General features: G+C 47.4%; 21 protein-coding genes and 3 long non-coding RNA genes across 103 annotated transcripts; 8 read left to right on the forward strand and 16 right to left on the reverse strand.

Annotated features, from left to right (window-relative positions):
• The first annotated feature begins 12,267 nt into the window (after positions 1 to 12,267).
• On the forward strand, positions 12,268 to 36,687 carry LOC308182636. The gene is made up of 3 exons (XR_013941974.1): positions 12,268 to 26,961; positions 28,532 to 35,632; positions 36,148 to 36,687. It is a non-coding gene; the product is annotated as an uncharacterized lncRNA (long non-coding RNA).
• A 3,107-nt stretch (positions 36,688 to 39,794) lies between these two features.
• On the reverse strand, positions 39,795 to 212,593 carry LOC308182633 (uncharacterized protein). 27 transcript variants are annotated; one of them, XM_080567596.1, is made up of 7 exons: positions 61,023 to 61,131; positions 59,582 to 59,697; positions 49,982 to 50,126; positions 49,594 to 49,643; positions 42,826 to 42,881; positions 42,223 to 42,403; positions 39,795 to 39,921 (listed from the first exon to the last, which is right to left on the reverse strand). In XM_080567596.1, the coding sequence occupies exons 1-7, from the start codon at positions 61,067 to 61,069 to the stop codon at positions 39,812 to 39,814; spliced, it is 705 nt and encodes a 234-aa protein (XP_080423722.1). In that variant the 5' UTR covers positions 61,070 to 61,131; the 3' UTR covers positions 39,795 to 39,811. The 27 variants fall into 27 exon arrangements, 1 of the variants encoding a protein (XP_080423722.1); XR_013941953.1 differs by lacking the exons at positions 39,795 to 39,921; positions 42,223 to 42,403; positions 42,826 to 42,881; ... (2 more) ...; positions 59,582 to 59,697; positions 61,023 to 61,131 and adding exons at positions 95,409 to 103,022; positions 103,178 to 103,468; positions 117,573 to 117,638; positions 117,981 to 119,453; positions 119,711 to 121,169; XR_013941954.1 differs by lacking the exons at positions 39,795 to 39,921; positions 42,223 to 42,403; positions 42,826 to 42,881; ... (2 more) ...; positions 59,582 to 59,697; positions 61,023 to 61,131 and adding exons at positions 95,409 to 103,022; positions 103,178 to 103,354; positions 117,573 to 117,638; positions 117,981 to 119,453; positions 119,711 to 121,167.
• Positions 212,594 to 219,323: 6,730 nt separating this feature from the next.
• Positions 219,324 to 247,584, reverse strand: LOC308182731. Of its 6 annotated transcripts, none has more exons than XR_013942051.1 (5): positions 247,263 to 247,584; positions 241,819 to 241,918; positions 226,927 to 228,983; positions 222,985 to 223,111; positions 219,324 to 220,404 (listed from the first exon to the last, which is right to left on the reverse strand). It is a non-coding gene; the product is annotated as an uncharacterized lncRNA (long non-coding RNA). The 6 variants fall into 6 exon arrangements; XR_013942054.1 differs by lacking the exon at positions 247,263 to 247,584 and adding an exon at positions 244,668 to 245,203 and having other exon boundaries at positions 228,554 to 228,983; XR_013942055.1 differs by lacking the exon at positions 247,263 to 247,584 and adding an exon at positions 244,668 to 245,203.
• A 1,495-nt stretch (positions 247,585 to 249,079) lies between these two features.
• LOC308182727 (uncharacterized protein) lies at positions 249,080 to 272,310 on the reverse strand. 26 transcript variants are annotated; one of them, XR_013942035.1, is made up of 8 exons: positions 266,290 to 268,820; positions 260,938 to 260,981; positions 260,289 to 260,373; positions 259,973 to 260,014; positions 256,828 to 259,048; positions 256,458 to 256,583; positions 255,979 to 256,116; positions 249,080 to 253,471 (listed from the first exon to the last, which is right to left on the reverse strand). XR_013942035.1 is itself a non-coding variant. In XM_080567788.1 (6 exons), the coding sequence occupies exons 1-6, from the start codon at positions 266,322 to 266,324 to the stop codon at positions 253,446 to 253,448; spliced, it is 378 nt and encodes a 125-aa protein (XP_080423914.1). In that variant the 5' UTR covers positions 266,325 to 268,817; the 3' UTR covers positions 249,080 to 253,445. The 26 variants fall into 26 exon arrangements, 5 of the variants coding, with proteins under 5 accessions (XP_080423914.1, XP_080423912.1, XP_080423913.1 ...); XR_013942032.1 differs by lacking the exon at positions 260,289 to 260,373 and having other exon boundaries at positions 260,944 to 260,981; XR_013942034.1 differs by lacking the exon at positions 260,289 to 260,373.
• Positions 272,238 to 276,398, forward strand: LOC308182721 (uncharacterized protein). The gene is made up of 4 exons (XM_080567778.1): positions 272,238 to 272,455; positions 273,840 to 274,041; positions 274,751 to 274,809; positions 275,387 to 276,398. The coding sequence occupies exons 1-4, from the start codon at positions 272,290 to 272,292 to the stop codon at positions 275,497 to 275,499; spliced, it is 540 nt and encodes a 179-aa protein (XP_080423904.1). The 5' UTR covers positions 272,238 to 272,289; the 3' UTR covers positions 275,500 to 276,398.
• A 6,505-nt stretch (positions 276,399 to 282,903) lies between these two features.
• PTS (6-pyruvoyltetrahydropterin synthase) lies at positions 282,904 to 286,523 on the reverse strand. Of its 2 annotated transcripts, none has more exons than XM_080567762.1 (6): positions 286,349 to 286,523; positions 285,779 to 285,858; positions 284,925 to 284,947; positions 283,941 to 283,997; positions 283,556 to 283,626; positions 282,904 to 283,417 (listed from the first exon to the last, which is right to left on the reverse strand). In XM_080567762.1, the coding sequence occupies exons 1-6, from the start codon at positions 286,420 to 286,422 to the stop codon at positions 283,276 to 283,278; spliced, it is 447 nt and encodes a 148-aa protein (XP_080423888.1). In that variant the 5' UTR covers positions 286,423 to 286,523; the 3' UTR covers positions 282,904 to 283,275. The 2 variants fall into 2 exon arrangements, with proteins under 2 accessions (XP_080423888.1, XP_080423889.1); XM_080567763.1 differs by having other exon boundaries at positions 286,261 to 286,481.
• A 2,263-nt stretch (positions 286,524 to 288,786) lies between these two features.
• On the reverse strand, positions 288,787 to 310,882 carry BCO2 (beta-carotene oxygenase 2). Of its 2 annotated transcripts, none has more exons than XM_080567744.1 (12): positions 310,633 to 310,882; positions 301,995 to 302,190; positions 300,662 to 300,873; positions 298,496 to 298,611; positions 296,551 to 296,653; positions 295,231 to 295,359; positions 294,926 to 295,086; positions 294,200 to 294,367; positions 291,849 to 291,986; positions 290,970 to 291,152; positions 289,806 to 289,916; positions 288,787 to 289,447 (listed from the first exon to the last, which is right to left on the reverse strand). In XM_080567744.1, the coding sequence occupies exons 1-12, from the start codon at positions 310,736 to 310,738 to the stop codon at positions 289,334 to 289,336; spliced, it is 1,737 nt and encodes a 578-aa protein (XP_080423870.1). In that variant the 5' UTR covers positions 310,739 to 310,882; the 3' UTR covers positions 288,787 to 289,333. The 2 variants fall into 2 exon arrangements, with proteins under 2 accessions (XP_080423870.1, XP_080423871.1); XM_080567745.1 differs by lacking the exon at positions 310,633 to 310,882 and adding an exon at positions 305,985 to 306,274.
• TEX12 (testis expressed 12) lies at positions 308,852 to 323,677 on the reverse strand. The gene is made up of 7 exons (XM_080567783.1): positions 321,234 to 323,677; positions 317,555 to 317,992; positions 317,061 to 317,126; positions 316,009 to 316,120; positions 315,852 to 315,903; positions 315,318 to 315,551; positions 308,852 to 308,945 (listed from the first exon to the last, which is right to left on the reverse strand). Exons 2-6 carry the CDS (start codon positions 317,618 to 317,620, stop codon positions 315,407 to 315,409), a joined length of 441 nt encoding a protein of 146 aa, XP_080423909.1. The 5' UTR covers positions 317,621 to 317,992; positions 321,234 to 323,677; the 3' UTR covers positions 308,852 to 308,945; positions 315,318 to 315,406.
• IL18 (interleukin 18) lies at positions 310,993 to 326,566 on the forward strand. 5 transcript variants are annotated; one of them, XM_080567775.1, is made up of 6 exons: positions 310,993 to 311,116; positions 320,757 to 320,999; positions 323,689 to 323,762; positions 325,253 to 325,390; positions 325,615 to 325,760; positions 325,900 to 326,566. In XM_080567775.1, the coding sequence occupies exons 3-6, from the start codon at positions 323,696 to 323,698 to the stop codon at positions 326,140 to 326,142; spliced, it is 594 nt and encodes a 197-aa protein (XP_080423901.1). In that variant the 5' UTR covers positions 310,993 to 311,116; positions 320,757 to 320,999; positions 323,689 to 323,695; the 3' UTR covers positions 326,143 to 326,566. The 5 variants fall into 5 exon arrangements, with proteins under 5 accessions (XP_080423901.1, XP_080423902.1, XP_080423899.1 ...); XM_080567776.1 differs by lacking the exon at positions 310,993 to 311,116 and adding an exon at positions 320,295 to 320,311; XM_080567773.1 differs by lacking the exon at positions 310,993 to 311,116 and adding an exon at positions 320,343 to 320,490.
• A 1,740-nt stretch (positions 326,567 to 328,306) lies between these two features.
• SDHD (succinate dehydrogenase complex subunit D) lies at positions 328,307 to 333,684 on the reverse strand. Its single transcript, XM_080567782.1, has 4 exons — positions 333,530 to 333,684; positions 333,319 to 333,420; positions 331,863 to 332,007; positions 328,307 to 328,964 (listed from the first exon to the last, which is right to left on the reverse strand). The coding sequence occupies exons 1-4, from the start codon at positions 333,585 to 333,587 to the stop codon at positions 328,799 to 328,801; spliced, it is 471 nt and encodes a 156-aa protein (XP_080423908.1). The 5' UTR covers positions 333,588 to 333,684; the 3' UTR covers positions 328,307 to 328,798.
• A 206-nt stretch (positions 333,685 to 333,890) lies between these two features.
• NKAPD1 (NKAP domain containing 1) lies at positions 333,891 to 338,534 on the reverse strand. Of its 3 annotated transcripts, XR_013942024.1 has the most exons (6): positions 338,401 to 338,534; positions 337,920 to 338,020; positions 336,651 to 336,806; positions 336,035 to 336,088; positions 334,677 to 335,252; positions 333,891 to 334,226 (listed from the first exon to the last, which is right to left on the reverse strand). XR_013942024.1 is itself a non-coding variant. In XM_080567760.1 (5 exons), the coding sequence occupies exons 1-5, from the start codon at positions 338,467 to 338,469 to the stop codon at positions 334,730 to 334,732; spliced, it is 903 nt and encodes a 300-aa protein (XP_080423886.1). In that variant the 5' UTR covers positions 338,470 to 338,534; the 3' UTR covers positions 333,891 to 334,729. The 3 variants fall into 3 exon arrangements, 2 of the variants coding, with proteins under 2 accessions (XP_080423886.1, XP_080423887.1); XM_080567760.1 differs by having other exon boundaries at positions 333,891 to 335,252; XM_080567761.1 differs by lacking the exon at positions 338,401 to 338,534 and having other exon boundaries at positions 333,891 to 335,252; positions 336,651 to 336,918.
• On the forward strand, positions 338,426 to 341,539 carry PIH1D2 (PIH1 domain containing 2; the record flags this gene model as incomplete). Its single annotated transcript, XM_080567753.1, has 4 exons — positions 338,426 to 338,822; positions 339,873 to 340,115; positions 340,650 to 340,915; positions 341,026 to 341,539. The coding sequence occupies 4 exons, from the start codon at positions 338,426 to 338,428 to the stop codon at positions 341,170 to 341,172; spliced, it is 1,053 nt and encodes a 350-aa protein (XP_080423879.1). The 3' UTR covers positions 341,173 to 341,539.
• Positions 341,540 to 342,109: 570 nt separating this feature from the next.
• Positions 342,110 to 350,511, reverse strand: DLAT (dihydrolipoamide S-acetyltransferase). Its single transcript, XM_080567731.1, has 14 exons — positions 350,210 to 350,511; positions 349,497 to 349,598; positions 349,045 to 349,169; positions 348,741 to 348,897; positions 347,471 to 347,597; positions 347,109 to 347,302; positions 346,430 to 346,592; positions 346,143 to 346,210; positions 345,759 to 345,851; positions 345,560 to 345,667; positions 344,958 to 345,073; positions 344,520 to 344,682; positions 344,230 to 344,366; positions 342,110 to 343,750 (listed from the first exon to the last, which is right to left on the reverse strand). The coding sequence occupies exons 1-14, from the start codon at positions 350,438 to 350,440 to the stop codon at positions 343,621 to 343,623; spliced, it is 1,914 nt and encodes a 637-aa protein (XP_080423857.1). The 5' UTR covers positions 350,441 to 350,511; the 3' UTR covers positions 342,110 to 343,620.
• Positions 350,512 to 351,125: 614 nt separating this feature from the next.
• On the reverse strand, positions 351,126 to 392,142 carry DIXDC1 (DIX domain containing 1). Of its 8 annotated transcripts, none has more exons than XM_080567722.1 (21): positions 391,774 to 392,142; positions 390,027 to 390,142; positions 375,694 to 375,823; positions 374,838 to 374,963; positions 373,696 to 373,945; positions 372,371 to 372,478; positions 366,317 to 366,429; positions 365,020 to 365,168; positions 362,166 to 362,255; positions 362,006 to 362,059; positions 361,083 to 361,133; positions 359,899 to 360,003; positions 359,327 to 359,380; positions 358,699 to 358,791; positions 358,537 to 358,608; positions 358,030 to 358,116; positions 357,689 to 357,850; positions 357,499 to 357,565; positions 355,751 to 355,859; positions 355,089 to 355,197; positions 351,126 to 354,170 (listed from the first exon to the last, which is right to left on the reverse strand). In XM_080567722.1, the coding sequence occupies exons 2-21, from the start codon at positions 390,081 to 390,083 to the stop codon at positions 354,090 to 354,092; spliced, it is 2,067 nt and encodes a 688-aa protein (XP_080423848.1). In that variant the 5' UTR covers positions 390,084 to 390,142; positions 391,774 to 392,142; the 3' UTR covers positions 351,126 to 354,089. The 8 variants fall into 8 exon arrangements, 7 of the variants coding, with proteins under 7 accessions (XP_080423848.1, XP_080423846.1, XP_080423847.1 ...); XM_080567720.1 differs by lacking the exon at positions 391,774 to 392,142 and adding an exon at positions 390,806 to 391,143; XM_080567721.1 differs by lacking the exon at positions 391,774 to 392,142 and having other exon boundaries at positions 390,027 to 390,613.
• Positions 392,143 to 392,291: 149 nt separating this feature from the next.
• LOC308182729 (uncharacterized protein C11orf52 homolog) lies at positions 392,292 to 399,759 on the reverse strand. The gene is made up of 4 exons (XM_080567789.1): positions 398,750 to 399,759; positions 395,057 to 395,097; positions 394,230 to 394,276; positions 392,292 to 393,898 (listed from the first exon to the last, which is right to left on the reverse strand). Exons 1-4 carry the CDS (start codon positions 398,779 to 398,781, stop codon positions 393,662 to 393,664), a joined length of 357 nt encoding a protein of 118 aa, XP_080423915.1. The 5' UTR covers positions 398,782 to 399,759; the 3' UTR covers positions 392,292 to 393,661.
• An 860-nt stretch (positions 399,760 to 400,619) lies between these two features.
• Positions 400,620 to 404,808, reverse strand: HSPB2 (heat shock protein family B (small) member 2). The gene is made up of 2 exons (XM_080567777.1): positions 403,453 to 404,808; positions 400,620 to 402,440 (listed from the first exon to the last, which is right to left on the reverse strand). The coding sequence occupies exons 1-2, from the start codon at positions 403,544 to 403,546 to the stop codon at positions 401,989 to 401,991; spliced, it is 546 nt and encodes a 181-aa protein (XP_080423903.1). The 5' UTR covers positions 403,547 to 404,808; the 3' UTR covers positions 400,620 to 401,988.
• Positions 404,809 to 405,014: 206 nt separating this feature from the next.
• On the forward strand, positions 405,015 to 408,582 carry CRYAB (crystallin alpha B). The gene is made up of 3 exons (XM_080567779.1): positions 405,015 to 405,513; positions 407,029 to 407,151; positions 408,253 to 408,582. The coding sequence occupies exons 1-3, from the start codon at positions 405,316 to 405,318 to the stop codon at positions 408,454 to 408,456; spliced, it is 525 nt and encodes a 174-aa protein (XP_080423905.1). The 5' UTR covers positions 405,015 to 405,315; the 3' UTR covers positions 408,457 to 408,582.
• A 1,077-nt stretch (positions 408,583 to 409,659) lies between these two features.
• Positions 409,660 to 411,709, reverse strand: CFAP68 (cilia and flagella associated protein 68). 2 transcript variants are annotated; one of them, XM_080567780.1, is made up of 4 exons: positions 411,568 to 411,709; positions 410,923 to 411,150; positions 410,344 to 410,410; positions 409,660 to 409,972 (listed from the first exon to the last, which is right to left on the reverse strand). In XM_080567780.1, exons 2-4 carry the CDS (start codon positions 411,145 to 411,147, stop codon positions 409,776 to 409,778), a joined length of 489 nt encoding a protein of 162 aa, XP_080423906.1. In that variant the 5' UTR covers positions 411,148 to 411,150; positions 411,568 to 411,709; the 3' UTR covers positions 409,660 to 409,775. The 2 variants fall into 2 exon arrangements, with proteins under 2 accessions (XP_080423906.1, XP_080423907.1); XM_080567781.1 differs by having other exon boundaries at positions 411,497 to 411,629.
• Positions 410,400 to 415,303, forward strand: FDXACB1 (ferredoxin-fold anticodon binding domain containing 1). Of its 3 annotated transcripts, none has more exons than XM_080567734.1 (5): positions 410,400 to 410,529; positions 412,462 to 412,618; positions 412,752 to 412,955; positions 413,581 to 413,739; positions 413,923 to 415,303. In XM_080567734.1, the coding sequence occupies exons 2-5, from the start codon at positions 412,473 to 412,475 to the stop codon at positions 415,097 to 415,099; spliced, it is 1,686 nt and encodes a 561-aa protein (XP_080423860.1). In that variant the 5' UTR covers positions 410,400 to 410,529; positions 412,462 to 412,472; the 3' UTR covers positions 415,100 to 415,303. The 3 variants fall into 3 exon arrangements, with proteins under 3 accessions (XP_080423860.1, XP_080423859.1, XP_080423858.1); XM_080567733.1 differs by lacking the exon at positions 410,400 to 410,529 and adding an exon at positions 411,817 to 411,974; XM_080567732.1 differs by lacking the exon at positions 410,400 to 410,529 and adding an exon at positions 411,852 to 412,026.
• Positions 415,304 to 415,939: 636 nt separating this feature from the next.
• Positions 415,940 to 446,125, forward strand: ALG9 (ALG9 alpha-1,2-mannosyltransferase). The gene is made up of 15 exons (XM_080567743.1): positions 415,940 to 416,154; positions 416,715 to 416,853; positions 417,051 to 417,185; positions 417,759 to 417,829; positions 418,714 to 418,802; positions 419,766 to 419,901; positions 420,268 to 420,355; positions 420,498 to 420,603; positions 425,363 to 425,485; positions 427,280 to 427,434; positions 429,276 to 429,405; positions 430,130 to 430,277; positions 430,592 to 430,721; positions 436,721 to 436,851; positions 445,877 to 446,125. The coding sequence occupies exons 1-15, from the start codon at positions 416,051 to 416,053 to the stop codon at positions 445,998 to 446,000; spliced, it is 1,809 nt and encodes a 602-aa protein (XP_080423869.1). The 5' UTR covers positions 415,940 to 416,050; the 3' UTR covers positions 446,001 to 446,125.
• A 24,323-nt stretch (positions 446,126 to 470,448) lies between these two features.
• SIK2 (salt inducible kinase 2) lies at positions 470,449 to 520,260 on the reverse strand. 4 transcript variants are annotated; one of them, XM_080567715.1, is made up of 15 exons: positions 520,017 to 520,260; positions 511,799 to 511,915; positions 510,918 to 510,981; positions 500,528 to 500,689; positions 489,753 to 489,877; positions 487,558 to 487,681; positions 485,297 to 485,517; positions 483,672 to 483,824; positions 481,899 to 482,063; positions 478,835 to 479,063; positions 477,855 to 478,139; positions 477,590 to 477,753; positions 476,389 to 476,502; positions 475,600 to 475,691; positions 470,449 to 474,273 (listed from the first exon to the last, which is right to left on the reverse strand). In XM_080567715.1, exons 1-15 carry the CDS (start codon positions 520,185 to 520,187, stop codon positions 473,676 to 473,678), a joined length of 2,784 nt encoding a protein of 927 aa, XP_080423841.1. In that variant the 5' UTR covers positions 520,188 to 520,260; the 3' UTR covers positions 470,449 to 473,675. The 4 variants fall into 4 exon arrangements, with proteins under 4 accessions (XP_080423841.1, XP_080423842.1, XP_080423843.1 ...); XM_080567716.1 differs by lacking the exon at positions 476,389 to 476,502; XM_080567717.1 differs by lacking the exons at positions 511,799 to 511,915; positions 520,017 to 520,260 and adding an exon at positions 511,143 to 511,779.
• Positions 508,025 to 531,953, forward strand: LOC308182734. Its single transcript, XR_013942060.1, has 3 exons — positions 508,025 to 508,822; positions 522,008 to 522,238; positions 531,477 to 531,953. It is a non-coding gene; the product is annotated as an uncharacterized lncRNA (long non-coding RNA).
• Positions 524,893 to 543,299, reverse strand: LAYN (layilin). Of its 3 annotated transcripts, XM_080567751.1 has the most exons (8): positions 534,314 to 535,228; positions 533,405 to 533,428; positions 531,963 to 532,260; positions 530,451 to 530,608; positions 530,134 to 530,172; positions 529,685 to 529,768; positions 528,856 to 528,958; positions 524,893 to 528,222 (listed from the first exon to the last, which is right to left on the reverse strand). In XM_080567751.1, exons 1-8 carry the CDS (start codon positions 534,378 to 534,380, stop codon positions 527,868 to 527,870), a joined length of 1,128 nt encoding a protein of 375 aa, XP_080423877.1. In that variant the 5' UTR covers positions 534,381 to 535,228; the 3' UTR covers positions 524,893 to 527,867. The 3 variants fall into 3 exon arrangements, with proteins under 3 accessions (XP_080423877.1, XP_080423876.1, XP_080423878.1); XM_080567750.1 differs by lacking the exons at positions 533,405 to 533,428; positions 534,314 to 535,228 and adding an exon at positions 542,480 to 543,299; XM_080567752.1 differs by lacking the exon at positions 533,405 to 533,428.
• HOATZ (HOATZ cilia and flagella associated protein) lies at positions 536,270 to 549,283 on the reverse strand. The gene is made up of 7 exons (XM_080567790.1): positions 548,530 to 549,283; positions 546,860 to 547,597; positions 545,315 to 545,353; positions 544,948 to 545,033; positions 541,775 to 541,834; positions 540,295 to 540,347; positions 536,270 to 536,568 (listed from the first exon to the last, which is right to left on the reverse strand). Exons 2-7 carry the CDS (start codon positions 546,891 to 546,893, stop codon positions 536,511 to 536,513), a joined length of 330 nt encoding a protein of 109 aa, XP_080423916.1. The 5' UTR covers positions 546,894 to 547,597; positions 548,530 to 549,283; the 3' UTR covers positions 536,270 to 536,510.
• Between the last annotated feature and the right edge of the window lie 1,758 nt (positions 549,284 to 551,041).

Genomic DNA, 551,041 nt, shown 5'->3' on the forward strand with positions numbered 1-551,041 from the left:
TTGAATTTTACCCAGTTTTCAAAACATTGCAGTTGCGCCCACGGTGTTATACTATATACATATACAGGGTATGTTATAAGAATAAATAGGTTCACACGATCTTTCCAAAGTTCCTTATCCCAACTCCCCTTGCAGATTTCACGGCAGTGATTCACTAATGGCTGAGTGATAGCCCCGCAAGAGGGATGGTCAAGGTAAATGCCAGGTATTTCACAACACTACTCCCAGGGTCATATCTGTGTGCCATTTTGGTGAACAAAAACTCCCTGTAGCGTTAGTGACACGGTGACTTCACCCTCATTCTTTCCTGCTTGTGTGTCGCTCTATTTCTGCTGTTATCAGTGACTTTCAGATAGAAACCTAAAGGTTCCCAAACCTCTTCTTCATGCTCCTGTGCATTGTCTCAGGAATTAAGGGAGAGCTTTGCCCTATTCTTCTGGACAGGGCTGGAGCTGACCCTTCCCCATTGCTAAGCAACACACCCAGCCTGATCCAAGCCCCAGCTCCTATTTTTGCTGCAAAGTAAAGGTCAGATTATTCAGAGGGAGCAGAATTGTTTCTAATTGTTTATTTATAGCACCTTTAACACGACTTATAGAACGTGCTTATTCCTTGGGAATATGTTGCACATTTAACCTGTAATTAACATCTTCTACTCTGGAACTCACCATAACATGTACCAAGTTATTTGCATCACTATCACAGCCTCAAGATAAAAATCCAGAAAAATGCAAAGAGGCTCAAAAATATCTTTGAAGTCAGAAAGGGATTACCACTGCTTCTCACCCCTCGTAGCTGTATGACTCTTTGTTTGGTGTCAGCAGCTTGCCAGGCTGTCCGGGTTGACAAGCCTTTCTCATCAGGAGGACTTCAACCCACCCAGGCTCTGGCCTGTTTTACCTGTCGCACAAATCCTCCTGCAATGCGTTGTGCTCCGTTCTGCAGCACAGCCGCCTTTCTCAGCGCAGCTTTAGCAGCACGCTGTGGCTAAGAAGCTGTCAAAGCTGCCTGAGCCTTGTTTTTGTGCTCGCCTGGCTGGCTTGAAGGGAATGCTGCTGACTCCTACCCTGTCTGTCTGCTTGTCCATCACCGTAGCCCTTCTACCCACCAGCACACCTTATTTAGGGAACATACATGAGGATGATTGAGTCACAGTGAGCAAGGAACAACCTGCCTGCAGTTGTTTTGTTAAGAAATAGCTTATCAACTGAGATCAAGGAGTGTTACATTTGTGCCTTTGCTGTAGGCAGCACTCCTGATGACTCCAGAAACAAGGTGGATTTTAAAGCCTCCGTGGCTCACCAAGGCACCTCTTCCTTCTGCAACACAGTCGACCGCTTGAAGGAAGCCCTTCCCTGAGGGCTGCAGGAAAATACCCTGCAGAGGTGCTCTGAGGCATGGGGGACACCCGAGTTCTGGGACTGCCACAAATTTGCTACCGAGAAATTTGAAGAGCAGCAGCCCAAAACTTGACATTGCCTTGTTCACTGCACCCTGTTCCCAGTTTAAGGTGCTGGATGGAAGCTCAGGACCCTGGTGGTCCTCTAAAACTCCCCCCAGCACATGGCTCACCTCAGGTTCTTGCTCACCATAATCAGCACTGCTCTTAAGTCACCTTTATAGGTACTCACACCTCCACTTCTCTTCAGATTTTCCCCAAGATGAGCATCAAAGCAAAGGCTGAAACAGTTGTGCTGTCTTACATAAATTCTTCATACAGGCAGTCACTGCCAGGCAGCACCAAGAAAAGAGCAGGAGTGAAAGCTGAGGTTTAAATAGAGGAAAAGACATCCTCAACGGAGCACGGTAAGGGTGAGATTAATTTCATCTGGGTTAATCCCATCCTACAGCAGGTTCCAACAATAGATCAGAGACACCTGGCACAGGAGCTGAGGGGAAGCAGCACAGGTGTGGATATCTGCGCTGTAGAGTTTTACGTTTGGGATCCCACCAGTTGGAGTTTTTGGGTATGGCTTGGCTCTATTGCGCAGGTTAATCCAGAAGTTGTTATTTTAGCAACTGGGCCATGACTGTATTCTGGTAAACTATCCAGGGAATTCATATCAGTAGAAATATATTTTCAGCTTCCTTATGCAATTAATTTCTGTTCTTTATCAAGGCAAATGGTATTTGGAGAAGGTGAATACTATCATTCATGGTCTGTAGCCTGGATTCAGCTCATCAAAGTTTATGTAATTAACTGAGGCAGTAAAGTTCAGCACTTATCTCTGTCTCTCTGAATGGAGGGAGAGAGGTACTTCAAATGAGAATTTATGCCTCCTAAAATCTGAAAATTTCCAAAGAAATTATATTTTTGTAGTAAATTATTGCTTTTTTTCCCAAAGTACATTTTATTACGTAATAAAGAAACATTTCAAAATTTGGAAACCCACACAAAACAGAAAATCTAGTTTCATCACAGATCCATTTTCTACCCACTGCCCCAGTTCATGATTTAACAGCACGGACAGAGTTGCAAAATAATACATCTTGGTGTAAGGGAGTCAACGAACATTGTGTGGTCTTATTGCTAGCATAACAATACAATCTTCCAAATTGCGTTCTCCATATAAATCACAGAACAAATTGAGCAAATAAAAGAAAAATACAATAGCAGAGGATTCTGTTTCTCATTTCAGTGGTCTGGTTCCAGTTCACAGCTCTTCAGTCTGAAAACAAGGCTGATGCCACACTTGCAGCCTAGCACATAGATCCCCTGCATGTGGTCAAATTCTTGCTGTTTGTGTGCTTCTGATACTTGTGGGATTTTATTTACAGATGACTTTATGTGCCATAGTGCTCATCACAAATGGCATTAACTTCAAAAACTAAACTCATAAAATGAAATTAAAGTTGATCATGCAGAAGTTCTTAGCCTGTGTTTTCAACAAATCTGTTGAGGATGAACAGCACAAGATAAGCCGACTTTTCCTTCAAGATAAGCTTTATTTTCTTGCCATGTGAGATTCTCTTGTAGCCAGTGAGATGAACATTTATTAAAATTTCAATAAATAGTAATTCACGGGAGATAAGAATGTTCTACCTCCGAGCTAGCATGCCCTCCAAAAGTTATTTTTGGAAGGATGTTGCTCAAAGTACCGGGTCCTGCTGTTGATGTACTGCTTTGTCCCTGGTCTCTTTTACACTCAGAGCATGAGACTACAGTGGAATCTGTAAAGTAGTAGCAGAATCTGTAAAGCAATATTAATGGACTGATACAGAAGAGCTCACGGTGGGAAATTCAGAGGTGATGTCAGCCTCTGGGACTTCTTTTTCACTCTGCTTGTGATTATCACTATTATCTTGTGCTTATGTGATTTGGTCTTACAGTATATTTACACCACAGATTTTCAGGGCAGGAACTAAATTTTGGCTGGTATTTGGAGCATTTAATAACATGGTTTACTGATAGGAGCTTTACTGATAGCTTTTTTTGCACGGCTTATGATCTCTTGTGTACCTAGGCAGAGTTTAACCTTCTTAATCGACCTCAGGAAAGAAGGCGCTTTTTATTTTGGGATGTCTTTGCGGTTATTTTAGTCCTCTCCTGGTTTCGTAGGGTGCTTACGCAGGAATGGAGACATCACTTTCCAGCTGCCGTCCCCCACGGCGGGCGGCACAAAGCGCACTTGTCAGCTGCTGGTCAGGGCTCGATGTAAACAATCACAGATGAGTGCCTCGGCGCCTGTCTCCCTTGAATGCTGATCTTCAAGCAAAGATGCCGTTTGAAACCGAACACGTCTTTATAAGCAGGGAAAGACAACAAACCTTAACGGCAGCTTGGTCGCCGTTCGGGTCGCTTGCAAGGACCGGGCAGAAAACAGATCCTAAAAGCGTTGCCACATATAAATTGTTCGAGCCACTGCTGATGGAGAACGAATTGAGCAAGGCAGAGGATAATTACCTGGCTTGGACCTCTGCCAGGAGAATTGTATCAACACTCTACTTGTCATGTATAACATTATAGGGTCTTTAATGGGATTAATTCATTGCAGTTGGTTGTTCAGATAAGGACGCAGGGCTTGTACAGGCTTGCACCTGTTGCCCATCCGTGTGACGGTGGCTCAGCGTGGGGCAGCAGGACGTGCCCTTCACATCGCTACCAGGATACTTCCACCAGCCCTAGAAAGATCCCCTCGCCCTGCATGGGCTTCTCCTGGCGGCTCGACCTGCAGGAGCGGGCAGGGCCACAGCTCCAAGCACGCCGCTGCCCGCGGACGGCAGTGCTCTGAGCCTGTGCTGCTGGAGAAAGCCAGCTCACTCCGTGCACTGATTAACATATTATTCCCACCAGCTTTCTGAAGGAAGGAGGTTGCTGTGTGGGCTGCCTGTCTCTCTCTCTGTCTCACTGCACATCTAGGATGCTGCCAGTAGCATTCACTGCCTCGGCGGCCGGCTAGTATGAATTCTTCACAGTAAACTTGTGACATTCAGATCCGCATAAAGCAGAGCCCTTCAAGTGGTCTAGCTGTGGCATTCGTTTCCTGCGCTAAGTCCGTTACAGAAAGGAAAATAAAGCGGGATGCGGCGTGAATAGCAATGGTGGCTGCGGGAACTGGCTGTACCGCGGCACTGAGCGGCTCCGAGCCCCCAGCCCCGTGCAGGGATGCGCTGCCTGGGGGAATGGCAGCTCCCCTTGCCCAGCCACCACCTTCAGGCCACGTCTTGACTTGTACAAGCACTGTATGATTATTGCAGATGAGGCGTGGAAGAAGAAGACCTGTATTTCATAGCTGCGTTTTCCAAACGCGTTGTTCGTTTGCCCCAGGCTATTTATGGAGCATGTTTTGCTTTGCATCTTTGCTGCATCTAATGCAGGTGGCTCCCAGGCATGACTAGCAGCAATAACAATTGCCATGGTCTTCATCACCGTTATAAAGTTAGAGATTTCACATTTATTTTCTGTACTTACAGGTAGAAAAAAGGCACTAGAGCTCAGGAAGCTCAAGTTTCTTGATCTGGAAGCTCCGTGATCTTGTGGCTGAGCTGAAGAGCCCCACTGAGCTCTGGTGTTTGGTCATCTTCTTCTGCGACCCTCTGCAGTACCTTGCAGTGCTTCTCCCTGTGAAATGTTCCCATTCTAATTATCCAAAGTGTTTAATAAGGAACAGGAATATTGCTAGTAATTTAGCATATCATTAATGAGGTATTGCATTAATGCATGTATCTCTGAAATCAACCTTTCATTCAGATGACACATCTTCTGGTTTTGGAAAGAGAATGGCTTCCAATTTTCATTACTTTAGCTTCTTGCAACTTTGCAAGGTTTTCCATAACACTCTAAACTTCATTAGGATATACCCTAAGTTATCTGACACTGCTTATGAAAACTTCCCATGCAAGTACTGAAATAACTGCCCATCCTTCCTAAAGAGACATTTTTAGGAGTCATATTTTGCCTTGTCTATATTGCTATTTCTTTGGAGTTTTTAAAAAATTATTTATATATATATATTATTTTTTTTCTTTGGCATTTCTGTGCGTCCCTGAACAGGTGCTTTCTCCTGGGAAATAGCTTGAAGCCTTTTGGCATAAGCATCTCCGTACACATTAGCTTATGTCATTCTCGGGAGAGGACTAACCAGAGCATGACATTGGGCTCTTCTACTTGAGACCCTGCGCACAATGCCAGGTGGGGCTGCCTGCCAGCAGCTCCCCGAGCCTCGCATGCCATGCGGGCAAGAAAGCATCTCAACCTCGAGTCGTCTGTGGACTCCGAAGGTCTGAGCCCGGAGCTTGTAAGATACCGAGCTTGTTTTAAATGCAACAGCTGAGAAATGGCGAAAGGCAAAATTGTAAATGCGGTGTAAATTTTGCTTCTGTTCCTGAGTAAGATTTGCTTGGAGGCTGAACGAGTACTGCTGGAAAGCTCAGAGTCTCTCCTGTGGCTGTGATTTTCCAATTTGGTTCTCAACTGGTGAGAAAAACTGCCTGGTGTTTGTACCTTTGCTTTCAGAAGCATCTCACTGATATCTCTCTGCCACTAGCTATAACATCTTAAAAGTAGGAATGAGATTCATCCTCTGTCGGTGTCCCTGCACATGAAACAGCATAGCCAGGGGCGCTCTGGCACGGGGGTCGGGGACTTGGGCTTCCTCTGCATACAGGATGGGAAACCGTGACTCTCATGAAAGGCAATGAGAAATCTGCTTAAGCAACAGCTGGAAAACTGAAGAAAAGGTGCTTGCCGGCTCACAGATGCTGCATGGGCTAAGGGACCCTCCTGACTGCGGCATTAGTTAGCAGTGCCCACAGTTGCTGTGAAAGGAGGTCACTGCCGAGCGTGCTGAAACATCGCCAGGAGCTGCTGCTTTGCGGCCAGCCGTGTTCTCACCCTCAGCAGTTTTCCGTGGCTGAAGCATGCTGATGGCCAGAGTAAGAGCACAAATTGCTTTTGGAGTCCGAAGCTCTGCCAATGTCTTTGCTCTGCTTTTCTTCCCCATTCTTGTTTTAGTCTCCCACTGACCCCATCTGCGAGAGGCAGGGTTCCCGTGACGGCGACATACACCTTGTAATGACCTGGAGACACTCGGGGCTGCCTGTTTGCACTCATCGGGTGCATACAAGTCCACTTTCAGGTGCATAAAGCCAGGCACTGTGCTTGGAAGCCCCTCCATCGCCTGTCTGTGCTTTATTTTAACCCCAGTGAGCCTCTGAGAGCCCAGTATTGGAGACTGCAATGGAGGAGGAAGAGCCACAGGCTGGGTGGGGGCTTAGCGGGGCAGTGCCTTGCTCCCCTCCCAGCCTGAGCCCAGGACACAGTGCTGGAAGCCGGGTTCGTTATTTTGTTCACACACCGTGCCTCTCTCCGCCGGCTTGGCAAGGTGGTGACATTTTCTTTTCGGTGTTGCCAAACACGCCGGTGCTGTTCTGTGTTCTTTGGGAGCGTTTCTGAGGATTGATTGTTCCCCGATTCTGGCTCCCTGGAGAGCCACAGCACCATCTTCTGCCTGCTGCTCCTTTTTGGTCCCCCACCTTCTACGCTCCCAACCTTTCTGCACAAACCTGAGGGCATTTCTTGCCATTTCCCCAGGAATTAATGGAGCCATTATGGCACATTTCTGCCTAGTCTGCCACGCTCAATTTCACCTTAACACAAGCATAGGCTCATCCGTCAGTACGGGGATTCAGAGATGTGTCACAGCCTTGCACACACACACACACAAAAAAAAAAAAGAGATGGGGGGTGTCTAGATAAAGAGTACATTAATGGCATTTGGAAAAAATGTTTGGATGGAAGCTGTTCTATTCTGGGTGATTCTTGGGTTTGAGAACAGATCAACGATTTTGGTGAAGGGAATGCACTGACGGACCGTAAGCTGCGTTCTCAAAGCTGTTTTTCTGTGCTAGAGCTGTCCTCCTCTCCCATTACTTCTCCGGCAGTGAAGAGCTCTGTTTCTTTGCCGTGTTTGGCTGCTGTGGAGTTTTGCCAAACCAGAGACCCCAGGCTGAGAGGACCCTGCAGGCGGTCGGGTCAGCCGCTGACCCGCTGGATATCGATTGCTGGCGCTGACGAGTCTGTTCCTGGGATAAGCAAACGCCCTGGGGAATTCTGCGCCTGGCAGGCAGCCCACATCCATACCCAGTGCACAGGCTGGAGTCGAACATGAAGACTATGTCTTAGCTACACTGACCCCACCTAAGTCTCCCAGGAAATAGTGCTCATGATGGAGGCCTTTTGGGAAACCTGAACGTCCTTTGGCAGCCTTTGCACAGCCCCACACACAGCAGGACTCTGCACTTTCTCTCTTTCCAAACCCTAACCCTAATTAGAGCCATAGAATTTCAGGTTGGAAATGAGGAGACATTTCTTCTCAGGAAGAGCAGTCAGGCGTTGGGACGGGTTGCCCAGGGAGGTGGTGGAGTCCCCGTCCCTGCGGGTGCTCAAGGAAAGCTGGACGTGGTGCTTAGGGACATGTTTTAGTGGGTGATACTGATGGTAAGGGGATGGTTGGACCAGATGATCTTGGAGGTCCTGTCCAACCTTAATGAGACTATAATTAATGAATATCATGGGCTAAGGTTCTGGGAGCATTTCTTTGCACAAAAAAGCAGATGGCACAGGCTGTTTGTCAGCATCTCTCTAGGTCTCAGTGCTGCTCAGAGATCTGGTCCTTCTGCATGCTGCCTGTCATCTCTTCTGCTTTAAGCTCCTGCTGGAGATGCTGAAGACTTTTTTTTTTTCTCCTTTGCCATTCCTTAGAACATCTGCTAGCAAGCCCAGATGTCAGCAGCAACTTTCTTTACATGCCAGGCAGTTTAAACTGAAAGCAGGATCCTTGGTTGTGATCTAGCAAGTGCGTTGTTTTGGGAAGGCAGGACTGGCTCTGTTAGTTTAGGAGGGAGCTCTCAGACAAACACAAACAAAAAGCAAAACAAAGTCACTGTTTTAAAGCCACTTGGCTTTCTTTGCCTAGGTGAAGTACCAAGGTCTAGAAGACAAGTTTACTAAACAGATTCAATTCATCGCTCCTTCAAACAGATTTCCCCAAGAGCAAGAAGCCCACCCCAGGCCTGTAATGTAGGTTAAATCGCAGTTTTCCTCTGGATATAGAAGTGTAACTAGATTTCTTGATAGCAGCAATCTTCCTACAAATTTTTCATGTTGTTTTGGTTCTGGGCATATTTGACATAAAATATGAAGGTAACCAAGGGAAGCCACACTGATAAAACACAGACTTTCTCTTTCTGCTGCTATCGAATGAAGAATGTGGACTGTGACCAGGAGAGAAAACATTTGGTTCAGAGCAGGTCCAGACTTTATAAAAGACAAAAGCTGAAGGCTGTGTTTGGGTGTGAGTGGTGGCAGTGTCCCGGTCACCTTGTAACAACCATCCCAGTAAATTCAGCCTCCTTTATGCATGACCATGCCCTGTGCTTCCATGAGAATCAAGTTCCTGAGTCCCAAGATGGACTGGGCCAGATTTTCCATCTCAGTAGTTATCTGGAAGCATCTGCCAACTAGAAAATGCCTCCTCTCGTGAGGCAAACACCCCACTGCCACCTGGGCCGAGGTTTGCTCAGAAGGAAGGCTTTGACATTTTTTTTACTGTTCACATTTCAGTTGTGGTTTCTTTTGATGAGTTCATTTGCCTTTGTGTGGGTTGTCTGATTGCAAGGCATTCCTTCACAGAGATAACATAAATATTTACATGGTACCCTACATCAGAAGCCTCTTTTAAAAATAGAGCGATTTCACCATTTACAGTCTGCAAGTAACACTTGCAATTAACCACAACGGGTTGCTGGCATTAGCATCCAAGAGACAGATCAAAATTTACAGGGTCTGATGTCATGGTGACTGGAGGGGTTTTTTAATGTGCGTCTCAAGAAAATTTGTAGCCTCTATATTGCTAAAGAGCAGTTCTGTGCCAAATTTTGGATTGACCGCAGCTTCTGATCAGCTAGTGACACTGCACAAGTGTGCTCTGTGAAATGCTGCTCTTGTATTATCTTCGCTTGGGTTATGAAGGATATTTTATGGTTGGCTTTAGGCAAGGCAGAAAGCTGCCAGCAGCATTGCACCTTGCCGCAGTTTTGGTGCTGGGTGGCAGTTGCAACGTGTGCAATGCTAGCGATGCTTTAGTAAGCACGGCCTGAAAGCACCCTTTGGGAAACTGTCAGCAATGCTAAGGGCATTTCCTCCCTCTTCTTGAGGTCTTTCTCTTCAGGGAACGGTCTTGATCAGATCCTTCCCTGCAGGCTCTCTCACCCTCTTGGAGCTCGCTGGGTAGAGCAGAAGGATCTGCTGCAACGCAGAGACCAAGCTGAGATGTCCCAGGCATGGAGACAAGTCGGTGTGCAGATGAAGCCAGGACCCAAGATTCCCCTCCAGGAAACAGAACTATTTTATGTGTCTTTTCTTCTGACTAATGGACCGCATCACATTGCCCCTTGGATCACCAAACTCCCAATTCCCATGGGCAGAGCTGCCGAACAGATGCAGCCGCGATGCCTGGAAGCAGCCCTGCTCCTTCCCGCAGTCCCTGCCCAGGGAAGGTGGTGGGAGGGCGGCTGGAGCTGGGGACCCTCCCTGCACCCCTTGTCCTGCAGCCTTGTAGCAGCTTCGTGGGGGTCCCACTGCTTCTCCCCTTCAAGTGGGAGCAGCAGAGCTTCTGTCACCAGCCGAACTTTATTGCCCTCCTCCATTACCTCCACCGCGGTGTGTAGCTGTCCTCAGGCCTGCTGCTTCTGCAATATAATTCCCTTTTTTTGGCTGAAGCCAGCTGTTTCTGGTAGTCTGTTCTCCCGAGCCTTTTGGCACCTCAAGCTGCTGTGTCAAAATAAAACACGATCCCCTGCACTCCCCCACGCTGGAGGTAAAGGATGCCTGTTTGCACAGGGTACTATATTTTCCGCAGAAAGTTGTGCTTGGAGCCCAGCGAGAGGTGCGGGGAGGCTGTCAACTCGTTTTTCACCAGAGTTCAAACACGGGCTAACAAACAAGTGCCGGGGCCTTTCCAGCCGGCGTCCTGCTGAATCACAGTGACATGCAGCCGCGTCCTCACGCCGCAAAGAGGTTTTTGCTCTCCTCCCTCCCTTCAGGTCTCTGCACATTTCAGCCCCTTTTCACTTTGAGTCTTCTTCAGGCAACGCGCTGAGTTTCCTGCCTGCCAGTTCGGGTTTAAAGCTGGCTGCCTGCTTGCTTTCCCCGAGGGCAAGGCAGCGCCGGTGGGACACGGAGTCAGAAAGTCTCGAAGCGCCCCAGGAGATTCTCGGTGCCGGAGGCGAGCAGAATTCCCCACTTGGAAGGGGCTCGGGGATCTGAACATTTTCTCCTTGTTATCCACCCACCTGCCCGGCCAAGGCAACGAGGATCCAATGTCGCGGGGGTGTGCTGTGCAGGAGGAATGCGTGACCACGAAAACAAACACGGTCTGGCGATTAAAGCACATCGAGGAGATCCGCGGGGAGCGGGGGGAAGAGGGGTCTGAGAAGGGAAGTGGGAGCTGGCTCCTGTTCCTGGCCACTGACCGGCTGTGTGACCTGGAGCGAATCCCATCTCCTCTCTGTGCCTGCTTTTCCCTTTTGATATGTCAAGTGGGATGATGTCCCTTACCTAGTTCCCAGGCGGGGGAGAAAGGCAGCCTCATTACTATTTCCCATATCACCCTCGGCAGCCGCAGCAGAGGTCGGGCCCCTTTTGCTGGGACATCCCCACGGTGAGGGCCCTGTCCTGAGCGCCAGGAGGCAGGGGACGGAGCGGTGCCACGCTGCAAAGGGGACCGAGTCTCAGAGGAACTGTGTCCTTTACCCGAAGTCTGAGCAGAAAAGCAGCAGAAACTCCTAGAACATCACAGCACGTGAAAAGTGCAGACGTCCTTACACGAGGTCTTTAAAAATGAGTCTGAGAGCACCAGCACTGTGTTGACACAACCATGCAAGGCTACGACCGATTGCTGCTCCCTCCTGCCAGCTCCAAGGTGCTTTCTTGGCATGCTGGGGACGCTGGGTCCTTATGGAGCGGCTCCTGGGGCTGCTCTGTGGAAGGGGCTTTCCCTCCAACGGGGCTAAGAACAGCCAGGTGCCCTCCGAAATAACGCAGCCGCTGCAATGAGAATGGGCCGAGCACATTTTAAAATGAAACGTGGGGGAAATGAAAAGTATTTGCTGTTTTGGAGCAAGGAAAATGGCAGGGCTCGGGTAAGAAGCTACAGCGTGCAGACAGGGAGATACAGCTCCAAAGGGACACTGTTGTTGGCACACACCTGCGAGGGGATGAGAGGTGTTGAAAAGTCTCACCTCCGCTCTCACCCTGGCTTGCAGAGCCCTTGCTGCCAGGCTGTGGGTTTAACTTTCTGTGCAGTCTCAGGCGATGAGCTCCTCGCTGTAGGTATTGCAATGAGGAGCCCGCATGCCAAAATCTGCTGGCGCATCGAAAACCTGCCTGAGTCAGAGCTGAAATGCCAGTTCAAGCTCTGCAGCAGCTGCAGGAGCAATAGGGGAGGCAGGAAGGGTTCTGGGAGTTTCAGAGCGGTGAGAACAGTGCTGCTGGCAAACTGGGAGGTTAGAAATGCTTTAAAGAATCGGAGGAATGCAACTCTGTTTACAAGCAAATAAATAGAAATAACTTGCAGAGCTGTGTAGGACACAGAGGAATATATGTCCCACTTGTGCCCTGTCAGAGAATAGCTTCTTGGATGCTGTCTCTAAAGCTGTAGATGCTGGAACGGACACGAGGGACCTGGAAGATGCTTACTGCTGCCAGCCTTCATGAGAAATAGCTGTGAAAAAGGGCAAAGGATCAGTGGGGAGGGCAGGGGGGTGGGAGTGCTCAGCCTTGCGTTGATGACCCAATTAACCCTCCACACCCTAAACATTTCAAATATTTGATGTGTGACTCCGCACAACTTTCCTGCTTGGGGTTTTTACATCTGCACAGAGACGCTGATGAGATAAAGCTGTGTTTTCTTTTGTCTGGAGAACGGTTATAAAGGGAAAACAGTATAGCTGTCTTTTGCAGGTTGAGATGCATCCAAGCATTTCCAACCCATGACAGCATTTGGTTGTTCTCTGTGCACCCAGCGATCAGCAACACCCCTGCTGTGATGCTCACCGCTCTCATTCTCCACCTTGCAGGATGGGGCAAGAGTCACGTTAGCCCAGCTGGGTGGAAATTATCCTATCACTAAGCAATTCTGCTTCTGCCATTACCAGAAAGTGTCTTTGGAGTTAGAAACACAGGTGAGAGCACTTTCAGCCAAGGTAAGTGATGGAGCGGATGGAACTCCTACTGGCCACAGTCGATCCTTTCCCAATTTGTATCTGGGAATTATGGTCGTGATAAATATAGGGCACTGCAACTTTAATGAAAGGGCACTTACTGAGTGAAGTGCCAGTGTCTCCAGGTGGCTTGCACAATTAGAAATTCTCTTTAGTCCATCCTCTGGCATGGATTTATGAAGCAAATGCAGTTGCCCAAGTGATTCAAAGCCCTGTCTCTCTCTTAAAATATGCTGCATGCATGCCATCGGGCAGCCAGGAAGCTGTTCCTTACCGTGCTTTAATTTATCTCCATGACACAAGTGAAGTCAGAAGGGACTCAGCAATGACACTTCAGCGTTGTTTCTTGAGTTATTTTGTGGTGTGCCCTAGTGCGGAGCTCACAAATTCACGAGTGGGGATCACAGGAGGCGATTCCCTGCTGCAGCGAGACTCGGTGGCTGCAGAAACGCCTCCCTGGCACATGTTTGTAATCGAAACCAGTTAAAACCTCATCGAGCAGGGGCTGGGGGTAGGAAGTTTCTTCCCAAAAATAAACACGAGGGTGGGAGTAATTTCCATGTTTTTTCATTCTGAGCTAAAAATAAGCTTTGCAGAGCATCTCTTCCATTGAGAAGGGATGTGCTTTGTTTTATCAGATAGTCTCATCTTAACATGTTAATTTCATATTTGGGCTGTGATATATGACAGTGAGACTTCATATTAGTTTTTCGTAGGGGAGGATACGTTCTGATACCATCTGTGTGTAGCACTTACATTCCTGTTTTTCCACACGGACAAATAGCTGGAAATTACCCGGCACTACCTGGCTTCACTGGCACATGAACGCGGAGCTCTTTTTCTGCACATCCTCACCCAAAGCCCTGAGTCCTGGTTTGTCTTTCATGTTTTTCAGTATTTAGGGTGGAGAATGCATCTTCTGTGATGCCCCAGTAACAAGCACAATGGACATTAAGCTCAGCTGGGACCTTTGTGGGCTCATGTAGCAATAATCCTGAATGCTGAATTTATTACGAATAATCAGGCCCTTCCTCAGAGGCAGGGATGAGCCAGTAGATTTCACCTTGGAGTCTTTAACTGGAAATTCTTGTTCTGGATCCAAATCCTTGCTGTAAACCCAGTCATTCATCTCCTAGATGGCAGTGACAGCCAGCCCCATTCTTTTTGGGTTAAGAGGCTCAGATATTAGTGCAAATCAGAACTAAGTCCCTCAGTCGTGGCCCTTGTGAGTACTTCTAAATCAGAAGCATCACAGAGAAAGGAGCTGCTTAGGTCAGCAAAGCTCAGAGAATCCTTCCTTGGAAAAAACAAACAATCAAAACAACAACAAAAAAAAACACCACTACCAGTAACAAAGGTCTAGCAATGAAGTTGGCACTTTCTAACATTTTCTTCCTCTTGGAGGCTTCTTGTGACTTCTGGCGATACCTTGGCCTGCATGAATTCATCATTTGGGGCAGGGAAGATTTGGAAGCATTCAAATCATGCACACCTCAGCTGTTATGCAAGTAACAAATAATAATAATCATTTGCAATTACTTCCTAACATAATTTAGTTTTTAAAGAAGAGCTCAGAGTAACCTTCCTTTTTCCTAAAGTGGCTGTGACACAGGCCCCAGCAGGGCCGATAAGGATTTAATTGTGGCACTAAGTAATTTATCTGATGTAGAACATCAGGAACTGAAGTGGAGCAGGTTAGCAGTGGGACTACTGCATTGTTGCAAGACCTTTGCTGACATTCAGCTGTTGGGAGGATAATTGTAAAATAGGAAGGTGACTTCTTGGCTTTTAGGTCTAACCTTCACCGTCCTGAGCTCTGGATTTTGTGGGAGAGTTTTAACCTTAAGGTACCCACAGCATTAAAAGCCCAAAGCTTTTGGATTGTCCTGGTGACACAGGCTGAGCTCAGTTTGCAGGGAGTTAATGAACGTCCCCTCAGAAGTGATAGCAGCACTTCAGAAGATCTCCATATTGCTGGATTCACTGTGATCCCCAGGGAATGAACCATAAACGGCTTCACTGCAGAGATATGACACCTTCAGCATCAGTCAGGCAGTGATGGCCACACTAATTCCCCTAAATTCTATCCTATAAAACAACGTCCCTGCTGGACAGGGCAGAAAACTGCCCGGTAGGGTTTCCCTGGGATGGATTGTTTCTGGTTTCAGCTTGGCAGAAAGCAACCAATGGTCTGACTGTGCCACTGCAGTTCTGCCAGCTTCAAACGGTCAGATCCTATGGGTTCGGTGCACGGAGTGTGGGCAACACATTCAGGGGCCGAGCTGACACCACAAATCACCGAAACAAGCACAGCAGAGCAGAAGCAATGCCAGGTACAAGGACAGGAGGCCGGCAGCCTGTTAAACACCTCATAGACTGCAGTTGGATGCAAACGTTAAGGAATTAAATAGAGACACGGGTAAGTGGAAAGGATCTCTCTCACGCAGGCTATTCCCAACAGGAAGCCTCCAGCCCGTGTCCAGGCTCCTCCTGCATCCACGTGGGCTCACAGAGCGGACCCAGGTGAGGCTGCACCGGAGCAGTGTTAAGGGAGTTAAATGAAACATGCCACATAGCAGAGCTCCTGGCTATTTTTTGTAAGGTTTGTTTTCTATTTTATTATTGAGCAGAAGTTGCAGAATCGCTCTTTGAAACAATAAAACCAAGGAGACACGACTAATACTGAAGTTGTACTCACAGTCACTACTCAGTCCCTGTCTCAAATTAAGCTTAAGTTTTGGCTTATATACCAAGCTGGAAATAGCAAGGCAATATGTATGGCCAGTATTTCATGTGCCATTCCTTTTAGATGATTAGATGGAGGCAAATGACAGGGCTTCTGATTTAAGGCTATTGACTTTTCCTTATTTCTTGAGATGGGTGCAGCAGAGACCCATCAATTAAGTTCTTATAAGAACTGGCTTTACATTCCTTATTTGAGTGCATTTCTCTATTAAAATGCAATGTATCAGTGAGATAAAAAGAAACACCAATTACTGCTCCCCAAATGTTTACTTTTTTATAGCAAGGAAAGGTAAACATGCAGCCAAATCCTCTTTTCTCCCCCTCCCTCTTTGCAGAGGTCGGTAGAAACTGTAAATATTGGTACAAACACATCCTAGATGTTTCCCAGATACCTACCAAACAAACAAATCACTGACTGCTCAGAATTTCTAGCCTCCCCCAGGAACTAACCCACTTTACCCGTTGAATGTTACGTTGACTCGGTTTTGTGAAGGAGGTACTTGACACAAGGGCTCAGTCATAGATTAATAGTCACCGAGCAGCTCTAGTTAGGGAAATGCTTCTCGCTGCTGCAGGTGATATCTATCTTAAAGAAATAAAGCCAGAGCTATCATCCAGATGACAAGCCGGCGGAGAAATCCATGGTGTGTATGTTCGAGCGAAGCAACCTTAAGAGAATAGAGAGAGTGATTTAATAAGCCAGAGAAATTGTCAGATCCCTCATCCCATTCTCAGGGAGACAATGAGAATGAGGCAAAGTCACCGGGACTTAAAACTTCTCTGTCAAATTAAGCACGTGCGTTATTGCTTTGCTGCTTGGTGGCCCACGTCCCAGGGATATACAGAAGAAAAAAAAAAGGATCTTCTGTCCCTGCATTACAGGAGATGAGATATCACGATTCCCTCTCACAACAAACAGGGTGGGCTGTGCAGGTGGCACCAGCGCTATCCCTGAAGGCAGGAGAGACCCGAAAACCAGCGCCACGACCACCCGCGGTCTGCTGGAACAGCAGCCAGGGAGCGGCAGAAGGAAGCAACACAAGAGGAGGAGGTGGGTTTGTGCTCCTCGCTCCCGTGCCAGGAGAGCTTGTGTGGGCGACACAGGCAGCGGGTGGAAGTGCAGGTCTGGGTTTGCTCGTCCCAGACAGAAGGAAGTTTCTGATCGCGTAATCCTCATCCTGCCTCTTTCGTGTTTTTGCCTCCTCCTCAGTGTTTTTTGTTTCCTTTTGCTTGGTGGCTGGGGAGGAAGAACTCCTGGATGATGCAAAGCACCTGAGACTAGGGAAGATGCAAACCCTGGCTGGGTTTTGGGTTTCTCTTTTCTGTTAGTTCCTGGAGACTGGACTTTTCCCTACATTTCCAGTGCACAGTCAGTGCCTGATGAGACTTTCCCCCCACCTCGGTGTACAAGAACCTGCTGCTGCACATGGAGAGCAAAGCCAAGTGGTTTATGGTGAGAAAGGGGGTCTGTGGTGAGGGTATTGTCTCCCTCTGACCCAGGCACTGGATGAAGGGTGGACAAAGGGCCGAGTCAGGATGACTAGCTTTCAGGTGCTTTCCTTGCACCGTGGGCACATTTTTCAGACTTACCGTGTCCTCTTTTTGCTGTCCTGTACCATTAACACCTTGCTACAGCTCCAGAAAAGCCTTAAAACAGGGCAAACTTTTCCTCTCTCCCCTTTTTTTTTCAGATCTAACAAGTGGCTCCTGAGTACCGTCCCTGCTGCTGACAGCTCAGACCCAGTCCCTGCTACGGCATTGTGAGTGTTTGGCATTTGACAGATGAATTTGTCTCTGCATTTTTCAGTCCTAAGGACAAGTTGTACAAACTGGAGAGCAGAAAATTCGTTCTGCCTTCACAGCCTCACAAAAGCTTCTAGTTGCTATCACACATCGTGTGCCCCAGACACGGCAAGAATCCCGTCAGTGCTTGGCATCGGGTTGGTGTATTCATGCCCGCACGACAGGAAGGTGGAAGAAGACAAGATAAACCCAACTGCCAAAAAATAGGGGAGGAAACGGGCACAAAGAGTTAATTCTACGGCCACTCCTTTCGTGTAAATATTCAGTCCTTTCTTCAGGGGGATCCCAAATCGTGACTGTTTACCAGCTTGCTACAAACAGAGGCTTTCATTGATAGATGATTACAGCTCGGTTTCTGGACTGGCTGAGGCTGATCTACACCAGCTGAAGAAACAAGCCAGCTGTTACCACTGCCTCTGCACCACAAGATGAAGGCTCTGCTCTGCCTTTCCACAAGGTCTCCTCACCCTGTCCCCATCCTTATCAGCTGCTTGTCCTCTTCGGTCTTCCCAGGACTCGCCTTTTACTGCTTTGTGGCCCAGTTTGCAGAATTATTTTTGCTAGCAAACCGTCTTCCACTCCCACGTTGCAATGGATTAAGAGCTTATAATTGCTGTTGCTTTAAAGTCTTCGCTACATAGCTGGTCAAAGCAGGTTTAATTAAAACAGCAGCAGCCGCCTGTCTACGGAAGGGCTCCCAGAGTTGGCAGCGAGCAGCGGGAGTTTACAGGAGCACATCCCTGGTACCTGCAGGGCCCTAGGGCCTTTCAGGGCAGCCTGGATGTGCATAAACAAGCCACCGCTCCCTACAGGCTGCCTTCTTGCAGGATCCAGAGTGATTTTTCTGTACACTTCACTCCCACCGAGAGCTCCTTGCGAGCAGAAGCCAGCAGCTCGCCAGCATCGCACCCAGCGCAGGCTGCATCAGCGCGCAGCGAGCCTGCCTGGCTGTGCTCGGATCCCGCAGCCGAGGGGTTTGCCTACAAACCCTCCTTCACATTTTGGAGGGCGGGGGTGCAGAATCACCGCCCAAGTGTTCAGCTGAGGGATTTTTCAAGTCTCCTCTTTCTCACTTGTGCACCGAGTGCCTCCTTCTCACGGCTGCTTCCTTGCCTCCGCTGCCAGCGCGGGGAGGGACTGTGCGAACTTCCCCAGCAGCCTCGCTAGCAGCATTCAACAAATTCCTCCGTGGAGAGTCCTTAATAGCAGTCGCCCACAACTCCTCTTTGTGCTTGTTCGCTCCTCTCCTGGCTGCTGCCAACGCGGAGCCTGCTGACCCACTTCCTCTGCGAGCCTCCCTCCTTGGGTTAATTCACAGGGAAACGTTCCCAATGCCTCAAGAAGTGGGAAAGCGAGCTCTCTGCAGCGCTTCGCAGAGGAGGGAGCACATCCATGTGAGCGCACAGCAGGAGCCAAGGCTGACTGTTGATGCAACATATCTAAGTGCAATGTAAACACCAAGGCAGCAGATGATTTGGTGCTGAGAGAGCTCGGCTCTAACCAAAATGCGGTTCATTAGCTGCACGGGTTGCTGTAGCAAGTTCAAATGCGGCAAGAGGCAGGGGTAGGAGGAGGGAAGGGACAGCCCATTTAAATTTTTGCAGCGAGCCCTGGCAGGGGGGTGCGTGGCGGGTGTCCTTCAGCTCATTCCTTGCCTGCTCCTTTCCCTGCAAGGTCATTTCAGCAGGTCCCCGTGGGGACGAAGGGTCAGTTGCAGCCAGGGTTTGTAACTAATTCTTGCCAGCATCTACACAGTTATTGCTATTGAACGTCTGTCTCCAAAGTAACCCTCTAGTTCTACATGGCTCAAAATCAAGGTTTCTTGGCTGGTGAGGCAGCACCTCGGCCCGACAGTCCCAGAAATTTTTGTTCCTTGGTTTTTTGGAAGAGCCCTGTGAAGAAATTCAAGATGAAGCCGTAGAAGGAAATGCTGTTTTTATATAATGCAGAGAGAAGCTGTGGAACCCCTCACAGCAGGTCCAGAGCATGGCAGTATTTGGCAAAGGAGCAGAATAAGGACTGTCAGAAATAACCCCACATATCAAGAGGGGAGTTTGGTGTCCTATTTAAAAACGTCATCTAACTCCATATAGCAGCTCTGCACAGACCGTGTGCGCAGCATCTGCTATCGCACTTCCTTCTACTCTGGGTAATCTTGTGCTTCTCTCTGGAGCATGCAGAGGATGTGGGCTGGGCTGCTTCAGTGGCTCTTTTGTTTGAAACTCCCCCACCTTCCCCCTCAAACACAAATCTACTACTTCTTCAAATAATGTTATGTTTTCGTAGGAAAAAAAAATGCACTGGTGGCATGGCCCGCAAGAGCAGTGATGAACGCTCTGCACAGCCCTGCCGAAAGCTGACGTTTAGGGATCAATTAACCTGTCATACCAGCAGCACCATAGTTTTCAATGCAGTCATGCCTGATTTATCCCACTGTGAGCAAAGAATCCCATTTCCTAGCGGTGGGAAGCTGACACAATCCAAGTGCTATGAAAGAAGAGCAGAGATCCAGACTCCAGGACCACAAAGACCAGCTGCATTCGTCACTCGTGTAAGCACATTACTATGATTTCAATCACAGAAATAAAATGTGGGATGATGCCATTCTTCACTCTCAAATTTCCATGCTGTGCAGGGTCTGTGCTCTTTGTGTCTCCCTACGGTTTTCTCAGGACAGCCTATGGCCTGGGAAATTCCCAATGAGACCAAGGAAGCAGTTGTAGCAGTATTCCCTGAGCTTTAATAACCATCATCTGATGGAGAGCAGTTCTGGAAAGAGCAAGGTGAGGATGTGTTGGAAAGCTCTAACAGCACGATGAGAGGTCATCCCAAACTTCACATAAGTTTCTGTTGAAGTTGATTTTCTTCCACAGTGACAGCACACACGAGTGTCAAAGTTGTCAAAGCTCAGCCACTGAGACTGCCATGAGAGATTTGAGAAGAGCAAAGATCCCATTGTTCCCAACAAACTTAAGATTTTGAAAGCAGATTTCCATAATTGGACAGCCTTCATTAGTAGATGTTGCACATGAAGCTATTTTTTCCCCTTAGCCCTGTTTGTTTTTTCTCCCTCCCGATCTCATTTGCTGATGCAGATCTCAAATCAACACGCATCAGAAGCTCTCTTGAAAGAAAAGCATATTTTCAGTGTCTAAATATGTCCTGGTAAACAATGAGCCATCTCTTAGGCAGGGCAGGAGGGAACATCATTGGTAAAACTGTTTATAGGAAGAAACACTCAAGGGCAAAAGAAAGAGACTTGAAGCCAAAGACAAATGCGATGACAAATCCACACATGGGCTGGATCCAGAAGGCTCCCACCTTACATAAATAGAGCTTCCAGCTCCTGCATTCACAGATGGAAGAGATGCAGCAATCGTCATATGAAAGCAGCCAGGCACGCTCAGCTTAATGGGCTTTTTTTTTCCCATTTTTAAAATTTTTCCATATTTCAGCACCTGAACCTGCTGCAATGAACCAGCTGGCTTTTCTACTTTCCCTACATTCCCAAGCAAAGTTTCATTTTCACCAGTCATCCCACTGCAGAGCCTCAAGGGGGTAAGGGACACTGACCAGGAACTGACTCAGGAACATCGACTATTGGCAGAAACAAGGGCTTCAGCTCCTTGCAGCCATAGGATCAGCACAAGTTCAGGAAATAAAGATGAGTAGACAACATTTACTACAGCGATGATTCTGGCTTCCTGCTGGTCAGAGCTTTCCTCATTCAGCAAAATAGAGATCAAACGCTTGGTGAACTGCTGGCTAAAATGCTGTTAGCATCTCTCTGGAGTTTGGGAAGAAACCCTATTTTAAGCTGCAAGTATTGCTTAGGTTATGAACAGTTTGACTTTGAAGCAGTCTACAGGAGCTGGTTTGGAAGGATGGGGTTCTAAATATTCTTTAATTAACCTATTCGTTATAATTAGATACCACAGCCACTTATTTTCTAATCTGGAAAATGAACATTCCAGATGCAAAGGGGAGGTTTTCTTTCTTCCCTTTAAAAAAAAAAACTTTTTTGCTATTTAGTGAAATGTTTAAATGCCTTGTCACCACAGAAGAAACACACAAAAAAGTGACACTCGATGAAAGATTAAGGAAAATGGGGAAGATTAACAAAGCTTGATAGGCAGGCAATTAAAATAGAAGTGAAGGATCGTTAGTATTCATTACCAGAACACACAGGCAGGGAGGGCTGCAGCTGTAGGAAATCCCCAGTATACAACTGCAGAGAAGTCTTCCCCCAAATGGTTTGCTCTCTTCACTGCCGAGGTTTCCACTGGCAGTTAAGTGGATTAGGTGCTTTTGTTGCCTCTTCGCCCTCCAAGCCTTATCTGGACTAAAGGCAGCTTGAAAGGCCTTTGGAGTGCAGCAGCACTAGGTTCAGGGCAGGTGAAGTGGCCGATGCCACAGGGCCACCTCCTGCTCAAAGCCAAGGCCAGGCAGGACCCTGCTGCCCTTGGGATGTCGGGCAGGAGGGGTGCATCACCCAGAGAAGCAAGCACCCAGCAGGCAGCCGTGGGACTGCCTCCCACTGGTCCCAGTCTCTCCCCTTGTTCTCTCTAATGAGATGAAATTAACACACACGCACACACAAAAAAAAAAAAAAAAAAGAGAGAGAGAAGGAATAAACAAGGTGATAAGGTCTACGCTTGCACAGTGATTTCAGGCATAAAGAAGATGAAATTACTGCAATTGGCAAACAAAATTTGAGAGGTGGAAGTCGGGCTGCTGCTGGCAAGGACAAGATCCTGCACTCCAGTCGATCCCCCGAGCGCAGTGCACCAGTGGTGACCCCCTTCACTGTCGTGCAGGAGAGGAGCAATGCCTTGGTCTCCAAGGTGAGGAGATGCTGTCTTGTGGTCCAAGGAAGAAGGAAAATAAGAGTTGAACACGTGGCTCAGGCGCCTAGAAGGCCTTTCACTGCATCTTGAAAGCAGAGCAGCATTGTTTGCCCGTGACATCCCAGAAGATCCCTCAAGACAGAAGAAAGCCCAGAAAGTTTAGATGGCTTCTTTCCAAGGGGGAAAACCAAATCAGATCCGTCCTTCCAAGTCCACTGAAGTTCTTGAATTGATCCTTCATGCTATTTTGACAGTAACCAAAACATATACCTGTCAGTTCTTGAAAGTCTCTGGATGAGGAAAGAAAGAATTTGTTTTCACTGGAGCAGTCATGGACATAAAGAGGAATTTCCACCTAGCTCCATCTTCATCCCCAGGACGCAGCCATCAGCCTTCCTGGCACCCATTTCCCTTAAGCAAACTTGTTCATCAAAACCCAAGCTGATAATCACATGCAGCACAGAGTGCTAAATACACAGATACGAAAGCAGGACAGAAAATGAACCAGAGAGCTGTGGGAAGTCTCCCCTGCTATAAAACTGCTCGGAGCCACCACCGAGCCCAGGGAACTGCACCGGCTGTGCCTGGCCGGTCCTCTGCAGGCAGGGCTCAGCTCCGCTCCCTGAGCACCAGCGGGGCCGCGGCATTGCACCTGCTGCGGATTACACCTGATCTGTCTCAGCAGCTGTGCGGAGAGAAGCCTCTTTGCTAATCCTTCTGCTAGCGGGGAAACAAAGATATTTCCTTCTGGGTCTCACTCGAGCGCAGCGAGCTGCAGCACGCCGCGGGCAGCAGGGTGTAGGTGAGCGCCCATCTCATTCAAGTTGTTCCCACACCTTTGTGGCCCTGCAGAGGTTCCCCCTGTATCCCGGACTCATTAAGCTCCTGGTTCTGATAATACGTTGTCTGATGGCTGCTGTGGGACTACAGGGACAGCCCCGTGAACGAACACCGAGTCAAACCCTGGCTGGAGTAACCAAGGAGCCCTGCTCACAGCAGCGTTGCCAAGTCAGGCTCTTGCTTCAGCCTTTCCCCAGTTCTTCAGCATTTGTGGGCTCATGGCTCTGCTGCTGAGAGCAAAAAAAAATCTTCCTTCTCCTAGGGGGAAAATACATGGCACAAACTGCCTGCTTGCCCTCACTTCCAGCCCTTCCGACAATGCAGTCAGCCCCAGCCTAGCCTCCCCCATTCCCAGATTTTCCTTGTTTTGAACTCTGGAGTTCTCTTCGGCCCAGGCATTCATTTGCTGCTGAGTAACTTCAGGCCCATCAATTTCATGTTTCACAATCCGATCTGATAGATTAGGGGGATTATTTAAAATGAGAGCCCAAATTAGCCATGTTACTGACAGGCAGAAAGGAGACAAAGGCTACCCCTGGCTTTTCATCCTCCTGATGCAAACGCAGCCTTTGTACCAGCACGCTTCTTACACGGCATTTGAATGGAAACACAGCCAGAGCTTGTTGGACCAACTCCTGGAGCTGATAGTTAGGAAGCTAAGATCAAAACATATGTGTGCGGGGGGGCCGCACGCACACGGTGTGGGTACAGCAACAGACAGACGGGACTTCGGTGCGCACGCTGCACGGTGCAGCTCTGGGCACAGCCCAGCTCAGCAGCTTCAGCTTGCGTTTCCTTCCTGTTCTCCCGCCGATCTGAACCAGCTTTCCCAGTTGGTAATGGGTCCAAGCTGAGACCAGGAGCTGAACGCAGCCGGCGATGAAGCCCCGCTAGCTCAGGCTGCCTTTGCAGGGCTCCACGTAGCAAGGGCAGCACTTTCCACTCAGCCCAGACCAGAAGGATCCCTGCTTGCTCCTGTGTGGTGAAAGGATTTTACTTTGCACCCACATCATCCAGAGGAGGACAGACAACATGAACCCCCCCCAAGGGGTGAAAGCAGCCCTACGTTCCCTGCAGCTCTCTGGTCAGTTCCCTGACGCAGGAGCAATAAAAACCACAAAACATTTGCCAGGCCAGCAGCAGAGCAGGTGCCAGCAAGCCAGCTATTTTGCTTCCTGCCCTGGAGGAATGAGAGGGCTGAGGAATGTCCCTTCACCCCCTGCAGCCTGTTACCCACCGTGCCAGGGGCTCAGCACCTCCCCTGCACTGATCCTGCTGCACCATTAAGCTCAGCGGCTGCTCCATCAGGGCTGGGGGGCTCTGGCGTGGCTGCTACAGAGAGAGACAAACTCAGATGGTAGGAAAGGCCGTTATCAGCATGTAGCTGCAAGGAAAGATTTATTGCTCAAGCATCTTCTTTCCTATGCTTTGGGATCTTTTACACAGCTGCTTTTTGCTGAAACTCTAATCCGCTTGACAGCCTGCTGGTTGGTGGCTGAGCAGGGCTGCGTGCTGGTACCTGAGTCACATCCTCTCTTTAGAAATGGTCAGGCTTGATTTTAAGGTTCAATAACATTTGTTCTTTTCCCCGAGTGAACAGAAAGACAGCTATTCCAGCAGATGCAGTTCACGTTAGCCCTGCTATCACCTTTGGTCTTCCTTTCATCCTGAAGCGTTCACGTAATGGATGAACAAGCAAATAGAGGTTCAACCTGCCTCGCCTGTCCCGCAGACATCACCGCCATTCCCAGGCTGGCTTTGGACACTTGGCTTAGCACCCATCTCCACACCAGACCTTTCAGTAGCATCCTGCTTTTTTTAAAGCAGGATCCTGCCCTGGATTTCACCACGCAGCCTCTCCCCAATGCTCAAGCCCTCACAGGAAAACCAGGGTTGGAGGGTGCACGTGAGCAGCAGGCCAGCCCCATCCTGCGCAGCAGCTGCTGCGGACCCAGGCAGAGCCCCACCAGCTTCGTGTCTGCCGGTGGGCACACGGTGAGAGCCCTCTTGTCTAGAAACAGACAGCTGGATGGCCAAGAGATGCTCTGTCCTTGCCTGATCCTGCGCTCCCCATCGTTCAGATCCAGCCCAAGCAGGCAGAGGGGTCGCTCCCTGCAGGGCAGCAGTGGGTTGTGTTTGGGTGGAAGGGCACTTCCATCATGAGAAAGGAAGGGAAAAAGCTTGCTTTGCAGAGGGAGGTACATGCTGTACGTGGCTGGATACTTTATTGGGAATGAGCTGAGCTGGTAAATGTCTGCTTTCTATTCTTTATTGTGTTCCAGCTTGTTGGAGACCTCCAGACATGCTCCACTTAGAGAGCCTGCCTGCAGAATGGGCTAAATTAGAGGGCTGCTTCAGGGAGATTTTAAGGTATTTTTGGCCACAGTGAACTACTGTAGCTCAAACACAGAAGATGAGCTTTAAATATGGAAAAAGACAACAACCCAGCTCCAAATGAGGCTGATGAACAAATCACGAAGGTTTCATAGCCCACTGAATGTTCAAAGAAGCATGAATACATGGCAGCCACGTGTATCTGTGAACCACATACTCTAAAGATTCATGAAAAAAAAAACACGTTTTTCTTCTTATTTCCCATTTTAGTTAGAGATTTGAAAGGAGAAATAAGGCTCAGTCTCTCCATTTCTTTAGGGATACTTGTTATGTGTGTCTGGTACCCTGGGGAGCCTGTCTCTGACTTGCAGCTAACAGACTTACAATACTAATGAGAAATAGATCATACAAATGATATAACCAAAGTGATTCGGTCTGAAACAGGAGGCAGGACTTCACAAACACTTCTGGATACTTCCTAATTGATAACAGCAAAGAAGAGCCCTCCTAGGAATAAAGGAAGAAGCTCATAGCTGAAACAAAAGACTAGGAATCAAAAACACCGCACACTATTTCTGGCACAAGAGTTCTGCAAACCTGCGGACCTCTGAGTACAGTAGCATCATTACATACAAGAACAAAACATGCTCCAAAAGGATGTTAGGAACTTTCATAGGTACTGATAAGTTAAAATGATGAACATTTCTAGAAAAGAGACTGGCTGAAGTGCTGATAAAAAATAAATCAAAAAACAAAACCTGGACACAAAGAACCTATGTTATTTTTGCTCATCATTGGTGCAACTTTTCCGCAGTTTTGTTTTGCCTCTCTTTTCTTCCAGGAGCAGTGCCTGAAGCTGACAAGAACATGAAAAAGATTCACCTGATGTGTGTGTGTGTGTATATATATATATATATATATGTAAAGAGGGAGAGGGAGTTATTTCCAAGGAAGGCTATACCGAAGGGAAGGGCATAAGCACAGCTTTTCTGGATTAGCAGAGCCATTTAGGGATTTTTTTTGGCTTGTAACATTTCAGAAAGTCATGTCAGGGTGTAAGTAGAACCCAGCTGCAGCTTGCCAGCACCTGAGGAGCCTCGCAGTGGCCTTGCCATTAGCTGCTTTAACTTCAGATACAGGTGGCTTCAGGTGAGCCCTGCTGCTAATTAATGCCCCTGCTCGTGGAAATGAAGCAGCGCTTTGAAACTGGAAGGAAACAAATTGGTCCCTAGGGAAGTGAGGGATGTGTGGCAATGCTAGTTGCATCATCTAAAAGGCGTCGCGCAGGCAGCCAGGCCACTTCACTTCCCACAGCAGGGGCTTTTGTGAAAGGAAACTGAGGATGAAGGGACCCCCTGGGGACCGGGGCCATGAGGCACCTGAGAGCTGCAGCGTTAAAGCTGCTGGGGCCTTTCTGCAAGTGTTTTGTGATCCCAAACCTCTGCTGGTCCTAATCGGGTCAGGGCAAAATGGTATTAAACACACCGCAGCCCAAGTGAAGAGCGCAGGTGAGGGAGGACTGGGTTTGCATCACTGAACACATTTAAAAGTTGAAAAGCTGCCAAAAAGGTTCCTTACCCACTAGAAGGGCAGCATGAAAGCCAGTACCCTGCCCCTGCTGCTTGGGGTGTCTGCTCTCAGACGGCTGCGGCCGAGATCGGTTCCCCAGGTTAGAGTCATTTAGTCACGTAGCAGCCTACCTTTACTTGGTTTTCCCTGGGTTATCGGAGGGCTGGTGTCTGGCTAGGTCTTGGGCAGGGCTTTAGGAAAGCACTCTTCTTCTCGTGTATCCGTCACAACTTTTCCGTATGAGTCAGGGCAAGTTGTTTTGTATGTCTGCACCCTGGTTTCTGATCGGTAAAATGGGGATAACTACCTCCCCTTTGTCCTGGGGAGAAAGGAGCATGGCCGTGACAGCCTTGATGGACGTGTTGAGGCTAAAACCAGCTGAGGAGCTAGGCAGCAGCTCTTCAAAAGGCTCCGAGGTCCCCTGCGAACTGCCTGGTCCTGCCTCTGCGCAGGATCCGCACGCAGGGATGGGAGCATCGCAGCCCCTGGGACGGAAAGCGGATGATCAACATTCCTCCCAGCCACTACTGTGCTGCTAATTACTTTTAGTAAATGCGTGCTGTGGAAATCGCAGTTAATTTATGCCCAAATTAAGCCACATAGTTTCTATTATTTCCCTCAGACGCTTGATGTATAAACAAAAAGTTTATCAATAGCAAATAAGCGACATCTGCTTGCTTGCGGAGTCACTCCCTAAGCTAAGCATGGGGTCTTTTCAGGTAAGTCCTAAGAAAAGGTTATGGTGTCTGAAGTCGGGTCACGGGTGGTTTTATTTCGGTGAGGAGCAGTAACCGCCTTACCCCACGCTATCAAATATCTTCTCTGCATGTACAGAAGCCCCGCGTGCAGTCTCTCCACTGATTTTTTAATGGACTCTGTCTTATGATAAGGCCATGTGCTTTCCCTGACAAGAAACAAATATTGGGATTTTTCTTTTTTTCTTTTTCATCCCAAAGTCTTACTGCTAAAAAGGTCAAGTTTCTTCACTTGACTGTAAAAGGTAGCTAATTTCATGGAGGAGAACTGGAAGTGTTGCATTTTTCTGTGGCATTAGGGAAATGTTTTCCAAAACGTCCTTGCTACTCTTTCTGAAGAGGTGTACCCACATTCCTGCACAGTTCCTTAGATTTGTGGAGCAGAGCACGGAACCCATCATTCAGCCGCAGCGTTCTCCTTCATACTGTGTAAATTATGTACAAAGTTACGGAGGTGTGTGAGCATTTATAACCACAATATTGTGGAGGTGGCAGAGCACTGCAGCTGGGCTGCCAAACAAATCAGCCAGATGACATTCAGAGGTGCTTAAAGGAAAAACATGGACCCCTTCCTAAAAATTCCCTACTCAAAATTTAGTTTGAATTAGGGATGAACACACAAAAAAATACAGACATTTCCCAGAGTTATCTCTGCCTTTTTTTTTTCCCTGCCCAAGGTCCCAAGCCCACTCCTTATTCCCAACAAATAATCAGTCATTCTGAAACCCCAACAAAACATATTTGATGTGTGCTCAACCTGAGCTAACAGAATAATTCCTTGGTGCTCTGTGCATAGAAGTACAGCATAGCCTACACTCCCTCTCAGCTCCCACCACCCCCTCTTGTTTTTTTTTTTTTTCCCCCATGTTTTTACAAAAAATCTGAAAAAAAAATAAATACAAAACTCTCTAACAGGCGCTGCTACCAGTGAAACCCAGGACACTGCTGTCTGTCTCCTGTCCCGAAGCAACAGGCCAGGCTGCTTTGGCAGGTGGGTGCTGTTCTCGTTTACGCACCAGTTGCGGTCCCGCAGATGCTAAGATGCGGCTCCTCATGCCCGCTCCTTCCTTGCCTGGCAGCAGGCTTGTCCGTGACCCCTTCCTGCAGTCCTTCCCCATGCAGGGCATCTGAATCCCACCGAGGAACCGCAGGGGCACCCTTGTTTTTGTTGCAGTGAGGCGCAGGCATCCTCATTTCTGGTTAGTCGCCTGTGCCATCGTTACAAGAGCTCTGTTCTGCTGTTTGACGGGGAGGGATGCGTTTCACTTTCACACAGTCAAAGCAAAAACGAGCCCAAACTGCCATCTGCGATGCAAGTGCTCTTATGATTTGGAAATATTTGGAGTCTGGAGACGTGCTGCATAGATCTCAAGTGGATCTTGTTCAGATGCTTCCCACCTCCTGCCTGGATTTCCCTCGCACTCAGCTCCGCTCCCAGCCCTCTTACTCACAACACAGGTGCCTTACGTCTTGTACTGCATTCACATTCACTTTCCCTAATGAATAAGGTGAAAAAACACTCACTGCTTTTTCCAGCCTTACCTTGAAATACAGCTTTTGGCTTAGTCTCTGCGCCAGGGACTATCTGCATGTGTTTAGTAGGCCTGTCACTTACAAACGCTCATCCCCAGTGAATCACATACCGTGCTCTCCGAGGGCTGCTCCCATGAAATGAATGGGGTATGCTGATTCTTGCAAACCACCGAGTTTATTTTCTGCCGGATGATCTTAGCAGTTTAACAGCACCGGGTGACAATTTTTACTATTCCCTGTGAGTCCAGGAGCTGAGCTCTGACCTAATTGCAGCACTTTGGTGCTAAGCACTGGTGCTCTCTCTCTTGCCCTCCATGGGATGACTCAGTAGGATTTTGGGGTCCCCCCCCCTTCCTTTACAGCTCCGGATGAGGTAGAGCTTTGTGTCTCTGTCGTGGCCCAACATGGTTCAACAATTTTTCAGGGTAACTGTTGGTGTAAATAACCCAGATAATCTTGGCTGCCTGCACTACTTTTGAGAAACACATTCTCCATGATTGTTTTTTGCAATACAGAGCACCAAGCTGGTTAATTCCCGTCCTTGACAAAAGTGAATTACACTCTGCATGGCAGCTGAAAGCCAGTTAAAGCCACCATTGGAAGTAATTGGACACCTTCAGGTCTGCTGTCCTCCCCAGTGTGATGTGAACAACTACGCCAGGCACAGAAACGCCGCCCCGGTGACAGAAGAGTTTTCAGCTCTCACTGCTCCCAAATCCCCCACCCCTAATGCAAGACATTAGAAAAGCTACAGAGATGTTCCCTTCCCAGCTTTTCCAGAATGTCTCTTGCTTTCTAAATCCTTTTATTAATCTGAAGATATGACTAGCCTCAGATAATGACATGCATTATTGAACATTTATTAAATGTACTGAATTAATTATCTGCATTTATTGAACCATGGTAGTAGAAAATATAGATGTTCTCCTCTTTAGCAGCTCCAGAATGCTTAAGAAGATTCTCCAGGGAAAGGTTTAGGTTCCTGGGACATGCAAAGCTGTAGATGAATGAGCCTGGTCACGGAAGTCTCCTTCTGCTACCACCTCCAAACGCCACCACTTTTAGCTTCTTTCAGGAATGTTGCTGGTTTCCTTGTTTTGTCGCTTCCTGCTAACACCTGCGTGGCTGTCGTTCTGGATTGCCACCAGGACATGCAACCAAACCCGCCCTGCTCTGCAGATGGAGAGGGAGCCTACAGCCAGCAGAGGCAGAAGGATGGCTTAGCTTCCCGTGACTGCTGGTGCTTCTTTGCACTGTTTGCAGAGGTGATGCCTTCACCACCAGAAGCATGGTAATTCAGTTCATATTCTCTGGACCTAGCGCAGATCTCTCTGACAAGGTAACCTACGCGTTTGTCCCTTTGATAAATGGTGTGCTGGGCCAATTACCATTTTGAGAGTATCTTCTTGATATCTTTTTTCATGGCCCAAAGCAACCAATATATATCTTTTTAATATCTAGGGTGAACTCCTCTCGGGGTTGAACATCCCCAATCATAACGTTTTCTGGTTCATCAGTTTCACTTCTTGCTCCTTCTGGAAATGACACCCAAGTATTTACACCTATGCCTCGGTGCCTGCGCTGCCGAGTTCCTGCCTGATATTGGTCACTTCATCACGAGTGACAGCTCCGGGGATGGAGGGAGGCCGTCGATCAGCGCTGGACAAAGGCTGCAGGACGCTTTGGGCCCTGCGGCTCCCAGGTCACGGTTTGCATGTTGGGATAGCCGTGTAGATTTTCAGTTTTAGCTTCTGTGGAGATTATCTAGGTCTGGAACAACTTTGACAGGTCTGGAACAACTTTCATTAGTTTCTGTATAACTTTTAAGTAGCGGATGATGTTTTCCATGCACACTGGAGAGCTGTACTACAAATACCAGTGGACTCTCCATTAGTCTAAAAGAAGAAAGTGCATGGGCATCTTGGCCTCCAGGGTAGTAACTGATTTTTCTGCAATTTTCAAAATTGGCTGGAAACTTGTAAAATGCCCTCTTCCATTTATCTTTCCCCTTCGTGGATGTTAAACTGGGAAGGAGAATTTTTAACAGCATGTGTGACTTGTGCTTAAATAGCACCCTGCTCAGTGCTTCTGGTTTCCTGTTCTGAAGTGAGAAGTTAATGCACTTACTACAGTAAACACAGGGGCTGAGGTAGAATTCAGGTTATCTGAATGTGGCCTCAAGAATATACCAAATGTGGGATTGTGGCGGTGCTCTGTACATCTCAGTGTTTTTAAACCACCGAGCATCTGTCATGACCACCTGTTCTTCCCTTTCCCGAGCTCAGCTTTATAGAAGGGCTTTGGAAGGAATGTATTTTGAATCACTTGGCCATTTGCTTCTACTGGTGTGACTTGCTAGCTCCACGAAACCCAGGAACTGCTCGCACACAACAAAACTCCTCTTTATCCTGAAAGGGATCATCTGTGCCAGCTCATCCACATATTGCCAGAAACATCGGCTGATTCACGAGCAATTACTGCAAAACAAAGCAATGAACCAATTCTTGACTGCACATTAGAAACTGGGACACTTCCCACGAATGCTACATCTCTTTGCAAGGGCTATCTATCTGCAGATGGAAGCACTGTGATATTTCACTCATGCCCCCTGGATGGTATCTGCTTTACAAGGTGCTGTTCCAAAAAGGCCTCCAGCATCCCCCGCCCTAAGGACCGGTGAGATCTCCGAAGGGCTGAATGCCAGCTGCTCACACGGGATACGTGGAAGTGGGGGCTCAGTTCCTGCAAGCGCTTAGCTTCTGGACTGATGCTGAAGTCAGCTACCTGAAGTCCAGGCTAGCTCAGCCTGCATGATTCATTTTTCATTTATGAAGTGAGAAAACTGGTTAAAAACAGAAACCTGGCAGCATCTGAGCAAAAGAAATATCCCTTAAACAGAAAAGATGAGAACTGGAATCTAAGCAGAGCGTGGGTTATAAAGACTGTATCTCTCTCCTGCAATTGCACATGCTGTTTATTCCAAAGTCTTCCCTGCAATTGAACTAGATGGAAGGAGAACAAGTTCTTACAGAGCACTTGTGTGGCAGAAACCGTCTCTTCTGGTGCAATACTTGCTTCGCCATCTGTGAAATTAAGAACATTAGAGGTATTCTCACTGGAGCTCCCTGACGCTTCCTAAGCTTAGAGGAATGCTGAGGTGGGAAATGTTCCTTCCCAGAGCCTGTTGATTGAATCCATGTGGAAATCTCTACCTGACAATTAGGCTCGTATGCCTGAACTGGAGCACAGTTCTCCGTCAGTTGCTGCTCTGGAAATTTAACCCCTGCAAGAAGTGTTTGCTCATTTCACGGAGGCATCCTGCTTCCAAATATTCTGGGTAAAAGAGCACCTGCATATCAGTTGCTAAAGGGAAGATGTGACCCAGGAGTAGACCAGAGGTAAAGGTCACGTTCACCGTGGGTTACACACGCTGGGTTATGCCACCAGAGCCACACGTAAGAGATGAATGTGGGTGCTCTTGTTGGTGCCAGGTAAGAACTGGATGGATACGCTTGAGCTGCAAGAGGCCACCTTGATGGCCCCTGAACGCAGGCTGGGCCCATCCAAGTATTTAAGTGATACAAAAATGAGTAAATGTCTCTTTGAGGCAATGAGAGGATTTGCCACTAAAATGTTTTAGAGAGATGAATCTACTGAACTAGGAAATGTGACAATATTCTGTGACAATATTCTGTGACAATATTCTGTGACAATATTCTGTGACAATATTCTGTGACAATATTCTGTGACAATATTCTGTGACAATATTCTGTGACTGAGAGAAGAGGTTTTGCTCCAGCAAAGAAACACCCCAAAAGATTGGGCAGGAGATAAATGTCAGCAGTCACGGAGAGATCGCAGCCTCTTCTCTTCATGCAGAGGGGAAAGAAAGCCTCCATCTCACACACAGCTATAATTCACAGCTCCCGAGGCCAAAGCAGCTTCCTTTGCTCGCAGGCAGAACGCTCCTCACAACAGCTAGGCAGGTGTTTTTCGCTCGCTGTCGTTTGCCAGCCTTGGGCTATGGCTGCAACCCCAGTATACAAAGTCTAAATCTGTTCAGAAGATGGGAACGGTACCCAGAGCCACAGCTTTCAAGAAAATGCAAAAACTATTTGGTACAGACCTGGTAAAAGGCTTGGTTGGGATCCTCTGCTTTGGATACCACCCCCTCCATCCATCAGGGCAGGTTCTTGGTGTAGGGCACTTGCAGAGGTGAAGATCTTCAGTTTCCAAAGCACAAACTAGGGTCTCCCTGATTGTCACAGCGCTGCTACTAACTGCTCCTCTAGAGGGACAGCCTTGCACTGAGTGGGAATGCCGAGTCCCCTCTCGGTTATAGGAGCCGCACGCTCTTGGTGAGGAGTAATGAGCCATTGTGAGCCTCTGTGTGTGCCAACGTTTTCTCTGCAATGCACATATTTTGAGAAATGCATTGCCAACTCTAAACCCAGGAGCTACCGTTCATGTTTTTTCACTGATCTCTCTCCTTGAATAAGGTTTTGAATAATGGGAATTTGTGTTCCACCTCTTCTAGTAAACGAACATCTTTGCTCTTCATTTTGAGAGAGCGCTGTCTACCCTTCAGCCTGCTGCAAAGAGGTTTTTAGTGTCCCAGAAATAAAGGCTGTGGATTTGTGGAAGCCAGTAAAACAGGGACCAGTAGCTGGCTGAAAATTCAGGATTAGACCTTGGAAGAAATGTACCTGTCCTCAACAAGAAAACTAATTTTCCAGCCCCAGTTCTCCCTACCCTTTGCCTTGCCTCGGTCCCAGCCCTGAATGTACAACCATCAGCCGCAAATGACTGAAAATTCAGGAACTGGTCTTGGGAAGAGCTGGTCCCAGTCCTCATTTCCTTATCTCTTATTTCACAGCTGACTTCATTCTTCAGAGAGTACTCTGACAATCTCTATCTCAGTTTCCACCTTTTATTTTTAACTTAAATATTTCTGCCTCAGAATAGTTGTTTTTATCGTAGCCCTGGCTCAGTTGCTTTTCTCCCTCTTGAGGTTTCATAATGTTGTGTTTATCTAATGATAATCTCAGTTCTGACCAAACATGAGTATCTACACTAGCTTATTGTTTCACGTTTGCTGGAGTGCTTTGCACCCATTGTTTTGCAGCCATTGCTACTGCAAGGAGAAAAAAAGACCAAAAAAAAAAGTGCTTTCAGCTAGTTACATTTTGGTTCAGTTTCTGATAGCATGCCTGCTGTGTAATGGAGACATGCAGAGGTGAATCACATCGCAGTTATTTTGGCTGCAGTCCTGAAAAGTGATCCGTGTGGCGAGACACTCATTGACACCAGGGGCGTTATCACCGGGACAGGCGGTCTGGGGCTCGGCAGTCCCGGGAGAAACGTGGGGTCCCTCCCTGTCCTCACACCAACAAACCTTCCCATGCAGCGTTAGAGGAAACAGAATCCCCTTCTCTCTGGCTTCAAGCCTTGCCCACGGGGAAGGTGGCATGCAAGCCTCTTCGAGAAGCAGTAGGAGGGAGCTATGTGTTGAAAATGGGGTGCTCTGATCCTGGCCCCTTCCTCTCCCTGATTTTTCTCAATCCCATTTCTTTGACCTTGGGAAACAGCCATTTCCAAGCCAAGCCTAGTCTCTTTGCCAAGCGTGCTGTTAAATATTGAAGGAAATGTTCAAAGTGAACAACATATTTATCCTTGTGAGGCAAATGATAGGTTTGCTTCAAACCAAGCCCTATTCTGCTGTGATTTATTCTCATAGTCTATATTCCTTTCTTTTTTAAAAAAGGTATTGAATTCAGGTGATGTATTTTTGACATGATTGATTTTGACCTGAATGTGCCTGAGCTAAATGAATCAACGTTGCCAATTTCCCCTGCCCGTGACTGAGGAACAGCCCAGCTGATAAGGGCATTCTTCTTTCACTTGGATGTTAGAGCAGTGGTCCTTGTTTCCAGCAGAGGAGCCAGCTGCATTGTATCAACAGCACGCTGAAATCGTGGCAAAAGCATAGAATAAAACTAGAGGTCTTGCATTTCCTTTGAATTCAGCTTTCACATGTTCTAAGGCAGTTTATTCCAGGTCAAAAGAGAAACTCAGGTGGACTAATACCGGCAACTTTCATCCCTGCCGGAGCTGCTCTGTCCCCGCACAGCAGCTGCTCAGCCCACAAAGAAGTGCCTCACATCGCCCTTGGGAAACCTCTGCTCCCAGGTTTGGCGTGTGCTCAGGAAAACTCCATACGGAGGAAAAGCTGCTGAGATAACGGTCCTTTGGCAGAAGTGATGTGAGAGAGGAAATAACATGGTCCTCGTGGTGCTTAACCCTTCAGCCTAGCACGTGGACATGGATGCTTACTGTAGCTGGTGCCCTCTGCACTGGAAGGGGCCTGGAGGTGGCTTCGTGGTGGTTGCTGTCCCTGCCAGACAGGTTTCCAGAGGCAGCACCTGTCTCTAGATGCAACGAACAGCAGGTCGGGTGTGTGCGAGGGTGGTCTGGCATCAGTCGGTGAGTAAGAGGAGTGGCCCCGGGACGTTTGGTATCTCTAAGGTTTGGGAAGCCAGCGGCGAGTTGCGCAAGGTTTCGTCCAGACTTGCCTGCTCCCAGCTCCCGGGTGCCAGTCCCAGAGGCTGCTCACCAGGAGGGCAGGTGCAGCTCTGTTGATTCCTAAATGACAGCTTGAGATCAAGCCTGGCTTTATCCCCGTTGTCTCCTCTGTACGTCTTCAGTGCCAGGTTCATTAAACTGCGAATCCTTATCTCCAGCCACTAATCACGGGGACTGGTGTTTAAGTGGGACCGGCGTCCTGCTGGCTGTGCTCGCACGGGGTTTCAGGCAGTCCCTGGGGCTAGATATATAGGAAACTGATGAAGGCCCAAATAGGATCTGGCCCCAGGAATCACTATTTCCTATATTCCACATTTTGGCAGAAAACTCCTCTTCTTTGTTTCAAGGCAGGTAAGCAAGGGCACAGATGTGGACACATTACTTATTCTGTTCACTGTTGCTTCTTTTAACATTAGTATTAAGGAAAACCAACCAACTAAACAACCAAAAAAACAGAGGGCAAAAAGAGAGCCAGTGACAGTCACTGCCCGAAGACCTTGGAGCCAAGGCATGTGACCAGAGCAAGCCAACAGCCACAAGACCAAGAAAAGGATCTGCACAGTTCCCAGGCAAGTAGGAACGTTAATTATAACTTGCCACGTGCCCATCCCTTGTCAGCTTGGTAGCTGTTGTTATGGTGAATAAGTAATTACATGAGTGCCTAGAGGCACTGTTCAGGATCCCATAATACCAGAGAAAATCACTTTCCCACATAGTGCACACAGAGACTGTGTTGCAAGCTTGCTTTGAATCACAGAAAACCCTTTAAAAATAGCTGGGGAAATTCTGTGGAACCTTTAAAGGCTTTGCTCCTCATCTCCTGTTCTGTAAAGTCAAACATTGTCAGAGTGGACCTCGTGATCTCAGCGCTAGCTCGCTGTTTTCCTTTCGTCTTTTCTCTGTCTGTGACAAATGAATCTGTATTTTTACAAGGGATAGCAAAAAAAAAAAAAAAAGGGGGGGAATTCAGAAACTATCCAGGAGGTGAGGGAACTGTGAGACATACCTGGAAGGCTTGTGATTCTTGTCCTGCCACCAGCAACCACCGAGAAAAGCCTGCCTTCCTTCCCCCTCTCCCATCAGGTATGTACACACACTGATTAAGATCCCATAAGTATACACCTTGATTAAGATCCCATATGTACACACATTGATTAAGATCCCACCCGAGGCCTCTCTCCCAGTTTTAATGGCCCAGCCTTCTCAGCCTCTCCTCGCACAAAAGATGTTCCAGTCCCTTCGCTGGACTCTCCCCAGTAAGCCCGTGTCTGTTTGCTGCTGGGGAGCCCAGAACTGGCACAGCACTCCAGATACACCATAGGCAACCACAGCAATGAAAAAAGGCATTTTCTGCCGTGCTGTTTCTCAATCCAAGTGTTTCATATTTCTGGGAACGCTTCCTCTTCCAGACCCTGCTGCAGCCCAGCCAGATGTATTTATATGCAGCTGGACAGAGATGGCAAAGTGTAAATGTAGGTCAGAAGCGTAAATGCTGCTTTAACATCCTTTCATTTCTGTGCTGCCCTCCGGTGCCATGGGACTGACCCTGCCCTGGGGTTTATTCTGCCAAGCCAAAATAAAGGCATGGCTCTGCGCATGCCTCAAACATGCCTCATTTTTACCTTTCCTGTCTGCATCCCTACAAGTCCTCTCCGTGAGCCGGAGCTGAGCCCCTGGGGGACTCGATATTGCTTTAGCAGCCATAAATAACCTGCTCGGAGGAGAACAAAGGCGTGGAGGAGCCTGGTGAAGCTGGGCTGTGGGGTGGCTGCAGCTGGTGAGCGGCTGTGGGCATGGCCCCAAGGCCTGGCAGGGGACACCTGGCTCAGGGACGGGCTGCCCGGTGTTGATGTCACACCAGGGACACGCAGATGCACGTTTGCTTAAACTAATTAACACAACGGAAGCTACCTCCTCATCTGGCTCTGCTGACGGCTGGCGCGAGCTCCTTTTTGTATCAGTTTATTAGCTCTGATAGCTGATCTTATCTAATTGAATTATCTGCTAATGATGACTGTGCTTTGTGCGTGTATTAGGAAAGGAGAGAGTAGAAACCCAGCATCACGGGGCTTTTCTCCTCCCAGAAGAAAAGAAAAGCTCGCTCTGTTGCTGTTAACTTTGGCAAGGCGTTAGGGAATTCGAGGGCCTGGGTTGAAGGTTAATGGCATGAAGATAGGATTAATGGCAACTCAGGCCAGGACTCAAGAACCAATATTACAGCTTGTGGACTGAGAATTGAGCTGTTTTCTCAGTGGATGAAAAAAAGACTGATTGAGAAATGGCCACAGTAATAACAACGGGCACAAAGAAGCACAAAGCCCCAGGGTCGGCAGCAGGGAGGTGCCTGGCCGGAGGCACGCCGTGCCGTGCTCGGCGAGGAGCAGCCCCGTGGAGCAGCGTTCTGGCAGATGATGCTCCAAAGCTGGCTGCAGATCTGAAATGGAGGGATGTCAAACCCAGATTGAAAAGAAGAGCAGTATCTGAGGCAGAAACAAAGCCCGAAAGCCTGTGCTGTGTTGTTTAATTTCTCCATAGTGCTGTGGTTCATTCTCTAGCATGTTCTCTGCTGCAGAAAGCAGGTCCTGAAGGGCTCGGTGCGTCTTTTCTGGGTTGGTTCATCTCAGAAGCAGAGACGTGCTCCACCAGGCCATCTTCGCATTCTTGCTTTCCTCTTCATCTTGTCTGATGTTTAAGACTGTTTATATTTAGCACAGTGCTGGAAAGAAAGATGTTTTTCAAAAGCCTGCTTCATGCATGTCTTCTCTATTTCTTTTTTTCCTTTCTCATTTTACTGAACTAAAATTCAACGACAGCTTTTGGATAGAGGATAGCAATATTCCATAAAAACCTGCGAAAGGCAGTAAAGTCACTACAGACTAGGAATAAGCTGAAGCCACTTGGAGTTGCTACGAAGCTGGACTCTTCAAACAAGGGGCTGCAAATCCAGGGCAGTCGTGTTGGGATGGGACTGACACAGATATTTGTGGTGCAGAAGTCTCCACTTGAGCCAGTTGTCTGCGATCTCTGTTTTCACTTTGTTATTTTCACATGATTTGCCAGTTCAGGACGCAGGAGGAACACAGCGCGCCTGCAGGCCTCGTAGCCAACCGGCCCTTGGACTGGGAGCACTGGGAGCAGGTGGGACCACAGGGAGTTGCCCAGCTGGCTTTGCTGCCCTCTCTGTAGATATTATGAAATAGTTTGTGTGGCTTCAGTTGGCTTCTACTTGGAGTCCCCTCAAACGGATAGCTTCCCATATGAACTGCTGTGTGCCAGCAGTGCTGGGAGGGAAGATAACAGGTTGTCTTCAGTCTCAGGCTGTTGTCGGAATGAACAACGGGGCCACTGCAGGGTTTCCTTCACCTGCTGAAATACTGGGAGCTGCAGGAGCTCCTCAAAATGAACTGTGGTGAGGGTGTGAAAAAGCTGTGTGAGAACAGAGGCTGCAGTTCTGGCTGGGAAAACAACACCAGGTCCATTCCAGGACCCTTCCTGCTTTCCCTTCCTGCCTTCTCCTAGTCACACTGTGGCATTTTTTCCTGCACAGAGGCAGGCAGGTGAACGGAGCATCTGTTTTCCCTCAGCACAGCCCTCTGCACGCGGTGTTCAGCGCACCCCGGGGCATGGAGGCTGGAGGCTGCTGCTGTATCTGCGTGGGGCTGGGGCTCCATTCGCTGCCTGAGTCCCTGCAGCCCGGCCCAGCATTGCTATAGAAACAAGGAGAAGGGAAGAGATGTGCAGGAATCTCAGCAGCTGACCAAAAATAGCTCCTACCTACCCGGCGTGCTGGAGCCGTTCACAGCCTGACCTTTCTGCTGGAGCCCCCTGCGTTTTGTGGAGGAGACACGATTTGCTTTCGTGTGGCCCCGTTATGACTCGCCCCTGCAGCCAGCCGCTGTGCTGCCAGCTGGATCCCAGGGCTGGCTGCTTAGGGGGTGGTGAGGGGGGAAAAAGGGACAGAGCCCAAGAGCCAGCTGCCCTCTGCAGCCCTCCCCAGCACCAGGCTGGGAGCAATGCGACGTCCTCCCAACGGGTCTGGGTATTTCTGTGTGTCTTCACACGTGGGGCCTGTAATGCCGCTCACCCGCTCGCCCTTCTCAGGGCTCCGGGGAAAGTCTGCGGCTCCTGGGCCTCGGCCGGATTCAGGCCTCCCAGGTTGGAGCTCTCCAGGGATTGCAGCCCTCGTGTCACTGGCAAAAAAAAATACCTTGGTATTCATTTCTGAGGCAGGCGTCTGACAACTGTGGGATCTGAGAGAGCCGTGTGCTGTTTTCTATTCCTAGGACAGCTTGAGTCATGGGACCTGAGAGACAGAGCCGCATCCTGCATCCCACCGGGGCTTTCCTCCTGTCTAAATCAGCATGACAGGCTGAGGCTCTCTAAGAAAAGAAAGGCAGATCTTTGTCAGTGCCTCTCAGCCGTTCTCCAGCTGCTGCCTTCCATGACGGAGGGACCGGCTCCCTGGCGGTCAGCCCTTCTCCTCCCATCCTCCCACCATGGGGCAAAGCCCCCCAAAACATCACTCCTCTGCCCCCAGGCTGCTCCTGAACCTCCCACAGTAGCTCCTCCAGCTTTACATGCCTCACGAAACTGAGACCTGAGAAATTGCCTATAGACAGCCACTGGATTTAAGACTGATACCCCATAAGGCTGTTTTTTCTTTCTTTTCCTCAGGCTTTCAGAATCAGATGGATTTATTTATCCATCAGCACCCATGCCTGCCTCCGGAGGGATTTCTTTAGGCACTGTCAGCTCTCTTTGCCCTTGGCAGGTGGGCAGCATGGCTACAGAAACCTCGCTGCTCCAAGGAGGCAGGTTGGATGCTTCGTTGAGGGGAGATGACCTTTGTTTTGACATATATTTTGCCTCTTAAAATATTCCTTTTTTGTTGTTGTCATTTTTCTCCAGTGATAGGCAAATCTCTCTTCGGGCTTTGGGCTTGTTTTCATTCTCACTGTAAGAGCTGGGAAAATTATGCAATTTTTTTCCAAAAAGAAGTTACTTTATAAGCAGCGGAGGCAAAAAACACTTTCCTTGTCTTGCCCAGCTACGAGTTCAATAATCTGTGAGCAGGCAGTGCCCGGGGAGCCACAGCAAATGCCCACGGCCATCACAGTGCTCATCGGCAGCTGGCAGCGGGGACAGGCCAGTGCTGTGCCGGGCTTTTTTCTGTGGGAACAGAGCTCTGACGTTGGTTATCTCCTGAAAATCCTTGCTGCCAAGCCCTGCCCTGCGTATTGTGAGTGCCACCTTCTTCCTAAGCCAAATACTCTCTGGACATGTTAGAACAAGTTGATGAGAGCTAATGAGGCCGGGCTGATTTATTGAAACCAGCTCGCTTGGTTTTTCTCGCCGTAGCGCAGCTCTAAGCGAGGGATAAAGGCACTGACATCACCGGTGTGAGTCTGATGTAACGCCAGGGAAAGGAGGGGCAAGCACACGCTGTTCAATCAGCTGCTCTGGCTGCAGATTTGCTTGGCATCTCCTATTTGTGTCACTTGTCTCAAAATAGGAACTGCCAGCACTTTGCTAAATGCAGTGGAAATTCCTTTTCTTCCAGTGCTGGGGCTCGAAAATCTCCTGGAGCCTCCTCCTCTGCTACGCTGCTTCTGGAGCATCCCACAGACGCGCCTGGGGAAGGTGCACCAGGCAGCTCTGCCCATCTCTGCAGCACCAGCATGCTACGGGGACCATTTATTTCTTTTTTTCCCCCCACGGTGGAGGCTTCCCAGGCTGCTGCCCCGAGCCCTGGACCTCCTCACGCTGCTGCTGCTTCGCCTGCGGTCTGCAAGCACTTGCAGAGGGCCAGGGGCTGAATCCACCACTTCGCAGTCTCTGGCCCAGGCTCCCAGCCAGATCTTTAAGGAAGTAAAAGCGGGGGTCTGCAGCTACAGCTATTTGAAGTGCCTCCAAGTTGGCTGCCTGGCGGGTTGTGTAACTTCTATGGCATCTGCAGCAGCCATCCTCCTGGGAATCCCGCGCCTTGAAGTCCCTGACAGAGCCACTCTGACACACGTTCTGCGTAGGTGTTTTCTTTCACCACTTAATCAGCAAATGGTTGATCTCTTGTTCATGCCCCAGACAAAGCGGGATACAGTCGGACCTAGGCAGGGTCACTGCGGTGACTCGGCCCGGCAGGAACAGAAATGCATTAGAAATTTTCTGCTGCTTGCTGTTGAAGCCACCTTTACACGGTGCATGCTTGGTATGTCGAACAACAGGAATCCAACTCTGTTTGGGGTTTCAGGGGCTGTAGTAAGACATTAAATCAGCTCTTAAAGTGGAAAAAAGGGACAGAGAAGGAGAGTCTTCCTGTAATGAAGACTCCAGTGGAATACTTCATCCTGAAACCTGCTCAGTGCCAGTCCGCGGCAGCAATCACAAAATTTCAACAGGAAAACAAATGATTTCTACTAGCTTCATCATTAAATAGTGGCACTAAAAGCTGGCTTTACAAATTAGTTGAGTAAAGAGCCTCACAAAGCACTTACTCTGGGAGCTCCCTGCGGTGGCAGGCTGCTGTCCCCAGTACCCCATCCATAAGAGGGATGGAGCAGTCCCACGGCCCTGGGAAAGCTCTGCTTGTCTGCCTTCTTCCTCTTCCTCATGTATTTTCTTCCTCCAAAAGCTGCTGTTACCTCTCACTCCAACAGCATTGTCCCTGAGACCGAACTGCGCCGTCAGTAAAATTGTTTTAATAAACGATACATTGTGCGCAACCTCATTCTTGTGCGTTCCACATAATGGGGATTGGAACTTAATAAAAACCAAGTTTTCAATGCCTCATGCATTCTTTCTTCGTAGGAATTAGGCTCTTATTTAAAGGGGGTTTTATTTGCTGATTACAAATAGTGCATTCATGCATCGAAGGAAGTTATTCCTTGATTCTCAGCGGGCAGCAATCAACATGGGCTTCTGACTCCAGAGGGCTGTGCTGATTTCCCCCACGGAAGAGATGACCCTTTCTTCCCAGGCAGCTCTGCCTTTCCCTGAACAGCTTCCAAATGATGACTCTACCCACAGATAAAGAAGTTGATACGTGTCATGTCTAACTCCACAGAAAAGGAGGATTTGTGACTCACAAAGGTACTTACACTTCCTTGGTTTGATGCCTGGCTCGGAAAGGCTCCTCCTGTCTGAACCGATGCCTCTGTAGGAAAAACGCAAACACATGGAGCTCCTGCTGGGGCCTGGGAGTGAGAAGGAGGTGTCCTGCTGTCCAGGTACGGTCTGGGTAAGCTGAACAGGAACACCCAGAGCCCCTCGAGATCACTGTACCTGTCTGAGAAACCCTTGCAGGCTTCTCTCCTCCCCTCTTCCCAATGACACCATGTTTATAGCCAGCTCGAATCCCAACCAAGCCCTATTTACATGGAGGGAGCTAGGGCACCTCCATTTAAGATTTTGGAAAATTTCACGTAATTCGAGGGCTGTGGAAGTACCTCAGGAGAGGGAGCAAAGTTCACCAGGAGGACATCCAGGACGCTCACTGCCCCTCAACCTGGGTGGCTGCAGAGCAGCACAGCTGGGGGCAGAACTGCCAGGGAAAGAGCCTGTGCAGCCCTTCAAACACTGATTTCCAGGAGCTACAGGTGGGAAACACAAAGTCAAGAGATGATGCTAGGCAGGCTTCCTTTACTTATTTTGTAAATAAGTAAAATCCTCCCCCAGTCCGCTAATATTAGCTCTGGTGTGGAGGCTATTACCTGCACTCTTGTTTTAAACTTTCTTTTTTTTTTTTCAGTGTAGCACCTACCATTATGTGGCTGTTCACGCTTCGCTGGGATCATTACTATTTGTGCTTCTGTTTGTTGTTTTATACTTCATTTCCCCCCCCCTTCTTGATTTTTAAATGCCCTTTGGTGCGTTCAGCTAGTGTTCATTTATTCCTACGAGTGAAAACCCTGTGTTTAACGCCACGCAGGATTCCTTCCACTTCACGGCCTGGTAATGAGCTCTCTCCAAATTACTCTGCCTTGAGAGTATTCTTGGTAAGGAAATATGCAACATCTGAATTCACCAAGTATTTTTAAAGTTTGATGCGTTTAAATCTTGGCCTCTGCAGATTGAACCTTCGGTTAAGCTCCTATTTTTATTCAGTCCTATAATCACACATACTTGAGGGTGATTTATCATTTCCCAGTAAATATGGAGCAAAACATGCTCCCTTCACACCTTTAGGATCTAGGGTGTGATCAGGGTGCCTGCGAGGGACCAGCCGGTGCTGCAGCTCTCACCAGCGGTGCTGCCCCGCGGAGATGGCCCGCGCCGAGCTCAGCCACGCCAGGAACCAGAGCTGCCAAGTGCGATTTCTGGCTGGGGCAACCAGGCAACTTTCAGACATATGTGAAATTTAATTTGAAAATTAGCATTATTGGTCCCAGCATAAACAGGAGGAGAGAGAACAGGCTTTGCATTTTCTGCTTTATGGGCTTGGAGGTAACGGGAAAATCTTCCAACATATGATTGTTTACCAGAGCCGCAGTCGCAACATCCAACATACTCCAGATTTTTTAAAGCGTTTGTAATAACAATGGTCCAGATCTGTATCTTAGAGAAGCCAAAGAGCGTCTTTCGCTTGGATTCTACTGAGCCATATCCTTAGCAGGCATAAAATGGCCCAGCTCCAAAAAAATTAGCAGAGCTGCAAACATTGACACCAACTAAGGATCTGGCCATATGTGGATTTGGATGAACACTTTGATTTTATATTTTCCAGGCATAGTGCAAAACATTGGCTAATTGGCAACATTTGTATTTAAAAGGCAGTTAAAATAGTAACTGTATTTATACATCCGTGTATAGAAAAATAGATGCAGAGTGGGAGGAGAGAACTCAATGGATGCAATCTTCTGGAATGAAGAAGCTGAAATTCAGTTTTAGGGCAGCAACAGGCTCCCTTTGCAGCCTCCTGTCATTTATTTCCAGCCCATTGCTTTGCAGACCTTAGATTCTTCTCGGGACTGCTTTTGAATTTAGAACAAGTAACGCAGCGATACTAACAGAAAGGCCAAGTGGCTTTTCAGACGTGTATTTTTTTATTAACCTGCAGGTCCCCAGCTTTCAGCTAGTTGGTAAGTTGGGACAATTATAAAACTGTTTTGCTGCTCCCTTTTGCACAGAGAATCCAGATGAAGATGAAGTGGAAGCCGTGCAGTGTCAGGAAGGGTGAAATCTCTCTGAAATTTCACGCACACACATACACGCACACAGACAAACTGCAGAGCAGCAGGAGAAAAGCAAACGCATCTTGGTCCTGCCTCCGAGGGGAACTGGAATATTGGGAAACCCTACCCCAGGCAGCTGAGCTGGTGGTTTCTTGCCCATTTCCTATTTTTGTTCCTCGATTTATCACTGATGTAGCACAGGAATGAAGTGCCTGGCCCCGAGGTGAAGCCGCAGCAGGACGCTCGCCCGGCCTCCCTGCGAGGGGTGCTGCAGAAGCAGGCAGAGGTGGCAAATATTGACTTTAGGTTTGTTTGTGTGAGCCTGATATGAATCCCCACACAAACCCAGCTATTTATCAAGTGAAAAACTATCCCATTATGAGTCCCTGCTCCAGAACCAATATTTGATTTTAATATTATGTGTACAGGCACTTGTAAAATAAACAGCCCTGTTTGCACTGGTATCCAGGCTCTCGCAGACAGCGAGTCAGATACATTGTTCTGCTCGCCTCTCCCCTTCCAGAGCAAGACCATGCAAAACTCTGGGAAAGAGGATAGAAATTGAAACAAAAAGTACAGATCTGGATTTCAGGGCTGGGAAAGACGTGAAGCTGTTGCCATGGCCTGTGCCGGAGACAACAGTAGATTTAATGAGTTAAATCTTTCCTCAGCTGCCACCTCCACGTGAAGAGCGCTTGTGGCAATAAGCTCTCCACTTTGGGGAATGCAGCACCAAGAAGTAAGCAAATCAAAGACAAAAATGATGGCTTAAAGGTGACAATTTCTGTGAACCTTTTCACACCAGCCTTACCACCGCTCCACAGAGCTAGTTCAGCACCAGTTGCCTGCTTCCTACTGAAAAAGCCCTCCCGTGCAGTGCTTGGAAGAGGGCAGCTCTGTGACGCTGTGAGCATTTGCCTCCGTAGATGACCATCCTATGGGATAATTTGGCTCTTAGGGTCATCTTCTGAGTTCTTTCACAGCTTCATGAATCTGAAATTACCCCTTCGAGCTGATGGATTTGCTCTTGGGTAGATCAGGAGCCCAAGGAGAACCTAGGCTGTAAATTTGATTTCTTCCACAGATTGAACTTGCAGTTTATCAGTTGCATCTGCGGGCTACAAGGCTCTCCGCAGTCTGGACAGATGGTTTGAAAGATATAAAGGGTATGAGAGGAATAATCCAGCCATATCCTGCTGGACTTAGCATCTCCTCTGTGCCATTCTCATTTCATGCCCTGGGTCCCTCAGGGGAACTCATCAAACCCTGTTTGCTTTGACCAGACAAATGTTTCTTTCCAGTAGTTTGAACTGCAGTATTAAGAGGCCTGTTTAATTAAGGTTTCTGCCACTTAAATCAAGCAGAACACCATGCAGAGCACTGAGTAATAGGACCCTGATCTCCACAGCAGCTTTTTTTTCCCACCATACAGAAAAATAAATGGCATTCATGCAACTCACCAATCTGCTGTGTGTGCTTTCCAGCAGAGGTCCCTGATGCAAATTGCGAGAGCCTGAGCTCTTGCCTCTTCTGTGCCAGGGACAGCAATAGGGGAGGGGGGGAGACACTGCCTCCCGCACGCTGGGATGAGGCACTTGGAAGTCCTCATGTACATGCCTGAAAGGCTGGAGCACTGTGTGGCAAGGTAAAGTCTTCCCCGCTCCCTAAAATTCCCATTCACCCTGCCAAGCTGAACGTGCTGTCTGTATTCCAGTCCCTGCTTCAATGCTCCTGCTGCAGGGATGGAAGCTCTGCTGGCTGCTACACCAGGTGGCCCTGAGGACGTGACCAAGGCCGCTCTGCTGGTGCTGCAATGGGGCTGTGTTTTGCAGCTGACTTCTTATTTAATTTCTTCTCTTTTGGCTTGAGAGGAATTCTCTTTTCTTGGCTTTCATCTTTCTGGAAAGCAGCAGGTGTTTTCAGTGTCTCTAATTCTTGAGGATAAATATATTTGTTGCTTCACCTGTAGCTACTCCTTAATAGCACTCCTGTTTACATTATGGCTGGGATATGCTCATCTCTGTCTGTCTTTATTTCCAGGTTTCATTCCACTCCCATATGCAAAGCAGAGCCAGTAAATCTCATTTCATCAGGGTGTATTCATAATGAATTCATATCCAAGCCTCTTCACAGACTTTTGGCTTTAATTTATTGCATTTACACCTCCAAATAAGCAACATCTTTTCTTCTTGCACAAGAATAATGTTTTCAGAAGATGTTAGAGCTAGATAGGATAACTGTAGGAGTTCCTAGGAGAACTATTTGGCGAACCAAAGCTGGGTTGTGGATTCCCAGCTGTAACCTATTCTACACCTTGCACATGAAGCCATTCTGTTTCTTCTGTGCCTATATTTCTTTAGAGTCATGGCATTGTAACTGAAATATTGTTTCTTCCCATGCCCTAGTAAGCAAGTCCCTTTTTTGCGAAGCATTTCCCAGGTCACCGGTATTCAGCTCATGGGCTCCGGCTGGTCCTGACTTTTCATTTTTTTTCCCATTGATTTATTTGCAAACTTCAGTATCTCTTTAGCCCGTCTCTGAACAATGTAAGTGGGTCGAGGAGAACTAAACTCTCCGAACACCAGCGTCCTAATTAATGTTCAAAATTAAAGTGCTAATTGTGAAATGGCGTGTGATTCAGCTGCCTCCATTCAAAAGCCTTTTATCAGTGTGCTCGAGGCATGCTTTTCCTTTGTTTTGAGGCTGCAGAGGGGGATTGCAGGGACCTTATAAAAACCTGGTAACTGCTCAGTTCGCCTGGGATGCTTTGACGGAGCCACGCTGGGGGCAGCAGCACGTGCTGTGACGCCGCCAACCTCACTGGGTCAAACCCTCCAAGGAGCGATGCTGCTTGGCTTTGAAACCCAAACACCAGGCAGGGAGCTGCTTGCTGCTCGACTGCAGGACTTGGGAACAGTGGGAGAAATGCAATCGCTTTCAAGTGTTAGAAACACAGAGACCGGGGAATTTATGAGTCTCACCTCTTTTGCTAAAGCAGGTCCATTAAGCGGACTGCCACTGGTCCTTTCTTCTTGCACCAGCTAGGCTTGAAGATTGTTTTTCCCAGTGACTCATCAACCGCTTTGTATCATTTAATGCTTTCAGAGATAAATAATCCATGACATCGTCTAACAAAGAAAGCAATTGTAAAAAAAAAAAAAATCAATTGTTCTTGGCACCTATTGTGAGCAGGAAACCTTTGGTGGTGGATATTGAGTTACATTCACTGTTTTAGACATTTTTTGGCTGATACTTGGTGCCAGAGGATTCCAGAGCATGAAATAATTTCTTGACGTGGTGTGTTAGTCAGGGATATCAGAGACTTCTGCATCAGCAGGACAATATATGGCACTTCGCTGTGAGTCATCAAGCCTGTTCCCAGCTTTGTGCTGTGACTTGTGTGACCTTGCGGAAATCACTCCTCCTTTCTCTGCCAGCCCAGCCCTCACGCAGCTATTTCACCCTTCTGGCTGTTTGTGGCAGGGCCTTCTCTTGCTCGCTGCCCATAAATCATCTAGCTCCGCAGGGCTAACCCTTGTTTGGCACTAGACCTCTTTTATGGGCTTCCAGGGAATACAAACAATAACATCAAGGTACTGAACATCAGCACAGACACAATAGCAACGAGATCTGCCTGAGAACAGAGATACCTCTTCAGCAAAGCCCTGGTTTGTGAGGTGTTAAATTAGATTAGGCTTTGGAGAATAATGAAGGAAATCCAAAGTATCAGGGGTCCTTTCCAGCACCTTACACTGCCCTCCCCCTGCACCGCTGTCTCTGCACAAAGGAGCTGGTCTTTGGACCATTCTGGTTCAAAATTCCCCCTCCTCTATAGCAAATTCCAGGAACTCAGAGAGACCTCAGTGTTCATAAATCAGAAATATCCCCAAAATACGTCCTTAAAGAACAGCCTCTCCCCCCCCAGCCCGTCGCTTGCTCCCTTGGACAAAGCAGCAGCCGCTTCCTGGGAGTTTTGGCACAAGCTCGCCTTGCCCTGGCACTGCAGGACTTTGCTTACATTCATTAGTGCTCCATTGCATTTGCATAAGCAATGTCTCAACAAGCATGGCCCTTTATCACTGTGATTCATGGAAATGACACAGTGGATGGTTGTGCTAACTTCGCCTTGAAATTAGGATGATTTATTCATTAGGAGGGTTTGTTATGAAGTCATTGCCATTGCTGTTGTCTCTGCACACAATTAGAAACAAGGGTGCTATGAGAGAGGTACAGGGTAGGATGAAAGTCTCCTGGGGGGCCTCCCTTGTCTGTGCTCTTCAAAGTGTGCAAGTAGAGGGCAGGAGAAGAGCAAAGCAGGGCTCGGATACACTGACAAAACTTCAGGGCACAGAGCAGATCATTATGAATTCTTGTGCTATCCGCTCTAATCGCATTAGTCGTGATGGATTCTGGTGGTGTCCGTGCTGTAATTTCCATTGCTGGTCGGCACTAGTCCACTTAACGTCCACTTTCTGTGGAGTGTTTCCAAGCAATTAGTATTCTCTTCTTTTATCCGAGGGGTCATGGGTTACAGTATGCTACTGAGGAGGACGGGCTGGAAGCAGAGGGAGGGGGGCCAGCACCTCCATCCACAGGGAAAGAGGATAAACCATGGCTCGGCTCACTACAGAGAGACTGGGTGCTGCCTTCCCACCTGCTGAGCCCTGCAGGGCGACCTGTAGGATCACACCTTACCTTTCTCAGATGAAATCCTAGCTCCATCTTCTAGTTTCTCTTCAGGATTGCTGTGGGAGAAAGATCTCACAGCAACACGGTGCAAGGGGCTTATTCCCACGTCTGTAGCCGAAATGCCCCCTTGCTTCTCTGAATTCACATTGTGCCTTCAGTAACACACTTGTTATGGATGATGTTTGCAAGCTGATCACTTATCCACTCCTATGAACCATGGGGTGATACAAACACTTCTATTTATACCCCAAAGACACTAGAAAAACATGCCCTGATCTGCACCTCCAGCTCCCAGAGGGGTGATCAGGCACCCTCAGCAATGCCTGAAAATGCCGAGCTGTTATCCAAGTCTCAAAATAATTAGCCAGCCCACATGTTGCAGGTGTTTCCTTACTTTTGGAGCTTGACCATGTTGCCACGTCTGCTCCCCAGATGCTGCAGGGTGCTGAGGAGCGGACAGGCTCCCTGGAGACAGCCATGGAGTGTCACGGGGAGGTGAAGAGAAGGATATTTGGTGCTGCTTCTCAGCAGAAACTGCCCTGGGAAAAGGTCAGGAATGTCAATTAAACAGAAAAGGAAAAGAGAGCAGGAGAATTATGCACACTTTCTCTGATCACTGCCTTCGTGTATCTCTCCTTGAGGCCCACAATTGGTGTGCCACGTGCACCCATCAGCATCCCAGAGCACGGCACAAGCGCTCCCATGCTGAGCAGGGCTCCCACCAGGCTCCCACCCCCATCCACGTAAGGACACAAAGCTCTGCTTTCAGGGATGGGGCTGGCAGAGGGAGGGATGGCAGGGGGCAGGCCAGCTTTCAGATCGCTCTTCTGCCCCCAGGAGCTTCCTATGAGCATCACCAAGTTGTCTGCGTGCTGCTGGCAGGGGTTCAAGCCAAGTCAGAAAGGAGGATGCTGCAGTTCTCCGTGTGGTCTCACGTAGCTGGGGCTGAAGGAGGACTGTCATATAATCATGTTTCAAGACACTTTATCTCAGACATCGGCTACTGCCTCCACAGGAGAGCCCCGTCCTGGCCTCTTCTGGACCCCTGGAAGAACTTTGTGCCACCAACTTCTGATAGCGCTTCCTGAACCGAAAGGAACAGCTTGCCCGGAATATTTTAAAACCTAGATGCCCATGGAGCATTTGAACCTAGATGTTCTTTGCATCCTCTTCTTCAGTAATAAATTGTGTTGCTCTTCCAAACGCTCAGTCCGTTCTGGGGACAAAGCGTGAGCGGGGCCATCCAAACGCAGCCTGACCTCCTCGTGCATCGGAACACATTTATTTTTCTCCCAAGGTATGGGTACGAGAAAGTGACTTACGCAAGAGGAAATCAATAGAGCTCATCAAAACTGGAGCACTGGGTTGGGGAATTCCAAATATTTTGAACTTAATTGTTCGGTGCTTGTTTTTTAAAATTTATGTTCTAGATTAACACTTCAAAATTTCCTCTGAATTACTCTGATAAATTCCCACAAATTAGGAAGACTTGGGACCACTGAAAAGTTTTTGCTTGAAAGGTGTTTCAATAGCAGCATAATGTCAATATGAGATACGTGATGTCTGTATCATGCAGCACAGCTTCCACCCTTATGGAAATAACAGCAGAACACTGACCTGCTCACCTCGACTTTTCCCAAGTGGAAGCTCCATTTCCATTTTTCCCATGAAATATTCTGGGTTTGATAATGGAGTGGCACTTTGTAACAGAAAACATCGAGCAGTTCTTGAGAACAAAGGCCCGTGTGACCCCCTCCTTCCTCAGCAGCATTCCCCGGGGGTACTTTTACACCCACGACCACCTCTGCAACCCCCGGTGCCGCGCTGGCAGCCTGCAGCAGCCTCCAACACCGATCCCAGGCGGATCACCGGGCAGGGATCTCGGCAGTGCCACCGAGCAGATCCATAAAAAGCTCTCTGGCAATCCAACGGATGAGAGTAAAACATTTCTTTCAGAGCAGAGCTTTACAGGATGCTTAAAAATATTTTGTGCTCGACTCAGTGTGCTAATTGGCAGGGCTTCATCTGCTGGCCCGGCTCTGGCAGCAGCTCCAGGGCAGAGCAGCGAGCGGCTCTCCCCACGCTTGCAAAAACCCCGAGTGCAAACCATTTCCATGCTCTCTCCTCTCTCTTTGGCAGGACAGTTTGCTTCTTTTTCGCTCACGTGAATCCCTCTGGCGCTGCCGGGAGAGGCACACTGCCTCCTCGAGCCACGGAGCTTTCTCACAGACGGGGCCAGGGAGCTCAGCCTGCCCAAAAGCAGCTCCGGGAAGCTCAGCTCAGCTCCCGCTGGGCTGCGGCTGCTCCAGCAAGTGCTGGCCTCATGCTCCAGGTTTGCAGTGAAGACAGACTGCATGTACCAAGTACATCGCAGGAGATCCATCACGTGGCCACGTGGTGGAGTTTCCTTGGGAACCCATCTTCCACCTGTGGGGAAACCCTCACAGCTCTTCCTGTATTAATTACTATTTTTTCCCTGACCTCTCTGGCAAAGCGCAGTGTATTTCCTGAGAAGCTCACAGAGCCAGTGCACGGAGCTGATTCTCATACCCGTACTCTCAGCCTTGTCCATTTACAGCCCCCAGGACAGCTCATCCAGCCACATCTCCCTGCAAAGAGCCCCTCACCCACCAAACCATTCTGCAACTCCCTTTGCAAACTGCAGTGCAATTACATTTTTCCCCCCTGGTGAACTCTGCTCCTGTTTAATGCCACTACGTGTTGTAACAGAAATAAGCAATGTTTCTAGGCATCTGTCAGATGATGTTGCCAGCAGGTACCGCAAATATTTTAGACATAAAGCAGCAACACAAGGAACAAGGTTACCTAAAATTGCCATTAAACCATATGGAAGCAAACAGTCAAAATTGCCTTGCAATCCACAGAGCAAAATAATCAATGTCACTTGAATGCGACTGAAGTGTAGGAGGCCCTTTGTCATATTTGGTTTGTGTACAGGATTATATCGGAAATTGATCCTGTTTCTTTAAGCAAATAGGCTTTGTTTGTTTAAATTACATGGATGATTTTTTTTTTTTTGGTATATCCTTCCCCTAATTTGAGAGATGAAAGTACAGATATGAAAGACTGGCTTTTCTCAAAGGTACTACAAAATTCCTCCAGTAATCCCCATTAGCGGGGAAAAACCAGGACCAAGAGCTCAGGCATTCTGACCACAGAATTCAGGAGTTAGGGATGGTTATTTAAATATTTCCATACCTAGAAATGCAAAGAACCCATAGGTGTGTTTCTCACAGGCAACTCTAGGAGTTAAAGATCTAACTGTCCTTAAAAACATTTTTATCACCAGGGCAATCAGGCACCATGCAACAAAATTTTTCTGGCAGAGGATGAGCCAGGCAGGCGGCTTGATGCTGAGACCTTAAGAAGAAGCCTACTATAGCCATGAGACTCCACTGTCCTCTGTGGTTCCCCTCCAAAACTCACTGATGGCCTGGAGAGAAATACCAGGCTCTGAGCCCAAAACTGAGTGAAGTTACCATGTGACTGGATTGGCTGGTTTGTGTGAAGCGATGCAGGCGTGGGAAATCGATTTTTTTTTTCCACCTCCTCTTCTCTATTCTTTCCCAAGAGAAAAAAATATTGAATTTGTGCCCCTCCAGGCACTTCGTAACATACATGTAAGCCACCAATGTGGTGATCTGAAGGCAGAGGAAGATGTGCTCCCTTTTCTATTTTTCTTGGGATGTTGTGCCAAGGCATCCCATGAAGAACTGCACCTTGAGAAAATTTTATCCAGACAGGACTTCCCCTGATCTCTTTACTCTGCTCAAATGTAGGAGGCGGCTTAGGCTCAGAGCTGGGACAAGCAAAGCAGATCACACCCTAGGGGTGGAAAATCCCAGTGGGTTATTTTGCCACAGTGCCTCTGGAAGAAGGTTTTGTTCCCCCCTTTCCCTTCCCTTCTACACCCTACACAGACAGCACAGCAAGGTCGGTGCCTTGAGGCCACAAAGGGACACGGCCACCAGGGCTGTAGCCAGCAGCAGCTGCAGGACGCGCTCCTCTCATCACCGAGTCCTGGGGAGTTGAGAAAGTGACGCCGGGGGAAGCACCTTATTGTCTCTTCTTGGCAGCCCTCTAATCTATGGGTGCTGTCAGAAGAAATGAAATAAACCTGCTTACTACAGATTGGCCTGTCTCTCTTTACTGCGTCTCCCGGTGATGGATGAGTGCTACTCGTGATCTTTGAGAAGCAGCTGTAACTTTCAGAGGTCTAACTAAAGCCAGGAGCTGTAATTGCTGCGTTGCTTCATTGACAGGGCAACCAAGAAGCAATAATCATTACCCCCTGCAAAGGTTAACTCCTTTGTATCTCTGCAGAAGGATGAGAGAGAGTCAGGAACAGAGCCGTTCCTGGGTGTAATTTCAGCAGATAAGCCCTGCAGCAAGGCTGATGCCTTCAGGTTTCGGAAGAACAGACAGGTGCCCCCCTCCTGGGTGCCTCACCCCATGGGTGAGGCCTCTCCAAGGACACAGCCTGCTGCTGCCCCTCCGACTGGCTTCCTGGCGTCTCGCTGCCTCCTGCTGCTGGGCTGCTGAGGAGAGGGATGGAGTGGTTCTGGTCCTGCACATCAGAGCGGCTGCAAAGCGGGAAGAGATAGACCATGGAGGCGTGCCTGGAGGCCTGGCAGAAAGTTCCAAGAGGAGGAAAAAAGAGATGGAAGCTGGGGAAGAAAGCAAAGCAGGAAGCAGCAGATGGATCTTTGTCCTCCCCTTTGCCCATCCCTGCTAGGCACCACTGGTGCGTGCTGTACGTCAGAGCAAAGCAGAGGTTAGGCATGGCTACACAGGCAGGATGCAGAGCAGAGCTATTGCAGGGGGCAGGAGTTGTTGCTGAACTTTCTCGGCCCTCACTTGCTGCCTGGAAAGATGCTGTTCTCCCCTGTACATTGTTCTGTGCGAAATGCTGCTGATTCTGTAGCATGTCAGCGTGACTCGGTGCTGGAAGAAACCCCAGTGCAAACACACAGCCTTCTGCAAAGCCGGTTGTGTCTGACAGATGGGGGCTGTAAGGGGGTGTCTGCGTACGCGTGGGCTGTGTGTAGGGGAGAGGGAAACAGCTTTTGAAAAATGGTGACGTTAAGAGTAAAAACAGTTCAGCAGCAATTGATCCTGAGGAAAGCTTATTATGAAGAGCCACCAAACTGCAGGGATTCAAACTGCCCTGCACGCATGGAGCTGGAGGGTCAGGTCTGCGATTAGAGGCAGGCTGCATCATTCCTTTCTTACCAAGACGTGGGAGAGAAGTAGTAAGCTTGGTTAAAGGAACGAATTAGCAAAGTGGCACTGGGGATGAAGGAAGGTGGGTTATTCAGACCCTTGGGCAAGATGAGCTCTTATTTTTACTGCGCTCTGAGTTTGAAGGTTCTTAATGGGACTGTAACACAAAAGATTCAACTCTATGTGTATGCAGATAACATCTCCACACTGTCTTACTGATGGAAAAATACCTTGTTTCAAAGGTAATAACCATAAAGCCAAAATCCTCATTGTTGTGTGACCAAGAATGACTTCTTCACAGGTTCCTCAACACTACTCTTCAGGAAATAATGTATTCGGATGCCCAAACTAGAACAGGCAGGGGCTGAGACCAGACAACTAATGAAGAAACTATTTATTTTGTTTCAAAAAATCATTTGGATCAGGTCTCTGAATGGATGTGTACTGTTTCCATAGCAACACATAGCAAAACAGAGAGAAAGCAAAGCAAAAGTAATTGAAATTCTGGCTTTGGCATCAAAGAAAACATCAAGATAAAAGCTATACCAAAAAAATGGGGACAAGACAGGGATAATGGGGCAGAAAAACTGGAAAAATAAGAAAACGCCGACCTCTCCTTTTCTCTCTCGAACTTGTAGCCTTTTGGTTGGGAGAAACACCAGGACTAGGTGGGAATCAGACCTTAGACATTTTCCATATTTCCTACCACAACAAATAAATCAGGGCCTTTTGTTCTGCAGGCGTAAACCCTCCCTGGATGCCATCAAGAAGGAGCTGAAGGGAGCAGGAATATTTCCTAGCTTTCAGCTCAGTCTTTCAGTGCCTCAACACCGCAGCTGCTGTTTCCAACTTGCCTGACATATCTCAGAGCACATCCTGAAGCCCAGGGACACACAAAACTTATGTTCCCACATGGGTGAACGCACAAGGTGCAGAAGCCAGCTAGCTCCAAATAACCCCTCTCACCTGCGCCCTGCATCTTGTGCCATCACTTACTGCAGTGCAAGGCACAGCTTGTGACACCTTTGGCATTTCTATTGTTATTTTTATTAATGACTTGCCCTACATCAATGTCTGTCAGTCCTGACTGACATAAAAGCAATAAAGTTAGCCTAAGCTCTAGACTGATCTCATAACTTGACAGCAACACAACCTCATGACTGATCTAGAATAAGTAATGTTCAGATGCCAGAGCTGTGACCCAAACGCCTTCATTAGGAGCACAGTTGCTTGAGTTTCCCTCTCTTGTCAATGGAGAGAAAGACAAAAAACACCTCCAGAGAAAGTCTCTCTGCATTGATTTGCAAGTCTAGAGCAAACTCAGCTCAACGCCTAAGTTAAGGAAAAAACCCTCTTTCACAGAAATCGAAGAACTGTAGCAGGCAGAGTCACTAGAACTTCTTTAAAAACACATCTCTTGGTTATGGTGCATGAAGTGAAGCTTTTTTTCCTTTCTGTTTAGGGCACATGTGTTCGATTGCCTCAATTTTCTTTGGAAAGGATTTAATTGCTTGTTTCTTTTCAAAATTCAACAAAGCATTTGGAGAAACAAAACTTCCAAACCTAATCTTCAGTTAAACAGACACCCTGCCTTGCTTCTACTGCATAGAAGAAATTATTCTATTCAAAGACATTTGTGCATTCAACTTGGCTAAAACCAAATCAAATTACCAGTACAAAATGTGCGATATTTAATTTGGTTGCACCATCTTGAAACTGCGCGATGAGTCATGGAGTGATCTTGAGCTCCTGTAATTACATCTTAACATTACTGAACCAAAAACCAGAGAACAGAAGCAAGACCTTGTTTACCTCTAAGACCACCTCCATTGAGGTACAGGGTCTGATATCAGCATGAACAGTACCCTTGGTAATAATTTCTATGCCATCTTTCAGGTCTGCTTCTGGGGAACTTGTTTTTTTCTAGGCAATTCTGTGCAGCCACTGGCCGAGTTCAATCGCAGCAGGCTGAGGGTGTTTGTTTCTGAGCAGGGGCATGGCACAAGCCAGACAACTACTTCTCCACAGCTTCAAAACTCTTGAGAGAACGAGGCCAGGCCATCACTTGCAGAGAGAAGCTACATCACCAACTCCACCTAGGCTAGAAAGAAACACTGATCCCTGGTTTTGCCTTGGAAACTGAGAAAATCCAAAGTTCTCTCTCTCCAAGAAAATACAGGCCGATGGCAGGAGAGGTGACTGTAGTGCCAGAGCAATCGGTGATGTGATGGCTGCCCAGTGAGGCTGGAAGACGGAGTCCTGGGTAAGATGGGGTGCTTCATCCTTTTTGTGTGCAGCTGCAAGTGCCTCCCAGAGATTCTCAGCGAAAAAAATCCAATGCAAAGTTTTTCCTTGATCCTTTTGTGCATTAAAGGGGCAAGGAAAGATGCCTGCAATCCCTAGAGCATTTCTAGAGCAGAGAGCCTCATAGTGTTTTATACAGCAAATGCAAAAGAAAAAGAAATCAATAAAGCAAAAACCCTTGTCCAGTGACACAGGACAATATATAAAGCATTCTGGCCTTGGACTTTCAGCTCCGGGAAACTGAAGACTTCTCAACTGCCGTGGATACAAGAGAACTGGTTCTGTTTCACCCGTGTTAAAGGAGCATTAGGCTCTTTGGCCTCAAATTTCTAATCCAGACCCCCACTCACATAGATCAGGGTAGCTCCATTGGTTGTTGACTACACAGAGCTGATTTACACCCTTGAGCACGTGGTCCTTGTTTTGCTATGACCAGAAGCTGCTTTGCCTGCTGTTTCCCTGCTGACAGCCAGTGACACCCAAGCGATCCTGATGTAGCTGGCGAGGCGGCTGCCAGCTCCGCCAGCCCTTCCCGCAACACGTTCCCCTCCTGGTCAGACCCTCAAGGCTAACTTGCATCAGTAGGAGTACTACATAGGCTATAATTTAAAATCTATTAACTCCGAACATCAGTACACCACATAAACTTAACTGGCCCTTGCAAGGCTGCAGTTAGTTCCTGTCCCTAGTTATTCCTATAAATCACCCCAGATAGGCTAGGGCCCGATCAATGGGAAAAAATTATACCATAACATTAGATTTCATCATACACGACTTGAACTATTACTTTTCTGTCTTGTGGTATGAAGAATCATGAAAATTAATAGTCTCTCTGTGCCCAAACGAAGTGTTTATGGGGCAGAGCATTACCTATCCTGTATTTCTTGCTTAAAACCATCCATTAATTTCTTTGCACTTACACCCGGTCAATCGTTATTTTAAGAATTGCTATTGTACCAAAAACACTGAAACCTAATGGGATTTTTTTTTTGTTTTACAGTTTCCTGCTCCAGAAACCCTTCACATCAAAGCCAAAGTGTTATGCCACACAAAGCTTCTCAGGACTCAGCTCTGGCCATTGCTGAGAAAACAGGCTGCTCTCCTGGCAGCACAGACCGAGCACCTCCGGGCTGCTCTCAGGGACACCCAGATCAAAGTCTCAACAGATTTCTCCGTAGAGACACAGGAAATCTGCCACCACCCGTTGTCTCCAAGGACAGCATCTTTCTGGGATGCTTGTTAATCCTGGCCTGGAGAAACCTTGCAAATTGAAAGACATAGCACCTCTAAGGCTATTGCACTTCAAAACACTAAAAAGCAAGGAAAATTAGTAATAGCCAGAAGATGACAGACTTCTCCCTTGTGCATGTGTGTCTTCAATTGCCATTCTTTTGGTCTGCAGCCTGCCCAAACTTTCCAAGGGCAATAAACCAGAAAGATCTAGCCAGATGATCTAGCTGCTCCATGCTGCAGAGCTGTCAGTTTAACGTGACAATGCGGGCCATCCAGAGAATATGGGGTCCTGGGCTCGTAAATGTGACTGAGCTCAAGTGGATCTTACTAAACATCTAATTCCCTCAGCTGTGGTGATAAAACAAGTTAAGGACTCAAGCTGTGATTTTATATTGCAAATATTTGTGTGTCGTAAAATGCCTTTGACAAAGTGTGCCAAGTAACTGGGTATTGGAAGCCTTGTAAAAGCAGCCAGATGTCGTGTGTTTTGTTCTGGGGTCTCCCTGCTCTAGCACTGCTTGGCATACTTAAAGTTAACCAACCTGTGCAATTGCCTGGGTAAAGCATTTTATGCAGCTGCAACGAGCAGGCACTATTTCACCTCCAAGGATTTATTTTTTTTTAATATGTTGTTTAAAAGCCAAATCCACGTGAGCGTGGCCAGGCTGTGGGGAGAGAAGAGGAGGAAGGGCTGTGGACAGAAGGCAGCAAGCTGCCTGCATGTGGACACAGCCCTGCCGTGCGCCCCAGGACCACCTCCCAGCAGGTGCTGAGCTCCCGAATGTCCCTGAGCACCAGCAAAGCCAAGGGGTGGATGCGGCCCCTTGATCCTCACTGCAGGCTTCACAGCTGCCCCTGCTAGGGATGAAAGGGACCTCTCCTACCACCTGCTGCTCCAGCAGTAATGAACCAGGAGGCAGGGATGTCTGCGTGAGAGCACTGGGGCACTTCTGTGAGGCAGATTGCTCCCGGTAGGACGGGAGCTGGTGTGATTCCCTCGGTGTCTCATTAGACGCAAGTGTCATCTTCTGTATATCTGCAGCCTTGAAAGTTATTGATGCATGTGCATTAAGGAAGATGAATGCTCAGCTGGTTAAAACTACGCTCCTAGATCACAGTCCAGTCTTACTGTGGGCTTGGGTACAAGTCAAACATCCCTGAAGAAGCAAACTCCTTGACCTTGGCATTCTTGTAAACAAGACCACGCACTTACCTGCTGTAGGTAGCAAAATCTCTGCCTTCATCTCCCTGGTTCCCAGCTGCCAAATGTTTCTTTGCAGCTTGGAAGTTCTGGAGATTAATTTGTTCACATAAATGGCATCATCTGTGCTGGGAGATGGAGAGGAAAATGTCTTTATTAGTAGAGGGTAGACAGCAAGTTATGGGCAGAAAAAACTGTTCTAATGAAGTTACCTCCAGGCTGGGAGGTAGCAGGTAAGGCAGACTGATTTTTTTCCATTTCCTTAAAATGGCAGAAATTGGAAATTTCACATTTTAATGCATTCCATAAAAGGAATGAAAACTTTTTTTTTTAAAATGCAGTGTGAAAGTCTAGACTCAATTTTTTCCAACGATTTTTGTATTGAAAAAGTCAATTTCATTTTTAAACACCCCCCCCCAGCTGCTGTGAAAACATCACAACAGGATGTTTTGACATTAAGGCACTTTACTTCAATTATGTACATGTGAAATATAAACGTTGTCAGAATTGACACATTCCTAAAACACATCAATGTCACAGACAGAAGCTTTTGTTCCTGTACATAGTAAGAAAAAAAATACGTATATATACACACACCCCAGCCCCTTCACTCAGCTCCTGTCTGAAAGATCATCCAAGGCCACAGCATCAGGTGCTGTGCCACCCAAACCGCTGCAGGAGGGAGCCCCCAGCCTGCTCGGCAGCATGAATGCACGCAGCAGCCCTGCCTGAAGCACCTCTACCAGCTGTCTTCAGCAACAGGCCTCCAACGCAGGCGTCTTTGCCAGGGAGGTTGCGACAACCAGTTCGAGAGAGGCCAGAGAAGGCAAATTCCTGAACATCTCCGAACAGCACGTGCGACTGCTGGTGAGCTGGAGCAGCCCCGCGCCATTAAGCAGCCCCCTGCTGCTGTTCAGACCCGATCAATCTGCTGCTAATGACAACCCCAAAGCACAACAGTGAAAAATCAATTGAGGGATACGTGACAAAATGGAAAATGCTGCAGTGCACTCAGCATATTGCCTCTGGGAGAGGACTGCCCCAGCTCTGGGATCCGGGTCCCGGGGAGCAGAGAGAAACGTGTCTCTGCTCCTGTTTCCATCCTGCAGGATCTCACCTGGATGTCCGACTCCTAACCTAGCATGGGTGCACAGACACCGCCAGGACAAGGGGCACAGCTGGGACAGCACCATGCACCTTGCCCAGCCCAAGCCCTGCAGTGCTGCTACTCTGCATGAGCAGCTGCTCTGCCAGCGCCCTTCTCTCGCTGCACGCTTGCTCTGGCCAGTGGTGCTACTGGCAAGTTCCTCAGATAAGGAGCAATGCAGAGCCTGCCTTGCTAGAGCTAAATGCCTGATTTTTATTTCTCTTCTTTCAGATAGCTGCCCAGAGCGGCTCGATGCCTTCACCCTACCCGTGTGGACGGTATGTATGGGTGCACAAGGAACATTACCTGTTTCGCATCATGCAAGATGATCCTTTCAGCTGTTCATAAAACATTCGATTTCCAAACAGAAGAAAATGGAAAAGGAACGATAACTCTATAAATATCAATGACAGCATTTCCTGAGATGGCTTGCAGAACAGGAATCGCATATGAGGAATATTAGTGTGAGCTCAGCACCTTTGAATGTAGCTGCTTAATTTGTGGATTGGGGCAGGCTCAATCTGGAACATGAGCAGCGTGAGCTCATGTCTGCTTGCTAAACAGCGTGTGAATGTCCTTGGTATATTTAGAAACTCAGCGTAGTTTGAGAACTTTGACCTGAAATAGCTCCTCATCCGATGCTGACTCCCAATACATTTTTATTGTGGCTTCTCATTATTACTGCAAAAATGCAACAGAGGAGCCAAGCGCACATTGGTGACCAAAGCTGGACCAAGGCATGGGCCATGCCCTGCAGCCCTCCTGCACAGAGCTCCCCACGTGTCTTCTGGGGAGCTCAGTGCTGTAAATCCTGCACTGCAAAGGGGCAGAGCTGACATTGGGACTTTGGGCTAAACCCTGATGAGACTTTCTACTTCATCTCCTTGCTTTCCCCCACCCACTCTTTCCTACTCCTTATGTCACATTTGTTTTACATTTACTTGTTACAGAAATTTCAGGTTTTGCAAATGTAATAACAATTTTCCCTCTAGAATACTGAGTTTCTCTTGGCAAACGTCTCTGATCCTAGATTCAAAAATGTATTTTCTTGACCTCCGAATGGGGAAAAGGGAGCAGCTGTAAAGCAGATGAAATGTGTCCTACATGATCCAGGCTTTTCTTCCAAATCCTGAAAGCTAGGAAAAAAAAGCTCTTCTCTTTAGCTTATCTTTTTTTTTTTTTTTTAAATAGAAAGAGTTGAAATCTAGTATAATCAGGAGGGACTCCAGGAATCAGGACTCTCCCAGGCCTGTCATACCTAACACTTGATGTCACCTGTCACTGATCCCTTCAGACTTCCCAACGCTTGCTGTCACTCTAACAGAGCAGAAACCTACAGCAGGGGTCTTTCAGCCACCTTCTTGCCGTGAGTTTTGGCCATACCCTGGCTGCCTTGGGGGCTGGCAAGGAGGATGCAAAACCCCCAATTATTTCAACAGGAGCTGAAAGCAACAGAGGTAGGGACTGTACCATACAGAGAGAAAAACAGGATTATTGCCACACAGGTAATTCATTCTCATTTGAACTGCAGCTCCAGCTGCAACTGAGAAATCCTGCTCAAACACCACATGAGGACTGCACTGGACACCTCTCATTCAAGCAATGCTAACGCTCACATGCAGAGGCACAAGGGCCCTGCCCAAGTGGGAAACGCAGCAACCATGTACAACCAAGCAGGGCCACCATCCAAATGGTTATAACCTCACCTAAAACACAAGGATAGAAGCCAGTGAACTGAAACACCTCCATAACTTATACAAGACCTGTTAGCCTAAACTGCCAGCTACTTTCTAAAATGATGGGCTAGTTTAAAGTTACTGCTTCTCAACCATGGCTTTCAAGCATTATTAACTTGTTTTCCTTGTGCCCTTATAAATTAAAGCAACTGAAGAGAAACTCCTGAGAACGTTTTGTAATAGGCAATTGACTCCCAAGGACAGACAGGAGCTCTCAGGTTAGAGCAGGAGCATTACTTCCTCCTCGAGTGTAAATCCCCGAGAAACCGTGGGCCCAACAGCCTGAAAGATGAGGGCAAGGTGGGATTCAAGCATCAGGATGAACAAAGGGAGTAACTTGCTGCATCCTGGACTGGATTCACTAGGAAGCTTCTTTGTGGCTGATAAAACTCAGCCCTCGAGCAGAATTACAGTGACAGGAGGCTGATGAGTCACTCTTTAAAATACTAAGCTGTGTAAATTCACTAAACATCCTGGGGTTTCATGACCCATAATAGTACTGTCATTCTTTGACAGCCTAACATACAGCAAGGATATTATATCCTAAGTTTGCTTCATTATACTGTATAATATAAAGAAGAACAAAAGACTTCAGTAGACAATATAAATATTTGGGAATGCTTTAGAGTGCTGCACATATTTTTAGTGTCTCGCTCATTTTTTTTTCCTGCAACTGAATAGACTCGGATTCCTACCCCTGCAGTCCTGCTCAGGTTGCCAGCTAGAGAGAAGCACCATTGCTGCACGGGTCAGAGACGGTGCCTGGTGAACGCTCACCCTCTGCCTCTGCTCCACCTGGTACAAGTGGCTTGCATGGGCACCGAATCACAGGAGGGGCCTCTGGGGATCATCTGGTCCAAGCCCTGCTCAGGCAAAGGCAGCTAGAGCAGGTTGGCCAGAACCCTGCCCAGGCAGTTTCCAATTAACCCCAAGGATGGGTAATGCACAATTTATTTATTTTACTGTTCAGTCAGAATTCCCTGCATTTCTGTTCATACCAATTGCCTCTCATCCTGAAACCAAGAAGAACCTGAGCCCATCTTTGCACCCTGCATGAGATTTCCTCTCTGCCCTCCCTCAGACTCCTTGAAAATGCACCCACTGTGCCCTGATGCTGGGGCATCCCGTGCTGGCCAGTCCTGGCACTGGTCTGTGCACACAATAGGAATCACAACAATAATTACCCACCAGTCCACTGCTGTGGACTTTTGTGGGGCTACATGGCAGCTGAAAGCCTGAACATGCTGCACTTTGCTTAATGCCTGTACTTGTTCACCTCACAGCAAAGCTAAATACACGCAAGTGCACGCTACCTTTATGGTATTAACCCAGCCCAAGTGTTGAGTGCTGTATTTACTGTGACACTGGTATTCAACAGGAGGATAAAAAAATGCAACCATGATTTACACTCTCATTACCCCTTTGATGCAACAGCCATGAAGTTGTTGAGACATATGAGCACATGCATACGGATACAGGTGGATGGAAGCCAGAGTTCCCCATTCCAAGGCAATTCTGAAATGTTAAAATACTCGTTCCATCTGGAAATGAAAACTTGCTATTTGAGGAATTTCCTGTTGAACTTCAGCTTTTCACTCACAGAAATCAATGTGACATCTTGGCTTAGCTTTATTCTTTTGTTTTTACTTTTTAAAAAGTAATAATAAATTGCACTGATGAGGCACAGGTTTGGTTTCAGAGCTACTAAAAAACCTTCTTGGACACTGAGAAACTCAGAGCACTGGCATTACTTGGGGCTTGAATTCCTGGAGTTTCCAGGCTCCTATCCCTGCCTAAACTGTGGATTACTCACAGGAAACAAGATTATCTTTCTTTCCAGCCCTGCTTCATTTTTATCACTTAATCAAAGTGAAACAATCCCTAAAAATAGTTAAATAGGGGAAGTTCTGACGGAACAAGCCTTGGTAAGAAGTGTCCTGATGGGCTGAACGCACCTCCTAGCAAAGCTGCTCAGAAGGGCAATGAGCCATACCTTCAAGGAGGGGACCCTTGGTCAGAGTCAGCTGAATTCCCCAAGGACAGCCCAGACAAGGAGTTAGCAGCCAAGGTGAGATGAGAGCCCCAAAATCCCTGCTCATTTCACTGATGGACTTGCTCTATCTCCGTTTTGTACAGAGAAAACAAGCGGCCACGCTGCTTTCTGTCAGGCACACAGCATTTGCCATGGAGACAGTAGGAAATTTAAACTATTCTGAGAAATGTCTAACAAGCTTTCAAGTAATCATTCATTTACATATGGCTCTAAATGTTAATAGAAGTTGGACTTCTTGGGGTGTTTTTCCTTTCTTGTTGTTCCCTGCCCGTCACCACTCCTTCATGGCTGCCTCTAACTGTACATCTCCCATCGCTCAAAGCTGTTTTAAAAGTGTCTTTTCTAAAGTTCAGCATAAATGGTTTAAAAATAAAACCCTGCTGTATGTGCATCTAAATCATAATCCCACTCCTTCAGATGCCTGAAGGATGCCTTTCCCTCCACATGGATACTGTTGCTGAAAGGTCTGGAAAGCTGTGATTTCTGCTCCAGCAGTCGCTGTACTTGCCATGGAGATCAGAAAAACATCCATGTAAAGGGCTAATTATCTTGCCACTGTTTGAGGAAACCTGCTCCTCCTCAGATGGAAACACATCTGCCACAAAATAAAATAGTTTTGTGGGAAAGTCACTGGGAGGGGACTCAGGGACCTAGGTTCAGTTGCTGGCCACAAGATTTCTGCACCATTTGGGAGCAGTCACTTCATTTCTCCCTTGCTCTTTTTAATTAGTAAAGTTAGGCTCTGAATCCCACTTCTCTCAGCCCTTTCTTTGTCCCCCGTCTTTGAGAAATGGCCATTTCAAAAGACAGAGATTTTAAGTTGGCTAATTTTAGAAAATGGATGGGCACCATGTCCAGAGGGCGAGGAAGGAAACCCAGGGAAAATTGCCTGCTGAGATCAAGGGTGGGGTAGGGCCTTGGGAGTGGAAAATTAAGAATTAAAACAAGAGGGAAACTTGAGCAAAGAGACAAGCAGGAGCCCAGGGCAGTGCAGAGGGAGCAGCACCAAGGTCTCGGTGCAGCTCCATCAGATCTCGGTGCGATCACCGCTCTGTCCCAGCCGCCTCCCAACAGCCCTGCGTTCAGCACTTACTTTCCCATGGGTGTTTGCTGACTCTCCTTCAACTCCTGGGAACAATTAACCTTTATGCAAATATAATTAGCTACAATTAGAAACAAGTAGTATAACAAAGGTGAGGCAGGGGCAGCCAAGGCAGAAGGCCGTTCTCCCCTGGGGATTTGCTCCCTGTCAGGGGAAGGATTGTTTATCATGGTAGGGAACAGCAAAGAAACCCTCAGAACAAAGCAAAAAAAGAGACTTTTTAAAGCTTTTGCTTGGCATCTTTGTGACTTACTGTGTGCCTGTGTAACAGCCAGGCTAGTCCTTAAGCTTTCAAAGGCAGGAGTGTGTTTGCTCATTTGCTCGCTGCACTGCTCATTAATGACTTACGGTGGCAGAGGGAAGGAGCAAGCAGGTTGCCTGCAGCCGACCCGTTAACCTTGATTTTAATTAGCTTTGGCAAGATAACAAACAGAGCTGTGGAGTGTTGAGCAATCCGCAGCAGTGGTGCTGGAGAGCACAGCTCCCTGGGATCAGGGGAACAAGCAGGACTCAGCTGATGAGCCTTCAAGCACATCTTTCACAGGAGACTCCTTTCTTCCAACGGGTAACACTGGGAATAGGCTGTTCAATCGCCTTCTGTGTCATTTGGGGAAGAACAATATTGTACACCGCATCTCAGCATCTCTGGCTGAGCACTCCTCTCCTTATCTCTTCTGCCATGGCCTTAATCAAGTATTTCCAGCACTTGCTGTTAGCATTTACATCACAGAGTGTTACACAAATCATACTGCCTGCTCTCACTTATAAATGCTCAATAAGGAATTAATACGGATGCTATAGACATGGCTTTACCATCCCCTTGTCTCTGTAGGTGCACGACTAGGAGTTTTTCCATACAGGTAGCAGGAGCCCCCTTACCCAGGAGGGACAGACAAGGATACATTGAGTACAACTGTGACATTCCAGACCAACATTTTGTTCTGATTTGCACTGAGAAGAAAACATCTCTAAATGCTTTGTTCTCTCATCTGTAGAGCACCCATCTACCAGGCTCTTAGACTGCTAAGGGATGTGGCAGGTGAACCAGCCCGACAACGCCAAGCCATCCTCCCCAAATGCCATGATTTCCTCAGATTACATTTCACCTGTAAGAGGAGTCCTCCAGAGCATTTCCATTCCATGCTATGATCACAGTATCACAGATTTCTAGGTTGGAAGAGACCTCAAGATCATCGAGTCCAACCTCCGACCTAACACTAAGTACTCCACTAAACCATATCGCTAAGCTCTACATCTAAACGTCTTTTAAAGACCTCCAGGGATGGTGACTCCACCACCTCCCTGGGCAGCCCGTTCCAACGCCTAACAACCCTTTCGGTAAAGAAGTACTTCCTAACATCCAACCTAAAACTCCCCCGTCGCAACTTTCGCCCATTCCCCCTCGTCCTGTCACCAGGCACGTGGGAGAATAGACCAACCCCCACCTCTCTACAGCCTCCTTTAAGGTAACTGTAGAGAGCGATAAGGTCGCCCCTGAGCCTCCTCTTCTCCAGGCTGAACAAGCCCAGCTCCCTCAGCCGCTCCTTGTAAGACTTGTTCTCCAGACCCCTCACCAGCTTGGTCGCCCTTCTCTGGACTCGCTCGAGCACCTCCATGTCCTTCTTGTAGCGAGGGGCCCAAAACTGAACACAGTACTCAAGGTGCGGCCTCACCAGAGCCGAGTACAGGGGCACAATCACTTCCCTAGACCTGCTGGCCACACTGCTTCTTATGCAGGCCAGGATGCCGTTGGCCTTCTTGGCCACCTGAGCACACTGCTGGCTCATATTCAGCCGACTATCCACCAATACTCCCAGGTCCTTCTCGGCCAGGCAGCTTTCCAGCCACTCATCTCCCAGCCTGTAGCTCTGCTTGGGGTTGTTGCAGCCCAGGTGCAGGACCCGGCACTTGGCCTTGTTGAACTTCATGCAGTTGACCTCAGCCCATCGCTCCAGCCTATCCAGATCCTCCTGCAGAGCCTTCCTGCCCTCGAGCAGATCGACACACGCACTTAGCTTGGTGTCATCTGCAAACTTACTGAGGGTGCACTGGACGCCCTCATCCAGATCATCGATAAAGATATTAAAGAGGACCGGCCCCAGTACCGAGCCCTGGGGGACACCACTAGTGACCGGCCTCCAACCAGATTTGACTCCATTCACCACAACTCTCTGGGCCCGGCTATCCAGCCAGTTTCTAACCCAGCGAAGCTTACACCAGTCCAAGCCCCGAGCAGCCAGTTTCTTGAGGAGAATGTTGTGGGGAACGGTGTCAAAAGCCTTACTGAGGTCAAGGTAAACCACATCCACAGCCTTTCCCTCATCCACCAAGCGCGTCACTTGGTCATAAAAGGAGATCAGGTTTGTCAAGCAGGACCTGCCTTTCATAAACCCATGCTGACTGGGCCTGATTGCCTGCTTGCCCTGCAAGTACCGCGTGATGACCCTCAAGATAATCTGCTCCATGAGCTTTCCTGGCACTGAGGTCAAACTGACAGGCCTATAGTTCCCCGGGTCTGCCCTCCGGCCCTTCTTATAGATGGGCGTCACATTGGCTAGCCGCCAGTCAACTAGGACCTCCCCCGATAGCCAGGACTGCCGATAAATGATGGAAAGATTCTTTTAAATGATGGAAAGATGTATTGAACCACTTACTAGAAGATTTAAAAAAAATCTTAAAATATCTTCAAACCACCTTTTTACATTCCTTTACAAATGATATTTTAATACAAACTTGATTTCAGGATATTTAGCCCAGATTTTCAAAGGAGCTGCAGAGAAGCAAACACAGAATATTAATGAAATCTGAGTCTCTCAAACACCAAGGTGCCTTTAGAAACCAATCCTGAGCTAGTAAAATCCTCTAAAGTTTCTTGTTTTGATGCAACATAATGAAAGCAGGACTTGCTTTTCTGATTCATGTGCAGTGGAGCTGTATCCTGTAGTTTCATCAGAAGAGAGTAAGCAAACACTGAGCCTAAGTAGGACCACTTGAGTCTGATCTAAAGTTAGTAAGAAGTGAATTGTTTTGGTGTTAGCATGAAGTGATTCAGAATAAACTTGCATGGAGGTTTGCAACAAAACTTGTTTTTTTGTGCCTTGCTGTTCTGAGATGGGAAATAAAATTTAGAATACAGGCAGACCTTGGAAAAATAAAGGACTTTGGCATAAAGGCTCATCTAATGTGATCTAAGCCTCAAGAACCCCAAAGGAACGGAGAAGTATTACCCCTCACAAATCATCTGATACATGGTGCTTAACCCATGCCCTCCTGCCTCCCCTGGGAGAGCTCCTCAGATCCGAGCTGGAGCTGTGTAATTCGAGGATTTGTGGACTGGGATGGGCTTTATCCAGAGAATATGTCCAGCTGTAGGAGCTACAGCAGCTTTTGGAAGTTTTCTGATACCTAACCGGAGAGCTCGAGATAAATAGAGCGAAGCATCCCCATTGTTCCAGATGTAAAGGCAGGCAGAGATTGATTCTGAGCTGTTTCTATAGATGGTGCCATCAGCAGCCTGACATTCCCCTGGCAAGAGGGAAAGAGAGCACAACAGCTTGGCTACTTCTGCTCCCAGCTGCAACCAGAGACGTGTAATGCCACAAACCTGCTCAGGCTCCGCAGGAAGGACCGAGCCCCTGGCAATCCCTAGGGGAACAGGGCTGCTCTGATGTCCAGGGAGGGTTTGCCTTCCCTCAAAAGGGCAACCATGAGCAGTGCAGTGATTCCACAAGGCTTTCAGGAGATCAAACACACAATTACTCTCTTCCAGAGGGAAAAACAACAAAAAAAACAAAAAACTGCATAAATCCTCTTGGATCAACATCCTAATTTTCACAAATTATAGTCAGCTGGTTTCCAGTGCCTTCATCAAATGGGAGAAGGCTTGGCAGCCTACAGACCTGCTGCTGGGGTTTGTCTGGCAAAATGCTTTTGAGCTTCATAACGAAATTGGTTCTTTTCTGCTTCCCCTGCCCTCCTGTCGATCGCTAGCTGCAGCAGCGCTCCCTCAGCCCCCAGCTGGAAGCAGCATTTGCACACGTGCGGGCAAGCTCTGCTCTAGGAGCTGTGGCTTGGTCAAAGGAGCTCGTTTTCTGTGTGCTCTCATGCCCTCACTCATGCCTCTCAAAGACTAGTAATCCTCTCGGGCTCAAACACATCATCGATCCCTTTTCCGTTCTTTGCTGAAAACTTTAATCCTTGAAGATAAGAGCCTTGCAGATTCATCTACAGAATTTTTCTTTATTTTATCTTTGGCTTTGCTGCATGAAAATTTAAGAGCAAAACTCTATGAAGTGGGATGGTGCAAGCACCTATTGCACTGCTGGCAGCTGCAAAATTACAAATATAGTTGCTCCAAAATGCTTGCAGAATAAGCTTCTTTCCATTTTGGCATAAAGTTTTCTTTGCTTTTTAAAAAAATAAAAGATACATTTTCCTTTTTTTTTTTTGGTGAATATAAGTTCCAGGTTTTCATCAGCTCTAGACACCAGGAGATGCATGGCCCTGCTAATGTTCTTAGATGTCTTTGGCTGGTTGATAACAGAATTGCCCTCTGTTTATTACCTCCTCATTATGTGTGTTTGTACAGCACCTTGCACAATGAAGCCTTAATCCCCAGCTCATGCCCCCAGGTTCCGGTGCAATAATAAAAACAACAGGAAATGAATTTGCTGAGCTTATTTCAGAAAATAAGTGTTACTCAGTAAATACAAAGCTATAGACTCCAATCTGTTCTGAGATGATTTTCCTTGAAATTACACTTAATGTTCTCTACAGCTGTTTTTTATTAAACACGGGAAGGTAAACCAAACCCCATTTATGTATGCAAATGCCAAAAAACAGTTTTTAAACAAATTACTAGAGAAGCCTTTTTGGCAGTGTACAAAGTAACCAGTGGGCTATGCATCTGGTGCGTAGATTATTGGTTTGGTTAGAACAGAGCATGAGTAATGTTTTAATTTCCATATCATCATCCAGAGAAAAAATATATTTAAAGTTGTGTTTGACAATGCAGGTCCACTCATGGAACTGGCTTTCTGAATTTTAACCCTCTCTGGAGAATTCATTCTTTTATTGCTTTGAACTGCTAAGTAACAAGATACTGCAAAGTAAATACATCCAATTATGCTCCTCAATAAAATAAAATTAGCTTGTACCTCTGATAAGTTTTTTCACACGTCTAGTGCTTCTTAAATCAGATCTCAAAGCCCCTTAGAAATCAAAAGCAAGATCTGGATTACACGCACAAATGGGGCTCTGTTATCCGAATATCTCTGCCGTTTAGTCAGGTGGAAACAACTCTGTGCCTATGAAAATTCTGCAGAGACTTAAACCCATTTGATATCATCTCAGCTTATTCAAACAAACTCAAGGTAAATTAGCATCAAATGCAATTTCAAACAACATCAAATGCTGCCAGACAGATACTCTACAAACCTTGTTGCCCCTTAGAAAATTTCCTTGCTCCACACTTCGCCAGCAGCACCCTGCTAAAGGCAACAGCCTTTAAAGGCTTTAAAGGCTGCAGCGGGGCGGTTTATGTAGCCTTGCCTGTGCTGCTACAGGTGACTTCAGCTGGTGTGGCTTCATCTGATTAAACTGAGGTCACCTGAGCTCAGCTGCTGATTTCTTCTGAATTGGGTTGGGGGGCTGGCAAATACCGCTTTGCCTGCAAATATGAGGTGCTTAACCTCTGACATAGCCGGTGCTGGGCACGTGCGGAGGGAACGTGCTTGCAGGGTCTCTCTGAAGGGGTCTGACTGTTGTCTTGCTTTGCAAAACAACATAAGCCAAGTTTAAGCCAACGCCAGTGCTGTCCACAAGTTGAGCTCACTTAATATTTTCTGTTTAATTAAAACAGCGTGGCTACCACACGATGGCAAATTCCCGCATCTCACAGCATCCTGGGAAGCGGATTCAGGGGATGAAACTCTCTTTGGGACAGGGAGACAGTACATGAATGTATGGGAGAGCTTAAACGGGTGCCCAGGTTTGTGGGAGCTCCTTGCCAGAAGTGAGCTGCACCCAGAATTGTGACCCTTTCTTAGCAGATGTGAACAGGGAGAGGGTGCCTTGTCTGGGACACCTCCAGCAGTCAGGGGCAAAAGCAGAGCCAGGACCCCCTCAGCCTCCCTCATCCCACCCCACATTCCTCCTGGCCATGTTTCTGCTGACTTAGCTGAAACAATCATTGCTGACCAATGCATCGCCTTTGACTCTGTGGCAATTTTATCCAAAAGAAACAAAAAAATACATATTGATCCCAAAAGTGGCAAAATACTGCAGGCCTTAACAGCAAGCATGGGATAATAAGAAAGATTATGGCAAAGTCCTTAAGGGATCGTGTTGAAGATTATTTCTCTGAACCAATTAGGCACATGAATTAATTTCCTGAGTGGATAATGTTTTATTAGAAAACAGCTTTTGTAGAGACTCTGGAGTTTGCGTTCCTTGTGATTTTTTGGTCAAATTTGTTGTGGATGCTGCCCTCACACCAGGGAGAAGATTTGCTTAGTCAGGCTCTTTTTCTGGAGTAGCTCTTCAGTGATTTTGCTAGAAATAGACAAAATCTAGGTTATACAAAAAGGAGGATTCACTGCTAAAATTTAACACCTGACTCCTAACACAGGAACGATCTGGTAGTTGTATTTCAGTTCTTAGGTGCTTTGCGAAGATACTGCAAAGATACGCAGAGCACTAGGAGCAATGCTAATGCCCCTGCTTCTTGCATCCTCGCTGATGCTCACCCAAGGTTTGGGGAGCACGTTCACACTGGACACGACCTTCAGCTCCCCGTCCTCAAGAAAACCTGGCCACAGGAACCTCAGGCTGATGGCGAACTCACCCTGGAGGATGAAGGTGCAGGTATTTAAAGGTATTTGTGCACTTGACAGAAATACTGTGTGGACTTGCACTTAGAGCAATAAAATCAGGAAAATCCTGCCCCAGACTCAGCCTCTGTTGTTTGTCTCTGCTTGTCTTAACACACCTTTCAATAGCAGTGGAGAAAAAAAGGGGAAAACATGCTACACGTAGGTAACGCAGGGACCAATGACAAGTGCACCCAGAATTTATAGGGCTGCCCTCCCTACAGATTTCTGTGATGCTGGCTCCTCTCTGGAAATACGCAGCTGAACAGCCCACGGCTGAACTCAGCACGCCCTTCCTCCCTCAGAGGAATCAGTACAGTCAGGAGAATAAAAAGGACAAAAGAAAAAATGTGACGTGAGCGTGTATTATGATCCGGAGGAACTGGAGTCCCTGTTAGCCTGTCTGTCAGCACCTTCATCCAGAAGCCATCCAGAAAGAAAGAAATGCCTTATCTGGGGAATCTAGGCCAATCCTTCTGGCTCCTCGTCAAGACTCTCTTTCAAGTGCGCTCCTTGGCTCCCTGTGCTGCTGGCTGCAAGCCAGAGATTTCTAGACCTAATCCACAGCTCGAAGCCTCATTTCCTCTGCTGCTAAACATAGAAACTGTCCACGGTTCTTCAAGGGACGGTAATGGGAGCTTCAAGTGCTCTGTCTCTGTCTTTTCATAAGAGTAAACTTCCCTGTGTCCTTCAGATCCATGGGATCCTACGTTCCAAGCCCATTTTTGATCCTAGTCTTGGGAGAAATTCGCTTTTTAAAGGCCTGAGCTTTCACCTAGGTCAAATCAGCAGGACGAGCAATCTGCAGACAGCGGGAGGTATATGAAGACAAGCGGAGGTTCCTGTGAGCCACGTAAGAAGTATCGGGAGCCAGCAGCAGCAGCATACTAAAGAGCTGCCATGCCTTATTCCTTAGACTATAAACGTTTGTCTAAGCAGGCTGTACACTATCTCCTGTAAACGCTGGGTGAACTGAGACTGTTAATCAGCCTAATTTGTTTGCTTGATTTTCTTCTTTTCCTCTACCTTACACCTCAAGGATACAATTAACCTTTGCTTATAGTCACAGGTAGGCCCTTTCCAAGAGGATCTGAACTATTACACGATTCCCCGAAAAGCTATTAGCTACTAAACTCTGTATTAAGAGCCTCGGGCAGAGCTCATGAAAGAATAGGAAAGATACCTCCTTGTTTAGAGGAGGCTGGGTCCCTAAGACCATATATAGGAGTAGTGGGGGACAATTACAATTTAGTTTATGGGATGGTATTTAGCCAAAATGACCTTTTAGAGTCATTTCTATGAATGACTCGTCTCCTGCAGTGCCTTTCTGGGAAGCTCTGTCCCCAGTGGGGATGCGCTCCTCGCCAGGCTGATCTGTTACAGATGAACAAGCACTCCGTCAAACAGCTTGAGCTGAACTGTGAACTCCGATTGGAAAGCGACCAATAAAAAGAACAGAGAAAAATGTTCTTCTGAGTTTAGCGTAACCGCTGTTTTTCTGTAAATCGCGCTAAATGAGGAACTGATAATAAGACTTTGCAGCCTTAATGAAATTACAAGTGATCTATACATGCGTCTCCAAGCATAACAGCCGAGGTCTTCTCCAAAGCAGGGTGAGAAGGTGACTTTGCATATTTGCAGACCACAAGTTTATTTTTATGAGATGGTTAGTAGGGGTCAGCAGCGCACATGCAGACTATAATAACAACAGGAGTGATAGGAAGAGTTACTTTTGTTTTGGAGGAGAATGTCTGGATGAACGTGCCCATATATCCACTGTTGTTTCCTGCATGCTAATCTCTGTATGCAAGCAGGGACAGATGTATGTTGCTCATCAGCTCAATAAAACTTTTCCATTCTGCTAACTTTCCATAAGCCCATTACATAGGCAGAGGCATTATTTCTGCAATTGATTTGTATCTGCAACAGTATAAAAGACATGCTCTTAGTGAAAAGAGATGAGAGGACGAATCCAGCATTTGATGTACTGGCTAGAGTAGTTCTCCAGCTTTGTTGTCTTGGCTGTGAGACACAACCAGGAGTGTTTATGTGAGTGGGCTTAGGAGCAAAATCTTCCAAGTTAGCAGCGCTCAGGGAGCAGCCTGACCCACCTGCTGCAGCAGTGGGGTTCCTGAGATGTACAGGAGTTGGATTTTACCCAAAAGGTCACCAACTTCTCCCTCCAAAATTTATTCCTGGATTCAATCTGTTACTGTAAAATCCCCATGAGGCCTGTATTTACAAAGAAGTCAATCTTACCTAGCCGGAGTCTGATAATAATTTATTATTAGATTATATTAATAGTTTTATGAAGGAAATGTTTTATAGAAACACCAAAATGCTCAAAGACTTTCAGTAACACCAGCTGTTGGAGCTGTAAATGTTGTGAACAGAGTCCATCCGATCGTATTAAGGGTTCCCAGTCACCCAGCAAGATAGAGATGGTATGTGAATAAGATGAAATGAACTGTGATGTGCCCTCATAAATACATGGCTATAAGATGCCTTTTTTTTTGTTTTAATGCAAATGTGTTTGGTGGCAGGCACACTGGGACAGATGCCTGCTTGAACCTTTGGACCTTGGACACAGGGAACCCTCTGTTTCTGCATTCATCAGTTATTTTTCAGTAGTGCTCTGTGCTGCCTGAACTGCAAGATTATTAAGCCTTGGCAATGTTGTTCAGTTTGCTGAATTGGCCTGGTTTCCTGAAAAACTGAACCAGATCACAGGAGCAGAAGTGATACCCGTAATAAAAAACCACCCCCGTTCTGTAGCAAGATCTAGGAACCAAATTCCCCGGCCAAAGCTTTCTTTACGGTGCTGCTTTTAATTTTGATCCCTGAGAATGCTGAAGCCTGCAAACGAGGAACGAGAGGGACCAGGAGCTGGTGCACACGGAGGCTGGGCGCTGGGTGGCCGCTTCTCCTGGCAGCTCCTCGCCTTGGCTGCGAGCAGCGGAGCTGGAGCAGCCGCGGTGCATATGCATGCTACTTTTAAAGGCTCCGCAAAAAATATGGCCCTTGTTTATTGTTGTAGTTATAATGGCTTGTCATTTAGATGGGCCTGTTTAAAATTTATACCCACTTAATATCGTTTTTATTATGCAGTTAATCACAAGGAAGAATAAAAAGGGAGAGGGCCTGAATGCCTCTATTTCATTTGCTTAATAGAGCACTTCAAGTGGGAGGAGCAAAAGAGAGTTAGCTAATAATTTATTTTAGTAGTATGGGCTATATTTAAGGGTTTCCGATGGTGCCACCAAATAATGCTACTCTAAAAGGCTTTAAAGTTTCCATTACTAAACATGAAAGGAAACAGGACTCTTCAAGATAAAATTAATCCCTCTGGGAAGGAAATATAGCTCATCTCAAGTGTTGAAGGACTTTTCTTCCTAGGAAAGTGATTTTCCTGCTCATCCAGGTCATCCTTGTGACCAGTGGTTTCCTCTCCCTCTGCTCTGCTCCCACTCTCTGACACCAGTTTCACACCCTGGGTAATGCTTTTGCTTTTACATTCATTGCCCTTCCATTTGTTGCCACTTAACCCAGGTCTACATCAAATGGCTGTAACATAAACGGAGAACAGTTAATGTTTGAAGCATGGCCCTATCACTGCCCTAGAGCCTCAGCATCGCTGGTCCTCACTCACTCAGCCTCATACAAACTGACACGAAGAGCAAGGGCTCCACACCATTTTTTTTCTCCTGGCTTGTAAATTTGACTGCAACCCACCACAACATCCTCCCTTCCTCCCGAGGGGTTTTTCTTCTTTCCCTTGTCTCCATGCTCCAGGGAATTTCTGTGTTGGCTCTGTACATTGCTCCCTGTAGGGCAGGAAAGGTACATGGCTGCGGGCCATTTGTGAAGAAATATCACTGCTCTCCTTAGAGGCACCATTTACCAGGGAACCGTATTAAAGGCACTGATCCCAGCACGGCAGGGAACCTGGGTTTTCCGGCTGAATGGATCCCAAGCTGTGGTCCCCAGAAGCTACACCAAGCACTCAAATTCAGATCACTTCTACTGCACTGTCCAGTAACATTTTGGCACCAAGACTCTGAGGTGGTCTGTGTGACCTGGTAAAGGTCGGTAGTAGCTTTTGGTCCCCAAAACTTAGTTGACTACTTCAGGTTATTCCTTAGTACAACAACTGGATGACAACTTTGGCAACAAGTTGAAGACATCTTTGAGAGATTTTTAGCACTGATGGACGATAAAGAGAGATAAAGAGGTGCAATATCGGATGTCTCTTCTGAGCTTTAGGGTAAAGCAAGAGGGGGAAGGACCCTTTGATGTCTGGGATCTTTGTCCCTTCTAAGCAGCTTTACTTTCATCTTTGTATTTTATCTCTTTTCTTTAATGAGATTGTCCAAAGTCTTTGAAACTTACACAGTTCTTTTGCTGCTCTCCCTGGGATTTGGGAAGGTTTTACAGGAACAGATTAAAAATATCTTTCGATGAAATACAGTTTGTCTAGCGAGACCCCTGATCCCTGGCGCACGATCTGTGCCTGAAAAGAAAGGAGACCTCGAGATTTGCCAGCCAGACCTGCCCCACATGCACAGCCTGGCACCCTCCCTGCTCCCCCCAGAGCCAGCAGGTAGAGATGTGCCCATTCCCTTGGCTCCTGGGCCCAGTGCTCAGGGCGTGTTGTGCACAGAAATGAGAATGGGGATTACAGGCGCAGAATCTGTGATACTTCTTTCACTACGCATCGCTTCTGCATCAGCCTCTATCCAGTCTTAACTTGGAAATGAGAAGAGCAGGATAACCTGCTGGGAACAACTACAATTCAAAATTTCAAAATTTCAAAATTTCTCCATTGCCTGGTCATGTGCAAATTTTCCCTCCTTGCTTTTCCGTTTTTCCTTACTCAGTGCTGTGTCCTGTCATGAAACAGACTGTTTGTTTCCTAGGCACCCTTAGCCAAGTAAGAAAGAGTTCATCCAGAATCCACCCAGAAAAAAATAAAATCAAACAAAAGCCAGCAAAAACTTAGAATACCTGGCTACTTTTGTTTAATGCTGATTTGAAGCTGAATAGTACTGGTGAAATGCTTCACCTATTTCCAAGAAATTCCGCCTGAATTTTCGCTTTAATTACCCACCATCTGAATCACAGTTGGAAAGAGTGTGGGAGGTGCTGCTAGGAAGCCTCCTGGCATTGCAGCCAGCTTCTGCAGTGTGGGAAGAACGCATTTGTTAGCAAACTTCTTCCTGTAGATGTCCAACAGCCCTCCTCTGCCTGAGCTCACCCTCTCAGCTCAGGCCACGGGTCTTTTGGGGCCGCACTGATCACACCGTGGGACGAGCAGGCTAGGTTATATCATGGGCTTAGCTTGGTCACTGATCCATCTGCCGCTATGACAGCACTAGAAGAAGTCACTCGAACATTTAAACGGTGGTTTGGGCACTGTGAGGATCTTGGGTGGGGATGGGGACGCAGATTCTCGAGGGTGACTCAAGCTGGGAGGAAAATTATTCACGAACGTGTGAAAGATTTTGTTTCACTGAATCTGCCTACTTGCTGTTGTCAGTTAGAAAAATTCAGAGGTACAAGCAGAAACACTCTTCCTGGAGATACCTAAATGCATCATGCTCACAATGAAGGGTGTATTAGAGGTGCCATGTATTCGCCTTGCTTTTACTCACAGATAATGTCTGCCAGTAATTCTGTTTCATGCTATGAAGCTTGTAGCTCTGATTATTCCCTGTAGACCAGCTCTATATAACCACTTGGAGTTTCAGTCTTCAAAACACTAAAACAAACTGAGGCCGTTATGCTTCATTCCTCAGCTTTTCCACTGGAAATGACAGCTTTTCTCCCACCTTGTTACTGTGCAGACCCCTGCCATCACCCAAAGGTCTTCTAGGGCTTCTCCTGACACCTTTACTGCATCTATATGCAATGTTTTATGCCATATGATTCTGATCTGACATGATATCCCTGTAATTATATATAGCTGTTGGTTGTCCTTTTAAAAAATGGCTGTGATCTTCATTTAATTTCTTTCCCCTTGTCTTCTAAATAAAGTAAAATCATGAGACCATAGCATCTGCTTTTGCATGTTTCACTCCAACAAGACAATGCTGAAATTAAAGCATTAAAGGCAGGAGGATTTATTTTGACCTCATCTTCTCCTTAGGGGGAACTGAAGAAAACAATACTGACTGGGAACTTCATCCCTCACCTCATGCCGCTGTTCACTGCATCCTTTCCTAGCAGGGTGGAAGGTTTCTTCAAAAGTTTTCTCAGGGATTAGCATCAACTACCTGCATAAAAGCAGTGAGTGAATAAGCTGTGACAGGAACAGAGTCATGTCCCACTATGCTGTCCTCTACCTAGACTGCAAATATTTGGCAGAAGAGCCAGGCTATTTTTAATTGTCTTCAGAGCATCCAGCAGCATGGAAATAAACTCCAAGAATGAGAAAGCATCAGCTTGACTTTCCTGGGTAGCGGGAAATAAGTCACGACGCGGTTTTACTCTTACACCTGTGATAAACATGGCAATATTTTTTATAATCTTCTTTATTTCAGTGAGGAGCTCTGCACAAGTGTCAATAAAAATAAATATATATATATAAATCATGGAACTAATGTCTTTGAGCAGATGTGCATGGTAGGAAAGAAGGAAGAATCTGGGACAGAAAGTAAAGAGGCAACAAACACTTAAAGCACTTGGCTTTCTAATAGCATTTCTGGATTCCTAGCACATGGCTTTGCCCTTCTCATTTTAATTTGGTTCTGTGCCTAAATTTTTAATGCTGATATGGCCTTCCAAGCACTACACTGAATTCCACACACAACAGCCCCATGCTAAAGTGATATGTAACCCAGATCTGAGTTCAGACAGATGTACCCCAAGATCTTAATTTCATCGAAGCAGTAAATGGTGATTTTGAAAATAACATTTCTGTGCCCCATTTAGCACCAGCAACGCAGGAAAATCACTTCTAGAGTGTTCTTTTGTATCTGCAGATCTAACTATAGGTCTATAGATGTATGGTTTGTAACTCTAAACTTTGAGTCTCCATTTAAAAATACAGTCACATCCTCCATCCTGCAGATTTTTCTAGTTACAAAATTAATGGTCCTCCCTTTGAGAACTTCTAGGATTTGTTTTCTTACTTTTTAATGATGCTGCGAGTGTGGGACTGGTCAAGTGTCTTCACTCCTTGCTGACCCAGAACTTCCACCTACGAGGAAAACGTTATTGGTATCTACAGCTGGGAGGGGGGGCAAGGAAACCCACTGGAGTATTGCTTGTGCACCCAGAATGCCCTAAAGTACAATCTTAACACCGAAACTGTCAGGTAGAAAGGTGGAAGACTCTCCGTGAATTGCCGGTGTTTCCATTAAAAAAAAAAAAAATCTATTTATTTATTTATTTATTTTGCAGAGGACTGGACTTAATGGTGTAGAAGGCCCCTTCTGGCTCTCTGTTGTGTGCCAAGGAAGTATGTGACACGGAGAAAGGATCTATAAATTAGATTCTCCAAATTTTCCATAATGTGCTGCTGGTTCCTATTTATTGTACAAGTACAAGTACTGGATTTCTCTTCAGAATGCAAACCAGTTTGGAAGGAAAATACTGTAATAATTTGCACTTCATTCATTCTCATCCTCTGCTTTTTGTATCAGACACCTTTTTAATGAGAATTCTGTGATAATGAAATTTTGCTTGGGGAAAATTGATTTTGCTATTAAAAAGTTACTCTAAAGTAACTAGGATTTGAAACAGTAATAGGTGTGAAAGACCAAAGGAGAAAATAAAATGTATTTGAACATAATCATATTATGATTTTCTATTAGAACTTAAATTATGTGTTGAATACAGCAGCTTTGAAAGAAGTACTTCCCAATCCTCACCCTGAAAAGCACCGGTGTCTCGGAGCATGGTATTTAATGAACTACCTTAGCGGCGAGGAACTTCTGTACTCATAAGCTGACACCTAAAATCTAGGACACAACATCTTCCCGGTATTAATTTAAAATGAATGCTAATAAAACTCTAGAGGACACAAATCACGTCTGGGAAGAGCCACATACGCCTGAGGGCAAACAGGGCTCGTGCTGCAGTTCCTGAAACCCACTCGGTCCAAAGGTGAGGTGGAAGGCCAGGCTGTGCACAGCACCCGGGGTGCACGGGCTCACAGGGAGGGAAGTGGGAATTAGGCAGACTCACACAGGGCCATGCAGGAGCCAGAAATTGATTTGTTTTGGTTTGGTTTCAGAAATTCCCCTCCCTTGCTTTGGAGGTTGTTTCTTGGTCAGCTCATGGGAGCAACCACTGCATTGTCTGTGATGTAGCTGGAGGAGTGTAAATGCCATGAGACCGACATTGCCTATTCCTTTTTTTTTTTCTTTTTAAAAAAGAAAGATTCATGGACTGACTATTTGCTTGCCTCACCCCATTAACTCCCTAACTGCCCAGCAAACCAGGAAGAGAATAACATCACTTACTCTTGCTGATGTTAACAGGAAAAATGTATTGTTGGCAAATAATAAATACTTCACATTTACGAGTTTGTTTTTGCACATAGATTAATGGGTTGTGGGTGGAAATTATGCATTTATAATGCACCTTTCACCAAGGACATCAAAATGTTTTAAGGGAATGGATCTTTAGTGACCCCACTGGGGTGTGCTAAGAAGGAAAGGGATGTCCTTTTCTTGCTAAATGCTTTATTTGGATGAGTGGGTTTTTTGTTTCTTTTTTTTTTTCTTTTTTTTTCTGCTGTTCAGATTCCATTTAGCAAGCTGAAGAGATATAAGAAGTGCAAAGCCACTACCTTTAAAATCCTTGCCATTTGGTGCAAGAGTGGGTCCTTAGCTCTTCTGCTCCCACCCTCAAATGGAAGGTGCAGCTCAGCCAGCATCTTAATTCGGAACAGCAGTAGGCTTCTGAAGCACATGCCCCGATTGTCACAGAGGGCATAACCTGGGCTCCTTTCAGAGGAAACGGAACAGGAAAACGGGCTCGGGGCACTCCCATAATGTATTAACCTTTCCCAGGCTGGCAACGATCAGCTAGGAGAGGGTCCCTGGGTCCTTACACACCGGGTGTCCATAATCAGGCAGTTTCCTGCTGCCTACTGCCTCTGAAGGACAGTCAACTGAATCTTCCCCACGTACACCCTAAATACAGCCGCCACGAAAAGAAAACCCTCCCTAACTATGGTCACAATAAATACAGTCACATATTTCAGCTCCCCCCCAAGTCAGCCTGGTCATTTTGATTTAGTCTTTCTGAGGTTTATTCGTCCATCCCACACACAAGTACATACGTTGGTTCTGGAAATCGATGCTTTAAACTGGAAAGATGTCATTTATCTAGACAGCATTGCGGCGTATTCCTTGTAAAGATTCCAATAGATTTGTAAGCTCCAGAGTTTATTGGTATAGATGGCCACATAACTGAAGTATTATCTTAGCAGAAACTGCTTCAGGTACATAGATGGATTTTTGCGCAATGAAATTGTATGATCAATCATAGGATTCAGCTGCAGAAAGCAAAGCCTTGTTGATGTATCTCTGCCATTAGAAAGACGTTTTAAACAGTTGCTTTCTATCTTGACTGTCATGAGTCTGGAAATCCTGATGCAAGCGCTTTCCTAGTCCAGCCAGATGACGGCTGATGAAGACTTACTCTGATGAGGACACCATTTTCTGAGGTGGGGTAGGGCTCCCTATGCAAACGTGCACGACACAGAAAAGTTTATTTTCTGCTAGAAAGAGTTATTCAGGCAGCTGTCCCTTGTGGGTAAGAGAGTTAGGCCCAGAAATTGGTTCAAAGGAAATAAAGTGCTTATGTATGAGTTCGTTCATTGTGTTTCAGCTACCCGGTAGGTGCTGGTGCTCAGCACTCAGTTCCAGCTTTGGGAGCAGTAAGATGACAGAGGTCATAACAACCCACTCCGACTCGTGGGATGACAGCACGTCCTTATCTGCTTGCAGAGGGTGGGCTTGGTCCCACTACTCTTAACCTTGTTATCTTTCCATCTCTTGTAGATGTCAATCTGAACAGCCCCGGTAAGGCAGAATCTCACAAGAAACCATACTTTGAGTCAGAGAAATATGAAAGGTGTCAGGACTCAGTGACACTTCCTCAGGCCAGAATTTCCACACAAAACATAAAGACCTGTGAAACAAGGGGGACATGGTGGATTTTGGTAATGCAGCACCTACCTGAAAACTCAATAATAAAAAAAATGGTAAAAAGAGATTCGTTTTGATGACATGTGCATAATAGTCAGAATAGGGGTAATCTAAAAGAGAATACCCTGTCCTCTAGTGCTAATATCCCAGGAGATTAAAAAAAAAAATAAAAAAAAATAAAAAAACTGCTCATCCTTTTAAGTGGCTGGCACCTGATTTTTATAGGGCCAGAGCCCATAAAAGTTCTCCCAGGGATGAGGCAGACATACTTAAATCAATCAAACAGAACATTTCCTCATCCCTTTCCCTGACCCTATAGGAGTACCTTTATGGTCTAATATATTTTTGACTAGGCTGACTTTTATAAAAGTGCTCTGGCATAAGTGGTTATAAATGTGTATCATCTGCTCTTTATAATACATTAGATCATTAAAATAATTGTCTTAATTTGATTGTTAAAGTGATTAATAGGGCAAGTGTTAAAGGAAATTAATACTCCAAATTGAAGCATAACTGCAGCGGAAAAATAACTCCACTGACTTGATGTGGTAACAAGGTAGAGACTTGTGTTTAATGAACCTTGGGAAGTTATACATATAATGGCAGGTGGAAGACAGCATGAAGACTGTTCCTCTGCGAAATGTGCCTGGGATGGCTCTGTGACCTGACCCCAGAGCCCTCTGTGCAGCCCAAACCCTTGCCCAAGCATGACCAGGCCAGGGGCTCTGAGGAAATCAGCCAGTGTGATATTAAGGATAAAGAGACGTAGATTAAATTTAGCAAGTCTTTTTACACTGTCCCCTGCAGCACTTGTATCTTGAAGCTAGGGAAGGATGAGTCCCATGTACAGGCTATTATGTGGGTCAAAAGTGTCCTGGCTCACCAAGCTCAGAGGATAAAGTAGAATGACTGATGTCTGGGAATCCATATTAAGGCCCACGTCGTCCAACACTTCCACCAGAGACCTGGATGATGGCACAGAACATATATCCACAGCAAAGATGAGGATGATGCAAGACCAGGGGGAATGACACAAGAAGAGGGATGTGGCTGACGTGACGAATGGCAGAACATCAGTCCGAAGGGACTATCCTAAAGCATCACTCCTCAACAAACCGGAGGCTGCAGCAGGTTGTTTATAAAACTTTTACTAATTACAGAAGATTTCCATGCTTCATCTATCACCTTTCTTTTACACAGGATCTACTATTGCTTTCAAGTGTCATATCCAATGCAAGAGCCTATATTGCAATTAAGAAATACACAATGTCCCAGGCATCTGCTAATAGACTGCATTTAATTCTTGCCTCTCATTTCTGGCTTTTAGACCACCTTTGGATGGGAAAGAAAGAAAGTAAAATAGAGTCAACTTGAAAAGCAATTCTTTCCTAGCAAAGCAGCCTCTTCTTTTAATTCAAGATCTAACGTATTCTCTCAGTAAATTCTGTTCCTTTTCACAGGCTAAGAATAGCGGTGACTTTACACTCAGCATGCTATTTGATCCATGTAAAATGATGAAATATTAAACGTATACTCTTTAAAAATTCCCCCCAGATAACCGGTTGCCAATCAGTTTCTTCAGCAAACCCATGACAGCGACAGAGACGAGTTCCTCGCAGAAACCATTCTTTCACATATGTTGGAATTTGGAAGGATGCCACAGCCTCTTGCATTGAGTAACTGAGTTATACAGTGTGTATTGTAATATCCAGCCATATATAGTAACACCGAAGAATGTCAAACAGCCATTTATTACTGAGATAATAGAAATCAGGGCTGTTTTCTCCCTGTGTGTGATACTCATTTACTGCTCTCTCCTCCACTGTCATTACACTCACACCTCCCTTTCCAGCTAAGCAATCATTCATATTAAGGCTTATTATGCGCTATCTCGATTTGGAAATAGTTTATATTCAAGCTTAGAAATTAAGGGATCTATTCAGCCATTGATGTAACGGGCCTTGGAAAAGTCTCTTTAAAAGGCGAAAGCAAAACTGCAGCATGGAGGGAACTGTAGCAAAGGAAGAGGCTGCATTTCCTGGCTTAAAATGAAGAGAGGAGAATCACCATTCCCTAAAAGAGCCTGTGCAGGCTGGTGCGATGCCCACCTGCTAGGGAACAGAGCTCAGCCATGCGGAGCAGGGAGCCCAGCGGCTCTGGGGGCAGCTTTAGGCAGCAGCTGGCTGCTAGGGATGGTGCTGGCCCAGAGAGGGGTCAGCGCGCAGCAGGATCCTGGGCTTTGCAGAGACGGGTATGTGACAGCAAAGGAAAGACCTGATGGGTTAGATGACACTCTTGTCTGCCCCACTCTGCTAACTGCTTTGTCCAGAAGGACAGAGAAGTAGTTTTCTGTGCCACCGACTGACGGCTGGGGGAATTTCTCCTGGCAAAGCTCAGTTCCCGTGCCCTGAGCTGCGAAGGAGGGAGCAGCGGCATCGCTAACGCTGATGGCCAGATAACAAAACCACCCGAGTCTGCCAGCTCTGAGAGATTCACGTGTGAAAATAAATAGTTCTTTGACTCTGGGTGAAATTGGCCATTTTCTTTTTGCCTTTTTCAAACCCTTAAAAGACAGGGCTTTCCCCCTTGGCGATGCTGTGAATTCCTACTGAAAAGTCACTTCACATTTTTTGCAGCAGAACCGACTTTTACACGGCAGTAGCGGTTTTGCACTCATGTGAACTCCAGCATTTGTGTCTGTGGGGAGAAAAGTCATTGCTGGAATGAAAATCGTTTCACATTTTCTGTCTTCAAAGAGATTTTTTTTTTCTTCTCCCTTACCTGTTCTGCTGCTCTGATAGCGCTTCCCACATTCATCATTTGTGCAATCTAGAAATTGTTGTTCTGTTCATTCCAGCACTGGTAGATCAGAGGGGGAGAAGAGGAAGGCTTAATACCTGTTCTTGCTTAATTTTCAGGAGCTATGGAAATGAACAGACAAATGCTTGTGATTGAAGGACCATTGAATATTACCATAAGCAGTAAATTCTTAGGAAAGTGGGCATGAATACTGATCACATTGCAGCTGCAAGAGGTAAAGTTTCTGGAATAGAAATGAAAGGCTGGAGTTTTATGCAGTTTGCTTTCAATTCCATTTACAGTTATTTCTTGTTTTTATATCCTGTTTTATTGAAATCCATTTTTTAGTTTAATGTTTTTGACTTGAGGATAGGTTTTTGCCTTGAGAGCATGAATGAAATGCCACACTGTAAAGTGCCAGTTAAAATTATCAATGCAAATACTGCAGCGATGGTTTTATGAGTCCCTTGGCATTTTTTTCCCTAAGTGTTTCTGGGTTAAGAGTATTTATTTTGCTTAGTTCAAACAGAAACTCATGCCTCATAATTTGATTAGCGTGTCAAAAGGTAGTTACTGTTTTTGCACCTGTCTCGGTGCTCTTCTGCTGTTTACTTGCTCCTTGGATATTCTTTCATTACATATTCTCAAGGAATTTTGTGATGGATTAATCAGTCTTAGAGATTAAAATGTTTTGCTTGACCCCGGATAAGATGAATGTAGGCAAATGCAGCACGTATTTCTTCAAGGCACGCAGACCGTGATGCTTACTGGGTTTACCTGCCGTGAAAGTAAGTTTTACCTTTAGCTGAGGAAGTTTTAAATGTCTCTTCCATTCTCTGTCTGCTGAACCTGCCAGTGATGGGCACATAGAGCTGTTGTGCAGGGGGTGAAGAATGGGGGGAATAATAATAATAATAATAATAACAACAACAACAACAACAACAACAACAACATAAAAAACCCTAAGGATTTTAGGCTAGGTCCTCCAAAGCCATTGAGCAGACCTCACAACATAATGGTGAGATCCAGCACTGGAAACCTCCAGCGTTGTTTGCCACAAACCTTCCTGGAGCTTGATGGGGACTACATGCTTCAGGCATCACAGAGAAGCCTGCAGAGGATTCGGAAGGATTTCCCTGCTTTTGTTTCAAGGAAGGGGCTCCCTTGTTGTACAGGGGACGGGAAGAAGTGGCAGAAAGGGCCCTAGAATGGGGTTAAGATCTGTGATAACAAACTGAAAGGTACACCTATAACAACTGGAAGAAGTCAGGAGAGATTTCTTGAAAAGAACTGAAAAATCTTAAGATCAATAGACCATTTACTTCAGAATGCATCTTTGCATGTTTCAGATATAATTCCCTGTGGCTTATGATATGGCTGCAGTGCTTCATTACTATTCTACTCCAAATAGATTTAATAGAGTGCAGAAAGTACACTTTTCTTGTAAACCATCTTGCTATCTAAGGATTAAGAGGGCAGAACAAAAGGGGCACGGAAATAAACATTGGATTAATTTAATATTTTGAGAAATTGCTCTGTACGGGTAAGTCTTAACAGTGTGTACCAGGGTTTTGCAGCCCTTGGCAAATGGAGCAGAAAATGTTACACAGCTCATAGCCTACAAACACTCGTGAACCCTAAAGCAGTTGAGGATTTTATAACTCAGCTTGGACAAGCCCATCTGAACAAGTATATTGGATTCTATAGGGGGAAAAAAATAAAAATGAGAGTTAGAGAAAAGCAGCAAACCATGGGCAAGAATGAAAGATGGCAAAAAGACAGAGAATGGGTCTTTTTGCTATTTATTCTTGTAAGGTCCCAGCTAGACATCTAGATCCCCTTGCTGTAAGCTTCATGCACACACAGGCAGAGGATGAGTGAGGTCAGGATTACAGCGTTCACAGGACCTCTCCCCAGTTACTCAGACCAGTACCTGGCTGGAACGTGCACTGGAAGAAAGAGGGCAGTGCGGGGCGGCGGTGGCAGGAAAGGGGACCAGAAAACAGCACTGAACTCTTCACTCTCTAAATACTTCCGTACGGGCCCTATAGAAAAATTCAATACACTGAAGGAAGGTATTGCTTGTTTAACAGCACGTGTAAATAAAACAGAGCTGTTCTTGGCCAAAATTCAAAGTGTAGGCAAGAAGCACAGTCTGTTTCTTCTTCTTCTTTCTCTTTTTTTTTTTCCCCTCTTGCCTTTCAGTCCAGATATTACTGTAATTATGTGCTCTGGGCAGGCAGAACTGGCTCCAGCAAACCCCCAGGAGCGGTCACTAAATGTGTGTTAGTTCCTGTGGAACATTCAGATGAAAACTGACGTTTTTAATTGCCATCTCTTTTTCTTTTTGCAAACATTTTTGGCCTTTTCACTTAAAACTTCCTACGATCAAATCAAAACAAAGCCGATTTTGACTAACAAAAATAAACATAAGTTTATATGTGGCAGGGACAAAGGTCATCTCCCTCTTGGATGGATCTAACTGCCCGTCAGCGTTTGCTGGCCGACCTCCAGCGCTCCAGCCGCTCTCGCTCCCTGGTTTTCATTCATGCCTCTGGTAGTTTGTTTCTCTTGATGTATTTCCAGGCTCTCTGGCTCACTGGGGTTTCCCGAGGATGACTGCATGCTCCTCCCGCAGTGTGCTGCAAGATGCTTTACAGCATCTCAGCTACCCTTAGGTAGGCAGCCGCAACCTTTATTCCAGGTACTGGTTCCCAGCAGCGAGCTGGCCAGCCCGCGGTGCTCTGATGAAATCTGCTTCTTATCAGCACTGCACAAACCAAGAGCAAGGCCTCGGGAAGGAAGACGCCGGCTAACATCCCTCGCTGGGTGCTGCAGCATCTCCATTAGCTAAAGCGAGGCCAAGTGCTCCTCCTTGTGACTGAGACAGATGTTTCCAGCGATGAGGAGCTGCAGGGCCGGCAGGTCACCGTGCATGGCTGACAGGCACCGCATTGTCCCCAGAGCCAGGCTGAGATGGGTGACCTGCTGCACTTAATCCAGACCCTTTCGGGACTACCTTGGGTGCTGCCAGCCCGCCCACGAGGCACGCTGCTTGTCTCTGTTACTGCACATGAGGGTTTGGGGTTTGCCTTGAACATCCTGCTGTGTTAGTGAGAGCACTGTGTGTGTGCTCACTGTCTGCTCACCTGCATCCCTGGCATCATCTTTTTCTTGTAGGCAACTCCGTAAAGCACTTCACAGAGCAGCTATATTAAACAGATTGCAATCTGTATTTATTTTTTTTCCTCCTTAAAGGATTGCTTCTGGGGCAAAAGAGAAGGGCAGTAAAATATTATCTCCTGAACAAGCTCAGCTTGCCAGCTTGTAGCAGCTTTCTAAATGCTTGCCTGTGGTAAGGAATGATTGTAAAAGATGGGAGACTGGTGGCTGGATGTGTTTTTGTGAAAGTTTTATACAGCAAGAACTTCATTTTTCAAAAGCTATTTCATTACATTCAGAGCGGTTGAAGACCAGAGAGGAAGCAACAGCAGAAACGTGATAAATGACAGCAGCTAGACACTGGGTGGACAGGAGAAATGGGTTCTGTAGCAGCCTGACCTCCTGACTCCTCTGACGTTGTTGACCTTGCAATGAGAGCATCTGGCTGCGTGCCCTATTGGAAGTATGTCCCCTGCTCTACCAATTTAATTCTGGTTGTCTTCAGCATCTATGCTTTACACGGAGCCACTTCCATCATATTCCTCAAATGCAATCAGGCCATGCAGAGGAAAAGATGTAAAGAAACAGCATTGCCCTGATAGTCCTAATTCACAAAAAAAAGAAAAATAATTATTAAGTGGTCTAAGAGTAGCAGCTGTGATGTGCGAACATCAAAGGCAGCAAAGCCTCCTTTCTTCATCTCTAACTAGCTGCTCTGAGATGCGGCAGGCGCTGGCTGGGGGCTACAGCAGGGTGACAGTAACTGAGCCACGGAGCTCGGGTGAGTGAGCGAGCTCTCCGTTAATTAGGCAGCTCCCCAGGGACCGTGGATTCCTAGGTGCTGGAAATGCACAGATTTCCTTTGCGCAGACCCTGAAGAAGCATTTCTTTTCCCTCCAAACACAAAGAGAGAAGGGAGAAAAATGCTGACCTCGAAAAAAAAAAAGAGTGTTAAAAGATTCCCTGGCACGGATGATAAAGAGTGGAAGCAACACAGGGACGTGCTTCCAGTTTGGCTTTGGAGGATGGCATAAACACTGTGGATGAGACAGTCTCTGTAAGTGTCCCCTCTCTGAGAAGCAGTAAATTACAACTTTGACTAACAGACAATTACCCTTGATTATAAGCAAGGGTGCCTAGTGAGCCCTGACAAGCTCAGGGCTGAAAACCTACCCTCCTTAGTTCTGCTCCCTGCTGCAGCAGGGCAGTGCAGTTTCCAAGTGAAACAAAGGCTGCGAGTGTTTTAATCTTGATTACGCTGCTGAGCCACGGTGCAGCCCCGAGGGAGTCCCCGAAAGGTCTCGCTCTATCCTACCCATCTGCAAAACCGAGATAAACGAGGGGTGTCCCGAGCCTTCATTAATACTTGCAGGAGTACTTTGAGGTGCCCCGTGCGCCGTGCTGCAGAGCGCCTGGCACTAAAGCTCTTTGTGGCCCCAGATGCCAGCAGCAGCCCCCTGGGTGCCCGGCCCCTTGGTGGGGACACCCTGGTGGCTGCTGCTGGGGCTCAATCCCTGCCTTTGACATTCATTCTGCACCTTTGCTACGCAGCCGGAGCTCATTCTGCAGAAAGGTGCCTAATCGTTTTTGATGCCTCCAGCTTTTGTTGCTCTTGGACACTCAGCTGGGAAATGGGATTTAAATGTGCAAAAGCGAGTGCTGCAGCCTCGGCACCAAGGAGCCCCTGGTGACGGGAACAAGCCCGATAGCAAAGAAAACAGATAAATCCACCGAGCCAGCTGCTGGGGCTGCAGTCATTTGCAGCTGGCTGCCGTGCCCCCGAGCAGTATCTCTTGCACGGAGCCGAAAGGCAGCCAGATGGGTAAAGGGCCAAAGCACCAAGGAGTCGGGAGACGCTGGCATGTAGCAGACAATAACAATAAAATCCCGGTTCCCAGGTGTGTGATGAAAAACAGGGAATAAAAGTGATTAGCAGGACTGCAAATTCTAATGGTAGCTTAGGCTGGGATGTTAAACAGACTCTGGGCTTCCAGAGGCCTGTATGAAGTAGGTGCAGACACAGCTTACAAACCCATCTGAAATCCCTATGGGATCAGAATTTGGCTGCATGTTGGGATGGCTCCTGGATCACCTGCAGCGCAAGGCTTTGCCCTGGCTCTTTGAAAACTGAGTGGCAGCAATCTCTCTATTTTTATTTTTCTGACAGGGAAATGAAACTTGGAGGTTTAAGAGTATCTCTGTGTTGTTTTAGCTAGAAAATCCTACATTAAATTAGTTGTACTGGGTTTTTATGGACTGGGCTCCTGTGCGATGAACAGGAGCGAGTCTCGCTTGGAGTGAGCTGGTTTGTTGCATACAGCAAAATGGTAAATTGCGAAGGGAGAAAGCATAATTCACATGGGAGTATTCAGTCAGTAGCCGGAGTAGCCCAATTAATCAGCAAATGATGTATTTACTTTATTGCTCTAGTGGAAAGGGAACACAAGCAGAGGTTTAGAGCAAGAACAACTTGTCTCTAGTTTTTCTAAAGCCCGAATAATTGTACTCCACAGAAATTGTGCTGCTTTCCTTTGCAGGAAATTTCTCAGGCATCTCTCAAAAAGAGCCATGGCAAGTCTCTTCTACACATCAGAACAATTTGCCTTCCTAAATGAGGGCAAATAGGGAAGGAGAGCTCATCAGTCACAATGCTGCGCCGGGGCTGTTAATTCCATGCATGTCCTTATCCCAGCCACCCTGTGCTGCTGTGGAGGGGCTCTGCTGTCCCTGGGCTTCAGGTGCCACCACTGCCCCTAAGGTGCTGTCCCTGCCTGGCTCAGGGAAAGCAGCCTAAGCTCAGGGTGCCAGTCCCACGCTGCTGGAGCTGTTCTGCCCGCTCCTGATGAAAGTGCAGCTCTGGAGATATTCTCGAGTGTTTTTTAATGCAGTGCAAAACGAAGAAAGCTGAAGTTAAACAAAGCAATTATTTCCAAACTTGAGCTTTCACAATAGCGACAAATTGTAATCACACCCTTTGAAACCTGCAATTACAAGCAGTTCCCACTAACCCTTTGCCCTCCTATGTTGTTATAGATGGAAAATGAGCCACGAGGCATTAGCCATTACTTCTCTTTTGTTTCTTGATACTCAGCAGAACTTCCCCGAACTTGCCAGGAGCATTATTTTTCTACTCCCCAGAGTGTTTGGAGACCCTTGAAAAGCCTAGGTAAGATGCCCTGGCTGAGATGTCTCAGCACTCCCCTGGTTAAAACGGGTACTCCAGGAAAAGAAAAGGAGGAGTAGATGGCACTACCCTTTTCACAAAGCCATTTCTGGAAACTCATGCCTGTCCCGGTGTTCATGCATTATTTCAAAAATTCATGTAAAATGGGGTGGGCTTGTGAAAATGCCAAGGCCGAATCACGGCATAGAAATAGTCCTCGTCTGGGCTTAACACGGTGCAAACACAACAGGAAAGGGAAAAGGTGGTTTGACCACAGCCTGTAAGTGCTGGAGCGGAAGATCTCAGATACAAGAAACCTTTGCAGTTTAATAGATGGAGGCACAAGAATTTTCAAGTGTAAGTGTAATTAAGCAGTAGTAACTCATCAAGGGATGTGGTCCCCGTCTCCTGGAGTATACCCATCAGGGCTAGATGTCTTTCCAAGACAAAACAGCCATTTCCTTCATAAAGCAGGTGACATTTGGGCCAAGCACCCGTGTCTTGTGCCCACCCCTAATGCAAGAAGTAGGCTGAAGTCCCCTGCTGCTCCCTGCAAGGATCCCTCTGAGCAGTGCTTCTCCAGCAGTGCAATAGCAAAGGGCTAGCAGGACTGAATCTGCTCACGTTATTGCTTTTGTGTTTGGACTCGTTATACACAGACTGCTTTGGGAAGGGCTGGACAAAGAGCTGCAGCTCCTTGGCTTGTACAATAACCATGTGTTTCTCCTTAAGATTTTTGTCTGCCCGAAACCTGATGATAGAGCCCATATGGGCTCCTGATCTACAGCTGGCTCCTGGAGAGCTGCTGATTGCTTTTGGTGAGGGGACACAGCATTTGCATGCAGACCACCTGAATGCTTTATGTGCTGAGGACGGGGACAGGTCATTCTGCAGGGCAGGACCAAAAAATGTCACCTTTGAGCACCAACGTCAGCATCATATTCAGTAACTCGGGGTCTGCACAAATCCCTGTCAATCGATTTGCTCAAAGAAAGAGCAAAGGGCTTGTTTCACTTTGCTTTTCCTTAGCAGCCTTCACTGGGCAATGGTACCAGGCCATGGGACAGCAGCTACTGAAACCCTGAAGCGAAAGCCTCTGTCCAGCTGCGTGGTACCTGGCAGCACCACTTGGAGCTCAGCGCTCTTCAGAAGTGAGTTACTGCAGCACTGGGATTTGTTAGTGGCTGCCAACAAAGATGTAAATACAGAGAATGGAAATCTTATAGTATGCGGTGAGCCCCGGCTAGCCTTGAAACTCCTGCTCCTGAATAAATAGCGCTGATGCATTCAGCTCAGGTTTCCCTTCCACAGCTTTCACCAGAGAATAAAGAGATGCCAAGCAGAGAAGGAAGCAGTGGGTCGGGATTCCTCGCACATCCATCTCAGCTCACCTCTTCCCCTCCCCTGCTCTTTTACCAGGCTTCAATAGCAGATGCTTTCAGAGAAGCAGCTCCTCTGTCAGTTATCCCAGCAGCTCTTGTGATGCACAGAACGCGCTGCTTAGCTAGGCAGAAACACACTGGACACAAGCTGCCTATTTAAACCATGTCTGTGATGGGAATAGGTGAGCAGTGATGGCAGTGGAGAGGAGTGAGCCCTCCTCATAATCTTGTGTTAGACCACAGGCAACTGCGGGCAGGCTCCGTGGTTTTGCCACGGGTGGTAGAAGGCAGAAAAAGAAAGGAGAGAAGCAAGTGGCTGGTGCAGACGGACAGACGGTAGCGAGCAGTGCCCTGCAACAAGGGCACACACGTGGGAGTGCACAAAAACATCTGGCCCACAGCCTGTGGGCATCTGAACTCAAGCAAGGTATCAAAAAAAAATAAATTGTATTTCTTGATATACAGAAGAAAGGACAAAAAGCATTATGGAAATAAATCTCCCATCCCAGCACCTGACTGACTGTGGTTTCCAGTGAAAATGTTGCTCAGCTTTATTACCTGCAGTTTAGAGGGGCTTGGGGAGTCTGGTGGGGAATCAGCACACTCAGGAAGTGTCTACATGGGTCTAGGGAGGTCTCTGGCTCCTAGGCAGATGGGGAACATCCCGCTTCTGTCTACCCTGCTTCCCCAGAGCATTTAGTGAAACACAAGATATTTAAAGGGGGATTCATCCTGCCTTGTGCAGAGCTACAGCCATTTCCAGGTTCTGGAGAGGAAATACTGGCCAGGGCAGTGAGCTCGTCCTCTGACATTTCTAACAGCTCCCTATCAATTTTACTTTTAGCTGAAACAATCAGAGGTGTTCATAAACCCAGGCAGCCCTTAAACTGAGATGTGGATGTCTTAAAATGACAGAGATGAGGAAGGAGATAATCCAGCACTGCAACTGCAAGAGCATCCTCTGGCAGAAATAATATCAAACAACTGCAGTAGGTTCATTAATCTTGTGATTATTTCGGCAGCAGATATGTCAGACAGCATTACAGCTTCCAGCTGTTGTGGTAGGTGTGCAGCTCACAGCAACTGAGGGGCACTGGAGGATCTTTAAACAGGCCCCTGCCTAAATCCCCACACGTACTTAAAACAATTCTCCAAATTGGTTTTGCTTCCCAGCGCTTGTGGCCTGCCATAAATCTCATGGTTACCTTGGCCCACATCACAGAACCAGGCTTGGAAAGACGCGAAGCCTTGAGGAATCGCGGAGAGCTCTGCAAAACCAGGGGATTAATGCTGCAAGGGTCTGATTTCGTGGAGGCTGGCAGTTTGGCGCTGGGAAGCCGGCTGCTGACAAGAGCCCCTGTGAAAGCACCGGTGGTGCCAGAGGCGTGTGTCCGTGCACGTGTCTCCGTGGGGCGTGCACACACGTGCACGCCATGAAAGCGTTCCTTGTGTACGCAGTCCCAGGAAACCCTTGTGTGGGGCTAATCTCCCCAATTTCCAGGTTGGTGGTGATAAAAGTTTATTAACACTGAAGATTTTCTGTGCTCAGCTGACAGCAATAAGACATTTTTTGCAGGGAGTGTGCTGAAAGCCCCTGCCGTCCCTGTAGCAGCAGAACGCAGTGCCTGCAGCCCAGCTGCACCAGCTCCGCCGGCTTCGTTTAAACCAACAGATTTATTTATGAGCCCCAAAATGGAAACTCCTACCTCTCTTAAGAGCAAAACCTCACTCTGAGAAGAGTAGAAATGTCATCTCCTTCCAAGTGCCATCCAGAGAGATAATAATACAGATAATAATCCAATCCTGTTTTAAATTACCCATCATACCTAATGCTCCTGCTAGGGTTTTTTTCTGAAGCTAGCATTTGACTTGACATTTGGATTTGGCTATAACTGTCTCTTGCTGCAGGTACGAGCAGTGTGTCATCGCCTCGCTGCAATCCGCCTTGTGCTGGCTCTAACAGCCCCAGGAGCTGTCCCACAGCGGTGGGCAGAGGATGGGGCTGCAGAGCTCCTGGTGCCAGGAGCCAGCTCCACCAGCGAGGACCGAGCACCCTGCAGCACGGGGGCTCTGCTGGCATGCAGCTATAAGCTGCTTCACATCCACTCGGGCTGCAGCAAACTCTCACGTTGCTCTCCGTACATAAATTATACCCTCACGGCTGCAGTCTTAACAGCTCCAGTCTCAGCCTCGTCCTGCAGTTTTGCTGCTGTCCCTGCACCGGGTTTCCTCTGGGTGAGAGCTGCCTGGGTAACTCCTGGGAAAAAAGAGTTTGGAAGCAGAATGACAAAGGCTGTAAGAATGGCTCAGCCAGCTCCTGATTTCCATCGTGGTAAATGACCTGCGTAATCCGCAGCCACAACAAACCTGAGTATACGTGACAGAGGAGATGTCACGGGCTGGGACAAACTTGTGGATGAAGCTGTGAGCAGCGAGCCTGTGCCAGCTGCAGCCCAGCCCCGGTTCGCTTCGCAGTCTGAAGGCCCCCGTGTCTGCGGCAAGGAGATGGCTGCTGCGAATCCCAGAGGAAGGAGGGGAGGGAAAACGATCTCTCTCCCTTGCTTCGAGAAGTGATGCTACATCGGTAATTACATCATGTAGCTTTCCAGCATAACTCGGTTAGAACCTTATCTTCTCTGTAACGACTACGGTAACAGACTGCGTTGGGCGGGCGGAGATTTGATTATGGGGTGATCTCAGTCCATTTACGAGGAACAACGTGGATTTGGGGTGCAGACAAGAGGCTTTAAACCACCTGTGCTAGGCAGTAAGAATTAGATTTGCAGAAGCGTGATCACGTCTGTGCCTTTCTGACTGAGTTGTCAGTAAATCACGCTGTACACCCCCCATCCTCCCTTCTCCCCCGTGATTTTTGCAGGATGACATGCCCTGGGTATTTACTTTCCTAGTCAGGGTGTGCATTGTACTTGCAGTTTGCTGCCTTATTAAAAAATAAAAGTCTGCATGTTTTGCAGCAGTTAGATTAGCTGAAAGCAATTGCCAAAAGGAGTCAACCACCCTCCTCCACAGTCTTGCTGTTGCTCCAGACCAGCAGCTACAGTTTTTAGGAAATACTCTTCCTGAAAAAACAGCCTAGCAAGCTAGTCTTGTCAATAGGCGATAAAAATGAAACTCTTCCTACATTTACTCTCCAGCAATTAACTAACAAACCATTGCTCCAAGCAAACAGTTTCTTAGGGATTACTGTTTAATAAAAGGATAGCAGTGGGAAAATGATCCACTGGAAGAAACATAAATTACAGAAGATGCTGTAACATGGTTTCTGTGTGCAGCCACCTTTAAAATAAATGTAAATAAAGGAAATGGGCGAAGCTGAAATTTATTTCATTTTTCAAGTGATGAAGATAAAACAGAATGGTCCAGATCCATGTCTGCATGATGGGTCAGAGCAATTAGTAGACATTACTGGTAGAAATCCCACTAAAGGAAACCAAGAAGAGGCCTGATTTGCCTCTTAAATGCCCCAAAGAAGACTCGTGGTGGCAGGTGCAGCCAGCTGCTGCCACCCCTACCAATTTTGCTGCTGCTGTAAGGGAGCTGTTTGTCACCTGGAAGAAAAATCACACACCCTACATGTCTTAAATTGCCCCATAATCCAAAGGCCAACTCATTTTCAGCTTCTGTTAAAGATAACAGCTTTAGCATTTCCCTGACTGTTTTGTGGCATCCCATGTAATACTAGACAAGGCAATTTGTTAATCTGCCAACACTGGCATTAAATATCCCCTTTTGTATGCTGACAACACATTAACAAGAAGTCAGACCTATAGACTGTTTTCCTACTGAAACTATGAAATTTGGTGTAGACTTCATTTACCCATGCAATGGAAACCTAATAGCATATGAAAAGCATTAAATAGAATTTGCGGTAAATGTCTTCTTTGAGTCCTAAAGATATATTTGTAACCGTTCAAAGCCCGGTTTGGCTCTGAAACAGCTGCACAGAGAGCAAAGCTCAACTTCAAAGCAGCGGAGGGTCTGCTTTCAATCTCGGGGGGCTGGAGCAGGGACCCTGCGTAAAAAAACAATTTCCCCCAGGTTTGCTCTGTCCCCAGACCTCGCTTGCTGGTAACAGTGCCCTGACCCCATGTGGATGTGGGAGAAATGCTCAGCTGTGTCATTTGGATACCTCTGATATTTCCATTAGTGCAAACAGGTAATTACGAAATGGTGAGAAGTGGTAAATAATGCAAGAGGGAGCGGCTGTGAGCTGAGACAAAAGCGATTTCCAGGCTGCCACACTTTCTGCTTTCCTTGCAATTCCTGTAAATTTCCTGTCTGGTTTGAGATAAGAAGGGGTTTTACTGCATCTTCTCTTGTACTTAAATATGATATTGTTCTTGCTTTGTAAACTGCACAAAAAACAGGTTGAGGCATGGACTGGAATAAAGACAGTTCAGTTTCTGTCTGAGATTAGATATAAGCCTGGATAAATTGTTGGGAGTACTGGCCATCAGCTGGTAACCCCCCAGGGCATCATGAATCCATCCCCTGCCTGTAGCTGGAGGCAGAAGCTGGCATCGCGGTGTAACATTGGACCTCTTGGACCAGGAGGTCTCTGAATCAAGTGAGACACACCTGCAGCTCTCCCAGGCTGCCTGGCAGGCCCTGTCTGTCCCTCTTGCACTGACAGCTGCTGAAAACCTTTTTATGTTGTTTTACAGCTACAGTAAACTAGAGAAGTGCATTCAAATCTTCTGTGCATTTCTCTTTCTTTGTTCCTTATTTACCTAGCTATGTCAGTTGCTGTCTTCTCAGATATCCCTTTCCTCCTTGTTTTGTCCAAACTGTAAAGCTCAGAATTTAGAATATTCAATATTCAGAGATTCCTCAGAAGTGCGTAGGCACTACAAATACCAGGTGCATTTCCAGCCCACGGATGGTACATTATCACTCTTCCGAAGTCACTGTCTGCAGCGCTCACAGCCTTCTGCAGAGGAAGGAGAGATTCTGTTGCCCATAGAGACTTATCCAGCCAAAATCCGACTCTGCTTTGAAGTTTAACCAAGGTATCTCATTTGGAAGATAGCAGTCACATAGAAATAATTTGGTAGCAAAGGTTCTAGTTTCAGACTCTGTTCTAGGAATATCCTTGAGAGAATAACGTCTCTTGACCTTATTGTTCCTGCAGACTCTCTGAGGCCCATAAAACAAGCTAGCATTGGATTTATGATGATCAGCAAATCCCGTTATGTGACGTAGTCAATATTAATGAATCAAGATCCACATGTACCTGATACACACAGTGAGACACCGATAGAGCTGGAATGTTACAAAAACTGGAGTATTACTTTACTTTGAAAGTTTAGAGGCATTTTTTTTTTTGTACATTTTCATAGAATTTCTTATGTTTGCACTGCAAAGCACTGGAGGCCAGTATTTCAGATACAGTTTCTGTTGGTCAGAAGTGTTTTTAACCCTGACATTCCTCGGGTTCACTCTCCAGGTGTGGGCTGGTTTCTGTGCAGCGCTCTCATCCCAGAAACCAGACACTTTGCCTCTGGGCTCTCTCTGCCACGATCTGTGCACGGGAATGGAGAAGAGGAAAGCTGGCTTGCACAGAGCCTCCCAGACAGGGAGGTCGGGAATTGTCGTGTCATGGACTGTGTCCAGCAAGGCTGTGGTTAAGGTGCTGAGAACACAAGCTCTGCGCTAGCTCTGCTACCCAAAGGAGCTTTCCAGAGGATTGCCCAGCCTTTCTTTCTGCATTAATCGTCTCACCACAGACGGCTGGCCAGAGATTTTTCTCTCCCTTTGTTTGCTGCTGCCCAACTACTTTTGCAGAAGTCAGCGAGCCGTCGCTCGAGCTTCTGGGCTACAGACAAGGTCGATACGCTCCACCGCTTCCCACCTGCCGCTCTTTGCATCGAGAGCTTTGGGTTTTGGGTTGCTGCATGAGGAGCAGCCAAGGCAAGGGGACAGAAGCCTGACCGCCAAACCATTTTTCCAGCTGGGGCTTTACATCCTCGCTTCCCCCAGTCCAACCATTCAGGTGTAACTTTTCTCAGCCAGTTAGCCCTTTGCAGAGGATGGAGATGTGCCTCCTGCTGTCCCACGCTTTTGTTTCCCTCTTTCCCCCTGTACTAAGCCTCCCCCGGTGCTCCAGCCCCTGCCCAGGTTGTGTTTTACCGAACAAAGCAGTCTTTCTGAACAATCTTTTAGCCCTTTTGGTCAATTGCTTTGAAGTTGTTTGTAACCGCATTCAGCTTGCAGCTTGAAAAGGAAGAAAGAAGAAAACAAAAGAGAGATGGCTTGGCTCCTAACTGACTTAAGGCTGCAAGCAGCTTCTTGTCAATACTGTTTTCTCTTGAATGGTAGCTATCGGCTGTGTTAAAGCAGACAGAAGACAAACTGGTTTAATAAAGGAAACTTCTTGGAGAACCTTTTTCTTTCTTGTTGCCTCTGGACCAGATTCAAGACTCCCTACCGGCATCGATGGATTTGGTTCCTTTTCCTTCTCTCCTTGGCTCACTCGTCCCTCCCTCCTGCCTTGCAGTATTTGCCTTGATACATTGGCTAGACTGGGGGAGCTTTTACTCAGTATTGCAGTGGTGATTTAAAGCCTCGACTTGGAGCAGGACACTGGGGTAATAATCGGTGTCCAACCAACCCAGGAAAGGCCAGGGCAAAGCTTCTCGGCAATTTAAGCAGAAAACTACGTGAGAAAGTAGGAAAAAGGAGAGATCGTTTGTTCTGTTTTGGAACTGATGGTCAGAAAGATTTTCCTGGGCTCTCAGAGGGCTGACATTGCCAGGGGGCTGCTGCAGCATCGCCCCCCCGGGGTGCTGCTGCCCCTCTCGGAGGGGCAAACCAGGGGGGGCAAAGCAAAGGTTTCACTTGCCCAGCTGGCTGGAAAGGAAGCTCTTATATAAAATGTTCATGTGTGTCAATTCTGGGAAGAAACTCTTGCTTTTCAGATATCTGGAAAGGCTGGAAATGTCTCTTGTCCATTCTCTCTATTTTTTTCTTCCCCAGCTTCCCTTTGAAATCAACACCTTAAATGCAGAAGAAAACCATCGGAGACAGAATTCAGGGGTAGTCTATTTTGTGCTGCTCTCCTGATCTGATGCAGAAATGGACTGGCAAAATCGTTGCCATTTGCAGGCAACACATGGTTTTGTTTCTTTAAATATCCCTTCAAGAGCATAAGCTGTGCTCCGTCCTCAACCACCAAAAAACCTGCAGACGCGACTGCCTCGGGAGAAAGCTGCTACCGGGCACACACAGAAAAGAATCTTTCATTTATTTTTGTTTCTATTTCATATGTTATTTATTATCACTTGCTTCCAGGTATATTTGCAGCCTCCCCAGGGGCCATTGCTGGAGTGACATTAAATGAATTTACTCAGATGCGGCTGTTTGTGATGCACTCTAATTTTAGACTTGGTCTCCCTGGATTCTGTATTTGGATGCAAAGAAGTGACAAGCACTCCTCTCTCTTTTCTCTATAATCTACATGCAGAGGGTGGGAGCAGTTCGGATTTTTGACAGGAATGGGCGGAAGATGGAGGGGGAAAAAAAAAATGCTTCCTAGGGTCACAGTTGCCAGCTCCAGCAGCAGCAGGGCTGTGACAGGCAGAGGGGCTCCGGGTTGGGATTTCAGCCAGCCCCTGCTTCCAGGTGCTGCAGCAAGAAGCCTGTGGATCTCCCCCATCCACTCACAGGAACCCGAGCCACCATCAGCCCGTTCCCATGGGAGAGAATAACAATCAGCAGGGAGTGAAAAAATGCTGAGAACAGGGGAGGGTGAAAACACGCTGGTGAGGAGAGAGAAATGGAGTTGCAGCAAGAATTGCTGCCGGGGAAAGAGCGGGGAGGGAGCCCAGCAAGAAGAGAGTGCTCACTGGCTGGGAATTTTTCATTTAGGGAAAATGTCCATCCCTGATGACAGGCAGCCTGGCTGACTGGGTGAGTCTTAGCCGCTGGGTTTCAGACAAGCCCAGCTACTCCCCGTCACTGCCTTGCCATGCAGTGGTGCCCAGAGTAACACTGACTCTCCTGTTTGTTTGCCACTACGCAGCTCATTTTCCCTTTCCTTCCAGGAGGCTGCCCAGGGCTTGGGAAGGAGCTAATATCATTAGGAATAATCACGCTGAGTGCAAATTCCTATTAGCTTTATTGCAGAACAACCGGGCTGGACCCTACGTGAATTACATCTGGGAAGCCGAGCCCTTTCCCCAGGTCTGTCTGTTCCACTTAATGTCTGTTTCCAACAATGTTATTCCATTACAGAAAACTAGAGTTAGGAGCCCTTTTGTTTACTGTGTTATACAAATTCAATTTGTCACAGAGCTGGGTGTATAAATTAGAAGTGAAGGATGTTAGAGAAATTAAATGATAAGGCCTTTGCCAGCTCCCTTTGCCACTAAGATTCAGCTGATAAATCAGAGCCCCCAAGCAATATTAGGTAAACTAAAATAAAGCTATAATGTAAATAGGTAGATAAAGAAGTCAGTAATATACAGTGTGCAGATAGGCATGAACATCTTGGATCCCCTTCTTTCCTGCCCTTGCGCTGCAGAAAACTGGGAGGAATGTATAAAGCAGGTGGGATGTTCCCCTTTAGCATATGCAGGCTCCAGCAGGTGCAGCAGGAGGCAGAAACCTCACCCAACAGATCCTGCTCAGCCTCGTCTGCCCTCCACAGACCTGCTACACAAGCCCCACGGAATGTACTGGACATCTACTTCCCTTTTCTGCCAGATGTTCTGTGCCTTTATTATGAAGCACTCATGCTGTATGCTGTCCCTAATAGGCACGGATAAAAAAAAGGCATTTCTCCAGCTGCTACACCGTTAACGTACTCTTAAACCTTGAAATTTGCAGATTTTTTCCTCGAGATTTTGTTACACTTTACCTGTGACATCCTTTATAGCACAGTATTGTAACTAGGAGATAAAAACAGATTTGAACCTACTCTGTATTACTCGAGCTACTCAGTGCAATTTGAGAACATCAGGAAATTGAAACTCCTTTAGAGCAATGGTGGTAGCACTGTAGAGAAGAGTGGTTGATTTTCTGCTGAAGTTCAGACTTTTTATGCATTGCAGGGGACGTTAATATTCCTCTGCTCCGAAAGCAGAGAAGAGCTGGTGGAAACAAAGCATCGCAAAAAGGGTGATGGAAAGAAAATATACTTGATGTGGCTGTGGTGGCAAGGCAAGTCACACTGAATGAGATCTTTAAGCTCAGCCAGTGTTTAGGGGAGAAGGGGCAAAAGGAAACTTTCTGCGTTGTTTCCAGGGCCAGAGAACCAAGTCTGGTGCTTTCTTGCTCAGAAGAGGATCACAATAGTGGAAAGAAGAGATTTTCCCCTTCCCTTTATATTAGCTAGGGATGTCACAGGACACTAACTCCGGGCATTCTGCAGCAGATAAAGTTCACATCACCATTATTCAAAGCAATGGCCATCAGCAGGACTTGGAGGCCGTTCTCTCAGCCTGGCACACCGACTGCAGGACACCCGGCCACGTCCTCCTCCCTTGGGAAGCTCGGCTGAGCTCCAAAGGGCCGCAGCATCTCTGGATGGGGTGGCTGATCCCCCCCACGAAGCCAGGGGAATACAAGGAAATACACTTCCATCTGTAACACAAGAAACTGCGTAGAATGAATTCCTTATAGCAAGAGGGGGTGGGGAAGGACTTGCAAGCAGGACTTGGGTCCTGAAGCTCTGTCGTGTACACTAATGATTACCAGACTCTTCGTAACGCAAAGCAGCGGCTGCCTCATGGAGCTGCACGTTCTGCCTTGGTATGCTGCAGCTCTGTTCCAGGGTAAAGCTGGAGCTCAAAATTCCAGTGGCAGGACTGTAATCTCTTTCCATAAGAAGATTTAGTCTCTTCCTTCCCAAGCATTTGGACTTGAGGTGAATAGAAGCAGAAAAGAGCAATTCTCCGGTTAATTTTTGGTGACAGATGAATGGAAATTGCAGAAGCATTTACAACTCTCCAACCATTATATCCTGTATGGGCTCAAACTTTCATGTCTAAGTGAAATGTATGAAGCTGGAGTTACCTGGCTCTCAAAGGATCTTTCCTTCTAAGGGCAAATTCCCTTGCTTCAATGAGTTGGCTTTCTTCAGAAAAGCTTGGAATTTTTCTTCTTTAAATTCCATTCCCAACTATTTTCATTACAAGAAGGGCTAAAACTTGCCTTCGGTACTTGGGCATTAAGAGGAGAAGGAAGAATAAACTAGGAAAGAATTGTTACAAAAGACAAACCAAATTATTCAGCTGCTGTGACATGGCCAGAGGGGAAAGTGGAAGTTTCCTGGCCTGACTGATTGAAAACTCCATGTGTGTCATTCTGCAGAGAAAAATATCAGATAATTTACATTAACTGTCAATTATGAAAATTTCACTTTTCTAGAAGGAAAGTAGCCCTGCAAATACCTCACACTTGCTTACGTTGACTTATTAAAGTTTCACATTCGCTAGGAATGTCTGACACCTGAACCTGGCCCCAGAGCAAAGCCCTCACCTGTAAGCGTGATGAGAAGAGATTAAGATAAATGATTTTCCTTTTCACCCCTCTCCCTCCCACCTTCCCATTTATACATCTCCATGGGCTCAGCCGCTGTGACAGAGATCCAGGCAGACAGATGCTAAGTGGGGAGGGGAGGAATCAAAAGTTCCTGAGGGAGCTACGAGCAGGCTGAGCAGTCCCCCTGTACTGCACAGCACATCTCTCTTCTGGTGCTGGGCTACCTGGGGTAGCACAGATTCAGGACCTGGTATACTCGCAGCCACATGCAATGCTCGGTGAATGTGCTGAACTCTACAAACTCAACACAGACCTCTGTTAAGATCCTGCTTTTAGGTCCAGCCCCAGGAAAAGACTTCGAGCAAGCTTCAAGGAGTAACCCCTAGGTATCAGCACCGCTCCGAACTAGAAACATCCCAGAGGCAAGCGGTCATTGGACTTCTGCTGAGGACCTTCACTTTTTGTTCCTCTTTGTTTCTATGATTCTACCATTACATCTCCTAGGTTGTTTTTTCTGCGGGATAAGAATATTCTTTACCTGTAAAGAGAGGATTGAAGAAGAAAAGGGGAAGTGAGTCAGCAGATGTACCTTCCTGTGTTATCCTACAGATAAATGCAGAAGTCTCACCAAGCTCCAAAAGCTACAAGGATTAAGAAAGGGCTTTGCATATACCCAGCATCACAGGGCAAGAAGAAGATTTGAGACAACACTAGGGTCACACAGAGGGAAACATTAAGATGCATATGCTTAAGACAGCTTGCTGGGAAAACTAGCAGAAGGCAGACACACAGCAGAACAAAGAAGGGGACCAGGGAGCTGCATCAGAGCACTGATTGCTGTGAATAGAAGGGCTTAGATCAAAATAACAAGGAAAGACGAAGAGGCTGAAGCTGTGAAGGTGAGAAAGGAGCTTTCCTTCAGCCTCTCCAGAGCACAGCTTGGTCCTGTAACTTAGAAGTCAGTGAAGCTGCTTAACGTGAAAGTGGTCCCAAATTTGAAACTATGCAGAAAGATCACACCAGATCCTGAGGTTTTTTCCCCAACAGGATGGAACAGTAAGCTACCAACAGGTTTGTTTGGGTCCTGAAATCTAGTGGTTCATGACCAGCATTACTACTTCTTCTAGTAGAGACCAACAGGAGCAGAACACACCCCTTAGGGACCAAACAGTATCCAACGGTTAGCATAACTTTTCCAGTTGATGGCCTATATCAATTTTTCTGACAACTTCCTATTTCACTATTTATTTTTTAAAAGCACTACACCATTTCCAGCAGCAGAAAGGAATAAAGGATCTTTGAGCGCGCAGTGTTACTCCTCTACAGCCTGTTTATCTCCTTCCTTGTTTTAAAGCAGTCTCTTGAAATCTCTCCAAGGCAGCCCCATGTTTAAGCACCTTTGCTGAGCTGAAGCCCTCATCACCTCGGCTTCCTCAGGCTATCAGACGATAAGCGATGTAAATTTTACCTTGCTCGGATGATGCTGGAATAAACTAATTAAATTAATAGCCACAAAGTGCCATCTACCTCTCTTCAAACTATGAATGTGCTTCCGCAGGGAAACTCCTGCCAATGAGCAGGTGGAGCAGCTCTCATCCAAAGGAATAAAGCACTTCTCCACTGACAAGGCTGGATGTGCCAGCTGCATGCCAGAGGGGGCTGCATGAGCATGGGGACCTGTGAAGTGACTGGCTGCAAGGGGGCTGGCAAGGGCAGGACTCCAGTACTGGGATGCAGTATTTATCAGGCAGGTCTGCAGGCTTAATTCATCAGCCTAATTGTTGTTAAAGTGATTATCTTTTAGCCCTCTCACTGCACTTAGAGTTAAATGTGTTTCAGCTGGCACTGAGCTCTGAGATTAATATCCTGACACTGTGGTTTTCCAAGAGCCCAGGGTGTCGGAGGAGTTCCCTGCCCTGCTCTCTTGCAGTCATCAAGTTTTTAACTCCTTTGAATATATTCGGATGTTCCAGCCAAAGTCCTCAGGAGCAAGAACAGTATTTTGCCACGTGTTTATATTTCATGCACTGAAGGCCCTGGCAATTTTCCCCATTGCAGTTGATCCAAGCCCACGTTTTTTTTTCAGAGAATAGAGTAGCTCTATTTTTCTTCTGCATGGAAGTAAAGGAAAACCTGTTTTAAGAAGTCAGAGCAATCCAGCATTCCTGCCATGCTTTTTATCCACAGGGGTGCAGGAGGGATGCGATGGCTGCTGGTCTGCAGATGCCCCGAGCAGCAAACCTGTAAGACCTGGCTCCTGCTGGTGTGTGGCAGCGGGGCCTGGAGGGCACGGAGCCACCAGCCCTGTCTCAGGCTGTGCCTCTGCTCCTCGGGGACCTGCAGTTATATATGTGGTCATGTGCGCCTGCGGTTTTTAAAACAAATGTGCAGATTATATTTATTATTCAGCATTGGCCAGATGGCCAGGAAGTGGAGTGTGCCGCTTCCAGAGGGCCCTGCACCGAGTGGTATTTCATAAAGAATTAGAAGTCCCTGCGGCGACATGAAGTGTGTCGCATTTAATTCTGGGCGTAGCTGCTGACCTGGCTTGAACTCCATTAGGGAGCATAAAACAAATTAAGTACAGTGCCGAACTCGGAGGCCAAGGTCCGCTGAATCACGGAGCGTCTCAGACAGCAGACAGACAAGCCTGGAGCCTGGCGTTACTTGTTTCAGGGAGCGCTGGAGGAGAAAGTGATAGCACTGGGAGTGGAGACAGGCAGGGGATTTAAGAACTGGAGTGAAGTGAAATAAGAAGATGGTGGAGCTCCCTTGGTCACCAGCTCTACCACCCGTCTCCTCTGCTTGCCTCCATGCCCTGAGCCATGCACCCCTGCCCTGCAGAGCCAAAAAAAAAAAAACAGAGATAGGAAAGAGCCTCCCTTGCTCCTCCTTAAAAGCTGCTTCTGGCACGACATCTGCAAAACACTGACGGCTTTTCCTCCTTGGGCTCTTGCTTTTTGGTATCACAGCTTTGCCATTGCCTAATACACTTAGAGAAGCTTCTACCACACCAACACACCTAAACAAACAAGCAAACCAAGCCAGCAAGGCAGTTTTTTTTTTACAGAGGTATCTCTGAATATACCTATAATATCTATAGCTTGTTAGTCACTTTACAGGGGGCAGGAACTTCACTTCTTTTCCTTTTGTGTTTAGGAAGCTGCTCATACCACGCACTCTCAGGTCAGAGCTGCTGGTGTGAGGTCCTGCTACATAGCAGATAAGTAAATTAGCAAATAAAAATGTTTTGCTCAACTTTGGTGCCTTCCATTCTTTCTATACACAGGACATTTTAAGGATTGTAATTTCTGGCTATTAAACTGTGTGTATAATATAAAATGTTTTAGTCTAGGTAGAAAACCCTAGAAAAGAAACTAGGAAAGAAGGTCTTCAAAAAAATTTTTTTTAATAAAAATGCATTTCCCTAAGCTAAAATGGAATAAAGTGCAGTGATATTCAGGATAGAACAGAGTTATTTTCATCTAGAAATTGACATCAAACGACCTTAACAATGCAGTGCCAGACACCTAATTAAAAGTAAAATTAAAAACAAGGAACATGCAGATCTAATTACATTTTTAAATGGGAAGACATTGAGAGGAAGGAAGAGAATAAATGATTTACAATTTTTTCTGGTGATGACTCTGCAGTTAAAGCAGAGACATCCCCTGAGGATTCCTGAATCACTTAATGTTCTGCTTGTTTCTTAGGCTTCTTTCTATTATGTTTTCTCCATAGAGGGGTGTGTGTAACAGCGAAGAGGAGAGTAGATCCTGGACAAAACATCAAGAAAGAAAATTAAATGATCCGTGCAAACTCCCAAATGACTTCCTATAAGAAATAAACCACATTATCTTCGGAAAACCGGGACAGGCATTGATTCCACGTCCTCATACAGCCCCATTTGAATGGCTATAAAGATGAAAAGCGCTTATCTCCTCTCTTTAGGAAGGGGACATGGCCATTCTAGAATGGTTAAATGTTGGAGTGTGGGGGGTTGATAAGGCACACATCGGGACCAGGGTATCCTGACAGTTACCAGAACAGCTGATAAGGGAGTAATACCGAACAGAGATTTGGTTGAAACAAGAAGTATTCTTATCAAGGGCTGAACCTGGCTGACCTGGATGAAATGTAGCTTCTGCTCCTGCTGATGTTCCCTGAACCATGGGCAAGAAGGAAAGACTCTGAAGGCAGAGCGGCCCCACTGGGGCATGAAAGCAGGCAGAGGGGAATCTTACTCCGGGTGCTTTGGGTTCCAGAGACAGATACAGCCCAGATGAGGCCAGTCCCATGGCACTGGCTCAGCTGGAGTTAGATTTTTGCCTCCTCACCCCATCCGGGGGCAGAGTCCTGAGCACGGAACGTTTTCGTCTTAGAAAGGCTGCTCCAGGGTCTGCTCGGCGCTGTCAGGCTGCCACCTCTGCTCACGTTTGTCACCTTCAGAGTCAGAGTTCTTATGAGGGACTACCTTTGCTGGACACTTTTCTCTGCAGGAAAAATGGGAGCAGAGGGATTATGGCCAACTGGAGAACGAACAATGCCGCTTCTGCTCATCTTTGTACACACAATATATTCTGAAGGATGATCCACGAACTCAGTCTATTTTGGCAGCATCAAAAGGTGTGCATGAAAAGCTGATGGGAAAGAGAAGGACTCTGAATTTCCTACTGTAAACTCTACCTTTGCATTCCTAACCTCATAGACACTCCAGGACATCCTCTTCCCAGTTGCTGCTGTAGCCATAATGTATTAATGTCCAAAGCAGAACCACAGCAGGAGAGCCTGTGATCTCCAGCGACGCACCTGCCTGCAGGAAGGAAACGAGAGGAATCCCATTCCCAGTGAATTTGTCAGAGAGAAGTTTTCCCTCGGTGCTTCCTGAGTTACCCTATGCCATAAACAGCCTTGTTTCATTTGGCTCAGTTATTTATGACTTAATTCTGGGTTGCCAAGGAATGTCTGACTGATGAATATTGCCAGCAGAAGGCTATTTTTATCCTGAGAGCACATGCAAGCCGCTTCCCTGCTTGGCGCCATATTTCTCTGGGGCAGGAAGGATGTGTAGCATCGCATTTATTTTACGCTCCCTGGTAAAAGTGGGAACTTGGTGGTTCCTACGGATGGATGCACGATGGATGCCCCTCGCCACTCCAACCCTGCAACTGGATGCTTGCTGGAGGTGTCTGCCCACCAGCACAGCAGAGCAGCTTACACACAGCCAGAAGCAGCACAGATGTGAAGGCAAGGGGACACGCAAGGAGGCATTAGGAAATGAAAATCCAGCTTCTCCTCCTCCAGGCAAGGACTGAGCAGAAATCAAACCGCCAGTGGTAGCCTCACTCATTGTATAGAATAAATATCTGCAAGCCTGCTCTGACTGGGTGAAGGCTTCCCGTTGCTGTGTGCGTGCACATGTGTGTAACAGGTGAAAGGCAGCTGCATTGTGAAAGGGCTGCACAAAGCGCCGAGCGGAGCCGGAGCTGCCTGCTGGCCCCGGCCATTAGTCAGCAGCAGCAGGTTGGCAGACAGCAGATAAATCTCCCGGTGCACGTGTCCGCAAATAACGAACGCTGCCTTCATGCACTGCCTCTGCTGTGTAATCATCTATTAGCGCTAATTGCCAGAGCCCAGAGCCGAAGTGGCCTTTCACATTAAATCATATGATAAATAATATAAAAGATCTGCTAAAAGGGCAGCTGCGGGAGAAAGCTCCTCCCTGGCTTACCCCTGTGGAGCTGGGTGCAAGCAGGGGTTTGGAGGGAGGGAGGAGAGGGCCCCTGCAGAGCACAGGGGTCCCTGCTGATACCTCAGCACTCACCTCATTGTGGTGCCAGAGGTGTCTGAACCTGCAGCTCGGGGTTTCCCAGGTATTGAAGCATCTCCTGGGCCCTATGGGGACATACAGACCAGCAGTGTCTCCCCCAGGGAGCGTAACGGAGGTGAAGGACGGGAGGGAGTTCTCCACGAACAGCTCTTCACAACACCTCACCACAGGGCACGTGGCATTAAATGTTACCGTTCTGACGTGCTATATGAGGCTCTGATGAGGGGGGAGGAACCTCATCCAGGATGTTTATCACTTACAGCCTAACTGTGGTAATGCCACCGAAACACTTGCAGATGCTAAGCATGCTGAGGGGGCAGGTTTAGTGACTTGGGCTGTATTTTAGGAGCCACACATGACCAGGAGCTGTTTGAAGGATTCTGGTTGTCTCCCCAAAGCAGGTTGTCTGTGCCTCCTCTGAGCCCAGCAACCCAACTGACCTCAGAACTGCAGCTCCTCCACCTACCCTGTCCACAAACCCTGCAGACCCCGCAGATGATTGCAGTGGGGGCGTCTACAACATAACGGGACAGCTTAGATCCTGCTCAGCTATAAAGAATAAACAGAAAGAACACAAACTAATCTGCAAGCGTCCCTGTGTTAAGAAGAAAGGTGCTTCTGTAGGTGCAGCTCACAGCACTGGCCCAAGCTGCGGCTGAGATGCGGCATCCCAAGAACATCAAGGTCAGACCAAAATTAAACCGGAAAAGATCAAGATAATGGAACTTCAATTAAACCCAGATCCATAACAGGGAAGAGTTCCGCACGCTGAACAAAAATCCAATAAAAAATAGAAGTGATCCCTTTAAAATTGGAGACTTCATTTACTCGAGTGACAAAAAGGTTGTAAAACAAGTCAGCATTATGTTCTAACATTGTAGGTTACAAAATCAAAGAACCTCATCCCCATCGTGGGGGTGAGTGGGTGCAGGGAGTGCACAGGTGTGCTGCAATAGTATTTCAGGCCTGAGGTTTATGTCCTTCACCAGGCTGAGAAATCTCAACGCAGAATCAGCTTCAGGAGTCCTGCGTGACAGGCACGGCTGAATAACGGATGGTGGTGCCAGCAGGGATGGGTGTGATGCATAGCACGGGCCAGGGAACATCACCTTCCTGGTAATTTTAGACTGTGGCAAAAGAAAGATTTGAACCCACATCATTCTTTGGGGAGCAAAATTAATAGACCTGCATCTAGTGCTCTCGCCCACCAAGCCTTGCTGAGGGCTGTACTCTTTATATCGTGTTAAAAAAGATAACACTGCAGGAAAAAGAAAGCCATAAATTGGTGCTGCACCACTTTCAAGCAGACAGTTTTTAATCAAATTTGCATTCTGTGCCATTGGAATAGAGGCCCAGTTTTGTGAAGATCTCAATTTCAAAGCTCTCATCAATGGGTGGATTGATTTTGTTTCTGAAGAGCCAATCGCTCTTTATAGGTCTCTCAATTGGACCTGAACTCCTGTTCTCATCCAGCCCCAAGTGGGGCTCATTTTCCCTCCATTCAGAACACGCTCCCGCGCCTTCCTCCTGCACGAACACCGCACGTGCTCCTCATCACCGCCTTTCAGCAGAGGGATTTGTCTGCAGAGCTCTCCTCTGGAGTGGTTTCTGAGGACAGCCTCCAGGAGCCTGACCTTTGTCTCCCTCCCGCAGGTTTCAACCAAACACAGCCCCGTGAGGGACACAGAGCAGGGGGGTCCTGCCAGGTCCGTCTCCTACCATCTCTCGTTCATTTTTCCTATGTGCTTCATTTATTTTTTTTTTTTGTTTTTTGGCTAGATAGATAGAGGAAGGATTATTACACACAGGATTGCTGCACTCACCTCCATTTTAAAGCTCCAGAGCCAGAAATCTAGAAAGCCTGGAAGGAGTAGCTTTTGCAGTCGAGACATTGTGAAGCTGGCACAAAGCACTGACTTCATCCTTGGACTCATTCCTGATACGGAAACAAGTGCTGATTCTAATTTAAGATGTTCGCAAAAGCCAATAGGAGCAGGAAAAGGAAAAACCCTGTCTAGATTTGTCTGAGGTGTCAGAACTCATCTTCATCCCTCCGATGGGGATACCCTTCAAGGCCCTGCCGTGGGAGATATCTGCTGTTGTAAGGGATACTGTAGTCCTGCCAGCCCTCATGATTAAACCATGAGGGACTCAATTTATGCTTTTAATTTGACTTTTTCATGATCCCGATACTTGGTATGCAAATTGCTGTGTTCCTGCCTACCCACCCTTCACCACCTTGTTAAAACCACTTGTCAGTGGTAGGGCTTTGCTGCACGCCAGGACTCACAGCAGTCCTTCCCTGCATGTATTCACAGCCCTCCCTGGCTCGCTCTCAAAGCGGAGGTCGGATGCTTTCTTGCTTTGCCATTTTCCCTGAGCTAGAAGAGCCAGTGCAATCATTTTGTTCTGATCTCCTGACCTACAGTAGCTCAGGTCAGGAGATTTTACCCACTGATTTTCCCGATGGAGTTCAGCAACATGTGGTTAAACAAAGCCGGGAAATTCCTCCTCAGCGGGGACCCTTCCTAACCCAGCAGCACGCTGCCAGAAACTTTTCCCTCCAAGTGCAAGAGTTCATGCAAGGTGCCCTCGATACTGGCTTCCTAGAGCAGCAACAGTGAGGCTGGACCCAGGACACCCTCCTCTCGGGGTGCATTTACAGCACGGACCAGCAGGGCTTTGCCAGCACAGCCTGGTTTGCACAGTACTGACACTGCTGCTCTCTTGGCACAGGGAGAAGGCAAGCAAGGAGGCAGCACTTGGGAAAACATTCAAATACCACCAGTATCTGCAGATTCCCCAGTATCAGGTAAAGCCTAAGTGTTCACCCGCCAGCTGTGCTGCCACAAAGCCCCCGTGCAGACCATAGCGGGACTTGCAGGTTGAGCCAGGAAAGATCTCAACCCAGCAAGAGCTGTAAGGCTGCTGGAACAATTAAGAGTCACCTAATAGACATGACAAAAATACTACAGAGATGGAAAATGACTATTCTCTTTTGCTCTTGGCTGTTGTTTAAGAGCTCCTCCTCTGCTTTCTGCTAGCTTGATATGTCATTATGGATTAGAATAAGTCTGTCTGAGCTGTGTTTGTGTCCTCCCCTTCCCTGTCAAGCACTTGGTGGGGAAGGCAATGTTATTTACCAGGCTGAGTTTTTCCTTTTTTTCTGTTCACGCATTCTCAGAAAAGTTTGCAAACCATAAGCTGACCCACAGCAATCAGGTGCTGATGAAAACTGGAGGGCTCTTGTCCTGGGTCACCCAGCCCTCCGCTGACAGGAGGCTAAACGGCTCTGAAAGGGCTTTTCGCTGAGGCTCTGGGAAAGGCCAGCACCTCCCTGCCCTGCACTAATTCCTCTCCACATGGTTTTCTTAACCCCCCAGAGCCTCTGCTGAGCTCTGCCCCGGCACCGTCCCTGCAGCCAGCCCCCAGTCACGCTGGCGTCCCGGGAGCAGCAGCACCACAGCTGGCAGGGGCTGACCCGGAGGCAGGGACACGGGAGCAGAGTAGGGACAGAGCCCAGGAAAGGGAATGAGGACCCCATAAGTGGCACTGGGGGGGGAGATGCTGGCCAGGGAGGGTGCTTTAGGCAGCTGTGACCGCATCCAGTAGGGCAAGTTACGTGCTTGTAATAATATATTGCAAGAAAGCCCTGCCACTGTGGAGGACAAACTGCTGTTTGACATCAAAGCATGAGGACGGGTGGCTGCAGTGCTCACCCTTTATTTCTGCAGAGAAACAGGACATGTTGAGCAGAAGTTAGGCCACATAAATAGTTACTGATGATTGCCTTTGATTCCAGAGACAACTGAAGTAGTGATAGAGGGGGAAGAAAGGGAGGCCCAGGGCTCCTGCCCTGAATACCTGGGTGCAGCAGAGCCCCTGCCAGGCAGCAATAGCAGGCTCCATCTGCAGCTATGGTTACAATTTTCTTGGGCTGTCAGGGAAATTTTGATTGCTTTTGCTGTGCATGTCTGATCAAACAAGCCAGCCAGTGTGTGTGAAGGAGTTGGAGGGTGGAATAAGTAAAACACCTGAGAAAGATATAGTGAAAAGTGCCTAGAGGCAAGAGAGATGAGGAAAGACTGGAAAGAAGATGAGGACATACGCTATCAGGATACATCTACCGGGTCAGTAATTGTTTTATCAAGAAAATATAAATGCAGTGCTATCAGAAATACAGAATAGAATTGATCCTGATTAGTCTGAATAGATGAATGGTAGCAGGACAGTTAAAAGAGCCTGGCTGTGTTTTTAGCCTGATTTCCAACAGATAGATAATTGCAGGATCTTACTGTAGGCTGTGTATGTACACTTACTCCAGTTCCCAGATCATTTAAAACAGTGAGAAACCGAGCTTGCCTTTCCTTCCTCCCCCCCGCCCCCCATTTCCTAATAAGAGGGGTCCAGACAGGATTACAAGTCTTTCATCTACCTTGTGTGAGAAGAGGAGAGCTAATGAAGGGACTCGCTGAAGTGTGTTTTGCATCTCTCCACTCATATCCGGAACGTAATAGGTCACAAAGAACACACAGAAAACAGGCACAGAATTTGTATGCATTCAAAAAAACCACAGCTCCTGGCCATTCCCTTTCATTTTGTGATTCAGCAGCAAGCACAGAGTGGTGATAAAGCTGCAGTTCTTCAGAGATGAACAGCGTCACACAGATGGCACTTAGTGCCCCAGTATTCTGGCACAAGACGTGCTGACTGGGAGACAAGTCTGTTGCGCTCTTCAGGTCTTTTAGACCAGACACAGGAGATTGTTCTTTCCATTCATAACCATTCACAGCTTATGTGGAGTTTATGGAGCAAAAATAATTGCAGTTGGATGCCTGTCACTTCATTGGTTTTATGCAGTTTCATCAGATCCACTTTGCTGCCCTTTTTTATTTCTGCTTGTTCTGGGCATCCTCGGAGTGCTGCTCCCTGTGCCCCACCACAGCAAGGGTCCTCAGCTGGGAGCAGGCTGCTTTGCTCATCGAGTCTGAGCATCTTTACAGAGAGATCTGCCTCTGGATGACCCAAGCCACAGCTCTCAGCTGTCTTTGGGCAGGGCTCTCCACCACTTCTCTTGGGGTCTCTCCCTATTTCATCGGATTTCAGTGAAATGGCCTGCCACGTGTTGGCACACTTGTTTTAAACAAGTGCTCAGGAAACACTGGAAACAACCAAGTGGCAAATATGAGGGTGACTCAAATAATGTTATAGAAAGAACAAGAAAAAGTAACAAATAAGCTGCTTCTGTGCTATGTCCCTTGTTCATCACAATTCTCCGATGCAAGCACCGTGACCATGAGCAGGGGAAACTATCAGAGCACTAGCAAGCTTCCTACTCAGTATCACTGGAAACAACAAGGTTTAAAATCCAGGTTAGCTCTCGCATGACAGCGCTTCACTAACTGCACCTCTGCTGTCAGACTGCCGGTTTTATGGGCCTTGGTTTAGAGATGTTTATCATATTTATATATATATAAACCTTTACCTCAAAATTTAAAGACAAGAGTATTTTTCACAGCAGTCAGACTCCCATTTCTTATATTTTCATAGGAGTTGCAAGGAAGGAGAACTTCTAAATCACCAGGAAGCTCTGACAATGCAGACCCTACTGTGCAAGATTGCTTTTAAAAAGCACTTACTTTTTATGGTCTAATTTAGGGCGACATTGAATGTTCTCAAGAATACTTTCCAGTTCCTCCAAGTGTTCTGCCCTGTTAAAATGTCTAGAAGTCCTTTCCTACATTAATTCCAAGCCAAATGTACTGTGTGCGTCTTGGAACTGTACCAAATGGCCAAACTTTCAGTCATCATTCCTGGGATAAATTACCTCTCCATCAGGCTGGGTATTAAATGAATTCTGTAGGGACACGGGGACCAGGACTACTTTTATTTCATATACATTAGTGCTGCACTTACTGTTTGACCTTTAGCAGCTACAGGAAGAGTTGTTGTGGTGGGGAGCGATGGGGAACTAAATGCTTTTAAGATCCCAAACTCAGCCAACAAGGCACAGCGGTGTCAGTGGCAGGCAGCAATTTCAGCAGCACATTTACGCATAAGACACTGATAGAGACAGACTTTGGAGCTACCCAGTTCTGCAATAAGCTCGTTTGTCAGGGCTGGAGGGGCCCTGGAAGCAGAACCACTCCTTGGTGCTTGGGCTCCCCTGAAAGGACCCGGTATTACCACAGGCTGCAGTGGCTTCAGTGCAGCAGCTGGAAATTCAGCTCTTGGGGAAGCGAGGCCAGGTCTGCCCTGGGCTCTATCCATAGGGGGACATCCCCTGAACCTCTCGGCGGCCCTACAGCAGGCCTGCAGAGCACAGGCTTGAGAGAGTGAATAGACTTCACCGTAGGAGGGCTGTGGAGCAGGTTTCCTCTCCTTGCCTTCTGTCCCCCGTAACACATGCACGCTGACAGTCGCAGCTTGGGTTGGTACCACGCTCTTGTTTGCGGGAGGAAGATTGCTCGCCCACCAGCCTGGCAGCGCTCCCTGCTCGCCACCCAGGAGGTTCTGCAGCAAGCGGCAGCCCCAAGGAGCGGGCTGGGAGCAGGCTTCCCTGCAGCAACCCTTCCCCACAGCACCCTGCCGGCGCTGCTCTGCAGTAGTTCAAGTCCATTAAATCCTCCTCGCTCTTTCTCGAAGAATTTCCCTGCCTCTGATCTATTTCTCCAGCAATCCACTTAGCAGTGGAGACCGACGGGGGGGGGATCTGAGAGCTGACAGCCACATTTACCCCCTGGTCAAGGCACCACCTCCTCAGCACCTTTCCACCATCACATTTCAGCCCTCTCTGGACAAGCTGACCCTACAGGCCAGCAGCAGGAACATCCCAAGTGTGTTTGGGGTAAGAAGCCTTCCCATCGCATTCCTGAATTTGTTTTTAGTAACTCATTTATTTTCTGTGGCTTTCCCTCCTAAATTATCATGTGCTGGGTAAGAAATGCAGTTCTCCCCCCTTCTTCATATAGCACACAAATGCAGAGCTGCTACTTAGCAGAAAAATAAAAGCTTCCCAGCACCAAATAAAAAGGCTCCAGGCTGTCATCACTTTTGAGTAAAGATTCATGGAGATCTTCAAGCAAGGCTTATGTTTAGGGTACAAGGATACTTCTGACTCTGCTATTTTATTTATTTTTTGATGGTGAGGAAACAGAAATTTATATTTGGGAAATAAAAAAGCTCCAAAGGTGCTTGAAAGCAGATCATTTTACAGCACTCATTCTTGGCTTGCTCCAGCTGTCCTAGAGGGAGCTTGAATAGAATCACTGAAGACCTGGATTCATTGCAAGTGGTGCAGGGAAGGGAAACGAGGAGCTCATCTTGTTACTCTTTCACTAATTGCAAAATTGGAAGAAAGCTACTCATCTGATTCATAAAGTGCTTTGAAATCTGTGACATATATCAGAGATGGGGCCTGTGACAACATCATCCTCCACTACAGTTTGTAAAAAGAAGAAAAGCTGCATCTGGGGGCCAGTTAAAGTGAGAGGTTTTGTGCAGTAGGAAAACACATTGGCTGAGAAAGCAAACTCCAACTCTTTTGTGAAAAAATCCCACGAGTTCTCTACAACATAAAAAGCAAAGGAAGACAGAGCCCATAAATAAATCTACTTGACATCTCGGAAACAGGCATGGTTACACATCAGTCCTCAACCAGCAAGGCAAGGCAGGTGTCCTGGGGAGAGCCCAGGGACAGCAGCCCAGCCTGCCCTTCCCAGCAGCAGCTTGCAGAAAAGGCTGCAGACACATCCTCAGCTAACCAGAGCAAGCATTTATAGAGCAGAAAGACAGCCAAGCTAAGACCATATCAATCACAAAATATTGAATCCTCACCAACAAAAAGCATGTCCTAAGGCCAGCTAGGTTTCACAACTGATGGCAAGAGGTGCCTCACGCTAAGCCATGCTTCCCCATCCCTCCTACCAGAAGGAAGAGTTAAAAGCAGTAATGCACGTTCCCACTGAGAGTCATCTCAAGCACCTAAAAGCAAACAGCACTCTCATGAGGTCAACCCACTGCCACATCCGAGCATCCCTGGTGATTTGCAGTCTCTTAAAAAAAAGAGCTCAAACATAAAACAGATTTTCTCCTTACCTGATGCTTCTTGTTTCCCAGTGTCAAACCACTGCCACATCTCAGCATCCCTGGTGATTTACAGCCCTTTAAAAATAAACAAGACTTTAGACTCAGGACAGATTTTTTTCCCTCACCTAATACTTCTGGTGCCCACCCACAGATCACTTGGGCAGATCCAAGAACACAGAGTCCCCTATTAGTTCTTCTGAGTGAGACCTGCTGATCGCAAGAGCTTTCCCCTGGAACATATTTATTTGAACCTTCTCCCCTACTGAAGTGGGATTCAAACAGCTTTCCATAACCCCTTTTATGAGGTACCTCAGCCACCAACACCACATGGAGTGCCTAGACTCAGGTGGCCTAGGTCACATCCTAATAGCAAGCACCCTCTTTCCTCTTACAGTGCTATACTAAACAGGAGCTCACCAGCTGTTTAGGTGAAGGAAGCTCCTTTCCACCATGAGGAATAAGGAGAACCCAGCCACAGTCATCCTCCATCAAAAGGAAGAAAAAGAGCAAAAATTGCATATGGAAAAAAGTCAGCAAATGCTTCACAGGCTTGGATGTGCCTAAGAGCCTTAGGCCCTCATCTGTGGTCATTATAAGGGGTTGGCTACAGAAGGGCATGTCCATGGAAACCTTAATTTGGGAAACAACTGATAAAGAGGCAAATTAACAGAGCCTGGGAGGGGGTATGGTAGGGTGATTGGGGGTACTGCTGACGTTGAACTTGGCTTGCTTGTGCTGGGGCCGTGACGGCAAGGAACAAAAGCAGCAGCAGGCTTTAATTGTACCTGTAATCAAGAGGAGCCTGTGCTACTGGGCTGAACCTTGGCATGCTGGGCAAACTGGGTTGCCAGGTGTCTCTTTTCCTGCCCTAGTGAGACAGCAAGCTTGATGAGACGGCTCTGTGGGCTCTGTTTGCTGTGCACAAGTTCTGTCATCTCCTGGAGCTGCCTCGCCAACTCATGGAGAAGCGAGGAGCGGCAGCAGGCGGCTTTCTGCCAGCCCTGTTCCCTGACTCAGGCTGCTGGCAGGTGGCCACCTCCAGCTCCAGCCTTTGGTACAGAACGTGTGCAGGGAGTGAGGCACAAGCACCCAGGCTGGGATGAACGAAGCGTGAGCGGACGTGTGGCTGTGAGCATTTCAAGAATGATAACCAAGGACACTGCTTCCATTCAGTCAAAAAGCCCCAGAGACCTGTCCCCTGCTACTGCAACAGCACAGGTGACTGCCAGCAGCAGACCCTGCACTCTGACAGCAAAAGGAAGGCAATCATATTGCTAGTGCTGCTGCTTTTTTCTGTTAGCCCAGTGTGAGAGGCTAGAGAAAAAGGGCATAAAACCCACCCAAAAATTACACTGTTGTTATCAGACAAGAGGAACCCTGTGTCGACCTAGCAGCCTGCATCCCATGCTCTGTGCTGCACACGGGTGATGCTGCCTGGGCCTCTTGGACGCACAGACTTTGCTTTAAAAGCATGGAGGTGTAAATGCAAGTGGGTCAACGTGCTCAGAAATATTTTTCAATAAAAAATTCAATCTCCCCTTTCATAAGATCTCACACTGAGCTTTGTTACACAGTTTTGCAACACACGGAAGCCCACTGTTGGCACGTTCCCCCGCTTCGCTCTGCTTTGGGAGCAGAGGCAGAGGACTGCAGCGAAGCAGAGCTATGAACCAGAGGCAATCCATCAGGCAGGCAGGGGCACCTTCAGGAATTTCAGGCACAGCGGTGAGCCACGGCCCTCGGTGGAGGCACTGCCTGCTCTTCTGGGTGCCAGAGAGTTTGGAGCAGCATCTAGCAACGGCTGCTTCTGCTCTGGAGCTGCTTTTAGCTATTTTTAGGTGTCAGGCAAAGAGACACTCAGGGAAGTTCCTGGCATCTAAGAGGGCTCAGCTGCGGAGGAAAAAAAGCAACCTCTAGTTGAGCAGGACAGCCTGCTGTTATCAGAGCACCTTAGTTAAACAGTCCCCAAGGGGATAAAGGGGGGAATTCAATACAAACGGAAAGGTACCAATACCAGGGGAAGGAACCCAGGTGGAAAGAAATGCACTAACTAGAAAACCTCCCAGTGACATGAGGGGAAGCAAGAGTCTGTAGCCAAGTTACTTTGGGGGAAGCAAGTGGAAATATTTATTAGCTGGGAGCAGTACCGTGTCCAGAAAGAGAAGCTGATAGAAAAGCATTTCTCCTTCTCAGAAGAGAAGTGTGATTTCTTCCCATTATTCACACTCCCGTAGCACTACTGACATTATTTCCTGGTGCTCGCTTCCTGCGAGCACCATTGCTCTCCTCCAGAAAACCCAAGCTCCTGGTGGCTGCCCAGGGCTGCCCAGCACAAACTCCTGCTAGGAAGGTTCCTCTCTCCTAAGCCCCAGGAAGAGCCCCAGCTGCAACACGATGAGCTGGGCGGGGAGCAGAGGCTACACCACACAGGGAGGTTGACGGGTGCTTGTGTGGCCTGATCCCTGCTGGGTTTCTGGTGCTAATGCGACCTGCACAAACTTACTGACTGCCCTGGGAGCTTCCTTACCTTGTAACGAGAAGGAGAAAGCCTTGCCAGAGATAAATAGTCTCTTCCTTGTTCCACAGAGAACTAATCAATCCCAGTAGCAAAGACTGTCTGTGCAACCCTACAGCAGCACACCGTCAGTGCCAGGTGCTCAACGGTGAAGGGAAAGGGGAAGCGAGGGGGAGCCTGAAGTCGTTTTTCTTTGAAGAGACTTTTATAAACTGTAGTTAGAAATAATGGTTTGAAAATGCATGAAGAGTCCCTAGCTAGCGCCCCAGTGAACCTGTAGTGATATTTTGCCTCTAAAGCATTTAGAAATGTATGGAGAGTGTTATTCAAATGAATAAATAATACCTCTCAGACTGTTTTGCCTGAAGACCTGCATATACTTTGCATAAGCCCTTGCATTTACAGCCTGGTGTTCCAAGCCCCTCCTCGGTGAGCAAGGAGGGAAGAGCAGGAGAGAAAGGACTCATTATCAGAGCTCCGAGCCAGAAGTCCAGATGGGAGCTGAAGCTAAGGAATGTGGGGGATTTGGCTTACGGTTCAGTCTGCATGAAGGGTGCATCTGTTTTTGTCTTGAAGGTATACCTTGACTTCACCTGCCAACTGCATGCATCTCAAACTAAACGAGAGCTTCCCCTTATCAAAGTGCAATGTATCCTAGTTTTCAGTCCAAATAAGGCTTCACACAGGGAAGCAGACATCTGCTGAGCATTTGCACATGTGTTAAAAAGGGAAGACAGCACTTTCCTGCCCTCCAAAAGCGAATTCAGTACCGTTGGAGGGTAAAGAACACAGTGGAATGGGAGGGAAGCAGCAATAGCGTGCAGATAAGCAGGGATATACGTGGTTGCCATTAATACTCTTGCAGCTGGGAAAGAAGCTGCACCTTTCTAGCAATTACAGCAATAAGTCAGCTTAAGAAGGGAGGCTGCAAGAACTCTGTCCTTTCCTGCGCTGAAAAAACCCTGCTTCAGCTCAACCTTGTGCAAAGCTCTTCGAGACACAAAATCCCTTTGTGTTGTGCAGAAGATCAGGGGGCATGGTCACCAAGTCCCTCCAGCATTTAGGCTGTTTCTCTCCCAGTTTGCAGAATGTTTTGTTTGTTTCTTTATCTAGCTGAAGGTGAAGGAAACGGTTATTCACCGTCAGTTACACAGAGGCTGGAACTTTCCCTTCCTGTTTTCTCCTGCACTTAGAGCAACAGCACGTGGCAGTGCCAGATGCCACACGTTTTTGGGGGTGCTGCATTCACATATTTTAACAAAGTACAAAGCTGCAATACGCCTTGGTACATTATTCATCAAAAGGGCTAGTCTAGCATAATCAGAGCTCTTCCAGGCAACACCGAGAGAATTCTCTTATTATCTGCAATACAATATATAATATTATATACAATCTATGATACAGTGGAGACTGACTTCTGGAAGGACAAACTCTCACCTCTTTCTTTCCCAGAGCCTGCCCCATCCAAGCATTCAGTAGCTGTTTCCTGGCCTTGCAGCCTCAGTGCAGACGCAGATCTTTCAAGCACGCAAGAGCCGAGCACATAATGCAGGGCTACATATGCAGTAAGACTCAACATCTGATTACATTTATGCAAATGCCTATATTTATTAGCATAACAGGAAGATTGTTCTACTGCCTGCAAAGAAATGAGCCCCTTTATTCAAATAGATGTGTCAGTTCTGAGCAGTTAATAAGATCTATTCGTAATCCACAGGTATGCACGATAAAATCAGGATATTTAGCACTTTAGCTGGCAGAGGAAGTGCTAGGAATATTGGTAGCATGTAACTTAGAGCAATCATTAAGAGAGATATTTAAGTACTCTTCAGGGTAATTCTTGACAGCGGAAGGGAACCCAAACACACTCCAAATCGCATTCCAGTTTCAGCTGCCAACTCTTCGCTGTAGGAGCCAGCAGGATGGTGACGTCCCTGCGTGGTGCTGTGCTGCAGTGCACCAGATGAGATCCACAAAGTCGAGGGGGAAGGGACAGCTTGGCAGAAGAGAAAGCACTGTCATCATTTGCTGGAAGAGTCCTGAGGACCTGCTAAGGATAAACATACCTGGCTTCTTACTTCGATTCCTTGTGGATTATAAACTTGGATAAAAGTTTGGTTGGACACAACATCAGCTTCTGTTTGCAGCTGCTTTCCCAAGCAAAGGCTTTTGGTGTCTAACTTGGATCTTATCAACATGAGAGAGGAACAGGCCGGGTTGCACTGAGACAACGAAATCTCACTCTGATTTACTTCGTGGGGGAGAGAGAGCCGGGCAGTCATGTGTTGGCTTAGCACAGTTCTTGCCAGCCGGTCCAAGGAGAAATCAGGACTACCAAATGCAGCCCCTAACGTACAATACTTCACTGGCTCCCATTGTGCTTGGGAAAGTGTCTGGGATCCTATGGTGGACACTAGAATTGCTGTTTTCATTTTTTTCCCAATTAGCTGTGAAATTATGTTTGCAACCTGCTAAAATGCCCACTTAGACTTCTGGGTAGCAAACATCTGCCCATCTGCCAAGAGGTTTTCCAGCCGACATTTATCTAAATAGAGAAATCAGACTGCTATTCACATTTGATTAACAAACACAGACTCTAATTAGCCCATGTGATTAAGATTCATTTGAGAAGTCACTTTAACACATACATAAAACCATCACTCCTTTACTCTGTGATGATGATGGCGAGGAAGAGAGGTCCTGTCTCACTCCAACTATGCAAAGGAAAAGCAGAAATGTTTGAGAAGGGCACTCTAAGAGCAAAAGGTCAAGCCAGTGCCAGGGTAACTCCACTGGTAATCAGAGTGATTCTCCCACCGAGCAATCTGTTGCAACAGGTCCCTAACACAACTGGGCTCGGCAGGAGAGAAGTCACCATTTCTTACCAGCCCACCAGAGATATCTACCTGGGTTCTCCTAAGCTCTGCGATTACAGCACAGCAGACAGGTCTTTATACATATTCTTAGGGTCTAGATTCTAATTCCCTGGGAGAGTACAGCTGAGATTCAGGATCCAGGTCTCCCTGCACAGAGATAGGAGCCAGGCAGAGAAATTTGCCGTGTAGGAAAGAATCCCATGTTCAAAGCTGCTGCAACTTTACTGTAAGAGAGCCTGCTTAAAGCAGCGTGCTGTGGACCACTGCAGTTCTCCCACAAGACTTGGGTGTCAGAGAATGTTGTCGCTTCAGTGTTGCTAAATAACACGTCGCCTGTTGTTCATATGGTTCAATGCCGCAATTACTACAATCAATTTGATTTGTAATGTGTCCTGTCTTATGAATCACTGAGTTATTAACCTTAACAATGTCAATGAGCTGCTAGTGTAATTGAGTCTCAGCAAATTAAGGTTTGGGGTAATTATTAAGAGCTGCTTTGTACACAGGAATATATTAATATGTTATTGATGCCATGCGATTATACTCTTGCACTGAGAGAAGACTTCAGAGTGACTGTAGCAAAAGATATAAAGCCAGCCCGAGCAGCCTCAAATGACAGTAGGTATGTTGGCATATTGATTATAATTCCCTTGCATTTCCCTTGTCATATTTATATAGCACTGAGTAATTTAACGTGGTGGTGCAGAACTTACAGTTATTGGCCTCTTTGCTTCCCAGATAACGGGCTGTGACAAGTGAGGTTTCTCTGTGAGGATAACATTCAGCCCCAGCACATCCTAAGGGTGTGAATACCAGGCTGGACTGAAGAAATAAAACGGGAGAACATTAGACACAGCTTTCATCATATTTCAGTGTAAAGGCACAACCCGCAACCTACTGAATTTTCCTTCTAGGGGGATCACTGGGGGAGTTATTGCTCCACGCTGGTTAGCAGCTGTTGGTGTGAACACTTGTGTGGCATTAACATTTTTACTTTAATTAAAATATATGCAAGTTCAAAACAAAACAAAAATTGAAATGGCTAAAAAAAATCCATCCAAAATCCTGAGAAAGGAAAGAACTGAAACCCAAACAAATATGAAATACAAACGACAAATTTTGTAATGGCTTCTTCAAAAACACAATACCTGGAAGGATTTTAGAACTATAGGTGTTACAACAGGACAATCTGCTCTGTCAGTTGTACATGTAAAAATATAAGTACCAAGAAGTCTATCATTTCTTTTGTCAGCAGAGAATCACCTGCAATCATCTAAGCTCTTTTCAAAGGATTCAAACTGAGCCGAAGGAAAAGAAAAGAAAAATAAACTAGAAAAAAGGATGTTCTCGTAAAAATACAGCGTTAGAGCTTGTTGGATTAGTTGCTGCTTCTTAATATGAATCTGCATTTACGATGTTGTATTGCACTTCTCCTACCTATGAGATTACTGTCCTTGCAGGCCTGACACTTAAAGTGCTGTCACACTTTTCTGGTGAGAGAGATTATTTCCCTGTACAAACACACCCTCCCCGTATGAGAACTGTGATAGTGAAACTGGCTGCTGGAAAGTGAGAGGCAATTTTTCAGCTGCCGAATACGGTTCTACTATCTCCATTTAGAGCAGAAAATCTCCCATTACCTTGGCTGTGCAGAGCATACAAAAAAGCTCGTTTCATTTCCCAGGCAGGGCTGGATTTGGGGAGATGTGATATCAGCTAGAAGTAAAATATTTATGCAAATATTTCTTCCCAGAGCAATCTGTATTTTTAAAGCTCTCTCCTCGCCACAGATATAATGTCTGACTGTCAGCACTGAGCCTGCTGCTGGTCTTCCTAGAGGAGTCATCCGCTGCTAATGGCAAAGATTGTTAGTGTCACTTGCCAGTACTAAAGGTTCCCCTGAATTTGTTTGGTCTGTTGCTGGTGATTATTCCTTTCTGCAGGCTGGGTCTGAAGGAAAAAGAAAATTGGACACATTGTCCTGGGGAGTCCTGCGGCACAAGCAAAAGGAGATAAGGTACAAGGGGAAGGGAAAGTAAAACCAGCTATCTCGTTGACAGCTGTCTCCGACAGTGCAAACACTTCCCTGTTGCTCCTCTGTTGAGGGTCTCTGTGGCCAATACAGATTTCTGTGCTGTTACTGATCGGTATTGCAGATGCCCACAGTAGCAACCAGGTGGGAAGTTAACATATTGCTGCAGCAACACTTCCTCAGCCTAATTGAGCTGCAGACTTCAGTGTGCTATTTGGCTCCTTAGCGAAAAAACAGCCCTGTCTCCAAAGTGCCGATTGTCTAATAAAGAGAAGAGATAGCACATGGAGGCACTGGAGTCCACGCTAGTGGAAGAGGGTGGTGGCGGGTGACAGGGCCTGATGAACAGAGGGGCAATGCCCTCATGGTCACTCAAAGGCTGGGTGAAGCCAGCTTACCTCAGTGCTGCAAGCAGCCCTAAAAACGACTTGTGAAAGGGGCTTTGCAAGCACCAGCAAGCGGTTTTGAATAGACCTACAGCAACAGCCAGTTGGGGTGAGAGACGGGGATGCTTTCTAATTAGGAAGAAAAGGAATTGTTCTCCACTAGTCCCCCCTGTGATCTCACCCCTTGTGCACAGGCAGGAATGTTAAGGCACTGTCACAGAAAGGAGCGCATTGTTCCTTGTGTCTCTTGGCAAGGGGAGGTGAGGCACAGGTCAAGCATAAGGATGGGCTGGGGCAGCCCATGGGGCCCAGCAGACCCCCTGGGTGCTCAGCTTCTCTCTCCAAAAGCCCAGCCTGTGGCCACCAGCTCCAGGGGAGTCCCAGCTCCTCTGGTCATCGGCCCGGGACCTGCCCAGGGCCCATCTGAGTCCTTCCTCGCAGTGATTAAATATGCTGTTCCTAATAAGTGGTGACATGGCAATTTTCTCCATCATGTCAGTTGTCAAGGGGGGACAGCGGATTCCCCTCGCAGCCCAGAACTTCACTGTCAGCCTCCCTGAGACACGCTGAGGAGAAATAAATCAATTACGGGGCCCAGCAACTGCGATCTGCTTCACAGCAGCTGCCCCAGACAGATGGGACAACACTTCTGGCTCAGTGCTGACAGCCTCCCCTGGAGCAGAAAGCCTCGGCGCTGTGGGGCTGAGCGATGCAGAGGTGTTTTTCCCCTGTAAAATGGATCCCGGCCCCCAGCTGCCCCTCACCCTCCTGGGGCTGGCTGGGTGCTGGGCAAAGCACAGCTTGGGGGCTGTCTGCTCGCAAAGCAAGCACCTGGGTTCCTGCAGTAGTGGCATGGACATACAGTGTATGTGCCTGTTTAATTGAGAAGAAAAGGCAAAGCTGATAGCATAAGAGTCTTGTGGGATGTACAGTCAGCCCAGGCATCAAGTGATGCTCTGTGTTGAGCACATGGGCCAAGTGATCCCACTCAGAAATTTGCTCTTAGTTTTCTGAGGACTACTCATCAAAACAGCCTTTTTATTTCATTTTTTTTCCCCTTTGTATTCTTCACTTGCATCTGTTGTTTTCAGGGGCAGAAGTGCTCGTACAAAAATTCCCTGGTTTAGAAATCCCTCCTGAAATTAACCATCTAGAGCATTTGAGCCTGATTTCTGAGGATGTCTTCTGGCCAGAAGCAGTGGGGATAGTGCTGATTTGTAAGAGTTAAGTGGCTCTTGTTGGAATTATGGGCTTTAATTTTCTGTTCCTCTTAGCATTCATTTACTGACACAACTAGCCGCTTGCTACCTTTATTAGTGCAGTTGGTGGGCAACTTTCCAAATCAATTAATGTTATTGTTTCATTTCTTAGGGCTGTAAAATCACAAGATTTATAAGAAATACGTAAGTCTATGAAGTATGCCATAGAACTATGGCAGAGATGGAGAGTAATTAGATCAGCTAGAGCCACTGCAATCCCATCTGCTGAGCATGTTCCATTAAAATACCTTTCTCTTTGCTTCAAGAAATATTATTAGCTTAAATATCACAGGAAGGGGGGAGGAAAACACAACGGGTTTTCATATTAATGCTTCTCAGATACATTGGAAGGGGAAATGGCAAACAGCTCTTCTCTCTTGGGGTGCTTTTTCCCGTTAGAGCCGGTATCCTAAATAAGCGGGACTTGGCACTGAAAGCAGACCTGTCAAGGAAGTGCCCTTGGCATTGGCTTGGCGTTCTTCCCCTTTGGAGAACAGCTAAAAAAGTTGGAGGGGACCAGCGAAGCAAGGCCATAAGAGGGATGACCAGGTCCCTGGAGGCCTGATCTCCTGTGAACTGACAGAGGAACAAGCTGTGGGGACCTGAGTGGCCTCCTGGTTGTGGAGGGACCGAGGGGTTGGGGTCATATCTGAGGCACCTGGAGAGAGCTGCTGACGGCATGGGCCTGTGCAGAGAGACCTGCAGAAGGTTTCCTCTGGCCTGGAGGTGCCCTAGGCTAAATGCTCTCTTGTATCACACCACAGTTCAGACTGGATGGGATCTCTGGAGGTCTTTAGTCCAACCCCTGCTCCGAGCAGGGCCAACTACAAGGTTAGATAAGTTTGCTAACCTGACACGATGGATAAAGAACAGGTGGGATAAGAAGGACAGTGGCAGAACAGGCAGGTGTCTGAGTGCCTGTGCTCCTCTCCAGGTGCTGGACTACCTCTAGATATGGCCTCAAATGCCGGAGAAGTCTTTAACTTTGTTGTACAGCAGCAGGAACAGTAGGGAGTGTTCACGAGCTGTCACGGCTCCAGCGCACACTGCTTCCATTCATCTTTTATCCTCAAAGAATAAATAGCCTGAAGGGGCTATAATAATGGTTAAATTGTGCAATGTAAATTAAAAGCAAAATGAAAGAGCAGAAGCCACTGAGACAGTGGAAAGCATCTCTCAGCAAGCAGGACTGAAATCAGCCATCCCAGAGTCCTCCAGGTGGGTTTGCCCCTGGAGTGGTTTTAAAGGTCCTTGTGCATTAGCGTGCTTTTTTTTTTTCATTGGTAAGCTGAGGGAATGAAAACTTCTTTCTCCAACCCTCAGTCTTGTCTGTCTAGGCTTAGATTACAAGTCACAAGGCCCCGTTCTGTTCTTCTAAAGCTCTCTGTGATGGCTCCATTTGAAAAAAGCATTCGCCACGGACCTCGTGCCGCTGCATGCTGTTGTACAACAATACCTTGGTCCAGGCGCGGTTTGTTTTCAGTTTGCATTGAGTCCTGTCTTCGTAACTTGGATGTCGGACCGTACAGCTTGCTCAGTCTTAGTGCTTTCTCCATGACCACAAAAAAGCGAACCGCTTGGGGTGGCTGCTTTACTTGTTATCTTTAACAACCTAATTTTGACCACATAGGCAGATATCAATTCAAGGATTATGAGAGGGAACAACAGCTTAATAGTTTTTAATGTTTTTTACCTTCCTGTATCTTCAGTGACATTGCTTTTCTTTTTCTTTCTTTCCTGAATCAGCTTACCAGTGGATAATTGGATCAACCACCAAAAACCCCAGTTGCAGAATTCATGGAATTATTAAACCTTGAGTTTGGAGGATTATAACCAGCAGGTGATTTTAATTTGCTGCAGTGGTCAGCAAAGGTAAAAATGATGTCAATACATTTGTAATCTTGTGTCGCTGCCTCAGTTATTTAATGTGCGTGGAAGGAATAAATTGTGGAGCAGTCTCTTACGGTGTTAAAGGACAAAGATTAAAGAAAAATTGACTGGTCATTTTAAGTATGAGATGCTTGTATCTAAATGTTTAACATTTAAATTTTACAATAAAGTGATGCTTTAAGGAGTTACGTGCCGATTTGTGACAGGAACATTAGGTTCATCTGAGCTGAAGTGCTGGAGCTAAGCACTGCCTCAAAGACATCTTTGTGCTGCATTGCTAAGCAACCCCATCCGCAGCTCTGTGGCCTGTTAATTTCAGAAGTAAACTGCAGAAATGAAACTCCCAATTTCGGGAAGGGGATGAAGGAAGCAGAAATGTTAATTTTGTCATCTGTTGTCTGCTTTTAAAGGGGGGCTGCAAAGTGGCAGCTGGTGGGATGGATCGGAAGTAATAGCCTTTTGCAGCCAACAGGCTTTCCTTCTTCACGTTCAATGCCTGGAGCTTTCGGGATTACCAGACTCCAAGAGGAAAAGGAAAGGCTGATTGACTCGCCAGGAGGGGAACGGGCGAGCGAGCCTTGGGCTGACCGGGGCCAGGAGCAGAGCTCACGGGGAGCTTATTACGGGAGGAGAGGGTTTGGTTTGGGGAAAGTTCAGTCCCCAAACGCAGAAGTGAGGGGTGAGCTAGCCAGGATACAAAGAGCAAGAGAAACACACCAGTAGCAGGATAAGGAATTTCCTTTAAGATATCCGGGCCCATTCTGTATGTGTGGCCTGCAGCCCTGTTTTCAGGCTGATTCCGGTTGCACTGGTGACAGAGGCCAGGTGGGCCCAGAGGATGGAAGAGTGACTGAAAAATGGGATGCTCTTCGTCTGGAGCATAAGAAGCACGAGTATTACCTTGTCCAGGTCAGAAAGAGTCAGCTCCATTTACTATGGCTGCGCTTGTCTTTACAACAGGGCAGCTCAGCTTTATGTTTGTTTGTTTGTTTTCTTAAATTGATTCCCAGCTCACTTGGTCTGAATTGGAGGTATAAAATGAAACGAGAGCACCCACACTCCTCTTAGCACCAGTGAAGCAACACTGTTTTAAAATTTTGCCTTTAAATAAATCATGCTGACCGTCTTGTACACAAAAAAAAAGAAAAACCAATCGCTGAGATAATCTTTCTTCCCCTACACCTGGCACGATCCTTCTTACAGAACACAGAGCAGCAGCCAAAGGGTTAAGGGAGGAGGGGGGACGTGTAGGTAATTCGGGGTAACCCTTGGAGCTGGGTGAGTCCAAAGAGGAAAAACACCTCCATGTATACACACATCCTGGGTGTGATAACGGAAACAAAGCTGCAGCGATACCAGGGGAGAATTTAGTTCTCAGGTATCATATTTTATTCTAGGAGGAGGAAAAAAAAAAAAAAAATGATGTGAACATTTTCCTCTTAATATTGTCAGACAACTACAGTAGCCATGGCAACCAGAGGAGCAAACGTCTCAGGGACTGTATGTCTGGTAAACATATTCTCTGGACTCCCATTTATTACGTTATTAAATAGCATGTTTGCGCCGAGACCCAGCACAATATATTATTACACTGTTATCACTAAGGGCCAAACCCACTGGCTGAGCACTGAGCAGAGTTACCAGGCCTCGATGCAGAAATTACAGCCCGTGGTCCAGGGACTCCTTGTGGGAAAACAAAGCCGGCAGCTCTGCCAACAGCCCAGCCTCCCGGGAGGCTTGGTGGCGAGGTCGGTCCTCTCGCTGGGGTCTCGGCATGGGGGCCAAGAGCCTGCCATCGATGCCAGAGCTGCTCCTGTAGCTCTGGGAAGAAAAGCCCAGGCAGGCAGAAAAGCCTTCATCGGCAAGGTTAGGGCTTGGTCCTGCCCAGACTTGGGAGCTGGGAGGAGGTTTTGGTCCCTGCTCCCTGCCTGCTGCCCAGCTGTGCTGCAAGCCATTAGCAGAAAAAACAGGAGACTTCACACTTCTGCAAAGGATTGGCTCCAGATGTTATAGCACAGCCCTCTATGTCTTTCCTGAGCGTAGATGCTGAAGAATACATTTTACCATTTTACTGCTCCCCACCTCTCCTCCCTGCTGGTTGCATTGCAAAAAATAACACGAGAAAAGCAGTAAAGCTGACCCCAGGTGTAGAGCGAATGCAGCTCTGGGCAGTTCAGGAGCAGGAGGCTGAATCCTGTAACTGTTGTTCAGTGCTGCAGGTATGCGTGTAGATGAAACAGAATCCTTTCCTGCACACCCCCACGGCGTGTGCTTCTCTGTGGAATGAGACAGGAGCCCTCGGCTCTGGAACACCATCCAGCTGGGCATTACCTCCCTCCAGGTCCCCGTCCTCCTTGCCCCTGTGACAAACCCTGCTCTGCCACCTCTCACAAACGTTGGCCTCATCTGCTTAAAAACCAACAGTGAAGTCTTAGTCTTCCACTGGCTTCTCACTACTCCAGCAGATCTGCTAAATACTGTTATTATTGTGGTAGGTTACTTGAATGCAAACCCTCTCAAGACCTGAGAGTCTAGTAATTTCCCTTCTGCTCCTACAAGCGTTGTTTTAGGAGCTTTTTCAGGCTGGAGGCTCCATTCCATGCTAATCCCATAAGCAGCCCTGTCAGGTTTCATGGCGGGAGTCAAGAGGGGAATGAAGAAGAAATTCAAGCAATGTGCAGCCTGCCTGAAAATCCAACCTGAGCAGCCCCCAGACGGAGCCTTTGTCCAAGTTTATTTCCCTTCAGCCGCCGGGTGCAATCAGCAGATGTGGCCTCATTTCAAAGGCTGCTTTTCCTCGAAGAGCAAGGAAGTGCTTGTTGCTCTGCTGTTACTTTGCCTTTGCTTTTCTGCAACAAGTCTGTTTTACGGCTGGCTACCAAAGGAAACCTAAAAAGCTCTGCCTCCTGCTGCACTGCTCTCGAAACTATGCTGTCTTGAAAGCAGAACCTTGGAGCTTAGCAAAAGTTCGCTGAATGCAGTTTCTTGAACGCAGTAGTAAAAGGTTCACGCACAATTATTTTTAAAAAGGGAAGGAAAAGAAATGAGAATTTAGCATGCTCCTCTAATAATCAAATTAACTGTAACTTGGCCTGCTGCCCTTGTCTTGCTAATTTTGACAAGTACGTTTTGGGAATTAAACAATCTAAGCTGAGGACCAGGCAGGCAGCATGTAGGCTTCTCGTTTTAAAAAAAATAGACTTTCAAGGGAGCATGAATGCTTACAAAGCAGAGACACACTTCTTCTAATATTTTTCTTTACAAACGCACTGTTTTTATCCAGGGAAACCCACTGAGAACAAGCAAATCTGGGGCACAAATAACAGTAGGATGCAGAAAGGGATAGGATAGCTGTGCAGAGAGCAGGGCTCTCAGCACGGCACAGCGCTTCAGGAGCAAGGTTCACTGAAAGGTTGAATTTGATGTTTCACTCCTCCATTTCGCAGTAAAAAACAAATGTCTTGATGAAGAAAATCCCCCAGAGGAGAGACCCTCTGAAGGGTCCTTGCCTCTCCCAAGGCAAAGTCAGGTCCTGCCTCTCTCAGACGGGCATGGGAAGGGGCCGGGGCAGGCAGCTAGGGCACAGAGGCTTTTCCAAACCAACCCCTCTCTCTTTCCCCTCCCTCCCTCAAAACAAAGGTTTTTTCCTCCCTCCTTGGACTTCTCCTCAGCCTTCCTCATTCCCATCTGATTCTAAATCGGGACCACACCAAGACGCTGTACACGGTGAGCATTGACTGAGCGTTCAATAGCAAACGTGTTCTGATTTTCTCCCCTTGATTAATTTTGTTAGAGAGGTGATGAACTCCACCTCTGACCTCCCCTCCCCGCCTGTCAGTCGGCTTCCACTGATGCAGGCAGCTTTTAAGCGACTCTGGTAACTCAATCATCCCTGCAGAGCCTTTTTGTGGCTGGGAATAGAACATCTTTTGTCCGCAATGGGGAAGTGAGATTAATGACTCTGAGTGGCCCCAGCGATTTCAATATTCATGTTGTGGGTAAATGTGCTAATGCTGATGGAGTGACCTACAGCATCATGTTGTAACATCGCTGATTAACTCCACCTCTGGTTCTTGAAGTCTAAGCTGGGAGAGCTCAGTTGTGTGGGAAAGGTAAAATTGCTTTGCTCTTTCCTTGCTTCCCCCATTTCTCATGCATAATATCACTGCTGTTCCACTACTTGCAGCACTGCTTTTGAATACCGCCGTGTTTTGCAGTCCAGATGTGGAAGCATCAGGCTGTGCACCTGTATGAGGCTTGGCCCACCTCTCTGGACCTTGGGCTTCACCTCCTCTTGAAGCCCAGTCCAAAGAGCAAGTATCTCAGCCAAGCCTCAGCACGAGATCTTGCAGTGCTCCGGGGATCTCTCTGGCTGTGCTAATTTCACCCTTGGGGCACCAAGAAACAAACAGAGCTCCTCTCCCATCTTTTCTGATCCACACCCTTCCTACTCCTTCACCTGCCAGGGTTTTTACCTTTCCTCTGGCTCCACCTTGACGAATCAAAATGCTTTCTGGAGCACAGTAACTCCTTGCTACCTGAACACCAGCCTTCATTCATTTCCATGTGCAGTGGGAGCACCTGGAAGCTCTCAGTGGTCCTAAAAATTCCTCTGCTAAGCACTGTGCAAACAAGGACTTAAAAAAAAAAAAAAAAAAGGCAGGTTTTGCTCAAAGATTTGACAAAGTATTTAACTTTGTCCAGAGCTTGATATAAGAATGGAGACTTTACGAAGGCTGCCAGCCAGAGTTTGGGGTTTGCTTATAATTTGTAAAAGGCCTGGGATTTAAGGGACAGAAATAAACAGAAATGTTGAAAAATTTGCAGATTTCCTTTCTATTAATAGCATAGGGTGTTTAGATAGAGGAACAGAAAGAATCCTAGACAGAGGTGCTGTGGGGAGCTGACAGTCATATAATTTATTTGACAAAGAGTAGTTATTCATCAAACGGGACTGTTATTAAAGGTTCTGGACCCGTTTGGAAGAGCAGAGCTGGCTGTGCTGTCCCTGGGCTGGCTCTGCAACCCCTCGCTGCTGGGAGAAGCCCGCTTGTCCCAGAGGTATTTTGGCTTTGTCCCTGCCATTTGCTGTGCAGAGCTGAACATAAAACAAATCAGAGGCTGCCCTGGGGAAGGTGAGGGGTGGGAACAGGCATAATGTAACCCCCTATCAGGGAAATGAGAGCATTGTCGTCACTGAGGGTTGCCGCTCCTGCAAGAAATCAATTCAGCTGAATCAATGATGCTGAGAGGAGAGAAAGGAAAAAGAAAAAAGAAAAAAAAAAGAAAAAAAAAACCTAAAGCAGCCACAGAGAGCTGTGCATTTGCACATGCACAAATCACACAAGGGCTTCATTAATGATACAAACCGCAAAGGGAGCACGATGTACCTGCCCAGGTAGGAGCACTTTAATCTGTGAGAAGATGAATCAAAACAAGACTGGAGAAAGTGAGAGAGGAGCAAAGGACAGGTGAGTGGAAAGTAGGCCAAATTAGCAATGCAGGGAAAACTCCAGCAATCAGCAGATGTCCTGGGGCAAAGTCAAAGCCCCCTTTACACGGCAATCATTTTCTTTAGAAGTACAAACTTCCAGCAGCCACATACAGAAAACCACCCCAAATCTCCACTACTTTATCAAAAGCTTACCACCACCCCTCATCCATGCTGCATTAAAATGGACAACCTCTTAGTAGAAGTGGGAAGAAAAGCATTAAAACCAGAAGAAAATAACCTGGCGAGACGGTCAGGTAACAGATGAGAGTGACAGCTCACTGCAGCAGGCACTGGGCACCAGGCTGCAGCCCAAGCACGCAGGGAAGCCTCAGCCTGGGGTCCAAGAGCTCCTGCACCTGCAGCAAAACGCCAGCACAAAGCCCTGGAGATGCCCGAAAGGTCAGAGAAAATAGGCTCCTGCGTTAAAATGTTGTTTCTGTTTCTGAAATAGAACTAATTCTAGGGAAACACAAGCTCTGGTGAACATACTCTATTTCTCTGCAGTGGGGTTGACACAAAACTCTGAAGTTTAGATCAATATTTTGAAACATGCTGACAAACACCCTCTTGTTTTGACTCAAGCTGATCTTTTTGTTGCATTTGTTCTCCCTCTCCAAAACAAGAAGAGTAAATGTGCCTTTCTGGTCAGCCTTCTCCTGTGCCATTCCTGCTCCTCCATTCCGCATCAGATAAACCTTTCTAGGAAACTTTTTTTTTTTTTCCAGTTGAAGTGATTCCATTTAGATTTTTTCAGATAATTTCATTTTTCATGTAGCAGCAGAGGAACGGTAGCATTTTTCTGCCTGCCAGAATCTGGGCCAAAAGGCATAATTACCTGCGCAGAGCCACGGCCAATATTGGAACTAAGATTGGTGACCGAGAGCTGTACCTGGGATTTGTAACACCTCTGTCACTGTCCCCTGGCTGGAGCAGTGCCTGCAGCGGTTCCAGAGCAGGCTGAGCCCTTCTGGTCAGCAAATGGTCCTGGTTACCCTCTCTAATCAGCTAACGGGCAGGTACAAATGAGGCAGGTCATTTTTAGGAGAGCCACAACAGAAAAAAAATGACAGCTCCTCGTTCCCCCAGCTCTAACCAGGCCAGAGGCTGGAGCACCAGCACCCACGGAGGGCAGTGCAGGAGCCACGTCTCAGCCTGCACGGATGGAGATTTGTTACTGGCGCTGCTCCTTCCAGTGCTGTGATGACAGGGAGCAGCAGGGCCTCATCCTGCCCGGGTCACATCACTCAGCCGACGGGACAGTAGCCGCTGGCTGCTGCTAAAAGCATCTGTAACTTAGTGCCTTTGGCTCTTGCTCAAGTAAAGGAAATACAATTAAAGCCAGGAGTGACAAGTCTTTTCCCCAAAAGCTAAAGCACTGTGTCTGTGGGAGTGAGCGGCAAGCTGCTTCTGCACAGACCCAAGGGCCTGAGCTACTCATTTCCCCTCCTTCCCACCGAGTAAAGGACGAGCTGTCCCCAAAAAACAATTCTGAGTTGTGCCCCAGTGCCGCAGGAGCAGGCTGTCACGGGAGGACAGGCTGCTGCCCCTCGTCGGCGCTGGGTGCTCCCCACGGCCCCGCAGGCTCTTCCCTAAGGAATGGGATGCGAAACTAGGTGGTAGGAGAAGAAATGAGACTGGGACGTGGAAGCAGTGCTGGCTAGAAATGCAGGAGGCTTACACGTGCACTGTGGGAAGCCTCATCCTCAGCTTTTTTTTCTTTTTTTTTTTTCTGGGAAAGCTTCCAAGGTCAATATTTATATTCATATCAAGAGGTTTTCTGAACACCACTTACCATTAGCAGCTAAAATCTGGCCACCTGAAAAGGCTGCAAGACAAATCATTGTCTGCTCATCTCGGAGAGCTCCTTTTACAGGCTGCAAGTCGGGAGGCTGCCTGGGCTGTGCACAAGCACACCTGAGCACTGTGCAGGATTTAATACTGCTTTCCGTGATGCTCCAGGGTGGCCTCTGCAGGGTATTCTGGAAGACGATGCTCCAAACGCGGGTGCCAGGACTGTGCTCAGCCCAGCACCATTTCCTGACATATAGGTGTGCCCGGTTCCAGACTATCAGTGTTGTAGACTGAGAAACCAGCTCGCCACGGATTATCCCAGTGGGAGTTACAGGCAGACAATATGCTTTTCTCAACCAAGCCCGCACAAGTGTTGCTCAGGACCTTGCACAGCAGGTAACACACAGAGAAATATACATTAAGCTTGGATTTGCTGGGGTGCTTGCCAGTTTATGAGGATAAAATTAATTAGCAAAGCTCATTAGTTTCAAAGAGAATTTCATTTGGGCTGAATATACATTCCTTGGGCTCTTTCTGCAAAATACAGAATGATGAATTTGAGACTAATCTTCCATCCCAGAGTAATGGTGAACATTAGCGAAGTGGTGAGATTTAATCCAGGGACCGGTTTTGTTGCTGCAAACATCTGGATGGAAATCTCAGGCTGACGAGTTTGGGGGCAGCGTTAGTTGTATCTCTGATGATAATTTAAAAATCTGTCATACAGGGTGTTGGTTTTTTTTCTATTATAGCATGTCTAGTACTAGTTATACAGGATCTTGTGCACAACCTGTGCGTTGCAGAGGTCCCAGATATTAAAACCTGGATGAATTGCTTCAGCACTGTCCTAGCGATGCAGCTTTTGAAGCATGGAGTTGAAGAGCTTTCCCTTGTCTTGACAGGTTTATGCTAGAGAAGATTCGAGATAGCAAATATTTACAGAGGAGATATTAATCAGGCTTCTTATGAAATACAGAGGATAAGACACAGGCCCAAAATCATTCATCAGAACAGCGGCAGCAAGGTGCACCTGCACACCAGTTAGCTCATATAGGACCGAGGCTGGCTGCCCACCCTGAGCAGAGCTGCCCCAAGCTGCCAGGCACCCAAAGGAGCAAAGTGCACCCAAAGCACATACAAAACCCCATGTGTAACAAGCTCTGTTTGGGATATCTTTGCCTATCACACTGGGTTTATACAGTGCTTATTCACTGGGTATTTATATATGTTTATGACGTATCTACACACGCACACCGTTCTGCATTGCGGTCCTCTCATTAGACACAGCTTGTGTACGGATGTCTCCCTGAATTTCCCACTGGAAACAAACGCCAGGGGTGGGCTGCAGCCCACCACCTGCAGGACAGGTCCCTGCTGGGACCCCCACGGGCACACAGGGCCCAGCAGACCCAGCGCCGTGACTGTGGGGTGGGAGCAGCCAGCCTGGCAGCTTCGCCTGCCACGGTTACTGCTTGCACTGCAGACGTGAGCGAGAGCAGAAGCCTGATGTTTACAGCACCAAAAACCTCTGTGGGATCAGATTTATCTCCCTCCTCCCGCAGATGCAGCGGTTATTAATAGGAACAGCCGGGGTACTCTGGGGCAGCTGTTGCAGAGATTACGCCTCTGACTTGAGCTGATTTCTCCTACTTGCTTAAGCCCTCAGCTTCTCTCCTGACAAGTTCTTCCTGACACAAAGCCACCTCTGCCTCGCATCCCCTGGAAGCCGAGTGTGTGGGGGTGTCGAGGACACTCAGAAAGATGCCGTAACGTCTCTGCAAAGAAATCATCCCCCACATCGCTGAGCCTTCCCAATGCCTGTGCTCAGCAATGCTGGGGACAAAAAACCCTTCTCCTAGGGAAGGGACAGGGGCAGCGGCCGCTGGTGGGAGCAGCCCCAAGCCCCGCAGCACAGCGGTGTTTTGCTGTGAAACCCCTGGCTCAGGAAGCAGCTGGGTAAGGATGAAGGACTGGCAGCTGTCCCTAAAGGCGTTGTCCTCTCTGTATGAGCAAGTATTATTTGGTGATGAAGTAGCAAGCCATTTTTGCCCGCTTCTTTGAATGGCTGAACGCTTTGATGTGACATTAGTCAAAACGAGGATGAGTAAGTGAGAAAAACACTGTTCTTGGGGTGGGGGCACAACGATGACATTGGCTGTTTTTAAGCACTTGATGCATTTGCTAGTCTGAAAACGGAGCTGGATTTTTTCTGATGTTTCTTTCTTCCACTTCTCTAACACCTAAAGAAGTCTTACAAATCAGACACCAGCCCTTTCAATTTGTCACCGTTCTGATTTAATCAGGACACCTCCGGAGAAACTACATCCCGATCAAAGCAAAGGAAAGGCAGCATGTAGTGTCCTGATTTCTCTTCCTATATATATTCATGCATATAGAACTATGGAAAGCAAATTAAGTTTGTATCAGTAGGAAAGCAAAGAAACCAGTAAGAAAGACAGCATAGCTCTCGGTACCAAGAAGCTGCTGACCTCCCCACTGTGTACAGCCCTGTTTGTGCTCACTCGGTAGGACCCAGTTTCACACATCACAAAGGTTTGGACATTTCCTCTGAGCTACTGGGGGCTGGGAAGTCAACTGACTTGGCACGGTTGTAGGACCTGGATCCTCAGGATTTTGATTCAATTTCTTTCCATCCATCTGATTCAATTTCCAGGCAGAAATCGGGCATCAGGACCTGCTTCTATCCCATTAAAGGACTTTGTACTCCATGCTGCAACCAGAACCGAGCTGACTTTAAACTAGCTGGGCTGGGTTTCACTTATAACAGCCCAGGCTTCACAGGAGGAGGCTGTAAAACGACCCAGAGACCTGGAGATATACCCGGGCATCTGTGCTGAGCTCGGATTTGCGTGGGATACTTTTGCAATAGTCACTCACACTCTGAGTTATAGCACGGCAGTATCTATCATGCATAGCATACAAGCCTTACCCATCTCCTCCATCGAAATGACTTCCCCGGGCCCAGGGGTTACCCCTGAGAAGGACACGACTTATGGCTGGTAAATGAACCCAAATTCTGGCTTCTGCTGATAAGCTGTGTAACTTGTCGGCTGGAGTTCTGTGTGGTTGCTGATGATATGCAATCAAGCTGAAGCGTGTATAAATGCCTCCACCACGGATCCCTTATTAGGGAATGTTTCGTCTCCTGATGCTCCCAACAGCTTTACTTCACTGTAAGGCAAATTCTGGAAAGGCTTTTAAAGGCAAGGTAGAGTGAGAGATTATGCTGTACTGCAAATCACTCATATCTAATTTTCCCCACCCTTTTGCAACCCAAATCCTTCATGGTTTTTTTCCTTAGTCCTTGTGTACATACAAAAAGACAAAAGAGAGAGGCTTCTCTCCTTGAAGAAGGAGTGCAAATGAAGGAAGAAATAAAGCACAGTAAATTTAGTATAAAATGGCATTACTAGCCTCAAAGGAAAAGCAGCCTTTATGTCTCCTGTGTTTTGAAGTGCTTGCTGCTGTTCATTACCAGCACTTTTTATGCTGCGATACATGGTCCTGGCCAAGAGCTGCCTCCCATCTGCTAGGTGATGCAAAAACACGCTTAAAGACATGCTCCCTGCCTTGGATGCTGTGCTCCAAACAAACAAGTCAGATAGAGAGAACTGAGGAGTTAGAAAGGTGGCCGTGGGTGGCCAAGAGCTGCTGCTGCTCACCCAGCCAGCAGCATCCCTCAGCTACATTAAAGGAAATCAGCAAACCAGACCAGTTCCTCGGTGCCCAGCAAACTGGGCGCAAGGGCAGCTGGTTTGCCTCGGATGTCTTTGTTGTTGAGATGCTCTCAGGTGCGAGGCTCCCATTCATGGCAGGGCTTTGCAATGAGAGGGGAAAAAAAAGGCAAAAAAAAATCCCTAGACAGCTCTCACAGCAGTTTTTCCACCGGACATCAGTGGTGCTTAACATTTTTTTTTAGAATAGCATAAAAAAGCCCTCTCATCATGGCAGAGCACAATTACCTTAGTTGCGAATGTAAAACAGCAATACAGGCTGCATAACGAGAAAGTGCTCCTGAAGTCACATCCTACTGGAAATCCTACCCGTTTCCAGCCTTCTTATATTGCAGCATTCTGCTGTGCCAGCATAGAAGAGGTTTTTTAAAGTTGTTTTGCTGAACGCAACTCCCCGAGCAGCACAGCTCCTGGAAGAACCATTTAATTACTTGTAAATCAACAGACTGACCTGCAGCAGTCAGGGGAGGAGGGGGGAACAGTAACCAGGAGGCTAGAAGGCCTGAAGAACCTCGATGTGCTCCTCTGCAAATGCTCAGAGGAGACCTTAGAAATGGGCCAGGGCTCGCAGATGCATGGGAAGGCTTGTCCCTGGGAGAGGCACCGTTGTACTGCCTGCAGCTTCTGCAGAGGTGCCCACACGATTTTCAGCTACAAAATCCTAAAGCAGAGTGCTCACCCAAGGGCTCACACCCTCCTTGGCCCAAACCCACATTGCTCTGGTCCCCGTGCTGCTGCACAGCATCCAAGGCATGCCCTCCCTTGGCAGCAGAGGTCACGCACGGGTGATGGTTCCCAAAGCAAAGGTTTTCCCTCCCAGCCCCGTGTCTGGGATGCTGAGGACGACGAGTGCAAGGAGCTGTGCTGAGCAGGGGCTGAGCCACTCGAGGTTTCAGAGCACAGGAAATCAGGATCATCAGCTGAGCCTGTGCAAGTTCTCTGCACACTCACCAAAAAAACCTTTCTGATGGAAATTTGGCTGCCTATCCGGGGAGAGGAAATCGATCTCATCATCTGTTCTTCTTCTCGCCTCAGCTGGGAAAACCTGAAAGCCACCAGCAGTTCCCCTCTGGGACACGCAGAACAACTTGAGACAGATTCATTGAGGGGAGTCATCCGAGCAGCTTCCCCTCCAAGTACAGGAGCGACGTTTTGCTGACTTGCACTTGGGTTTGTTTCACAGCTGCATTAGCAGTCATCGCCTGGCTGGCACATGGGGACCAGCAAAACGCAGCTCACTTCCCATTCTGGGATCCAGATTTCAGAAGGCAAGCGATTAGCAGCAAGGATTTTGCAGCAAGACTTTCCGCAGTAGGATGACCCAATAGAAATAAATAATTCAACCCAATTAAATCAACAGACCTTACAGAGTGCAAACAAATATCTACCAAATATGCCTCCTGGCTCAACTGTGCCTAAAATTGTGATCAGCGCACTCAACTAGCGGTCATAAATTTTCAGGCTCATTTTTTCTGCGTGTCACCCAGAGCCTTTGGTGGGACGGCGCACTATTTATCGAGATCCAGAACAGGATTTTTCAAGTTTACATGTACAACTGAGAAAATTCAACAAACATTTGACAAATTCCTACCAACTAGGGCAAAAAGGAGCTGTGAGAGCTTATCTGGACTCCGGTGCCCCAAGGCAGGATCAGCCTTGCCTGAACTGAAGTCTATTACCTCACGTGATAATGATCCTACCAATTCATCAAAGAGTTTGTTCCTTGAACTATCCTACAGCTAGAAACCTTTTCCCAACGTCTATCTTGAAACCAAATGCTGCCGAATTTGAAATATTAAAAAAAAAAAAATAAAAGCAGTGGTCAGAAAAGTGACGAGCTCTGGCACTCGGACTGAGCAGAGGGGGAAGAGCAATGGCCACTGGTGGGGGACAGCCGATGGACACATCTGCACGCCACCCACCCGAGGAGCAGCTGTGCATAAATAAATATTTATGTGATCGTTTCACACGAGTTCCATCAAGCTTTGTTTCTAACCTTAGAGTTTTCTTTCTCCAGCGCAAGGATTTCAGCAGCTCCCATAAAATCTCAGAGCTGACGTTTCGGTAAACAACTCCCCAGCTTTCAGATCTCATTGCTGCCTCATCCCCCAGCTCCCCGTTGCTGTCTGTACTCGTGGATATGCTAACGAACAGGAGACCTAGAGCTGGCAAAGTGAGAACAGAAATCTATACCTCGCCGTCTCTGCAACTCCAATTCATGCAAGGATATAATTATAATTTCTGGCACCTCAGCTGAGCTGCGTTGATGTCCTTCTCAGGCACTGTAGCAGATTTTATCAAGTTTTTAACAGGAGTGTCATGCACTGATTCATCATTAATCATTTCACCATGTAACAGATAAAATATTTTTTAAATCCCAAACACCACCAACTCAAGCAGAGCTGCGATGCAGTTCCACCGTTCATTAAAGGATCACAAATTGATGTAGGGAATCATTAATACGTTGTATTTAATTATATTGTGTGCTGGTCACTTAGCGGTTCCTGTAGCTCCAGAAGACAGACTGCTGATGGAAAGGAATACATTCAGAAATTGATGAGATTAGTCACATAATTGATTTTGATAGCATCTGAACATCTTCAAACAAGTTAAAAAAAAAAAAAAAGGCAGCAAAAGGCTTGGACAAATTGTGCCACTCTGTATCTTGTCCTGTTTTGTGCAGGCATGGAAAAAAAAAATGGAACCCAGCAATGTCTCAATCCCTGTCTACCCTAAGGAAATTCTTCAGCACCCATGAAATGCCAGCCTGCAGCTCACCCGTTTATAATAGTCATGTTCGAGCAGTCTGAACTGCCTTTGTTTTGGGGTGTGGGGGTCTCGTCCTTCACACACTGCCTTTTTTATCACAATGTCACGATGCGCTTCTGAAGAGGATGGTTTACAAAGTCCGTGCAGAGATGCTAACGACCCAGCCCCTGCTTTCAGAGCAGATTCCTACCGCTCTCACCCCACTCTTCCACTCACTGCCAGTTCCTCCCACACCTTGTGCGTGTCCTGGAACCAGACACAGTGCCAGGTCCCCAGGGGAAGGCAGCAAAGCCACTCGCCCCAAGCACAGAGGCAGCGATGACGCACAGGAGACAAAGTTGGCATTAAAGTCAGCACTTTGCGGTCGCAATACTTCCTGTCATCTGCAGCTGCTGAGCAGAGCGAGGCACCCTTCTTGAAAAACAGCAATCACGGGCTGCTATCACATCTGCCAAGCCCTCAGCTCCCTCGCATTAGATCCCCGTAAAGCTGGGCTGAGCAGATCTCGAGGGAGCTCCGACATCCTACTCACCTGCCTCGTTTCGGTGGCAATTGCCTTAATCAAGCCACAGCTCCAGGACCGGTTTATTTTAAGCACTTAAAACAAGCTGTCAGAACCCCGTGAGAAACAAAGGTTTGAAGCACAGAAGGCAGAACGTGTTCAGTTGCTCCCGAAACAATCCCAGCCCACCGTGTCTTTCTGCGCTTCCCACCGCGGCGCGCTCAGCACTTTGCAGAGTGAAGTGGCTTGCCAGCAAAGATTCAAGGGCCTCGATAGCAATTCACTCACATCAATAAAAATCTTGCTACCAACTTAACAGGCATCAGATCTGTGCCTCCTCGGGACTCCCCCTCCCAACCCTCCCCACTTTAGTATCAGAGCTCCTTGAAACTGCATTAAGCTGCACAAGTGGCTTCTCCACTCCTCTCCCTGCGAGGAATAATTCAGTTCATTCTTATCACTGCTGTCTAGATCCACTTTGTAGTTTTGTTTTTTTTTTAATGTATTTATTCATTTCATTTGTTAGACATGCAGGGCTTTGCCTGAAATGACAAGGATGCAGCAAAGGAGAGCGGAAAGCTGTGACCAGATCCCATTGTGGACTTCCACATCACGACCCCCTTGGGTTTAGAAACACCGTAGCAGGAGGTGGGACAACCCCAGCTATTTCAAGTGATCCGTTAGGCATCCCTTTCAGATCTCACAGTGCCTAGAGAATAAAAAGTGAGCCTGTGGTGAGCTCTTAGGAACTGGGGGGGGAGGCAGAGGTAGGGCTGCCATGTTCCCAACAGCTGCCCCGTGCCTTCTGAGGGACACGGAGCCATTTGGGGACTTCACGAGTCACCGCAGAAAAGGCGTCTTACACAAGCAGCCCTGGGGTGGCTCCGTCCTTTCTCGCGCTGTCAGGATTCTCAGGAAGAGACTTAAACCAATCGAAAAGGTTTTGCCTCGGGAATTTAAAACAAAAATATTCCAACCAAACAAAATAACTGACTTAATTAAGTCAAATGTATATAACCAGGAGATATGTTTTCCCAGACTATGGTGCTTATGCAAAGCAGGGAAAGTTTTTCAAATGAACTTCTCAGGCTAAAAATATCTTCAAAGTTCCTGTTAATTTTACATACGCCATTTAAATAACTAGCATGAGCTCCAGCTGTCTTGGGGACTGATCATGGACAGCTTTTCTCTGCGCAGCGTTCCATCAGCTGAGACATTCTCACAACCCTCCTGTTCGGGTGTCAGGAATTCGCCCTCCTGGCATTCGTGATTGAATGTGGGAAGACATTCAGAGGGGCTAAGAGGGGGAAGGCCTCATTTCCACCAGGCTCATCTGGACCGTTTCCAAAAATGAAAACCTTTCACTTAGTTTTAGCAGGTTGTAGCGTGTGTACTATACCGATAGCTGGACCACCTAGCTTAGACAGCAAGGCCTGATATCAGACACAGCTCAGGCAGAGAATCGGACGTGTAAATCTAGCATGATGAGACTAATTATGTGAGTAAGGAATCCCCAGACTGAACAAGCCTTCTTACTGCCTGGCTGCACCAGCAGCTGGTACTAAATTCACCTCTGCCTGTGCAAAGCTCCAGTTGAAGATATCCTCTGGAGACCGAGCACAACCTGAGCAGCTGTTTGCAAAGCAGAGGAAGACAGCTGAAACCAGGGCTTGAGGAGGCTTGCACAGGACACGAAAGGTCTTCAGACTGTATGTGGAGAGGGTTTGCTGTAGCCAGGCAAGATCCATCGGCTCTCCAGCAGGCTGAGTCGTGCAATATGCATCGAGCACGTGCACGGCTGATCTCTGACTCTAGGAGCTGGTGGCAGGCTGAGCCTTGACAGCTCCTGCTGGTTGTTCTGGCCGCCTTTCAGGAGGTGCGGGCACGTTCACAGCAATGCATGGGTCAACCCTTGCCTCATCTAACCCGACACATCAGCTTGAGTGAAACCTGACTAGCAAAGACAGGGAAACCATAACTTTTGGGTAGAGCAGTGGCTGTGGGTATGGTCATTGTCTATTTAAAAAAAAATCCTAGCCTCAGCATAGAAAATGTCATTACAACTGCTTTAACATGGCCACAACCACAGTCAAGTTTTGAAGGCTCATAATTCTTTCATACAGATATTGTTTAAATATTTAATGCTATTAATGATATTCTAATCCTTTTGTAATGAGTAAAGTTGCACTCAGTTGCATTGATTTTAAGTTGCTGGCTGTTTTGTTAAATCTCATTATAGAGAGGCCGCAGACAATGGCTTGTTGTCTACACGGCTGTTTGCTAATTGTCGCCACGATGTCTGCACCAACAGCCCCTTAGAAGCAGCCTTCAGCTCAATGAGATAAAAGTTCATAAAAGAGGCTGGTGTTGCCTTTTTAACAGGGAGCTGCAATCCTATCCTCTCTGTTTCTTTATGCTATAGGATCTGTTAGATCCCAACTCATTAGCCATGCCAGCCCCCGAGCACTCAGCCAACAACAAAATTTTGCAAGAACCTGGGCTGGGTCTCCGCCTGGAGACATCTCAGCCCTGGGCAGAGGGGGACCAGAGCACACAGGGTTGTGCAGGCACGAGGGGGCTGCTCTCAGCAGCGTGCCACCCTAAAATAAGTGGGCATCAACGCCAGGGAAATTGGGGAGTGCAGGTTAGGTGAAATCCCTCAGGATTCTTCCTGCATCGTGTTCTGTTTTGCTTTAATCCCATTTTCTAAATGGCCAGCGTATTTGGTCTAGGCAGATCTAGTGCCTTAACACTTGAGATGCCAGATGCTTCAGAATTCCCAAAGCCTCAGAAAAATTAACAAGACACAGTTTTGAGGTGCTCTTTACTAGTGTAGGATACTGGTTAAAACAGCCTGGGCTATCACCTAAGAGCAACTACAATATGTGCACACACTTTTTCTGTGTTCTTACTCTGAAACTGCTCCTTGAATCAAGCAGGAAGCCCTGGCGCTCAGCAAAGCCCTCTCCTCTGCTATAAGCACGCTGAAATTTGGGACAGGATATTCTGCCTCTGGTCAAGACAAGCGATTTTAATTCTGACGTGTTGATTAGCGCCTTGTTGTGCTCTCAAGTTTTGGCAACTTCTATCAGTGAATGCTGAAGTCTAACCCACGCAGTGAATGGGAACTAATAAGAGGCAATGATATATGGAAAAAAATCCAAATTTATTCCCTGAGGATATGATTTGGTTCCTACTACTGAATGAATGAGAAGTACTGCTTCACTTGTGCAGCTGGACAGATACAGAGTTGGTTCTGTTAGAAACACGGTGCACAAGACAACCATTTCTGGATTTTCCCATCTTTGTTTTTCCTAAGCCTGACTGGCTTTTGGCTCCCTGGGCTTCTAGGCAAATCATTTTGCTAACAAAGCTGACCTGTGAGTAACATTTGTTCAAAATAGAAGTAAGAGCAGGGTGGCCAGCTGAATGCCACGAGTGCTGCTGGAAAGCACGTTTCTGCCACCTGACACAGCTCTAAGCCATAGGAAAATAAACCCGGCTTGCTGTGTGTGAAACCTCCCTGTTAGGTCACACAAGAGAGGTGGGAATAATGTCTGCTTAACCCCTGCAAAGGCAGCAGCTCGCCATGTGCAACGTGTTTTCATTTGCTGTCAGATGTAATTAGCCAGAAACAAAAGCGAGTGGGGACGGAGGTTTTGGGGTCCGACAGGTTATCTGCAGCCAGCTGGAGCGAGCAGACAGTTCCCATGGCTCAGCAGAGGGCTGGGGCAGGACCACCCACACGTCACCTACACGTCACCTGCCTCTATCGTCGAGATGAACAACTTACATTTTTACGGAATCTATTTTGACTGCAAATCTTGGGAAATCCCTAAGTCATAGCACGGGAAGAACATTTCTGCTCTTGACACAGAGCATCCTTCCCCAGCCTCCTGCTCTTTGCCACTGCAGGTTTAGGTGCAGAAGCTGTCAGGGCCTGAGGAACAGGCACATGTCACAGAGCAGACGCAGGAGGTGCTCACCCTACTTGCGTCACGTGCAAATCAGAGCAAGGCTGTTTGTTTCTCATTTTAATAACCTTAATTTCCCCTACAGATTTCTCCTATAGATTTCCACATTAACTAAGTTCCTCATTATGACAAATGCATCCGCCTAGCTGTTCACCGGGACTTTTATCGTCCGCGGTTATTCTTGTTCCATGGACGTGTTCCAACTAAACAACCACCGATGGATCAATAACTCTGCTTCCCAGCTCCCCGAGCCTGGCTGGAAAGCTGTCTGCTGGGTGTGATCCATGCACGTCACCACTGGGGAAGGGAACTGGAGGTGAAGGCAGCAGCAGGAGGTGTGGGGAGTCAGGATCCGTGGTAGGGTTTGTCCTGCAGAGCTCCTCCTGCACGGAGACCACCCGAACTTCCCACCTCCAGCTGCAGACTGAAGCGCAGCCAGGAGGAAAACGCTCGGTGACGGAGAGATCTGCACTCTCACTGCCTGACTGCTGGAAGAACTGTACGTTCAGTGGCTGTGTTAACAGGGAAAGATATTAAGCCATCCTCAGCAGCAGCCCTTTCCCTGGCCTGTGTGATCATTTACAGGGGGGTTTCCTTTCAGGGGGATGGGACTTCATCTCTGCGCTCGGGGGCTCACCTGGGCCAGCAGCAGCCCGTTCTCGCGCTGTCGAAGGCTCCAGCTGGAAGCTGAGGTTTGGCGTCGCAGACGCTGCTGCTGTGGACGTATTTCTGTGCTCACAGCCCCTGTCCCTGTGCAGGGAGCCTTCAGAAGACCTATATACACCTGCTAGGCACGGAGGGGCTTACATCAAATAGGTCACAGATGAGCCATAGACCTAAAATTTGCAAGACACAGTGATAGTGCCTTACGAAGCAACACCACAAACACAGCTCTGCTAGATAAAGCTGATGAAAAAGAACAAAATGATCATTTATTATTATTATTATTATTATTTTAAAGTGTGTTTGCTGTGACGACACACAAGCAATGATCAAATACCTGTTTGCAGGGACAGGCTTACTCACTCCCTTCTCTTCTCTTTTTATTATATGCTTGACATGGCATTTTACAGTGCTTTAATCTGTTTACCAGGCTGAATTTATACTAACAAAAGGAATGTTTAACAGCAGGGTTAATGAAGATTTGCTACCAGGTAATTTAGTATTTGCCGTCACAGATGCAGTGTGTGAAGACTGTCAGTGGCAACAGAGAAAGGGGAGGGGATGGGAAAATGAAACTGCAGAGGAAAAATGCATGTTTTCAGCAGCTGAAACAGGGGCTTCTTCCCTTCGTTGCTCTGCCTTTCACAGAACTGATTGTTCAAAGTCCCCTTCCCATGCCCTAACAGGAGGGCTGCCTGGCCCTCTACAAGGCCTGCTGGTGGCTCAGCAGGTGAAGGGAACGCCAGTTTCTGGGTAAGCAGGACATCGGCTGTGCATTGTGGAGGTGCATGGTCATGCAGACAAGTTTCTCACATTTACCAACGCCAGGCAGTTCTGATTTCCCCAGGAAATCGGTGCCTTCCCTTACAGGTTCTGAGGCAAGTCCTGTGCATGTTCAGTGCTGTACGAGTGACAAGAAGTACTCTTTAATTCTAATTCATGTTAATAAATGCACGTATTTGCAATCAGGCTGATTATTATAGGATCCCTTGAGAAGTTTGGTGAAAGCTAGCAACAAAACGTCCAATTGCTGGGGTAATTCTGAAGGGTGGGAAGATGATTATTATGTTTTTCTTCATTAGCAAGAGTCCACGCCAGTAAAGGACCTGCCACTTACAAAGACTATGTGCACACACTGCAAGCAGCAGAGAAGAGAGAAAAAAAAACATCCTTATGCCAACATTTGGCTGCTCAGTGGAGAAAGAAAATACAAGTCCAGCAGAGAAGTTCTCCTGCAGTTCTGCAAAGTCCCTCTGCAGCCGTCACGCATCTCCTTTGGCGGGGATGTGCATAACACGATGGCGAGCACCAAGAACTCCCTGGGGTAAGCTATCAGATAGTTGCGGTAAAAAGAGGGGCATAAATAGCCAAGCTGATACAGCATTCTCTGCAAGGTACAGACCCTTTTCTGCAATTGCTGAAGGTGCAAACGCGGCTGAGACGAAACAAGTACCTCTAAAAAAATCCTATATTAGTCATGAAGCCAAACTGTCGTGCTTGGATATAATCCTTCTCGGAAAATGCATACAGGGAAAGTGCCTGGGTCAAGGGGTCTTATCCAGACACATTTTGCACCTGCTTCACTTTAGACTTTACTGCATTTGTATACCTTCCACCTGTGTCTCTGGGTCTCTGCTTGGAATTAGATGTCAGTTTAACTCTGTTTTCTCAGCTAGGTCTCTGTCTCTTTGTCATGGTCTCTCTATAACTTGACGGCCACATCTTGATTTCTGCCTCTTAGTGGACTCCTCGTAGACCCGTGCTGTAATTTAACAGTGCAGCACAGTGGCAGTAACAACAGACCTCAGGAGACTGGTGCAGAAACCAGCACGGTATTTTTATGAAGTCCTTTGCTTTGTAGCTGGAACTTCTTTTCTGGATATACCTCAAACCTCTATTCTTGTTAAGGGAATTCGTCTTCTCAGGAAGGAACTTAAAAAAATGAGGAGGGATATAAAATACCTAAGCTCTGCCCGGTTCTCCTGATGCAGTGATCAGATTTGATGGATGCTATCTAAGCTCTTATCCTTGCAATTGTTCAGAACTGTAGAAACTGCCTTTAGGAAAATGAATTTTTTCTCATTATTCTCTGCTAGTTTCCCCTGAAACTCAGTGAAGTCCATCGGAAAGCTTGTGCTGATCCTATGGCTCAAGCCCCAGTAAGGGTCCCTTGCAATCCTACTGTAAAACCAAATGCAAATCAGGCGATCTCCCCGTGCTTTTCAAGCAGTAGTTCACATACATCCCTCCTCCCTGCTGAGCCTATTCGTGGTAATAAGGCCTGCAAAAAAGCACAATCGTTTTTATGCGTGCATGTGAATGCTTTTTGCTAATTCAAAATCATTCGGAATAGCAAAATATATCTCAGGGACAAATATTTTTCTCTAATACAGAACCTGGTAGGATTAGGTGCCAAATGTGTGCTAATGTGAGTCTGGAGTTCTTGCCACAGGGTGATGGCACGGACAGGACCAAGCCTCAGCCTTTGATGGCCACACAGGGAGCAGATCCTAGGACACTTTCTCAGTCCTAGGTGCAGCCTGAAGTTTTGCTAAGGACTTTGAGACGCTTTCAGGGTGAGGACAACTGAGAGGAACGCTCATTTTTACCATGGATCTGGTTTGTTTTTTTAACACCTTTGAATCATGCAGCAGGAAAGCCCCCCGAGACCCCACGGAAGGCAGGATGCAGCTGACTGGAGCGCGCATCTGCTGTAAGAAGCACCAAACCGAACGCCAGCCACGAAATGTGGCTGCTCAGGGAAGCTCTCACACAGACAAGTCGCCCAATTCACCGTGTGCAAGCAAAGCAAAGCAAGCCCAGCTCTAATACCAGCCTGGCACGGGGCAGCCAGGACAAAGCCTTTCCCACAGCAGTGAGCAAACATTCCTCATCTCCAAACACAACAGAGTCTGGGCTCCATTAGGGAGCTTTAACTGTTTTTCTTTTAATAACTGCAAGATGCACACGGAGCTCCTAAACTTTCTGCAAGTTCAGGAAAAAAGAATATGCATCTAAAGCGGTTTCTGGTTATTAGATTTTTTTTTTCCTGTGACTTTTAGCTTAAATATTAATATTTCCCTTTACACATAAAGTGCTTTACATTTCCTGCTCTACTGGAAGGCACAAAACCTTTGATAGAATGTCCTGGCTTCAGCACAACTATCGTCTAATCAATGTCAGACAGCACGTCTGCGAGACAGCTTGTTTCACCACTGAAAAAATAAACCCCTCCAGCTAGGGCCCTTCAGCTAAGCACCGAGAGCTGCAGGCCTGGGTTTCTGTAGTGCAGTAAGAGACAAGATCTTCGGCTGATAGAAGTTAATGGACCCGGCTTTGCAGCAAGCTGCTGAGATCTCTACTGGTTTGGCTCTCATTTGAAAGGGTGGAAAATTTTCCACTTCTGTTTGGTATCTGGAATAAGGCCATATCTGGAAGCCATTGGCTTAGTAGGGGACAGCTAAAAGCTATCTTTCCTCATGGAAGAAAAGAGCTTTTAACTCGTTCTCGTGGAAGAGGATTACTTACTTTTTTTTCTACTGGTTTTCCAGACAACGATGGCTCTCTATATGCAAGTAATATCCAGAAGCTGTAACTGAAAGAGGAGTTTCTGCCTCTAAATACTTCACGTGGGACAGTTCCTGCACCGGTAAAATTAAAAGTGAGGTTGTCAAAGCGTAGAGGGAAGTTGGGATTCATTATCCTACTGTAACACGTGGCTTGTTCAGGGGTTACCTGACCCTTCCTTTAGGGAGGTTCTGACAGCCAGGAATGAGAACTGAATCCTCGTCACAGGAGAAGTACTATTAAGCCCTTCCTTCTCATCTTCAAACCTAGCCTTTCGGAGACAGGATTTCTCTTCCCACAGCCCACGCATTTCATTACGAGCATGAAGGATGTGCTAGGCTGACACCCAGCATCCCTGGCTCTCAGCATGCAAGGCAGAAAGGGGGAGAAGCCGGGCTTGCTTCTGAAAGTAAAGCGTTGCTTCCTCTGTCTAGAGATCAGAACCCCGCAGAAGAAATCCTGTTCAAAAAAGGTTTGTTTTTCACAACTGCAGAAAGTGGTTTGGTCAGCAAAGACAGATCAAAACCCTGCGAGCCAGTGAAACCAGACCCGGACTTGTTACTTCTTTGTTCTCTTGTTCCTGGTAATTTACGTTTATACGCCCACTAAAACAGTAATGGGTATTTCACATTGATTTCTATTTATGTTCCAATACATTCCCCTCAAGGTAATTGGTCACTTTTGTTAATATTAACCTTTTAGGTCGAAGCCTAGAATATTGCAGACTCAATATATTTCATATTACGAGTAGCTGTTGCCTTGGGCCGGCTGCACAAGGTTATGGAGGGCCAGCTCAGGCATGGCACTGAGGCAACTTTTCTTTTTTTTCTTTTTTTCTTTTATTTTCTGCAGCTGGAGAATAATTTTAGCTCGATTGCTGTGTTTGCATAGGTCTAAATCAAGAAGCATTTATGGCCTTTGTAAACAAGAAACAGAAAATTCAAACATGTTGCAGGATTCCTGAGAAACATTTTTTCCTATTTTATCACACTTTAATAAAGGGAAAGAAATTATTCATTCTAAATACAGAAGTGCTGATCCCATTTATTTCAGACAGAGATACAATATTTGAGTGGGAAAATGAGATTAATCTAACAGGAGACGATGCTGAAAGACAAAGTTCATTACAAATAATTCAGAATAAGAAATAGTAATTAAACAATTTCAGAGTAACATGTGCTCTGGGTATTTTTTGTGAAGGAAAATTAGTTGCTGATGAAGTCTGAAATATATTATTTAATCACTGTAATGTCCAACAGCTTCTTTCTGCAAACCACACACGAATGGAAGAATAAGTTATACCCCTGGGAAGAGACCAAGCCCTCTGAGCCAGCAGGGGATTTGCCAGCTGTAGTGAAAATGAGGAAGGAGGTTCTGAATTTTTTCTGCCAAAAAGCCTACCCTCCGTGGCAGCAGCCAAGAACTAGTCAGAGGCCCAAGGGTCACGTGAAAAGAAACGCAAGTAAACGAGAAGAGGCTCCGCTTAAGATGACACCACAGAAAAGGTGAAGATGCAAGCAATGAGAAGAGGCTGGTGATTTTCTCTGGAACTGGTCCTTGATGGCAAGTGAGAGAGACAGAGCCTCCGCCAAAACCCTCCTCCTCACCTTCCACATTTGGGAACGAATGCTCCCCTAGCCCTTAGGTCAAATGCTGAAACTGAACCACGGTTTTCATAGTCGTGCGCTACAGTTAGAACTGCAAAAAATGCTCGGGTCACGTTTCAGGCTCCGTCAGCAGCTCCCTTTGTTTGTTTGTTTCCCCGAGGGCTCCGCACTGCTTATTTCCAAGACAAGAAATCGGTTTGAAATGTCGGTCTCAAACTTATGTGTAATCACTCCCAGCTTCTAACACTTGCGCCCAAGACACACGTTTCCACAAGCTGAGTTTCTAACGTGTATAAAACACATTCAGTTCCATCAGGCTACTTCAGGCCTTTTAATTTCCTAGGCACAATGGACTGATAAGTATTAATAATAATACCTAGCACAAAGGGAACAAGAAGAGATTGGTTATTACAATTCCGTGATAATAGCCCATTCCCCATCTTTAAAGAAGACAGAAAATGCAGAGAGAATTAATTTTTTTTCCAACAAAAGATTAAAAAACTTCTGATAGATTAGATCAACCGGTAGAGAGAGGAGAGAGCACAGCCATTGTAAAAATATCTCCCTGACACTGCGGAGATGTCATAGAAACTCCTGGGAAGGAATGAACAAGCCCCGGCTTTGAACAATGCCAGACAACATCGCTGCCCGTTATGTAATGCCAAAAGGGAAGCTCAGGTAGGTAGGTGGAGCAAAACAGAAATCAGTCTTGAATAAAAATCCTAGCCAGAACAAAAAAGCCTTTCTGAAAAATCAGGGTAGAGCCGGAGCACCCGTGATGTGTCTGTGCTGATGCAAATTCACAGATTTTAAGGCCAGGAAGGATCATTGCGATCACTTGGTCTGACCTCCCGCATAATGCAGCTTGCTCAAACCTGTCCTGCAATCCCAGCAAGACCCCCACGGCTCCCAGTGGAAGGAGCTCCCGCTGGTCAGACCCTAGGTTTCCATGCAGTGACTTCACATAACTGAAAATCTCCATAGCATAAGATGAGAAACATGAGCACGAGAAACATTTGCCTGAGTTCCAGCTGGAATTTGTCTATCTTACATTATAGCCTCTTCACCCCATTTTTCCGCTGCGAACATGAAAGACCCCTCTGTTATCAGAAATCCCCTTCCACGCACAGCTACGGGGCACGCTCCCCACCCCCACCGCCCCCCGAAATTGGCTGACCTATTTCATCCACAGGACACAGCGCTGGGGCCTGGCCAGATCTGCAGCTGGGCTGCAAAGGATTTCTCCTTTAGGAGGTTTCTCCTGGAGAAATACTCTGCTACGGGAGAAGCAGAAGCAAGAGAAAGCAGCATCGGTTGCTAATTCCGGACTGGGACTGACTAAGGCAGCGAGCGCTGTTCCGAACATCACAAGGGCAAGGGGACCAGACTTGACAGAGACAGCAGAAGCTGGAAGCAGCGCAGGTACAGAGATGAGTTTGGAGGTTCAGAACCGACTCCAGCTTGGCAAAAGCCACATCAGTGTGTTTCATGTCCCGGAGACTGAACAGATGCCTAGCATCAAGGTCAGTGCCAAAGATGGAGAGAGGAACGACATGACAGATGCAGGCCTGTGAGAACTGCAGAGGGTGGGCAGATAAGGCTCACAAAGCCAAGAGAATAACAACCTTTCATATTTGCTGAACTACCTGCACTTTCCCAGGGCCTCCTAATTGTCAGCCCACCGTGTTTGTCTGAAGGGCAAGGTAAGAACAGCTCCAAAAAAGGGCCTCTCTCTGCGATAGCATCCAGACTGTCCTTGTGCCCTGCCCCTTCTGCCCTCAGATGTCTCATGGTGGCACTTGGACGGGAGCACAACCGAGTGCAGTTATAGCAATTAAGACCAGCCCGTTTAAAAGTGATTAAGAGTTTCTCCCCAAAAATGCCTTGCACCCTGCCCAGCAGTCAGTGCGCCCTGAAGGGAGACGCTGCCCCAAAGCCAGGTTGCCACTGCCTCCCTTATGGCGTGGGATCTCTTAAATTCAGATTGCCCTTTCTTTTTAAAAACCTCCCTAGGAACTTGCTGTAGTCTAGAAGCCTCACCCGCCACCACTGGGGCTGCCTGGCTGGGGACCAGCTCCAGCCCAGGGGCTGCCTCCACTGGGTTTTCTCGGAGCCACAGTTCCAAGCCTCGGCTTGCGAGGTGGGGAGCTGCTTCCCCGGGCTGCAGCTGCAGGGCCAGGCATCAGCACCCCCTGACGCAGCTCCATTTTTATGCCACCATAATCCCAGTTACGCTACAGGGGCACAGCGGGGGCCAGCCTCCTGTTCCTGGCCAAGAGCTTGCTTCTGGTCCCCCTCCCTCCACCGTGAGGGCGTCGGGGGGGTTTCAGCGTGAGCTGGAGCAGGACCTGGCTGCGATCTGCTCCCCGCCTTCAGGAGGAACACCACCACTGCAGACAGCCCACTGGAAAACAGCTAGCATATTGCAGGTACCTCCCACCACGTATAAATAACAACAATTAAACCCCCTCAGCGCTGCAGAGACAGGCGCAATTAGGCATGGATTATTGCCACTGTTTTTTCACAAAACCTTGGAAGGGCAAAGAATCTCCTCCCAGCTCAACACCCTCTTGCCTCCAAATGAGCTGTCAGCATCCTAATCGCTGGCTACGTCCTTGGCTTAGTTAGCGCTTCGGGGTCAGGATGAGAGGTACTCCCTTGCCGAGATGCTGGTGCAGCTGAGCACTGCGTGCAAAGGACACGCTGCTCTAAGGACTCACACTTGCAAGGAAGTTTAAGCAACATATGTGAGCACAAGTTATAGGTCATCCAGGACCCTGCATCCCTCCGTTGCAGCAATGCAAATCCTACCAGCAAGCCAGGAGAAATGTGTTTTCTTATTGTAAGTGTTGCAAGTGTCTAGGTGGGCTGTTTGGAATAACGCAGCTGGTTGGTGGCCCGCATATCTGGTACGAGGATTTCAGAAAGTGAGGGCTAAGCTGTACTTCAGCCATAGGCTTCATGCAGCAGAACAGAAAAACAGCCTGCTTTATAAAATAGGGGGATACAGAATCCTTCCTCTTGCCCATCTTTTGTCCTTCTTACATACCTCTACTACCAGCTTTCTGCATAGTCACTTACTTGTTGTGACAGTCTGTGGAGAAACAACAGTTTTGGTCACTATTTTTTTTCCAGGGTATGCAATTATACAGTTAGTCACAGCATTTATGTGAGCCAGAACGGGGTCTTGAATGTGAGCCTCCCACGTGTCAGCTGCATGCGCTGCATACACACCTCTGGACGTCCCAGGGCCTGCTGCAGCTTAGCGCCGTGTGCCCCTTGGTAAGCACCAGCAGGCAGTGAGGGACTGCAAACACGAAGAGCTCCCTGCAGCCTCGCTCACCACTGCATCAGAGAGCAGCACTCCAGGAACAGCAGCCTGAGCCGCACGAATGACGTCTGATTGCCAAAATAACCGGGGCGTTCTTGGCACACGGGCTCAAGATGCTGCTCTAACACCATCAGCTGGGAGCCAGCAGAGTGCCCTCAGGGAGCCGTGACTGCTGCGTCCCTCTGCTTTCACCTCCCCTTTCCTGGCAGCAGCACGTTATGGGTGAGGGCTGGGGAGGCTGTCGGGCAGGAGGCAAGGAGTTAAACAGCCGGGAAAACCTCTCTGCAGTTGTGCTGCAGCTCAAACACATTTACCCAGGACAACGAGGGAGCTGAGCACATTTACACAGCCGGGTTTGTTTAATGCTTTTTAGAGGAATCATAACCAGTTAAATACCCAGGGTATTAATGCTTTAAACATGATTGAATGTAAATATAACAGGAGATAAAATCCATTTGGTCTCTAGAACTATGAAGTTGGGGGGTTATGGAGGCTCGTTAGACCAGAGCAGCTCTAAACAGATGTTTGCTTTCACAGCACGTTTGGGGGAGATTAAAAAGTGTCATATAACAGGCCAGATCCTGAAGAGGTGCAGAGTGACCCAGATCCACTAAAAGCATTATTAGATCACATTCATTTACACTACTTAGATATTTCACCCAGTATCTCCATGACAATGAACTAGGAAGATGAACAAAGTTTATACATTTCTTTGTTTTCCCATAAAGTCCTTTTTTCCCTAAAACCAAGGTGAGATGTGGGAAGTTCTGGTAACCCCTCTGGAAAACCAAAATATATTTTTCAGATGTCCTGTTCTAAGAGGCACAGACTATGTGCTAAAAGTGAAACAAAATTCCCATCACTTGAAATCTTCCTTTGCTTCTCATTCTCAGTTTCACTTAAAAAAAAAAAAATGCTGGTGGGAAGAACCTGCCTGTCACTCCAGCGACTACAGTTCTGGCACAGACTGGATTTCTCCTTTCTTTATTCAAATTGCATTCAGACCTCTTCTCCTGGAGTCACATTAGAGCCTCAGCATTATCCTTCCTAGCCTCAGAAAGCCATTTATTTTATGAGCTCAGAAGATTAAGGTAATTTTTTTTCCAGAGGCTGTCATTCCATCAGAGCTTGGGCCATGATACACCAATAGGTTTTGAACGTCTCATTCATTTCAAGTTCCTGGTTATCTTCACAGCTGACTCCCTTTTACCATTTCTCCTCAGCAGGTTTCTTCCTTGGTCTGGAATTTCTGCACAGTTTGGGGATGCCTGGTGGCAAGTCCCACAGCCTACAGGTTCTCTCCTCACAAGGAAGGTGTCATTCGTGTTCTGGCACACTCGGTGCCATTACAGTGAATCAAATGTACAGCATCAGCAGGGTCAGTCCGAACAGTCCTGGGGAACGCCAGGACAGCCTCTGCCCTGTTTCCCAGCCCCGGTTACCTGGACGCCTCATGTCTGCAACAGAAACAATTTGCCAAAACTCCTTCCTTTTTTGGTGACGCTCACCAAATTCATCTGCTATCGTGGCAGCCCAGATGACTTAGGTTATCGTTAACCACAGCACACGTTAGTTAAATGTGAGCACGTTCAGCACGTCTCCAAAATTAGCCTGCCTCATTAAGAGCACCCCTGCTTTTGTTGCGTTCCCAAATTGAAGCGAGTCCCTGGATAAGGGAGACCTGCATCCCGTTACCATAGGAACGAGAGGAGGCCTCGGCCTGCCGGCAGCATCTCGGCCCTGACGAGGGATGCTTCAGAGGCGCTGAGCACCGCAGCCTGACGAGCGGGGGCAGAGCTCACAGAAGCCCCAGCCACCAGCGCACGTGCGTGTTACAGCATTTGTCACACAGCCGTGCTGCAGCATCCCTGGAGGAGCTCTGCCAGGAATTTCCAAGCATTACGTCCGTTTTGGTGATGTCCTCACCCTGTTCGGTGAATGCCGGGGCAGCCGGCACACATCCTGCTGTGTGTATAACCGGAGAGGAGTGAGCCCAGCCCCCACGGACCCAGACCAGTCCCAAAACATTTGGGGCAGCCACGCACAGCGAACTTGCCCTCGTTCATTCCTCTGAGGGGTGAGAGCACAATTCGAAAACGAAATGATGAGAAAAGCAGCACCCTGCCAAAGCTACTCTGTACCCTCTGTAACAACTTGCCATGGCTTCCCACAGGGCTTAAAAGCTGCAGCGAAGCCAGCAGAAGCCTAAATGGCAGCGGGTAACTCCTCCGAACGTGACAGTCTGGGCTGTGCAAGGGAGGGCAGACTCCTTCTTCCCCTTCCGCAAATTCCTCTGGATGCAGGAAAATGTGTTTATAATTGCGCATAGCTTGGTCACAATGCATCTTCGTGACCTTGTTTGACCCAGCTTGGGTCTAAGATTAAGGGAAAAAAATCTGGTTTCATTTGCAGATCCTACCTGCTTCTGAAATTCAGAATCTGACCAATATCACTCTGCAGTTCCCCAGAAAATGGTAACCTGTGAGACTTTTCAAGAGGATCATTTTCAAGAGGATCTTCATGAACTTGTCTTGTCCCTTGGCAGGAGGATGAGCAGTGGCTCACTTCGCACAGCCGGCACTGGGGTGACCTGGGGCAGTGACAGCCCCAGCGTGACCCAGGGGCTTCTCCTCCCTGCGTGGCCGTGAAGCGATCAGAGACCCTGCTTGTCACAGCCATCAGCGTACAAGACCTCATTTAGTCCTGCAAATCCACCTACGTGCTGGAGGGACGGTGGCATTTAGACTAATTAAACAGATTCTTACCACTGCATCGTTGCGGGCATTAAATATTTATGTGCAGGGACAGCAGGAAAAGCAGCCACACTCGCTCGGATGCTGCGTAGAGAGAGCAGGTGACGACAGAGAGCTCAAAAACGCGCTTGCAACTTCTGCTCCTTGCAACAACCCCACAGCAATGCCGTGAAATCCCCCCCAATTAAGTCAGAGCAAGAGGAACCTTGCTGCGATGCACTGGGGTGGAACAGAAGGATGGGGGGAGATTTTCTTCCTTGTCCCCGATTCACCCTGAAAAAAGCACTGAGTCAAGGTAAAAGACTGCCGGTACACGAATAGCCGTGCCATCTGCTTGGAGCGGGGACAAACTACCCCTACCTGCTGCTCACAAGCAGCACGGCACAGCACGAGATGGAGGGGGGGCCGACACCGCAGCCCCCACCCGGCACGCCGAGCACCAGCCAACAAATCTGCCCTGCTCGGTTTTATACCCTGCTACGCTGGGCCAGAGACAGGGCATCGCTGACAAAGCTGGGCACGCCACGATGGAGCTTGGAGCCAAATCCTCAGCTGAGGACATCTCCTCCGGCCTTTGCACTGTGATGTTTGTCAGCACCAACACAGGCTCGCAATTCTTTGCAGTGTTCATCACCCAAGTCAAAATAAAAGCAAAGAGAGACCCTAATGAGCTGCTAAACTTGCCAAATAGAACAGACGCTCAAAAAGGCGCCGCACAGCCAGCACTATTTTAAAATACAATTTTTAGGTTAAGTCTTAAAGGAAAAGAGGCAGGCAGGTTTGGAAGCTCCTGCGTGCCGTGGTTCCTTCCAAAGCTTTTCATTGCCTGTTCCTATCTGAGAAAAACATCTACGTATGTTTATGCTTATTAGTGAGCACTAACGCTGTATCAGAGCAAACATTTCTCTGGTCAGAGATCAAAGCAGGGACGGTTTTGAGGAGTAGAGTCTGGCACTTGTGTTTCGATGTGCCCACCTCACTAGGGACTTCCCTTGGATCCTCTTTCCTTCTCCTCGCACCTCGGTGTCTGCCAAACGCTCAGCTCTCCAAACTCCTTACAAGGGAAAAGATTTTTTTTTTTTTCCCCTTTTGCCTTTGGGGTCTGTTTTTGCACATCCAGAGCAGATCCCACAGCAGGCAGCAGCAGCCCAGGTCTCACAAACACCCCAGCACGGAGGAGCAGCAGGTGCCAGGGGCAGGACCGGGGGCATCAGCACATGCCTGGCTCCACGGACAGAGGCACGGGCACTGCCCAAGTGCATTCGCAGGGCACCGAGGGCATTTTGTGCAGTGCTCAGAGCTAGCTGCTGCCAGTCCTGCCCACGATCCTATCAGGCTAACTCCTCTGACTCATTTATTAAGCACCCGGAGTACTCCGAAGTGATAAACAACATCCACGGCTCTCCCCGCCCCATCTCCTGCACCACAACCGCATTAGAAAGAAGCTGCAAAACCCGAACACAATAGTAGGATTACTGAAATAACTCCCCATTTCCCTATAATTAACAGATAGCACTGGGACTTTATTTAATTGTTTCTGGATTAATATATTCATGGCTCTTTTTTCTTTTGATACCATTCCAAAACTCAGCTAGAATTGGAAAGAGGCCTGGATTGGCACGCCTAGAGCAAAGCTGAATTTAACATGCTGGGGCAAGGGGAAGGATTAGATGTAATATGAAAAATGTTATTTAGCCCCCTTTTTTTTTTTCCAGAAATGTCACGCTAAGTGGTAGGCTGGCCCCCTGCCAAAGCTTGATGCATCAAGGGTCACGGTGGCTTCAGAATAGCAGTAATTTTTTTATGCTGAGCCTCCGTAATTTGATTGTTTGAGCTGGTAGATTTACATCACATCGGAGCAGGGGATGCTAAGCTGCTGACTATCAATTTAAAGGGCAGAGCATTTGTGTGTGCAGAGAAACACTTTGAAGTGCAGGCTTGGAAGCACCGAAGGTTTGCTTTTCCTTCTGGATGAACAAATGTTACGGATCGTGAGATACGGAGCAGAGGGACAGAGATATGGGTGAGATACGGTGTTTTGGGAGGCCAGAGAATGACTGGATGACTGAATGGATGCGACTGCAGGAGGCACCTCAGTGCCTTCCAGTTCAAACCTCGTAGAGCAGAAGAGTTTTCACAACACTCCCACTAACACACAATGCTCCCGCCTTGGTACAGGCGGTATTTTTGCTACTATTTTTTGGATGAGAATTGAGTCCTGCCTGCTTTCTCATAAATCATCCTGGAAATTTTAATCAGCGACAAAAAAGGGGCTGAGCAAACGGGAGTGAGTGTGAGTATGGGAGAGGGAACCAGCTCAGAAACAAGACCTGGGCAGGTCTCCAGGTGCCAGAGTGACCAGCCTCCGTGCTGGCCTCCCTTCCTCCTCCCAGGTGCTGTCCTCATCCTCTGCCCTCGTTCCCTGCCTCCAGATGGCCACTGCTAATGACTCGTATTTTGCATCCACCATTACCTGATAGCTCACTGTCCTCATGATGATTTAATTTGCCTGATTGCTGCTTCTAACAGGCAGACGGAAAGGCCCATGATTCGTGTGACTCTGGTTAAACTGGTAATGATGCCGTCGCATGTGCTAATTAACATTTGGGTGTCCTTCACAAACACGCCACACGAATTCCGAGTTTGGATCTCCAGCATCATTAGAAAGAACATTGCTCTCAGCAGCAGCTCGCTGCGAGCTGCTTCCGTGCTGCTTTTGTCATTTGGATGCAGGATTTTTCCTGTAGACTACTTGTTAGCATGTTGTGTTAGGGTATATACATTTCTTTTCCCCCCCTTAGTCTTTTAGCTACTCTGCAGAGTCTCGGAAGCAATTGACACTTTCACACATGAACACACGAAGGGGATGTGTGATATCTGAATAAAGATGCTTAAAATCAGATTTAGAAGCACCAGGAGGGCTGGAAAAGATCTTGGGAGGTCAGCTCATTCCTTACTTCTCTTGTTAATCAAAAGGCCATAAAACTCTTTAAAAAAAATAATTAAAAAAAGAAAATCTAAGGCCCGGTTAATCTTCCTGTTAAAACTCACAGCCCATCTTACACTGTTTTCTCCTACCTGTATTAGCATGCATGGCTCATCGGCACTGAAAACACTTTGGTGATCCTTCCCAGGTATTTTATGACCTCTAGCAGATGCAGACCATGCTGGGATCCCACTCTTGTACAGTCCTGTGCTTTAAGGAAAGATCAGTAATATCTGAACCACTCCTAAAAGTGTTTTGTCTACTGTTTTCTTAAAAGTCCTCCGGGGAGAATTTGCCATATCTCAAGTATTTACTGGCCTGAGTCAAAGCAGAAATTATTAAAGAATGTCCAAATTAGGCAAAACACATATCATTTTGGAGTCATACCATTTCAGGTTGATCTAAAACATTTTATTTTTCACTTTTAAATCTGATTTTCAGCTTGAACTGTCTTTGGAAAGAAGTCTTGTTAAAATATACATTTGTCTCCTCGTTTTTGGAATAGCTGAGACAAGCTACAACTGTGAAAACTAGCTGAACAAACTGCTAGAATACCTTACTTACTGAGAGCAGAACGTTTAACTTATTATTCTTAACTAAAGAGAAGAAAGGACAACCGTCATTACTGTTGTAAGTACGGTGATTTCTGCTCCCAACCACAGAGCACATAGGCTGCAATTATACTGTGACCCCACTACTGTTAAGCCTTCCTTATTACTATAACAACTAACATACCTGGAGATTAAGATTTAGATTTTCCAGGCCACTTACAGGCTTTAGAGAACCATTTCCAAAAATTAAAATGAATGGGAGCTGGGTGTCTGCCTCTGTTTAGAAATGCTAATTTTTAGGTCTTCCAGCACAAGTTCCCTGTAGCAGGAGAGCTACGAGGTGCTTTGCTCACTGTGTTTTGGTGATAATCGCATCCTGGAGAGACCAGGTGACAAAACCAGAGAGAAAATTGGAAAGATAGCCCGGCAGATTTCTGGAGGATGAGCAATCCTGCATCTGACCATCCTGCTGCTCTGGGTTATTGAGGACTTTCTAAAGGCTGCGGTACTCCATGCCAAGAACTGCTTTTCAACAACTTTAAGCTGAATTCCATTAAATTAAAAATACATAAAGCCTAAACCTTGTTTTCTTTCAATTTCAGTGTTCAAAGAAGTAGAAAGGATTGATATGTCAGTAATAGCAGACTGGTGAGAGAAGAATTTATGACCGTAGAAATGCTGAGGCACCGCAATATAAAGAAACACTTAAGCCTTTCTATTAAAGTTACTCGTATTAAAAAGTAATAGAAGTTTGGGGTTCTTCGAGGCTTTCCTTATTTCATCGGAGTGATACCAATGAGCAGCAATTTGTCAGAACTGGAGAGCTGAAACCATCGCCCTGCCCTCAGCGAGCAGCTCTGGCACAGCACAGGAACACGCGGCTGGGAGGGACGCGGCTGCTCAGGGGTGTCCTGCAGGAGCATCAGCTTTGTGCAGGACCATGCTGGTTTTAAGCACCCTTCTGTGACTTTTCTCTGACTCCTAATCAGAAAAAAGGCTGGGTTTAACCGCTCCGGTTCTGCAAGGATGGGGTGAATCCAGTCCAAAAGTCTGGCAAATAAAACACAGCAAGCTCACCCGCGAGGCTGCCTCCTATTAGGGAAATTCAACCTTGCACTGCAACCAACAAACAGCAGCAAACCTGAAAAACGTGCAAGGCCTAGACACCAAAAGAAAGAGAAATGGATTAGGCCGGACAGAGGGGAGAAGATAAAGCAGGCTGGGATGGAAAGAAGCCTGGGAGAACACTTGGAGGGGACGGCACCGGAGAGTGCTGATGAGTTACTTTGACACAGCGTGTCCGGAGCTAAATGATGGTCTCTGGTTATGCTGAAAGACCCATGTTCGTGCTTATTCAAGCACTTCAGGAAGGTTTCTGTGGATGTCAAAGTGGGAATTACACAGCCTAGCCCTCACCCTCTACAGAAGAATGATATTCATAAAATAAAATGGATCTGTTTCCTCAAATGAGATGTTAGGAAGAACAGCTATTGCCTAAGATGCTGAGAAAAAAAGTTTACTGCTAACCCATCCTCAGAAATATAAATAAATGATCCTAACCACTCTTTCAGCTCTCATCTCTATGATTCAGTCCCCTGCTGCCCTATTCCTCCTCCACTAATAACAGCTCCAGGAATAAAAATCTGCAAAAGAAGGAATATCGGATTGAGTTTCTCTAGCACTATAGTTAATGCTTTCCAAAGAGTGAGAGACCAAATTTTTATTTATTCTTCAAATGCCTTGGCACATCAACATTTGACATCTTGACCAAATATCATTTTCCTAGGGAGGAAAGAGATCTAAATTTGGCCATATCAGAGAAAAATCTATGTTTCTTCTTATAGGAAGGACGGAGATGAGCAGTATCATAAATTGAGTTTCTTTCTCCAAATGGTTTATAAGTGGCCATGTCTCAGCCAAAGCAATCCAGCAGCTCTCAAAGAAAAAAAAGCCTTTAGCAAGACTAAATGTTTTCCACCTCTGATGCACACTAATAAATATTCCCTCCCCCCCCCCCCCCATTTTGCTTGTGCTACATAACCAGCGGGTATCGCGCACACAGGCAGTTCTGCAGGTACAGGTTTTACTTCATCCAAGGTCAGAAAATTGTTCTAGGTGAGGAGTTTTCCTTGATGTTGAGACATTACCATTTGCCCTGCTGATGCGCATAAAGTTGGACTTGTCAGATCTAATTGATTTGCAGTCGTTTTGGTCAGAGGGTGAGCTAAACTTAAATACCAGGGGGGAAAGGTTAGTTCAATACCCTTCTGCATTATCTTATCTTGTCTCTCACTGCTCCGAGAGAAAAGGTACTTCCTCAATTCATTTACAGTACAACACTTTGCCTCTCCCAGTCTATTTTAGTCAGTTTTCAGTTCATTTATAGTATTTGTGTCAGAGGGAACGTGTTTGTCACAACAACGTGGGATTGCCAAGCCCTACGTGACGAACTGAGGAGCAGGAGTAGCCCAGTAACTCCTGGAAATAGTTTCTGAATAGTCCCGACCTCGCCATAATCTATTTGGTACATTTCAACTTCTATTTTTAGCAGTTTCCATTCATTCAGCATTTCATCAAACTCAGGGCTCCATTACCAATTGTCAGAGAAGTAAAACTACCTAATGTGGGAGAAAAGGAACAAGAGAACCAGCAGAAGAAAGATACGAGGGTTGGCACAGTGTACTTGCCACCCAACGCTCCAACTCCCCCAGCTGACTCGCTCTTACAATGACTAGGATTATTCTGAACTCCCTCAAGCTATGAAACAGCTATGAAACGGGATGATATCTGAATGGGATATGGGATATGAACACTGGATGATATCGGAATTGCTGAAATGCTTTTCGTTGCAAACCTAGGGTACTTTTGGTCTTAAATCTACGTTCTTGGATTCAATTTTTTACGAGGGGAAAAAAACAGATCACCAAAATCATAGGATTTTTTTTTTCCCCTAGCTTACTGAACAGTTCAGTGCAGCATCCCTGGTCCTGTTGAGCCTATTGGCCTTCGTGCTTTCATTCCGTCTTCATTCCTTTCGGTCATTCTCCCTGTCCTTCTCATTCTACTGACTCCACTTTATTCTTACAAACATCAGCTCCCGTTTTCCTTGTTCATCTTCTCCAAATTCTTGGTTTTCAGGTGATGTTACAGACACAGTGTCAGGTCTCTTTATCAAGCCGTGACATGGGACTCTCTATGGAGATGGCTGTCACAGGACTTGGAAGGACCTCCTAAGTCCACCTACTCTACACCAACCCCTCCTGTAGGACATATGGGCAACCTGTGTTAAAATCTAATATAAACACATCAGGAAAGAGTCCGTGCAAGATTCACACAGACTCTGTGCCTCTAGACTGCCGAGCCCTGGAAGCAGAGCTTTTGGGGACTCAGTCCCCACACTAGCCAGCCTTCTTGTTCAAAAATAGCTTTGAAAACTGGGCTTCCCTGTCTGTGCAAGTAGGACAAGTCTCCAGAGAAGGTGATGCTCTCAGACAAGCCCTGCAAATTCCCATCGTTGCCATGAAAACTGCACATCCATTCTATTTTGTCAAATGTTAATTGCCTTCTTAAAGCATAGCTTTTACCACCCCCACAGCTTTACACACTAAAAGCTCTTTTATGTATAAATAAAATCTGCTTTGCTTTTGGGTGGGTTTTAATTCAGAAAAAAAATGCACTTCGTATTCCACGCTCTGCTCCTCTTTCCCCATCCAGCTGAGAATAGGGTGGAGTCTCCTCCGGTGTTACAGAAAGCACAACACAAGGACTGCCAAGGGAGACCCAGGAGCTGTAAGACGACAACCTGCAGGATAGAAAAGGGGATGTCACATGCATAGAGAGGTCTGGAAACACACCTTACTCTCTGATATCGTACTTTTCTCCCATCATGCAAACCTATCTCAGTCTTGCTTCCTTGTGCACACACTCTGCTTTTCCCCACACCATCCCACCACTGCAGTGCTGCAGTTCTAGCTGGCAGCGCTCCCTTCCGTCACATCACTAGCCCTGGCACCGTTTATCAGCTCCCACCAGCCAAAATGGAGCTCCCAACGTTTGGGTGGTTGGTTCTTCAGCAGAGAGGTTGATAAACTTTCCTTTACAGGTACCCTGGCTAAGAGTGAGAGAGTACGGCCTGAAAGCCTATTACTTGACTCACAATTTTAAACCTTGGAATATTACTTTTTATTCTAGAATGATGTAACAATGCATCACTGATTTCTACAGTGAGTCAGCACTGCTATTTTTCAAGGCAACCTAACTTTTATCTGTCCTAATCAATCACATCTGGTATCGCACTTATATCTGCCTCTGCCACGTCCAAGGAGCGTGTTCCTTCCCTTTCGGGTTGAACAAAGCCCAGGGTCTGGAGCTGTTTGTTTGGAAGGTGGGGGCTCAGGAGCAGTGCAGGAGCAGTTTGCCTTCTCTTTCCCTTGGCACAGTCAGTGAAGAAGGCTGTAACGACAGCCAGAGCAGCACTCTTTTCTTTTCACACAGTTTTTTTCCTTGTGTACACCAGAAGAGCTAACCTTTCTCTTTAAGGATCAGAAATAGCTGTGATAGCCTTTCCCAGTCCTTGCCTCCTCCAAGTCTTTCAGCCGCCCCTTTTCTTACAGGGCCGGCTCGCTGCCCACCTCCATCTGGCTCCCTGGCAGGGCACGAAGGTGCCAGCTCTGCTGGTCTGGCAGTCGCTGCTCATTAGCACTTCCCAGAGGCTAACTGGTAGTTTTCTTGGGGGAAATCATCCACGCAACAGCAGTACAAACTGAAGCAAGTGATATTTGAAAACAAGAGACATTAAAGAGGAAAAGACAGGAGTTTGCTCATCAGATCTTGATTTGCAGATCAGACTGGATTTGCATATGGCAGCTGACTTGAACCTTGTAGAATTTGTCTCAAATCGTGTCTTCTTCCTGCATCAGCCTCATTAGCAGCTCCCCTTGTCCTGGGCTCTGTGTTTTGTGATCAGGTGCGGGCTGTGGTGCCTGTTGCAAGCTCAGTGACAAGAAAGTAAGATTCTGAAAACAGGCAGAGAGAGGATGAACATTCCTTGCTCCAAGAACCTGCTATCATGTCCTATCTCCTAATTACCAGCGGACAATCACATGTCCAAAGGAGGTCATTGTGGTTACTATCTCTGCCAGTCCATTTCAGACCAGCAAGTAACCTCCCGCAGCAGAAGGGGGCTCACAGCCTTTTGCTGCCAACTCCACCGAGTTCCCGTCTCTTCTGAGCACACACACGAGGATGGGTGTCTGCGGTGGTCTAGGACCTTTGGTGAGATCACAGCATCTCACAGACGTAGGGGTTTTGCAACATGCATAAACATCTACTCGAGCCTGGCCTAAGTCACCCAACTGGTGCTGCCGATGGCTCAGCACCAGCCCCTCTCCCTCTTGCTGCAAATGTTTACGTTGCACTGAGAGATTCAGCTGGATTTGGAGCCTGGGCAGTCAGAACATTAATCAGGCTGCAGAAATCGACCGGCAAAAGCACCGACCAGAGAAGCAGGATGCCAAAAACCAGAATTAGTTTCAGGGATCAGGGGAGGAAAAAGCACATTTAACATTTCAGTCCAGCGGCTGCAGCAGCTAATCTCTCTGCCGCTGAGGAATGTTTATGTCCCTGAGTTACGGAAATGTTTGCTCTGGAAGCAGTGCCAGAATGTTTTGAAACACGGAAATGAAAGGACAACAAAGAAGTCCATTCGATAACAAAGCAAGACAGAGCTTGAGGAGATACTACAGGCTTTAAGGGCGCACGAGCAGATGCCTGCCAAAGGCTGCAGCCAGCACCCGGTGAGAGCACCATTCACGGAGCAGGAGCTCCCAAAAACACTGTCACAGAGGACTTGTGAGTGCAAAATTTGGGAAGTCCCAGCCTCTCTCCTCCACAGCCTCTGTGCAGTTTTAGAGACCCATAGAAATGGAAAATGCACTTTTGGTATTGTCAATAATATTTGTCTCTTTCGGATGCGCTGGCTCTATTATGTTAATTGCTTCCCTCTCTACACTTTATTTTAAGGTGAGCATTAATTGATTTCTAACTGTAATCACAATTATGGCATGTTATCCTGATTAATGAAGGGCTTGATTAACAGATAAGAAGGTGCTACTGTTTTCATTTTTGGAAGAAGAGATGAAATATGTTTTTACTCCATGGCTGAAGTGCTAATTTCACTAGAGAAAGCGGTGCTAATGCAAGGCAATTAATCATCTATTTTGGTAATTTACAGTAATAAATTATTACTCATGGCACAGAACGTGCATCTGTAGATTAAACTCGGAGCTGCAGGATATGGCTACCTCTAGCTACTACATGGTTTAGCTCTTAGTTTAGCTCTTAGCATACTTGATGCAGCACTTTGAATTCCCAGGCAAGGAGCGCTCCTTACCACGCAGCAGGCAGAGGGGATACGAAGCGTCCACCCCTGTCCCCTTCCCAATGCCCTTGTCCCACTGCTGTCCTGAAAATCCAGGTCACAGGGTCAGCCGTAGGGCTGGGCTTTTTTTTTTTTTCAGAGCCTAAACAATGCAATAGCACCATGACTTGGAGATTCATCGTGATTTCTACTTATTTATAGTGCTGCCCTTAATGGAAACCAAGGCAGGGCCTGGGGAAGAGGGCAGGACCACAGTCATCTCTAACCCAGCATTTTCTAAGGATGCAATTTTAAAATTGATCTTGGGAGGATTCTTATTTTTCTCCGGGTAAACATGGCCTCAAAAAGGGAAAGCAAAACAAAAATAGCTGAAAGCTTTAATTACAGGGCAGCTGACTTCCAGAGGGCTGAAATTCAAAGAGCTCTGCCCACCAAGAAAAGCGAGGAGGAGCGCCTGCTGCCATCCCACACCTGGATGCTTTGTCCCCTGCAACCAGGGCTGAGAAAACAGCCAAGGACCAACCCAGAGCCCGATGTCCACTGACACCAACAGGGCTCATTTTGCAAAGAATCTGCTCCAGGGTCTGGAAAAACATAAAGCTTTGTCTTTTAGGCTAAATATTACAGCTCAGCCTAGCACACCCAGCCCATAGCTCCCCACGTCACACTGCCCCTGCAGAGCCGCTACCTGCAAGTCTGCTCGTGGCCCCGTGCCCAACAAAACCACAGTTCATGCCTCGCCCCCCAGGGCTGGACGAACCTTTCCTCCCATCAGCAGCCACATTCCCAGGCAAAGGCTGGAAGAGCCTATTTGACATGCTGCCAGCTGCAGAGCAATGATGAGGATAAATTATCTGCTCCCTGCTGCTATCATTTCATGGACAGCTTCATTAGCTCGGCTCGCAAGTGCAGCCTTGATGGGGGAGCTTAATATTGACAAGTGATTTTTAGGTTTTCCACTGCAGCAGCACTTCGCAGCCTGATCCACGGTCCAGGCCCGCATGGTATCTATCACTGGGAACCTCCTTTTCTTTTAAGAAGCTGTGCTTCTGCCAAGCAAGGGAGGTTTAGGGGGATCAGAACTATTTGCTAATTCAGCTGTTTCATAAATAAAAGAAATAACAGCTAGAAAAGAATGTCATCATGGGCCAGATCACTCACTGCCAGCACATCTGTCCCATACATGATGAAAACTGTTTGTTTTCCATTATTTTGTTTAGGGACTAAAACCCCACCGGAAATACCAGGTAGGGCAGATCACCACAGCTTACGAAGCAAGTGGAACCACACCGGTTTACACCCCTGCACGACACAGAGTTAACGTTCAGACTGTTTATTTCTTCCTGTTTGTGCAGAAGGGTGCAGTCACACGGCTGAGGCAGGCAGCCAAAGAAGAGATGCCTTCCTTGCAGGATTTTCATGAGGCCCAAGTCACGACGCTCTGAGCCAGAACAGCCACTGCAGCGGGGCTGATAAGGATGCGCACAATTGCCTTGTAGAATCAGAGACTTATTACTCACACTCCGCTCAGTTATGTTTACTTGGAGAAGAATGGCAGCTCCGCACAAGGTACCAGAAGAGCAGATAAACTTGTTCTGGCTCTGTTCTCCGCCACCAGAAAGAGCCGATCCATTCTTCCCAGGTGCTTACAACGTGCCCGCTGTGCCACGTGCGTGTTTGCTTTGTGGCAATGGGCAGCGGATATGCTTGAAAGGAAACAACGGGCAAGAATAAACAAAAAAAGATCTAATTTTACAATGGGCACATCTGCTGAATAGCAGCGTTGAAGCCAGACGTCCTAATCACAGTTTTATGGATTGGTATTAGAGCAAAATAAAACCTCAGTTCTGCCTGAGCATAGAAAATAGGGCAGGGACAGAGCAGCCGCATTTCAGCCATAATGTCTGGTACTATTTGCAGGCCTGGGTTTTGGGTTTGGGTTGTGGTGTCTTTTTTTTTTTTTTTTTTTGAGATAACACCTCTCTTCTTAACCGAGGTCTCTCCAAGAAGAAAACAAAGTTGGTGGAACAGAAACATTTAATCCATTTCATTAAATTTCTATAGAAAAGTTATCTGTGTTCATAAAGACACAGCCATGCTAAGAGCACTGTACACACACACTCTCCAGATCAAACCATTTTCTGTCAGGGCTATGAAGATGTCACTGGGCTTTATTTATTTTACTATCTGTTGGGACTAAAGTGATGGACAGTCCTTGGGTTCCTCACTTCTGTGCTTTATTTAGTAGCAAGGAGGAGGGGTTTTTGCACATCTATACACTTCTATGCATTTTCTGTACCCTCCAATGTGAGTTATTTCCAACAGCCCATTAGGATGTCTGAGAGAATGGGCACAGATATGGTTTGCAATTTACATTCAGCATTCCCAATCATCTGTTGTTTCCCTCATAATCAAATCAGTGAGTTATAGACCTCAGTGGTAACGAAAGACATCTCAGCGCATCAGCAAGGCTGCGCTGTCAACGCCCCTTAGTGAGCTGAAAAAAAAATCAGGTTCATCTTCCTTGCATCAGGACCGAGGTACACAACCAATTTCCGCCACGGCCACACCAGTGCAAAGCAAGTCAAACTCCACTCCAAGAGTAAGGTCATACAGATATGGGGAAAAAAGAGAATAATTGCTGGAAACATCCCCAAATGCTGTTCTTAAGTTGCAGCTGTTTTCGTGTACGTGTCTGCTGCTGCTCTAGGCTTTATGAACACAAGTCAGCGATTTTGAGGCCGGAAGGCACTATCAGATCATTTAAACTGACCTCCCATCTAACACAGGACGAATAATTCCTTGCTGCTACTTTACAGAGCCTGACAAATTGCATTGGGCCAGAGCAGATCTTCCCACAAGGCATTCAGTCCTGAAGTGATAATCTGGAGAGATCACTTTCATCTGCCCATTTTGTTTAAATCATTTACTGCCCTCGTTGACTGTAATAATACCAAAATAAATAATACTTTATATCCTTGAATTTTCTTCTTTTTGAAGGACTCGAGGTCCTTTGCAGAGGTGGATATACAAAGCAGCAGTCCCCTTCTCATTCGGGCAGGAGGGAGAAGCTCTTCCTGTTGAAGGCAACCCTAAGAGGCTGAAGTGGAAAATCTGCTGCTGTTTGATGGGCACTGGTGTCTGACATCCTTTACGTGTATGAAACTATTATCAATTAGTCTTGAAAATAGCACCCTGCAACACATAGTATTATGAATTCACTGACAATGCCACAGCATGAGCTTGTTAAACCCAACTGAATCCTGATTATGCAACTGGAAAGGGAAACAGAGATTGCTCCAAAGATAAAAGCTTCCAAGGGGATGCGAAAAAAAATTAGAGCAGAATTGTTTTCTTTCATCATCTTGCTTTAAATTAGTTTGCTTTCTCTGTAGCAAAGTGTAGCAGCTTTACACTTCCAACCTCTTTTCAAAGGCAACTTAGATGGGTGGAGAACAATACTAAAGAGGTTTTTATTCTAATTGCTCTTTTAGGAAAATGTCACTGACTGAAACTGTTTTTTCATTGCCAGCCCCGTTGGTATACTTATGCCTGCCAGGCAGCACGAAAGCAGGCCAGATCACAGCATGCCATCAGGATGGGGGTCACTTCGCACCAACTCATCCAGGCAGGATCCCCGCTCAGCTCCTTCTCATCCCCTTCCCAGCACCGGGCAAAGCAGAGCGCACAAGCAAGGGCTTTCCTGCTCCAAGTGCCATCACAGCCAGGAGGGTCCCACTGCTTATCCCAGTCCCTGAAACTAGGGAAAAACACTTGTTTTGAGGTAGTGGCATCCCTTATCCACTGACACTTGGGTCACCTTCTGCTAGACATGACTAACAGTTGTTGTGGACTTGGTCACAGACCGCATAAGGTGGAAAGAAATCTTGAGAATTACCTCTCTATTGCAAAGTTAGCCTTTGCAGAACGGACAGGTACATTCGAAGAGCTGGATCTCTTCTTCCTCAAGCAAGCAGAAAGCTTTCATTTCCTCAGCTAGTTTTCTGAGCTCAGAATCACAGAAGCTGGAAGGGACCTCTGGAGGTCATCTGCTCCAAGCCCTGCTCAAGTAGGGCAGGTTGCCCAGGACCATTAGCTGCTTTCTCTACTACCACCATTAGCAAAACAAAACCCACACAACCAGCCAGCCAACCAAACCTCATGACTTGCACGCTTCCTGCTTTTACAGCTTGGAAGAGCAGCTCTGGAGTCAGGATCTGCTATTAAGATGCTTCAGATCTCCCAATCCTGGCAGCAACTGCAATAATCCTGCTTCCAGGAGGTTAGGAGGGATGACCAGAGATCACTCTCAGCCAGTCATCTGGTACTCTCATCTTCTACACTTCTTTCTGTGCCTAACATTACATATGTAAAAGAAAAATATGCAAGTGTACATATGCTGTATACACACAATATATGTGATATCTAGCACAACAGGAGGCTGGTCTTAGAGTTTCTATACAGCTGTGGTAACACAGGCAAGATCCTAATAATTAAGATTTTATTTTCTGTTCTCGTTAAGCACATAGCACACAACACGTGTGGCAGACAGTTTTTCTTCTCACTTTTAACTGGGCAGACAGAGGAAAAAAAAGTCTTCAGGCTGCCCCAAAAGACAGAGGAAATGGATTTAAAGTCATTAATCCTTAGAAGCATCTACCATCTGTGCTGTGAGCACTGCCCTGCCTGGAAGATTGAGCAGGACAAGGCTCAGCTGATCACAGCCCAGCAGCCTCACCAAGGTGCCTGTGCCAGCAGGTGCACATTTGGTGTCTCAAAGCTTCCCCTTCCAACACCACAGCTAAGTCTTCCGATGGAGGAGGAAGCACAGAGCCAACATTTAGGCTCAGGACATTCCCACCCTTGCCAAAGATAAACATGAGCCTATTAAGGAGGCCTGAAGCCACTACACCCCAGTTTAAATGCCTCATTTAAATGTCTGCAATTAGGTAGGTTGAGTTCAGGCACAAGCGCCTGAAACACAGATTCATTAATCCTGCAACTCGTGCTGGTTCCTTTCCAAAAGGCATTCTAACAAGGGCTGTATCACACACTGCTCACTGATTCTCCAACCACACCCCCTAATGAAAGGAATTTAGAAATGCTCTCTTCCTATTTGCTTATAAACACTTTATTAATTTGCCTGATGATACGTTTACAACATTAGCATGCTGTTAATTTTCAACAACGTATTCTTGAACCATCCATCCATTCTGAGAGACCGAGCTCTTAAAAGATCTGCCTCCATTTCATTATAGTTTATTATTGTATTTCATTCAGTATGTACAGTGCAAATTAGAAAACCTGCAAAGCTTTCTCATCACAGAAATAATTACTGCCTGGTGGCCTAGAAAGTAAAAAAGTAATCTGTGCTAATTGAAACAGTAAAATATGCACTTCTCAGAATCAGCTTGTTCAATACCTTGAATAAAACACACAGCCCCCTGAATTCGGCTCCCGCGCTCTGGATTATAAATTCTCCTCCTTTTCTATCTTTCATAGCACTTAAAAACTGGAAGTGCTGGTATTAATTATTTTAAGATTTTTTTGGCAGTCACTTCCTCTAATAAAATTCTACTCCCCTAGGGAATTATACATCATTTAATTCAACTTTTCCTGTGTCTCTTTCGTGAGAGCAGACATGAAAGGAAGTTGTCATTCCAGCCTGTACTCCAGCCTTCAATTCCCTCCCATCTTTTGAAGGTCACATCAACAGGAAACAATTTTTTCCCCAAAACACGCTCACACGGAGCTCTAGAAAAATGGTCCAGCTGCAGTTCCCTGCAGGTTCTCACACAGACACTGGGCAGACCTAGCCCAGGCTGCCTGGTTCTCCTCTGTGGGTTCACACAACTCTGGGAAGTTTGTATTGAACTAATAACCCTGTATGATTTTTAATCCTTGAAAAACTTTACTTCTGGAGCTCAGAGTCACCACAGCTCAGCCTCTTGGCGATGCACAGAGAAGGCATCATGCAAAACACACAAGTCCCAGAGGCTGGGACGTACACAGGCACTGAGGGAATTGGGTATCCTGTGACTACTGAGCTATAACAAGAGATGAATTCCTATTTTTTGAAATCCTGAAATTATGAAAAATATACACCTGCATCACAGCCTAAGTTGAATCACTAAGCAGTCTACCCCTAGGTCATACTGACAGCAGCTGACTGATGCTCTGCTTCTTCTTCATAGTGCAAGAGAATCAACTGTTAGTTCTTACCCAGTGTTTAGAGCTTCCCTCCTCAGCAGAGGAGAAGATACAGGCAAAAGGTAGGGGAATATTTTACAATGCCCTCAGGGCTGAAAGGAGGAGTAAAACATGCCTGCCAAGGTCTAGGAGTGAGCTGACACCCATTCCTGCTCACAGGAAGGCAGCACGCTCATAAAATGCTGCAGCCTGCACTACAGGGGTCCATACTTCTCCCACCCTTGATACTTTGCTCCGGGGTTCATCTGGTGCAGTGACCCCAGCATTGGAGTGCCACTTCCACACAATTTCTATGAAGATCTGGGGACTACTCTCCTTTTCTTCCCCTGCCAAAAAGAATCAAGCTACTTGAAATGCTTACCTCTCATTTCCTCATGCGACAGAGAGCTGAGCTACGACCTGAGAAATACATAACCACTTGAAGTGAAGGCAAATAAATGGTGCTTGCAGAAAGAGCTTATTAGCATGGTACACTATTTTCTGATAGTCACAAGAGGCAATACGTTTTAAGTACTTCAAGAGAAGCAGAAATTGTTCCTTGGATGAGTTCAAACTGAACACCAACTAGGTATATCCAGGGTGTCTGGGCAAGTGCAGATTGCCTGTTTTTAGAAACTGAGGATCAGATCATCTTCGTGTTGTCCTGAATCTCAAGCAGAGTCCAAAGGACAGTGTACAGCAGCTGTGGCTGGAACACGAGATTAAGGCTCATGAAGTCAGCACCTCAACTCTCCTCCTGAGAGCCCCACTCATTTTACTCCTTCCTCCCACTTACATAAGGTTCAAATGTTTTTGGCAAGAGCCTGTCCCTTGTTCTGTTTCTTTAGCATATATTTGTAGCTGCTACTGTCATACAGCTTCTAAATTTTTAGGAGAAGTGCCCTGAGCTTGAACTCTTGGAGCCCACTCCCAAGCATCCTAGGAGCATTGTGGTATTTGCCAGGAGCGATGCCTCAAGCCACAGAAGCAACCACTTTGGCAGCCGCAATTCTAGTGAACAATCAGGATCTGTACGAACCAAGAGTGTTTGCCTCTAACAAGAACTCTCCCCATCACCAAGTTCAGACCTAAAAAGCAAAATGCTTGTTACTGTACCACAGCCCTATACATCAACAGTAGGAAAGGAGGAAGCTCTGAGTTCTCATCACCAGTGTTTACTTTTATATAAATATGGTCCTAATTGCAGTATCAGCTTCAAAGCCCGCAGGCCTTTATCTCCCGAGAATGCTTTGAAACCATCTTACTTTGAAACAGACACATTCCATCAGAAAAGCCAAAGCCACAAACCATCATTCACATCTCCGGGTGGCTTTTGTATAAAAACAAACTGTTTGGAGATGCTTGTGTTGTTCCTCTGGAGATGGTAGGGCACATAGCCCCAGTCTATGTATAAACTATCCAACTTCTCCACAAATATCGTTCTTTTCATGGTCTTGAAAGTGTTTCCGGCTTCCCAAAGCTGTTTATATTTGACTCAGTCATAGACCCCCAGCCCTGCACTATCTAAAGGAGGCAAGATGCATACTCTATCAAGCAGCCACGTGTTTGTCCTTCATCCCAGCCACACAACCAATTTCATTTTTCACCCTTTTTCTCAACACTTCATCATAAGATGACATCGAGTACAGAGAGCCCCAGATCTTTGCCTACAAAAGGCAAAGCCCTAGGGCCAGTGATGCTGGTGGTCTCCCTGAGCTCTACCAGGACAATTGGGAGTGCAGAAGTTTGGAAAAGTAAAGACTTCATTTTCATAGGTCCCAAGTATAAATGAACTGAATTCTCAACAGCTCAGATTTCAGGAAGATTTGAATGCCTTGATAAAAAGTTAATTAAGCATTTTTAAAAGCCCCATCAGAGCTTAGAAAATATCATCTGTAAGTCTCCCTGCTGCCTCACCGGCCTTTAGGGCAGCAGCCTCCAGTAAATCAATCAATTAAAAAAACACGAGGAAGATTCAAGATTATTCAGAAATTTATATTCATAGCTTTGATGACTGAAAGAAAAACTGATGTTCTCTAAAATCCACACTCCAAAGAAACACACGTAGCTGAAGGGCTGAGCATCTGCTTCGCCTCATAATGCGAAGTCGAAGGCCTGGCTTCTGCTCTCCCAATCTGATGCGTTTCCACTCTTCTCCCCATCTCCTCATAGATAACTCACTTTACCTTGAGAGACTTCAAACTTCAGTCTAAATGGCCTGCTAGGAGGAATGAACTGCTACAATCTGAGGGTAAGAACAGGAATGCAATGACTGGAGACTCTTGTAGCTAAAAAAAAATGTACCAGAGCATCATAACTCATGGCTAAATGGTGACTATACAGAGGCAGGTAGGAAGCTAATGCTGAAATGTTTAATTCTGAAAAGCACAAGAGGCAGTACTGGAGCAGAGACTCAATCAGATTTTGAACCAGCTTTAACCAGGGTGCACAGACGATGCTGTAGACCCACAGCCCCAGTGGGCCTCTCTCTGGTACCTTAGGCCAAGTCTGTGGTAATCGCCCCCAGCTGCGGGTGCTCCCCTCCTCTGCAGTGACCCCACGGAGCTTATTTGCCTGGGTGTGCTGTTCCTCCCCTCCTGTGAGCAGCCTTCAGTGCTCACACGTGGCTCTCCTCGGAGCATCGATAAGGCAAAGGCTGGGTCAGGGAGCAGCTGCCTGGGTGGGCTGAGAGGTGGTGCATCGCCCCGGCTTCCTCCCAAAAGTACCTCCCCCGGGGGAAGCATGACAAACGCCTCCCCTTCCTCACGCGGGGTTCCTTCCAGTGTTACATTTGCATTTCTTTCTAATTCCCCGTTAGCCGATCTGCAAAGCCCTTACAACCTTGGATATTGAAATGAAATTCTCTGACTTGAAGCCAGCGCAAAGCGATGCTCAATTCAAGTGCAGTTGGGTGCATTTGCATGCAAAAGCTGTTAACAATGCGGGGAGGAGGCGCTGCTAAACGCCGCGCTTGAAGTCAGGTCGGTGACTGTCAGCACGAGACCCCTTATTTACACCCTAATTACCCACTGCTGCTAATTACCAAGTAGGAAGAATTGCCCGTCCCTTGTCACACCACGTAGATTTTGTCACTTCCAGTAATTAAAGAAAGCGAAAAACGCTTTGCGGGGTTTGAATATTCATTCGGTCTCCCTTCAAGAGCTCCTGCTGAGCCCACTGGAGACCCAGATGCTCACCGGGTTTGTAAATCAGCCCCGGAGAGCTTGTGTACCTCAGGAAATACCTCAAAAAACGCATATGGGTGACTGGTCTCACACAGCCCTATGCCAGAGCAGCAAGAAGGCACACTGCTCCTCTCTGAAGGCTATCCGTGATCTTGGAATGAAAGGATTTTTATTCGAGAATGAAGCATCATTTCCTTAGCATTAGACATCTTGAGACTTCCAGAATTAACTCATATGACCATGATTCTCTGTTATTCAGCTGAGCTGACAATTTCTCCCCCTTTCATGGAGGCGTCACCCAGGATTTTCAGAGTCCAGGTGACCCAAGATAGACATCAGCTTTATTTATTCAGCCATTTGTTGTGCTGTCCTTTGTGTGATGGGTCAGCATAAGAAACCTAACATTGCTAATTGTTCCTACAAATCTCCCCTTAAATTTCAAGCTTTGCCTTATTAGCCTTCCTGATTTATGTGTTTATTGGCAGCAGCATCCCACACAGAACCAGGATGTCCTGAAGCAAAGGACACTACTTTCACTACCATAAAGACATTAGAGGACTATATGTAAATTCATTGCCTGGGAATACTTAAACTCATTCCCATTAGCACAAATATTCATACAAAATTTATGTCATTCCCACTTTTTCAAGGCCAAGATGGCACTTAGACTGGCTTCAGAGTGGCCATTCACCACCCGTAAGGGAAGCATCGGAGGCACGGCAATATTAGGAGCATGCCTCCTTTGATTTTTCCAGGGTTCACAGTGACGTGGGGCTGTTTGGCCCTGTCACCACCACGCAGGAGCCTGTGCAAACTCACAGCATGATGCTTTCCGTTATCTCTGGCTTCCACAAACAACTCCTGGGCTGACCTTTCAGAAAGAATCGACCCATGACAAGCAGGAATGACATAACTAATCTAATCCTCTGGAAACAATATTTGCTTGGCTTGAGCTCCCCGGGAGGTTTTGATATGAAGCAGGGGGAAGGGTGGAGGAGATGTGGAGGGGAGGGAAGAGCTGTCAAGGAAAGAGCAGCACAATCTCCTTCTAGGTATAAACTTTTCCTAACAAGGTGGTAGAACAATGAACCCCAAAAAGAAAAAGTACCCAGCCAATTTCTATTTCTTCCTCTTCTTTCTTTTCGTCAGACCAAAATCAATAAATAGCAGGCCAAAAGCTACATTTCTGCAAAATGCAGACACAAACAGAGTGGGGTGGGTTTTGTACCCCTACCCATTAGATAATTCTTTTCACAGCTTAAGCTCAACAGCTAGAAACAGCACTGAACGAGCTCCTGCAGGCAGCAGGACCGAGCAGGCACCTAACACCGATACTCTGCATGACCCTTTGGCAGAGTTTCTTTTCCTACATCTCTTGCCTTATTCTCTCCACTAGAGAAGTACAAATTAGGCAAGGTACCCAAACACTCAGAGAACATTTGTGCCATTGAAGTCACTGAGAAATCTGATGCCTGTGGAGTCAGGACTCAGCCGAGGAGCTACATGCCTGGCACAAGCAGCAATTGCTCAATCCAGCCCAGAAAGAGAATAAACAGTCTTGGTTCTCTGGAGAGAGACCAGCCACGGATGTTTCTATTTCAAATAAAATCAAACTGCAAAGGCAGGAGGGGAAAAAGAGACAAAGAAAACCACCCCCAAGCCACAGAAAGAGGGACCAAGCCTTTACCTGCAGCAGATGCAGGTGGATAAGTGCGAGCTGCAGCCAGACTGAATTTGCCAGCCCAGAGCAGCCCCTTTCAGCTGCTGTGGCAGGGCAGATGCTGCTGAGAGTCTCCTGACCATACAGAGAGCTCCCCCAGCTGCTGCCCACACTGTTTGCCTTCATCCCAGGCACCTGCTTGGCGTAAACAGATTAATCCTCCTGTTGGGGTGATGCAGCAGCCCCAGGGGCTGAGCCTTGCACAGCTTCTGGGAGCAGCCTGCAAACTGTCCCTTCCAAAACAGAAGCATGCTTCGAAAGTAAAGGACCTCACTGCTCCTCTGAGGAGCTGTGTCCCCTTCCCTTCACAGGTTTTTAAAGCTGTGAAACTCGCAAGGGTAACTTGCTGTTAAGGCACAAAGCACCCAACACTGAAAAATGCTTAACAGCAGAACTGGTGCCTGCGGAGACCTGCCTACAGAGACAGGCAGCCCCAGAGATGGCAGCAGGCCAGCCAAAACACAATGTCTTCTATCTGACACTTGCAAGTATCTCGGCTGGAGCCACAGCCACTTTGCTAGGAACAGAGCCTGTGTTTGGGTTTCTTGTCTGGCTAATTGCATAAATAATAGCATCGAAAACCTACATTTTCTTCAGTAAACAGTGCAGCTCAGGGTATGATTTGCGTGGCCAGCACCATATGCATCCCATCCTTACTTCTAGACACCTTGGCACGAGCCCATCCTCCATACAAATGGCTTAACTGATAGAGCCCAAAGCCTGCGCCCGTGGCTGACCACCATCCGCCTTGTGGGGAAGCCTGCCAGGCCCACGAGCTATTTATATACATTATCCCCTCTGTAGCCTTTGTAAGAGTCACAAGGAAGACAGGATTTTTTTTTTTCAGTGCAGAATCTCTTAACACTGATAAATATTTAATCAATACTAAATGTGAAGGCAAAAATAAACAAACAATCAATCCCCGGCCACTGAATAGTGCCAGAATTCAAAAAGAGCAAAGCTGATGCAGTAGCACGAAGTAAGAGACAAGGCGAGCAGATGGTAATCACAGAAAGTTTGCCTGCTTTCCAGTTGGTATCTGTGTGCTCACAAAATGGCGCTCTGATCGTTGTGAAACACCGATAGCCACCACGATCGGGTTGCTTGTAGTAAGAAACTGGAGACACAGGGTGATCTGCAGCAGGCAGAAGACCTGGCTAGACAGCAGTGGAAAAAATTATTACATGGAAGAAACTCCCTGGCTGAGTTCAATCCAGACCTCCAGATCTTCTTAACACAACTGCAATCTCATTTATTTACATTATCAGTTGTTGGATGGGGGGCTCTAAATGGAACTTCATGAAAACTTCCCCCTGCTGTGCTGCCATTCTCATGTGAATTATTCGAGACGTTCTGAGCTGGGACAGCTCTGGCTTGGGGCAGCTCCATGGGCTTTGAAGGAGTATGGTGGAGTCTTTAAAAGGGTTGGGGGCAGTCAGAATAGAAGGAATAAACTGCTTGAAGTCTTGGAGTTTGGCACAGTGTAAAGAGGCTACTCCACACAGCACAGTGAAGTGGCTGGACAGAGATGTGAAGGTGGATGAAGGATAAAAGGACCTTCCTTGTGATTTGTGAAGACTCTTGCCACAGGGAAGCACTTCAGTGTTACAGCCAAGTGGTAAAAGCTTCTTCCTGCTCATTATCATCATCTTTAGGACGAAGTTATTTCCATTAGTACTGAGAAAGAATAATAAGCTAGCACTATGGTATGTACTGCAGGAAAAACCATCTGCCCCAGGGAAATAAATGGAGCCTGACACCTGACCCTGTCTCAGTTACCCCTGCACACATCCCATCTCATGTTTACCCTGTCCTGCTACCTCCTTCCTTCCCTACCACTGTCACCTCTTGTGCAATTAAGGCCAGAGGACAAGTGTCCTGCAGGGCTCAGCACCAGGCACCTCCTATGCAGCCCCTTTATCTGTGTGCAGCATGCTGGCCTCTTCTGAAAAATCGTAAGGCACGTAGTAATGCCTTAGGGACTGCTCAGGCCTACAGGAAAAAGGGCAGAAAAAAGTTCTCACCACCTAGGAGCAGCAGCTGGTATTAGGTACAGCATGACCTAGCCAAACAATGAGCAATGAAACCTAGATTCTGCTGTGAGAGTCTGGGGACTAAGGTCATCTGGTCACTCCTGCAGGAATGGGTGATCCCAAAATCCTCTATGGGAGTTTGCACTGTATAACCCACACAAGTAATGCACTGATCTATCTCACCAGTTAATGACAGGAAAGCACCATCTCAAACTCAGCCTCAGTTCACACCCACACTTTAAGAGCTGAAAGTTCCTTAGCCAAATCCTTCTGAACAAAGGAGTTTGGAGAAGCTGAAGTTTTTACATTTGGATGTTTTTTTTTTTCCCCCCTCTCAGGTGATAAAATGTACAAGGAGGTTGAACCAGCCAAGAAAATATCCCATTCCAAGACAAACTCAAAAAACATGCATCTTAAGAGGCGCACTGGGAACGTGGCTGCAGAATTAGCAGCTGTCAGTGGAAAAACTGCTCTCCTGCGTGTATTCCTACCCAGCGTGATCTCCACTTTCACCCATCAGAAGGGGTACAAGCAAGGTGAACATGTGTCAGGATCAGAGAACTTGGCTCATGACCCTCTTAGCTGGAGAGGAATTGTCACAGCATCACAGAAAGGGCAGAAGCAACAGTGAGATCATAATGTAGCTAAATAGTAATTAAAGTTTCAAATATAATTAAAGATTAAGGGATTAGAAGAGATGCACATAAGACCTGCACACTGCTAAAATGTTCCCTTTTTTGATTCGATGTAGGAAAGTTAAATACAAAATAGCTTTTACAGGAAAAATAATGTTAAACACAGTCAGGCTTGAGAATCTCAAAGCTGCTAAGCAATTCTGATTTTTCGGCTTCTGACCAGAGAGTAGTGAGAAAGGAAGATAAAATGGGAAAGGAAGATGGGTTCTGGGATTCAGACTGCTGTTAGCTCATCCTGCACGACCTGTGGGGAATCAGTCTTTTTGTTCTGAAGGGTGTTCACTGGCTTCTTTGCTATTCCTTTGCAGTCACAACACATTGAATAGGTACCATGCACAAAGAACATTTGTTATCATTTTAGGTTACTAGCTACAAAGGGAATAGCTTTGAAAGAAGGGGAAGCATTTCAGACTGAAATAGAAGAATCCTATTACCGTGAACTGGGACAGCTTTTTATGGGAATGCTGCTTACTAGCTGCTGAGCTATATGGAAAACATGCACCTAGTTTGTCCCATGAAAATCCAGTATAGGAATTCCTTCTTCCTTCCCAGGACCAACTCCCAAACGGCTCTTTCATGTCTCAGCGAGGACAGCAGGAGTCATTGTACAGAGCTGTGCTTTTCTGGACATGTTGGGCTGGGGTGAGAGCTGCTCTTGATTTTTTTTTCCTCTCCTGTGGAATAATTAAAACCGAGTGACCTAGTTCATGAAGCATTGCCTTACTCTAGCTGCATGAATTGTGTCCAGTTGGCTGACCTTATTTGGCAGCCCATTTTTATAGATAAGCAAAGAAACCCAACCCTTTAATTTCACCATAAATTTTTTAAAAACCAGTCCGCTCTTATGAGCCTCCAGTGAGGACAGATTCCAACAGGGATATTCACACGTTAGAAGTCCACTGTTGGAGCTGGAGACTTTTCAAAAGTACAAAAGGCAATACCCATGTTTCACTGGAAGGAATTTTATTATTTCCTTATCAACGCTTAACTCAGATGTCTAAACTGGGAACCTTGGTGCCTTACATATACAGGAGACGCGAGCTTATCCAAAGCAGCGCTTTTTCCTCTCTCCATCAATTAGAGCCTGGATCCTACCCCAGAAATAACCCCTGCAATATGAGAGCCCACAAGTCAGGCAGGCACCCAGCTAAACAAATTAGCATATCCCAGCTAAACTGCAGTACCTGTCAACATGTACCCTGCTAGTCCATGGCAAAGGAAAGGTAATTGAGCTTAACTTAAACCTTTCTTCTCATCAGCTAGATTCACACACATTTCCTTGCATTTGTCTGAGGTTATGACCCATGCAGTCACCGCATCTCATCTGACACATGGTTACTCATTAAGTGGCAATAACTTGATCATGCACCTGCAGCCTTAACACCAACATCTTTGTTGTTGTTCAATCCAGCATAAACAATAAGAAAAGTAACAAAGGAAAAGATCTTGTTGCTAGCAGGCAAGGGAAGAAAGAGTCAGAGCTGTCAGTTTGTTGAGCTGTGGAATTAAATAAGCAAGACTCCATGAACTGCTACTTTTTCCTCTCTTCTTCTACCAAGAAAAAAAATCATTAGTTCTGCAAGAGTCATGAGTTAATTGCAGATAAATTGATAGAGTTTGTACAAGAACTAGAGGTCAAAATTAATTAAATTTGACTCGTCCTGAAGAAATCAAAGCTGTTGTTGCATTTCCGTGGATGTGAGGGTGCAGAGCCCTTCCCACCCTCCTTCCACAAGACCCCCAGAGCCTGCCATGCACCCAGCAGCTGCAGGGTGTGCAACCTGAGCTCCTGGGGCACAAACACCAGGGAGAGGAACTGCTGCAGCAGCAGCAGCTGCAAGGAGCCCAAGCCCCATGGTGAGGTCCCCAGGTGCTGGTGGTGGTGTTCATTTCACCAGCTGAGGGCAGAGGATGTGAGCAGGGCTTGTGTACAACCAAGTCAGTGTTTAAAGCAAAAGCTGGAAGTGGCACAGTGTTTGTCCCCAGCCAGATAAGCAGCAGTCCAGGCAAGTGGGCTTTGTGGAGCAGCAGCTGGGAGGACACAGCTGTGGGAGAGCCTGATGCATGGCTGGGGCAAATACCTGAGTGCGAGATAAGAGCTGGAGCAGCACAGGTAGGCCCTGGAGACCCATGCCTGTAGCAACCAGGGCTGCAGGCCTGATAGAATAAAGCCATGAAAAATCAGAAATAGGAGCAGAGGTTTTCCTCTCTCCCCATCAGACTTCTTGCCAGCAGAGGCAAATGTTGGAAAATGGACACAATCAGCCACGTCCATCCCAGCTACATTTGTGAATGCGGAGGCATGCCCAACATGAGCAAGGCACAGCTCTTCCCTGCTGCAGCCGCTGGGAAACTGAAGTGATAAAGAATGTTTCCCCTCAGATAAAATCAAAGCTCGTACATAATTTACCTAAGAGCTAAGTGCCTTTCTTTGGCAGTCTTGCAAAAATAAAAAAAGTGCCTTGTATAACCGCCTGATGCGGAACTGAAAAGGCTCCTCACACTATTTTTTTATTTAGATATGGAGAGAACAACTTTTTATTACGACATAAAATGTTTATCACCTTTGTTAAAAAAAAAAAAACTCTTCCTTGGAAATAATATAAAAACCTCTCTGGAAGGAAGGAAGGTCCTAAGATGGCTGTGACTTGACTTGGGTGGGCTCCTGCCAGCACCCTCCCCTGAGCAGGGCCAGCATGCGTCATCCTGACCAGTTAACTCCAGTTACCCACCAGTCTGCTCCTCCTCACCTCCCATCTTCCCTCTCTGTGTAACAAGCTCCAAATAAACGTGCACACAAGGCACCACACAATAAAGCCATAAGATTTCAATATGGAGCAACAGTTTGTTAAAATTCAATAATAGAGCTGTCAAATCTGCTTTGTACATTCAAATGATGTGCTGAACAAATGCTTTTAATCTTTAAAGGTCACGTTGAAAGCAATGTTCCCTACACCCTTTCACATCCCTTCTGACACATCACCCCCCTCAAGCCTCCTGGAGATGTTTATTGTGTCACCGTTAAGCTGGATGTTTGGTATGGAACAGGGGAAGTGGCTTGTTTCGATTTTAGTTTAAATATTTAGACACAATTTACATCTAATTAACATGCTCATCACAGTTTGTTACAAAAACACATACACAGAGCCTGCAATGGCTTTGTTAAAGTGTCATATCCAAGACAATGCTGGTACGATGTGACAGCTTGCCTCCTCTCACCTCAAAATTGCAACAATTCTGCTGGAGAAGGCTGGTTTCACCCGATGTGCAGATCATCTCCCCTGTCTCTCAGAGGAAAGCGTCTTTGGAAAATTCTTGAAGTGCCCAAATGCTGAGATGGAGACTCAAACATTCCAAGGCGAACCCACCCCAAAAAATGTATTGGATGTCATAAGCAGAGAAACACCGCTAACGAAGATACACTGATCTGAAAGCACGTTTTGCCACTGTAACCTATAACATCTCCACCTGTGAAGCGATCCGTATCAGAAAGATGCTTTTAACCCACTGTAAACATTACATAAAGGAGCTGCTAAAGTCACCTAACAGAAAAAGAAAGACTCAAGAAAAAGAAAGGCTCACCTAAGCATCGCAGCCTGTGCGGCAGCCCCGGCTGTACTCAGCTCAGAGCTTTACACTTCCAGACTGGTAAGTGTAGATGCAAAATCCAGTATGGAAAAGTCTGATTATTTACTCCTCTGGAACCACTGCACATGGACAGGAGTAGTCCAAGCATAACAGGCATGCAGAAATAATGGCATTTAGCATGTCCTGATTATCATTTTGTGATTCATATTTTTTCCTTGCTTCTCTACTTATGTTTGGAAGTAAAAAGGCAATTGCATATTATTCGCACCACAAGAATATCCCCCATCATATACATGCAAAAGGAATGTACTTGAGCTGAATTAACATAAACCTAGTTGGGGAAGAAAGGCAGTAAGAAGTATAAATAGCATCAGCTCTACCTGCCAGTATTGACAACACATTGACTGCTCTGTGGGAAGCCAGCAGCAGCCTCTAGCACCTGTTCCAACTCGCTCATGCTACGCACAAAGGGGTGGAAGAGCTGAAACCAAGTCTTCTGGGAGTCTCAGCTGCTTTCTAGCCCATCTTTCTCTTTGGTCATCTGTCAGTCTCCCTCTCTGGCCTTATTAGTCTGTCCAGTTGACTTCAGGTGCAAAGTGAGCTGCCTAGGGAAATAAACCTAAAATTGATATATACGTTTCAAAAACCAGGAGACAAAAGGGACTTATCTTCAAAACTATCTTTCATGCTTAGCTATCTTTAATGCTTGAAAAGGAAAAAAAAAGAATATGTATGAAAAGACCTAAGGACAGCAAGAAAGATGATTAAAAAGTGTCCATTGAAGTGTGTCCAAATCAGAGAACAATCTGGCGAGCATCAGGAAGGGAACAGGGGCCATGGTTCACCCCAGACACAAAACATTCCCACTCCCTGGCTCTCACAAAGGGCCTGAGAAGTAATAAGGCATTTTCTCAGTTTGGAGAATGGTTTCCAACACAATACACTTCTATAATAGATGGAAGATGTAAAGCTAATCAGATAAGACATATTCATAGAAATCAAACATGAGGAAGCTGCCACCTTGACAGACTTTTCTATTGGTAATTTCTTGACCTTTTTTTTCCTTGCAGAGGATTTTGCTCCCTCACATTCACTTTCAACGGACCATGCTCTTGTTTTGAAGCACTGCACTTGGCTCCTGGATGGTTTTGGTGATGGGAAACAAGTGGGGAGCTTTGTGAGGCTGAGATCACAAGTCCGGGGAACAATGAAGGGCAAAGTGGCTTGCACAAAACTTCTGCAGCAAGCTATTCCTAGTTTTGTTCCTTTTCAAGGGCCTATCTTCCTTCAGGTGAATATTAATAAAACATGAAAAAAGGAGTTGGTGCTGAGGAGCTTGCAGACTGATTATGTTAATCGATATGTACTCAGGATATCTTCACGGAACAAGATCCACAGCCAGTGTAAATCATCACAACTCCGTAGAAAGTCCATTCTGATAGAGTTTGTCATCCCAGCAGCTAAAATTAGAAAAGATCACCGCCAGGGGAATGTCTGGCCAAATCTGGTCTCACTTCCAATTTAAGTGAGCTCCCAGAAATCTTCTTTGCTCTGGGAAGTGGCTGGAGAGGGAGATATGTCACCTCATCAGACAAGAGGAGAAAAAAGAGCAGTTCCAGAAAGCGTGGATAGAATCAGATCCCAGAGCAGGACACGCTGGAGAGACGGGTAATGCATTAGGAGGAGGTAGAGTGGGTTGAAGAGCAAGACCCATGCCATCAATCCTGAGAGGTGAGGTTGATACCTACACTGACACCACCAAAATGCACCCCATTTATCTTGCACGCCCTGCAGCCTGCCTGTGAGCAGCCTCGCTCCGGCCAGAAGCGAGAGAAGGAGAAGCAGGGGGGAGCGTCTCAGCACCCTGTTCCTGGGTACAGCACCCTGACAGCAGGGAATAAGGTCCAGGCTGGATGCATTTAGCCACAGCTATTTCATCTCACTGAGATGGGGTCAAGGCCTTTTTGAAGGAGGATCATTTCAGAGACAACGACCTGCATGGCTCCATTACAGCTCCATTTAGAGCACAGCAAACACAGGTTGCCCACGTCACCCCGATAAAGGCTCGATGATTTTCCTGGCCTAAACACAGTGCAGAACTTGGAAGTATACTTGACATTGAAAGTTGCCTAAACAGGCATTATCCAGTATCTGGCTGTGCTTTTTTCTCCCCCCTACCTCAAGTGTTTGCCACTGAGAGTGAAGTGCAAGAAAACAGCAGACGTCTCGACAGCTAAATCTGCAGCGGTACCAGCGCTGACATCGTGCCAAGAAGTTGGAGAGAGTCAGGAGTTTTGTCACATATCAAGCTCCAGTGATCAGCATTCAGGATGAAAAGCCTGTACCTCGCCTTGGGCTGCCTGTCTGCAACATCAAACTTGAATATTTTTTGGTGCTCTTCATTTTGGCTCAATGAACTCGCTCACTTTTAATGGCAGAGTTAATTGTCTAATTGTGAAAATGACTGTACCCGTCTATTAAGCAATATCCTTTATGAAAAAATCTGTTTGTCAGAGTGAATGTCCCCACTCTTCACACAGCAGGTGTTAATTTGTTTTGTGTGAATAGGTAGATAGCTCCTTAAGTACCTAGGTATGCATTAGGAGCTCGCTTTTATTTGACTGCTGCCTTTCCCAGCGCTGGAGATGACAGATGTTCTCCAGGCAAGGCAAACACAGCCCTCCCTGCTGCTCCCAACCACTGCTTCCCTCATCTTTATTAATTAGACTCCTTGCAACACCTCTGCAAAGTAGGGCAGAGTTTTATCCCCATTTCACAAATTGGGAATAAAGGTGCTATGAAATAAAATAATTTGCATGAGATCCCACAGGAGGCTGGTGGCAGGACACAAGACCTTCAGGAAGATGCTGTGACCACAAGGCAGGGCTTTGGGGAACCATACCCTGATCCCTGCAAGGGAGGGACACTGATGGTGAAGTTTGCTCTTTCCCTGGCTCTGGCTAGCCCCATTGGTGTTTCTGGCCCCGTGCAACAAGGTCAGAAGAGAAGCAGACACCTCAGCCTCCCCTAGAGGGACTGGGTCCTACCCCACTCCTTGCAGGCGCACTGCTGGCCTTTAGATCAGTGGTCAGCAGCAAAGCAGGATCTGGGCACAGCCCCTGCCCTCCTCAGCTCCCACAGCAGTGCTGCGACACCCCCTGAATGGAAAGGGACCGAGCAAGGGCTCACCAGCCCTGCCAAGCCTGGAACCCATCCTAGCGGCCACAGCTAACACGGAGTAAATGCCCTATAAATAATCAAAGGGGAAGAATCATTAGCCAGCCATCTTGTAATAATAATTTTAAATGAATGTGTAATTTATAGAGAATAATTATGAGACAAGGCCCTTTAACCATAATGAATGTGCTCAGATAATGCTGGCTCCTGTAGGCTCAGACCTGCCTGGGGGAAGCCTGTTTTCCTCTGGAATAAGAGACCAAATCCCATTCATAGTTGATGGTGCATGGAAAATAACGAGGCCAGGTGTCCAGGAGCCTAGAGCTCACCAGCATCTTTAGCAAGGGTACTTGAGGCAGAAGGTTATAAGCTTACATCAGGTGAAATTCCTTTGTTTGCCTGTGCTGCACCCATGCGAGCTCCTACCTGCAGCCAGTGATTTCTCTGGGCACAGCAGCGGCTCTTGCATCGAGCTACATCCCAGAGGCAGACTACCTAATGAATCCTAATGGAGCCAGTGAAAGAAGGAACAGAGGACCTCTGTCTCATGCAACAGCTGTCGTATCATTGTTCACAGTGGCCAGCAGCTTGCCTTGATGCTGGCAAGAGGAAAACTATTCCAGACTTAATCTTCCATTTCTGAGCTACTTTCCTGAAGTCAGGCTAATAACCTGACTCCCAGCCTGGCCAGTTTGGAAGCAGCAGCTGCTGCTGCGGAGTGTAGCAACTCCCCATGGAAATGCCCAGCTCAGGCATTTCCCCAGCATCTAATCTGCCAGGAAGTTTTCCTTTTTCTATCTTCTGTTGCACATTTCTTCCCTTCTGCTCCCAATGGAGAGCTAAGGATAGCAAGGCTGAGGCCAAACATAACACCAGGCTTTCCCAGATAATAAACAAGTCTGCGGAGTCTCAAAGCAGCAGGGATCAGCTCATCCCAGAGACATTTGGGAAGTGAATGCATTGGACAATTGAGCAACAGTAATAACACCACCAAGTGCTATTGGAGCTCCCATGCAACAGGAACTCAAAAAACTGATTCCTGCTTACCTATAGCCAACATAGGAATGACACAGCTCTCCTCCCATCAGCAGCATCCAAGCAGTTACGGGATGGGACTGGGAAGAGAATTTCCAACAGCTACCTATGCCATAACACACGTCTTTGCAGGCTTCAGACGAAACCCCATGACAAGAGCAGATAGCTAACCCTAATCTGCATTTAAGCTGCACTGGGAGTCCGAGTCAGAGCCCAGGGGCATGAGCTGGGTGAAAACCATCCCCCTCCATCCCTTAACCAGCAGCCACCAGTCCCACTCCACACCAACATGCGAACAGCATTGATGGTCAAGCAGTCACACTGTGAACTTGAACTCCAAATTAAGGTGATAATACTGGCAACCATCGCCTTATTCTCCCCCGCATGCAGCTCAGAACTCATCACAATCAGTCAGGCAGCCTCACATCCATCAGCTCTGCAGATAGGCTTCGAGGCTGCCCCTTCACAACGTGGAGTGGTTGAGCAATGACGGTGTTTGAGCTTTCATCATGCTAACAAGTATCAATAATGATGCATCAAGCTAAACACACGCAGCCACTTATCAGAACACTGCTATTGCAGCACAGCTCAGCAGGAGCAATTTTATTAGCGGAGATAGCGCTGCAGCATTATTTTCCTCATCAAGCCAAGACCCCAAATCTGACAGCACCATTTGTTAGTTTTACTGCCAAGGCACCAAGTTCACCAGCACAGCCTCCATCAAAGCCTGCACAAGGTACTTGTACTTGGGAGCCACTGTAATGGCTCCGTGATACATCAGCCAAGCTTGCTGGAGTATGGATGGGTTGCTGGTAGTACAGATAACGGATGTCAGGGAAGAGAGGTGAGAACCATACGGATAATATGTTAAGAACACAAGGGCACAATTGCTCACCTAATTTACTCCCTGCTGTGGCAGTGATTGCTCCTGCAAATTGGCTGCTCAAACAGAAAATAGGCAATTTTGTCAACATGCCTTTGCAAGGTCTTGACGAGGTGTAATTGTCTTTTTTCCCCCTCAGTCACTTCCAAGGCACCCTTTAGCAAAATATCCCAGCCCCTTACTTGGGCTGCCACATTCTCAGGGTGCAAAACCCCCTGTACTGTAAACTGGAAGTGCAGTCCAACACATCTCAGTGCCAAGGGCTTAGGATAAGGGCAAGGAGAAAAAAAGAATCCTCCCCAGCTTTGGGGTGGAGCATCAAAGGGAGAATTTCAAGGGTGAGAGAATCTGGCTGCTGCTGGGCTGACCACAGCCGGTTATGGCAGCAGTCAGGGGTCAAAGCACAGGCTGCCAGCTCCCGGGGGAGGCTGCAGGGTTTGCTGTGGGCAGATTTAGCAGCGGGGTAGAGCTCGCTGTGACTTATAATAGCCAGTTCCGCATCAGAGAGATCACAGGGAGACCAGCACTGAAAAAGAAATTTATTTGAAGTGGTCCTACAAAGAGGCAGCAAGGAACTTTCAGCTGTTTGAGTGGGTCAAGAGTGAGCTGAAATCTGAGAAAAAGTGCAGGCACAGATCCCGGAGCTCTGCCTCGCAGGATCTTGGTGTTGCAAGCACACTGACAGCTCCTGAGACACCCCGAGCAGCGTGGTCGCTTGCAGCACCCTGTCACTCCCCCTGCTCTGAAGGGAGTGCTTTTCCAGCCTAGTTCAGAGTACAGCGGACAGTAACACAAATCAGAGGGCTGGAAAACATTCCCAGCTATGCAGCGCAGGCTCTCTGGCAACCTTTCTGCAGGGGAATTCCTTCGCCTATTTCTGAGAGGCTTGGAGATCTCGGTGCTCCAGCTCCTGCCCAGCTCACCTCCTGCCAAGCACTAACTGAACGCCCCTTAGCAAGCCAGATGCCTGCAGGCTTTCAGTTGCAGATGAAGAGGATCTGGAGTATTGCTTTACTGGAGGGCTACCCCAGAGCACACGTACATAATAAAACACGGGAAGGAAGCACCTTTTCTCCTGTAGCTTGGCTCACGCCCCCTCTACGCTAACAGCCGCCCACTGCTCAGCCCTGCTCTGGTTTTCTCTGACACCCCAGCAAGCAGTGTGGAGGACAAATCCACAGAGGCATGAGGATGCCACCACAGGAACTGAGAGGCCCTTATATTTGTTTACTGAACTGAATAATCCATATCACTGGATTAACCGGTCCCTCTCCATTCTAAGCAGATTTTCCCTGTCCACTGCCCTTTGTCTGACTGGACTTCTACTCACTGGTCTTTTTAAAGACACCCTGACGCCCAAACTTAGTTTATGAACATGATCTGACATCTTCACTTTTTTTTTCCCCCCCTTTAGAAGCTGCTTACTGTGAAAGCCCAGCTAGGAAACTTACAGGAGCACTTAGTGTTGCTGCACATAACTGGCACACGTGCTGCATTCCCACCTTGCTGCCCTGCCTGCTACTGACGATGGAGCTCTGCTCTTTCATTGCTTTCATTTCACCATGGAGATGTTGATGTACAGCTACTGTGCTCTTATCTTCCATGCGGCTGCAACCCCAACAAGTTCTTGGACCTCCCTCAGAGGGTTTCCCACCCCAGCATCTCACCAGGTGAGGAATAACCTCTGTGTGGTGATACCTGCCAGGAGAAGGACATGGGAGCCCCAGCAGGCTCAGGCCGTGCTCCCACAGCTCCTCCAGCCCAGATGGGGCCAGGAGGCCACTCATCAGTTGGTGCTTGAACAAGAGGGGCTGAGGGAGTTGTGTTTCATAGGTGCCTGGAGATGACAAAGCCCCTGACAGCATCCCGTGTGACAAGAACTCCCTGCAGCCCTGGGATGGCAGGCTCGCTTGATTAATGAGGTAGCTAATAAGTAGTGTCACTGGGACTGAGACACGCTCTGCGCTCCAAGCCTCACAGCAATGTCCTAGGCACGAACACCCAGCAGATCCATGGTGACACAGGCTGAACTGAAGTTAGATTTATAGCCAAGTTTCTAAGAAAATATACTCCACTCCACTGTCCCACACTTTAGTTGGACTGAAATGACTTATTTTTTCCTTCAATTCATACAACTGTCAAGAAAGCCATCAGAGCCATGAGGCTATACTAGTGCCCCACAGAGAGAGCTTGGCGCTGACCACCATAAGCATGGAAAACCTCATTCCTCCTTTGAAGTAGCCTTCAGATATGTAAAAAGCTATCACATCTACTCTGTCTTCTCTCCTCTAGACTAAACAAGCACGTAGCACTCAATCTCCCCTCATACTTTCCAGTCCTCTGAGCATTCCTGTAGCTCTCCCCCATTAATCAGGTGAGTGTGGCCATGCAGACACCAGAAGTGCTGACCAGCATGGAAGGATAAGCCCATACCTCTCCAAATCTGCTTCTGGCCTCTGTATCATCACCTGGCTGCCTCACAGGGCACAGGAGCTGCTGCAGCCCCACCACTCCCCTGCTGCCCCGTCACTCCTTCCCCTTCTGGCAATTAGACACTTTTCTCTGCTAAAATCCCTCCACATTTTCTCCCAAAGCATCCTCCAGTTCACCCACAAAGAAGCAAACTGGTTGGGCTGGCGTGGCCTGTTCCTGATGAATCTATGTGAGCTTGTTTGAGCAGGAAGCAGTTTTCTTGCCTTTATCCATACTGTGAACCCCCAAGGCAAAAAAAAAAAAACCTGCGGGCACCCACTCGTGCCATTTCATGTGTAGGCACTACGGGAACATAATCAGCCTTATAATAAAAAATGTAGGTTAGTCTGAACTTGGACACTGTAGTTAGCTTGCCTGGAAAAGGACAGACTTATAGAGGAAACGTGCCAGTAACTGGACTTTCAAGTTGTTAAAAAGTAAAAATATATTCTTTAATTTAGGGCCAACATGACCTGGCAATTAGTCATAGGATAGGCTCCATCTCAATTAAGACAAACAGCCCAGCGTAATGGAAATGGTAATGGGACCAACAGGAGCAACCTGAGTTATGGTCTCAATTTTCTCCATGCCTGATGGATTTAAAATAAGTTCAGAGAAGGTCAAGTGGTTGACTTTTCATTTGCTGATCTCACACAAAGTTTTTCTATCCATTTCTCTCTCCTTGTGAACTGTCTCTGGCCTCTTGTCAGCACTGTTCAGTCTCCCAGGCCTAAGCTCCCCCAGCTGCATCTGTGCTGTGGAGGAGATCCAAAACTGAACCCAGGAGGGGGGAAACCTGAAAACGTTCTGAGCACACTCCATGGAGGCATCATTTCCCATTCACCTTGCAGGAGATCTTCCACACAGTGTTTCTCCCTTCACCATTTCACATTTATCAGCTCAGATTCCAAAGGGGAGCAAAAAGCAAAGCCCAGCCCTTGCAGATCTCTTCCCTGACCACCCGGCACAAAGCAAAACAAGTGGCAGGGTCTGAGGCCACCTCAGTTCACCCAAGACCACAAGGGCTGGCAGCAGAAGTGACCATTCAGCTTGTCTACAAGGTGGCAGACCACGTGCAGGGCAGCACAGTGCAGGCACAGGGATAGCAGCAATGGCAATCCTCAGTTTAGATGTGGCAGAGACAAACCCGAAGTGCTGGTGTGCTTACTCACCACAGAGAGTTTGAAGATGTAATGGAAATAATGCAATTAAACCCAAGAATCTGAAATTAGACCTATATCCCCAAAGAACACCGATTTCTCACAACTCCAGCTGGAATTTCATTATCCCAGCCAACCTCTTCCTTGTGCCAAGACAGCTCAGAGATTTTCCTCCCACAGCACCCCCGCCTTGCCTGGGCTGTTCCCTGTGCTCTCCCTCCACTGCTGAGAGATGCTGGTAGGAACAGCACGTTGGCATCTTTGCAGCAAGATCCCCAAAGAAGTCTCCCAAAGAAGGGTGAGATGAGGCTGGAGAAAAAGCAGCCATCAACTGCTTCAGCATGCTTCTGTGAAGCCTCGATAAGAAAGGGACTTGTCCCCCCCAAAGGGCTCGAGAAATCAGCACTCCAGTCCCACTCTATCATGAGATCTTAAAAAATACGAACAGAACATCCAAACATCCAAAGTAGACTTTGGATGAGGGCACCTCCTGCTCTCAACCTTCCCCCGTACCTTGCAGGGTGGCCCATCTCCTTTTTATCAGAGAGGCCGGGAAAGCGGTGCAGCCTCCTTGTCGTAGGGACCGTGCCAGGGATGAAGGCGCCCTGTGCCATTCTTTGCTAGAGGACACCCACAAGCACGAACGCCTCTAAAGGCTGGAGGAGACCGGGACAAGAGCAGCAAGAAGCCAGGAGGAGCGCCATGTCAGGCTCCATCCCTTTTTAACCTCCCGGATCCCTGCAGCCCCGCCAGCGGCTGAGCGAGGCAGCAGTGCCACCCGGCGGCTGCAGCCCCCACCCCGGGGCACATCAGCCCGGAGCCCCCCGGCGCAGCTCGGCAATTCCCCCCCGAGCCGGCTGCTGAATGCTGCAGGGCCGCCAGTACCGCTACTTGGGCAGTAGCACGGGTGCAGGCAGGCGTTATTGCAATAACTTTGGGTTCTCCAACACAGCCGCTCGTTGCCTGCACGGCATCCCCTCACGTTGCGTAATTAAATTTAGGGCAGCATTTTAAGGCAGCAGTGCTAAGCCGTCTCCCCACTGCAGCTTGGCAAGGCCATGTTTCAGGCACTGTACAGGTTGCTCATCGCTCAGAAGAAAAAACAGTGGCTGGAGAGCAGAATTAGACAAGCTCAGAAGAGAGCAAGGGACCCATTTTCACCAGGGCACTCAGCCCATGGAAGAGGCTGCCCAAAGAAGTCATGGGTTCTGCTGCTGCGACCTGGATGCAAAGACCTGCACTGAGCTCAGGACAGGGCTCACATCTCATGCTATATAGCCCACATGACACAGAGCAGCCTAGATGATGTAACAGTCCTTTCAGACATTAAAATTGATTAATCTTCGCTGATGGTTATTTCTGCTGTTTCTTTTTAATCACTTCATTGCATTACTCTGCCTTAAAGCCTTGCTCCCCTGGCCTGTGACTCATCAGCTCCCTGGTTGGGGAAGGTGCTCCTTCCCTCTCCCATCTCAGGCAACCATCACAAGACCTTGTCTTACACCAGCCAGCAGACCCATCGGGCTCCCAGTTCGTACCATGGCCAAGGAAGCTGCACCAAGCGGAGACCACCACAGATCCAGGGCGCAGCAAGACCTTCCCTTCCACTTGCTCCTTTGCAGAGACATTGGAAACAACATACGGAAACAGAGAAGAGCTTTTGACAAAGCCCATACACACAAAACAGATGTGTTTCTGTGGACACTTAGCTGAACGCCAGCTGTGACCTGACACCTCTGGCCTGGACTCATCATCCTATAGCATGAATGCCATGTTCACTGGGGGCAGAGCTGCCTCTTCATCCTTTGCACAACAGGATCTTTGTTCACCAGTGCTGTGTCTCAGGTGCCGTTGCTCTAAAACAGCAAGAGAACTTGCTGAAAATCAGCCCCAAATAACACAGAAGCCCTTGATGTCTCCTCTCAGCACAGTTGCCTGCTCCCCACAGGTGCTGGCAACCCCTCATGGAGAAGGTTCCTCCTCCTCCACCCACAAGATGTGCACATGGGGACAGCTCTCTCCTAATGGCCAGGCAGGGATGCAGTCATCCCTGAAAAGCATCTTTCAGTTTAAATCTGTATCACTAGCTGAGTGCTTATTTTTAATACAGTGGCTGTGAAACGCACGGGAAGTGGAGGTCAGCAAGAGCAGCTCACCAGATGAGCATCAGTTACCTTTTGGCAGGCCTGGACCAAGAACTCATCCCAGCCACAAGCAGGCTTCAGTGCTGCTACTGCAGATGCCCAGAGGCAGAGACCCTTCCCCTGGAACAAACCAAGCCCCAGGGCAGCCCCCCTGTCCCAGATCATGTTCCCTAGCGCTCAGTTTGTGTAGTCTCACTTAAGAGGAAGAGCTGTTTGTTCATATGTCCTTCCTTCCCCCCAGCAAAGGTGCTCTCACCCTGACCTTGCTTTGTCTGGAAGGCAATTACAAAGGCTACAGAAGTTACAAATTTAATTCTTTATTTAGAACTGGCATTCCACGATCAATAACAAATTCCTCCCCCCATTTCAAAAGAAAGTAAACAGTGTAGGAAACAATGTAAATACACCCCTAAAACATGCAGTTAGATAACAAGTGCCCTCCCATGCATCTTCAGTAAGGGAAAAGAAAGCTCCAGAAGACTGTCAGTGCAGTTTCAGCCCAGATTAACTCCCACAAATGGTGAAATCAGCTCGTGTTTTATCAGTAGCCAGCAAACATCGTATCATTTAGCAGCCACAGACATATCCTTCACATCATTCAACAGCCTGGAAATTCATAAGGAAACTGGCTCCTCTTGTGTCCTCCATGCAAAGCACGACAGCCTTTTCATCCGCCCTGATTTCTTTAGTTGCAAAGCATGCTGTCCCACAGGGCACTGAAAAAAAGCTCAATGTGCTACCCAACAAGACAGGTCTGTGCTGAATCTGGGCAAGAGCAGCACCCCAGAGGAGCTCTGTACACACACACAGCATCCTCACTACCAGGTGAGAAGGGCTAGTGGATTGTGTGGATCAAGCCAGCAGTTTTCTTGATGCCATTGAATTACAAAATAAAATCAGGCACATTAGGCCAACAGTCTCAGGAGCTATTAATTCCTGAAGAAAGCATAATGAATCTAATAAAATCAGATCTTCCCATTCCCAGAGGATGAATGCGACTTGTATACAAGACCAACTGCCACAGTCCCATTTAATTGCATCATGTAGGCTTGGGGCTGAGAGTAGCAAGTAGTTTGTTTCAGGGATTGTTAGCAGAAAACAATCTGTTTGCTCATGTAATATTGGTTTTGAGCCAGCCACTGAGTGGGCATTTGTAATAATGAGGTGACCACAAGGAGCACAAAATAGGGTCTCTGGGACTGATGGATTTGTTTTGAAACCAGAGTGAGACCAACCATTTGCACACATGACTTGCTTCAACCCACCTACCTGCTACCACAGCATTTGGAAACAAGTGGTTAAATCCATCAGCAGAGCTCAGTCCCGTGGGAGAAGGCCCCAGCTACATCCCTGAGCCCCCCAGAGCTGTAAGAGGTCTCCTCATGTCCCACTTGAGTTTGCATTGCCCTGATTTTCTCTGAAATGGGCACGACAAGAACATGAGACAGGAAGGAATCTCTTGAGGTAAGCATGTGGTACAACAGCTCCTGTGACTGCTGGCCTCAGATCCAAATGGCTTTAATTTGTCCCCACCCACAGTGGCTGTAAAGGCTTAAAAGGCAGAAGAGCACTGAAATCTGCAGCTGGGAGAGACAGGAGCACTGGCAAGACAGTTAATTCTTCACACATTCCTGCTTGTTTTGTCCTCAGCTCCAACATCAAAGCATCTTTTTGTTCTGGGAAAATTTTAAAAAATCCTGCCTCTGAGAATTTCAGTTCAGGAGTTTTGGTTTTTTAAAAGGTTTCCTGCCAAAATCTTTCTACCTGATGGAGTTTACAATGCCACAGACAATGCTGCATGCTGAGTTCCCAAGGCTTTAACTGAACCAGTGAATATTTGTTTGAAAATGAAGACTTGACAGTGCCCCACTTAAAAAGATCAATACAGTAGATGTCAGCACACAATGCTGGCTCTGCTCTCCTGGAGATTTCCCTCTGCCTACCTTCCTTCACACTTAATTGTAGCCCCGAAGATCCTTTCCTATTTAGATGAGAGCACTTCTCTGATGCAAGGGGAGGCTGCTATTAGATATCTGCTTATTTACTGGTTTGTAGGGATGAACAGAAGCGACCAGAGATGACAGGATGAAATAATTTCTGACTGATGAGGACCACGAAGCAAGTCCTTCTGACCCTCCTGTGCAGGGAAGGACTGCTGCCGAGATGGAGACCTGGAGGCTTGCACAGCCTACATGGTGAGCGCAAGCAGAAAATCATTTTCAAAAACCGGGAAGGGAAAAAGCTGATATTTAGCTGTATGGCCCTCTACAAGATTGAGATTCTCAAATAATACTTTGAAGACTTGTGGAAAAAATTTTCTACTGAAGTTTTAGTTTTGTCCCTAAGTGAGCTTTCAACCCCAGAATGTCTTAGTAAAAGGCCTTTTACCAGCATCACGCAAGGATAAGGAAGCTTCTGTACCTTCCCCTCTGTGCAGCCTGGCTCTTTAAACACAACCTAGTCCCAGATCATTTCCCATATGCTGAAAACAGATTCTCTCCTGAAGGCTCAAGAACTTGCTTCTAAAATAAATTCTTTCAAGAAGAGACTAAAATCCCAGTTTCCCTCCTCCTTACTTCCCTATGCTTTGTGACACCTGTGTGACAGTGCCATGGCAAAGAGCAGCCCACAAGGGTGCCCACACACCCCCCAGGCTCCCCCCAACCATCCCTGGCTGAAGGTCTGCAAGGTGGATGACAAGGGAGTCCTGCTCATATCAAAAGGCAGCCCATCTGCTAAGCTGATGCACACTGATTTCAAGCAAGCTGAGTCAACAAGGACAGGTGCTGAAAGAAAAATTTTCATCTCTATAACAATGAGCAAATAATTAGCAATCTATAAACCCAATAAAAATCGCCATTACAGTCCACAGGGGCAATGTGCCAGTACCTAGCTGATCATTTGTGCTAACGGAGCAGGAAAGCCTTGCCAGGTGCAGACAGAAGCCTGAGACAGTTCAGACCCAGAGGATCCAACCTGAGCAGCCCCCTGAAGACCAGATGGAAATAACCTGGGACCTGATATTTCTCAATATTTGGGGTCCTAGAAGCACACTTCCACTCCGCAGCCTTTACACCTCAGGATGCAAGGTGCAGGCAGAGGAAGCCAGGGCGTAACAGCCAATGGTTAGAGCATCACCAGTCTCACATTCCTGCTCTCCAGCCTGGAGCACAAGCATGCAAGGGCCACACGGCAGCAAGCAGAGGCACCCGACAGCATTTTTGAGGAGAGACCACCAGTTCCTGGAGGCTGACTGTCTTTTGGCTCCGCATAACTCCTCATGCATCAGGGCCTCTGAGCACTCCTGCAGTAAAAATAATGGCCATCATAACTTCCCAGGTAAGCAGATCATTGCGTCTTACTGACTCAAGTAATGCCGTAATTACAGCAATGGCTCCCCTGACTATATTTAACCTAGTCACTTCTCTTCACATCAAAAAAAAAAAAACAATGGGCAGCTCAGCTCCCCGCAGCAAGAACATCCCATGAGTTCACAAATGCGTCGCTCACATCTCACAAGAGGAACTTTTCTGCACTGCCCTCCCTGTGGACTCAGGGGCATGCTCCTCCCTGGGCTGTCCCAGCAGAGCATGCGTTTCCCTGCCTGCCAGCCCTCAAGCCCACATTGAGATGCCATCCGTTGCAGGCGGCCAACCACCACAAATAAAGCAGGCAACCAGAGAAAACCACCAAGGGTCTGGCACCACCTCCTCAGGACCCTGGCTCCAGCTCTTTTGGGTTTAAGAGCAGAGATTTTGGAAAGGGCAGACTCAAACCTCTGCGGACTACACGGCCATGCCAAGAATTCATAAGCAGCTGGAGCAGCTTCACTCCCCCCAGGCGGTTTGTCTTGGGGCTGCAGGGATGAGAAGAGGGCTTGCACTGCTACCTTGGCAGCCTGAAGGCTGTCTCACCCTGGAGACACTGCTCCCCTATGGCCAAGGCAGGCAACAACTACTTCAAGACAAAGGAAAAAACTCATCCCTTTAGCCAAGACCCCGAACACCCCCAAGCTAACTTTGCAGTTGGAAGCAACCACGTAGCTTGGAGTCATCTTCTCAGCGGTCTGCTAGCTCCTTACATGGCCTCTGTGGCAGAGAAGCCAGTGGTTATGGGATGCAAGCTTGTGCCAAAGGAAAACAAATCTGATCAGAATGAGAAAACCAATGGAAAGGGCAAGCAGCTGGCTCCAGTTAGGGCCTTATTTTTAGAAAACATCTGTCAAAGGATTCAAAGGAGACTGGCAAGCTCCCTTGAGCACAGATGAGCCCAAGTGGAGACACTGGTCTGCGTTACTTGGTGATGTGGGATTTGCCATTAGGGAGCTGTCAGCACACACCGAGTGCAGCCTGCCCCTTGCAGATGCTGCAGCCCCACAGAGCCACATCAGATGTCTCTGTGGGACAAGCTCCTCATGGCAGAGGGGTGCTGGGCTGGCAGGATCTCAGAGCCCCAGGAGACAGGGCTGGGAGGGATTACCAGGGTCAGCCAGACCACCAGCATGCCCCCAGCCTACAGAGCAAGAGCATCTCGGGTGGGAAAGGAAAGAAGACAAGCAAGGCAGCTCCTGCAGTTCCCCTCCTTTGATACCATTTGCTCCACATCTGTGCTAGTCTTGCTTTTGCTGCATTTGAGCACTGAGTATCCCAGGATGCTTGTGGTGTTTTGCCAGGTTTTGGCACTGCAACTCCCCTGTTCTGGGATGCCACCGCTGCAGCATCGCTGCCTGTGGCACTGCTGGCTGAAGTTTTGAGGCCCAGGGTGAAGAAAGTACAAGGAAATAAGGGCACCGAGGGCACGCTAAGCCCTTCTCCTCTCCTGTTTGAGAGGGGAGGCAGGACAACGGCATCACAGAGGAAAATGACTCATTAAGAGGTATCAGAATTTATTTACCTCCAGCTACACAGCAGGTTAAAACAGTGCACGGTAAGGCTGGTATTTAACTTCCCACTCCAGCCAGCCTCTGTGGGGCTCCCGAGGTTAATGCCTCCATTTAAATGGAAATTGACTGCCAGATTATTAGCAACTGTTTGCAAAAAAAAGCCCCCAACAAATTATAAAGATTCTTTGTCAGCACAGTGCAGCTCCCAGCAAGCCTTCCCCTTACCGCAGCTCAACCCCGCTTTGGTGGGACCCAGGTAGACCTGGCCGACAGTCAGCAGGGCTGTCTCCAAAAAGCCACAAATCCCTGCGAGTGGCAGCCCTGGAGGATTTCACCCGGCCTGGAGGAAGAAGCCAATTCGGATATGAGGTGAGCCCTGAGCTGGGCAGAAAAGAGCTCAGCCAGGAGAAGGGCTGTGAGCAAGCAGGGACAAGCCTAATTGAAAAGGCTCACAGGGAGTTTGGGGTGCCTAAAAGGAAGAAAGCTAGCCTTATATTAAAAAAAAAAATATGTTCTTACAACAAAACACAGATGAAAAGCTGTTCACTGATGCAGTACCCAGCTACATGTGATGATCCATCCAACTAATACAGGAGAGGTGGGCTCTGGCTGGCCACAGAAGGACAGAGCCCCCGCCTGTCCCCAGGCTGCCGGACACCAGCCCAGCTGCAAAGTCTGACCCCAGCTTGCCACCACCAGTGGGTCTTGCTTTGCAACACTGCAGTGAACACCATAAAGGCAATATTGACCCCAAACTTTTCTTCAAATTCTTTTGAAGTAAGGCTGCTTAGAAAATGACAGGAACCATGACTCCACTTAACACTGACATTTGGTACCAAAGTAACACAACAGAGGAAAGGTTTTTTTTTCTTTTTTTTGTTGCTTTTTTGCTTTGACCTCTAAATCAGTTGAATAAGGAAAAATCAAAACCAACACTAGGATGCAAATAGTTCCTACAACCTATAATTAGTCACTTGTTTTTAAAAAAGGCCTGTGAGGTTCCTCAGAGTGTGGTTCCTAATTATTTTTCTCCTCACAATGAGAAGTCTGCTGGCTGCTTTGGACCTCTACCATTTCTGCTGCTCACAAGGAGCATCTCTGCCCTTCGAAGCCATGGTGAGCACTCAAGCCCTGGGTTAAGGCTATTTCTCAGACAACCCAAGCTTTCCTTAACTAGAGCCTAGGCCTAAGGACACTACAGCACATGGGATTTTTTAGCAGGAAGGTGGAGATCGCTAGAGCAGAACCAATTATCTCCCAGCTATTTCACGTACAAGAAGGAACATCCCATCTAACCACATACACAGCCCCCAGATGTGCAAACAGCTGGGCACCTTCCGGGCTTGGAGGGGAAATCCGAGCCCAGCTCTCAGAGCCTCACAGCCCTGCATTCATCTTCCCTGTCACCTTCCCAGCAAGTCACTGGTTTGCGGTACCAGGCCCTTCCCCCAGGAGCTTACAGACAGAGCAGTCTGAAGCGGGGGGAGAGGAGAGCATTTAACCACTTTGCTGACCAGAAACCGCACCAGTTTGACGCCTGATTTGCCCAGGCTGGCACAGGAGTCCCTGGAGGTGGGACACTGGACACGGCCAGCACTCAGCCCCCTGCCTGAGCCCCTCCACCACCACGCCACCTCTAGCTTGATGGGAGTTGCAGCAGCAACACGAGGCCCTCCACAACATGAAATCCTGAAAATGCAGGCAAAAAAAACCAGCACTGCTCAGTCTCCAGAACATGCTCCCAGGGACTGTGTGTACACAAGAGCAGTTTGAGGTTGCAATCAACTGTCACCCCCAAAGCCATCATGCAGCTCCTGTCTTGGCTCTGGCCTCGGGTTTCCCCCTTATCTTGCTTTATCAAATTTCTGGGGCAGGGGGGAACAACTCTGATTTTTGCTAACAGATGACTGGAATACACAGGTGACAACACGGGAAAGGAATTTGGGTGGAGAAGGAGCCTTTAAAGGGAAACGCTTGTAAGCGCTACTGCCTGGAGAAAAGTATAAGAGAATTAGATCATTTTAGAAATATTTACAGCTTCACTGCATTGCTGCAGAAAAACCTCATGCTGCCATGTTTAATTTATTTCAGGCTTGAAAGAATAAATCTCATTAAGGGCTAGTGCTTTCCTTTCACAAGGAGAAAGCATGTGTTCACACTCAGGATAATTACAAACATCCATGGCTTTAAAAATAAACCCATGTGCATCAGCACAAGCTCTGAATCCATCCCAGTGAGTGGCTTCAGTTTGAGCAGCCCTACAAGGACACTGTTAAAAGCAGCAAGAGGGGCCCAGACTGAGCACCAAGGGGAGGCAATCCTCTGGACAGGAGAGCTTGCTTCCTGCTCAGGGAAAGTGGGCATCACAGAGGAAAAAGCCACCAAAAATGCTGTCCCCCACTTCTGCACCTCCTGGGACAGGCAAACCTGCACCCCCCAGCCCGCTCCCAGCAGCACTGAGCCCACAGGGGTGCTTACAGCCCAGGTACATCACATCCTAGGAACACAAGCACTGCGTTATTTTCAAGATGCTTACATAAAACTGCAACGCTCGGCTGCTACAGAACATCAGATCAGGCCTGAAATGATTCAGCCGTCAGTTCTGAGAAGGAAATCACCGCGTGTTCAAAAGGCTGCGTGCAGCCCTGTGCCTCCCCATCATTCACCCCATTTTCTTCCTGCTTGTCTGCCCCCTTGATGGCCTCTGCACGCATTTGCGAAGCATCTCTGTGCTTTGTGAGAATTGTCCAAAAGCATTAGTTATCATTCCAGGCTTTAAGAATTTTGAAATAAAATGAATCATGATCTGGAAAGAAAGGATCAACTTTAAAGTCATCCATAGAATCAGAAGTTAATGATCAAAAGGAACGTACCTTTGTAAAAGACACAGCCAAGTGATTTTAGGCTTCTAATTTTTAGAAGAAAGTTGCACAATTTTGAGACAAAGTCATTTCAAGATGAAAAGTTAAGCATTTCACTAACTGAATATTGAAAATAACTTTAGAAACACAAAAATTCTGACCAAAAATACGTTAAATTTGTCTGCAAGTATTTCAGTACCAATGTATTGTACATATTTCATAGGAAAGAGTTAAGGATGTTCTCTGTGCCATCAGATCAGCTGTCTTTAGACAAGAGAAATACTAAAGGTAAAGATAAATGCAGAATATTTGCAGAAGAATCAAGAAACATGAGTTAGTAGCCTCACGGCCAGAGGTTTGGAAGCATCTATAACAGGAAAGGCCTGATTTTTATCTCTTGCTCAATCAGCAATAAATCAAAGTGTCCCTTCCTCAATGCCTTCCTTAACCAAACATTTAAATACGTCCTTCCTCCACCCAGCCAGTCACAAGCTCTTGCTGCTGCCCTGTGAGCAGGATGAGTCACGATGATTCCTGCCTGAACCGCCTGCAGATAGAGGGGAAAACACCTGCCTCCTCTCCACGAGCACAAAGTTTAACTACAACTTCGTCTGAGGCTCTGTTCCACTTCTTTTGCCTTCTGAGCCTTCCCCTTCCCATTCCACATCTCTTTTCCCCTAAATAAACAGGAGACGGGACACAAAGGGAGCTGGGCGCCAGGTGGCAGGGCCCTCTGATCTGCCACCCAAGCACGAGGTGCCTCCCCCAGCTCAGGCCCCTTTGATCACAGCTCTTAGCTCCTGCAGAAAGCTGACTTGCCACCGATGACTGAAAGAGGCAACGTGAGAAGAGAACACGGGGCTTGCAACAAGGATTTTCTCTTGAGAAAGCTCTTTGTAGATCCCCGTTTGGTCTGATCCGAGGAGCTTCAGTACGTGGAGCCACAAGAGACAACTTGTCAGCAGGCAGTGACAGGAGGCTGTCAGCACGTGTGTCAGGGTGAATGTGACATCCCCGAAGCTCGTGCGTTGTGCTGTTTTGCCAACACTTGGCTGTTTATTTCACACTCGGGTGACTCCAGCAGAGTTCTGCAACCACACAACCGGTAATGGAGAAGCTTTTGCAAGGAACCTTTTGAAGACAGGAAGCTTTAAGTAGGCATCAGTGTTTGCACCCAACTATCTCTCATTGAGCCTGAGAGGTCCTTACTGAAGTCACTTCATTTTGTGAGCATTTGCAGCTTTGCCAGGGGGATTTTGTATTTTTTTGTCCTCCAAAGATTAGAGTGGGAAATCAGAGCAATTTCTATCTCAGACTTGCCTCTCGGCTGGGTTACACACCCCCTGACATTGGCACCTCTCTCCTAATTTCTCAAGGACTGCTCTGCCATTTGTGCAGTGAGAGCAGCCCCAGCCATCTGAGGTACACGTGTTCCTATTTTACATCCGACTGCTAACACTGGCACCAATTTGGTGCTGCTGCTGCAATCCACAGGGCAATATTCTCCTCCACACTCTTCCGCAAATGCTACTTTAAGCCTCGAACACTAAATTAAGCAGCAATTAAATTTCTTCTCCTTTACTGATTGCATCTGTTTCATGACAGTTATCAGTGCTGACTTATGAATAAGTATCCAAACCCACATCAACTTTTGCCAGCAGCTCTTGTGAAGCACCTGATTAGTCTCATAAGCCAGTTGCATAATTTGTGCTTATCAGGTGCCATGAATCATTTGGCACTCTGGCTCACAACGAGCAAATCTCCTCTTCCCTATAGGACACATTACCCACAAATGGAAACACATGACATTCACCATTAGGTTAAACTCATTAGAGTAAGTAGGACTAAATTTAATTGACATGAGTAAACTGTCCTTTACCAATGATGTTATTTCATTTCAATATTGCAGTAGTTTCGAGACAGCCTGTGCTATGTTGGGTGCTATACAGGCAGTGGCAGTTCCTCATTAAAAATGAGGTACTGTTGTGGGATCTAGCAGGAGAAACCAAACCTCCCACTAAAAGCATCCTCATACTCCACAGATCTAAACAGTTGGAAGTATGAGCAGGGAAGTCAAACTACTTTTAAGGAGTTCTGCCCACTGAAATTCCCTATTTCCCTATGCTTTTGCCCCAGAAGAGAAGATACTTTCCCGCTCCCAGAACACATTGTGCTGGGAGCAGGAGCTGGATGGGTTTCTCTGTAACACCCTCACTGCAAACCATTGAGGATGGAAAAGAGTAACAGCAACCAGAATGCACCCAGACACATCTGTCTTGTGCTATCCTAGCAAAATGAAGGGTTTAGAAATACTGTCTTCTGGTTTTATTTTTCCTGTGGTTACTTCAGCTTGAGAGAAGCTGAGGAGTATTTCCTGCCTTGGCAAGAGCCTGAGGAACCTCTGCTTGAGGAGTCCCACCCCAGCCTGGCAGGAGAGCACACTGCACCCAGGCAGCAGGGCAGGAGGCCCAGACCTCAAGGCAACGTGGCCCCAGGTGCCCAAATGAGCTTTGCTATCAGCCTCACTGACACTAAACCAGGTCACCCACAAACTGCTCCTTGCACAGGGCTTGTGAGTGTCATATGGGGCAGAATGGGACAAGACAAGGCTTCCATTTCATTGCCTGAAGGAGCCTCATCCCCTGCTCCAAGCTGTAACTGAAGGGTCTCCTACCTCCCCTGGCTGCGTATCACAGCTTGAACTGTGCCTCCATTTGAGCACTGGATGCAAACCACACTTCTTGTACTCTGACACGGAACAAAAATTTGTTATTCTAATCTTGATCGATTCAAAAAAAATCGAATTGAGCTTCGTCACACAGAAGCTGCTCCTCTTGAGGCCTACCCCTAGCATCAGCGCTGTAAGCTGCCTCCAGCCCCTCCTGCCTGGCAGCCAGTCCATCTCTGACCAGAAGATCAAAAGAGCAAGTGAAAGCTGTTCTCCTTGCTCTGTTCTAAGTGCTCCTCCACCACTTCAGTGCTTCCAAGAGATAATTACAGGCAAGGACTGAGAAGTGATGTGTTCAGGGCTTTGCTTTGTAGCCCTAACAGATCATCAGAACCAAGTAATTGCTAAGGAGAGGAGTCTCCCCACGATGCTACCTTCCTGCTTCAGGGAGAGCTGTGCGTGTTCTGTTGCATTAAAGCAGCTCAATTGATTTTCACCCTCCAGACCCCAGCCCTCCTGAACTCACACCTAGCCACCCTGCAGGCTCCAATCCCCCGGTCACTGGTGGGGTTCTCAGGGCAGATTTAACATCCCATGGCAACTCCATGGGAGAGGGAAGAGCCACCAAAGCATCCGCTGAAGAAGTGCACCAAGGGGTTCAGATGCACCATACCAGGGGTAAAAGAGCCACGCACCCCACACTGGCAGGCTGAGCCTCCCTTTCTCACCAAGCCAAAGGAAGGTTTTACTTCAAGGCCACTCCCATGCCTCCCTCCATTCCTGCACCCATGCACAACCCACAAGAAATGTCACTGTGAACAGCACAGTTCTGCAAACATGAAAGCAGCTTGAACCAGCATTGGTGTTTTCCCGCTTTCTCTTGCAGCCTCTAGCTCATAAAACACTGCTGCCAAGTGTGGTTTTGTTTTTCACGCTGTCAGGCCAATCTGATGGCCGCACGGGGATTTTCAGTTTGTTCCCTCTGAGTTTACTCCTTTAAGTACATTACAGCTCTTAGAATCTTTTCTTGCTGATTGCTTCTGCACATGTGAAAACATCCACACATTTGCCTTTCCTACTTGTCTACCTGTTGATGAATCTGTCTTTCCTGCACAATAGAAAGGCCTTGGTTGTTTTTGACAAAAACATAAAAGATCTGAATTTAACCAGCCACCTATGGCGAGTCAAATACCAGCCTGCACCACTGTGAGCTATAGACACAAGTTTCCCTAACACGTTGGTAATGGAGAAGACTTCAGATGAAGCAGCATTAAGGACAATTTTTCAGTGTGTTTGCCTTAGAGGTAAACACACAACAAACCACTGCTCAAAGGAAAACCAGCGTGGCATGGAAGGGGGCTATCACCAATGAAGAAGCTAAAGCATGAACCTTCATATGAGCTGTGGTCCAAGACTCTGTATACCCTATTCCCAACAAGTCCATCCCATTTACTCTATATTTCACTGAACACATCACTGGGTCCCTCCTGGCAAAGTCCTACAGCTGGTGTGGCTCAGCGCCCTTTATCTGTAGTATGCACTGCTGACAAGTTGAAGGTGTCAAACCAAGGCTGCCTATATACAGTGGCTGTGAATTAATCTGCTTCTGTTGCCTCGTGGTAACATCCCAAACATTAATACAACAAGAACAGAAAAAGCACATGCCACTCCCAGGTCAACTCACAGCAACTTCCATGAGCACCTTGCAATGACCACTTATACCAGTGTTTTGCCCCTAAATTTCCTGCAGTCTTACAAGGATTTTGCAAGGTTTGGTGCAGGCCTTGAAAGTGACAGCAGTGACTAAACTATCTGCATTCCTCCAGGTGCAGAACAAGCTTGATGCATCCATCATCTATACCACTGATCTCAGCTCTGAAAAGTGCTTGCACGCAGCTATTTCCTCATTCCAGCAGCTAGAGGCTCTGCTGCTTTGGCAAAGGAAGGATCTCCACAGGCATGAATTTAAATATAAATGGAAAGCACAAGCAATTCCACGCCATGGAAAGACTCAGTGTGCTCAAACAGATGGATTTTACAGCCTGAATTATTGCACTTCATTGTCTTGCATGGGCAAAGTCCAAGCTTCATTATGATACAAAAAAACAACCAGAGGTTCCTGATGGGCTGGTATTTTTACAAGAGAAAAGCTAGTGGGCAACCACATTGGGGGGGCATCCTATTGGACAGAGAGGACAATGCTCTAAAGTCAGCCCGGGGTCCAGGCTAGTCGAAATATTCTTTTGTGCTCATCCAGTCTGCCCTTTTTCTTTGGGGCAGAGTGCCTCAGCTTTTTGCTCCTGGCACCTGCCTTGCCCAGGAGCAGCAAGGTGGGTAAGCGTGAAACCATGAGGTTTAGTTTTCTTCACTGGACCAGTTGCCTAGGTTAGCTGCCTTCCCTAGATTTTTCCAAGAAACAGAGAAAGCCTTGTCAAGTCAATGGTGATACAGGGAAAGGCTGTCCAGACCAGCAGGAGGTACTCACGAAGTTCTCTTAATATCTAACAGATCCACTTTTATAGCACTTTCAGTTAAAAAAAAAAGAGGGGCTGACAAGGCTGTAGAAGCAGTCCTCTACACAGAAGCAAAGCTGCTCCAAAACAACGTCAGCTCTGGTAAACACTCAGCAACATTTTCTTCTGTCCCATCAACACAGGAATGAAGCAGGGTTTGGGTCTGCAGGCCAGTGCACGTGTTCAGGGCCTGTTCACATTTAACATCAAGCACCACCAGGAATTTATGACAAGAACAAGGCACAGGAGTACAGCAGCAGCTCTGAGAAGCCTCCTGAACTCGGGGCTGCCACAGCCACATGGCTCCCGTGCATATGTGCAAGACACGGGCTGTTCATACACCCACTTCACAGCCAAATACCTCAGCTGTGACTGCTTAACTAGCTCAAAATAAGGCACAACACAGAAACCACTTCAAGTCATACAGGCAAAGTGTTTGCCAAGCTGCGACTCTGGTGCAGAAATACCTGCACGCCCTGTCCAACCTGATCCTTAGCACAGGACCACTGATGCCAGCAGCCTGGAGAAAGCAGCATTTATTTATACAGGGAACAGGAACTTGGAGCTCACGCAGCTCCTCGGTGCCTGAGCAAGACGGGCAGCAAGCAGGTAACACAAACACAAGTATCCTAATGCACTGACAAGAATCAACTGCTTTAGATACCCCTGCACAGCCCTGCTTTTGCCTCTGGTTGTACAAGATACAAGATCAACAGAGCAGCAGCCACAGGTTTAGGTAGGGCTGGGAATCGATGGCGTGCTGCTTTGTTTGCTGCCATGTAACACCTTCAGTACAAGCTGTGAGGACTGCTCACAGACCCCAGCTGTTTTTTTTTTTTCCCCATCAAGGAACAGCAAAGTGTTGTCAGCCAGGGCAGAGACAGCGTGCAAGCAGCTTTTCCACCCTCTGGTCCACTTTGTCGCCACTCCCAAGGAGACAAGGCTATCTCCAGGGCACAGCCAAGCACCAGTTCGGGAGCTGCTGCCTGCTCCTTCCTCTCTCTCAATGCCACCACCCTGTCTGGCAGGGAGCAGGCTTCCTCCAGAAGAGCTCCCAATCCACAGACCGAGGGACATAAATATTGCTGTTCCACGGCTGAGCAGCAGAGCCACTCCTTGGGACAGTGCCAGCACTCCACAAACTCCTTTTATTTATAGCTTCTGTGACAATTTGTCTTCCTAAAGCTGCCACTGCATTATATCTATTATTTAATGTTTTGTCTCAATGATACTCTGTAATTTATACCAGCCCTTAATAACACATTAAAATCTTGTGCTGTGTTATTTTCTTTGCCATTGTGCTTTTCAAGAGCATAAGTAGATTTCGGCACAGATTTAGAGCATCCCCGGTACATCCAGGCCTGGGGTAGGGACTCTCCTGAAAGCTAAAACCACTGGAGCTCTGCTGGGGAAAAATTACCAGGAGAGCCCTGCCCTGCCATGGCTAGAAGAGCAGAAGCAGATGGATTTTCACCCACTGTAATGGAAGTCAGAGGGAGGAGAACAGGTAGAAGCTGGCCCTCTGTGGTGGAAATGTCAGTCTCAGCAGCAACAGGATCTTTTGCTTTCCTTACACATAAAATATTCCTGCCTTTTTTAGGGCCAGGTGCAAATACTGACTTTAGGACTTAGAAACAAGTACAGTCTTGAGGAATTTAAAACATGAAGTTATTGTTTTTCCAAATGGCAGCTTTTTCATAGAACGAAGCCTCTCAGGAATGTTTGTTCCCATTAAAATCAAATAAAAAAACATGATGCATCTCTAAAACCTGGGGCCTTGAAAGCCTTCCAAACATAGATCAAAAGGATGACATATTTCCCAAGTCCTTGAGGAAAGGAGACCAAGGGCAGAGCACAGGGGCCTGTCCTAGCAGCAGGGCCACACTGCATTAGGGAGAGCTCCTAAGGATCCCAACCTCCCATAGCACAAAGCCCTAGGGTGCATCCCAGGTGCCCTAAACATACCCAACCAAGCCCCACACAGACCCAACAACACAAGAGCTCTGCAATCCCACCACACTCCCACAGATTCAACACACAGGAGAGATGTCCCCACATTCCCATGTTTTGGGAGCAGGGCTGTACACCACCCAATATACCTGAACAGCACAGATACTGAAAAATATTGCATGGACAACAACACAGACATAAGAAAAACACTTAAATCCTACCTTTAGTAGATCTCCTTCTCTTGCAGCGACCACATGAAGACCCAACAGCCATCCTCCATGCAAGCAAAGTGAGACAGCATCACAACCACCCTTGGGACTGGTTCCTTATAAAGGTCCCAGGGAGGCTGAAGCCACTCTCCCACCTTGCATCTCCCACCCCCCATAATTTTTGTCTTACATAGTTAAAGTGCTTGGCATAATTGGGTCTTAAATGTTAGCAGCTGTACCTATTATCTGTTTAAATCCTAAATAATTGTTACAATTAATGTTGCCTTGCCTACCCTGTCTTAAGAAGTGTTTGTTAGGGAAGGAAACGTTATATGTTAATTAACTTGCTACCAAATTTCAGTATTTAATTACATATTCTAAATCTGCTGCTACTTCCCCATGTAAGCAGGTAATGAGCCAGGGTCAATTAAGTGTGTGTTAACCTGGATCCTAGTCTGCTGGCACGATGAGGATGAAGACGTTTATTATATCAAAAGCAAACCAAACCCAAAGTGCCATCAGCCCGTTTTTGACCACTATCAGCTGACGACTATTTCCCCTAACCCAGCACTGCCTGCAGAGCACAGGACCAAGCACATCGCGTTTGTAGCAATTAAACCAATGAGCAATGGGGGACTCCTGGGTGCCCGGGTGTGTTGCAGGAGCCAGCCCAGCTGCTGCGGGCACCTGGGCTGGGACTGGAAGCAGGAGCAGCCAGCTGGGGCTCAGCGGGGATTTGCAGCCCTCTGCCCCGTTACAAAGACCCTGCTTGGCTTCAGCGTGATGACAGAACCCATTCTCCACCAGGGACGTGGAAAAGTTTAGGATGTGTTAGTGAGCCTCGGGGTCCTTCTGCGGGTTTGGTTGAAAAGGGATCTGGAAAATGACACTGTCAAATAAAAAATGGGAGGCAGGGACTTGTCACCGATCTCCCACTCTTCTCTTCAGGTCTTCAGTGGTCACCCAAGGGGAAACATCACCGAAACATGGGGCTACGAACAGGCTGGGGCTTGTGCAGCTCTGCTGCTGAGGGCTCTTATTGTATTATTAGAAATACCTCCTGCTACAGCCACGAGGGTGACATATAGGCAACCCCGGAGCTAGAGCAACAAGAGAGAGAAAGAAATTGGAGCAGGTGGCTTATGGTTGTTTATTTATTTATTTTCCTCTTTAATAACATTCTCGTGCCCCAGTTTTCTCCTGGAATTCTGATAAAAAAAAAAAAAAAAAAGATACCATTATTTGCTCCGAGCTTTCGTAGGAAAGCAAAATGCATTTCTCAGTCAGGTTATCCATCTCCCCCTGGAGCTGCCTGCCCATCTCGGAGCAGGGTAAGAAATGAGCTTTCACTGCAGCAGCCCAGAATTAATGCGCAGGGTCACCCAGCCACCTCCACTGTAACACAGCCACGGCCGAAACAGATGTGTCGAGGCACACGTCAGGATGGTTCCCTGCAGCATCGCCCCCTTCCCACCTGCCCTGGCCTGCAGAGGGGAGCAGCTGCTGCTGTGGTTTCCAGTACCAAAGCTCGGCGCTGCTCCTCTCCCACGTCCATGTCCGTCTCCCCTAGGAGCTGCAGCGCGGAGCAGCTCGGGCACCAGCCGGGCCAGCAGCTCCCAGTGGGATTTTAAGAAAGTGGCAGTTTCTTAAGAAATCTGTTCTCTGAGCTTGGTTTAAACTGCAAAGACAAGCTAGCAGGTGCTGTGCTTAGCAGAAGCGTGCTGAACCACAAGATTTAACCCTCAAATGTGTCTCTTTTCTCAAAGGCGACAGCACCACTCACTCACTTGTAGTAGGGATCCCTTATTTTGGGGGTGCTCGCAGCCACATGGTCACACAGGCAAGTGTGTGAGCACTCTCATTTTTGGACATTCCCCTTCATGCAGGCACATGCACCCTCATTCTCAGCCCAACACAATTCCGTCTCAAATTTTTTCTCTCTGCAACCAGGGCTACCCCTGCTTGCTCTCTCTGGGCAGAGGGCTGCGCTTCCAGCACAGGGAGCCGCTGGTGATGAATATTAATTGCTTTAACATCTTGTTGTGATAAGGCCAAGCCCATTTCGCTGCTTTGGCTCGTTGCTAGGGAACTGAGAAAGGCAAGTCATGGGTTTCAGTGCTCCAGGGCCGCCTGGGCTGCAGAGCAGCGGCAAGCTGCAGAGCAGGATTCGCCTGATAATTATTTAGAGTCTAATAAAAGAAAGGGCGAGAAAACAATGCTTTTTCTCTCTTTTCCCCGCTCGGCTTTCAGACTACATAAGGTCATTAATCCCCAGAGCCAGGCAGCTCCTCGGCTGCACGATGCCTGCCTCACCCTGCCGCAGGACGAGGATGCCCCTGCTTGCTCAGCAGCGCGGCGCCGAGCTGCACCTCGCACAACACCGTGGCGAGTGGCTATATTTAAATTTAATCGTCCGGAAATTGCAAGCATAATGCTCTCTCATTTCACTTCTAATTTTAGATGTAAACACAGCAGCGAGTCGATCTCATCGTGGCACCTCCACCTGCCAGCAGCACCGCCGGGGGAGCTGCTGCCCCGATCAGGGGCCGTGCTGGATGCTCTGAGCCCTCCGCATGGCACGGCAGGGCTGGATCCTGCTGGAGATCTCCAAAGGGATGCTGCTGGGCCTGGCTTGCTGCTTTTCTCCACCACTGAAGATGGCACTTGGTCCACCCTGGCCCTACAGCAGTAAGGTCCCTGCAGCAGGGATGTGCAGGATTCAGAGCAAAGGTGCTTACATAAAGCCAAGGATGCTGAAGGGTAAAGTGTCTGCTCCCCAACCTGTGGGTGTGCCATAAATACCAGCCAGACATCCGACAGGCAGAGCAGAAGGATGCAGGGTGACTGCAAATATCCCCTGTGGCCTCACCAGCTGGAGAGCTTCCTCTGCTGCCCCTCCCTTGGAGGTTAGCCATCGATCTCTGCCTTGGCTGGAGGGCACTTGCCTTCAGGACACCTGCTGCCACTGGCTGTGCAAGGGAGCAGGAAAGGGGCCGCCCTTGGGGACAGATGGCTGCAGGGAGTGACAAGCACTTCCATACTCCAGCTCGTGTTCCTGTAGCCTCAAAGCAGAAGATGCATCCCCATGCTGATGAAGCTGGCAGTGGGTGTTGCATCACTGCACCTTGCATCCAGGGGCTCCTGGCCACCAGAAGCAGGGCGAGGTTGAGCCTCAGGAGAGCTTGCAGCAGTTCTCAGCCCTGGAAAATCCAGGGTACATCTGGCTTCTACACTAGGCTACCACGTCAAATCCACCCCCAGGCTTCAGCAGCACCCCAGCACCGTCTGCTGAGGCCATGGTCCACACCACAGGCTTTAAAGGAGGATAAACGGGCAAGGACAGGGTTCTCTCCTTCCCTCCCTCATCATGGTAGAGGGCATAGGAATGAGAGCATGAATTCTTGCTAACAGCTGGTTTAATGTTGTGTAAACAGGTGCATCTGGTTGAGCATCACTTCCCTGGATCCCCCACACGGCCAGCACCACAAATAACAGCGTTTTGTCAGCGAGACGGCTGGCTGCTGCCAGCAGGAGACTCAGAAATGCCAATTGTAATTACTGCGTTTATTCTGAAATACAGTCCAGACCTCATTCCCAATAAGATGCATCATGCCACTAAGCATGTGAGCCTCGCCCGAGCCAAGTGCAAATGTGCTTGGCTTTGAGAAACACGCAGTAACCTACACCTTCATCTGCGAGCGATCACTCGCACTCGCCATCCCCATGCAGAGCGTGCGCGTGCTGCAGATGCTGAATCAAGACTGGGAGGGGGGCAGAAGTCTCACTGCTGCTCAAACAGCACATGAAGAAATAGGCTATTTCCAAAGTATTGATTGTCTCTCTCCTGCTTCTATTAGTTCAGACACGGAAAGAGCCTCAGCAGAAAATCACAGCCCTAGCAGCAGTTCCAGCTGGCTGAAGAAAATGAAGTGCCGGCTCACTCCCAGGAATAAGTAAACTTGGAGTTTGTCAGGACTGGGTAGATGCATCTGTTCACCTATGGCTTGTGGTTTTCACCTCTGCAGGCACAAACAGGCCTGACATGAATGTCACGTCCATCAGTAAATGTCACCCAGCTAGACGAGCCCAGAAATCAAAGCAAAGCTGGCACAAGCTGCGCCAAAGAGAGATCGTTTCGGCGTCACTCGCTCCTTGCTCTGAGGCTCAGGATGGAGACGCAGGGCACAGAACCTCAGCTCACATCACTCCGTGTCAGGGCAGCCGCCGTGCTGCTGCAAGGCAGCGTGCTGGGGGGCTGCACAGGGGGTGGGCTGACCCCGCTCCTGGTGGCTTCGATGATGGCCATCGTGGGAGCATTGCTGTGCCCACTCAGGGTGGACCCATTTATCTGGGACCTGCTTGAGTCGCTGTGTCCAGGCTTAGGGAAGCCAGCAGACAAAATAAGTCACACATCCTAAGAAAGCAGAAGTGGCAGAACAGCTCTCAGTGCTCTTCTCTCAGTCCCATCACACGCTGGTGCTGAGCACTGCCTGCAGAAAGGGTTCGGTGCCAGCTCAATGCGCTGCAAGAGACAAGTGGCGAGGCACGCCAAGGAGCTGCTGCCACCAGCACCAAATGGAGGATCCGCACACAACAGTCTGGAGTGGAAAGGTTGAACTTCTGCAGATTTGCCTTATTTTTGTTCCCCACCTGAAAAAAAAGAGAAAGTGCCCTCTTTTCTTTAGCGAGAAGGGAGGAAATAATTGGTGGAAGGAAATAAAGTAAAATTTCCCGAGTCAGGACTGTTTTGGCCACAACAAACAGCTCCCAGACTCTCTCCCACCTTCTCCCTAACCCGTTCTGGAAGGTAACTCAAACTCTAATGGGATCAACTGAGAACCTGTCAGAAAAATCAAACCTTTTGCAGAGTGGACATAGGAAATTAAGGGAAAGCTCATGGACTACTGTAGGTGTAAGATCGTGGATCAGTAAAATGCAAAAATTCATTCAGGGAAGGTGACATTAACCATGCAAGAACTAATTATTTTGATGAAAGCCAATGTGATGAACTAGTGCAAGTGGAGTTACAATTTATTTGTCTGATGCATTTTGCAAACATTAGCTAATGAATTATTCAGGAGGCAGAGGGATCGCTTCTGAATTGGCAATAGAATTGCACTGGCAACGTTCAGAAGGTGGGAAAGAGAGGTCAAACTGCTTGCCCAATTCCACAAAACAAAGCAGCAGTAAAACAGGGGGCTACAGCCGATATTTGTGCTAAGGAAGACACAATGTGGTACTTTGGTGGTAAGATGGGATGGCTGAGTGATGAGCATGGGAGTCTGACAAGCCCCTACCTCTTAGTGGGTTAGCAGGTATCAGAGGAACAAGGCTGGGGATGGAGAGCAGCAGCTGATGCATCTCCTGCAGGCTGCCAGCAGCAACGCTGCAGGAAATTCTTCCCTGAAGAGGCTGTAACTTAAATAGTGCTTTAGGCATCCACGTTTGGCATTGCTATAACATGGTCAATACTGAACTGGTTTTATAAGAAAGTTTCCTATTTCTCACAGAAAGTTTAAATACATAGAAAGGGGGATGAGTCATTCATATCAATAAATAATGTCTTTGACAAGGGGATTCAGATCAAAGACAGCTAGAGATGGCAACAACACCAGGCAATTAAAACACATGCGAGATTGTGAGCATTGTGCTCACAACTAGGAAGCAGTGGAGAGAATCAGGCGAACTATAATCGGTAAATACTCATTGCAGAGTCCAATTAGCATCTTAGTGTCCAATTACATGCTCATTGAAGCTAACATGGGTGACAGCAACAGAATTTTTGTGGGGTTTTTTTTTGCCTTGTAACAGCCATCTGTTTGGAAAACGGATGCAAACTTCCCCCCAAAACAGGTCAGTTCTGACATCAACAGGATCCCGGGCTCCAGCAAGGAAGCAAAGCCACCGGAGAGCATCAGGACTGCGGCACCAGCCGCAGGAACATGGGCCTGAGAGAGGGAACTCTGCTGGTGCATCCCCGTCTCCTCAGCACAATAACCTGCAAAATATTGGCAGGCGGTCTGCAGGGTGGGCCCGGCAGATAAATCTGCTCTCCTGGATCCTGCACCCCAGTGCCCTGAGCTGGGGGCAGCTGGACAGAAATGCAATTTTAATGCACGTACTAATTTCTAGGCACTGCCCAAGGAGTTCACTTTGAAAATGTGTCTAAGGACAGAAAGGAGATAGAAATGGGTTTTCTCCTGATGGTTGCTCAGCTAAAACTAGCAACCTGCCGTGCTGCAAGAGCCAGCTCTGTCACCTCTGTGCCCGCGTGATGACCGAGCTGCCCACGAGCACCTCGCTGCAGCCCCCACGCAGTGCTGCCCGCAGCTCCTTCCTCTGCCTGGGGAAGGGTCGGATGCGTGCACACTTCATTCCCATGAGAGCTGTAAATACAAACAGTCTTCTAATACGTGCGTACCCTGTCATTAGTCATTATCATTAGGAGCAATTTAAAGCAATATTTACCCTATTGACAGAAGTTATTTGGCACCTACTTGCTGAGAATTGGTTTTACGGGGATCCTTGTTCTTCGGCAATGAGTAGATTGATTATAGTTATTACTTTAATAGTTATAAAAAAGAATTTTATGACAAACAGTGTGTTTGAGACCCATGCTGACTTGCCTTGTGCTTTCACACACAGTCATTAGAACCATTTAGCCCCCAGAGCTGTGTCACAGAAAGCACCGCATTCTCTAAATTGCCGGAGTCTACCTGTGGTCTCCATCCACCACACACTGCCATTTACCCTGCGGCAGGGAAGAGAACAGGGCAGGAAAGAGATGCCAGTCCATTTGCTCAGGTAATAGCAGAAGATGGCTAGAGGATCTCTCGTGCTCAGCATCATGAAAGCGGTTTCACGATGCACATCCCTTGCACACCAGGCAGCTTTCATTTATCGCTTTGGAAGAGCTTGTTTAACACAAGCACTGCACGCAACGTTTCCAGATTCCCAGGTCTCAGCCACCCTTATGTTCCTGGTGTGGCTGTAACTTTTCAATTAACTTCTGCATCCTGGTGGACTTCATCCAATGCCCATGGAGTGACAAGAGGCGCTGCCCAAGTATGCTGAAGGGCACCAAAGGCTGATTCCCTGCCTCGCCACAGCCTCCATACCAGTGAAGGCAAATCTTTTGGAGCTATGCAGATACCTGATCCTCTGTTCATCAGCAGCAAAGGAAAAACTGTCAGAAAACTAACTCAAAATATGTTCAATCTGGAAATAAAAGTTTCATTTTTCAGAGCACTTTTTTTTTAATACAACCAAAATTAACTTTGAAATGAAACACCATTTCAAAATTTGAAAAGTAGTGATTCATTTTGTAAAAGATGAAACAAAGTGCTTTTATTTTATGCCGCATTATGAACAAAAATAGATGAAATTCACATGCATTTTCAAAACGTTTCAATAAAGTCAAACACCAGTCTTCAGTCAAGGAGAGATTTGACTACAATTTTCCACCAGTTCACGTCTTTGTCTCTTTGTGCCTCAATTCTGCATTGGTAAAACATGGATAATTTTACTGTTTCTCTCTCTTCTACATGGGTTATAGCTTTCAGAGCTGGGGCTCTCTGCTTTTTGCCCAGGAAGGATGGGGATATCTCTCTCTGAGCTCAAGACTGCTAAGCATAATTGTAATATGTCAATAAAAAAAACAAACAACATGTATTTGGCATTGATTTCAAGGGCACCTGGCTTATAATATAAGTGTATAGGTGGGTAAGACCAACGTATTCCCTTTTTTTTTTTTCTGATTTAGTGGGGAATTCTCTGAAATTCTATCATTGCAACCCAAGTATAAACTCCTGCCCACTTGTCTGCAGCAGGGTTTCTGTCTTGGCATGCTATTAACAAAAATGGTCTTCCAGGCTTTTTAATTGACTCTTGGTGCTCCTTCCCTGCAGTCATTGTTCTCCAGACCTGCCTGCAACTTTGGTCTGAAAAAGAATGGAATTGCATGCGGCTGAAATTAGGAAAGAAAATATCTACCCATCTGGGGCTCCGTGTATTTTTCACACCTGAAAATACTTGGTAAATGGCAGTAAGCAAATGCAAAGGACACAGAAGCTAAGAGGGAGCCTGTGTAATTGAGGAGCAGTATAATGGGAAGAGGCTGAATAATAACATCCATTAATAACAAGACTTGTAATTAGAGGTCACTCGGAGAAAAGCTCACTGTGTTCCGCCGACCAGCTTCAAGACATGCAGAAAAACAGCCCTGGAGGTTTACCAGAGGGTAATGTGAGCCGTGAACACCTTGTTTACCCAAAACACCGTGGCCAAGTTTACAGAGCCTGCTGCCACGCCGTTGATTACGGGAGGCTTCAGCAGCGGCACAGAAGGATCTGTCCGGCAGCGAGGGGATATGGGGTCTCTGCAGCACTGCTGATTTGCCTACGGGGACAAGAAGAGACCTGCTGAGCCCCTGTGGAGCAGGACCAGGCTGTTTGCTGTCTGTGGCTGGAGCATTGCAGCTGTGTCCCCACGCACTTGGTGATGCCAAGCTCCTGGTGCAGCACCCGAGGGCTCAGCGGGGAGCCCCAATGCTCCTCGTCCTCGCCCCGTCTGCTGCGACGCTTCAGGAGCTGCTCCTCCCCAGGCAGCTGTGCCCAGCTGCTGAAGGGGAAGGAGCGGGCTTTGGCAGCTCTGTGACACTACTGGAAAGGAGAAATCTTTCATCCTAAATAATTATCCCTTGGCTTTTTGGCTAGAGAGAACAGAATCGCAGATCACAAAATGGTTGAGGCTGGAAGAGTGCTATTCGTGTGCAGATGCGGAGGTCACTCGTATCCCGAATGAGACATTAAAGCTTTCTGAACAGCAACCCCATGCACAGCTAAACCTCTTAAGAGGAGCTAGCTGACACAATCCATCCTCTTCCAGAGGCCCGAGAAGAATACGCGCTAGCTTTCTTTTCTGCAAATCAATAACACTTCAGTAAAGGGATTATCAGAAAAACAATATCATATTTTCTAGAAAGCTCATTATAAAACACAAACAGCTTGGTAATGTATTTAAATTGTCCATTTCTGAGCACTGCCTTGGGATTGTAATAGATTTTTAATATTTTTTTTTCCCAGAACAGAATCAGATTAGGATGATTAGTTGTTTTTCCCACAACAGCCAAGCAGCAGGGCAAGGGAATCGCTGCAGCTTTGCCAGTCCCTGAGCTTAGACTGGGGCTTGGGGAAAGAAATCTTTTCTCTCCTTTCTATCGTGTCCTGCTGGTGCACTGGTTGGAAATAGGGGTCATCAGCGAGTTCTCCTCCTTACCTGCCCATCAGGCAAAGGGACTGCTCTACCCAAGGCAGTGTCCCCCGAGGTTCCCTGCAGAGAACAGCGGGGAGTAGGGGACAAGGTGAGCCAGAGAATTCAGCATCCTCTTCTGCAGCAGCACAGGAGGAGGCAAACAGCCAGGAGGAATTCCCGATGAGCTATCATGTTCCTGGTCTTTGCTCCCTAGGAAATCGCTTGGCTTATGCTTATATAGATAGGAAACATGAAATGCTAAAGACTTCAGCCAGGTATTCAATAGAGAAGCACAGCTATTTATTAAGCTTAAGGCCATGGTTCATGATTAAAATACTCCTGTTTCTGCCTATTTCAGAAGACCAGGAGGTTGGGTTTTTGTGTCACAAGGAACAAGGCAGAGCTGAGGGGAACTTCACCCAGCACAGGGCATCAACAAGGGTACTGGGCATACTGGGGTCCTTGTTGCTGGCTGTGAAGGGGATTTGCATATCGGGACACTGAAAATGAGCCAAATAAATATATATGTGCTGCACTCAGACCAGGCCATGGGTGTCTGAGGAAATTAAGCCCTTCACACCCTTCCTGAGGGCTTTGCTGCATGGCTCCCCTTCTCATCATTAATAAAAGAGCCGGTCGGCCTCTCGCTCCTGCTGAGCTCAGAATGGGAAGATGATATTTTAGTGATTGCTTTTTCAAGTTGTTTTTTTTTTCAGAACCATTACAAAACATACAACCAGCACAGCCAAATCTTATTGTAGGGTGAACTCACCACCCTGAAATCAAATTCTCATGGAAATGAAATGGCTGACCCAAAATCTCCTGAGCACTGGATGAGCTTGCATGATAAACAACTTGTAATGGCTCTGCTGGCACCACTGCCTCTGTTAAATGTCACTGCTTCTCTAAATACCTTCCGGGAGATGTCTGCTTTATCTGTATGCTGTATTTTCCCCTTTTCATTATCAGTGTCTGCAAAGTTGCCATCCTGGAAGCCATTGTCCAGGGACTGCAGAGAGCTCCAGACTCATTTCCCTCTCTGTTCACATCAGCTATTCCTCAATATCCAAGTGGAATTTTAGCTCGGGACAGTTTTAAAGTGAGCTGCCTGTCGTGATGGAGGCTGGACACATCCTCGTGGCAATGCATCTGCTGGTCCTTGCTGCCCAGCCACCTGCCAGCCCTTGTGGGGCAATACAAGTCACCAGCACCCTCGCCCTGCTTCCCTTTGGGGATCGCTTCTCGCTTTCTTTGAGTCAACAGGATGTTTGCACTACCTTCGTGCTTTTATTACACAAGTCTGTATTTGGGCTGGTGAAAATAATTTGCATCAAGTTAGAAAAAAGTAACGCCAGACTGGTGTTAACGCCACGAGCAGCGCCGAGCAGATAACCCAGCCCAGCGGCCAGTTCCCCATCACACAGCAAACCCTGCTTTGTTCTCTCTGAATGTCACTGAAGTCTGTAAAATAGGTCTAAATACAATTAGGAAGCACTGAAAGTGAGATGATTGGGGCATTTGCATCCAGCTGTTAGCCTGAAGCACGGACTGCTGTGCGCAGAGCTCAAGGGTTCAAGTGTTGGCCAAAATAGCAGTAACACAGAGCTTCACCGGGTTTCGCTTTGTTTTTGATGGCTTTCCACGGCTTGAAATTGTAGCTCATTACATTAATTGTGCTTTCCTGGATTCTTTGATGGGGTGCATGGGTGGCGGGAAACGACTTACAGAATAAAAAGCAGCGTTGGAGCACATCATATTTCAGCTTCTACTCCCCACGGAAAAATGCATGCATTTCCTAGAGTTTCTGTTTAATTATGCAGGATCCTTCCCCGGGATGTAGAAAACTGGCTGCCTGGAGTGGGGAAAAAGTGAGAAGTTAGAAATTCCTGCACACTTGAAAAGGCAGGATCCCGAGGGGATTTGGGGATACTCAGGAACCTGCTACTGCTGGGGTCCAGGGGCTTCCCACACACCCCCTCCTTGCAGCGGCCCCCCAGCCCTGCCCAGTACCATCACAGGTACCCCCCAGCAGCCCTCAGACCCCACTCCAGCACCAAATCCAGCTCGCTCTGCCTCCGTGGGGCTGCCCCCATGCGGGGCAGGCTGCTGGCAGCCCCCAGCCTTCCCTCAGCACCAGGTAGTGCAGCTGAAATTCCCTCGCCGTGACGCCTCTGTTGTCACTTTGATGTCGCACGTTTACATCGTGTCCTTGTCACAGATAATACAGTTTATTCTGTTGCTTTCTCTGTCACACCGTCTCCCTCTCTGTCTTTTTTTTTTCCCCCTGCAGTTTTCTCTCTGCTCTCCATTGTGTGGATACAATAGCCCCTCTCTGTTCCCCACAGACTGCATTGTGCTGTAATTGCTCTCCTATCTCTAAGGAAGGGAAAATTCGCTCTGATTTGATCACCTTATTTTTCTCTGTATAAATGATAAATTCCTCCATTAATCCGTCTGTTTTCAGTGGTGTATCTGGGTATAGCATGCATAAAACTCCTTACATAACAGCATGTCAAATTACAGATTTCCCTGTAACCCCTTCTCTTCAGTACTTTCGCTGTTAACACACCGACTTCCCTTATCTCCTTAAACTAATTCTGGTGCTGAGCCTTCGAGACTTCTTCCAGAGCAGCTTCCCCAGCCGGAAACAGGAGCAGAAGGTGCAGTGGCTGAGCAGAGCATCCCCTCTCAGGCTCCTTGGGGAAAACCTGACCTGAATTCGGGGCGGAGGGGGAATTTTCCAAAACGCTTTCTGAGAATGTGAACTCTCAGAAGAGGAGAAGGGGAAGACCCTGCCCCGAGTGCCCGCAGCATCTGCCAGGTGTGTGGCTGTGCTCCCTGCGGCAGGGTGGGCACATGCCGAGGAGCAGCTCCAGCATCTCGTCCCACTCCCTTGCTTTGTGGAGGATTATTCAACGTTTCCCCAGCTACAACCAGTCACAGCAATTTCCGTAATAACAATATTTTTGCAGCAGAAATTGTATTACAATAGAATTGCTGTTGTTAGAGCTGTTATTATCCCACGATCACTGCAGTGATAAAGCCGCGCTCATTACACCCGCAGTAAACTCAGGCTGGGGAGAGTTTAGCATAAGAAGCCGATACTAAATCTGCCCTTTGGGGACTGGAAATCCAGGTTCTTTTGTACCACTTCTTCTTTCTGTTAGCAAGTGGAAAGGAACCACCCTTGGGGATTGTTACCTCTTAGCTAGTACCAAAACCTCACGGAGCTTCATGCAGCTGAGTGGAAGAAATGTGATGATATCATGTAGCTGAGCATCCTGCCTCTGTGGGGCAGGTCTCAGTAAAGGGCAAAGACAAGGTAAGACATCCCAGAGCCCAGAATCTCACCTCCTTTACTGCCTGCCTTCCAGGTGATACCTTTGTGCTGGCCAGCTGAAGGGATACTTGATCAATCAGAAGACGATTACACCTTAATCACTTCTCCTTCCATTAATTGGCCCAGCTGCATTTTGTCCCCACACAAGCAGCTCTTGTGGAGGACAAGGATGGTTCAGACACCAGAAAAGCCCTTGCCAAGGGACATTTGGGACCCTGAGCACTCACCGGCAGTGCCACCCCCCACCCACACACAGCTACCAGGGCAGCGCAATTTCAGCATCACAGATAAAACACTCTCCAATTTTATAAGCAGAAAAAGTATTTTATCAGCACAGACTCTTTTTTACTAGCCCAGCATAAAAACTATCAAACTGTATAAATAAACCTGGGGAATTATCTCCTCCCACAGCCAGGACCCTCACTGGGCCCTGAATGGATTCATTTAAAATGGGTTATAAATTTCTGATAAAGGATATTTCAGCTCCAAATTGAGTATTTAATGGGGCTTTCACTGCAGTGCTCCATGTCTTCAGGGCAAGGCCCAGTCCTCAGCCGGCTGATTCCACCCGAGTGGCCTGGGAGGTGCCCCCCTCTCCCACCCCACATCACAGCGAGGTGCTGAGCAGCCTCTCCTGCTCCTCGCCTGCATGCTGCTGGGGCTGCCCAGCTGACTGAACTGTGAAGTGCGTGGGAACTGGACTAAAATCTCCTTTGCAAACTGCTGGGGACGGCTGGGAGATGCTGCTGAACCATGCTGCCCTGGGGAGTGCAGCACTGACAGCAGCGTGGTGCTGGAGCAGCGTCCAGGCTGCCTCTGGCCTGGGACCTCCGCAGGCAGACTGCACATCTCCTTGTGCTGCTCCTGTGCTGGGCATAAATTCAGTTCGCAGCTTCCCTTTCCCACTTCATTTAAATGCCAGTGCAGAACTGGAACACCAGGCGGAGAGGGCAAAGAGAGGGAGAGAGAGATGGAGAGAAAGCAAGCCTCTGCCTAACAAACGAGAGCACAAGGGGACCAAATAAATAGCAGCACACTTTGGCAAGGAGGGAGCCAGGAAAGCTTTCAAACCAAGACAAGCATCCAGTGATGCAGGCAGCACAGCTGATCAATGGGATCCTGCCTCTCCAGCTCCCAATCTATGCACTTGTTTCTTTTATGCAAGAGCTCTATTAAACGCTACAGAGAAGTAAAATTGGAACATGGTCTGAGGCAACACATGGGGAATTAACTGCCTGTGCCTGAATTCCCAATTCATTTAACAAGAAGATGGTGGGAGAGGGAGAGACAACAAGCCCTGGGCTGCTTGGAAGGATGGAGCACCGAGCGGTGGGCCACACGTTCAGCCTGCTGCTCTCTGCTGCAGCCCCGACCACAGGGATGCAAAAGACTTCTAAGTCCTTTGCTTCAGTCCCTTCCACTGCTCAGCAGGATGCAAACAACCACCGAGTCTGACATGGCACTGGGGGAAAGGAAAATTGTTCTGACAATACTGCAGTAGTGCGGGTTCAGAGTGGCTGGTGCACATGCAGAAGCTTCTGCCCTTTGCTTCCCAATATTTCTCTGACCGATGCAAAGCAGCTGTTCTGCTGTTCAGCATCTTTCAGCTGAAAAGCTCTGGCAGTGCTCACACACTTATGGGAAACCTGAGAAAAACTTCTACATTTCCTGCTGGACACAGTTTTAGTCTAGGGGGAATGTTTATGGCCAAGTTATTCCGGCTGGAAGTAAAGATAACGAGAAAACCTGACAGCCCATTAAATCCAGAAGTAGGGCTGGGTGGGACTGAAACTCTGAAGTGCCTGCAGCAGTAAAAGTAGGAGATAATCTCCAACCAGGGCCAAAACAGCAGTTTTTGCTATAAAAAAAAAGCTCGAGGAAAAAGGCTGGATTTCCCTCCAACTGGCTGTTTGTTATTGTACGTGGCACTGTGGGCAGAGGTAACAGCTCACGGGCATGTGAAATGACAGTCCCCACAATTAGTAAATAAAAAACAGTGATAAGCTCAGGCAGATATCAGGGTAGCAAAGTTTTCCAGGTAATCATTGTGTCTAACTTTACTGAGAAGGGGTGGATATGACACATTTGGACCCGGGCCAGATGCACCCCCTATTTTGGGCCTGGCCCAAGGTACCTGGCACCGCGTGGGACAGGGAAGGTCCAGGCTCTGCAAGTCCAGCTCTACGTGGAGGCCTCAAAATGATCCTTTTGTGGCCTCACAGGCGTCCTCAAGGCCTGATTTAAAGCCCAGTGCAGTCACTGAGAACGAATGTTTTTATCCCATGTCAGGTTCTCCCCCTGCCTTGTGCTCCCCACCAGTCGCTCACCTCTCCCGGACTGACGGACAAACGGCGGCAATAAATAACCGCCCCGTAAGCACGCTGCCAGCAGAGACAGACGAGGCTCTCTGACCGCAGCGGGCCCTTGCTTTCAGAGGGCACAGCCTTAGGCTTAAAGAATGGTGACCTGGTTCAGGAGAAGTGACGGTCCCGTACTTGTCTCCTGCAGGATTCTTTACGTGCATCTTCTCTTCTCCACATATGTTCTTTCAGGAAGCTCTGCCTGTGGTGAAGGCTCCTGCCTGGCACAGACACTTCAGCTGTGGAGGTCCTCCGTGAGCCTGGGGAAATCCCAGAAGGCAAGTTCCTCGTTCCCATCTTGGTGCCTACACTCCTCACTCGTTCCCATAGGAGAACAGCACCCTAAGCACCTCAGCAGGCACAAAACACCTCTTCCTTTCCCTGTTTTCTCCTGTCCCTCCAGACAGTCTGCCCCATTCACAGTCAGGTCAGGCTGTCATCACACTGGTAACAAACAGAGCTTGTCACGTGGACCATTTCCCCAAATTAATTCCTGCTCCAGAGCTGGAGAGCTCAGCTGCCCCCTCGGGTTTCACCTGGACAAGACCCTAGGCCCTTAACCCCCGCAATCTCTGGGCAGGGCTGTGGGTGTGCTGATTTTCAGAGAACCAGGGAGCCCCTGGTGCTGGAGCCCCCCTGCCTCCACCAGACCCAACCGGGCCTGCAAGGCCGCACACAAGCCACAGGAAGGGCTCTGCTGCCTGTTTAATCCTCCCCTTGGCGTCTTCTGAAACACATTAATGTAAAAGTGATTGGCAGCCTCCTTTATCACTGTTTGAAGTACTGGGAAGATAACAGCCACGGTGGCAGCACCTAAGGGCCTGTCCCTGGGCGCCAGCAGGTGACACCCGGGGCTGTGGGGACACGCGGGGCTCTGGGGGGGCCTCGAGATGCAGCCCAGGCAGCAGGCACCCCGTGCAAGGGTGCTCGGGGGGGCTCCGAACCAGCTTTCGACCATCCCAGGTTTGCACCCCTGCCACTCTGCAGCTGGGGGATAAAATATTTCACCCTTAGCAGAACATGCCACCATGTGGTCACGGCTACAACAAGATGAAGATGCCCTGTGTATAGGTTTCTGTACGCACCAGCAGAGATACGGTATATCTTATCTACTTTTTCATAAAGGAGTAACTATCTTTACACAGCCAAACTTCCGCTGTAACCATGTCTGCTATGCAGGTCAAGAACAGCACAAACAGATGTAACCCTCACATGTAGAACAGCCTCTAATTTATTGACCATGTTCTCCCAAATGACTAAACCTGCCAAATAGCTCACCTTCTACAGCTGCCTTTAGATTTTCCAGCAAATTCAGTTGACACTTAGGTATGGAAATTAAATCCCTAAATTTTCCAGGGTATGCTGCTTCCACCGCTACTACATCATCCCTAGTGCCTGACCTCCTTTAAAAAGGCTGGCTACCTGCACTGAAAAGTGTCCCCAGTGATTTGACAGGCTGGTTTTCTGTTTACCCACCACCATCCCTACCTGTCTTGCATTTTACTGCAGTAGCATGTGGGAGTCAAAGCTTGTAGTCACATCTGTTCCTTCCTTCAACAATAGATAAAGATGAAATGATCATAATAACTATTACCTATATGCTCAGATATTGCAGTAGCGAGTAACAAAAGAAAGTCTATAAACAAATCAGTCTAGGGGTTTTCATCTTCAGAGTTCCTCAAGTGCCTTGATACAAATTCTCTTTCCTTCAGTATTAGTAGCGCGTAGGTTTTTGATTCAGATCCATGCTTCTTGTGCTTTATACTGATTTTAATCAGTCTCTGCTGCATGGAGAAGCAGAACAGCCTCCCTGTGAAAACAAAGTTGCCACGTTTCCCTGTAATCTTCAGACAGGTTTTTGTTCGCATGTGAACAACCATTGTCAAGGGGGAAGCTGGAGTGAGGTTAGTGAGTGCTGCCCACGTGTTAACTGCCTCTGCCTCGAAGAGCAAATTTCTCAAATGCCAGGGGAGCTGCACCAGAGGCTGCCAAGGGTGTCAGGCATGGAGCCCCCAGAACTCAAACTGCAGAAAGAAACAAAAAGAAGTAAACAGTTTTTTAAAAAATTCAGATTAAGTTCTACAGCTCAGTATTTCCCTCAGTTTGGACATGAAATGCATGGCAATATGTGTTTTTCAATGAACTGCAATCATTATCCACACTAGTTCATTAATTCCTCAATTTCCAGTCTCAGTAAGATCTCTGAGATTTCTAGAAAAAATAATTCACCCTTTGGAGGTCCTTGACAAAACACTTCTAAGGACACAAGATGCCAAAAGCAACGGATGGCTCCAGGTGTGTCAGAGCAGGAGGGTGCCTGGCTCCGAGCCCTCTTCCCTGTCCTCCGTTAGGCAGAGCTTGGAGGCTTTTTCTGGAGGAGAGAGCTCAGCTCTGCTGCTTGGAGCTGTGGGCCTTGGGTCGGTGTCATTTTGGTGGTTTCCTTCCCTCACATCCCGAGTCCTGCATCAACATTACCATCACTCTGCATATGTGGTCATATACCCCTCGGCTGTGCCAAGCAGCAGAGAAGCAGCCTTCCCGAGCCGACTGCTCTCTCAGACCTACCAGGAGGTGAAAAATCTCCTGGTTCCAGCTCCCCAGAGCAGTTTCCCAAACACCGCAAAGCTGCGGCTGGCTGCGCACACGCAGGCTCGTGCCACCTTGCCAGGAAAGGTGTTTGGTGACACCGTGGCTTTGACACGAGAGCGATGTTTTTCTTGAACTCCTATCGAGCTCCTCTGATGCACACAGTGTCGAATCTGTTTGCGCTACTCCTGGGAACCATTATCGAAGAAAAACATATGCTAATAAGTGTTGTTGGTTCAGCAGTGTTTAAAATGCATGTTTTTTTCCTTTTGGTCAAAAGGTTCTTTTATCTGCCAGATTTTCAGATGCGCTTTGCTCATACTGGAAGACTTAACAAGATTTGAAATTTTATTGGCAGCCCTTCTCGATGGGCTGCAACCGCCCCATTAAGATGCAGCCAGCATGCTTCAGAGAAACTTGTAAGCGATCTGCTCCGCTCCCTCCAAGGCTTGCCTGGGAGCAGCTGCCCGTGTCATACAAAGTAGGGGAGAGAAGCTACCAAATTTCAAAAGCAGGCTATGGAAGTTTTCCCTTTTTTTAAAAAAAAAAATCAAAAATGTTGCTTTATAATGGCTGGATCCAAACCACATTGAATTCAAAATCCCCCTGGCCAGAGGAGCATCTCCATCACTCCCAGGCTCCGTCACCTTTCACAGCACTCAGGCTACAAACAAACCACAAGCAGCAGACCCAGGGGCACCCAGCCCTGGCCAGGCTCCCCAGCTGCTCCGCTCCATCCCATCCCATCCCATCCCATCCCATCCCATCCCACCAGGGAAGCCAACCTGCAGGAGCTGCTCCACTGGCAGAGCTTGCTTGAAACCAGACAGGGTTCGCAGCTCGGAATTAATGTTTTGGAACACAGTATTATTGGGCTGATTTTAAATAGATGTTTCCCTTCTCATTGGTAATAAAGTGAGCGGTGCTAAGAAAGCCAGAGGAAATGATATAAGCCCAGCCTGCTTATTGCTTTGGAAGCGTCTTTAAATATTTCCCTCCCACAGTCAGTGCTGGAATGTGAGGAGCAAATGACAGGCAGAAGAGAGCAGATGAATATCTATTTATGCAGGAAAATGAAATGTATGAATAGTTATTTTGAGGACAAATGTATTTTGACAGGTATCTAATTTCATTCTGTTCATAAAATGCACACGTACTTCCTTGCATGCTGGAGTTGATGGGTTTTTTGTTTGTTTTGTGGGTTTTATTTTTTATTCTTATTAGGGCATTTTTAGTTTTTGTTCATTTGTGGGTTTAGGTTTTTTTTTCTTTTTTTTTTTTTTAGTTTGCAATCTTTCTCTGTGGGTAGGAAAAATAAAAAAAATACATTTGTCAAGCATCACAAAGCGATTTAATGTCATCACAAATGTGTTTAAAAAATAAATCAAATATACCCAGACACTATTTATCCAGCACAAAACCGCAAATTAGCAAGGAGGTGCGGTGAGGCACAAACATGCGGGAAGGACCCAGGCAATGCACAAGAGCCCGCCGGTCTCCTGCCAGCTTTGTGCTCCAGACAAGAAAGCTGAGAGCCGAGTTTGTTGCAGTTTGTCCGGAGCAGCCTCAGCTCCGGTGCCGACCCTGCAGAGCCCGGGCCCCCTTCCCTGTTTTCTCTCCCGTGGCCTCCTGGGTGCACTGCCTGACATTTGCACGCTCGCACACATCACGGCACATTGCTAATACAAATAATTCCATAATGCAAATAACAGGGGTGGCTGAGCTACTGTTATAATCGTGTTCGTTATTACAGTGCTTAAACAGAACAAATGGTTTGACTGCAGGGAATGTTTTCTGTGCCTGCTTTCCTTTGAGACTTCTCCTCCAAAGAAATAACCCCCATGCACACAACCCCACCTCTGTTTAGAGGACAACAGACTGCTCCTCATTCCCAACAAATTACAGTGTCCAAAAAAAAAAAACAAACCACCAAGAGCAGAAAGGATGCTCGCCTTCACTAACAGCTGGTGAACAGAGCCGACTGCCCTCTTCTCCCCATGGGAAAGAAAGGGAGGAGGAAGGGACAGTCACCACGCGATCGACTTAGGAGAAAAGCATTGTAGATAGTAGATAAATACCAAAGCAGAGAAGCACAACCAACCTGCTTCTTTTCTCTCCAGCCTGCTCGCTGTCAGAGCCAAGCCATTCACTGATAGCTTCAAATCTTATTCCTCTGATATCAAGAGCTGATCATCTAGACCCAAGCTACACAAATGCCTCAGACTGGATTTCAATCTCTGCTTAATACATCTCTTAGCGGTGGTTATTCCACGGGTAACGCGTGAGAATTTCATGGCTTTTTAAGCACGACAAGGTAGCCTGGATGGATTTACTACCAGTGAAATATTGGCATTAGGAAGCTCAATCCAGCGAGCGATGCTGTGCGCTGCTGGTCTGCAACCCCGTGGAAGAGCGATCACCCAGGAAACAGGTTTTCTTCGAAGTTAATAAAAAAAAATGATTGCAGTAAAAGTTAATGACCAGATATCTGCCAGAAAAAAAAAAAATGCTTGGGGAACCAGTGGAGGACCCTGGTTTGGGGAAGGAAACACCGAACTTCCACCTACCCCAGCAGCACTTCAAAGGGGAGCCAGAACTTGCTACGTATCAGCCAACAGTGAGCTTGTGAACCTGGGCACCACCACTGTTGGCTTTTCCATCCTGAGTCCTTGGATGGAAGAAGGGGGCACAGGAGATGAGGCATCTCATAGGGCTTGGCTGGGCTGGAAGCAGCTGCATCTACATCGGGAGGTGCTCAGCCACAAAGCTCCTCCTCACGTGTGGGACACGGGGCACAAACCTCACCACTTCTGCTGAGTAAATGAGCGGCTTTTGCTCATCTCCCAGCCCGACCCCGTGCCTGCCTGGCTCCCATCAGTCCTCAGATGCCTACAGGCTGCCCCAGAGCAGCTTTCCTGCCTGGCTCCCCGTGCCCCCTGCACATTGCTGTGATTTCCCTGTACCAGGACGGGGCACCTTGGCCCGGCTGGAGCAGAGGCAGGGGCTGGGAGCAGGGGGAGCTGCTGCAGTAGGATGGGGTTGCTTGGCAACTTCGGCACCTGCGGCACGCTTAATTAGGATGCTCCGAGCTTCCCAATGATGAGGCTGCGCTTGGAAGGACTCCTGCCTGGCAGGCAGCGGCGGTGCCATGGTCCTGTCCAAGCACCAGCCCTGCCCCAGCAGCGTGGGGCTCCCTGGGTGGAGGGGAAGCCACGCAGCGACCAGCACAGCCCTGACAGCTGCTCTGGGCTCTGCCGGAGCAAAACACCATGGCCCTGTGGCCAGGCAGTGACCGCAGCCGGGCAGCACTACCTCCTGCTCGCTCCTAAAGCTGGAGTTCCCCTTCAGGCTCCTTCTCCTCCCTGGAGGGCAATTACTGCTCTCACCTGCAGCGCTGAGCTCCCACGAGGAGCTTTGAAGCTCACGGACCTTGTTCTGCTTTGCTACCGTAAGCCTCAGCAGCAGGTCTGCCCGGTTAAGCCAGCCCCGGCAGCCAGCGCTGTGCTCTTCACCGCTGAAGTTCAGCACGTTTTGGGATCCCCGAGAGCCTGTGGCTGGAGGATGCACGTCCTCCTTGCAGGATGCTATCAGCACGTCTGCGCTGCTGACAGAAACATGCTTATTTCACCCACATAGCCACGAAACGCTCCAGATGGACAATCAGTCACTCCTACTCCTCAGGAATGATACAGATTACTCTCCCCTTCTGGGTTTAATGCTTAATCCCAAACATTTATCATATTCCACTCCAAGCCTCCTACTTCTGCGCCTGTTCATTCTTCCCAAAAGCTGCTTTTTCTTTAAAATCATCCTACAATTATCTTCTGCAGTAGCGTCTCCAGCTGGTACCTTCTGTTACGTTATCCTGTGCATCGTGCGTTCCCCCAAGTAAACGCCTCAGACCTCTGGGGCAAGAACTCTCCCCTCCTGGTGCAGGGAAAAGGATAATTATGACATCCTCGGCATCACAGCATGCCCTGAGCTGCATCTGGCAGGTAGCACACTTCAAAGAGATGCAAAGGAGGTTTCGCTGTTCCTGGCCTGAAGGGAACCATCGCTTGGAGCTGACTTAGCAGCCCTCCTTCGCCCAGCCACGCCTGCAGGGAGCAGGAGAAGGGAGATCTGCTGGGGCAGCTGCCCAGGGAGACCTCATTTGGATCTCAATCCCACCCCCAATTTTCCATTATGTTCCCTGCCTTCATTTGCTTTTGGGGCCATTTCCGCTCAAGAATCAACAGGAATTGGATACGAGTGAGACCAAGGGATGTGTATTTCTGGCAGATGCAATCCCTCTGACCCTGCAGGAGCAGCTGCAGTGTCAGGCAAGGGCACGTTTCCCTCTCCCTCGCCAGGAATAGGAACACAGAACAAATCTGCGGCTTTGTTTACAGGACAGCATAGCCCTGTGCAGCTACCGCTGGATGGCCTCGCGCAAGTTTTATTGCTGTCCTTTAACGCAAAGGCTTCCAGTCTGAAAAGCACAGAAACCCAGCCCACCCGAGAGACAATAGCTGCAGAAAATAACCGCTCCCAGCCACACGAGCTGCAGAAGTGACCCCACAGGACGCTGGAGGGGATTTGGGGCTCTCAGCCCAGGGCAGCCCTGCCGAGGAGCAGCAGCAGCAGCATTTCTGATGGATTTTCGGTGCAGCCCGTATCAGAAGAAGGGTCCGTGCTCCTCCGGCAGTCGCCATGGCTACAGCACGTCGCGTAGCAACGAGCCAAGCATCACCGCGGCATCTCTGCCTCTCCAAATCCCTTTCCCTTGTGTGCTCGCCCAGATGAGTTAGATTTATTCTCAGCCCCAATATAAACACGCGGCAGGGAACATCTACCTATCGATCGTGCAGCCAGACCATCTCCGTGAGCAGTGTGGAGGAACGAGGTGCTCCGGGCACCAGGGAAAGCACCAGGGCTGCCCAGGGCATATGGGGCTGACACAGCCTCAGGATAATTCCATGGGGATGGCCACGCTTCTGCAAATACAGATTGGAGAGCCCGTGTGCAATGCTGGGCTGGAACAGAGCCCTGCCACAGCTGAAGAACCACCTTTATACCTCTGAATAAAAATCCAGGAGTCAGTTCTTGTGCTAACCAGGGCAGGGCGCAGGGGCTTGCTCCACCTCAGCACTGGAGCCATGGGGCTGCACCCTGTGCAGAGGGAGGGAGCGCTTTCCTAGTGCAGGAAATTGTTCCTTACGCCCTTCAGAGCCTTTCAGCATTACCATTCCTGGCAAAAAAAGAACTTCTATTCCCCTTCTGGTCTGCAAGGTAACCAGCAAACATGGCTGGTGCTCAGGAAAGCAGTTCAGACTGTGCCAGGGGAAAAATTTGTTTACTCACTAATGCTTAAACCCACACCAGTGCTTACTCCGACACCCAGACACTGCCACACAGCAACCCTTGCGCTGGCCACAGAGGTTCAAGCCCCCCACCGCACACCCAATTCCCTGTGGTTTTGCTATTTTACCTCCCCAAAGGCTCCCATACATCCATTAGCCTGTTGGCATGCACTTGCAGTCAGTTGTGCACGCATGCCTGCATTCCTGCCTGCGTTCCCACCTGCAGCCTCGTGCTGCAAGGCTGCTGCCAGCTCCCCGTGCCCGCCAGTCCCAGGGCACATGGGAGCATGCTGCAGAGCAACATCCCGGCTCAGTCGCTTGCTATCTCAGTCAAGAAGCTACTGTAGGGTTTTTTTATTCAATTCTCCTGTTATTACTGCTTCTGTGCAGGGTTGTCTAAGCGGATACACTTCAAGAATAACGGCGAGCCTAGCATAGGTCCTACAGAGATCGTTTGTTTCCCCATGTGAGCTCACCTCTGCTGACCCCCAGCCCTCTCCGTATTTTTGTTCACTGTATTGACTCTTCCCGTCTGCCTTCTGTTCCCTGAAAAAGGGAGAATAAGGCTTTCTTCTGAAAGCTGGCTGTGGAGAACTGGTCGTTTTCCTTCATTTGCTGTTAGAGCAAGGGGATAGGTAGGGGCTGAAGTTCTGGGCCCCCGGTTTTTACACCATTCCTGTAAAGAAGTCCCGTCCTCGCAGGAGGTGTGGCTGCAAGGCTGCCAGCACAAATCCACCAGGCCTGACAAGGCCCCCCGAACACTCAGGCCTGGGAAGTTAAAAAAAAAAATAATAATAATACCAAAGTCATTCAAGAAAAAGTTCCCTTGCAGACCAACCTTCAGCTGTGGAGCTGAAATTTTCTCTCGTTTTTGCAGAGGCACCTAAAGCAGAAACCACACGGTCAGACTGAGTGCCCGGGGCGCTCAGCACTCCAGGCCAAACCTCCTGCTCTGTGCTGTGAATGCAAGCAGCAGAAAGGCCGCTCGGGGACACCCGGGGCCCAGCTGGCAGAAAAAGGAGGCTCTGAAAGAGGGAAAGTGTCAGAGGAATGAGGGAAGCCAGCTGGAGCTGGAGGGCTGAGGGTTCCCACTGGGAATGGGTGGCAGCTTGGGGCTGGCTTCAGCAGTGAGACATTGAGGTCTTGTGTGCGGTCAGGTCTTTCACACACCCTCCAACAGCACACCCTGAGCTCAGAACCGCACACAGGACAACACACCAAGCACCCATTGCCTCTCAGCCACGGCAAGCACACCAAAATCTCCTTTCACCACCCACTGCTGCAGATCAGGCTGCTCCTAACCCCACAGACACCAGCGGCAGCTGTGCTACCAGTTTCTCTGTGCCCAGAATTATTCCCATACTCGCCTGAGAGGCTTATTTTTCATTTTTTATTCCTCTCCTGTGACTACAGCACAGGCTCTGTGTGAGGCACTGCACAAACACACAGACGAGGCTCCCTGGGGAAGGGACAAGCAGCGTAAGGGCATCCTAGGTGATGCTAAGGCAATTACAAACAGCAGAGTAAGCTGTGCCCGCGAGCCTGCGTATGTATTTCACCAGCATTTCTGCAGCGGGGGGCAGGCAATTTGGAAAATTCAGCCTGATTCTCTTTGCAAAGCCCAAGGGGATCCTTGGCAGCACAACCTGCTGTCGAAGCACTGGATGCAATTATTACAATCCGAGCCGTGCTAACGCGGCAAGAATGGCCATATTGGGCCCAGCACCCATTGCTCCTGGTGTTGTCTTGAATGCGTGTTCACCGTGCTCGCCTTTGTGGTGTGACAGCCCCTGACAGACCCAGTTTGTGTCGTGCTGGCCCTGGCAGGCAGGCAGGGAATTGTGTCGCGCTGGAAGCGGCCGCGGGAGCAGCTTAATGAACGCCACCACCGCTCCTGCTGTGATAGCGGCCCCATCCTGCACCAGCTCCATCCCAATGCCATGTCACCAGCATCTCTGAATGCTTTCCGTAGAGGAACGGAGCACGTCAGGGGAGTTTAATAACACCGGGCTGCATCAATGTCAGCTCTATCTGTGCAGCGCACTTCCCATGTCTGCAGCTGCCACTCAACTTGCTCCAGCGCCAGAGACTCGGAAATCATTTTGTCACCATCTGGGAGCTGTTGTCACGGAGCTGGCACTTGGCTTGCCTCTCGCAGGTCACTCCAGCTACCTCCTAGCCCCCAGGATCTGAGGGACCCAGCGGCTTTTTTGTGGTTCTGATGGCTCAGGAGCAGGCACAGGATTAGGCGCTTGGCCATGAGATGGGCAGAGAAGCCCCGAGTCTCCATTGAGCTGGGAGACTATCCCTCATCGAACAACCATTCGGTTACGTGAGATGGAAATCCTAGACTGGCATCAAGGGGGTTTGTTTTGGCTTGTTATTTTTGTCATATGGATAATTCCCCTTATTTAAAAACAAACAAAAAGCTTACTAACCAACAAACAGGTGGCAAGGGAAAAATCTTGCAATAAATAGTTACTTGTAACTAATGAAATCTCCTGGGATTGGAGATATTTTTACTATTATGGGGAGTTTATCTGTAATTTTCCACTCTCCTAACGAGTGAGCTGCATTAAGACTGAGCTACAGCTATTGTTTAGTGCTTCCAGTTCCCCATTTTCACATTAAACCACAGCCTCTAGAAATCAGCACTGCCTCTATCTCATGATGACACAGATTAGTCGAGATTTTGAGCAATGCACAAAGCTCTGTGATTGTATTAGAGCCTTTCGATGTGCTTGGATTCAGGGGGTTATCACAAAGCTCCAGCCAAGCAGAGACACTCGAGCAAAGCAAACAAACCACCACGCAATCCCGTTAGAGCAGATTGCACGAGCAGCACAAAAGGGCAAGGAAAAAAAAAAAAGAGCAAAAACCAAGCTGCCTTTTTCTGAGGGCTGTGGTAAAACCCTACTCCGAGCAGCCCAGAACAATCAGGGCTTAATCCACAGTTAGTGGGGCTTGGAGAAATGATCACAGAGCTCATTTCTATGGGACAACCTTGGGTGCACAGCGCAGGGAGCCCTCCCCAGGGAAGCTACCTGAGCATTGGTGGAGACAGGTCATGGTTTGGGAGGTGCCTGCCTGAAAAAGAGGGGATGGGGAAGGAGGGAGAAGGAGGAGAAAGCAAAATCCATCCCGGTTGGCTCACCAGCGCCCCAGTGATGCCTCTCCAATGAGGACCACTTCCCCTCCAAGCACTGGTTGCCTTCTCTTTTGATAAGATCTGTGGCCAAGGTGACCTCTACACACCGGTGTGCCCCACACAACCCCTGCCCAATCCCCCAATTTCAAATGAGGGCAGGAGAGCAGAGGCATCCGGGAGGAAGATTTCCTCAGGCAGAGCAGCTCTGCACTAATGAGCTTGGGTGCTTTAGTGCTCATCTCCAAAATGGACTCGTTCAGGAAAAGTAAATATGTCAACTGAATTGCCAAACATGTTAAATATCCATTGTCTTGAAGTTCAGGTTTCACAACTGATATAAAACATGATGCATAATCCCCAGAGCCGGGCAGGATTTGTGACACCGCAGAATGCCACATTAAACCCGGAGCTCCTGGGCTAATGATCGCAAGTCCATTTTGCAGTAATGAATTGTTTGTTACAGAGCACGTCACAGAGCAGATGTCTCATCAGTCACTGCACCAGAGACGACAACACTCAGAGGCTCAAAAATCATTCCTGGATTATGGCACAAAATTATGAGGGGAGAGAGAGATGCGAGCGTTCAATCTCAATAAGAGCAGTGTTTCTGTGCTGCTCCACGCTTAACAGACAGCGCTTATCCAGAAAGCAATTGGCACAGTTTTCATTGCCTTGTGTATTGGGCTATAAACGCTTTAGACAAAGGCTTGGCTAAGTTAGATCTCGTAGAGCCAGCCCCAGTGCTCAGAAAGAGGAGGGAGAGGTGTTTGTCTCCAGCAAGCAGGGTGTTTGCTGAGACCACGCTCTCCTGGCCTCATCTGCACCACTTGGGCTCCCACTGGGCCCCGAGGAGGGGCTGCTGCAGGCAGCACACCAGCCGCTTCCCGAGGAGCTGAGAGCCAAGATGCAACCAAGTAAATAGATGCAAAAGAGCTCGTGATGTTTTCTCGCAAATTCACACACTATTATAGCTCCAGCTCCTTAATAATGCACACAGCTGCACGCAGGAGGTATGCCTTTAATTAACACACCCGAGCAAAGTAACAGCAACTGATACATGAGAATGAGCCAGTAATGAGCCCTCCCTACACCCTTCTCCCACAGACCTGAGCATCTTCTGCTGCGGTTCCCCACCTCCACGGGGAGCCCTGGAGGAGTCCCTGCCCTGCAGACCTTCTGGGGGAGCACCTGCCTGCTCTGCCTTCCCACCCTGCAAGGAGCCCCGACAATTCCTCTCCCTCAGCAGCTCCTACAGCTCAGCATCTCTCCTGCAGGCTGAAATTGGGCTCCTTTCCTCCGCCTCTGCTCTTGGAGGGAGGGCGAGGGCAGCTTGGCACCACAGCCGGATGAGAGGAGGTGCAGCGGGGCTCAAGCAGGGCCAGATGCTCGGCTGATGGAGATGTGATGCTGAGGGGCACAGCAGTCGCTTCCTACCTCTGTGTGACCTAAAGGAAGCCACGTACCCCCAGCACCCCCAGCCTTCAGCCCCAGCACCACCGAGCTCACACATCCCTGTGCAAGTTCATCCTACGTAGCACACATTCACACCACCTCGCACGCCTCAGCTGTGGTTCCCCTGCAATCCTGTCTTGGTTTAAAATCAGCCATCTGCAGCAGCTTTCTCAGCAGCACAGCATCAGGACAATCCAACCTGCACCTCCCTGCTCCCATCCTTCAGGGGCTGTTGTGCCTGCCTTCGGTCAGAGCTGAAGTTTCAGGGGAGCACCAAGCACTACGGGCGATATTTGTGTTGTCCTGTCTGCAGGAGGAGCACAACAGCCCTGGGCACATGAGGGTTTGGGGCTGACCGTGGGCTGGTGGGGACCAGCAGCTTTTGGCTAAAGCAGACGTGCTAAATAAATAATAATCATGACAAATACTGCAGGGAAGGGAAGGGATGGGGGAGAAAGAGCTAAAGCATCTAGGAACTGTTTTTCATTCCCCACATAATGCTTGGCTATTTACCTCAATCAGGACAGACATCTGCAGAGAAACATTTTTTCCCCTCCCCCAGTGAAAACCCTTTTTGATCAAGTTGAACCCGAATTTTATCTTGGATTTCCTGAGAGTTGAAATGGAAAAGACAGAGGGAGCACAAGGCTTTCTGCCACTCTTCAGGGTCAGAAAAATCTAGAAAGAAGGGAGAGGATCAGATCTCCACTGTGTGCAGGTACCGTTAGAGGTCACATTTACATTACTCAAATGACCAGCCTAAGCATGCAGTATCTTATGGTGTTCCAGGGAGGAGAAGGAAGGGGCAGAGAGGTCAGATTTCTTTAATGCAGACTTTTATACCAGCACAGAACACCGTTGAACCTGAGCTTCACATTTCCATCCGTCCTTTTACCAAGTTTTCCCCACACTGCTGCCCTCCCCGTGCCCCTGCAGCCAGCTAGCTTCCAACACCTTGCTTGCCCAGGCACCCCTCTCCCTGCTCCTCTTCCTTGCAATACAGCATGAAATAAAGTCCCTGGCTGGCACATCTGGCTCCTGAGCAGACCCGTGCCTGTCCCTTGGAGGCACACACACACACCTGTGTGTCCTGGCTGAGCCCCGAGGCTTCAGGGAATGGCACTGCTGCCTCGGGGTTAGGCAACAGAGAAGCAAAAGTCAAAATAAATAAATCAGACCCTTAATCACTACTTCATGAGCAGCATTACCAAACAGTCATTACAGCTGGATTTTCCCTTTCCTTCCACAGAGCAGAGATCAGCTTTTTAATATACTTAAGAGCACCCATCGCAAGGCAGATTTGCTGAGTGTAATTGCATGTCTGGGTATCAGCTGCCTGCCTCACCAACACGCTTCTACATCATCAACAACAAATGGAGAATTTTCCAAACAAGCCAAATGAGCCCAGAACACACACCCCTTCCCCTGCAGCGCTCTGCTTCCAGGGACAGCATCCTTCAGGCAGGACCTCTACAGCCATTTCACGCTAAGTAGCGTAGAAAAAAAAAAGCTGTAAAAGCTCTGCTTGCTGCAACACTCACCTTTCTTGGAAATCAGAAACTAACTGGGAAGTTTACACTTGGCCAGGTAATAACTCATGCTGACAGCTGCTTGGTATGGAGCCTCTGCTGGTGCTGTGCACAGCCCACCCAGCTCAGCTCCAGCCTGGGCCATAAATCACGGCTCCCACCTGAGCGGGGCCGCACGCTGTGCCTGCTTGATGGAGGCATGTCTCTGTGAGACCCCTGGGTGCCTGTCCAGAAAGGGACGTGGATATCGAGCCCAGTTCTCCTTTCAACCCACCACACTGCTTCCGAGTTTTTTCTTCCTCCTTGTGCTTTGGGACCAACAGGTCAGCAAAACAGAACTAAATAGGGGAAGGTTTTTAACCAATATTAAATCCTTCTGCTACATCCATCCTATTGTAAGGCAGCGAGCCTTTCAGCACATCTGTCTTGTTGACATTTTATGCTCCCACCTTGTCAGCCCCCCACAGAACTTGGCTGGGGCTGAGGAAATGGGCTCCTCACGGCAACCAGCAGAGGCTGCCCCCGGACCTGCTGCCCCAAGGGGTTTTGCTTGGCGCTCTGCTGCCCTCAATGCATCAGCTCAGCACATGCCTTACAGCACGTGTCCAAGCAGCCCAGCAAACAGAGCATTTGCCCCTCATGAATCATCGCAGAGCAACTCTAAAGCCACCATGGGATTATCATTGTGTTCTCCGTCCCTCCCAGTGGCTGCGCAAAGACTGAATGATAACACATTTCTCATAAGCATTCATATACACACCTATAGAAATATTGCTCAATGAAGGAGATTTACAACACACACCTTCAACGCTCTTTGGCCTTGCTCCCATCACTGATCACCGGCAAAGGTCTCCTTAGATTTCAGCAGTGCAGGACAGGACTCCAAGTAATCCTGGGACCCTCTGGTTAAAATGGGATTTAGGTCAGGCCTTGCTGCATTCAGGCTTTTAAAGAGAAACTTTTCCATTACCGTGTTCCACCTAAGGCAGCAAAATGTAACGCAGCTACCAGGAAGGAGCAATAATAGCAGAGGGCCTATTTTCGCCAGCCAGCGGGAAAGAAAATGCAGGCAGCCAGCATGTGCCTAATTGGAAAAGCCTTCACATTTTGCAGTGAGCCTTATTCTGGAGTGAAACAGGACTTCTTGAGAGATTGGACAGCCCTGCTGACAGACAAAAGCGTGGCCTTGCTTCTTACCTCTGTGCAGTACCTTCTAATAACAAGCTGTCACTGAACGTTAATATTACCTAAAACATTTTAATGTTTACAGCCCCTCACGTTATCACATTATTAGGATTTTGTGCAAGTTTGTGGTTGGTTGGTTTCCATTGTTTGTTTCTGATGCTGAATAGCGGAGCAATAAGGTGCATCCAGTGACAGGTTCCACCACCGCGCAGCATCATGGCACAAAAAAAAACAATTAATCAGGTTGTTGGAATAAGACAAATTGTTGCAACATAAACCTGCTAGAGATTACCAGAGCATTTCGCTAATTCTTTCATTTTTATGAACAGCAGTCTCTCTTCCCTTCAGAAGCTCTTACAGGGGTTCAGCCTCACAGAAAGACTCCTTAATCCTGATCTAATTGCCTGCCTTTCCCACTTACTTGCTCATCCTCCGGCTGCCTCCATGGGGTTTTGGTAGCTCGTCTTTGTGTCTAGTCGGCACAAAACCCCCAGAGGCAAAGCTGTGCAAGATCAGCAGACTCTTCATTTCTCATTGCTGTGACCTCTATCAGTACGCAGACTCAAGCCAACATTGCCAAGACTTGGATACAACAAAATCTGCAGCATATTTAGTTCACGTAATTCACTTTAAAGCAGAAAGAAAAAGCATTCTGTATACATCTATCCACATTTTACAGCCAAGCTCCTGCTCGTGTCTTGTCTCACTTGAAACAAAACAATACAACAGCTCGGCAAGCTGAAAGACCTAACTCTGTATCCTGGAGTTTACGCTGTCCAGGTAAGCGATTGCTCATTTGGTTCTGGTTTCCTTCCACCCTAATCCCATTGCAGTTTTGGTGTGGGGCTAACAGAAGCGCAAGGCATCGTGCTTCTGATTCACAGGGCTATTATGGAGGTTAAACTTCAAATAGGGGTTTCCTCCCTGTGATTACATCCGGGTTAAACATTAATACATCAGCACAATATCTTCCCAGCAAAAGGAGGTGCAGGGTCAGTACACCGATAGCCCCATTTCCTTTCACCCTAGAGGGCCAGTAAAGAAGCCTTGCTGTGCCACCGTTCAACACCTTGTCGTGCGCCATCTCCGCAGCGGCTGCATTTTCTACTTCATCCCAACACTCAGCTAACACACGATGCACAATATAGGAGAAATTACTGTCCTCCTTAATTTCTCTCTACATTTTCTCATAGGTCATGCCAATATTCCTTTCTCCCAGCCTCGTCTCATTGTATTCCTTTCTCCCAAGGCCCGTCTTCCACAAGCAGGAGAGGCCCTGCTCTGCCCCGCGTGCTGGGCAGGAGGCCGGCCTAGGCCACATCCCTGGACTTCTGGGCAAGCACCAAGCCATTTTTGTCTATAACAGCTTGGAAAACCTGGAGACTTTCATGGAAAGTGTCACTATTGTGAAATCCTTGCTTGATTTTTTTGTTATTCACTCAGCAATATCGCTCTAACAAACTCTATTTCCTTTTCAAATCCTCTCCTGCTCCTGACACCCAGGATACCAGCCAGGGTCCTCCACCCCTAATATATTTTGGGTCTTCCTGAGGCATCTCATGCTGTTGTACAACAGCTGCTCTATTGCAAGTGTGGAGTGGGGCTATTTTTAGCTGTATTATAGCAAAAGGAAGCTACAAGGAGGCAACCGTCTACATTACAGCCTCAAGAGCTCTTCCCAGACACGAAGCCATTGTCTGCATCAATTCCTTTATTAATCTGAGTGGGGTATTTAGACCAGCAAACGTGTGTACATGCACTCTTAGAGTTCCTGCTATCTTCAGCTTAGCTAGACCCATTTAATTACACACATTAATATGAAATAAGGCTCTTAAGAATAAAAAATTCCTTCTGATGATCATTTTTCAGGTTCTAAGACAGAAAATGCTACATTTTAACAAGCAGAATTAAAAGAGGAAAAGAGCTTTCCAAAGTTGTAGATTATGAAGGAAAACGCAAGCAGCTGTAATGACTGGGACAGATGCAAGTTCTGATGCACTTTGCTGTTCCAGTTGTGCTGGTTATGCTTATATTGGTCTGGTACTATAGGCCAATTGTTATGAAAGACAGCACCAGAGCATGCAGGTTGATGACAGCACCTATATCAGCTACAGACAGAGAGGAACAGGCAAGGAGCTGGGCTCCGTGGGACTAACAGGGAAGCAGCCTCACAGTTCAGGTCAGCCCAGGCACCAGATCCTCCTGGGGTGGATTTAAGGGAGATGCAGTTCTGGAAAGCACTGTCAAATGAGTCTCAAGCAATAAGAAAAAGCAGCTTTGCAGGGAAGCAGTCACATGTTTTTATGCCTTAACTTGGCTCATTTTTGAGCTCTTTGATCCTGTGATTTTATTTTGTCTATTCCTTAGCTAGAATTATATGCTGGAAAACACTAATAACCTGTTCAATATCCTGATTGATGAGTAAAGCCTTATAAACGGCATAAAAACCCTACACCATCCACTCACCATCCATGTCTGTGCTGCGTTCAAGTCACGATCTAGGGACTCTGAGATCCAGCAGTCACATTTCCCAAACAAACCAGGGAAATGGCTCCCTAGCAATAAATGCAATAAATACTGATCACATCCAGCTGAGGCCAGGGTTGCTTTGCTGATGAAGGATTTCAGCTGTTTTGAGGTCAGCCTTAAAGATTAATTAAAAAAGAAAGAAGAACCTTCCCATACTCGTTTCACCAGGAAGAAAAAAGATGTTGGCTACTTTTTTTTTTTTGAAGTCATCCTCAGTGAGCTCTGAGGAGGCCCAGCTATATGCCTATTTTAAAATGCAGATGTATTGATGAGAGAGCTTCGCAAACTGATGAGCTGGAGAGATGCGTATCCAACGCTGGGAGCAGCTGACTTGCTGGAGCTGACTTTCCTCCCAGCTGCTGAGATGTGTCTTTACTCCTAAGGACCTAGTTAGAGACAGATCTGTCACAGAATCACTGACAGCTCTGTAGATTTCCTACTTTTCTCTTTTTGCTACTTCTGGTTCCTTCTCTAGACACTTACCACCTCTTCTTCCAGAGGGCTTGGTTGAGAGCTTAAAGCCTTTGTTATTCTTCTGCAACCCATTAAAAAAGATCCCACTTCTTCAAGTCATCCACACAGAATGATCAAAGTCTGACTCAAACGTCTAGCGTACAAATCGTAATAATACCCCAGGAGATTCTATCCACAGTACTAAAAACAGAAGACCCAAGATGCAAAATGCTACTGAAAATGTCTGTAAGAGAAATCTGGCAAAAGAAAAATCCCATCCTATTTGTCCAAACTTGGACAGACAAGCCTTTAGAGAATTCTTGTCAGAGGGAAGTTGTGCAAGACATTTGCAATTATACATTACCTACTTGCTTTTAAATTATAATGGTGCCAGAAATGCTTGATCTACAGCCTGTACATTCTCTGGAAAATGTTTTTAATGTAACAAGACAAGCAATCTATCAAGATGTTAGTGTAAACAATTTATCCTTCATAAGTATTTTTGAGGCGGAGGCAGAACAAAAATAAAAGAGAGACCAATGGCTTTTCAGTCAATTTAAAAACATACTGCTTTTCATAGCAAGGAAAGACTCCCTGGCATGGAGCTTGCAGCAAAGACTCACTCCCTGTGATGGAGACCATTTTAAACAGGACTGGAGAAACCCAGATAAGCCAGAACTGAAAACGCTTATATGAGAAAAAGGTACAATTCATCCCTCTTCTGAAGCTAACAATACATTGGACTCAATTAGGCTTCCAGGCTGTATTCCCATCACCAATAATGGTGTTTAAAAGAGAAGCTTCTGCTGCTTCTCCTGTATGTGCTGGTAACCTCCAGGGATCTCAACCTCAGTCTCCTGTTTGCGCCTAGAAGAGCCTCTGGGCAGGTGGGTTTCCCTGGAAGAAAGGTTGCAGAATCTGCCTTTTCTGATATATTTCGGGATGAGCAATGGAGGAGGTGATGCCCTGGCCATTCTCTGGGTAGCCCTAAATACCAAAGCTGCGTGTGTGGACAGCTGGGCCAGCAAGCTCTGTATGGCCATCAGGAAAAGGAAGACCCACTCTGCTTCAAGTAAGATTTTCAGAGACAAAATAATTGCAAGGCTTCGGACTTCAAACTTCTTGCAGCAAATGTCACAGGAAAATGCAAGCGCACGATAGTCATTGGAAAAATTCACGCTCAACTGCAAAGGGTTCGTCAAAAGCCACTGAAGCAATTGCTCCTTGATTTGTTGCTCTGTGTTTTCATTTAGTTTTCCCAACAACAGCAGCACTGAATATCAGAGCCACTGGCCCATGAAGAAATACAAAATTGTAAGAAAGAGAAGCGGAATACATTCCTCCCTGCTCGTGGAATGGCTGATCTGAGAAACCTGTGCTGGGGAAGGCAGACGAGGGGCAGCACAGGAACGGATAGGGTCTAATCAGAGATGGCAGGGAGCCGCCCCATCCCTGCCTCTTGGTAGCCCACAAAAAATGCCCTCTTCCAAAGCACGCCTGCTTGTGGCCACAGGTGCCATTCATACAGAAGAAGCAGCAGGCCCTGGCGTGCCCCCCAGCACGGTGCCCTCGGGTGGGGGTTTCCCTGGCAGAAAAGCCATGGTCTGCGTTTGCTGAAATCTTCCTTCAGGAACCAGAGGCAACGAAGGCTGAGGGACGTGACCGAGCTCGTGCAGGAAGGCTGTGTCAGAGCAAGAAGCTGAAAAAAATATCCCTAAGCGGCGTCTTCCCCATCCTACCCGCAGCCCCCCCTTGCACCAAGGCTTCTCCTCACCCCAGCGGCGAGCTTTGCTGCGGAAAGTCTGCTCAACCTGGCGCTTCATTTCACTTCTCATCAACCCCACTTCTGTCCTTTTAAGGCTCCTGCCCAAAGCACTGAGGAGCGACAAACATCCGCCTTTCTTCCCTCCCTGTTACTGTTCCAAAGCCGACTGACTCGGCACCACCGCGGCACGGCTGTAAAGCGGGCGGGACGGGCAGCCCCGGCGGGGGGAGCGGGGCACGGCTCACAGCGGAGCCCCCCCAGCATCCCCGCAGCCCCCCCCCACCCCCCCGTGCCCTTCGCGGCCCCCTCCTCACCACCTGGATCCCCCGACCCCCGGCTCCAGCTGCGGGCTGCCACCGGGGGCACGGCTCGGAGCCCGGTCGAGGGTCGCCACCTGGTGGCACCGCGGGGAGGGCCGCGGCCTCCCCCCCACACACCGCTGCCGGGGCCTGGGGTGTCCGTGCTGGCCCTGGCAGGGGAAATTTGGGGGCTCTGAGCTCGTGCAGAGTCAGCCCCATCCCCAAATGGAGGGGGAGAGGTGTAAAATGTTTTTCTTTCCGTCAGTGGGTCCCAAAGCGTTTGGGATGGCCAAGGGGGCCGGGTTCCTCCCTGTTTTACCCAAGGGGAAACCGAGGCCGGGAGGGAGGTGTGTTGCTGTTGTGGTTTAACCCGGCTGGCAGCTAAACACCACACAGCCGTTCGCTCACCCTCCCCCCTCCCTCTCTGGGATGGGGGAGAGAAACGGGAAAGTGAAGCCGGTGAGTTGAGATAAAGACAGTTTATTAAGACAGGAATATAATAATAACAATAATAATAATAATAGTGATAATGGTAATAGTATTAACAATAATAATGTGTAAGAAAACAAGTGATGCACAATGCAATTGCTCACCACCCGCTGACCGATGCCCAGCCTATCCCCGAGCAGCCGGCCCCCCACCCCGGCCAGCCACCCCTATATATTGTTTAGCATGACGCCAGATGGTATGGAATACCCCTTTGGCCAGTTTGGGTCAGCTGTCCTGGGTCTGTCCCCTCCCAGCTCCTGCTGCACCCCCAGCCTGCTCGCTGGCAGGACAGAGCGAGAAGCCGAAAAGTCCTTGGCCTGGTGTAAACACTGCTCTGCAACAATTAAAACATCAGCATGTTATCAGCGCTCTTCTCATCCTAATCCAAAACATAGCACCCTACCAGCTACTATGAGCTACTTAACTCTGTCCTAACTGGAACCAGGACAGTTGCTCAGCCGGAGGGACAGGGATGGACCTGGGGCTGTCCCTGGCTCACATCCTCCAGCCAGAACCCCTCGTCCCCGGGCTCCTCACCCTGCAAGGCACCCACCAGGAGCCCTGCACGTCCCAGACCCCAGGAAACTGGGGCCGGCACCCCCAGCCTGGCGAGCGAGTTGCCATGGCGATCCTTGGGTGATGCAGCACAGATAGAGAGGGGCGGCGAAAAGGACTGTAATTAATTTAAGGCATTAAGAACAATTAGCGTTTACTAAACTGAGTTTATTGAAAGAAGGAAACAAAGCAAACAAATCGGATTTTTAACCCATAAAATAAGGAAGTCTGCTCTTTCTAATGCAAATAATGCTCCGTGGAGAAAAGAGTGCACAGGAAGGATAAACTGCATTACCAACCATATACAAACAGCAAATCTCATTCCTTATTGTTCATCTGAAATGAAAACTATGGCCAGTTAATCCATTTCACCCAGAGCAAGTGTTTCCGAAGATTAAGAAGCTGAGAGGAGTAAGTTAGTTGCAGATAAATGCCTTGGTTCATGGCCATAGGCAAAGATCGCTGTGGCTCAGATTGATGAAGCATTACCGAGGAGCAGGAAATCCATCCACCAGTCTATCAGTCATCAGCAGCTATTAAATGCGATGGGGTAGAGGTGCCCTCCAGCATGGGAAGTCCTTAAGATGCTAAAAGTCTGATGGTAGCAGTAGGGATACTCCATGCTTTATCATTCATCTCTAAATATCACTCCTGCTACTGCCAAGACCAGGGTACCCAACCTGCTACAGGATCTACACGTTCTCTCTCCATTCCCCGGCCTTTACGCTGGGTTTAACAGCATCATTTCTTTCCCTAAGCTGTGTTAATGAAGTGTGTGTCGTGATCACTTTTCCAGGGTCACCTCAAAGCGATTAACAGCTCCTAGTGGCTCCTGCTGACACGTGCCATCAATCTGGAGGTCCCACAGTCAGACCTGCTCGGCAAGGCTCGTTGCGTGGCCATCAGACCTCGCACAGCACCTAGCCCAAAAGCAGAGCAGGGTGGCTTTATGTCCATCGCACTACACAAACGTGCTTGCTGCAAAACCAGCAGACATGTTTCGCAGGGAAGAGCCGTGCTTGGTGCTGCCATCGTGGATGTGCTCAGCTGAACAGCTGCTCTTCTCCAAGCACGTTTCAGCAGAGGTGTTTTTGCAGCTGCAACCAGCAAGCAAAGGGCCTTGAGTGCACGATGGGCAGCAAACCACCCTTGAAATGCTTGTAAAAAGATTTGTCCTGTTTTATTCCCCAAATCCTCTTTTTGGAGCCCCTCTGAGCTTCAGAGATCACTGATAAGCGTGAGGGCATTTCCCCACTCCCCTGCTGTTGGAAAAGCAGGAACCCAAGCATCCAGTCCCACCCTGGGATGGGGTAAACTGAAATTTAATTAGGTCACTCCCCAGCTACATTAAACACAGATGTCCAGATTCAGGAGATTGCAGATTTATTGGGCATTGATTAAATGAAAAATCAAATAAGAGGAGAGTCACAGCTGACTGCCACAGCCATGTGCCAGCCCTCCCGGAGGGGATCCGAGGCAGGCTATAATTAATATTGCACAGTCCTGACAGGCAAGATAAAAGTTCTGGCCAGGCCAGGACATAATTTATCATCTATTTATTCTCCAGCATAATTTATTAACATGAATAAACATTCTGCAGGCAGATTTGTAGTTAATATGTTATGGTTTCTCGTCAAAGGGTGTCAGGAGCATACAACGCATGCTGCTGTTCGGAGGCCCTCCATCTCCAAAGAGCAGAAAGCTCCACCACAAATAAACACAGCCTCCAGCTGCAAATCCAAATATGAAGACAGCTTTGTAAATGGCACTGCTATGCCATCCTCCTGGGCAGGGCCACCAGCTCCTGCCACTGCCCCTTCCTCTAACTGGAAGCCACACCAGCACCAAGTGCGCTCCTGCAGCAGCAAACCTGGGCCGTGCTGCTAAAATAAAGGCTGTAGCAAACTTCTGAATTCATGTCCTTGGATCAATGCCTGCTTCTAACACTGTCAGTGGCAGGAAATTCTGGCTCCCATTAAATCGATGGCAAAAGTCCCACCGACTCCAACGAGCCAGAATTTCAGCCTGGTTCCCATCACCTCGTGCTGCAGCGCGCAGAGTCCTGGCCAAGACCAGTGCTGATAATTTCACTGCAGCTTTTGTGGAGCGCTATCCATAACGAATACAGGCTTTAGAGGCTGGCTTTTTGAAGAGCTGGTGTAAACGATGACAGATACCCGGGCAGAGCTGTACGGGAAGAAAGCAGCAATTTCCAGCCAGCTTTCAGGCCTCAGCCTTCAGCTGCACCATCCGTTTGAGGCAGACTATTTCTTCTGAGATGTTTGACCAGCCCATAGCATAACAGAGGCATGTGCTATTCCCAGCCACACATCGACTGTCAGGTGCTTCTAAAAAATGAGCAGTTACAGCAGTGCACGTCCTGAGGGGCTCACAGCTGCATGCCGCTGCTTGATCACTGTTTTCTCCTGGAGGAATATAAGTGCAGCTTCCCGGAGTGGAAGGAGGTTTTTCCATTTCAATCAGGGCCAGCTCCTTCTGCAGACTCCACAGACGTTACCAAAAATGGAGATGGCTGTGGAAGGAGCTGCAAGGAGATTAAATTAGTGAAAAGCACAAAGAAATGAGGGCTGGCATTGCCTGTGCTTGCAATGGCCCCAAAGTCCATCTCCATCAAACAATATTTCAGTAGCAGCATCCTCCATAAAGGAGGGCTCTGCTAATATAGTTAATAGAGATCAAACACCTTGAGACCAGCAGAAGGCCAAGGAGCTCTGCTCCTCATTGACCAGAATCATACAAGAGCACCGTAATCACGGGGCGCTACAGCCTGTGGTTGGCAACTGCTGTCTAGTCCACAAGAAGCAGACTGAAAAATCCTATAGCTTGTTTTCCAAAAAAAAAAAAAGTGGAGGGTGGTTTTTTGGAGTGTCAAAACATCCACTGGGAAGTAGAAAACAAAATAATTTGAGATTTGGGCATCATGTCTGTAAAGCCGAATCTCCCATTTCCTTACAGCAGAAAGATAAGTCACAAAATTCACATTCTTCTACCAAGAGGCATACAATTAGATGACAAAAAAAAGGTAGTGTCTGCTTTAGTTTTGTTTTTGTTAAACAGCCCCTTACCCCTGCCTTCGCCTCTATAAAATAACCTCCTTTGCAAGTCTCAGCCAAGGCTTGGATTTCAGGCAGCTCCTACCCAGGGCTTATCGGGCAGCTTGTTCCCGCTGTCATTGACAAGGCAGCTCCTAATCCTATTAATCAGGCTGTGTATTTGTTACTGCATCTGTGGAAAGGTAACACCCGCTACACGCAGAATACTGATTCTGAGCAGCTTCTCATCTCCGAGCTGAACTGATGGCTTGAAGTTAAGCCTGTCTGTTGAGTGTAATGAATCCGAAGTTCAGAGTGCTGGGACTGCCCCAGCGACAGATAGCCTGACTGTTTAGCTTCCAAAGCTTTAGGATCAGTTATTAAACCTAGAGCTTGAAATTTAATATGTTTTGTGCAAGAGACGAGCAGGGAGAAGAGAAAATACACATGGCTGTGCCCATCCCTCTGTGGCCAGGCACTCAAGCGAGGAGGTGACAATTTAATCGCATCAGGCTACACAGGGCTGGCTGCCTCGTCCAGGTTACAGCCAGGAGCAGCCCCAAAACCATCTGTTTTCTCCAAAAGATGAACCCATCTCCTGTAGCTTAGGGTCTGTCTTGGAAGCCCGCATCAGGCTGGGGCTGGCAGCCCATGTCCTGTCCCCAGGAACGAGCAGCACTGAGCAGCCAGGCTGTTTACCACCCCACTCTGCAGACACCTAACGGTGTCAGGAGCTGTGCTGTGTAATTCTGTCAGACAACAGCTTGAACCGAGGGGTAGGAGCATCAGCACGGTCAGGAACAGGCTGCTGCTGCGAGGGTGCCCCCGTATGACGAAGCACCAGCTGGGCCAGGCACTCCCAGAGATTAAAGAAAAATAAAACCAAGCTGAGGGGCACAGGATGGACCCGACCCGCTCTCATCCATCCATCACACATCAGATAATTTGTTTCTCCCCCATCTCTGAGCTTGCTGGGGAACAAAATCCTTCTATGATGCCTTCTCCTCCACAGCTAAAGTAAAAGAAACCTCCCTTTGGCTGGAAGATCCCGAGGGAAGTTCCACATAATCCCATCGCATCTGCCCATGCATCAGTCACACCTCTCCTGCCTGCCCCCGTGGCTCCCCAGCAGAGCTCATGGGCATCCAGAGGCGTTTTGTTCAGCACGAGCTGACCCCAAGCTGCAAGGGACTTCATTGCTCCATTACGAAACCATGCAGATGGAAAAGAGAATCACAAGAGAGCTTCTTACCATGCTCCATTAAGGAAAGTCATTTCCCCTCCATTATAAAAAAATTGCCTGCCACCCGAGCCACTGTGCAGCTCCAGCTGCATCTTGCACAGAGAGGGCTCAGAAGGCGAGTTCAAGTGTGACACTCACCCATCGATCATTTCTGAAGCTTTTCTGAACCAAATGCTCACAGGAGCCTGCACTGAGCCATCCTCTTTCCGTGGGCTCCTCTCCACACCCTCTCCCCATCTCTGTGCCAAACAGGCCTGGTTTTCTGGGAAGTGGACATGAAGAATCTCTGAACGCACCCGCCTGGTGCCCTAGCACCTAATCCACCCCAGCTGGGACATGCCAGGACCCACATCTCAGCACCCAGCCCATCAGCTCCAGGTGAAGGCCCCCAACCTCCTGGGGGCAGGGGGACCTCACCTCACACAAGCCCTGGGTTTTATCACAGCGGGACATTTATTAGCTTTGCACTTCCTCCTGTTGTTTATCCAGCTCATTACACATTTTCCTGAAAATACAATTATCTCTAGAAAAACTTTAATTGCTTTAAAGGAGGGAAGAAAAAAAAAACACTTGCTGGGGAAGAAGCTCCTCTGTGTTTTTTTCCTCTCCTTCCTTTGTTTACTTGATCTCACTAAGCACGTATCTATACCCATGCCCCGTGAGTTTTGTGATGCCAGAAATCTGGGTCAGTTGCTTGCAGGTTTTCTGGTGATGCATAAAGCGTTCAGAACAGGGATCCACGTTTGCACTGAACCCTTCCTCCAGTTTTCCTTTGATCACATCTATTGTTTTCTCTTCAGCGTTGTCAGCAAGATCTGCATCCTCCGCCATCGCTCACCCCAGGCTCTGCTTTTTTGCTCACCAAGGCTTAATTCCTCCATTCACTGCAACGAGATCAAAAAGATATCAATGGCCAAATCCATGGTTGTTGTGCTGGCTCTGCCCACTGGTCCAGCAGTCATGGGAGAATGTTCCTTGTGCCGAAAGCTTCCTCAGGAAAGTAACTTTCTATTAAAAAAATAAGGTTCACATAGGTCATCAGAAACTTCAGCTACTTCAACTCATTTGTCCTCCTAATGTTCTGCAATTAGCCATTTGTCCTCTTTATATTCTGTAATTACATAAAAAAACTATCGACATTGTAATACTTAACCTATATTAAAATGACATCATCTTCCCCCTGCTCATTGCTCCGGCCTGAAATAATAATCAGTGTGCTAAAACGGGAAAAACCAAGTGTGATGAGCAAAGCTCTGAAGGGAGCTAATTAACAGTTTTCAGAAGTGCAGAAATATCACTAAAAATTATGACGCCAGCAGAGGTAAACAAAAAAAAAAAAAGATCCTTGTAACCTTTGAGCACAGACCATTAAACAAGGACAGGACAGAGCTGCTCCCATTTCTGCCCAAAGGTCTCAGGATGACCTCAGCCGTGGTATCTAACCTTTGATATCCCTGTTTCTCCTGACAGTTTTAGACACCTATCCCTGGCAGGCAGGGCCAGCCTAGTCAGTGGTGAAATATGTTTCCATTGGGTGATTTGACTTCACTGAAAATCCACTGATTAAGTAAAGAGAACAAAGCAGAGCTCTTTAGGGGAGTAGAGGGGGGTGAGAAGAGCCTGTTTCCTCTTTGCAAAAGGAAGAGGAAAATATCTCCATTCCAGGCTGGAATTTAGCATGTTCCTTCAGTGCCACCTTCTTCTCCAGGCTCTGCTTCCTAGGGCAGCTGGTGGGATATTGCCTCTGGGTGATAATATCAGCCCCTCCCCGGGGTGCAGGCTCCTGCTGCAAGGTTCTGCCAGACACCAAAAAAAAAAAATCTGACTGTGACAGCTTTTGGAGGAATTGACCTTCCTTCGTTCTGTCCTTTCTCCATGTGCTGGAGAAGAAGGGTGACGCTAAACTTAGTTGTGTGGCAGAAAGGAGAAGAAAACAAAAAGCCAAGCAGAGCTGGAGATTTAAGAACCACTTCTGCTCAGAGTTCTGCCAGAGAGTTTGCGGGAAAATGGCAATTCATTTAATCAGCAGCATGGGTCAGCTTCATCGATTTTCATCAGACACCTCCAAAGCACTTCTCCTGGTCCCTCAGTCATTTCTAATTCCATCTCTGAGGCTGTGATTGCCACCAAAAGACAGCACCAGAAGGGAAAAGAAACAGCTATTAGACTAGCCCGAAATGAATATGAGCACTAAGCAAATTTTGCCTCGTTTAGTTTTTCCCTTAGAAGGTTTAAAAGCAACAAACAGCTCCTTGATTTGCCGGGCTGCAGTCTCTTGTGACCACAGTCACTAGCCCAGGTTGGGCGCAATGCAGTGTTTACTGGTAACAGGGAAGCAGAGTGATTTCACAGGAAAATCAACAAGATAAGGAGCAAGGATCAGAGATACTGAGGTAACCACAGTCCTTAAGGGGTTAAATTAGATGATGCAATTCCAGCATTGAGCAGAGGAATGAATCTTCCTCCTTCTGAATGCATAAAAAGGAAGAAACTCACAGCAAGGAAGTTTTGAGCAGCATTTCGCTTTCTCACGTTTTCTGTACTTTTTTCCTCCTTTACTGGGGTGTTCCCCTAGCTGAAGATAAATATCATCTGCCTGAATATTTGTGTTTGCACTTGGAAGCATCACCCTCAAGTTCAAACATCATGAGTCACAGCAGGAGATTTAAAACACATGTGATGAATTTAAAGGTAATTGCATTTGTTTTTTCTGATCCCCTAAGTTGCACGTGAAAGTCCTTCTCTACTTTTCTCTACAGACATAAGGTCTAGAAACCTTTCCTTTTTTTTTTTTTAAAGTAAAAACCCTATTTTTCCAGCAATAACTTGACTTGGGAAGCAAGAGAGAGACAAATATTGCCAGGCTTAAAAGAACATCACGAGCTGCCTGCAAGCTACCTGCCTGTGCGCGGAATACAGAAACAGCGCTGACTACAGCCCAGGTCTAGATCTACCTTTTCTACACTTAAAAGAGAAGGGGACGTCTCTCCACAATGACCGTTCCTGCCCCGAGGAGCTCATGCACTAAATAGGCAGCCTAGCAATAGGAATAGCATCTCCAGCTGCCCCTGTACCTGGGGTTTCCCATCCCGACAGGCTCCTCCGTGCCCTTCCCTGCCTCATTTCTGAAGCTGCACCCAGCTCTGCACACCCATCAAGCCATGATGGAGGCAGAAAACCCGCATCGCTTTGGACCCGCAGCAATGTAATTGAAAATTCGTTCACTTGTGCTCATTTTGTATTTTCTTTCCCTTTTATAGAAGGAGCAAAGTGGTTAGGTGTGCCGTGACTAGGCACAGGCAAGCCGGCTGTTACATGACACACACCGTAATTAGGAATAAGCAATGCTATAATCGTTAAATCAAGCAGATGCAGTGGCTAGAGCGCTCACCTGGCAGGTAGGTCCCATGGCAAGGATTCCCCTCCTGTGCTGGAGGTGCAAAGTGCTCTAGGTGTTCATCCAGCAGCCTTATCTCCTGGAAATCGAGGCTAAATGCTGCAGGAAAATAGCTAGCTCCATTATGTGCTGCTGAGGAGAAAAATTACCCTGTTTTAGCCTTTCAGGCCTGAAAACACTCTTGCCTAGAGCAAACCCTTACTGTTATGTCAAAATCAGTCACTTGTGGGTGCAGCTGGGAGGGGAGGGGGACAGGGGGAAGAGACAGACCTCTGCCATTAGCTGGCTGCTCCAGGGAGCAGGTAAAAACAACCTGATCCCACGCAGGAGCTCTTATTAGAAAGGCAAAAAGAAAAAAGAGCAACTTCTAAGCTTTCCCGGTGCTCTGGGAGGAGGGAAGGCTGTTACCATCCTGCCTCAGCAGGAGGAGGCAGGGGTTCTCCTGAGTCACGGCCGTCCAGCTGGGAAATCACCTCCTGCTGCCCGGTTTGTGCTTCTGCTCCTGGCAGGCTGGGGCGGCTCAAGTCCAGTGGTTGCTGAAAGGTTTTTCATGCCGAGGCAGCAGGGAGAGCCCCCGCTGCTGACAACAGAGCATCGGTCTACAAAAAAAAAATAAAAAGCCAATTAGGGCTGAAGAATCCCCGCCTGGTTCTGGGTCCTCTCTGGGTTTTTAAGCACAGGTCTGCCTGCCGCCCTGACCTCCTTGTGAGCAGCCACCCGCTGAAGTTACTGCAGAGAAGACCTGGCTGAAGAATGGAGGTGCTCATTTTTGTCTTCAGAGCCCAAAAAAAAAAGTACATTTGGCACAGGTGCAATGCAAACATTTATCAGCAACCTACTTACCTGAACAGGGTGAATGCATCTTCATGGCGCAGTAACGCCTGGACGCCGACCGTGCCTTGCGTTTGGCAGGATCACAAGGCACACAATTAGCACAGAGGAAGATCTCTCCCCATGCCATTAAGTCCTTTGTGAGCCGACAAGAAAGAAATCCCTGCCAAGGAGCAGCACAAAAGCTTGTTGAGACGGACCAGGCGCGAGGTCTCTAATGAAATGGGCCTTTGCCAACACACCCTGAGGTTCTCGTTCAGATAGGGACAGCTTCAGACTGCATCTGGGCAGAGAAACGGACTGCACGGCTTGGTGGGGATCGTGGTTATCAGTGTACTCCTTTTTAATGATGCCATTTATTTCAGTGACTAACACCTGATGACTTCCAGCAGCTGAAGTGGGCTCTACCGTCCCCCACTCCATCCCCCGGAGTTTCGGGGCAATCCAAGAACGCCTCACATAGTTGCTGCTGGCTTTGTCACCAGGAAGCAATGTTCCAGCTGTTCCTCGCTAATGCATCCGAGCTCTCCTCCACCCATCTTTTCCACTGAAATTACAAGGTTTCCAGGTTATAAAGTTCCTCCTTTGATAAACATACATGAATAAAAAAAAAAGAGAGACGCTGATGCCTTTCCTGACATGGGAAGCAGCTCAACAATTAACATTAAAATTAATGATCCTGAAGACGATGTGCCACACAGGAGCACGAGGAACAGCCCCCGGTACCAAATGGACCTAAGAGAGCATCGGTGTTTTGACATCCCCGTGCTCCAGCCCTCCCACTGCTCCCCCAGGCTGAGCTGAACTGATCCTGCTTATAGCACTTGGTGGTAGGGGCTGTGTTGTGCCTTTGGATTAGTTGGTGTCTGGGGAGCTTAACCACCAATTACATGTGCTTCACTGCTGCAGACCTGATAATAACAACAATAATAATTATCACTCATAAGGTCTTTGCATTTTCAGAGCTCTCCGCAACCATTAACTAATTAACACTGTAGAAACCTTTGTTTAATTTAGAGCATCTTTAGACAGATGTCACTCCTTCAGCACACAACTGCCACCGGGAGATGTCACAACACAGCTTTCTCACTCAGTCTGCACGCACGTGGACGCGCTCCCACCACCTTCCCGTTTCAACACAGAAAGAGAACGGGAGCAAACAGGCTCAGACCCAGCTGAGCTGAGACACCACGCTGCCTTTTCATGTTCTTCTCTGGGTTCCTCTCTCGTGCTCCACACTCACTGACCGTTAAGGCCCTGTAGAGTAAGTCAATGTCTTTGCAATGTACGTAGCTGAAGACATCTCCCAAACAATTCCCCGTGAAGCTGTTCCAAGGAAGAGGAGCTAAGCCAGGCTGCTTTCTGCCAGTCTGGGTTGACTCTCACCCTCTGCACAAGCACAGAGGCATGCTGATTTCAGCCCCTTCCCACTTTAGGAAAGAGTCTTGAACCAAGAAAGAATAATTACATCCAAGTAGCATCTTCCCCGTGCACAGACCCTCCAAGTACAAGCTCTCCCCACGCTCTCCTCTCTACTTACCAGAGGGAGGCTACCAAGAGTCAGATGCCTTCACCACAGCCTCCTGCACACAGGAGAAGCCCCAACCTCTCTGGTAGTTCCTGAGAGGACCCTGCTTGGCACCCCACAACCAGAGCAGGATCCTACCTCTGCTTTCAGCCTGCCCACGTGTGCAGACAGGCGGGGAGGAAGGAGCACGTTGGATCCGCAGAGCATTTGAGAGGAGGAAGCTTGCCTTGGAAACCTTATCTGGGATCCAGATTGCATCTGTTCCTGCAAAACAGCTTTAGGATACAAGTCTTCCCACCACTGCAAAGAGCAGGGGCTATGCCGTGTGGCTTAGCAGGTAGTCCAGGATAATTACAGGTGTATAAGAAGTCACCAAGGTGTGGGGGGAGAAATAGGACAGGTGGGCAAGTTTTACCTGACTTGAGAATTAAGACTTTTTTCAACAAAGGAAAAAGTCACGCACAGCACAGAGACCATGCAGAAAGCCCCTACAGAAGGAGGAGTGAGTGGCCTGGAGCTCAGCCCCATCCATGTTTCAGCCCAAGTGGCCGAGTGCCAAGCCCATGAGTGGGACCAGCCATGCTTGCACAAATCCCAGAGCCTGGAGCACATCGTCACACACGGGTAGACTCCACGCCTCACTTTCCTCCCAGTCAGGCACCGTGCCAGCTGCTCCTTCCACACACGTTCTCCCCTCTCTGTGTCCTGCATGATTTATACAGCGTTTAAATAATAAATTGCATGGACGTCACGGAATTTATAGCGCTCAAAGTAGGTCATTAAATAAATCACTGTATAATTTATATAAATGAACCTGGATCTTGCAGTGGGAGGATTTCATTGGAAAATCAATCCACAGAGTTTATAAAATTGAAGGATTGTCAGGGATTTGCAGTATTTAAGTACCATGTGTATTTAGGGTAAAAATATGAGTGATTTATGCCGGGTGCCAGCTGGGTTTCCACTCACTCAGCTGGACATCCCTGCCTGCATCTCCTGGCCTTGACTCTGAAGGATCCTCACCTGGGGAAGTCACTGCCCTCAGAGGGAACAAAACCTTCTGAAGGATCAACGAGAAACAAACACCGAAACTGGAAGAAATAACAGTGAATAAGCAAGCCCAGGAACAAAGAGCTGGTCTACATGTTTGCTCTGGCAAACAGGAAAGAAAGCCTGCGACAAGGCCAAGACGAGTGCTTTACTTTCCCCTAGGATATGACAGCAAGTCAGAAAGATTTGCATCCCCGGGAACAAACATGATCCAGTACCTGTGCACTGAACAGCCAGGCTGAGAGAGGCTTAGCTGAAGTCCTTCATGTTATATTAATATAATTCGTGGTGTATAATTAACTCTGGTCCCTCTTCACCTTTGATAAATTGAGCACTGGTGCCCACACGTGCTCTCCAAATAGCATCATTCGTTAGTTTGTCATTCCTGGGTGCTGCTATTACAGAGGAGATGCTAAATCTTACCCAGAGGGAGAAGGACCGGCCCCAGCGACTCCCTCCTGCTGGAGCTGTGCTAGCACGAGCCCACTGCCAGGCACCGGGGGGAGACCCGGGTCAGCTCCCCAAGCTGGGCCATGCCACAGCCCCAGAGCAGCAGGAGACCCTCCCCTAATTGCTCACCTGGTTTCAAAGTGGCAGCGTCCACAAGTGAGATCAGCTTTTCTTTAAAAAAATATATTTTTAATTATTTTTATTTTAAAACATTTTTAAACTTATTATTTATTGGCTTTATGTTCTGTTGTTCCTCCTGAACCAGACCTGCCTTTCTTTCATGGCTGGTACCACTGTGGTCACCCACCAGCTGCCTCTGCTGTGTTTACATCTGCTCAGAGCTCAGCTGAAAGCTGGCCATGCAGTCAAAGCACAGGACTGGGGATTGGGAAGCTGTTCTTGGCTCTGCTACAGACCCTCTCTAAAGCCATGGCACATCACTTACTCTGTCAGCCCCATGCTTCCACCTCTGCAGGCAAGGTGAGAACAAAAATGTTCTCCTCCTTCCGCTTTTATATTCAGATGGAGCACTAAAAGGAAAAGACAAGCCTGATTTCTCTCTGGACAGCAACGAACACAATGACTTCAGGAGAGACTTTCCATGTTTACCATAATAATACAGGTAGGTGATGATAAAGGGCAAACAGAATAACTTAATTTTCTCTGATCAGGACAAGGCAGCTGTGTTCTGTTTGTCTCCTCCATTCATACGCTGGCACTGGCACAACTCTGGGCATTTGCAGAGCTCTTGGAGCAGAACATATTGATCTGGGGGCTGCTGAACAAACGCCTTGCAGAAAAAAGGCTTTGCCACGACAGTAGAAATTCACAGAAGGCACAATATCTGAGCACATGCCATTTTAAAAAATCTTATATTTAAGACTTAAACCTAAATCGCACAGTAGGCTCTTGAAATTGAGGTACGGCATTGCAAAATGTCTCAAGTGGTTCGCTTAAGGAGCAGTGTCATGCTCAGGCACCCCAGGGCTTGGAGGGTGCTCCCTGAAAACAACAGACCAGGGGCAGAACTTCTCTGTGGATACAAAACATCCCCACTGCTCACAGCTGAGCGCCTGGGGGGCTCTTGGACTTACCCTCACCTTCCCTCGCTGCTTTTCTTCTCCAGTACTGGGCTGTGCTGATGGAGGGAGAATGGATAGATGGAAGAGCAAATAAATGAATGCAGAGGAAAGCACTTACCAAAGCACTGGCCCAGGTAGAGCACAGGGATTAGTACTGACAAGAGCTTTGCGCTGTACTGCGAGCCAACAAAACTGCTCCTCGCCACCACTGGTGCCCAATTCACATAAATACAGCAGGCAAAATAATAGGAGAGGGACAATGAGTGTGTTAGGCTGCCCTCGCCACATTTGTGTAACTTTGAAGGTATCTCTGGAACACAGCATCTCTCTCAAATGAGCCTTCATCAAACATCATTGTTTAAAGCTCATGAAAACAAAGAATCTCATTGATATTCACAGGGTGGTGGAGAGTATTTTTGTACCTTTTTTTACTGTTAGCACCTAGGAAATGGCAGGTAATTTACATGTAATTTATCAACAGTGAGCAGAGGTGTTTTCTGGTTGGGAAAGGGAGCACACATTGTTCTGCTCCAGCAATTTACTCAATCAATATTGTCAAAGGCTCTGCAGTGCCCAGGCAGGAAACAAGAGAGACTTGTGGAAGACAGGAGGCTCGAGAAATGCTGCAGCGATATCAGGCCCCCACGCTGGACTTCCCATTGTTGAAGACTGATTTGCTGCTGATGGTTAAAAGTCATTTAAAGCAATGACTGTGCTTTCATCAGCTGGAATGTGTTTAGCCAAACCATAAAGGAAGACACATCGTCGTGGCTCATATTCCATCTTGCACCATATTCAACTCAGAGACAGGCCATGGGTTCTCAGGGAAGTAAATTAGTCTTTGCTAACACTGCCAGGATTGGGCTAATGAGGTTAAAGCTAGCTCTTGCGTATCCTGAGGGGCTTACGCTGCTGTATACAGTGAAAAAGTGAACACCATCCATATATTTATAAACCTGGGCACTCTTAATATACTTTGAGTGATCAGCGTGGTTCTTTTGGGACTCTCTACTGCTGTACCAGAGCCACCTGAGAAGGCCAAACAGGGCAGAAATGGAGTAGTGGAGCGTTTCCTTTTGCTCAGCTGCCTCCCTGGCCCCTATATCCAACCCTGGACTTTCTTAACCCCTGCTCTGTGCATTGCCCCCAGCTCCTCTGGTGCCCTGCAGCTGATGCCCAAGCTTGCCTATGTGCCCACTCCTGCAGGCATCCGACTGCTCGCCCTTGCCAGGCACCAATAATGACCTTGTCATACGGGGAAAGGGACATGCTAGCATTCCTCCAAAACACCATCAGGTATTGTAATCTGCACTTTGCTTCCTGCTGCCCGAGTGGAAAATTGCTTTTTTTTATCTGAAGAAGGGACGTGTTTCGCATAGTTAGAGATACTGGGAAATCCTGTGTCGGAGGGGGAGGCAAAAAGCAAGGATAGAAACCTGCTGCTTTTTTTTTTCCTGAAAAGAAGAAACACTTGTCCTCCTTAAATCAGGGCCCAGGAAATTACTGGGACAGCAGCTGTGGGGACAGACACATCCCTGGGGGCAGACATCTGGTATTGAACAGTCTGGCGTGGATCGATACAGCCTGACTGAAGACAGGAGCAGCTCTGCAATTCCCCCCTGCTGAGGGCTTTCTGCCTGCCCTGCCTCTCCCAGCCCAGACCCGCATCCATCACCGAGGGCTCAGCATCTGTCCCCGTGTAGCTGACCCATTCCCCAGCCCAGCACCAGGCGTGCAGACCAGCACCCTCAGAGCTCATCAAGGCTGAACCACCATTTGCAAGCTCCTTCTCTACTTTTTGCCTTTTTTCCCCTTCCCCTCTCCTCCTGCTCTTCTCAATTCTAAATCAACTTGAACTCCATCTAAATGATCCTTAATCACAACCGACAGAAGTCCCAGCTTGGTAGGGACTAGGGACTCAAAGAGTAATCGTGTCTCGGGGGCGCTGGAGGTGTTTGGGTAACGCTTCGCGATGCGGCCTTACCTCAGGAGGGTTCCTCCTGCTCCAGCCTCAACCACATGAGGCCATTGGCAAATGGGCATGTGCTACAAAACGGGCTGTTTTCCAAATAATTGGCTCTTGTGCAAGGTGTTCTGTCAGGAATGGTCAGAGAGAGCAGGGGGGAGGGTTCCCACAAAGCCCCCCCGATGGCAGAGCAGCCCCCGGGGCCATCCCCTCCCCACACATCTGCCCAGCCTGGCCTGCACCAAGGCCCCAGGGGGTCCTGCTGGCAAATTGCCCCCAGAACAGGCTCCTCGTGCCCTCCCTGAGCCGCTCACTTCACTGACTTGGCCCTCCCTCATCTTGCACTGCCTCAGCCAGCATCGGGACATGTAAATCCCCTGCCCAGGGTGCAGGCAGGGCCTGAAATGCTGATGCCTCTCCCCATGAACAAAGCTGTGCCCCAGGCAATCTGTTTTGTCTGTCTCCCTCTGGCTCCATCCTTTCTATTTTCCATTTGCATGTCAGTGTGAGCAGTTCCTCATCGGGTTTGACTTTGGGTTTGGCGACATGTTCATTAATAACTGTCACATACGTTACTAGACCCAGGCTTGCACAGACTTCTGGGCTTGTCTCACACTTGATCTGCATATCTGTAAATCCACATCCTGACCTGCAGCTCGCTGTTCTCATCCTGGCCTCTTTTCTTCTTGCATCTTTTTGATAATATACACCAGCAGGATTCTGAGCCCAGCCCTGTCCATGGACTGGTGAGGCTGAGCCATTTAAAAACCCATCTGTTACACCGCAAGGAATTGCCCATGGCTCTGCCCCCACTTCCTCAGCTGTAAGAGGGGAAGTCTCAAGCTCACTGCTTCACAAAGCACCTCAAGCTCCAAATGAGAAGGATCACTGCAGCGCCAGATAATTATTACATCCATTAAGCAAATTAAATGAGAATTAAGCTCATTTAAGCGTTCCTGACAAAGGCTGGCCCTGAGATGAGCAGCACCCCACACTTTTGCTCCCTCAGGGAACCCCATTCCTGCCTCACCGTGACCCTGCTGTTCTCGGTGTCGGGGCGGGGGTGCGCGTACAGCACCAACAGCTCCATGGCAGGCAGCCCCCAGCCCATGGGGAGGAAGGATGGAGGAGGAGAAGGAAAGACTGAACAGTCATCCTCTAAGTGGGCTTTTGATGTACATCCTCATGTCAAGCAGTGTGGCAAGCCTGGGAGTTCAGAGCCCCTGGTGCGCCGCAGAGATGTGGGTGCCTTTATTTCACCCATTTTGGAAAGCATTTCGGTTGCAGTGCCAGCTTGCTTTCACGGCTGTGCTGCTTTCTCCGGGACCGAGCTCCTTGTCACTTTGAAGATCCCGGCTGTTTGACTGCTTTGAATTCATTTGTTTAATGAACCTCAGGGGGCCACTGCACTAAAGCATTCCCAAACATGTTCAGAGCTTTGCAGTTTCTCCGCTAATTAGGGACTCCTTTGGGGCTAAACACAAGAGGTTCTGCTGCTGCTTTTGAAGCCAGCAGTAAGCCAAGGCAGAGCTGAATCTCTAACTCTAGCAGAGCATTTTTAATATTTTTCCTCCCCTATTTCCTCTTCTCCCCCAATCAGTGCAGCCAAACACGCCAGCCACATACACCAGCGGCTGAGGTCAAGGTGCTCTGAGACAGAGGGAAGCATTTAATCAAAGCAGGAATAAAACTGCTAAATTCTGCCGCACTTTTCTGTACATGTGCACTTTCCCACATTACACAGCCCCTTCTCTTCCATGGGCTCTCTCCTCAGTGCCCGTTAACCTACTTATTAGTGAAGGCTGCTAGCAGCCAGCTCTGCAGATGGGGTCACTCATTAGTTGCTACCCAGGCACCGGCCAGCCTCAGCACTTGCAAGGTCAGAGCATGGCCTGGGCAGCCAGCCCGGCACAGGCAGCACCTTGTACAGCTCACAGCAGCTTAGGGTAGGAAAACAACAGGGAAAAAAATCTTATTGAAGTGCCTCAAGGACACAGGATCATCATGGTGAGAGAGATGTCAGATGAAATCCACTCAGAGCAGCTTCTGCTAATGGAAGAGACTCCCCCTTGCTTCCTCTGCAGTGCCTGGCCCCTCGCAGCTTGCCTGCCAAACAGTTAAATGTGCATGCCCAGGTTTAAAACTAAGGAGCTGTACTTGCCATAGGGAACCAGGAAGGAAATTGGTACCTTTTGTGATTCATTACAACGACTTTATTACTCCTCAGAACTGGACAAAAGAAAGAAAGGTCTGCTCAGAATCAACACTGCGGTGCTCAGGGCACCAGGAGTCCTGCTGAATTAATTGCCAGACACTTTCATTACTGATTAAATAGGAAATCTCCAAATGCCATTATAAAGCGATGATTAAACCACTCTGATTGGACACATCCTCTCCCTTCTAGACGCACCAGAGGTCACCTTCCTGTTGATAAAGTTCAGAAGGACAAATCTATAACGAGGAGGCAACAGCGATAAATAAACCATCTCATCAGAGAGCTGGAAACCGCATTTCCAGGATGAAGTTGCAGATGCCTTAACCTGGACCCCGCAGCCCAGCTGGAGCTGACCTGGAGCCAGCAGAATTGCCCACCTTGGATTTGGCTGCTGTAGCAGCAGCACCAGGCGCTCTTCCAGCAGCTGCCTCCTGCCTCAGGTACCAAGCTTTTAATTTCCCGTGTCCCAGCTGCCCGGAAAAGTAATGAGGCAGAAAAATTCCCACTTGCTTAACGCCTGTGCCCACCGGGGGCAAATCTGGGGCTCACAGCTGAGCAGTGCTCCCCGCAGCAGGACCTTCCTCGGGCCCTGACCCCCTCGCACAAGCACTGGGGGAACCCTCCCCAGCCTGGCACAGCCCAGCAGAGGCTGCAGGGATGTCTCCAGCCCCCCCTCGGTCTCTCCGGGGCTGTAACGCCCGCAGCTCTCACCAGAGGTCACTGCTGCCCACCTGCAGCCTCAGCACGGCCCCGAGGTCCCGAGCAGTCTCCCAGGCAGAGCCTGCACCCTGGGAGCAGCCTCCCATCGCAAACAGCTCCTCCGCTGGCGGACGCTGTGCCCTGAGCCACCGCCAGCACCTTCTGGCCCTTCCTTACCACCCCTAGAAACAGATACTTCCCAAAGAAAAACGCCAGATGAGCACAGCCTCCAGACCAGCCCTTCCCCTGCGTGCACCCCTCTGGGCTCCTTCCCCCTGAGGCTGGGGCACCAGGATGAGGGCGGTGGCACAGCTACTGGCAGAGATGCTCTCCTCCAGGCAAAGCTGGCTGTGGCATGGACAGAGAGTAAGCCAGGCGAGCTCCAGCCCAAGGCTGCAGCCCCTAGACCACCACAGCCACCTCCTGTCTCACACAAGCCCCTCTTGCCTCCTCCCCTCTCCCCCAGCCCAGATTTCCCCCCTACCTTTGCCACACCGACGCACAAGCACCACTTCCCATTGCTGCAGGGGCAAAAGCAGCCCAGGTGTGCCCCCAGCCCCACTTATACCCTCTCAGCACCCACAGCTGTGGGTGCAGCCTCAGCCCTCTTAACCCTTCCAGCCCCCCCCCAACCTCAGCACCCTTCAGAGCCTGCAGTGAATAGGAAGATGATCCCCCCCTCCGCACCCTAGGCACTGGCCATTGCCAGAAATGTGAATGTGGACGACGTGGGGGCTGGGGGCTGCCCTCACAAGCTATCTGCAGGGCATCCTCTCTTTCTGCACTGCCCAAGATCACGGGGGGCTGAGGTTGAAAGGCACCCCTGGAGGTCAGCAGGTCCAGCCCTGCTCAAGCAAGGCCACCTAGAGCAGGCTGCCCAGGTCCACGTCCACAACCACGCTGGTGGAAACCTGCTGCCATCTCCTGGGCAGCCCAGCACCCTTCCCATCAGCTGCTTCTCCTGGGGGCTGTTGTTCCCTGCAGTCCCAAGTCCCCCACCCCAGGGCTTTCCCTGCACCCCCCCCAGCACAGGAGCCTTCGCCAGCTGCGGTGCCCAGGCAGGAGCCGTCAGCCTCCTGCAAACAGGAGTGCTGCCTCTGCCTGCCTGATAATGCCTGTGGACAAACACGCTGCCCTACAAAGGCAAATAAAGCGTGCGGCACGGTAACAGGGCACCAGCTGAGCACCTGCTCTGCTCTTTTGGGATGTGCAGAGCTCGGATCCCACCCGGACAGATTCCCTTCCACAAGGCGGTAGCGCATGCACCCGGCCTCTGTATCTTGCACCAGATCTGCGAGGGATGGCACCAAACACCTGCACTGCTCTGGACACGCTGCTCTCCCTTTCCCATGGACAAATTTGGGGAAGAAAGGACCGTGGTGAAAACCCCAGGAAACCACCCAAACGCTGAGTGCAGCTGCGGCGCTGGGACAGCCAGCTGGGCTTTCCTCCCCAAAGGGCTCAGCAGATGTAAAAAGAGACACAAGTGACCATGGTCCTGGGAGGGCTGCAGGTGACAGCAGAGATCTCTGCACTTGGAGGAAGCGAGTAGACCTGGGCACTGTGCTGTAGGCATTTGGGTCCCAGAAAAAAACATGCTCCTGGCTGCAGTTTCTCCTGGCTCCTGGGAGCACGGCTCATTTGGTAACCAAACCACTCGGGCTGCCACAATGCAAAACAAGAGGTTTGTGGAGCCCTCTGCGAGCCTGCCAGGAGCACGCTTGCACTTGAGCTGTCCTTTCACTCCAGGCGGGTTTGCAGGAGAAAACAGTCCACGTTTCCATGAGGATTTGATAAGGCTGTTACCAGAATGACCCGTCTACGTGCAGCCCTTCAGCAGCAGGTCCTGCCTTGCAACGGGGTGGGATGTCTGCCTGCCTCCCCCTGCCTGCCCCTGCCATGCCCCCTGCCTTGGTGGGTCGAGGGCAGGAGCAGGAGGACCCCGAGGAGGTGGCCAGGCTGGCAGGAGGTCAGCACGATGGGAAGCTGCAATATAAGCCACCAGAGGAGGGGACAAAGGGCCCAAAGTTGACTTGTGGAAGTACAAAGAAGCAACGGAGGCCAGGCAGGAAAATTCCCCTGTTAAACCGCTCTGTATAGGGAAGAGCCCTTTTGCAATGTGTCCTTCAAACCAGATTCCTCCCTTGCAAACTGCCAGAGCAAACCTGCCCTCCCTCTCCCTGCAGCCCTTTTGATGTAGATAACAAGGAGGTTTTCAGGACTTTATCCCCAGGGGCAGATGTGGCGAACAATCCACCTTTTCTTACTCGCACTTGGATAAAGCCCCTCCGGGGCTAACAGACTAAAAGGCTTTAGACCTGAAGGCTCCTTCTGCTGTTTGCCTGTGGGAAATCCCACGCCAGGGACTCCCTGGGAGAGCAGCTGGCAGAGGTCGGGATGTTTCCCTGGGTTGTTTCCCTGCTGCAAGCCCGGGACACGTGGGGGAACTGGCAGCCTCCCAGCTCCCTCCTGCTGCAAAGCGCATTCCTCATCCGTGCCACAGCCTCAGAGAGACACCGGCCCTGCCCTGCTCCCTCCCATCTCTGTTTTCCTCTCATCTCCCATTCGGAGGCAGGTGATGGTGCATGGCAGGGCCGTCTGCCTGCCCCCCAGCAGTGGGGAGCTGCAGGGACAGTGGTGGCCCCAGAGCCCCAGCCGGGTGAGAGGAGCAGAGCGCAGCCGTGGTAACTCGCCACGCACCACGAGCGGGGCAGGAAATCTCTCAGAGCCAGCTGAGCAGCCCGAGCAGTAAAAAAAACCACCCTGCAGTTACCAAACACGCTGTTTGCAAAACAGGCCAGTAAAGCTCGGCCACCCGCCGTTCACCCAGCGCAAACAGTCCGACAAACCCGAGCAGAGGAGTTCAGAGGAAATGTACCTCCCTCTGCCTGGAGCAGGGCAGGCTCCCTCCTGGGACAGCCAGGCAGGAGGGGAGGATGCTGGAGGGGCAGGAGGGAGCCTCAGCACCCTGCCCGGCCCTGGCTCAGGACCTGCTTGGCCCAAATGGCTTCGCTTGCTGCCGCCGCTGTACGAGAGCAACAGCCCGATCCAGTCCCGCTGTGACTCACGCTCCCACCCTCAGAAGCAGGTTGTTGCATGCAGTTGTTTATTCCCTGCAAGACTGCTGCGGGTTTGCTAAAAAGATGCCTCGTCACCTGCCAGCTCCTCCTGCCAGGAGGAGAAGGTTTTGTTTTCGTAGCTCCTGGTCTTCCCCAAACCCAGCCAACACGCTGCAGGGCTTCATGTCCGTGCCTGAGGCAGAGCCCTGAAACCAAAGCGCTGCCTGGGTGCTCCTGTCCTCCACCCATGGAAGGTGCATTTAGTGCTGGATAAACCAAAAGGGAGTGGATTTGTTGCACAAAAGGGAGCAGGGACCAGACACCGTCCCCTTGTACCAGTTGGTGCAGGAGGCTCTGAGCTAGGCCAGGCTGCGGTGCTTCCCTATCTGTGCCTGGGGGTGCTCAGCACCACTGCTGGGATGGGACAGCACCAGGCTTCCGGGACCTCCAGCTCTGTACAGAAGAAGAAGAAGCTCAGAGGACTCCGTGGAAGTCCCCCAGGGACTGGCAGACCCCAAAATCAGGCTGTATGTGGCAAGGGAGCGCCGCAGCCCCAGGGATCCTGGATGTTCCCATTGGGGACGCGCAGAGCGGGGCCCCCCCAAAGGCAAGGCAAAGGGCGCTGCTCCCCGCGCCTGTCCCCGCCAGTTCTGGGAGGCAGAAACCACCTCCCACAGCGAGCAGAGAACAGCACACGTATTCCGGGAAATGGCCACGGGCTGACCTTGAGAGAGGCCCTGTGGAAATTGCAGCTCTGGCTCTAGCCGAAGTTTTGCCCACAAATATACAGGAACGCGGCAGACGAAGGAGCCACGCCACGAGTGCTTGCAAGGAGAAAGAAGGGCAGGAGAACAACCTCTGCGTGCTCGCCACGAGGGAGCAGAGCCCACGTCCCACCGCACGGCATCACACCTGCAGTGGGGGTGAGAGAAAACGCAGTGCCCCAAGTTGTTCCCCAACCGCCTTCGAGCCCCGGGCTTGCTACCAGGGGCTGTATTTGCTTTGGCACCCTAAAAACAGACTTTCTGCTGCCAGCCCGGGAGGGGCCAGCTCCTGCTCTTCCCCCCAGCTCCGTCCCTGCTGCAGCCGGAGCAGCCAGCGGCGTGCTGGGCTCTGCACCCTGCCAGCTGCCTCCTGCCGCTCTGCCACACGGCTGGGCCGCTTGGTCTGAACCAGCCACTGGATCTGCTTCATTGCACGGGCTCAGCCCTAGATGAATTAAAATGTGAAGCCACCTTTTGATCTAAAAATCGTCACGGTATTGCTTCCCCGAGCTCTCCTCCCGGCAGAGCTTTCTGGCTCCCACAGACAGGTCTCTTCTTTCCCTGTCCTGTGGCAAATCCAACCTCTCTGCAAACAAAACTGAAAAGCCCCATGGAGCACACGCACGCAATAAACATTGACACTTCCAGCACCACTTACAAAGATCTCCTTTGTCTCGGGCAGGTTGCCGTAACAGGCTCCTCCTTGCGATGTATGTGACACAATCACATCCTGCCTTTTCTTCTCCAAAATTTATTTCTCTCCTAAAGGCAAAAGCATCTATTTTCAACTCCGCTCACTCCAATGACACTGCACTGAGTCATCCCTCTGGCTGGGAGACGGCACAGAGGTTTTGCAAGGGGCCTGGGTGAAACCACCACGGGCAAATAGCGTCAGGTTGTGCTTGCAAAACCCTCTGCTTCTCCATCTCCTCTCGTTTTCCTGCCTTACTTTCCGTGTTCCTTCATGTGTTTGCAGAAGAGGTAGGACGGCAAGCAGGGGACCCGCAGCCCCCCGTCCCCCCTGGTTCTCCCATTTCTCTACTCGAGGGCTGCTGGGCGCATGGCGCTGGGCATGGACGGAGCCATGGACATCCCCGGGGGAGCTCCCGGTGGGGCAGAAGCCAAGAAGGAGCCATGAGGAAATGAGGCCCCACAGGAGCCTCTGAGTCAATTTTATGAGCCAGAAGAGCTCGGTCTCTCATCTTCTCCACACCCTTTGCATTGAGGTAAAGTTCACCTCTGACCCACGTTAACATCACAGGCATACACCAGCTCTTCCTCCACATCTTCATTTTCTTCTGCCTCTTTCCTGCTGCTTCCCTTTCACTCTGCTTGTCCTGAACCCACCTATCCTTTTTTTTTCTGGCATTTTCTCCCACCTCTGCTCAGCTTTTATTTGAAATGTTTAACACAATGCCGTCTTGGTCAACCCACACACTGCTGGCAGGGCAGTGAGGGCTGCCCAGCTCAGGGGGAGAGCCTGGGCGAGCTGCTTTGGGGTCGGAAAAGGGGAAGAGGAGCGCGGGTGAGCTGCTTTGGGGTCGGAAAAGGGGGAGAGGAGCACAGGGAGGGGAATCCAGAGCTCCCACTCGCCCAGCCCTGGGGGTGAATCAGCAGAGCCAGGGCTGAAGTGCAGGAGGTGAGCTTGGAAAACCACAGAGCAAGGGCATCGGAAATGCCTCCAGGAGCTGCCAGCATGGGGCAGAAAGGGGGGAAAGAAAGGGCAATCCCTTCTGATTCAGGCTTGCCACCACCTCTAATTAGCAGGTGTCGCACGCCCTGGGTTTCACTCGGGTGGCAGCGGGGCGGAGGGCGCTCGGGAGGAACCTGCTGGTGCCTGGCAGCCCACGCCAGCACCTCCCCGATGGCTCAGGGAGCACTTGCAACATCAGCATCTGCAAATCCCGGCCGATGGCCTGCGGGGAAGTCGGGGAAGCAGGCGAGAAGGAGAGAAGAGAGCTTGGGGTTTCATTCATGCAACGTTATCTGAGGGGCTAGAGCCGAACTGCCTTGTCGTGGTGCTTCCCAAGGAGATGCCCGGCGGTGATCGACCCCTAGCAAGAGCGCAGCCGTGCTGCGAGAGGGAATATGGCCAGGGCCACCAAGACCGTCCTTGTGCCCTGCACTCCACAGCTTTCTCTAGGCAGGAGCAGAGACTGTAAGTGAACACCAGGGTGGACCCTTCCATACATTCTGGATTTGTTTGGCCTTTAATGAAAGCCTGGAGCAGGGCTCGCAACAGGACTGCGATGCTCCTCCACCTTCCCAGGCTCTGGCCTTCTGCAAGAGGTCACGGGGACCACCAGCACGCAAGCAGACGACACAATGCTCATACACAAAAGCAGCTCGAGGAACACAGGCTTGCAGAGACTTGCTTTCCAGCCCAGGGCCTCCTGAGTGACATGCACACTGTCAATTTTACCCCCGCTCAGCCGATCATCTCTTATTTTAACCGGTTCATCTAGAGGCCAAGCAGCTAGAAGGAAGTAATCTCTAAAACCAGGAGTGAAACCTCCCATTGGGGGTGTGTACATGTAGGCTGGATGGGGAGAAGGAAATATTTGCATTTACCTCATCAAAATCTCGGTATAAATAGGCTGAGAAGCGTGAGGCTGTCTCATTCCCCAGGTGCCGGCGTGTGAGGCGAGGACATCAAGGTGGATGATGGCGGCTCTCCTCTTTTTGCTGCAGTTCCTCTTCTTTGGGACGCTAATCGTCCCTGCATATTTGCAGATGCCGGAATGCAATTCGACTCAGAGTGCAGTCGCAGGCAATTTCTCTGTAACCGTGACACCCCAGGACTACAGCCCAAACACCACCTACTTCGGTAAGCCCAGACCTCGGAGCTTCCACACCGCACAGCACCACGTCTCCTCTTCCCCTGCCCCAGCTGCTTTCTTCAGTCTTGTGGTGATCATAGATGTGCTTAAAATCTGTGCAGCCTAATGGTTATTTATTGTTATTGTTATTATTATTATTATTAATTTCAGGCAGGAGATAGTTCTTTTACTTCTTCCCTCTTTATTCCTATTCCATGTTAATGCCCATAAGGGTCAGCCCCATATTCTCTTTCCTTCCTTATGGGGCCTTAACCTTTTTGCCTAAACTTGTACTGAAGGGCTCAAATGCTCTTGAAACACTGGATTCTGAGGGGAGTTGTTTTGCTCTTTGTTTTTTCTTTCCTCCTCCCTGAGAATTTGCCCTTGTCAGTGGCAATGGCTATAGAGACAAAGATGGAGAGGTTGCTTTGATGCTGACACATGTTCAACATCTGCCATAGAAAATGGCTTTTAATCCTACAAAAGATTTAGTCCCAGAGTAAATAGCAGCCTTGCCCTGTTTCCCAGACCTGACGACAAATGTCCCTTTGCCTTGAGGTTCAGTAAAACCCAAATGCTGAGGGCAGGGCAAGAAAGACATCCTGAGCCCTTCCTGCAAGGGGCCAGCAGTCTGCTGGTGTGAACGAGCCCAGATTTCTTCCGATCTTACCCCAAGGAGCAACCACAGCAATTTGCTGGGTTATTACAGGGGGATATTTTGTACACAGCTGTTATTTCCTTTTTTTTTTCTTTTGAGCATAGAAATTGAGTTTAATGCTCGCTGCTCCTGTAGCAGCTGATGGTCCTGGGGGGGTTCATTTGAAGCTGCCTGAACCCAAAGGGTGCTGAGGGCCAGAAGGGCTACGGCCGTGCAGCGCACGCAGCTGCACGCAGCTGGGGAGCTGCTTTCTGCAAGGGGGTCGCCCTGCTGTGTGCAACAGCGGCATGATGCACAGCAGCATTGCACAGGCTCATCCCAGCTGTGAATCAGAGACGTGGGGAAAAAGACAGGGTGGGGTCTGGCACAGCCAGCCGTGGGCTGCCCACCAGCCTGTCCCCCGCAGATTATCCACCCCTGAGATCCGCCTGGGGTGCAGAAAGGCACAGGAGCTCGGCGTGGGGATGTGTCTCCCCCAGCAGCAGGGGCTGAGTGTGGGGACTGAGAAGTTCCTCCGGTCTGTTCCCAAAGTGGGGAGGGGGCAGGTGAGGGCTCTTCTTGCTTTGGCAGGGGGACATGCCCCTCTCTTTGCAGGCAGCTGGTGTCCCTGTGTCACACAGAGAGCACTGCGCCAGCAAACGCTTCCTGGGCTGAAAACCCTGAAGGCAGGGGGCCTGGAGATTGCTGTCTTACAGGACAGACAACTGACTTTGTTTCACTTGCTCTCTTTCCAGTTACGATAGTTGACAGCAATAACACCAGAAACGGGACCAGGTATTTACTGCAGGCCATATCCCCCCAAAATGTCTCTGTTGGAGAATGGAACGTGACAAACAAGCAAAACTGCAGTGCTGTTATCACAGCGGTGTTACCATACACTCAGAAAACAGCAAACTGGACATCCCCAGCCAGTAACTATTCTTCTGTGGACATAAGGTAATGCTCTACCCCGCCTTTAAGCATTCAGGTGGGACAGTGCAAGCCTCTGCAAGCTCTTGGCAGTGCCTGGAATCAGGCGCCCACCCTGAGCAGGCACTGAAACAAACCTCTTGTGCCCACTCCAAACTTTCGCTTGAAAATACCTACCAAGGAAATGTTCTCTGCGAGGCCAGATCCAGAAGTCACTGCACTGTGAGCCCGGTGGTTTAAAGGTTTCTCACCTTAGCCGGAATGTGGGTTAGTTCAATGGAAAGGAAGGGATTGAACACCCCTCGTTTCCGTTAACACTAATGGAGTTGCATCAGTGGGAAATGTTTGCCAAAGGAAACCGTAGCCATTAGCCCGATTGGCCTTATCTGCCAGGAGAAAGAATGCAGGACTTCATTGCTACGGTGGGTCTCTTACACGGTCCGGGTGGTCGCAGCACAGCCGCCCTGCTCCACCGCATCCCACCCTGGGCAGGAGCAGGGCAGTGAAACAGCAAGCAGCGAGCAGCAGAGGACCGACTGTGGCAAAGAAATGAAGAATCAGTGCTTCAGATTTAAAAAAAAAAAAAAGTTTAATCTGGCGTGAGTGAGCGCAGGATGACTTCATAGTTCCTGTCTCCTTATCTGCTCTTTATGTCCCCTTTATATTACTAGGCAGGGTCTATGAGACACACTGCTTCCCTTGTTTTATTTCTCCTCTCTCTTCCTTCCCTCCACAGGGCATACATTGTCTCTGAAAATAGTTCCACCGTGTTCAGCACTGTGACTCTGACCCAAGGTAAATAAGGTTCGGTGGGGCGGGTCCGACAGCAGGGCGAGCGGCACGCCAAGGGCAGGCTTCGCTTGTGCCCTGGCGATTCGGGCGAGGGGAAAGATGTCTCAGCACACCTCCAGCTGACATTTCTCACCTGTCTCGTAGTCGGGAGACAAGGCAAAGACAGCAGAGTGCTAGAGCCAGTGAGAGGGCTTTCAAGTTTAATGCTGAAGTCAAACATTTCGCAGGTTCCTTTTGTCTTTAAGGGACACTAAACAGCCACAAACAAGTGGAGGTTATTTGTTCCTGCAGGTGTTGGCACAGGCTTTATCCCCCTATTCTCTCTGTCATATAGAGGTGAAGTGGAAATCATGGTTTGCCCTCATAGGTAACGTTTTGTACTCCACGGAATCCCCTGCCACCCAGGAGCCTAACCCGATGATGCTCCACTGATGGCAATGAATATATTCAAGCATCCCACTCCCCTACCGTAGCTGTGACACATTTCTGAGAGATGACAGCTAAAGGCAGCCTCTTGGAGCAGGTCTGCGGCTGGTCCTCTGCACTTCTAACCCACCCTGGGGGTTTCTTCCGTTTCCAGGAGCAAAGCCAACCGGCAGCACCAACTCCGTCTCCGCAGTTCAGAGCAGCTCCTTCTTCGTAGCCGCCATCCAGCTGCTGATGCTCCTCGCCACAAGCAAACTGCTCTCCTAGGCGTCGGGGAGAGAAGACGACCCAGCTGTGCTGCACCTTCCCTCCTTGCCTACAGCACGCGTGGCAGGGCAGGCAGCTGACCTACTCAGGAAAAATATTCACTTCTTGTGTGTATTCGGATGATAACCGCACTTCTACATTAAATGATAAGGGTCTATGACTACAGAGCTCCCCTTAATCCCCTCACCCAGGAGCAGCACTCTCAGCAAGGTGAAATGTTTGTGGCAAGCCAGACCTCACTCCGCTTAGGACAGCTGAAAAGCACAGCCAAGGTCATTTAGGAGCAGACCCCGTCCAACCAAGGGGCACTGGGTGAGTTCATCCCTTCCTCGTCACCTGGGGTTCTGTGAAGCACAAAAAAGCATGAAAGCACTCGCAAGAGGGCAAAGGCCCTCTTCTCGTCGTGGCATTGGGGTCTGCTGAGAAGCTCAAGGAGAGGTCTGCCGCCAGCTTAAAGCCTCCAGAACAAGCACAGAGAAGACAAAGGCACCCACCGAGCCTCCACCTGGGGAGGGGACCCCTCCCGGAGAGAAGCTGGAGATCCTGCTGGCAGGGTGTCCTCCCCAGAGCCCCCAGGCCTTGGGCATTCACACTGTGTTATTCTCTAGCCCAACATTCCCTGAATTTTTCTATTTCACTGGATGACCTGTAAAGGTCCCCTGGATTTGTTCTGGCTTTCTGGAATGAGAGGGTGGGTATTTTTTATTCTCATTTTTTAATCAGCAACTGATTTTGCTGCGGGGTAAGATTGGGTGGGCCGCTCAATGTCTTGATTTTATTATTATTGTTTGTATTTTTATATGAATAGAGTTTATTTAGGGATTTTTTCAAAACTCCTGGAAAGTAATTTTATCTTAAATTAATCTAAATAAATTAAGGAATGAAAGTTGGCTCTTGCACCTAACAGTGTTTGCTGGCTTGGCTGGGACATGGCAGGGGGAGCTGAAACAATCCTGAATCCTGTAACACATTCGGCTTTGACCCCCAGCTGGGCACAGGAGGGCAGAAAGGTGAGGTCTGGGCACTGCAGGGCCGTGCAGGGGAAGCAGAAGGCTGTGGAGGGGAGGGTCAGAAAGGCGTCCTTGCCCTGCGCATCCTCCTGCTCCTCTTCCTCCAGAATGGTCTGACATATTAGCAGCAGAAACTGGTTAGTTACGATTAATACCCAGCTGCTGTTTGTCACAACCCATGACAACAAGCCTGTTTTGCTTCTCAAATCTTTTTTTTTTTTGACCCAAACTTTCCAGCAGAAGTTCCACGACCTTCCCCTGCCACCAGCGGAGCCCCAGGACCACCAGCACAGGGGCTGCTCCCAACGTCAGCCCTTTGCCCTTTTTGTTTCTCTGCTCTTTTGGCACTGCCTCCTCTCCAAAAACAGCGCTGGGGATGGGATCAAGGAGCTGTGCTTTCACTCCTGCCCTTCTCTGATAACATGATGGGTTTAAGCAAGTGTTTAAGAGCAGAGGAAGCACGTTTAGGTTTCCGTGGCTGTTGTGAGCTGATGCTGCCCATCGTGGACCAGCAGCACAGTTCGGAGCAGGGCTGCCAGCCCAGGCAGCACCACCTGCACTAGCAGCGTGTGCATCTGGTTAAGGAGGGCGAAGCATGCAGTGGGGAATTTGCCTTCACCTGTCCTTGGACCAGCACAAGGTGACTTAGCCTTGCTTGTGACTGCGGACTCCAGAGACCGGTCTCCTCCCCACGAGCAGTGCCCTTCTCCCTGCTGAGGCTGGCTTTGCTTTCAAGTGGGAGCGTCTTGCTCAAATCCACCATTTACCTGTCTCAAAAAGCCATGGTTTGCATCAAAGAAGAGAGATTCCTCCCTCCCATGCAGTTAGGCTTCTCAGGGCAAGCACAAAGTTCCAGTTGTTTCACACTGGCTTCCATTTATTTCCCTGCTTTCTGGAGGGTTGTACAGCGGTCAGTTTGTGAAGCCATAAAGTCTCAGACACAATTTTATGAATGAAAATTTGACCGTGCAGTGTGTGGGGTGATGCATTAGTGGAATGTTTCTGCAGAATTTTATAGAAATACATTTTATGGCCCAGCTATTGGAATTGGCATCTGTTTCACGGCAGGGTAATTAGCAGGTCCTGAGTAACCAAGACCATGTTATATGTTCCCCTACTGCAGCACATAGCACTCAATAAAATACTACTTAGTGCTGCAGATGACCGTTCTATTGTAATCTTACTGTTGATACGTCTATCTGGTAAGATAACAGCTCTTTGCCTTGGATAACAGGTAGAAATTCCCTTCTAAGTAACCTTGGGGCAACTCCCAGGTTCCCTGTTAACTCTGAGAGCAGGGCCTTCTGGCTCCAGAGGTGGGTTCCTGCTGGGTTCATCCCACTGACAACCCTCAGCCATGCATTCTCATGAACTTTTGCACTGTTCAGCAGTAAACACCAGCATTTCCTTTTCCATCCCTACGAAATTTCCTCAATAAAATTAATTTCTCAGACGTGAGCGGGGAGAGGAGCAGAAAGGCCCTCCTTTGACTCAGAGCTAAAAGTCCCAAGGGACGAGAGGAGGCCGCACGTTGCCTGGCCCTGCCGCCGGGACGATGCCCGTGTCTGCCTTCTCTGCCCCGGGGGCAACCACAGAGCCACTGCTCGGCAGGGTCTGGGTCAGGACACCGAGGATTTGGGGGAACCTGTGAGGTCTGTAGCAGGAGCCCGTGGCAGAGACCAACCCGGTCCTACAGCTGCATGGCTGCACGTAGAGGGCGAAGCAGTCGTTGCCTTTAAGGCAAACCTTTCTCCTAAAAATGCTGCCTGGTAGGTCTCTCTCTAGCTGTCCATCCCGTCTTCACTTCTGAGAAAGCCCCAGTGCTTTCCCGCAGGGCCAGGTAGGCTGATTTGGGTCAGGTCCATGGAAATGACACCGTCTGTCTCCCCAGCCCATCTCTGACACTCGCCAGAGAGCCGCCCATAAACAGCAGCCGGTGGTAAAGTGCTCTGCTCCTACTGGAAGTGTTTAGCTTTAAAATCCTGTTTAATAATTATCAGAGTGGCTACGGCAAATGGCTTAATCTAAGTGATAAAACGCCATTAAACATTTCCCTGCCCTTTCACTGACTTACTGTACTCCTGAACTTTCCACCGCTCACCCCAGGCGAAGCGCGCTGCTTTGAAGAAATCAGCAGAACGACTTCTTGGACTGCAAGGCTCAACTTCTCACTGACATTTCCTACTCCTGCTTATACAGAGCAGGAGGAAGTGCCTCGCTCATTTTGAGTTTAACACGGCCGTCAGGATTAGATACTGACTCTATCTGCATCATTCCCGAACCCTACTGCTGCAGAACAAGATGTGGCTTTAGCCCTGGCTCTTCTGAGAGCACCCATCGCTTTTGCACGGGAACACGGCGATGTTTGCCCTCTTTGTAACCCTCCGGGGAGGGATGGGGATAACAGGAGCCTCAGGTGGCATCTACAGAGCTGCGGCAGGAACACTTGGCTCAGAGGTGCCATCCCCAGACGTTCCTACACCACTTTTAGAGCAGACATTCAGATTTCCAACCCCGTGCTCCGGCAGTGTCTGAACAAACCCCGACCTCCGGTACAGGGAAAGCCAAAGGCCTGCTCACCCTCCCACCCTAACGACCTGATTGTACCTAGGGACACCCACACCCACAGCAATTAAAAGAAGACAGGGGTGGTATGGCAAACATCAGAAAATGCCCAAGCCTTCGCTTTGTCACAGGACACCTCCCGTTGTGCGTGCGAGGTACGATGACGCGTTCCCTCCCCCCGGCCCGGCCTCGCTGAGTACACAGGACACGAGATGCTCCTCGCAGCAGGAGAGCACGGCATGTCCCTCGACCTCCCCGCCTGCTCTTTTCTCCAGCACTGCTTCCCTGTGGCCTCATGCTCTGCTCCCGAACGGTGGCATTGCTCTCCCCGAGCCCAGGATGGAGCAAGCCCCCTGTCTCTTAAGGACAGTTGGGTGCACTACGGGGCGGCCTGAGGGACGGCTGCCTGCAGGACAAGGGGCTTGGGCCACCTCTGGGCGACACCGCAGCGCTCACGGGCAGCGGCTCCTCTCCCAACAGCTCACGGTGTCCTTTCCCAAAATCACGGGCTCTGAGGCCTCGTTCAGCCTCTTCTTCCTCCCCACGGCACTGCCAGCCTGGGGCAGAGGGGCTGCGAGCAGCCCCCAGCCTTCACCGTGCATCCAAAGGAGCCATGCTCCGGGGGCGAGATCTGGGAGGAAGAGCTCCTGGCAGGGGCTGCCCATCCCTCATCTGAAGCGGCGCCTAGATTATTTATTAACGTGGTCATTGTTGGGGCTACAATGAAATATAAATAGCAGCCTAGGGAGTGGCACGTAACGCCGAGTGGCAGGACTTGGCTCCGCTCCCGATGGTGTTTTCCTTTTGCTGATCCTTCTGTAGCGGTGTCCCTTGCGCTCTGCCCTGTTCGACGTTTCAGACATCATGGGAAAATGATTGGTTCCCACTCCCCACACTGCAAAAGCTGGGGATGAACCCGCAGTCCTGTGGTCATTTTGTTTCAAGCCCAGAAAAGAGGCTAAGACGTTTTCTGCTCGCCATGCGGCAGGATGGGAAAACTTTCCCAAGGAACAACTAATTAAAAAGCAGAGCTGCTGCTTAACAGCTTTGCTTTGACACCCGGCAGCCTCAAACTCTGCTTTGCCACCCTGCTAGGCAGAACCACAGGGTCAACGCAGCTGAAACACAACACGGCACAAGTGCAGCGCGTACAGCCTGATTAAGGACCCTTCCAGGGGACGGGAAGGCAGACAGGGGGCTTCCCACTCGGTCCCTAAATACCACACAGCACATTTCTGATCTTGCCATCGTCACGCTACCATTTACGTTTCTGTTTTCACCTCCGAATTGCCTCCCTGGACTCCCCCCCCATCACCTGAGCAGTTCTCCTTTGACCAGTTCCATCACTCGGTAACTAAGTTACAGCACAGAGATGCTGAATGTTTAATGATGCGAGTTCATTCTCTATACAGCCCTCCCCAACCCGTGAATTTGGAGGCTGATTCCCGCAGACTTCCCTACGTGGAGCTCACATTCTCCTGCAAAGATCAAGACCCCCCTAAGCAGTTGGGAGAAGGGACGGCACACACCGTAACTTCTCGGGACGCTGGCAACTGCAATCCCAGCTTGGATAGCACCAGCCCCCTTCCCCCAAGGCATTTCCATCGCTCCAGATCTGCTGCGATTTAAACTTGACGGATCAGAGTGGAGGACCCGAGGACATCCCCAACACGCAATGCAGCAAATAAGAACAAGTGCCCCAGTTAATGCGGGACTTTGTCAGCGTTATATTGCACTGCAGTAAAAGGTCAGGAATTTGGGCCAGTTCTTTCTGGCCCAGCTACCTGATTTCTGGTTAAGGGTAGCAAATTGCCGTGCTATATAGATACATCCATTTGTTTGCCTGTTTTTGTCATCAGTGTCAACAGCTGCATTACATTTCTGAGAAAGACACGACGTGAAATTTTTGAGTCTCCATGCTGCCCTGACCGTATCAAAGGCTTTGCGAATCTGACACAGCAGCTATCACCTGTATGATTTACGGAACATTAGCAAACAGGCACAGTGCATCACGCTAGTGAATTACAACATGGGAGGAGCATTCGGCTAACGTGCAAAGCCTTCCTGGCCAGAGCCCACTGAAAAAAAAAAACAACTGGTGCCACACCTGGGGTGAAAATGGTGGGGGTGTGACACTGCCAGCAGCGTGGTGCCCCCCTCATCTGCTCTACTGAGCACTCGTGTGACACTGGAGTGAGCCTTCAGCCACCTGCTCCCCAAAGCACTACCTTTAAGGGCAAAAAAAGCAGTGCTGGGTCTCCTCCGCCAGACAGGAAGGTTGGCAGGAACATCCCTCATATCCTCCTAGCCCCTCTTAGGAGCTGATCCACAAAGTTTGAGCAAAGATGGATGAAGACAGGAGCCAGCACAGAACCATCCTCCTACAAAGTGGTCACAGTTTAAAAGAAAGCAAAGTGTTTTCTGGAGCTGTAAAAAGTACTGTACAGCAGAGCCGGTAGCAAGAGAGAGATACTTTACCTTCAGCCTGTAGTAACATGAAGCCAAGGTTAACTATTAGGCAAGCTTCATTAAACTTTTCTAAATGGTGCTGTTTGCTATCATTATTCAGCCACATAATTTCCTTGTAAAGCAAGGGAATTATTACCCTGGATATCACTTTTTAAATTATACGCATTTAGTTATTCTTAATGGCCATGCCTCCTAATTACTCCGACTACTACTCAGGACATTGCTCTTGTGATGGAGAATTACACACGGTACCATCGCTTCTGCCCCGGGCTGACAGATTGATTTTACGGCCCTTAAAACAACCGTGTGAGTTGTACAGTAAGTGTTCCCTGACTGGTTTTACATGCATTCCTCTGGCAGCACTGAGCTTTCACTGTATACCTACAGTTTCAGGAATCTTCAGAACAACTTGGTTAGTGTTCATTTAAGCACATTTCACAACCTTACCCTTTGTAACAACAATGGTGCTGCCTCTCCTGATCTGCGAGAGGCAGCAGGAAGCTGCAGCCCTGATGACTGGTGCATGCCAAGCACTCCTTTTGTCCACAAGACCTTTACAAGGGATTCTGACGATGAAAATACCAAATAACTGCTGATCAGTAACACAAGCTGACTGCTCTCTCCAGAAAGAAAGGGGAGAGCTGAATCCTGTTCCTACAGAATTCATAAAAGCCTCCCTAAAAAAAAAAAAAAAGAAGCTTCCAGAGGGCTGCAGTGGCTACGGTCTCAAGGTATCACACAGGTTGTCCACTACAGTTTCAGCTGCCCACAATCAGATGCAGAAAGGCAGGTCCAGAAAGCTGAGGATTATGCCTGTACATCTGTTCTGACCCTGAGCTGAGACAGCATCACGGGATACCCATGAAATGAGTGCTTGCACCACAAGGAGTCAAAACCAGCTAGAATTTGCCAAGATGAAAAGCATTCTCCACAAACCTCCACAAGAGCGGCATCACTGGGACGCTGCCTTGATAACCAGTACTTCAGGGCTTATTCTCATCTGCTTCCCACAAGCCATGTCCCCCAGACACCTGTGGGAAGCAGATGAGAATAAACCCTGAAGTGAACCCTGAAGCTGGGCCGTGGTGCTCCAGCTCTCTCCCATGAGTGGGAGCAGCCCACGAGCCAGCCCTGCTGAACAAGGATGAGCTGCTTTTATTTCCCCAGCTCCCCACGCCGAGTCTGAACAACGAACCCTTCTCTTCGGAGCCGCAGGCTGTCCAGGGGTGCTTTGAAAACAGCTGCACTGCTCATGGTGCCACCTCCTCGGGCAGAGAAAGACCTGCTAGCCACAGGGAGAAGTGAGACTGAAGCACAGCAAATGAATAAATAAATAAGGGAAACAGCACTAAAGCCCAGGTTATTAAAAATCATAAATGAATCCAATGTTTAATTAGACAAAAACCAAAGCCTTTGGTGGTTGTTAGGGATGTACACTTTGCCAAGTTATCTCCTTGCTAGAAAGCTGCTTTATTTAATGTGGTACAACTGCAAATTTCACATCAGCTTTTTGGTTTTATGAAGCAGGAATGTCTTGGGAAAAGGCAGACAAATCAACAAATTCTGAGAGCCCAGACTGCTAGACTGCTGCAAGGATTTTTGTCGAGTACCTACACTGGTCCTTGTGTAATACATAGTGGACATCTAGGCCTTAGAGGCACAGGGAGCAGGGCCGAAGTGATCACTGACGTGATGAGGCAGCAGAGCTGCTGACCAGCGGAGTTAGTTCATTTCACTTCTCAGAGATTGCTTCTTCTCCCTTATAAACAACGATGTTCTGGTCCGTTTCGTACACTTTGACTTTGTAGAGAGTTCCCATGGGCAGGAGCTTCTTGAGGTTTTCCCAGATGAATACTGCCACGTTCTCCGTGGTGCTGAGAGCGGAACAGGAGCAGGCTCAGAACCGACGGCAGCGGCATTTAGGGAGGCTGCACCCAGCTGCAGGACCCAGCCCTGAAGACCACTGCTTGGCCCTCCCTGCAACCACCCCCCGAGGAGACCCCGTCACCCACCTCACAACCTCGGCGAAGTAGGGCACGTCCTTATCCAGGTTTTTGTGGTCAAGCGGCTCCATGATAGCCTGCTGCAGGAAGAGATCAGTGCCGTTAGCCATCATCTTGCACATGATTCAGCAGACCCAGGGCTCCAGCTACCACACACAAGACGCCAGCACATAAAGAAAGGGTAAGAGCCCTACATCCAGCTGTTAACTTCCTAGCTGGAGACATGGTACTGCCTCACATCACCGTGCTCCAGCGTTTCAGCCTTAAATCACGCCTTAATTTCTTCTTTATTTCCTACCATTATCAACTCGTCGTGTTTCCACCCTGGCACCAGACAAATTGCTAGGCTCTAACCAATTCTCACAGGGGATGTCTAGGAAAGTAGGGCTATTACCTGCATATATTCTTTCAGGTCTGTCAGGTTTATAACCATTCCCGAGACTGGGTCAATCTGCAGGGAAAACAAAAGGCAGATTAGTAGCCTAGCTACGGGTCCTTATTACCAGGGCTGCTGTGAGCCAGTACAAATCAGTGAATATCCGAGCCACAAGGAAAATCTCTCTTCACCTTCACATGCTGAGCTCCAGCTCTACCCCTGTAATGTTCCCAAAGGCTAGACACAACACATAAACAACTCCAGTGGCTCCACTCCCTGACACCAGGGAGGAAAAAAGCTTGAAAGAGTCTTCAGTGCAAGAAGTTAGCATGGCCATGGGCAGAAAACAGGCACTGAAAGTGCTGGGTTGAAGAGTCACGGACAAAGCAAAGACCGGTCTGAGCTAAGGCAAAGCTCCAGTCTGGAGAAGGCAAAGCAGGTTCTCTACTTCACAGCATATTTGGGGAATGTAGAAGGCTTTACAAGTCTAGTTTCAGGTCTGAACAGAACCTCCCCTCTTCCAGGTTCCTGATAGCAGGAAATTCTCAGAAAGCTGCTTAGAAAACATCAGAATAACTCACTGTGCAGAATACACAGAACAATGACAAGATGAAAGCTGAAAAACAACTCCAGAAGGAAAAATTCTTTTATATTCACTGCAAACTACCCTGAGAAGTAGCAGAGAGAATCACCCATCGGAAGCGCCGTGCCTCCCTGCGGCTCCGTAGTCATCCAGAGGTGCCCCACAGAGCCTGCACCAGCTGCAGCGAGGCACAGGCAGAACAAGCTGTGTGCCCAGAGGATGATTACAAGCCTTAAACATGGTTACCTGCAAGTCCTTGTTAGAGGCAAGGTGACTGATAGTGACTTTGGAAAACCTTCTTCTACAGTGATGTGTGCAGAGCGAGCTTCCACAAACACCCCAGGAAACCTAGCAATTAGCTGGAACTTCAGTACTGCCCTGCTGCTCGAGGAATGGCAGAAAACGTTGATCACACTTACCTCTCCACGCACAGTGACTATAACTGGAGAAAAAAAAAAAGAAAAATAAATTGTCGGGTCATGTATGTGCCACCACAAACCTGAGAACAAATTACACTAGTGATCGAGGCAGACCATCCATTCATCACTAATTCGCCAGGACTGATGCAGGCTTCCCAGCACTTCAAAGCGCAACTGTTTCTATAAAATGGTTATCCACTGCTTTAGCACTAGTGACTCCCCCAGCTCACAGAGGTCATCCTCCAAGGTCTGATGCCCAGGGACACCCCAGCATCCCTGAGGAGCCCCTCCTGGCAGGCAGCGTGAAACTAGCTGACATCTCAAGCACCTGCTCCCCGTGACATCTGTACAGCCAGCAGCTCTGCAGTACGGGTTTCAGGGCAGCTACAGCACAGACAGAGCCCGCCCGGCCTGTCAAGGGGGGAGATGTGATTTTACGTGCATAGGGTGTAGATGCAAGAAGCACTTGTGAGGCCAACTTTCAAATAAAGTCTCTGGGCTGTTTAAATTGCGTCTACTTTGACTAGAAAAACCTTCATTCAAAACACCGATTTTGCAGATTAAGTATCATTCATTAGGTGAACGGGAATTGAGATAAGTATTTATTACCTATTTATTTATTACTTATTTAACTTAATGGCTTGCATTCCCCTGCCACTGCATAGCCGTACCCCCTTGCTGCTGAGGAATCACCCTAATTTTCCTTGAAACAAGCAAACAACCACAACAAACGGGGCACTAAAAGCCAGGCCAGGCTGCTGGGACAGGGCTGGCGCTGCCCTCCCCGGGGTTTGTGCGCGCTCACGCCGGCCTCTCTCCGTGCCCACAGGCAGGTGTGGAAGCCAGCTCCTTACCTTTATAGTTGTGCCCGTGGCCATTCGGGTTATTGCACTTCCCGAACAGCTTCAGGTTCTCCTCGTCACTCAGGGACTTACTGCGGGAAGCAGAGGCGGCATTTCAGCACCCACCGCGGATTTTCGTGGCTTTGGCCCCCGCGACTGCTTTCCGCCTCTTCCCTCTGCTTATCCTCTCGTGTTTAACACCGCTCTCCCTACTCAGCAGGCGCGCACACAACCGGAGGAGCATTTGCCCCGTGAAAAGGAGCCGCCAACACCGGGTTCGGCCCGGGGCTGCACGGGCACTGCCTGCTGCGGCTGCCCGGGGCCGGGCCAAAAGCCCTGGGGCTGCAGCGGGAAGCGGCAGCGCCAAGCCCCGCGCACAACCAGCGTTAAGCAGCACGCCGAGGGCGCTGCCCCACGGAAAACGAGGGGGAAATACATCCTCCCTCGGGCCTCCAGCCGCCCCGAGCCCCCCGAGGGACCGAGCCCCCGCTAACCCCGGCCGGGCTCCCTCCTCCTCTTCCTCCCCTTCCTCCTCCTCCTCCTCCTCTTCCCCCCCTTCTTCCTCCCCCCCCCGCCGCGGACCTGTGCAGCCGGTGGCAGGCGCTGAAGGACACGGCCCGGGAGAGCCGCGCCAGGCGCGCTGCCGGCGGTGCCATGGGGCCGGGGCCGGGGCCGGGGCCGGGGCCGGGGCCGGCTCCATCCGGGCCCCCGGAGCTCGGCAGCGCCCCCGGCGGGGGCAGCGCGGCCCCGCAGCCGCCCGGTGCCGGGCAGGGCCGGGCTCCGCGGGTGCCGGTGCCGGGGGTGCTCGGGGGGCGCCGCGCGATGCCGGCACGGGGGCGAGGGGATGCTGCTGCCGTGCCCCCCGAGCGGCTGCAGCTTCTGCCTGGTTCGGGTGCTGCAGATCCCAGCCCAAGAGGCCCCCGGGGAAAGAGCCCAGCTCGAGCAGCAGGGGGGCTGTGGGCAGACCGGGACAGGGCCAGGGGGTGCTGCAGGATGTGACCCCAGACCCCAGATTTGGGCGTCGCGCCTTTTGTCTTTCCTTTTTCAAGACTGTCCATCCCGCAGGGGCAATGTCAGCAATGATGTGGCCCTTCGGGCCAGCAGGCTGGCTGGGGTTTGTTTTCTTTAACAATGACAGCTCCCCGAAGCGTGTTTACAAATGCATCAGTGCACAGGGGTGGGTCTGCCAGGGGAAAGCCGTCAGGCCCTCAGTGTGCTCAGGAGGTGCTCACAAAGCAATACCTGCCCGAAGGGACTGGGACAACTTCACAGATCTCCTTCCCACCCCCCTAAAATAACTGCAGCACCGTGGGACCTGAGGATTGATTATTATTAAACTGTGAATTCCCCACCCCCTGCTCATCTGCCTGATTCGAGATGCTTTAGGTAAAGGAAGCACACAGCAGTCCTTCCCCGCACCACTCCCAGGAGGGGTTGCCAGATTCTTGTTCCCTTTCTAGCCTGGCAAACTGATTTGACTTCTGGGCTGGTTATAAGCCTGCCAGACTTACAGGCACGTGCTCCAGTAATGAGGTTCGTGGGATCAAGCAGAGGAATCCATGAAGTGTGTGATTTTCTGAAAGTTTTGGGAGAAGGAGTGGGACTGGGAATTGTCAGTGCTGCAAGGCCTTGAATGGAGATAACTACACCCACTTACTGCCCCATTCCGGGACCCTCCTGGTGCCCCGGGGACAACACAGCACATCTGGAGTGGGACAACTCCAAGCCTCAGGGCAGGATGCTCAGTTTTGTGTTACAGGAACAGGTGAGAACACAGCTCGCAGCGTAGCAGGGTCAGCTTGTGAGCGCACAACGCAGGCAGGGGCTGGGAGTGTGTGCTGCTGCAGCCCGGCTTTTTTGAACAGAGCAGGGCCTTTGCACTGCATCCCCCTTCCCCTGCCCTATTGATCAGCAGCACTGCCTTTAGTACTCCGGAGGGCTGCAGTTAGCGCAGGGAACTTCTGACACTGCTTCTCCTTCCCATCTCCCCAAGAAAAAAATAGATTTAAAAAAATAAAAAATAAAAAAGGTGGGTGACAGAGCGCTACCCACCACCACTAAGCACTCCCCTACCATCATTCAGCTGCCCGCCGTGGGGATGCGACCTCGCTGGAGTTTGTCCCCTGGGGGGGGGACAGGCGACAGGAGGGCGAAGCCCCTGCGGCAGGGCTGGCAGCAGCAGGAGCCCCAGCAGCGGGAGCTGGCTGCCATCTGGTGGCCGTGGGAGAGCGGCTCTGCCCTCCCGCAGCGCTGCAGCCCCCGTGTGCAAGCCTCCTGCCTCTCCCTTGCCTTTGCCCACGACCTGGAAGGAGGTGAAAAAGGGCCGAGAGGAAATAAAGCCGGGTCATTTGGGTGGAGTGAATCAGCTCTGACTTGGTCCTGCTCTCTTTGGGCTGGCTTCCAGAACAGCAGGGGTCAAAGCAGAGCAAACTTTTAAATAGGAAGCCAGGGTTTCCCTTCAAACCCTGTGGCACCAGTAAAGTTCCCTCTTTGCTCAAGAAATGGGCTCAAAACACGGCCCAACCTTCTCGCAGTGAAGCAATATAAAAAGTCATCAAGCCAGGAAGAAAATCCCTTGTCCAGAACGCCTTCACTTTTCAGAGTCCTTAGAAGAAGAGCCTTCAAGTGAACTACTTGGGAGGGCATCCCTCAACGCGCCTCCCCACCGAGCCATCAGCTAACCTTGGAGGCAACTGTCCAGGAACTGCAGGAGCCTGGATGAGGAAACAAGTGTAAGGGAGGGTGCTGGAGTTGGATCTGCACAACTCCAGAACAAAAGGCTATCAAAGCCATAATGGACTGCTACACGTTTCATACCAGTTGCTTTAGGAAGAAGGCAGGAAATGTTAGCCATCAGAGCCACCTCCAGCTCTGCTGTTTTAGCAGGAGTATGATGGAGACACCTCACATATCTTCGAGATGATTTAACATCACAGGGTGGGTCACAGGTGCTGCCGTTGCCTCCTGTGGCACAGCACAAAGTTGGCCGTAGTTCCAGTGAGTGCAGCAAAAGAAAGGAAGAAACTTCACAAGCTTTTATTTGAGGGCACAGTTAGTGTATGGAGAAAAGCACTACCAGTACAGCTTCTGTGAGCATTTGTGTCTATTCTCTGGGGCTTCACTGAAGGCAATCTTTATGCAGTGGGGCCAAAATTACATCCCATCACCGGGCCTACATGTTAGTAGTTAGTTTTACTCCTCTCTTTTGCTTTAATTTCAGCCAACGCCACTGCCCTAAGCACAGATACTTGCTACCCAGAGAAGGTAATGATCATCTTAGTTTCCATTTTCTCCCTTGCAACTCTTATGCATAGCAGCCTCTGTGAACTGCTCCTAACTCTTCTAGCAAGATAGCTGGAAAATTAAGGTAAAGCATTGAGCTGTTAGAGCAATGGAGCTTCTGCCTTCTCTTTTCTGTGAACTGTTAGGAAAGCAACAGTGACTCAGAGGTTATGATAGAGAAGAAACAGTTCCCTTCATCATTGGCATAATGCAGTGTTGGTAAATAAAAGAAAACAGGTTTCTTTCTGAGCCTGACCTCGCCCTGAGTTACAGGAAGTGGCAAGGTCAGTGGGACCTAAAGATGCCATGGAATCCATAAGGCATTTCCACAGGGACTTCTGCTCGCCCCAGTTCTTTGAAGGTTTCTGCATCCAGGACAAGGAGGAAAGCACTTTGGTTCTGCAGGATGAAAAAAAAAGAACAGAGTGAATGGCCAAGGTGAGCTTCATCCCACAGTCCAATCCACTACATCTGTCAAACACAAAGGAGCCCAAACACACAACCAGACCTCACCGACTAAACCCGTAAGACAGTTAGCCAGGAGCACCAAGAGTCACAGAGGCCACCCAAGAAACATCAATGTTCCTACTTGAAGTTTACCTAGCTGTGCTTGACAATTGCAGAAGTACACACCAGGGGAAGCACGGTGCTAGAACTATCTGCCAGAGAGCCTTAAATCTTTTTTTTTTTTTTTTTTGTGGTTTAGAAAGCATACCTAATACTACATGGCTTTGATGAACTAGTAGGAATAAGTTACCTCATTGGGGGATATCACAACAGACAGGATGACTCCATTGTCTTCTGCCGTGGCATTAGGCACTGGCACAAACACGGGCTCTGATGGGTAGGATCCTTCCTCCTGCCAAATCTAGCAAGTGCAGTAACATATGGACATGTTTCATTTCATTAACATTTGTCTACTACAGTTAGCAGAGTTGCAAGTTACAGTGCTCCCCACAGAGCTACCCAGGCGTACTCTGTGCCCCGAGGAACCTACAGTTCAACCTTTCAAGTCATTCTTTTGGTTCCTCTACTGTGATGACGGCAGTGTTGTGACAGCACACCCATTGTGCAAGGCACTGTGTAAACAGGCAGTGAAAAGGGTTCCCATTGCTCATTTCGTCCAACAGCTCACACTGGCACAGGTACAGGCTCAGAAAACATCATCATCCTAGCTGGCACAGCCAGCTGCACACCTCCCTCGTGTAGCTCACACTGTGCCCAGGCAGCATGGAGGTGCCTTGCCAGCACGGAGATCTATCAGCACCACCGCCTGAAGGCGCAGCTTCTGCTCTTATTGCAGACAGAGCCACAGCACCCAGTGCTGCGTGGAAGAAGGGTACTCTTACTGCAAAATGAGTATCCAGAGCAGAACGATTAAAAATAGGGCATCTCTTTTTGAGGATTCCTAAATTCCTCTAGGCCCTGGGAAAGTCTCAGATTAACAGCTTAAAAGCTTTGGAGATCATTATTTCCCTGTTTATGGGTGAGACAGCATAAATCCCAGCTTGTGTTTGCAGGTGGGGATATGCTAAAACTTGTTTGTTACCAGTGTTATAGGTGTTCTGGCAAAATGCCTTTGCACCTCCAACAGCCTACGCTACGTGGGTATTTTCTACACTATCTGGTAAGAGATAACTATTTTGGCCTGGAAGAGAGAGACATATGTTACACAACCCTTCCTGTTTCCTCATCTATCTAGAGACCTGGAGTGATATCTTCTGTTTGGTAAGTGTGCTACGTGGGAGATGAAATCAGGAACCTCATTGCAGACTCGTATTAAAAAAAAAAAAAAAAAAAAAAAGCACTGAAGAACACAATGCCTGGGAGATGACAGAACTTACAGGCCAGTTCAGGGGAATGACTCCTAGTGAACCCTAGAGAACCCTAGTGACTCCTAGAGAACCCTATTTCACCTCACCTTGAAATTCTTGGTCTCCACATCAACCTTCATCAAGGAATCTCCAATGAAATGCCGAAAACCACATCCATAGAAATAACGGTACTTCTTACCACTGTACTGAGAGTAATTAATCTGGGGGAACTCCAAACCCCCAAAGTTTTCAAAACCCTCAGGGTGGAGATTTTCATGCGTGCACCAGACCTAGAAGAAGTATGCATTACAGGAGCATCAGTTTAGCTTTGACTGGGCAGAAGAGCTGACTGGTCCCACCAACCCACTGCACAGCTGTTGCAGCAAATGTTTGAAGAGTCTGACATTGCACGGAAGCAGGTAGGAACACCAAATCTACCTCCCTTATCTGCTTCATTCAAAGAATTGACTCATCTTCACAGGCACTGGAAACTTCAAGGTCAGTCTAATGTAAAAAAATGAAACTGGAGTGAGTCCATGCAGTCCTGCGCCCCTGGCTCAGAAAAAACCCGGCTCCAGCACTCAGGAATGTGATGTACAAGATACACACAGAGACTGCTCCCCTCATAGCAGACAACACATGTTCTATACCACCTAAAGCCACACTATCAGACCGTTCAGAGCGAGAAGCCAAGAACAGTTCTGTGCCCAGGTGACAGCACAGGGGATTTTGTCAATGAAGAACTTCACATTCAACCAATTGTCATAAAGGCTTGTAACCCACTTAGGCATTTTTGGTAAACCACAGTCTGTCCTTGCTCTCTCATATAAGGCAACGTGGTAGGGTTTGTATTAAAACACCAAGCCCCAGCTTAATAATGAAGAAATGTTGCTTGCTTGGTGGACAAGCTCTGAGAAGACAAAAGCACAGGGTAACTTTAATCTCACTACAGCTTATAAACGCAGTTTTGCAAGTCAAATACATACCTTGCCATCCGCATCTTTCACAGCCTTTGCCAGTGTATAAGGCAAAGGGTTCAGATTCTTCCCCACAGGAGCGTCTGAACTCATGTTCAGTGGGAGAACAAAGCGACGGGGGAAAGTTCGGGCTACTGAGTCATAAACCTATTACAAAACCAGAAAGTTACAGTGATGAGTAGAGGAAAGTGGCATTTTGGGCCAAGTGCCCCTTTTTGGAGGAAACCTGAAGTTTTGGACATACATCACCCCCTAAAATCTTTTCCTTCTATTAAATGTTTTACCAGGTTCTGGCAAGGACTCTGCTTGTTGCAGTACTTTACAGTAGAACACAAAAAGGCACAGAAAGAAAACAAGAGTCGTCATTGCTTTCATAACTGGGTATGGAAATCAGCCAGTTATTCTCCAGACACAGCCCTGGAACATATGATGCACGATGTTTTATTCAGATAAAACAGACTTACACTAAACCTTTTTAGAACCTGTCCACATATGTCCCACTGGCTTGTGTGACTTGTGCCCTTCTTGCCCAACCAAGGTCATGAGCTAATGGGGATTACAGAAAAAATGCTCAGCAGCACTGAGCATGCCGAGGGAATACCCCTGTTGGAAACTCGTCTTCTACAGCCCCACGGCTGATCCCACTTTGTGGGAGCACGGAGCACAAAGTGGGAGTCCCTCTTCAGAAGCTTGATGCAAAAGAAAGCACCGAGAAGCTTCCACATTATTTTAAATAATATGAGTCACTCAGGGAAGAAGCGCTTTATAGGTGTATGAACCTCAGGAGGAAAACTGCTTGACTGTCTCAGATCTCTGAGAGACAACAACACGACAGAGAACAGAAGACATTACAGGCACTGGTAGACAACAGAAGAGATCAGAGGGAAGAGCATGAAGGTGCATCAGGGGAGGTTCAGACTGGATATGCGGAAAAGGGTCTTCACTGAGAGGGTGGTTGGGCAGGGATTCTGTGTTGGTGTTTTTCAGTTACTCCAACCTGTAATTCACCAGTTGGACGTGAAACTTCGTATGTTAATTCCGAAACCCTATTTTCAAAGCTTTTGTGTTTCAGGTAGCCACAGAAAACTGATTGGTTGAGGAACTCCACCAAACAAAATACGAGCTAGTCAGCAAACAAAAGCACTAAACATTATTTGGGGAAAATAGACAAATCATGCTCAGGCACGCCTTAGCCTTTGGGTGTAGGGTAATTTTAAGAGTCGATTTTGAGATGACTTGCACTCATGTCTGTGTACAATCTAATCGCTTAGCTACTTGTCAGTTAAATAACGTGGGTATTGGAGCATCTAACGCTGACATATGGACACCTTCAAACGTCAAATTACATCTCTTTTGAGCTCAGAGAAGGCCGAAAAAAAAACTAGAATCTTTTTGCAGAACAAATGCCCATATCAACACTATGCTGTACTTGAATTAATTTTCATTGCATCTTGGGAAAGAACAAACAAACCAGCAAAAATAAAAAAAACAGTAACAACAACAACAACAAAACCAAAGCAAAGCAAAACATCCCTTCAGGGACACAGCTGTACACTTTTAAGATCAGAACTGAATTGCTTTCAGACAGCTCAGACCATAGAGGAAGTTCTGATTTGTCTGAACATGTTGCAGAAATGTTTACCCTCCACCCAATGGGTGGGTTTCCAGTAAACACATCTGCAGTACAAGAAACTCAAGGCAACCCCATTTTTTCCCATCTATGACCTATGTAAAATAATGCGTCTTATGTGGTATTATATAGTCCTTTTGACAGAGCTGGATATAGTAGGTTATGTGTGGGTACATGCTGTTGTCAAGAGAACGTGAAGAACAACGGAGGGATTTCCTGAATATCTATGCTTTGTGATTTACATAATAAAGGTTGGGTTTATGAAGTAATGCCTTTAAATAGCAGGGTTTCTTTTTCTTTTTCTTTTTTCCATGTAAATGTAGGGCAAAATCTCATTTTGCATACTTTCTTAGGGGGAAAAGTATTTCCTTTTATTACATGGGGATATGGAAAATGAGTATCATTAAAAATGAAATTTTAAAAGAAAAGCACATTCTGCCTGTCTGGTGGAGATCTACGTCACACACCAGTCTGTAAAAGTTTCAAGGAAATGCTCCATAGAGATTATCTGCTAAGAGATTTAAAAGGAAAGAAAAATACCAACATATCAATAGATCATAATTTTAGTTTTTCCATATAGTCGTAGTTCCTTTGCCTAGTCTATATCCTCTGCCTTGTGGTCTCCCTGTAACGTTCTCCATTCTACCAGCATGAGTTTTGCTTCAGAAAAGTAACTCCACGAGCATGGGGCCCCAGCAGATCCTAAGCAACACAAATGCAGAGATCTTACCTGATACAGATCTACACCACTCCTCCGCATGTTCTGAAGCTTGTAGGTAGCCAGAGTTTTTCCATCATCCTGGCAGCACAGGTCAAGGACCAGACAACCATGATCTTCAAAGGCATTGATTTGATGGAAAGTAGCAAAGGGTTTACTATACCATTGTCCTGGCAGCACCTACAGTGACCGTAAGAGAGACTGACTTTTCTTCTCTAAATATTGGAGACAAGACTCAGAGACTTGCTCTTCTTGCTCTCACTTCATTCCCACTTATTCCTTAATATTTGTCTTATGCCCTTGAGTTGCTATGGAATGGCTGCTTTAAGCCAGGAAGTAGGCAGACCCAGGTGAAGAAAAGCCAATACAAAGCAGCCCAGGATAGGTCCCTTGCTGTCGTGGGTCCATATGTGCTCCATCCATCCATGAATTATGCTATAGGCATCATTCCCAGGCTCTGCCTGACCCTGTTATATGCAATAGTACTCTATAGGAACCCCAAATTTCTTATTTCTGCCTGTTCTTTTAGGGCTGGCAAAAAGATGAATCAATAGAGCAGAAAATACATGAAGTCACGCCATTTCTAAGAAACCAGCACCTGTGCTTTCAAAGTCTATGCTGCAGTAACTTCTGCACTGATTCATAAAACCATCTGGGGCTGCTACCCAGCTCTTCTCCTGAGATCTAAAGTTCCAGCTACAGTTGCAGAGCTGCTGAAAAGGCCAAGGAGCCACCTACCTCCCCAGTGTGCTTATTCACCACGTGGAAGCGAGTACTGTACTGAGGCTCCCAGTTTATCCCTTCGGAAATGGGCTTCCCACGGAATTTGGAAGTGATAATCCGCATCAGATTCAGCCTGATGGGTTGCTCAATAAAAATGATATAGTTTTCACTCATCCCTGAAAAGGGAGCAAAGGAAGTATCATCAGAGAATTTAGCAAATGAGGCAAAAAAAAATAATCTACGGGCAGAGGGCAGCAAACAGCCCCATCTGCTTCACAGTAGGCAAAATCCACAGAGTATGAGACAGGAAACATTCTTACCAAAGCTGTGATAGTAGGAGGGTTTCATGTTATCCATTGGAACAATGGAGCACAGCACTTTTGCTCCCTCTAACGTGTCACTGCAGTTTGACTTTTGTGGAGGGATCTCAATGATATTGTACCTTGTCCCTGGAAAGGAGAATGGGTATTCAACACCACTGAGATGTGAGACTGTCCACATTCATGAAACTAAAGTCAGATTCTGTTCCTTTCTGTTTCCTTAGTGTACTAGGAATCACAGTCATGTGTAAACTAAGCAGAAAACAAATGAACAAACAACAAAACATTTAGCAAGTCAATAAAACAATCAACAGCAGATGACTACCACAAAAAGATTTTAAAGGCAGTAGAAGGATCTTCTCAGCCTGGTTAACTGCCATCTAGTTTTTCTGTTTGCAATGAATTCCCTATTTTAACCCAGAGTATCCGGTAATAAAAGCACCAGGAAGAAACCAAGTTCGTAGATTATATACCAAAACTGATGAAAACTTTGAACTCTGGCGATGACTGAAGCTCATTTACTAAATCTGAGCACGTGGGCAGCTATGAAGGGCATATCTGAATAATCATCTAAGGTTTAGTCTCTCCAGCTGAAAACAGCATGTGCTGTAATGCCAGATGCTGCTAAAGCCAAAAGGAAATGAAAACAGCAAGAATGAAAAACAAAACTGGGCAACTGCTCAGTGAATTGGAACTAGCCTGAGGTATAATAATAAACAGCAGTGGCTGTCTTCATAGGCCTCAGACATCTGAAGAAGAGGGCTTTCAGCAGTGCCTGCTAGCTCTGAGCAGCCATGCAGATGTAACTAGATCCCAACTTGATGTAATGCTCATGGATTTGAGAAGAAAATATATGCCAGAAAATTCAGGTTCACTGTGAGATAGCCAAGTCACTGTAATAACTTCCATTTTCTTTCCTGTATACACCGTTATAATTCTTATCAAAAGCCAGTTAATGTAAGAGGAAAACGTGTCTAATGTCAAAAATCTTTCAACGACGCTTCAACACTGAATGGGACTTTAAATATCATTCTCCTGTTTTCCATAAAACCTTGGCAGAAAAAGTGGGGAATCCATTGGATATTCACAGGCCAGAGTCAGAAGCATCTGAAACTAATTGCTGAGAGAAGACATTTTTCTGGGGCAGGCTGACACCCTGAAATAAGAACTAACCTGATCTGCCATCATTTTGATACCAAGAAAAACAGCAATTTCAAGGTCTCTAGACACTGAAATTTCTTCAGTAACTGCTCCTTGAAGCAGCAGGAAGCAGCCTGGCCAGCCTGCCCACCGGCCAGGCCTGGTCAGACCCAATCTTACCATGTTTCCCATAGGAATTGCCCATGTTGTATGTCGTCCCATCAGATGCATAATGAGGATGAGCAGTGGCCCCATTCACTGCAACGAATTTACTCCAGTCTACCTGCAAACCCCAGAGATTTTCAGTCAGTGCAGAAGTTTCCTGTTGCTCTCTAGCAAGCCACAGTGTTTCTAAACGTTAGTTTTGGTGAAGTCTGAGGAAGAATAGCTTAGTGACTATGGCCCTACTGTGAGATCTGAATTTAAGCCTTTATTGTGCCCGAAATCTTCCTGAATCCCTGAAAATTAACCATGTTTCTTGGTGCATTCATCCTACCAGTAAAATGGGACTAATAGCAGTAGCCATTTCTCTGGGAGACAGGGACATTACTATGGCCAGAAATGCTGACATTGTGGGAACGTTGTCCACAGGAGCGTTTGGACTAGGACCCCATGTAATAAGCACTGCAGACATGCAAAAAGAGACAGTCACTGCCCACCCCACACCCCACCCACGCCGCACCCCACCCAAAAAATAAATAAATTTTTGAAAGCACATATAGCTAATCGATGGTCATTGTCTCACACACACACACAAAAAAAAAAGTACTCTCCCTTCCTGGGCTGAGCTGTGGTTTAGACTCAGACAGAAGAGGGGATGTGCTGGGAAGGAAGTTTGAAGGAAAAAAGATGGAGGGGGATCAACATATGCATGGAAACATTAAGGCATGGAAGATCTGCTGCTTTTCCAAAAGGTTTTTAAAAATTGCTTTCATGTATCCAGCCTGAGACTTTGAAAGACCCACTTTGAAAAGAGTCCCAGGCCACCAGCAGCTCACAAAACCACACCCTTTTAAGACATCTCGAATCGGAGATTTTAAAAGTGAAGTCATCCCTTCCATTCCTGCATTTAGCCCAAAAATGCCAGTCTACATCTAAAACGCAGCTTATGGGGATTTTTTTTCTTCAAGTGACAGGTTGGCTGAACAGAGCTGAACATTCATACTAAAAATGCCTACACATCTTCTCATCGCTAAATTGTGGTTTGCGAAACAGAAAACAGCAAATCAAACTCTCAATTTCAACACGCAAGTAGCGTGCAATACCTCATAAACAGAGCGTCTTCACGGTGCACAACAGGTCCTGCAGAGACCTGGGGACTGCTGGAATGCCTCCCTCGAGACCTGAGGGTGTGCTGAGACTGCTATCTTACGGTATTAAACAGTACACAGTAACATACAGGGAGGGCAGTTAATACTCAGGAAGGGCAGAATCCTTCTTCAGTCCTTCTCACAGCCCAGAAAATACCCATATCTCCTCTAAAGGAGCCTGCAGGGGGGCACATAGCTCACCCTGCCATCTCACAAGCCACGCACTGCCCTCAAAGACAGCCACGCTCCTGTGAGGCAGTGCAGAGGACATATGGGAAGCCTTCGGCTCTGACTTTCGGTTCTTTTGCTAGCATGGGCAAAAGTGAAGTGGCAGCTACGATTGGACTTTACGTTGGCTTCACCACCCCGTTGCAACAACGAGGTTTTAGGCAAGGCTTTGCAGGTCTGCAGTGTTTAGAGCCGGGGGTGTGTGAAGAGATAAAGGGAACAGATGGGAAGACCGAAGTGACAGTGGAAGAATAGAGATCTGAGATCAGTGATGTTAACTTCTTCCGGTATGCACTTCTATTCTTCATGCACAGGCAAGTACAGACAAGTCCAGACAAGTCCAGACAAGCAGCCAGCTCGGTGGAAAAAGGCCAAACGGAAATGAGTCTACATCTGTCTCTCTCCTGGCCCGCTGCAGTGGGCAGTGACTGAGTGAGAGCTGCCTTGCTGCTAGGTAGATTTCTCAGGGACTCAAGCACACAATGCAGAGATGCTTCTGACTATGGCTTACAGCTGCACCGATCATTTGGTTTGCAATCCGGTTCTTCTGTACCACAAGCCAACCCCCTTAGCCCACCTGCCCACACCTTTTCCTTTGTTTCAAGTGTTTCTGGGTCCACTTTGTACATGAAGGTGTTCTCGCTGCTGACATAGTAGTCTCCTTTATACACAACGTAGCTCACACTGGCATTGTCACTTGGCTCTGAAACAAAACCCAAGCTCGGTTTAAGCTTACATCACATCGAGTTGGACATGTTTAGACAAAGAAACCCATTTGCAGTGACATTGATCCCCCTGTGGTTGATCAGAAATACCTCCCTAATCTACAAAGATACCCAAGAAATTCTCTGCACAAACGAGTTCAGGACAAAAAGCCAAGGACTAGCAGTTGCTGCACATCTTTCTCAGCTCAGTGCTAGATACCAGTAACCTACTGGTGGTGTGTTGTTTCCTGGAACTGAAGGGAATTGATTGCATCAGCAGAAATCTTGAGAAACAGTTGCTGGGGAAAGCTAAAGCATCTTTCACTGAAAGACCCCACACAAAGCTCCACATACTCAACAGTAACACAAAAAAGCAAGGACTCAGGTTGTTGATGAGACAGGTCAGTGACAGTAACATCATTAATAATATAATTTAAAGAATTGAAACTAGCATTGATTTAAAAAGCTATGAAGTGTAAGTTTTTTGAATTGACCTCTTAACTGTATATCTGCAGTGATGGAAGGCTTTTCTACCCAGCAGAGAGTTTTATGTATCTCAACAGCTATTAAATTTGGATGCTTAAGCCTGGTCAGCATTGCCAGTTAAGGTCGCACTGTTCACGTGCACGACAAGGCTCCAGGGTGAGATCCCTCTGTTGCTTCTTACGAGATCTGGAAACCTCCTGCAAAAGAGCTTGAGTTGGACCCAAACAAAGACACTGAGCTGTTCACTTTATACATTCTGGGAAGACGTGTGATTCTACTGACCTCCTAGAGGCTTAAACAGGTTTCGTTTCTCACATCTGCACCAATTGCATCGCTCAGATGTTGTCAAGGAGCAACATAGACAAAACTGTGTTACCTTCAAGTAGGAGGCTCAATTTCTGTTTCACATTTCACTTACCACGTCTTAATTTGCCTTCTTCAAATACACACAAACGTTAACATTCTAGTAAGGGAAGTGTGGAAATGACTCCAGTGAGGCCAGCATAACCTTCATACTTTCATACGCCCTTTGTTTCTGACTTATTTCTTCATATCTCTCTTCCCTTCCTCCCCAGCCAAAATTTTCTCCTCGGACAGCCACATGAGGAGTCCCATGTTTGATTTACACCATTGGAAACACGAGGCGAGACTTGAGGCTACAACTTGGGCTAAGGGGATGGCAGGGATGCTATCTGCGTGACAGAGCTTGGGAAAGGACTGCTTTCTCTTCCCCGTTCTCTTTGAAACTGAATCAGGGAGATGCCCTTTGAGAGCTACACACGCACAGCAGTCAGAGCTGTTCTTGCTACTCCTGCAGGAGGCTGAGACCCACTAGCCAGGTGGCTGAGAAAAGCCAAGGAAAAAAAGATTGCCCTGACTGAGCATTGTGCATACAGAGGACACAGAGCCCAAAGCTGGCATCAGAAAAGCCCATAGGACAGGTCAGAACAAGATCCTTCACCACAGGAAGATAAGAAGCAGAAAGTTGTCACACACACATGCAACAAGCTGCACACTTTAGGTCTGTTCTGGTTTTAGTGGAAGACACTTGTGTTGAAATTAAGCCTATTTCTTTCCTAATTTATGCAGAACTCTATAGGCAATGGTACTTCCATTCCTGTGCAAAACACTCTCTCACCCTAACTTGTATCATCTCCTACACCTTAGTACAGGAAGGGAAGGATTAGCCCACTTACCCTACAAGCTTAGCAAGGCAAGGTGTTTTAAGGGCAAAGCTGTGTCTCAGGGAGAACTGCAGGGTGTAATGCTCATTATCAGACCTGTACAGGGTGTTCTTTGGAAAGAATTCTGTTGGTTATTTACAATAAACTCTGGAATCAAGTGAGACAAAGTGTCACTAAAGCATTAAGCTGAATGTGCATCTCCCAGCTACATCAGACACCGAGTTGTAGTAGTTAGTGTTGTTCCAGGAGGCCATATTCTAAGAAAAATATGGGCTCGGAATAGGCCTCCACCAGACTTCCTCACAGCTCCCTGCAAACCTAACCATGAGCTTCCCAAGAAAGTCTCATAACATTTCCCATGTCTTAGAAACCCTCTTACTTGGCGTATCGAAGCGTGACATGAAGCGCTCAAACACACTCTTGCATGGGTCTGGCATTGCCAGTGTTCCAAATTCTGAGACCACGATGCGGTTGTGCTGCCTGTTAGTGAGGTACGAATTGCTCTGCAGAAACTTGCTCCGGTACGTCACTGTGCCATTCCTCAGCTGGAACTGGTGCAGCAGGGCCATGCCATCAAACCAGTGGTTATACCTACAAGCAGACATAAATAGGAGAACAAGAGTTGGACACTACGTTATGGTCCGCTACACTGTTCCCTCTTGCCTTATCATCTGTGACAAACTCATGTCCAGAGCCCACGAACAAATAAATATGTACAGCCTTGTGATGAGTCTCAACTGAGTGAAACAAATAAAATGTATTTGTGGGTGAGGGTCCTGAAGTTAGGCACTGACTTTCAGAGAGATTGGGCCTCCCTGTATCACATCCGAAAATGGACCTTAGGAATTTCTGAAAATGCTATGTATGGGGGAAATAATTTATGCTAGTAAACCAGCCACTTCGAAGACTTCTGCAAAAGGAAAAGAAATTGTGCATTACTGCACAACAAGAACACAAAACATTACTGAAAGCCCAATCGCACAAGGAGCTTCTTTTAGCTCTCAGCTGTTGGCATGATGTCGTTCTCTCCAAAAGGAGAAATCTGTGAGACAAAGAAATATCTGGAAATATGTGGGTTTGTTTTGTTAAAGAAATCTCTGGAAATAATATCAATCACAAAATCAACCGCAGAATGGCTTCGTCGTATGATCACCTTTGGCTAGTTGCTGCCATTAGCTTTGCAGGAAGAAGAGCAAGGTTCATCGGTTTGCTAGAATGGCAGATCCCAAGCCAAAGCCAGGGGTTGCCTTCTTAAAATGTTTTGATATCTTATTTTTAAAGTGAGATGGACTTGCTTCTAAAGCAACTCACACAATTTGGCACAATCAACTTCAGAAGTTGCGCCCTGGATTTCAGAGAGCTAGCGGGATGGACTTTTGTTAATAAAAAAGGACTGGGAGTGTGTATGTTTTAATCCCCAGCCCTGTTCTGTCATTATACCATTCTGAGTAGGACACAGCCTCTCTGTGACTCAGCTTCTCCACCCTTATTAAGTTAACCACACAGCTATTTCAGAGAGCCCGCTAAGAGTTTCTAGATGAGGGAGCAGCCGTTCTTAAAAGAATGATAACACAAGGATTTCCCCCTCACCTGATTTCAAAAGAAATTACAAGGTGCTCCAACAGTGGCAAGCCATTTGGGGGGGGTCCCTTTTAGGTTTAGCTAATGCTCAGGCCAGAATTATTTGACAAATTCGCCAAACCCAGACTTACTTCTCCTCACCAAACTCAAATCTCCCAGGACCATTCCTCAGCAGACTGCCATTTATCCATTCAGGGATATGTCCTTTGACCTTCGCTGGGATGGGCTGGGGGGTCTCCTCTACTGTCTTCAGTAAGGGCGAGATGCATTGCAAAGTGGGCAAGGTGGTTTGCTCTTTTGATGGGCTGGGCAGGGATCTCTTTAAACCTGCAAAGAAAGCAGTGACAACAAAAAGCAAGTAACTAAGATTTTCACTTGAATGAGCAGACAGTTGCTAGAGCTTGAGTTTGGGTATCTAGGAGAACATTCAGCATCCTGCAAGAAGCCAGTCTGTACCAGATACTCGAACTAAAGCTCTGCTCCCATAATACCCCACACATCAACAGAGAGACGAAAATCCAGTGGAGTTAACTTTACCTAGTTAATCCATTAGAGACACCTGTTCTGCAGTCAAAAGGAGGTAAAAAAATGGGCCGTTTTCTTAGGGTTTTTCTTCTGTCCCGTGACTAGTGGTTGACCATCAAGCTTTATAGCCATTATTGATGTTGCTGTATGCCCAGATTTTATCCTTTTTTTATTTGTGAAATGAGAAAAGTGTTTTGTAAAGTCCTTGACTGCAAAGGCTTTTGTATGTGTAAAACATGCGTAGGAAAGCAAGGCCAATACAGCACGGAGCAAACAGCATAGAAGACGGAGGACAAGGACTAGCAGCATCTATTGCTTTGAGGTTTGGAACATGATAATTAAAGGTATGGTTCACTTCAGCTCCATGCCAGCAGACTGGATGCAAGGATTACTATGTATAGCCTCTATGCTTTACTATGCCATCATGGCCATATTCTCTGGCATTAACAGCTGTGAACTAATTCTGTATTAAAAGAATTGCTCCCTGCTTGCTTACAGATGAAGTCGCTTACAGATGAAGTCACCAGTGCAGCAGCATACAATTTAACAGAAAGGCTTATCCAGGTCCAATCATGTTCAATACTGCTTCAGACACCTCCATCTAGGAATTCATCTGAGCTGAATTTAACCAAGGGTTGCTGAAACAGTGCTGAAAAACTATGCTATGAGGTTCTTCACAGCAAGCAACAGCATTGTTTGCAGCTAAAGGTAATGCATGATTTTCCTAATGCTGGCCATTTCACAGTGAAGAAATTTTATACTACTAGTATTCCTTTCAACCTGAATAGTTAGCCAAAATTCAAGATCTCCCAACACTGAAATTTAGAGAAGGGGATACATCATGGCATTAGGTTCCTTAAAAACAATGAGCTATTCTTAAACAAAACTTTAAAACATCCTCCACTGAATTTAAAAAAAAAAAAAAAGTCTTTCTACCCATAGTACAAAGGCTTTTTCAAGAGAAAGACAAAAAAAAAAAACCAACAAGGCAGCTCACTAAAAAGAACATCCCAGAGAACACCTCAGAGGATTCCCAGTGCTCTACTGTAAATCCAGGCAAGCCATAGCTTGCTACACAAACAACAAAATAATAGTTACAAGCATGAATTCAAAGAACCCCAAATCTTGGAAGAATACAGGCTATCAAACACAGGTTGTCATGTTTTCTCTCTACACTGCACACGGAGGACTTTGCCAAGTTGGCAGCATTTGAAATGCAATAAACCAGAAGCTCAGACTACTGAAAGGACTATTGAAAAAGAAAAAGACTATTGAAAGGTACACAGGTCAGTTCTCAAACTCACCAGGACAATCCGATTTCAGAAGCTCAAGAAGGTAATCACTAGCTTTTCCCCCTGCAGACCTCCCCCCTCCCTGCCAAAAAAAAGAAAAAGAAAAAAAAAAAAAAGGAAGTGATGAAGAACACACATGAAACTGAGCTGAAATACACTGACGGGGCAGGACAAAGCAGATTAAACAGATTTACCTGCAAGGATATAAGCAATAGGAGGAAAAGATCATTTCTGATGTAGTCCCTTTTTTGCACGTTGGCTGCAATATCTCCCCTTACTAGGAGAAAAGCATCAATGAAGCGTGAAGAGAAGGGAATGCTGTGTGCTAACAGCACACAGTTATTAGCTCCAGTAGCCTGGCTTGCAAAGCCTCATCAACACAAGGATTGTTTTGGCAATCCATTTAGCTGCAAAGGGGGATTTATCTAGAAAGTGTCCAGGCTGTCGCTTTCCCTCCCGGTGCTACCACCTCCTCGTCTAGCACAGGCTCCATTTCCACAGGTCGGTGGAGTTGCTCTGCTGCCCTGCTCCATCCTCACCATTAGGCTATTTAGCCCTGAACTAAACCAGAACCGATGAAGATTTAGGTACAAGTGAAACACTGATAAACAGGGACAGCCTGGCATACAGAAATCCATTCCTGAACCAGTTCTAGGACAGCCAAAACCAAACACTAAACAGATTCCAGTCAGATAATCAAACTCCTCCTGAATTTTGAGGTAGCGATTTGTTCTGGTTATACCACTCTCTTTCACCACCGCAGATGCTTGTTCTAGCCTACCTTCTTCAATCCAAGTAAGTGAATTTACACAGGTTGCACAATTTATCCGTGAGCCTCTGAAACCACATATTCACACATACAGAGGAAACGTGCTGTTTCAGAGCAGGAGATTATCTGCATAAGAACTGTGTTGGCACACAGCATTTGCCTGAGCTTGCTTCTTTAGGACAGCTTGAGACGGAATGGGTGTTAGGCATGCAGGAAATTGAATTGCAAGATCCCTTCAATGTAGTTCTCTGGCTTGTCAATCCTCAAATCCTTCTTTAGATCTCTAATATGGTAAGTCAGCTAGATAAAGAATTCAGGCTGCAGGGCTAAAGCAATTAACCTCAAACCACCAACATCCTCTCCCTCTTAAAATTCAATTAAGTTCTGATTAAATCCTATGTGAAGCACTCAATCTGATCCCAACATGAGTGCTCCATAGTATTTCCTTATATAAGGAACAGAAGGCTTTTCATATCAACTGATACTTGATTTAGTGACTGCCATCAGTATTTGCAGAAATACAGCTTCAATAGGTTGAGAGAAAATTTGTGAAGATGTACGATATGTAAAAATAAAAATAAAATAAAAAAAAATGAGAGCAACATGTTCCTAAAGAGAGATTTTTTCATCTAAGCAGAAGCAACAATGGCATAACCAAGGATGGAGCAACAGAAAAAGATACTGGTGAGCAGCATTATTACATATGGAAATTTAGGAAGATATACTTCACAAATAAGGCTGAACAGGACTGCCAAACACCTCCTTGGTCATCTCTCATCCCAGTTGCTGTCCCAGAAAGTTCTATCTGAGGTCTGTCTTAAAAGTTACTGTGTTTCCTGGCTCTTAAGCTCTGTTTGGAAGACTGCTTTAGAACCCACTGCCCAGGTGATAAGAAAAATGCTATGAATTTACAGAAAGAAGTTATTAATAGGACAGATCATCGTCCTCATTATTCTGTCAGCACTGTCAGGTGGCTTTGGTATTTCTCCCTCTCGTGTGTTTATCACATATTGTATTTAGAGAGAGCAATTATATCGCTTCCTAAGCTAAGCAAACAACGTTCTTTTAGCTTTCCTTCTCCTATTTCAAACTTGTCATTTACATGATTCGTAGTAGTCCTTCTTGAAACCTCATCTGGTTAGAATTCATCTTTCTTGACCTTGGATAGACCCAACTGTTTGAGAGATTTCTAGAAAGCGTCTGAGAACAGGCCATATACAACAAGAACATGTACGTTATTGCCCTGTACGATCAGACCACGGAGAAAACAAGCACAGCAAGATCATGTAGTATCTTTCCTTCTGGGAACTAATCAAAGGAGATGAAGATCCTGATAGTAACGCATGCTAAATGCAAATAAGTCATGATGTCCAGAGGAATCAGAACAGAAGTTTTCAGAAACATAAATCATTCTAGGAAATTTCTGAAAAGGAGGGAACAAAAAGGGGGGGGTCAGGAAGGAAGCAAGTTTGCTCTGCTAAGTTGGTTATGAAAAGATTCAGGACAAGAAACAAAAGACAAAAATAAGCAATTACCTCCACTACATTCAGCACAACACAAAAAAAAAGTCTCTTTCAGTTGCATTATGTAAGCCACCTCATTATTACTGACCCCTGGTCAGATCTAGGAACAAGAAGGTTGTCTGGAGATTTCCTCAGTGACCATCACCTACAAAACAATGCAACATTTAAGCACCTTGAGTGGGCAGCTGGATGGGTGCTTCTTTGAAGGGACTTAATGCAACCTACCTTCTGTTTCTTTCCTTTTGTGATGTATCATTATTTTACAACATACTGAGACTTGATCAGTAGCAGAAAACAATGCCACAGACTAATTAGCATGTGGAGCAAGACCAGAAGGACTTAGTACAACACATTTCTCCTTGTCAGCACTGGAAAGGCTGGTATTCATTCAAAGAAAACAAAACAAGCTGCTACAATACCTACGGCAAGACAGTACAGCACAATACAATACAAAACAAGTACTTTAAAGGATCTTGATTTGTTGCTAATCTGTAAGTCACTACAGCAAAAAAAAACAAAACACACACAAAAACACAAATCCACACCTGCCTAGCCTATGTTTCTTCCCTATTAAAAATAAATCTGAATAAACCCCACCTGATTAAAGTCTACCCTCCAGATTTAATCATAGCTTAATATTAAAAACTGCTCCTATTCTGAAATGCACTGAGCAGATGGAGTACAAACACTTCCTATTTGAAAGCACTGTTCATGAGCTATTATTATAAAGGCATATTGCCATCAGATAGGGTCACTCCTAAATGTTTAACTTCAATGCTCTAAATGTTTAACATCTAGCTACCCAAAAGGACACGAATCTCTGTAAAAGACAAAAGACGGACTGTTTTTTAATGTTGAGCAACAGTTAACTGAAGTAACTGACTCTGCTAGCACTAAGAAACAGCTTTTTGTGTGCCCTTTAAAAGACAAACCCACAGTTGTTCAGGCTACAGACCAAGATGGGAGAACTTGAATAAGCAACAAATCAAAGGCACTAAATTCTCAGTGGGACTTCATATACTTGTTTGAGCATAATACCTGCAAAACAGTGCCAGATTTCAATCTGCCAGCTCAAAGATCTTTTTTTCTGAACTCAAATTTCCATGTTACTTCGAACCCTTAAAAACAGGATTAGTGTCCAAACTTAATTTGGCACATCAGAGCAGAGGCAGAGCCAAATACAGCATTGTACTTTTTCCTCAGATATTTCCCAAAGACTGTAAGCTATTTCTGCATAATTATCACAGCCTATCATTTTCATGTGCTGTTTCCATTCAACTAGAAGTGTGCCACAATTTCTCTGCCTGTCACAAACTGACATTCTATCATGGATTATTTACATCCAGAAGCTGTGGAACCAAGGACAAGGATCTTAAAAAAAAAAAAAAAAAAAAAAGGTTTCTATACATTAAGTAACCCATGTGTTTTGGGTAGAGCAGCAATGAATCAGACAATAAATTACACCTGAACAGTGCTGGTTGGGTCAGAAAATCTTAATAGTGGACAGAAAATGTTTGCTAGCTGTGAAATTGAAATCACATTGGATATAGCAAACCCACTTTTATTTTAACCTACATATTTATATCCAAAGCACAGAGGCATTTGTCTCCACATGCAACTGCATAGTCTGACTCAGAAAGACATGTAGGACCAGACCGAATGGCAGACCAGTAAAAAGAATGCCCACAGTTGGGATTCCTCAAGCAGAGGAACTCTAGCTCCCTGAGGTCTCACAGAATAAAGAATAACAGCTGATCTGGAAATCTTCTGGCGCAAAATGTGGGCCTTGTTATCATCCCTGTAAATTACAGATTGGAACAATAAGGCAAGCAAAATAGCTTTCTCCTTCCAATCTGCCACAGAATCATCTAGGTTGGAAGAGACCTCCAAGATCACCGAGTCCAACCTCTGACTCAACACTAGCAAGCCCTCCACTAAACCATATCACTAAGCTCAAAATCTAAATGTCTTTTAAAGCTCTCCAGGCATGGTGACTCAACCACTTCCCTGGGCAGCCCATCCCAATGCCTAACAACCCTTTCAGTAAAGAAGTTCTTCCTAATATCCAACCTAAACCTCCCCTGGCGCAACTTTAGCCCATTCCCCCTTGTCCTGTCACCAGGCATGTGGGAGAACAGACCAACCCCCACCTCTTTACAGCCTCCTTTAAGGTACCTATAGAGAGCGATAAGGTCTCCCCTGAGCCTCCTCTTCTCCAGGCTGAACAACCCCAGCTCCCTCAGCCACTCCTCGTAAGACTTGTTCTCCAGACCCCTCACCAGCTCCATCGCCCTTCTCTGGACTCGCTCGAGCACCTCCATGTCCTTCTTGTAGCGAGGGGCCCAAAACTGGACACAGTACTCGAGGTGCGGCCTCACCAGAGCTGAGTACAGGGGACAATCACCTCCCTAGACCTGCTGGCCACACTGCTTCTTATACAAGCCAGGATGCTGTTGGCCTTCTTGGCCACCTGAGCACACTGCTGGCTCATATTCAGCCGACTATCAGCCACTACTCCCAGGTCCTTCTCTGCCAGGCAGCTTTCCAACCACTCATCTCCCAGCCCGTAGCGCTGCTTGGGGTTGTTGTGCCCCAGGTGCTGGACCCAGCACTGTGGGAAGCGGTGTCAAAAGCCTTACTGAAGTCAAGGTAGATCACATCCACAGCCTTTCCCTCATCCACCAAGTGCATCACTTTGTTATAGAAGGAGATCAGGTTCGTCAAGCAGGACTTGCCTTTCATAAACCCAACCCACCCCACATCAAAAGGAGCTGATGCTGCTGTAGCTATTGATTTCCAGCCTCTGCCAATGCTGAATCACCAGGGCTGACACTCAGCTCACCAGTGTCCCACACTGATTACTGAAGTTCTTGCACTTGCCTTGCGTCTGCTGGGAAGTCCCCATACGTGACTCCTCGTTCCGTCTAGCCTGTAGGTTTCCCATTGTCAGGGACTCAGCCACCCACTTCCTTGCTAACAGGCAAAGAAGAACATAAAAGAAGTAATAGAAAACACGGGGGAAAAGAAATGGTGAAAAGTAGGGGAGAAAGACATGTCAAGGAGAGGTAAGGCAGAAGAGCAACTGTGAACTGTGCATATACTTGCATATGAAATACTTGTTGATTCCCTAAAGACACCTATAGAAATAAATACTTATAAATACTATACTTCAGGGGTCTTTTTTTTTTTTCGATGACATAAAGGAAGTGTAATAATTTCTTTCTTCAGTACTGATTTACATAGTCCAGTCCTTGGAACACTTTCTCTAGAAAGACACCATGAACAAGGAGAGAGAGCAACTTTGGCCAGTCATGGAAAATATAACAGATGGAACAAACTTAATTCGCACTTTTTTCCTGATATTATCACTTTTTCACTCAAATGCTTGAACAAAGTAATCCTGGGGAGAGAAGGGGAGGGGTTCTGTCTCATCATTCAACATTCTTACCTTCTAGCTAAGTTGAGATAATACTATATCAGCAAGCCTTTCCAAAAAGACCTTACTAAAAGTCAGTGAAAAATTGTAATTTCCAAAAAGATAAAAGAAATGAGGCAAGGAAAATTTCAGGCTTTTCATGTTAATCAGATAATCAAATAGAAAAACCACAAATCTTTACATTCCTATGCAGTCCAGTTTCAAACATAATGAAAGAAGCAGGGTTCAGGAGAATTTAGCAAAGAACCCCAATATAAACTAGATTCTACAGTCATTGCAATCTGCTGGCAGAACAAAAGAACATCATAAATGTACGCATATATAGGCTTTATTTACAGCAGAAAAGTACTTTATCATGCCCTGAAATGCTAACACCGTATGTTATTCTACATAAAATTCCCAAAGCTAGATTTTCTATTTGGTCATTTAGTTTGCATTAATTGGACTCCAAATTCTTTTCTCTTCCATCTCACAGATGCTGCTGGCAATATGCCTCACACCAAATTATTTACACGTGCAGTGGAAAAAAAATCTCCTGGACTGTTCCTAAACTTGCATCCATGGACGACGTGCACTGGTGGCACACAAAGGCAGATCGGAGAACCTTTCCAAGCTGTGGGAACCAACCCTTTTATTCTAAGGGGGGAGGAAAACCATCATAAATAAAAACAAATAGGAAAGGAGAGATTCTGGTGAACTGACCTGAATTGTATTATTTTCCTATTTTATGCTGGCAGATCTCCCTCTCTTAGTCAGAACAAAAGACAGATTGAATTGTGTAATGACGGCACAAACTGCAGAGTGCTGTGGCGAGGCAAAATCCCATGGCACAATTTCCCACTTGTACGTTCAAATTAAAGCTCCAGTAATGTCACAGCCCTAAGCAATCCTCTCCCTCTCACAACCCACTTACACATCTCACAGCAGCCTCCCTTGCGGAGAGAATCTGCTGCCTACTGGCTTTCCAGCTCTAAACCATCCGTATCTGCTAATAATCCGAGAGAATCTGTGCAGTGTACTTGCCTCTCCCGCTTACCTTTCCTGTAAATAATGGAATGCTGGCTCCCAACAAACGTTTTGAATTTGCTTAGTTACTAATTCCTGATCGTTAGAAATAAGCTTGCTCTACCGACCGACCTGTGCTAGCAGCAGCACTTAACAGCAGGTCGACAGAAAACCCCTTCCAAGATGATGGGATAGGATTTGTTTGTTTATGCATTTTACCTGGAACAAATTGCATCAGGGAGGAGAGGAAATGCAGCAAGTTAGCGAGCAGGATGCTGACGGCCGACAACAGGATTTTGGAAAACATTTTCTGCTCCGAAGGCATCAGGTCGGAGATGGTCTGGAAGGGCACCGCTGCCAGGACGAGCAGCGTGCAGCAGAGCACTGGTGGCTGCGGAGAGCTGCTTCAGAATAAGAGCCAGCAGGGAGGCTGCCAGCAGCAGCAGCAGCAGGAGCAGGGCAGCGGCAGCAGCGCGGCAGCCTCGGGCCCCTGCCCGGCCAGGGAAGCGAGCATCTCCCGGCGGGGGGCACGGCCTGCGGCGTCACACCGGGGGGGAGCCTCTCCCCTTGCCCTGGGGACGCAGGGAGCAAGTGGCGACCATTTGGCACATGCACTGCGATGACTGTGGCTGTTTCTTTTTATCAAGTGGCTCCCAGAAGCTGTCCCTCGGTGGAGAGCGAGGCAGCATACGCAGCACTCAAGGTAACCCATCCCACTGTCCTTAAGATGGGACAGATTATTACTCATCCTAAATCTTCTGTTGCAAATTAAGCTGATTTCTTCTCGTCCTTTCTACAAGACACAGCAAACACCTGATTACTGTCCTTTTTATAACTTATGCTATCATGCCTTCCCGTTTTCTGCTTTCTCTAAATTTAACTCCAGCCTTTCCTAACAGATCACGCTTTCTTTGTCCTTTATTATTCCTGTTTCCCACTCTGGACTGCCCGCTGTTTTTAATTCTCCAGCTAAGAGCTAACCAGCACGGAGTAAGGCAGAACTATGCTTTTGTCTTATCTGCTAACTTTAGTTAACACATCTCAGCTTCTTTTTCCCCACACATCATACTGACTATAGCCAGTGCTCTGCTGTGTAAGTAGCACACAATCCCCCTTGCTAAGCTTAGTGTTTTTCTCCCCCCTTTTTTTATTTTTTTTTAATTGATCTTGATTTCATGTCAGTCCTCCATCTGATTGAGATGACAGTGAATTTTCAATGTACATTACCGATAGCATCTGCAACCCTGCATAGTTTGCTGACACTTGAAAATTAACTGTATTCTCTAATGTCATCCTTCTAAATCATTCAGGATAATATGGAATAGGCCAGGTTAGAAGCAGATCCCTTTAGGATGCCAGCTAAACTGAACTTTCAGGAAAAGTGAGAATGATTCCTTTGATTGACTTTTTAGCTGATTCATATAGCCCCTACTTGCTGACTGTTCTTATCTATACATATATATCATGCACAACACTGGCAGTTACCTTATATCAAGGTATACCCCACCTATCATTTTTCTATATCTATTAAGTTTGCTACTCCAATCAAAGTGTTTGTTTGTTTTTATGGACTGCTGCTTTTGAAGTGATTAAGAAATTTGGTACAGAATCTCCGCAGGATGAGAGTTGGACAGATCGATCTCTGATTCTTTGTCCTCATTTTTCCAGCTATTCACCCTGATAATGTAAGAGACTCTGGTCTTTCCTAGTACTGCCTTCATCAGGTTTTCAAAGACAATTCAAAGAAAAACCTAGAGGTTTTTTAGATTAGCAAAATTGAATTTTCTACATGTTCTACGCTGAATTTCATATGCCTTAAATACATCTATTACCTATTCAATCTTGTATTTTTCTATTATGATCCAGGTACCTACATCTATGCTGTTTCAAGGCAGTTTCATTTTAAGTGAAAAGTCAAAAATAACCTTTCCTGGGTAAAGATGATTCATCCCTGAATACCTCAGCCACATCTGCATTATTTGTTGTTCTCCATTTCAGCTTCTAGATAATAGCAGAGCAACAAGGTAAACTGAATACTAGTTTTTCATCACTTACAATTTCTGGATTCTGAAGGTACTCACAGCAAGCTCAGAAATGCAAGAGAATCACCGTCGAAAATCCCCGTGACTTCAAGAGAGTCAGAACTTTGCCTCAGATGCTTCCACAATTTCTAGAAAATCCATTTATATTCTGTTACTGATCTGTCATCTTAGACCTTCTTGGTAATTTACTAAGGCACTGCAGCTTAAACAACAGGGGGAGAAGCTTAAAGAAAACGTAGTTACCAGCTGAGCTTTGCTGATCAGATTTGGCAGCTTTAAAGCCAATTAATTTTCAGTTCAAACCTCCTTCAGTAAAACTGGAAAGCGGATAGTGATGGGAGAGGTGCCAGGAGGACTCCATATGAAGCTCATTCCTCAGAGACAAAATGAACTTTTAGCTTCATTTCAGAAGATGAGAGTAAGAAAACTTTGTTTTTTCTCCCAATAAATACTGAAATACCCCAGAGAAACAATAAGCACAGAAACATCACTATCAATGTAGGCAAACAGGAAAACACCAAAATTATGTTTTGTAATGGTTTAGAAGAAGATAAACCATGTATGAGTATTCCCATATAAACAGATATTGAATGGCACACAGGAGGGCAAAAAACCTTGTTTATATTTTTAAAGTAATTATAAAAGAATCCCTTTTAAACAGGAAGAGAATTATATACAAAAGCAAGCAGTAAGTGTCTATTTCCACTGCTGAAACATTTCAGCTTCAAAAGAGAAGAGAGATTTCTTTTCAATAGATACATCAAGCTTCCTGAATTTACCATTTCAAGCTAGAACTCTATAAAACTACATATTTTATTTATTTTACTTGGTTAGTGGTTCTTTTTATATATTCTTACATAGATTTGTGCAGCAAAAAACAGAAGTTTTGTTGCTCATAGCAATTCAGTAATTAGTTTTAAAAACGTCAGTTTCAAAATCATACAAAGCTTTGAATGACTGCCTTTTAATAAGTGTAGTGACACTGTTCACAAGTTCACCTAGTCTACTGTAGCCATGCCTAGCGAATTTACTTTTAATGTCTCTTCAGACTCTAAAATCCTTTTACTACGACAGAAATCCCACCACAAATTATACCACATTACAAACAAGCAGTGTAACTTAATGAAAACCAATTGTAGAAGTCACTGTAGAAAAAGCAAGTCATCTTTGAGAGAGGTATGTTGAATTTAACTGCACTTGAATGTCAGATTTAAGCAGTTCTCCATTCTAAGAGGTGCAGATTGACTAGTTTTATTGGATTTTATGAAGTTTTTAAATGGAGCAGACCACTACAAGAGTAACAGTACATATCTGTGCTCTTTTGAACCCCTAAGGGAACAAACTTGCACTATGTGATCCAACGGGACTTTTGAGTTGTGCATCTTATTAATACTTGATACTAGAGCTTTACAGCTTATATATATTAGCCATGTAAACTAAATCTAATGATCTGAATCCAGCTGATCTAAAAAAGTTGCACAATTTTCCTAAGCACAAACAGATAAAACGCAGCAAGCCTCTTTTGAATTTGACAAAACAGACAGATATTTAACAGTCATGAAAGTTGCAATAATTTTATTTAAATGCTTATATAAAAGTTACTTCAGGTAGATTTTCAAATTCAAACACTTCACAGATGACAATTTTAAACTCCACCTTTAATAATTTTTGTTTAGATAATCAATTATTCTAGAGACACCGAGTACAATATTCTAGAAAATTTACCTTCCAAAAACTTATTTTTTTCTCCCACTTTCTTGCATTTAAACAGAATTGCAGAGACCGATTACAAAACTACCAGTCTAGTAAAATATGATGTATACTAGTGGTGAGATTTTTAAAAGTCTTTAAATGCTAAATATGCAGATAGTCATCTTATGGGATTTTAAGAAATTCCTAAGCGTGTAAGGTGCTTACATGCATAGGCACTTCGAAAATCCTACTAAGTCCATATCTGCATCTTTAGATACCTTGGAAAATCTCTTCCTAGGTGTCCAGTTTCTCTCATTTGTTTTAATTTGATTATTAGTATTAGCTTGACAGACATCACATTCAATCGGGACTTGTATCTACCTTCCTTTCCGCCTTTTAAGTCCGAAAAGATTTAAAGAGAAAATTAACACACAGCACTAAGAGAAAGAGATATTTATCTATCTTATGCTAGCAACAGGATTATCTAGCACTTTTCTTTATTACACTGGCCTCACAATTAGTACAAATAATGCTTTATATATTTTATGTTTCATCTTTTAACTGAATGAAAAGACAAATTGCTCAAAACCTCTATAATCACCCTTAAATAAACTGGATATACAGCAAACAGTATTGATGTATCAAAATAATAACAGTAATAAAAGAACTGTGTAATTCAAGATAGAGGTAACATTATCTTTCATTTATTGATATTACCAGCAAAGTTTTGATTATACGCTTGTATGATTATATTAAAATGGCCTTTTTTCATTTGAAAAGCTGTAGGTATTGAAATATATATTCAAATTAAGACTTTATACTTCTTTATACATTTCCCAAAGTAATACTCTTAATAGAACACTCCTGTTTCTAAGCTGATCTCTTCAATCTATTTATGCTCAGAGACAAAAATAAAATTTCAGATACATTCTACTACAATTTTAGCATCAAAATTTAGTTTTCTAAGAATGGAAGTACAGGGACAGCCTACACACTGGGTCAACAAGAAAAGATGTTCTAATCTGTAGAATCCCTTGGAGTGGTAGGATTTAAAAGGGATATTTAGTGCTATGTTTACTGTCACTACCCTATATATTGCATATGCTTACTTATTTAAAAAATAAGATGCTGTTTAAATTGTTGAAAGTTTCCTGAATTAGAAATACTTACAGAAGATATTTATGAAACATTCATCATCACATTCACCATGGTTTTTACAAAGGTTTTGCTCTGTATTTCTGCAGTCTAACAGACTCCATTCAGCTTTGCAGAGTATTTGCAATCACAGTGAATCTCTGTTTCAGACTCTCCCTTTTCTGTTTTAAGTGGTTTTCTAGGGTCCTTGCTTCTTTCAGGATTCCATCAAGTTCTTGGACATAAGAAGCATCCATTGCTGCTCTCTCACTTAATTGAAAACAAAACAAAATAAAAACGACCCACAACTGATGTTAAAATCAATACTATAGCCAGTAACTTTCTCACTACTCACAACTGCTTTTATGCTTTACTTAAGTGTGCTGTCTACCAATAATCAGTTTCTGACCAATTTATTTCTGTTCTCTATTGTAACAGAGAAAAGCACTTTTATTTCAAGATCTATGGTTTATAATTTTCAGCATTTGTTTTTAAATACAGCCACCGTAATCAATCATACCAAGAAAAGTTAGAAAGAAGTGCTGTATAAATAGGACAAAGTTAACTTGCCTTAAAATGTGGGCATATTTTGATAACAAGTTCTTAATTTCTTTGTTCATCTCTGTTAAAAGGAAAAAGTAATTTTATTTTAACAGTTGAATGAATCTTCATCTCAACATCCCATTAATTAATTCAGTAGTTACTTTCAGTATATTTAATACATCACCATTTAAAACCTCTTCCAGTGGTTCAGGTTTGTAGAGGGACTGTGATCCCTCAGAAAAAGACACGTCTGTTTTGTCAGTGGAGGACAACTGAGGATTCTCTGTAGCTTCATTCTAGTAAATCAAATAAATAAATAAATAAATAAAAATACAGATTCTAGGACTTGAAACGTGCTCAGCACAAATCAAATTTAATTGAAAATAGCAAAAAGTTTCAAAAAGATCTCAACCGTTTTCACAGAAAGCCAAGTGCTGGCACCTGTGCCAACACCCTCTGTTAGGAGCAGGCACGGCATGACCGCACTAGGGGAGTGGCTGGGAAATGCTAAGATTTTTGCCTCTATCAGTAAAAGCTGGTGCACTTCAGCAGTTCACTCAGGGGCCCTGCATAACCACGTTGCAGTGCACACCCCATTTTGTTGATCTTAAAAGAGTCGGAGAAGTCTTGCAGGCTCCTCACAGAAGTCATCCTTGTTCCCCTGTCAGCAGAGAGGACAGAGCACCTTGTGTGAGGGACCGCGGAGAGCCATGGGGCTCTCTGCCCCTCTCTGTGACAGGAACTCGCAGCAACGCCAGAGCAGCAGCCGCAACATGCCGCGCTCCACTGAATCATAGAATGAACTGGGTTGGAAGGGACCTCAGATATCATCTAGTTCCAACCACCCTGCCATTTTCAGGGACACCGCCCACTAGATCAGGTTGCCCCGGGCCCCATCCAGCCTGGCCTTGAACACCTCCAGGGATAGGGCATCCACAACCCCTCTGGGCAACCTGTTCCAGTGCCTCACCACCCTCTGAGTGAAGAATTTCCTCCTAACATGTAATCTAAATCTCCCCTCTTTGAGTTTAAAACCATTCCCCCTCATCCTGTCATTATCTGATTGAGCAAAGAGTAGCTCTTCATCTTTTTTTAAGCCCCCTTTAAGTACTGAAAAGCTGCAACGAGGTCACCCGGGAGCCTTCTCTTCTGTAGGCTGAACATCCCCATTTCCAGTGAGCTCATCCCCCACTGGGGCTGCAAGGGAGAGACCCTTCCTCACACAGAATTGCTCACCTCCATCTCTTTTTTACGCTTACTTCTATTTTCATCAGATTTTTGTGTGTTGCTTGTCATTGTTACCTGATTAGAAGGAAAAAAAAAAAAAAAAGAAGTACAACGTTCAGATTTTGCGAGCAGTTACTGGGTGTGACTGGGAAATAAACCTGCACAGACACCTGACAAATGCGTGACCAACACCACTGCGACCACTTTACAAACAGCACCCCGACTACAGCCCTGAGAGGGCTCCGCGTCCCGGGGCGGGCAGCGGGGGCTTCGTCAGGGAGTTGCCGCCCCCCCCCCCCCCCCGCCCCCGAGCTCCCCTCAGGGCGGCTCCGGGGCCTGGCGGCCGTTGGCGGCCCTTAACGGCCGTCGCGAAATGGCGGCGGCTGAGAGGAGGAGAAGGGGGGCTGGCTCCTCAGGCGAGAAGAAGCCGTGCCACCGGCTCAGGTGGCCGAGGGAGGGGTGTCACAGCCCGGCCACACGCCTGGGTTATCCCCTGGGCTCACCCGTAGGCACCGGGTGGTTGTGCCAGGCACTGGGACGGTGCTGGCTTTGTCTGTCACAGGTGGCATGGCAGTCTGAAGCAGGGGCCGCTTGCGGGTGACTAGGCCAGATGGACCCACTTCAAAAATTTGGAAGAACCCGCAAACGCGTAAATCTGAGCGATTACATCAGACTTATAAGACTAGACTACTTCCAAGACAAACGAGTCTTTTCTAGAAAATGGAAAGAAACATTGCATTTTCCTTACACTGTAGGTAAACTATGCACGGTTTCATTAGGAAGCGTCTGAGTCAGATGGTGCTGTGAGGTGGCTGGTTTACAGCAGCGAGAGGCTGGCCACCGCGATCCGGGAAATCTTCTTCAGCATTACACCTCATGTTCTTAGCCCAAAATGTTCAACACCATTCTGCTACTGCCTTCCTAAAGCTCAGGTCAATGAGCTACAACCAAGAAAATAGTCACACAATGTGAAGTTACGTTGGAGTACAGGGGACTTTTCATACATCTTTCGTTTCTGGTTAAGAGAACAGATCTTAACCTTACACGTTTTATCCATATATCCTCTGAAAGTCAGAACTCGGGGTAAGAAGTGAAACTGCTGAAAGAACAAGAACTAAGCACTTCCTCAAAATAGAAGCAATATTCAATTCACTGTCATGGCCCACTTTGTGAAACTCTCCGAAAATGTTGAAGAATGCTATCTAACATTATAAAATAGATACAAAATAAATATGTTAATTAAATATTAAGTTGTCATTAATATATTAACATTTCTATTAACAGACCACCTGACTTAAAATAAGTGAACTATGTGTTTTTGGTTTTTTTAACCACTTTCAGTATCTTATGGATGTGACAGTCTATGGAAAGAGGTCAGACAAAAAAAAGAAAGAAAAGAAATCTAAGCAATTACTATAAAAGTAGTTCCAGTTCCCTTAAAATTAGAGATATTAAAATAGCAGGAGAAATGAAAGCTTAAAATAAAAACGATTGTTATGAGTTAGACCCTAGTCCTTAAAAATGCATATATGTAAAGACTAAGAGGAAAAAAAACTCCAATTTGCTAAATGACCTAACTGAATTTTTACAATCTGAAAGGTTGAAACAAAAGACCAATTTTGGTTAATACAAAATTAACAATATTGGCTGACTGGCACCGTTTTTTTGGTGCTTTTGCACAACCTTCTGTACCAAGTACAATATTATTTAGTGTTTCACTAGTGATCTGCATGTAAATTTTAACTTAATAATGAAAAAATGCAAAAGAATAAATAATGATTACAACATTAATTTTATATATACGTTAATGAAACAAAAAGTTAGGTATCTGGGAAAGAGAGACACAAGCAGTATCACCCAAATGGGGGGCTTTCCTGAAAAAAAGCTCTGGTTTCTGAATCATTAAAAATCAGTTAAAAGTCAATAGAAGGAAGACGAGATTCGTGAGTATTATTTTAAGCCAAAAGAAAATTATTCAGAGGTAGATACTTAAAGAACTGAAACTTTTTATTTTCATTGAAAGAAACCAAGAGTCAATTTGATCGTACTTTATAACTTCAGAGGAAGGAACTATCTGTTACATAATAGCTATCGGGAAAACGTACAGGAACCAACAATCAGAAGCAGAAATCTTTTATATTTTAAAAGACGTGTGTGTATTACTGCAAGAACCAACCATTCAAGCAGAGTACCAAGAGAAATGATAGATTTACAGCTGTTATATATTGAAATAATCTAGATCTAATTGTTTAAATCAAATCTGGAGATCTCTTTGGTATGGGTTAAGGTGAACAACACACACTGTGAATGCCTTATAACAAAACAAGAAAATGGAAGAGGATAATATAATATTGCTCTCTGATTTGAATTTAGTGTAATTGAGTGCCTATAAATATTTACAGTTATTATCGGAAAGCAGTAGCTACCAAAAAATTACTTTTATCGCCTGAAACATGAAGTTTTACTCTGTGGAAAGTATATTCTAGTGACCAGGCAAAGAAAAATTTTGCCTCCGGAGAAATACGCTGCAACACCTGCATTCCTCTGCTTTTCATAATTTATTCTAAATCAATTGCACTGGTTCCTTTCAACAGTTTCAAAGAAGCAATACATTTCTGCAGCTAGCACGCGGGTTTCGCCTCAGCGTGTTCGTGAGGTACACTGCTCCCTGTGAGCGGAGCAGACAAGATCCGTCGTTGTTAGTAAAATGGACAGTACTTATATTTCAGGATTATTAGCTCAAAAGGAACATCGAAAGATCCCCCTTTGGCCTCAGAAACATCTCTCTCGGTTTAGGGTGTAGCCAGGAACACGTCGCCTACAGACGGGTGCAGCTGCCCCGCTAACAGACGGGCACGGGGACAGGGGAACAACGACTTCGCTTGCCTTGCGGTCTGCTCTACCGCTTCGCTTTATTTTTCCTTCCCACAGCCCAGTACTAAAACTTCTATTGAATTCTACAAACTATGCAAAACGCTGGCGAATTATTCAATCCCGGCTTCGTTTTCCTGCCTTTAGGTCCTGTCGCCGCGCGGTGCTTGCCGCTGTGGGTACCGCAGCTCCCGCCGCGCTGAGCACCCCCCGCCGCCCCCAGGGCAGCCGCACCCCCTGCGAAACAGCCCGGCTGCGGCTGGGCCAGCTGGAAGAGCCCTTCCAGCCAGCACCAATTTATTTATTTGCGATTAACAAGCCCTTGCGAAGCAATTTACGTGCTGGTGCAAATGAGGAGCTCCTGATTCACCTGTTTTTAACTATCAGCTGTATGTTTCTGGCTTTCCTTTTCCCTTAAGGATGGGAATATTTCTCCCCTGCCAATATTTCTCCCCTGTAGTTACACATCTACGGGGGGTGATCGGAGGGAGGACTCAGCAGACAGCAGCAGCGATGTATTTCTTGCTGCTGCTTTACTAAAGAGCCCGAGGCATGCAGCATGCCTTAGGTCCGAGACTGGCTTCCCCACAGCAGTCAGCGTTTTAGGGGCAAGTGTGCAGAGAGGGAAGGAAGGGCTGCGTGCTGCCGGCATCGTGCCTGGGGAGCCTGGGGAGGGCAACTTGCTGCCGTGGGAACGAGCCCTCCTCTGACAGCATCGGCGTGAGGTGGAGGGACGAGAGAGAGAGAGAGAGAGAGAGACAGAGAGAGAGAGAGGAAAAAAAAAAAAAAGTTTCCTTCGTAACCTCGAATTTGCGTGATTGGCTTTCTTCTTAGGGGAAGTGCCACCCCTACATGCCGACGCGCACAAACGCCCCGGGAACGGAGCCCCCCGCCCTAAAATCCCCTCCCGCTGTCACCAGGAGCCTCGGGACGGAGCGCGGCCAGCCCCCAGCCCCGGCAGCGCTCCCGGCTCTGCTCCTGCCCCCCGCGGACACGCCTGGACCCGGGGGTCGAGGGCTCGGCTCCCCTGGGGGTCCCGCAGCCCCTCCGCACGGCTCCCCCGCAGCCAGCACCGAGGTAAGGGCGCTGCCGCCCGGGGAAGGGGCGGTGGGTGCCTCGTGGGAGTGGGGCACCCCGAGATCCGGGGGATGGCTGCTGTCCCCCTGATCCCTCCTGCCCCTCCTGCCCCTGCCCCTCCTGCCCCTGCCCCTGCCCCTCCTGCCCGTGCCTCTGCTCCCCTCGGCCGTGCTGGGTGAGCAGGGATCCGACCTGCACCCTCCGCTCGGCAGGGAGTCCCCGTGCTGGGTTTACCCGCCAAAACGAGGGCCATCTTTAGTCCTTTATCCATAAATCCCGCTTACGCTTTCCCCACTGCTTTAGGATAATAGTCCTTGACTTCTTGGCTCGCTTGGCTACGTGAGGCTCGTGCTGGCTGGTGGCGTGGTATTTCGTTTCAAAAGTTTGGTTGTGCATGTGTGGAAAGGAGGATGCAGTCCTCTGCCATGAACCTGGCTGTCTCTTCCACCCCGACCAGCTAGCGCTATATAGGCTACAAAAATGAGGGAAAGAATGGCTCCCAAATACATTCCTTAACGTGCTTTTTGTGGAGGGACAAGGAAGTCACCGTGATTCCTCCCCACCAATCCCTAAGGCTGACTAAGTTGCTCAAGTATATTTGCTTTATAATTTTGTTTCTAAGTTGCGAAAAGGAGCCTTGGAAGTAAGCCAGATGCTCTGACTGCACAATAAAACGTTGGTGCAAGAGCCGGTTCTTCCCATTGTTTGCCCAGGTTTAATGCTACATTTGTCACTCTGGCAGCTAGAACAAGGGAAAAAATGCCTGGACGGGAACTGGTAGGTTTGAATGGAGCCCTTCATGTTCCAGGCTACTTAGAAAAACCATGTGCATTCTGTGCACTCTGCTGTGACTCTCTTCTCCCCTGCATAGTGCACAGCGAGACACGCAGCTCCAGCTGAAGACTTGCAGACGCTGGGCTCCTGACGGTTAGAGGCTGTGCTGCTGAACGTCACTGTGCATGTTGCTGGGTGCAGCTGGCCAAACATTGGGCGCCTATCACAAAGCCAAGCAAATCAGATCTTGCAGATAGCAAAGGGAGCCGCTTATTTTCTGAAAGCGAAAAAGCCTTTTAGTAAATCTCTTGCTCGTTTTCCTAAGATGCAGACCAAAACGAAACAGGAAGGAAAGTGGCAACCTGCATTTCACAAAATTCAGTGGCATAGAAGAGGACATTTTAAAACTATACTGCCAGAGAAGTGAAAGGATGTCGTATCTTCCTCTGCTGTCTATAACCTCTTTTTAACCTTTCCTTTAAGGGTAGTAGATGCTGTTTTAATTTTGAAGAGGATATTATCTTTATTTATTTATTTATTTAAATAAATGCATTCGAGCGTTTATTTCTTAGAATTATTGCTTCCAATAGCCCTAGAATAGAGCAGAAGAATTTCTGAAATGCTTGACTTTACAGTCCCAATCAGGTGACTCCAGGTCACACTTATTTTCGATTTTTTTCTCCTGGTGCACTGCTGGAATTAAGACATGGAAGTGTCTGTGCTCTGTGAAGCAATACAGTCTGTTTAGGTGTATCTCTTTTCTGTCAGCACAGTTGGAAACTTTTAGATAGAAGAAAAGGGGTGAGTGCAGTCATAGGTAAGTGTGGAAGGGGTAGAGCAAATTTATGACCATCGCCGTGCTGTTTTACGCACTAACGGTTCTCAGTCACTCTGTCAAAAAGTTAAAGAACATAACATCTGGCTGGCTGTTACCGGCAGGAGGTCAAGGACAAGAACAAAGCAAAAACGAATTATTTTTCTGGAGTTCCTGGAGGGGGTTGTGTCTTGACAGTGCAAGCCCGAAGTGTGCAGAACAGGGAGCGGAACCTCCCAGGTGCAGAAGCTGGCTGGACTTTAATGATTAGTTCAGGTTTTTGGTGAATGACAGGTGTTTTTTTCTGAATGCAAGCATACCTTTTCGTCTTCACTTTGCTCTGTGTCAGTCTTAAAAGAGAATAGCTGTGCAATCAAGCTCAGAATTTGGCCTTGGTAAAAATCAGGTTAAAATGCCATAAGTACATCTGCACTACTGCAAAATAGAATGCATCTCTGCTTCTCTAGGCACCTGTACAAGTCCAGCTCAAGATGCACTTAAATAGCTAATTTCAGCAAAAAGTTTAGACTCTTTGGGCTGTCTTTATAGCTAATGGAAAGATACAGGCTGTTCTAGGGGGCAGTCGAAGCAGGAATAAGTTTTGGGCATTCTGCAAGTTCTTGGTCACCATTCAAAGTCATTTCCTTACTGAAAAATGAGAAATAGGAAAAGAAACGGCCACATGACAGCAAGAAAATTTTTGCAGGCCAAAGAGAACAGGACTAATTTGATGAAATATGTTTATGGAGCTACTTAATTAGCATTCCCACAGAAACAGAAAATGAGTTCTTATAACGTTATATATATGGAACTATTATTTATTTAGTGAAATGTACTCTGGACCAGATTTTTTTGTGTAACATCACATAAGTCAATGGAAAGTTTTATAAAATAAAAGAACTTTCAGGATGCTGTACGTAATTCTAAATAATGGCAAAAGGCAACAGAGAAGGAGACCAAATGTCCTTCAAAAACTATTTTTCCAGACGCTGTCACTAATGTGGTACTGTGCACTAGGGGCAAACTCGCCCAAGAACTCCCTCACCGCACAAAGTAAGCATTGTTCTTAACCCTGAGTTCTGTCCATGTGTTTTTTGGCAGGGTGAAGATGAGCTGTGAACTGATGGTTGTGTGTGCAGTACAGCTTGGAGAAAACCTCTGCCTCTATTTTGCTGGTAATGATTACCCCCTGCTTAAAGAGACACGGTGTTTCTGGTACCTGCGCAGAAGATCAAAAGATGCTAAGCAATTCAATCCTTTCCTTGGGCAGGCATCCCTGCTTCTGTGGGCCTGTTTGTAACTCCCCCATACCACCTAAGCAATCCTCAAAGCTCGTACCACTCCCACCCCTTTAGTAGAATTATTGTTCTTAGATTATGCAGCCAGGCTGCTCAGTGCAAAAAGCATCTGAGTTTGTAACAGCTGTCCCAGTGTAGTAACAAACAGGTCAGTACCATACTGTTGCTGAACACCGTAAGCTTTCACTAATTTTCTCTGTTTGAACACCAATGAAAAACAACTCCTTTATCACTCTGCTTTCAAGTAATTTTCCCCTAAGCCTCAGCTTGAAGTATTGTAGCCAAAGTATCTGAGCCAGTGAAATCGTTACTGCTTCATATAAAATATTCCAGTAAAGGAAACTTGGAAGGATTTTCAGCGTGTGGGTGGAATTGGAATAACTGAATAACTTCCAGCCTTACAGTCCGAAAATGGCCTCTTCTTTGGAAGCAATCTGAAATGAAATTGCTCACTTAGAACAAAGGTGCTGATGAATGCAGAATTTTGCATGCCATTTATTACTTGAATGTAGGTTTAAACTGAATTAACCCGAAAACATTTTGCATGCTTCTTGGTTTGGTGGTACCTTCACTTCTCAAATGACTGTTGGCCTCACCATTCTGTTGAGCTTGTTATGCTCACAAATGAAACACTATGAAGCGAGAACAGCTCAGTTTGGTGGGTTAGGGATACTGGGGAGTACAGTTGGAAATGCACAGGTGACTGACTGGCTGAAGGTTTTCCAGTCTTGCAGTACAAAATTAGTTAGAAATCGGTTTATTCTGTAGGGCAGAGATTGACTTTTCTTTTTTTTTTCTTTTTTTTTTTTAATTGCTCACTTGGAACCAAGACGATGATGGTAAGCTGAAAGCTCATCATTTATTACTTCATAATCAATTATATCTAAACTAACCTGCTCAGGTGTACTAACACCCAGAAGCTTTGTGTGCCTGAGAACAAGTTTTCAAACTGATTAATGACTACTCTAAAAAAGAGAGCTACAGCTCACTTCTTTCTAAAGTTGATGTTGCTTTATTTCTCCTGAAGGAACAAGACAGTGCTTCCCTAACACAAGGAGCTTTTCGTGCAATTATACTGTTGGGCAGAAGAGAGAACTGTCGCTTCTGTACTTGCATTAACAGAATTTGTAGCTTCTCTCACTTGTTCTCCAGACTCCTTGTATTTTGGGAAATCCTTCTATCGTGCCTGGATCACTGAGGTAGAGGTGGAAAGAACGAGACAGCTTCTGCTCCGTTTGAGATTGCTATTCTAAGAATTTACTGTGCATGCTATCTTTAATTTTGCATGCTATCTTAAATTAAACCTGTAGTGACCTGTTAAGATCTAAGCAGATTAGTTTATTCCCCTTTGCTTAATATTTATGCAGAGCTGGAATGTGATGCCTTCTCTAAGGAAAAAACCCTCCATCGCTTCCTTCGGAATGTAAATAGCCAGGTGCTTGTGGTCCAGCCAGATCTAAACCTGGCAGCTTTTGAAGATGTAACAGATCAGGAGATGAAATCTGGTACGCTATTTTTCATGTCTTACAACCATTGTACTGTTTCTTTATTCTAGATGGGCTTTTGTTCTTAGTAATCACTGAGTCTAAATAGTGAAACCGAGAGTAAAGACTTAGATTTCATCTATAAGAATAAAATTCAGATAAGAGAGGTATGACATACTTATGGCTAAGTTTTTGCAGCTCTCTTCTGAGCAGGCTATTAATAGTTTCAAAACATTTATATTTAGGCAGCGGAATGAACTTCTACATGCACTGTTACAAAACTACCACCCCTTCAGCAGGGATGCCTGTTGCGTTCAGCGTCCAGGTAGAAGATAAAAGCTACTACATGTGTTGTGAGGAAGAACATGGGAAAATGATAGTTCGATTTAGGGTACGTATCTGCTTTTCATACCCTATGTGTATGTGAGTGGTAGGCAACATTAAGCATTGAAACTTGAGCTGAAACGTGAGCTGACACAAAACAGCTCGAGTCTTGTGCTAGGACTGACCCCATTCCCTTTTTTCCTCAGGAAGGAGAAGTTCCCAAAGACATTCCTGGTGAAAGCAACATCATCTTCTTCAAAAAGACATTTACATCTTACAGCTCCAAGGCATTTAAGTTTGAATACTCACTAGAACGAGGGATGTTCCTGGCCTTTGAGGAAGAAGACTCCTTAAGAAAATTAATTTTAAAGAAACTGCCAAGAGAAGATGAGGTAGATGAAACCACAAAGATAACTTTAACAAGTCATAACGAAAGGCACAACCTGTGATCACTTAAACAGTCTTAAAATAGAATTTGGCTTTTTAAAGAAAACTCTAATTCATTCTTCATCTAAAGCAAAATAGGTTGATAAGTTTGAATAAGGCAATACAAAAATGAGCATCTTACAAAAGGAAAACAAATGCATGTTATTGGGGAAAAGAAGAAATATGCCAGTAAGACAGAAGCAAAGAGAATTACACAATGAACAAAAATATGCGTGCCTCTATGGTCTTGTATAGTTTCATCCCTAAAGTCTTCAGAGCTTGTTGATCAAACAGCTTGTGAGGTAGGTGTCTCATATGTGAAGCAGACCTACTATGGGGACAGAGAGAAAGCTTAAAAAAAATAAGAATAGATAACAAACAACCCCCGTGTTTATTACACAGACCAGGAACCTGGCCAAATAAACATGTTGTCTTTTTGAACTATGATCATGTCCCGAGCGTCTTCACTGATATCAGTTACACGGTGGCATTCTCACTTTCAACTGAAGTAGAAACAGCAGACTATTTCTACTGGAAACTCACCAGAGTCTTTGATTAGAAAACTGGTAACCTGCGCAATTCAAGTTCTAATAAAGCCGTTTGTCTTCAGAGGGCCCACTAAGAAAATAAAAGGGGGGTTAAAATTTAATAGTAAATTGTAGATTATTGATCATACACATTTGTACATCTAACATGCTATTAACAACAAAGGCAGATGTGGTTCCACATGGAACCTTACTCTGAGTATACAAGGCAGCACATGTTGGGGGTGAGCTGTGAACTCTATTTCACGGTGGCAGTTCAGCAAACACAGGAATTTGATGAAAATAAGATTAGTGTAATATACTTTGGACATTCACTCTTGAGGAAATTGATGACACATTATTCTCATCTTCTGTGTATGAGACAGGCATTGTTCCTCTTCTGAGCCAACTGGAGGCAGTGATTACCTGAACATGGGTGGCAGCTGGGTCCTCGGTCATCACCTTGCCAGGCAGAAGAGGGTATAACTGTTATTTACCATGCAGGCAGAAGTAATCAGAGAAAACAGGAAGGCTTCTGTCATGAAACAGGAAAATTCTCAAGCTTGCAGAAGGGAGAAGACACTAATTTTGGTATAAAAAATAAAGTCAGTGTCTTTAAAAAAGTATAGAAGGTGGAGACATGGAAGTGCTGTGCTAACCCTGCCTACCAGCTTTCATGCTATGCTGCCCCCAAGGTTTCATCTCTCTAGCTGCTACGGGAGTACTTGAGGCAATCAGACTCGGAGAAAGCTGCGCTTGTTACCTTTCCATTCTGGCCTCAAAAACTCAGCGAGCTGGTCTCAGAGCTGCTAACCCCTACAATAGCTGGTCTGGGCTACTCCGTTCCCAAAACTCTGATACAACTCATTTCTCACACAAGGTATCTTAAGCAAATACCACATACAGATGCAGCGTATGTTCAGTCTCAAAAGAGAAAATGTCCACCACTTTCTATAACTGCTCAGATTCTACAGAACTATCCAACAACGGATTCAACAAAAGATTCAAAAATCAAGTCAGGAAATCTTGTCAAATTCAGCAGTTTACCGATTCTGTTTATTGCATAACCACACTGATGGTAACACAATTCTGTTCCTCTTACTATTAATAGTGCCGCAAAAGTACCATCAGAACGTGGAAACAACCACTCCTTACTATTACGGCAGTCTGAGAAGAAAGTTAAAAACCGTCATCTCATTTTTTCCCCTGAAATGCTCTGGAACCTGAAGATATGGAAAAGAATGCCGGCTCAGTCCCAAGTCAAGCCATGACATAAGGGGTATACATTCCCTCCCTTTTCAATCACACTGGAAAAAGTGTGGCTGTGTTTATTTAGAAAACAAAAAATGCTGCAGCTGATCATATGGGTTGCAGGGAAGCTATGAAAACCATATGCTATTTATGTCTCCTCAAATTAATCTGCAAAAGTCTAAGTCAGTTATTGCTTTATTTTATTATGGAAATGACTCTTCTATAAAGTCAAGAGTATGTCACCCCTTTAGGAAAAAGGACAATACATATTCATAAAAATATTTATTTTATAACATCTAAATGACATAAAGCAGAGCTATAGCAACATGAATAAGTATTTGAATGTGACTTTAGAAAAAAAGATCTGGAGAGAAAAATAACAGTATTAAAAATTATTCAGAAACACATGCAATTTCTGTAAATTCTTTATTGTATGGATTAAGAAAAAAGTATTCCCTTTTCTACATCAACTCTCAGGATCAAAAGAATGACAGGGAGTGCCTCACATACAGTTCAGTTGTGATGTCAGAAATAACAGTTCAATTTCCAAGTTTGCTTTACAAAACAGGAGACTGTATTTTAGAAAACAACTCATGGAAAGTTGCCATTACAAGGGAAGTTATCTTCAGCTTACTTTCCATCTTTGATGTACTTAATTACTCCAAATTTGCAGTGCAGCTTAAATCAACACACTCTCACCTGGACATTATCCACTTTGTATCTTCTACTTCCTTTCTAAGATTTTTAATGCTCTTGCAATAAATCACAAGCATGATGAACTGGCTGCAGTATGTACATACTACGGACTCTTGGTTTTTCATTTCTCGTCTCAAACACGTCAGTAAAAATATGGTAAAGCAAAGGCAGCAATGAACAATCGTGTTTGTCAGGGACCCGTCACATCTCAGAGGCTCCACAGCATGGCAACAGCCTTGCAGATACCGACGTCGTTATAGTTAAAGTAGCAGAGGCCAGCGAAGGTCACGGCTGACAGAATGTACAGACCTGTATTGGCCACTTTAATGGGTGTCTCTCCATGGACGTAGTCAGTTATAACCTGTCCAAGACCCCTAAAGAATGAGAGCAACAAGCTGAAATCAGGAAAGAGCATGCCTCACGAAAATCCACCCGGTTTATGCAAGCGTTCTACTGTGGCTGCACTGCTAAAACGGCTCAAACCTGTCAGGTCTTCCACCACCTATCATCAACCACTATTACCAAAGGTCTAGTTCCCACTCAAAAAGCAGATGCATGTAGTGAAAATATATGAAAACATTTCACATGTTCTGTTAAAATACAGATATACTGGCTCGGAGTTTACTTAACAATACTGAGGAAAGAAGGTGCTGGGCACAGCTCTTCCAAACAATAGGTATCTGCCTCCAGCTAACCTGATTTTGAAGGACTGAACAAAACAGACCAAAGGAAATGCATTTCTTGCCCAAACTCTGTGACTAACCCTTGTCACGAATGCACAAAAGACGCAAGGATGTGTATTGAGATTAGAAAATAGAGATTAGCATACTCTGTTTTTTTTCCTACATCTGTCAGACTTTACTTGAACTCTGTAGTCCAGATTTAAACCATTCAGCAACAGGAAGACAGAGGACTCTTATCACCCTGCTGCGGTAGTTCTCTTCCCAGAAGCAGTTGTATTTACTTTCTGTGATGACAGATGGCAACTTGGTGAAAAAGAGAAGCACACTTAATGCAACAATCTTCTTCCTAGAATTTCGCCTTGGTCTAATGTGAAGAAGCTGAAGGACCTGTCTCCCACAAGTTAAGCCACGCTGGTGGCCTGGCAAGTTTCAAAGTCCTGCAGCAGATTCTACCCCAAGAGAACAGAGCTCAGCTTCACTCAGATGGGACTCTGATACCTTCATGATGTCAAATGTGAGAAAAGGGGTGCAAAGAAGCCCTAGATACACGGAAGAGGAGCAGAAAGCAGAAGCTATCTGAAAGGCAACTAATTCTTGAATTATCACTGAATGGTGGAGTAAGGTCAGAAGTGCAAGCACCTGCACCATGGACTGCTCTAAGAACAGACAAGGCATACCCAGCATGGGATTCACAGGCTGTCCTTCAGCTGGAGCGGTGATAAAGGACCTTCAATAGATCTTCACTTTGCATAGCAAAATAAACTTGAGTCATGCTAAGAATTCTCAGGAAAATAACTGTGTGACTTGACCACAAACTAATTAAACCACACAAAGCCCTCAAGAGAAAAGACAAGTGGCCCTGAGAACAAGGAAGGGAATTACTGGGAAGCAGCTGGCCTGTGGTAGACACACGGCCTAGTTCAAAACAGAGCAGCTTCACTGGGCAGAGAAATATTTATCACACGCCAGTGAAAACAGTACAAGATGGCCCCAGGTGTCTTGACAAAGTGTAATGATATTTTAGAACAAGATTTCTGATAGAAAAACAGCAGAAGGTGAAAGAAATCCCTTCAAAAATATATTAAAAACTCCTCCGTAGTTTCTGATCGGCTATTAGAGGATTTATCTGATCTGTCAGGCAATCAACTAAACTTTTAAGGCAAGCAAATCATTTTTTTTCTTTAAAAGATATTCTAGCATTGAACACATATGAAAGCACTAGAGAACTTCTCTGTGTAGGATTTAGATTTTTGCGTCCACACTTTGCAAAAATAAGAGTTTAGTACTGGAACAACTTCCCAACTTAAAAAGGGAACAACACAAGCAAGATGTGGGGGAGGGATTCTCTCTGCTGAAAGCTACTGCAGAGCTACACAAAAGCAGCAAGATATTTTTCTCACAGGGGAATCCCCATGCCGCTTACAAATGATTCCCAGTACGAAAAATCCTGACGCTGGATAAGAGACACTCACTGATGAATCAAAGCTGTGTGCATCAACACTAAGCGTCACTCCAGGAACTCATTTCGACACATCGGCCTGCAACAGCCTGTCCCACTGCCTGGAACTTGGCCACATGTTCACATTCAGCGCGGCACTGAAATGCACGAGCCCAGCAAGCAGAGAAGTGCTCCAAAGCAGGCAGGATTTGCTTTACCTGTTTTATATTTGAAAGAGCTCCGTCAACCAAGTTCAAGGACAGCCACGTTTCTGATGAATTCTGTGCTAGATTGGAGAGCTTTGGGAAGAAGCTGCCAGAAAGTGCAAGAATCCCTGCTGCGACTTCCTAAGGGCAAAACTGAGATTTAATAAACCTGCCACCTCTAAGTCCATTGAAGTTGCCTTACCCCTGCCACAAGGAACTGCAGAGCAGTGTCACCTCAAGAATGTAACTGCTGCCAGTTGGGCCAACCGCGCAGCTGAATCCACTCCTAGACTTGTAAAGGACAGAAGGCCAGGCCAGCCTACTCACATGAAAGAGCAAAGCAGAACTGCACTTCAGAATGTAAGCGAGCATCTGGTCTGCAAGAATCAAGAAAATAATGACTAAGGTCTCAGCTTCTTCACTGCAGTGCTCGTTACGAACTCTTCATTAGGCAGAATCTCATCACCGTTAAGATGGACAAAGCAGCCCACGGCACAGAACCTTAGAAGAAGAAGTTGTTTTATGTAGATCTGCTCTGTTCCTGTTCCCTCTGTTCATAAAACATCAGTTCTTCTACAAGACAAAACCATCCAAGATTCTACACAGCCAGTACCAAGGCAGTTCTCCAAGGCAGGACTTTGGGGTTCGTATTGTGCAGGAGAACACCAGAGAATGTTGAGTTTACAGACTGCTTAGTAGCAACGTGTGTCCTGCCTTCTGACGTACAGAACATTGTGACAGAGAAAGACCAAGGTACAACAAGACTTGTTAAAGATCATGACAGCCACCAGAACTCGGAGAGCTTGCTGGCACTTTCCAGGTGCTCTATACTCCTCAGGAAGAAGTCTGTGGACTTACTGCCATGTGTTGCCTTAAGACCTCAGGCTCAGAACCGTCCTGACCATCAGAGCTCACTGACAATTTTGAGGAACCTACTGAGCTTACCAGTGGCCGTGGAGAGTGAGGGCTGCAGCCAGTGAATAGTCCACGGCCGGTCCAGGGCAGAGGTAGGCTGCGGGGAGGAGGCCCAGCAAGAGGACACTGACAGCTCGCTCGCCTGTCCAGTGCAAGGACGCAGCCTTGGAGCCGCCTGCAAGGAGAAGGACTGTGAGTGCAACATTCCTGCTCAGAGTGCTGCAGCCTCACACACGCCTCCTCCCATCGATGCCACCCAAGGACCTGTTTTTTCCAACCTGACTACTACGCTTCCGTCTGAGCAAGACGTCTCTGAATTACTGGAAGAGAAAACATATCTATTTTACAGTGCCTAGAAGGTTTATTTTAAATACTCCTCTTTGCTGCCACTGAGGAAGAGCAGTGTCTTTAAATTGAAAGGAGCAGAAGCTCAATGGGTGAGGTCAAAACAAACACAGGTCCTCACGACCCGAGTCACAGAGTAAAATTCTGAGATTATCACAGTGGTGTGTGACCCAGAAGCAGCCTGGAGGCCAAAGGACTTCAGTCCTCCACTGATGCTCAGCTGGGTACAATGCAGACTGTGTAACAGGTGACTCTAGGCACGGACGTGCTGGGTAGGAAGCCCTGTGACTAACTCTTGCTTTCTAGAAGCGTGCAGATACTGTTAAGGAGGGGGAAAAAATCAGTTCTGGAGGAAGCCAAAACTCTAATTTCATAAGCGATACCCTGAACCAGAATGATCAGCACCAGCCCAAGCAAAAAACCATCCAGAATTGACTGAGTGTAATTACCTTCAGAAATCAATACCCTCAGGGTGCTTGCCTCGCACATGCATATTCAAAACAGAAGCCAAATGTTTTTGCTCCTTCTTGCAAATAAAAACGAACTGGACAGCAAAGTGACAGGATAAAGAAAGGAAAGAACCTGCAGTAAAACACGGGAGGGATCTGGGGTGTGGACTAATAAACCGCCCTAGGGAACCCCATGGCCAAGGACGCTCTGCAGCAGGCGCACGAAGCGTGTCTAGTCTGAAAGCCTGAGCGAGAAGGAAGGAAGCCGTCTAGCCGTGGTTAAGCACTGCTTTCCCCAACGTTTCTCCACCCTTCGCACTCCCAAGTCGCGCTGTAACGGCAGCACGGCAGCCTCGGCCTCGCCGCGCTTCTCAGCGCCGTGCCGCGGGCGGAGCGGGGCAGCCTCGGCGGGGCCACGCGGAAACACTCCCCCTGCCTCCCGCTGCCGGCCTTAAATCTTCCACCCTTGCTATCCACCGCTAGGTAACCGTGCCGGGGGCGTCAAGAAGCGTTCAGCACGGTAACACCCGCGTTAAGACCTCAGGGAGCGGCTTTGCCGCTCCGCCACCGCCCGCAGCGCCCCGCGGCTGCTCTGTCGGGCAGCAGCAGGGGGCTGGGAGCGGGGCACCCCCGGGCGGACACACGGACGGACACACAGACGGACACACGGACACCACCGCGCCGGGACGTACCGTGCCCCTGCTGGCCGTGGCTCCCCCGGGCCGGAGCGGCGGCTGAGGCGAGGGCCGGCAGCACCCCCGGGCGGCGGAGGAGGAGGCTCCTGGCGAGGAGAGCTGCGGAGAGACGGGGGTGTGTGTGTGTGGGGGGGGCGGCGGTCAGGGCCGGGACAGGCCGGGGACAAGGGGACAAGGGACAAGGCCAGGGCCGTGCCGTGCCACTCACCCGCCCGGGCTCCGCGGGACCCCCCCAGCCCAGCCCTCAGCAGCGCCGCCGCCGCCATCTTCCCTCTCGCAGCCCAAGGACACCGGAACGGGAAGGAGCGGAAGGGGAGCGGCCCCCGCTGCTCCGCCGCCGCCCTCCGCGGCCTCCCTCAGCGGCGGTGCGGAGCTCCCCGGGGCCCGGCCCCGCTCGGCGGGGGCTCGGCGGGCACCCGCACGGCTCGGGGCTCGTGTGGTGCCGTGCCCGGCCCAGCCTCTGCCCCTCCGGTCCCTGCGGCCCCGTCCCATCTCGCCCCCAGCCCCCTCCCCGTCTCCCCGGGCTCTGCCCCGTCCCCCAGCTCTCTGCCAAAGCAAGCACAAAGCCATCAAACAGCTCCGGATTTATTTATCTCGTGAGAAGAAGGCTTGGCTGCTGCACGGCACGGAGGTCCGGCCTCTGCCCTTCTCCATTAAGACATCAGGCAGGCTGGAGAGCACACGACGCCCGCCGAGGGCTCTCTGCTGGCACAAAGGGGTGCAGCAGCCCTCTGGAGAGGAGGAAGGCAAGGCAATCTCCAGCCTGTGCCAGGGTGTGGAGAGACGTCTAAATCAAGCAACCGCACGGGTGTCTTGCACTGCACCTCCTGCTGGAACGGGAGCATTCCCTCATGCTCCCGTCCGCGTCCAGCTGAGCCTGTGCGTGGTGCCACACAGGTCTGCTGCTGTTGGAGGGGGAAAGACACAGTTACCAGAGGGTAAATCCAGTGACACTTCCTTTGTTAGCAGCTCAGCTGATGGACTTCGTGTCTCTCCCGTCTCTTATTGCAAGTTTTGGTCATTAATCGGGTAACCCAAAAAACCCAAACTGTTAAAACTTAAATAAAACAAATAAAAATGGTGCAAACGTGCCTGCTTCACTCCGCAGACAGCCTGTCACGTTTCTGTGCATCAAAGATCAACCTGGTCACATAAAGCAAATCTGAAGCTGGCAGGACGAGCCAACCTGTGAGGCAGGGAACTGCTCCCCCGCCTTCCTGAGTCAAGGAAAAGCAAGGGGGCAGCTCCTGCTGGCTGCCAAGGCTCAGTTCCCCCCCTGCGGTCTGGGAGGAAGGATAAACCACAGTGCTGAAAAATGCTGAAAGATGGGGCAGTGCTGAAAGAAAAATACCTGCCTCTGTCCTCTACCGTATTGCCTGAGCCGCAGCCTGGACTCAGCAATTCCTCGTCAGTCCTCGTCTGAGCTATCCTCAGATTTATCATCTGCAGCCACCTTCCAGTTCTTCCTCTTGCTCCTCTTCTCCGGTACTTCAGCGTGCCTCTCCGACACAGAATTGTGACGTTTCTTTCTCTTTCTGGAGGGGCGTTTCTCTTTTTTCTCCTCAGATTCACTGTCCTCAGAGCTGCTGGTGGTTGAGCTACTTGCATGGGAAAAGTCACTTTCCTGCCCAGAAGACGAGGTAGGTTCCCTGGCAGGCACTTTCCTGGTCTTTTTCTTGCGCTTGTGCTTCCCCTTGCGAGTGCCTGAAGTCTCCTCTTCGGAGCATTCGCTCTCCCGGGAAGAATCTGACGTCGTTCTCCCCTGCTCCTTTTTCTTTTTCTTTCGCTTCTTGTGCGAATGCTTTTTTTGCTTCTTCCTGTGCGATTTCTTTGTTTTTTTCCGTTTGTGCGACCCGTGGGCTGTTTGCTTTCTCAAATGAGATTTCTTCTTCCCATTGACAGCGTTTTGTTCATCTCCTTCTTGCTGGTCACTGCAAGAAGAACAAAGGATCATCAGAAGAAACCAGTCAGGCAGGCACACAGCAGTTGAGCCTTTTCTATCTCAAAGTTGTTAGCAAGTCCATTGACTCAATTGATCAGTGCAGGGGAGTGGATGTTGTGGCTGCATTTTTGTTTCAAATGCTTGTTAACAGCTTGGTCCACACCTTACTAATACCCCTGATCAAGGTATTTGAGGCAGAACCACTGACAACATGTACTGAAAGCCACCAACTGATGAGAAAATAATTTCTAGCAGGTTATTTCAAACCTGTAAGCCTGACAAATTTTGTACTCGATGACTGCTAGGTGTAGCTTAACATAATTAATTCTAAGATCTTATTTTACAGCTAAGTCTCCGCTTTCCAGGGGTCTGGGAGGGTTGATACTCTCCAAATAAGGGCTAACACAGAAAACACAGATCCACTACAATGCAGTGGGGAATCCGGATCTGACAGTGTGTCTACTGACCTGATTTGGATTCAGCCTACTTCTCTATTTCCCTGTTGGCTCAGGCAGAGCCTCCACAATTCACAACATTTCAGCAACTCAAGCTCAAGCTGAATTACTACAAGAGACACAATTCTCCCTTAAGACTCAGACAGGGGGAAACCACATTAATGGACTAATTTTTTTCAGTGGTTATCTGTAACTAAACAGTGTTGCTTTGCCATTAAAGGTAGATCTACAATCAAAACTTTTAATAATTCAGTTTGTAAAATTCCCTGAATACCCTGACAGACCTGAGATACATTTCTGAATCTATTTGCCTTACCTGTCTGTATCAAATTCTTCAGGGTATAGCTCTTTATAGCCACTGTGACCCCATCTGTAAGAAGCAGAAAAAAGTATTAGAAGCAGAGAAGTGTTCAAGAGGAAAAAAGGCTCTGAAAAGACAGAGCCGCAGAATGAGCACAAGTTTAGACACAAGAAAGAAAGGACATCGGAACCTTCCCAACAAGGAAAGAAGGAAGGAAAAACAACTGATTTGGTTACTACTATTTACAGACACTTGATGTTTTCAGGCTCTTTCCTACTTCTAATAATATAAGTTCCATTTCTTGAAAAGAACTCTGAGGAGCACTGTGTTGCACTTCTTTAGACTTTTTTCAGTTCCTTGGGCAAAGAAATAAATACCAAGCTTAGGTGGTAAACTTAGGGCTTAGCTTTTGCGGCTTATTGTGACTTAGGAACTCTGTAGACAAATTCAAATCAGATACTCTGTGACAGTGCAAAAGTTTGTGCATCTTACTTATTCTCAAAACGAGATCAAACGCTATTTTATAGGAGTACATATCGACAAGAGTAACACGCTAATATTTCAGTACAGGACTCCAGAAAGGTGCTCCAATTACAGTTACAATCAGAGAACATTAAAACACTCCACAGACCTGTCTGGCATGTTGGCTTCACATTCATAGAGCTTTTTATTCCAGGACCGTGCTCTAAGAAAATCATCTTCGACTGGGTCAAGAAATTGTGAGTTCTTTGTTTTCCAGTCGGCCCTGTGGCCCTCGTCATCGAAGCCGTCACTGCGCATCCGACTGCTGCAGAAAGAGAACAGTTGTCCTTCAGCTGTCAGTTCTGATGGAGAAACTTTCTGAGCAAGGGGTTAGTCCAGCGAGGGGAGCAAAAATCCAGCAAGTCTTGAGTGTCCATCTATGCAAGAAGACCAACTATCATTTTAACAGACAGTCACCATTAAGAGCTCTCACAAAACCAGTTCAATAGCTAACGCTGGTTTTCACACTTACTACTGCCTACTGTGCACGGCAAAATTCTCAGCAGACACGCTAAATTAGAGGAAGGGGTTACCTTGCCTACCATGAAAAATGCAGTTCTCCTCCTTCAGAATACTCTGCAAGAGCAGACTAGCAACATGCAGTGAGACGTAGCTGCTAGTAGAAGTTGGCAAATGAGGAACTCGGGAAGCAGAACTGACTTAACTAGAACTACAGTTTGATCAGGTACCAGTACTAAAACTGCAAATCCACCAACAAGCACCAACAGCTCTGAGCGATCTCACGTGTTGGCGGCTCGTTCGGTCCCACACTTCCTGAGCAAAGCAGCACCTGTGCACTTGGCACGAGTCTGAAAGGTGTTCTCCCCTGAGATACCAAAACCACTTCCTGCAGCATTTACATTTCTGACATATCGTCCCCGTAGTTAAAAAAAGAAAAGGAGAAAAAAAAAATCTCCACTTGCAAACCCCACCAAACCCGCTTGTTTTCGCATAACTTGTGAGATCCTCAGGTGGGCCAGAACAGTTTGAAAGATACCGCTTAAGAGGTGGTCAATACTAGTGTTGTACCAGTGCAGGACCCCCATCCGACAACAATTTTGGTTACTGGTAACTTGAAGCCCAACATGTTTAGACTTCCCTCGCACCCTTCTGACCTACGACTTCAGCACTTCTTATTCCAGCTCCTTCAGAGAGCCCGGCCTACTTACTGTTGTATTTTGAAGGCTGTACATCTAGATGGAAAGATAAAAAGTCAGATTTAAGTGCAGGTCTGACTTCTTTCCAGGGACTCTGTGACCTATGTGGTATTCCTACATTATTAGGGGATGGCCAGCACAAAATGCTCTTACAGCATTATAATGCAAAAGGGTTCAGTGACTGTGCCAAGGCAGTTTTCCTCCACACAAGTGGCACCCACCTGGAGGTGTCCGACAGCATCCTGCTTTGCCTCCTCCAGTACGTCTCTTCTGTCTGCTTCTCCCACTCCCTGATTTTCCACATTTCTGTCTCTTCCTGGATCTGAAAGTCATAAAAAAGAAGGCAGCGTAGTGCCGGGGCACGGTTACCAACACAGGGCGCGTTACCCCAGTCCCCAGCTCAGAGGGGGAGCAAACCCCTCCATTAACACGTGAAATTAACGCCTCGCCAGGGCCGGCAGGAACTCAAGTCGCGGTTTGCTGAGGACCACCGAGCTCCTACACCCCGCTGTACACGATACCAGCGACCGAAACTTCTTCGAGGCAACCCAAAGCACACGCAGAGCGCGATAAGAAACCAACCCGGCTGTTTTAGAGCCTCGCTGCTCACAAAAACCCGGCGGCGCCTTCCCCCCCCCCCCCCCCCCCATGTCCCCCGGTAACTCCGGCGGCGGCCCGGCGGGGCTCGGGGCCGGGCCCTACCTTGTTGTGCGCTCCCGTGTGCCGCATGAGGTTCCGCAGCAGCACCTTCCCCACCGGCACCCGGGCCATCCTCCGGCCCCCTCCGGCCCCGGCCGGGCCCCGGCCTCCGGACGCGGCCGGGCCGAGCGCCTCCCCCGGGCGGCGGCGGCGGCGGCGGCGGAACGGGGCCGGGCCCTGTCGCTACGGCAACGGGGCCCTGCCGGAGGAAATGGCGGAGGGCGAGCCCCCGGCCTGCCTGAGCCTCCTACGGAGCCTGTGCGGAGCCCCGGCGGAGCCCCGGTTCTGCCTGAGGGCTCAGCCCCGCGGGGCCGCCCCGCTCTTCGTCAACGTGTGCGGCTGCGGCGCGGTGCCGGCCCCCGGAGGCCCCGGGGCGCCCGTGCCCGTCAGGGCCGGGCCGCTGGAAAGGCCGGCCGGAGACGGGGGTGCGGGAATAAATCGGGGGCTGAGGGAGCTGGGGGGCGGCATCGGGGGGAGAAGGCTGAGGGGAGACCCCGCTGCGGCCTTAAAAGGGGGTTATAAAAGGATGGAGGACTCTGCTCAGTCAGATAATGACAGGATGAAGGGGAGCGGTCTTAATCTAAAAAAGGGGAGATTTAGACTAGATATAAGGAGGAAATTCTTCACTCAGAATGTGGTGACACTGGAACAGGCTGCCAAGGAGCTGGGGATGCCCCATCTGGGATTTAGTCTGGAGAAGAGGAGGCTCAGGGGAGGCCTTAGTGCTCTCTGCAGCTACCTGAAAGGAAGGTGTGGGGAGCTAGGGGTCGGCCTCTTCTCACAGGTAACTGGTGATAGGATTACAGGGAATGGCCTCAAGTTGTGCCAGGGAAGGTTCAGGTTGGAAATGAGGAGACATTTCTTCTCAGGAAGAGGAGTCAGGCGTTGGAACGGGTTGCTCAGGGAGGTGGTGGAGTCCCCGTCCCTGGGGGTGTCTGAGGAAAGGTTGGACATGGGGCTTGGGGACATGGCTTAGTGGGTGACATTGGTGGTAGGGGGGATGGTTGGACCAGGTGATCTTAGAGGTCTCTTCCAACCTTAATCATTCTATGATCCCTGGAGATGTTCAAGGCCAGGTTGGATGAGGCCCTGAGCAACCTGCTCTAGTGGATGGTGTCCCTGCCCATGGCAGGGGCTTGGAACTGGCTGATCTGGTCCCTTCCAACCCGACTCATCCTATGATTCCCTCTGCCCAGGCACACCGAGGGATTCACAACTGGCACCCATCTAAATCCCGCAGGGTGTTTATGCACCAGGTGGCTCCCCAGCCACATATGGTCACGGTGAGGTGTGCCACATTCCCGCTTCCAGAGCGCGAACACACTGCTGGAAAGGTGAATTCCATCAGTGCCCGGCAGCCACACATTCAGTTTCTTTGCTTCTAAACTGATTATAAAAAAATCTGAAAGCTGAGTCCTGGCCAACCAGGACATAATACCGAAGCACTAATTCTGATGCAGCTTATTTTTTTTTAGATCTTTACAGCATTATAGATATTGCATATAACCCAGATGTTCTTCGGAGGGGAGAAGAAAACCCAGAAAAAATGAAACATTTGATCCATATGACCCTTAAATTCGTTGAGGAACGATGCGATGTTATTCTTTCACCTTCGTACACTGTTGAACCATTCAAGCTGAAAGGCAGCCTGGAAAGGATGCAGCAACGTCTGCAAGGATGGCAGATGCCAATGCCCTGTCTCAATCAGAACACAAAGGGTATGTAGGCAGCTGCTGTCAGTTTTCTTTGAAGGCCTATCAGACTCCCCCAACCCCAATTCTTGCCTTAAGCACAAACCAAGCACTTCTCTAAAAGTTCAGAGTAAGGCAGTAGTATTCATACCAGACAACAGTTGAGCCCTGCTGGCCTGTCTGCATTCATCTCCGGTGTTGTTTCTACTTTCCTTTATTTTACAGTTAAAAAAACTATTGACACTGCTACAGCAAATTCCCTTTTTTTCTATAACCACTAGATGGGGAAGCTGTGATAGGGGCTGATCCTGTGATGTACCAAGTTTCTTTTGCTCTGACATGAGTAGAAGAGGTTGCTGCTGTTACCAGTGCTCTGAAAACAGCAACATTTAACAGCTTGGCAGTAAAAACAAATCACGAGGGAAGGAGCAACTGCAAATAGGAGTCTTCAGCTGACAAAATTGCTAATTACAAAGCTAAAACTTTAGTGATAAGTTTGTCAAGTGGTGTAACAGTTCTTAGTAACTGACTGTTATGTGAAAAACTTTCTTTTCTTGAAAGAACTGACACTTGATCAGCTGCTACACAGAATAGAAGCTAAGGACCACAGCAATGCTCCTATCCTGCTGAAAAAAGGAAGTGTTACACAGTCTAAAGTGCCTCTGATAGAGGAAATTAGCAGTACAGAAGTGCCGGAGGAGCTGAGCACCCCTGTCTATGAAATGAGCACTGTGAAGGATGCAAACAAGAAGCCATTACAAATTGAACTGAAAGTTGAATTGCCTAAAGTTAGCTCTGTTTCGGAGTGTGATCTGAGAATTTCAAAGGTAAGGCAACGGAAAGAATAACCTTGTTTTCTGTCTGGTATCAAATTCCTAGAAATACTTGCTGCTAATTCATTGTCAAATAACCAATCACGTATTTTAATATTGTTTAGGATGACATAATCATCGATGTCCCTGAAAAATACAAATTACAACTAGATCTGCCAGAATTGGTGGATGAGGAAACAGCTACAGCAACATTTAACAAAGAAAAAGGGGTATTGTTCATCACAGTGTCAGTTGCAAAGCCTGCGTGTTAAAGAATTCTACATTCTGTCCAGTTCCTGTTCACAGATGACAGAATTAAACAAAAGCCCAGAACGAGAACCCTGACTTGCAGCTGGTGATGAGTTAATTGACTTAATCTTCAAAGGTGAATACCTCAAAATGCCTTTAGAAAGTACACGTAGAAAAGGAAGGCAGGAGGAAAATTAGCACCACCAAACTTAGGAAAACATAGAGACTAAATACTCAAGGAATACTTGAATATATTAACAGCTGTACTAATGAACCATAAATGCATACGAGCCTTACTGTATCATTAATTTTGCCTTAAGATACATGGCAGTAGCAGTTGCATTGTTTTTCTGTGTTTTTGTTGTTAAATAAATTATTTTGCTTACTGGATTTATGTGGTTAAAGCAGCTCTTGCAAGCATTCTATGCTGGAGTGACTAGCAGAGGTGTGTCATACGCAGTTGTACCAGTTGCCCTGCACGCTGTTCCTGTTTTCTTTAGGACAATCCCTGCTGAACTTAACCGGAATAGGCTTTGTAGTCTTTTCAATCAAATACAAGCTAAAATATTATCATTGCGTGAGCTGAGCTGGCTTGGGAAGGCTGTAAGCAGTGTTGGAAGTCACTATCAGCACTCCAAGCAAGCACCCTGAATAGGATCTTTGAGACTGCAAGGCTGTTCCCCGTCATTCAGGGAGTGTAACCATAAGGTGAACTGTCTAGTGTTCTTCACACAGGAAGAAATCAGCACCTTCTTTAGCCAGAACCTTAGGTACCGGTGAACACTGAGCAAGAAAGCTAGGAATATTCCAAGTTTGCTGTGTTATCTTGGAATCCTTGTGATCACAACTTAAGGTTAATAGGGTGAGTTTCACCATCAGACTGAAAGGCTAAACAGCTCTAACTGTGCCACAGCAGTACGATAAGCCACACACGACTGAAGAGAAAAGCATTGGAACATGTTTTAGTAGTTGTCAATTCCAAACATTTAATAGAACATAGGTTCACTAGAGCAAGTCTGGAACCAAGATATTTTAGATCTTTAAAAAAAACAAACTTTAATGCACTTTTTTTTTTTCTTTTTTGCTTAAGCCAGGCATGAAAACCAGCTATCACAGCAACCAGACATTAAATAGTTCCCACAAAAATATTTAATTTCCACAGTATTTTCTTCCAATATCTTTAGTGAATTTTGTAGCAGAACTTTACAGGAGACAGTACTTAATGCAATATACAGAAAAACAGATTAGCTTTAACTTTTTGTTTTGTTAACTTCTCCCCCTGTTGAATTCTCCCGGTCACTTTGTAATTACTGCACAATCCTCCTTTTTACATGAACATTTCCAAGTGGAAAGTGGAATTTAAGAATGTTCAGCACTGCATCCCTTCCAGGATACAATGACTGGGGTAACTGGACACAAGTCCAACAAACTACTTAAGCATTTTACATACAATATATACATGGATAGCACATTCTGCAGTTTACTGAGGCTGGGACAACATCGACAATTCAGGGAAGAACTGCAGTACCAGTGACTAACGCAGAGCTTCCTATGTTAGAATGCCTGAAAAAAATTTCAAACATTTGAGTCACCACATGATTAACATCCACTGGTGGCACTATTATCATGTGTGATTTGCCTATATGGGTTCCAACACACAAAGTCTCTTGAATGTTCTGCAAAATGGTTACTTCCATGGCACCATAGCCTGATACTAACTTAGCAAGAGGAAAAGCAATTAAAGAGTCTTCATATGAAAAGCACATGTAAGTGAAAGTCTACACAAAGACAGCACATTCCCTGTGGCATCTGAGAGCTGTGACACCGCAGGTATCAGTGCTCTTTCACCTTTAAAGTGCTCAAAAGGGATCCCAAAGCTGAGAAGGTCCAAACCAGTGCCAAATTCCAAAAGAGTTTTGGAATGCTAACACTTGGCCTTTGAGAAACCATTCCCAGGGGCTTCAGTCCCTTAGTGCATCTGTCATTGTCACCCACCCCAGCAGAACAGGATAATATGGGAATTCGCCTACTACCTTGTACGTTTCAGTTACCATCTAATCTGAACTCCTGTGAAGAGATGTTTGTAATTCAAATTTCTGAGAACACTGAGGTCATGAAATTACCTGGTATGTACCCCGCCCCTCCTCGTTCAATCTAGTGTAGAAGCAGGTGGCAGTATGCATTCTGCCTGGATCATTTGTAAATCCGGGATGCTTAACTCTGTTTTGGAAGAGTTTGCAAGTTAACTAACTGTATAAAAATACAGTATAGCTGTAATATTGCTTTGAAAAGCATTTTTGCAAACTTTTGTTTCTGTACAGACTGGTAATAACATTACCAGATAATATAATACATATTTAAAATTAAAAAAAAAAAAAAGGAACTCTTTAATAAGTCTGAACACTAAAGTCTAAATAGCTTGTTTAAAACAAAACAGTGTGACCCAGGAAAATTTTGCTTGCATGGTTAAATTATAGCAGCATGGTTACTGGCTTCTCAAGGAAATTCTTGAATTCCGCAAGCCACTGTGCTCCAACTGCTCCATCTACAACACGATGATCACAGCTAAGTGTAACGGACATCACACTGGCCACATCAAATCTGGAAAAAAAGAAAAAAAGAAAGTTAACACAATCCTCTGCAAATCACTGCCAAAGCAGCTATATCTCACACAGGACACTTGAATTATAATCCACCCCTTGAGCATTCCTTAAATATAAAATTAAGCAAGTAGTTAAACAGGAACAGATGGCTAAACTGTTGTGTATCCCTTATGCTTTTCCATACCTTATTCCCCAACCCACCCCCTTCAAAGAAAGGGCCAGCCTTTCCTTAACTTGCAAGGAAGTTGCAAGAATAAACATATGGCAGGTCATTCATCCGTCACTGCAACAGGATCACACAAACATCAGGAGAAACATATATCTCCCTATTCTTCTTCAGAAGGTGCTGAAAGCAGCATGTCAACAAGTAATAACTATTTTTAAAAAATCTGTCTAGGGGAAGTGTTAGAAAACTAGCCATTATTTCAGAGTTTTAATTCAGAAGCTCAGTGCATGCAGAACCAGATGAATACTGACCCTTTCTCATTATCAGCCGGCACTAGCCTTTTCTCTGAGGAGCCAACTGCGAGGATGCAGGCTTGAGGTGGATTGATTATGGCAGAGAAATTCTTAATCCCATACATTCCTAAATTGGAAATCGTGAAAGTGCCACCCTACAAGACAAACACATTCATAGAAAACTCAGAAAAGCTGTTTCAAGTGGAATATTAATGAACACAGCTGACACGTCACGAAACAGACTGCTCATTCTGAAGAGGGACAGAAGACAAGGGCGGCAGTTATTACTAGCAGCTGGAGTTCCTCACCTGGAATTCATGTGGCTGAAGTTTACCTTCTCGGGCTTTAGTGGCCAAAGAAACCACGTCCTTACTGATGGAAGCCAGGCCCTTTATATGTGCGTTAAACACAATAGGTGTTATAAGGCCTGCAGGAGTACTCACTGCAACGCTAACGTCCACTACGTGATTTCTGCAAGACACAACAGAGATGCCAGTTACTCTAGCAAGACACAAGGAATTTCAGGTGTTAAGACAACTCTAAGTTAATATTTGTTCTGCAACAACCGTTTCACCTCACACTAGCCTCAGACACAAGATTGTTGGCACTTTAATTAAACCCCCTCAACTGTTGCATTATACCTGATCCCCTCCCTCCTCAAAATCCCGCCAGAAGATCTGCTACTCTGCCATCAACTCTCTACTGAACAAATAAAGTTTCTGGCTTCGACCGTACCATAAACTTACTGCCTAATAACTGTGTCCATCCATGAAGAATTTGCCTCAGGCACCTTCAAGCACGCCAGAGCTGAAGCTTTAATTATGAAGTCATTGACTGAAAGCTTAATGTTATCCGAGACCTCCTGCAAAGGAAGAGATTTGAGGTGTCAGTTTATCCCTTACGTGTTAAATAATTTGGGTAGTCACTGCCACGCAGCCTTGCTTAGAGAAAATGAGAGAAAACAATCACACTACCTGTAAGTGTTAATATTTGAAGTGCAGATAAGTGAAGATAATTTAGGAGGTGAATATATATCCTTCATAATCTAAGAAGGCACATTTTTTATGTCTGTTTTTCCCCAAACTTGGCTTAGAATTAACTTTTTATTTTTTTTTTTTTACCCTCAAGCAGGGTACTATGTGGCCTTCTTAGGGAAATTAGATATTAGCACACAGTACCTCGGCAAAAAATCTCATTCTGTCACTGACAGTCCAGAACTGATGCACAACAGCTAGAAAAGGCACTGAAAAGAGTATTTTTTCCAACCCAAACTGGCATATCACCAAAAAGCAGGGTGGGCAAACCTGTGAGAGAATGCAGTTTCCCCCCAACCCCCCAAATACTTGACCTGATTGAGTTCTTTCCTTAGCACCAGTACTTCTCCCATGTTCACATCGATAGAAAGGTAGTAGTGAGGTATTGTTTGTTTAGATTGCATCAGTCGTTGAGCAATGACCTGAGGGTACACAACAGGAACAACAAAAATAAATGATTTCAGAAAATTTATGATCGCAAATAATGACGTCAGGGAAGTAAAATCTCCTCACCCTCCGAATGTTGCTGATAGGGATATCTGTGAAGGTCCCCACTGGTGCTGCTGCGACTGCAGCAGCCGCAGGTACTGCTTCTGCTGCTGGAGCCTGCAACCAGAGCAAGACAGCACAGTTCACAGGACTCATCAAACGCCAACCGCAGAGTAGTTCAGTAGGTAGGAGAAGAGCTGAAGCCATGCTGCCTCTTCCTTGTGAGCAGCAGATATTTCCACTCTCTAGCCCCACCTCTCTGATCTCCAACTAGGTTCATTATAAGCCCTACAATTGATTATTAAATCACACATTAAATATTACACACTGCTCTGAAGTTCACAAAGTGCTAAGTCCTGCTAGATGATGGTTCCACATCCCATTCTTACAGATCTCAGGTCTACTCACTGGAGCAACCTTTGGCGGCACAAACGATTCCACATCTTTCTTTGTGATTCTACCCTCTGGTCCAGTACCTAAAAGCGTCAAAGGAAAACGTAAGAGGATTTCAATTAGTTGCAACAGGGCATCACGAAGCTCTGTTCAACAGAGATGTAAGTCACTAACAGTCCCTGGTGGGGAAAGCTGCACCGTGAGGATCATCCTGATAGGGAGAAAAGAACAGAACAGGCAAGAACGTACCTGGAGGAACTGATACCTGACAGAGAGAACAAGGAAGGCAAAGGGCACCTTACCTTTCACTTGGGCAAGGTCAATTCCTTTTTCTGCCGCCAGTTTCTTTGCCAGAGGACTAACGAGGACCCTCCCTTTCCGGGGAGGTGGCCCAGCTGCGGGGACTACTGGAGTGGAAGGAACAGCAGGCTGGGGAGGAGGAGCAGTTGCAGCAGGAGTTGCCACCTTAACAGAAGAATCAGAGCCATTAGCTTTGTGATTATTTTGTGAACACCTTGGAGGTTTCACTTCAGTGCAATAAAAGAACAGGACCATCTAATTACCAGTCAAGGGAATAAGAAGAGTAAGCTCTAACCTGAAAGTACTCAGAGAAGTTTCACATCACCAGAAATTAAATCAGAAGCTTTCCTGTGCAGAATGCCAACTAAACTGTTGAATTACACCTCAAAATGGTGAAATAAGTAATTTATAGTCCCAATTTTCAGGAAGGAACTGGTACAAGGAACAGGCTGGAGAAGAGACCATAACAAATAATAACCTGCTCCAGTTTTCAGAGGGCAAAGTAGAGACCTCAGAAGCGATCTCTTCTGAATGCATGTGTTAGCCTGGCACTCAGGGGATTATAGACATTATTACTGGAGTCAGGGCTTCTCACAGTCAAACCAGCAGAACAGTTTAGATCCAACCAGAAACTCTTTACAGTGCCCATAACTTCTCTCCCTGGCTAAGAAAGGCCCTTACTGGTGGAGGCGGAGGAGGAGGAGGAGGAACTTGCGCCTTCATGTCAGCTACTGCAGTCTCTTGGTAGTCAGCAAAGGCTGGAATATCAGACTCCTTCTCCACAATGATGCAGAGGGTTGTTCCTAATGGCACGTCTCTTGTTCCTTCAGGCACCAAGATTTTTGCCAAGTAGCCTTCCTCCTGCACTTCAAAGCCTGAAAGGGAAAGAGCATGAAAAGCAGCATGAAAGGTAACAAAACTTTTTTTCAGTGCCCCACATCTTCATGTCATGAGCAGCCGGAGGAGAACAGGTAAAAGAGGCTACTCTGGATCCTCCCTTTTTAAGGGGGCACCATCCATTCTTGGCTTTGGAGTTGACTCACCTATTGTGGCTTTGTCTGTCTCAATTTCTGCCAGTAAGTCTCCCTCGTTCAGTTTCTCCCCGACTTTCTTCTCCCATCTCTGCACCGTGCCCATTGTCATGGTAGGTGACAGGGCAGGGAGAGTGACCTGTGAAGCCAGAGAACACAAGCGCATCACATTCTGGTAATGCAAAAGGAACGGGAACACGATTGTAACTCCTGACCAAATGATGTCAGCCTAAAGGAGCAGCCAACCTTTAATGCACTCTCAGATCTGACTCCACTACAGCACAGCACAGTCACGTGCTGTATCTCTAGTTTGGCTTCTTTTATCAAGGAAAGAAAGCAAGCAATAGAAAAAAAAAGAAGAAATCTATATATCAAAGTCATTTGTAACACCATCCCATCGGGAGTCCAAAGAGACTGAAAGGAAGGCTGAAGCAAGCTGCTTTGTCTTTGACAAACACATTTGGCCCCTGTAAAAGCTATACAAACTTGTCCTCCAGTAAGCATTTAAAGGTGCTGTAGGTTTACATGAGCATTTTGCAGTGCAACAAACATGGCACATGTAATTACAGCTTTGGAGAACTGGACAGGTAAGGCAAGCAGAGGAAATCAAGTTAAGTAGCTGAAATTCAAGTCAGCTCGAGAAGCCTTGAATTAGTTCCACATGCAACTGCTGATTTTTCGTAACGTCTCAGACAAATGAACTTCCACGTCTCAACTGTGTAACTAGGTCAATATTTTCAAGTTTTCTATTTCAGAGGAATGTCACAGAAATGCCGTTACCAAGTGCTCAGATGCAGCAATGGACGTACACCTCAGCATCTAAGCAAACAGATTATCCACAAATATATCATTTTCAGTCACTCAAAATCACATCTGGTGTGTTCATTGGAGTATCAGAGAACGGAGTTCTGCTCCAAGACCCGAGCAGGGCCTTCAGAGCATATTCACATGTAGTACGAGGTTTGTATACACCAGAACTGTTCAACTCAGACAAATGTAACTTTTTCTAGCCTGCACAATAATCCTGGAGAAATAAGTCTCTCCTACAGGCAGCTGGGATGCTAAAACAATTTTCAGAAAAAAAAAAAAAAACACAACACTTTCTGGGACCTCCCCAAACACCTGCTTAAAGCATGCAACAATTCAAGTGGTTTGCACTCCTGCACTTACAGCTCATAACCTCCCACTCCTGACAGCGTTTATGACAAAGTCCCCTAGAGCTGGCAACGCCAAAGACAGACAGAGCGCAACAAACCTTGCATCAGCAGCAATGCTCTCTTACCTGCATGTGAGGAGGGTAAGAGCTGCCAGGAGCCTGAGGAGAAGGCTGAGGTGGGGCTGAGGGAGCTGCGGCTGGAGGGGGAGGCACTGAGGCTGCAGGGGGCACAGACGCTGCAGTATCCAGAGTGTAGTTTTTAAAGGCATCAACATGTTCAGGCCTAGAAAAAAAAACAAACACAAAAAAAAACAAACACAAAAAACACAATGGTAAAACCAGTCTGGTGACTGTCCCTTAACCTTTCACACAGGGCAGCCAAGAAGTCCCAAGAGAGAAAATTCAACTCAAGAGTTAGCAAAATACCTACTTTTCTACTGTGATACATATTATGGCCCCAATAGGAACATCTCTTGTTCCTTCTGGCACCAGGATCTTGGCCAAGTAGCATTCCTCCAGGCTCTCAAAGCCAACTGTTGCTTTGTCTGTCTCCACCTTTGAAAAAGAACAGGATACTGTTAGAGCAAAACAGAGAACTAGTGAGCTCAGAGCCCTGCAGTCTGACAGCGTAGGGTCGTAACGCCTGCAGTCCTGGCAAAATCACCCTGTCCCACCAGCTCTGGGAAAGCGTGGTCTCAAACACAGTAAGCGCTCCTCTCGCTCAGAGAGACAAAAAGCAGCAACCAACTCCGTAAAGCTGCCGGTCGCTCGTTCCCAGCAGCGTCTCCAAAAAGCGGGTTCAGGTGAGGGCAGCCGGGGACAGAACCCAGAGCGCGCAAGTTGCCCAGTAAAAATGCAGCACAGCTTCTGCCCTCAGAATACCTCTGCAATGAGCTCTCCTTCACCGATCCTGTCACCTTCCTTCTTCTCCCAGCGCGCGATGGTGCCCATCTGCATCGTGGGGGACAGCGCCGGCAGGGCCACCTGCGAGGAAAAGGGAAGCGTTACAACCTGCGCAGCCCTGCCCGTAGGGACCCCGCTCACAGGGCAGGGACAGGTCACTGAGGACAGGCTGTCTGCAACCCCTGGCGGGTCAGGACTGCCTCCAGCCTGCAGGAAAGATCCCAACACCGAGGTGCCAGGGGAGCAGGTGCAGCAGGGAACCCAGAATACAGGGAAAAGGGGATAATGGTGAGGGGGGAAGCCGATGGTGGTACCAGGGTCTGGTGCGCGGCAGTTCCAGGGCCTGGCGTGCAGGGGTGGGGAATGAAGGAGAGGCTCTGGGCCAGGGGGAAGCACAGAGGTTTGGGAGCTGAGGGACTGGGAGAGAGCCTGGCGTCCTCTGGGGCGAGGAGGGCTGCCTGCTGGGGGGCCGCAGCTGGGAAGGGAAGGGAGAAAGGGAAGGGAAGGAAAAAAGGGAAGGGATAAAGGGAAGGGAAGGAATGAAAGGAAGGGAAGGGAAGGGAGAAGGGGAAGGGAGAAGGGGAAGGGAAAGAAGGAGGGGAAGGGAAAGGAAGGAAGGGAACGGCGGAAAGGAAGGAAAGGAGAAGGAAGGAAGGGGAAGGGGAAGGGAAGGTCGCGGGGCCGCCTCTCACCTTCTGGTGTGCCGGCAGGCTGCAGCAGCGGCTGGGGACGACCCGGGGCCCGGCTGCGGGCAGGAGCCCCCGGGGCCTGCGGGCGGGGCCGCCCAGCGCCGGGCCGCGTCCCGGAGCCCCCGCCCGGGCCCCCACGGCCACGCCGGGGCCGACGGCGGCGGCGCTGAGCGCTCGGCAGCCCCGCGCCAGGCCGGCGGCCGGGACGAGGCGTCGGGCCACCGCCCGCCACATGGAGCCGGAGCTGGAGCCGGGGCCCCGGCGCTCGGTGACCTCCCGCTGCGGGCACGGCCCGGCTCGGCTCGGCGCGGCACGGCGCGGCACGGCACGGCACGGAGCGGCGCGGCACTGCCGCAAAGCGCCGCGGGGCGGGGCCGCCGCGGAATGGCGGCCGGGCTCGGCCCAGGCCTGGGGCGGGGGGGGGCGGCTGAGGGCGAGAGGGGCCCCGAAGGACGTGCGCTGAGGGAACTGGGGCTGTCAGCGCGCCGTGTACACCCTGAGGTGTGTAATCCTCAGGGTAGCGGGAGGTACTCGGGTTTCAGCTTAGTAAAATTCCCATTTACCCTCCACCACTATCCTCGTCCTCACCCCCAGCCCCTCATCCCACACACCTCACCGAATAAACCCATGGAAACTTTACTTCTTTTTTTTCGGGACCAGTATGAAGCTAGCCCTAAAACAGGCCCTGTTCCTCTCAGTGATTTATACACACCTTTTCACAGCTATCTTTCCCTGTGCAAGCACTGAACAGGCTCAGTTTGCAAACCCCGCTTTATTGAGATGAGGGCTTGGTCCGCTAAAACCAACGTTTATCCATCTGGGATGTCAGGATCTTAGGTACACAGATAAGGTTTTCACTTTCCTTGAGGACATGCCTGAGAACCACCCTCCGTTTCAAATGATGAATGCAAACTCTATGTAGAGTTTCTATGAAAATATAATTTTACACGTACCATGTGTTACACAGCCAAGTTACAAGTATAGGAGCAGGAAAGTAACTTTGAAGAGAGTTGGGTAGAAATAAACATTCAACACAGCAAAAATGCAAGTCCTGGGTATGATATTAAGAGCATATTCCCAGAATAAATTCACTGCAGTCAGTGTTAGAGTAGCAACAGCTTTTGGTTTTATCAGCAAAACCCATCCAGTCCAAGGACTTGCCATCCAATACCTCTTATCCCGGTTTCTTACCTGCTGCAGACCCCTTCCTGTAAATCACAGAAGGTAAAGCATCTGGTGAAGGCTGCGGTGTCACTGCAGGAACAAAGCTGAATCCAAACAGCTCCCCAAAGCGGTACTTTTGGGAGTGAACGAGGCAAAGCGGGGCCTTCAGCTTCAGTGCCAGCACTGCTAGCAGTCCCACCTCTGCTATCACCGAGGGAGCTGCACATAGGGACCCCAAGAACAAAGCACTGCTACCCGTCCTGTCTCAGGGAACATCGTTTGCATCTTAGCTTACATATGACATTAACGCTGATGATAGGTTTGTTGCTGACAACCCCAAAAAGCAAGTCTTGTCCAGTCTTGCTCCTCAGATACAGCCCAGTGCTGCTCTGGAGAGCACATTGCTGAAAGGCTGTCAGATCTGGTTCAGTCTTTGACTCATGGGTAGGAAGGGCAGTAAGCATATTAAACGTGCCCATGATTAGCTGCCTGAACTGGCCTAAGAACAAGGCTGAGGCTCCTAACTGTCTCCTGTATCAGCTAACATCTGTTTTATTTTCTAGGAGAAAATTGGATGCCTACTGGACAAGGCTAAATTGAACCAGAAGCTCTGATCATATGAACAGCCTTCCGTGTCTTCAGTGCTCCAAAACCAAGCAGTAGTACTGAACTGGCAACTACAGAATGTCTCCATAAAATTCTACTCTGGGTGTGTGGCTCTTGCTGAAATAAAATTGAGAAGCAAAACTTGAAGCAACATTTGAGGAAAAAATTGCAATCGAAATACAACAATTGATTTCAGTATAACAACCCCATGCTCTCTTTAACAACCTACTAAAGATCATGCAACACTGAAACAAGTTCCAGGGAGAAAGAAAATCTGTTTTTTCCAAGAGATGTGTCCCGTCCGCCCCCCCGCAGCCACTGATGAACTTGTCCATTGACGAGCTGTCCCACTGACACTGGCTGCTTGCTGTCTGCGAGGAAAGTCACCATAACGAACTGTAGGGCACCGCAGGCATGTTGTGGTGTGCCAGTGTGGCACAGGGCCAGGTAAAAGCCTTGAGCTCTTTCCTGGACAGTGAAGCAGTGTGGAAGGAAATAGCATTGTTACTGCCTGTACAAGCTGGCAGCATATAAAACCCAGTAGGAACTAGCTGGAGTTCCATAGTAAAATAAGATCAAGCCCAGTGTTGTGTGAACAAGAGACCATACAAAACATCTCAGCATCCACTAGAAAGTGAGTAAAACACAGTATAATGCGTGCAGAAATATACAGAAAGCACTTGCACTGGTATAAAAATATCCACAGTCCTCAGACAATGTAAACTGGTACAAAATAATTCCAAACAGTAACATATTTACAAAAGGACATGTTAATATAAAACAGTAAAACCAGGGTCACCCTCTCCCAGCCTCATCCAAAGCACAGACACGTGGGTAGTCCATGAAAGGGCCACATGCACCGAGAATGAGCAGAACCTTGACTTGCCATTTGACCTTTTAAGTCAACAGTGTCTGCCGCAGACCAGAGCCAGTGCTGTGCGAGTACAGCTGACCGGCAGCAGAAGGACAGAGGCAGGCAATGCAGGGGGAAAGAAACAAACAGAACAAACAAACAAAAACAGAACACAAAAACCACAAGCCTCAGGGATTTTCAGGGCGCGCACCCTCCCAGCCAGCCATCTATTTCCTGCTCCTTCAGAAACCCCAGGAGCAGGCCTACCAAGGAACGGATGGTGCTGCTGATAGGATTTATCCCACCGGTGTGGTTATGTTTGGTGGTCCTGGCAATCAGTGGACAGCAGCACAGAGGTGCCTGTGCACAGGAGGTGACAATCAGTCCACTGTGCTGACAGAGGAGACGGCAGGAGTGCAAAGAGAGGGGCTCAACAAGGAGGGGGGCTGTAAGTACCTCGGGGAAGCAGCTGATTCCAGCTCCTGCCTCCCCAAATGAAATCCTTCAGCAGAAAAGCAAGCACCAAGATCCCACAGTCCCCATGGCAACAAAGCAAACCCAGAGGACCTCAGAAGTGAGTACAGCTTTGGAAGGCAAGGGGGAGAAGCAGGGCTAGGAAGTGGAAGCCTAAATTTTGGGAAAAAGGAAGCTTTGCCGGGCTGGTGATCTTTGCTTCAGATCATGCAGAAAACCTTCAGAAGACTGTCTTCCTTCCCCAGGTCACACTTCTATACTCAGTCTGGACTTTCCACGAAGTTCCCTCTGCTCCTGCAGCACATGCAAGTCCGAGACCAAAGTTGGTCAAACCTTCTGCTCGCATACTCCAGCGGCTTCTTCCGACTCAAAGGCAAAGCTTCACATTTTTGCCATCAGTGCAGACTTATGCAATACTGTGTACAACAAACGAGACTTGAAACGCCCAGATCACAGGCTGCAGCACATACTGCAGGAATGGAGAAGCAGGGGAAAGGAGAAATGCATCGTTAAGGCCTTCAGGGTTCTGTTGATAGGACAAAGCAAGGTGTTTCTTTCCCACAGACAATCATTTCAGTCCCACAACGCTGTCTGTATTTGGCCACAGAAAGTCAGGCATCCACGCCAGGCATCCATGCACACAACATGCATCACCCGTTGCTTGCAGAGAAACCCTTTCTTTTGGCAGCTTGAATTGGACTCCTTCCAGCACGCATGCTTTTTGGTCATTCTCCGAGCTCAGCAGCCAGTTACAGGTTTCCATAGTGACAAGACCTAAAAGCTTGATTAATTCTCCCCGTGGTCTTCTTCCACCCAGGCCACAATTTTCCCCTCCCAGCCAGGAATGATGTCATCATCATGGAATACCTGTGAGAAAAGAGTCCAGTCATGTCTGGAGCCTGGACACCGCTCCAGGATGTGTGCATAGCTTAAGAGGCAGGCATCGAGCAAGAGAGCCTAGCTAGGATTTTACTGCGCAGTTCACTGAACATACTCCTCATCCATCACTGACATGCATCTCATTGGTATTTTCAGGTTTTTAAGTTAAAAAAACAAATTAGGCTCCTTCTTCAACTGGTAACAGTCAAGATTTTTGGCTTTTTATTCTTTGACAGGAAAGGTAAAATAAAGACAGGAAACATGCCTTTTCTAATCTATCGGACTACAAACCCCAGCTGTTTCTGCAGAACTAGTCAGCTGACTGCTCCCAGAGAGGGTATCCCCTTGCACTTGTCTTCATCAATTTGTGAAACAGGAAACATTCCAATAACCTTTAACGGATCCAGTACACACCAACACCAGCCTGAGCTCAAGCAGGGCTACAATGCAGTACACAAAGGAAGAGATGCCACAAACACTGTTACCTCTGAAAAACCTTGAAAATAAAGTAGGAGAATGTTTTCTGAATAAAACACATTGGCCTAACGCATATCTCATTGCAGCAGGTTTCATAAAAACACTTAAAGAGCTACAAGTGTAGCCTGGGTTTTGCCCAGCGTCCTCTGAGCTGTGTCACAGACGGCTTTTGGCAATAGCCTTTGCCCAAGGGGCTCTGCAAACGCCAGGCAGCTGCAATCAGATTCATATCATTGTCCTGGCTGGAGATAAAAATATCCCATTTTAGCTCCTTAGAAGAGGAGCTTAACCTAGAACTGTGAAAATCGGCAGTCTGTTTGGAGACAAGTTCAAAGATTTTATTAGTTTAAAAGTGGTATGACCAAGGTCTCCAGGGCTGTGTTGTAACACTGAACCCAGCGCTGCCTGATAGTTAAATTCCACACCTACCTCCTCCTTGACTGTGCCAAACTCGGGATCCAGGGCTTTGAAATGGTACCGGTGGGCTCCTTCACGATCAATAGCTACCTTAAAATCCTTCAGAGTCACTTCCCCTAACCTGCAAGGGAAGAGTTTGGCACTAAACCACAGTACACTGTACAGGCTTTATCTCTAGTGTTCCTGCATGGCATGTGGAACCACAGCACAAGTCTGACTAGGGATCTAGCACCCTAGCCACAGGAATGTGAACAGTACGCCCCACCTGTCAACCCCAAGGTCCTCTTCAGAGGAAGAATTTCCTCATAATTTGCAGGAACCACCTCTAAACAGCCTTTCTCCCTTTCCCTTTTGCACTGACTGACATGGGTGTTTCGGCACAAGAGTCCTGCAGTACAAGCCACGATAGATCTGCTTGGCTGCTTTCTCTTGGAAGTTAATAATAATAATAATAATAATAATAATAATAATAAATAATTTCTTAGGGCTAAAACAAATGTATCAGCTAGGGAATTGCTTTAGGCAATTTCCCCCATGGTATGAAATCCAAGCCCCAAGTTAACGCACAGGGAACCCATGCTAGTGGTGACCATACCCAGAAGAGATCAGACTAATGTTTTCAGGGAAAAAAGCGCCTCCCAAATCAACGTGAGCAAGGCCAAGCCAAATCTCACCTCTTTGGTATGTTGACCATGAAAGGTGTGAGGGAGCGGTCAGTGAAGTACAACACTTTGGTGCAGGCACTGGTGCTCATCACAGGTGTGCTGTGAGAATGAGGCAGTTCTACAACGAAAGGAGCACAGAGCACACTCATTGGGGAACAACCTGCCTCCTGCCACCACAGGAGACAAGCGATGCTCTCAGCATCAAACTTATCACAGTGAAGAACCTGGAGGTGGGAAGATATTCTTATGAGGGTGGATTTTCCCTTGGGAAGAATCAGGTATTCCAATGCTTACTGGAAAACTTTGCATTTTAAGGTAACAGCACACCCATATGCGTAAGCCTAGACAATTTGCCTAGCACTGCCCTCCAGGATTACTGTCCCAGCAGCTTGCTGCTACCGTCTACTCCACAGGCACTCTGTTCATTACCTCAGCAGTGACAGGAGAACCTTTCTGGAAGAGGAGACTGAACAGACTCCATCCTACTGGCTGGGCACACAACCACATTATCACTCGCCTTCACTTGCAGGTGGGTACAGCAAAATGGTCTGATTGATCACCATCATTAAGGCAAAAGGTTATCTGTCTCCTCCCAGCTGCACATCCTGCACATTCAGCTTGGCCAGGATAGGTGTTTGTGCACAGACTTTTCTCTGCTCATTTGTGTTTCTCTCCCTCTGGCTACTGCCTAGTTTCCTCTGCCCCTGCAGTGTGCTGCGCCAAAAGCTGAAGCAGGGGAACGTTCACATCGAGTGACTCTACAGTTTTAACTTTCCTAGCATGTAGAAAACAGTATGGACACCAAGTCAAAGGCTTTCTAATTTAACAAATCTTCGGAGCCACCTCATAGACCTCTTTACACCTGAGGGAATTTAGGTTTGAAGCTGCAAGACTCAATTTTCCTGCTGCAGTGGAGGCGATGAAGCCTGCTAAGGCTCAGTGAGAAAGGGAGAGGTACAGCATGCATGCAGGGTTGATCTAATGACAGTGGTTGATCTAATAACTGCAGTTTATGGGAGAAGGAAAACCATCAACTCTTCCCCCAACCCCACTTCAGACTTCTGAAGTTCCTCTCCTGCATTCCTCCACATCAATTACATCCATACTACCCTGCTGCTGGATGCTGTAATGCAGCCGAAAGGTGGCCTCTACCTTTCCCCAGCACCTGGAGTCCCCTGCAACCTCACAGACTTCCTAGGCAACATTTAAAACCAACCTTGGGAAAAAACAAACAAACAAACAAAAAAAAAAAAAAACAGCCTTCATAGTGAAAAGCAAACATGGAGCTGCTGCAGCTGGAGCCAGGAAACTTGGTGTCACAAAGGGCTGTGCTGTTCCGCATACATGAAAGGAGGCAGACATGATGGGGGAAGCAGGGGAGGAGGCAACTGTACAGTTACATGTCCACTAGATGGTGCAAACCAGCAGGGAAGCTGAAATAACGTTACGTTTCCCACTCATCCCAGAGGTAATTATTTGTCATAATTATTTCTACTGCAGTGCTACCCAGATGGCCCAGAGATTCCCACTGTAATGGCGCTTTACAAACAAGCAGCTGTAGGTTGCCTCTGGCCCTTTTCCCCTGCAGTGAAGCCTAGCCTGTACAGCAAGTGACTAAAGACAGGAAAGTAAGCCCTGGTGAAGGGAATAAGCTTGGGGGTGGCAGATTTTCAAGGCGATGCTATGTCCTCGACTCTAGATAAGAAATCTGAGCAATGAATTGAGCAGTGGGAGAGCAGGAGCTGAAAGGCACTTACTGGAGTTTGGAGGCCAGGAGTCTCTACACTCATTTGTTGCTCTGCTTGCTGGTGATTTCCCCCGGATCTAGGGTGTAAAGCCAAAACAGTGAGAACAGTGTCACTTCCCAGTTGGGACTCATATTGCTGGTAAGCTCTGGATTGTGCGTGAGGGGTAGAAATTAAGAGCCAAACACTAGGAAACTTTTACCCTTCTCTCTTGCCTCTTCTGTGTCTCCATGCGGTGTAACCGTTCCATCAGGCTGGAGATGCCCTGCTCCAGGCTGTCAATAGTGTGGTGCTGTGGGTCGTGGCCACTGAAACTGTTCCTCAGGCTACGAAGTGCGTCACGAACGAGCTGCAAGTCGTTTGTCTTGCCAAGAGAACACAAATTAATCAGATTATCTCCAGGCTGCTTTCTTCCCATCTAAAGCCACAGGCCTTAGAAAGGGGAAAAAATAATCTTAAAAAGGTAGCAAAGGTAACAGCTTCCAGGATACCTGGAACCTTCGTCTACATCTGGCTGGGAAAATATCCCTTAGGTGCACTTACCCCTCGGTGGGCTGCAGGAGCAGCTCCTTTTCCTGCTGTCTGGAGGAAGCCATTGCTCTGAGCACTGTGACTGCTGTAGGCCATCACCTGTTCGGTGGAAGATGCATGTGGTGCTAGGAATGTTAGCGTTAGGAATACCCCAAAGATCCCAGTTTGCCATCTTCAAAGTGACAAGAAGGAATGAAAACTTTTCACGCTGAGTGGTACAACCAGCACCTTCTACCAGGTAAATACACTAAGGGGTGTGCAGGCAGTCCTATGGGCCAGAGCACAGATTTCCCTTAGGATTTTGACACAAGAGGCTAAGCCAGAGCTCACTGCTGAGATCTCTGGTAAGCTGTATGCTTTGTAGAGTCTGCCTGCCTTGGTTAGGGCACAGACAAACAGACTGCATTGACCCTGGCCTCTCTGGGATAAAGGAGACGATTTCTAGAGATAGGTAGCTAGAGGGTGCTAGACAGAAACGTCATTCTGACAGTCTGATGTGCAGACCAAGGCTTCCCATACCTCTTCAGCTTCTCTCTTCATGCAGTGAGCTAGCAGGGCCTCTTTGTGCTCCAGCTCCCGCTCCAAATCCACCTGAAAAGGGAACAGAAGTTAACCTTATTGGCTCATCTTCGTGCTACGTGCCACCTCTTAGGGCATCAGTGCAGCCAACCTGCTCCATACCTGCTGGTAGCTGGCCTCAGAAAGCTGCCTCAGCATTTCATCCAGTTTGGTTTGATGCTGCTGTAAGTGCCGATCCTTCTGGCCCAGTTCCTTCTGTAACACAGGAATCAATGGGACAGTGAGTAAGGCTCACAGTCATCTTCCTTATGGCAGGGAGGATTATGTATTCTGCCAGCACCAGGCTCCTCTACAGCTTGACCTACACAATCCATCTGCTTTTAGCTAGACGTTAGATCTGAGTTTTAAAGCCTTGTTTGTCAGGTCTTTGCTTTGTTGCCTGGAGCTCCCTTGCCAAACAAAGATCCACTACTGAGGCCAGACAACTGATGCAAAGAAAAGATTCTTGAGGGATCAGTAGGCAAATGACAGAACCTAACCTGATAGGCTTCTGCACACATTAGACATTCAGCAAGCCGTCACAGAAAAAACATGACAATGAAGAATCCACTATCGAAAGCTATCTGATCCCTCCAACTCATTACAAACTTCCATGGCTGTTGCCATTCATTCACCACCCACACTGCCATTCTCAGAGGTGACTGAGTGCCAGGGAGACAACAGTCACGTTCACAGGAGAACCACCAGATGCTGCCCCAGCAAAGCTCCCGGAGAAGAGAGGTTCCATTACTTTGTATTCCGCCAACAGCCGGTTTCTCTCTTCAACCTTCCTCTGAAGGTCAACCTACAGAGCAAAACAAATAGGTGTGAGGTCTTGTATTCCTAGGGAGTTAGTGCCAACCTCTTTGCCCTTTGCTAAAGGGAGACCAAGCAGCTGCAGGGTTTGAGGGAGCTGGTTTTTAAGGACAGCAACCTCATGAACAGGGCAGCTCCTTCCTTGCACTGCCCTCTCCAGGCAGACACTGCATCACAGCTCCACCTGTCGAAGTGCCACTTGCTAAGCAGGGAGCACGATGAGGAAGGAACAATCCAACTGCACTGAAAACATCACGGGAAGCCCCTCCCTGTCTCAGCTGAAGGCCTGGGAGGACAGGAAGCGGGAGTGAAGAACAGGGAACTCCAGCGAGTTGGACAGCTGGCGAGCAGACTGCAGTGTTTACTGTGCAGAGACCTTTGACTGGTCATTCCATCTCCCACGACCCCAGGAACTATGCTGCAACCACCAACTTCATCCTTTGGCTGCTGGAGCCCCCAGGGCCCCCAGCCTCTTTCCAAAATAACCTCAGCAGCACAGTGACTCACATTCTGGTTGTGCAACTCCTCCTTGTCCATGTTGGCTCTCAGCAGCTCCTGCTTTAGCTGAAGAACTGAAGCGTCCTGTTGAGCCAGCCTTTGCTGGAGAGCATCCTAGGAAAAGACATCATCTATAGGAAAAGTGTGTGTATAGGAAGGTGTAAAGGCAGAGACCCTTCCACGGGAAGTGACCTAGACCAGTAGCATGGCACGTTGCGCTATGCGCAGTGCTGAAGGGTTGCCGAGGGCCTGAGAGAGCAGGAGATAAAACAGATGTCTGCCCCAACAGGCTCTTAGAGTCCTTCTGCCTTGCTCTTGCCCTGTGGTGGTTTCCCTACCAACATTTTAGCCATCTTTGATGGAGGGATTTCTGTGCTGCTGCCTGAACTTCTTGCTCCAGAAATGTCCTGACAATGTGCCCTTATGGAAGAAAATAGCAGTGTCTTCAAGGGTCTTTTCAGTGGCCTACAGCTAGTGCCTCCAGCCACACATCTGCAACATCCAGAGCGGGGTAGGAGGCCAAGGTCAGCCAGGGACACAAGGAAACTTAAGCTCTCAGCATGACCTAATTGTGCAATGAAATGCTCTCTGAAGAGGCCAGAGTGAGGACTAATTCTGCACCTTTCATTCAGTATTACCCAGAAGCTGAGAGCTCTACCTGGGACAGGTGCTGCTGTCTTCCTTCACAGAAGCCTGACAGGCAGCTCCAAAAATACCTCTCAGGAGTCAACTATGGCGAGTTTGTAACTCCAGAGGGAGAAACTGAACGAACAAGCCAAAAAGGTGAAAAACGCTGCAGCTGAAGAGGACAAGGATGCCCCCAAGCTCTTTCGCCTCTTGTCAAGAGTTCACTGGGCCAACCCTACTGTGCACACCCCAAGACAGTGGAAAAACAAAGTCATGAGAAGCAGCCAGGAATCTTGTGCCTCACGTTTTCCTTAGGGGAAAAAGAAAAAAGAGGTGACTTTTGACCACAATCCTACAGAGACAGAACCCACGAGACCTAACTCCTTGTGCCTGTCTCAACTGCAGGGAACAGAACATAGGATCCCCCACCACCAACTCCCCTAATACAGCTCCCTCCACTCTCTGGGATTCCTCAGAGGTGGATGGTTGCTGCTTGCCCTACTCCTGGGCTGCAGCAGCCCCCGTAGCTTTACTGTTTGTATTTCACGAACAGTCTCTTTCCTCACCTTTATCCCCTGTAGGTTTCGAGCTTCTTGTTTGTATTTCAACAGCTCCTTCTGTAAATCCAAAAGAATTTGATTAAATGGCATCTTGTCACCCCTTCAAAATCATCTCAATTTTCAATGTTCTCTCTCTCTCCGCAGATACATGCTTCAGACAAAAGTACACCCCATCTTGTCCCACAGATCAAAGAGCATAACAGGCCCCCTTAATGAGTTACAGACATGGCAGAAAAACCTGAGCAGCTCCCTAAGCCCCTGTTATTAAATGCACGAGAGGAAAAAAAAAATTCCTCATTCCCCAAATCTGTCCTTCAGGCCAATGTCAAGTACTTCTCTCCCAGAATCAGAACTGGGCCTTGAGCCAGCATCAGCAGAAATTTGACTAAGGCAGGTTTGACAGGACAGGTTCTTTGCTAAGTTTATCTGCTACTTGTTTATATTCAGATATGGCTAGAGATTTAACAGCTGTCCAGAAAAAAAAAAAGTTTTGAGAAGCTACTACAACCTTGATCTCTCCAACTTCAAGAACATGCAGGCAAATCTACTTCAGGGTACATTTAAATTCAGGTAATACTTCGATATTTGTTTTCCTAGAAACTGACTATACTAGCAGCAGCTTGAGGCAAACCGGGGAGGTAGCAGATATTTTTCTGATGCTATCCCCACAAATCCCCACTGTACCCATATTAGTGGTTAACGGATATATGGGTATAATGGGTATATGGATACAATAAACACCTCCTAGCCAAGTATCTTCTGTGCTCTCCAGGTCAGTGAATTACGGTTTCAGGTTTTTAGGGACAGATTCCACACAGCAGGAGATGAGAATAGAGCTGGACTCTAACAAAACACACACACCTCACCCCTGCACGCCCCCCTCCTCTCGACCCCAAACCTCTTTTCCCTTCATCTGTCCCTCCTCTAACCTTTAGGTCTTGATTTTCTTCCACACTCTGGTCCAGACGACTTCGGATTATGATCTGAACACAAAACACCATAGTTATTACTGTGCGAAACACCTGTCTGTAGCATAACATTACCTGAGGTTGCTCGATCAGAGAAATGGAAGTATAGCAACGTGCTCACCAGCTGCTCTTCAGGGCAGGCTCCGTGCTCACAAAGTTCAAAGGATCCTTCCTGCTCATCCTCAGGTAAAGATCCATTGAGCAGCAAAGCCTGGGTAGATGAAGAAAAAAAATCTCTTCAGACAATTCAAAGGAAAATAACTGCAATAACAGATTTGAAGTCCATAGCAAAGAGACTGAACCCTGCTTACATGGTGAGGCTTCTGATCTGGAATGAGACTGAAGTGTCTGTCCCCTGCTGGAAGACACCTTTCTAACCACACATTTATAAAAGACTTCAGAAATGCGATGTGCAGGGAAGCCTAATTTTGTTCTGTGCTAGAAAAGACCGAGACACCTCCAGAGGTGCTGTCTAAGTGAGGGAAGAGCCCTTGCCCACACAGTGAGAATCTTAAGCTAGGCCCTGTACTTAATACTGTGCTTCTATCAGCCCTTAACTCCTTCAGCAGCTCCAAGGTAGCCCATGTTTGCAGGAAGATGCCAGAATTTCCACAGCAAACTGCATCCAGCCTGAAAAAGGGAAAACCCTGCACTGTAGGAAGTGTGACAGGCAGGACTGCTCAGATAGCCAGCAGGGTATGCCGTACCAGATTGCTCTAGCTGGTGGTATTTACATTGACCTTTCTGTCTCTTTAACTCCCAGGACTCAAAGACATTTGGTATTTGCCAGGATGTTGCACCAGTCAATAATCTAATGTCTTTTTTTTTTTTTTTCCGGTTAGTTTTCTGTTTTATTTCTATCTGAACTTCAAGGCTACAGACAAAATATCCCATTTGCAGCAATATTCCAGCTCAGCTCCAAAAGACGTCGAGGCCGACAGGTCACGTTCTGCCTGCTGACAGAATCTCCCAAAGAGCTGCAACTGCTGCTGAACAGCAGACAGACAGCAATCTGTATTCAGTTAATGCGACGGCTCTTTGGGAAACTGTCCTGTGAGGGCATCCCAAAGCCTGCCCAGCAGGACACTCAAGCAGGGATCAGACAGGAACAGAAAAAACTGTCATGGTTTTAGCTCCTTATGGGGCAGACAACCATCAGGTCCCTGATATTTCAATCAAACTCTCATGAACTGGTGGCTGTGAAATATTGAGCAAGAAGGGGAAAGAAAAAAAAAAGATCAATTAATCAAATCCAATTTCTTGGCTTGCAACAACAGCTGCATCTTCCTGCTCCCAGGGAATAAGGGGGCAGCAATGCCAGCTGCTCGCCCTCAGTCCTGAAACGTGGGGCCAGGGTGGAAGAGCAGGACATGCCAGTCCTTCCAGCGCTATCTCTCCCTGCTCCCAGTGGGCACATAATGCGAGCGGATTTTACCAGTGCACCAAGCATCTATTTTCTTTTGGAGTCTTTTGTCTCCTTCCCATTGTCCACCGGGAAAGCACCCTCCCGGCTGCCTATGCTTCTCACACAATCTCTGCTTTGTTTACTGGCACATAAATATTTACAATTGAAAGCCAGTATGGTTCCCAGCACAAACAGAAAGGAATATTCCTGAGAGAGTTCAGGGTCTTTACCATATGGATCGGAGGCTCTACTCCCCATGCAGAGTCACACAAACGCGTTGGGCTGAGGGTCACTTGGTCAAGGAGGGACTGAACAGGGCAGTGAGAAAAAGGTCCCGCAAATAAATGGTCATGGGAGGAAAACGTGCCAAATATTATAGTTCAGCTCAGCTCACTGAAAGACTGATGCAAGCCTGCGTGACCCCTGATCAGCTCTGTGAATCTTGATTGATTTCCCAACATTCCTTGTCTCCCTGCATTACTTCCGATCGCAAATCACAGAATGACTGCTCCATTCTTCCAGGCCGCTAACAAAACCTGCAGGCTGCTAAGTGCCCTGGGGAAGAATGGGAGCCCCAGCCCATGGGAAAATACTGCTGCATCTTTACCATTCTGCACAGTAACATATGTGCTTTGCAGGGTGATAGCGCACTCAGGGCTTAGCATAGCATCACAGGACAGGGCACCAGGCCAATGAACCTGGACTCCAACTGAAATACAAGCTGATAATAATCAACTTCTAAACACACGCTTTGTTCTGGCTTTTCCACAGGGGTTCCTTTCCTACCTGCATTTGGTGTGCCCTTAAAATCTACCTAGATGCCATTAGTCAAGACCCCTGACCTTTAGTCTCCATAGCTTACTCTCTCTTACAGCCCTTTTTTCCCCCCCGCCACCAAATACAAGCCTCAACTTACATCAACACAATTTTGGAGAAACCTGAACTAAAACCAACAGAAAAGGCTGTGTCCGAATGGCACAGACTGATGTTAGATTCTTTGAAACCCTGGTAAATATGCAGGCACTGGGCAAATCGCAGCCATGCTTCTTCCCTCCCTGGTCTCTCTTGATTAAGCACAGTATATAATGATGGGGAACAGGCATACCCTGCCCCAGGCAAGACTGCAGCCAGAACCTATCATCTTCTGCATGGCATCTGGGAAGTTGGGAAGGACAGTCTTTTCATTTCTCTTTCTGGAAAAGGTGACCAAATGACAAGTGCAGGAAGCCAAGAGAGCCTAAACATTGCAGGCAAGGAAGGTATTGGAGTGTGTATTAGGTGCTTATGACAAAGCACTATCAAATACTCCCTTATTCCCAAGGAAGCCTTCCCTAAAGGGAGTCATCCCACAGGGCAAGACGTGGGGAGAGCCACTGTCCCCACTAACCGACTGACTTCTGCACAATCACTGCAAGGCGACCTTACTGGGCCAGGACTCTCACTCAGCTGTTGAGTTCCAGGCCAGTGTTTCTGCTGCAAGATAGCCTATCTGCCAGCTAGATTTGGTAGGAAAAAAAAAAAAAAAAAAAGAGTATGTAGGGGAAATCTGGCTGAGAAGAAAATCTATTACCTGCAAACCTGATATCATCTTCTTCGCTTCCTCCATTTCCTTTTCCAAATGGTCCTGTTGTTCCAAAAGCTGTTCCTCCCATGAATTCTCCAAATGTGACACAGGGTTCCCTGCTTGCCAGTCAGGCTGGAAGTGAGATTCTGTCTCTTCTGGAAGAGAGACCAACTGAATGCGGTCATGACAGACAGATCCAAAAAAGACTTGCACAACACAGTAATTGCCTGCTGTCCACAATGTCAATCACTGCCAAACTAGCATGTCTTCTAGCTGCTATTTATGCCTCATTCTTCACACAAAGGAAACTTTCCTGAGCACACGTAAATCAAAGATGATCGGCATCCTCCCCCTTCATTAACTTGCTGTATCTGATGAGTTTTGATGAGGACTAGTCACAGCAATACCTGCTACCTTGTTGATAAAAGATGAAACTGGCCAGTGCTGTGCACCTACAGACATGCAGCTGCAGTACCCTGCTGCAAGGGCAGCAAGCAGACACAGTGCTGCTGCTAAAAATATAAGGAAGAGCCCCAGCCTGCCAGCTACCCCACCTGCTGAGGTGGTCATCAAACACTTTCAAAGGAGCACTGAAGGAGGCTATACTGGCTGAGGCAGCAAAGCATTTCCTAGGACAGCTTCTGTCATTTGCTCTTGGGATGGAAGCTAACCAGGAAGGGCTATTATTAGGCTAAGTTTTCTTTGAAAAAAAAAAATCATTTCAGGAACTTCTTCTAAAAGATTTCCTTCAATCTGTATGAAAATTTGAAGTGCAAACTAACCGTATCAGAGGGCATTTGTGGCAACACAACAGTGAGTTCAATGCAAATGCCACAACAATAGTTCAATTCCTTGCAAAGAGTCACTCGACCTACGTACAGACATGCTGTACACAGAGACCCTTACACAAAGTGAAGTTCTGCGCTACAGGCTTTACAGTTTCCCATGGACTGTATATTTAAGGAGATTTTGAGAGGTTTTTTTCCTCCTCTCAATACAGCCAAATGATGCTGTGATGAAAGCAGCACCCTACCGTGAAAGTTAAACATGACCCCTAATCCTTCCCCAGAGCTTTTTTGTTTTCCACGCATTAGCTATCAAGACTCATAGACATTGACTGTACAACTGTTGCCAGATATGGCATCACTGTAGTGCTGACAGTTTTGAGATTTAGGTTTACGAGGAGATACTCAGCAACCTATTCTCTACATTCATTTCAGTCTCTGAGGAACTTCTCAGCAAGTTTGTGAAGCAAACAAATTGCAATAAAAGTGTGAGCTGTGGAGCATTTTGTGCAAGCTACCTGTTTTACTTTCTGTTTCTTCAGTGTGAATAATCACATATCCTGCTTTCTCCTCTGACGGGGTTACAGTGGATTCGCTCTTTGTGCTATGGACAGGACTGGGTGATGCGAGACTGCAAAGGAAATGGGAAACAGTTATTTCAGAGTGCTGATCAACATCACCCTTATCCAAGATAAAAGTGAATATGCAGGAAGTCTTGTTGTCAGAATTATCTGCATACCAGGGAAGCCAGTAACAAACTAAACTTGGCATGTAACTTTTCAATCACTCTACATCAGTGTGACAGCAGGCTAACTGTTATGCAACCCAACGTGTTTCTTCATTTTCCTTAACACAAAGTAAGTTTGCTGCTTCCACAGAGCTTACAAACACGCAGGGAAAAGACCACACTTTAAGGTTTGCTCAGAAACAATTTGCTGCAAGCCTTCTATGCACGTTGGAAGCTGAACAAAAAGCCACCCTGGCTTTATTCATGTCTCACCCCTGGGTTTCAAAAGCACCCCTGCAATCAGAGAACAAACTTAAAAATACTTTGTTCTTGGATTTTCTAGTCAGATAACACTCATTTGTGTTCTTAGGTTAAAAGTTCTTTAAAGTACCCAAATATTTTCAGTGGAGTCATCTCAGCTGACTGTGAGGTCCAAACGCAATCTTTTTTTCTGAAATTCTTCTTACATGCATCACCCAGACAACAAGAAAAGGTGGCTGAAGCTCACTGACCCATTCAACATACCTCCAAAGTCTCAGGGACTAATCCTCGCTAGTGTGAGCAGGAGTTAATTTTTCATTCTCCGCAACACAGAAACAAAGGGCAGAAAACAAAAAGGAAACAATGTGGAAAAATAATAGGATAGGTTCAGAAAAATAAGAGGTTTCAGCAGCTTGCCCTCCACATCTTCCCAGCACTGCTGCTGCATACTCTGCAGCTCTCCCAGAATCTGAAAAGCCTTGCAGTAGAGATGGAAACTACTTGCTTGCAGCTCTGTCTAGTCCACTCCCACAGCCAGTGCTAGCTTAGTTCTCATTTATGTTACAGAGCTTTAAACCATCTAGTTTAAAATGTCCAAACTGAATGGACATTCACCACGTTCAAGGAAGAGACGAAGACAACTTACTAAGTGAAAGAATAACCACCTTCTAATGGGGATCTCTAACAGTCACAGTACCTGTCCTGTCCTGCCCAAATGGGGTGTGCGTGATCGTTAAAGGGCTCCAAGTCGCCTGGCTTTGCTCAAGGATTTACCTTCAGGAAGACTAACTCCATTACAGCACTCCTTCACTAGGCACACGTTGTACACACCACTTGTAACCAGCCGCTTGCTCCTGCTTGTCACTGAGTGGGTGCACAGTGCAGAGCCCCTCAAATGCACTCAGAAGCCCGATGAAGCAGTACCACAGGTCAGTTGCCCCACTCATTACCCCATCAATGAGTTAATGCTGAAAACACTTCTACACTTTTTGTATCGGTCACCAAGCCCGTTAGAGTATGAAATATCCACTCGTGATTTTCTCTTTAAAGTACACCATAATTCATGATTAAAACATGCAGAAATAAGTGCTGGGAAATTAAAGCTATTTAAGTTTTATGATGCAAACTGTTCCACTTTATTCCTTTTACCACTGTTTGGCTTCTTAACCCATATATCCTTGCTCAGCCGAGTCCCAGAGCTGTCAGTGCCTGCAGAGTCAAGGCTTTAGGGAAACAGCCCCAATGATAAGCTCCAACTCCCATAATTTTAACAAACACCCCACCCCTGCTGTTTCAAATGACAACGGCAACAATCGCTCACCATTTGACCTGTTTCCCTCCCATGATCCCACTTTAACCTTTCGCCTCACGGGATCCGTTTCCTGGGGAGCCTCAGGGTTCTGGCTACAGACATGCCTCGTCCCTCCACCAGCTCAGAATTCAGTGCAGAAGACGCCAGCTCCTGTCAAACTACCGGAGAAATATTTGCAAGGCAGACCTCTTCACGTTAGCTTGAAAGATTCACAGGCGAAAAAACTCAGGGTCTTTGCAAGAAGCCATCTGACGGCAGATCAGCAGCCCCTGCGCACAGATTTGCTTCCAGAGCCGGGGAATCCTGCAGCCCGGGTTTTGCTTCTGCTGATTTTCCTCTCGGGTTATTTGTCTCTTGCTGCTGCATTTTGGTCAGCCGCACAGCCGGTTGTTCGCATCACCCGGACTGATCTGGATTCCCGGTGGCGTTTCTCAGCCCATTCTGCCCTCCTCAGACCCCCAGCACCTGCTGCAGATGCCAACGAAGCGCCGGGAGCCGGTGCTGCTGCAAGCAGCCGGTTCCCTGCTCTTCCAGGCTCGGATGCTGCCTCAGAAGACGGCATGCAGCACTTGCCAGCCCTGTGCACGGCTTCTCCTTGCTGCTATCTCCAGCTCCCTCTCCCTCCTGCTGTCACACAGGCTGTGCGAGGCAGAGCCTTTTCTCCGAGCAGCCCTGCTCGGCGTGGGGGAGGGAAGGCAGGCTGGTGGAAGGGGAGGGGAGAGGGAGGAGGGAGATGCGTGAGGGGCTCGCTGGCCTGGGAATCAGGCTGATTTGGGGAAATTTTCCATGAATCATTTCTATCGCCTTTGCTTGTTAGAGCTGCTGTCCCTGGAAATCTGCTGTTCAGGCTGCGAGCTCTCTGAAGAGTTACCGCAGGAACGAGCCGGTGCCAGGCGGGAGATGCTGCCCTGGGACGGATCCGGCGGCAGCACCACGAGGCGCAGGGGGTGGCTGCTGCTGCCGGAGAGAAGGGGCTTCCTTCTGTGGCTCATAGCTAAGCTAGTACATTTCTCTCTGTAAGGGAAGAGAAACAAGCACCTTCTTTTCATCGCCACACCTGGCGTCAGCAGAGGACAGCCCCAGGAGCTGGAGGTCGGGTTGCTCCCAGTTTCTTTTGGCAGATCACCGACCAAAGCTAACAGCAAGCCCAGTCCTTGTGAGCACCAAAGAGTCAAAGCAAAAATACAGAATATTGCTACTGTTGAGCCTTATTTCTGAGCACCAGGCAGTGCCTGGTGCCCTGTAACAGGGCAACATATTCCCGATTTCATAAGGCTCAGTATAAATAGATCCTTCCCCACTTGGCAGTTCCTCCCGCAGTTCAGCAGCCAACCTCTGTGTTTGTAATTGCTGCGCCTCTGGTTAACAGCATCAGATGCTTTTTCACCAGAAAAGCCCCAATCTGTTCTCTCCTTGCTCACACACAAGTGCTCTAACTGGCAGTGCTGGAGGCTACGGAAAAAGTTTTCCTGCCCGGCAGCCCGGAGCTGCTCCCCAGCTGAGCCCCACATGCAAAAAAAGCCAATATCATCACCCTGCCTGTTTTTTCCCCAGTCCTCAAAGCTATGGTCTCACCCTTTGAGGACAGAACCAGCACCTTGTGCATCCCCTCCCAGTCTCTCTCCTGGGCCTTGCTGCTGCTAGACACAATGTGGTTTCCGACCCGCATCCCCGAGGTGACGAACCCACATGCTGGATGGGGAATATTCCCACTCTCGAGATACCGCGGTTAAAATTTAATTATGTATCACTGCATATTCCCAGCTTTAATTAAAATTGTTTTAGCTCCAGCTTGATGCAATCTCTGATCATTTCCTGTTGAGCTCTCAGTGGCTGGCTGTGCATCCCCACAGCACAGGATTAGCAGAGCTCTAGGAAAGGAAAAACACCGGGAAGGCTGCAAGGGCTTGGGGCTCCCTTCTGCTCCTGATCTGTATGCGCAGGGAGTGGACCAAAAACGGTCTTGGGCTTTCAAGCTTTCTAATTCCAGATAAAAAGCAGCTCCTACCAATGAAATTAACCAACGTAGAGAGCATTTCTCTGCTTTTTTCCTTACTTATTCCTGAGCCGCACATACTTAGCTTTTCTAGAATGAGACCGCAGTAAAGCTTTGCCAAACACATCAGCCCTCACTGTTTCAGCCCTGGGCCTCTATCCACCCACACCAACTCACATCTGGAATGCCTACAATATAAACCGTGCTCCAGCGTGGAGATGTGCTATTTTACCCTGGAAAACAAAACAGGTTTATAAGTTCCAAGCAGAAACTGACTAAAAAACAGAAGAATTCTTACTGAAAAAAAAAATCAAGATAACTCACTGCAGATTTTTCGTCTACGTGGTGGAACATTTTCTGAATCCACAGTAAATAGAAAATTGTGGAAGTTAATTATTACACAAAGGCTCTCACCATGTTATGCCCGATTAGGGACAGTACCACCATTACCATATGGCAAGAGAAATGGCATTGTATGGGAAAAAACAAAGCAATGTAGGATGTGCACATAAAGTTTCACTCACCAGCAAAATACAGCCACAAACAGACAAACAACTGTTGTCCAACAATACCTGTTAGGGTAGGAGAGTACCTGTAAAATACTATGGCTGCCCTAAACTGAACAAGGAGTGGAAGGTGGCAGCATGCGTCACTCACCGTCCTACTGAGATCACAGTTCAAGAATCAACACCAATTCCTGTGACATTAGCCATGAAATCGTGTGGCCAGGACCAGAATTTTTACATCTTCCCTCAAATGACAGCTTCCAAGTCCACTCTCTACTGACATCATGTGGAGGCAGTGGTCCAGTACTGGCTCACATGGAGTTTCCACACCCATCCAAATGTTTATGTCCATATTTAACGCAGACCTCACACTGATACACAGCAAATTGTGAGCAGAAGTACAAACTATTGTGTGTTTTTTTTTTCCTTCCCTCTTCTCTTTTGGACTAAGTGACATTAATGCTTAGGTACTCAGAGGCCTCCTTGCACTATGGGAGCATCAAAAGCGGCCCGAGAAATCTCGTGGAGAAATCCTGCTTGCTGACAAACTGTCAGAGCCAATCCGCCCCAAGAAAATCAACCTCCTCACTTCTGCACAAGAAGGGAAAATAAAAGCACCCAGTTGAGGCACTTTCGGCAGATGGCCCAGGCAGGACAAAGAGGCAATGAACGAGAGCTGGTACTTACACCGGGGACAAGAAACCGAACCAAAGAGCTGCAGCCATGCCCGTGCAGCTCTTACTGTGTTCCAGAAGAGCTTAAATGGAGCAAAGCAGCATACCCAGAGGGAGAGCAGATATGTTCAGTCATATAGCCTTTTGTTTGCAAACTAGTCTCTTGTTCTCCGGGGAAAAAGGGAAAGGCTGTCTTTTACTCTGAATCTACCCACAGTAAATCAGCTCCCCCACCATAGTACAGTTTTTCTTCTACTGTCCCTTCAGCTACACTCTCTCCTATACCCATGAAAATAAAACAACATAGCCACGTGTCCTCCCTCTCTCCTCACTGCTCAAATAAGTAGGGACAAGAGTTATCACTTCTGCCCCAAAGGAAAGGAGAGTGAGAAGAGCCTGTAAGGCATCAATGTAATGTGTCATGACTGGCACACGCTGCCCAGGTTCTGGGCAGACTGTTTATAGCACAGACCACATACTTCTCAGGATCTAAGTCCTGCTTTAAAGGGCAAAGCCAACTCTAACATAAACCATAGTGAACTCTGACTTTTGGGACTTCACAACAGCGTGCAGGAGATTTTTCAGTAACATAATTTAATGTGCAAGTCTGGGGGATGGAAGGCTAAGTGAGATACCCGTACATCTAGAGACAATTAAAGGTGATGGATGAGGGCACGATGGCAATGAAGACACAGCTGCAGATCCCTCAGGGACTGTAGGCTTGGATTTACAGACTGGTGTATTCCCATTACTACTATTCAAATCCACATGCCTGTCACCTCCGGCTGTGTCTTTCCTGATCCTATTCCCCTGGTCTCAGGGAGAGACACTCGGAGCAATGGTAACTCAGAAATTCCTAGCTCTTATCTATGTGATCACATCATGGATGAGACCAATGTCATCTGTCATTTTTTCCACAGTAAACCACTTCTCCATGCTGGTTCCCGAGGTTTCATTCTCCAGATCAGACAGGAGACTCTACGTTGGGAATCCTCTTTTCTTTCAGAGCTAATCAGATCACAACGACAAAGGGCATTTTAAGGAATGCCAGACAAAGGAACACAATGGGACACAGCTGGGCAATGAAGTTCCTTACCTGGAGGAGTGGGACTCCAAGGCGATGTTCTGCTGCCCTTCATACTGCTGCACCAGTGCCCGGACACTCCAGTAGGGGTTTTCAATCTCCTCATCCATGCTGCTGTTTCTGGAGATAAAAATCACAAAATGAGTGAAGCCTCATGAAGAAGGGGCAGAAACGCTTCTGGTCTCCAAGGAGGAGGGGAGAAAAGCTAATGAATAGAAGGCAGGAAGGGGGGAACCATTAGAAAACTTCCTATTAAGAAAGTTCTCCCATCAGGGAGCTTCATCTCATCTTCTTGGTGCGAGGGAAATGCAAGCAAACACAAGCTCTCCTTGTAAACTCATCCCTTATTCTGTGACTAGAAAAACAGAAAAGCTCTGTGAAGGCAAGGAAAAGGACAGAATCTGCAAAGAGAATGAGGACTGGCTTTGCTGAAGAACTCCTGACCCAATGACTTTGCAAGAGAAACCTCTAATATTTAATTTTTCAACAAAATATACCATTTCAGCCTCATTTCCAAATTACTTCATGGGTAGTCCCTTGAGCCAATATAACATGGGCAAATGACCTTCAGCTGTGTAAATGAAACCCTCAAAAGACAGCCATCTGGCTTCCATTTAACTGTCATTACTATTATAATCCACATAGCACCTTTTGCAAGTGTTAAATGTGCTTTTCAGAATTACACATTCCTTCTGTACATGGATCATTTCCCCTCATTATCACCAGAACTCCTCCACTTCCATAGAAGGATGCTTCAGCTGATTAACAGCACACAACACTGCATCTGCCTACGTAGCAGCAAGTGGAAAATTGGGGCGAACAGCAACGCAGAAAACCACTTTGCACAACAGGACCAACACTACAATTCTGGCAACAACTGCTCCCAGAGCTGTAAGCAGCACCTGTAGTTAAGACCCTCGTTTTGTTTCACTTGAAATGGGAATGTCTGCAAGTAAACAACACCAAGAGGGCACTATCCTCAGCATGAATTAGGAAAAACGAGGCAGCAGAGCTCCCTCTGGCTCAGCCATAAAGAACTGTCCTTTTTCTGTGAACTAACACAGGTCCAACAGTTGTTTTGCTGGAAAATCCATAAAGGACCTGGGATGCCTGCAGTTTTCATTATGAGGCATCCAGCATAGATCAGTTGTCCCTTTAGTTAGGGCACCACCAATCTAGGTTTCAGTGAGACAGCAGTGGTTTTTCTCTACATGTTCACTGAACAGGAATACCTCACATCAGGAATTGTCGGGATAAAGAGACATCTACTTAAAAAGGAAACGGTGTCCACCTGCTAACACAACCTGAATTCTCATAATCAGAAAAGAAATCATTACCTCTGTCTGTGCCGGAAAACGTCCCGGCCAGATTGCAAGACATCTTGACGAACATCTGCCAGAGCAGCCACCGCCCCTTGGGCCACTGCAGCAGCTGAGCGAGGCCTGTGGCTGGCAGATGACGCCGACGAGCTCTTCCCCGTCATGCCAGCAGCGCTGTGATTCATTGCTCTTCCGGAGCCCGGCTTGAAATGAGCAGCTAAGGCGAGGATCAGCCTCATGATAGATTTCAAGTTCCCATCGACAATATCTGCAAAAGGCAAATAAAGCCAAGGAGGGTAATGTTAACGTGAAGTCCCACCAGAGCTGCCTCCGACCAACAAGCGTGAATGTAATTAAACCCAGCAGGACCGTGCCAGTAAATAAGGACTACACAAAAAAGACTGAATTACAGCACTCATTCTTAACTTTACTCATTTTGCACAGAGCAGCAAACCGACTGCTGCCAACTGATTCCAAGTTTAAATGCTTTGAACAGACTTGAGCCTTCCCTCTGTGGCCATTTCCAGCTAATAGTCCAGCAGGTTAAATGACAGCATATTGTAATTACCAAAAGCTCCCTGGATGTCTACAGCAGTGACTGAAGGCAACCATTGTATTGGCAGCCACTTTCAGTGAGCACATGGGATTTGCATTTCTTTTTTAATACTAAAGACCGGAGATCCAGAGAATAAGGTACCCTATTTTTTTTTTTAGTAATAGGGTACCTTAAACTGTTTGTAGCACCTTCCAAATGTTAACTAATCAGTTTTAATTATCTCACACGAGGCCATTTCCTCCTGTGTACAAGCTAGCTCAAGCATTTTGGTCTTGGGCTCACTGCACAGATCAGCCGTTCTGTCAGACTAGGATTTTTAAAACAGTTTAGTTGAATTCCCCATTACACCATCACTTGGTCTTCTCATCGCTCAGTGAAAGAAGAAAAGGCACTTGGGTAGCAGCACAGTGCACAGGAACAAAAAAACAGTCAAGAATACAATATCATGCAACCCAAAACCTGTTACTAAGCCACAGGGGAGGGAGGGAAAAACCAACCTCCCCCACAAAACAACACATTATCTGTTTCTGTTTGATATGAGGCAAAAATAGAACTGGGTGTTCAACAGCTAGAATCATATGTGGCAACTGCAAGGGGCAAGTACCTTTTGCTGATGTCTGATGCATGCGGATCTTTTTCGATGCCACGAACTGTAAGACTTTCTCCACATTTTCCCTCATCTCCTGCTGGCTGGTAGGGTTGACCTGAACTCCGTTCAACTTCTCACCAGCTAAAGAAGTAAAAAAAATTTGATTAGAGAGGATAGTGCTTAGTGCTGCCTTGGGAATTGCTATAGCTGTAGGGGCCAACTTTATGTCTTGTTGGACTGCAAGGAGACTTGCGTGATTTCTTGTCCTGCTTATAAGATACCCAGTACTAGGAATAAGTACACTGGAGGCAGACCTTGCAGCATATTGTCTGAAAAGGGGCATTTTTAAGCATACTTCATTATTCTACGATTACTCCTGAGTCACTGTGAGCTTCTGTGTGGAAATAGTAGACTCTTTTGCTGAGACAGACAGCATTATCCCCCAGAGCTGCTTCTGCTCTCTCTTATAAATACCAGTATCTCAGCAAGCAGCTCACTCTTCCAAAAATGCCATGCACTAACACCATTCCTCGACATGGCAAATCCTTTCATGACTCCGTTCCAGCCTTGTGGGAGTTAACATGGTCCCTGATCAGTTCTGGCCTCTCTGTCACAGGTTACCTTAGAGACCACATACACAGTTCAAAAGGTCTGCGATTTGGCTGCGTTGTAACTGACTGCTAACACATATGGACCTAATAGAATTGCCTTTATGATTTGCTTTATGATTGTTTTAACGTGAGCCCTCCCCCAAGCTCTGACGCTCATTAACGTCTGCCAGTCTGCCTGACAGATGTCGGAGCCAAGGCCAGCCTTTTACATGAGATCTAAAACTGCAAGATGAAAAACAGTGCCATATGGCATTACTGACCTACAATCTCAATAAGCGAGGCAAGGATGACTCCATCTCTGAGATCTTGTCTCAAGTCCTGGACTGGCTTTATTGTTGGCTTCTTCTTCAGCTGGGAATTCACCCAGGCCACATATGCCTGTAGCTGTTGCTGAAAATGGAAAACAAAACAAAATGTTTGCACATCATTGCCTTTTCAGGGGGCAGTTGCACAGCTCTTACTTTTCTCTCTCTCTCTTCACAGATCTCACTGTCTTTTGCCTTTGAAAACAAAGGAATGGTCTCATCCCTGAAGCCTGCTGAGCACGGACTTGACATCACTGCACACTGTGGTGCAGCTTGCTCCGTGCCAAGACAGGATGCGCAGGCAGGCAGCACGACAGTGCCAGAACAGGGTCGCTCACAGCATTTAGTGTCCTACCCCCTGTATTTTTTTTCCCCCTCCAGATATCTAGAAAGTAGAAAACCCACAACGCAGAAGCAAGAAAACCTGTGCTACTTCCCATTAAACTGCGATCTATCACAGGAAACAACTGGGACAGATTTCCTGGAAGAGAGCCTGCCTCCTCTGCACACCCAGCATGGCTCATTTGAAGAAACCCATGCAGCAGGGAAGGGTCACCCTGTTGTACAGCCCCCTTCCTCCATTGCCTCGGAGCTGCATGGGCGTTTCTAATGGACCGATCTCCATTTCTGCACAGGGCCCTGTACCCCTGGAGATGACTTGTCTCAGCACCTGCAGGACCTGACAGCAAAGAGCATCGTCCTTGCAGCAGGTCGTAGCCTCACAGAGCTGTGAGTGCTGCCACAAGGGGAAGAAATACAGGATGCTGGTCAGTGTGAGGACCCGTCTGGCACATGCAACTGAACAGAAATAGAGCAGATTCACAATTTCTTCCTTTCCACCCCACCCCCTAGCACTCCCATGGCCAGCAGGAGCCCTGGTGACACTGAAATCCCTTTGGGCAGGGCTGGTGTGGCACAAGGAAGGTAAACAAACTGATCCATTTATGGGATTACCTCCTGTTTCACTAAGCTTCCCATTATTCTGCCCATGCAGCAGGTTTTAAGACCTCATTCCATATTATCTCAGCAATGTCAGAGTTTATGCTTTTACGGCCCATCAAAGTTACAGTCTGATCACAGCTTCACTCCTAATTATCCTGACACGGGAAATCCAACGTTAACCACGCCACGGTTCGGTCTGTTGGTTCAGAAAGACGCCTGGACCGACGTTCAGTCAGTCCTGCTTACTCAGCGGAGCTGCAAAGCAGGACACAGGACACGAGCTTGGGGGCCTGCCTGATGGCTTTTGGAAAAAAAGGGGGAAAAAAAAAAGCAGAAGTGGCAGAGCTTGCTGGAGCAGACTTGGCCTGTCACATGGATGGGGTCTGCGCGCTCTCCTTTGCCTGTAACGGTAACAATGCATGTCAGTTTTGCCTGCCCCCCTTTTTTTTTTTATTTGCTGCTTAATGCAACTGGGGACTGCAAAGAAGCAACAAGTCGTGGCTTCTCTCTCCCGCACAAGCTCACGATGCTGCACTGATTTCCAGAACTGCACTGGTAACTCCTGCCGAACTGCAAGAAGCATCTCTGCTTCTCGCAACCGCATTTTAACTGATGGTGGGGGCACTGAGATCCAGCCTCACAACGGCCTGATTCCAGAGCCAGAGACCACAAGCCTTCAATTACACATATTCAATAAAGCTTTAATTTATTCAAGGAAATGCCACTAGAAAAAAAAAGGTGGGTTTGCTTACAGTAACACAGCATCGTTACAAAAACATCTAGATTCAATAATAACCGTGTATTAAATAAGGTTGCATGAAAATTGCATCTGATGTCTATGTAATTTAGGGAAGTAATCCCTCACAACTGTTTACCATCCTGCTGTCATGTATCAAATTATTTTACAAAGTTCTGAACTAGGCTGTTATCCTGTAGTAATTCCACAAGGGCACAGTCCCTTCCAGCCTACAGAAAGCTTGCAGTTTTATGTAAGAGTCTATGTGGTTCTTCCATTCAGACACCTCCTTTTTCACTCAAAGGGAAAAAAACCTCACTCACTAAGCAGTTGGCTTTCTTTTTATCTTCTCTCAGCATTCTTCGCATACTCATAAAAAAAAAAATCATTCTGGCAATCTTTCAGTCTCTGTTTCTTAAAAGCATAAGAACGACATTGTTATTATTAGAAGGAAAAAAAAAAAACACTCCTAACGCCCAGTGCATTTACACTTTAAACAACGCTTGTTAAAAAGGGGATTTTGAGGCAATGGAATATGGATGTCACGGTCACAAAGGAGAGAATTTCACACCAGTAGTTGCTATAATACTGTAGACTTACATTTTGTTAGCGGTGTAAATTGTTTTTTCCACTAACGCATAAGATTTTCCTGCGTAAGTTCAGATAGTTGGCCTGAGCAGCATTTCCTGATTTTCTGTCCAAAAACTAGAAAAGCTAACGACTTTACCAAGAGTCTTAGGTTGCTGCAAAGCAACTCTGGAAAGTATTCCAGCTATCTTCCAGCACATAATAAGGAAAAACAAGATTTGCTACGATCCGTTGTGCCAAGAGAACAGCAGCCCTACGCAGCCTCTTCCACCTCCCCAAAATGCCCCCCAGGCTGCGCTCATCAGCTGCCCACACAGATGCTCACGCCCAAAGCAGATGCTCCACCGCTCCTCGCTGCTGCAGGCGCTGCAGCTCAAGCGACACGTGCCCCATCCAGCCTCACACGGGTCTGGGCTCCTCAGTCGTGGACTCCCAGGGGGAAGAGAAACGAGGCTGGAAACGAAGAAGGAGGCGGACAACGCACCTCAAAGCGTTCCTCCTTTCTTTTTCCAAGACTGTGGTCCCCGCTCCTCCACCCAGGCTTTCACACTGCTTCCTGACAACAGAGCAGGCCGTTATATTTTGTGCGTGCTGAGTAATTAACAGCAAGAGGTGCTCATCCCAGAGGCAGGACAAGCAGAGCACGCCCCAGGCCAGGTGAAGGATGCAGAGTGAGCCTTTGTGGCTGGACCCAGTCCCCCAGAGCTGCTCAAGTGCCTTGCTCCAACAGGTGCTCACGTTCTTATTTCTGCTCCTCTTCAGCTTTTACCTTTCTAGTTGAGGGAAAAGGCCCTGCAGCTCTATTACACCAACTCCTGGGATGCTGTGACTGTGGAATGCAGCTTCCTACAAAGCTCCACGCTGCACAGGATTTAACAACCCCTAGAACTTCCCCTTGCTAGGTTATATTCAGGCCTGGCTGACAGCTACATCCAAAAGCAATCAGAGAGGAAATGATTTTTCTGCCTAGCTCGTCCCTTACCTTTCCCTGAATAATTCTTCCCTCAGCCACTGACCTCTCGGGAGTTTTCTGCTACTCCCCTGCATTTTGGACTAAGCTTCTGTTCAACTAAATCCAGGACTTAACGGAGCAGACACTAAGCTCTGGCCCTACAGCAATATTTCTTTCAAAAACAGGCTTTTCAGAGGAAAAACGTATCAGCCTAGTCTAAGATTTACTATACAGAGCAGAGGTTATTAGGATTATGGCAGAGTTAAGCTTAATCCTATTTATATTAACACAGCTTTGCGCTCCAAAAAAAGGCCAGGTTTGCCTGTACCATGCAGCTGGAAGAGCAGCTCCTCACCTCACCAACTCCTTACCTGAAGGAACTCAGAGCCTGCATTGCTTCAGCTCCCAGGCAGATCACTGCTCGCATCTGAGCCGCTGCAAGCCCTAGGGGAATTCTTAGGGCAGGAGAGATTTTAAAGCAAGGTACTAGAGGTCGCCCCCAGTTGTAAGGAACGGAACAACTCGCAGGTACTTCTGCTAGCAAATTACAGGTTAGTGCTGTAGTGCCTTTCAGCAAACACTTCTCAGAGCAGGATTCCACTTCAGATCACTTACCCAGCCCCTACCCTGAAGAAGTGCCTCAGCCCTACTGTGCTTATGGGAAAGGAGCTGCTGAGGTCAGGAGCAGACATCTCCGTGCTTTCTATCGACAGCCAGCGACAATGCTGCCTTCAGGAGGAAAATGCCCTTCCAGCGTCAGCCCTTCTTCAAACAAGCTGCGAGCCCTGGCTGATAGCTACAGTGAAGTGTCATTAAGCAATGCGGTCCACAGGTGGAAGAAAAGCAGCAGCTCCATGGCAAACCTCCTGGCAGCTCTAAGTGTCCTTGCTATTCTCATTTAACCGGTGGGATTCAGCACCTGCTGTTTGGGGCTCAGGTTTCTCTCCCCTCAACCACAAATGAGCCCGGTCTGCCTGCCATGAAATATAGGTAGATCGTGATGCTGTGGTATGCTGCTCTGTCGTTTGCTCTCAGTGCCATCTACACGACCCTGGATAAGGTTAATTCATTAATATGAACTCCTCTGAGATGAGGGGATTGCACATTTTTAAGTTGTCCAAATCTTCTTCCTGGGCAAAATGATTCTTTAGTGGGCAGATGCCTTCAGAGGGCCTGATACCCTTGCTATCACGTTAGAGAAGACCCCCAAGACACTCTGCTTCTAGAATAGACACGCCGCCTTTTCTGCACACAGTTGATGAATCTGAATCAATCCTTATTGTTGGATTTAGGGACTCTGCCTGGAAGAATCAAGTTTCTCTTAACCTTTACTCTGCTCTTCCTTTATGCCCTGTGGACGCTGCCCAAACACCAACTCTGACGAGGTCAGTAACAGACCCCGTGCTATGAGGTTGGTCCCAGCATGAAAGGCATTTAGTGTCCTGTCTGTTTAGGGCACTGAACCAAAAGTCTGCAACAACAGAGCTCAAGGGGTGGCCTAATTACATCAGGATGTGATTTTAAGGCCTTGTATAATTTATAAGCTTTCTGACATTATCTTAATTAATTGAGGCCTGTAATTTGCCATCCAGTGCCCCTCAAGTTTAAGATTTTTTTAGCTTTGGTTCGAGAAGGCCTTTGTAGAAGTAGATAATAAAAACTTACAAGCAAAGAAAACGATGTTTCTCTCTGCTCTGAAAGCCAGCAGAAGACTTTTTTTTTTTTCCCCTCAAAATTGCTGCTTGATTCAGGCTGTTTAATGTATTGAGATGATGAATCCAATGGTGAAACACACCCAGTTATGGACAGGGTAATGCCAGAATGACCGTGTGTACCAACGGGACTCCTCTTTCATAAAACTCTCACTTTAAAGCAGGAGATGTAATATGTTTCAAAATAACTTTTGGCCCGATGCACATTTTCCAAATCTTCTATGAACAGTCTGTCTCGAGCACAGAAGACGCCTCAGTACGGCAACACAGTTTGGAAAAAGAGGCACCCATGCAGGTTGGTGCACAGCAGGAGACAGGACAGCTTGTGAGCTGCAAAAGACCAGGAGCTCCTTAACCCTTCACCCACATCTGAGTGAAGGCATGGACGTTTCCAACATCCTAACATCTGGACAAGGGCTGTTCACAGATTTGCTGAGATCCAGAAAGAAAGATTATGCTGAAGTCTTGCTGAAATTCTAGCCAGCACGCTTCCTATAAAACTTCAAAGGTCATTTTCAAACACTCAGCAGCACAAACGTTTGGGAGGAGCAGCCCAACGAAGCCCTTAATCCCCGGTATGTTCTAGGCACGCTCCGTCGGATTTTCCTTGTTTTAACAAAAACCATTTCTTTGGTTCAGTGAAGTCAGTGAATTTTCCTCAAGCACCAGCCATCTGTTTCTCGAGCCAGACTCAAGAACACAAAGACCAGTCTTCTGCTCTCTGATCTCTTTGCCCAGTCAACATTTTTGAAACCAGTGCCTCTGACTGCCATTCATCAGCTGTTCAGGTTGGGCTCAACACTTCAGAAAGCAAGTGCCTGCAAATAGAAGCCTCTGGCCACATCTTTAGAAATGCTTTAGAGATATTCCTGGCATCCTACGTGTTTGGAACAAATATAAGGAGTTTTAAATCCCACTCTCTGAACACTGATCTTGCACAGGAACTGCTTCTGCCCTTCATTCGGAATGTCAGAACTGAGAAAACACTGTCTTCGTCTCCAGAGGGAGGAAAGCAGGAGTTTTTGCTCAAAGCCTGGCGGTACGGCTGGGTTGAAATGACAGCTGCCTTTGGCATCTTGACTGAACTACCACTTGTTGACCCTGGGAGGGGAATAAGTGACTGGGCTATTAGGAGAGAAGCTCACTGGCAGGCTTTCAGATGCCAGCTCAAGTACTGACGGTCTGTGAACGGCGAAGTTTTGAGCTGAAGCTGTATTTCATGAGTTGCCCAAGTGCCAACAACAGCAAGAATTTCCAGAGAGCCCAGATATCCATCAGGACACATTATTTTTTGACTGCGAAGTTTTCCAGACCTTTCCTTGTCCTTTACCCATTAACAAGAAGAGCTTGGGTGTTAGACAGCCAGGCCCATTTCCATTCTAACACCCTAATTCTTTATACTGTTTTGATCTGTCTTTCTTACTGCACAGCCACACAGCTGTCGTGCTCCACTTCAGAAACATAATTTTCAGTACAGGATGAAGTAATTCTTACGAGTGCCTATATATACTGGTATTTTATTCAGCTAACGTCGCATTTTAGAATCCATTTGGAAACAGCTTAGTAGATGCAAATGGAAGATCTCTTTAAAGAGCTCCCGGTGCCAGCAGCACCGCTCACCTCTGAAGGACAGTTACGCTCTGTAGTTGGTTGCACCTGGTAGTAATAACTCACCTTGAGTCTCCTCCCAGGAAACTGAGCCTAGGCAGGCAAGCGGCGAGAAATGCACGTCTGACAGCTTTTTATCTCTGTAGAACCAAAGAGTTATTTAATTTGTGCAGAACAAACGCCTGATGACTCCATTTTCCCTTGTAATGTAAGCAACCTTTTCCTTCCATTGATCTTTTGCCAAGCCGTGTTCTTGCCGTCACGCAGTGATCTCACTTGGGTGACCCATCTGCCAGCTAGGGGGTATTTTTGTGAGTGGCATCCGAGTGCGATTTCTTCAAGCAGTAATTTTGCCTGTCACTTCCATAACATCACACACAAGCATTCTCCTTGTAATTAATCTGTTTTTTACGTCCTTTAACTCCAATCTCATGTTTATAAAAATCCTGGGATTACTCACTGTACCGTCCACACCCGCAGTGGCCATTCCGAGCACTCTTTTTCTGTTCAGAAACCTGAAGATGGTATCCGTTCATTTAAACAAATTCACCAGCACTGCAGGCAGCAACTACTCCAGACGTCTACCGGGTGGGAAGCCTTGTAAATTGAATCTGTCTAGGATGCATTCCTCTTAATCAACAACCAGCCACCCACACCTCAACATGGCACTGCCATTCAAAGCCAAGTTGCCGCTTTAGGGACCATTTCTGGCACTTTTGCAGGATGTTTTAGTGCCTCTCTATTTTCCCCAATATGGTGTTTTGAGGCAATTTCTGTTTAAGCGGTGTTTCCAATCAGGCAGACGTGCAAAGAGCTGAGCCACATGAGATCCTTCACTGTAAACTGCCAGTACCACGGAGCACATGATTCACCCTGAATTATCAAATGGTTCCACTACACCCAAATAAAGTCTAAGGTTTGTCAAAACAAGCTGCACTGAGACATCCCCTGATTCTTCAGGGAAAAAAAAAGGAGCATTGTTCCTTATTTAGCTGTGTGCAGTCACCAGCCCCGTACAGACAGGGGAAAGGAGCTTTGTGAAGAGACGGGGCACGCAGCGTGACTGAGCGGTGCTCTTTGCAGGCAGAAACCTTTCATGTGGAGAGAAGGGGAAGAGGCACACAGTGAGGATGCCTGGTCCAGGATAAAGGGCACTAAAGGCACCTTCGGGACACCGACTCCGTTCCTCACTCTGCCGACGACTCGGTGTGAATTCGGCAGCCCACTTCTCCTGTGTGTCTCCATTTCCAGAGCAGCTCTATAAAGCAGCTGTACTCAGTTTTATGTTCCCTGTAAAATGCTACGATCTACAGTGATAACAATAAATCTTTGACTGTTACCGTGCAAATGCGCAGTAATACACCCTGCCAGAGGACAGCCACTGCTGCACACCCAAAGCACAACCCGGCTTAGACACACAGTGAACCTCAGGCAGGGACCGAACCCTAACTGCTCAAGCCCTAATGGTGATAAAAATCTTTCCCCTGTTGGTAGTCCTGTTGGAGACAACCTGGACGAGTGAGACAGGAGTCCAAACAGCTCTCTTCAGAGTGAATCCTATTAGCTAAAAATAGCACTCATTGCAAGGAGAGGGTGAGTGCAAGTTTCTACTGCTAAGATCCCAGTAGTAGAGACATTTTTAACAGCGATCATGCATGTTACACCACGGAGAACAGAACGGCTGCCAGAACAAGACAGCAGCAAGTCTACAGTGCAAGAAAATTACTTCAACCAGAAAAGCACAGCAAAGCCCAGGTCACTTCTCACAGCAAGGATTCCGGTCTCACAGGCAGGACATTATCTAATCACCTCAAGTAAACTGAACAGCGAGGAGAGAGGCTGCATGTGGAGGAAGTGCAGGAAATACCCGCTGCAGGGGCTGCTCAGCTGCAAACCCACCGCTTAGCGAGCGGCCAGGCCCTGTGCAGCCTACCTGGGAGCGAGCACAGAGCCCTGCTCGCACCGCACCGCTTCCTGCGCTCGTACTGCTGGCGACTAGCGGTCCTCCTGGAGCAAGACGCGCAGGTATTTCCCACGTAGACAGAGCCAACCTTGTACTTCACTTGGCTGCTGGTGGGAAACCCTGAGTTCAAAATCACCTCTTGCTTGGGCTCTCGAAAATTCACTGCCATCTCACCCTCTGGGGAGCCAGACCCAGGCCTGGTGCTCAGCGCAGTCTGGGGGAACAGATGCCCGTTTCAAACGACTCCTGGCACACAAGCAGCTTCAGACTAAATCCGCCAGAGGAAATGACCTTCCAGCTTCAAAAAGAGAAGGCAGGTAATTGTTAAAATACAGCCACATTAACATCTCGGAGCTGTCAGGCCCGTTTCTGACACGTTTCTGTGTGCCCCATCTGTCTTAATGAACTGCCAGGAGTGCGAGCAGGTATCTCAAACAAACTGCGTCTCCTCAATGAGCAAGAGCAAGCTGAGGCCGCAATGACACGGTGACCACTGAGGAGACCCTGCCTCCTGGGGTTTCCTTTCATTATAAACTGCAGCTTTTAGCAGCCATACATTCCCATGACACCATCCAGCTGTGGGATTGAATTATTTAGCTGTCTCAGAGCAATGTTAAGTCTCTATAAACAGCAGGGAAACACCTCTGAGGCAGGATAGTCTGTTAATGAGAGGGGGACAGGAGCTGTGTGACGCCTCAGGGGAGTTCATTGCATTTCAATATTAAACAGAACTCATCTCTCTTTAGACGTCTGCAGATGACACTCTCTGCAACCTGTTTTTGGCACAAGGACTCTGAAAGGGAAGGAAATACACTGCCCTGAACTTGCACTTTACAGGGGCCTGTTAGCAATCTGTGATTACATTCATCATGGAGAAAGCATCAGTCTAACAGGTGACCTGTGAAGCAGAACAGGCATTAACTGCAGAAGGGACAGCTATGCTGCATTCTCCTTCCCTGCTCGTGTGATAATCAGGCTCCTAACCAGCAGGATGGATGGAGAGGGAAGAGTGCAAAGAAATCAGAAACTTGCCTGCCGCATCCTGGCTGTTGGGGAACTTTCCAGGCATGGATTATTGACCGAACGTGCAAGACAGAGACAAGCAATCAATATCCCTGGAGAAACTGGCACTATACTAAGCCTCTAGGTCCTAAGCGTGTTCAGGGCTGAGCTCTGCACAAACACGTATGAGCTTGCTAGTTACTTACTCGCTCGTGTATGTTCATCTCTTATGCACAGATTTGGAAAATACGTCCTTTTATTTCAAGGTAGCTGGCCACCCAAAGAGCCCCCCGGCCAGAAAGGGTGCTCTATCAAAAGAACAGGCACCGAGTTAGCGAGGCAATTCCTGCAATACCTCACTGTGTGAAATTAAGTCTGGACATGAGAGTAAACGTCAGTTTATATGGTTTTTATGGTAGGAGAGGGACTTTTTTCCACAGCTGGGCGGCCTATGGGTAAAACCAGTCTGAGCTGGGCTAGCATTGTGTGTAAAATTGTACTTTACTCCCATTATTAATATACAGGTTACTATTAGCTTAGACCAGGGAAGGATCTGCTGCCCTTGAGAACAGGAAGTGTAAGGCTTAACAACTTGAGCTAAAATAACACCTTTGCTAGCTAAAAACGAGACTGAGACACTCTGTGGAGGAGGGGATGGAGTATTTACATGGTCAGGCAGCGCAATCAGAGACCTGTGGCTGGCGTGCAGCTCAAGTTTCACGCCCGGTCTGTTTTCCCCTTGCTGGCTGGCGGTGTTAAGCCCAGGAGGGATGTGCAGTTTCTGCAGAGAATGGAGCATGGGGGCAGAACAGTGAGGTGGGGTCTGGGCCTTGGAAGGATGAGGAACCACTAAGCACAGAAACAAAACAGGATATGTACTCTAGGAAAGAATAAAACGCACCAAGAGACCATTCCTGGCACCAGGTAAGAGAGGAAACAGCACTCACTGTTGGGTTTCAGCACAAGCCCCCACAATGTTCGATCCTCCCCAGTTTACAGACAGGCAGTCGTGCTCCAGCATGGTCTGCATGATGAATGCAGACCTGGCATTTAGCACTGAGTTTGGTTGGACTCTCTGTGGACTAACTGCTTGTGCACCCTAAAGAAGGAAGCCGACAGCAATCTGCCCTCCCCGTGTAGTCACAGGATTCCCATCTCTTGAATTTCTTGGTAGTTCTCACTCCTTGTGATTTATCTGTCTCCCTGACACTGGAATAATTAAATAAAGAACACTTTAAAAATGGTATTTTCTTGACCAAGACGAATTTCAGTCCCCCAGTAATACAACCTACAGAAGAGGATGGAAAAAAAAACAAAAACATCCTGCTCTTTGTCAGCCTCTCCCAAGAACTGCGTGCCCACTTAGGAGATTTACAGGCTTTTTAAGAGTCCACAGACATAGAGACTTCAGATACTCAAGAAAGGAATCAGTTATGTAAAATAAACCATTCTCCATAACTCGCTGCAATTTATATTATTTTCTGGTACAAAAGCAAAAGCTCTGCAAAGAAAATAAAAACGCCAAGCTAAAACCACCAGCTGTAAACCAGCCACAAACTCTTCAAAACTATTGCTGCTTTGCAGACCCCCGGCTGAGCTGCCCCCTATTCCCTCCTGTTAGTAAACAGCTCTGCCCCCTCCCCAGCCCCAAAATCTCGCTCATTTTTCTCCTTTTCCGCTCCACAAAGCGCTGGGAGACGTAGCAGCCCTTAAGAGATGCTGCACAAAAGCACGCTGCCTTACCCCGGGAAGGTCTGCACGAGACCTGGGACATGCATTTACCTCCGTGAAGCCCTCCTGCAGAATATCCAGCAAATTCCCCCTGGCCAAGCAGGCGAGCATTCTCCACGAGCCCGCCGACGGGCGAGGGTCTCAGAGGACACGGGGCAGATCCTCGGGCTCCGGGCACGACCTCTTCCTCCTCCTCCCAAAGACAAAGAGTTGGAGCTCATCGGGAACCGCATTCACAGTCCCATATGTGCAGCCCGTTACTGCACACGGAGAGTTGAGCCAAAGTCGGGGCTTGCACTGGGCATGCTCGCGAGAGAGCTGCCGGGGAGCAGCGGGAGAGATGTCACACAGTTCCTATAGAAACGCTTCGGCTTACACGATGCAGGCCCTGCGCTGAGTTGGGGAAACATCTGAAACCTATTTCCAAGCAGCCGTGCTCACGCGAAACCTGCTGCGTAAAAAGAGATTTTTCGAACCCAGCAAACACTGCGAGCCCTGTCCGGCGTGGGGGCAGGGAGAGAGTCAGCAAATAGCAGATGTCTTGCTCAGCTAGAAAAGCAAGGGGAAAGGCTGTACGAGCTGCCAGATTTAGCTGTCGGCAATCGGTCTGCAGCCCCAAAGAAACAGCGGTGTTTTCAGCAACCCAGCAGAGGCAGGAAGCTGCAAACCAGGCCACCAGACAGCTAGCAACGTTTGCACAGCACCGGGCTCTACCCTAGCTGCTGTGGCAATGGAGTCCGGAGAAGAAATAAGACAGAAAACTTCCAAATTAGAATTAAATACGATCCCCAGAAAAGTCTCTAAATCAACAATAACCGCATTCATTCCAGAAAGAAAGGATCGGATATCTCTAGGCAATCTCTCAAACTTCATCTCATCTTGCAAGAAATCCCCTGAAAAAACACAGAAAACCTCTCGGAATGGATGCAACCACCTTCTGCCAGCCCCCAGAGCAACACAGCACGTCCTGCTCAGCACTATTCAGGCAGAGCCTTCAGGTTTCAAAATACCATGGCCAAGCATTTCTAAGCGAGAGACACATTTAAAAACAAACATGTTTTCCTGCCTGAGTATTGAGGGTTCCAGAGGAAAAAGCAATTGCATAATTATACCACGCCAATGTTTTCTGGCAGATACGGAGAGATGCAGGTAAAATACAGAAAGACAAGCAGCAGCTAATTTCCTTCTATAACCAACCCAAGTCATTCAAAAAGGAGTGAGCCCCCACTCATAGCCTGAATTTTAAATTATTTATTCTTGTTTGCCTTTCCTACTTACTTTTCATAATCCAGTGGGGACTGAGATTTTTTTCATTGACTGTAATATCACAGCTGTTAAGCAAAATGGTAAATGATGATGAGGCTTTGCAAAAAATCTTGAAAGGTGGCGATGCTGGTGGTTAGTACCTCAATCCAGTTTGCATTTGAGACTCAAAATTACTCAAAATGCGATTAATTAGATGACAGGAAATATCCATCCCTATTTTGTACAATGCAAACAAGTAGGTTGGGCCTTTGCCATTTCAGTAAAATTTCATAGAAAAACTGAATGAGTGGTTTCCCTATCAAAAAGGAAGTGACCTCATTTGAAAAACACAACAAAACATTCAGAGCCTTTTCTGTGAGCTTTACGACATTCGTATCTAATAATCTCAAAGAAAAAAATATATTTATTATCCATCTTTTCAATGCTTCATTGTAAATACACATTCGTAGAAGTTTACAGGTAGGAATGCTGAGGTCATCCCTTCCCTCTACCCCTGTGATTTCTGGAACAAAAAATAAATAAGCTGCAGATGTACTAAAGTGAAATCACATGTACTCGGGAAGCACAGAGGAGGTGGCAGATGGCTGTCAGGTGTTCTCTGATTGTTTTTAGAATTTGTTTTATGAATTTAATAGCGGATTAAATGTTGTATGCTCACAATCCCTACAAGCTCTAGATATTTACACTCGTCCTTTGAAGGGGAGATAAGCCGTAGGGAGGCACAGACTTTATACTGGAGACATGACCCAAATTTGCAGGATTAAAAATAAGAATAAAGAGATAATCTGTTCAAACAGCATAAAAATACAAAGTATAAATACAATTTAATTTGTAAAATATATTGCTTAAATCATCGTAAGCTGATAGATTGAGAAAAAGAGTTAATTGATCATGGACCTCAGAGAATAGAAACTAGGCCATTTCTAATGGCTAGACTGAGTGGTAGAGAGTGCTGGGCCATTTTTCTGTTCATTGTGGTAACATAAATGCATCTTGGGTGTCTGTGTGTGCTGAAAGTACCTTTTAAAAATTAAACCCCAGTTCTCCCCTCTTTGTGTTTCACTCTTAAATTTCAAGCTTCTTGTAGAAGGAATTATATTTTTCTTCCAGTTGTATAGCATCACAAAGGATGCCTTTGAATGTCGTATTTGCAAGAAGAAAAACTAAGGCTTCATAGTTCTTCCTTTCAAGAGTGATTTTTAACACTCACGGAAAATAATTCCAAGGTGAAGGCAAAGGGGGGCAGTGAAACGAGAAGGATCTCGGCGCCTGCTCGTCCTGCTGCGAGTGACCTTCAAACCAAACGCGGCGGCTGGCAGCTTGGTTGGTGGCGCTGCCCTCTCCTGGCTGGTTTCAGCACAACCTCTGGGCTTTCCCCCTGCTGAATCCTGGGCAAGGTGCAGGACACAGCCCAGTTCCTGCTCCATTTCCTGTTGCTGTGAGGTGGCAGCCGTCGTGTGGCAGCACAACACCAGTACAAGCACCTGAGCCTTCCTTCAAGCCCTCCATGCAAGGATTTTAAAGCACTTTATCAACGTTCACTGATTATTTACCTCATCAGCACTTGAGAAGAAGAGAAAAATCAACAGCCACAGCTGAGCTCTTGCTAATAATAATTTAGTCGAGGAAATAAGAGTGAGGGTGATTCTAGACAAAGCTCGTGCAGCCACGACTGCAGGAATCTGCCTAAAACAACTAATGCCTTCGTGCCACTGAGTGCTCCCTCCCAGCCTCCCCTTAAGCATCCCAAACAATGCTCAGACACAAAAAACACTCCAGGGGACTCACGGAAGATGCAGCGGGCTGCGACGTGTGACGGGGCACCGCATCCACTAGCGTTCCCATGCTGGGTGCCACAGCTCAGCGCCGCGAGGAACGCACCAGCACTCCTTCCCCCTTGAAGCCTGAGGGGAAGAAGCAAACGTATTAAAAACAAAGGAAAGAATTTTCTTAGAGGGAAAACAGGCTTGCAATGCCTGAATATAACCAACAGAAAGGAGGAAAGTCGCCCCCTTTTATCATTGCCTGAAAAAAATATATATATTTAAGGGCTACTATCTTAGGGAAAGTTATACATTTTTATATTTTGTTCCACATGTAAAGCAGGCAGAATTCCTATGAAATGTATGTAGAAAAGATTCCTGATTACATTGGCTCATAGTGCAGGTAGGGTCTAATTATCTTCCGCATTTGTGCAAGGGGAATCCAAATTCAGCAGAAGTTAAAATATGCCACACAAAGCTGTACTGCTCCTTGGTGTCAAATAGTCAGGGTATTATTTGATTTGGTGTTAAATGACCCAGACAGCAAACACTCGTAAGTAGCTTTAGGAAACAATTCAACAAATTGACATTCATATTTGGGAATTTGGGGGTAATGTGTATTTTTTTTTGCTTTGTCTTCTTTCAGGATTCTGGAGAAATGTCTTGTGAAAGGAAGGGTGGGGGCATTTGGATGAGCTAATAGAATAGAAAATGGTGGGACTCCTTGGGAATACCCCTCGCGGGGAAAGAAATGGAACGGCAGTGGGAAATGCGATATTTAAAGATGGTTTAAGGGCGTGTAACCTGTAGGTCGATGGCTGCTGCTGTCTCTGGCGTGTCCAGGGCTGCAGGTCAGGGGTACGAAGGCTGGCGGAGCCGAGGCCCGCTGCTGCCCCTGCTGCGGGCTGAGGCTTTTGGGGTCCGCCGTGCTGGCAGCGAGAGACGAGGGGGGCCCGGAGCGAGGATGGAGAACCAAGGGGGGGGCTGGAGCAGGAGCGGGGCAGGCCCGGGGGCACCGGGCTGCGGGGAACGGAGGGTCCCGGGGGCTGAGGAACGCCGGGGCGGGGGTGGCACCGAGAACCGGGAGCCGAGGCCCTGCCTGCGGCCGGCCGGCTGCGGGCCCGGCCCCCGCGCGTCGCCGCTGCCATGGGGACGGGAACGGGGCCGGGAACGGGGCGGGCCGGGCCGAGGGCTCGGCCCCCGAAGGCGAGGCCGTTTCCATGGGGGCGAGGCCCTGTCAGCCCCCGCAGCGCCCTGCCGTGGCCCAGCGCGGGGATAAAGTGCGAATTAGCCGAAAATCAAGTCTTTAATGTCCGAGGAACACTTGATACGTTTAACACACGTTTAACCCCTACACAGGCAACCTTGGGTAACACTGGGCAGGCCCCTGCAATCTGTTAATATTCAGTGCAAAACCACGGCTTTTAGAAAAATCCTTCCTCCAAAATTCGTGATTTTCACATTTTAGAGATTCAAGGCCCTGCTTTTCCCAGCGCCGCACTGGTACAAGTCAATGCCGCGTGCGCAGATTTACCCCAGGCCGTGCCCAGGAGCAGACCCAGCGCTGTGCTGTCCCCAGCCCCAGCTCGCCCGGTGGGGAGGAAAGCTCCAGTACCACAAAAAAGATCCTTCACTCTGCTTGACACTGCAGTAGCAGGCAGTTTCAGTCAAATCGTCTTTAAAAATGACCTGTTGGAGACAGCACCTTCTAGAAAACCTCCCCTCTGGTGAATTATAGTCTATATTTAATAACGTGTATTAAAAATACATACATATATTTCTTCCTACGTTGCGGAGGGCTTGGACCAGTGAAGCCAGTGTGCCTTTCCAGTTCTGGTGCCAGCAGCTGAGCGCGAGGAGGTCCCCAGCTGCTGCTCAGCACCAGCCGGGCCCGGGGCTGTGTCCTGGGAGCCCCTCCGATGGCTGGGCTAAGCAGGACCGAGCGCTCGGGCAGTCCTGTGCCCCCCGAAGCTAAACCCCTGCCCATTCAGTCCTCCTCCCTACAGGTTTTTGTCCTTGGCACTCAGAAGAGACACTGCTTAAACAGCATAATACTGCACCCATTGTAAGTGAAGGGTCTTCTGCTGCAGGCCTTACAATAGCCCCTGCAGAGGTCAGCTCAATAGCAGGGGCAAAAAAAACTGTTCAGGCAGAAAAACTGTCTCCATTATTAAAAAAGGGCCTTCTGCAAACCTTACTCTGGCCTTATAATAGCCCTGCTGAGGTCCACTGGGTAGTGCAAGCAAAAAGAGCGGAAAAATTGTAGGATTGGTCCTTAAACACTTCCAAATTAGTACACGCTACCCGTACCAGCTTTATTTTTTTTGTAACGAGCAGGAACTCCTTCATGTTTTTCTTACATTTAGCTAAGCCATAATATGCAAAATGATGCATGTTTATAAAGTGTACAATGAAGTCCATTTTTCAACACTGGCAATAAACAGGTTGTTCCACGACCTGCATTTGGCTATGCAGACCATTACTGAGGAACAGAACGTGCCAACCATTGATTTAGGGCCTGAGGACACTGCTTGGGAGCACTCTGCAACTGCCAATGGTGCCACTGTCAATTTCAGTGCAGTGGCAGAAGCCTTTTGGACGGCTGCTGTACTGCATTACTGACATTATTTTAAACCAATAAATTCTCAAATGTGTATTTGGGAGCTTTAGCAGAAAACACCACGTGGTATGTGCTCTGCGTTACAGGGTTTTATAACTAAGGCTGACAATACAAAATAAGAAAACGTGGAGAAAAAGTCCAAAGCCCTCTCTAAAGTTGGCCAGGATTCATTCCTAGTGTCTCAGGCATGCAAACAGCTACTGTACTCTAAGGATCGGATAACTGCCCTAAATATAGGCAGTGGTTTTTAAATGGCTGCCTTGCAGATAACCTGCAAATTTGCCTTCTTTCATTGCCAGTCTGAGCCAAGAGCTCAGTGCTCACTTCTGTGCACCTTGGGGTAAGGATGCCTGTCAGTACCGCCCTTCAGTGAAATTGTTCTGTACCCTTCCGTTAATTCTGCATTTCTGGCCTTGGTCTCAGTGTGCTGTGCATGGCTGTAAAACACTGCTTTTTGAGAAAAGGGATGCACATAGTGCATGATTGCAGTGTACAGCGGCTGGTGTTGGAGGAAAACATTGCAGCAGGTACTCTTAAAACTTCCATACAATTTCCTCCCAATATCATCCCCATGTCATTCTGCACAGTGCAGAATTTTCTTAACATCAGCATAAAATCCCATGGCAACATCTCCCTTGTCCCAGTATGGACTCCTCTCTGCCGTGTTCCCAAATCCGCCGGCAGAGCCGCACTTGGAGCATCCTCCCGGCAGCTCCGGGCTGTGGTTTTAACCATCACCAGCCGAGCAGCAGCTCTGCCTTCTCGCAGGGCTGAGAGGAGATGGGTTGCCAGCTTCAGAGGCAACGCAGATTTTCCAAGGGGAAGAGGTGGCTTTTTTTGCCAGCAGAACCAGACAGGTAACTGTTCCTCATGTGAGAATAAATACGCCTCTGTCCTCTGAAGGCACACGCAGGTGGAAGACACAGCCTCTCTGCTTCGCAGGCAGACTCGACGTGTCCATGAGGTTTGCTCGAGTCTACAGCATCTCTAAGTCTGTGAAATCCTTTTGCTGCTGAACGAGGAGAGGGGCACCAATCTTTTTAAACCAGGGTCCCGTTCTTACTGTCATATTTCAGCCTGGGCCGGGGGAAGTTGAGGGTGGCATACTCTGTGGCATTCTGCATCTGTAAGTTCTTCACCTCCTCCGCAGAGCGCTCCCGGACCTTGGTGAACACCTGGATGTCTGCGTAATGAATGCTGTCGTCCTGCTTCATGTTCTTGGGTTTACTCACAGTGGCGTAGACAGGAGACTCCGGGACATTTTCGTATGTTGGAGCCTTTGGGGAGAAAAAGCTCCAGATGGTCAGCTCTGGGCTACTGCTACACCTGCCTTCCCCGGGCCAGGCAGAGACGCCTGCACGCTGCCCCCAGCACCCCCAGCCCTCTGACACCTCCTGCTCAGAGAGACAGGTTTCATCCTACTGCTTCCACTGCACTTCTAGGGGAAAAAATTGTTCCCACATCATTCCCACAGCCTACATGAGACGAGGCATTTCACAGCTGTGGATAACTGCCCCACATCTCCCTGACCCCTCAAGGCCGGGAGGTGATGGTCAGCTCCGTCCTGTCGGTATCCCGTCAGCAAAACAACTCTGGGAAGCTGTTTACCTTCCTGCCAGGCTGGTGCTGTTGGCTCTCATGTCTCACATTAGTTCCTGAAAAAGAAACACCAGCGGATCAGGTTAACACAACTGTTTATTGTTCCATCTCTGAATTCAGAAATGCAGCATCTGGCACATGGGCTCTCTCCACTGGACGCAAATCAAATTTCCACCCCATCTGACATCCTCAGCCCTAACGCTGTCTTTGAGGCCGGCCTCCGAGAAGAAAGCCTGGGCTTGTTTCTTTGGAAAAAATAAGGTTTCCTGGGATGACAACATGCTGTGGACCGCAATGTTCTTGGCAGAACCTAGGAGGACGCACACAGCACAGAGAGCTTCCTTGTCAGGCCCTTGGAGAAGTCAGATCCAGTTTTAACTTTATTTCCTCTGCTGCCTGCAAACATATTTTGCCCAGCATGGTCCAAAGGCCACAGGACACTACTGGGCTACGTAGGACCCCCCTTTATCCTGGGGCACTGATGTCAGACGGATGTTTGCGGCTCTTAGGGGTGTTTGATGCAGCTTCTGCTTTGCTGCCACTCGAGAGCACTCACACGCTTTTCGATGTGAGACTCCGGTATTTTAAAGATACTGCTGAAGCCCCTTCCCTCCCCCTTGCCGAGCTCCATGGCATATCATACCCCTCTCGCTGTAAGTTTTAATGAAATTTTGCCTCTTGCCTCTTCTCTTCAGAAAGGTTAGGTACAGAAGAGTTTGGGAGAGGGTCTCAGCCTCAGGGATCCACTCACAGCCAGCGCTGATGAACGCCAGCTAACCAGGGGCTGATTTACACCCCCTGTTCTTGTGCTGTAGAGCATCTTCACGAATCCTTACCTTGCTTTTCCTTCTTCCTTTTAAAAAGCGAAAGACAGTTCCTGAAATCAGAGAGAGATGTCAGCCCGGAGAAGCCCCCTCATAACATGCAAACCCAAATGTACCGCCCCAGGGTACCGCATCGGTGCCGTGGGGAAGGTCTGAGATCCCAGCCTGCTGCAACCACCCCGGGGTGTCTGGGGCTGCCAGGACCCCCCGAGCAGCTCTGTGGGCTCCAGCCCTGCTGGTGGAATGAGGCACCCTCTGAACCTGAGTGGCTTTTGCAGGGAGAAGGTCCAAGGGAGAGACGTGGGGCTGCATTTCCTTCTTTTGTGGGTGATCTGCCTTGCCCTACAGACACCCACAAGGCTCCTTGCCGTCCTGCCCTGTCTGGTTGTCCCCTATGCACATGCATCAGTGTGAGTGGGAACAGATTCCACTGTGGTTTTGCAACTGCGTTTCCACAGCTCCGTGACCAAAGATGTGGGGTGCTGAGCGTGATCTCGGCTAGCACGAAACATTTCTCTTAGGGCCAGATGCTCTGATAGCCCCGTGCCCTGTGCTTTGGCCCCCGTGCCCAAGGAACAGCTGCACAGCCCACGTGCTGATTTAATGTTTCAGACTGTGTTTTTCCTGTTCGCAGTTTTCCACCTAAAACACTACCAAACCAAACAAGCTGCGCTCTCTATACAAGCCAAGCCAAACCCTAATCTTGTCTGTACCTGTGTGACCAGAGAGCGACAAGCCAAACACAGCTACGGCCCAAGCCACGGTGCGGACGGGAGCCAAATTCGTTCCTGCTGCAACAACAGAGCCGGGAGCCGAGCTCCCGCGGGCTGGCGCTGGCCGGGCAGCCCGTCCGCCTGGCCGAGCAGAGACGTGTCACATTCCGTGCCAGATGCACCAAGCAAATGTTATCCCTGCAGCACAAAGCGAACGTTATCCTTGCAGCACACTCGCATGTCTGGAGGAGAGCAGGTGCCAGCCCCCCGTGGGCTGCGGCACAGCTGAAAACGGGCAGGCGGTGCTCTGAATGGGGCTGGAGAGCTCCCAGCTGGTACCAAGGAGCGCCGTGTGTCCCACGGGGTGCGCATTCGCCAGACACGTCTGCCACAAAGCAGCCCCTGAGGCAGAGCTCTGCCCCTGCCTGCTTTTAGAGGCATTTTGGGGAGGCGGCCGAGCAGGGCTGGGCGCGTGCGGTACCGGCTTTGGTGCTCTAATGGCAAAAGGAGAAAAGGAAAATAATGGCCAAGAACCTGGAAACCTCCGAAACGGCCGGCAATGATTAACCAGGCCTGCTGGAGCTGGGAAGTCAAAGGCAGCCCTGGGGGGGGCAGGGGGGCCGTGCCTGTACAAAAGGATCCAACGCTGCCTTTCGTCCCTCTGCTGTGTCCTGCCAGCCCTCCAGTCCCTGGCAGACAAAATCTGGGGGCTGCCAGCAAGGCAGCTTTGTCCTGGGGGGGTTCTCACTTGCGGCTCCCCCCCCCTCCACTGTCCCTGTGAGCTCGCAGGGTCTCCAGGGCCCTCCCTGGCAAGGCTTGTGTGCTCGAGCCTTGGCTTCCTCACAGCATTCAGGCAGGTTGTGCACTGTAATTAAAATAACGCCATTTCAAGTAAAATTGGCAGGGTCCCTAGCCTCTTTCCTGGGAGGTGAGTTCCTGAACCAGCTTTCCAAGCCGCTCTGTCTTGTTTGGGTTGTCTTTCTTTGCAGAGAGGCCTTAGCAGGCAGCGTGTAGGCTGGAGGTACGCTGAGGCTGTCTGCAGGCTAATCGCAGCCCGGCAGGAGATGGCATCTCCTTGCCTCAGATCTGCGGTAATTAGAAAGGATGTGGCAAGGGAAACGAGAGCAGGGCAAACCTCTCCCCTCCTCTTCTCAAAACCAGGTCAGACGTGTTGTAACTAACTCACAGCCTGCTAGACTGTATTCTGCATGACAGCGTGCAGCGATACGCTGCTTCTCCTTTCCCCGTGTCAGCAGCATCCTGATCTCTGCCCTACACAAGCCTGTTTCACTGTGGTTCCCAAACCTTGACATCCTTTGCTGCCCACGCACACTGGGTGAAGTAAGAATCCTCCCCAGGGCTGTACTGCACAGGTACCCGGACCCGTGGGCACACTTTCCTCCATCAGCAGCTTTCCTCTGTGAAGAAGTTTGCTGTAATGGCTTTTGTCTGAAGATTTCAGGAACCTCCTCGGTCTCTTGCCGTTTGCCCCCCCTTAAGGCCCACACTTTGGCAGTGATCATGACAAGGATCTTCCATCCAGCAGGCGGGTGCCTGCCTCCCCTGAGCCCTTTTGTCAGTCTCAGCTTTCTTTAGGAAGCCCAGCTCTTTGCTGACGCAGCTGTGGTGCTGAGCAAATACCCGAAAATACATGCGGTTCTGACGCCTGGAAACACCTGAACTAAAATTAAGTGGCATTTTTTTCCCCTCTGTCAACAAGGTGCAGCCATGAATCACGCAAGCTGCTGCAGAGGGGCTTCGCTGTGCTTGGTCGCGGTCCTCTGTAGGTGTCCCACAGCCCATGTCACCCACCAACAGCACATCCCCATTCACCTTCCCCCAGGCGTTTCCCCGTGCAGGGCAGGGACAGCTGCTCCTGCGGAGAGAGCTCTGCTTTTTTAGGGCCCCACACAGCCCCTAAGGCAGGTGGTAGCACCCGAGTCCCACAGGGGTGCTGGGGGCAAAAGGCTCTTTGGCCAGAGCCCTGTCCCCTGCTGCCGCCAGCAGAAACACCATGGTGTTTCTTCTTCTTGCTTTCCACGCAGCCCCTGGGAATAAAATCACGCAGGACACAGCAGCCCTGGTCCCTTGGGACAGCAGAACTTGACGTTGCCCCAGAGGAGCCGGCAGGAGCCATCGCTGCTCCCCAGCCGGAGCACAAAGCCTCTCTCCTGCTCGGCCCTGCCTGGGCGAGCGACCTCCAGGTCCGGGTCTGTGCCTCCTTCGGGAGCAGCGGTGTTTGCACAGGGCCTGGCACCGCTTGGACCCGGCAGCGCCCCACGACGCGCGCCCGCGGCTCTCACCGCCCCCAGCCGTGCCCCAGCAGATGCCCCGGGTGCCTCATTTCCCCCGGGCACAGGGGCAGAGGATGGAGGAAGAGGGGCTTCTGGTGGGCGAGACGTCACCCACCGGCCTCCCGCCTGCGCTTGGAGCCCCGAATCCCAAACTCCCTGACCCCCCCCTTCCTCTGCTGCAGCCGCTAGGTGATGCTGTGCCGCTTTTAATTATTTAAAAAGCGCCGGCGATTTTCGGACACTTGAGCAAAGCCGGCGCTGGAGGCAGGGAATGTGCTCCGGGCTTCGGCCGCCAGCCGCCGCTCCCCCCTCGCACCCCCCCGGTGCAGGGCGCTCCCCCCTCCGCCCTGTTTCATCAAGCAGGAGTGGGCCGGGAGGGGGGGGGGGGGGGGGTTAAAGGGCTGTGTCCCCCCGGGGACACGGACCCACAGCCCCAGGGGGAGCTGCCAGGGCTCCCCAAGCGGGGACGGCGGCGGACAGGGGGTCCCCGACGGGTGCCCCGCCCTCAGGGCGCCCCTCCCGGCGCTTGGTTTGCTTTTGGGGGGGATCCCATTGCTGGTCCCTCGGCTCTTCTCAGCCCCGAGCAGGGGGAAGCCGGGCTGAGGAACCCCCCCCCCAAAAAAAAAGCACCAAAAACTTGTCGGGGTGGCGGTATGGGGGGAGATGCCCACCCCCTGCCCGCCGCCTCCCCCACTCACCGCGGGCGGCCGCGGCTGCAGCGGTTGCCCATGTCGCTGCCTCCTCCGCGCGGCAGGAGCGGCTTGTGGCCGGGCACAGCCCGTGTTTCCTGCTTCCCGGCCCCCGGCAGCTCCCGGGGAGTGTCTGCCCGGCTCGGGTTTCTCGCCAGCGCCGCGCCGGGGCCGTGCGTGCCATCTACCGGGGGGCTCCGGGCTCCCGGCTGCGGTCCCGGGCCGGATCCTGCCCGTTCCCCGGCCTTACAAAGCTGTCCGAGGGGAAGCTTCGGGCTTGTGAGTGCGTAAGAAGCCCAGCTCGCGGCGTTAAGGGTGTGCAGCGCAGCCCCCGGGCTCAGCCCCGTGCCTTTCACCCATCCTCTGTACCCCCGGGGAGATCCCTCCGGCCTGCGCCCCGGGGCCGTGCCCCCAGGAGCTGGTCGTTGAGCTGATGCTGAATGCTGAAGGCGCCGTGTTGGTGGCACCCTGGGACAGAGCCCGTGAGCTCCACAGGCAAGGTTTGGCGGCTCTGCGCTGGCCTCACAGGTGGCTGAGCTTTAATTCACCCTTCTGGCCGGGGAGCCAGCCCTAGCCCCCCGCTCGGGCTGTGCCCCTGCCCTCGGCCAGGCTCACGGCACCGTTTGTCGGGTGCCCGAGCGCAGGGCAAAGCCTGGGGCTGTCCGGGAGCGGCAGGAGGAGAAGGGTTCTGCTGTGCACGGACCACGGGGCGCTGCTGCTCTCGGATGAGTCCTGGGTGAGCTGCACAGCCCGGCTCTGGCACTGAAATGCTCTGGGGTCACCCAGCACCCCCAGCACCCCAGGGAGGATTGAGGGTCTGGCCGAGTCGGGATTCGGTCCTGTCCCAACAGGACCCTGTCCTCGGGCTCCTGCAAAGGCCGGGTGGTCTCAGGAGCCTGCGTCCCCCTGGGAAAGTGCCGACTGCGTGTCTCTGGGTTTGCCACAGACCCTGTTGATTTAGTGAGCCCGCGCCTGTTTTGATTTCTGGGATAACTTGGGCTTTGTTGCTTTGTGGAGAAAGAAAATAAAAAGGCTGCGAGCCTGTTCCCAGCAGCCCCTGACACAAGCGCTGGAGCTGCTGGTTTGAGCTCCACCGGCGAAACAGAAAGGCATCGAAAACATTGGCAGGGCTGGAGAGCACTTGGCTGCCGTTCTGCATTCCCTCCGCAGCCCCTGTCTGCGGGGCTGGGAGGCAGCCCTGGCCTCCAGCGCCCAGCAAACCCACCGGGCTCCGGCGTGCGCAGGGGTGGGGAGCAGCCCCCGGCCGCCACCAGGCAGTGCCAGCCCCGTGCGGCCCGGGGCAGCCGTCTTCGTGCGCCCGGAGACGTCGTCTGGGTGGCGAGCTGTGCAATTGGCACAGGACGAGCCTGCGAGCGCCCAGCGAAGGAGAATGAACTTGGTGGAGAGCAAAGGCAGGGCTAATAAAAGCCAGAGGGGGAAGAGGGCAGCGTAGCGGCTGCTAATGCTGGGTGTTTGCACTGCAGCACTGTCGGGGTACTGCAGGCAGCGGGGGACTGGGAGCACACTGTGATGGGAGTGGTACAGCACACAGCGAGCTGGCATCGTCTCCAAAAAATGAAGATGGGAGAGCTCTGAACTCATCTGGCCACTTCTGCCTTAGGATCCGCTCCCTGGTAGCCCCAGCCCAGGCCCCATGGCTGTTTTTGGGGACCCGGGTGGGTGCTGCTGCGAGTGGGATGCGGTGTGTGCGGTGCTGGAGGCTGGTGCTGCGTGCTCCCAGGAGCAGGGGGGTTGCACACAGAGCGGTCGCTTGTCGAGGGCTGGGAAGTTCCTGCCCTTACAAGCGGGCACTTCAGGTGACTGACGGCCACTAGCAGAGGGTTATCTCTGCAATTATTACCAATAACCTACACAAAGCCTCTTGTAAAGATTTTTATTTTGGCAGCAACTGAAATGCTCTCTGGCAGCAGCTTATCTGGTCCTACGTAGTAAGGGCATCCCTCAGCGGCACGTACCACGGGTGTGGGTGATGTGCACCGGGCAGGATGGATGCTCAGTCGCCCTCCTGCTCGCTCCCATGGTGCTGGCAAGCGGGGCAGCTCTCCGCTTCCCTCTGAGCCTCACTGCTGGCAGGGGCCCCGAGGAGCAGAAAGCAGCAGCACGGAGGTTGCTGGGCGAAGGAGCAGCCTGAGCATGGCCTTTCTGGTGCTGTCCGTGCAGGGAGGCAGCGTGCAGAAACCCACAGCCACGTCCCGGCAGGAGGAGGCTCTGGCCATGGGTCCCTGGAGCTTTTCTGTCTCCTATGGGAGGGCTGCACGGAGCCCTGCCAGGGACCCCCATATTTGGCCAGTGACACAGCAATTTGGCTGCTTTAATTGGCACTGACGAGGATTGTGCCTGGCGCCTGCTGAGCCCTGGGGCCGGCCGAGGCAGCAGCTGCTGCCGGTAGCAGCACACCCGATCCCTGGCCCAGCATCACACGGCCGTGGATAGGTTTCTCGTGTAGCCGGTAGCATCACCGTGTCTGCAAAAGGGGCAGAATTCTCCCCTCTGTGGCTCCACGGCGGGTGCTGCGATGCCAGCAAGGCGTTTGGGACCTGAGCAGAGCCCTTCCCTTCGGCATTTTGGGGTTTGCTCCCCTCACAAGAGCTGAGTGGTCTGCGTGTGAACAAGCCTCGCATCCCATAAACGAGTGGTCTGAGGCAGGGCCATGGCTTGGTGATTATTTACTCGGGCTGACTCCAGCTCCAGCTCTGGACTCTCACCGTGAGCCTCCACAAGCCCACGCCGCACGGCGTGGCCAGAAGCAACGCAAACCCAGGGCGAACGACAGCAGGCTGGAGGCAGGTTTATTTCTCCTTCCTCCCGAGAGCTGCAGGCGCTTTTACAGACCACCAAGAGCCCTGTGTCTGCACACAGGTCAGCCGCCGGCTCCGAATCGAGGCGCTGGGCTCGTTCCTTCCCTGGGGCAGGAGCAGCTTCTGGGCCGGCGCTGGGTGAGAGTCGCCCTTCCCATGCGGGGTGAGGGAAGGGCATGGTGCTCGGCGGGCGCTTGGCCCAGGAGAAAACTTGCATTACAGTCCCTCACACAAACACTTCGGTTCCCTTTTTTTTTTTCAATTCCAAGCCCCTTTTTCCAACCATCAGCGGTAAGAAGCAGAAGTCTGGCGTTTGCACGGCTGCCTCCCAGCCCTGCTGGGCGCTGGTGGTGAGAAATCGGGGTCTGGCACTGTGACTCCCCACCCTGTCCCCCCCTAACCCCCCACTCAAGCCCAGCTTTGGGGCCTTTAGGACTCTTCCTTCCCTTTTCCCTCCTCAGACTGTTCTTCTTTCCCCACCGCCTGCTCCTGGTGGGTTATCTTCACCTCGTTGACCCTGGCCTTCACCTCCTTCCCCGTCCGGGGAGCCACAATGCTTAAGATGCCGTCGTGGGACAAGGTGGCCCTCACCAGCAAGGGGTCGACGTCCAGCGGGAGGATGTAGGTCCTGGTGAACTCTCGGGAGATGAAGCCGTGGCGGTCAGCCTTCTGCGGGTGCTGCCCCATCACCTCCAGCAGGTTGTCCACGGTGCGGACGGTGAGCTCGCTGGGGAGGAAGTGGCAGACGTCCAGGAACACCTGGAACTTGTGCTCGTTGAGGCTGACCTCGGACGTGCCTCGGTCCAGCTGCTTGTTGATGCGGGGCCTGATGTAGTAGCCGTGGTACAGGGCAGGGGCTAGAATCTCACATGGGGACACACCTGAAAATGAGACCCGGTGAGGGTTTCCCGGGCAAGTGGCTGGAGAAGGAAGCTTGGCAGGGGGACAGGAGGAGGCCGGGACCTAGCGAACACCTTGGCTTTGCCACCACATCATCTACGTGATGGGGACAGAGTCTCTGGTGGCTCCTGCCCTTGTGCCTCCAAAACCACGCTCAGTGCTACTCGCTCGCACACCACGAGTGCCTGCTGGGTGCGCTGGGAGGGACTGGTGGGTGCACTGGGCGCTTGGCAGTGCAAAGCCCACGGCCAGGGCTTGGCAGGCAAAATGCTGATGCTGAAGAAACTGCCCTTGAAGAACTAAAAGGCCTTTTGTGTGCCATTGTCCGGGGGGCTTTCCTTGGAGCTTTTTGCCTTTTCACGCTGTTGTGCAGGCGCTGAATGGTTCTGCTGCTGCCCACATTCCTTCCTCTCCGCCAGCCGCTGCTGGGCTTTGTGCTCAACACCCCAGCTCAGCTTTTCTCCGCTGCCCCCGGCTACAAAATCTCCCCCTCTCTTTGCACGAGCAGCTTTCTAAACTTTCACCCCTCCTGCCGCGGGCAGGGGTGGGAGCGCTGCCTGCCCACCTCTCCCATGGCCAGGGCCCCCCGCTCAGCCTGAAGGCGAGTGCAGGGACGTGTCCTGCACAGCCTCTTCTGGGTGTGCATGGCGTGTGCGTGGGGCAGGAGGTGTGGGGGGCTGCCGGAGGAAAGCCTGACCCGTAGCCAGGCTGCGGAGGAGCATTTTGCTCTGCACTGGCACAACGTGTGCACGAGTGACAGACCACTGGGGGCATGAGGGAGGGACAGGGGAGACAGCACTGGGCATGGATGGAGGGGATGGACCTAAAGAGAAACACCCTGGGTACTGCTCCCTGATTTTACCTGGGTTCCCATGCTCAAGCTTCCTTGGCTCCAGGAGCCCCGCTCTGGAGCTCAGCCTCCCCAGAAAGACTCCAGCAGCCTCCTCCAGCAGAGGACAGAAAGGTGCCGGGGGGCCCCACCTCCCTCCTTACCTTCTCCGAAGTTCTGGTCGTAGATCTTGCTGGGGTTGGCGAACTCATACTCGGAACTCATGGGGTAGGCGTGGGGCACGGTCCGTGCAGCCATGGCGTGCCGGGGAAGGGGACCGTCCGCGCGCTCGCCGCCTCTGAGAGTGAAGGCTGCAGATTGCAAGGTTTTAGTTGGGTGAATTCCGCAGGGAGGAGTGTGTGATAAAAAGACGGACCAAAATAGCCCCGCGCGCAGGCCCCGGGTCGCCTCGCCAGGGTGACGAGGGAAGCTCCTCACTGCATTCCTGCGGGCAGCGCAGGCTCTGCCTGTCCGTGGGGAGGATCCTGCACCCCTTCCCCTGAGATCCCCTCCTCGAGCAGGGCACAGGGGGCAGGTTCAGAGCCCCAAACGCTGGTCCTGACACCCCTGAGGCACCCCGCGGGGACAGGGCAGTGGTTCGTGGCGGCTGGTGCTCAGTTGGGTCATGCAAAGTCACCGTCATCACCCCACATCCCGAACGGTGCTGCTGCGAGCTGGCTGTCCCCCGGCCAGGGCTTCAGCACCGAGTGGTGGGACCCAGAGGGACGCCTGTGCTGGAGACATGACTTAAGCAGGCATCCGAAAGCTGGCCTAGGTCCACGTTGTTGAACTGGGGGGGTTGGTGCCCAGTTAAGCTCCTCGTACCCTGAAACCAGAGATTTCCGTGAGCCCATGTCCCTGCAGTACGAGAGCAGGTGCACTGCTGCTGATGAATTGGAGAAGGTATTTATGGCTGGGCTGTTGCACGGAGCGAATTCTGCTCCCTGTTCTTGCAGGCAAGCTGAGAGGAGGAGGGTCAGCCCCTTTTGGTGGTGCTGGCAGTAAGCATGGCGTGCCCTTGGGCCAGCAATCTCGATGCAAAAAGCTTGCATTTGAGCTGCAAGCTCTCAGAGGGAGACACGTTCTTGTCCCTTAAGGACAGCTGCTAGGCTGAACCCAGTCTCATGATTTAGGTCCAATGGCAAAGCAGGAACCAAAGTAAACGTGTGAATTAAGGCGTATTAGGAGCATTAATTTTAAGAAATGAGCTTGCTGCAGGGGCGCAGGCGGAGGCGGTTTGCATCCCGCAGAGGGCACGCAGCCGTGCAGCTCCATGGGGCCGCTGCTGTGCCCACTTTATCTCCGCTCCCAGAGCGCTGGGCTCTTCTGCTCTCTCCAGCAAAGTGGTTTCTGTAGTGGGCAAAGGAGGAGAGGTGTCGGGCTGATGCGATGCGGAGATCACCCTTCACTCGCACACCCCCGCGGGTGCTAGGGCAGCGATGCTGGCTGGGCTGCGTAGCCGCTCTCAGGGGCATCTCAGCCAAGATCTCCCCAGGCCCATCCTGCCCTCCCGCTCAGCCGGGCCTGGGGCTCCCTTTGCCTCAGGGAGAGGCAGAGCTCTTCCTAGACACGTGGGTGCCGTGGGGAGCTGCGGCCTCGGTGCTGTCACCGGGAACAACGGCCCCTTGTCCTTTTCCGTGTGAGCCAAAGATAGGAGCGGCATTGATCCTGCTGGCATCCAAAGCAGCCGGGAACATCCGCCAAAGCCCGCCTGGGACTCTGCAGATAAACAGCACGTGGGGAGCGGGGCGGGCGGCTGGGCAGTTGGGCTTCTTGCTGCCCCGTTAGGCTCCTTTTCTTCTTCTCCCCTTCCCCCTCCTCCTTAGCAGCCCGTTCAAATCCCCCAGACAGCTCCTGGGCACCGCTGGAGGGACCAGCCCAGGAGCAGGACAATAAAATCCCTGACACCACTATTCGAGAGGCCGCGGGGGGAGAGGCCCCGCCAGCCGTGTGGGTATAAAGCTGCCCCCTGCTCCGGGCACAGCACCGCAGCACAGTCCTCTGCTCCGCTCCTCCGCTGCGCTCCGATGGATATCACCATTCACAACCCCCTGATCCGCAGACCTCTCTTATCTTGGTTGGCACCAAGTCGTATCTTCGACCAGATTTTTGGAGAGCACCTGCAGGAGTCTGAGCTGCTCCCCGCTTCCCCCAGCCTCAGCCCCTTCCTGATGAGATCCCCCATCTTTCGGATGCCCAGCTGGCTGGAGACGGGACTCTCGGAGGTAATCTTCCCTTCTTACTGCTCTTTGCTATCGCAGGGCGCGCATCCCGACGGGTCTGGAGCCGGGGAGCTGGGAGAGCTGAGAGCTGGGAAGCTGCTTGTAGGTGGTTAACAGGAAATCCCTGGGGAAAAGGGTGCTGTGTTTGTCTGCTCCTCCGCTTTAGGCAAGAACCTCTGCACGCTCTGCTAATCACTTGTGACCGGGAGCAAGCATCGCCGTAGCTGCGGGCACGGAGGCAGACTGAGCCCTGTGTGTGCTGCAGATGACCGTAAGAGCTGATGGAAGCAAGGAAGAAGCCGAATTTCCTGCAAAACTTTCGCTTATGCTCCCTCCTGAGAAGCAAACAGCACATGGGCTGCAGGACCCCGGTGCCGGGCAGCGTGGGTGCCCGCGGCTGCGGGGTGAAAAGGGGCCTTGGTTAAAGAGCTGCCGCCGAGCAAAGCAGCATTTCCAGAAAGACGCAGCACCCAAGGGATCCCAAAACAGCCCTCTGCTTGTTCCAGGGGCTGAGCCAAGAGGCACGCAGCTCAGATGACCTTGCCCTGGCTGCAGGTCAGCTGTCTGCTCACAAGTAACTTACAGAGCTACTCGGAGCCGGAGTGAGGGGAAAGTGTTTTCTTAATCTTTGCTTAATGTTTCCCTCGGTTTAGTGAGCTGGGTCTGGCTGTGTGCTGAAGCAGCCGCAATAAGCATCACAGATAACAGCATCCGACTATCGCAGTGGAGAAATCTTCACAAGTAGCCTAGCAGGAGGAGGAGGAAGCCTCCCAGGTCAAACTGCAGAAAGCAGTAAGCCTAGAGCTGGCACTGGGCCTGCTCCTGGCCACGAATGCAGCAGGAAGGCAGAGACTTTGTAAACTCCCGCTTACTTGTCCAAGACAGTCAATAAATGCAAATTCAACCTCAGCAGCCAGCAAAAAGCAGCATTTTCTGGAGGTGATAAAGTGCGAAATGGAAGGGAAGGAGGTAGGATTAGCAGCAGGTGACTTGGTTTCAGCAGAAGTCCTGCTGCTCAGATGAGAGAGGTGGGCAGTGAGGCAGCAGAGCTCGCCTGTGGCATGCTATTTTGGTTACTAAAGGGTGACGATACAGGGGGAAGCCTCCAAGTGACACAGATGAGCTGCAGTCAGCTGCACTGTCAGGGTTTCTTTTTCCAGAAAGACTTAGCAACATCCAGTCGCAGAGACTGGAAACCTCCAGACACTCTGTGAAAGGAATCAGATGTAAGAAGAGTTGGCTTTAACAAATACAGGTTGAGAGAGTCTCTTCCTCACACCCCAGAAAATGTTTATCCCCTGTGACTGAGCCAAAGCATCCTGTTGTAGGTGCTGTAGTGATGGGCATTGATGTAGCAAGGGACAAACCTGGCCAGATGAGAACGCCAGGACTGAAGGAAGGAGGTCAGGCAGCGCATGTGGAGATACCAGCTTAAGCCTTGAAGTGCTGTATGCCGAGAGCCTTTTGAAGCTGAAACCCTTGCCGGCTCTTTCCTGAAGCCATCTCTTTATTTTGCAGATGCGACTGGAGAAGGACAAATTTTCTGTAAATCTTGATGTGAAGCATTTCTCCCCGGAGGAGCTAAAAGTGAAGGTGCTCGGGGACATGGTAGAAATTCACGGGAAACACGAGGAGCGCCAGGTACCTCTGCTTTAACTGGGCCCCTGGTAGAGCCGGTGTGAGCTTCCTCATCTGTGGTTGAACAAGGAGGCTGCAAACCAGTCCTCTCCTGTGCTCGTCTCAGACACTTCTAGTGGCTTTTATTGATCCAGTCCTAACAGAAGATGCTCTGTGCTGACCCCAGCCTGGGCAGCAGCAGGGTGGCTTATTGCTGTGTTACACGAGCTGTGAACTGAACTGGGAAATCAGCTTTGAAATGGGCATTTCTGGGCCTCCCTCTTTCTGGGTAGTGGCCAAGAATGCAGGGTGGCACTCAATAAGTTAACAATGAACTGTAATAATTAAACCACTTAATGAATCAATGCACTGCCCTGTTCCACTAGCAGGAGGCTATCTCTTCCTGAAAAAGGCCCATTTAGCACTTTGTAACCCTTAAAGGTTGCGTTCTGCTGTCAGTCACCCCACTGCTCGCTGGCTCTGGGCACCTCTGCGGCAATCGGGCAGAGAGAAGTCAAAAGGCATGTCCAAAGCTGTAGGTAACAGGGATTGCCCACCCCAGAAGGAAACAAATCCTCATGATGAAGTTGATATGTCATGGTAACCGTCAGCTCCGAGAGCTTCTGGGAGCCCAGATGGGTCAATCAGAAAATCCAGCACTACTTGTAGCTGGTGGGAGCCTGTAAGTCTGACATGGCTTCTGCAAAGCTTTTTGGCTGAGAAAATATTCCAGCACTACAGCCGAGATCAGCTCACTGGGGATTTGTGTTACGAGAGCCCTGGAGACCCTCAGGAACAGACATGGATGTAGCTCCTGCACCTTAGCAGTGACAGCACGGCGCTGTGCAATGAAGCCAGTCTCTGGCTGGCACGAGAGCTGCAATATAAAGTCTGCTCCTGCAAACAGTGTGCCTGCAGGCACCTGCAGCATGGGCAGGGCAGGCTCTCGCTACAGCCAGTCTCAGCTCTTTACAAAGAGCATCTCATAATAAAAACTCTTTTCAATTTCCGAGAAGTTTTCCTTTGAGAGCTGGGGCTTCCCAAACTCAGACTTTACGCAAAGGTTTAGGTGGAACTGCGTGAACACTTCTAATCAGGGTTGTTCCTTCTCTTCTCCTTTTGCAGGATGAACATGGCTTTATCGCCAGGGAGTTCAACAGGAAATACAGGATTCCAGCTGACGTGGATCCCCTGACCATAACCTCATCTCTCTCTCTGGATGGTGTCCTGACGGTGAGCGCACCGAGGAAGCAAAGCGACGTCCCCGAGCGCAGCATTCCCATCACCCGTGAAGAGAAACCTGCCATTGCAGGATCCCAGAGGAAGTAGGCTGCTATCTAAAGTCACCCCAGGGCCATTCAAGAGCACTTCTCATCAGATGCCAGCTGTACTGAATGGCCACTCTTATTTATTTATGCTGAGTAAGTTTACTAACAAATAAAACATGAATAAGCAGTCTGTAGTTTTTGGTTTTGAGCACTCAGGACAAGGGAAGCGTTGGCTCAAGAAGGCCACGTAAGATTGGTGTGCAGGGAAACATACCTGGCATCACTCTTGCTTACAGCTTGAGTGGCAGGCGTGTCCAGGAGAGCTTGTCTCGGTGTTCAGAAACACTTCGCTAGCTTAACTTCATTTTCTCTAATGTTTTGCAAACATCTAATTGCATGAGCCTTTTCCTTCAATGTTTCCAGAGGATTTCTGAGTGTTTCACAAGCAATAGAAGAGCTTCTCCAGTGGAGATTAGGTTGTTAGGACAACTTTGTGACAATCGAAACCCATTCGAAGTGTAGGTATTAGATAACAACTGAACAGAGAACAGCTGTATCTTATATCTCTCGAATGACTCATGTTATGTGGAAGCATCCAAGTGCTGCAATCAGTTTAGGGCAGTTGCAGATGACAACTGCAAAGCTGCAGTAAACACAGATACACCCAGAGAGGAGAAAATGCCCTGCTGTCATGGCACAAATCACATCACCTTGAAACTATGTTGTCAGTGCCCTTCAAACAATAAATAGCATCTGAAGTCTACAGTATTCATCTGATTTATGCTAACATTGTTGAGTGGTACAAAACATTGCTGAGTCTTTCTCATGTGTCATCATCGGCTTAGCTTCAAAGAGATATGAGCAGAAAGGAAAGTCTGTTTTACTGGAATTGAATTTCTGTAATTCCTGCTAAAAAAACAGAATGCCACGGATCTGTCACACAGATCGTCACACTCTGACCTATTTTCTACATTCCTTATACCTTCTAAGACAAAAGTTATGTTAGAAGAGGTCGATTTAAATCTCACACAAACTTGTCAGGCAGCCTTCTTCCATGGCTTTAAGTGAAACAAAACAAGCACTCAGTGATGCGGGGTCATTGTCAAACACTCCAAATCACACCTAAATGCCAAGCTCTAGTTTTTCCTACCAGCTGATTCTAAAAAGCTGTTCCAGTTAGATGAGTTTCACTGACAAGGTGTAGTGTGACCTCTGCACAGGAAACTCAAAGGTTACAAACAATACAGCTTAGAAAGCAGGAAGAACATATTTCACATTATTCTATATTTAGTTTTAATGTGTAATAGTTTTTTGTTTTGTTTTCTTTTGTTTTTTGCTTGAAGGATATCCTTGTAGCACTGCTAGCAGACAGGCCTCCTGTTATTCTGAAGGCATAGTCTCTCCACATCTGTTGTATCCTTCTTGCTTCTGCTCTGAATTTTGGACAAGAGCAAAGAAATTGGTGCCATATGGAGGCCTGTAGTCTACTGTGTAGCAGGACTGTGCAGTTGATTTGAATGAAGGAGGTTCCAGCTCAGGCTGATGGCCTGGAAACCAGTGAGGTTCTCGTTCAAATCCTAAAAGGAGGAACAAAACCAATTTAAGAAAGTAAGTCTGAAATAGTAAGAAGATACCCAGAAAGTGCAGCTGGGATAAATCTTTTCTATAGAGCAGGATTTTGTTAGGCTCAAGCTCAGAAGCAAGAAACTGGAATTTTCAGCATAAACTCCTTGGGGATAAATGTGATGAAGGTAGCTAGACAAGAGCACTTGAAATGAAAGTGCCACTCCCTGAATGACTCGAAAGACCTGCTCTGTGGTGGTGCGGGAATATAACTCAGCAATGAGAACACACCGGTCTGTCACCTCCAAGTAAAAATGTCATTCAGAAGCTCCTCTTTAGCCATGCTACAGATCAAACAGATTATGTTTCAGTTTTGTGCACGTACTTCTTGTTCTCTGATGCTTTTCCTTGTTGTAATCCGAAGAGTATGTTGTTTCAAAGCAGTGAGAGTACTGAAAAGAAAAGCTCACATTTAGCATGGCTAAATATAAGCTAAAAACTCCAGCATTTTGTATCTTACAGGAAGACCAAAGTACCTGCAATTACACTACTGCTTTAAAGACAGTCTAAGGTAAGATCACAAAACTTGGGTGATTTCTTTTGATTCACCATCTGAGGGCAAAACACGGAACAGCGAAGGCAAGTTATTTTGACTGGGACCACTGGTAGAAGGAGTAAGACTGAGATTAAATGAGAAAGCATTTCTCACATCTGTCCTGCAGTGGAACAGTGCTTTAAGGGCACTCAGCAGAGGAAAAAGTGATGGCTGTTGCTTTAAAATCCAGTATAAAAGACTATGAGCAGGGCAGCAGAAGGGAAGCTACTCATGGGAGGCTTACCTCTATCACGTTCAGAGCTGGGGAGGGAAAGGATAATGCCCCGTGTGCGTGACAAATTAAGCGACCAAAGAACATCTCAGCAGAGATTTGTTATCTCCACAATGTGGAAAAGCAGAAGCACATACCTGGGAAGGAAGTGGCTTGGGCTGTGCAATTTTCTGTGTATCGTAGCGCTCCTCATTCCAGTTCCCCATAAGGGTTTTGTTTGAGTAATCGTTTTCATTGGTGGTGCACCTCCAGCCATACTGGAAAAACTTAGAAGTGCTGTCCCTGTCTGTCTGCCTTTCCCCATGGCCAGCAGCATGCTTTAAGGAGCCACAGAGGGAGTTGTAAAAGCGGTTCTTGGGCATGATCTGGGAATAGAAACCAGCAAGGTGAGCAGCTGGGATAGAAACAGGGTGTAAGATGGCTTGGAATGTTGTCCCTTCCTCCCTGGTGACTGCACAGGGAGATCCTCCTGCCCCTCCAGCTGTGAGGAGGGCATCAGAGGGTTGTGTTCATTTTTGATGTGAAAAAGTATTTTTTTTTTGGGGGGTGGGGTGGGGAGAGAAAGGGGTGGCGGCAGTATGGTAAGCATCTATTCTGTTAAACAGGGATACCGAATTTCTCAGCTTCACATGTAACCTGGGGCTTCTCAGGGTACTTTACCCACCCTTAGCAACACACAAAGTAATTCACCCAAGGCCCCAGGGACCAGACCTCATAAACGCCAAGCCAGGTCCCCTGCCCGAGCCTGCCTTTTCCTGTTTTAAGCCTCTCAGCGTCATTACCCCCGTGACTGTGAAACACTCTCCCAGCCCCTTGCAGCAGCTGAGGGCACACAAAGAGCAGAGGCGGCCTCACAGCGTCGCTCCTCTCCCTCAGCCGGAGCTCGCGGGGCCAGGGAATGCTCGCAGGGCTCAGCCACAGCAGCCCATGGCTGACGGCTCCCAGCTAGGCCCAGTCCCAAGCCCAAACCCAGGCTCGTCAGCAGGGCCTTGGCAGAACCCTCCAGGATGCAGCCCGGCGTCAGCAGCGAGCGACGCGCGGAAGTGTCGCCATCAGGGAGCGGGGAGATGAGATGGCGGCGCAGCGCCGGGTCCTGCTGCTCGGAGAAGGCAACTTCTCCTTCGCCGCCTCCCTCTGCGGGGATGCGGGGACCAGCGTCGTGGCCACTTGCTACGAGAGCGAGGAGGAGGTGTCCGCGTGGGGCAGAGCCGCGGAGAACATCCAGCGGCTGCGGGAGAGGGGTGGGTGGGCGCCGGGCGGTGCGGTGGGGCCCTGGGGTTGTGTTGTGCCTCGGCGGGCACGCGAGGCTGAGGGGCTGTGTGCCTTCGTGCGGGCACGGGCCTGGGGGTGCCAGGCTTCTGCAGGGCTCCTGTCGGCCCCTCGCCGCTCCTGGTGCCTTACAAGATCACTTTTGTCCCCGAGGAGTTGGAATTGTCCGAGAGACTAAGTGCCCTAAAGTCGAATCAGGCTGACATAGTGCAAACAGCCAGCAGAAGTCTCTGCAACAGAGCAAAGGGAGCCCAGGGTTTCTCATTTTCCTAGTGCACAAGGGTGGGAAGCTGCCTGTCAGCTGCCACTGTGACAGGCTTTAAAATGGACTAGAGAGGGCTGTATAATTGCTGCCTTTGTTTAAAATATTCCATAATAAGAGTCTTGTTTTCATCTTTCTTTTAAAGGAGCTGAAGTTATGTTTTCTGTGGACTGCACCAAGCTGAAGGACTATTTTTTACCAGCAAAAAGAGAATTTGACTGCATTTATTTCAACTTCCCTCACTGTGGGAGGAAAGCTGGGGTAGTGAAGAACAGGGAGCTTCTTGCTCACTTTTTCCATAGGTGAGTAAAACAGTTCTGTGTTAACTGACTGCTGAGATACAGCTTTCTAGCAATATTACAGGTGTTTTGCAAGCATTAAATACTTTCTGGGTGCACTAGTAGAGTTTTTCTTGTTGCCTGCCTTTCCTTCCAGCTGTGCAGAAGTGCTGACAGAGGAGGGAGAGGTCCATGTGGCTCTTTGCAATGGACAAGGGGGGACACCTGCTGATCAGCCAAGGAGAGAATGGCACAACAGCTGGCAAATAGTGGCTGTGGCAGCAGGAGCCGGATTTATCCTGAGTAATGTTCATCCTTTCAAAGCAGAGACTATCCACGGATATAAATGTACAGGCTACAGGTAACTAAGATGTGACAAAACTGAGAAGTTGATATTTGTGCTCTTACAATGCCTGTCACAATGATATGTTGTTTTAGAGAGAGAAACTCCCTTTAATTTGCCATAAAATAGATGCAGTTCTTTTTTTTGCCTGTAAGCAGAACAGCCAAGATGAAACATGAAAGCTTTTTGAGAAAGTACTCTGTAAAAGATAACTTATCTTAATGTTTTAAAGGTCAAAACGGCCCATTGCAGAACAAATGTTAATCCCAGCCTGAAGACAACAGAGGGACTGTGGTGTGTGTATCTGTTTACGAGACAATCAGAGATTCACAGTGTGGTGGACATTGGCAGGGACCTCCAGCAATCACCTAGTCCGACCCTACAGTTCAAGGCAGAGCCAAGTGGAATGAGTTGCTCAGAGTCAGATGCAGACTACACAACCTTTGTGTGCAACTTGTTCCAATATCAGACCATCTGCCCAGTAAAAATCTGCTAGTGTTACATTTTTTCGTCTTCTAACAAGACCCAGAATTCAGCAAGAGGTGTGTTAGTGTTACACTAAGTTATCTATGTCATGCTCACTTAGGAAACATTAAACACAGGAAAGAATCAATGACTTGTCTGTGTTTTTATGTATTGCCAGGAGTCAAGATAAATCTTTCTGTATAGAAGGTGCTTTAAACCACATTTTCACACGAAGCATGCCACTTGCGTATTTCAAACCTATGATCTGTGAGATAGAACTGGAAAGGCGAAGAATTTCTTTTCAAGTACCACAAGTACTTGTGGATAAAATTAACAGGTAAGTTTTATAACTGCCACCTGTTTGGCAATAACACACGTGCACTCCCAGTGGGAATGAGCAGTGTGGGTCTCTGATAAAATGGAATTGCTTCGCATTCCCTCCTTTTCCCTTTACAGAATCTACTCCCTTTACAGAAGTCTGTCTAGTGGTGTCTGTAATTTGTACTTTTACTTTTCACAGGGGTTTCTTAGAACTAAATTCAAATCATCCAGTGCAGACAATAAAGGAGAAGCTCACTGCAGTGCTCAGCCAAGCCTTTCCATTACAAAGCATTGACTACTGCCTTTCTCTACTCTTCCAAGGTCACCTCAATGGTGTTTGCCACTCCAATATATTCTGGATTGTTCTGAGCCCAGAGGAGACTCCAGGCACTGAAGAAATGGCTAGCGGGCAGGCAAATGCAATTTTATTTTCCCATATTGATTTTTACAGGGACACAGATGACAATGTACAAGAGGGATGTCAAACTTCAAAACAGTATTGTCTTAGACCTTCCCTTTTACCTCATGCTCAGGCAGTAATAAAAAGTGCAGCCTTTGTCCCTGGGACACTTTATGTTTTTTCTGGCCCAGTTTTCAGGAAGTGTCTTATCTCTCCTTACTCTATGCCTGTTTTTCATGAGATGGTTTTTGTATGTGCAGTTAACAGAGGTACAGAGGACAGCTGTATAGAGATGTTAGTGGATAAAATTAAGAACAGCATACATTCTCTTCACCAGACTGTCTCCGGATTTCAGTTGAACATCAGTCTGCATGAAGCAACGAGCTCTGAAACAACTGAGCTCAATGACTTTGCTGCTTTTGAATCTCAGCTTAGTAAAATTCAGTACTTCCTCTGCATGGAGGTAGATACTTCAGACTCCTTTGAGAAGGGCTCCTGTGTGGGAGTGATAAGGACAGCTCCGTATGAACTAGCAAGCAGGGATTTGTTTGTTGTCTCTGCTTCATTGAATCTTGACCTCATAGCCATGCTGCTCTGTGGAATACAAGACTGGCGAATGCTCTGGACATCAGACACACGCTTCCTCCGTCAGTTTCCTCGAGGAGAGCTAAGGCTTTTCAAGAGTTTTTCTCTCTATCCACCTTCCTACGTGCATGATGTCAGCTTTTGGGTTCCCGACGGGGAACAATTTGATGAGGTTGCTTTTCACACCATTGCCAGGCAGGTGTCAGGCGAAACGGTCGCATCCATCCAGTTAATCGACAGCTTCCATCAGTCAGAGACGGGGCGGAAGAGCCTCTGCTACCGAGTGACCTTCCAGTCCTGTGACAAGGCCCTGAGCCGCCGGGAGGTAGCGGCGATGCAGCTGCTCTGCCGGGAGGAACTGAAGCAGCGCTTGCACGTAGCTCTCCGGTAGGGCCATGGCTGCCTTCAGGGGCTCGGGTGGCCCTGGGCTCACTGCTGCTCTGGAGAACGTGGGCTGCACCTGGCTGGGCCCCATACCGTGTGCTGCAGGGCCTCTCGCACCGGCGGCGTGGGCTCTGGCACCGGCACACACTTTAAATGTGGGAATTTTGTTAATAAAGACCAAGCGTTTTTGTGTTGTGTGTGTGTAATGAAACCTCGTTTTTTAAAGTGGAGCCTTTCTTTGCTAGGGTAAACTGATCTAACAGACAGCTGTGCTATGAACGCTGTGTTATAGCTGCAATAGATGTGGCTGCTGACAGAAAACTGCAGTAACGGGCTGGGTTACAGGAAACCTGATGGGTTGCACTGAGTACCAACAGCAGTGGTGGACGCTAAAAGCTCTTTCTTCTCACAACTGTTAAGAGAACTAAGTAACCACCATCAACTTCTGGTGACACTGCAGGCATTCCCAGGTTGTGCTGGGTGACTGGCGGCTGCTGCAGCCCCCAGGTGGTCCTAGTACTGGTGGGTGACATTGTTGGTAAGGGTATGGTTGGACCAGATATTTTAGAGGTCTTTTCCAAGTTTAATGATTCTGTGATTGTACGCTGGATGTGCTCCGCTGCACTGCAGGCATGGGGCTGAGGGGAGCAGCCTCGCCTGAAGGGGTGCAACTACCACAGGCAGCTGGCGGGGGCTGAGGGGACACGGCGGGGGCTGAGGGGACATGACAGGGGCTGAAGGTACACGGCGAGGCTGAGGGGATGTGACACGGTCTGAGGGGACATAACAGAGTCTGAGGGGACACGGCGGCGGGCGGAGCTCCCCCGGCTGCCCGCGCAGGCGGCGTGAGGCGGTGCCGGGCCGTGCCCGCACCCGGCATGGCGGCCGGCGGCTTCGGCGCCGCTCCCGTCTCGTCCGCTGGAGGCAGGGAGCGGGCTGCCGGCTGCCCGCACTCGGCATGGCGGTCAAAGGGGCCCGGCAGCGGCCGCGGGCAGGAGGAGGAGGAGGAGGCGGCGGCGAGGCGGGCCGGCCGCGCTCGGAGGCGGAGGAGGCTCGCCTGGAGTAGGCGGCGGGGCGGGCTGAGGGGCGGCGGAGGGGGAGCGGGACCCGGCTGAGGGGGAGCGGCGGCCCCCGGGGTGGCTGCGGGCCGGGCTGGTGTGTCCCGCTTCAGGGGGCTCCCCTCAGCGCCCCCGCTCCTCCCGACCAGGGGCAGAGGCCTTGGGCTGTGGGTTTTTGCTCCAGGGTGGTGGTGGTGGGGTGCTGGGGGTCCCCAGGGTGGTGGTTGTGAGGTGTTGGGGGTCCCCTGAGGAGGGCAGAGGGTGTGAGAGCCTCCTCTGTGTGCAAGGTGTGAGGGGAGAGGGGCTGCTTGCAGTGATAAGGTGGAAAAGGATGGTTTGGAAGTGTTGCCCAAGGGATGTTTTCAGGCAGTAAGGGGGATTCCAAAATAAAATTATTTCTTGGCCCCTTGGATAGCAGTCAGTGACTTTCTGCATGCAGGTTCTTGTCAGTTCTTTGCCTGCTGTCACATAGCTAGCCTTGATACTGCTAATGAGTCGTCTTGGTGCATATTTATGTTCTTTTTACTGAGTTGTCTTGCTGCATGTTTGTATTCTTTGTGCTAGACCATCTGGGAGCAAAGCAGGACAGGTGTGGGCCCCTGAAGGATCGACGGCGTTCAAGTGTCTCATCTCAGCCAGGTTCTGTGCAGCTCTCCTGAGCAACATCTCGGATTGCGATGAGACGTTTAACTACTGGGAACCAGTAAGTTGTTCTCCGGCCTTGGAGGCACTTGGGAACTTGTAGTTAGTCTGCAGAAATGCAGATTTTCTTAGAACCTTTTGCTAATCTGTATTTTTCAAGGAGAAACGTACTTAAGAATTCAGAAGTGGGAAATGCAAAACTGTCTACGGTGTGATGCACTTCATATATATACTAATATACGTTAATCTTCATTTTAGACACACTACCTCGTTTATGGGAAGGGGTTTCAGACGTGGGAATACTCTCCAGCCTATGCCATCCGCTCCTATGCTTACCTGTGGCTTCATGCCTTACCAGCGCTGTTCCATGCTAAAGTTCTACAAACTAATAAGGTAAATCAGATGCGTCAAAACTGCTTTTTTGATTATTTTTTTGAAGTGCCTTTAGTTTGAGTTAAACAGCTGCTTTGTTTGTTGTCAGAGTTACGAAACGCTAAGTCTACAAGTGCTGACATCCTTGTAAGGATTTGCAAGGGTATGTGAGCTAACTCAAGAAGAACCAAGGAAGAAAAAAAAATAAAAGAAAAATTTAAGATTTTGCAAGCTGTATTGCAAACAGCTCACAGGAATACTTAAAAAAAAAAAAAAAGTTACCAAGTGCACATTCTGCCATACTTCATGTGTTTCTGCATAGCATGAAACAAAAGAGGAGTAGTTCTGATCAGTTCAGTGGACTGTGTTAATTTTCTTTGCTGTAAAGGACTTTAGGGTTAGAGGGTAGGCCTTGAGCTGCTGGAGCTGCAGCCATCCCTTGGTGCAAGATCTGGGCCTGTAAGAGTAGGCTCATTCACTGCTGCCAGAGTTGCTCCATGCTGTTCAGAAATTTTGCAATTCGGACTCGCTTGTTAGCAGTAGGTGCATAAGCTTCATCGCAAACCTTGTTCTGATTTTGGATACATCTCCTAGGTTCTTATCTTCTATTTCCTCCGATGCTTCCTGGCGTTCCTGAGCTGTGTTTGTGAGCTCTACTTCTATAAGTGAGTATTAGAAGCTGCGTACTGTGAATGCTCTGCAGCAGTGTTAGTACCATATCCAGTTATTACCACAAGAAATATATCCTGAGGCTGATGTGTAAATGTGCCTGAGTAAATTGGGTTGTTTCACAGTGAAACTTCAAGATATATGTTCTCAAGGTAACTTAATGAAATACTGGTGAGAATTCTACTATCGGGACACAATTATATTCTTGGATCTGCCACCCACATCTTCTCTTCAGCACTTCATTGATTACACTTGTTTATTTTCACTGATATCAGCAAGCAGTGTGGGAATGTAAACTGAGCTCTGCTGGAGGAGAGACTGGTGCTGTGCTTGTTTATCACAGTGAATTTTAGTGGAATGCATCGATAGTTGCTCTCTGTAATGTATGTTAAAGCTCCTGCTTTAGTGGCTGTCAACACCCCTGGCAGATACAATCACCTTGCCTAATCTGGGTTTTTACTTTTGCCTGCTGCCTCTTCATTTGTGGCTTTCAAACCGTTACGGTGCCTGACTTTCTGTTGGCAACAGACTGGTTTTGAGAGTGTGAGCTGGGGCTTTTTGCACAGTGGGGTTTTGTGATGGGTATGAATCTGAGACTGATGTCGCTAAAGCAGCACAGACTCCCTTGAAATTTGTGCAGCTAACACTGGTAGAAGCCAAGTCTGTTCTGGAGTTTTGCACTAGTGTGGCTTAGGAGGATCCTAAGTCCACCTCTGGCTTTGCCTTTCAGATTGCTTTTGGCAGCTGAGTAAAGAGAATTGCTCAGCTTAAAGCTCTTGAGATGCTCTGTGGATTGCTTCTGGCTCTGCCTGCATTGGGTACTATTATTTCACACGCTGAGGTTATTTCAGTAGTTTCTAATTCTCTTTTGTTTCCTTAGGGCTGTGTGCAAGAAGTTTGGGCTACATGTGAGTCGGCTGATGTTGGCCTTCTTAGTTCTCAGCACGGGGATGTTCTGCTCATCTGCAGGTGGGTCTGCTGCTGCGGCAATGACCTTGGCCGTAGAAGCCAAAGACAGCTGCAGAGAAGAAAATCTGCAGCACCGAAATCTCTCTGGCAATCAGCACCCTGTGCTGGAGAGTTTGTTGTATTCTCTTGCAGGTGTTTCTCATGGCAGGTGTAGTGACAAAGTGTTGATTCAAGTGATGTTCCTGGCATCACTCTAACGATTTCCAGGGCATGTTTATTTCTGTTGTTCTCTCCGGTCTCTGCAGTGGGCCATGCTTTTTGAACAGGATGTTGCCTAGCCTACCTTGAACGTGTTTTATTTGAAGGAAGCAGACGTGGTCCTCTTGTATTTTAGCATTGTCGTCTGCCTTTCTGTCCTATTCCCTGACTGGTACCCTTATGCCAAGCCCACCACTGTAAGGCTGATAAAACACCTGCTGTGGGTGTTGAGTGTAGTGTGAAGACAGGTTTTGAGGAAAGGTTTTTTGTATTGTGTGCATTACAGAAACCTAAAGAGAAATATCACAGGTTATGCGTGCTGATATTTCCTATTTTGTTCTTTTTTGCTGATGCTGAGTGGAGAAAGGACTTTTCCTTAATTGTTCTCGCAAGGTAATAGGCCTCTTCATACTTAACTACCTTCTCACCAGGCTGTACCCAGTTGTTTGTTTTTTTTTCCTAGGAGAGTATAAAAGGTAGAGCAAGTGTTGCAAGTGGTTGTTTACCTGCAACCATGGATGCTGTCAACTGGTTACCACTGCTGGGTGCTGCGGGGCAAAGAGGCCTTTGTACCTAAAGGGATTATTTCTGGCCGTGGCAGAACAATAACAAGAACCTTCTTTTTCTGTTTTCACTGACAAGAGAATTGGCTGTATAGCATCCCACCTCCAGTGGAATGAGCGAGACGATTAGCCTTATTTTGGCCTTTGCAGTTCCCTAGCTGTGGGGCAGCTGTGCTAAGCCCTTTCTTTCTCTGTGTTGCAGCCTTCCTCCCCAGCAGTTTCTGCATGTACACCACAGTGATTGCCATGACTGGCTGGTACATGGACAAGACCTCTGTAGCAGTGCTGGGCATAGCTGCTGGAGCCCTTGTGGGCTGGCCCTTCAGCGCGGCGCTTGGGTAAGGAGAGGAAGGCTCAGGAACTTTGTACTTTGCCAAATGTACTATGTTTGTTGCTTGTTTGGGGAAAATGTAGGGGCTGGAGGGCTGGAGGAGAAAACTAGCAGGGGCTGAGCAGCCAGCATAGTCCAGGATCACTGTGACAGGCTTCCACAACCTGATTTCTTTGCTTTTGAAAAGCTTGGCTTGGGAAGATTTCCATGCTCTAATATACTGAGGATAAGACCTGGGTTGGATGTTGGGAATGTGGCGTAGTAGCCGACCCCTGTGATGGTTTGCTTCCAGCTACTGCCTCACTCGCTCTGCGGCAGAAAATCCTGCGGCGGGGAAGGATAGTCTCTAGTTGACGCTTGGTCTCTCTTTCAGGCTTCCTATTGCCTTTGACTTATTAATAATGAAGCAGAGGTGGAAAAGCTTCTTAAACTGGTGTGTGGTGTCATTGATCCTGTTTTTGGTAAGTCCCTAACAGCACAAAGAAGGAATGGATTTGGCTTGCAATAGAAGGAGCAGATTCCATTAACAAAATCACGTAGAGCTGTTGGGCAGTCCAGCCAAAAGCTGTTGGCACTCTGCAAATAATAGATGCTTTCTTTCAGGTGCCCCTGGTAGTTGTGGACAGCTATCACTACGGGAAGCTGGTAGTTGCGCCTCTCAACATCGTTTTATACAATGTCTTCACCTCTCACGGACCTGATCTCTACGGTGAGTTGAAGATAAGATGAGGAAGTTGACCGTTTTCTTGCTGCTGTCAGGGCACGGTGACCCTCGAGGTTTTGATCTCTGATCCTTTTTCCGATGTACTCAAAAGCAGGCAGCCTGCAAGCGCCAAGGGGCTGCAGTTCCAGCTTTTTGCCACAGGATGTCTGTCTCGAGCTGGAAATTGGCAGTGCCCTCAGATTTTCTTCTGTCTGGTTCCCCATGCTGTGATTTAAGCAGCTTTTGTTCGCTTTGAAGTTCAGGAACCTGTCATGAGACTTCTCTGCTGTGATATGGGGTTGTTGAGACCTGTCAGCAGCAAACTTGTCTGGATGTAACGCGAGTGCCATGGGCGCATGTGATCTGTGTGTGCATGTGTTTGTGTCAGCTTTAATCTGGTTCTTGGCTGGTGTTGTTCCTCACAGTCAGGCCCCAGAACTTTGGGAAGCTAGCAGCAGCGCAGAACCTATAGTTCTTCCAGTGCACGTCAGGTCTCTGCAGACTTCCTGGTTCCATGCTGTGGCTTGAGTCTCCTTGCTTATTTGGCAGTGTGCGGCCTGGGTTTGGCTGGAAGGCAGGATCTGAGGTTACCATAAAGGCATCTTTGAGACTGCAGAGAAGGAAGAAAGGTTAATTACTACACCTGCTGCTGTTCTGGCAGTCACGCTGGAGGCAGGGCCAACTTGACTCATGCAGGCAACACTTGAGCTCCCCATTTCTTTTGGATGAACGAATTGAGGAGAAAACAATCCTTCTGAAGACTGATAAGTTAGTGACAAGTAGTGATAACAACACTTTGGCTCTTCTTGCTGTCTTCTTTCTATAAGCTCTTTTTTTTTTTTTCTCCATAAGCAACGTAAGAATTATCTATACTTCCCAGAGGAAGAGCTGAATACAGAGTAAGGAAACTGCCTTACTTAAGCTTCTGAAGGGAGACAGTGGGAAAGGCAGGATTAACATTTCATTTTGTGTAGTTTTGTGGTAGCAAAAAGTGAGAAGAAATGCAGAAAAGTTTGAGACGACATGTAGTTACAGAAATTATTGCCATGGGAAATAACTAAGCTGGTGACTTCAGTAGGATTCCGAAAGGAATTAGAAGTAATTTATGGATGTCAAGAGGTATCAGAGTTGTCATCAGTGATATCTAATCAGCAGGCAAATCGTCTGCCTTTCAGGGGTTCCCGGGGACTGGCCATTTGGGATGCTGGGTGAGTTACAAGGTCTGAACCTTGATGGCAAGGCCGTGGTGCTTGTTTGGAGCTGCCGCTGCGCTGCGTTGTTCTTGTTCTTCATGTTCTTGATGTCTCCCAGATATGAAAAGCAGCAGAGCGTTATGTTTCCAGGCTTCAGAGGACTGGTGGAGACTTCAGGGAGCTTAGGGTGCAAGGTCTCTGCAACGTCTGTCGTGTTTTTTCAGCCCCATCAAGGTATTCTGGGAGGAACTGAGCTGCGGTTAGTGGCGAGGCTTTCTGGCCGTGCCCCGCAGGCCATATTTGGTGGTTCATTTGAAGGGCTGTTTTGGGTGGTGCTGAGTGGTGAATCGTTCCTTGTGCTATGGCACAAGATGACAACAGCTGCTTTGCCGTGGTCCTTCATCTCTGCAGGAAGGCTCTGAAGTCTGTTGCTGTGAATTTTCTGTAATGGAAACTCCAGGCTCTGTTTCTGATGGGTTTTGGCATGGGCTCATGCCTGACCTTTTCCACACTGGTGCATGAGTTGTTTCCAGCAGCCTCCAGGGACCAATCTATTCTGAAGTGTTTTATTCATAGTGACATTCATATAACATCCTCAGGCTAGAAAAAGAGCCTGCTTGAAACTGCTCTTTAATGCAGTGTGGCCAGGACAACAGCGTGTGTTTGGAGAGCTTCAAAACGCTTGGGGAGAATAACGCTGCGAGGGGAGATGAAAGGCTGGCCAGTGCCTTTTGGCTTTGGAACAGGGATTTCCCAACTTTCACATGATTGGAGCAAAAGCTGCTGGAGGTTGCAGAATAATCAGCCTGTATCATCTTCAGCGTAAGCACCACGGTATTTTTTTATTTCTAGTTTTGCGGTTTGCATGCAGACTGGAGTCCTGAAGAAAAGGCTATTGGTGTTTTCTTCCTTCAGCACTGTGTCCCTTCTGGATTAATGTAGTCTATGCAATAAACAATTCCCAGGGGTGATTATTAGGCTTCTATAGCCGAGGGAAAGGAGCTGCTAAGCAGATATCCCTAAGTCTGATTCTGAGGCCTTGGGGTGTTTTTGTGTGCGTGGGTCTCAAAAACACTCGATTCACAGCAAAGGCTTTCCCCCGCTTCCGGAGATCAGAGCTTGGCTCTGGCTTGCCTTGTGATTGCACTCGGGGAAGTTTTGTTCAGCTCAGGTGAAATGTGCTGGGGCTGTTTGTGTGACACCTCGCTCTGTTGAGTCCTGGTTCTTAAACAGAAGGAAAATAAATGAAACGCTGAAAGAAGACTGTTTGTTATGCTAGGACTGAATCAGTCTTGCTTAGAATGAGGGCTGTGACTCATGATCAAATTATTGTGACTTAATTACTGCTTAACAGCTGAGCTACAATGCTGGGCTGTATGCAGGCTTTCAGCCTGTGACAGACACGAGATGGGGGCCACCATAGCTGGAGCCCGTTCCGGAACACCCCTGCTTTGTCCTGAAGCAGCCTCACCATCGCCGGGATGAAGCCGCAGCATGGTAGCGTGTTAAGCTCTAGCAACTTCTCTGTAGTTCGATATCCAGAAGTGCTCCTGAAGCCTGGGGCAGAGCACGAAGTTCAGAACAATTTCTGGCTCAGCGTCTGGCACTGCTTCCAGTTGTTCTCCCCGTGGAACCGTAGTACCGTGAGCTGTGGCTGAGGCAGGGTCTCCCGAATGGCTTCATCAGCATCTCCTGCAGCCCGTGTCTGCCCAGCTCTGGCATGCGGGGTGCTGACAGGAAGCTAAATCTTCTGCCGTGGTCTGCAGGCGATGCTGTGGAAGCATCAATCTGTTCTTTGAAGGTCTGGGGCTTGTCTGTGCTGTGCAGCTTACCCGTAGCCTGAAGACGCTGGTGGGTAACAGTTTGTATCAGTTTAAGAGAGCTGCTTTCTCATGCTGAAATCTTCTGTGTTAAAGCAGCCATAGCTTGCAGTGGGAGTAGGGAAGCAGGCTGTGGTACCCACATCTAGCACGTTTGTTTTCATAGGGAGAGACCTTGGTGCTCTACAGAACTTGTTACTAGTGTGGCCTAGTCAGTGTTAACCCTTCTGTAAGTCCTTAGAAACCTGTTGTGTTGTCTCAGAAGAGAATCTGGAGGTGCCGGGGCTGAGGAAATAAAACCAAGCCCTCTTCATACACACTTGTAGGTGTCCACTGGAAGATTTACAGCGTGATAACCCAGAGTGCCTCAGGATTTCCCTCCACAGACGTCCCGCTCAGCAGCCCTGATTTCTAAGGAGGGAAACATGCTTCAGTTCGTGTCCAGTGCTTGACCCCATCTTTCAGTCTCCTGTATCCTATATTCAGACTTCCAGACTGAGGATTGTACTCCTGTGGGACTAGAAAGAATTATGAGGCAGGTGGAGAGAGAAAGATGTTTTTTGTTGTGTTTTTTTTGTTGTTGTTCCCTTAAGGACCCTTACTTCCCAAAACCTGAACCTGTAATTGCAATTTGCTTTCAGTGCTAACAACTAAATGTTTTGTAAACAAACACAAGTTGCTTGGACTTTGCTTTAGTAACTCCAGCTACGTGTTCCTGACATTACTAGTGCAGCTTCTAATCATATTTAACCGTAGGAGCTGCTGAGGTTTTGGGTTTTCCTTGCTGCTTTTCAGTTGTCTGATTAATTTCAACATGGACCCTTTTTAAGTGGCTCTGATTGCAGGAAATTGCTGTGGCATGTGACACATGTCACAACAGTGCAGTGATTAAAGCCCCCGCATGTCATTTGCTGACTGATTGAGCTAATCGCACTGAGAAAGTGGCAAACGTGCAGAGAGGAACTGGCGTTCCTTATTGTTCAGGATTTTAAGCGTCGGGAATTAAAAGTCCAAATAAATGACAGCTGGACTGGAATTTGTCAGTTTGCATCCTTCGAAGCTTGCAACCAATACCCAAGTATGTAATATCAGGAGGTGGAGTTGGCTTGCTCCTGTTAAAAGTGGTGCTGTAAGAACATATTGAAACAGGGAAATTTTAAGTGGTGTTGACACTGAGGAGGTACCAAAACTGGCGTCTGGGTGAACGGTAGCGGCAGAGTCTTTGGGGTGAAGTGTGAGTGTGAGCTCTTCTGCCATTTTCTGTTTCTGCTGCCACGGAGTATACATCACCACTTCAGAATGACAATCATCTCTTGTTAACATTACGTGGCTTTGTGTTGTATCTGTTGCTTCGTTGCAATGAGAATGAATTTGGAGGAGAATTTCCTGGCTTTAGGGGTTACAGCCTCTTCTTTCTGCGGCGGCTCTTAATGCAAGGGTGAGTTGGGTGTTGCAGAACCTCTTGCTGGACAAGGCTGACTGTTAGAGTTGCCTTTGATACGTGAGCAGCAGATGTGAAGTTTACTGTGACCCAATGAAAACAAAAGAGAAAAATACTTTAAGAAAAGACAATGATCCAGTGATCTGTCCATACCCTTTCCATTCCTTGGCTTCAATATGCTTGCAGTGGGGAGAGTTGATGTCTGCTGCTGGTTCTTTGTCTGTGTCAGGCAGAGGAGGAATGAAGCTGCTCTGACATCCAGATCTCAAATATCCTTATGTTCAAAAACTTTTTCCTTTTTCTCCCTTCAGGTACCGAACCCTGGTCCTTCTATTTCATCAATGGCTTTCTGAATTTCAACGTGGCATTTATTTTGGCGCTGCTTGTGCTGCCGCTGACTTATCTCATGGAGTGCCTGCTTCAGAAGTTTCATGGTGAGTGCAGGATAGCTGTGAGAGCTGAGCACAGAGAGCCCAGATCGCAAACCTTGTTAGTAAAGGGAGAGCTTGTCTGCCAAAGAGCAGCTTGCCTTTATTGGAAGTGAAACCAGGCTCAGGGAAAGTTTTTGGAATAATAGCGCAGTTCCTAGAGCTCATTACTCAGTTCAGTGTTAACCACACAGTGGAATTACTGTGTAGAAAGAGGAGGCAGTGAGATGTATCTACTGTGCTGTCTGCAAAAGGGCAGGAATGTGTCTTTTCCCTTTAAGGGCGATTCCTGTGTTCCCTGCCTTCACCTCAAGAAGAACATTGTGTTGTGAAGGCTAAGCTGTCCACACACAGAGTGAGCTTAACAAGTTGTACAGTATACGAAACCCTCAGCCAGAAATACAAACGCGTTAGCAGTAGCCCTGTCAGAACTGTAAGGTGAGGAGGAACCACGTACCCATGGCTGTTTCCATCTCACCCGCAGCAGGAAATGGCAGCCTTGGCTGCCGGCTTCCACTGTTACGTTTTTATGTCACTGCCAGGATGTTTACTGCGATAGTTTGGGAGAACAGGGCTGGTTTTAGGCTTTTTCATTGCTGGGGTTGAGCCTGCACAAATGCATTCTCTGCTCTGTGCTGCTGCCAACGTAGGGATTGGACCTGGGCTCTTCTGTGCTCTGCAACTTGCACAACTGAGTCCTCTCTACTGAGGGTAGAGACAGGAGGAGCTAGAATATTCCTTGCTTCATATGGGGCTTTGTCCTGATTAAAATGATCTCAGTCTGACTATGTGATGTCTGCAAGTGGCTGTAGAGAAGATGTGTTGAAAGTGTGGATGTTCCTTTGCTGTTGTGTAAGGAAGTTTCATTAAGTGTCAGCTGCACTCTCCAGATTCATCAGTCCAGTCAGGGCTCTACTCTCTGAATTTTACTGAATACAAGAAACAATAATATCATAAGCCTTGCTGAAAACGTACGTTGATGGGTATTTGCTGATATCTGTTCTTCGGATACGACTGACGTACTGTCAGAAACCAGTAAAAGCTCAGTAGGAGATCCCGTAAATGCAAGATTTCCTGCTGTTCGCTTGGTGTTCTTGTTCTTAACAGCAGGAGCCACTCTGCTGAGTGCATTGCTCGTATTGTCTGCGAAATGCCGTTAGCTTAATTGTTTAACTCTGCTGTTGGGAGTAGCAAGGGGGCAGAAAAGGGATTGAAAATTGTCAGGCACTGTGGAACCCTCTGCAGCGTGACTAAAATTCAGGGTAATTGTTGTTATTTTTGAATCGGTTATTTCCTGTGCTGAGCAGAAGGTGCCTGAGAGACCTCTTGTGCTGTTATTTTTGTAATGAAGCAACGAAGGCTGTGGAAACGCCAGTTGCCAAACAACCATTTTCAAGGAAGGGATAGGTCCAGAGGCGAGTCTTCCTAATCTGTGTTGTGCAGCACGCTGCACAGTGGGAAATCCAGAACTTCGGACTACCTGTTTAGACGTGCCAGTTCTGGATGGATTTGGTCACTTTGGGTTCAGCAGCCCGATCACTTGTTCTCTGTGTTTTGAAGTCGGTTGAAATTTTTGGTGTCGTGGGAACCTATGAAAATTCTCTGAGCAAAATCCTATAGTGAGTGGGCGCGTTACCTGGGTTGTAGCAACACCGCTGCTCAGAACGTGACCCGTTTGTGTCTGGAGAACGGGCTTGGGAATGTGAGACGTGATAATGCACCTGGTGGGTGTGTGCAAGAGGAGGAGTAGGATAAACTCTTGGTAACATTGCTGCTCTGCTGAGTGTGTGTTTCTTTCAGTTCAGAATCTGGGCCGTCCCTACTGGCTGACGCTAGCTCCTATGTACATCTGGATCGTCATTTTCTTCAGTCAGCCCCACAAAGAAGAGAGGTTTCTCTTTCCCATCTATCCCCTCATATGTCTCTGCAGTGCTGTAGCTCTGTCTGCTCTTCAGGTAAGTTTGTGGATTGTGGGGTTTAGTACTTTCAGTGAGCTCATACCTTTAGGAAGCTGCTGGCTCGCTTCTTTAACGTCGCTTCCCAAAGCTGTAAATTGATGTAACAGCAAAAATATTTGGGACTTCCTTCCCCGAGCATTATACAGCATGAGCTAATCCAATAATCTTGGCCTTCAGTCCAGACTTCTTAATAACCTGTCTGGACTATTAAAATCATTGTCTGGGATTATATCGAGTGGTAAGCAGTCGAGAATATTTCCTTAACTAATTATTTCGCGGTGACTTTGAATCCTACCATTCTCCATGGGGGAGCTGCTGCTGAGGAACTCTTGTGATGTTGCAGCACCGACGCAACATCTGAGAGCTGTCACAAGCATTAGTAACTTGCTTATAGCTTTGTGGCTTCTTCGTCTGCTGTAAAACAAGATTTAAGGGATAGGAATGTGAGTGTGTATAGGAAATGTTTGTGTTTTATTTTTTGTATCCTGGTAGGAATCTTCACTGATTCGAAAAACTAATCTTGTTTAGGCATCAGGAAATTGTTTTGGGCATTTGAAGAGCCAAAAGTAAAAACCAATTGCAATGCTTCATAGAGTAAAGCGTTCCAAATTGAGCTTTGGGAAGGTTTATATCAAAATTACGTCTGTCCTCTGCGAAAGAGGCACAGCAATGCAGTCACTTGTCCCTGCTGGAGCCCACTGCAGCTGTTCTGCCTCGTTCTGCCATTACCCGTCTGTCCTGCTATGCCCCACTGCTGGCTGTTCCTGTCCTGAGCTCCCTGCTGGTGTCCCCAGCATCCCTCAAGCACTCCCCACCCCCCCCCGCCCCCCCCAGCTAGTTGCTGTCCTGGCTGTTGATCTCCCAGTGTTGTTGATGCTTTGCAGAGCTAGGCTGGAACACCCAGAGGAGTTTGAGCCCTTGTGTTTGTTAAAGGATCGAGCTCCATCATGTCAGCAGTTTTGTCTCTGACTGAGAATTACTGTGTGCTGTCAGAAGATTGATCGGAGGGCAACAGCTTAGGACATTTGTCACCCATGGCTTTAGAAAACTCTAGTGTGTGTTTCTGTAATTCATATTTTAAGTTTGACATTTTGTCCAGTATTCAGTATCTAGCCGAGAATTTAATCGAATTTCCTCTAGTAGTGCAAGCTTGTCAGAGAATCTGCTCCTCCAAACCATGCGGATTTGGCTATTACGAGAAAAATGCAAACAAGACAAGAGGAGCAGAAACCAGGTTAGGACAGGAAGAGAGTAACGATTCCTGCAGCAAGGCAGAGCAGGAGGAAGGGACCGAGCCAAGTATTCAGTGCAGTTCCTCCTGGCTTTTTCTAGGAAGGCTTTTAAATTAGAAAATCCTAAAGGGCTGTTCCAGAGCTGCGTGCGTTTAAGGGTGTCTGTAGGATGCGCTGTTGTGTTCTTCTGTCCACTCCAAAGCTGTAGTTTGTGCAGGTGGGGCACGCTCCTTTACCGGGGAAGTCAATCCACCGTTAAAAATGGGAGCAGCCTGTGTAGGGAATCCCACGGGAAGCTTCTGAAAGGGACGCTTGCTGTTGGTTCACCTGGGAACAACCAAGCTGGAGCCCTGGCAGAGGGCACTTCACAGCTCGACCAGAGGCCTTCCTAGGGCAGAGAGCTGAAAAGATTAAGGGGTAAGAAATGTGGCTGCACCATGAGGGTTTCTGTGTATTTTTATGGGTCTGAATGAAAAAGTGAAGTCACAGACCAAAGAACTGGTGGGAGATACATGCACTGCTTTAACATCCTTGTGAAAAACATGATTCTGATAAAACATCTCAGAGTTTGAGTAACTTTATATCGACTCTTTTTTCCTTCCGCAGAAGTGTTACCACTTCGTATTCCAGCGCTACCGCCTGGAGCACTACACAGTCTCCTCCAACTGGTTGGCTCTGGGGACTGTTTTTCTCTTTGGCCTTTTGTCACTGTCACGCTCAGTTGCCTTATTCAGAGGTGGGTATTTTAGACTGGTTCTGTGGTTTCTCGGGCATCGGTCTTGGCAGGCCTTAAGGTCTGCCAGGGTTGTGCTGCTTTGACTGTACCAGCACAGGAAAAATATGGCAATCCTGAATGTTTGGGTGCCATTGTTGCAGGAAAAGGAATAAATTCTAATGGTGTCACCATTAATGAATGTGAACGTGTATGTATGTATGTATAACTAGAATTAATCAGTTAAAAATCTGTTGCCCTTCACCTAGTACAACTAAACGATGTAAAATGTGTACCTAGACTCGTATTTAGGCAGATACTTACAACTTGCAAATGTATGATCCCACTTGAAACAAACATTTTCGCGTGTAAAACTTGTAATTGGGTGCATTTATCCTTAATGAAGATGGATTAAGTAAGGCTGTGATCCTTAAGTGCTTCCTTGGCTCACAGCCATGCAGCAAGCCTTCCCACCGCATCAAAGTTAGTTAGCAGCAGTGCTTTTTGCTTGATAGTAGCCACTGACAGTCAGGAGAGGAGAATGGGAATAAAGGTGTCATGGTGCAAACACCTCTAGCATGTTGGGGAGCTTTGAAGTCCAGCCACTTCTCAGCCTAGACAAATTATTTTCTTCATTCAGTTACCAATTAAAAATATATATACAAATATTTATTTATAGTCTTTCCAAAGAAGTCATTAAAAATTGTCCATTTCTTCAGTCTTATTTACAAATTCCTGCCTTCTGTAGGCTACCATGGGCCTCTGGACCTGTATCCAGAATTTCACAGGATTGCCACTGACCCGAGTATTCACACTGTGCCAGAGGGGAGACCAGTTAACGTCTGCGTGGGAAAGGAATGGCACAGATTTCCAAGCAGCTTTCTCTTGCCAGAAAAGTAAGTCGTTTAACGTAAAAGATACGATTTGCTGAGCTCCGTAGGGAGGGGCACTTCACATGAGAAGGATTTATGGGAGTAACCTTCAAGACCTCGTATGTTTGTCACCAGCATATCCAAAACAAACAATGTACAAGTTTGGTGTCAACAGATTGTTGGTCACAAAGTAGTGTAAATCTACAGGGTGACTGTCCTAGCAGTGCTGTCTGCCCTCAGGAATGAAATGTCCTGGGTTATGCTTTTGGTTTTCTCCATGCAAACTGTTACTAGCTCCTGCAGTTCCCTGCCGCGCTTTCTGACGCTGTTCTCTGCAGTTGGCAGCTCCAGTTTATCCTGTCGGAGTTCAGGGGCCAGTTACCAAAACCCTTTGCCAAGGGACCAATGGCCACACGGATCATTCCCACTGACATGAACGACCAGAACAAGGAAGAGCCATCTCGATACGTAAGGACGACATTCCTGTTTCATTTCCCTTACCTTACTGTACCATTTATATTAATACAGTGCCTAGAACTGTGGTTGGATCTCCCCATTTTGTGTCCCATGTCAGTACCGTTACAGAACAAAAATGGGCTCTCTGCAGCACTTGGGAAGTTCCCCGGTTGTGTGAGTCTGCTTTCTGTTTGTACTTCATCTCTCTATTTTTCATCTGAAGAGGTGAAAAAAAAAAAGAGAAGTAATATGTTCTAGTTACTGCAGTTTGGGGCCTGTTATAATGTTACTGCGATTACAGGAAAGTGAAATGAATGAGTAGTTTGAAGTCCCCAACAGAAGATGTTTGTCACTGAGCAGGGATTGACGCTTCCTTAGTACTTTTCTTTTAAAATATATTCATCATTTACAACAGAGGAGGAGGAACTTAATTTGGAAATCACAGGAACAACTGCATCGGTGATTTCAATGGGAAGCCATTGATGGATACTGGTGTTACCGACTTGTTACAACTTTTTCTTGCATTATCTAAACAAAAATGGCACATGCATATGAGTATTTATCAAATTATTGTTAGCTCATTTCTCTGAAATTATTTAGCAGCTTAAATCTTAGTGGCGTGCTAAATGTTCTTTGCGGTACAGGAAATATTAGGTATTTAGTTATCCTTCCCTTTTTTGCCTCGAGGGTGAATGAGGGGAACTGCCAGTGTATGCGTGGTCCTTTCTTCATCCTCTCCCCACCTGGCGGAGAGCTGTGCTTTGTCCACTAGAGTCCAGGAAGCGCTCGTGTGCAGTGCATCAGGTCTCTGCTTTACCTGAGAGGGTGGATCCTGGCTGAAGACAATGGACGAGCACTTTTTTTTATTAAGTTTTTCATATTTTTGGCCTGTTAAGCATTTTATGAGCGCTTGCGATCTCCTCAGAGATGTGGCTGGAAGGCAGCACTCCAAGACGGGAGCCAACTGTGTGGGTAAAAGCCGAGATCAACGTGCTGAGTGAAAGCTCTCTTCCTTGGAGCGCCGTTGTGTAGTTATTGGAAGTGGGAAGGAGGCGTGTTCCCACCTGAGAGCCGCTGTCTGCCGCAGTGCATTTCATTTACGAAATCTTCAACTGTGGCGTATTTTTAGCACAGACAGCTGGCTGGCGCAGAGCCTGTGACTAATAGAACAAAACACACTTTTGTTTCATGGCTGCTCCTTAATGTCACCCAACAATTTTTGTTACTTCTCATGCAAGCGAAAGGGCCCGGGACATGTTTAGAAATTGGCTGCTTCATGTGAATTTTAAACAGAGTTTTAAAACTTTTGCTTCTGAGCTGTTAATACCAAGAAAACAAGATCTTTCCTCAAGTTTAAAGGAGCTTTTAAGGACTGCAAGCATACCCACATTAAGAAAAAAAAGTGAGTAGGCACTGGAAAGGACCGTCATAGCAAACAAATACAAACAGCGTGAGTCTGCTGGCCCCTTAAAGGGGAGAAAATGGTTCAAAAGAATCGTCAGAGCCATGGACAGCTTAAAACCAATGAGTGTTTGCAGAAATGAGGCTTGTCTCGGCGTTTCAGCTGTAAGCATCTATCACTGCCCTGCTCGAAAACTGGAGTAAATCGGAGTGTTTCTGTTGCGGTGGGACACTGGGGGGCAAAAGTCATCTGGCCTTCTTGTTTTTGCAATCCTTCCTTCCTGAATCACATTGAACAGCACTAAGCTTGTACTTGTGCTACCGGGGAGATGGATCTGTCTCTCAAACTGCTAAGGAGGAGTTTTATTTCTTAAGGCATCCAAGCAGGGACAGTAGATTTAGGTTTAACAGCTGAAATGGTTAAAACTTCCTCACTTGAGGAAGGTGTTTTTTTTTTTTAAACCACTTTGATTTTGCTTCTTTTCTAATTCCTTTTGCCTCTGTTTTGAGCTGCAGGAACCACCTGAAGCTTGGCTGTCTATTTTTTTATTAGAGCATTTTCAGTAGAACATCTTTCTGCTCAAAACAGTTTAACTTTCCAGGCAGTTTAACTAAAAAAACAAAACAGTTTAACTAAACCAGGCAAGCTCCTGTCTTTGCTCATTGTGGCCAGCTAACTCCTACCCAGACACCAGTGACAGACGTACAGCAACAGGCTGTGCCCTCAGCTTCATCTCTGCATTATGTCGTCCCCTCCTGTACTGTATTCCTCTTGCAGTGGTAGAAAGGAAATCTTTCACCTGTCAGATAATTCCTAAGCATCGGAGGTGCCGGCCCTTTTAAGGGGAGAATGTAGAGCGGAAGAAGTGAGATTAATCTTAGAGCTGGAGGCAGCTACTTTTTTCTCCAAGAGATTCTACATAACTTACAGGAAAAACTTGGTTAGTGGTTTGGGAGCCTTTGCTAATGAGCCAGAACCTCTCTCAGGGCCTGGAATGTTCTGATACAGTGCAAGAAGTGGATTCAATATTTTCCTTGGTGTAAGTTTCCCATGGTGTAACTTCATCTGCTGCTCAGTTGTGATGCCACGGAGCCATCTGGTATCCACTTAATTAAATTGTTTTCAGCCTTTAAATTGTAATAATAAACCCCAAAGTTGCTTCAGAAGAGTGAATGCAAGCACGTCTAAGGAAGTTTGCAGAGTGAACTGAAGTGTGGGATCCTGAAAGGAAGAGTTTGAGGGAATAAGACAAAATAAGACGTGGTCATCCTGGAGAATGTTTGGTTCGTTTCAGCTGCCTGCGTTTAACGTAACGTGGGTAGCGGCGGCCTTTGATGTGCGTCTTAAGGGACCTTATCGGAGTCCTTAGTCTTCCCCTTCCACCAGCCCGTTGCTCAGACTGTTCGCAGAAGAAATAAATCTGGAGCAGGCTGTCCTTTTACAAACGCCAGTGATGTGGTCTTGCCAGAACTTCCCCATAGCCTGAGCATTGATGATCCTGTGCCTGGGAAAAGGTGAGGTTGCAATCTACAGGCTGTGCAGAGCCCCTGCGGAAGGAACCAAGGCCCAAGAGTTTGTGTAACCCGCTGAGCAATTCTCTGTGCACTGCTGGCAGGATCCGATGGTGATGCCGTGTGATGCTGGGACCATGGAGCCCGTTGTTAGGCAATAATTGAGCACAACTGTATTTCTGTTGCTGTCTTCAGGGAAAAACAAAACACAAACAGCCTTAGAACCGGTTTACGCTAAGATGCATGATGAAAATTCGTAGCCTAGCAAAAAAATATATTTACAGGTTGCTCAGTCTCCTGAATTCTCCAGAAAATCAATGGATTGCTCAGTGAAAGGTCTCCTCGTTTATGCCTGGGGGTGGAGAGGAGGCACGTTACAAGTGTGCAGCCGTCTTCTTGTTGGTGCAGTTGGGAGTTCAAACACAGGCTTGGCAGCAGCAGGGTGTTCGGGAGGAGGCTGGCCGTACCTTTCAGTTGCTTGCCAATGTCCTTGTTGTTTGCTGATCTGATGGGACCGGGATGAGGTGGCACAGAGCTGCCTGGCACTCCGCTATCTCTGTCCCCCTGGCTGCAGGGATTGGGGGCAGCTGGAAACTGAGGTACTGCGGTTGAGAACTCGGTATTTTTCCGAAATGCCCACGTTAAGTCTTTCATCTCTCCTTTGCATTCCACGGGGATGAAACACCAGCGCAGCTAATGAGACTATTGTTAGGTTGCAATTATTTATTAATCAAAAATTGTGCTCTGTCTTCTGTTGCACGTAACCTGAGGAAAGGCTTTGGTTATGTCTTTTTCAATATCTAAATGTACGTGTTCGAGTTCCTTAATGTCTGCCAAATGGAAATATCCAGTTTACTGAAGGGCACAACCAGTAATTACTAGGATGTACTGTACTTCACTGGTGCCTTTTCCCAGAAATTTCAAAACACCACTACATTTTAATGTTCGACGCTTAATAACGTACCAGTGGCAGAAGTGGGAGCTGTCAGTCCCCTTTGGCAGTTGGGAGTACTGGCGTGCTGCGAGGAGGGATCGCAGACCAAAAAAAGCATCCAAGGGTTCTCGGTGTTCTCAGTTCGCAGAAAGAAACGTTTGAGAGAGGACGTCCAGATGAATCCGATTGGAAGTGGAACGAGGGCATAAGTTGCAAGCATCGGTCCTGTTGATTTCTAGTGCCCCTGAGGTCGGCGCTGCAAGCTTTTGCCAGAAAACTCAGCCAGTGCCAGATGTGAGAATGTGCGACCCTTGGCTGACAAAACCTCCTGCCAGCAAAACAGCCGAGTGCAGGGGCAGGAGCTGGTGGAACATGCTTTTAGTGGCTAAAAGTCCCTATGCCAGGGAAAGCTCGGCCTTGCTGCTGTACCTGAGTCTCTGGAGTGCTTGCTTGCTCTCGAAAATGACTTGGGGTGTCACTTGAAGATGGCTAGGTCTTCAAGAGGGAGGATATCAGGCCTTGTTCACACACCTGTCCTGCCCTCTGGATCTTTCATGCTTAATGCAGGGGTTTCTAGACGACGGAGCTTCTTGTTGAGCTGCCTTTTGTGAAGCTTCTCTCACATCTGGTGGTTGTTAAAGGGAAATTTGTCCTGATAGGAGCTCAGCTCTGCTCTGTAGCTGAGAGTTGGTGTTCCTCTCAGCAGCTCGCGTGTATGTCTGTAGGGGAAGATGTAAGGGGTGGGGGGAACAGGGCAGGAAGAGTGGGCTGTGAGCTAGGAGGGCCATAGCCCCAAATAAACGAGTAGGGCAGCCTGCTCGTATCCAAGAGCGCTCTTCCCCTGCAGGAAGGAGCAGATTGCACAATGCGAGTCTCCTGAGGACAATGCCCACAGCCTGTTTAACTGCGAGGTCACACACAGCTCGTTGCTGTGTTGTTGCTTCCTCGACTACGTTTTCATAACTTGACCGAGCGTTACCAAACACTTTGGTCAGGGCAAAGCAGTTCCTTGCGTCACGGGCGGCTGATAAAGGCATGACTGCACTGATACTGACCGGCGAGGTCCAAGAGGTGCAGTGTGACGTTCATCTGCTGCGGGAGGCGCCGAGGGTCACTGCTGCTACAGCCCAGGTTATTCGTGCACCAAGCCCAGCAAGACTTGTGCCAGGCAACAGGCTTGCTCTGCCAGAGCTGCTGGCTTTCCACGATTCTGCTCAAGCCCTGCCAGGAGATGACAAGACGAGGACAGTGAGGGTTGTGGAGTTAACTGGTTGTGGAGCTCGTGTGATCGGTTTTTGGGTAACCCCTACTGGTTTATATGTGCTCTGAGCTAAATGCTCTGGAAACGGGTGCATCTGATCGTAAAAACACTGGCTGCGTACGACCCAGGAAAGCCATGGGTTAGGGCGTTTGCAGAGGAGCGTGTTGTGTGACTCGTGTTTTGCTGCTCGCTATAGAACGTCGTTAGCGTGTTGCCTCCCAGTTCGCAGTCAGGGTAGATGTGACTAGCGGAAGACATTTCAGAGCAGGCCCACAAGAATGACCCCGCGGGTAGGAAACATGCCTATAGAAGGAAGAGTGAGTAAAAGAGGGCTGCAGAGCAGACGAGCCGTTTTCAGATAACAGAGCTCAAGTATGTAAAAAGAACTGCAAAAAAACATTCCCTTGTTCATGGTGTAAAACAAGCAGGGACAGGCAAAAACTAAGAAAAGAAAAAATTCAGTTTAGGCATCAGGAAAGCTTTCTAACAATAAAGATAGTGAAGTCTTCTGCCTGGGGACCTTGTGGAGTCAGCATTGTAAGAAGTTTTTAAGAGCTTTTTAGAGAACCACAAGGCAAAATACCGGCAGAATTGGTTCTACCGCCTCAAATTCCCCCCCTGTGAGTTGACAGTTGTTCGGTAAGAGAGCTGGCAGTGGTACTTCCTCACGCAGGCAGCCCAGGACTTCCCTCCTGTGACCAGGGCAGCAGTGATAGCTTTTATTCCTGCATAAGGGTTTCACTTGAAAACATCACAAATATTTTACTATGTATCCTGCAAAAAGCCTTTTCCCTGTTGCTAGGATTACAAACCCCTTGTCATAGATAAGTGACAGCTTGTGTAAATAGGCACAGGCAACCAGAAGCCTACAGGAAATAAACAAGCATCTTTTTCTTTCTGCAGGTTGACATTTCCAAATGCCACTACCTGGTGGACTTGGACACAGCAGCTGAAACCCCGAGGGAGCCGAGGTATTCCTTGAACAAAGAAGAGTGGGTGACCATTGCCTACAAGCCATTCCTAGATGCTTCCAGGTATGTTTCCCGTGTTTGAGAAGGAATGAGAAAGGCTGGCAGATCTGTCAACTAATGTTTTTTTTGCAATTATTTGCTTACAACTGTAGAGGAGAGACACATTAGCAAATGCCAGCGTGAAATCCCCTCTCCAGTAGAGGCAGCTTGCTGGTTACAGTGGAACCTTTGTCAAACTTGCACGCAGAGCATTAATTACCTGGGTGGCTTTAGAGTGTTAAGCAAGCTGGGAAGGGCGAGGAGCAAGGATTATTTTTAAAAGGAGTCTTCCCTATGCATTTCTTGCTGATGTAGCGGGTTTTGTTTTCCCTTTATATATAATATAATATATATATTATATATATATAATATAATAAGGTGCAGGCCTTCTCCTCCCAGCGGACCTGTGAATCTGCTGTCGTTTCAGCCAAATTCGATAGGCAGGTGTAAGAGTCTTTGAGACTGCCTTACAAGATCTGTGAAAGCTGGCAGGCAGGAGGCAGACTCAGTGAGTGAGAAGTCATTGAGGTCTTTTGACATCAGAAAACTCCTGTAAGAGCCCCCTGTCAGAATGCGGTTCTTCATTAGTTCTGCTGCTCACGGGGTAAGTCGTGCATTTGGAGAATTTCTGTGAGAAGCAGAGGTTGAAATCCCTGTCCTCCAGGCTGGCGGGGTGGGATCCAGTTTGTCCAGCTGGGGGTGTTTTTAACACATCCCTACAGAGCCAAACCCTCAGCTGTAAGGGATGTTATTCAGTCGCTTCAAGCTTGGGTCATGAAGCTGTCATAGCAGGACAGAGAGCTTGACTGGAAAAGTCTCTGTAAAAAAAGACAAACAACCCGGCAAAAATTAACACAGGGTTCAGTGCCCTCCTGTTTTCTGTGCGAGACCTTCATGACTTCCTCCTAACGGGCCCCTCCAGGGAGCGGGGGCTGGTGAAAGCAGTCGGGCAGAGAAGGAGTGATAATACGCTTTTCCCAGGGGTTGCTCTGGTGTTGCCAGCTTGCCGACACAAACAAGTTTCCTTGGCACGGTTTTCCATGAACTCTGCTTGCCCAAAGAGACCTGCTGTTGTGGTAGAGCAGGGCTTGAGGAAGGGAGAACGGGATGGCCAATGACACTTAATGAGGCAAGAGGATCGCAGAAGGCTCCTTTTGCAGAGCCTGTCCCCCTGTGTGTCTGAAGCTACATTCACTTCTGCTTCGAAGCTGTGTTCTGATGCTTCCAAAGCTGGCTTATCTTGCTGTCCTCTGCCCAACAGCTGAACCTTGATTGTTTGGACCCGATTTCAAGTCCTTTGAAGTCGGTCAGAGGCACTGAATCAGTTCCAAATGGGTCAGCCATGGGAATGTAATTTGCTGGAGGGGCTTTCAGAGGTACTAGGCTGCCATGCCAGCCTGCCTGATGAAAGCTAAGTGAATTATTCTGCTGCGGCTCTACATCTCGCAGGTTTCTCCAGGATGTCCTGCGTCTTCCGTGGCTCCTTTCCACTACTGCTCATTTTTCCTGTACTTAGCTGGTGTTTGTTAGAGAAGCAGTTGGTCTGTCTCATGGGGCGTTCTGGGTTATTGCACCACATCTCCTTCAGCTCCCACCCGTAGCCTCTGAGCTTCTGATGAAAGCTCACGATGTATAAATCATTGCTCTCTTTCTGAATCTGTTTTGTAGCCCATCAGAGGCTGTGTCCTGCTGAACACAACCCAGCGTCTTTCTGGAAGCAGCAGGACGCTGCATCTGCTGCTTTCGCTGGGAGTTGTCTGCCGTGCCACAGGAGGAACGCAGGCATTTCAAAACTTCTGCTGTCGCCAGGACTTTCTGTTCATCTCTAACTTAGCTGGGGGTGTTTCCTGTCAGGTGCTTGTGCATCTGATACCGTCTCAGTCCTGACCCCTCTCCAGCCCGCAATGCTGCCCTGAGTGCCGAGAGTTACCCTAGAGAAGCGCATAGCTCAGCACTGAACCGAGCCCTTGTCGCTCTTCGCTGCTGCACTGCTGTTTCCATGTGAGCTGTTCTATGAAAAAAAAATGTTTTTTTCTTCTTTTCCCTCCTCTTCTTATTAGGGAAAATGGGTAGGATTAAAGAATTCCCCTGTTTACAGCCCAATCAGCACCTTGCCAGGCGCAAACATCTGGCTGGCTGCTCAGGAACCGTCTGAGCACAGAGGTAGGGGTGTTGCAGCCCTGTGCTTCTAGGGAGGGATGCTGTCCAAGGGCTTCCTGCCGGACTCAGGCTGGGAACTTGTTCCCAAGCTAAGCAGTAAAAATCTGTCTAATCACTTGATGTATCATTCTGGGGTTTAGACCATCTAAACGGAACCCAGGTTTCCCCAAGCTGCATGTGTTCTGCTGGCTAAGCAGCTCGGCAAGCCTGCAGCCAACCTCTGGTGACCCGCTCGGTGTGGGGAAGTGGATGTGTGCGTGTGTGATCCTTCGTGTCTGCTCGAGAACAGAGACGGCACGTGGCTGTCACCGCTGCAAGTAAGAGCTTGGCTCGTAGCAAAACGAGAATCTCACCGTGGGGCAGCAGCTCGGTGTGAGGAGCTGGAGACAGAGATCCTGAAACTGCTGCTGGTGGTAACAACGAGCTGAAAGAGCAGAGCAGCGGGGATAGGGAAAGGGCGCAGCGTGCTCCCTGGGCAAGCAATCACCAGTTTAGACCGAGGAACGGGTCATCCAGGGGTGGTGGGGAGGGAAGGGCATCTCTCCGGCTGCTGCGACCTCCCAAAAAAGCTGCAGCCGCATCGCTGGGTGGCTGGAACAGACGAGGCTTTGCGGAGCAAGTTCCAAGAGGAGATGAGGCAGGTAGGTCCTGCTGGTGCCTCCTGCCGGCTTCCTCCCTTTCTATTCTTTTGCGGCATGGCAATCCTCCGCGCTGTTCCTTATCAACACCTCGCAGCTGGAGGAGAGGGGAGCGGTGGAGGAGGCCAGGTTGCCATAGCAGCGGGTCTGATTTCCATCCCTGCTGCCAGTACCTCCCGGGCTCCCGCAGCGCAGCTCCCAGCGATGTGCTCTCTGCCTTCAGTAGGCCTCCAGCGCTCGGCAGGTGGGGCGGCTCCAGCGGCCGGGAGTGAGAAGGGCATGGGGGGCTCACCCGGGGACATCGCTGCTGCGGAGGGATGAGAGAACTGGCAGCGTGTCCCCTGCCTTGTCACCCTGCTCGTCTGGCATGTTTCCTCTTCCTCCTGAGGAAGAACAAGAAGCCAGGACCTGTGGCCTGTCTGGCAGGGCAGATGCTTAGCGGTGTGCCCAGCTCGCCAAGATAACTCCTGGAGCGATGAAGGGCAGAAGGAAGGAGCACAGGAAGGTCTAAGCCGCCCTCTTTTCACCCAGTGCGTTGTTTAAGGGCATCACATTTAAAATCGGGTACTAGAGACAAGGTCGAGGCATCTTTTGCCAGCCATCCCTAACAGCATGACCGAGGGAAGTTCCAGAAAAGCTCTTTTGGATTGCCAGCTTGGGAATCTTTCTGACATATGTTTTTCAGTTCCTACTGGAAATTTGGCCTGTGGAAAAAAGCTGAGGTGAATGTGTGAGTAAGGGGCTCAGCTGGAGCCTGGTGCTCCTGGGGCTGTGGCCAGGACTCTCAGACCCTCCCTGTACCGCAGTTCCCCAGCTGGACCAAAAGTTTGTTAGCCCCAGCAGCTGACACTGAGCCTGAGGAGCTTCAGTCTGATACCAGCAGTGGCACGTAAATACCTTGGCGTTGTTTCGCATCCCGGTATTGGAATTTTGCTGCAGCGTTCTTGCTAAGATTTCCCACGGCAAATGTTCGTAACGGGTCTGCCCAGCTCCTTGCGCTGAGTGCGTCACAGCGCTTCTAAAATAAGGCAGCGTTGTTTGCTTTGTTTTTTCTTTCCCTGAATGGGATTGAATTGGAACTTGCATAAAATAACGGGGCTCAGGCAGTTCCCGCAGGGGGAAATGGAACAAGTCGTGCCGTAGGTTGGCAGCTGGCAGATGAGCTAGTGACAACGACAGATCTGCCTAGCGGTTGGGTGAGATGCAGGGGCCTGCCTCACCCTGCGGAGCCAGGCGTTAGCTGCTGTGCTTTTGGTGAGGTTGGAAACCTTCCTCGGTACGGCAAGTGCTCCTGGTACATCTTTGTCTGTGGCCGCAGCTGTTCCTCAGCCCTTCCTCTGCTTGCTGCTGTCCTTAGCTCGGTCTGCAGAGCACCAGGCACTGCAGAGCACAGAGGGAAGAGGCTGAGAGTTGCCACTGCTCTTCTCCATCCAACTGGAGGGCTCTCTGAGGGCATCAGTGATACCCTGAGGCTGTGTCAGGGCTGCCACAAGTACTTCGATAATCCAGAAAGTTGCTAGTAAGCCTGGTGGCAGGGAAGGTATGGAAATCCCAGCCAAACCCCTTTGGTGTTCTTGTTGGGGTAGCGCACCGAAGCAGTGCTGCCTTGCAGACTTGAGGAATCGATCGGTCTGGGTAGCTTGGCCGAAGGAGAGCAGCAGTAACGCGGTCGTAACCACGGGTTAGGTGCTGGAAACTGGTGAGCTGAAAGGATCCCCGGGCTGGTGGGGCTGTGGGGAGAGCTCTTCGCAGGGCCTGCCGCACAGCTCTGGGGGCAGAGCGAGTGAAGATGGCTCAGGAGCTGCCTGTGAGGATCCCGGCTGCTCGCGTTTCTGAGCATGTGCCTTCCCCCTGCCTCCTCCCGCGCCAGCTCAGCGGAATGACGCATGTCTTAAATCCGGCACCTGCTTCCACACAATGATTTGGAAGTGCCCCCTGCTACCTATGAAGTAAGTGTAAAAGCACTATGAAAGCGCAGCTTTTTTTAATAAAAGGGAGGAGAGAAGAGAAGTGTCGCTTCGAACCGAGCTGGGAGGGGAGCAGCGAGAGTAGATTTCAGGTCTGCAGCTCAGCGGCTGCGGAGCAAGGAGCGTTTAAACAAAACAAACAAAAAAACCAACCCCAAACCCTATAGCCCTTGTTCTTTGAAAATAAATGACCCCAGCAGCTCAATTCACTCCTGCTGAACTGGAGGCTTCTGGGACTCGCTGCGAGTCTCACATTGACGTCAGCAAGTGCAAATGTAAATCTCAGCTGGCTCTGATAAATGGTGCTGCTAATTGAATTAGAGAGCACTCCAAGCCACCAGCTAATTATGCTCCTCAGGAAGCTGCTTTGTCCAGGTCCATTTAATTCTATATTGGCTGAGCACTCCAAATCTGGCACAGAAAAGGGGAAATATATTACAGCTCCCTGCTGAGGAGCACATATTTTCCAGCTCTTTAGGCTGAGCCGTCTGCTTGCTCCAAACGCTTGTGTTCTCACCCTTGGGTTTTCCATCATAAAAAAAAAAAAAAAAGTAAATTCTCAGTGCAAGATTAATGATTCAGTCACCTTGTGCTAGAATATCGTTACCCTGGTTTGATAGGAGACTGTCTCATTCCCGTTAATGGTGCTTTCCCCCTCGTTACATGAAATGGCTTCCCTGCTTTTGTTTTCTAAGCAGCTAGGTCGCTTGTTAGGTGCACAGTTGGTACAAAATTTACCACCTAGAGGAAGTACAAATGTTAATGGGTTCTCGGAGAGCTTTGATCATGAACTTCCTGCGTATGCCCATAGCCAGAAGGCACTAGGGCATGCCTTTGTGGCACAGGTTCAACTTTCTCCTGCCTATTACTTCTGCCATTCCCTTCTCTTCTTCCTTGTCAAGTTTATTCCTAAATTATTTGGGGTGAGAAGTTCAGGGTATGAGGTGTTCTTCCTCTGCAGTTAGGAAGAAGCCCCAGCACCATTACATGTTTCGAACTGCTTCCATTCCTCATCAGCCTCTTTGGGAGGGGTGACACGATCATCTTCACTCAGTCCTTGCGTCCTTTCCAGACGAGCATCCCCTGGTGTCAGAGCAGAGCTGTTGAGGTAGGTTCGCCTGAAGTCCAGCAGGCAGCTCACAGGAACCTGCTCAGCACTAAATACCTCCGTGGTTCCAGTTCGGCCGGGCCCACTGCGTGCTGTGCACCTCTGTCCTACCTGGAGAGTGCTCTGGGTGATGCAGCAGTTGTTTCCCTAGAAACAAACAACCAAAAAAGCCCAATCCTGCCATGTTTCAGCCAGAACTGGGGGGAATTTGCCTGCTGCCTGGCTCTGAGCTGGAGCCTGCCCTGGGAGAGCCTTGCAGCACTGTTCCGGGAGTGAGCGCACCTTGGAGCCATCACGGACTTCATCTTGCTACCAACGTGTTGCCGTGAGCTCGGTGCTGATTAAGGCTCCAGGCTCACGGTCTCTGGGGGACAAATTTAGAAGCAAATGCAAACGGAATATTATATATATTCACCGGCATCTGTCATCCCGGCCCCTTCCATGTGCCATCTGCTGGCTAAGGTTGCTGAGCCTGATGAAGGGAGGTGACAGGAGGTAAAGGTTCCCTGCCTGACTTGAAAGTTGTCTCATGGCTTCGTGAGCGCTGGTGCCTCCGCTGCTCGGGACTCTCTCGCTGGAAGCAAGGCTGCCAGGGCTCGGCAACTCTGTAGGTCCCAGCAGCGGAGAGCCCGGCCTCGTGCTTGTGTCCCGAGTCTCTTTTTGGTGACGAAGTTGCTGCTTAACAAACACCAAGGCTGAGCTTAGCACTGTGGGGCAGGTATGGTGGGGCTACCATAGAACATCCCCAGTTGGAAGGGACCCATAAGGATCATCGAGTCCAACTCCAGGCACCACAAAGGTCTACCCAAAAATTCTGACCGTGTGACTAAGCGCTTCTTAAACTCCGCCAGGCTTGGTGCAGTGACTCCTTCCCTGGGGAGCCTGTTCACAGTTACTGAATTTTAGCCGAAGCACAAACTCTGAGCTCTGAGAAATCGTGCTAGTTTTTTCCCCCTTCCTTGTAAGGTAGCAGCAAGCTGATTTTCTTCCTTATTTTTCATTTTCCCTGTTTTAAACAGCATCCCAAGCATCACGCACCTGGTTGCCTCTTTTTCTTTGCTAAGGGAGTTGAAGCGAAACCCCACCATTAACAGAGAGCAGCAGTGGAGGGTTGTCAGGCTCAGAGGAGGAGATGCCAGAACAAGTCCAGCAATGATGGTTGTTAGCCACAAGAGCTGGAGCAAGAAATGCAAGCACTCATTTTCAAAGGGACGCCTTTGCTTTTAGCGACTGGAGGGAGGGCTGACCTCCAATTTCCAGGCACGAGGAAATGACAGCTGCAAAAAATGTTCCTTGTTCAGAATGCACTAAAATTACCGTCTTCTGCCTAGTTATTTGCCACTGAGAGATTGTTTTGAACATGTTCTCAGTTCTAGCACCTCAGGAATTCAGAGAGCTCCCATTTCTAGTAATTCTTTTATTTTGGAACTTTGCTGGGTGCATTCCAATGTGAAGAACAAAAAGCTCGGTGACGGTATTTAGACCCTTCACAAAGCGCAGCGATCACCGTTCCTATATCCTAAAGTACCAGCTGACGGTTTGGCAAAAACCAGGCTTCCAGAGGATTCTGGATGGTGAAAGGAGGCAGACTCTTACAGGGAGAGGTGGGACTTGGGAATTTTGGGAATTCAGAGTTCCTGGGCCTCTGTGCAGGTAGACAGTACTTTCTGCCTCCGTTTCCCCTCTCCAGCATGGGACAGACACTGCTCCCTTTGTCGCTTTGTCTAGAGAAGGAACACTTCAACGGAATAATGCCTGGTGCTTGTATGGCACCTCATGTAACAGGACCCTGGTACTAGGTGGTGCTGTGCCAGTGCAAAGAGATAGTGCCAGGCTTCTGGATGGTTTTTTAACAGGAGATCAGGAGCTGCTTGTTCTCAGATGCGTTACAGTAAAGATGTCCTAGGACCCTGGGGGCCTCCTGGGAGATGTAGTTCACAGGGGCAGTTCCTGCCATTGTTTTTTAGACTGCATTTTTGACAGAAATCCAGTGCTGCCTCACAATAAGCAGAAAAAAACACAATTCATCTTTCTTCTGAAAGATTGACTCTAATTGTGAGTCCAGAGCCTTGGCTGTGTGACCAGCAAAGCTGTGAGAATTACAGTGACCAGTGAGCCTGGGTCTGCATCCCATCCCTGACCGCTTGGCGGGCTGCAGATCAGATCTGAGTGCTGCTGCTGCTGCTTTTGCAAGCTTTATGTAGATGGAGTTAGACGTGGCCTATCGAGCCTTAGCAGACATACCAACAAGTTGACCTCAAGGAGATAAGGAGATAAGCTTGAATGCCGAGGATGGCAGACTCTGTCCAGCCATGATTTCAATACGTTGCTCAAAAGTTTAAATCTTGCAGGGTTTGGTGTTGCTGATGGAGGAAATCGGATTGCTTTTCCACTTCGCGTTTAAGCCTGGCTTTTACTAGTGCTTTGCTCAGTAGAAGAATGCGTGCATTTAAAATGTACTCACCTAGCACAGCTCCAGCAATTACCAATCAAACAAAAGGTCCTAATTTGATACAGCCATTAAGCCCTCCTGCTTGAGTACTCCATTGGCCCCGTTGTTGCAAAGTGCTGCGAAATGCCAGCTCCCAGCACAAGCAGGGCACGGAGCGAACGCTGGCAGCAAAATGCCTCTTAGGCTTTAAGGCAGTCCGTCCCCGTTCATTCAATACCCTCAGCAGAAGGTCAGCACGAGAGCAAAACTCCAGAGTCCCAGTACCCGTCAGTGGCTGTCTGCCCTTCAGGCTGGAGCGGAGGAGTAGGTGACCAGCAGGATTGGGTAGAAAAGAGATGGCAGGAGGTAAATGCAGCTTTGTGACGTGCCCTGAGGAATGGGAGCCTGCCTATCTGTAGGATACCAAAGGCCCACGGGGCCGCGCTGTCTGCTCTTTGATAATTACAACACCTTCCCGACCTCCCTCCTCCTTGATCCCACTGGAGTGGATAGTGGGCAGGCTGAAGAACGGAGGTGATTCCCGCTGGTGATTCTGTCACAAACCAGCTTTGGTCCCACCACCGAGAAGAAAACGGGGCTGGGCTCTGTATGCTTGTGCCCTTGACATCCCTTGTATCACGGAGTCACCAAGCCAGATCTTCTGCAAAGCCTCTTTTGTATCGGTTTGAACGTGTTGGCTGATGAGCACTCTAAGGATGATTTCCTTTTTCCTTTCTGGTTTCAGGTCCTCAAAGCTGCTGCGCGCATTCTACATTCCTCTCCTCTCAGAACGGTACACACGGTATGCAAACTACACGATCCTGAAATCCCGGAGGTCGAAGCAAACGAGGAAGAAAATGGGAGGCTAGGAGCACACCTGGGTAACAAAACCAAAAGCATGTGCTGACACTCTTGGACAGCTACCTAAGCATTCTTCAGTTCCTTTTCTGAAAGATTGCGCTTGTAAGATTCACTAATAAAGATTTCCCACGAAGTGATTTTGCTCTGCAAGCTTCCAGCTGTAAGGAGGGTACATCATCTGCTTTCAGTTCTCAGTGTCAGGTCTCTGCTCTGCCTACACAGAACGGTTTAGAACCAGTCTGAAAATCCAGCAGCCACCTACGAACGTATTAGCTGTGCTGCTCCCTGTGTTATTATCTGTTACACCAGAGAAGAGAAAAATGGAAAATAAAAAGGAATGGCAGGATGAGGTTCTGCTCCGGGTTGCAGTCTGGCATTGGGAAAATCCGGTTCTGCTCCCTCTGCCTCTCTGGTCTGTGGCTGTTTAAGTGCTGCTCTGCTCGCTTTCTCCTAGGGATTTTTTTCAGACAACAGATATTATTATTATTATTTTTGGAACAAAAAGGAAGGAAGGAAGAAAACACTTGAAAGACACTTAACTGTGAAATGCACTGAAACTTGAGGAATGAAGTAGTGTGTGCCGTGGAGAAACAGTCTGAAGTTGCTCTGTCCAGGGGATCTTTTCAAGAAAAAAACTTGTGCTTTTGGGGAAAAAAGCCACCACAAACTTGTGAATTGAGCTAATTGTCTGTTTTAGTGGGACTGGGATGTTTTTGTTACATTTGACAATATGAAACACAGTGTGTTTGTTTGTTATTTATCATTTTTTTAAAGATACCTCTAACATGCTTTCAGTTCTACAGTACAGCATCTTACAATTTCTGGGAACAGGCAGAGAAGAGAAGAAAGGTTGGTTTTATTTTTTGCAATCCTGTTTCCTAAAGCTACCAAGTAGTGTGTGTGTTTGTTCCATTGGTTCACTATGCTTCAGAGGACTGCTGTGTGTAATTACATCTCCATTTTAAAAACATGCAGTGTAACAAGCTGAATGGAGTTGTTTTCACCCAGATCCTTGGAACTGTGCAGGCATGGGAAAGGATGAGATGGAGCAGAGAGGAAGCTCCCTTTGCAAACGGCTACGCAAGCTCCGTTCCTCGCAGCGAGTGTGATTGCTGGGCTGCGTGTGCGGTGACAAAGAGCCGGAGCAGGTGGGTCAGGAAGCAGAGGGGTTGGTGTGCAATCAGCAGGGCGCGTGCCCCCGAGGAAGAGGAAGGCATCAGGCCGGCTGCAGGACGCGGCGCTGGGCAGCCCCGGGGCCCCTCTGCAGGCTGACATCTGAGCAGGAGGGAACGCCGGGCTGTACCCGCGGGGCTGGGATCTACCGCTGCCGCTGCGACAGGGGAGGGGGAACTGGATGGGAAGGAAAGCAGAATTGTAAGAGAAATTTGGAAATGCAGGGAGAGGTACTGTGAATCCTCTGCGTTTCATTAGGAGAAAGGCTTTCAATGACGTTCTCTGTTGGAAACGGCTTTTACGGTGCCAAACACGGTAAGAGCAAGCTGCACTGTGTTGTCTGAGTGATTACAGCACGGAGAACGCAGTTCTCTCCCCTTGCCCCCTCACCGTATGGAGGAACAATTCGAAGCTGAGACTCTGAATTTAACCTCTGATGGCTTAGGGAACCATTTGTGACATCTGATTCCAACCTTCGAAGGCTTAGGGGACGTTTGTGACGTGTAAGTCTTGGCCCTTCTCAGAGGGAGGATTTACCTCTGCTTAGTATCGCCCCTCGTGAGAGTCAAACGTGGAGCTTCAAGGTTTTCTGCCAAGCAACTGGTGTCTTGGGAGAGTTGGTCTGGGAGGCCGGAGTCACATTGCGGGTCAGCATCGTGGTGTCTGCGTTCACAGGATTCCCTCACCTCCCTCCAGCCGCCTCTACCCCTCATAACAGTTTACGTGTGTGGAACAGGGCCCCTCCAGTGGTGAATCAAAACCAAAACCTTTGCCCTGTTTGTTGCCTCTCCCCTTGCTCATCTCTGACCTTAAATCCAATAAAGAAACAAATGTGGTTAAAAAGCAGTTGCAACTCTCTCTGGTGGCTTTGTGTGGCTGTTCCGTGTTGCTGTAGCCCAGGAGCTCGTGTTTAACGTGAAAACACTGAGCCAGAGGTGAGATTTCTGGTGGGAAATGCTGAGGCTCCCCGCATCTGAGGGGGGCAGACTGCAAGAATTGCCTCCCAGGCTGCTGTAGCTGGATTAAATTGCTTGCTTTCTGAATGCAGATGTGGATGCAAAGCACTTTGTGCCAAAAGGTGGAGCTGCAGCCCCCTCCCACCCCTCAAAATAAATTTTAAAGGTGTTTTATACTTTGCTTTCCTGGTTTTGTTAGCAAGCTAGTGGGGAGGGGCTTCAATTTTTAATTTGTCTTTGACCCCCATTAAAGCAGATTTATGATCTCACTGTGAGGAGGCAGGTTTGGGACAGCTGATTTATGATCTCTATTAAAAGAATGAAATCTTGTGGTTTGCAGTCTCGTGGGTAAAGGGTCAAACCACGCGTTGCTGGCCTGCCCCGGCTGGATTCCCTGCCTCCAGCTGCCTCGGGCAGGGAGGGGAGCTGCGGCCGGACCTGCTGGGTGGCACATCCGCGTTGTGCAGGCAGTCCTGGTTTGGTTTTTCCCACCTTTGTCTCTTTCTGTGTTTGGACAAAGGGCTTTGTGTGGTGGCAAAGTAAAGTCGAGGTGGATTTCTGCAGTTCTGCCGGTGTCTGACACCCACAGGAGCTCTTTTCCTGGTGGCACCACAGACGGGCACAGCCTTGGGGGCGAGACCGTGGCCGGATCAGGTGCCGTGCGCGGGGCTGAGAGGTGAGGCAAGGCGCTCGCACTGAGTCAGAGGATGTGCAGGGGTTACACCGCTCCTAACCTCCTTCCTGGCAGCGTTTCTCCCGTTTTGAACAGGCTGAGAGCAGAGCAGGTTGGACACGTGCAGCAAATTTCATCGCTTCTGAGCTCCTCCCGTCCCTGCTGCGCGGAGACTGAGCTGGGGAGTCCCGGAGGAAGGCAGCAGTGAGGCAGGCTGACACTCAGAAACAGGCCAAGGGAAGTCACGATTCGCCACACAGCTATTTTTTTTTTCCCCTGCCTGTCTCCTGCAGTAGGATTTAAGGCCCGTTTCAGTTTTGCTCCTGCTTTTTTACACCTGATCTGGGGGTTCGGCTGCAAACTGCTCCAAGGGCAGGCAGATGTGGAAGCTGCTCGCCACCTAGGGCCCTGCCACATCAGAAGAGGGCACTCCTGCACCTGAACATGTTTCTGAGCTGGTCCAAAGCAAATTTACTGGTTTGTTGAAAGGAAAACCAAAAGGACAGTGTGTCTCCACAGAGGTGATGCTTAAGCTTTCCTAGGCGGAGGGGTTTTCTTCCTGCTCAAAGCTTTCTGTCTTCTTTCCATAGGAAAATGATTTGAAGTATCACGCGCTCAGAGCTGTGGAGCTGAGTGTCTGGGCGAAGAAGTAGGGGCAAAGGCTGCACGGCACTGCCAGCACGCGGGACGTTTCTGTAAGGCGGGGCTGGGGGACTTGGTTCCAAAGCAGGTTGTGTCCCCTCCGAGGGATATCGAAGGGATTGGGCCAAAATTTGGTGCCTGCAACAATGACAGTCAGCTTCAAATGCTAATTGCCCTTCTTGCCCCTTATTTCCTTGCCTTGTCTCTAGTGAACCCGAGGCTTGGACAGTTCCTTCGTTGAGGCCCAGCTGGTGAAAGCTCTTTCCTTGCTACCTGGACTAAGCTCGGAAGCAAGGACTGGCTTGGTATTTGAGCCTGCCTCACCTCCAACAGAAGGTACCGAGATGTAGGTTGTGCTTTTGTTCTGTTGCTGTACGAAGGGCCCCAGGTGGTGGTGGAAGGAGGCCCTGCTAATGGCATTCTGCGTTTCTGAGCCCCTCGCTTGCAGGCACTGCTGGGGGAAAGAGCTGTGAATTTCTGTCTCCTCCAGCATCTGTCAGAACCTGAGTATCCTCCCAGCCCTGCTGAGATTCAGCACGTCCCTGTGAATAAATGCACGTCTCTATCCGCCTGCCTGGAGAGGTACTAATGAGGCCCCATCTGTCTGCTCTGCGACCTCCAGCTGTGTCTGCTAAGTTGCTAAAAAGGTCAGGGTGGATGTGCAGGGTGGGAGAGCATCCGAACATAGCAGGACTCGGGATCAGTGCAGTCCCCCTGCTGCCTCCCTGCCCAGTTCGTTGTCCAGAGGAACTGTGCGCGACTGGAGCGCTGCAAGCAGGGCAGCACGGAGGTGCCTCGGGTTGTGGGATCAGCGAAGAGGCAGAGGTGGAGGAAACATCCTGGTCCTCCTCCAGACATGTGTATATGGCTGGATGTCTGAGTGGGGAGCAGGGGCCTCACTTGTCCCGTAACTCCAAGAATCCTGCTTGGAAGGTGAATTTCTGGGTAAGTGTTTAAACACGATTCACAAAACAGGCTTCAGACGACTCTTGCTGCAACAGGGCGACCTTCTCCATGCTCCGTGCGACACAGAGAAGGCTGCTCTGTCCTCCTCTGGCTTCTGATACACCCCAGTGGCAATGCTGGAGCACTTGTCCTGCCTGGAGCAGGCAAAGAATTGTCCTCCGGGAGGTTTCTTCAGGCCTGTGTTGAAATGGGCTGGTGGGAAGGGCTGGCTGGGGAGGAACAGGGTGGGGACCCGATGGCTGCAATTCCTCTGCCTCGGAAGGAACATGCTGTCCAGGTGCTGCCCTGTGCCGTCGAGCCCAGCCCGGTTTCTCCCTCGTACAAAGAGGAGGCTGTTTTGGCCCTTCCTGTTTTTTAATCCTCCCTTCAGACTTGGCCGGGGGAGCTGCGCTTTCAACACATTCTGTCGGAGCCGGCAAGGAACAGCGGGGCCGCCGGCTGTGGGCTTTGTGCTGGGCTCGTAAGCGCCTGCCCGCACCGCCGGGTTCGGGTTGGGCCCAGTCCCTCGGTCCGGACACAGCAGTGGCAGAGGCTTGGGTTTTCACCTTGACCTCGGGGCGGGTGGTTTGCACTTCTCTGGCGTTCCTTCCCCTGCCGGCAGCCTTTCAGGCAGGTACGATCCTTGCCTGCGTTTCGCAGCCCCTGGCACCGAGGGCTCCTGGGCTCTGCTCAGTGCTGCTGCACGTGAGAAACCAAAGGTGGAAGCCTCAGGTACGGCCGTCAAGTCCTCGGCTTCTTACCTTGCTTCAGGGCAGGCTGGGTGGTTGCCTTTCCCTGGGAGGAGACTTTCCTGCTTGTTTTCCACGGCCCACCCTGCCCCTGAGCGCGGTGCTGCGGGCAGACCCTGGCGGTGCCCCGCTGCCTTGGACCCACGCGGCCGGGCTCGGGCCCTCCTCTGCCTCCCGGCTTCCCGGGAGCACGCTCTGGGGACGGGCAGGAGCTTTCCAGCAGCTTTATGCAACGCTGTCTGAATCACACGATAAACAAGTCCAAACCCTATTATTAGACTTTGGAAACTGCTGCCTTAGAGACAGGTTTGCTTATAAATATCCATTATTTTCTCTCCGGCTCTTCCCTAGGGAAGCTGGCAAGAAAAAGGGGATCTTTGCTTCTCCAGAGTCTGCCTGCCCCTGCTGCTGTTGTTGTTCCTTCCTACCTGAGCTCATCCTCCCTGTCCCAGCCTCCCAGGCTCTGTCTGTGCTGAGAGGAGCTCGTGCCCCAAAGTGGGATCGAAGTTGGGTTTCAGGACTGCAGCCTGGCAGCTGTGCGGCAGGGCTGGGCTTGCTGGTGGGATGCTCAGGTCGCCCTGCGAGGGCTGCAGGAGGGCTGGTGGCTGGAGTAGGATCCTTCCCTCGGCATCCTTGGGCTTGTCTCCCTAGGGTCAGTGCTTCGGCGCCGAAATCTGCCATCGGTGGAGAAGTTTCGAGCACGTGTGTGAGCGCATGGCGAATTCCTGGGCAGGTTGGAGCGCTGCCCAGCTGGGGGAGAGCCCCCCATGGAGCGCGTGGTGTGCTTTCCAGATTTTTTACAGGCGTTTAAACCTACACGCTGCCGAGAGTAAAACCAGGCGGGGTGGGAGATGGAGGTGCTGAACGGGCAGGGAGTGAGGAAATTCTCGCTGCTGCCCCGCCGTGCCGGGAGCTTTCCTTCTCCCCTGCTCGGGGACTGCCGATCATCCCTTTGCTTCCTTGCACAAGGGATGCGAAGCAGACCCAGGGCCTTCTGGCAAAGCGGGGCTCTCTATTCCTACAGCAACCCAGAAAACTGTCCTGCCTAATTGGGATTATTTCTGGAGCACATTTTCCCTAGAGAGTTTACGCGTATTGACAGACAATCCGTGTCGGTAAGGAAAAGGAAAGATTAATTGCTTCCTTTCTGTTAGGCTCCCTGTCCTCTGCCTTGCAGAATTTGCTGACGAGCGCATTCTTTCTGGCGGTCCAGAACAAGCAGCTATCCCCGTACGGGGCTGGTGCAGAAGCCAAGGCTGTCCCGGTCCTTCCCAGCAAGAGCAGGCCTGGAGGTGGGAGCCACTGGGCAGGAAGAAGTACAGTCCTCGTCCACTTTTGGGGCCATTTATCGGGGTACCTTAGGCAGGGGTGTGTGTAATCTGATTTCTACATTGTGTGAGAATGGGGAGAACACGGCAGAGCTGCTAGCTGGAGGACTTTTCATTTCTTTTCTCTTTTTTTTTTTTGACGTCATAAAAACTCCCTGGGATTTTGGCCACAGCCTATATTTCATAGTACTTGGGCCGGGAGGAGTTTTCTTCTAAACACAGGCAAAGAAAAGCAGACAAGGTGCGTGCCAGCAGGTTGGGCGTTAATAGGGCTGCCTCTTACATGTCAGCGGTGGTCTGACACGCCTGCCGCATGACTGATTTACGGGAATAGCAGCGTGTGTGTGTCTGAGCTTTCAGTGTGGGAGCGGCTGTGATGTCTGTGAGAGTCGGATGGCACTAGAGCTGCGTCGTGACCCCCAAAAGCCGCCTTTTCACTCTGTTTCCCTCACAGTCATCACGTAGGGCGCTCCAGTTACACCAGTAAAAGGCTGCGCGTTTCAGTGTAGCTTGCTGGTGAGTTCACAGATGCATTTCTGTGGGCTTTGTACCTAGCAGTGGGCTGATGAAAATCGTTGATGTGCGTTTGCGTTTGGTCTTCGTGCCCCAAATAGCTTTGGGCAGTTCTCCATCAGCTGGCTGAGATGGTGGTGGTGCTCGGGCAGTAACTACCGCTGTGGGAAGCTGATGCAGGCAAAAACGGAGTGGTTGAACCTCTTGAACAAAGCCCTTGCAGAAGAGGGCAGACCATGGGCCAGTGTCTCCTCCAGAGGAGCTGGGTTCAGTTTCCAGCCCAGCTGGGGCACTTGCAGCTTCTGGCCATCTGCTCTAACTCCACATCCACCCCTGTTGGCCGGGGCAGCAAGATGTGCAAAGAACCCAGCCCTCTTTTCCCTGGTGAGTCGCCTGAATGTCTGAGCTTACCCTTTAGAGGCCGCAGATAGCCTTTGGGACGCTTTTGTTCGTGAGCAGAGCCCCTGAGCAGCTCGGATGTCCAGCAGCACCTTCCAAAAACCTGTGTTACAAATGTCCTTGCAGTGTTCAGCTGTGCCTGCTGGCTTGTGAGGGCACCTCCTCTGTGCCAGATCCGCCTCCAGCAACAGGGAGGATGCGCCGACTTTTCCCAGTCAACCAGTCAATATTTGTTCTTCCACACAAGCTGTTAAAACGCCGTTGCTCTCTTGTTTTGCTGTTTGTTTCTCCTGTCTTGCTGGAATATTGCCCCAAAGTCTCCCACGTTGGCAGCCCGTTCGTGTAGCAGTGACACGTGGGCGTTCGTGGGAGGCGAGGCTGGGGGAGCTCCCAGTGGCTGCCAGGTCATGTTGTCACTTTCTGTCGTGTGCGGAGCGTGTTTCAGCCCATCTGCTTCAAGAAAGGCTGGAGTTTGGGAAGAGGAAGCCACGGGAGCATTTATTCAGTCCTAAGGTGAAGTCTTGGTTCCACTAAAATTCATGAGAAGACTCCTCGCGTCTCTCGTGAGTTTATTTGCACCCCGTGTTCCCGGGATAAGGGCATCCCGGCCTCCTGGGGCCATTCTCACCTCCCCAGGCGCCTGTCTGCCTTTCCGTCTCCATCCCTGCGCCCTATGCCTGCAGCCCTGGTGTTCCCCCGCGCCTCCAGCGAAGCACCCTGCAACAGTAGGTGGATGTACAAGAAAAACTGAGACGGCGTCTGGTGAAAATGTGGGCTCAGCCGGTGTCAGGGGCACCCGGCAGCCCGCTCGCCTCTGGCCTTCGGTGCCAGCGGTGCTGGAATGCGAGCGGCTCGCACCCCAGGGCAGTTTGCTGAGACCGAGGGGTCAGGGCGCATCCGGACCGGGCAGCTCGGCGCGTGTACAGCAGCGGCACTGCTGGCTGCATTGCTCTGTCCTCTGCGTGTGTGCTGCGGCCGTGCTCAGGTGGGCCCTGGTGGTGACAATCCACGCTTGCGTTACTTACCTGCGGCATAAAGGCATCGAGGGTGCTCTCTAGCAAAAGCTTTTGGGGAATTCTGGTAGAAAACCTTGCCCAAAGCCCAGCCCTCACTGATTTTGTGTGTGTGCATCACTTGGATACGGCTTGCGTGTAACATAAGCTGGAGCTTTGCCACTGCAAGTCCTTGGCCTCTCTCTTTAGTTTCAATTATTTGAATTTCTTCATTATTACAATTTCCTATAATATCAAGCGTTTTTTTAAGAGAAGAATGACACTTGCTGCCCTACCTCTCAGTACACTTGCTGTTGCCTTTCTGGTTCGCTAACAAGAAGCCCGAAGATCTTCACTGTGCAAATTACTTTGCCGAAGAATTTGGCTCCATTAAGAAACTTTTCTCCTCTGCTAGCAGGGGAAGGCAGCACGGTCCTTAATTGCGTTCTGCAACGTAGCCAAGTGAAATCTATCTTTATGCCCTCGGAGCTGAAGCCAAAACCGTACCCCTTGCTGGTCCCTCGCGCTTTGCAGCTCCTGACCGAGTGAGCCTGCTTCCAAGGGCTTGTCCCTCCCGGGATTTATAACCAGGGGGTGGTTGGCTCGAGGGAGAACATTTAAAGCTCTCGTGTGTCAGTCCCGCGCTGGGTTGAAAGGCGATTTGCGCTGGTTCTCTTGGTTTAGAGTCGAGGTAGACGAGAATGGAAAGAGCTTTAGGGAGAGGGGAAGCCTCTGCCCTGGGCTGTTCTCCAAACCGTCTCTTGCTGGCCTGCATGTCTGTGGAGTTGGCTAGGTGCAGGTCCCTGGCTTGTGATTAAAGGCAGCAAGTGAGCTCAGGTCTAGGGCTTATAATGCGACTTTCCTCCTGTGATAATGGCTTTACGTACAAACACACACCATTGCCTCTCTTTTGTCCGGAGCCCCCCGGTTTCTGCCAACCACCAGGGGCTCCTTGTCCTTTGGCCAGCCTCGTTATCGGCCCCCAGCTGCAGTCTCTGGCCTCAGAGCGTGAGCTCGGGATGGCTGTGCCTTAATTTGGGGCTTCCAGTCCTGGGGTGGCCCTGCCTCAGTCCTGGGAAAGAAGGAATTCAAGGCAAAGGTGTTCACCTGCTGGCTTAGTCTCTCTTGGTAGTTGACATTTGCTCCATTCATACCAGTTTCAGTTAGCTGGCCTCTGCTTTTCCCTCCTTTCCACTTAAAGCTATTGTGAGAGGTTTATTCAAAATCACAGTTCGATAATTGTTACCCCCACTGATGGAGTCAGAAGTACAGACCGCACGGTGTGGACAGCAGGGAGAACGAATTCTAGGAAAGGTCTGAAGAGAGTCCTGGGAACTGTGGAAGAGCACGGAGCCTGTTCAGGTACTGTTCACTCCCTTGCAGGGGAGAGAGGGGATTAAAACTCGTCCGTCCCCAAAGACAGGTTGTCGTGGATTGGTCTTGCAGTACTGAAACTGGGAATATCTTCCCCCAGACCTGTCAGAATATTAAGGCCCCAGTTAGCCTGAATTTTCGGAACTGGAGGAGGAACATTCGCAGCAGCTGTGGGGCAAAGTGAAGCAGCCGTTGCTGGGGCAGCTGTGGAGTACACAGCTCTCGTCTTGCACAACCGCTGCTGCTTTGACTACTTTATTCCAGAGAGCTTCTATGCCGCAGCCCGGGGAGCAGTTCCACAAGTTAGAAAGCCAGCCTCCAACGCTTGCTTCCCTCCAGCTGCCCAGGCACCGTGGGGCAGACTGGTTTGGTTGCAGGGGAATGGATTCTCCAGCTCTTGCAGGTGTACAGCGTGAGGCAGAAACTCACGGACACTGCGGCAGGTTTTCCTTTAAGGCAGGCGTTTGGGTGGTTGCATTCCTTTGGCTGACGACAGTTTACAGAGAGTACGTGGAATTTTTCAGGCGATTTTCGGTTGACGTGTGATTAATGAGCAGTTGTGAGCACATAGAAATAATAGCGGACTCAGGTATGTATAGATGCTGTAATTAAAAACTCTTAGAGTATCTATTCATTTTAAATTACAAATGGCAAAGGTTGCTATGTCATTCTCTAGGACTTGGCTGATATTCCCGGGGGGGAGCAGCTCCGCTGTTTAGCATCTAGGGGATAAACCCACGCAGCCCACCATTGTCTCAGCATCTGTCCTACACAGCTCAGCGCCCAGAGCCCTGCCAGCATGCTAGGAATAGCCTAAATTTCACGAGGGCTTCTTTCTGTAGGCACTTGAGGCGTCTTCCCCAACAGAAAGGCAGCACGACCCCATAACAGGGCAGTGTGGGCATCAAAGGTTGTCTTAGAGCCTCTTTGCTCGTGGCATCTAGGGCATACTCGTGGAATTAAGTGCTTTGCACTCTAAGTAGTGTGTCAGACCTCGTCCTAAATTAAACGGGGTGTCTTCAAAAGTAAAATGAGCCAGGAAAGGTGGAGTGATGGGAAGAAGAGATCAGATCTGATTAGTAAGTGCAGGCTGTCCAATGTGGGGGGTGTTTTATCCGGGCTCTGTGAATTCAGGTTGCTTGTTCTTTTACCTCCAGGTGGAGAGAAGAGCTCAGGAACTTCTAACCCTGCTAAATTGCTCATTTTGCGTGCCAGGAAGGATGGGGTTTGCAATTAAACCCGTGTCTTTGAATCTCGAGATCTTGTTCCAAATCCTTTTGCTGACAGAAGTGGGAGAGCCATGTCAAATGGAGGAAACGCTCCCTTTGCAAGGAAGGGCGAAGTAGAATTCGTTCATGTTTGCAAAGCTCTTTGCACTGTCGGCTAGAGAGCAGAGGTTCGGTTTCTACCACCAGCTCCTTTTCAGAGCTGGTTTCCAGCACGCTGCCTGGAGGGGAGGCATCTGGTACTTCAACATCAGCAGAAAAACGCAGCTCAGATGGGGCCAAATTAGAGTAAATGGAGCAGGGCTTTGTGAGCTGTGCCTCCGAATGCCGGCGCGTACCTACTGAGAGCTGCTGGCATCTCCTGCCTCTGGGAGCCCGGCCAGCAGCGCACTCTGTACGAGACGGAGCACCGGAGACGTGCAGAGGAGCAGCTTTCAGCCAGGTGCTTCCTTCAGCAGTCGGGCTCCCCCAGACACTTAAAAACTTGTTACCGATAAAAGCAGCAGGTAATTGCCTAATCCAGAGGGGAGAACGGGTCAGGAAAGCAGCGTGAGGAGAGGCTGACGCTGTCTGGAGGAGGGAAGCTGAGCCACGAAAGGCCGCAGCCTCCAGCAAAGGTAGTGGCAAAGCTGAGAAATCGAGTGCGGTCTCCTGAGCCCCAGCCTGGGGCTTTCTTGGACGAGGCCATGGTGAATCCTGCCTTGCAAACGAGTGGCAGCAAGGGGGCTGAGAGCTTGCCCGGGAGAAGGCAGGCTGTGTCTGTACGGGGGTGCTGCAATGAGGGAAGCAGCCCCACAAAGGACTGGGTGCCAGCAATGAGAGGAGTACCCAGGGGTCAGTACTGGGGCCAGTCTTATTTAACATGCTCTTTACCAATGTCTCTGGTGGTGTTTTACTGCAGCAGTAACTGTTACCGAACAGCAGCCTCTCGGGCAGGAGAGTTACCGGGGGTAAGGGCAGAGCACGCCGTCTGCCTGCTTTAAGCGAAGACTGATGTGTTCGGTAACCGCAGTCCACAAAGTAACACAGAAAACATGCTGCTGGGCCCCATCAGATGTTCCTCTAACTTTTTTTCAGCTTTTTATAGTCAAAAATTACATTCTGAAGGATGAGGCAAGCAAGCAAGGAAGGGAGGGTGTGTGATTTGCGTGTTTTCCCCCTTCCCTCGCAAAGCAGCTCCCGAAGTTGACTTAAAGGTCGGCGTATGAGTTTATAAGGAGTGGTGAACTCATTCCTGAGGAATCTGATGGCATGAAGGACCAGGCTGAACCAGCCAAAATGTGATTTCGGTGGTGCCCTGTTAGCACTGGGCCTGCCCCAGAGCTCCCTGGAGGTTTTCTGTTTGCTCTAGTGCATCCTCCGTTAATTTGCTGGGGAGAGAAATGAAGAAGGTGCTTATTTGATGACTGCTATGGCAACACGAGGAATTCTTGTTGGGCAGATGCTCAGGTTTTGCATGCTCTTAGGGAAAACTGTTAGGGAAAGACCTAGCCTGGAAGAGGTGCCCGCAGGATTTGCATACGCCAGCAGGGTGATGTAAACCTCCTGCCAGTGCTTACCTTGACCTGCTTACACAAGTGAAAAGGACAGCAGCTCTACCTCCACCAGCAGTTCCACATGCTTTCAAGGACGCTTCCTCTGACGAGAAGTAACATCAGTGAAAGACAGCCCCGTGCAAGCAGCACTGCCTGCACAAAAAGGGCTGGAAAAGAGCAGGGAGGAGCCTCACCGTGAGCTGTGCCTGAGCTCGGTCCGACGAGCGGTGGGGGGGCATGGCAGGCTGCCTGCTGTGCTCCACCTGCCGTGGGTTACACGTGTAAACGTGTAAAAAACACTAAAGCCAACGTCTTTTTATGTTCCTTCCTTTCTGGGAATAGGACAAAATGGCAAGTGCTCGTGAAACAGCTTTGCTTCCAAAGTCTGCACTTCCCTGCAGACAAAGCATGAAATCCTTGAAAACTGCAGCGAAACGGCCTGACTTGAGTGGACTGCTCCACTGCTGAGGGCTTGAGCTCTTGTTCTGCCTCTTGAGCTGCTGTGATCGCTGATTTAGATGGAAATTTGTATTAGTCACTAATGGATTTGTACCTGGAGGGTACAACAGGTACAGGTTGGTCAGTGTGAAGGGGAAACGCAGCGGGGTTGTTACAGAGCTGCTGTCGGTGACTGCTCTTGGCACTGACATCATTCACTGAGAAGTGCTGCTGAAACGGGCTGTGGGATGGGAATGGACACTCCTTGCAAGCTGCATTTTTAAATGAAATTAATCATGGCTGAGAAACTGTAAGCTTCTCCGTGTCTGGGGGCAGAGCAGGCAGGGAACTTGCTTTCCAGAGCTGGAGAACGTGGCTTAGAAGGCTTATCCTTTTGGGTTGCCTGACAATTGACTCCTACAGCTCCCTTTTGCAGGTGGGACGATGCTTTTAGACCATTGCACAGAGCAAACAGTGGTACAGCAAGCTAAAGGTGTCGCCTGTGTGCCCAGGGAAGGCTGGAGTCACAGGATAATTCCCAAGTGAGCCATTCAGCGCGGGGTACTACAGCTTCCCGAAATCCCCAGCAGGTGATGTGCCCTTCAGCTAGCCGCAGCTTCTGCAGGGAGCCGAGTTCATCCTTCACGTCCCCAGCAGCAGGCCCGCAGAGCTGGATCGCTGCTAGGGCCAGCATGGCCAAGCACGTGGCTCTCCCTGCTCCGTCTGACCTTCACCTTGCTTCTCCAGTAAACGGGGGGACTGCTGGACCTGCTCCAGGGGAACCCTCAGAGATGTGTGGGTACGTCACAGCGAGGTGCTGTGCAGCACCGGGGATCTGACTCGGCTAAATTTACCCACCGGCTCACTTGCTGGGTATTTTTGGGTGACCTTGGAAATACCCTGTGTGCCTGGTGGTAAGCTCGTTGCTAACAACTAATGCCTTATCTCCACGATCTGGTTAGAAAAGTCAGATTAGATTTTCAAGACCACTCAAGAGTCAGTGCTGAGTTTTTGGATGTTTTCTTTTATATAAAATAGGGAGCGTTACTTTCTGTCTTAAAAAAAAAAAACACCTTCCTGAACTTTTTTAACCCTCGCAGACAGCAGACTTGGTAGTACTGTTTCCAAAATCCCCTCTGACAAGACAAATCCCTCCCAGCAAATGCTTTAGCCTCGCCTGCCGTGTGACTGAGACCTACTTCGGAAAGAGGGAGAAGGGCACAACTGACAACAAAGCGCAGCAGCTGATCCCGGCTGCAACCCCCCCGGGGTGCCTGAACTGCCTGTTGGCAGCAGGAGATCAGATGCTACTGGCGTCAGCTGCCTCTCCTCTTAAGAAATGTTTTGGCCGTTTTTCTTTCTGTTTAGATACAGCCCGAGTGGGTGTGCTGCTCCGTTAACCCCTCACCTGCTGCCTCCCCTCCTGACCGAGCTCCGTGTTCCTGGAAGGTAGAGGGGGGTGCTCTGCGCTGCTGGGGGGTGACACGCGGCAGGAGCCAGCTCCTGGGCTCCTTGCTGTTGTGGGAAGGCACTTGCATAGGATCAGCATCTGCGAGGGCAACACCCTGACGTGTTTCTCTTTTGTGAACCAAACCCTACATGCCAGCAAAAGCACCCCCACCAAGGGATGCTCTTTGCAGACTAGGACATCTGGCCATAAGAGAGAGCCCTTTACATGCATTACAGCATCCCGTCCTGCAGCTTTGTGCCTTCCAAAGCTGACATTTGGATCCCGTCAGCCTCACACCACTGGCTTTTGCACCGTGAAGCCCGTTAGGACACGCACCTCAGGGCAGAAGTGCAGCAGCCAGAGCATGCACAGCCCCCAGACACAGTTCCCTGTCCCGCTGGGCATCGCAGTGCTCAGCTCCGTGCTCCTGGAGCACCTCTGCCTGCCAGGCTGCTGCAGGGAGCCCTGATTGCCACCACCTGGCTGCCACCAAGGGCACTCAGATTGCCCCCACCTGGGTGTTACTGAGGGCACTCAAAGCTTCTCCGTGGTCCTTCTCAAGGCAGGCAGAGTGTGTGGGGCTTGTGGATAGCTGGAGGTAAGACTGGAGGACTGAAGGGGGCTTGGAAGTGGGGCGGCACCACACTGGTGGCTCTGTGCAACCCCGGACTGGGGCTCGGGTGTTGTGTTCCTGCGTCCTCTCTATAACCATTTCTGTCGGGCGCTGCACAGGCTGCGGGGTCCCTGCCCTGAGTGGCTTCCAGTCTGTCCTGGTACATGATTCTTGGTCAGACACCACAGCCACTGCTCCATGCTCAGGGCAGACAGGCTGCCCTTGTTTGTGTGCATGGTTGGATTTCAGAGGTGAGGGTTGCTGCGGAAAAGTAGCAGCTAAATATGGTCCTTCTGGCGGCCAGCGGGAAGGTGTAGCTCTTCCCCTTTGCTCTGAATCTCCATGTCTGAGCTGCTCTGTGACCGCAGGAGGTCCCTTGGCTCGCCTCGGAGGTTTCCCCCATCCCCCAGTGACCCAGCTCGGAACAATGGAGGCCACACGGCACAAAGACCGCTGCAATAAAGCTGCCAGGAGCTGACGTTGCTTTCCCCTCTGAGTTTTTCCAGGCTTATTTTTAGGCAATTTACAATTAATTCTCTTGGAGGAGAAAAAAAAAAATGCTGTTGTGGTTTCTAAGAAACTGTTGATATAAAAATCAGCCCTTTTAAAGACTGGTATTCTGGGACAAATACCCCAGGGAAAGACAAAAATCTGGGTATGTCGTGCCAAGGCTCCAGGCAACGTGTTCAAAATAAAGCAAAAATGCCTGGGTAGGCCTTACACTGTATGGGTTTTAGTTATTTAAGTCAGCCCCCAGTTCTGAGGTGGGGTAACAACACATCAGTGAGCTGCTTACGAACCCCGTTTTGTGCTCGTGCTGTGTGTGTGTGTGTTTATCTTGATCTGATTGTGTTATCTGAGCAGGGAGCTAGCAGGGCTTCTCTGGGCTCCACGAGTGGTTTCTGGAGGGGCTGACTCTTCGTGGGCTCTTTGTAGCTGGTTGTGTGGCCTTTCCTCATGGTGACTTCAGAAAGCCTTCCCCAAAATTCCTGTTGTTGTGACTGCTTCTGCTGAAAAGAAGTGAATGGCAGTCAAGGAGTTTGCTTTCCAAGTCCACCTTGGTGTATAAAGTATTAATTAATTGTCATTTATCAGAGTTTGGGCCCAGTTGCGCTGGGGAACTGACAAACATCTGATCTTTTTAGGCCTGCAGCACTGAACCAGAGCTCTGGCCTCTCTTCAAACATGTGATTACTTTAAATAAACATTAATAAAGCAAGGTGAAGTGCTGGGGACCACAAGAGTGTCTGTGGAGCTCGAGGTTAAGGGCCTGGTTGAAACCAGAAGGGCTAAAGGTTAGAGCTGTGTGGTTCCCGGAGGAGGTCATGGTCTTGCTTGTTTAGCTGCAACTTGGCACCCGAGTGAGTATGTGGCAACTGAGGTACTGGGGGAGAAACGGCCTTCTGGCCTCGTGATACCGTGGTTGGGTTTTGCTTGCTCTTGTTCCAGGCCTGCTGAGGAAACAGCACGTGGTTTTGGCTGTTCTGTGCACAGGCAGTGCTGTATGTGTACGGGGTGGGTTTCGCAGGCGCCTGAACCCCTCAGAGCCGGCCCTAGCTCTTCCTTTGGGATAATGTGGTCACACAGGTCCGAGGAAGAGCAGGACCTCAAGGCCGTCTGGTTCGGGCCTTGGGCTGTGGGTGAGTCCTGGGAGACCAGGACTCAGAGCTGCTGTTCTGGGGATTTTGTGTGTGGTTTTTTTTTTTCCTTTTTTTTTTTTTTTTCCTTTTCCCTTGACCTTGCAGCATCTTGAGAAGTCGGTCGTTCCCTCGGGAGGGGAAATGTGGCAGCTCGTCCTGCCCGTTTCCTCCAGGAGCTCAGCAAACCGGCTTGCAGCCGCTCCAGCCGCCTTCCCAGGGAAGAGCTCTCTCAGCACCTCCAAAGGGTTAAAGCGCTTCAGAACCTTCCTTGGCTTTCTGCGCTAAATTACCTTCAACTTTCTCCAAGTAGGATGGCCTAGACAGATGTGTCGACATGGCAACAGCTCCAAGGAAACGCTTGTCAGGAGCGGGGAGCAGCTGGCCTCCGTCACGGCGAGGTGCCGCAGGCCTGCCCCAGCCGTGCTCCCGAGCTCGCTGTCAGCGCCCCGATCCCTGTGAATAATTCATCCGTCTCCTGACCAGCCTCTAATGCGGCTGCCGTGACGTGAGCAGCGCTAACGGGACCCAAACGCTAATTTGCTGCATTAATAATCACGTCCTCCTGCTTCTGCTCGCAGCAGATGTGACAGGGAGGGAGGTTAAAGGCAGCCTGGCTGCTCGGCGGCTCCGATCGCTGCTCCCCTCTCTGTCCCAGACGGGCTGAGACGCTGGGAGCCTGCGGGGCTGGGAGCTGCCAGGCAGGACCCGAGCCTTCGGCTCCTTTTCAGCCTGTTTGGAAGGCAGCAGACCTTGCTTGCTGGAGAAACAGTGTGGCCTAGTGGCTAGGGCACCGGGCTGGGCTTTGGGGGATGCTGCGAGCATGCCGCTCAGCTCTGGCACTGCTGCTGCGAGTGGAGGGGGCGTTCTGCTCCCATAAGTATTTAAACAGGTAATTAATTGCCTGTGGTTATCTGCTGTTAGTGTCACCCTTGTTGGAGTGTCGTGGTGCCAGCCCAAGGGCAGCACCACTGCACAGCACCCTGCGGCTGCTGCCAGCCCCCCGGGCAGCGGGCTCGGTGGTGCCTGCACAGCCCTAGAAGGGAGCTCAGCACCCCTGGGCATGTGGCAGCTCCCTGGTGAACCAGTGAAGTGGCCTCACCAAGTGATTAAAATGTAAGCTGTTAATTGCAAACAGAACAGCCTGTCCTGGAGCGTCCCTCTCTTCTGCGGGGTTTTGGTGCTTGGTGCGTGTGTCACAGCATGTGAACGGTAACTGTGCTTGCAAAGGAAGAGATAACAAGGTCTGAGATGCTCAAATTACCTCTTTTTTTTTTCTTTTTTTTTCCGTGGGGGGGTGGTGGTCTTGAAGAATATTTACTGGATCTGCTGTGGTATTTTCCATGCAAGCAGACACCTGGGCTTCCCAGAGCGCTTTGCAGCCCAGCGCGTTCAGCAGGCTCTGTTGAAAGGGTAATGCATACCCAGGTGATTTCAGTACATGGTATTATTTACCCTATTGACGTCAGCAGCTGCATGCTCTCGGCTTGTCTCCACTATAGCAGCCTGCAGGAGACAAGCTGCAGAGAGCTTATGAACTCCCTAAATGCGCCTAACCTTTCCAGAACTCAGCATATAATTCTCGGCTAAGTAAATGTCCATTTGTGAGTATTTTGGGATCAAACCTCCTATTAGCTTTCCAAAGCATCGCTCATTTTGCTGCTATTCTGCAAACCAACGCCGCATGGCTTCTTATCAAAACACTGTAGCCTTTATTTGCTGATAAGTCAGTTCAGCAGGCACTGTTATATAAAACTGTATTATGGCATTTTCCTTGCAGAAAATTACCCCATTAATGTACCTTTTTGAGCACAGAGATCTCTTCTCAAAACCACCATGTTTAAAGTTTCCTAACACTGAGTGGCAGATGTATGGGAAATGGAGCCCTCCCTTTAGGGATAACATATTGAATCCTTGCTCGAAAGACCTGAAAAAATGGGCAGATAAAACTTTGGAAATAAACTGGGAAGATAATATCTGGTGTGTGAGTCTTGTTTTCGCTGAATAACCTTAATTGATACCGATGCCTGTATGGGAACAAAAATCAATGTTTCATGGTGTGGTTCTGTTTGGTTTGTAGCTGCAGGTTGGGCTCGGACAGAGTATTTTGGGCATCCCAGTATTGCCATGTAGCGCTGCTGTTGTGCGTTTCAGACTCAGCGTTGATTAAAAAGGTTTGGTTTTGGCAGTTCGGGTTAGAAAAAGCTGCTCTCGTGTGAGCCGAGCGTCACTGCGGCAGAGCTGTCTGCCTGGGTTCGCAGATGGTTTTGGAGCACGGTGCTGAGGCGCGTGCCGAGCCGCCCTCCTCACCTCCGGCTCTGCGTGGCCACACCGGGGGCAACGGAGGCTCCCCTGCACGCTCCTGCACTCGGCTGCTGGTGGGAGAGGGAAGATCGCCCACACAGGCTGAGCTGGTTAGAAACAGTTGGGTGTTGTGGCAGTAGCAAACGACAGAGGGAGATGTTAGAGGAGGGGAAGGTGATTTTAGTGTGAAACAAGCCTGACTTGGATGGCTTACGCCTTTGTACCCACACGCTCACGAGCAAGGTACCGTGATGTGCGTATCCGTGAGGTCTGCCTGGGTTTCCCTGCAGCGATGCCGAAGACAGGCATCCTACGTGCACCTCATTGTCTGTTCAGAGATGGGTGGTGGCATGTGGGTTTGGATACACCTTCCTGACCCCTTTAGGAGCTGACAAGGCTCAGCCTCTGAATTTTACCCCTCAGCCCTGCCCCTCTGCCTCCTTTGTGAGCCACCAGGATGAACTTACTGTCCCTCGTAATATTTGTTGGCTTCCTAATGTGAAACAGTTTGGCTGGTTTATGTCAGCTTATGGACAGTAAATTATGGCACCGAATGGTATCCTCTGTTGCTAAAATGGTGGCTTTGATTTCTCATTAGGTGTCTATAATTTAAATTAGACATTATGGCGAGCTAGACATGTCTGGTTCCTGGTTTCAGTTTTTGTGCAGTCCTGGGATTCCTCATTCGGCTTAACCTTTAAGTTCTCGGTCTGACTGGATGTCCATGCTCCATTATAACTATTGTCACACTAATTTTCAACAACTGAGGATCAGAATAACCTGTCCCAATCAGGTTAATATTGCTGTCAGTCCCCACAGAGTATATTCCTGTAGTCTTGGAAATCTCAGTCAGTGGCACGGTGTTGTTCTTGGCATCCTGAGGTGTAAGGACACACCTTTGCAATCACTTCCTATAACCCTCAAAGCAGCGGAGGCAAAAACGTTCCTTTTTTGGCCATCGCCGTTAACAGTAGGAGGCATGTCCGTCCCCACTGAGAGAGTTTCTCTTGCTTGGCAAAGCTTTCAAATTGGATAATCCTCTTTTTTTTTTTTTTTTTTTTTACCTCTCCCCTTTTCCCTCCCTGCTCTTTTCATCTCTCTCCTGACCGTCCCGCTCCAGTTTCTTTCTTCTGTTTGACTTTAGCTGTGGCATTTGTTTATAAGGAGTGTTATTTGTACGAAATGCCAGAGGCTCATCCAGTTTATATTTCTCAAAGTGCCTTCCCATTTAGCCTGTAAATTGTGTCTTTTAGGGTGTCAATTTTGAACGCTTAAGAGTCTCCTCCTTCCCATACACGAGTGCTGGAAGGCCCTGAACCCTGTGAGCAGGGACTCACCAGGCAGCGTGCATTGCCACGGGCTGGTTTTTTGCACTTGAGTATATCCCAGGCTGTGAGTGTGCACGAGAGACGACTTGTCATGCACATCTCAGCTCTGGATCCAGTCTCTTGAGACCTGTTTCTGTACTGTCCCACGCCATTATTTAGTGTGTCTCTGTTTCCAGGCAGCAGGTAAAGTGCTGAGACGTCGGTTTATGAATTTCTCCTTTTCCTTTCTGCCTTGGTGCTGTTGTGCTGAGCTAACTGCCGTCGCTATTTGCTCGGTGTGCCCCAGGTTGGCTGCTGCTGGAGTGGCTAAATCTGCCTTATTTCTCTGCTTTGTATTCCTTTGAGGTTTTCTGTACCTAATTCACAGCTGATTCCCCGTGCGATTCACCCAATTAGATGTTTCTTTTCCTTGTATTTAAAATGAGCTTTCTGCTACCCGACCTCCGCTTCAACCATGCAGTGTAATATTCCCATCAGAAAACAACCTGAATCAGTGAAAATCACAGCGCTGTTGTTGTCCTAACGTGCGGTTGTCCACGCTGGGCTGACCTGCTTGGCAGCGTTCCTTGTACTTTGTCCCTGGCAGGGTCACGACTGCAGAACCCACTTAGCGTTTTCCATTGACGCACTTTGAATGTCAAACAGTGCGTGCGTGGGGGGGAATAATTTCTGCTACAATCTTATATTCAGTCCTGAGTCTGTTTCAATTTCATGTTTAAGGTGTTCTCGTCAATGACTGGACGGTCATTCTCTGCTCCCTTATTAGAAAATACACAAAGATGGTAATTTAGTTCTGCCTGCTGCTTGCCACGGAGCATTGCTCCAGTCTTATTTGAAACACCAGCCATTGATCTCTAAGGATAAGACTGATTGATTGTTTTTTCCTTAAATATCCCAAAACAGCCCTAGCATAAAGCCTAGCAAATGTGTTTCCTTTTTGTGTTGTCCGGCAATTATGCCTGTAGGTAGTACTCCTACACCTTCTTGGGTTAACGTGGAAAACGCCAGTGTGACGATGTGAGATCCTACAGGAGAGCAAAATGGGGTTTCAATTAAAAACAAACTTGCTCTCACTTGCACTCTCGTGCCCGTGTGCTCTCAGCACCAGATGCGTGTATCCGTGTGATGTGGTTGGGATTCCTCGCAGTGGCGGAGGTGGAAGATGGGGCCACGGCTGCGGCGTCCTGCTCACATCTCCTGGGCTGTTCTTAGGGCAGGGGTGACGTGCTGGATTCGGATGTGCCTTCTGACCCCCTCAGGAGCGGCAGGGATCGGTTTCAGTGTGCCCGTATCCTGATCTCCTGTAGTTCTAGGTACTGCTTTTGTGCACCTGATGTTCTCTTGTGGGAGAGCATCTGCCTCAGGGGCAGATGTAGGAAGGAAATGAGCGTGCGTGTGCCTGCAGCCAGCCCTTCGCTGGGGTCCCAGCAAGGCAGGGGCTCCTCTCAAGGCTATTCCCTGGGCTCCCAGTCCCCCGTCCCCCTGACGTGAGTGAAAAGCAAATCAGTGTTGTGTGCAGGTGTTGCATGCAGGTGGTGCTGGACACAAGCCGGGCAGAAGCAGGGCTGTGACGTGCCTGGGTGGCAAGGACTGGGCACTGCTGTTTACTCGGGCTGTGCTGAGCGCTGCAGCCTGCCTGTGCTGTGCCAGATAACCCCGGGTTGGTGTCCAAGAGCAGAGCTGGGGGCAGGGGCAGATTTAACCTTGAGCTGACCAACCTGTGGGGAACTGGCCAGCTGGGCAGGGGCCCCTGGTCCTTCCAGCACCCACGTGGGTACGGCTCCAGGTCACCACACGCGGCCCCGTTCCTCTTTGGTGCTGCTCCCCAGCCCAAGTGGCAGACCTGCCCGCACCTCGAGGAACCAAGGTTTGGCTGGTGCCCTGCAAGACCGAAGCTTCCAGCTGCAGCAGTATCGCTCCTGGAGCTTTGCTGGGCACGTGTCTGCGCTCTGGGCTGCAGGAGCCCTTCCTGCTCTCTTTGCACAGAGAATCAGTTTTTTTTTTTGCAGCACGCGTGGGTTTTGTCTGTGTCTTTCTGTAGAGTATTCACTGTCTGGGGCTGTCAGCTCCTGCTGCCGTCTCCTGGACGTCTCCCTTTCTCTCCCTAGTGCAGCCGTTCTTCTGTAGGCTCTCCACTCATTCACCACCTTATCGCCCTCGCTGCTGCTTTGCTCTGTACCAAAGGACTCAGGGATGCTTTCCAAGGCTTATCTTAAATACGTTCAGGACGCCTGGGGAAGGTAAGCAGAAGCTGAAGCTTGCACCCACACAAGTCTTAGGCACGACCTTCAGAGAAAGAGGTCTGAGGATACACCTCGCTGTTCAGTTCAGTCTGCCAAAGCCCAAGCAGCACGAGTGACGTGTGTGCATTCTGCTCGCACCCTGTGCGTAAGTCGTGCCGTGGTCGGCTGCTGCCCCGTGCGTGTTGTGTTCCCCTGGCAGCCCGGCTGCTGCCGGTCCATCTGCCAGGGACTTAACTGAGCGGTGTCAGCCAGGCAGCGCTGAAAAGGAGAGCGCTGCTGGCCCGCAGCCCGGCAGAGAAACGCTGCGCTCTGCAACTTTGCACGGGGTTTAAAGGCTGTGACCTGGTCTGTAAGTCAGAACTTAGCCCGGCGAGGGGGAGGGCTTCCTCCTGGCTCCGCTGGGATAAGGAGGGCTTAGCCTTTGTGTTTCGGGGGGAGAGAGGCTTCCAGACAGCTCGTCAGGTTGGCTGAGGTAACCCCTCGAGGTGTCACCTTCTCTGGTTTTGCGCTGACTGCTAGCAGCAAACGAGCGTGTACGGCAAGCACGTCCTGTTTCTTCTGTCCTGCCGTGGTGCTGCCGGAGGAGGAGAGACTAACGGCCCCGGTCCCTGCAGCTTGACTCATCCTCCTATCTCCGGCTGACGTCTCTGGGCAAGCGGGGCACGCAGAAACCACGCTTCACCCTTCTGCCTTGGCTCATCACCCCAGACTCTATCAGGAGATTTAGGAGACAGCAGGGGGTAGAGTAGATGGGAAAGCAGCCCCAGCAGATGCAGTGAGCGTATCAACCTCGGGTAGGGTTAAGGCGCAGCGTTCTGGTAGCCCGAGCTGTAGTCTCAGGACTTGGCACTCGTGATTCACGGCAGCGTGGAGGCCGATCAGTCGGTCGGTACCGCTACAAACAAAAACCCCAAATCTGGTGCCAAGTGTTCTGTGTCCCCGTGCGTCACACCAAGAACTGCTGCCTTCAGCTGCAGCTGTTCATGGCCAGTTACAGCCGAGGTCACTGCACAAAGGCAACGGGGACAGCAGGGTTTGTGGGAAGCTAGGTCAATGTGCTGGGCTCTGAGCTCATTTCTGTTCAGAGAACCTCTGAGCATTGTGCATTTCTTAGTGAAGAAAGCCTGGGGGTCATAAGGATGATGTTAGAGTTATAAAGGAGAGAATTATTGAGTTTTTTTCACATATCCACACTCGTATGATCTTTCCTGGCATGTAACTCTTGTTGCAGTCGTATGCAAGAAGCTGTGATGAAATGTTTTCCCTGCTTCAGGTATTTTCTTGCTTCTGATGCTCCCTCTATGAAGAGGATGGCATTTTGCTTTCCCCCAGAGCCTCTTCTGGAGCTGCCTATTCTTTCTGTAAATGTGAACTTTCTACCTAAATTAAGAACTTTTGGTTTGATGTTTTGTTTTACCTCAACAGTGGTGTAGTGCTTCAAGAAATGAATAAGATGAATTTTTTGCTGCTGTTGCTTGTAGTTCTGGAGTGAAAAATCTTTTCTAAGAGAAAAGTCCCAGATTGTCCTAGGCTAAGTCCAAGTAAGCCTCTTACACCTTAGATCAAGGTGAAAGGCTTCAAGGAAAGTAGCGAACGGGATGCAACTCATAAAGAGCTGTCTTGTATTCTCAGAGTGGAGGTGTACTCCTAAAGCACAGGACCGATTTCATGGCAGAGCAGGCAGTAAAGAAATGCAGTTATTTTTTTGTGAGACTATGAGAATGCTTTCTCCAGTTGCCTTGAGAATCTTGTGGTGTCAACTGCCCTGTGTGCGTTACAGCGACAGGAAGCCAACTTCAGTCAGAGAAGCCAGCCCTGGCAGCATTTTCTCTCTGTGATTTGCAGCTTGGGGTGCCAGAGAGGAACGAGCTGCCGCGTAATGCATAAAGAGCTGCTAAGGAACACAGGGCTGCAGAGGCTGTGTTAGCTCACCACGTATTTAAAAATGAAATGTACATATTCTTTATTTTGTATTAATACACTGTAATTGCTTTACAGAGTCCAGCATACCAGTTGCATGTAAATACTACAGATGAACTTGCCAAACTGGAGCTCACAATACTAGTGCATTTATCCCAAAGCAGAGACTAAACCCTCTAACTCCTTAAAAAAATACATTAAAGAACGTACCACACACACACATATATTGCACTTTTCTCCATATGAAATTTTTTACCCCAAATACATCACACCAAAGTCTCTTCAAAGGAGCCTGTAATACGAGATAATAAAGCTAAGAATTCCTCTAACAGTAGTGTACGCGGTCCTCTAATGTTAGACGTAACAGACTGGAACAAAAGAGCCACTTCAAAGTAGCGTGAATAGGAAGTGGTGCCCAGTGGATCCTCTGCTCTATTAGAAGGCATTAGAAGCCTTTTATTCTAATTGGCTTAAAGGAAATTACGTGTGATGTGAAATAGGCTCTTGGTCGAGGGAAACAGTCTAAACTACATTCAAAAACTGTCGCTTCCCCCTTACCAGCACTGCCAGGCTCAAAGGAGCTGAGACGACTTGGCACGTTCTGACAAATGAATCAGTTAATTCAGAATTAGTTCTCTTTGCGTCCTGAAATGGAGGTGATGGTGGGGCTGGACGGGGAGGGAAGTGGTCTCGGTCAGGGCAGTAACCCAGCTCCTGGCGCAGAGCTGGGCCCGTCGCTGCAGCTGTGTCCCGGGCGCGTTTTGGCTTTGTGGTTCCTCGAGCACTCGTCTGATCTTAGAATCACAGAAAGGGTAAATTTTGTTCTCCTCTGAGACTGCCAAGGAGTGAAAGGACAGGACTTGTGGTTGCTTCCTTTTCTCTTGTGCAGTAGTGAAACGCCTGGCCTGTGACGGTACCGTGTGCTGCAGCTGGTCCCCGGCCCTTTGCTAGTCACCTGGGGGGACGTGGGGGTGTCTGTGTGCCACAGCTACCGACCCTCTCAGAAAAGGGGTTTACTGTGGGAATTCCCTTCGTAAGGAACTTTGTCTATCTCAGCTATTTAAACTAGAGCTTTCCAGCCCTCTTTATCTTGCATCTAATAAGCAATCAGTGTGTGGATGGGATCCCTGCTCTTTAAACTTCCCTTTGCTGATGCCTTGAGAATCACTCCGCTAGCCGAGGTAGAAGCTGAGCACTCCTGGACTGAATCCAGCCGCGCAGCTGGACCAGAGCCTGCAATACTCCTGAAGTCCTCCTAGCCTCCGTTTAACTGGGGTCTTATTGCTGTAAATGCTGGCTGATTTTTCACCTTTCTGGCGAAGGAAAAGAGAGCAGCTTTGAGAACTCCTTTTTCTAGCTAGGTAAGATCTCTGATTTGACACACGCACAGAAGACCCGATGGATCAGACGTACTTATATTTTTTTCTTCTGCTGCCTGCTCAACCCAGTGCTTTGCTATGGCATCTAGAACACTAAAATATTTGTCTACCTATTTTAAGTCACTACATGCCCCGAACACCCAAACTCTGTGGTTGGTGACTACGCCTTCTTTATTCGTAGTGTCCAGGACCTGAACTCCCCAAACTTAATACTGGAGAAACTTTCCAGCAAATAGTGGTGTTTTCTGTGTAAGCTATCAGCACGGTTTCTCCACCATTCCTTGTGCTTTAATGAATCTGCAGTTGTGCTTTAAGTTTGCTCAGAAAAGGGCTGAACTGTCTAGCTGTGAGCCTCGTCTTACAGGCTGATAGACAATATCCCACAAGATTTCGAGACCTGAGACAAAACCCTAATTACAGAGATCTGAACTTCCTGCGGATTCCTGAACAATCCTCCTATGACTGACGTTTTGTGACAGAAAGTTCTGGGGACACAACTGCTTGTTGAGTTTCGTATTCGTTGAAATGGTTGATACATCAACAGTTTGTGATGCTAAATATTGCTGTAATACTTTCAATGTTATATATACACAAACAATCAAAACACTAACGAAGTTAAACATTATGTTCCACATGGTGGAACGTGTGCTCTGAAGGGACTTTGGCTGTAGCAAGGATATAAATGGGGTATTGTCTACTTTCTTCAGAAAAAAAGCATATAGTCTGATAAAGAACCGAAAAAGGCACAGCACTATCACTTCACAGGGGTTTTTTTAAGCTCATTGTTTTTATCCTTAAGTTCTAAAACCCTAAATAATTGTCCAAATATACAAAGCTCAATAAACCACCAGCAACACATACTGCAAACTCAAAACACAGTTTGTTTGCTTGTTTTTCAAATGCCGCAGAAGGACAGATGGATCCTCTCCAGTGATCAGAACTTCTCCCAGACCAAGCCCTCCACGAAGGCCTGTCTGCAAAAAGGGGTGATTGCAAACGCCACCCCCGTGGATTTCTTTGATGTCACTGGCTACAGCTCTTGATTTTCTCATGGTACTTCTCTCCCCCTCTGTGTTAGCTAATCCTTTATCTTTCAGTTTCCTGAGCCCCACCCCGAGGTCTCTACAAATCACCGTGGTGCCCTGCGTCAGTTCCAGGTATCTTTTGACAAAGTCAGTACGTCACTTAGCAAAGATCCAGAAGCTTCCCTTAGTGAACAATTAAAATTTCCTTGTCGGGCTTGGGAAATAACTGCTCACTGGCTAGCAGGAGGAAGCGCAGGCTCCTGCGATGCCTGCTGGTCTCCCACTTACCGTGGAGGAGTCGCAGCTCAGGAGCTTAACCAGCAATTGGATGCCGAAGTGCAACTTCCCTTGAAATCCACCTTACGCTACTGTTTCAAGGGTATGACAGTTGCCATCAGCTCAGACCCAAATCTAGCCTGAATTTCAATGAAAACTATTGCTTTTATTGCCAAAAATTAGAATGCAATATGCATTCATTCTCCTTTCTCCTAGTGAATGCTAGATGAATGCTGTCAGACTATCCTTTTTATTTTTTTCCTTTTGGAAGGGACCATTTCCTTCCTTTAAAACTCACTTTTTTTTCCCTCTCCTTCTATGCAAACTGGTTCTTTATGGGACCAAACTGCACTGCCTGTTCTCTAGCCCCAGCCACTAGCAAGAGGAGCTAGTGGCCAAACCCTTCTAGCCATCTCCTGCCTTTTTTTTTTTTTCCCAGTCAGGTGGATTTTTAATTCCCCCGTTGCTTCAAGGGTTGAAAACTTTTGGGTTGGAACAAAAACAAAAATTCACATGCTTCTCCATTTGTCCCATCTTCCACTCTGATGTTAGACACCCCGGGGTATTAATTCACCAGGACGTAGCCACTGTGCTGGGGGTCTACAGTCTCCATCATTTCGCAGTCAAAGAGCCCGGGCAATTCCGAGAGGGTTAACGGGTCGTAGTTTGTCTGGGGCTCGTGAGATGCGGAGCTGCTCGGGCTGTCGGGCAGCGCTGCGCTGCTCTGCTGTGCTGGCTCCAGGGAATACTGGCACTGCTCGGGGAAGTCTGGCTCGGAAGAGGCGACAACGGGCAGCTCACAAGTCTGGTAGGAATATTGTAAGGGCTGGGGCGGCTGCTGCACCTGGATGGGTGCCGACAACCGCGACGAGCTGGTGATCTGGGAGGGCGGCAGCGGCTCCAGCTGCACCTTCGGGTAGTGGCTGAGGAAGGGGTCGTATTGCATTCCTTCCGAGGAAGGCTCCAGCACGGGGCTCAGGGGCTGCTGCAAGCTGAACGGGGCCGACTGCTGCTGCTGGGCTGGCGGCGGCGGCTGCTGCTCCTCCTGGCATGACAGTGGCATTTGGCTTGCCCTTGGGTAGGAGCTCTCGGCGATCTGCATCTGGTTGAAATAGGCCTGCAGCTGGGACTGCTTCTGCAGGAAGAGTCGCTTCTGATGCAACCTGAATCAAGGACACGAACAGCAATTATTTTTGCCCTTTGAAGTGTCAAGGCACTAGCATGAGTGCTGCGTGCTAGTCACTCAAACAGTTCCAGCAGGAAAATTCCTGGGCACTCTTGCTTATTTACTGAAATTTACTCTGGGGAGCTGAAGAGTTGAGCGTCCGTGGCTACCAAGGGAAGCGAGCAAGCCTCCCTCCCCCATACTCCTTTTCTCCTCCCCGTGAAGCCTTATGAAGCTCCATGGTTTTGACCCTTTACAAACAAGGAGAATTTCCAACGCAGTGCCAGGTGACACAGCTACCTTTGACAAATTCCTGCGATAGGACAAAGGGGAGGTCTCCTGCCAGCCAATTCCCAAAGCATGCAGAAATAGGAAACCGAGTACTGCCGCGTGCTGACACCATTCACAAAAGGAATCTGTTCTTTCTCAGCTTAGGCAGACCTCCTCTTCTTGAAGGAATATACCAAGGTGCTCTGAATGCTGTCAGTTGTGTCAGTTACGGTCTTGATTAGAATTAATCAGTTGTCAGGAGTGACCGTAAATCAAGAAGTAATTCTAGATTGCAGTCAAGTCCTCAGTGTTTTAGTTTTATAAAGCATGCAACTAGGTTGTCATTTTCCTTTCTCTTTCTGTGATTCTTCTGTGAAACTCATGGATAATAGCTGGGGTTAGTATCTATCTTGCTTGCTTGTTTAATGACTACTAAATGATGCGTTCATAAGGAGCCAACAGCCCTTTAACGTGGCAATTAAAATCTAGTCTGCTGTAATACAGACATGTATCAAGGCACACTTGCAATCTATTTACCCCCTTTAAGTTATTTTACTTTAACTTTTTCAAAGAAGCATCACTTCTGATCTTTCAGTGACAAGAAAAACTTGATTCACTTTTTGTGTCCTTTACAGTAAAATTGATGGACCATGGGAACAAGACAGGAAATTCCTAAATGAGTGCAGGTGGAAAACCATGAGCCACGTTCTGACTTAGCATAAATACTGCAACATGTAATGAGCAGGGGGGATGAGGCAGAAAATGAATACAACAGTGTAACTGCTAGAGTAGCTTTCTCTATGCTTCCAGTTGTCCATTAGCAGTAAACGAAGCATGCAGGCAGCTGCAGTCTACCTGCACCGTAGCAGCATTAGCTGACACAGAGCCTGTAGCACAGCACTTCGTAAACTCGTGGCAGGATTGTTGTCCCTCTTTAAGAAAAGAACTGTGACATTACAAATTTTGAAGTGAATCTTTCCTTCTCAAAGACTTCCTAAACCAAGACTGTCTCAGTTCTTCCATTACTCACCAGCATAGTTAGAAAGCTTCTTACCTGTGCTCCTGTAACTGCTGTTCCAGACTCCGGGGCAATTCTTTGCAGTACAGCTGGCAAGTATTCTGAGCTTTTGATAGCAGAGTGGGTTTCTGCAAGAGAAGCGGTGCTGTTGTAAATTATATTTGTTTTAATGCATCCATCCAGAAAGCAAGTGAATGACAGTTGCCTCCCCTTATGATGGTTTAAGTGACCACCTCCACTTCCAGAAGCTGCCACTAGAGCTGTCTAAAACCACAGTCACTACTGCTTACTGACTTCTGCTCTTGGGTTGTAGAGTATCTTTGCATGAGGGACTTACACAATACAATCTACGGAAAGATTTCTTCCCAAGTGAAAGAGAAGCTGTGCTGGAAAAAAGTTTGGTTTTAATAAACTCAAGCTATGTGAAAAAAGGTTTAAAAAAAAAAAGAGGGGCGAGCAGAGAAGAGGGAAGAGAAACAGCAAGCCCCTGGGGGTCAGAAGCAGGGCAGATGCTCCTCAGATCCTGATGCATGCCCCTTATGGGGCGCAACACAGATAATATGTATTCACTAGCAGTTACCTCAAATTGCTTTAATAGCACTGTACAGTAACAGAGTAGGAAAACAGCAGCGATACAGTACGCTTTTGGCATAATTAGGGTCAGCATCTGACAAAAGACAAACAGCATAATTTCAAATTCAGCTGTTCTCTGCTAATTTAGCCTTTGACTGATTTTTTTCTCGAGGAGAATAACAAGAGCTGAAGGGCTGGGCTGCTGTGTAGCAGCAGCGTCTGGCTTAATGCAGCGGAGGGGAGGCATGGTACCTGGAGCCTGTGCTGTAAGAACTGGGTTTCTAAGCTCTGCCGTCTGGATAATAATGGGGGATGTGCACCACTAGGGAAAGCAGATGCAGCCTCCTGCTGCGGAGATGTTTCCTCCTGCAGAGAGAAGAGGAAGAATTTTCATCCCCAGAAAAAGCTTTTCTGCCTCAAGCCTTTCTTTCAGGATTTTCCCCTGCCAGAGGTTCCACAGCTGCCGTGTGAAGTGGGTCTGTGGCGTCACTCACAGCTTTCCCTCCATGGTGCGGAGCCCAAATTACAAAGCTTTGAACTATCTGTGCTGCAAAACGCTACGGGTTTACATCTGTAAGCAAAACGTTATATATATAATGTATTTTGTGACTTGCCTCCCTCTGAAGCACCAACAGTACTGAGTTAGCACTGCCCAACCTCTGCGTGTGCTTTTGTGCCGCTGTGGCTTTGCATTCAGTTTTGAAGCTGTGAAAAGCTTTCCAGTGGTGGAAAGGATAAGCACAGAGCAGCATCTCCAGCAAGGAGGAGTGCTGAAATGGGAGGGGAGTCAACTGTTGCCGAGAGGATACCATGAGCACTGCAGGATGTTTACATCAAGTGGGAGATTCTCGTGAAAACATCACAACTTTGTGGCTGTCAGAGTGAAGTTTCGCAGCAACCAGGCAGACAGAAATGGATCTGGAGCTGTAAGAATAGCAGCCTTAATCTGGAACATTAGGTGCTTACAGTGCCTGCGTGCTGCTTACTCATTTTATTCATGGGGTCTAACAAAGTCATTATTCCCGTTTCCTGCAACCTGCTCCATTCCAAACAAGTAATTAGGGAAATGGTAGAAGCTATTTAGTATTTCACTATACAAATCAGGCTAACCGTTATCTCTCAGCTTTTGCACTTCTTAGTTACAGCAGGCCGATTCCAACACAGAAGAAAGGTGTTAGATGGGCTTTGTTAAATCTAAAACAACATTCAATTAAAAGCAATAACAGACCATTGGACTCCGAGTCCACGAGATAGCCTTGTTAGCTTTCTATAAGGATACAAAGGCTAACCTGCAAACGCCCAGTCTCCATTCTGCGAGAGCCAGAAAGGAGAGGAGGGAACTTGATCTGTAAAACAGCCCTTCTCAGATCTCCGGAACACCTTATCCTCTCTTTGTCTGTCCCAGAGCATTAGCACCTGAAAGACCGAGCTGATTTCTGTTTGGTGTCAGTACCTGCGGAGGACTGTGGACGAGGTCCTGCAGCTGGGTGGTGGTTGATGGCAGGGCAGGTTCTTCTTCCGATCCCATCTGTTCGTACAGCAGCTGGACTTTGTTCAGTTCCAGGATTCCTTTGGTTCGTGCCAGATTCTGGAGGTGCTGTCTGAATGCTACAATTCCTGTACAAGAGTTGAGCAGAAGCCCTTGTCAGAAAATCGGTCAATGTGCGATGAGCTGCGCAACAGCCAGGGTGCCGTGGTGCACGCAGCACATTTGTTACCTTGGGTGAGGGACGTGTCAGAAGCCCTGCGCCCCTCTCGGAAGCTGACGGGAGAGCGGTTGTGGGTCTCTCGCTTTTGGGAGGTGAGCGCCTGCATGGCCGGGTTGGCAGGTCTCAGGCCGATGAACGGCGGCGTCATCCTGGGTGCTGGCTGGGTGGTGAGCACCACTTCCTTCAAGGAAGGGGTGTCCTCCAGGAAGCTGACGTCTCTCTGAATGGAGCCCATTTCATACTCTGAATCAATGCTGCCCAGAGATGAGTTCTCATCTAACGAGTAGACCTTCCCTGTGACAAAAAGCACAAAAGCCAGAATAGGAGAGTGCAGCAGTGCTTTAGCAAGGCAGAAGTGCCACAGACTTGAGCTACTCCTGCCAACAGTGTCTCCAGTGACTGTCTTGGATTAAATGAAACAAAAAAAATAAGTTTCATAAAATAATTGTAACTTAACACTTGCAGTACTGGATTTTATTTATTTTTTTACTGCAGGTTTTTACGTTATTGCAGCATTAAGACACCAAGAAGGTGATGTTCACTGTTCAGTGCTTTTTGTAGGTGATTCTGACAAGATTACAGCTTGAGCTGCTAGGCTGGGTCACCTTGCTGGTTCTGGGATACCCAAGAATCCAGAGGGTTTTGTTTTCCCCTGTCCTCTCCCAGCATGTCTTTAGGGGATGAAGGATTTGGCTTGTTCTTTCTCACATAACTAAATGTCCCCAGCTTGAAAGACTTCACCAGTTGCTGTTGGTACATGGCCATAGCCGGCTGTTTTAATTGTGGCTTTGATTTTACACTACCTGTACAGCACATTTGGGGTTGTTTTTCTTTTTCCTTTGGCCTTTCTAACAAATGCGAAGTGAAAAACCCAAGAGACTGTCTTGTGCTTGTCACTTTAAAAAGCCAGTGTTTTTCCTCCTGGGCTTATTAGATTGCATACTGAGAGCAGGAAATGGGCTTTGAGATGTCTGTGCTGACTTCCGTACCTGTGCCTGGCACCATCACCAGCTGGTTGGTAACTTCTGCCAGAGTGTGACGTCTCTTCCCACAGCGAGCTGCTTGGAGGGCTGCAAATGCCTGTGCAGGGTCATCCTCTGACTCGCCTTCTGTCTCTATCCCTTCGTCGATAGACGTTTCCATCATGCTGCTAGGCAGTGACTGGCAGCCCTTCCTCATCACCACGGGAGGTACGGGATCTAGCAGGCAGCCATTTACCTAAATGTCACGAGGAGCAGACAGACAGCTTTCAATTACTTGCACACCGCATCACCCCCAAGAGTAGGAAATCTCTGCCTACCAGGTAGGCTGAAGGCAGCCCGGTCATTTAAATGCACGAACTCCCCCATAACCTGCTGAGTTAAGTAAGACTTGCTAAGAACTGCACAAGACAAATGAACCCCTCCAGGTGGTATCACCACTGACATTCTCCTGGTACTTGAATCCCTAACTCTAAACACTCTTATTTGCCCAGTACTGTGTTCTCCAGGGCTGTTCTTTCTTGTTTAAAACAAACAAAAACAAAACAACAAAACAACTTTGCCAGCTCAGTCAAATACAAATATTTACAGAATGTACAAGATTATTCCCCTTACTATACTTACCTTGCTCATTTATCTTGCTCAAATAAGGACTATGCAAAGAAGTAGTCTGGTATTTAATTCACTAGTGTTCTTGCAGAACTGCAGAGATGTCTTCAGGAATAATACAATAAGCGCACCCTTTCCAGCAGAAGTCCGTCGGACTTAAACTGCTCTTCCACAAAGAGGCTGTGGAATCCCCTTCCTTGGATTCACTCAATTCTGAGCACTGTCATCTAGTTTTGACGTCAGCCCTGCTTTTAGTGACAGGTTGGACGAGATGGCCTTCAGATCTACCTTTCCAATCTGAAATACTCCTAGAATTTTATTTGTGTTTACTCTGTTTTTATACTCCTGATTTAGCATAAAACTCCACTGCTCCAGGGGATTTTATGTAAAACTGTTGATGAACCATTCCCTGATTTTCTTTAGCCAAGATCTCTGGTATTTCCAAGACTGGTGTATTTGGAAAAGAAGGTTCACTGCCTTAACAGTGGCTGGTAACAAAGGATCCTAGCAGCAGCCTATATTGCAGTATTCTGGGGAAGTATTTAAAGCAGTATTGAGTAATGCTATCAAAATTCTGAGCTTCAGTATAGCAATGATATTGGCACAGGAAAATTCTGGATCTGGTGCCCCTATTTTAAATTAATGTATTTTATCTTTCAGCTTAATTTCTTGCACACTTTCCTTTCCATTTGTGACTTTCCCATTCAAATGCCTTCTATTCACATGGCAGCAAAAGCACTGGAAAGAATATTTAGTGAACTGCTAAAAGGGAAAGCTGAGCATGCGTGCAGCCAGCTCTTCACAGCTTACCATGGCACAGGGACCAGAGCTTGGAAGTTTTAGCAGCTATGGTCTGTAATACTCAGACACTGAAATGTTCCCGACTCAGTTGTGATTTGACATCTCACTGTAGTCACCATTTATTGATTTTACTCTGGACAAACTGAATCTATAAATGCACGAAAGCAAAGGAGGATACAGAATAAAGTTTGAAATGTTAACTTCCAAATCTCTTTGAACCACTTTTTGGTTTCCAGCTGCAAGGACCACACAAGCTGTTACTTACAACAGTGATGCGATCCAAGGCCACACTCTTAGTGTCAGAAACTAACCACTAAATGACAAATAAAACTTTCAAAATGGCAAGCGTGAAATCAAAACCCTGTCTGGCAGCAGGCAGAATACAACATGCTAAAATTAAAGCTATAATATGATGTGATAGGAGAGAGAACAATAAAAGTTTCACGGGAATAATACATTTCATAAAAATAGTTCTCATTAGCAATTTCCCCTTCCTCACAAATGCTCCTGAGTTTTATCCCCGCTGCCACCTCCCATGCACTTCACTTGGGCTTTGCTGCCCTGCAGAGAGTTGTCACCGAGCTCAGAGCTGGATGGCAAAAAGCATCAGCCCGAAGCTCCCTTCGGAGAGCCGCGGCCGTAACCCTACATTTGTACGGCTGCGGAGCCGTCACGTCCCATTACGTGAGCTCAGCTCAGGCTGGTAACTGGGAGGTGTGGGAAGCCTACACCAAGTCTTCCCGTCTGATTACAGGAAACAAAACCCATTAGATGGGACTGCAATCTGACGGGTCTCCAGAGGAGAGTTTACAGGCCGTCCTAGTTACAGGAATGGCCTAGCTGCGAACCGCGACCGCCTACTTGAGATGCTGCCGCTCTGATAGTTTCTGACAGTCTGCAGGTCCTGCAGGCTATTTACCATTCAACACAAAAATTAATAAAATGTAACTCTTTGGCTGGCTTATTATGAAATTGGTAGATAATGACTTTTGAGCGTGGTATTTTTATAGCTTTAGCTGGCAAGGGGCAGCGCATGTTCCATTGCATCCCCCCCCCCGTTCTCATTTTTCTGAGTTTTTGGATGAGCAGCTGGGCAGGTTCCTCTCGATTTTCAGCACGAAGAGTGCTCAGGGAGTTAGAGCAGAGGCCAGCCGTCAGTTTTGGAGGATTAGTAGCAGTTTTAAATTGAAGGAGGGTAGATTTAGATTGGATATAAGAAGGAAATTTTTTATGCTGAGGATGGTGAGGCAGTGGAACGGGCTGCCCAGAGAAACTGTGGATCTTTGGAGGTGTTCAAGGGCAGGCTGGACGGGGGTTTCAGCAACCTGATCTACTGAAAGACATCTAAAGACTGAAAGGTCCCTTGAGAGGTCCCTTCCACCCAAACCGTTCTGTGGTTAAAAGACACAGGAGGCATACTGAGGTCAAGGAAGTGACGTGAGTTTGGATTAGCAAAGGTTCTGGCCTCAACTCCAACTCTGTACTAGGATGACCAACGTCATCCTTCCCCGTCAGCAAAGGCAGCGATCTTCCTTTAGTTGTTCATCTAGAGATATTACCACTGGCTGGGCTTTTGCTAGGCAGTAATTCAACAAGCAGCAATCTCGTTTTAGTATGACTAAATTTTGACACAACAGTAGGGTTCTTTTATGCTTTTATGTACCTTTGGTGTCTCAACTCTTTCTTCTTCCATAAACGCTGTCTCTGTCTGGCAGTTGGAGGGAGGGAACGAAAAGGTTTCTGCTCCCGAAGCTGGGGGAAGTCCTGGAGACCGCAGCAACCTCGCATTTTGTGAACGCAGGTTCACTGGTGGCACCACAGTTTGTGCCTAAAAGATGAAAAAACTCCAAAAACTGAACAATTTTAGGTAGAAAACAGCATGCAAAGTCACAATTAGACAATACTCATCCCATCAAAAACCAGATGTTTTTCCCACAGAAAACCCGGTCTTAGTACAATAAAGACCCAGTTTCTGGACCTTTTCTCTTACTCCTTGCTCCTCATTCCCATTCACCTGCTTTTAATACCTCTTATAATTATTTTTTTTTTTTTGTCCTTTCTCTTTGTATCATTAGAACTACTCTCTAAGAAAATAGCTGGTTTTAATCTCTGTCAGCCGGATTATTCCTGGACTTAGGTTTTCACAGTTGAAGTGGTTTGGCTTCCATTTCAGCAGAATGCGAAACCAAATAATGCCTTGCTGCCTTAAGCAAAAAAGGAGCAGCATGGTTGTGATTTCTCCTGGAAGCGGAATCCGGGCCCTTGTTCCATGCGGCAGCAATACCGTACCTAAGAGGCTGTGAACTTGGGAGAATATTTACTTGAGCCCACGATAATCTGAGTCATCTTAGGCCAAGTCTTTTGAAGAGGTCAAGTCTTTCGTGTTTCCAGTGAGGCATTAAAAGGAATCAAAAGCTGTACAACGTCTGTGTATCTTAATGAAACAAAAGAACGCAAAAAAAATCTGAGAATTATTGGAATAAGACACAATAAACTGTACGTGACCTTTCTTTCTGATGGAAATTACTAGGGAAGAAGCCGACTGAATAGCCGTAGAGCCTGTGCTGAATCAGTCAGTATAATTAGAGAGGATGCTAAGTGGACAGCCTGCTGCAATGGATGGGCTGGCACCAGATGTAAGGAGCACCCAGAATTGCTCTTGATAAAACACACATGACATCCTTAAGACCTGAATCAATTAGTCGTCCCGATGGCTCCGTGGTCGATGCACACGGAGGTTTTGCAGCCATGCTGTGAGATCTCCTGCAAAATCGGGCTCTTGCTGGGTAGCAGGAGTAAAAAGTGGTGCAAGTTTTGGCAGAAATGACATTATTTAGGGACGTATCTATGAATCTTGAGTGACTCAGAGTCTCACAGCAGCGATACTCGTATTTCCTACGTGGATATCACAGTGATTTGGCATCTTAACCTGATAGATTGATCCTAATATTTTCTCTTGGGTACCTCTTTCCTATTCTTTGCCATGCTTCATTTCAAGGGAGATAGAAAGTGTATCTAGAAAACAGCAGGGGAGAAAATGATTTTATTTTCAACAGGTCCCTTTAGGGTACCTATGTTTAATAACACTGAGTTGAGCCTGCATGCTTTTAGCCCAATGCTAGCAGAGCTCTCCATAAATTCAACGTCTTGTTTGTCGATCACATTAAAGATACTCCAAGTGTTGCGCAGTCTCCAGAACCTGTATTTCTCTAACACTTTAACCACTGACTTCCCAGCAAAAGTTTTGAAATTCTCAAAAACTGAAGTTCTGACAGGAGCCAAATGTAAAAAAATCTTTCCAAAACGATGCTGCAAGTCTACATCCTATAGAAATCAGAAAATAGCAGTGACTTCTAAGTGAATGTAGAAACAATTTCAAGAGAAAATAATGTCTTGCACAGCCTTAAGCCCACCTCTGCTCAGAAAGAGACCTCACCTTGGCTACGGTCTGCTCAGCAATGGTGCTTGGGCGGCGCTGGCGAGCATCAAGTCTCTGCTCCACAGGGAAGCTACTTCGATGGGATTTGAGTCTCTCCACTAACAAGTAATAGATAGCAGCGAAGTGGTTGTAGCTCTTGTTCTGCAGAGACTGGAAAAGAAAAGCACAAGAGTTGGTGTGCAGCCAAATGTGTGTTATCTTTTCTGTTCTGTGAGACCAGGAATAAGACAGAGTTGTCAACTAGGAAAAAAAGAAAAAAAAAGATATTTAAGAGGTGGTGGGGTAGGCAAACATTGTTCTGAATTGAGAAAATTCAACCCAGAGCAACAGGCAACAAAAAGCATCAGCCTTGGTTCAACGGCCCCTGTAAGTCACCAGAGCTTGTAGTTCACATTCAGGTGCTGTTCTGAGCCCCCAGAATTGGAACCTGGAGAAGAGACTGATCTCTGGGACCTCCTGAATATACTTGGCCTTTCCAAATCACTCGAAGCAGCAGGGAACTGAGCCTCTGCAAAGCAGAGAAAGCAGCGTCTGCTGGCAGGAAGTGCTCAAACGTAACCTCCACGCTGGTTAAAAATATCAGCCAGTCCAGAGGAAATGATTGTGTTGACTCCACGGGGAGTCTTTCAGCATTTACAGTTGGTAAGCAGCATGATTTGGGATTGGAGGAGACATTTAACTGCTCAGTACTTTTATGCCCCTTTTTGAATTTCATTTCCCAACCTCTTAGAAGCTCAAAATGAATTTCATTTCATCTCTGATTTTCCCTCCTCTCTCTCCCTTTGACAAGTAACGGTTTATCCATCCCTGCCCAGGAAATCTGGGTGGAAATCGAGTGGAACCCAATGTGGCTCCTTATTCCTACTCTTCTGCTTAAGATCCAACTTGGCTAACAAACAAATCTCTACAAATAACCAACCGTAAACAGCAGCAAGTGTCACCACCCTAACAGAAAGTCCTACAAGGCTACCATTTTGTACATAGTGCACACTGTATTTCCATGCATCCCCTTGCCTAATGCAATTGCAACATCAAATTTTTTTAAATGCATGCTTGTTTAGATGGAAGTCAATGGTTCATGTGCTAAAAGAACAGTACGGAGCCCTGGGATGTGGAAGCAGAACGCATTATTCTCTCCCATGGGTTCTACTTTGGATTCCTGACACAGAGGAGGATCTTGCCTCCCACAGTGCTGCCCTTTCAGCAGACTTGCTTTCCTCTGATGGGCAAAGAAAGCCTTGGACTGGACTAGCTGTCTGTGGCCAGCCACAATGAGGTACACAGGTGAAATTGGGGGGCCATCACACAGCTGGTTTGCCTGCATAACACAGACACCTTGCCCTGCCAGGGCTGATCTTTAGGAAATTTTCTAGAGGGGTGACTCTCCCTCACCAGCCTGCTGGCACAAACCAAGACATCAGCGGGACAGGAAGGAAGCAGCACAGCATTGTAAAATGCTTCCTTTTTCTAGGGTCCGACCTAGTAAAACATACCACCAGTTTTGATTTTTCTAAGTGTTGAAATGAAGAATGTTGCGAGGAGCTGAGGTAATAGGTTCGAGCCATCGAGACAGAGCAGGAGCCCTCCCACCAGGGACAGATAACCCTTGGAGTGTGTTTTACCTCGATGGTTTTCTGCTGGTCTATCCCCAGGCTGTGCATGAGCCGCAGAACCTGCTCGTTGTACTCTCCGATGGAGGGCTCGTTCTCCTGGCCCGGTGGGTAAAGAACGGGTCTCTGGGCAGGAACCTCTACAAGCATCCACTTGTGCTCCTTAATCTGAGCAATCGTCAGCCGTTTGGATGGGTCTAGGACCAGCATTCGCCTGATGAGATGCTCGCACTCTGTTGGGAAGAACACCACGTTACCCACCTGCCTGCAGAGCTTCACCTGACACCCACCAGACAGGGCACAACAGGAAGCTGCCGAGCCTCTGTGCTAAAAACATTTCCTGGAGGCTAAAACCATCTTTCAAAACAAGATTAAAAGTCACACCTAAAATGACAAAAACTCAACTACTTTAAATCCCCGCAGGGCTTCAAGAAATGTGCAGATACAGACCTTAGGAGCATGGTTAGGTGGTAGACTCAACAGTTCTAGGTTAAGGGGTGGACTAGATATCTTAGGAGTCTTTCCCAACCTGAAGGATCCAATGATTACACCTACACAGCCCCTGCACAAGGGTAATGGTAATATTTAATACCTCTTTGAAGCCACCCGTGCTTTTCTAAGTACAGTGCCACCATTAACTGATAAAGCTTCAAAACTCCTCCATGAATTGTGTGTGTGGACTAATTCGCATTCTCCCCTAGCAGTCTGAAATAGCTTGTCCAGGCTTATGGGGGAAGGGATTGGCAAAGCTGCACTTCAAATCTGGATTATTATTATTTTTTATTTTGTTTTAAATTTCCACACCAGTAGTCACAAAAACAAAGGTAAAAGTAACACCTCTGTGGCTCTGAATAGCAGACGGTGACTACGACAGCAGGTTTATCTGTTTTAATTCTAGGAACAAAGCACAATGAGTGCTTTAGGTGGCTGAATAATTCTGAATATACCAGGCCATCGCTACTTTCTGACTACTACACATTGGACAGGGTTAAAAACATCACTTCAGTGCAGTTGCCATGAGTCAGGCCATTCAGGTAGTTATGACAAATAGTTGAGAGAGAGATTTCTGGCTATTTATTCCTGTTGACCTCTTTCGGTTTCAATGTTTTGCTACCAGGCACACCCTTCCCCACTCCCTGCAGCGCCGTGTGAGCAGCAAGGGGAGCAGCAAAGCTGGAAGTGAAAGAGCAGATCTGCGCTGCAGGCACAGCGAGGACAGCAACTTGCACCGAGGTACCTGGATCGAGCTCGCGTACTTATGTCAGCAAAGTCACAGACACAAACACAGCTCAGCACAGGCTGCAAAATGTGCCAGGAAGCTGAAGGCTTGCTGTGGTGCCATAATTGCACTGCTAAAAGCAACCAAGTGCTGAGCTAACTAGCTCAGCTATAGCTACCCTGTAGTGGCTATTTTGAGACGCAGCCAGGAAGAAAAAGGGGAGGAACAGAATGTTTTGCACCACAGAACCCTGAACAACAGGCCTGAAAACTTATTTTTAATTCCCTTAAAAACAAAAAAAAATCACGGAAAGGAGTATACTGAAAGGGGGATTTGATTCAGGAAAGCTGTTGTGAAGTACTCAGGTTTTAGACCCTTTAGCATAGGGAAGCTGAAGGACATCGTCAAGCCCTGTGCAAAAATGGCCCCGTTTGTTCTTGTCTGAACAGGCACGAGGGAGAGTGAAACCCAGCAGACGAGGCAATTAAGCAAGGCAGAGATCTGATAGTCTCTTTGTCACGTGTGGGAGTGCCAGATACATGACTCTGAGAGCCTGGCATATGAATTGGTTGCGCACTTCTTTGCTTCTGTTTAGCAGACATTCAAAAATCAGGAGACACCCAATGCACAACTTCGGCAGGGCAGCCACGCTGCTCCCACTGGATTTTCTATACGAATTAAAATGTTAGTGGCCTTGCAGAATGAAATTGAATTGCTACACAAATGTGCCTCTCCCCCTGTACCCCTGTATTTCTGGTCATTGTAGGATGAGAGGTCCTTCACCTTCCATTTTAGATCTCTCCTTGCCCTTGGGCAAGCTACACTGCGGTCTCTAGGAAAGACGGGCTGGTTTCCGTACCTAGCAGCAGCAGCCTGATTGCAAATGTATACAACTCATCTAGGCTTATTTGTGTTTCTTAGCAAAATGAAAAATAGTCTGCCATACTGTAATCTGGTGGGCAGGTGCACCACCCTTCACTGTATTGCAACAGAGATTATTCTAGAATTTATTCAAGGTTTACTATAGTAAGAGTAGGAGAGGACAAATTGTTACCTTCTGACATAAAATAAGGTATCCTGAACCTTCCTTCCAGAACTCGTTGCCTCAGGATGGGGAGTGTTGGCCCATCAAAAGGTAATGCTCCACAGACCAAAACATAAAGAACTACACCCATGCTCTGTAAAAAAAGAGAATATTCATTTCATTTTTCAAGCTACCTGCAAGGTTGTTGAGCTTGGTTAGCTAAATCCTGTCACAGAGAAAAATTAAATTATGTTCTGCAGAAACAGGAAATTTATACAAAAAGGAGTTATATTTCTGGAGATCCCTAGACATTAGGAACTGTCAGCTAACCCCAGATGGCTAGGCTGGCAGTACCTCGTGCTGATAAGCAGGTAAGGTGAAATGTTAAGTGTTAGAGACTGGCTCTAGCAGGATGCTCGACGCATGTGACTGAGGGGTACCTGCAAAGTGAGCCCCCACTTCAGGTGACAATTCGAGACCATTAATCTGAACGTTGTTCAAACAAAAGCAAACCTCAAGCAGCCACTCAAAAGAAGAAATTGTAACCTTTCACGTTTACCAGCTTGCAAAACGTGGGTAAGAGGCACGCTGGTAACTTCACCAACAGTCAGCTTCAGGGGAACACCACCTAATGACTCTGCCTTGCTGCGTACGGTGCTGAGCACGAGGGATTATGCAAAATGAGCAAAAGGAGACAATCTGGGCAATAGCTCTCATCCAACTGCCAGACTCATTTTTTAAAGTATGCAAGTTAATTGGCACTGCAAGTGGAAATAGTCTTGCAGTATAGGCCAAAAAAAATACAGCGCCACACTAGATGAAATAACCACAGCAGATGAAATAACCACACCAAGCCCTCGTGCCATCAGCTGGCACAGAGAGCCACAGCACTGGATTTCTCCAGGGGAAAAAAACAAGTATTTAATATTCACCTTAAAACCTTATAAGTACACAGAGATTTTAAAATCAAATATGTATTTTAAAAAGTCATTTCCTTCCTTACCCCGACAAAATTTGAACTGGGGATAGCTGCATTCCTCCTGCCAGCTTAGCACTTGCAGCAGACCTATTCTGCGACTGGATGTCGCAAAAGAAGTACGGAGTCCTTATCTCAGAAGATAAGTGAAGAAGATAATGGGTGTTATCTTACCCATAAGTGCACGTGTGCTTCTCTTTGTAGCACTTTTATTCCGTTCATGATTTAGGATCTAATGTATTTAAAGAAATATTTACCAAAGTTTGGAGATTCGCTTTTGCCATTCAAACAGGGCCTGTGCTGCTTAAAAGAAGAATGGAGCTGAGGTCTGCTGTAGGTTTATGTGCCAGTTACTACAGGTTTATATATATATATATGTATGTGTGTGTGATATACGATAGATAGATGCATACACACATATGCCCATAAAAGCACAGCGTTTGTTGACTAGAATAACTTAAATTAGGTTAGCAGCTGAAAGGTGACTTATCGTGCACTGTCCTGTTGTGTACCAGGCTCTGACGAAAATGTCAGCGCGCGTGTTGTGAAATGTATAATGTTATCGCTGCAAACCTAATGCCAGATCAGAGACTGCCAACTTGCACTGTCTCTGCTTGTTTCAGAATATGAATCTGTCACTGTAAGTACCAGAATACTGAAATTAAAAAAAAAAAAAAGGAATGTAAAGCAAACTCACAATGCACGAAGGGTACAGAGAACCTCTTCAGTTCATTTCAGCCCCTTTTCCATTGCACAAGAATGTGGTTGCTCTCTCTGTCCTCTTCCATAGAGTAGTACGCATGAACACACAGAGATTCAAAGCCATGCAGCTGCTTGCACTACAAATGTTTGTGGCACAACTGTGGCTGAGGAAAGCAGTCATCATCTCTACCGTGTTTCAGTTGCTCAGAGTCAAGAACTTACAAGCCTTACAGGTTCAATTCAAACTTAATACAGAAGATCCTAAACGCACCGGAACAGTGAAGTGCATGCATTCAGTCCAGGCAGCTTTTGGAGGAGGTACAGTTTTTCCTCTGGTGTGCTTACGTAGACCTACAACGTACATTTAATAGCCACCTGGATGGGTAACTTCAATTTAATTTAGTGTTAAGAAAAATTTTATGACAGTCAAGAAATGAAGCCAAAGAAGAACAGCTTGTCTGCAGCTTAAGAAAACTCAAGGTAAAACTTTGTTCCAACCTTGCCAAAGTTGACTTGAATCCATATTAAAAAAAAAGAATAATGATACCCAGATATCCAGCTGGGGTCCCTCGTATTGCTGTCCTTCAAAGACTTCTGGGGCTGCGTATGGTGGGCTTCCACACCATGTTGTCAGAGGCTCGCCACTCTTATAGAAATTTCCAAATCCAAAATCTGTTGAGAAATTAAGGGGAAAGTCATTCCAAACTCCAGTTGCACAACAAACCGAATAATTATATGCATGGGCTGGGCCTGGAAACTCACCGCCATTCATGAAAGGCTCTATCACAAATCTATTTATGATTACTCCCACTGAAAGCATTTATTAGGATGCTGAATGTCCTATACAGCTATTTTCACGACAACTGCATGATTATTACAATACTCTGCAAAACTTCACAACCTGCAGGAACTTTGAGTAAACTTCTACCAGTTTGCTAAATCCCAGTTTAGAAACAGCTATCACTAAAATTCAACGAGCTGACAATCACGCATACATATGAGCTTATTTACTTGCCAAGAGATATCTGAGATTCAGTACTGCATCTGAGACTTCTTGAGTTTTCTTTAGGTGCTCTCTAGCCTTGAACAAACAACAAATAATGACAACAAAAGCATCAATCCTGGAGAAGGGAGGAGGGTGCTCTGCCAAAAGCAACAAGCATGGGAAAACACGCAGCCTTCTGCTAGGGAGGAAGCTCTGCTCCTGGGATTGTCTGCAGCCCCTTCATTCTCCAAGTGAAACTTACCATTTTACAACTGAGCCGTTCTTTTAAAGGGCTTTTTATGGCTTAAGATGGAACCAGACTTTGGGACTTCGGTATTAGTCACAATGGGTAATAATCCAATAATGAAAAGTGAAATGACAGCCACTACTAAACAGAGAGGTGAATTCAGAAACGAGTCTGATGCAAATTTTTCAGCTTCACTGCATGTTTCTTTTTACTAGAACAAAACAGCAACAACAACAACAGTATTGAGGAAACTTGCTTAGTGACTTATCTAAAGCTGATTTTTTTCAAACTGCAGGATTCCAGGTGGGTATTACCGTTCCCTGGTGGCCAATCTGTAGCTCTCTTGCCATTCACTTCACCTTTATTGGGGTCTTAGAGATCTTCACAGCCCAGACCTTCCAGTTCCTCTTATTTCCTGCTATCCCTCTCTCGCTCCCTTTGCTTGGTTCAGACATCATTTGCTTTGGCATTCTTTATTCTGTTTCCTAATAGTCCCTCGCAGATCCCTTGCAGATACCCATTCTGAACATGCTCCTTCAGTAACACTACTCAGAATTAACATACATGGCTCCACTTATTCATCAGTCTTCTGTAGTAAAAGCCACCGAAGCACTATGTTAGGGTAGACCTGTTCACGCCACGAACCAAAATCCTGGCTCCGCTCAAGGCTAGCAGTTTTCTCGTGGATTTCAGGGAAGCCAGCACCTCTCCCTGTTGCTCCCAGCAGCACTGCTGAGTCTCTGTTCCACTTGTGCTGCGGGCCACTACATGTGACAACAAACTCTGTTAATACTAAAACAAAGGAAACAGATCTGATAACAAGGAAAAATACTCTTTGGATTTAAGACTTTCAGGCAAACCTGCTTCAATTCAAGTCAGCTTCAAGTCAGCTTCAAGTCAGCTGCATCTCCAAGGGAAATAGAGAACGGAGCATCAGCGTGTGACATGCAAAGACCACCAAGCACCGTGACACTGCTGCTGTTCAGCACTGGTTTGCTCCTGGGTGAAGGAGCTTTAGCTGTTCTGCTACTTTTTGCATGCTGGAGCGAAGCAGGCAGTAGGTTACAAGTTGCTTTGTGTTTCTTTTCTGAAGTGATAATGCTTTTACCCTCGGAGCTCCCCAGGCTCCTGCAGAGTAACGCTGGTGTGACTCGAGGAATCCTGTGAAAGTCAGCAGTGCTGATGTACAGCAATCAGGCTGTTGATTTAGGCCTATCAACCCCCGAATACCTCGGAGGTATGTTATTACAATGCTGATCAGCAGATAGCAGCGCTGATAACCGCTGTGGTTACCAGACACCATAGAGGCGCTGCTGGTCCAACCTCCTTTACTGCTGTTTGCATGGGTTGTGTTACGCAGAGGGAAGGGCCTGGCTCCCGTTGTATGTCCTGAGCTATAAACCATGAGACAGCCTTCGGAATCAAAGCAACACAGAGATATTAAACAGAAAATCTTTCCAGGCTTAGGTAAAGCTAACCTGTAATTGTTGTGGAGGAGCAGTGTGGAAAGGGAATCGCACCCTTCTGTTTAACTTCACAAAGGTATTTGGTTGCTTTCCTAGCAGAAGGACAAGAGCTCCAGCAGTTCATTTAACAGAACTCCTGCAGCGTACATCAAAAAGTGAACACAGGCAGAAGACGCAGATTCAGGAACACCAAAACTGAAGAGGCTTTAAGAGCAATTTTTCTGCCTGTCGAGATTTTCCTTAGCGTGTAGCACGGTATAGGCTCCCTTTCCAACTGCATCCATGGGCAAGACATACCACCTACTGCCAGAGCACCTACACACGAGCTGCAGCAATGTTTTTGCCCTTTGAGACTTTTGCTCTCTGGCAAATTTGGTTACAGCCAAGCAACAGGTTCAAAAGTTATCTGAGTCCCATACAAAACAGCATGATCTCACAGGCCTTTTGGCTGTTGTCATTAATTCTTCTAACTGTGAGTTCAGTAATTATTTCAGCAAGACATCACATGGCTTGGGAAGAGATCCCAAGTCTTTTTGTACCACAGGTAAATTCTTCTGACAAAGACTTCCCCTTTAATGCCTTCCTCACCTCTGCTTCCTTACCGCATCGCACTGCGAGTCTCCATTGTGTTGAAAAGAACCATTAATCTAAGTAGGATATTTTTAGTTGTCTCTAATGAAATGCACTAATTAGGAAGAATAGAGGAATTACGGAGAGCCAAGACTATGCAACCAACCAGCTCTCAGGATGGAAATCTCTCCAGTGGGTATCACACACCGTAAGGTGATAGGAACAGTCACTATTGCATTTAACAGTTATATTCCTGGGGGCATCCAGAATACAAACCAGCCTTCTCTACACACCTTGTGCTGGTGATCCATTTGATTTAGGTAAGCAGCTGGTAACTGTAGATCAGCCACAGTTACACACACATAATTCACGTCTTTCTGTCCTCATTATGCTCCTCCTCTTTCTAAAGCTCCCTTGTAGTAATCCTGAACGAACAGCTCCACACAGCAATGCACATCTAACCTCACCGACACCGCTTCTCAGTGTTGTTCTTCCATAGTAAATGCATCTTCAAAAACATTCTGCAACATGTGATCATAACATCATCAGATAGCCTTGTCAGCCTCCATTTGAGACTAGAACTGTAAGTCTGATCCGACATCAGACCTGCTCAAGTGGTCCTAGGGACAAATAAGGAGCCGCAGTCCAAAGCTTTAGTTTGGAAGAAACAAATCATGAGAATCTGCTGGAAGGAAGATGATGATTAGAGTCTTCAGACCTAAGCAAACTGCTTGGATAAAGGGACTCTGGGGCATGCATAACTTTGAAACTGTTAGATTTAATGATGTATCTTACCCTGTTTGACTTAGTATCATCTCCTTGGTCAGCAGAGCAGCATTTGGTGGATTGATTACTTTAAAAGTCTAAATAAAAATTTGATGGCTTTCTATAAGACAAACTCTAGTTCAAATACAAATGATTGAGCTTGCTGGCCGCAGTGATTGATTCAATTCCATCAATTGAATCAATTGATTCAATCAGATCCACAGTCACACCAGCTCCTTAGGGGTTTAGGATTTGTGTAGCTGCGTGCTGACTGCTAATGACCATCATTTTTGTGATGATGTGGGACACTCCCATCCCTCACCCATTTTTGCACTACTAACAATCAGACTGGACATTTAAAAGACAAATATTTAAGCTTCATATTCCCATTTAACCCAATGTTAAATTAAAATTAACCCTAAATTTAACCTTAACATAAAATAGCGTTCCAGGTAATTAACATTTGTTACAAGAGCCCATCTTATGTTCCTGCAAAGATCTGTTCCAGGTGAAACTCTCAAGAGAGTACAATCTCCAGCGTCAGTCCAAGGTCACTGTACTGGCTCAAAGCCGGAAAATCAGATACCCGGCGTCACAGCAGTGAACTTTTAGGACCTGGCCATCATCAGAGAGCCCCAGTGCCTATCCGTGAGAAGGCTCCGATGCCAGAAGCCGTCTGAAGGTCAGACCACACGGGAGATCCATAACAGCGTCATGCTCTGCAAGCACGCCGAAGGCCCCACAGTTGCATGAACCCTTACGCAATGGCACCCTGGCGTGCCACCACGATCCAGAGGTGCAAACGGCCAAGGTCAGCTCAGACTCCAAATCCACACAGGAACCACTAAAAGTAATGTTCATGCCATCCTTCCTTTTATTTTCTCCTCCAGTTCTGAAACAACTGCAACTTAAGTCGCAGTAACAGAGGGAGCAACAACAGAATCTCCTAAAACAAATAAAATCCCCCAATTGCGTGTCACCTGCCTTCTTCTTATTGCAGCCAGACTTTTGTTTATTCTCTTCGAGGAGACTTTTCTTCATACATCATTGGCTTGGCAACCTTGACAATACAACGGGAGAAATGAAGCAATTTCTACTCTCAGAAGCGTTTTGCCATCTGTGTAGGTGTCATTAGATCTGATCTCTCCCTTATCTCGAGTTTGTCAGGTTTTCAACATCCTCTAAGCACTGCAGATAAATATCAATCTTTATCTCCGAACTGCAGCTCCTACTCAGGTGCCACCCTCCTCAGTCTCTGTACCAGCTTCACAAGTAGGTGTACGTGTATTTGTAAACACAGCTACAGGAAGCGTGACCTGCCTGGAAATACACGAGATTTCAGCTCCTAAGAAAGGGAAACTTTTTGCCTATCCAGACTGGATTTAACGTTAGGTTTCTGGTAAATGTGAACACGTGGAAGCCACTTCAGGAAGAAAAATAAACAAATCTCAACAGCGAAAGACAGAACAAAGTCTCTAAGTATGACTGGTCAGTATTAGAGGAGCTGCAGGTTTATGTTATAACTGGGATTTTTGCTTTTTGCCGTTATCTTTACATGCTTAATTTCGTAACACGATCGTTTTCTTTACAATTACCGTAAGTAGCTCAAGAACAAGGACGTCTTACAACTTACTGGCACTGTCCTTGCAAGGCTGCAACCTTCTGCTCCCTTCCTGAGCAACAAATCACAGAATTTAATGCCATAAAGACAGCGCTTGTCTAGTGCAACAGCAACAGTCTGCTTCCATCTGATGGTCTTGTGATGGCAGAGATGATTAAGTTTTATTAGCCAAAGCCACGAATGAAAGGTCTATAAATTGATACTAGAAGAAGGCAAGGGTGCGCTCTATACAGGCTCCAATAAAACAATACTGGCTGCTGGGGTTCAGGGAAACGAGTACAAGGGCAGCAGGCTGCAAAAAGTGGCCAGCTTTGTGTGCTCTCCCCGTCGCTGCCAGATGGATCTGAGCCAGTAGGGAATTTCCTCACGAGTCTGTGCACCTTGCCTAGAAGTGTACGTCTTACAACCTGGCAAACGGTTCCTTTACGCTGTCTTTGATCTGCGGCTCTGTAACTTCAATTTCTTCCCTTTTTTCAAGGGCAAAGAACACTAGTATCCTTCAGTTTGAAATTTTTGCTGAAGAAATAGCATGCATCAACAATTAAAAGTACAGTAAAAGCCAGGTACCTATTAATTTGTGCTGTAAGTTTTCACGTGACATAAAACTTAAAAACACAGTGATGCATATTTCAGCAATTTGCTCTTATCTTTAGAAATCCAATTACATTCTATTGTTAGACAAAATAATTACCTGTGCAGGGAGATCAGCATTATTTGCTAGGGTACATAAATTATTACGGTTACCTCCTTTTGTTTCCATCATACTTTCCACACTTGTTTCTTCCAATTATGTTAAACCATTTTTTTAGGACCTCAAGAATTAATAGGATCCATTAAAGCCATTTCAAAGAAGAAGTTAAAGGTTTAGATAGGATACTGGATGCTCGATCCATTGGGCTTCCTCAGTGTTTAATTACTGCACTGTCAGTGTAGTTGTCCCACTTTTTGAAGTGTTAGAGTGGCCAGGATTCAATTAAGCACAAAACAATCATTAGCCTCTCTTTCTCTCCCCCCTACCTTGTTTCTGCTTTGCAATTGCTGATCTACCGCAGTCGTTCTGGATCAAAGGTAATCGTTTTTAACCTAAGAACAGTGTTACGGTTTCTCATTCCAGAGAAATGAATTTTAAGAACGTTACTGTCATTTAAAGGAAAATATGCCAGCCCTCCACAAAACATATGCCAGCCACGGAAATCTAAAAGGACTGAAATTGGACTTGTTACCAGAGGACTGAGATTATATAATGCAGTGATCTTTATCTTCTTAACATTTGCCTGAGTCTGCACGTTAAAAAAATACAATCATTTACGGCATTGTGTTCAGCTGAATAAACTCCGTGTTTGTGCAATCTGCAAACACTGCCTCTCAACATTTGGGGCATTTTGTTTCTCAATCTCATTACCCCCTTTAGAATAATCTTGAATTTAGAAGGTATAATTTTTTGCACATACATCATTCAAATGGAATCTGTTTTCCCGTTAAAAATGGAAACAGAGTAAGATTTCAGACCAGTTTGCAATTTGAGAAACAGAAGCTCCCTGCCAGAGCCACTGCAACTTCTGCTGTGCATCTAGCAATATAAGGTGGTCTTTAATTTGTACCTCTAAAAATCCTTCAGAAGGGATTCTAGCTTCCGAGCTCTAATTAATCCACTCTTCTAAAATTGCCAGAAGGATTCAATCAGCCTGGCTTCACAGAGCCACATGGATCTTTTGTTACAACAGCAATAGGAGCGAGCAGAGGAGATAATCGGGAGGAGAGAGGTACTGATAAAGGAAAGGTATGAGTGTGTTAGAAACAAACCTGACCCACTTCATGAACTGAATGCTGATCAGCCAGTTCTGACGTCAATGCATATTTTACTGTCCACCAGCAAGACAAGCCAGCACTACAACCTCCTTCAAAATAACAGTCTCCTACCTGATCTGCTTTGCACGCAGCAGCTTTACCATCAGGATGCAATGATTTCTGCAGACACATCTATAAAGCATCTTAATCTGGCAGTTTTGTGGGGCTGGAAGGACACGGAGAGAACCTCACTATTCCATCCCCAATTCTAAACTGCACTTTCTGCTCCCAGCTGCAGAGGCATCTCTTTGCATAGAAAACGAACAAGTTTTATCTGATGGCAGCACAGCTTATCAGCAATCAGCCACTGAAATCCAGCCCCTGCGATCCCTTCAGAAACCAGCAAAATGCAAAAGGTACATGAACAAACTGGCTGCCTACAGGCAACAACTTTGAGAAGAACAAAGGAGCTTTACCTTGCCAGTGCTAAAAACAAATTTCATGGAGAATGCCTGGTTTGGGAGTCTTCAGCTGGAACTTTCTCACTGGCCATTTTATCTGATTAAGACCATTTTTATGTTACATATGCTCAAATTTAAGTTTGAGGTTTTTGCTCCCAACTCCCTAATATCTTCTAGAAAATAACAGTATCAAAGCTCTCACCTCAAGTTCTTTATGCATCCCCTGCTTCTTGCCCAGTTACTAAGACTGGAATGAAAGATCCTTGGAATTCGATCTATCCTCTTTCTTTTAGAGCAGTATTAACACAAAAGCATTACATCTCAATCCAGCTTACTTGTTTAAGCATAAAAGGTGGCAGTCTCATCAGCTTATAGTTTTAGGAATGCTTACTTTTGCGTCTTAGCTGATTCTCCTACTAGCTGAAATACAGAGATAACTTTATGCATGTTTCAGTATTTAACTGAAAATGTTGTATTCTTAAAGTTTAAAAGCTACAGTAAAAGACTTAGAAGCCATCAGAATAAATCAAGAGATCCCGTGGAAGTTAAGAGGAGCCTGGAATGGCCATGAGTATCCACGTGGATTTCATAGCTGCTTGCAGTATTCAGCAAGGCACAGCCCCACACATAGCGCTGGGCCCAACGCAGACACCGATGCTGCAGAGCTTTCTATCAAAATAATTCATCAGTTACTGTGCTGTTTTTAAATTGCTAGATTAATTCTAATTAGAGAGTAATTCTAGCTATCAGAGTTGGGATCCTGGCTGCCCTTTGTTCTTGCACAATTTGATAAATGAACCATGAAGAATATGAGCCACTGGAAGAGACTGTTCTCGGGGACCTGTGCAATGCTGGCTAACTCCAAAATCTCAGATGAATTGCATAGAATGGTTTATCATCTATCTCCTTTGCAGAGAAAAATAAAATAACTGGTTTGGGACAACTCACGACAAAGTTTCTGGCAAGCTTAACTTTTCTCCAGTTACTTTATCACTGCAGCTGGACACGGGAAGTGCTATCAATCTGATAAAGCTCGACAAAGCTACGCGAAAGAAACAGACCATGTGAATCACCACTAGTTAATGTAATCATTTACATACAGACCATCTGTAATTAGCTTTCTGCAATACAGAGGTAGAGCACAAGAGCAGCCAAGAGGAGAAAAAGAGACAGCAGCAGCTGATGGAATCTGGTAACAACCATTTATCCGTGCTTTCGGTTATTACCGAGTCTCTGGAGAACCTGTGCATCGCAATTCCCCGTGACAGAGCAGTCGAAGTCTCTAACCTTTCCTTGGGTAAGAGGGCTCCTGAGATGCCTTTGAGGAAGTATTTTTGGGAGCCTGTGTTATGCTCGCACTGCAGTGTTCATGGAGGCAGGGAATGTGCTTGCCTACAGTGCTAAGGACATCCACAGAAGAGAGACCACTGATGAGGGCCCCGCTCCGTGACTTGTGCTTGGGCCACTCTGGTACCAAGTCCAGACATCATCTCTACCCTACACTGTTTCTTTTATTTTCTTCAGGCATCAAAAGCCCTAAGTAAGAACTCAAACTCATACCAGAACTGCACCTTCCTGCTACAACAGCTGTAAAATCCTTTTGCTTCCTACGATACTAACTTTTAATATCATTACATTTCAACAGTAATATGAAACCCTCCAATAGAGAAAATTAAAAGATAGCCTTAAATAGCTAAATATAAAATCAAATAGAGGCTGCAGCAAAAACTCCCCTATTTATATGACGCATTAAACAACAAAACCGCTTTTACTGCTTTCATGAACCTTCTGTAAAATTCCCACTCTGACATGCTAAAGAGCCATGAAATACAGAGCGCTCATCATCAAAGACCAGATTACTAGGCTTCCCTTTTTAGCTTCAGAGAATCTGTTTTATGCACCGTTCCTTCTGCCAAAACAAAACGCCTGACATTCAGATTTGACTAACAAAAATTAGCCTAATAATCTACTCAAATCACGGTTCTCCAACGCACATCACAATTTTCCTTAACCTTTCCCTTACTTAACCTTTCTGTAAACTCTTCAGCCATTAGAAAAACATGCTAGAGGTGGGAAGATGGGGGTACAGGAATGGAGAACGGAATGTTTCCAACGTACAGACAAAAGTAAAGGTCAATACAAAAGCAACAAACACATCCAGGATCTGGGAAAGCTGCCCCATTAATACATACACTGGTAAGAAATCCTTCTTAGTCCATCAGAAACATCACATATTATATCCAAAGATAACCCGTTTTGTGAGCAATGACTATAGGTTAAGAGGAGGATAAAATTCTTGCTCGAGCAATAGTTTTGATCTCAAAGGTGAAGCACTCATTGCAAAAGATCGTGTTGATTTCCCATTCTGATAAAGGTAACTTGAAAGAATTTAAAAGATTTTTCCTAAGGAAGAAGTTAATCCCCAGAAATAGATTGAATGCTTAGTCTTCCCAACGTCTTCTGTAGTATCACAGAGAAAGGGATGAATCTTCATGACAGATGCTAACCAATTAAACAGGTGCTAAATTTTCCTTCAAAATCTTTCGGGATGCTGTCTTCATACTCCGTAGATAAGAAGGAGCACATTTTAGAGATCTGCTGGTACGTTTAACACTCTTCTGTAGCCTTACCCTTACAGAAAACAAAGAGATCTAGATACATTTACAGTTCATCCATTTCAGAAATGCCAGAGAGGAAATTCAAGGGTAAAATAATCCAGCCGTGATCTATAACTCAGAAATGTTTCATCACTTCATCCTTCTCAGCCAATTGAAAGTCTATTCACACTTCCTTCTCTGAACTCACAAGCTTACACCAATACAAACCAGCTTCTTCCAGCAGTTAGTCTTCCTTTCCTGCTCCTGTATTATTGATGATTGAAGTTCAACAGTCCTCCAAATCAAGATGTTATCTAGCCTTGCCGTTTCAAGTGTCTCCAGGCTAAAGTCAGTATGGAAGGATTCGTGGAATTGTAATGAGTTGACAACCGACAAAATGATTTCCATTGCTAGCAACATCTGCTGTGTCTAAATTTATAATTAAAATGAAATCATGCATGCAAAAAGAAAAAAATCAATAAGCTTCCATTTTGAGTTTTTCTAACGTTGAAAGAAGTTATTTGATTAACTCTGTTTTAACCTGAACATCTGGCAGCATTATAGGCATGTTATGACACCCACAAAAAACGACTATAACTCTAAAAATTATTTCCTTTTTCCTGAAAGTATAATAGAGCTAATCTAGGAATTCTTTGAGCTATGTGCACTGTGATATCCATCGTGCAAAGATATTGTATGTATTATCACTCTGATTTTCTCTGCCTTAAGCACAGCAGGATTTCTTTGGTAGCATCAAGGGAATTGCTGGAACAACCCTCACAAAAATCGGGTGTGACTGAATATCATTTGCATTCTGGGTACCTGCTATTTTGATGTTCATGTTGTTGTCGAGCAGAAGATTTTCAGCCTTCAGGTCACGGTGCACAATCTTTCGGCCATGGCAATACTCCACTGCCGAGAGGATCTGCCAGAATTTGCGCCTGGCCTCAGACTCACTCAGACGGCCATGGCTGGCGAGGTAATCTGTTAAAATAAAGTCGGTTTAAACAGATTAGACAGCAAGCAGTAACCCTGAAATTAAGTGATTTCTGTCAAATATACTCAAATGCATCAAATACTCAAAATTTCAGCCAAATTTCAGCCAATCCCAGTTTCCAACACATTATTCTTGCATTCTCCTCTCCAAAAGAGTAGGGACAAAAAAGCTGCTGCCTAGTGGAACTCTGAAACTCAACCTTTTATTCCTTCTTTTATGGTTGTCTGACTATTCTGACAAATATTTTCATATAACAACTCCTGTGGAATGAGGAATACTTGGAATATCTTGCTTCCCCATCACCAGGTGCTTTTCAGCCTCTCATTGATTCCCAGCAGCTTCACGCCACACACCTTCCTGTGAAGCCTCAACACGCTGTGTGGTGGCTAAAAGCATTTTTCCTTTGGAAATAAAACAAATAACCATAAGGTACCCATCCTGACCTCTCTCTTGTCTTCGTTGCATCACAAGCAGAAAGAACATTTTGTTTTCATATTTGATTATGTTGTAAAACTAATGTTAGCCCTGAAACAAATGATAGCTCTGAAGCTGAAGACGTCATTTATCCCCGAGAACAAAAACAAGCGAAGCAGCAGCTGTGTGAGTCTTGACAGAAACAGCTTCTACAGCCAGTTCTTTTCTTCCTCTTACAAGGCAGAAAAAGCAAAGAACCAGCCATTAGGATGGGTTCAGAATTGCCTCCTACATCCCACCAAGAATGCGGTTAATGGCCAAGGTGCAGGGAATTCACATAGGTGTGCTGCGCAGGGACGATGGGCAAAGGCTGAGCATATCTCCAACCAATTGCTGCAGCACAACTAGCACTGAAATTAAATAGAAAAACGGCAAGGAATGAGCTTATGTGATGAATTATAAGAGTTTGGTTCAGTTAATTTTTTTCCAAGATCAAAAAAAAACCAACAGATTTTGTTCACAAGATGCACAATAGGTACCCCTTTCTTTCTGTGAGATGACGGAGGGATGTGAGGCTATGCCATGGCCTCCTGCATCACACGACCATACGCACACACCTTCCATTACACAACTTGATACAAGCTCAGCTTCTAACCGTGAGGACAACTTACATGTATACGCAACGTGATGTTATCAGACATCACATGCAGAGGTGCTCTATCTGTGCTAATCACTTAGGTGAAACGTCCAGTCACGTAACGTAACCTGCCCATGGATCCCCATCCCTCTCCCCACATATATCAGAGTGGCTAGTAGGAAAAGAAACGCAGTTGGGAGCAGACTAGCTGGACAGGGCGATAACAGCTACCCGTGATCTACAATATAATGCACTTAAGTCACACACATGATGATCAATGACCCAATAAGCTTTTGGAAAAGCTTGCCTATGGACTGTTGATTTCTGCTTGGATAAATCAGAAAAGACAAAATTAAATTTATATAATCTAATGTTCCTAAAATAAGTTGGTACTTTGGTTCTTAATAACATTTTAATGTTGTTACATTAACTTGCAGTCCCACGTTTCATTTCCATGGCAGGTAAGCTTACTCTGTACTCACAGGGAGGTGATGAAGTGCAGCCTTATGAGTTACTGTATGAATACTAACCTTCCAAAGCACTAAAGACGATGGAAGGTGGTTTACTGGTATTTGGCTATAGCTCCTACATTATGACTAGAAAGGAAAGTTCGGAGCAAGGAAACTTTTTACATCCTGCAGGTTGTGTGAGAGCTTACTAGACAGTGAGCCCATTCACTGTCAAACATTCTTCCCTGGAAATAGTTCAGAAAAACAACAGAGGGGGAAAAAAAAAAAAAAAACCAGAAAAAAAAGGACAAATGCAATTTAAAAACCATCAATAACAATGTAGCTGCTAGCTTATGATGCTACATGGAATAAGAATAAGCTGGCAAAGGACCAGCAGGAACACGAGACAACCAGGGTTGTGCTTTCAGTTACCTGTAAAGCTATGGAAAATTAGCCCAACTTAGCAGAACTACTTTGGACTCGTGTGTGTGCAAGACGACTGACTTTAGCATACCGCACATATATTAACTTTCGGTATAAACTAGAAAAAAATGCAGAGGAACAGCAGTACGAAGATGTGGAGGAACTGCGTCATGGCGTTGCTTGAGGAAGAAGAAAAGGGTTTGAGAGCCGTTGCCTATTTGCCAGGAAATCATCGCCCAGCCCACGAAGCACTCGGGAAGGCTGTTCATCTGGTTGGCACGGCAAACCCACTGGTTCCATCAGGAGAAGGAGATTTCCTCATTGGCTCTGGATTACAGTTCTGCCACAAATGCTTACGTGACCCTGTGAATACCCCGATGCTGTACGGCACGCCACGGAAAGCACCCACGGGCAGCTGGGCTGTTGTGCACACTGACACAGGACATGCAACAGAGCGCCACCGGGCGACACTCAGCTACCTAACCATTTTAAATTTGGGATTTAAAAAAACCAACCGTGTATCTTTTGTTTCAGCGATTTCACTGTGCTGTCAGCAGTTCTCCCGTACCATTTCAGCTCTACATCAGAGCGCTGAGCTGTTTGATTTGTTTTGGCATAGCCGAAGCCTTTCAGATTAGGCAAGCAAAACTTTTCTGTATTTTTTTATTTACAGCAACAATTTAGAACCAGCTTATCATTGGTTTAAGGCTACACTAATGGCATCTGAGCAACATGACAAAATATATCAGCAGTGAAACTATAACTAATAATTTAACATTTAAAAAAAATGATTGCAATATCTAGGACATATAAAATAAAACAGAAATGCAGTGATGACTTGAAGATTGTATCTCACTTCATTACAGAACACCAGGTAACAAATTCCACTTGAGGAGGCACTGTCCTCCCTTACTGGCATTACCAGCCAAATCACTGGAAGATTTCACCAGCCTGCAGGTACAAGCAGGATGAATGCAGTACTCTGAAAACGTGGAAGACTACAGCTCAAGTCTCCAACGTCAATAAACTGATTTTATTTATTTATTTTTTCCAATATGGACATATCTGGAGTGGGCTAAGAAATGGGAGACAGTGGAAGTTCTCTGAAGCAGAGAGCTGAGTTCAGTACTGACAACTTCAGGACATCAGCCTATGGGCTTCTCCACCCCACATTAACAACCTGCATGTCCCCAGTCTCACACTCCCTTCCTTCAGCATGGAGTCCTGTCTTGAAATGCTCTTTCAAAGCTAAGGAATACGTGAGGAAAAAACAAACAAACAAACAAAAAAAAAAACACTGCTTAAACATGTTTAAATTCAATGACGCAAAACTAGGAAATTTATGAAATAAGTCTTAAAATAACTAAAATGTTTGAGCTGCCACCAGTCCCTTCTAATTATCATTTACGCAAAGGTCCCACGAACAGGACTCGTCATTTAGAGACCAGCTGGCACAACCATTTCAGTCTGAATTCAGTTAGCAGGTTAAAACAGCTGCTTCTGCAAGCAGGAAAATGAACACAACGGAACGGAGGTTTTCGGTCTACCTCTGTTTACTTACAAGGATCTGTGACAAAATCCCTAAGTAAATGATTAATCATATCTTCCAAGCTAGTTACGTAACCTCAATGACCCAAAAAGGATCGTCGTGCCCAACACGATGCCAAAGCAGCAAGGTAGCACAGAATACCTGTTTTTGTTAGGTTGTATTTTTTTTTGTTTTGTTTTTTAAACTAACACAATATTGTTTATGGGTGCTATAGGTGCTCGTGATGTTTTCATTTAAGCTGTTCTGCTTTCTCTATGATAAACAGCTCATATCAAGCACACTAAAACCAGAAAGTACATTTCCAGTAAAACTTCACTGAAGGTGCACGTCAGCTTTGTTATTGCTAGAAGAAAGGACAAAGGAAGAAATATGCTGTTCAGGGGAAGGGGGCACAAACCATGAGAATTCTTGCAGAAATTAATAAAAACATGAAAAAAACCATTGTTGTTGGATTGTATAAGACCAACAACTTCACTGACCTTGGGCTCTTGTACATGAGAAGTTCTTTGCTGCTACCTGGGCCACAAGGAATTGCTGCTACCGCGTGCTCCAGGCAATGGCATATTGATAATTGAAGAATTGATAATTCTGAATTATATCATCACTCATATGGTTTAAATAAGCATAGCAATCATTAATAAACCATCCTGTTAATATGCTCAGTAAAACAGGCTTATTTCAAAGATGCTTTCTTGGGAGATCTCAGTTGGAGTATAAGAACAGAGACCTCAGCTGCAGTACAATCATTTCAGCAACCCTCACAAACATTTTTAAGCACTTTGTTCGATCTGATCTACAAAACCTGCAGATCTAAAAACTCTCCTCAGAGCTTCTAACCTGCCTGGGTCTTAATGCCTTTTCAGCTGGTTTAACTTGGCAAAGCACGAGAACAAACAAAAGCCTGGCAGCAAGGGGAGATCATAATATTTGCAAGCAAAATATCATTCAGTCACGGAGTGACTGACAAATCACATGATGGCAAGGTGAAGTCAGATATCAAAGACACAAACTAAATTACACTGAATGCAAGCCAGCCCTGTAAGCTGTTAATCCATCCTTTGTTAGCAATGCAGCAAATACGTTAATGGACCTAAACTGTCATTTGCTTTCACAGCTTTAGCCTGTCAGGGCTCATTTAGAGCTTCCAAACCACTTTTAGCAATAGTCTCGGCCTTGCACTTTCCACCAAGTCCTGCAGCCTGCATGGAATGGGTAATTTATTCCGAAATACGCTACTTTATCTCCCAGTGAAGCAGAATATGCCAGGATCTACCTAAACAGGTGAAGTTGGTGCATGCAAGGATACAGTTTGTACATTAACTAGTTTCAAATAGGAAAGGCTGGGACATAGGCATGGCGCCAGCTCCTGGCTTTCAGCAATGACTTTAAGGCAGCTGAAATTTGCTAGAGATATTCTGCCACAGCAGCTCGAAGCTGGACACTGGTTGCACGTGCACAGCTCTGGAGCTAGCAACCAGGACTAACTTAGGTAAAGAGCAAAGCACCCCCTTGTCCTTTGCAAATAAAGAAATAGCAAAGCTACCTATGCCTTTATAGTTTGGTGAATCTCATCCTCATGTCATACCCTTCATCTACAAGTTTTAAGGTTATATTTTTCCCTCTGTTTTTCTGTAGTGAGATAGAAACCAGAAGTCATCTTCGATTTAGCTGGATCCACAGCAGGCAGAAGCAGGACTTGTGCTCAAAAAGCAGCTTCCTGAGCAACCTTTCCAGTACCACAAAGTACATCTGTTTACTGGGTAAGTGAAACATGAAGACGGTATCCACTTCAAAACATGACTCAGAGACATTGTCTAGCACTGGCCAGTGCTTTTCACTGAAATGACTGTCCTTCAGCTAGGTGAACAATTGCGCATGTTTTTTACTTTGTATGTTCTCTCTGCTAGGGAGACAGGGACACACTGGAGAGAGCACAGTGAAGGACAATGAGGATGGTTAAAGGACTGGAGTGCCCGTCACACGAGGGGAGGCTGAGAGAGCAGAGGGCGTTCAGCCTGAAGACCAAGCTCACAGGGGAATCGTATTGCTGTGTATAAATACTTGACAGGAGGAAAAAGAGAGTCACTCTTCTTACCAATACCCAGTGATAGGACACGGGCAACAAAATGAAACAAGGTAATCCCATTTAAACATAAAATAAAGGTGTTTATTTTATTTTTTTCCTCTGTGCATGTTGTCAAATGCTAGAACAGGTTGGTCAGAAAGATTGTAGAGTATTCATCCGTGATCCTGTGCAACCTGCTCTGGTTGACCCTGCTCTGAGCCACAGGGCTGGACTATACATTCCCTACGCATCCCTTCCAACCTCAACTATTTGGTGATTTGGGTTCAGCGTAAGACAGTCAAGACATCACTCATCCAGTTCAAGCTTAGTAAAGAATGACTATTTGCATATTACGGGGACACATTGCATTTCCAGTCTTATGAATGCCTATTAACACAAGTGATAATAATGGGTTAGAATTTCAGGTAAGGAAATCCAGATTATCCACGAGGAAGAATAATTGTGACTAAAAAAATTGTAACAAAAAACAAAAAAATCAGATCCTGCATATTCTTGTCTAACAAGGTTACGGTATCCCTCTTTCTAGAGACAGCTGATCCGGTGCCAAGGCTAGGACAAAACTGAGAGCTGCTCAAGCCTATTCCAGTCCAACTCTGCCCAAAAACATAAATGAAATTGTCCAGGACAAACTGCTAGGTAAGACTAGGATCTTACAGATACAGACATAATTATTAATACTCTAACAAAGGAAAGACATGCCTGAATGTCTCCTTTATGGAAAAGTGTTTCTGGAGAGACTGCAAGGTTATTGTTCACTGAAACAGGCACGGGATTCTGAGAAGCTGAAAACGTAAGTACAGAGGTTTATAATATCAAATGCCTCCTTAAGGATTGATATTGATGCTGAAATAGTCTAGAGTAGTTGGAAGATACTGTCGTCTTTATCTACTGAGCAAGGATACTGCAATATTGCAAAGTACTAGTTACAAGGGGAGTCATTATCTCTCTCTCTGTACTAGTGGCACAACGGCACAGCCTGGCACTAGCCCACTGCTCCCTGCAGCTTCTCTACACGGCAGCAAGTTCCTCCGTGTCTACTGCCCAGTTGCAAACAGGCTGAAGGTTGTAAGGAACACCTAAACAAATCAGGAAAGTCAGCTGTGAGATGTAAGATAACAGAAGTGGGTAGGCAAATATAGTTAAGCTGTTCTTCCCAGGACCATGCCTGGAAATTGAAATGCCTGCCTCGTACCTATGCTTTAGTCTCTCTCCTTCACACTTCCAGGATGTAGCAGGAAAAAAGGGTACCAGAAAAGTACATACATAGGTACAGTCACTCTCAGAAAATTGAAGGACAAGATCAAAGGAATTTTTCTTAAGTGTCAGCCAAAAGTAGCAAATTCCTTTAAATAGTTAAAAGATAAACCAGACAAAAGTCAAACAAGCTGTTAGTCTTGAACTCTTTTGGGTTTTGGTCATGTTTACTGCTTTAATAATACACCTGTAGTAAGCATGCCAGACAGCAGGCAAGACGGGGTGAACTACTTTCACAGTGGAAGAAAAAAATCCTAACTGAAGCCTTGGATATTCATTTTCCCCTTGCTGAACAGTTGGGTTATTTTTAGGCTTAATAGTCAGCTTCACCCTCCATGGTCTCGATTTTTGTAATATAAAGAAAACAAATGGTCACTAATGAAAAACTAGAGAATTAGCCCTTCAGAATAGGTTGACTGTAATTAGTTTAGCTAACAGTTAATCTGTGTCTCAGCTGTTTAAGAGGCTTCAGGTGAGTGATGTTGAAGGTTACAAGGTGGTGGCTGTAAAGATATTAAAAAAAAAGCAGAAACAGTGAGTTTAAAACTTTTTAGATCTGTAAAGTACAGTAAGCACAACTGAAACCTTTTTTTCAAATATTTTATTAAGTCTAAGGACTTGTTCTTTTTAAAAAAATCAAAATGTAACCACATTTGAAGTGCCTAGACTAAAAACAGCATTTACTGCAACGACATTAGCTGGCAAAAGGTAAAATTCACAACTGCTGAGTGCAGAAAACGTTACCGTAGTTATGAAGACAGCAAGGAATATCAGTACAGGGGATAAATGTAATCCTGTCCAGGAACCACCAGTCAGCACTATGAACTGATGGGTTAGCAGAACTGAAAAGCCTCAGTGAGGGCTAGCACCAGGCTACTCACAGTGATCCTGACAGTGCGACAAGGCATTAAGGGAACATTCACCCATCACAATCTACTGAGACCCATCCTGAAGAGCATGCTGAGCTCTTTACAGCACCTCATGCAAGGGGAAGGTCGGAAGGGACAAATATGCTCTCTCAAATTTTCTAAACCACTGAGTTTTTCGGAGGAGGGACCACAAAGGCCAACTTCAACTTATTGGGTCTACTCTCTCTCTCTCTCTCAGCTCCTTCTGTAGTCAGAAAAGAAGGAGAGGCTCCTGTGGAGGGAGAGCTGAATTTCTGTAAGGCCTTGCTCTGAACCAGACAGACCCCCGAGAGGCCTCTCGCTCCCCGCTGGTAACAGAGGGATCGTACAGGAAAATCTGCCCCAACAGACTGCAGTTTGTCTTCTTGGATATACTGATCCCACCTCATCGGCTTTTCAGGTAAAAACTTAAATCTTGCCACAAACCTAGAGGTTTTTTTTTGTTGTTGTTTTAAATCTCCCTCAAGTGCAGTTGAAGGTCAGTCAAAGAACAAACCTGAGCACAATAGTTAAATGATGCCAGCAGGCCGATTAACTGAGGTAACAGCAGGTTCCACAGGTTTCTAATCATCTTGCTTCAGGAGAGAAAAAGTAAAAACCCCCAAACCATGAAGACACACAGCAAAATGTTAAAAACCTCAAAGACACTTGGGTACAGAACTCCAGGGGACCATCCCACTGTCTGCTGTTTGAAAACGAATGGTGGAAAAGTGAGGCTATTTCATAACCTGTTAGTCTGGAAGTGGCAAATCCAGCACACACAATGAAGGATCAGGATGGGAAAAAGGAAAACATCATGTAGTTTGAGTCTCCTTTCTACTTCTGTTATATTTGTTTGTTTTTTAAACACTACCCCAGATTTTCTCTACTTCCAAGTTACGTTGAAGCTGCCCTGGACGTGATATCCTGCTTATAACAAACAGTCCAAAGATAAGGACCTAAAGGTGAAAAAAAAAAGAAAAGATAACCAAGAAAACAAAGAAGGGACTTTGAACATTTGATTTGTTTCCATGAAATCCACCCCGTCCCCCAGTGCAAAAAATGAAAATCAGCCATGCTCCACCTCTTCTGCTCTCCAATCACCAGGGCCCTCCAGAGGGGCCCTGGCGGCATTCGTAAGGCAAACAACACACCAGTATTTCAATCTCTTATCCTGTTTTCATTGCATATTATCTCCATCTCTCACAAGTTACAGGAAGATGCTACATAAAGTCTGAATCACACATCAGCATGATTGTCTTTCCATAACAGTAACTGCGCAATTTTTCCAAATCAACAAGAACATTAGTGCTGCTTCAGACATCTGAGTTCCTCCAGGAATCTCTTCAGATTCCTGTTGGTTTACTCTACAAACAACACACAACAGTTCATGAGCAGCATGCATCTCAACAGTGCTCTTTCCTCTCCAACTACCAGCTTTCCGAGACCTACACTCAAATATTGCTAACAAATAATGTGGCCAAACAATATCAGAATGGGACCAACGTTTTCAGGATGAGTTGTGCTGGCATTACGTTGTCCAAGCAGGAACACGTACCTGGAAGCGCTATTTCTACAGACAGGTCTCACCGCCTCGTTCACACAAGCCCAAGGGTCACCAGCCTCCAGTTCCTCTCTCTCTGAGTATAATCCCTTCACTGCTGTGTTAAACCCTCAGCTGGTAATGGCACGATGGAGTTTGATCATCAATAGATGATCATACACAGTTGTTGGTCTCCCACTGCGCTGATGGGATAAATCTGTTTGCATATTGCTACATTTTGTTAAATTAAGCTAAGCCTGACTGCCTCACATGACAAATACCCATCTTGTTTCCATCTTAGATGAAAAATGAACTCAGTGTTAAGAAAGACAGGGAAAAGTGAGTCAACTGTACTGTGCACATGCTACGTTGCATTGTGAAACAAAAATCCATGATTTTTTTTTCCATTTCCAACAAACTCTCAGGTCAAACCCCACTGTCTCACTATAGTAATTTACTACCCCAGTCACTTTGCCTTTGCTTCACTCCTGGAAACATAGTTCTTGCTATTAAAGAGCACTTCAATGCTTCTATCTACCACCACGAAAGACAGGTCACTTTACTCAGTAGGTGCCCAACAAAACCTGATTAAAAGCCGTTGTAACTGAATCTCTCCCCATGCAAATTCATATTTCATCACCTCTTCTGTCATTTTTCAACTATACCACCACCCTCACATTTTGAAGGTGAGACACAACAATGTATGTTCCAGATCAAAAGCGTATTAATTCCAACTGTACAGCAGCTAAGTCCCTTTAGAGCAAAAATTTGTTGGAAACTCAAACTGTAATGTTTTTTCCTAAAATTTTTAGTTCTAAAAAGAGCAGCAGTGCCAGTTGTCACGTGTTTTTCTAGACAGAGAAAGGAAAATTACATGCTAGAATAAAAAGAATTCTTGGGCAAAATAAATACGATTGACAAATTGCAGATGTTAAAGGGCTGAACTTAACAACTGAAACATTCTCTTGCTTACCAAAAATTTCTCCATTTTTGGCAAATTCTGTCACAAGGTACAGCATGCTTTTGGTCTCCATCACCTGTTGATAGAGAAATTGTACATTAAACAACTTGTAGGAAGAGCAAAAAGCAAACTAAGCCACAAGAGTACTTATTTTCATAGTTTTCTCCCGGTAAAGAGGTTAAAGTCTGTCTTGCACATACAATTATCACAATTTTTCAATTTGTTTCTTCACGTTACCTCAGCAATTTCAAGGGGAGCGTTCGCACAACAGAAACAAACCTACTGAAGAACTAGTTATCTGTCTTCTAGGAAATACACTTCAAGATTAAGTCTTTGGGTAGCTCTTGCTTGGTACATGCATTTACAACACAAACAGGTTTGCAGAGTCTCGATTGACACATCCTCATGTTATCCAAAGATAAGAAAAGCTGCAAGTACTCCTCAGTTTGCTCTCTCAGCCAAGGCTCAACCAAAGAAAACCACGATGTCCTCCACAGAGATCCTTCTAGCTCGTGCTTGTTGTAGACATCACATTGAGTATTCCCACCCTGCTCTAGCTTACATTGTACCTTTTCTACTTAAATGCATCAAAGTTTCATTGCCAGGTATTTCAAACTCAGCTCTTTCACTAACATCACATTTGCAACTTTCTGTGTATTCCATGCAGATTTCACATACTTTTTGGTATCTAACAAGGGCAGCCTAATTGCTACAGTAGAATGACCAAGACCACAACTGATGTGCTTTCAAAAACATTAAACGTTCATCCAATGCAAATCAATTCCAGAAAAGCTGAGCTTGTCTCAGACTGCTGATCTACAAGAAGACAACAGTGCAAACTCTTCAAGCAGGAGCAGAGAGGAGGAGAAGGGAAAGGACGCTGCTAACCGTACCTGGTAGAGCTTTATAATGTGTGGGTGATCGAGCATCTTCATTATCTGCACTTCTCGGTAGATCTTCTCCAGATTCACAGCATCCAGCTGAGATTTGTCAATGATTTTTATTGCCACCTGCAGCCAAATAGCAAAAGTGAGATTAAAAGTCTCCCCAAAATTTATCAGCAGCAGGTGGGAACAACTGAGGACACAAAGAAATGTTTTAAAAGACAAAAAACTTTTTAGAAAGTCTAATGATATCCATTTCTAGGGTCAAGGTAGTCAATTTGAATTCCACAAATACAAAAGTGGTATTTGAAAGAGAGAGAAACTGTTGGCTCAACACAAAGAATCAAAACATAGTGGATCCAGGTAGTTTCAACTGTTATATGCTTGCTTTAATTTCAGTTAATATGGTATTATAGAGGGACAACTGCAATTCATCCATTCAGGGAAAAACCTCTATGGATACGTCTGTCAGTCAAACCTCACAAACAGGTCTCAGGTAGTTTACAAAAAGAGATCAGGGTCCTACTGACTATTTTTAGTCAATATCTGCAAGGTGAATTACAGAGAGTGACACTTGCTTAGGAGACCAAACATTTTAAACAGGAAAGAGTAAGAAACAAAACATTTTTTTAAACCAAGAAGCAAAAATATAGCTGCTAAAAATCACACAAATGATTACAATACTAAGTATTAAATGTGAAACGGTGTTTATTCACCCTGAATATCACATTATTAATGCTGAAGCAGGAGCAAACAATGTAAATCACACAAATGCTTCCAATTATAACTGCGTTTCACAAGGTATTGAACTATAGGAGACAGCTGTTATGCAGGAGACAAAATCCACAGGAGGTGAACCTCATTATCTCCAGCAAGGCTGATTATGGACCCACCTGAATTCAGATTTAACTCTTTACTGACTTCATTTCAGTATGCTTTTCCTTGACAGCCTCTTCAGAGGTCTGCTTGTCTTCCCGAAACACCAGAAAAATAAGATTCTGCTATGAGCAAGTAAACTGATCTAGCCTTGTGGTCAATGAAGAGCGTTTGGTTTTAAGATGCAGGATGCACTCCTAGTTATATGAGGCAGAACAAGGTTCTGTTTTTCAAATCAAATATTTTTAATGGATTTGTTTTTAAACAATGCTTGATTAATGCAGAATTCACTGCCACTCAGTGAACTAGATTCATCAAAAACAATATGCTTTTTAATGATGCATTAAAGATAAAACAAAGAAACCTAAAGTTCCATATCCCTCACCATTAAACATTGAACTGTTCCAGGGCCTTTATTTTTCAAAGCTTAGCAGCGGACACTGGGGAAGAAAGCACTGACAGTGCTTTTCAAGCGCTGCCTGCTGACCTCCTCCTCCCCAGCTCTCGTCTTCCATCCCCGCATGACATGCGCCAACTCAGAGGATCCTGATGCCTGATCTTGTCAAAACACGCTTTCCCTTCACAAGGTGTCTCGGAAATGCCTTTGTCTTCTTTCAAAACGTGCTCCTGCTAGCTACCTGTATTTGCAGCACCTCCCCTGCCTGCTCGCGCACGCCGTAACGCTGCACGCTGAGAAGCGTACAGGAACCGTAATGCCCACAACAGGTCCTAAGAGATTTTGCATCTCCTGTTAAAAGTTTGTCATTTCACTCAGAAGACGACACTCTTAAAGAACGCAAGTAAACACAGATAACCTGCTTCTGTTCTGACCTGACACCCTCCCGTCCTACTCCTCTTCCTTCCAGCTGCACCACCTTTTTGCTGTCTGATGCTCAGTGCGCACACAAAGCTGGATCATAAAGGCCTGGCTTCACCCTTGCAAAGAAATGGGACAGGAGAGGAAGCAGAGCGGCGTGCATCGGACGGGGCTGTCCCAACCCACGGCTCCAGGCTCGCGCTGAGCCTGCTCCCCCGCAGCTCCTCTCCCTGCAGGTCCCTTCGCTGGCCCAGGCAGAGCAGCAAACCGCTTCCTTTTTTGGCCTGACTTCATGCCGTGTGGCGGCAGAGGATGCAAACCATCGTTCCTACAGCTTACAGAAAACCCACCACAACCCCCCCCCCCCCTTTAAATCTCCCTAGCCTAATGTAAGATCACACCTAATAAACTGACTGTTTTTTTTCCGGGCAGAATTTATTAGCCCAAAGAAATCCCTTTGCTAGAAAGTTGCAAAATATCAAAGAAATCAAAGCAAACCACTGAAGTCAGACCAAGTTCTTAAACATACATTAGGAAATATTTATTAAAAAACAAACCACGTGTCCCATTCCCCCACTTCCTCTAATTTATTTTCTGCTGCCTCTCTGGAACCAACCAGAGACACAAGACGGTTTCTTATTCCTTCTCCACATCTGCCCTGCTTTACACCTGTTATTTGGGTGACCTCCAAAATTAAAAGAAATGGAAACCACTCTTTCTTATTTACAAGCCAATTAAAAGATTAATCTGGGGCAATCTCGCATTCCCATCACAAACCAGTAATGCATCTTTCAGTCGAGCAACAAGCTGTCTCCCATCTTGGGTAGATCTGGTGTTCTGGATGGTCCAAATGCCTTCTTCATCAGCCTACTGTAATGCAATAAAATCTTGCTGCCTTGTTCGGTATTTAAACTTTACTGGCACCCTAATTAGTGATTTACACAGCGTCAGTCTCGCTAAATTGAGGCATTCACAGCAGCTTCTTTCTTCACCTCCAGGAGCTGGACTCGATGATCCTTGTGGTCCCTTCCAGCTCGGATATTCTGTTTCTCTGAGTCTTCACACAGACAGCACAGTGCAGAAACCTTGCCTAAAACCCACAGCACTTAACTTCTGGACTGCCCCTGCTCCGGTCCATTTAATTTCTCCTTCGTCTCACTGAGCATTTTCATTTCTGAAACTCTCTTAAGAAGCAAGGAAAAAAAAAAAAGAGTAACTTTGAGTAACTTTCTCTTATTTACTCTTCTTGCACATAGGAATGCATGCAGTGCGGAGAAGCTAGTAAAAGCAAACCTACACAGGACTTCAAATAAAAGAGGCTTGGTCTAGCGTGGAAGAGAAAAAAAAACAAAAACAAAAACAGTGAGACTGCAAAGTAATAAATTAAGAGTTTTTTGGACAATTTGAAGGAAGTAACAGCAGCCCACCCTCTGGGGCTCTTGCTGAACTTCTTTCTATCCATCATACTCCCACCAGTTGTTCGATGGACATAAATATTTATTCTTCCTTCTCCTATACCTCTGACCCCCCAGAGGAGGCAGGGGGGGCTCTGCAGCTCGCAGCTTGCTGTTGCCACTTTTTCCAACGCAGCTCGACTCCCACCACCTCATCCTATTGAAGCGATCTAGCTTTGCAAGTACACAGACTCTTGCCGTTTCTTCCAGTATAGTTTGGCACTTCCACAGTTTGCTCTTAAATTTTAAGTATTCCTTTTACTGAAAGTATAAATATTTCAAATACAGCCTGTTACCACTTCCAAGCCGGTCTCCCGACGTCTGTTGCCAGCTTTCTCCAGATACCACGCACAACTCGGAGCGCTGCAGCTCCCAGCTCCTAACATCCGCAAGGAGTTCCAAGCGGCTTTTAACTTTGCTGGCCCAGATTACAAAAGTATCTATTGCCCCAGAAAAAAACCTAGACAAAACTCATTTCTCCTTCTTCACTTTTAAAGATTAAATACTTCCACTGGACATCTCTCTCTAGGATATACATGAAGGCATGGATGTGTTGTGTATCCACCTTAGTTCAATCTCAAATATCTGAAGTAATCCTAAGCACAGTTCTCCACTAATCAGGAATATGTTATTTGAGATGCAAGAGGAAGTCAGACAAAATAATGAAGAGTAAGCCGTACTTGCACTTTAAATAGGGTTTTAATTAAAACAAAAAATACATTAGAGCAAACCGCATTTTGCCTTATAATGTGGAATTATTTGGTACTATTAAGCAGTTGTTTTTTTGAACACAGAGTAAAAGCGTGTGGCTACTTGAAGAAAAAAAAAGGTATTTGCAATCCTAGTACAGCTCTCAATGTGCATATTATGTACATGCACACAGTGGCAGGCTTCTATGTGAAAAGAAGCACAGGAGCAGCTGGCACCGCTGCTTCTGCAGTCAAATGCAGATGAGATATCTCAGCCTATTCTCAATCTTCAGCTCTCACGCATCTTGTCAGGTCCCTAGGAGGTTTAGAGAAAAAGCACTTGGAAATACTTAAAATCCAGCCACTTCTTCACAACGCCACGGGAAGGAACAGTGCATTCAGCAGCAGCGGCTCGTTTTTGTCCGTAATCTCAGCTGTGTCACGATGACAGGAAAAGGGGAAGTAATTCTTAGAGGTGGAGAAGCTGCTTCAGGATGGGGAAGAGTTTCCTAAATGAAAAGTGTGTTTTCTTCCTGAGTATACAGCTTGCTAACAACTGCTGGTGTCTTACCGAGATGCTGCGGCATCACTTTGATCTTCTGAAAGCAGTGCAGAGACTGACTGCACGCAGCAATGAATTCTCATTTCTCTACTATGCTCAATCATCACCTCATCACGAACAAACCGACTTAGCACATGCCACATTAAGGACAGTTACACAGATTCTGTGATTCTAGTGTTTATTTTTATTTTTTTAAAAAAAGGTTATCACATCTCCTAAAAAGAAAACAAAAAAATACGAGCAAACATGACATATGAATACGTACTCCAAGACAACTTCAAGGTCACTAAAGAAAAAGAGAAAAGCAGAGATTCTGTTAGCCTGTTCCTTCCCTTCTCTTCCCCCCTTGCCCATTTTTGCTGCTTAAAAACTTGCAAACGCTGCAAAGATATGTTTGAACATTATTTATTTTTGATTTAGAAAAAAAAATATTAGGAATAGCACACGCTTCCTTCCCTCTTTTGCTAGAGAGCTAGAGAACTGGAGTTTGCTCAAGCCTCATCTGGCATCTGGGAACTGAAACTGTCAAGCAGCAAAGCTTGTTAGAAGAAAGTTGCTCTATCCTTCAGCTGCTCCAGGTTTCAATTTCCATTGGTTTTGCATCATCCGTTTAATTCTCTAATCAATCTTTCCAAGAACATCCCCCCAGCGTGGCTTGACAAGTTAACACACAAGAGGAAGTTTGTCCACGTCAGTGTAAGCTTTAGGGTTCACCCAGGTTAGAGAAATTCGGACCTGAGCTGCTAACCCAATGCATCAGAGAAGTAAATAAGAGGCATTAGAATTAGCAAGCGTCCTTCTGCAATCTGGTGCAACTCCAGTTTGCAACAGCGAAGGGTTTCGCTACCAGGGGCGCTTGAAGCGTTACCTGCTGGAGGCTGCAGCCTGGTGTACCTGCGGGGCTGCTCTGCTCTGCCTGCACAAGCGCGTTCCTCCTGTGCCCCTTGCGACACATCCACAGAGCCCACGGCTGCAAACAGATCTGCACCCGGAGTCTTTTTTGGCAATAGCTTCATTTTCCCACTGAATTACTCCACTAAGCCAAACCGCCGGCTGCACAGCGCAGGGAGCTGCTCCCCCTACTTTATCACTCACTTTTAGGCGTTCCTCAGCGCAGGCACTCGCACGGAAACCAGCCTCCCGTCTCCTACCAGGAGCTGGGACTTCTCAGAGACAAGTATGAATCACCCGTAACATAACAGAGAGCTGAAAGCATCACTGTGCCCCGTGAGGAACTATCAGTCGGAAGGGTTTAATTTGCATTTGAGGAGCAGCGGCCAGCGCTCTCCCGGGGGTGACAAACCCCAGGGGATGTTAGGTGCAGAGCTCTGGGGTGGGAGGGACGTGATTCTTCCACGCAGATCATTCGCAAAGACTTGCCATCATCCTTAAAGTGCATTGCTTTTTGCTGCCTTCACCCATTCTCAACAGCAAGCAAAAGCTTCTTGCTACCATTCATATTTCACACCTCATCGTATTTCACTAGAAGCAAACATACACCTTCCTCAACTTCATGTTTCCAATCACTTTTGTTGCCTTTTTTAGTCTCTCCTCCTTCCAAGGGAAAAAAAAATGCTTATTTGTGTACGTTTCATTAACAAAAGTTACTCTGAGATCACAGGATTTCTTGGCAACGCGATAAATAAGCATGGCAGGAAAACACGTGTCATTAACTTAAATGGCAACAAACACAAACAGGCAGCAAAGCAAAGGTCACATTCAGCCACGCAGTCCCCTCCGAGGCACCCGGCATGGTCTGTCATTACGGAGGGTCACTACGAACACGTACTGAATCCCCCCCACTTTCGTCAACTTTCGCGCTTCTTTCTGTTTGACTATTTAATCTTGCAATTTCATTGTTCCATTAATGTAGGGTTCAACGTGCAGTTTCTGGGTTTGTATTCACACAAGACAGGGTAGGAGATGGTATCTTTTGCTTCAGGCCTGGTTTCTTTTTATTTTGATCTATGTTTCGCTAACAATTTATGGCGACTATATTTACCTTTTTCAGTTCAAGTTACAATTCCATATTCTGATAAGTATATTTTCCATAAGAAGGATGGATTCTTTACAGACTCCCTGAATTATGACCTTTCAAGATAGTAAGATGCCACCTTTTCTTTTAATCTGACAGTTGCTGGCTAGTCAGAATGTAAAAAAGCAAGCAAGTATTATCATGTGTCAAAGCCATCTAAAACGCGGTTTCCAAGTACCTACAGTAAAAAGGCCAAACGACAGGTTTGGGATTCGGACAGTTCAAACAGGAAGATTCAAGAGGATCTCAGAGAGTGGAAGAGCTTCTTTTAAGGACTTTCTGAGCAGGTCTCAAGAGCAGCACGCTGCAGATCTTCCTGCAGTACGGACCTGACGGTGAGTTTGTGCCAGAACCTAGCAGCTGCATATTGTTCCACTGGAACTTTAACAGAAGCTGTCCTACTCTGCACACAGATGAACTGAAAAGTTCGCAACCCAAGAAACATAAACTACAGTTCAGAACAAGCCTGGAATAAGAACAGTCTTCCACCAAAAAGAGCATAAGCAGGACTTGTACTTTCCTACGTGTGCAGTCAGCTAACACTAAATTAAGTGAAGTTGGCCCAACCTTGAAGCACTTATTTGAAGTAGTTCTTGGCTAGAATTAGTTTCCCCTGACATCACCAGAAGTGATCTTGATAGGGTTCCTCTTCCTCAAAGACTGTGTGAATACTTCCAGCAACTACCTCGGCTAAGTTCCAGGCAACGTGCTTACACCTCCGGCTGCAGAAAGTCAGCGTAGCTGTACTGAGAAATGGAAGACCTGGATGCAGACCCCTAACACAGGGGAATCGGCTGTGAAAATGGTGCAGAAAAAGCTGCAGAGCAGAGCCTTGGCTCCCCAGATAAAGGAAAGCTGGGTGACAAAAGTCAAGCTCGCACTGACTGGGATGCACGGGAATTTAGTGGTTTCTTAAGGTGCAGGTGGGGAAGTCACGCTGGACCGGGAAGCTGTTAATGGCCAACAAATACACGTTCTAAAATGCCAATTAAGACTCGAGATTAAAGTTTTTATGCCCATTGCGCAGTCTGCCAGGGAAACGGGAGCTGCAGAGTAAACAACCACCTACAGCCTGCAAGCGAAGCACTTCGAAGTTTGGCATGTGGCAGCCAACTCGGAGCGGAGCGCCCCAACGCCGCGAGGTCTTCGCTCAGCTCCCCGGCGATGGCGAGGAAGGATTTAAGGGCGATTGCCGCTTTGTTGGGCGAGCGGAGAAACAAGAAATTGAGTATCTGGGATGCGACGCTCGCCTGGCGCGGCACGGCGAGAACAATGTGTTTGTTTTTGTTAGAAGTCCAAACTAGGGGCGTTTTTTACTGCTGCAAGGAGCGAGCTTACCACCTAAGCACCCGGTAACCGGATCGTTTCGGGTGTTTTCAGATTACTGACCTCAAAAAATTGGATTTGGGGGTTTTGTTTGCTCACCAACCCCTTCCCCCCGGTGCAGGGCACTGCGGGCAGCCCTTCCCCGCAAAGCACCGGGGCCGGGGGGCGACCCCAGCCGCTGCCCCGCGTCCCCCCCCGAGCTCCGGGGGTCGCACAACGGGACCGGAGGGGACCGAGCCCCCCGGGGGGCACCGAGCCGTGGGGGAACCGAGCCCCGGAGGCGGGGGGGGACCGCCCGGAGCCCCCTCCCCAGGCCGCGGGGCTGCAGGCCGCGGGGGATACGGCGGGGACCCGTCCCCGGGGGGGGGGCACCGTGAGGGGACCGGGAGGGACCGTGAGCACCGGGGGGGGAGGGACCGAGGGAGACACCGTGGGGACAGCGGGGAACACCCGGGGGTCTCCGCTCACCTCGCTGCGCGTGATGCGGTGCCTCGCCAGCTTGACCACGGCGAAGTTGCCCTTGCCCAGCGTGCCCTCGATGTCGTAGAAGCCCACTCGGACGGCCCCGGCCCCGGCCCCGGCCCCGCGGGGCAGCGGCAGCAGCGCAGGGGGCGGCCGCCGGGGCTCGGCCATCACCATGCTGGGGGCGGCGGCGGCGGCGGCTCCGGCCCGGCTCCGGCTGCGGCCCCGCGGCCCCGCCCCGCCCCTCCTGGCCCTGCCCCCCCCCGGCCCGGCCCTGCCCCTCTCGTCACGGCCCGCGTCAGCCCGGGCGCGGCGTCGCCGTGGCAACCGTGGTCAAAATGGCGGCGGGTGGGGAACTGGGGGGGGAATGGGGGAATGGGGGAATTTGGCGTCGCTTGGTGGCCCTCCTGCAGTGTGCTTCACAGCCCTGCTGCTGTGTGCAGTCACCGTGTTGTCACCCCCCCAAATAAGCCCTGGCGGTGACTAAGCGGGGTTAGTCAGCCATCCACCCTTCACGGTGATGGATGGGTACGTGAGCAAGCTCCCCGTAATCCTGCGTGCACGGAGCATGATGCAATCCCGAGCTGCTGCTTGTGAAACTTCCCCCCTGCTCACCTACCTGGCAACGCCTCGTGTCGGTTCCAGAAATCCCAAACACCAACCAATCAATCATTCCGGCACGAGGCAAGCGCACGATGTTAAAAGTAGCTTTTTCTTCTAAATCCCTACGTTGTGCTGCTCTGTACCAGGCGAAAAGGGGCTGACAGAAGAACAAAACGTTGCCTGGTACTCGTTCTCAGTCACATACATATCTATACAAAATTGTAGCAGTCAAAAATTAACTTTATTGCTGCCCGCTTTTATCCATGTAAAACTTCACAACATCGGTCCAGTATCAATTATAAATTATTTTTCATTTGCAATAGAAAACTTTGTTTGCAGAAACTTTCTCGTGCCGCACAGCATAATGTCATTTCTGGCCCGAAAATTCAGGTTGCAAAAGCATTTCTTCATGCCGCCGCTGGAGGAACGGCAGTCACAAAACCACTCTTTGTACAGAGCCACTGATGGCTTTTGCTGTGTTTCAAAGAAGGTAATTCAAGTGCTCATCAGAACAAAATATTTTTTTTTTCTTGGACAAAATAAGAAGAGCACGTCCAGGCAATTTTCAACAGCCCAATGACACCAACTGTGGAGCACACTTGCCCTCTAGTGGCCGCCGCTTCTGCCACATATCACTGCAGCTATGGTGCTCTACTAAACAGATGTCAGAGATCAGAAAATTACCTTTTCCTGACCCAGGTAGCTCATTAGAACAAAAGCACTGCAGACAGCCAAGCGAAGGAACGCACACTTCTCTGCCCAGTAAGATTTTATAGTACAAGGGAAAAAAAAACACGATAAAGGCTTGAGATAAATCTCCCGTGGGGATTAGGCACATAACCCAACGCTATCCTTTAAAGGTAACTTTAAATTTTCTTAGCTGGTTTATCCTTAGTGTGATTTTAGGAGTGGATTTCAGCAGTGAGACTGAGAGTTTAACAGAATAGGTTTAAACAGAGAAGCAGTTTCCTTGTATATCCTGCTAAGGCTGTTTCATGGGAGATTTTCCTTTTATCAGGATTAAATGTGTAAACGCAATTCACATTCTTTCAGACCCACCTCTGGCAAGCACAGGAATGATGCCACCTATCTGTATTTCTACAGGCAGATGCTTTTAATTTCTTGTTTTCCTTTGTGCACAAAGTTACGTGCCTAACAGAGGTTAGAGTGGCCTGTGGTATACGGAAACAAAGCCAGGTTAAGAACCAGCACTGCCATCGATACCTGAAGTGGAGGATTAGATATGTGCATTCTTACTTTCACCTAATTCCAGTTCAGTCGCTGAGTGGCATCACTTCTGTCAGAGTCTGTAACCTTGGGCCACCTTTCCCATCTGCAGAATGGGGATAAGACACAATGCTGAGGGGTGCTAAAGTATTCCATTTTCTCTCTAGGGCCAAACTGGTACAAGACATTGTTCATCAGCAATGAAAACTCCAGTGCGTTAGAATGCTGAATAACCTCCACAGTGACTCAGTGGAAAAGCCATTTCTTGGTGCTTAAAATAAGCATAAGAATGCTTCACCATCAGTAAGACATGTTCCAGGCAAACAAACTGCTGCGAGAATGTCATGTGCATGTTGAAGATTTTAAAAGAAGAGAAATCAGGGAGACAGACTTCTCGGGTAAGTTACAAGTGCTGGAGTACCCAGCAGCTGATCTTTAAAGCTTTCTTGTTTTGTATTTTAATTTTGGTGTCAATTTTCCTTGGTACCAATACCGGGTTGTGTAGGGGATTAAGCCACTGACAATAATAAGAGTTGCATTCAAGGAACTGCAGTTTATTACAAGCTGCTTCGTAACAGATTAGGGCAAAATTGTTCCAGATGGGAAAAGTAAAGCTGGCCAGAAAAGTTTATGGCACCATGTAAAGCAGAGAGGAAATTTCTCCCTACGATAACTCAAAAGCTATGCAGTTTCCAAGTACGAAAGCACAATTTCTCAAGAAGTTACTATGAATGCATTTCAAAAAGAGGCAAATATTACAGTTACCTCAATTCATCAAATTTTAGAGGCACTGGCAAGAGCTGATTTTTTGGGAATGTTAAGTTTTGCATATCTTTCACTCCCTAGCCATCTCTTTCCACAAGATCTGTTTTGTGGTACAATCTGGCCACAGTTGTGTAGAAAACAATATCCCCAGAGAAACAGCAACGGGACATGGGTATTTCAAAGAATTTCAATTACCCTCATTTCAAAAATAATTTAAATTTTGTTTCTTATCACAATCAGCTGTTCTGCACAGAAGACAGATTTTTTTTTTTTTTTTTTTACAATGAATTCAGATAGGAGGGAAAACACTTGCACTTCTGCTTACCTTTCTAATCTCAAAATCAGACAAGATCCTTGAGGGGAGACGAGTAGTGACTGTGGTTGGACACCATGGACATGAACTTGCAGCCCAACACAATTTAAACAATAAAAACCCTCTGAAATGCAAACTGCATGCACAAAGCAAGGAAAGGACATAAATAGCCTTACTCGGCCCCATTACTAATAAAACACTAATTTGGGTCACTTGTACATGACTTAATACCTACTTAATCTATCTCTGCAGTGATGTAGCTGGCCTGACTTCAGAGACACTGAGCACATGCAGCTGAGTTTGCCTGACTTCGATAAGTCAGCAGCTCAAAGACTAGGGCACACAGTTGCCAAAATAAGGCTTTACATGTTTACACACCTAAGCTCCAACATCTGGCTTGAGCTTTTTTCTCTCATTTCCTGTTTTTCAATGCCTAAAAGATGCTTAGAGCCTGCCAAAAGGGGGGAGGGGTAGGGAGAGACAAAACACCAAGGCTGCTGGACTAGAAGTGGATACACACTCAATTGCTTAATAAAAAACACTGGTTACTGCTTTAGAAAACCTGAAGATTGGTAGCACCCGGCAACTCCCTTCACCAGGATTTTGGTGCTCAGGAGGCATGGTTAACTGGGTATCATTTTCAAAACATTCAGAAGACTTTCTTTTTGAAGAATTACTTCTTTGTTTCAAGGCTTGATGCTGTACTGCTGCCTGCTGAAGGAGCAGCTTCAGATTGGCACACACCCCGTTACACTGCAGGTACGCAGAAAAAGTGTTGTGCACAAAACCCTTGCCTATAACATTCAGGAAGTGGGAGAAGCAGTTGTGGCAAATGACCGAAATATTTCCACGCTTGCAATACACAGCAATAGCACACAGCCCCAAAAATGTCTTCCTGAGTATTTATATTGGCAGAGCATGCTCACAGCCACGTCCTGCACTCAGTTCTGCTGTTGTTTCAGTCCCGCAAAACACTTTCTGCCAAAGCTTTTGGCACATCTTCGCTTCCTGGTGGCCTATGCAAATCGGTTTTGCTTCATTTTCCTATTTATTTATTTCCATGCAACGAAGAACAAACTTTGAGTGAACTCTGTCAAGAGCTAAAATCATTTCAGATGCTTCATGGACTTGTTTGTAAGCAAAACCGCGCTCTCAAAGTTGGGAATATTCACCTGCAGAGCAATAGGTGAATAGCATTTGTGTTCCTGCTTGGCATGCTTTATTTGCTTGGTCATTCTCCCTCCATTACCTGGTCTCTAATGAAAGAAAACAAACAAGAGACTGATCCAAAACCTAGAGTTTAGGAAGTCCTTGGAATTTCCTGATGTAAAGCAAGACAAAGCAGCTACAATGTTTTATGATCTGAACTATGTATTCTGAATAGTTTTGGCCTCAGTAGCCATTTCATAGCATCAAGACTGCCTCAACCTGCTCCTTTCTTTTAGCTCTGCATTGCATCCTTTATGCCCCCAGACATAACTCACCCAGTAGAAGCCTGGCACCTCACCACATCATATTTACTGTCCATCACTGTGTACACAAGGTATCCCAGACAAGGGAAATAGTCTTAATTAAAACATTCAACCAGAAAAAAAAAGAAAAAAAGATTAATGGAAATCTGTTCTTGCCCCACTGTTGCAGGCTCTTAAATAGGTGTGTTCGGTTGAGAAATGACCAAGAGTTACATGACAGTCTTCACGATTGCTTAAGACCCTAGTCAGTAAATCTGAACTAAAGATTTAACAGGGCTATAAAGCTTGAACAGGGCTATAAAGCTTGAAAATTTCCCTTGGCTGTTTAAATCATAACACTAAGGATAAACTTCAGTGACTAATAGTTCTTACTGCAGTAAATACTGTGTTCAGAAGTTGTGTGTTTGATATCTATAGACAAAAGTTTTGTTGAAAAGTTGATAATTGCAACCAGTACTGAATAGCAGATTTATTTAAAAAAATAAATGTAGATAGGTAAATGGGAATTTACTATTTTTATTTGGCTTGTGAAAAGGTTGAACATGATCCAACAGAATAAAAACATTACTTGCTATACACAGGGTCAGGTACAAGAACTGTTCAACCAAACCATGTCTTTAATCCAAAGTTTTTTAATACATAATGACTTAGTCCAGACACGCTTCAAAATTGCTCCACAGATCTGCTGGACAAGAAAATTAAAATTCTGGCAATTACAAGGCCCTATTACTGTAGTCTCCAAATCAGTTTGGAGTCACTCATTTTCCAATTCCAAGCATTCCTGGAAGTCTGTGAAATGCTGTTATTTTCATTTTCCGTATGGGACCGAGACACTGGGTGGCTAAGATCAGACAGAGTATAGAAGTGAATCCAAGTGGCCCCAAATACATCAGAGCATCCTAACTGCTTTTTCTTCAACGCAGATGTCCAGCTTCCCAGTGTTTGACATGGTTCTGCGTGACACTCCCACTTCTCTCTCAGTCCAATGGGATACACTCAAATAAAAACACCAGTTAAGAAACAGCTCCATTGCTGGAGTAATTGAAAATAGAATAAGTGCAGACAAAGCAAAATGAGCTGCTTTACTCAAAGCTGAACATATTTGCCTTCAGAATATATTAAAGATGTATGAAACAGCTGAGACATCAGAACAGACAGAACAGAAATGTTAATGGCGTAACCTCACAAAGCTTTCTACACACACAGCTATGAGCATGCAAAGATTTCCAGCAAGAATCTGTGCAGCTCTGAATGCAAGCCTCCAAGCATATTCCTGACTTCGGTATTAACAGCTGGACTCAATTCACATTAGAATCTCAGACTAGGTTTGTACTTACAAAAAATAATAATCCAGAGACCATACTGCTATCAGTATATCATGGCCGCTGACTTGGCCTCAAAGTCTGCAGAACTTGTGCTCCAAACCCCACACATTCATTTAGCCCCAGTGTGTTCAGGTAAGGACAAACCTCTTTAAAAAGCAGAAGAGCAAAACAACACTGTGTTGCCTGTCTACAGCCTGAAGCAACTGGGGAGCACAGGAATGGACTGTGCCTTTTTGTTTCAGTGCGGGAGTCTTGTATTTGTATTTTCAGTTTTGCAAGCCTCATACTGACATCAAACATCTTACAGAAAATAGTCCTTTATGCAACTACTGTGCTTGTTTGATACATCTGAATTCCCTTCCCATTCTTTCCAAAAGCCTTGAAAATTGCACGTACTTCCAGCTTTCCACAGGCTAACTTTTACAGTGGCATTCAGCTAGAGCAAGCCCATACCCAGTAGCACATGGGATTTTGCCTTGAATATATTCAGCTCAGTGCACTGAGTTGAATCTATGTTTTTATCCAAGCTCCTACTTCGCTGCACTGACAAATGACTTTGCCACAGGAGTTAGCTGCAAGTTCCTATGGAGATTGTTGTAATAAGGCCTTACTTCTGAGACACAAACATTGATCTGACCATGTCTCGTGAACAAAACACGTCAGAAAGACATCACCAAAAACAAGTTAATTATGACCCCAGATTTGTCAGCACTGCTCCTCAACCCCCATTCACAGCCTTTCTTCTCAAACATATACAGTGATGCTCTTTACTACGTGGCATCACAAATTACAAGCCTGTATGGGAGATGCTGGTATGTCTTCTTCCTAATGCACTGAAGATTAATATTTTATTTGAAAATTTTTGAACTTTTTTCCCGAAAATTCTCATTTCATTCATCACCTGAATTTATATTTAGTTATATGATAGCTATACCCTCTCATCATTCATTTCTACTCCTTTAAATGTTTGGAAAATAGATATCTAATGTGGCTTCAAAACAATGCCTTGAAAACTATGTTAAAATATCATTCCTTCTCCCACTTAACGTGGGAATTTCATGAACCATCTCCTCAGTACCTCCGCTTGATACTTTTTTAATCTACATACTGGAATACATGAAGCCCCTGTAAATAGACAACAGCTTACTATAACTGATTAGCACCATACTGTAGTTTGCCTGACAAAATACTACTTTTAATCCAGTTTCTTATGCTCACTTACCTCTTGAAAAACTATCTCTATGGAAATTAACATCAGGATGTCAGTCTTTGGGGAATTCAGTATAGGTCTCAGGCCCAAGGAGGAAAAAAACCCTCCAACTGGCTATTCCTTCCACAAGAAAGGAACTGCTATTTGTCACTTAGGTCAAATTAGCACCTCTCTGGACAGCTAAGTAGGCTGCAGTAGTTTCCAATAGCAATTTCCAAGACCGGAAAGCTTTGGAGTACACCATTCTCTTCCTTCAGCTTTGGAGTGAAGTCCCCTGTTGCTTGCTTTGCAATTCCTTTTTCCAGGATAAGCAAGGGGACACTTAGCCTTGCACTTACTGAGACTCTTTAAAAACCAGCTTAAAGGTGCAAGTAACACCGTTCTGTACTACGACTCATACACGCTACCTTGGCAGTAAGAACTAGGAGGGAAAGGAGTAAAAACCACAGTACTCTCCTAGTGAAGTGCCTGCCAGCGTCATAGGGAAGCCACACAGCTGGGACAGGCTGGCGTAGGAAAAATGACCACCCTGCAACCACGGCAGCTTCCTTTGGGACGCCAAGGATAAAAGAAAGTGTGCCCAGTGATTGACTTTTGACTTTCAGTGCCTCTGAAGATGAGCGGGTCAGTTTAAATAAATAGGTATTTTGTATTGTTTATCAAGGACATTAATACTTTCTTCTTTGGAGTGCAAGAAGTAATCAAGACTTGAGCTACGGCTGGGGCAAAATGGGGGTTTGATGCAGAGCAAGATATATAAATACTTTCCAGTTTAGATCTTTAAAACCCATATTCTTTCAGAGAAAAAGAAGAATACAGGGATGATGCAAACCTGCATACCTCCCATATGCTATCTTTCAAACAAGTGCATGGGGAGGGCAGGTTAACTTGCGTTGACATTTCACTTTGTCATCCACATTTCAGGCTTTTTTGTCCATTTCCTTAATATCCATAAATCTCATTCTCCACCCAGGCTGATTCCTTGCTCCTCCCCACACGATCTCCACACAGTTCATAGATATCATTGGTCACAAAGCCACTTTCAGTACTAGCCAATGTCACAAAGCCGCTCGACGTATTCATTGCCACATCATCATAATCCCTGGAGAGGCTGTCGAGCACCTTCTCTTCTTGTGTGCGGAAGGAAGAATTCTTAATGTCAGGCCTGGTTCCAGCCAGATCTGCTTCAGATTGCTTCTTGATTACTTTGTAAATCTCCAGATTTGGACTGTTCCTCCTGTGGTTAGAGAGCCAGGCATCTTCCTCCTTTGGGCTTGCTTCCATTTGTTCCCGTCTCCTGAAGGATGGAGGAAAGAGGACAAGTCTAACATGTTCTTTTACAGAGGCAAACAAAACTATACCACACCTCTCTTAAAATAATCTAAAGATGACCCTTGAGGAAAGCTGACATTCAAAGCCTGGACCCAGGATGACATTTACTACTTAGGAGTTCCAGGTGCGTTGGCACACTGAGAGCTCAAAGCTGACACCCCCAACACCACAGCCACCATCCCCACCAAAGGTACTATGCGCCCAGGGAAAAGCAAGAAGAAATTGATCGATATCATTTGCTCCAACCACACATCCTCTTATTTCTATTAGGTTTTCACTTTTGAAGGGGATCTTCTGATACTGAAAATCTCTTCTTTAATAAAGAAGCTTAAATGCTAACCCTTCAAAATCACTTTGTTTTACATTATTCCCTAACTGCTGTCTATCTGTGAATAGAATAAAATAACACTTCTTTTATTATTATTTATTTAAAATGTTATTCGTAAGTAACTTGGCCTGGAGAATCCATGCTACTTTTAAAAAACTTGACTGAAAACAGTCAGCTCCAGAGCACCTTACAGAAGTCTGTAGCTAGCTGTAAAATTATTGTCAGGACAAGATATCACAGGTTCACTTATTACAGAACAACGTCACTTGCCTCTTTGCAAAAATCCAAAAACAGAAGATGGCTGTAATGACCGTCAGGAGAAGCAGCACAGGAATGCTGGGAATGAGGATGTAGGCAAGACTCTGAACAGGTTCTGGGGTAAAAATGAGATTCCAGCTTTTATTCACTTCTAGTTGCATTTAACATGCACAGAACTACATAGAAAAATTAAGTTACACAAGGCAGCACCATCACACCTCAATGGATTTCTAGTGTTGTTCATGATCTAGCATTATCTACACCCTTGCAAAGCCAGCAACTCCAATAGACTGATCATCTTGTAGCACAGGTTAAAAGAATATAAGCTCAAACCCGCACGATGAGAAACTAACCCTTACTCTGTCTCACTGTGACAAGGCAACAGCAGTGCGAGTTAGGGATATGCTGTCTTCTGAAAACTTACAAAGCAGAAGTTTTCAGAGAGTGGAGTGTTGTGATCTGTGAATTTGTAGGAGTAAGTCAGTGTGGTAAGAAAGAATAGGAAGATTTTAATAGTTAATAATAAGCTTACTAACAAAATATTAAAAATTCTGAATTTCAAGAGTGATTCAATAAATTTAAAGTATCTTTTTCAGACCTTAGGTACTTTGCTGTAGACTGGGAACGTTTTGGTAGTCAAAGCAATCGTTAAAGGTTTGTACTGGAAGAGACTTGCAGGAAGGTGTCCCTGCCCCCCTTGAGATGCAGTTGCCTAAATTCAGACTTCTACATTTAAGGTCTAACACTTCAAATTAAAGTGCTGAGTGTTCGCAGCCACATGTGAGATGTGGCCCTGCAGAGTTAGAGAGAGGACAGGCCAGGTGTTGAATGAGCAGCATACCTTTGGCTTCTTTAACTGTTACATTGGCATCTTTCTTATGGTGCTCTTCTGGGAATACCGGATTGAAGGGCTCTGTTGTGACATCTGGAAAGAAGCATCTTAGTTAATATTGCAGGTGTTATTTGCAAGAGCTTAAGAAACATAAAAGATGAGGGTGAGAGGGGATGGGAGAGACTGCCAGCTGCCGAGAGGTGTAAGGTCTACTGGTGCTCTTCTGCTGAGCTTTCTGCAGCGCGTCCAGCAGCCCCGGGTACTGCACCACCAGCAGGACCGCGCTTCTGCAGGCTGGGTTACAGAACAGTTGGAGGGACATGCCGACTGCAAGGATGCCTCTTGGTCATGGGGCATGCAGTCTGTGAGGGTCCTTGACAATGAACGTTAACAAAGGATTTCTACTGAAAGACAGTATAGTGTTAAGAAAAGCCCTAAAGCAAGTATCTGTAACTGACCTCTTGGAGAGTTCTCTTTTGGAGCAGTTGTTGGCTTCTCTAGAAGAAAAAAGATAAGTTTCCTTGTAAGTTTGTGTAGGGAGACCAAGTGTACAGAATATTGTCCAAGCAAGCACCCTTTTTATGTTCTCTCCCTCTCTGTCCCCATTTGAAATCTCAAATATTTTATAAAAATCTCAGAATTCATAAGTCACAAGGCAAGTACCTACAGATATTAGATACTGAGATTGTTTTTACGTCAATACCACAATCTCCTCATACCTCCTCTTGGGGACTGGGAGCAGGTTGTTTTTTAAAGCTACAGAATGACTCATTACCAAGAGAATATTTGCAAATGAAGTTATTTTTCATGTTGCATCTGTCGTCATTCCATTGAAACATGTAAGGACCTCCAACACCTGGTGGGGCAGATGGCTGGTGGTACATCACAACACAGATTTCACTCCCACAGGATGGCTCATCTACATACCAGTTCCTAAGAAAACACAACAAACATATCAAGTAAGACCTCAAATCACTTTCCATGATACTGCAGAAGCCCTGCGAGGCTGAGGAAAGCTCAGAACTTTGACTTTCGGTGCACACTGTCAAAATAATTTTACTTTCTGGCCTCAGTGCCCAATGCCTACAAAATTGACATGCATTTAAAAAGAAAATGAAATAGGTAAGACAGAATCTGTTCTTTTCTAATTAGGAAACTGCTAACAGAAAAAGAAACCTTTTTGAAAGATAGGTTTTAATAAACTTCACCACTGGAAAACTTGGAAGGCCTTTCCACACGGGATGTAGGAAGTAGGCTTCACTATCTAACACTCTATAATATAATCATTACTGAAAAGGCATTTTATGCATCTCTAAGAAGCACTTCTAAGATTATATATCCTCATTTTGAAAAATGTTCAATACCCACTAATTTTGGAACAAGCAATATTCTGCATGCCAAGCACTTCTTGGAAGCTGATCCTATACCGTAGAAATACTTCCAGATATACCAAGGTCTTCAACATGAGGGAAAAATCACACGTGTTAAAGCAATAACGTTTCAATCATCATATTCCTGTACTCCCTTTCCTCCCAACACAACCCTACCACCACCCCACTTCCCCTTGTCAAGACAACACATCTTTTCCTTGGCTCAGTTATTGAGTTTTATTCAGTTCTGTCCAGAGCAACTAAAATCGCTTATGGGTTCCCACAGCAGTTAGGTGACAAGTTGCTATAAAATATTTAATAACATTTGGGTTATTTCATTAAATTCATGGTTCAGTGACTAAATGCAGCATGAAATTCACGATGATTAGTGAACATTGTATAGGTACATTGTTTTTCATGACCAATTACAGGTTCAATGGTAAACATCTACCAGGCAAAATTCTTGAGCCTGAAGTTTACTGTAGAGCTGGCACATCGTTGCTAAGGCTTTCCTCAACCCACCAATATTTAGAGCAGATTCTTTTCTATTTCGATACCACAACGGCAGACCTTCCGCGCCTGGATTAAAGAGTATCTTTTGTCTAGAAAACTGTGATTTATGCTTGAAATCAAACTTAGCAGAACTTTTGAGGCTAAACACATTGTGGTTCAATGACGAAAAGAAGTGTGCAAGCAGTGAGAACAACTCCAGCAAACCTGGATTTATTATCAAATCATCTGGATAGGATGAACTGCTCTCTGGAGATACGACCACTCTTCAGTGACTACAGTAGGAACACATGACAACTGGGACAAAATCACTTGATTCTTTTGAAAGAACCCTTTCTGATTGCTAAAGGCAAGTGACAATCCCTGACCAAGATATTGCCCAGTCAGTCGCACTCCCTGGTACCTACCGGAACTTGGATGAGCTGCCATCCGTCCAGGCATAGAGGTTCTGACAGTCCGTGCTGTTGTCTACCTCTGCCTTTTTCCTCCTAAGCCCTATCCAAAAATCTCCATCAGAAGCTACGAGGCTCTCAATAAATTTTTGAATCAGTCCTTGCTCTGCTTCTGTTTCAATACTGACTAAGTGTCCACCATCAGCTCTGCAGGCAAGGTGCGCTTCTTCGTAGGTGACCCTGCGTGAAGCATCATGAAAATAAACCGTTTTGTAGCACGGTCGCTGCGTTCCACCCCGGCAAACTGTCTGTCCTGCAGAAATGGAAAGAAACCCGTTACAGAAACCATACCTGCTAATACCGAAAGCGGACACTAATGCTTTTATTCGGTTGAGCTTTGCGCTTTGTGACCGGTCATATGGAGAACACAACAGAGGTAAAAAGCCTCTTCTATTATTGGAATGGCAAATGGCATCTTCAGACTTTTCTTTCTGGATGTAGCTGTTTTGGTCATTCTGCACAGCAGCGCTCATGTCCTGCACACCTCAATTTCCCTATGACTTTTCTGCAGTTTGAAGACTCCAGGATTTCCTTACAAAGAAGTAACGTTGCAGAGAGCAAGCTGACCTATGCAGCTTTTTAAAAAGACTTCCTTTACAAGAGTTCAAGGATGCGTCTCCCTCTCTACCCCCCCCCCAAAAAAGGGGCTTTAAATGGTTAAGATTAGAGACCCCCTTCTACATGCGGACATAATAATCGTTTAGCTTCCGGGCTCTAATAGTTTCATGGAGCGTACCGCAGTGTATCAAGGTGCATTCAGGCAGTCCGATTTGTAGGCAGTGCTCTGCTTTGCAGTGTTACTGACTGCCCAGTGCCTGTTTCCTACTGTCGTACACCAAGGACTCTCATGCATGAAGCTGCACGGCTTATGTTGATTATAAGGAAAGTAAAGATCAAAGTGAAAAGATACATAATCTAAAAATTATACACTTCTGTTTCTCAACAGAAGAGTCCCAATATTTAGGCTACGGAAACAAACAGTTTTGTTTTGCTTAGTAAATATTTATTTTCAAACACACCACAGACACAATCTGCTAACCTCCATGCTTTTACAGAAGAAAACCATTTAGCGATTACAAGAGAAAAGCAACATTTATCATGTACTCAAGAACATGCACGGACAGGTCATTATAAACCCGTCCCCAGGATTTATGCTGGCTTTTCTTTACTCTTCAATGTCCTACCATGGCTACTCTGAGACTGGAAGTTCCAACACCTTTCAAAGTGGAGCTTTTAAGCAGTTAAGCACTCGCAGAGTCTGCTAACATCTTACACAGAAATTAAAACTGGCTGTACTGCAAAAACAGTATTTAAAAACGTATCTTTAGACAGAACCTGTGTTTCTTTTGGTCATTTAACACTCATGCATGCTCGGTGAAAAAGGCGAGAAATCTTACCTCTTCTGAGGGACGCGTCCACTGCTATTGTGAAAGCCAGAAGGGAAGTAGAAATGGCACAACGTTACTACAAATCTGCAGCAAGCCTCTAGAAATAGTGTCACAAACTACACTTGGGCTCTTTTCTGATACACGAGCACTTTTTTTCCATTAACTGGCAGAACATCTGTGTTTTATTAGCCAAACTCGCCATTGCTTTCAAATAAGGAAAAAATTCATGCAGTTGATCACCGTCCAGACTTCATTGCTAGTTAACTTTCCAAACACAGATTAGGTAACAGAACAACTGCATACGCAGCCCTAACCAGTGCTAAAAGGGTCCCTCACATTTTCCCCTTACCTCCTCGTTGCTAACATGGGATCTGCCTCCACTCCTGCTGGCTTCAGGACTGGGGAAGCCTCAGTTACATCAAAAGCAAGAGCTCGTGGAAGGAAAAATACATCGCCAGCCCCGGAGCTCGCTGCCCCACAAGTCCTGCTGCAGCCACGGGCATGGCAGAATTAACAACAGAGTATTTCTGGGTATGAGGAGAGTCGCTTTATGCGGGACTAAGGGAGCATCTCGGTGCTGACAGCAGCCAGGCTTTGGGCTTCCCCCAGTCCCGTGCTCTGCAGGCAGCTGACACCGCCCGGGGGGAACCCAGCCCAGAACGCTGCTGGTCACCCCGAGCTGCCACCCTGAGAGGCGACCAAGCTACAGGCGACGTTACAGTGCCGAGAAAGGAGACGACCTGGCAGAGGAGCAGGCACACAGCCCAGCGCAGGGCAAACCCCCGGGGTGCGGAGCCCTCCCCGGGCAGGACGGGCAGGCTCGGGGAGGGGGGTGTGTGGGGGGGTAAAGCTCCGTGCCGGGGAGCACCCACCCGCCCCCTGCCCCTTGTCACCCCCTGCCCCTTACCCCTGCCTTACCGCCGGGCAGCCGGGCCCCCGCCGCCCAGCCCAGCGCCGCCAAGCCCAGCGCCGCGGCCGCCAGCATCGCCCCGGCTCCCCGCAGCGCCCGGCCGCGGCTGGGGCAGGGGTGGGACGGGGAGGAGCCTTCTTCTCCTCCTCCTCCTCCTCCTCCTCCTCCCGGGCTCGCAGCTCTCCCCTTCCAGCCGCCCGGCCCCCGGCAAGGTGTGCGCGGCGCTGGCACCGCCACCCGCGGCAGCGGCTCCCCCTGCAGCCCCTCCGCGGGCCGCCCTTCAGGCACCGTCTCAAGACCGAAAACGGGAGGGAAGTTGGCTTCCAGCAGCGGCTGGTAACTGCTGAGCCGGCGTTTCCCCCGCCTGGTTCCCGCTGGCGAGGAAGCCAGCTCTTCTTTCCGGCATCCCTGGCTCTCTCCAGCTGAAGCTGTGCAGAGGAGCCTTCTGCAGGCTGCGGGAAGGGGGAGAGCAGCGAGGAGACACAAAACAGGAGCTCCAAGGGCTACAGTTTCCTCTCAGATACTCACGTCAATATTTTAAGAATTTAATCGTTTTATAAAAATTCCAACCTGTACCAGCTCTTCATAATACAGCTGGAGAAGCTATTTCTGAAATCAGTACCTTAAACAGAAAAAGATCCTTTAAAAAGCTGTGAAGACATTCCACTCCAGGTCACCAGGAGTCGGAAAGTTCCTGGATATGAACTAAGGCCATGGCTTTGCAGTTTGTCATGTCTAAAACACAGAGCGATAGTTATCTAGGGCATCCTTTTTGCATTTCCAAAATCCTTGGTGATCACAGTCAGTTTAGTAAATGCCCAAGCGCTTCAGTAACTTTACAAATCGGAGCAATTTTACTGATTTACAGGGAAGAACTGAGCAGCTGAACTGGCAGTAGCCTGGGCTTAAGACTGAACTCACGCCTTTACCAGCCAAGGCTTCATTATCTTAAAGCTCTGCCAGTGCATGAGGTCTTTGAAGAATGCTTAGCACAAAGGACATCCTGTTTAGAGAGCTTTTTTCTTGTTTCACAGAAAGTAACCAAAGTAATCACAAATAATTAGTGTTCCTAGAGACTAAAAACCTCACTTTCTTTACAGCTGCAGGTGTTGTCATAACAAAGCTTAAGCCCCCTGGCTCATCATTTTAGAAGTCTATCCTTTTTCTAGCATATATGCATACTAAATTCATTGGAAAACATTTCTGTAATGGCTCTGAAGGAAAAAAAAACACATTGGAATATATCCATGTCAAGTAGTGGCAGCATTATAAACAAGTTTTATTGAATTAATGGTAAACATCCTGCCACATGGCATCAGTCTCTTCTAGTCTCTCCCACATCAAGAGCAGAACTGGGGAACGCAGTACCATAGAACCCCGAAGTGATTACCAAAGATCTCGCTCTCTTCAGCAGGAAAGCGCAGTAGCTGACAGAAGCCTCTCTGATCTATTTATTGAAAGAGGTCAACTCCAACCACTCGAACACTATGGACACTTGATAACGAAGCTTGCTGTGTTTATTGTGCAATCCTAACGCTATTACTAGCCACAGACTCTTCCCTTTTGACCTGTTTTCTACTTTTAAAGAATGATTTTGCAACAAAGGTAAAACAGTTGCTCTCCATTTATAATTTTGGAGAACTGAGCACACAAAATGAATATATTCAATATAACAACCCTTCAGATCATAGAAGCAAACATTTTGAAATCTGACTAGTAAAGTACGTGAGACTTCAAAGCCCACAAGTCAAAAATCCCAGAACCACTCAAGTCCATGGAAAACAAGTCTAGGGGATGTTTATTATACCACTCCCTTGAATTACCTTAGGCAGCAGCTTGGACAAGGACTCTGAAGATTGACAAGCACCTATTTGCATACATTGTTTACTGCTGTAGTGCCAACAGAGAAACTTGAGGACAAACAGCACTGCCCAAGCCACTACCACCACATTAGGACCTAACAGTTTAGTAAGTAAAGCAATTAAGCATTTATTTTAACTTCAGCAAAACAAAGAAAATGATGGATAGGTTGCTGCAAGCCTCTACACAGCCTTTGTCTGTCATGCCACGTCTCAGTATGAGCAACTAGAAATGTAGTCAAATTAGAAATGTACATGGCTTGAAGTCCAGAGCAACACGGTTCCGATAAGATATTTTTTCTGGAGCAAAGAAATATTTCATTGTCTTCACCGGAGTTTAGCTGAACTATTTGAGGGCCTTTACTGCTGCTTGATCCTGATGGTCTGCTTCAAACACCTTCTGCCTGCTGGAAATAACAGAACCTGGTCAGAAAGTAATCTGTTGATGAGAAAAGTGCAGCTAATGTACAACAAGGAATAGTGCAAGATAGCTGCCAGGGTGCAGAGCTCTTTAACCCATTCTGTGTCATAATGTCACATCCTTATATGTGTATCTCTAAACAGGGATGCCTTGTAAATGCCTAACTAGGTGTAGAAAACAAATTTACAGAACACAAGTTCAGAGAATCCACGCAAAGGAATACCCATATAAATACCAAAACTTACAGAGAAGTCTGTTAAGAAAAATCAAGCTAACAGAAAAACCACATTCCATCAGGTGCACTACTGCACAGCATTCATATCCCATTCTGAAACTTCTCTTGTCAAACTGAGGAGTTCTATTAAAAATATAAACACAAGAAAACGCAGTACCCAATCCTCACATTCAGAAGACTGCTCTGAAGATTTCACAGCTTTGATGGAACTTGACAGCCAGAAGTTTGACAGTACTGGTGGTGAGAGTTCCCAAATACTGATGGAAAAAAGAGGGCTAGGAGGAAATCAGCTAGCAAGAAGCTGAGGTTTTTGCCACATACTTAAATAAGTGGTGAGGCACATACTACTAGTTTCTCATAGGCAGAAAAAGAAGTAAGTCTAGACAAAGGGGAAATAGACAGTTGATGTACAAAGGCAACGGGAACAGCCTACTGTAAGCAGTTCTGCCTCCTTCATTCCTTGTACAAATTAGTGCAGTTGAACCTGAACGATCACATCCTCCCAAACAGCTACAATGGCACAGCACCCTGAATCTGAGCCAGAGGACCACAGCAGGAAAAACCTTCTCTGACCTATACCAAAACAATACCAAATTTGACTTGTCAGACATGCTCGCACAAGACAATAAATACAGGCCTAAGAATATCACAGCCTCACTTTGCAGCCCTCAGTACTTTCTATACTCAGGTTGGATGAAAACCTTTTGACACACATCTTACATTTATGTGAGTTTATCACTATCGATATATAGTTTACTGGACTTCTTTTTAAAACTATTCCAATATTATTCAAAATAGGGTTGCAGTTTATATGTTTCATTATAGAGGTGCCTTATACTAGCTTAACGCCTTTCTCCACAGAAATGTTTTTTCTTTTTCTAAGGACATATAACTTTACATTGATAGACCTGTATCCACTTGAGAGGATTAATTAAATTGTACATTTCAAGCAATACAAATTCAGTAGAAAATCCCCAAGCTGCTAGTTAAACAAAGCTAAAAAAGCCAAACCACTGAATGACTTAGGCAATTTCCCCTGAACACTAGAAAAGAAGAAATCAGTATTTCTATTTTTAAACACTTGGAAAGTGAAGGTCTATGAAAATACATGCACAAATCATGAGCCTGCTGAAATCAGGAATGGGACAAGAAATTACAAAAGAGAAGCTACCAAATGAAGAAAGAAACAGGAAGAGTGTATTTTCTGTGAAACATTTTGACAAATGTAGCTCTTCTAGAAATCATATTTTCTCAGCCATTCATTGAGTTGCCTCTGGAAACAGGAATCATCCTGGTCAATACAGGCTATAAATCTCTGACAAGACATTAGTAAAATTGGTATGATCATATTTCCCAGTAATGAGTGCTAACAGACCATTACAAAAATACAATTTTTCTAATTAAATACAGCAATAATCAATACCCTGTGCTCTGGGTGAGTTTGCTTCAGTAAATAGTGATGCTTATTTTCCAAACATTAAAACGTTTAAATGAAAAAAAAAAAATAACAGGATAATAAGCCAGAGTAGCTTTCTTCACAGGCCATAAGCTGCTATCTAAAACCCGAACTTCAAGCCTACCCGTACAAATAAGTATCACTTAGGTAAGCAGCTCCAACACCTGTCCTCGGCACAGGTTCAAGACAGCTTAGGCTTTCTTTAGTACATATCCTATGATGGTTGGAAGGATTCTGTATGGATGTTCCCTTTTGCCTACTCCCACAGCTGCTCACCTCAGCAGACATTGACCTTCAGCCTTTTCACCTGTTCCAGATACTTCTATTTTTCCTTTATAGGTAGCTTCAGAGGTAATAGTCTTGCTAAGAATTAATTCCGTCTAATGCCCAGTGTTTTCCTGAGGCATTTGCTTTCAAAATGAATTGCTGTCAGTCGTTCCTCAGCTTTCATATCCATATGGTAAGTTGGAAGGAAGATGTAAGCTGCAGATTCATTGCTTAGTCTTTAAGTTGTGGATATTCAATGACACCACCTTGCTTTAACTGGTGCCAGTGTGAGAAAAATGGCCTCACTTATATTATATAAATGCCATTCATTAAAAGGAAGAAATTGCTAAATCAAGGGCTGTGAGGTACCTTGTCAGCATTTTCAAAGATGAGATGGGTTTTAGGAATAAAGAGCAACTTCATAAAAAAAAGAAGCTACACTTTTTAAACACTTACCACTGTACACATGGGTCATAGCCCAACACCCAAATGCATATTTAGAACTGATTTCACAGGTCCCACCTGACTGACCCAACTATAGATAGGGCAGTAAAGGCAGAAGTAACTGCCTCAACCTCACAGTTCAGAGTGCGAAGTATTAGTGATAAAATGTGAAAAGAAACAACTAGCCAGTAGTAAAAAAAAAGAAACCACTAACCCTGCCCATCTGAAATTGAGAAGCAACTTGTTAAGACCAGTTAAACCACCCTTTAATCTGAAACAGAGATCCCTTTTATGAAGACAACATAAAGGGAAAGCAACTACAACACTGGCAGCAGACAAAACATGCCGTTGTAGTTCTGCTGGGGCAGTTTTCCAATCCGTCTCACTCCCAGACTAACAGTAACAGCAGATGACCTTAAACTTGAGTTTCTGCTTGCACAGTACCCACCTGACAGTTGCAGGGATCCTGTTTATTTTAACAGATAGTTTTTGACACTGGAAAATAACAGTATTTACATCATCCAGGAGGCCACAGGCAAGTGCCAGAAAGGAAACTGTCTGACCTAACATAAACAGATTGTCAGCAACCTCAGGCCTAATGTTTGCTGGAAGTTAAAAGAATCTTTCACCACCTGGTTTAGCAACTGTCACACCTACATCACTGGCCTCAAACAATTCGTGCATTAAGGCTGACTTTCCATGTTCCAGATCCTTTCCAGACTCATCTCCCACAGCATGACGTGATGATGTAACACGCTGTTATGGTGATCTTTCTTTGGATCTATAGCTGGGAAATAAACAAGGCAACTTGTTTATTAAAATGTGCAAAGTATAACCAAAGAAAGCATCCATACAGCGTGATGCAACTGACAAGGTCGCGCTCATGCTTTTTCTCATTCAGACAAGATACGCACTGGAAATAAACAGGCTTTATGATATTTCCTGACCCTTTCAAAAATATAGAAGCCACTGACAACTGATCTTTTTCCTGACTTTCTGCATTTGAACCAGAATAGCAAAATTGAACTCTTCATGACTTTAAAAAAAATGTCTAAGCTTCCACTTCCTTCCTCAACCTCTATCTAAAAATAAATGGAACACATATAAAGAGTAAAGAAGTACAGAACAATAGCAGTAGTCGGCCTTTCAGCCTTCCCATTTCTAAGTTTTGTCGTAACAGATATTAATACAGGATAAAACAGACATTTTCAAAATAGTAAGAGTAATTCAAACAGAGCATCTTTTCTCCCCAAATAAATCCTGACTATTTAGATAGAGGAAAACTTATTTTTGAGTATTTTCATTACCTTACTTCATCAGCTTTGATCTTTGGTTTATGTGGATGAGAAATCAGTTCTTTCTAAAAAGAAAAAGACTCAGTGATTATCACTAGCTCATTCTAAACTTACTGCTTATCTTGGAAGACAGCTTTATATAAACACTGAAATAAAAGATGATTCTAGCAATAGTATGGGAGGTTTTTATGTGCTAATATAGTACCTGAGTAATCAGGAATAAAAAATTTGTATGAGTTACTCTGTCAGAAGAACAGAGTCTCATGTTCTGTTTCAGGCCTAGCTTTAATGCATGGAATTTGGATAAAGCAGATATACTTGGTTCAGCATTTTAATGAACTTTGAGAAGAGGAAGTACTTAATATTTACCAATTTAAAAGCTTAAATGAAAAAAAGAGTGCTTTTACATCCAAAATGAAGACGTCATTTCTGGAAGTATCCTTTGAAATCTTGTTTTCCAAGTTACTTTTCAAATCACTACACTTATCATCTTAAAAATTTCAGTTCTACTCTCTTCTATCAAGTGTAATTAAATTGTATTAATCAGGATATGTAGTTTCTTCAAAAGAACAGATGTTTAACCTTATATGGGGCAAAACCTCATCTATCTCTGCTTTGTATCTTGTGAATTACAACTGAAAGAAAGGATTGCCTAATATAATACAGACCTCTTATTCTTGAATTTTCTTTTCCTGATAAACATCCGTCCATGTCACAGAAAAACATTATAAATCAGTAAATCTAGTGTTCACTACTGATAATAATAATAAATATCCCTAATTGGAGTTCTTCTTTTTATGCTCAAATTTGGTTTAAGAAAGCTTTTTAGGGAGCAGAGCATGCCAAACCTACAGCCAGTTTTATAGCTCTATTGTAAACTGAGTTTTAGTGTTTCAGTGGAAAAAAGCTTGAGACAACAACGAAAAACAATCTAAGCAACTACATTTACAATGAACAGTCTGTAAATATTCTTTTGGCAAATTAAACTAAAAAAAAATAGCCACTTAAACATAACTGCATTAAAGATGGTGTAATTTAAATAGCCAAAGTCCTTTCATTATGCATCTATAAGGAATCCAGGGCCTTCAACAAGAAATGCTGGCAGTCCCTTTCCTCGCCACTATTCTGACAGCACTAGTCACTGCTTCTGCTGCATTTCTCAGTCCCACGTTGTTCTAACTTTCAAGAGCCAGCATTTTTCATACGTGCCTTGTTTCCTATTGCTTCCTACTGCCTGGCCTAACACCTTCATAACGACACAGCTTACAGGATCCTCCTTGCTTAGGCAGTTTGTAAAATGTAGCCAACTTTTCTTTATGCTTAATCAGTTCAAACTGAGGTGCTTATGCTATGCAAGACTGCTGTCACGGTACACCTTGCAACACCCCATAAACCCTCACACATTGAATCATGGTCCTTGCAACGCTGTCCATCTTGTAAGGATGCACAAACCTTGAGATGCATCTAGAACATAATCAGAAGAAAAACTTACTGCAATCCTTTCTTCTCTCTGTTTCCTCAGCAAAGCTAGTATATCTTCTCTTTTCTTGGCCTGAAAAGAAATATCTACTACAATGATTTCAGAAAAATGAATTAAAATCTTGTGCCACTTAACTTCATTGTAAACTCGAAAATCCTTATCAAAGCTAAGAACTAGTGTGAGCATCTTGAGGTTATAAGATTGGGGTAATTCAAGGACTTCCATCTGCATAATGACTCATTACCAAACCTTTTTCATCTGAGAAGTGCAACCAGAGATAGCCTGTCTTCACTATGCAGTTTTGGATTAAGCCAGCCTCTGATATCTTGTAGAAGTGATTTAAAATGGTGATAATTTTTAACATTTAATGATTCCTTTCAATCAGTGGTCCAGGTTCTCCTCTCTTCAAGAAAAGCACACATCCCAGAACTTGTTAAAGCTCCTCTCTTTATACAGTTAAAGGAAAGAATGAATTTCTAAGGAACAATGCTTCAGTTCCTACTGAGAGTTTTTTAGTATTCTGATTCCCAGACGTTTGAGCACACCCATACATTTTTCTTCATGGAAGTGAACACCTTTCAGATACAGTGAGACATTCCTGTTGAAGCCAAGTAGAAGTATATTACAGCATTTTCAGAAATTCCTAGTAAAACGTTATGACACACTCCAAGAAAGAGTTGGACATGCCTACCAAGAAAGAGTTGGAGACGTGCCTACCCTTTAACTCAGGAAAGAAACAAGAGCCCAGGGCTGAGCTTAAATGAGCTCTTGCCATGGGTGAAGGAGATCCCAAGGGAGGCTGCTTAGGGCCATTAAGGGCTATCAGTGCCCTCAGGCCCCTGCTGAGCACACCCAAAACACCTGATGATAAAATGAGCTGGTAGAGCATTACCTTAGCACTTGCTAACTAAAGACAGGCAAATAAGACCAATATCAAAAGAAGTGGCCAGAGTAGATAACCATCTAGTAATAATACACAGATCTATTCAGATAAGTTAGGCGTTCCTATTTTAAATGGATTAAACTGATCACTCAGATTTGCAGGGTTTATAGTTTTGAAATATCTTTGTTAATCATGAAGTACCCTGTAAAGCCTGTGAGAATTAAACTGCAGAGTAGCCCAGTGAAATGAATGTTCTAAAAGACAACAGCTATTTTGCCATGTGCTTCAGTCCTATTTCAGATGAAATTAGCTAATTAAAATAAGCATTTCTAATAAAAAAATTGCTGTCAGTTTGTAAAATAAGAGTGTTAACGCAGCAAACTTTTCCTTCTAAAAAACTCTGACCCTGTTCTACTGTGGAGACAAAATTCACTTCCTGGACCCGCACAACAGGGTTTCCAGGTTTTGCTCACCTAGGGGCCATGCTGCAGGAACAGAATGTCTGAATCAAGTCTGAAATCTGGATTTGAACAGTAAATGACACCTATGACTGATAATAATGTGTACATTATTCTTATTTCATTCAGTGCATTAATTTTCATTTTCTTAGAATATTTGAGGCTTATAGCATGTCCTGTAGTTCTAGAAAGTAATTTACTTACTGAAATTAATCAGCCATCCGTGTAGCTGCCAGATGCCCAAAGCTGCAAAACCTTGCTATCATCTATTGTTACTGAATTAAAAAAAAAAAAAATGAACGGAAGAATCAGGGAACTGTTGCTGGCTTTAGCCAGAATTTAGAAAGAAGGCTAATTGATTATAATGGATGAGATGCATTATGGTGTTATTAATTAGAAAAGGAGGATTGCTGAGTTGCAGGAAAGACTTGCAGACCTCAGCGCCTTTCTGCACCTCTTGCAGATTGCTCTCATCTGGCCTGCTTCCCAAATATAGGCTAGAGGCTTTTCAGTAAAAATGTGGAACATTTTGCTAAAATGAAAAAAATGTAGTATCATTACAGAGTCAGGCTGGCAATGTTATCACATATTTAATACTAGTTGTCTTAGTTTCCACTACTTATGTGAATTGTACTCATGATATATATGTGGAACATCAATTCATGATTTAGATTAATGGTGACTTCAGGAAAAGTTTTTATCTACAGACTACATCAGTGCCTTGAAAGCAAGCACAACTGTTGTCTGCATCTTACGGCAAAGCAGTAGGAGAAACCCCAAGCTCTGTATACACAGTCCAACCTCACTGTTTTGGAGGAGATGAACATCAAAGATCTGGATACCATGTCACTTATTTTGCTTTTTGTCATAGTCAATTTAATGCTTGGGCAAATTTTTAAACGTGAATCCTGCTAATCTGGTGTAAATGGAGAGTGTGTTTTATGAACACAAATATCTACAAGAACCAATAACTAAAGTGCTGACTGGGTGGTACCATGGCAGATTGATGTTTGCTTTTGTAAAACCCCACTGAATTCAGCAGCAATCTGTGCAGCCCAGAAGGGTCCAGCCTGAAAGGCTCTACGGTATCCCAGTTGCGCCTTCATTTGGAAAGGCAATGTTATCTAGAAACTCAATTTTGATGTTACTTGCTAAAATCTACAGATTGCTCTGCAGCTGAGTAGTTTCTACAAAACTTGTAATGGCTTGGTCAAACAGCTCATGAATTATACCTCTAAAAATATCACCTAAACCTGTCCCTGAGTGGCAGGCCAAGGCAGAAGCAGTCCTATGGAAGGTGATTTAATAACCACTCACTACCAAGTTTCCCGCATCTCACACTCAATGAACTCTTGGCGCTAGCTGCTGCTGGGCACAGAGTAATGGAGAAGATCTATTAATAACTAAGGCGACTAAGAAATTAACCTAAACTGTGAGCTGTGCTTCAATGTCTGTATGCCAGGATTTTTTGTGTGAAAGTGCATGCAGCAGTAGATTCTGCCCCCCCCCCCCCCAAATTATCCACTTTTGGATCTGGGAACTCTCAATTGGCTTCTTTTAGATATTAAATCAGAACAGACATTATGTGCTTACTATGAAGAAATTAACTATAGAGCCTACTCCTTTCAGCCCTGTCCCAAGGAAACTTATTCCCAACTGGGAATAAGTTTAAGCTAAACATCAAAAAACGGGCTACATCATGCAAACCTAACTGTGGGCCAGGTCCAGGCCGTTTTTATTACTGTCCATAATTGCATTTCCAAAATTCCAGAATTCCACCAAATGGCATACAAAGAGTGAACGGGAATATTTATGAGAAAAGAGTTGCGGTTAGTGGCTCTTACCTGCTGAAGATATTTTTCTTTTACTTCAGTTTTCTCCACATTTTGAGCTTCTGAGATTCTCTCTTTCTCACTGTTTTCCTCACTTTCTAAATAAGGCAAATGAGAGGCAAATGACCAAGTGCTCCTGCTACCACTGTCCTTTGCAGAGGGCAACTGAACTGTAGCAGACCTTGGGGCTGTTCAGAAAGTGAGTGTCTGGATCCCCAGACAGTAGGTATCAGCTGAAATATCTGTCAAGCAGGAGCTGTGGCTCTTCTGTCATCCACAGCTTATTGGCGTGACTTATTCATTCCTCCGAATTAATTCCTCACAGAAATTTAGGCTACGTAGGTTTCACGAGCTGGGGGCATACAGTAGCCATACTTACTGCGAGGAAGCAGCGGGCCCCGGAGAGCAGTACTTCCCTCTGGAAAGAAAAAGGACATTAAGGGCACTTGGGAAGGTGGTGGGCGGTGGTGCAAGGAGGGTAAGGGACCCTCAGGAAGGTTTTGGGGATCCTGAGGTGGGCGTGGGGCCCTAGGGTAGGTGTATGGGGCAGGGTGTGTGTGTGTAGGGCTGGAACGGGCACAGACACAGGGGATGGGGGCTGCAGGCAGGGCCCCCTCATGGGGCTGGGTCCCTCATGGGGCTGGGTCCCCTCACAGGGCCAGGTCCCATCAAGGGGCAAGGTTCCTCGATGGGGCCATGTCCCCTTATGGGGCAGGCCCCCCTCAGGGGAAGGTTTCCCTCACGTCGAAGGGTGGCAGGGCCTAGAGAGGACTCGAGCAGTGGCGGGAGCGTGGCTGAGTTCCAGAAGATACGGGCATGTTCCACATCAGCTGGGCTCGAGCCAGCAAAGACGAGGGGCCCATCAGGTGCTGTGGGGCACTGCCCTGGCTCTGTGCCCATGGCACCGCTTGGGACTGCAGCCTGCTGTCTCCTCTCCATAAGGTGGCCGTCACCAGCTCGACCTGCCCACTCCAGGCCTGTGGCCCCAAGGAAGCAAGAGGACGGCTGGACCCTGGTGCTGCCCACGCTGCTGACACGTTCCTGTCACCGTCACCTGCTGCGGTAGGTACCCGTCACCCCTCTGCTGGGGACCTTCCCTTTTCACAGGCATCTGGGTGGCAGGAGGGGACACTGCAGCCATCTCAGGGGGATGCAGCAGCACAGATGTGCCCAGGGAGCCTGGGTCCAGCTGTGTGATACACCGCCTGTCGCAGTAAGCATGGAACACCAGAAGGCTGACAGCTTTGCACATCTCATTTCAAGTCTCTTCAGGCCATCTTTCACTTACGCCTAGATACAGGCCCCTGTGGGACAGGGATTACCTGCCACCACACTCCCAGTTCATCGGCCTCAGGTAGCCAGTTGCCCTCAAACCTGGTGGTCTCAAAACATTCCATTAAAGTATTTTTTTCCCAGGATGCTTACTGCAGGCTACTGAATTTCTGTTTTAAAAACTTTATTTGCAAACATCAGGTGAAGTCATAACTTCCTTCTGTATTTCTGTGGCTGATGTTATTAAAGCTCTTATGTAAAAAGGGAACGTGGAACTGGAAGTCAGTAAACTTACAAGTCCCTTCTGTGGGACTGTCCTTTCAGCCTGCACTTGTAGAATGTCTAGCATAGAGCGATCCGCTGACTAAAACAACATTTGTTTTCATAAAAAAATCGCAAAGCTGAATTTTATTTATTCAGCAAGAGTAAATGGAAGTGAATTTTGGCAACAGTGGCCTTAGGCAAGTGTAAGGCTGAGATGAGTGCAATCAGAACTGGAGCTGATGTCTACAAATTTTAGGAAGAATAAAACTTCCAATTTTCTATCATGTTTTTTGAGTGTTCTGTGGGCAAAACAATTGTGAATGGAATGTAACATGCATTCAGGAGCGTATAAACAGTTATGCAACACTGGCTCGATAAATGCACTGACCTCTCTTCCATGTGTGACAGGCGGTCCAGCACATTGCACTTGTTTGATTTCACTGCCCTGCCTGTCTATTAGACCGATGCTTCTTAGATGCTTCTTCAAAGAGGTCAGCCTGCCTGCCTTCTGTAGTCAAACTTCCTGTGCGTCTGATTTCCATTGAGATATCTTCCAAGCCTTTTTACCTGGCTGTGTGGTTAGTGATTGTTACTTTTGGCAATCAGCTAACTACACTGCCTAGTAACTAGGCTGATCTAAGAGACAGTTCCCTTCCAATTCCAACTTTTATGAAGACTGATTTTTTTGTTAAAAAACAAACAAACAAACAAAAACCACAAAACCTATTATAGCAGGTTCTAACACTACGAAGTCTGTATTTTTTCTGTTATTAAAACTGTTGGACATTAAGCAAAGTGATCATAGTAAAAAACGGTTATAGCATTCAGGGAGTTTAATCATTGCTTAGAAACCCCTTAACTTACTAGCTTGTTAAATAAGACATGAAAGCTAAATGAGAATTACTGGAAATAAAGCTGTAAACAAATAAACATTATTAATATTCTTGCACTAGGAATGAAGATGTTGTAAGGCACGCAGCTTTCTGTAGTTAGGCTGTAGCAGAGAATCCTGTGCATTGTTTTGATGGCAGTGAATTTAGTGATTGTGAAGCAATGGAAACAATCAGCTAACTACACTGCCTGCAAACCAAGCACCACTCTTGTGATGGTGTCATGGCATTCAAACCTGGAAAAAAAGAAAGCACTTTGATCATTTATATTAACTTACTCTATCTCATGACATGTCCTTATAGCAACAATCAATTGATAATAATGGAAAACATTGGTCATACCATCCTTAGTATTATTCCACTAAATCCTGAGTCATTATATCACAAATTAATTATTCTTAATAATTAAAAAGTGCAGTGGATGCATTACAAAGATCACGCCAGGAATGCAAACAATGAAATATCAACTTTTTAATGATTATAATGTACCACAATGGAAATGGGAAAGGGCTGGGCATGCAGTCCTAGCTGCATGAATGCAGACTAAGTGGTAGCTCTTGTCAGAGCTGGATGTGCAAATACAGCTGTAAATTTCGGCTGAGATGAGATGTTCAACAAGACCAGTAAACTACCTGGTTTACAGCATGGCAGCTGTTAATGGTTATGGCACAGAGGTCCAACTTGTTGTATTCCAGGTTTCGTACAATATCTATTTCAAGATTTTCAGAAGAAACTGCATGTAACTACAGCAAAAGTAAGAATGGTAGCATTTCGCTGCTTCCCTGGCCTACAGAGAGCTCTCCTTTTTTTTCCCCAGTGGTGCAGGAACCCCGGCAGTGCTGGCAGGCAGACGTCAGGCTGCTCAGGCATTATGTGCTAGTCTGTGGTAGCTAAAGAAGTTAGCAAACCTGTTCTACAGAACAAAACTGGATAAGTACAAGGAGTTATAGGTAATTATGCCTTGTGTCTAATATATGTGTATGCAATTAATAATTTGATAAAAATATTTTATGTAGATTTATCAGGCCATTCCTAATTCAGCAGTGAGACAGAGCCTGTGAAGTTACAAGAATGACTCAGCCTGCAAATTATTATTATTTTTTGGCTATCTTTCACCCAAAACTGCCTTATTCCTAAAATGCAGAAAAAAAATAATTCAGAAGCTTACCTTGCAAAAATCCTGATAAGGACTGAATTTATGATAAAATGCTTAAGAAGATTTAACGGAAAGAGAAAAAAATGGGTAGCTTCTCTCCTCATTTCCTTCCTTTTTCCATCCACTGAGCACCCAGCAGGCTTTCACGGGCAGACGCGTCTGTGGGGCTGGACCCGAAGGTGGCACTGGGGTGCCCCACGTCTCCCCCTGGCACTGCTGGGCTGGAGTGTCCCCAGCCTGGGCCGTGGGCCAGCCCCACGGCTGCAACCTGTGTGTACGCTCTGTCGTCATGGTCACTTGGGGCTGGCGTGGGGAGGAAGGGCCACTGCTTTGAACTGTCCACATGGCTCTTGCCATAGGAAGCTTTGTTGCAGAAGAGGTTTCTATGGGCAGAGTCAATACAGAGCACGCACGGAGTTTCTGCCCTTCTCCTGGGGTAAAAAGGCCACAGGTTGTGTCGGAGCCATGGGGGGATCTGGGCTCTGGTTATGTGTGGCAGTCTGGGCTGCTACCTGGATTGTACAGCTCCATACCAGGAGCCTAGGCTCTATGGAAGGAGGCCCCAAAAAGACAAACAGAACGAATGTCTTGTGCTCCTGGCACTGGGCTGCAGCTGGAGACACACGCTGCACATCTTCACCCACGGGTGACCAGACCACCTCTCTCCCCATTCCCTGGGGGCCTAGCCATCCATTTCTGTACGTTTTCTCTTGACCTGTTCGGCTCACTGCAGTCTTCTCACCCCCTTGCATTTCAGGTCATGTTTCCCTACTTAATTCTTTGCTCGTTTCTTCCTGACAACCTGCACCAACATGACCTCAGCCTGCCGCAGCTGACATGGGGAGAGGCAGGGGGCAGGTAGATAAGCCCATATGGACTGTGCGCACTGCAGGCTCTCCTTTGCTCCACACTGGAGGAGGAGAAAACATATTTCCTGTTCTGCATTGCTCTTTGTTGCGTGGGAGGTGGAAATGCAAGAGTAAAACAGCGTGGTCCTCCCTGCTGCTTTAGCAAGGCACGATGCTTAGCTGGTGATCCACGCACGTGGTAGGGGTAAGAGTGTCTAGTGATTTGGGGTGTCTCATTTTAGAGGAATGACCTGAGATGCATTCAAAGATCTTGTCCTTTAGAAATTTCTGTGCATCTCACCCCTTTGAGAACTGCCTACCTCTAACAGGCCCATGTAAATTGTGTGGGTTAGGCCTCTCCTAATCAGTGTAATTAGCACGGTCATATGTCCTATGTGCTTTGCATAATCAAATACAGTACTCATGGTAAAATGTTTATGCAGAAAAATTATCTGTAGGTACCTGTCACTTAGGTGTTTACAGAATACCCACTGAGTTACTAAGTAATTAAGTAAAGATGAAAGCCTTAATCAGAACGTGATTCATTTCTTAAATAAATATTCTTAAGCTCTCTCATCAGGCCCAGAAAGTTTCTATTTATAAAAGGAAAATAAGTTTGAGCCATCAACATATTAAAAGTGTAGTTTGTGGCTTTGATCGGAATCACTGTGTTGTTCCATCCAAAAATAAATCTTTGCACAGAGACTGCGTGGTGTGAATAAACATCACGCTTCCAGATACACGGCTTCCTCTGCCCTCTGACATAACAGAGAGCCAGCTGAATCGCTGCTGTGCTCATGCAGCACTGCTGGTGCTCATACATTGCTTTTGGTGGTGCTTGTGAATGAGATCGGGGCAGGATCTACCCTGACAAAACCAAAGTGGAGTCCTTTTCTCTAAGAACACTATCTTCTAGGATGTTTTCCCATACAGAAACAGCTCACGCTTACTGCTCTTACATCAATAGTTAGGACTTCAGCTGCTTACCTGGAGAAGGCGTCTGTCACCGAGCATACACAAAACCCAGATGGCTTGTAGAAGGAAGATTCCTACTAGCAAGCTGCGTGTTGTTTTGTTGGCTCCATGAACCCAATCCTGTAAAACAAGAAAACTGCAAAATTCTTCAGGAGTAACTGTTGCTGGTAGTGTGTTTAGGGAAACTGCTTGCTCTTGGTTTGGCCGGCAGTTACTAGAGAAACTGTGTCTGACTCTTTTCCCTTTGTAGTTCATGCCTAGGCTTGCCTGGTGACCCAGGAGACCCATAATTTAATCTAGCTAAGAATGCTTGTGCTGAGTTAGGGGCCTGATCTGAACCCCACTGAAGTCTTCGGACAGGTTTCCATTGGTCTTACTGAGTTCTGGATATCTCCCACGGATATCCAGGCACAGCAATGCAGTGTTTTTGTTTTTGTTTTTGTTTTTCTTAATAATGTTTAAAAAAACCAGCAGCACCCTTTAGCAAAAGGCATAAGTGTCTGCTCATTTATCTCATGCATGTTCGATCAGAACACTTGGCTATTCATCATGGTCTTTGCAGAAGCTGCTGGGATGCTAACAGTTTCTGTCTGGATGCAACAGGGAACAAGTGGGAGCACAGTTTGTTGAATTGCTAATGGATCTCACGTTGGGATGGACTGCTCACATTTTCTTTCTGACGCTTTGTTTCTCTGCTGTTT

Source organism: Anser brachyrhynchus (assembly GCF_964034855.1).
Source record: "Anser brachyrhynchus genome assembly, chromosome: 25".
NCBI classification, from domain to species: Eukaryota; Metazoa; Chordata; class Aves; order Anseriformes; family Anatidae; genus Anser; species Anser brachyrhynchus.

Excerpts from the sequence above, each read along its gene's own strand:
- LOC308182633 (XM_080567596.1), bottom strand. The coding sequence starts at position 61,069 with ATGTTTTATGAACAGCTGAAAGGATCATCTTGCATGATGCGAAACAG. Across the intron at positions 50,127-59,581 it reads GATTTTGCTACCTACAGCAG|GGCAGTTTCTGCTGAGAAGC; the intron begins GTAAGTGCGTGG and ends ACCTTTTCCCAG. Across the intron at positions 42,404-42,825 it reads AGGCATCAAACCAAGGAAGT|TTCGGTCTCAGGGACAATGC; the intron begins GTAAGTACCTTT and ends CTGACGGCGCAG.
- LOC308182727 (XM_080567784.1), bottom strand. The coding sequence starts at position 266,324 with ATGGGAAGTGGTGCTTGTGCGTCGGTGTGGCAAAG. Across the intron at positions 260,982-266,289 it reads TGTGCGTCGGTGTGGCAAAG|CACAGCCCAGTACTGGAGAA; the intron begins GTAGGGGGGAAA and ends TCCCTCCATCAG. Across the intron at positions 256,584-259,972 it reads CGCTGCCACTTTGAAACCAG|ACCGATGCTCTGTTGTCAGC; the intron begins GTGAGCAATTAG and ends TTTTTTTTGTAG.
- LOC308182721 (XM_080567778.1), top strand. The coding sequence starts at position 272,290 with ATGATGGCGGCTCTCCTCTTTTTGCTGCAGTTCCTCTTCTTTGGGACG. Across the intron at positions 272,456-273,839 it reads CCCAAACACCACCTACTTCG|TTACGATAGTTGACAGCAAT; the intron begins GTAAGCCCAGAC and ends CTCTCTTTCCAG. Across the intron at positions 274,810-275,386 it reads CACTGTGACTCTGACCCAAG|GAGCAAAGCCAACCGGCAGC; the intron begins GTAAATAAGGTT and ends TTCCGTTTCCAG.
- PTS (XM_080567763.1), bottom strand. The coding sequence starts at position 286,466 with ATGGAGCCGGCCCCGGCCCCGGCCCCGGCCCCGGCCCCGGCCCCATGG. Across the intron at positions 285,859-286,260 it reads GAGGAGGGAGCCCGGCCGGG|TAAGTCCCTGAGTGACGAGG; the intron begins GTTAGCGGGGGC and ends TGCTTCCCGCAG. Across the intron at positions 283,627-283,940 it reads ACCTGAAAGAATATATGCAG|CAGGCTATCATGGAGCCGCT; the intron begins GTAATAGCCCTA and ends CTCTTCCTGCAG.
- BCO2 (XM_080567744.1), bottom strand. The coding sequence starts at position 310,738 with ATGCCTTCGGAGCAGAAAATGTTTTCCAAAATCCTGTTGTCGGCCGTC. Across the intron at positions 295,087-295,230 it reads CTCCTACTATCACAGCTTTG|GGATGAGTGAAAACTATATC; the intron begins GTAAGAATGTTT and ends CTCCCTTTTCAG. Across the intron at positions 294,368-294,925 it reads TGAATAAGCACACTGGGGAG|GTGCTGCCAGGACAATGGTA; the intron begins GTAGGTGGCTCC and ends CGGTCACTGTAG.
- TEX12 (XM_080567783.1), bottom strand. The coding sequence starts at position 317,620 with ATGCCACCTGTGACAGACAAAGCCAGCACCGTCCCAGTGCCTGGCACA. Across the intron at positions 315,904-316,008 it reads ACTGGAAGAGGTTTTAAATG|AGATGAACAAAGAAATTAAG; the intron begins GTGATGTATTAA and ends TCCTTTTAACAG. Across the intron at positions 315,552-315,851 it reads AAATATGCCCACATTTTAAG|TGAGAGAGCAGCAATGGATG; the intron begins GCAAGTTAACTT and ends TTTTCAATTAAG.
- IL18 (XM_080567775.1), top strand. The coding sequence starts at position 323,696 with ATGAGCTGTGAACTGATGGTTGTGTGTGCAGTACAGCTTGGAGAAAAC. Across the intron at positions 323,763-325,252 it reads CCTCTGCCTCTATTTTGCTG|AGCTGGAATGTGATGCCTTC; the intron begins GTAATGATTACC and ends ATATTTATGCAG. Across the intron at positions 325,761-325,899 it reads AAATGATAGTTCGATTTAGG|GAAGGAGAAGTTCCCAAAGA; the intron begins GTACGTATCTGC and ends TTTTTTCCTCAG.
- SDHD (XM_080567782.1), bottom strand. The coding sequence starts at position 333,587 with ATGGCGGCGGCGGCGCTGCTGAGGGCTGGGCTGGGGGGGTCCCGCGGA. Across the intron at positions 333,421-333,529 it reads GTCCCGCGGAGCCCGGGCGG|CTCTCCTCGCCAGGAGCCTC; the intron begins GTGAGTGGCACG and ends GTCTCTCCGCAG. Across the intron at positions 328,965-331,862 it reads CTCACTCTCCACGGCCACTG|GGGTCTTGGACAGGTTATAA; the intron begins GTAAGCTCAGTA and ends CTCATTCTTTAG.
- NKAPD1 (XM_080567760.1), bottom strand. The coding sequence starts at position 338,469 with ATGGCCCGGGTGCCGGTGGGGAAGGTGCTGCTGCGGAACCTCATGCGG. Across the intron at positions 338,021-338,400 it reads ACACGGGAGCGCACAACAAG|ATCCAGGAAGAGACAGAAAT; the intron begins GTAGGGCCCGGC and ends TATGACTTTCAG. Across the intron at positions 336,089-336,650 it reads GAAGCCAACATGCCAGACAG|ATGGGGTCACAGTGGCTATA; the intron begins GTCTGTGGAGTG and ends TGCTTCTTACAG.
- DLAT (XM_080567731.1), bottom strand. The coding sequence starts at position 350,440 with ATGTGGCGGGCGGTGGCCCGACGCCTCGTCCCGGCCGCCGGCCTGGCG. Across the intron at positions 348,898-349,044 it reads ATATGTATCACAGTAGAAAA|GCCTGAACATGTTGATGCCT; the intron begins GTAGGTATTTTG and ends TTTTTTTTCTAG. Across the intron at positions 347,303-347,470 it reads GACAGACAAAGCCACAATAG|GCTTTGAAGTGCAGGAGGAA; the intron begins GTGAGTCAACTC and ends TTTCCCTTTCAG.
- DIXDC1 (XM_080567719.1), bottom strand. The coding sequence starts at position 387,083 with ATGCTCGCCTGCTTGGCCAGGGGGAATTTGCTGGATATTCTGCAGGAG. Across the intron at positions 375,824-387,023 it reads TGCAGGAGGGCTTCACGGAG|CAACAGCTACAGGCATATGT; the intron begins GTAAATGCATGT and ends TTCCATTTTCAG. Across the intron at positions 354,171-355,088 it reads TTGGCACAGTCAAGGAGGAG|GTATTCCATGATGATGACAT; the intron begins GTAGGTGTGGAA and ends CTTTTCTCACAG.
- LOC308182729 (XM_080567789.1), bottom strand. The coding sequence starts at position 398,781 with ATGGGCAACCGCTGCAGCCGCGGCCGCCCGCG. Across the intron at positions 394,277-395,056 it reads AAGGAAGAAGGAAAAGCAAG|GAACTAATGTGAGACATGAG; the intron begins GTAAGGATTCGT and ends TTTCTTTTTCAG. Across the intron at positions 393,899-394,229 it reads AGCACCAGCCTGGCAGGAAG|GCTCCAACATACGAAAATGT; the intron begins GTAAACAGCTTC and ends TTCTCCCCAAAG.
- HSPB2 (XM_080567777.1), bottom strand. The coding sequence starts at position 403,546 with ATGGCTGCACGGACCGTGCCCCACGCCTACCCCATGAGTTCCGAGTAT. Across the intron at positions 402,441-403,452 it reads CGACCAGAACTTCGGAGAAG|GTGTGTCCCCATGTGAGATT; the intron begins GTAAGGAGGGAG and ends TCTCATTTTCAG.
- CRYAB (XM_080567779.1), top strand. The coding sequence starts at position 405,316 with ATGGATATCACCATTCACAACCCCCTGATCCGCAGACCTCTCTTATCT. Across the intron at positions 405,514-407,028 it reads TGGAGACGGGACTCTCGGAG|ATGCGACTGGAGAAGGACAA; the intron begins GTAATCTTCCCT and ends TTTATTTTGCAG. Across the intron at positions 407,152-408,252 it reads GGAAACACGAGGAGCGCCAG|GATGAACATGGCTTTATCGC; the intron begins GTACCTCTGCTT and ends CTCCTTTTGCAG.
- CFAP68 (XM_080567780.1), bottom strand. The coding sequence starts at position 411,147 with ATGCCCAAGAACCGCTTTTACAACTCCCTCTGTGGCTCCTTAAAGCAT. Across the intron at positions 410,411-410,922 it reads CCAAGCCACTTCCTTCCCAG|TACTCTCACTGCTTTGAAAC; the intron begins GTATGTGCTTCT and ends TTTTCTTTTCAG. Across the intron at positions 409,973-410,343 it reads AAAGCATCAGAGAACAAGAA|GATTTGAACGAGAACCTCAC; the intron begins GTACGTGCACAA and ends TCCTCCTTTTAG.
- FDXACB1 (XM_080567732.1), top strand. The coding sequence starts at position 411,858 with ATGGCGGCGCAGCGCCGGGTCCTGCTGCTCGGAGAAGGCAACTTCTCC. Across the intron at positions 412,027-412,461 it reads CCAGCGGCTGCGGGAGAGGG|GAGCTGAAGTTATGTTTTCT; the intron begins GTGGGTGGGCGC and ends TTTCTTTTAAAG. Across the intron at positions 412,956-413,580 it reads TATAAATGTACAGGCTACAG|GAGTCAAGATAAATCTTTCT; the intron begins GTAACTAAGATG and ends ATGTATTGCCAG.
- ALG9 (XM_080567743.1), top strand. The coding sequence starts at position 416,051 with ATGGCGGTCAAAGGGGCCCGGCAGCGGCCGCGGGCAGGAGGAGGAGGA. Across the intron at positions 417,830-418,713 it reads TGTGAGCTCTACTTCTATAA|GGCTGTGTGCAAGAAGTTTG; the intron begins GTGAGTATTAGA and ends TTGTTTCCTTAG. Across the intron at positions 430,722-436,720 it reads AGGAAGAGCCATCTCGATAC|GTTGACATTTCCAAATGCCA; the intron begins GTAAGGACGACA and ends TTCTTTCTGCAG.
- SIK2 (XM_080567715.1), bottom strand. The coding sequence starts at position 520,187 with ATGGTGATGGCCGAGCCCCGGCGGCCGCCCCCTGCGCTGCTGCCGCTG. Across the intron at positions 511,916-520,016 it reads ACCGCATCACGCGCAGCGAG|GTGGCAATAAAAATCATTGA; the intron begins GTGAGCGGAGAC and ends ATTTGGCTGCAG. Across the intron at positions 483,825-485,296 it reads ACCAGCAGAAAACCATCGAG|TCTCTGCAGAACAAGAGCTA; the intron begins GTAAAACACACT and ends TTTCTTTTCCAG.
- LAYN (XM_080567750.1), bottom strand. The coding sequence starts at position 542,651 with ATGCTCTACCAGCTCATTTTATCATCAGGTGTTTTGGGTGTGCTCAGC. Across the intron at positions 532,261-542,479 it reads TTTCTTTCCTGAGTTAAAGG|GACAGACAGTTTGCCGGGGT; the intron begins GTAGGCACGTCT and ends CCATTTCTGCAG. Across the intron at positions 529,769-530,133 it reads AAAAGAGAACTCTCCAAGAG|ATGTCACAACAGAGCCCTTC; the intron begins GTCAGTTACAGA and ends GCTTCTTTCCAG.
- HOATZ (XM_080567790.1), bottom strand. The coding sequence starts at position 546,893 with ATGTGCTGGACCGCCTGTCACACATGGAAGAGAG. Across the intron at positions 540,348-541,774 it reads AGAGAGAAGAAAGGATTGCA|AAAGAACTGATTTCTCATCC; the intron begins GTAAGTTTTTCT and ends TTTTCTTTTTAG. Across the intron at positions 536,569-540,294 it reads ATCAAAGCTGATGAAGTAAG|GCAGAAGGTGTTTGAAGCAG; the intron begins GTAATGAAAATA and ends TATTTCCAGCAG.